This window comes from Canis lupus, chromosome 1 (assembly GCF_003254725.2).
Source record: "Canis lupus dingo isolate Sandy chromosome 1, ASM325472v2, whole genome shotgun sequence".
In the NCBI taxonomy this organism is placed as follows: Eukaryota; Metazoa; Chordata; class Mammalia; order Carnivora; family Canidae; genus Canis; species Canis lupus.
Window position 1 is genome coordinate 27,913,230 of NC_064243.1, and position 576,716 is coordinate 28,489,945.

Sequence of the window (576,716 nt, forward strand, 5' to 3'; positions counted from 1 at the left end):
TCAAGTCATTAAATACTATCACCCCTGGGGGTGAGGTTGTGTAGGCACAGAGGCCAAACCAGCTCAAGGCAGAAAATGCCAAGTTAAGGAGTTCAGATCTTATCTCCCCCACATTAGGGACCAGTTAAGGAGTTTTAACCAGATGATTAAACTGCCAAAAGGGGTTACAGTAAGTTTGTGCCAGTAAGGAGGTGATAATAGGTCGGGAGAATGAGCTCAGACGGGAGAATATCAGTGAGGGGGTGTTGTGCTAGTGTAGGCTGAATAATGGTGATCTAGAAGGAGGTGGTGACAATGGGCGCAGGAAAGAGGCCCCGAAAGTGCCAGGATCCTCGAGCAAAGGCCCTCTTCTGTCTGCAAGCCCACACCTCACACAGTGCCCAGTAAACACTCTCTGTATGTTTACCAATGAAAAGAAACTAGAAACACTGTGAAGTATGTAGAGGCAAAATGGGCAGCCGGGGTATTTTAGGGAGAAACAGAGAATTAAGGGCTGGAAGCACCTTTAAAACTCTCTACTGCAATCTCCACATTTTGAAATGTTGTAATATGAGGCTCAGAATTGTGTCCCTGCCTGCACATGACAAGAACCTGGCTTGGATACTTTGTTACTTAGTTACCCCAGTAAGCCTGGAGGTGTTACTGTTGTTGTTGTTGTTGTTAAGATCACTATTAATAAAAGCTTGCTACTTTGTGGACTGACTTTAAAATCTGCTATTTTACTTTTATAACACATGTGGAGGGAGTAGACAGAGGGAGGGGGAGTTGGCTGGAACAGTTGTGAGAAGAAATGGGAGAAAAATTACTTCTGTAAACTGGTTTTCGGACATTTCCTCAAAGCTTTGAAAAGAAAGGACTATCCCTAATTTCCTAAAGCAGAAAGAGATAAGGCCTTCTTCCTCTCAGCAGCATTTTCCAAACTATGGTTCACCACCCATAAGCAGGGCACAAAAACAAGGTAGGGTTCATGATCAAGATGTATTTAAAATAGGATGGGATGGAATGAGATGGATAAGATGGGATGGGATGGAATGGAATGGAATGGAATGGAATGGAATGGAATGGAATAGGATAGGATAGGATAGGATAGGATAGGATAGGATAGGATAGAATAGAATAGAATAGAATAGAATAGAATAGAATAGAATAGAATAGAATAGAATAGAATAGAATAGAATAGAATAAACTGCATGGTTAGTAGTAGGAGGTGCATATTGGTTTAGAAAACATTTTTTAGCTGTGTGTGTGTGTGTGTGTGTGTGTGCATGTGTGTTGAGATAGGATATAAAATGGATTTGTTATTATGAGTCACAGGCAAAGATGTTTGAAAGACACTGTCCAATAAATATTTTTCTCAAAGTAAATTAAACCTTTCAAAATCAATTGATAAAATACAGAATTCTATCAAAAGAAGAAAAGACAAAAATATTTATTTATGCATGTCTAGAAAACTTTTTTACTCTCCAACAGATCTCTTCAACTAGCCCCTACACTCATTTTCCCAAACTCATTTTTTTAACTTATTCTCCAAAGACTTTCCCTTGACCATATCACTATACAAATGCATATTAGTGAATCCTCAGTATACTGCAACTATTGCCTTCATGCAGATAGCTCTTAAATATAGTATTTCTCCAGCATTGCCCTGGTAAATGTGTAGCAACGGGTTTTCTGGGGTCTGGGGAGCCCCTATTTGTAGCATTTGCCACTTTTTGTGGTATAAGTACTACAACCATAGCCAAGCCTAGCTACCCAAATGACTTCACTGAACACCAGATTGGGAAGATATGCACATTAGCCTACATTACATAGTATTTCCATCATGCACATGTATTGGGGAAATTACCCCAAGAGTATACATACTAGTAAAATATAATAAAACAATTAGAGGATTATGAGTTTTGAATGTTTATTACCTTTTGAAATACAATATATTTAATTGTAGGTTTATAACATTTAATTTTTAATCATGTCTGTGTCTAACAACTGGCTCACAAAATTTTGCCTGACCTCTCCAGTAGGCTGGGATCCCACACTCCCCACCACCTGCTGAACAACTGTACCCAGATCCCTTCCATAAGAAACCACAAACTTAACATACTGAAATCTAAACTTACTTTCCTCTTTGAATCTCCATAGGGCACACTTCTCTTCCCCTCTTGACTTCCCTATTTCTATGAATGATGCCTCCAATAGCCATCCAATCAGTTGCTAAGTCTCGAAGGTTCGGCCTGGACAGTGTCCTGATCTACCCCCTCCTTTTCATTTCTAGTTCGGGTCACTATCCCAATCCAGACCAATAAACCGAACTCTTCCCCTTCATCTTCTTCTGACTACAGTCTTTCTGACACACTGTTAATCTTTCAAACACACAGCTCTGAAAATGTAGCTCTTTCATTTAACGCACATACACGCTAATCTTCTAATCTGGCCTTCAAAGCTCTCCTTGCCCCAGACAATCTGGACAGCTCCTTGTTTCCTATGCTCAGAATATGCCTTGTGATTCCTGATTGTGTGGTTTTGCTCAGTTTTCTCTTCCTCTGGAATGTCCTTCCCTTTTCATGGAAAAACTCATATTTTTTAATCAAGACTCAGTTCAAATGGTGATGAAAATAGGAAGGGTTTTTTTTTTGTCAGAGGAATATATAATCTGGAAGGTGGAAATGCCACATGAAATGCCAAACCCAAAAATCATTTAAAGATAAAAATGTATTTAGTCACTATCTAATATAGACACTCAATAAAACATACTGCACCAAAGTAGCACTTTTCCCATTGGTGTTACGAAAAGCTTTGCAGTGAGCTGACCTGAGGTTTATCTCAAACATATGGATTTCAATTCTATATGCTACAGCTGTCATTCATTAGCTGAAATGATCAAGAATTGTCTGTACTGTAACCATTGGTGTTTACTGTAATTATTTCCTTTTTAATAATGCTCTGAACTGAAATGTGTTGAGAAGGGGAGGAGTGGTGGGACGGAGAGACACGGAGCCCCAGAAGCCCGGTCTGTCACCACCACTGATAAACCTCATTTGTCTTTGGGACACTGACTACAGGTACTGAAGATCCACCACATGCTCTGGATTTCTGAGCAGTCAGAAGCAAAAAAGCTGACATTTGTACCCTTTACACATCTTTTTTCCTTCAGCCATTCCCTGATGTTTAGTGTAAAACAAAATGCTCGAAACATTTGCTTTCTCAAGGAGGAAAATCATAATGATGATCAGCAAGTGATGTGATTCCTTTCAAGTTCAGATCTGAGGCTGAAGTTTAGCAGCAAAGGACGAAAGAATAGGCTGCCACAGCCTTGTGGTCACTGGCACCAACTTTCTCTCATGAACTTATGTATTTTGGGTTGGAGAGACTGAATTCTAAGCACAAGAGAAATGAACTTATGTATTTTGGGTTGGAGAGACTGAATCTGAAGCAAAAGAGAATGAGGTGGGAGAAGGTGATGAGAAACAACTGGCAAAGGTAAAAGTGTAGTGAACCCTTCTGTCCTCTTCCTTATAACGAGACTGTCAATGAGTGGTCTAGAAACCACTTCTATGAAAACTACTTGTTTTCAGTGCAGATTGGGTACTTGTTTAAAATGAAGATTCCTAGGCCCTGTATCAGACCTACTGAATCACAGTCTCCAGGGACACTGCCTGGGACTGTATTTTTTCATGGGAACCCTCAGTGTTTGTGATACACAGTAAAGATTAAAGACTACTGTTTTAGTGTCGGCCAACTCTGGCCTGCAGGCTGGATATGGCCCTCAAACTAAACCTTTTACATTTTCAAAAAATATTTTAAAAAAAAGAAGAAGAGGAAAAGAAAAGAACACACAATATAGCTCACAAAGTTTAACACATTTACTATCTGGCCCTTTACAGAAAAGTTGCTGATCCCTATGTAATGCAACTCAATGCAAATAAAAGGCTGTATCTGAACTTAGTCCTATCCCAACCCAGCCACAGCTAAAATGATTGATGTGGCAGATCTTAAAAAAAAAAAAAAAAATTAAGAGTGATGAAATATATAAAGTTCTCATCAAAAAAATGCAGTTTTAGGGACGCCTGGGTGGCTCAGCAGTTGAACATCTGCCTTCTGCTCAGGGCATGATCCCGGTCCTGGGATCGAGTCCTACATCGGGCTCCCTACATGGAGCCTGCTTCTCCTTCTGCCTGTGTTTCTGCCTCTCTCTGTGTATCTCATGAATAAATAAATAAAATCTTTTTTTTAAAAATGCAGTTGTAATCATTTTAAGTACAGGGGAGAAATGCATAGTGATAGCAAACATTCTGTAATGGCTTTGAAAATTTATTTTCATCTATACAGGAATTTATGATAATTCCATTTGATTCTATCCTTCCATGTACTTATCAGGTGGCAATATATCTCAAATTAGCCTCCTAAGAATCACTGCATGTATACTCTTTTTTGGACTATGCTTGACTTACGTTACACATAGGAGGAAAAATATAAAACTATATCCCAGAATGTCTGGGGAATGAAATCATAATAAATTCTCAAAACACACAGAAAAATGATGCACAAAGTGAACAAAGGGAATAAAATTGCATTTGATATCTTTCTACTAAAAAGGAGTTTAAGAATCATAGAGCAGTTATAGGTCCTAAGAATCTTGGGAAACAGGTTATGAACTCATTTTCAGAAGGGTCTGTGCCAAAGAGGCTCAGTCTGGGAATCACAACAGTTAGATTCATAAAGTAATCCGAAAGACAGAATGTAATTCCTTTCAGAGTAATTTCTTACATGTTTGTTCTTTATAATCATTATTTATTTATGATGTGTAGAAAAAAATCTTTATTATAGAATCTAGAAATAAATACTGGCTTTAAAAATGTATTAACTTCAGGATACCTGGGTGGCTCAGTGGTTGAGCATCAGCCTTCCACTCACGTCATGGTCCTGGAGTCTTGGGATTCAGTCCTACATCCAGCTCCCTCTGGGGAGCCTGCTTCTCCCTCTGCCTGTGTCTCTGCCTCTCTCTGTGTCCCTCATGAATAAATAAAATGTTTTTTTTTTTTAAAGTATTACCTTGCAAGTGACTAGTCCTTCAGAATTGTGAACCGAAATATCTCACAATAATTTTTGTCTCAGTGTTATTTTTTTCTCACGAAGAAAGTAATGTTAAAACCTTGCTAGCAACTAACATTTTTGATAAGGCTTTAAACTATATTACAATTTTTAAGAAACAAAGTTTAAAACACCAGATAAAGCCTTGAAACCTACCATGCTTCACCATTTAATAAAATTATGACTCATTTCTGTAAGAAAATGCTTTTTTAGTAAGAAAAATGCTTTCTGAGCTAAGTTTAAACTGCCGGGGCACATGGGACACCCACAAACCCAGTCAGCAGAAGTCTCGAACTTATAAGATTAAAGGAAAAATAAATTAGTGTGTACAGAGAATGAAAAAAAAATCCCCAATGCTACAAGTCTATAAACGGAAGTAAAACTAAAACTCCCCTAAAATCCCCCAATCATCAATCCTTATAAATTCAGCACTTATCTTCTCCCTCTATTTCTTCGGGAGCCCCTAGTTAAATGAACACAAAAGTCTTCAAGATTTTTATCTCGTAAAACGAGAGTTCCCAAACTACGCTAAGGCTGGGAACCGACCTCCGTGTCACACACAGACTGCTTAACTTTTAAAACCAACGCAAGCACACGTGGGGTGTCCTGAGCTCTGCTAGGGGCGGGCTGTTCGGAGCCCCTGGATCTCGCAGGTGCGTGATCCCGGGCGCGCCGCCGTCGGAGTGGGGGCAGCGCGGGGGCAGAGGGGTGCGGTGGGCGCCGCCGGGGCCTGGCCGCGCACGGTGGGTGGGGCCGGGCGTGTGCCCGGGGGACAGTGAAGTGCTAGTGACAATACGGGGGTGGCGACGGGGCTGTGTGGGCTCCAGGATCCGGGAGAGGCGTGAAAGCTCCGCCCGGATACCCCATGCGGAGCGGTGCTAGCTCCAGCCCCCTGGTCTTTAAGTGTCCTTTGTCATTAACAAGTTAAATTAGAGATACTAGACCCAAAACCCAAACACAGCCAGACGTCCCATGAAAACACATGCTCTGGCCCCCTGCTCCCCCGCACCCCGCTCCCCCACCTGCAGGGAGCCGCCTTCACCCTCCGCCTGAACTCCAACCCCAGACGCGCCAGGTGCCCCCGGCCCCGGCCCCGGCCCCGGCCCCGGCCCGGCCGCCGCCGCCCCCGCGACAGCGCGTCGGAGCCCGGCGAGCTCGGGCGCCGGTGCCGGGGGCCGGGCGTGGGGCGCGGGTGGCGGCCGCCCGAAGGGGGGGCGGCCCCGCGGGACCTGGCGCGAGCCCGCGCGGCCGCGGCCCGAAAGCGGGGTTTGCGCCAGAAAAGGCGCCTCCGCGGCCCCCGGCCGCCCTCCCCGGCCCCGGGCTCCCCGCCCGCGCGCCGTCCGGGCCTCGCTGCGCGCCAGGCACTGCGCGGCGGCGCGAGAGCCCGAGGGGAGCGGCGGCCCGGCCGGCCCGGCAGCCCCGCGGCCCGGCGGGCGGCAGCCAAGGCGACCGCGGAGGCGGCGGGCAGGGCGCGTGCGCACTGCAGGGGCGCCAGATTTGGCGGGAGGGGGAGTGTCCAAAGCTCTTTGTTTGATGGCATCTCTGTTTACAGAGTTTACATTTTAATATCAACCTGTTTCCTCCTCCTCCTCCTTCTCCTCCTCCTCCGCGACCTCCTCCTCCTCCTTCTCCTCTTTCTCCCGAGAAACTTCGCCCGGGCGGTGCGGAACGCCGCTGCGCAGCCGGGGACGGACGCAGGCAGGCGGCGGGCAGCGGGAGGCGGCAGCCCCGTGCGGTCCCGGCGGCTCCCAGCTGAGCCCCGCGCCCGCCGCGCCATGGCCCGGAGACCCCGACACAGGTAACGGGGAGCCGGGACGGGCGGCCGCGGGCGGGGGCGCGCGGGGGCGCGCGGGGCCCCGGGCGCTCGGGGAACAGGTGGGAATGCGTCCCCGGATCTTCTGTGGGGCTGTCAGATCCCGCGAGCACCCGGAGCCTCTGCCTCGGCAACTGATGAATGGAAGCGCCCGTGCGGGAAATAGTCTCGGACGTCAGGAAGCACGCCCCGAGGCTCGTCCTGCAGGTTGCACGGGGATACATTTCGCTCTAGGGGGCAAGCAAGCCGCACGTCCCCGCCGGGGCCAGAGCGGTGCCCACCGGCCCGGGGGAGCCCACCGGGTGCCTGGCTCGATGCCGCGGGCGTCGGCGAGGGAGTCGCAGCGGGACGGCTGGACGTACTGCGATGAGCTTGGACTTGGGAGCGCGCAGCATATGGCAGATGTAGGGGAGATGCCGGATTGTTTAGTAGCTGCAGGTAGCTCCCTTAAATTTCATTCATTCTTTACGGAGGCGGAGAAGAGCGGCAGCTGACAGGCGGCTGCGAAGAAGATTTTAGGGAAGAAAAGGGTCTCTCCGCCTTTGCAAATTGTCTGAAGCCCCGGTTTTGAAGGCTCTAGCCCCAGTGCCCCGGGAGGCTTTTATTTCTTATGCAAGCACTTCACACGCCTTCGCACGCGTCCGCGCCGCACATGTCCTCGCACTTGGGGAGGCCGCGGGACGAGGGGTGAAGTCCCCGCACGTCGCGGCCGCGCGAGGGGAAGACGGAGAGGAGGAGGGAAGTGCTCGTCCCGACTGTCAGCCGCTGGCGCTCGCGCTTCCCCCGGCCTCGGGACTGCGCGGACTGGCCGCGCCCGAGCTCCCCGCGAGCCGCCGGGTGCGGGGACCCGCTCGGCGGCCGTCACCGCTGCCCCCTCAACGGAGAAGGACGGGGGCGGGGGCGAGCAGCCCCCGGGACGCGGTCCTCGAGGCCCCTCGGCGGCGCAGAGGTCCGGGCGCGGCGCGCACACGTGGACGCGGCTGAGGTTGCGGCGCCTCCCCACGCCCTGCTCCCGCCGCCTAAGGTCGCCCGGGCGGAGGACGGGGCTCGCGCGGGCCGTCGCTCGGGGGCCTTGGGATAAGCCCGCGGGGGCCAAGCAAACCCAACCTCTTTCCCTTCGGGTTGTTTGCTTTTCTTGCACGTATTTGTCTTTGAACCGGCTGTCGCCTGTCGCCGCGCAAGCGCTGGGAAGTTGCGAGGAGCGTGGGTGTGGGCCCCGCGGCGGCCCCTCGGGCCCGGGCCTGGCCAGGCGGGCAGCAGCGCCCGGGCAGGGCTGGGCCCTGGGGGAAAGGAGAAGGCGACCTGCGGGGCTCCTGGGCTCCCTACGCCACGCCCGGGCCCGGCCACGCGGGGCGGCGGTGCTGCCCCTGAAGTGGTTTCACCTTCGCCTTTGAGACTTAACAGCAGAGGCCACTTTTTTTTTTTTTTTTTTTTTTTTTGAGAGCAGAAACTGGGAGGGAGGAGGAGAAGAAGGAAGCTGGGAAGGGGTGCTGGGAGGAGGCGCGGTGGAGGGCCGGCGCCCCGCGACCTCTGCGGGCTGGGCGGGGCGGGGCCGCGCAGGTTCCCTGCAGCTCCCAGGTAGCGGAGAAGGGTGGCGGCCGGGAGGGGCGGGAGCCTCGAACCTGCCTCAGGGGGAAGAGAAACCCGGCTGCGGGTTCAAAGCCGTTTCTTGCCAGGCGAGCGTCAGTTCGGCAGGGATTATTAACCAGGTCAGCGAAATGAGTCTGAACCCCTTTTCTAGAATCACAGTAGCGGCCACAAGGCACTTCCTCCCGCTCCCCTCCCTCTTCCCAACCCCCACCGTCTCTTTTCTTTTTCGTTTCTTTGCACGGTGTGTTTCCTTGACAGAATGTAATATTCATAGTTGTACTCTTGTAACCACACCAGGTCTAGCAGGTGGGGGGGGGGGGGAGTCGAGTGCATCAAGCCTGAAATCAACCTTTGAAAGTCCTCTGACTGTTGAGTCCGAGAGCCTGTCAGAGCAGATAAAGGAAAAGTTATTTCAGGTCCTTAGTAAAAATTAGTCGCGCTTTGGCTACCGGCACGGCTTAGAGCAGGGGCATCGCATGCAAAGCTCCCAAGCTAGCCCTGGTGCCGCACCTGCTGATGGCCCCAGGAGCAGCCTGGGAGCAGCCCTGAGCTCACCCTCCTCCCCTGATGGTTTCTTCAGGACCTGCGGAAGTCCCACACCACGTTTTCCCCCAAGTCTCTGGTTCTGCACATCTCTGCTTCTGTGCTGAATTTTGAAGGAGCACAGAAGACATGAAATCATCATTTATTTGCCCTGGAAAGTACCTTACTAATAGAATCCAAGCCCTTAGGTATAGGTGAGGAACTGAGGTCCGGAGAGACGGGAAGTGATTTGTCCAATTCAAGCAGGGAACTGGAGGCAGAATTAGGACTGGCACCTTTGCCTCCAGAGCTCTAGTCCTGTTTGATGCCTGTCCTTTCTCACCTGAAGTTGGCTGCCCCCTATGGGCGGCCGGATTTGTTGCTTGTTCCTGAGAGATGAGCTGCTGTTTCCAGGAGAAAGATGCCCAGTATACTAGTTTGGAAAATATAGTTCTCACTTCTGAAAATGTGATCTCCAGACCTAACCAAACCTAAAACGTTAAAGTAAATTGAATCTGTTACTCTTTTTCCAGATTACTCTGGTTTGCTTGGTATTCCTGATATTTAATATGGGTGTCACTTCATTTGGGGGCTTTCCAAGGAGTTCCCTGTGAACCTTTTGAAATATGCTGACCATGGGGTGCCTGGGTGGCTCAGCGATTGAGCGTCTGCCTTTGGCTCAGGGCGTGATCCTGTGGTCCTGGGATGGAGTCCCACATCTGGCTCCCTCCATAGAGCCTACTTCTCCCTCTGCCTGTGTCTGTGTCTCTCATGAATAAATAAATAAAATCTAAAAAAAAAAAAAAAAGAAAGAAAGAAAGATGCTGACCTTGGGACAGCCTTGGGATTGATTATATTTTATTAAATCTCTGATGCTTGTGTTTTTTATTAAAGGGAAACTGCTGTATTTATTAATCAGAAGTTGTTTAGAGCCTCTTGTTGACATTGGGGAACAGGATTAGATTCTTGTTTAAAAGAACAGACACTAAATAAAAAATTATTATAGATTATAAATACAGCTTAGGGATCTCTTTTGTGGTGGCATTTGGAGTTTGGATCACATCGTACTTGTCACCATCCATCGTGGGCCTTCAAATTGTTGCCCAAAATAATAATTTTAAATTTTAAGAACCTCAAATTCAGTATTTTTGGAAAGCTTGCTTGACTTGTAAGGGATGAGTAATATAAGTTAGTTTGGGAAGACAAAATCTGATATAAATATAAATTTCCTTCTTAAAAATAATAATTTGCATTATAATGTTGCTTTATATCATTATTTTTATTGTTCTCAGTTTGGTAGACTTCTCAATATTACAATGAAAAATTTTAGTGAGATTTCTAAGAGGGTGTAATTTAAGGTATATTTATATTAAATTTATATCTTATGTTAAAGTATAATTTAAGACAGCATATTATGTTTTATAAGTAAAGTTATAACTAAAAGTAAATTGTAAATTTTACTAGCTGTAACATTACTGTCATCTATTTAGTATATGATTAATAAACATTAAATGTAGAGTTACTTGAAGAGTCATCAACATTCATAGCGTTGGTCTACTAGGTAAAAGAAAAAGCTCTCTTCAAAACACTAATGCATTCTTTTTAAACTCATCTGGGGGAATCCCTCAGTTTTGAATTAGGAACATTTTCAGAGATGTCAAATACCATTCAGTCATAAATAGAAAAACAAAAAACAAAAAATAAGCAAGAGTGTGGCTACCAAGTGGCCTAATTATTCACTAAGTTACTTAGGAAACTGAGTATTGTCTCCTCTGCCACAAGTTGGATCAACTGACCTGGAGTTTCGAGCTGTTGGATATTAATGTTGTGTACAAAGCAGTCTGATCACTCAGTCTTCTCCTTCCTCAGGTTTTTTAAAAATCCTTTTGTCTTACATTCTCTTAGTCTTCTAATCTTTAAGGAATGACTCTATTTGTATTGTCAGTTGTATTACTTCTTGAATTTTTTTCTTTCTCAATAAAACACCAGCCTCATTGGAGTAACATAATTGAGTTGCTTATTGTATTGGAGAAATATTATTTAAATGACATGACTTCTTCCAAAGATTTTGAGTGTGTACTTATAAAAGGACATAGGCTCTTGTTTCTTTTATTGTCCTTAACATTAAGTTTTCAACTTAAACCTTCATTGGTGGGAAGGTTGCCAAGTGTGTAACTTGTCACTGGCCTAACAATCTCAGCAGGTTTAAACATGCAGAGCAATAAGAAAGTGCCAGGTCCTTGGCGGTATCTGTGGATACCACTAACAGCAGAACCAGTTTACAATACTAGAGCAACAGAAGGCAGAAAACAATCTTGTGCAAGTATTCAAACTTTTATCTTTATGATCTTTGCAAAGATTGAGTTTTCATGTAAATTTTGTAATCTAGTAGTTTAAGTCTTCTGCTTTCAGTCCACGTCTGCCCATCTTTTATTTCTGCAGCATATACAGTAGTGACGAGGATGATGAAGACATTGAGATGTGTGATCATGACTATGATGGGCTGCTGCCTAAGTCTGGAAAGCGTCACTTGGGGAAAACTAGGTGGACCAGGGAAGAGGTAACTAATTGTGTCATCAAAACATGGAACAAACCTAGAGTGTATCAATTTATGAAAAAAATGTTTCAGCTGAACTACGGGTGCTCAAACTCATTAGCAGGCTCTTTGAAATCTTATCCTAGCCTGCTATGCAACGTGCTGACCTCTCACCACTCCCCTGAGTGTACACTATCCCATTCACTTCCAAATTCTTCCTAGTTCTTTGAATGTCCCCTTCTTCTCAATTTAGATTTCATCTGTGTTTCTCTCTGCCTATTCTGTTCTTGTCCTTCTGCTGCACTCCTTCTTACTACTTCTTCGACACCTGTGAAGGTATTGCCTCTTCTGTGAGGCTATCCCTGGTTTTCAGGCAGATTGGATGCCTCCTCCAGGCACTGGATACACATTCTTATTTATTACTGCTGTAACAGGAATGCCTCCCCCAGTAGACTGACTACAGATCTACTGGCGGCAGAGCTAACTGTTCATTTTGACGTTCCCTGAGCCCAGAATCACTTGTTACAAAGGGAGATATTAGTAAGTATTCTCTGTACTGATGAATTAATTGCTACTTCCCCAAACAAAAGTATGAAACAAAATATAGAACTCATCTTGTCATAACGTATTGATTTAACATTCGTGATATATAATATTTCACAGAGCCATATTCATGTTCTAACAGCATTCAGTGATAGAGATGTGTCTTCTTCCCACCTTTCTTTTCCTGCTAGCCTATCAAAAGCTTGATCTTTGTAGAAATGGAAAAAAAATACTTAAGGAACAAAATTATTTATTAATGCATGGAGGGAAATGCTTTTTCTTTAAAGTTTTCAAAAATTTTTGCAAATGATTTTAGAGGATTTTAGGTTAGAATAAATAGTATTGACTCTTCCTCAGTTTCATTCTATCTTACTTCACTTAAACCAGAGCCCCTATCCCCCTGTGGATAGGCAAGTGGGATTGCCAGTGAGGTCCATAAGTTGTGATCTTCGATGATCCTGAGAGATACAGAAGTTCTGTTGTTACCACTGGTTTCCTAATTTCTGTGTCTGTGTCCTACAAGGACCCACATTGTCTGTGAAAGTTACCTTTGCAAAAACATAGTGGTTCTTTTTCACTTGAAGGTACATGTTTAGAAAGACACCTGTCAACTGAAAGATTTCTGCCTGATGTTTCGTGTCTTCTGTGTTTTAATAAGTTTGGCCTCATTTAAATTGTGAATATATTGATGCAAAAATGAAATTATTTTCTTACATTATCCATGCCTTCAAATTCAATCAAAAAAGTGATCTTCCATTTTTTACATGAAAGAGGTTGAACTAACTAAATGTTAAAATAGAGGTTGAGCTGTTTCTTACTCAAGATCCTATTTATTGCCATAAATGTCTATTAACTCTAACATTGGAGTACATCATTTTTTTTCCCATCAAGCAAAACTTTTAATAGTTATTATATATTAAACATTCAGGATCCCTGGGTAGCGCAGCGGTTTAGCGCCTGCCTTTGGCCCAGGGCGCAATCCTGAGGGCTTCTCCCTCTGCCTGTGTCTCTGCCTCTCTTTCTCTCTCTCTGTGTGTGACTATCATGAATAAATAAATAAAATCTTTTTAAAAAAATAAATAAAATAAACATTCAGTAAGCCAGGGATTATGCTAAATGTTTTGCATAGCTACTTCAGGTAATCCCCAAATAACCACATTGACATCAGCAGTCCCACCACATAGATGACAACATTAAGGCCCAGAAAAGCAACATGATATACCTGAGCCTATCTAACTAGTTAATAGCTGAGTCAAGTTTCAAACTCTGGTCTGTTAGGTTCTATATAAATCTATGCTCTAAACCAGTAGATTACATTAATATCTGTTGTATTTAAATATTTTTGAGGGTTTTTTCCTGGATTGGATTATTGGATTTGTTCCCTTTTACTCTAACTTGAATAAAATTATACAGTAAATGACTGATATCCTAGGACTAACTTTAAATGTCTTAGGATGAAAAACTAAAGAAGCTGGTGGAACAGAATGGAACAGATGACTGGAAAGTTATTGCCAATTATCTTCCGGTAAGTTCATAATATTTTCTTTCTATAAAATGAAATCTCCCCAACAATTTAAGTAAGATATTCTGGGAGAGGATATTAAGACATTACACATTTTGCTCATATGTAAGAAGTAGGGGGAGAAATGCCTCATCCATAACTTCTAGTTTATATTGTAATGCATATAATTAAGGGTTCTAAACAGATTGTTAAAAGATTTTTACAACATTTAAGAATTTTTTTCCTCTTGTTTTATCTTTTTATTAGGATAGTATAAATTAGCATTTTGATGACTTGTTATATGGTAGGATGACTAAAATCATGCTATATCCAAGGTAACTTCTTTTAAATTTCCTGTTTATTAGTTCAAAGCCATACTTGTGTACCCTGGCTGAAAATTTTGGTTCGTCCTTTTTTATTTACCCCATTTCCCATACCCTACATCCAAGCAGTGACTAAGGAATCTGGAATTCCTTTGTCAGTCAGCCCCTTCTTTCCATCCTCCTTGATGTTTCACAGATTCAGCCTCCATCCTTTTTCTCTGGACTATTACAGTGGCTTCCTAACTGGCTTCCCTACTTGTAGCTTTCCACTCTTCCATCACCCCAAACATTGTTGGTACACGGAGCGTCCTAAAATGCAGCTGTACCTTAACTTTTCAAAAACAACAGCAATGACATAAGAGTCTCACAAATTAAGTGTACTGCCTTGAGCTGGCAAACAAAGGTGCTTTCACATGGCCCCAACATACAACTCCGGTTCTCTTTCCTACTTCCTCTGTCAGCACGTTTGGTTGAATTCATTTCTGCTTTCCCTCCTTTGGGCTTTTGTCTCTGGTGATGTCACCTCCTAGAATGTTCCATTCAGCCTTCCAAGGGGCTATCAAGAGCTTTTCCAGACTCCTCCTAAGGAAACATAATTTCTCCTCCTAAGGAGATGCTTCTATTCCCAGCCCAATATCGTTTTGTTTTGGTTTCTTCTTGCTTATGAATCAAATTCTGCCTTCTGTTAGTTAATTATATATTTGTCTTTTTTTTCTAGATTATACTCTTTTATAAGTTAGGGCCTATCTTTATTCATCTTTATTCTGCAATATTAATATTTGAGGCCCTAAATTGAAGTATATCTCTTGGTTTGAATGGGAAGCAAACTTCAATCATTTAGAGTAGATTTCCAGGAAACTCTGACCGTCATGTGGAATCACTAACAAGTATCAGTCTCAGTCCATAGAGATACTGCCGCATGTGGAGGATAAGGTTAAACTGATAGCCATGTGTACAATATGAAGGTCCTTCAGTTCATAAGGCAGGACTATTTCACTAAGAAGACAGAGCTTCTAATTTTAGATGCAGTTTTGATATATTCTTTGTATGTTCATTAGCTGTAAGTAATGAGTGATGGGTAGGCTCTCCAAACATGCCCTAAAATGTTCCTGAATGTGTTTATTGTGCTTATCATATCTTATCTATATGACAGTGCATATTTTATTATTTGTCTAGAATCGAACAGATGTGCAATGCCAGCACCGATGGCAGAAGGTACTAAACCCTGAACTCATCAAGGGTCCTTGGACCAAAGAAGAAGATCAGAGAGTAAGTTCTTTTCTCTTTGGTGTGTGAATCACAAATAAGAATATTTCCCCAGACATCTTTATTGAATGTTTCCCAACTTGAGGAAACAGGTAAAGTGTCAGGAAGCAGAGGACTCTATTCCCATATTTCCAGTGAATGAAAGCAGATTCTTAGACATTTTCTAAAGATCTTGTAACACTGAAGAATGATTACGCTGAGTCATTACATAACATTAAAACATAGGTTATTTTTGTGTGTTTATCTGAAGGTGATAGAACTTGTACAGAAATACGGTCCGAAACGTTGGTCTGTTATTGCCAAGCACTTAAAGGGGAGAATTGGAAAACAATGTAGGGAGAGGTGGCATAACCACTTGAATCCAGAAGTTAAGAAAACCTCCTGGACAGAAGAGGAAGACAGAATTATTTACCAGGCACACAAGAGACTGGGGAACAGATGGGCAGAAATCGCAAAGCTACTGCCTGGACGGTAATAATATGTCAAAAAATATATTGATTGGGAAGAATGAGGGAGTGGGTATTGAACATTTTGTTTTAAATGTATGGTGAGTGAGTGAATTACATTGCAGTGATCGTGTTTCATTAGATACACCAGATCCGTAGATTTTGAAACTGGAGGAGCTCTTAGTGTGTATCTGATTGAGGACTTCCAGAATCCACCCAACAGTGAGCTCTGAGCCAAGTCATTGAACCTTCCCCAGCTTCAATCACTCTGTTTAAAAAATGAGTAATAGCTTACTTCACAGAGCCAATGTTAGTATCAAATAAAATGAATGTCGAAATAGTTGGTAAACTATAAAACTCTAAACACATAGAAGGAAACTGAGGATAGACATTTTGTCTCTGGTCTGAGCTCATGCAGCTGGTTCAGTAGACCAGAAGTAGCTTAGCTATCATTTTCCTGTTACCAGCGTTCATTTCATTATACCACTTGGCTTAGTTTTTCTTCCTTTGAAGAAGTGGAGTATTTCTAGAATTATCATACTGCTTCCAGTTTTTAAATAATGTCAGTGTTATGCTTTCTTTTAATGAACAAGGCACAGAAATGGCCTCATAATGAGGGATATCTAGAAAAGCTCATTTTTGTCCCACTTACCCCACTTGAACAGTTTATAAACATGCTTTCTTTAACTTGGAAGATACTTTTCATTAAATCTTATGTAACTAATGTAAAATAGAAAATATTTAATAAGTTTTATTCTTGAGCTTTGAAATTGGAGAAAGGGTCCTTTAAAAGAAGGCCATGGCTCTGATGGGTTATGTCATGTTCTTGTGTGGTGTTCCCGAGCATTTCCTCCCTATGGATGTATCAGCCTAGAGAATCCAAGAAGTTGACAAATGGAGGCCTTTTCTCCCATTTGGCCTGAGAGGATATGCTGTTGATTCTTGTAAAAATTTAAGGGGCGATTGAACTTCCTCTTTCTTTAGCATACATTCCCCCACCCCCATCAGAATAGTCAAAGGGAGGCTTAAAACGTTTTTTTTTTTTGAATTGAGAAACTGTTTTCCTGAGAATTTAAAGACTTTAGTAAAAAATGTTTTGCAGTTTGAAAATATATCGGGACTTAGCATCTTTCCCCTCTGGATCCCATTTTCTATTCTCACCTCCAGTTCTAGAACAATTTGAGGTGAATGTCTAAAGATGGGAGTTTCTTTTTTTCTTTAATCTTTTTTTTCTTTTTTTTTACTCCAAATTTCTGGCCATTGCTATTTGAGATAAAGAGCAGACAGTGAGGCAGTGGCGACATCATTATCATTCACCAAACTTTACTGTGCGCCTGTTGTGGTGTGTAGGCCCTGCTAAGCCACACTCAAAGGAGTAATTTTCTAGAACAGCTGGATCTCTAAGTTGTATGAGAGTCTTGAACAGTCAGAATAAACATGAAAAGTGGTTGTACTGAAAATACTCTTTTATCAAGGAAACAAAGTGGTTAAGGAATTTAAAGATTTCTAAAAATCCACATATGTCCCATATGGGGTAATGAGAAAAATCTATGGATTTTCAATTAGGTAACAAGGGAAGCATGATTTTCAGAGGTTCACGACTAAAACAATGAAAACAACCACAACCACAAAAAAAAAAACAAAAAACACACAAAAGAAAGTCTCTGTTCGAAACAGTTTTCTGTCAATTAACTCTAATCTGAATTGAAAATTTTGTTTGTAAAATTCTTATGTGATATATTTCTGTGCAGAACTGATAATGCTATCAAGAACCACTGGAATTCTACAATGCGTCGAAAGGTCGAGCAGGAAGGTTATCTGCAGGAGTCTTCTAAAGCCAGCCCACCAGCAGTGGCCACAAGTTTTCAGAAGAACAGTCATTTGATGGGTTTTGCTCATGCTCCCCCTTCAGCTCATCTCCCTCCAGCTGGCCAGCCCTCAGTTAACAATGACTATTCCTATTACCACATTTCTGAAGCACAAAATGTAAGCCATTTCTGAGAATTTAGTTTACTGAGAGAGATGGTGATTTTAAGTCCAGGTAGCAATAATACATCACACGTTCATACTTTTCAGAGAACTTCCATAAATATGATCACCTTCGATCCCCACCTGCATACAGCCTTCCAGGTAGAGGGGGTATTGTTATCCATGCGTGCGTATGCAGAAGCCAGGATGTGAAGTGATCTGCCAAGAGTCGCAGAGCTCACAGTGCAGACTGGAGTCCAGGTTGTTGGATTCTAACTTCAATGCCTCAGATCAGATTAGCTTTTGAATGTCAATTTACTTAAGCTCTTGCAGAAGAAGAAAGGGGGAATGGAGATGCATTTGTGGCTGTTGTCTTCCTCTTCCAAAATGAAAAGTGAATGTAGTATTACATTTACAGAGGAGATCGTTTGACATTGAAATTCAACAGGTGTGATTCTGTAAGTTTGATTCTGGTAGTGATCTAGCAGAAATGTGTTAATTTATTCCTTCTGGGAATGTTTCCCTTCTTACTCTGAGTCAGGAGCAGGCTTGTGACACCATTTTCTGATGTCTCCTTTCATCCTGCTTTGGATCAGTGTGATTTCTTCCTAATTGCCAGATATTTCTATTCAGGGAAAGAAATTTCCATCATGGTTAGAAAAAGAAAAATAAGGAGAATAAAGACAAAATCGATAAACTTTAATCTTACCACTAACAATAACAGATGGTGAAACTTAGCCAAGAATATGGAGTTCATACACAAATTATATTCAAAATGTATTCCTAGTTTTTAGTCTTCTCTGTTCCATTCATTTGACTATAGCCTTTCCAGAAAAGTCTCAGATGAATGAAGTATCATAGGCGCTACTGTGCTCTTTACTAAAACTCTTAATTATTCCAAGAAAAATATTGCTATTATCACCAGCTAGAGCCATCCAGTTTTTCCCATTATGACTTCTTTCATACATTCACAAATATTTTTTAGGTTTATTTTTTATTGTGTTTTTCTCTAATTAAGGAATACTTCTCATCAAGATCAATGAGCACTCTCAATCTCTTTATGTTGCTTGAGCTATTTATTTTGCCATAAGGCCTAGCTAAAATTTCAAATTCAAGGGGTGTTTTGTTTTGTTTTTCCTCTGTGCATGAATTTTATCAGTAGAGTTTTGTGTTTTTTTTCCCTCAGTCAGAGCAAAACCTCAGGAAGCCACGTCCCCTAAAGCCTATGTGACCATGAATGACTCGGCCTTTGTTTGTCTGCCTTTTTTGATCTAGGTCTCCAGTCATGTCCCGTATCCTGTAGCGTTACATGTAAATATAGTCAATGTCCCTCAGCCAGCTGCTGCAGCCATTCAGGTAAGATCATTTGAAGACCATTTTGTAAAGAAATTCATTGACTGTTCAAAGCAAACTTTTTAAAGACATGCTTCATTTCTTTCATCTAAACAGTTATTTTCACTTGACCAACTGAAGTTAAAAAAAAAAAAAAAAAAAGGAATAGTGGAGGGGTGGGTGAAGTTCTAGCCAGTAAGCTACCAATCTTCACTTCTAGAGTAAACTTGCTCAGGAGTTCTCTGATTCTCTCTGATTGATAAATTGGACCAGCACATCAGTCAGCAGCCACTCGAGCCTCAGATTTCACATCACTGCCTTAGGTCTGGACTAACACTCCCAAAGAGTTGTACGGGGGCCAGATTCAGTTGGCGTTGGTTTCACACTGAGGCTTATTGGGCTGAATGGTCCCTCAGGACTACGGGCCATGGCAGCTTCCATTCAAGCCCTTGTCTTTTTTTTTCTCCCTGCATTTTTCATTTCAGAGACACTATAATGATGAAGATCCTGAGAAAGAAAAGCGAATAAAGGAATTAGAATTGCTCCTCATGTCAACTGAGAATGAGCTGAAAGGACAGCAGGCGTCACCGGTAAGAACAGACTGTGTGCTTGAATGGGGGGCCAGCAGCTTCACCCCAGGGCCCTCTGTCTATTTTACCTTCTCTTCTAACTATTACACTAATCAAGACTATAGATCCATTAACAGTGTTTGAACACAAGTTGCCTCTACTAAAATGGAGTTGGTATCACAGTGAATGCTGACCAATTGAAAGCAGCCCTTTTGTGCAGCAGCAGAAACTCAGAATCTGCTAGTGGCCACCATCAATTTTCTTGTTTTCTCGGGACTGTTATCAACTCAAAGACTAACAGATATAAATGAAGGAAAAATCAGCATTTTTGACAAAGCTCCGTATCTGTATGGTACCTATCCATTTGATGCTTCTCTTTTTCTTTTTTTTCTTAACCTAGATTTTCATACTTCATAGTTTCACGTATGATTTGATGCATGTTCAACCTACACATGTGAATAAGATATATAAAAAAGTAAATAACATGGCCGCTCTCTTTTGTTTGCATTATGAAAGTTGTGCAGACCATTACTGAATTTTGACATCTTTTTTTGGTGGTTGGGCTGCAGACAGAGAAAGTGGAGTGTACTTTGTAACCTATGGAGTTAAGCAATAAAAAGGATAAAAGAGATGTGATACCCAGTAGGGATCCTTAGGAGTGAATTTCTTTGGGGTTAAATAATAAGATGATTAGGTGCCTATGTTTGCTCGACCACTTTTTAACTTTAGTTAATGTTTTGCAATTTCTCCTGTTGCGCGGTCATGCTGAAAGGAGACTTCTGTTAATGTGCTCTTCTGCTTTCCTAACCACGTTGATTTGGCAGCCCTTCAGTGCATCAGTGCAATCTGTAACATTAAGAAGGCTTAGAAGCAACAAGAATATATGCAGATTAAGCAACTCTGACTTGAGTCCTTTGGCCTTTTCATAGATTAGAAGAACAGGGTAATTCTTAGTCTGCAGCAACCACGTATGGCCTTTTTTGTAGTTACATGAAAGCAGATCTTTTGGATGGTCCATGTGAGGCTTATACTTTGTGACCTAGTCCCTCTGTTTGCAGTTTTAGCAAAATGATGACAGCGAGGGTATTCACATAGGTGACAGACAGTACCACTCTTAAAAAGGGTCTTGCATCGATAAAAGGAAACATCTTGACAACTGTTTCATGGGTGCAAGTTTTGGATGATGCAACTGCTTTTATCTTTCCTCCAACAGCATCTGATACCTTGTGCAACTTCATTGCTAAGTTCCTTCTCCCTTTCTTCTCCCTGCTCTTTCTTTATTCCCCCTGCCCCCGCCTCAGAGCCAGAACCACACGTGCAGCTATCCCGGGTGGCACAGCACTACCATCGCTGACCACACCAGACCTCATGGGGACAGTGCACCTGTTTCCTGTTTGGAAGAACACCACTCCACTCCATCTCTGCCTGTGGATCCTGGCTCCCTACCTGAAGAAAGTGCCTCGCCAGCGAGGTGCATGATCGTCCACCAAGGCACCATTCTGGATAATGTTAAGAACCTCTTAGAATTTGCAGAAACACTTCAATTTATAGATTCTGTAAGTAGAATTGTTAAGGCAAGTTAATGTTTTTGAAGGTGAATGACAAAACCCATTTCTCAAATGATTGCCATTTTTCTATAGCAAATATCATTTTATTTGCATATATTACTATAAAAGTGTGATTTTAGCCTTTGCATATATATGTTTTGTCAAAGATCTGACTTTATAGGCTACTCAGATAAAAGATAGCCTTTCATGCATTTCCTTCAAAATGCATATTTTTTTAAAATAAAGTTAATGACCTACAAGTAGATCCTGGGTTGTGGAATGATGTTTGAGTTATTTTTTAACTTATTTTACTTTGTTACTTCTTTACATTTCTCTAGAATTGTGCTTTGCTTTTGGATAGCACATTAAGAATTGTATTTACTCATAATTTAACACAGTCTTTCAGTGTATTTGAAGCAGTCATGAGTTCATTGGTGGTACATGGCTCTTGCCAAAGAACATTGATTATGGATTGCCAGTCCCGATTGGTTCACTGAGATAAACCATCAATGAAACAAACGTTGAGTTCAGCACCTAGGACATAGATACTCAGTTCATTTCCTTTGTTGCTAAAAAGTATTTATTGTATATCCATCTAGTGGGAAGAAGCTTCCCAAAATGTGCCATCTCAAAAAGCTTTTCTTTTGGCTTTGGATTGCTTGCAAAGGAGAGAGTACCAGGATGTCCCTGTGGCACATATGTAGGGCCAATCTGGAGGCGGCATGATAGAGCTGCCAGGCAGCGTAGCAGAACAGTTGTTAATCCTGAAGCTATTTCTCAAGAGGGCCAGGTGTTTTCTCTGCCTTTCTCAGTGCTGTGTTTCAGGTGATGGCACACATCATGCACACACTGTCTCAAAGTTCTGTGCCTCCCACATTGTTTCAGGATTCTTCATCATGGTGTGATCTCAGCAGTTTTGAATTCTGTGAAGAAGCAGATTTTTCACCTAGCCAACATCACGCAGGCAAAGCCCTTCAGCTTCTGCAAAGAGAGGGCAGTGTGAATAGAGCTGCGGGAGAGCCTAGCACAAGGGTGAACAAACTCAAGTTGAGGGAGGGTTCGCTTGACCTGCTCAAGCCCTTACCTCCTTCGAGGCACAGCACATTTCCACTGGTCATCCTACGAAAAAAGCGGGGCCAGGCAAGCCCCTTGGCCACTGGAGACTCTAGCTCCTTCGTATTTGCTGACGTCAGCAGCTCAACTCCCAAGCGCTCCCCTGTCAAAAGCCTACCTTTCTCCCCTTCGCAGGTAGAGCATGATTTCTGCAGAGCTATTACTAATTTTCAACAGACACTAAAGCCTTAATAATCTAGAAACTAATCCTTTGGAACAAATGACTAATTAGTGCTGCCCTTGCTGATTTCATTCCGTCGTTGAATCGAGCTGTTGCTAAGTCATACTGCCTCCCCAAGTTTGAGCTGTCTGTAGGCTGACTGATGATTTTGTCATAATTCTCTTTTTTTCTTTTTGGTGATTTGAAATGCTGTTAGTTGCATGGGATGTGCTTTTATTTCCTCCAATGCTGGAGTTTAACATTTCTCTCCCTTCCTTTTCTCCCATTCTTTCCTGCTCCTTAAAAACTTTAGCAAACTTTTTGCCTATTTGTTCACTTATTATTTTGTGATTCACTGACCCAGGGAAGGAGGGGACCAAACTATGTTTGGAGAGCATTTGGGTTGCAACCAGAAACTTTAGAGGGTCCAATCCATCCTTAAGTGGAAAAGTTTTGGAAAAGCATAAGGAACAGATGCTTAAGAAAAACCACTTATTTTTAAATTTTAATTTCTTAACATTGGCTTTTTTGAGTTGTGCCATACTATTTTATCAACACGGTCTTTGCCATGAATATTCTCATCTCATGAATTTTTTTAAGGAATGGAAATTATAATTTTTATCAGAGATTCGTATTCCTTAATTATTAAACTAATGGAAGTTAGTAGGTAACTTGACACTTTAAAACATTTTCCAGTTATGTCTGTTGAGTTTATTTTAAGAACAGCTTTAAGTATGAACAAATGAAGCACCCACCAAAAAAAATTATCTTGTTTTTTTTATTTGTATCTTCCAAATTGTGTTCTGGAGGATATTAGGTCTACAAGACCTTGTAGATGTTCAAAAAAAATCTAAATGTATAAAAATATAAGTTTGGGAAACACTAAGTCAGAGTTAAAATTGGTTTCTTTACTGCAGGACCTCTCAGAGTTTTTAATACACTGATACACATTATGAATTTCCAGGAGGAGATTATGATATGTATGTTTCCCAAACTTATTTGACCTTGGAACTTTTTAAGGAACACCTGTTATTTCCCCAGAACAATGACATTCTGAGAAACACAGTTTATTATTCAGGAATGTTCTACATAATACAAACCTTCTATCACAATCATTCATAGATCATTAGAGAAAAAATTGCATAAAAATACAATAATTACTTTCCCAAAAATATCACTTTGATGCTTATAATCTTAATAAAGATTACATCCCGTTCTCTTTAATGGCATTTATTGAGAATATTTTTGTAAGAGTTTGTGAGTTTTTCAGCAGTGACCCTGGATTTTATTTCTTGGAAATTACACTCCAAATTGCACTCCAACCGAAATAAGTCCCATACCGAAATATGTCCAATACTATGTGCTTGTTAGCATCTTTATTATTTTACAAGAAGGGTCAGTAAAACATACTTAACTTATATGTATCATGGTGTGATTTTTAAGTTGGGCTGAATAACGAATCACTGTTTAAGTATTTTTTTTCTTTCTTCCCGTATTTAGTTCTTAAACACTTCTGGTAACCATGAAAACTTAGACTTGGAAATGGCTTCTTTGACTTCTACTCCTCTCAATGGTCACAAATTGACTGTTACAACACCATTTCATAGAGACCAGACTGTGAAAACTCAAAAGGAAAATACTATGTAAGTCCTTACTTCAAGAATAAAATTATTTATTCTTATTTACTGATATTTAATTAATGGAATATAGCCTCCAAATGTCTGACCCATTAGTATATAATCACGTATAGTCTCACATTGCCTGTACCTGTCCTGAGCATGTCACAACTACCTAGACGTGGCAAGTCAGTAGATATACTAAATAACTTTTTGTAAAATCTCCTATTTTGAAGGACTATGTAGAACTACAGGTGGAGATAGTCCTCACATAACTTTTCTATTCAGTTTTTCCATTTGCTTGATAAGGCCTTTTCCTCACTGAAGACAAGATTTTCAACCCCCTTTCCTCTCTGATAATAAAATTTAGAGTAACAATGGTATGGCTCTTTACTTAGTTCATATTTTTTTAATCTTGTTTCTTTTATGAAATTTATGTATAAATTTATGAAATTTATATATTTATGACTTATTTTAAAATCCCAAAGAATATTATAGGATCAGAAGCCAAGGAGTGATTAAGCAATGTTTATATTAAAAAAAGTCTTACCCAATTCAAAGAAATGGCAGAAAACATCAATATGAATTAGAGAAAACCTTTTAAAAATTATATCTTACTATTTCCAGTTACAATAAGTCCATTTCAAAAGGTTAACATGTGTTTTCTATTGTGGGCTTGTTTTAATGAATAGATCAAATTGATTTATAAATGACAACAAATCTTTACAGTGTTTATGATTATTATAAAGACCTACAAGTACTATATGTGTCTTCAGAATGATCAAAGAAAGATGAAAAAATATTTTAATGCTCTTAGGAGTATAATATTTTGAAGTACTTGGGAATATGAAATGTGTATATTATCTTTTTCTTAATAACACATATAGGATTAATTCACATATCAATAACAGAGCTTATTCACTAAAAAAATATTACATACTGAATATTTCAGTACTTGTTTTCTTTTTAAAGTTTTAGAACTCCAGCTATCAAAAGGTCAATCCTAGAAAGCTCTCCAAGAACTCCTACACCCTTCAAACATGCCCTGGCAGCTCAAGAAATTAAATATGGTCCTCTGAAGATGCTAGTAAGTTTGGGCTAAGTTCTTGAGGTTAGCTGGTTTATTAGCACAGAAAGAAATTGTTCTCTGATGTGAACATACCCACTCTTCCTTTCAGCCTCAGACACCATCTCATCTAGTAGAAGATCTACAGGATGTGATCAAGCAGGAATCAGATGAACCAGGAATTGTTGCTGAGTTTCAAGAAAATGGACCACCTTTACTGAAAAAGATCAAACAAGAGGTAAACACATGAGATCCTTTGGAAGGAGTAAGATGTGAATTGTGCTGCCTCTGTTCCTTGTGGGCAGCTTTATATGTCTGGCATCAGTACTATGTAACAACACCACTTTTTATACAAGATTTTCCTACAAGATGCAGCTAAGAGGTACTGCCAAACTGTATAGGAGGCATGTGACCTTACATTTGGGAAGCCAGGCCACTTCTACCTACTTCATGTTTGAACAGAAAATATATTAGAAAGGATAAAGGAAAAAGAGCATGGCTGTTTACTGTACTTTTTGTTTTTGTTTGTTTTTTTGTTTTTTTGTTTTTTTAATTTTTATTTATTTATATAGTTACACAGAGAGAGAGAGAGAGAGAGAGAGAGAGAGAGAGGCAGAGGCATAGGCAGAGGGAGAAGCAGGCTCCATGCACTGGGAGCCCGATGTGGGATTCGATCCCGGATCTCCAGGATCGCGCCCTGGGCCAAAGGCAGGCGCTAAACCGCTGCGCCACCCAGGGATCCCCTGTTTTTGTTTGTTTTTAAGTAGGCTCCACGCCCACCATGGAGTCCAATACAAGGCTTGAACTCACAACCCTGAGATCAAGACATCAGATGAGATCAAAGGACAGATGTTCAACCATTTAAGCCATGCAGGCGCCCCTTTACTGTACTTTTTTTTATCACTAATACACAAATGGATAGATTTTTAATTTTCAGATTTCATGGAGAATTAAAATTTAAATTAAAATAATAGTATCCAACTTATAAAAGAAAAAGACTGACTTGCAAGGATCAAAATTCTAGCTTGAGTGGCAAGAAGCATTTCCAAAAAGTAGATAGAGTGCCTCTGGAATTTTTTTTCATATAAGGATAAATGTTTAACAGACTGACCAGAAATTTACTCTTTTTCTCCAGCTTTATTGAGATATTATTGACAAAATTGTAAGGTATTTAAGGTGTACAGCATGATGATTTGATATACATATATATTGTGGAGGGATTCTCCCTCACTAAGTTTAATGGACGCATCCAATACTTCATATGTTGGCCTTCTTAAAATTTTTTGTGAGAACATTTAAGTTCTGCTTACCAACTATAGTTGCCATGTTATACATTAAATCCTTAGATATTACTCATAGAAATTTACTCTCGAGTGTTGGTGTTCCATGGGAAGTTCTAATTCTAGAAACAACAAAGCACTTCCTGTTTGCTTTTAGGTGGAATCTCCAACGGATAAAGCAGGAAACTTCTTCTGCTCCAACCACTGGGAAGGGGAGAGTCTGAACACTCAGCTGTTCACACAGGCATCACCTGTGGCAGATGTGCCAGTAAGTACACGCCCATGTTATGAGGTCTTAGTGCCTCACAGAATTTTCTGCATGGTATGTGAGGCTAAAGGGGTTTTAGCACTATTTAATGCATCGTATTTCTAAATATTCTCTGTTACATGACTATTTCCTTATGATTATTAATGTTGAATATAGAAATTTTATGTATTAGAAATAGATTATTTTCCATGCAGATTTTTTTTGTTATTTATTTTCTTATGATTTGAGAGTCCTTACCACTTAAAAAATCTTCTGCATGAAAATATGTACTTCCATGAGAGGAGAATGTTAATTTTACATTTTCTTCTAATTTTCTTGTCTTCCAAAAGTAGTTATTTCTTCCTTGCTATATTGTCTCCTGTTTGGTTTTATGCAGCATCTAGCATAATGCCAGTCCCTGTCTATGGTAGATGCCCTTTATCATTCCTGTTACGCATTACTTTGGTTGCCACCATTTTTTAAAATAAACCTTATTTTTTAGAGCAGTTTTGGGTTCACGGAAAAGTGAAGCAGAAGATACAGAGATTTTCCACATACTCCTGCCCCCACATATGTGTAGCCCTCCCATTGTCCACATTCCCCACTCGAGTGGGACATTTGTTAAAATGGATGAGCTAACAGTGCTGACACTTCATCACCCAAAGTCCATAGTTTATATTAGGGTATGCTGTTGAGGCTGTACATTTTATGGGCTTGGACAAATTTATGACATAAGTCCACCATTGTAGTATCACACAGAGTAGTTTCACTGTCCTAAAAATTCTCTGTGGTCCACCTTGTCATCCCTCCACCACCATCTCTACCCCTGCCAACCCCTGGCAGCCATTGATCTTTTTACTCTCTCTATAGTTTTGCTTTTTCCCAGATTTCATATAATTAAAATCATACAGTATGTAGCCTTTTCAGACTGGCTTCTTTCACTTAGTAATATGTACTTATGTTTCCGTGATGTCTTGTCATGGCTTGATAGCTCCTTTCTCTTTAGCACTTAGTGACCACCATTTTTAAAGTTTGCAATTGGTGAATGGTTGTCCTTTATGGAGAATCAGAGCTAATAACAATTGTTAATTTTTATTCAATATGTACTAAGTGGTAAGTACTATTTTAAGAGCTTTAGATGCATTACCTCATTGAATCCTCACAACAGCTGTGCAAGGTTGGTAACATTATCATTGCCATTATACCAACTGGGAAACAGGCACAGTGAGGCATACTCACTTGGTTAATATTATATACCTAATAAGTAGTGACTCTGGGTTAGAACTCAGAAAGTCTAGTTCTAAATTCCATGCTTTTAACCATTATACTATGCTGCCATGGATTTGTAGCTCTAGAATATTTTGATACCAATATACAAAATAAATAGTTCTCCAACTAGAGTTAAGTAAGTCTTTCATTTTCATTTTTTTAAAGATTTATTTATCTACTTTAGAGAGAGCATGAATGGAAAGAGGGGTAGAGGGAAAGGGAGAGAGAGAATCCCAAGCAGACTCCCCACTGAGCTTCAGAGCCCAAATCAGGGCTTGATCTCATGACCTGAGCTGAAATCAAGAGTAAGATGCTTAACTGACTGAGCCACCCAGGCACCCCAATCTCTCATTCTTAAAAGCATGGATTTATTAATCCCTTTAACAGATGTTTTTTTGAGTGCCCATATCCTACCTAGAACTGTGTCAGACCCCAAAGCTTTTTGTTTTAGTGATGTTTGCCACAATGGGACTAGGGTTGGTGCATAGGTAAGGTCTTTCATAAGCTCAGCAAGAAGAGTTTCTGGCAGATCCCTGCGTTGTTCCTAGTCATGTGTATCACTTCATAATAATCTCCTGTCTATGGTATCAAAATTGTGTCAGCTCTCATATTCTCCAGGCTCATTTAAATTTCAAATTGTTCTTACCCTTTAGAATATTCTTACAAGTTCCGTTTTAATGACGCCAGTATCAGAAGATGAAGACAATGTTCTCAAAGCATTTACGGTACCTAAAAACAGGTCCCTGGCGAGTCCCTTACAGGTAATTACTATTCCAACATTGGTGTCTTAAAAGCCATTCGCAAAACACTGTCATCTGGAGGGTTTTTTTTTTTTTTTTTTTAAGACTTGAGTTATAGAGGAGTTATAGAGGAGTTTAGCAACTCTTGATGTCTGAAAATCTGCTAACTTTCCTTATTGCTGCTCACATGAGATGCACCAGAAGTTTTCATTAGAGCAGGTTTTCAAAGCATGATGAAGTGAAACATTTCCTGCTGTGACTGGGGGCAAGATCATGGATTACACATGGCAGTATCTCCCTCTTTTGCTCTTAAATATTTTATAAAAAGTTTATTGGTATAGTTCTTTTTTTGTTTTAAAATTTTTGTTTTTTACACTTAATTAGTAAGCCATCAAAACTGAGGTGCTGTTTGGATTTTAGATGATGTTTCAAATGAGCTAGTTGGAAAATGATTGCAATATATTTAACTATCAGAATAAGAAATTCAGCTGCCAGTGTGGTGTGGCTAAGCCATAGTTGACCATCTGCTACTGGGTTTTATATCAAGAGAGATTTCCCTTATAACTCTGAGTAGGTGTATGTTGATGAAATACAACAAATTTCAGATTAATCCTGAGCCAAATGTAAATAAGAATGCAAATTTACTCCCCTAAATTATTTAAAGCAGTTCCCTATGTTAAATAGCCCAATATCCAGCCATCTGTAGAGCCCTCCCCTCCATCCCTCTGAGGCACACTGAGGGAGACTTCATAAACTCCAGGTCACATAGAGAACCTGGACTCAGAACAGCAAGTTGCTATTTGTACTGAGAGTTAAAGGCCCTGTGACAGGATGGCGTGCTTTGAGAACTTGTCTTTTTTCTTTCTCTCTCTCTTAAGGGCTTCCCCATCATTGTGGTAGGCTTTCTCCCCCCAAATTGTGAGAATCTTAAAACTTCCCTTTTTTAAGTATTTGTGATACCTAGTATTATTTTTTAGGTAATACAAATACGGCTAGAAGGGCTGTAGGCACATTTTGTTTTGTTTTGTTTTGTTTAATTTTATTTATTTATTCATGAGAGACACAGAGAGAGAGGCAGAGACACAGCCAAAGGGAGAAGCAGGCTCCATGCAGGGAGCTCGACGTGGGACTTGATCCTGGGTCTCCAGGATCACGCCCTAGGTCAAAAGCGGCGCTAAACCACTGAGCCACCCAGGCTGCCCTGTAGGCACATTTTGTTTCTTGATCCAATTCCTTTCCTGTGGCCTCTATTGGATCCAACTGCTTTGGTGTGAGATTGACTGTTGCCTGGAGTGTAGAATATGGAAGAGGAAAAAGCTAGTGTTTGGGGGCTATTTTGGAGTGTTCTTGAGTCCATCAGGCCTGGGTAGGTGGCCTGTGCATCACCAAGAATTGGGACAGGAGAATAAACTCCCATCGAGGCAGAAGGGGGACACAGGATGCAGGTTAGACAGATGTCAAGGCAAAGATCAGCCTTTTCAAAGTTTTATCTAGCTCTGATCTTGGGTCCAGAAGGGCAATGCTTTCTTTGTTTTTCTTTCCCTCTTCCTTCCTAAATACTTGGCCCCGGGTTTCTAGAGCATAGAACTTGACTATCGCTGATAGTACAGTAAACTAGAATAGACCTTACATATATTTTATAACCTAGTCTGGAATTCAACCTGTATTTACAGTAGTATAGAAAAAAGGCATTCTGAATTTCAAAGAGCAAACATATAAGTATATTTGAGGACAGTTTTCATGGTGTAAGTAGTTGTCATTACATAAGTTGAAAACCCCTGATTACTTTGCTAAAATTGAATCCTAAAAGCTTTTGGCATAACCAAATAGAGTTTGGCCAAAACCATTAGAGCTAAACATGGTACTGATATAAAATGTATGTTACATGAAATTGGCAAGTTGTCAGTGCATTTTTTAAAAAATGATGGAACTTTATTGTCAACATACTTACTTAAACATTATTTAATGGAAATATTAGTTATCTTTGAAACTCAGAATTAAGTAGTAGCCCTCTTTTATTAATCTATATTTTCTACTTTATAAAGGAGTCATATATGGCACTCTACAGATTCTAATGTCTGCCTATTGGGATTAAAGCCATAACATCATGTGGTGAAGGCAGGATTTGCAATTCCACTAAATGAAATAACTAAGATCCAAAAATTTATTTTAGAGTCAGTGTTTCTATCTGCACTAAATGGTTAACTGACTTATAGGTAACTAATTCATTTTAAGAAATACTCATTAAATTAATGAAAAGTACACACCAAGTATTTCCACTGTTTCATGTCATGGAACTCTAGCTTCTGATACAGTAGAAATATGTGATTTCTAAAATCTTTTAAACTTCTGTGGTAAATACTGGAAAATGCATCAAATGAATCTAAATATTTTTAATCTAAATATTTAAACATTCTGTTTATATTTCATATAATCCTGATTCAACAATATTTACACACGTTTTTATGCAGTTTGGTAATTTTGTTTAGAACATAATATATCATGTATTTCCACTGATAATTCAATTTCACTGACTTAGGCAGATCGTTCATGAATAGTATTACTGAATAAATGCATTTCTTACATAATCCGGCTTTTCAATTTAAGAGTATTTTATATAACCTCTAACTTTTATACTTTGTACTTATATGAAATCAAATATTGAATGGAATTTTAGCCAAACAATCTAGATATTTTTATCATAGTGCTTCTAATTAAAACAACTAAATATGGTTCCTAAAATATTTCAAACTTTTGACACTTCTAAAATATAAAATATCTCCCACTTGTATAGGGCAATTAATTGTCTATCCATCCAGGTGTCTAAATAACTTAGGTACAAGAACAGTTTATTTTTATTTTTTTAAGATTTTATTTATTCATGAGAGACACAGAGAGAGAGAGAGAGAGAGAGAGAGGCACAGACACAGGCAGAGGGAGAAAGCAGGCTCCATGCAGGGAGCGCACCATGGGACTCGATCCCGGGTCTCCAGGATCACACCCTAGGCCAAAGGCGGTGCTAAACCGCTGAGCCACCTGGGCTGCCCACAAGAACAGTTTATTGAAGACTATGGTAATTCTATGTTCTCTCATTTCAATTTTAATCAACCTGACTTAATTATGGCAATGACACTTTAGACAGAGCCCCAATTACTATTTTTGAGGACCTTTATGGTTCTAGCTTCTGATGTACATAGAAAAGCACATGCATATATGTAAATATGTGTAAATTACATTTGATATTCTAAAACTAGAAATGCAAGAAGCTATGAGTTTAAGATTTTATTATGACAAGTTTCAAACAGACATAGAAGTATAGAAAATATTCCATGATTTAGATTTAACAGTTATCAACATTTTGCCATATATACTTCATCTGTTTTTTATGAAGTGTGTTAAAATTCCAGACACAATTATATTTATTCATCTATGTACTTTCAGATGTATCTCTAAAAATAAAGGTGCTTTTATATATGACCTAATACTGTCATCACACATTGTTATTTACAATAATTCCTTAATATTCTAATTCTCAGGCTGCATTTAAGTTTCCCCATCAGTCCAAAAAAGAATCTTTTTATTTGTTTGATCAGAAATGAAACACAATACATTCTGTTGTTAAGTCTCTTAAATCTCTAATGCATGTTGCACACAATGCATTTTGTTGTTCAGTCTCTTAAATCTCTTTTAATCCTAGACCAGTGTTGTCCAATAGAACTACAGTTATGGAAAAGCGCAGTATGCTGCTGTCTAATGTGATGACCACTGGTCGTATGTGGCTAGAGCACTTGAAATGTGGCTGTGCCACTGAGGAACAAAATTTTCAAATTCATTTGAATTTGCATTGCTTTAACTTAATGTCACATTTCCCTCCTCTCGTCCTGGAATTAACCACTTCCCCAAAGATCTCTAACCCTTTCAGTGGGAAACAGTATGTAGAGACAAAAACCAGGGTGCTAGGTATGTCCATGTGTTATGTGGGGGGTCACTGAGAAGCAGTGAGTTTTAACAACTCAGAACTCTGAATTACAGTCCATAAACTATAACACTTACATAGAGGCTATATGAGCCATTATGCATAAATAATGCTCTATTTGTTTTTAAAATTATTTATGCTCAGTCTTCTTCCAAAAGGAATTTGTGACAGCTGCACAATCTTAAAATTGTTGGATTTCTTTTTTCTTTTTAAAGGTGCCTTTTTTTTTTTTAAGGTAATGAGAAGGACAGGAGTAAAGAGTCTTTTTTTTTTAATTTTTATTTATTTATGATAGTCACAGAGAGAGAGAGAGAGAGGCAGAGACACAAGCAGAGGGAGAAGCAGGCTCCATGCACCCGGAGCCCGATGTGGGATTCGATCCCGGGTCTCCAGGATCGTGCCCTGGGCCAAAGGCAGGCGCCAAACCGCTGCGCCACCCAGGGATCCCTAAAGGTGCCTTAATTATAAGTTGTAACATTAAACAGAGACTCCTATAATAAAAATGTTCTGAGACATTTTTGATATTTGTGTCTTTCATGTAGCTCAGAATATGTGATTTTCACGTTGGACAATTTTGTACCATTTTGTCCCATGTTGTGTGGGGGTAGTGGATGGAGTCTAGAAAAATATAAAATTATCAAATTTAGGGAAATAAAATTTAGCTTAGAAAGCTTGCAGTTTGGGACAGGAAAGAGATTCATGGTGGAACACTATTCAAAAATTACCCTAATAGAGGCTGAGGCAGACACACACATACCCATATAGACGCAAAGCCCCCTCCTCAGCAAGGAAGAAAGAGCTGCCTGTTTCCCTCAATGTGTATTCCACTTTGAAATAAACATATTATGCTAATACACATTTCTGGAGGTAGACATTTTCATTGGCAGATCCGAAACTGTCCATAAGCTATAAGCCTTCTGAACTTCTGTATTTTTCTCTTAAATTATAATTTCCTTTTATTCCTATTTAAAACCCAAATGTAAAAGATGTGTTCATATGCTTTTTTACTCACTCACTTTCCTCTTTTTTTTCTAACCACAGAATGACAGCCTTAAATTTTAATTTCCTGACTTGGCTTGTCATGGCCTTACTTTTTGTAAAACAGTGAATTTAATTTAAGTGAATTTCCCAGGCCCTTACTATTGAAACATATTTGCACAACATTGAAGAATCTTAAAATATTATTGCAAGCAGATGAGACTCACTCACTCTATGTGTTTTTGATTGCTTCTATCTTTCTATAAATTGTTAATGAATTTTTTTAAAAAAAATAGGATAAATGCTTTTTGTATGATCGGCATCTGAAGAGCACAATAAACCAGCATGCAGACAATAGGAACCTGGGTTCTAGTCTAGACCATTTTCTGATTGTGTGATCTCAATCCATTAACCTCTTTAGACCAAAATGCTCTCATCCATGAATTGTACAGTATGTCTTCCTCTCATCATACAGGTTTGGTAGGAAGATGAAACAGACATAATATTGCTCTCAAAATGGCAGCACAGGTGCCCATGTCCATTGGTGGTATCTAGTATGAGGCAAAGGCTGTGCATAGTCTCTGTCAGAAAGACAGGCAAGGAGGCCTCACCTACAGCCAGGGCATTTTGCCCTGTGGTGTACTATTTCCTCTAGCACGCTCTCATTCCCTGTTCCACTCTTGCAGAACTGTGTCAGTGGGTCACCCAAAGAGATAGCTGACTCAACTGATTCCTGAAATAAAGGTAGTCAGATCTACCTTTGGCGTGATGGAGATGAAACAACTGATTGACTAGCTTTCTCTATTTTTCTACTGCTTGTGTTGGCATGTCAACAGACCTGGAAAACAATCTGTCTACATGTGCCTTAGGTCTTTCGGGGCATTTCCTAATGTCATGTGCTGTTTTTGACATGCTCCCTGGGATACCTCTGTACTCATTTGCTTCTCCCTTGGGTCACTTTTTTCCACTTGCCCCAGCAAGAATTCACATGGCCGTTGGTCATATTTCAGCGACCTGCTTTTATATATATGTTCTAAATTAAGCAAGTTTTCTGTGCACAGCTTTTGGGTTGACACAGGAAAGACCAAATGGGAAGGAAGAAAGGATATCAAGCTCAAATTTAGAGGGCTCTGCCCCAGACATTACATAATGTGGATTTTTTGTTTGGTTCACCTTGACAAACACTAAGATACTGACTCTTCCTTGGGTCAGCAAAGATAGAATTGCTTGAGAGCAGTTTGGCACTTGTCTTAATCTTAATAGTCTGAAATAATACGTGACTAAGAAAAGAGCTATTCTTCCAAAAATTGTAACACCCTAGGTTACAGAATATCAACTCTTTGTAAAATCTATAAACATGTAAGGTGGAGAGTGACTTCTGGAAACATCTAGGACAAACTCCAAGCTGAGGAGAAGTCTATCCACATAATCAATAGTTAACTTAAGCTTGGGTGTGCAGTGGAGGCCCTGGTAGGTCCAGACCTATAATTCCCTAACTTTGAAGGCTCTTTCTATGAGAACTTAAAAACTCTGAAGTTGGGGTCACTTCACTGTTTTGTGCAGACAGAAAGAGACATTCATGAGTGAGAGAAGTTGGCTATTGACCTTACCTAAGTGACATTTTATCTCAGGTCTATCCCTGACTTTCAAGATTTAACAGTTTTCAAGATTTTTACCTTCTCTCTTATAAAATTGATACATATTTAAAAGAGATGGCCTTTTGGGAAGGAATTCTGACTTTTAGAATTTTAGTCCAGAGCAAGTATTTTCTTCACATGGGTTAAATAGAAAAATCATTCTTACTCATTAGGACACTATTCATTTATATTTATTATTTAAAAACAGAACAAAAGAAAAATACAGTACTATCTCATGAGCTGTTTTGGTTTTACAAAATCATTATTTTTGTGACTGATACAAATTTTTTATTAGGTCTACAACTTGGGAAGCACATACTTTGCCACGGTTTCTGACATCAGCTATTGTGTGAAGTTGCAGTATGACAATAATGATAATAGCAGTTGTTCAGTGTGATGAAAAAACAATATTCTAAACGAAAATGTGAAAATAATCTAATTCGGACAGAAAACCACCTGTGGACATGGTCTTGTCTCATTTTAGTTCTTCTGTTTTCCACAAAGGATCCAAGTATTTATTTAAAATGCCTTAGCAGGATATCCCAGTTAAAGCTTTGACAGTCTGTTTACAGTTCACTTTTGCCTGGGGGCAGTTACAGGCATATTACAGGATAAACAAGGTGACTCTCAGGCAAGAGAAGGAGGATGTGCAGTAGGATTATTAATGTTGAAATGAATTAGGGTCAAGTGACAGGTCTGCATTAGCACAAGAATTCTTGTGCAGAAATACATAATTCTTATCAGTTCTTGAGTGTAAATGAAACTAAAATTTAAGAAGGAATAAGAAGGCACAAAGATCCATATGACAGTATTAAAAAATATTTGCCTAGCACAGGGACATTTAATCCCCCTTTGTCAAAACTGTTCTGTCTGCTTGAAAAGTTGCCCAAAGGCTCCAGGGCTTCAAGGTAAAGAGAGAGAAGGAACCAGCAAAAAAGGAGGCCGCTGTCATTTCAGCTGTTGGACCTGAGCACCTCTTCTCTTATCTGAGTACTTGACTTTCTGCTCTTCCCTAACTAACCCTGTAGGTCTGGGTGTGCTCTGATCAGGTTTTTCATTTATTGTTGCAAGAAGTACTCACACCGTGCACCATTCATGCTCACCTGCTGCCCTTTCTGTTCTATACACAGTGGTTTTTACTGGCATTTGTCTGCACTTGGGGGATTCAGGTGTTCCAAATATCTTGCCCTTCCTAGGCTCTGAGCTTCGGGGCTTATAGGCCTTTGAGATGCTCTGTTTCCTAGAAAATTGAGATGCATCTGTTTCCTAGATGTTTCAATCTGTTTCCTAGAAAATTCTGTTTTGACTTAGGAAAAGCTGATTGTTTGAAGAGTTTACTAAAAATACTAATTAAAAATATATGGTACCTTTTTTATATTGATCTTGTTTTCAATATCTGCCCTGGAGAAAAAGCCAGGCATGAATCTAGTGGTGAGCCATGTGGGAGATCCAATGAGAACACAGCCAAATTTCAAATTAAGAATATGTGAAACTGGGATCCCTGGGTGGCGCAGCGGTTTGGCGCCTGCCTTTGGCCCAGGGCGCGATCCTGGAGACCCGGGATCGAATCCCACATCGGGCTCCCGGTGCATGGAGCCTGCTTCTCCCTCTGCCTGTGTCTCTGCCTCTCTCTCTCTCTGTGTGTGTGTGACTATCATAAATAGATAAAAATTAAAAAAAAAAAAAGAAAGAATATGTGAAACTGATAATACTCACTATTCTCTCCTGAACAGACTTTAAGAATCCTGAATTAACTTAAGTACTGTATGGCCAAAGGGGCAGAACTTGACATTTACCAAGAGATGTGGTAAAAGCAGGCAGGAGATTGTTTCTACATAGTATTTTAAACAATTTGCACTTTTAGAAAATTAAGTCAATATTAATTGAAGTACAGCTAAGTAGGGAAAGTCTTAACCAGAGAAGAATAGAAACATTTGTCCCTGCTTCACGCTTTTATCTCCAACCTCGCTCCCTCATTCCCCTTTCCCCTCCGTTTGTATGGATTTTCTCAAAATAGGTATCTTTGGGTTTTCTATGTATCTTTTATGTGATTTGGGATTTACCTAGAAGATATTAGTGTATGAAGGGATTTCCTTCTGCTACCTCTTTAGTCACTTGTTTTTAAGATCTGTGCACTTTGACCCACGTGCACCATGGGTTCTGAGCACTGGCACAGTACTTTGTAGGCGGGTGCGGCACAGATATCCCACAGCTGCCTCTTCACTCTCGAGTAGTTATAGGTCACACTGCTACAGTGACAGCAGGTGCCAGCTCAGTAATTGAAATGGCAACATCAACTTTTATTTTTTTAATTGGGTTTCACGCATCAATTTGGTGTTTCAGTGCTGCACTGAAAACTTCAGCAACAACATGCAAGCAACCAACTTAACTGAAATACAGAATCTGTGAGGACAGAGATACACCAGAGAAATATGCGTATTTAATCTGCTTGCTTAAACCCGGAGAAACATCGTTTATTCAGAATGATTTCCAAGAATACTGTAACTACCCTGGTGATTTTGTTTAGGAAATGATTCAGTGTGACCCGGTGGCAGAAGTCGGCCCCAAACAAGTGCCTGTCATCTTTGTGATACACGGCTCCAGGAAAATATGATGACAATCCATCCTGCTGTGTAGTATTTCGTGTCACGTGTTGAGCCTCTGAGCCTTCAGAGCAAACGTGCGCACTTGGACAGTGGCCTCTGCGTTAGCCGTGAGGCGCCCGGCGGATGGAGGCCAGGAAACCCGCTCTGTGTCCTGAGAAAGCGCCCGAGTTAGAAACACGGCCCCGTGAGCCTTCTGTCACGGAAACTTGGCCCCAGCCAGCAGGCTGGGGTACCCCATCACCATACAAACGCCACGTTCATTCAGAATGATTCCTCTCTGCTAGCAGCCTGATGACTCTGGCCTCGCCGTCTAAACGCTTCCTCCTGCAATCCAGCACCTCGGTGGGGAGCCCCAGAGCTCACTGTGAAGGACACCAAGGAAGGTAGCGTCCTGCACTCCAGGGCCTGCGCTCAGCCCGGCCTCCTCACTTCTTAGCTGGATGACCTTGAGGGTGTTGCCTAAATCCTCCGTCCGCTACCGCAGGCCAGCCTGTAAACAGGGCCACTGACGCGGCAGGTGCCTCGGGCACGCCGAGTGACAATCCCACGAGACGAGCGACGTGCAGCGCCTGAAAGCATGGCTGGCACGTGCGGACCCGCGCTGACTGTCCCACCAGCTCTTCCTGTCTCGCGGTCCCTCCCGCAAGTGGTGTACACGTCGCGGCTTGCTGGTTCTCCTGTGCTCTTTCTCCACCCCGGGTACACTCCCCCTTTCTCACCTGCCCACTTAAATCCACCTTTCCTTCCCTTTCCCTGGCAATGCCTCGGTGTGCCACCCCCCCCCACTCCACCCCCTGCACCTGGGTAGGCCCCACTAACCTCCCACACTGTCTCTTGTCACCCCACCTGCTTCATGTGTCTTCACTTCGTCCCCTACAGGACATTGGAGGCTCTGGAAAGCAGAGGCCCTTCCTGGCTTCTTTTGTCCCATGGAAAAATCTCTCTTGGGTTTACCCAACTATTACAAGGAATAGTTGTGGTTTTACTAAACCACTGGTTTGGTTTTGAGCTTACGGACCCCAAATCTTCCATCTGTTTGTGTTTCCGTGTCCCCCCTTATACCAGTTGCTAGAGAGTTCCTGGATAGGCTTGTGGCTTACACTTAGCTGGCACGCTGTACTTCGTGACAAACTTTTTACGTACAAATATCACCCCTTGAGCATGTTATTTATTTTTTCCATATTTACCCATGACCCTGACTCGTCCACTGTTTCATCCCTGTTACCTCATGTTTATTTTGTGAGCATCATAAATCCTTTGGGAATGAAGTAGAGCAAAACAGTACATATTTCCGCTGGAAGCAAGGCAGGGCCTCGGATGGTGCAGAAGACAGACGTGGGTTGAAAGCTCTCCACTCCTCACCCTCAGAGTGGCTGTGAGCAGGTTATGGCCACTCTCCAAATCTCTGTTGAAGAGAGAGGGAACCTCCCCCTCAGGGTGTGCTGTGTCAGTGAGGTGGTGACTGTGATGTGCCAAACACCGGGCCCAGACAGCAATGCCACCTGGTAGGTATTAGCTCATCCATGTCTTCCAGCATGGCGATCTCAGTCAACAGGATTTCTACATTAATCGATGCTTCATTGAGAATACAAAATATATACCGTACCATGTTTGGTAGGTGTGAGTCAATTCCAGCACCCGTGAGAGCTTCTCCCCTCAGAGGACCAAAGCGCTCACCAGTTTGCAGAGTGAATAAATGGCCTGGGACACCTTAGGTATTGGCAGGATCATGCCCATTCCTGTCTCCAATTTTGTAAGAATCACCCTAATCTACAAAAGGTACTCAAGGGTGAAGATGCAGCTGTAGCTTGTGATCTTACTTGAGGTGGGTTTTCCTCTCTCGGCAATAGATGATTTCTGGTTGTTAATATGACTTCAGAACGCTGGAGTCCGGGGTGTCAGAGAATTCAGACGTTATCTGACACAAGCTCCCTGGCGTCTACCCCCGCCATCCGAACATCAGAATTCCCTCCGCTGGCTTTGCTGGGATTGGGAATCCTTTGGGGGCTGAAGTAGGGGTCTCCTGTTCTAATCTCAGTGTTGGCCTCTTGTTCCCCATTAGCCTTGTGGGGGCGCCTGGGAAGCTGCATCCTGTGGAAAGATGGAAGATCAGATGACGGCCTCTGGTCAGGCTCGGAAATATGTGAATGCCTTCTCAACCCGGACTCTGGTCATGTGAGATGTTTCTCAACAAGCATTATGGTTTTCAGAACACTTCAGATTGACTTGGGATATATCATTCCTCTACATGAAACTTTTCATGAATGGGAGAAGAGCCTATTTTTGTTGTGGTACAACAGTTGAGAGCAGCACCAAGTGCATTTAGGTGGATGAAATCTCGGATTTCACCCAACTAAAAGGATTTTTTAAAAATTAATAAATAAAAACAGTCTTACCTAAATTATTAGGTAATGAATTGTAGTCAGTTGTTAATATCCTAATGCGGATTTTTTTAACATAAAATGAATTATCTGTATTTTAGAGGATCCAACGAACCAGTATTTTTTTCCTGTGATGAGGTTTTTGAAATTTTACACACAAAAAGGTACTCCAATATTTCACTTTTCTCAACCACTAAACACAATGCATTACTGTAAATGTTGGCTTAATACCATGGGATCATTAATCAAGATTGTAAATGCTCATTTATGGTTAATAACATTGGAGGTACATTTATTGTACTAAGCCATTTTATGAGTTTTTTTGTTAGCTTGCTTTAAAAATTATTACTGTATGAAATAGTTTTATAAAAATTATATTTTTATTCAGTAATTTAATTTTGTAAATGCCAAATGAAAAATGTGTTTTGCTGCTATGGTTTTAGCCTGTAGACATGCTGCTAGTATCAGAGGGGCAGTAGAGCTTTGGATGGAAAGAAAAGAAACTTGGTGTTAGGTAATTGACTATGCACTAGTATTTCAAACTTTTTTATTTTTTATATATATATATGTACTTTTTTTCCCCTTTTGTAATACATTGGAAAAGTTGTTTGGGAGATTTTGCATTTGTTGTTGTTACTGGTTTTTTGTTGTTGTTATTGTTGGTTTATAAGAGCATGCATTGCACTTCTTTTTTGGGAGATCTGTGTTGTTGATGTCCTGTGTTTTGTTTTGAGTTCACTCTCACTGTTCTTTAATTCAGAGGTTATGTGTTTGATCAGCGTCCCCCTGGTTTCTGGGTGTATGGTCTTAGAACTGCCATACAGCCTGTGTTTGCAGCTGGAGTCAAGAGACTAGGGTCGATAGCCAGTGGCTGCCTTACGAATATTTGGTGCAAGATGGTCGGCACTGAACTTTGATATGACAGTGTACTTACTGCCTTGTAGAGAAATAAAGCTGTGTCCTTATTTTACTTACTTTTGGCTTCTCTCTTGTGATTGTGGATGATAGTTATACTTCTAAGAAAATGGAGTGAATTCAGAACCCTTTTCTTGTGATAGTAATTTGTGCCCCACTTGAGTTTCATGTGAAGGAGCCAAGGGTCCTTACTTTAGAGAAAGAAGAACCAGCAAACCAGGTTCAATAATTTACGAGGTAACCACCAGCAGAGTGACAACTGGGAGGAATCCTGCAAACGTATTAGGGTTCCAGCAGCACTGGAACTGGGATAATGTGTACTGCTATTACAGATGTGGGGCAGAGTAGGAGGACCACAGGGCTAGTGCACACACATGGGTACAGGCCTGAGGTACATGGTCATATGGAGATGGAGAGCCGTGGGCAGGAGGGGCTTTGACCTTTGGGGTCCCCACAGGGAGACAGCCAAGGGTAATGCCTGACTTGACTTCTATCCTTCCCATCTCTGGCAAGGGTCCTCATTCGCAGAACCAACCAGAAGCGAGAGGGCAAAGGAACACCCAGATGTAAGGCCAGTCAGCCTGTGAGGGCAGAGCCAGAGGACATTTATCTGTTGAGGCAAGAGTAGGGCATCCCAGTAGAGTCACCCATGAGGTTTACCTTCCTGTTTTACAGATGGCCTCCACTGCTCTGCCATCTCTCTGCTCACCGATCTTTGCCCTGGGCTACAATCACCCTTTCACATAGATTCCTTACAATTTTCTCTAGTCACTGGGGTCCAACTCAGCCTTTGTATTGTCACGTGGATGATGCACCCAGTGGTTCTAGAGCCAAGGATTTTTTACCCCCAACACTAGGCTCTAGGACTGTCTAGGAAAAAAAGAATGAATTAAAAAACTGTTTGATATTCTTTGATTATCTTTTTGAGAGGTATTAATACATCATCCCTAAGACAGTTTTTTTTTTTAAGATTTTATTTATTTATTCATGAGAGACACACAGAGAGAGGCAGAGGGAGAAGCAGGCTCCCTGCAGGGAGCCTGTTGTGAGACTTGATCCTGGACTCCAGGATCACTCCCTGAGCCAAAGGCAGACGCTCAACCACTAAGCCATCCAGGTGACCCAAGACAGTGTTTTTGTATTCATGAACTCTCCAATGTACGTGCTATGTGCTGACCCTGCCCCTTACCAGCAGTTTGAATTCTGACAGGTCACTGACCTTTCTGAGACCTTTTTTTCATCTGTGCAATGAGTTCATTCCTATAATGAAATCTTGTGAAGTAACACACTATCCCAGTGTTTGCTATTACATATGCTTTCCATAATTAAGTAATGCATGCCATGTCGTGTGCCAGATGTTCATCTAATGATGTGCATTGCTGATTACAGAGTTAAACGTAGAGGTCAGATTATAGCTCATAAAATAAATTAATGGCAAGAGTGAATCCAGCATTATACAGAACTGAAATAAATATTTACTTCTCCAACAAGCATGCGACCTAATAACTGGAAGCTAAATGAAAAATAGTGCAGATTTAGGTTATATGTACAAATACACTCATTTGACACCCATTTCCTAAGCATCTCTAAGACATATATTTGTCCTGGTCTTTTGTTTTTAGGCATTCTCCTTTCCATAGCAGAGATTAAGCTAGTAAAATAAATGGAAAGAGCATTTCTTACTACTCAAAGGAAAGGTTGTCCTTTTGCGTTCCTCTTTGTAAGGCTTTTGTCCACATGTGCACATCTGGAGAATAGAAGAGATACCAAGATGACTCTGATTTGTCTCCCAGTTGATAATGGGATTAAAAATTCAAGAGGAGAAGGAAGTGCAGGGGGAAATTTATTTGTTTCTTTTCAAATTATAAAATATTATAACTGGAAGGGACTGCAGAGATCACAAGGGGCTTCTCCTGTTTAGTCACTCCTAGAGCCCAACCAACTGGTCTGAATTGAATTCAGACTCTGCCTTTTCCCAGCTCTATGACTTAATGTAAGTTGTACTGAATCTCTCCAAGCTTCATATTACTTATAGTATGTTTTCACTTATATTGGACATAAAGGTACATCTCAAGGTTGTAGGATATTTTGAAGATTACGTGACAGAGTAAACGCATTCTGGCATCTTTGTAAAATGTTGCAGTGCCTACTGATTAGCACTGACTTATGATCAGTCAGAGAAAAAAATCATGTCTATTACCTAGCAATGGAAATGTGAATACCACTGAGACCCATGTCCCTGGTTGTGTTAAATCTTTTCCTTGTATTCAAACTAACTTTAAATCTAAATTATATCTTCTTAAAATATTTCTAATCACTCTCAGATGTCATTATTTCATGGGTTTTCCCTTCTCATACAAATGTTTGTGGGAAATACAGGGCATATTTTCCCTCAAACTCATTAGTTTCTAATCTGAAAAATAAAAACAGTAGATAAAATATGATGTGCAGGCCTCTTATACCACACTTAAAATATTTTCAAGCTTATTACTTGTTTTTCTTCTCTAACTCCACTATTACAATTTTTCCCCCTTATTTGCTGTTTTTAGAGAGCAGAGTGGAAAGGAAGTCAGCTAAAATGCAAACCTCTTTTTAGGGGCCCCTGGCAGGCTCAGTCAGTAGAGCATGAGATTCTTTATCTTAGGGCTGAGTTCAAGCTTCATGTTGGGTATAAGGATTACTTAAAAATAAAATCTTAAAAAAAAATAAAAGATAAAATGCAAACCCCTTTTTAAAAACAAAATTGCCCTTGGGGTGCCTGGGTGGCTCAGTCGGTTAAGCATCTGCTTTCAGCTCAGGTCATGATCCTGGAGTCCCAGGATCGAGCCCTACATCAGGCTCCCTGTTCAATGGGGAGTCGGCTTCTCCCTTTCCCTCTGCCCCTCACCTTGCTTGTATTCTCTCTCTCTCTCTCTCAATAGGAAATTAAAGTTGCCTTGTATATAATTATATATAGTAACTTTGAGAACTGCAGCAAGATGAGGCTGAACTATAAATCTTAAAGAAGCTTAGTATTTTGGTAATAAATAAGCAATAATTATTTTTCATTAACATTCAATGGAAAAATTCTTGATGTAAGTGAGAAAATTGGAAAGACTGCTATCTGCCTTATGGACCATATTTATCAATTAGCACCTATTGTGTGCTAAGGGCTGTGTTTGAGGTTGGGGTTAGAGTTCTCAGAACATCAGAGCTGAAAATCCCTGCCAAATGGGAGCTTACATTCTGGAGGGAGATACAGATGAAGTCAGTGGACAATGACAGTAGAGTCAGTCATATCTGGGGTCAGAGAGACAAGAGAGCACTAGATCTAGACTTGGAGGAGCAGCGCAGCCTTCCTGCAGAATTGGCCTGTAGCAGGACTGACAAATAAAGCCAAACTAGAGCAGGGCTGGAGTTGGAGGGGCCATCGGGATGAGGGAAATATCTGAAATTTCCTGGAGAAAAATACCCAAATATAATGACTTGTCTTACTTTAAATTCATGATGACAAACTGCAAGAGGGCACTCAGGCAATTCCACTTGATGATATTCTCTAGTATATTCTTGATGTCCTGGCTTAGGACATCAGAGAGAAGATAAAAGCATCCACCTCCCCACCCCAACCCTGTTCCTAGAAAAACCCATGTGCCAAGGTCCTTGCACTCTTAATGTGGATAAGCACTCCCGGTTGCAATCAGAGACCAGCCCTTCTGTTTGGCCTCTGCAAGCTTATATCCTTGTACCCTCCAGGGCCTCATCCTGCAGATAGGATCTTTCTCCTGTATCATAATGTCTTCCTCTCTCCTGAATCATTCTTATCACATTAATATGGTCTACATCTCCCAGCAGTAATATCACCATCATACAGCCCCATTTATCTGCTCTTCTCAGCAAAACTACTTACGGGATCTTCTATGGTCTTGGCCACCACTTCCTCATGTTGCCTTCTCCAGCAGTCCACGTTGTGTGAACTTTCATTGCCCCTGCTCCACCAAGCTCACCCGTGTCAATGTCTCTGATGGCCTCCATGTTGCAAACTCTGCTCTTGCTCATAGGCCTCATTTTACTTCAGCTATTGGCAGCCATCAACAGAATTGACACTCCCACTTTCTTAAACTCCTTTCTCCTCTTAGCTCTAGGGCACCACCCTCTCAGTTTCCCTCCTTCCTTACTGGTTTCCTCTAGTTAAAGACCAAAAATTCAACTGAGCAAATTTAAAGATCTAACCGACTTTCTTCAAACAAATAGAAGGGAGCTCCAAGGAATTGTGCCAAATAGAAAACTTTTATAGGCATATATGGGCTGGGGTGGAGAGTGGGTGATGGGAGTGGTGGCAGGACAAGGAAGTTATTAGTGAAAATTGTTTCAGGCAAGGTTATCTTACCTTAGGAGGAGCTTGCAGGAGGTCTCTTCATGCAGATGATGCAGATGACCTCCCTGGTGCTAATCAAGAAATTCCAGACTGAGTGGTTTAAAATTCCACTCCTGGGAGAGGCTGAAACTGCAGTGAGGTTTACTAAGTCTTGGTGGTACTTAGCATAAGTGACTCCATGTTGGACCTGTTGTTTCTTTTTAACACAGTTTGATACTCTTCTCCTCTTGGCCTCCAAGTGGCCCTTTCTTCCTTCCTCTCCATCATTCTTCCCAAGAGACTTTATTACTGCTGTGGCTTTAATTATCATCTGTATCTTTAGCCCTGACCCCCTTCCAGAACTCCAGACTCCTGTACCCTATTCCATGTTAACATCTTCCCCACATAAACCTCTTAAATTTAATATGAATGAAATGAAGCTCATAATCACTCAAAGCTTCTATTTTTCTCATTTGTCCTCATTCTCATTTGCATCAGTTAGCCCTCATTTCTTCATTTCCCAAGCCAAAAATGGTCATCTTTGATTTTTCCCTTTACCTTGTCAGCCTTCCTTACAGCTTATTGCTCAGAGTGATCTGAGGACTCTACCTTGAGAATATACCACCTTAAACATGTCACATTTCTGCACTGTCAGTAATTAAGATTTTATTTATTTATTCATGAGAGATACACAGAGAGAGATGCAGAGACATAGGCAAAGGGAGAAGCAGGCTCCCTACAGGGAGCCCAATGCAGGACCCCAGGATCACGCCCTGGGCCAAAGGCAGATGTTCAACCACTGAGCCACCCAGGTGTCCCATTAATGATATTATTAGTAATGATACAATATGTATTAAGTGCTCATGATATGCTAGGGAAGAAGGGAGAGGAAGGGAAGGGTCCTAGCAGAGGGAAGAAGAATGGTGATGTCTGAGAGATCAGAGTGAGGGGAAAACAAAAGGGAAACCTAGGGACCCAGGAAAAATATGGGGCGAGCGAGTGAAGTCTGTAACCACCCTCAAAGAGTTTGAACTGGGGGGATCCCTGAGTGGCTCAGCGGTTTAGTGCCTGCCTTTGGCCCGGGGCATGAACCTGGAGTCCTGGGATCGAGTCCCATGTCGGGCTCCCTGCATGGAGCCTGCTTCTCCCTCTGCCTATGTCTCTGCCTCTCTCTCTCTCTCTCTCTGTGTGTGTGTGTGCCTCATGAATGAATAAATAAATAAAATCTTAAAAAAAAAAAAAGTTTGAACTGTGTCCTTACAGACATAGGAAGCCAGTGAATGTTGAATTTCTCTGCTTTAGGCAGGGAAATAAAATGATTAATTTATACCTGACTTACATAAATAATTCTGTTCAAATCCCTCTTTATAAAGATATCATAAAATGAAACCTCAGGTTAACAGAGCCAAACAATTGCAGGAACTAAATTTTATACTCAGTTCATTGGGGTTTACACAGTACATTTCCTGCTGTGTCTTAATTTCAAAGGAATGTGCTTTAATCCCAGAAAATCTTATTGAAAAATACCTTTTGCTATGAAGTTCATCAAGGCTATTTTCACATTTTATAGTATTTAAATAATTAGTATAGGAAAATTTGTTTGCATAAAAGACTTTTTGCCTTTAAGAGGGGTATATTTTCAACCAATAACCAGTAATTTATCCATAACTTTCCCTGTCATTTTCAAAAGCCAAATCTTCCACTGAATTTTTAAAATATGGTATAATTCTTGCTCATTAAGGAATCCTGACAATATTTGTTCTTGAAGGTGTCTTCAGCTTACTTTTATATTTATTTTCTTTTACTCTTTAATCTAGAACACATTAATATAGTCCAGTGATTTTCAAACATTTTTGGGCATCAGAAACATACTGGGAACTTGTTTAAAACAGAGATTCTTGACCTCACTCTCAGGGATTCTGATTCATATGTCAGGTGTTGAAGTAGGAATGTTTCACAAGCTTCAGGTGATTCTAATGCAGGTGATCTCAGGGGACCACACTAGAAACCCTGCCTTAGGAAAAACCTTTTATTCCCCCAAACCTTGTGCTTTCCTTATTAATATCCTCATAGATTTCAATTCCTGTGGAGCCCGTAATTCTTCATGAAAATGTCCACTGATCTACAGAATATTAGAAAAATATTAAGCCCATCACTATAAATAGAATTTCTTAAATCCAGAAAATCATTATATTACAGATATTGGTAATTAAAGCTAAACTTAGCCATCAGATCTTTTGTTTGATTTTTACAATATGTGGAAAGGATAATTTTACAGTATGTCGGAATCTTTTCAATAATATGGCTCTATTACACACAACCTATCAAAAGGGAATTTATAGCTAAAAAAGTTTAGCTCATAAACAAAATACAAAACACCATTTCCATCCAGAAGTCCCTTGTTCTAAACCAGTCTCTGATCAACTTGCTGAAAGCTTATTCTAGTCACTTTACACCTCTGTACTTTGGGGTTTCTATTTAAATGCAGGAAGTATTTAATCCTGTATATAGTTACAAAGCACATGGAGGTTGTCAGATCAAAGACAAATAAAATTCAAAGAAAGTTGTGAGTATCCCAAAGACACTGGAATACGAAAGATAGAATAGTGAGGTTTTCCTGCTGGAAAGCATTCTCTGAAATGAATTTGCAAGTTAACAAATTATCTTTAGCCTGTGTTTGGGGACAGATGTTAAGAAACATGTATCCTGGTTAAACGTAGTGAATGAAAGTCATAAATAAATGCCACTTCGTTGGGAAATTCCACCAAATGACAGTGAAGGGCAAAGTAAGGAGCACAAATATACAAGTCAAAGAGAATAGAAAACAAGTAAGAGATTTTTGGCCAAAAGTCTAAATTATTCATTTATTCTACAAACATTTATTGAGTACTTTCAAAGCAATGCAGAATCAAAAATTCTATAAATTTGATATAGATCAAATTTATGGAATATAAATTATATATATTATAATTAATTATAATTGATATATAATATAATATATATTATAATTAACTATTATACATATATATAATTTTCAGATTACTGACAGAGCAACACTGTCTTGGATACCCCCAAAAAGTACTAAGAAAATGGTCTGTTTCAGATTTGCTATTTTATAAGCCAAATTTTTTTAAGACTAAATGTCCTTTATCATGTTTTAGCATATCTGACATCAGGTGTGTCTTTAACATAGCCTGATTTATCTTGTTTTAAAAATTGTTATTAACTCCATAGAGTCTTTTAAGGAAAAGCTTAGAACTTACAGGCAGAAATTTCTGAAAAGACTCCCAAACTTTTTAAAAAAGATTTTATTTATTTATTTATTTAAGAGAGAGAGTAAGCAAGAGAGAAAGAATACAAGTGGAGGGAGGGGCAGAGAGTGAGTGAAGCAGATTCCCCATTGAGCAGAGAGCCAGATGCAGGGCTGAATCCTGGGACTCCAGGATCAGGACCTGAGCCTAAGTCAGATGCTTAACTGACTGAGCCACCCAGACCCCATGACTAACATTTTAGGGGTACCTGGGTGCCCCAGTCAGGGGAGCATATGAATCTGGATCTCATGGGTGGTGACTTTAAGTCCCATGTTGGGCATAGAACTTATTAAAAAAAAAAAAAAGACCCCTTTAGTTACAAATTTTTAGTAATAAAATCCACAAGTGTTCAGCCCCCACAAATTTTGTCCACTTTTCACAAGCACATCAGAGCCACATGCTTACCTGTGGCTCATGGTTGGAGCATGTCTAAACCACTCCAGGGCGGGATTCCCCTTTTATCTTTAGTGTCTAACCCAATGCCCAACACATAGAAGGTGCTTACTACATATTTGGAAAATCCATGAAAGAATGTGAGTTAGCATCCCTGCATGGTCTCATGACCTACCTATGAAAATAGTCAAATAATTCATCTTGCAGGGTCTGTGTTTGCTTAGCAATAAAATGAGTATGGATGAGTTCAGCTATAGACTCCTTCCCATTCTACCCATCTCCAAGTAGGTGAAGTTGTTAAGATGCTGCACATGAGATACTACAGTCATTGTAGAGGATTTATTGGGTGGGTGTATTGTTCATGAAAGTAATGCATTTGATAACTGCTGGCTAACCTATGCCTCCCTCTGCTTTCCTATGCTGAAGTCCTAACCTCCAGCATTTCACAATGTGACTGTATATACAATAAAGACTTTTGAATGGGGGTAATTAAGGTAAAATGAGGTCATATACTGATGTCCTTATAAGAAGAGGAGATTAGGACACAGATACACACAGAATGCCCATGTGAAGACACAGGAAGAAGATAGCCACCTACGGAACAAGGAGAGAGGTCCTAGAAGAAAACAACCCTGCCCGACACCTGGATCTCAAACTTCTAGATTCTAGAATTATGAAAAAATAAATTGCTGTTGGTTAAGACTCCACTCTATGGCACTTTGATATGATATCCTTAGCAAAATATACAAGAACATTTGCTAATCACCAATTGTATAAGAAGAGGAATGGAGTTTCTATACTTTGGGGGTCCTCCCATCTCTGTTCGCAAGCCTGGAATTGCTGCTTAAATGGGAGTCCTTTATTCCAAGGAACTCAACAATAATCTGTTGTGTCACCTAAATGCTACTGATATATGGAAGCTCTCTGTGTGTTTTATAGTTAATTTGTATAACTTTACTAGAATCAATTAACCAGCTGTTTCCATCATGCAAAAATATTAAATCTACTCTCTAGCACTTGTGTGAAAAATGCTTGTCATAGAATGGAGGCTGGCAAATTATGACCCCTGGCCAAATCTGGCCCACTGCCTGTTTTAGTAAATACAATTTCATTGGGACGCAGCCACGCCCTTTTATTAACATGTTGTTTGTGGCTGGTTTCCCACTACAGTAGCGGAGATGAGTAGTTGCGATAGAGAACACATGGCCTGCAAAGTCTAGAGTATTTATTATCAGGCCCTTTATAGGAAAAGTTTGTGACCCTAGCCCTTGAGGAAAAACAATTGAAAATCACAGTAGCAGGGCACCTGGATGGCTCAGTCAGTTAAACATCCGACTCTTGATTTCAGCTCAGGTCATGATCTCAGGGTTTGTGGTGAGATTGAGCCCTGCATCAGGCCCCATGCTCAGCTGGGAGTCCACTTGAGATTCTCCCTCTCTCCATCCCTGTCCCTCTCCCCTGACTCCATCACTACATGCACATGCTCACTCACTCGCTCTCCCTCAAATAATAAATAAATAAATCTTAAAAACAAAAGGAAAAATCACAGCAGCAGTTCTATTATTAGTGTTGGAGATAATGGATTCTGCTTCAGTTAGACTGACCTGATTTCTCCTGGGCCCTTTTGTTGGCTACGTGCCATGACTGCTTTTGTTTGGTAGTTGAGAACATCTAACAGGTTAAACCACTACCAACATTTGACAGATTTTGACTACAAATATGGCAACTTCATGTGACTCAACCTAGTACTTCAGGCTCCTTCACTTTGCTCAGTTTCAATTCCCCATTCCCTTTGTAGGCTTCCAACTATTTTAGTGATTCTCAACCTTGGCTACATATCAGAATCACCTGGAAAGCTTTTAAAACGTCAATGCCTAGGTCACACACAGAACCAGTTGAAGCAGACTCTCTAGGAGAAGAGCCCAGCATTTGGTATTTTGGATGTGCCCCAGGTGATTCTAATGAGCAGTCAGGCTTGAACACCCCTGAGCTATGAAGAGCTTTTGGCAATACCTAGTTGCTGGGTATTATGAACACCTTCTACCTAGATAGAAGAATGAGGGCAATTATAAGGAATGATGGGGATAACCACTCCTCCATATAAGTCTGCATCAATCACCTGAAGGGCTTTGTGAAATCACAGATTATGGATCCCACCCCCAATTTTTGATTCTGTAGGCCTAGGGTAGGGCTGAGGAATTTTCATTTCTAACAAGGTCCCAGGTCATGTTACCAACACTCGCTTAGGATACACACTGTGAGAACCACTGTTCGATTAGTATCTTTCCTGGGCACAGTGCCTAGCTCAGAGTAAGGTGTTCATGAATGTTTGTTGAACAGAAATTAGAGAATATTGGCTGAAGGAAAAGCTAGTGACTTCTCTATGCTAGATGCTAGGGATATGGCAGTGAACAAGACAAGCAGCCTCTGTCCTCATGGAATTTATGCTTTAGGGAAAAGCACAAAACTTCAGGGGTGACAAAAAATACAAAAATACTAATTCAAAAAGATACATGCACCCCTGTTTATTGCAGCATTATTTACAATAGCCAAATTATGGAAGCAACTCAAGTGTCCATCAACAGATGAATGGATAAAAATCTTTATCCATTCATCTGTTGATGGATATATATATAGGAATATTACTCTCCCATGAAAAGAATGAAATCTTGCCATTTGCAGCAACATCTGGAGAGTATAATACTAAGCAAAATAAGTCAGAGAAAGACAAATATCATATGATTTCACTCATGTGGAATTTAAGAAGCAAAACAAATGAACAAAAAAAAAGACAAACATAAAAGGAGGCTCTTTAAAAAAAAAAAAAGATTCATTTATTTATTTGAGAGAGAGAGACCTAGAGAGAGCACAAGTGGGAAGTGAAGAGAAGAGGGAGAAGAAAAAGACTCCCTGCTGAGCAGGGAGCCCAATGCAGGGCTTGATCCCAGGACCCTGAGATCATGACACTTAACTGACTGAGCCACCCAGGCACCCCAGGAGACTCTTAACTAGAAAATCTGATGATTTATTTAGGGGAGAGGGGAGTGAGGACATCTCTGTGAAATAGGTGAAAAAAAAAACCCTCAGAAAAAAGAGATCTTACCCAAAAAAAAAAAAAAAAAAGAGATCTTCAAGGGTGAATATAAATATCACAAAAGAAAAATGCGGAATGCTATTGCAGCACATAGAACTCCCCTGGCCTAATGGTTCCTGGCCCTCTGAGAAGCTTCTTTTAAATTCCATGTTGCTAAGGTTTATCATCACTAGGTCAACTGGAATCTAAGAACAGAACACTCATTTGGGAAAATACATGGGTGGGGGGGTGGACGGTGAGGAGGAGGGAGGGAGAGAATGGGAATGAAAGCAAGCTGGTGGATAGATTTTTAAAAAGTGCAAAACGTATGTTTGGCCAGAAGTCAGAACTGTTCCTACTTTGGTTTTATTACCACCTCTATTAGTCAGCTTGAGCTGCCATAATGAAATACCACAGACTGGGTGGCTTAACAGAAATTTGTTTTCTCACAATCTGGAGACTAGAGGTCTGAGATCAGGGTGCTACCATGGTCAGGATCTGATGAAAGTTCCCTTCCTAGCTTGTAAATGGCCACCTTCTCACTGTATCCTTACATGGCCTTTTTGTAGTGTGTGCATGTGAAGAGAGCAAGAGACTCATCTTCCCCTTCCTCTTCTCTCATAAGGCCACCAGTCCTATCAGATTGGGACCCCATCCTTATGACCTCACTTAACCTTAATTACCTTAATAAACATAGGCTTATTTCATCAAATAAATATTATATTGCCTTTAATATATCTAAGCTCCTAAAACAGTAGGAGGAAAGACATGGAGGGATGATTGAAGACGATGTAGCTCATTCCTCTGTTCCTCTCACATACATATAGCTTTTGAAATGCCAGGATGTCTTAGAATGAGAGAGGTCTCCATTTTCATTTATCTAAGCTGCTCAAGATTGCAAAGACCAAGGACACATTTAGACCCAGGCCTTATGGAGAACAAGACGTTTGTCCAGGATATCAAGGCAGCTGTGGATGGCCCAGTTGCTCCAAATGGTCTTCCACTCCCATGGCTCAGTTGCAGTTCTCTTCCAGCCACTCTGGTTCTAAAGCACTTCCCATGACATGTGCTCCCTCCAGCCCCTATCCACCTTCCTTGCAACAGTTATAGCCTTTTTTATCTCCAGAACCAGTTAGGATGACATGATGGTTTTCATCCTGGGCTTCACTTTTTAATCGTTTTCTACAGACTCTATCATCAGAGACCCTCACTTCTCAAGCCAAAATCCAGATAATCCTTTCCCTAAGGAAATCCATGAATAATTTACTACTTTGGGCCACCTGACTGGCCCAGTCGGTGGAGCATAGGACTCTTGATCCCGGGCTTGTGAGTTCGTGCCCCATGTTGGGGGTGGAGTTTCCTTAAAAAAATTATAATGTACTACACCAGTAATAGAGTTAGGTGGGGTAAAATATTTCCTTACTCTTTACTCAGCAGGGCAGTTGCCTAAATTCCTCCAAAATTCCTTCTTTCCGATCCTCTAAACACACCCCTCTGAGTGCTCTCTGGGTGGGTGGTAACAGTGTGCAAACATCTGCTAATTCCCAAACTGAGTGGTTGTGGTTTTAGCAATGAGAGGAAGAGTCACTGGGGTTTTACTTACTGGAGAAACTCCCAGCAGCCAGTCAAGCAGCCATAGAATTTCCCCCACCCAATTTACACACACACGCACAAAAACAAAAACTAGTAGCTTGCATTGGAATTTGTGGGGTACCCAATGCCATAAATTTTGAATTCATTTGTAAGACTGAAATTTTCCTTTGGTTTGACACTTGTATCAAGTGAGTGGCATGGCATGAAGTAGTATGTTCCAGGGACAGAATATCAGTTATTGGGCTATGTGGGCATTATGGTTTTAAAGCAATAGAATATTTCTGGGGCCTCTTTTCCTGGCTCCCAAAGCACATATTGACTGCTCTCCCTCCTGATATCCAGCTGTATCACTCTTCAAGAGTTGCCTTGTCTCTTCTTTCCATCACTGTACATGTTTTTTAGTGTTTTGTGCTCGTGGAGCTTTACCCTTCATCTTGGACATCTGGGCCCTTTGGCAGAGCCACAACGTGGTCTGGTCTCCTGTCCTACATTCCACAATTCCATGATTCCTTTCCATGTCTTTCATTTTTGTTTGTATCACTATTGAGAGGGTAGTCAAGAAAGAAAGAAAGAAAGAAAGAAAGAAAGAAAGAAAGAAAGAAAGAAAGAAAAAAAGAAGAAAAGAAAAGAAAGAAAGAAAAGAAAGAAAAGAAAAGAAAAGAAAAGAAAAGAAAAGAAAAGAAAAGAAAAGAAAAGAAAAGAAAAAGAAGCAAGCCCAAAATATGACTCAGAGCTGCAGTAAAGGAACATTCTCTGGGCCAGCAGGCAGAAGTTGCATTCTCGCCAACCCTTCCTATCAGCAGGCAAGCAATGCCTCCATTCAGACTATGTGAGTCATTTTGAAACTGATTGCAGTTGGCGCTTTTATTGGCATCCTTCCTTTGAAGTTGACTTTCAGATCATCAGTGGTTTGTCTGCAGACCCTGGTGCCAAGGTGAAGTGACAAACTTTGCTCACAAAGCAATGTTCTTAACAATGTTTTATTCTGGGCTACAAAACTGTTTGGTTAAAAGAGAATATAGAGGGATTGATTGATAGATAGGAATGGATAGGAATAGGTAGATGGGTATGATAGAGCAAGTGTTACAAAATATTAATTATAGAATTCAAGCAGTGAGCATATGGGTATTACTTTAAAATTCTTTCAACTTTTCTGGATGTTTAAATATTCACAAGGAAAATGAGGGAAAGAACTACAACTTCAGCAGTGAGGTTAGTAGTAGATTACGGACACTTGAAAGCTGAACATGCAACTAAGACTGTGGAGGCATTTTTTTTTAATTAAATGACTTATTGATAGTTATTATTTCCCTACTCAGTATTTTCCAAGTTAAAGACATGGATGTCATATTTAAAAAGAAGGGATTAACATTTTGAACACCTTACATGTAACATACTAGCAAATTCTGAACCACTAATTTATTAACACATGGATAAAAGCATAGCTTTTGGTGTCAGATGATAATGGTAACATACCATGCCTTCCAATAGGCCAAGTTATTTAATCGCTTGGAGCCTTAGTTTTCTCAAGTATAAAATGGGCTGGGGGGGGGTGGTGCTGGTGAGGATTCACACATCTTAAAGTTATAAGGTTCAAAGAGCATTTGCTCTTTAAAGAATTAATTAGTCTGTAGAGGATAAAGTTACGTATAAAAAGAAATCAACCATAAGAATTAAAAAGAATATGTTATTCTAATGTTTCAGACTAGCCCCTCAAAATTTGGCCAATGCTCTGTGAATAGCACCACTGCTGCATTTTGAAAGGTCGGAAGTCCAGAGGTGCATGGGTGGTTCAGTTGGTTGGCTGGTGGACTCTCGATTTCGGTTCAAGTCATGATCCTGGGTCCTAGGATTGGGCCCTGTGGTGGGCTCCGTGCTCAGCAGGGAGGTCTGCTTGAGGATTCTCTCTCTCCCTCTGAATCCTCCCCCTTCTCTTTCTTTCTCTCTCTCAAATAAAGAAAGAAATCTTAAAAAAAAAAAAAAAAAAGGTTGGAGGTTCAGGAGATTCTCAAACTCACCATTTTTCTTCTGATGCACCTGAAACCCATCATACATTTAATATTTTTTTTTCACTCTTAGAGGGAAAAAAGATGGAAATAAAATGTTGTGAACTTTAACTGTAAAAGTAAATTACACAAAATCTGTATTACCACAGAAAGATGACTTGCACATTATTGAAACTAATTAAATATGTCATGCTTGCAAAATTCCTGTGAGAAATCCTTGTCCCAGGTCACTGTTTGGTGTTGCTACTAAGGATCAGAGAGGGACTTGCCCTTCTATCCTGCCTCAGAAGAGAAGTGGAACTAAGATAGTATAGCAAAGCAACACAAAACTTAGTGCCTTAAAATAACAGCCATTAATTATTTGTGAACCTATGCTTCTGCTCTTCTCAGCTGGGTCTCCTCAAGCACCTAGAATCCAGCTCTGCTTCTGGAATTAGCCCCATGGGGTACTGGGCTTGTTCACATGGTGGTTCAGCAGAGTTCCAAAAGAGCTGGCAGGTGGGCACAGTCTCTGGGGACCCAGGCTCAGAATGGGCATGATATCACCTCTTTCGAATTCTATTGGTCAAAGCAAGTTACATGCTCAGCCTAGAGTCAAGCAGAAGGAAAAAAGACCCCATCTCTTGATGGGAAGAACTACAAAGTCACATCACAAAGGGAGCAGAATAATTATAGCCATGTTTGCAAATAGTTTATCAAAATAATCACCAACTGGATCACTTTTACCCTGGAAGATGCTACTAAAAGTGTCAGCACATCTTCCCTTTTGAGGCAGATGTGCGAATGTGGATCAAATCCTCTGTTTCTGGATTGCCCATGAAAAGATAAGAGACCAATAACAAAGATATCTTGTGAGCTGTGAAAAACAAATGCAATGATATCTGAATATTTTACAATTTTATTTTGGATGGAGAATAAAATAGCAATAGATAATCTCTTAGTCTCTGAGTCTTTTGATGTCATGACATTGATGTCTTGGTGTCATGGTTTATTTTTAAATAATCAAAATTAAATCTAGCTCAGAAAAACAGTTACTCCTACATTGGGAAAGTATCTTCTACAGTTTAGAAGCAGCACAGTAACAGGCATGTATAGAGGGCTCTCCAACAGGATCTTGATAAATGGCTTTTCTCCAGATGGAATTATGAAAGGCCTCAGATATCTGGTCTCCACAGGCTCACTTCATTAGCCATGTTCCCATCAGATCCTCTAGATTCCTTAGCTGAAAATTAGATTTCTCCCCTCTGACCTTACAGAACATTTTATTTGTATCTCCCTTTGACACCTATACATTTCTTCATGTTATTTTATATACATACATAGCTCATCTTCCTCACAAGAATTTTTGGTCCCATCTTGTTTTCGTATCCATCTTTGTATCTCCCTTAGCATGTTAAAAGTACCTCTTAGATAGTAGGGCTGCTCTTTAGTTCCACTGAACATTCATGGTTGGTATCCATCTTGATTGCTTAGTAACCAACATGTGCCATTGGTAAGCACACACACAAGAATCAGTAGACATTGAATTCATTGTTATAGAAGATTATATACTCTAAAATATCCTCCTATTATTATTTTTGAAGATTTTATTTATTTATTTATGAGAGACACAGAGAGAGAGGCAGAGACCTAGGCAGAGGGAGAAGCAGGCTCCCTGCAAGGATCCCAATGCGGGCCGCGATCCCAGGACCCCAAGGATCACAACCTGAGCCGAAGGCACTCTCAACCACTAAGCCACCCAGGCACCCCAAATATCCTCCTATTAGAACATAACTAGAGGGGGATCCCTGGGTGGCTCAGCGGTTTGGCGCCTGCCTTTGGCCCAGGGCACGATCCTGGAGTCCCGGGATCGAGTCCCATGTCAGGCTCCCGGCATGGAGCCTGCTTCTCCCTCCTCCTCTGCCTCTCTCTCTCTCTCTCTCTATGTCTATCATAAATAAATAAATAAATATTAAAAAAAAGAACATAACTAGATTTTGTATATATTTTAAGGCACATTTTTAAAAGAATGTTTTAGAATTTAACCAAAAGCTTGAGTTACCTAGGAGAAAATAATTCATATCAGCTCTGGAATGTGGAGACTGCCACATTAATCCAAGACCCTCAACTCAGTCTAAAGTGCTTCTAAGCCGGTAGTCATGGTAGGCAGAACTCTAAAGATGCTCCCACCCCCAAGATTCCTGTGCCCTAGCTATTCAATCAATTGCTAATCTAGGGCCTGCTATGAAAGAATTTTAAAGACCTAACTAAAGTCCCAAATCAGTCAGTCTTAATAAATATGTGACTGAGGGCTTGACTCAGGTAGGTAAACCCTTTATTTAAAAGTAGATGGAGGGCAGCCCAGGTGGCTCAGCAGTTTAGTGCTGCCTTCAGCCCAGGACGTGATCCTGGAGACCCAGGATCAAGTCCCACATCGGGCTCCCTGCATGGAGCCTGCTTCTCCCTCTGCCTGTGTCTCTGCTTCCCTCTCTCTCTCTCTCTCTCTCTCTCATGAATAAATAAGTAAAATCTTAAAAAAAAAAAAAAAAAAAGTAGACGGAGTGCTTGGTGGGGGGCAAGGCTCAGTCAGTTAAGCATCCAACTCTTGATCTCAGCTCAGGTCTTGATCTCAGGGTTGTGAGTTCAAGCCCCGAGTTGGGCTCCACGCTGGATGGGGAGCCTACCTAAGGTAAGCGAGTAAGTAGTAAATCAATCAATCAATCAATCAATCAGAGAAATTTCTCCAGAAAGTAGCCAAAGAGGAAGTAAGAGAGATTCCAAGCGTGAGGGGGATTCAGACCCATTGTTGGCTTTGAAGACGTAGGGGGCCTCACAGAAGAGAGAAGCCTCTAGAAGCTGAGAATTGTCCCCATCTAACAGCCAGCAAGGAAATGAGGACCTCAGTCCTAACCGATGATGAGGATCTGAATTCTGCCCATAGCCCGGGTGAGCTGGGAAGCAGGTTCTTCTCCAGACCCTCTGGATCAGAGCTCAGTCCAGCCAACACCTTGACTTGTGCCTGCCAGGCCCTCAGCAGAGAACACAGGCCCTCCTGGAGCTGCTGGCCACACAACTGTGAGTGAATAAATGGGTGTTGTTTGAAGTTGCTATGATTGTGGTAATGTGTCCTGCAGCTGCGTGAGCCTATGCAGTTGGAAGGTGTGACGTCTGAAAAAAGCAGAGGGGGATATGAGTGGCCTATTCTTGAGAACTGGCTCGAAGGAAAACTGTCATCAGGCAAAATCAGGTTTCAGTTAGGCACAGAGATGGAGGCAGCATTCAAGTTTAACGCAACTGTCAAAATGAGAAGATGATATGATTAAGAGAAAGGTGCTGACAAATACCATTATTAAATGTAGGGCTTGCTCTCTTTCTTTTCTTCTTTTCTTTCCTTCTTTCTTTCTCCCCTCTCTTTCTTTGTTTCTTCCTTCTTTCTCTTATTTCATAAAATCAAGGGATATGTAAATATGTTTACATTTTATAAGAACAGCTTTTCAGAAAGCAGAAGATAACCTGGGTAAAACTTCCCAGGCCCCCAAAAATTCCCCAAAGAGACAAAGACGACAGCTGTGGAAGCTACTGGCATCTTGGCCTGAGGATCCCGCCAGGCAGAGCCATCTCCTCTGCCTCCTCGTGGCACCCTCCCCGGCCCGGCACCGTGGAAACACTGCCTTCCTGCCTGCTTACCTGGGGCAAAGAACTGATGCAGAAGAGTCCCAGATGGGCAGCCCGATGGCTCAGCGGTTTAGCGCCACCTTCAGCCCAGCGCTGAAGATCCTGGAGACCTGGGATCAAGTCCCATGTTGGGCTCCCTGCATGGAGCCTGCTTCTCCCTCTGCCTGTGTCTTTGCCCCCCTCTCTCTTTCTGTGTCTCTCATGAGTAAATAAATAAAATCTTTAAAAAAAAAAAAAAAAAGAAGAGTCCCAGGAAGTTCTTGAGTGTTCGCTGTGAGATGAAGGGATGGGGAGGCCATGTGCCATAAGCACCTGCCAGCAGGCCCCACTTCACGCTGGCCTCGGGTCCACACACACAGCTGTACCTTGATGGCCAGAGGAACGTAGGAGAGGACTCAGAGAAAAGTGGTGCTTGTAAGCACAGGTCCAGGACTAAAACAGTAAATGTGGGTCCTGTCCATGGCGCTGCCACTATGGGCCTGGTGGCATTAGGCCCCTTCATCTTTCCTATGTACTGGTCTGTGTGTAGGGAGGGGCACAGGGCAGCAAGAAGACAGGTGCTCTCTTAGCTGTCCTGAGGGAAATGTGTTTTGTTTTGTTCTGTTTCCATCTGGACACACCGTTAGTCAGGAGAGAACTGACTAAACGTACATAAAATCAGGTCGATGAGTTGTGGAACTTAAGACAGCATTCTATTGATCTGGCAACAGTATAAACACTTTTCCCCAATCAAGGAAGTACCGCAGTCAATGTAAGATGATAGTTCAATAATACCATCTCTCCCTGTCCTGTCCACTTGATTTCATGAACTTTCTGTTCATGGGGACATTTGCACAGCTTTGAATATGTACTTGGCTTGGCACACTTTTTTTTTTTAACTTCCTTATTTATCGGCTTGATCATTTGTAATTTCTATATTGGTAACTGTTTATCTGGTGGAAAAAATCCAAGGCAAAGGTCGTAGTTACTATTTTTCTCCAAAATTACCCAGAGATTACCCAGCAAGGCAAATACTCTTGCCAGGAGGAGTAAGAGAGCGTTTAATCCTCATAAAATCAGAGGTGTGCATGTGCTGCGAGTGAACCATAGCTGAGGCTGAACCATAAAGAATCCATAAATGTGAACCCCTGAGATTATGTAACCAGGTTTGGGTAATGTGCTATTTTCCATGGAGAGGGTCTTCAGAATTTGAGAGCACTCCAATTTCAGCAATATTAGTTGGGAATTTGGGGCATGCAAAGGACAAGAACTGAACACATTTTTTCTTTCTTTCTTTCTTTCTTTCTTTCTTTCTTTCTTTCTTTCTTTCTTTCTCTTTCTTTCTTTCTTTTTTTTTTTTAAAAAGATTTTATTTATTTATTCAAGACACAGAGAGAGAGGCAGAGACACAGGCAGAAGGAGAAGTCAGCTCCCTCCGCGGAGCCCGATGTGGGACTCGATCTCGGGACCCAGGATGATGCCCTGAGACGAAGGCAGATGCTCAACAGCTGAGCCACCCAGGTGCCCCACCTTTTTTTTTAAAACCTTCCCTTTTCCAGCCACATTTCCACACACATTCTGAACTCTAGCCAGGTGTCCCTGAACACATTTTCTATCTCAGCTACACCTTGCGGGGGGCCTGAGATGCCCTCCGGATGGTTGGAGGCAGGAAGACCCACTACAGGTTGTCTCTCTGGCCTCCTGTTGGTCAGCTGCATTCTCTCCAGACCACAGCAGCTGTAGACTCTTCTTGCCAAGCTTCTAGGTCCCAGCTCCAGGTGCGAAAATCTCAGGGAGAGACGCTCACTGACCCAGTGGGAGTCCGAGCCTGAGTGGGTCAGGTTTTCTAGGAGCAGCGTCTGTGAAGAGACTGTGCTCCAGTCATTTATAACACAAGTGTTCTCGGGAGAACAGGAACAGGGGCAAGACAGAAAAGAAAAAAGAAACCAAATGGAAGTGTGATTTTAGGAGAAGTTCTAGTTTCAGCCTGATCCTGCCAGAAGCTCTGAGGTGCAAATGGTGCTCAGAGTTCGTCCAGACACAGGATAAGCTTGCGGCACTCTCAAACTCCCGCACCAGCTAGCCGCTATGTCACCCCAAGAGGCATAAATTCCAGATTCTTCTGACTCCCTGCATTTGCTTTGCAGGTGATACGTGAAAGCAAAGCATCTCACTAGCTGCAGACAGGCTCAGAAGAGAGTCACAAATGTGAGCTCTTAAATGCAAAATGCATCAAAGCCAGGGCACAGGCACACAGATAAAAGTACCTGAAGGGATTGGTACAAAGAACCAGAAGTGTCTATTACACGAGGCTTTCCCGGGAGCAAGCGCTGTTATCAGAGCCTTGAGATTCTAGGTACCTTTAGCTGGTTCAGGGACTCTCCCTCCTGACTAGTCACCATGGCCGAAATATGGGATTACACAAATGATGGCTGTTAGCATTTAGACTTCATAATTAGAATTAGGGAAAGCAGAAGCTCTCTCAAAGGAATAGGATAGATGGATAAATAGAATTGTCTTCAATAGCTACTCCCCAATATTAAACAACAGTGAAGCATTTTCAACCAGAATTCTGTAGATAACTTCCAAGCTTCAAGGAATCTTGGTACTGAGATCTAAACTGGAATATAGTATCATAAAGGATGCAACATGCTGTTCTTTATGATCTTTTTTCCTTCAATGATATTTACTCATGGAGATGCCATTTATAAAGAAGTCTCTAATAAAAAGAAAATTTCAGAAATATTTATAAATAAAATGTATTTGAACTCATAGCAATGTTTGAGTAAAGATATGTTTATGGGGAACTGATCTGGCATCTTAGTATCTGTTATCTTAACCTAAATTTCAGGAAATAGATTCTACCTAAAATTTGTTGCTGAAAGTATTTTATTTCCTGGAAAACGACGCTTATAGCTAAGAGGGTATCATAGGTCTTTCTGATTTAAAAAAAATTTTTTTAGGTGGAAGATAGTTAAAGGTAAATATTATGACTTACAGTTGATTCCAAAAGAATACACATTTCCAAAACAAAATATCACAGGATATCACAAAGTAAATGTTTCTTTAGCTTATTCAGAAATCTGTAGTGAGGTAATTGTGATGAAGGATTCCCTGATAATTTGGGTTAAGATTCCTGCAGAACACATCAAACACTATGGAAATCTGACAGATGCTTGGATTTCACTGAGACCATTTTCCCAGGATTACAAAAGTGTCTTTCTAGTTTACAAAATGCATGGCCAGATACACTGCGAACACAAAGGAAAATGCAATCCATTTGTGGAAAAATATCAAGAGGAAGAACCAAGGATTTGGTTATTCCTCACTGATCAAATAATGTCTGTTTTCTGATTTATTCTTGCTCTCCTGGGTTCTAGATTTCTTAATACCCTTTCTACCTTTTAAGACTTTCTCCCCTTGGACCTAATTCTTGACATTTTACTCAGATATAGACCTGGACTCCTTTCCTTGGCTATAATTTATGTAGGCCTCTCAGTTCATATCTGTTTCAGGCTGTTCTGAGCAATAAGTCATGGAATCCTGTTTAGCTCCAGATAAATTTTGCTAAAATATCTCAGTTATCATATGCTATCTTATCGCAAGTAATAGAAGAAATAATTTTTCAGGTTTAAAGAAACTACCATCAAATCCCAAAATGATGTTTTTAAATCTGATAATACCATTTTAAATTTTATTTCAGAGAAGAAATAGGTAAAAAAAAAAAAATCAAAGAGCCTTCTAGAAAAGAAAAAGACTAGGAAAGGGAGCCAGCAACAAAAATACATATGTAGCACTGAGTTGGGATAGCTTCATAATAATAAGAATTTAATATATCACAAAGAAGGCCTCATAAAATGACCAAGAAGGAAAGGGACAGAGGTCAGTGGTTAGTGATTGGAGCAGAAAATCCATTTATACCTGTATCACACACTAAATAATACAATTTAAAAAAACCAAATATAGAAAAAGAGTTGAATATCTAATATCTAAATTCTGGATTATTTTATTAACCTTAGAAGTAAAAGATTGGCTCACAAAACTAGAAGTCAATAGATTTAGTTAAAGAGACTTTGAAAACATTTACATCTCCAAAAATACCTTCTTTAACTAAAATAGATATACAAAGGCTGTGAAAAGACATATACAGCAAATATGATAAATACAGCAAATTCTTTTGTTTTTTAATTAGGCTCCATGCCCGGTATGGGACTTGGCTCACGACCCTGAGATCAAGAGTAGTGTGCTCTCCTGACTGAGCCAACCAGGTGCCAAATACAGCAAATTCTTTATTATTTAAAGAATTAATAAAAAAATTCAGTGGACAAATGAAAGATTTGAAAAGGAGGAAACATAGTTAACAAAAGATTTAAAATTAGTAACCTTGCTAAAAAAATACATACATAAAAATAGCATCAAGGATTTTTTTTGGCAATTCAAACATACTTCACGCTGTTAGAAAAGACCTGTGGGATTGGATATACTTGTCTTTCCTGCTAACAGTGGGAATGGCTACAAACATTTTGGAAAGCAATTTAGTACCACATATAAAGAGTAATAAAAGTCATTGTTTGCCTCGACACAGTAATCCCAGGTCTGAAAACTTGGTGTAAAAAACAGCCAAAATAGACAAGAAGCAATAGTATTTATGATAGGAACAAAGGAAGAAAGGGAAGTGGGTAGGAAGTTAAGAAGTTGGAAGGAAGAAAGAAAAGAAAAAAATAAGGCATTAATTAAATTATGGCATAATGCAGCCATTTGAACTAACATGTAGCCTACAAAATGCAAGGAAAATGCTTACCATATGACGTTCAGTAAAAGAAAGCAGGATGAAAAAAAAAAAGAAAGCAGGATGTGTCATTTTGCACATATTAAATTAACTATCAGGCAAAAATGAGCATGCATATCATTAGGATTAGAAGGGAAATTTCCAATGTGAAAATAGTTGGGATTTATTCTCCGTCTTCCACATGTTCTTCCTGTTACTTTGTATCCTTACCACCAGTAATAAAGAACAGCTAATCGTCAGGAGAAAGGTTGTCAGTCATGAACACTTCCAGGCTGGCAGGTAGCCCCATTCTTCATTGTTCACAGACGGGGAGACAGCAGCTTTGAATTGACCCTAGAAGTTTCTGGAAGAGAAATAACAAAAGAGTAGGAAAAAACTGAAAGAGACTGCTTTATTTGCTTCTTTTTTTAAGCCAGGTGATACGTAAGAGCATCCACTTTGTGTATACACACAAGAAAAGATTATTCAGGTAAATGATTGTTCATATTTTCATGCAAGCTTCAAAAAAAAGCACTGATAAAATCTTCTGAATTGGGATTGAGTATTGAGTTACTTATTGGCACTTTGTTGCATTAATCACCACCAAATAATAAACTATCTATTAGTCATTCCATTGAGCATGCTGCTATACCAGCCTTTATCTGATAGCAATGTACATCACCCTAGCCACAAAGATGCTTTTTCTAAGAAAATGGGAACATCTGGCCTTTGGACTGGTTTTCTCCCCCTTCCCAGCCCTCTCCCACTTGTCTGATTGCTTTGGTTCCTGAGTTTGGTCAGAGGATAGGGAAGCAAAGGAACGGATGCCCCTGCTGTTGGTTTGCCCTACTGGTATAAGGGCACAGCCTTTCCTTTTTTGTGATTAATAACAACATGATAGAACCTGTCTATTGTTCACTTGTCATTTCTAAGCTTTCCATGGCTGTCAGCCTGGCAGACAAAAAAACCCCTCAAACAACCCAAGAAACCACTGCTCTGGCTTGGGATCAATGGGCAGCAGTGTCTGTGAGCTGACAACATCAGGCGGAAGAGATGTCAGATTTACAGCCATACCCGCTTTGCGTCCTCAGCTGTGAAAAGCTACAAGTGCCTGTTTCCTTTCAATACTTAAGCCCCAAACTACAACATAAGAAAAAGATCTCTATTTCCTGCCTCCTACTCCTCCAGTTGCAAAACTGTCTTTTTGGCAGGTTATTAAAAATCTTTAAAGTTGAGATGCGGTGGTGTGTGTATGTGTGTGTGTGTGTGGGGGGGTGTTCTTTTTTTAAGCGCTCACATCTATGGTTTTAGAATATCTTGCAAGGTGAGGTTTGACTTAGCTTTCTGGAGACAACATTTGATGGCCATGACTGCCCAGAATGCAGTGCCACCGGCCCTGGAAAGGAGCCCTGGAGAAAGCAGTGGCTGATAGTTAGCAAAGTGTTACAACACTAAGAATCCTATATAAATAACGAGGGGCCCTAAGCATGCTGTGAGGGCCGATCTGGCTTAATCCTATGGGGTCACTGGCTATTCTGTATTGTGCAGCAGATGTGATTTGGTGCGGGGCAAAGAATGCATTCTCTTACAGAAACTGATATGAGCGATAAACTGGAACAGGGCAAGGATCCTGTCAGCTGAGTTCTGTGGCCAAGATTGTTTAAAATTCATATACATCATCCGTCGACAAGATAAAAAATTGTGTTTTAGGGATCCCTGGGTGGCGCAGCGGTTTGGCGCCTGCCTTTGGCCCGGGGCACGATCCTGGAGACCCAGGATCGAATCCCACGTCGGGCTCCCAGTGCATGGAGCCTGCTTCTCCCTCTGCCTGTGTCTCTGCCTCTCTGTCTCTCTCTGTGTGACTATCATGAATAAATAAATAAAATCTTTAAAAAAAAAAAATTGTGTTTTATATACAGAACATCGGATGGGACTCCTTGCCTGCTTCACTGAGGCAGTATTTTGTGTAATAGTAGGTTTTTTCGTTATTTTAGTTCTTTTCCTTATCCCACACGTAAACATGTCACAACATGCCAGGTACTGCTAGGAGGGAGTGCAGGATGTGCCCACGACAGAGCATCTTGGTAGCTTTTACTGGTGGCTTTTCCAGCAAGAGCTGAGAAGTCTTCATCTTCAGTTAGAATCCCAACAGTTGATATTCCGGCTTCATGGACTGTAAACCTGTGTCCGTGGAGTCACTGAGGCCAAGGTCTCCACGAGGGAGAATCAGAGAAGAGGCCATGAAAGGCAGGGGGCCCTAGGATCCGCTCCACCTTTAGACCTCATTCTGATGGATTCATTTCCTTTCTCGTTTATGTTTCTTCCTTGATCTAGCTGGGCCTCAGTTTCCTCTTCTGTAAAATGGAGATAACTCCTAGCTCATGTGATTATTTAAAGAATGAAGATGTTCAAATGAATAAAGTACTTGCCACAGCATATTGCCAGTGGAAAGGACTAAACAGATCACAGCTAAAAACAATGACGAATTCAAGCTATCATAATTTGGATGTGATTAAACATTTTAGTTAGAGAACTTAGTTTATATTTCCTACTTGTGATATAGGTATTACTTTTCGGCAAATCTTGAATATAGTTTTAATAGGTTCAAATACATGAATTTGTTCCTATTTCTTATACCTAAACCTAGGATACGTTAGGTTTCTATGGAAGATTATGCAAAACTGTTTTATGACCAGAGCCCTGATCTTTTTTCTTTTTTTTAAAAATGGAACTGGATGGCTCAGTGGTTGAGTGTCTGCCTTTGGTTCAGTGTGTGATCCCAGGGTCCTGGAATCAAGTCCTGCATCAGGCCCCCTGCATGGAGCCTGCTTCTCCTTCTGCCTGTGTCTTTGCCTCTCTTTCTGTGTCTCTCATGAATAAATAAAAAAATCTTAAACAAACAAACAAAGGAACTACAGGATACCAAAAACCTTAAAAATACACAGAACCCTATTCTCTTACCCCCACACAGCTTTCTTCTTCCCACTGCCTGCCACAGTAGTTATACAGTTTTTGTGTGACAGAAGGGACAAGCAAATGTCCTCCCTCCTAATTTCCCTCATGCCTGGTCTTGCCCTGAATTATGAGTTCTCATCCACTAAATTTGACCCCTCTCCTTCTGCTAACCCAAATTCAGTTTCATACACTTAATGACAGTTTTACATATTTTACAGAGCCTCCGGGATTTAAAATATCTCATTCTTTGAGGATCACCTTTGAGGATTTTATGGTCAAGTTAAGTTTATTTATTAAAGATTTTATTTATTTATTTGAGAGAGAGAGAGTACAACCAGGGAAAGAGGCAGAGGGAGAGAGAAAGGAAGAAGTAGGTTTCTCACTGATCAGGGAGCCTGATGTGGGGCTGGACCCCAGGACCCTGAGATCATGACCTGAGCCAAAGGCAGACACCCAACTGACTGAGCTACTCAGGTGCTCCATCAAGTTAGGTTTAAAGTAAATACATTTTGGGAGCACCTGGGTGGCTCAGTCAGTTAAGCCTCTGACTCTTGATCCCAGCTCAGTTCTTGATCTCATGGTCATAAATTCAAGCCTTGTGTTGGGCTCCACATTGGGCATGGAGCCTACTTAAAAAAAAAGTAAAGTAAATATATTTTGTAATTAGTGGATCCACATTTTAAAACTCCTTTAGATGTCCAGAAAATCATTATTTGGTTCACTGTTATTCTATTTTACTTGACATTCATTCTCTTATCAATAATTACTACTCAGCAGGGAGCACAACAAACAGAATGTTGAGAAATGAAATATTATTCATTAATATATGATAACTAAACCAACATTCTTATTTCATTGAACTAGTTCTAGAAAGTAAACAGAGGTTAGTTTCAGCTTGGTGGGATCCACTTATAGGCAGCGTTCTATTTTGGTGATGGTGGGAAATCACCAAAAAATGTGGAAAAAATGACCCCTGCACTCTGAGTGACTCATGTAAATTTAAAAAGGTGAGGACTTTCAAGAGATCTTTTTGTCCAGGTTCCCTATTTCTAGGTATGTCTACAGTTGTGTTAATAAATAAGCAATATAGCTCAGCTTTCTCTTGTCTGTGGATTGGGGAAGCTAGTGTTCTGGAGTGAATGAAGAGTAACCATATGTGTGTGTGTGTATGTGTGTGTGTGTTGTATAACACCTGACCATGTGTCCACATAACTCCCATCATCTGTAGCAAAGGACCTTATCCTACCTTATCTTACCTTTCTCACCTCTGGCATTAGAATTGCCTGTGTGGAAGGGAGAAGAAATGTGTGGGAAATATCAGAAAGGGAGACAGAACATAAAGACTCCCAACTCTGGGAAATGAACTAGGGGTGGTGGAAGGGGAGGAGGGCCGGGGGTGGGGGTGAGTGGGTGACGGGCACTGAGGGGGACACTTGACGGGATGAGCACTGGGTGTTATTCTGTATGTTGGTAAATTGAACACCAATAAAAAATTATTTTATTAAAAAAAAAAAAAGAATTGCCTGTGTGCAGACCTGCCTTACCTGCCTTGACTCGGGGGTAAACAACGCCTTGGGGAATTAAAGGTATGTTTTTCAATATTTGGCTCATGTGAAGAAATGTGTCAGTTGATGGAAAGGATCTGGTCTTCTGGTGAGCTCCTGAGTGGGCCTAGAAGGCCTATGGGGGCAGGGCCAGTGGCAGGTTCTCTCTGGCCATCAGGCCTAAAACTGTGGGGAGGATACCCAGCAAACAAGTGAGGCCTCCCATAATGAAATGTGACAGTGTTCCCACTGGTGGGAGGCCACCGGGGAGAGAGCCAAGAGAGTGCTGGTAGTTAGGGAAGGATTTGCATAATTACATTCACCTGAGGGACTCCATTTACCCAACAATGGGTCTCATTGTGGTAAAGCCAGCTGCTGGCCACACTGTTAGAACAATAAGAGCTGTGGCCTTGTTCTCCCAAAACAAATGCTTGGACTCTGAAAAATGACAATTAGCATTTTGAATGCTATATAGTTATTATGAGTACTAATGTTAGCATGATATGTAACACTCAAATAATGAGGCATGTATTTATATGTAATACACGTATTACCTTGTATGGGAGCAGAGGATTATATACTATTAAGGAAACCACGTTTATATATGCACTGCCTATGCTGTATACAGCTTCATATTATATATGAAGTGTTAAAGTGATCATGACCAGAGTGGGATGAGCCTTTACATATGAGTCGCCTGATGTTTGGAAAAGAATGATGTATTAATGGTTTTTCCCAGGTAAGGCACTTACTGTTTAAAGTTCCGGTACAGTGTCTTTTGTTCTCGAACGCCACAACCTTACAGTGGATTTGAGAGATGCTAATCAGAACATAGGGAGGAGGCACTTGGTACAAGAGGCTGCAGCACTCACATGTGGCCGTGCTCCGTGGCTGGGGGCATATTTACCTAAGACTCCAAATAGACAGACTGGAGATACCGGACAGCACAAATACTGTGTCCTGCGCATTTCCTGGTATTGCCCACATTTACATTAAAAAGGGCCATGCACGGGGTGGAGGCTGCGTGGGTCAGGAGACAATTGTATTATGCTCAGTAATTGTTACATTTTGTCCCTCAAATTAAAAGCACAAGACGCACTTCTAAGGGGAGAAAATCCCCTAAAGCAGTTTGCCTGTTCTCAGCTGTAATTAAGTACACATCTTAAATGTCATTTTGTAAGCATAGCAATATCCAATTTTTTTTTTCAGCTTTTTACTGTTAAGTAGGGAAATATTGGAGTACTTGCCTGGGGAAGAAGCCAGGCTCCTCTTTTGAAACTCAAGTTACGCCTAGCCTAGCCTAATGCAAAAAGGGGGCGTTTATTTTAGCAATTTCCTGATGTTCTGATAAGATATAAAAGGTAGAAGCTAGCAGGATTCCAAAGCTGGGACTCAGATATTAGGCCCATGTGGCCTTGGCTCTGTCCTTGTCTCCCAGAGGTGGCACGCTGATGAAAGACGAACATGCTGGGTTTTACTTTCCTTCAGCAAAAAACAGTGGGAATTATAAATGAAAGACACTTCGATGCCAAGGAGAATGCTCACTAGGAGGAAGGAAGTGGTAAGACAAAATGGCAGGACAAATGACAGGTGCCCTGAGAGTGTGCACCGCAGGAAGCCTGGGGAGGGCCCAGGGTCAGGTGGCCCGTGCGTTCTCCTGACTGAGCCTCCCACTCCAACCTCTGCCCCGTCAGCCCACCATCATCCAGCTCCAAGGTGAGCTTTCTAAGGCAAAATACGCCTCCTTGAAACTCTACTGGTCTCCAAAGCTGATGGCCATCGCCCCTGAGTCTAGTAACCCATCAGAGCCATCTGGGCATGACCCTACCACGAACCTTCGGAATCAGAATTTTTTGGAGCCAGTAGACACAGAAAGGAAATCGGTATTTATATTTCACTTTTCAAGTCCTCCAGCTTTTTGGATTCAGAGAAATAACTACAACCACAGGAAAGAACTCAAGCTTCCATGATGTATTATTTCCACAGGAATTTAATTTCCCTCCTAGATGGCTCTGAGGTATCCTGAGTTGAAGGGAAGAAGGTTTCAAGATTTTCCTTGTTTAATCTTTTTCTCATTACCCCAACTCTAGAGCAACTCTAGAGCAAGGACATTTTCCTTGATCTGTTTGGTCTCTGCCTATTCTTTCTTTGTTCCAATGGACCCTTTCCCTCCTTCCCCCAGGGCACCACCACCACCGGTTTGCACTTCATTAGGGATTAATAAACCTAAATTGGAGGAAGACTAAAGAGTGTGCAAAATAGGAAAGCAGATAATGTTCACTATCACACACTATGGCTCCTAAAATGACATGACCTTTCTCACCATTAGAGAAGTAACTGGATGCTTATCACTAGGTATGTCATATCCTTATTCCCTGACCTTATCCATGCCCTGACCTTACCCATGTCCTGCCCCAGAGGGCCTTCTTCCCATCTTCTCTCACCTTCTCTACCCCAGTTTCAAGTTCCTTCCTGCTATCAACAGGATGTTTGTGTTCCCTTCAAATGTCTATGTTGAGGCTCTAACCCCTAATGTGACAAATATATATATATGGGAGTTGGGTCTTGAGAGTTGATTTGATTTAGATGAGGTCAGGAACGTGGAGCCACATGATGGGATTAATGTCCTTCCAAGTGTCAAGTGAGAATAAGAAAGAAGGTGGCCATCTCCACACAGGAAGCAGGCCCTCACCAGAAGCAAAAGAATTGGCATCTTATTTTCAGTCTTGCTGGCCTCAAGAACTGTGAGGAATAAATGGTTGTTGTTTAAGCCACCCACTCTCTGCTAATTTGTTACAGCAGCCCAAACTGATAAGACAATTTCCCTCCTCTCCAACCCTCCAAAACATCTGTTATTGGGGGGTCTTCCTCTGGGAACAATCCAGAAGGTGCCCGAATTAGAGGCATCTTCCTCTGTAACCCCTTCATTGCAGAGTGGTTTAGCCGTTTGCATCAGTCTCCCCCTCTAACTCAGCTCCTGGGTCTTGTATTTCAAAAATTATAGTGAATGTCCTTAAAAGAAAAAAATGGTATTCTCCAAGGATAAATTCTGTGATTTTCCTTCCCTTGTCAGATTTTTTTATGTCGCAAAGATCCCCATTGTTGGGGCCCTAAAAAGCTTTATGAGTGGTTCTGATGGAGCCCATCCCCTGACTGTGTCTGGCAACCACAGGCTTCCCCTCAGTGGAAGATCCTTCAGGGAACCCTGTCCATCTTGGAGATTTCCGTTTACCCTGGGAAAGTCGCTGAAGGTTTCCATACCTCCATCCGAAGTATCTTTTATTTTTGTCACACTGCTATACTTTGTATCTATTGGCATGGAAGCATTCATCTTGTATTAATGGGATTTGGAGGTTGTCCCTTCAGATTTCCCTATTGGTTCAAGAATATCTTAAGGGCAAGTCTTGTTCTTTACAGTGTCTCTGACATCCACGTGCTTGTCATTGAGTGGAATGTTGCGTGTTTACTGAATGAAGTAAGATGTAGAATGACAAATATTGGTTAGATTAGGCAATTAAGAGGTCATTGGTGACCATGGTCACTCTGGAAGAAATATTCACTAGGGACAGGCTACCTTTGGGGCTTCTCCTATAAATGTGCAGAATGGGACTTGCACACAAATGCTTGACCAGGGGTGGCACCATGGAATCCTACTCACAGTCTATTGTCCTAGCCATGCCTTCTGGCATGTGTGCCTCAACCCACTGGAAAGATACCATCTACTTCTGATCTACCCAGAGGGTCACATTTTGCAGTTTTCCAGCTGGAGGAGGCCCTTTGTGAATTCACTCAGAGGCACTGAGTGTGGTAGTAGAGTCCCTGCTGCTGCATAGCTCCCATCTCCTGACACTGGACTCTGTGGTTGGAACCCTACTGAGTCATTTCACTCCTTTTTCTCTGTGAAGGGGGAAAACCAATCACAGAGTTAAATGAAATACTTTAGGAGGGTCATCATTGTCATGTATTTGGAAAATGTTCAAAAAGCCCAAGATGTTTTCATAGGCATCTCAAACTTAGCATGTGCAAAACTGAAGTGGTCACCTCTCCTCGGCAGATCTGCCTCCCTTGTGTTTCCTTCAAGGGGTGTCTTTGATTGCCCAAGCTAAAAGCCCTCTTGGACTGACACACCTTCAGTCTACCCACAGGTCCTACTGGCGTCACCTCAAAAAGCTAATTCCTATCCTCTGCCCTCCATTCTCTGGCCACTGCCTTGCCTCAGGCCATCACCCTCTTTTGACTAGATTATGTCAATTGCTTCTTGTCATCTACTGTTCTCTGATCTTTCCTCACAAATTCATCCGCAGGTGCTCTCCAAACATCTTTCAGAAAACAGGATCCATTCTCTTGCTTAAAACCCTTACACATCCCCCCTTTACTCCTAGCCTACTAGTTGAACCCAGATTAGCTTGATATACAAGTCCATTCACTTTGGTGCCAGCCAACCATTCTGCCCCTTTCCAGCTGCACCACACTGTGCATTAATTAGCCTGTTCCCCTGTGGGTGCCATGCTCCTTCAAGCTTCCCTGGCTTTGCACATGCTGTTCCCTAAGCCTGGGCCTTCCCCCCTTTTCTGTTGCTTTTATCTCCAGAATATTTTGAATCTCCCTCCAAGTTGTCTGTTCCATCTCTGTATGACTATACACTCCTCTATTGTAGCACTTCATGTTCACATGCAATTGTTTAATCTCCCAGATGGGAACTTGACTTTCCCATCAAAGATGATATGTTGTTCATTTTCCTCTCTCCAGCATTTATCAAAGGGTCTGGCATTTATTTTGTGCAAAGTAAATGTTTGTTGAATTGAAAGTCTATTTCCCAAGACATCAATAGTTCTACAATGGAATATCATCAATAGTTCTACAATAAGAATATCTTAGTTCTATCTAAGAAGAATGAGTTAGATCCACATGTATCAGAGTGATATGCCTCTACTTTTTGTGGAAGTTAGAAAAAACAGCTCCTTATATTTGTTTTCGTCTATCTGAATGTAGCAAACTGGATGGAGGAAATCCTAAGTTCAATCTTTAGTTAACCAAGCGAGCAGGACTGGAGGAAGGAGGGAAGAGTGATTTTCTTTATAACTCTCTTGTTGGACTTGTCAAAAAGAGCTTACAGTGCCTTTGTAAAATCAATTAAGAAAAATGAAGTAAATGGTTGGTGATTGAACAAATAGGCTTCGGGAGAGAAGTTTTCAGAGAAGAGGGAATATTATTACTGAGGTGCAAACCCTAAGAAAATCTGAACAAGAAAATCAGAATGCCCAGAACATATAATTAGGGTATTATTATTCACTCTATAAAGGAATTTATTCTCTCCTCTGAAAGAATCTTTAAAAAGGCAACTCCTTGGGATCCCTGGTTGGCTTGGTGGTTTGGCACCTGCCTTGGGCCCAGGGCATGATCCTGGAGACCTGGGATTGAGTCCCGCATCAGGCTCTCTGCACGGAGTCTGCTTCTCCTCCCTCTGCCTGTGTCTCTGCCTCTCTCTCATTGTGTCTCTCGTGAATAAATAAATAAAATATTTAAAAAATAAAATATAAATAAATAAATAGGCAACTCCGTTCAAGCTCTTACACATTTAACAGATGATTAACCATGCACTGGATGGGGGCGGGGAGGGGGGGTGGCAAGAAAAAGTTTCAGGAGTCAGTGACAGTTGAAGAGCTATCAGAAATGAAGATAAGCTCCATTGGTATTATAATGTAATTATCAGGGAAATGATTACATTGAAAAAATTCAAAGTTCACACAGTTTTTCTGGGGAAAGGGCACCCAGTATTTTAGGGGGAAGGGGAAGGTGCCTACCCTCTGGGAACAGGGAAGATGTGCAAGGCCATAGACATGAGAACAATGTACCCATCTGGCAGCTACTGCAGCCAAGTGCTAGATCTTACTGAGAAAGCAAATCCTTTTCAGGTGTCTGCAATTAGTCAGAGAGGAGGGGTGGGTGTAGTGAGCAGATAAGAAATCTTTTTTTGCTGTTGTTATTTTGTTTAAAAAAAAAAAAATAAAAGCTAGGTAAGGTAGACCTGGCAGTCACCAGGAAAATAGAAGAAACACTGAGAGGCTCACATGAGAATGATGTGGTTCTACTTGATCCTTTAGTCATTAAAGCAGAGAAGGATGAGAGCTACTAACTTATTTTTAGCATTTGATAAAAGAAAAAAAAGTCAATCGGGCTTGCAGTATTGACTTACCACCTACTTGTCACTAAGGGGACAATTTAAAAAAGAAATTTTCTACCAAAAGAAAGGAAATCAAGCCATAGGCCTCTTGGGCTCCCACCCACCATTTTTATGTGATAAAACCAAGTGAAAAACAATAACTACAGCCTTGAGACGGAGTGGGGGAAGGCACAGTGTAGCAATATTTTGGACTCCTCTGGATTATGTAAAGCAGGGTGACAGATTTTTTCTGTAAAGGGCCAGATAGCAAATATTTTACTTGGCTTTCTGGGCCAAGTGATAAAATCTAGAATGTTATGTAGGCACTCTAATAACAAAAGTGAAAGAGTATTTTTCCACTTTTTAAATTAACCAAATCCAAAACTTTAAGAACACTGAAATTTGAATTTTGTGCCATTTTCATGTGCCATGAAATATTCTTTTATAAAATTTCTCAACCATCTGAAAATATAAAAAGTATTCTCAGCTCATGGGTCATATAAAAACAAGTGGTAGATTGGATTTGGCTCATGGACTTTAGTTTGCAGACTCTAGACATGGATGGAACATCTTCAGGTCAAGACAGGGGTCCTTAATCAGTCAAGGTCCTACAAGCTCAGGTTGAGGTTAGGCAACTCTTCAAAATTCTTCTCAACACAGAAGCGCTGCAAGTGACAACCACAAGTGTCAGAGGACAGCCTGGGTGGCCAGGCATCTCTGTAGTGACTGCTCAAAGCACAGTTAACTCAGGTGACAGCTGGGTTGTCCTTGCCCTTTCAGATCTGGTGCAGTTGACCCCTCCCTCCCTCCCCAGCCTTAGGAAAGTCAACTCCCAAGCTTTGGTTACTTCCCCAGGAGCTTGCATGTTTGTGTCCAGGAGCAATTGATTCTGCTTGCATTCAGCCAGTTTATGGATTTTCCTGCCCATATTTTCATGACTGCTTCAACCAGAATGGGGAATTCAGTTGTTTTAATATTCTGGAACAAACTCACAGACTTTTAGTTGAAGATTCTGGGAGATCATGTCAATTTACATGGCAGCAATAATAACATCTGCTCAGTGTTGTTTGTCATCATCAGAACCAACATTTCCAGACAACTGGCTTGTTTTGTCAGATGGTTTTCATATATTATCTTATTTAATCCTTCAATAATCATAGGAAATAAACTTAAAAAAAAAACAATTATTACCTTCATTCTATTAAAAAGGAAAGGAAGGTAGAAGAAGTTGAGGGATTTACCAGTCACAGAGCTAGTTAGTGGTAGAGTTGAATTCTGAGTATGGTCAGAGATTCAGAGCCTGTACTCATAAATGCTACACAATCTCCATCTGTGGGGCTTTTGTTGAACACCAGACTTTTTGTTCTTGGAAGTTCTTTCTCCACCTCCCTTCCCCATTTTCACAGGGCAGACCACCTTATGGAGTGTTCTGGCTTCTAGCCATTTTCCTGGTCCTTCCTCTTCTCACCTGCGTCTCTTGCCTCTTTTCCCAGGAGGCTCCCATGAACTTCTAGCACCTTAATACAATTATCTGCAGTAATTTAGCTCTTACCAACTCATATTCCCAAACTAAGCGCTAGAGGAAGTTTTCCTTGAGAAGTAATGGCACTTTATAGGAAGAAAATGTTGATTGGCCAACTGAATGTAGAACAATAGGACCAAATCTATACAGAGAGGGGAGAAGAAATGAAGTGTTCTAGAAAATTGGAAAAATAAAGAATTTTGCTTTCTTTCTTTGGGAGATGTAGCAAATAGACAAGAAAGGATGAAATCTGGAATTGCTGAGCAGCATGGCAGAGAAGATATAGGACTTTTTAAAAAGAGTTTGCTTTGCATGTAAGTGTTCAGTAAGAACTTCTATGCATAAAAAAACTTTGTGAGAGGATACGGAATGTGCAAAATCAAGAAATGAAGAATTCAGTGGAGACTGTAGATAAGAGATGAATGTAAGCTCCTTGAGAATCTAAAGAAATTCTATAGACCTTCCATATTGGATTTTTGACACCAGACTTCCCATAAGATGTGCTGATGTTACTTAAATCTTTAGCAACAGGGTGAATCTACATGGCAAAGTGTGACCCTCAGGGAAGAGGACAATTCTGAATGGGGAGTAGAGAATGCAGAAAAAGAAATGTGTAAAGGGGGTGAGTTGAAGGTCAAATGAAAACAATATTAGAGGGGTGGGGGAGATTAAAAAGCGGATCTGAATAAGGGCAGGATAGTGGGGCTGGGAGGGATGGAATGGATCCAAGAGAGGTGATGGCATTGGTTGGGGTTCAGGCACAGGAAACAGCAGCCTTTCTAGGTGTTTCAACCAGAAAGAAACATGATGTAGGGAACTGGGTTCTTTCTAACATTTCTGGAAAGGTGGAAGAAGCAGACTCCAGGTCAACCTCTAGGAATGAATAACATTGCAAAATGGCCTGCCTGGGAATTTTATCCCCATCTCAATAAGAAAAGAGAGGAGTGAGAAGGCCACATGCAGCACTCTCAGTTTCAGCAAGAGCCAACCCTAGCTGTAATAGGAGCTGCTGTCACAAGCAGTGGTTCTAGAGCCATGCTGCATCCTCTCCATCTGCACAGCAAAACATACAGGCCTCAGCCCAGTCTCAATTGCAGCGAGTGCCTGGCTGGGTGTTGGAGCATAATTGTGCTTGCCAACAGAAACTAGCATAGCAAGATATCTTCCATGTCATTTCTGCTTTCCAGATTTCATATGAGTGCATCCTATTGGTGAAACAAATTAAGGTTAAGAAGCTTGTGACATGCCAAGCCATGTTGGAGCCAAAGGCAAAAGGAAACATAATAATATTATAATACATAATGTAATAGTGCATCACATTTTAATTTTTAGAAACATCACATTAGCATTATTTGTCTGGAATAAGTTTTTTGATGTCACCTGAAATTTTGTGAGTGAGGTGCCTTTCTTGGATCCCTCTAGTTTCAGCCCTGTTAAGAACCCTAGCTGCAAGGGAGTCTTAGAAATAGTTTTTAGCTTTTCATTCACTATAATACTGAAGGCACACTGGGGGAGATTGGTTGGAGGCACAGAGTCATCTGTGACAGTTCATTTTATGTGTCAGCTTGGCTGGGCTATGGTGCCAATGTTTGGTCAAACACATTCTAGATGTTGCTGTGGAGATATTTTTTAGACGTGATTAACATTTAAATCTTTGACTGAAACAGATTACCCTCCATCACGTGGGTGGCCTCATCCAATCAGTAGAAGGCTCTAAGAGAAAAGACTAAGGTCCCCAGTGAAGGTGGTCAAAAGATGTAAACTTCCAGATAGAAGATATATAAGTCCTGGGAATGTAATCCACAAGACAGTGATTATAGTTAACACTGTTGTATATCTTTGTACATTGCCATGAGAGTAAATCCCAAAAGTTCTCAACACAAGGAAAAAATAACTTTTCTCTTCTTCTTTTTTTTTTTTTTTGGTATCTATATAAGGTGATAGATGTTAACTAAACTTATTGTGGCCTCATTTCACAACATACATAAATCAAGAGATTATGCTCCATGCTTTAAACTTATACAGTGCTGAATGCCAATTATATGGCAATAAAACTGGGAGTGGGGTGAGTGGAGGTGACCTCTCTAGGGTTTTCAACTAGAAGGGGACATAATGTAGGGTATTGGGTTCTCTCAAAAATTTTGGGGAGGGCAAGTGAAGCAGGCTCACATATATACACATACATCCTATTGACCTTGTTAGTTCTATTTCTCTGGAGAACCCTGGCTAGTATACATGGAGGAGGTGGGGATGGAGATAGAAAGGTCATTTTCTAGGTCCTCACAACTGAGTAGAAAAAACAATACTGCTTATAGTTTCGAAGTACAGGGAAGAAAATAGAAAAGGAGGTGACAAGGCTGATTCCCAGGCTCCCGCTGCAGGTGTCCGGCTGGTGACCCTGACCTCAATAAGGAGGACAAACACAGTGCCAGACGTGCCCCTGAGGAAACTGAGCATATGTTCATCATCCTTACAAGACACAGTTAACATCTTCCAAGTGCAGCCAGGTTCTAGTGCGTTAGATCCACCCCATGCATGTCACAGATTGCCTGGAATAAGCGATATGATGGATCCCTCATTTATTCAATGATTCTTTTTTTTTTTTTTTTAAGATTTTATTTATTTGGGCAGCCCTGGTGGCTCAGCGGTTTAGCGCCACCTTCAGCCCAGGGTGTGATCCCGGGATCGAGTCCCACGTCGGGCTCCCTGCATGGAGCCTGCTTCTCCCTCTGCCTGTGTCTCTGCCTTTCTCTCTCTCTCTCTCTCTAATAAATAAATAAATAAGATTTTATTTATTCATGAGAGACACACACAGAGAGAAGTAGAGACACAGGCAAAGGCAGAAGCTGGCTCCATGCAGGGAGCCTGATGCAGGACTTGATCCTGGGACCCCAGGATCACGCCCTGGGCCGAAGGCAGACACTCAACCACTGAGCCACCCAGCATCCCTCATTCAGATTCTTATCCATTAAATAAACTGTTAAGTGCCTACCAATGTCAAGTCCTATTCTAGGCTCTGGAGGTCCAATGGTGAATGAATGATGTGTTCACTTCTTTTATGATGCTTTCATTCTAATTTAGGAAGATATAATTAGCAAACATACAAACAAAAAAAGGAAATAATTGCAGATAGTCATATAATGCAGTGAGGAGCATGAAGTAGGGCAATGTGATAGTGACAGGGAGTGGGGCTACACTGGACATGGTTATTCAATTCATATATACCTGGAACGCATGGCATTGTGGGAATGAACTGGATGGCCTTCGGGTGAGGGGCAGGGTGAGCTCCTGGGTGAACAAGCTGGGATGAAAGTAAAGAACTCTGGGCTTATGTGAATTATTAAATGGAATCCAAGCACAATATGAGTGTCTATAATGCGTTCCTTGGTTCCTCCACACTGAAGGGCAATAGATAGGAACTGAATGAGCCTCTTTGAGGTCAGGCAGATGGTGGGCTGGACAGCAAGGTCCAGGCCAGGGCTGAGTCTAAGAGTAGCATGGGGATCCCTGTGAGGCCAGAGGCTCTCTGTGGTGCAGGCAATGCCTGAGGCTGTTAAATCCCCAGACTGAAACTGTGCTTGGTCCATGGTGGGTTCTCTCTAAATGTCAGTTGACTAATTGAGAAATCCTTTGACTCGAGATGGAAGGAGTAGCTACAACAGAACCAGGGAGCCTCTGCCTTCTGTGTGATTTCTTCACACTTGGGGAAGCAAATGCTACAGCCTCCCAGGTAGGAAGGGGAAGCTGGCCAAATGGCTCCAATTTTGTCTCCTTGATTTCACCACTTGTTGTCCCCTGGGGTACTAGGATGTGCTTTTACCACTTCTGCTGTAGTATGGCTCAAATCCTTTCCTTAGGTTTGTCCCCTTAGCAGCTGAGACAGCCTAGAATTCTAGAATACTTCATTTGATGCTAAGAGAGTAGAAAAGTCTAGAACACCAAGAGAGCTCAAGAAGGATAAGCTATCGGGTTTATACTGTTTGGTTTCTTGATCTTTCTAGACCTGCTGTGCTTCTCGTACCACATACCATGTAGAGAGATGGTTCAGACCGAACCCCAAAAGATGAGTACAGTTTCACAGATGACATGAACCAGCTCTAGGCCCATCACTACAAACAGGGAACAAATGTTACTTCCTTTCTGCAAGGAAGCTGGTATTTGCCATTAAGATTGCATTGCCAGGTCTAGCAAATAAAAACACAGGAGCAAAAAACAAACAAACAAAAAATACAGGACACCCAGTTAAATTTGAATCCCAGATACATATCAAAGAATTTTTCAGTGTAGTACATCCCAAATATTGCATGTTCCAGAAGTTGCATGGATATATTTATAACTAAAAAATTGCTTATCTAACATTCAGACTTGACTGGGAAGCTCCAATTTTACCTGGCAACTGTACTTAAGACCAAAAAAGAGATTTTACTTTGTCATCTGCATCAGGCCCTTTCACCCAGTCCTCATTCTGGGTTCTAGTCTTGGGTCTCCACACCTCCCTAAGTGGTGTGGTGAAGCTTTTATAGGAGTCTAAGTTTTAAGTCATGACTTCTTCCTTTATCTGAGACCCTACCCATTTCCATTTCTATACAACAGGGGCTCTTGTCTGTTTGGGCAGAATCACAATATCCAAACATAGAGTGAGCGTGTTATCCGCACAACAGGAATTCCGCGTTCTGTCATAGTTTTATCCAGTCAGTATACAACAACCTTATTCTCGCCCTTGGGAATACTGAACTCCGTCCCCCCGGTGACCATGCTCAAAGATCCCTCGAACAGGAGAGCTTCTTGGACAGTTGGTAGATGTTCAGACTAGATCATTTCCATTTCTCTTACATATCACAGGATTAAATAGTCAGCCAACCATATGACATGCCTAGGGGCTATTTTCAGCTCTCTTTTAACCTGTTGAACTCCGGATAGCAACTTCTGTATTTTTATCTTATGTTATGCTTCCTTTGAGGCAGTAAGTATGGGCCAGTGAGGTTAAAAAGAAATAACTAACAACTTTCAAGAAAACAATCTAAAATAAGTAACTGTGTAGTGATTATAAAAATATACAGATTTCCTCTGCTTCTACTGGTAATGCTTAAGCCCACATATTTGTGATATGTCTGCACGTGATGTGTATTTGGCCACACAGTTCTTTTGCATTGAACCTTTTAGGTCAGATGTGTTAGACTTCCTCCCTCCCCCACTGCATGATCAGATCAGGACTTCTTGCTTTCTCATGTTGAAGCAGAGCGATAATACTGTTTAACTCTTAATTTAGAAATAAGGGATAGGGATCCCTGGGTGGCACAGCGGTTTGGCACCTGCCTTTGGCCCAGGGCTTGATCCTGGAGACCTGGGATCGAATCCCACGTCGGGCTCCCGGTGCATGGAGCCTGCTTCTCCCTCTGCCTGTGTCTCTGCCTCTCTCTCTCTCTTTCTCTCTGTGTGTGACTATCATAAATAAATAAAAATTAAAAAAAAAAAAAGAAATAAAGGATAATGGCCATATGTGCCATAACAAAATCCATCCAAATTCCAGCTGGAATTCTTGGTCCTGGTTCTTTTACTGACTCTGGCTGCCTAGGCAAGGTTTAAAAGTCACCTCTCTTTTTCCTTTGCTTGTATGGGCATGAGATTGTGAGTTCTTCAATAGAGTGCAAGCTCGGTGAGGGTGAGGCCCTCGTCTTGGTCACCACTGTAATGGGCGGCTCAGGTGGCCATCTTCTTCTCAGAAAGGCACCGGTCAGACTGGATGAGCATCCACCTCAATGGCCTCATTTTAACTGGCTTGCCTCCTTGAAGGCCCCATCTCCAACTGTAGTCACATTTCCATGTATTAGGGGTTAGGAATTCAATGTATGATTTTTTTAAAAGATTTTATTTATTTATTCATAAGAGACACACAGAGAGAGGCAGAGACACAGGCAGAGGGAGAAGCAGGCTCCATGCAGGGGGCCTGATGTGGGACTCGATCCCAGGACCCCAGGACCATGCCCTGAGCCGAAGGCAGATGCTCAACCACTGAGCCATCCAGGTGTCCCTCAACGTATGAATGTTGGGGAGACACGATTCAGTCCATAAGAACTTCCTCTGTACATCCAATAGCTAGTTCTTGTGCCTGGCACCTGGTCGGCAGTAAATATTGAATTAACACAGCAACTTGGACAGTGTCATCAGTGAGGTCTGCCATTCGGAGTTTCTTGTAGTAGCTAATCCAGAGTGTCTGCCTTTGAAGCTTCTTTTCTACCTACACATTTTATCGGCCACTGATCCTGTCTTGGCCAGTAACCTGACCAGATATTAGACTTGTGACACCCCACTTCCAGGAGATGAGGCCCTGTGTCTGTCAGGGCATCCCTCCTGCTCCCAGGCACAGAGCCTGTCACTTCCACGTGGTCTCCACCGGCTCCTGATGGTGGCCCCGAGGAAACGCAGTGCGAGTGATGAGGTTCCCAGCTGCCGTCGCTGGCCCTCCTTCCAGCAGATGCTTCACTCCACCCCGAGGAGGCAGACATCTCCCTGCTCCCCTTACTTCCTTCAAATTGGGGAGAAAACCTATGACTCACGAAAGAGCTCCTGCTACTTTTCTGGGGAGAATGGGCATCTGGACAACATACCCATTGTGGGCACCGAGCTTTGCTCTACTAGTCTTTCAGTGCAAGGAAGAAAAAAAGCCCCAAAACTTTGATCCCTGGGGAGGTGAAGCGGAAGTTGATCTTCACCATTAAATTTTTTTATAGACAGCAAAGTCCATGCTTCCACCTGCATCCAAGGCGCAGAGGCAGCTGGCAGAACAAAGCACCAGAGAAAAATAGCTGCCCAGAGTCTCCTCAATTGCCGTGTACAGGTGCAGCTTGTTTTTCATCTGGTGGCAGTCACCAGTGATTGACAATGTTTTACCCAGAGGAGTTAACCCCTTCGTCCCCTACATGAGCCAGAGGCTCGCTCCAAGGCTGAGAACAAGTCCCGGCCCTCTGCCCGCCCCTGGGGTGCCCCGAGGTGGACGGCGCCGCCCTCGGTGGACGGAGCGAGCGAGTCGGCCGCGCCGCCAGCTGTCCTGGGCCTGTGCCGGGTCGGCCCGAGGTCCTGCGAGGGGCGCCCCCCGCCCCCAGGGACAACTGCCCCCAGCTTTTCTCTTTCGCCACCAGACGAGCTGCTGTGGGGTGAGTGGCAGAGGGGCCGCTGACCCGCAGCCGCGTCGGCCTCCCGGGAGGAGCTGGGGCCTGCGGGCGCTCGCGGGGGCTGGCTTGAGGGAGCCCGGGGCCTGCAGGGCTCAGCGCACGCAGGAACCAACCCGGGGGGGGGCACCAGCGGCTCCCAGAACCTCCACCAGATTGGAACGTTTGGAACGAGGCCAAGGGCAAGGGAGGCTCCTAAACAGGGATGGCTGTTAGGCCACATGACAAGTTCCCCTGAGCCCCAGGGTGGACCCCTCAGCAGTCCAGAGCCAAGGGAAAGAGAATGTCAATGAAGGGATGGGTTTGTGGCTCAGATGGCTTCATGTTCTGAGAGGTATATTATAAATCACCTGTCTCAACACCAGAAACCTCACAGATGAACATTCTTAATCCTTTAAATGCCTAGAGCACACCATGATATGGGCACAAAGCATGACTTCCTTACCCCCCATGGTCATAGAGCAATGTTTGACCTCCGAGTGGAAAAAATGATGTGCAGACAACTCTGACACTTCAGGAGTCTTAGTAAATTTCCAGTCATCACACATGCCCCGGAAGCTTCCTACTCTGGGTCTTTGGCTTCAACATGGGCTTTGAAACGAAGCCATGCTAGGTTGAGGGCATCTGTCCAGATGTTCAGGTCTCCACCCTCAAACCAGTTAATCTGGAAGTAAAATAATCAAAGGAACTCTGTGGCCTAGAAGCCAGTCTCTCTCATTCACATATCAAAACTTCTCTATGAGTCTTGGTCTACTGTGTGGCCAAAAGCAATTGCATTTTAAAATTTGAATTTTCAGTAATTGTTTTGATCTTGAAGATGGACCGCAGCTGCTAGTGATCGCGTATGAAATAAAATACCAAGATTGTGCAGAAATTATAGCCTCGGCACCATGGTGATAATCTAATGAGGCAAAAGCTTGGATGTCTGTCAACTTAACAGAACAATGGGTGCTGTCAAGCAGAGATACTGTAGGAAGTAATGCCTCAGAAATCACACAGTTTGGACATTCCGGCGGCAAAACTCTTCTCCACAGGGGTTTCTAAGCAGGCATATGGAATGTGCTTTTGCTTCAGTCCAATTCATAAAATCTTCTGTGGGAGTAGCGAGAACAAATCCTAAATTTTACTTCAATATTTACTCCTTTTATTTGGACTTCCGTCACCACGACAGTGGAAGCAAAGAACACCCCAGCCCAGAGCAATCCGTGGGCAGCTGAGCGCTGGTGGTTTTCTTGTCCTTTTGGTCAATCCACAAGGAAGGTCCTCTTTTTAGTTATCATGCTCATGCTAACAGATTTTCGCACAAGGGGTTATATAGAATGCTCTAGACTTTGGGTATTCTTGGCCTTGGGGGAAAAAAAAATTTAAGTTTGTAAAGGTAATTACCATTATTTACAGTTCTGAGGGCAAAGCCCCACCCCGGGCTCAGGGCCAGGGGATCTCAGGCTGGAGTGTAGAGGGGTGAGCCAACTTCAAGACAAAAGCACAATTATGCTCACATAAAAACCAACACTGGTGGTAGTGGGATGAAGGAAACACCCACGCAAGGGGGGAGGGGTGTGTAGGGAGGGGTTTTCTTTGAAGTTTTGCATAGTCCCCTCCCCCCCATCATCCTGGGAATGAAGACTGGAGTTTTTATCCTGGGTCTCTTATTAAGCTGTGCCATAAGGAAATGGACTTCCTTCTTAATTGATTTGCCAATTTTAAAAACTGAACCTTAAAGAAAAGAATTTTAGAAGAATTAAGAAAACGGGAAGTGTTGTGTAAGGTGTTATGGAGCTTTCTTCATGTCTTGGCAGAAAGGAACTCAAGTAAAACACCAAAAGAAGACCTCTCTGTTTTAAGCCCACTTCATCTTTTAGGTAGCTCAATTAACCCTTCCTCCTCTTTGATTCACATTCATTTCCACTTAGGAAAGTTTGAAAGCAGTGGGGCTAGAGACAGTGTTGCCACAGTGTATCTGGTTCTCCCAGTCAGAAAACAATTAGCGAATACGTAACTACTTGCACACATTACCTCCTTGTTAACTATGCTATTGGGATCTTTTCTTCCTGCCAGGATGAAGCCAGGTGATTATTTGTGCTGATGTTATGAATCAGTGGCAGGAGAGCCTGTAATGGAAGTGTTGACATGCCTTGACATACGTGGGTGCTCCAGGGTAACCCTGAGCAGTGACAGGGACAGTCCGAACCCCCACCTGGCCCACAAGGACTGAGTACATTGGTTCTTAGAGGGTTGGCTCCATACATAGACTGTCCCTAGCACGGGAGTTCAGGAGAAAAACCATAGGCAACTGGATTTTCCCTGTCAGTCCAGGAGGAGAATGCTCTTTGGGAAACAGTGGTAGACACGTGAAGTCCTCTGGCTGTGACCTCAAGGGAAGCCAAGGCTGGGCACACTTTGGAAAACCAGCCCCCACTCACTGCTGCCCTCCCAATAGAACTTGAATGATCTGTTCTGCACACTGCCCCGCAGCAAAGAGGAAAGGGGAATTACAGGTGGGCTGGACTTGAAACACTGCTAAGGCCCCACCTGAATTTCAGGTGCCCCAGGGAGTCCTTTCAACCACCTGGAGTTGAGGCTGTTTCAAGGTACAGATGCAATATGTGTTTGTCTTGCTTTTGTTTGCACCTGAATACAAGTACCAGCTGGAAGCCAGAAGGTGTGGAGTATTGCAAACAATTTTGACTGTAAATAAAGAAAATGTAAGAGTTTAAAAGGCAGTGCTGAGAGCTGAGTCCTGCAGTGGGGGAAAAGGAGAGAAGAAACAAATTTACTAGAGGAAATAGAAAAATACACAGGAATTTGTGATGGTGTGATACCGCTGCGTATTTTCCATGATATGGTAACATCCCTACATACATACAATTCACCCTCAAATTATTGATGTACAGAAAATAAGCCTTTGGACCTGTGATTTGCCTACTATGTGCCATGCACTGAGGTAAGCCCTCAGAATCAATCAATCATCAACGCGACATGCAGACAGCAAATTCATGCGTACAGTGAGATGGCCCCATGGAAGAGCTGTGCCCTGGGCCATGAGGATGCAGTGGGCCAGCCCTGTCTCCCCAGGGTCGTGAAGGGAGACCAGAGAGAGGATGCACCAAGGAGGAATATCATTTGTTTCTTTCACCCTCAAAGCAACCCCAAAGGACACAATTCCCATAAGGGTGTGAAATGTATCGGGGGTGGTCTTTTATGAGTCATGCCCTTGGACTAGGATAATGTCTGTGTCGCATATGAAATTTGGAAGTACATTTTACTTAAATGCTAAAGGTTGATGTGAATATTTCCAAGGCAACACACATCGAGATTCCTTTTTGAGCAACCTATTTTATTGAAGATTGTTTTGCAAAGGGCATTAGATATTTGGAAAGTATTAAATGTTTAACTTTCTTATCTAATCCTGATACCCTAGTTTACAAGCTGTGTGATCTGAGATACAGAGCATTACCTTTTGGAGCTTTAGGGTTTTTGTTTTGTTTTAAATGGGAGTATTAATAACGATATCTACCTTTTAAGTTTATTTTGAAAATTCAAGGAGTTAATGCATTCAAGGATTGTTGTACCTTGCCTCTGAGCAGCAAATGGTATTATTGATATTAGCCTATCATCATGAATAATTATAATAAAAATACTTTTCTTTTTCCAGATAAATTATGACTGCACATAGAACAAAGTGAATGGGAGTAATGATAATTGTTTTGTGAATTTAATGGATACAGCTTACTAAAATGGTTCCAAATTTTTTGAGCGAAATAACCCAGTAGTGCTGAAGAGTAATTTATTTAATAGGATCAATGTCAAAATCACATTTTCCTGGCTGTGTAGACAGACTGTCACAGTGAGGTTACCCACAATGGCCCACATTCTCAAGAAGCTGACCAGACTCTTGTTTATACTCAGGAGTACTTACACTAATCCTAAGGAGAATGAAAAGATCAAAAGTTGAAAGCACATCAAGAGTAAAAGTTAAAGGTGTTCAGCAACATCCTGAACACCAGTCACATAGAAATCCAAGTGCACAGTGTCATGACCACAAGCAGACCTGCCTTAGCTGGACCCATGCCAAAAGATGTGCCCCCACCCCACATTCCAGGCAGCCGGGTCTGTGTGTGACTCCTGCCCCCCTGCCCTAGGTCTCCTGGCAGCTCCTGAGATTTTTTAGGTAAACATGGCTGGGCTGGGTATCAGGCTTGCTTGTCGAACAAAGCGTTGTTTGAAGCACTTAGGGTTTTTTTACATGATAAAAATATGGGTGATGAAAATGACTGGATTCACTTAGAGGCCTGAAAACAGATAACACGAAGCTGAGTACTTAAGGGAAGTTGCTCAGACTTAGCAACATTGTGTGGACTTTTATGAATTGAGGAGTCATTTCTCTCAGAAAACTACTGAAATTTTAAGAAAAGAGTGGTCGGGTTATCAGATTTACAGGCCACAAGGTTCAGATATATACAAATTTTAGGAGCTTTCCGAAGGGTTTTTACCCTCAGATGAATGGGAATGCAAAATATTATGCAAATCAGATTTAATCTTCTGGATGATTTGCCTCAATACAAAATGTTAAAGACATAAAAGGAAGGCTCTATCCACATTTTAAGATTGTGTTTTGATGTAAATAAAGTGTTGCTGGGAATGCCCCTGGGAGCTTGAGTCGAAGTCCTTGCCTGGATGGGTCCTCCATCTCGGAGTCCCTGGCTTTGGGAGCACACTTAGATAGTGATCAGTCATGGTTTTAATGTTTTTTTTTTTATTTTTTTATTTTTTTTAAAATTTTATTTATGATAGTCACACAGAGAGAGAGAGAGGCAGAGACACAGGCAGAGGGAGAAGCAGGCTCCATGCAGGGAGCCAGACGTGGGATTCGATCCCGGGTATCCAGGATCGCGCCCTGGGCCAAAGGCAGGCGCCAAACCGCTGCGCCACCCAGGGATCCCGATTTTAATGTTTAATGTTGAATTCAGTGAATGCCACTGGCTAATGTCAGGCAGGGAAGAAGACAAAAATGAGCCAGAAAAAAAGAAAAGAGGGAGTGTGAGAAAGGGAAGACAATGAAAAGAGACAAAAGATGGCTATGACCATGAAGGTGCTATAGAAAGACAAATGACATTTTCTTAGATTCCTTCAATAAATTCCCTACTCCTGCTCACTATTTAGAATTTTTAAAAAGATTATATTCCTTGGGAACATCCTGTGATATTGAGCATAAGCACAGATTTATAAGTATTATCCAGTCATGCAGAAATAGGAGATAATACATTGATCAATAGATTATATAATAGTGAATGTTAAATAACTAGTAAGATAATATAATTAAATACATTGGTCAATAGACTATCAGTTTTAATGTCAGGTGCTAAGTGTTTTGATAGACATTATTTTTAGGACACTATGAGAACACAGTGAGGTGGTCACTAACCCACCGTTAGTAATGAGAAAAGGAATCTTGGGGCATGTGACATTTGAGATGAAACCTGAACGGCAATATTTGGCAAAGGCATGGTGTAGAAGAGAGTGTTTTCAAGTCGAGAGTACAACCCAAGGGCTTGAAGTAGCAATGATGCTTGGAGGGAAGTATGCAGTCCTGCTGTAATGTGAAAAGGATCTCCACATGAATTACAAAATGGAGAAGCAGCAGAGGACAGATCATGGAAGTCTGTGCTGTGCTCAGCTGCTTGGACTTTTAGATAACCTTAGATAGCCTTTTTTTTTTTTAATGCTTATTATTAGAGAGAGAGAGAGTGCATGCACGCACAAGGGCGAGGGGCAGAGGGAGAGGGAGAGCATCTCCAGCAGACTCCCTGTCGCAGGGCTCTATCTCACAACCCTGAGATCGTGACCTGAGCTGAATGAAACCAAGGGTTGGTTGCTTAACCAACTGAGCTACCCAGTCTCCTCAACCAACTTTCTTACTTTTGCTGTCACTTCTAAGGTGACTGAATTTCATTTGAGAGTTTCCTATGATCAGAGCATGGGACTTGATTTATAGTCATTATTCTAAGCAAACAGGAAAAGTTGAATGGATTTAGTGACAGTGGATGGGGATGCCAGTGGAGTTTCTAGCAGGGCATGATATGCCAGGTTTGCATTTTACGAAATATTCTGTGTACCTCCAAGTTGCTCCGTTGATTTAATCAAGTTTTAGGTCAAATGGGGAATTACTGCCCTTTAAAGTGTAACTTATAAAAACCATAATCATTTGTCTTAAATATACAATGATTGAAATGATTTTGTTTTACTTGGTTCATGAAAAGGTTTTAGAAAAGAGACTCTGGCATTTTCTGTATATCTTCTGCCTCTTTAAGACAATTAAAATTTTTTTTTTAAGATTTTATTTATTCATGAGAGACACACAGAGAGAGGCAGGGAGAGACAGGTGGAGGGAGAAGCAGGCTCCCCACAGGGAGCCCAATGAGGGACTCGATCCCAGGACCCTGGGATCACTATTTGAGTTGAAGGCAGGTACTCAACCACTGAACTACCCAGGCGTCTCTAAAAAAATATTTTACATGTTCTTTGGGCTAACTTAATTTTTTAAGTTCTTGCATTTAAAATTTATAAATACAGGAGGCAGCAAAAACACAAACACCTGATAACTGACCACAGAAGGAGATCATCCATCGATTCCAAAAGCTACATCTAAATTAGTCTTGCTAGTTTATAGTTGCCTCTTGTATAGAATACATTTACTGACTTTTCACATAATTTATTTCCGTATTTTTCAGATGCCAGTGAGTTTTCTGGTTGGAAAGAACACAAAGCTTGGAGGAGGAGAGCTGAATCCCGATCAACAGTTGTTGGGCAAATCATTTAAACTCTTTCTGACTGGTTTGAAAAACAAAAGAATCATGCCTTTTCCATGTAAGGAAGGTACAAATTTGGTAATGTTTGTGGAGGTCCTCTGTAAACCACTGTGGGGTGACAATGGCAATAAACATGTGATATTTTCAAGGTGAGAAGAGTTGAGGCTCCTGGTTCAAATGTCCATCCAGCTCTTGTTGAGTAAGTGAAGGTGTGCATATTGTGCACACACACACACACACACTTTGAAGAAATATTAAAAGTGTTAAAATTACTGATGATCCCAAATTAAATAAAATTAGTCTCTCTCTGTATCCAATTGTGAAGAGTAAAAACACACACACACACACCCCTCTCTTCTCATGCATGCATAAAAATGTCACTTCTGACTCCCTTAACTTCTTCCCACCCTCACTCATTCAAATTCATCACTTTTAATAAACTAGTTTTAAAGGGGATTTCTCTGAATGTAGAACGTACTCTACATGGGATGTTTACTTGTGTATGAGGTTTAGAAGATTTAGGGCATTTTCAAAATTAGGATTTAGCAATACAGATTAAAAAAAATTTTTTTTAAGTAGGCTCCACAGTCCATGTGGGGCTTGAACTCATGACCCTGAAAACAAGAGTTGTGTGCTCTACTGACTGAGCCAGCCCGGCACCCTAGTGATACAACTTTTAAGTGAAGTAAGAATGTTACCAAGTAAACAGCAGTAGGACTAGGGGAGGAGATCAGCAGAAGGCACAATCCTGCCTTTGGTTTCTGTGATCCTGGACAAGTTACCTAATGGGTGTGTAAAAGAAGGATCTTTGTTTTATTTTTTGGACACATACATACTCTCCATCCCATTTCCAAAGCTTTCCATAGAAAAGCTCTGGAGGGAGCTTTTCAGGCAGTGGGGGTGGAAGGGTCCACATGCTTTCTTACATTTGCTCTTGTTCACTTTCTTTCAGGTCATTCAGTTTGGGGAATGACAGTTTGTTGTTGTTGTTTTTGAATATTTTTTAATTTATTTATTCATGAGAGACACGGAGAGGCAGAGACACAGGCAGAGGGAGAAGCAGGCTCCATGCAGGGAGCCTGACGTGGGACTCGATCCTGGGACCCCAGGATCACGCCCTGTGCGGAAGGTGGTGTTAAACCACAAAGCCACCCGGGCTGCCCCTGTTTTTTTTGTTTTGTTTTGTTTTGTTTGTTTGTTTGTTTGTTTTTAAACTTAGGCCGAAGCAACAGGTTTCTCAGGTCCTCTGAGATAGGATCCATTTTCTAAAGTAAGGACCAAGAGAACTAGTAAGGACTGGAGAAAATATAAAGAACATAAATGTTTACAGTTAGCCTTGGGTGACTGGGCTGGAACCTCTATCCTTGCCTGACTTCTTACCTGTTTCTGTTGAGCAACACTCTTACTCTCTACTACCTGGGACCTATTCCCTCTCACTGAGACTTCCAGATTCAAGGAAGACTCCCCCTTGGGTCCACTTGTTTGTGGTCTGAGAACTCTGACCTTCCAAAGGGCATGGGCAAAGCTGTGGACACTGATTGAAAGTAGATTTCATTTTTAGGGGTGGTATCTCTACTCCTCTAGCAAGGAGCCTGTTTACTAAGATCCACCCTAAGCATCAACCACGGTAACACTGTATCAGATGACACATCAAGAGGGGATCATTCTTTTACATTGATACAAACTGACAAAGAACTCATTGTTTAAGAGTTTATTATTTTTTAAAGTAAACTCTACACTCAACATGGGCCTCAAACTCACAACCCTGAAATCCAGAGTCACATGCTCTACTGACTAACCAGTCCCCAGCCAGTTACCCCAGATCTCAGTTTTAGAAGAAAATCTATTTTGGCCAAAAAAAAAAAAAAAAAAAAAAATCCACCGCATTATTACATTATTTTCTTTCTCTGGACTGGAGGGGGTTGGAGTAGGGATAAATTCTGAATTTAACTGTGCTCTAAGTTTACAAAATGGCAGCACTGGGGCTTCCAGAAGAGGAGGACACCTGGATGGAAGAGGTGGTCTTGTGAATCTTCCTTCCAGGAAGAAGATGTGTCTGAGAGACTACCAGGAGGGAAGTGACCTTCAAAAGTCCCAGGAGAGAAACCGATCAGGTCAGCAGCAGGTATGCATGGGAATGGTGGCCCCGACTGCATGTCTCCTACGCAGGGCCTTCCCTCTTCAGGAAAAGACCACAAAGTGCAGAGGACAGACTAAATACCTTATCTCAGCCCAAGATCTGTTCTATATTCTAGATGTTCTTTTTTGAAATTCAAAAGTGACAAGTCTGTCCGTGGCTACAAGGCATTCTAAATACAAGTACTATCTTCATGTTTGAAAGAAAAATCTACCTTCACTTTATGTGACTGCAGGGTCTCCAACAACTACAGTGTAACAGACTGTCGCAAGTGTATTGGGTGTTTCAGTTTGCCAGACCTGTCATGATAAATTAATTACAGGATGTTGCAGAAAGGGCAAAGCTCCAGCAGCATCTTGCATGGTTTAATATAGCCTATTTCCCCATTTCAATGTATTTGTGGTTAGATAAATCCTCAGAAATTTACAGCTGCTATGGACTAGTTTATTATGTACTCCGCCTGCACACATGATAAGTATAATAAGAATTTGATGTTCTTAAAGTACATAGATTTTACTGACATTTCTTTACCACCATGGAAATATTTAGTTGCTATAAGTGGCATCTGCGGACACTTCTGATACTAGTGCCAGTAGAGCAGTCAGGATGGTTAAAAACATTACCATGCTTAACCATCTTCCATTTACTTTAAATTTAAGAACCACAGCTCAGAAAAAATTATGTGCCACATTTATGTAAAATGGCCCTGTGAACAAATTTAATAGGAAAAAAAAATTAACTACTGATTGTCAGTTGAAAATACTGAAAAACCAAACTGAAGCTACCACACTTTTCTCCAGGGAACCTCCCTCTGGTCTTATGATCACTCTTCTCAAGCTTCAGTTAATTTTTATTCTGGCAACAGTTATTTTCCTCACCTTCTTGCTCTTTCCTTCTTCTGGACTTTTTTCCCTTATCTACATTAAGCAAATCATTTTTCATTCCAAGCCAATTTTAAATGACTGGCAATACAAGAGCTTACATGAAGGTTGTACAAACCATTCCTACATTTTCTTCTACCATATTCTTCCACAATTCTTGACAAGGATCAAGTGATGAATTAAGAAAACAATGGACCAGAATAAGTAAAATTAGATTCTTCAGGACTAGAAATGACACTGCAGTATATAGATTTTGGCCATTTTGATGTAAATGATGGAAGTGGAACGTGCACTTTGGCTAAATATGTGCTTATCACTCTTCCCTCTCCCTTTTTAGATTGAGAGTAGAAATTAAAATAGTAGATTCTTAGCAATCTTAACCTCTCTTTTTGAGATGACAAAAATAACCCATCCATAATGAGAATGAATTTGAGGTGTTAGAAGAGCAACTTTAGTAAGTAGTGTACTGAGAACATATGCTTGATGTAAATTTGAAGAGGATCATTAGAAAAAAGCATCCTTTGTATTTACAAAACAAATGTTTTTATGTTATCCAGTTCCCGCCTTAACTTAAAGTATTTCCTATTCACTTTAATAATTAGAGCAGAAGGATATGATGAATGAAGTGCCTCATTACCAAGTTTGCTTTCTGGGTCTCTACAGAGAGTAGCTGTCTGCTTCTGCCTAGTTGGTCCATTGTTAACCCTAAATGATGCTGACATCAATTCTCCTGCAGATAATTGGGTCCATCCATAGATTGGGTTTGCCAGTCAAGAGAGCCTTTTGATTGACATGACTCTTGATGTTTTTATTATCTTTTATATGACTGGAATGGCGCCTGTTTCTTGAATAATATGTTACTGTACATGTATTACTTTTCTTCTACAGATTCTATTTCTTAAGAAGATGTAAGAATTAGAGTATGGAGTAAAAGATTTACCGAAATAATTATGGGACAAACAAGTTATCAGCTTAAAATTTTTTTTTAACTCAGCTATATTTCATATTTTATTTAGGTGCCTGCTGCATTAAAGACATATTGGATCTTTCTGGTCCGAGTGTGGTGTAGGTACATCTAAACTGCTTCTTTATTCTAGCTGTGCTGGAGTCTCCAACAATGAGCATTTACTGGCTTCCTCTATATAGAACGAGATCCAGCACTTGAGACCTCCCAGTGGAGTCTGACAGCCTCCATTTACAACTAGCGCTGATGGACAAATTACCTTCAAAATCTTGGGTTTTCCCATTTGTAGGGCAGGGAAGATTCTAACTACCTCATAGGTCTGATGTGATGAGTAAATGAGATCATATACATAAAGTGAAGATTTGGGGGATATCTTCTGTTACTAAGTTCAATGAAGCAGAAATCATCAAATATATAGCTTTAAACAGTTGGACTGTTGAAAAATGGTCTCATAATTTACTTAACATATATGGCCCTCAAAGATTATTTAAATATTTATAAATAAAAGTGTAAGGTCTTGGATTTTATAGGTTCTAGAACTTTCTAACTCTCAAAAATATTTGTGAATATTTTTGCTTGTGTGCTCTCTTTCTCAAATAAATAAAATATTAAATAAATGTGAGTTAAATATACAATTAGAGTGACATGGTAAGTTATTTCCCAGATATACTCTTGCTGAACTTCCTAAGGAGAAAATGTCTTCCTTTAATAAAACTTTACTATAACTTAAAAATAAAATTAAGGTCAAGTGTTTGCTTTTCTAGACAAGGTTTAAGGGTACCAAGTGTTAGCCATTTAAAAACACGGATTTCATTTAAAATGTGCATTTTAGGGATCCCTGGGTGGCGCAGCGGTTTGGCGCCTGCCTTTGGCCCAGGGCGCGATCCTGGAGACCCGGGATCGAATCCCACATCGGGCTCCCGGTGCATGGAGCCTGCTTCTCCCTCTGCCTGTGTCTCTGTCTCTGTCTCTCTCTCTCTGTGACTATCATAAATAAATAAAAATTAAAAAAGATAAAATGTGCATTTTAAACATAAATTTGCATCACGGTGTAAAATGTTTCATATCCTAAATCTTTAAAAACTTGATGTTTTCTCTAGCTTTGCAAATCTTATTCACTGTACAGTTTTGATACTGAAGAAACTTCAATATCCAAGATAGAGTAGAACCAATTGGGAAATAAATTTCTAAGAATGGTTTAAAAATATTTAGATCTAAAAAAGATGTCAAACTCTTACTCATTTGGAGGAGACTTCATAAAATGGGATAAAATTCAATAATTTCAGAATGAAGATAAAGAAAACTAACTTGTTACTAAGAAGATGTGCAGTATCAGAATCTTCAAATAGATTCTCATGTCTGATTCCTCTACTTGACTATAATTTGGACTTCTACATGGAAGGTACTTCTATGATGTCCTCTGCCCCCATCCCATGTCTGAGAGTATGATCAAGATGTTTTATTAATCTACTCATGAACATAACTGGAGTCTTATTTGTCAACTGGACAAAAGAGGAAAGGACTGGGTCTTGAGTAACACCAACTTTTCTTGGTTTGCCTCAATTATTATTTTTGTCTTCATTAGTTATAATACAAAAAACCCCTTTATTTTTCATATGAACACTGAGATCTCAGCAAATGTTTAGCTCCTGTGACATATTTCATTTGTCTTAATTTTTTTAGAGTTATTTAATTAGTTTTGGAAAAGAGAGTGAGAGCATATAAGTGGAGGGTGGGGCAGAGAGAGGGGAAGAGAGAATCTCCAGTAGATGAGCAACTTATTGAAATCCTTTGTGATTAAAACCTAAATCAGAAAAGCAATATATATCTCAAAACTATAAGCTAAAACTGCAGAGATGCATATTTTATAATTATCAAGTACATTCACAACTCAGACAAAACAAGCTCACACAATGGTCACTCCAGCTGCCTGGGCCCAGCAGACATGCATCCAGGACAACAGGAGCTCGGTGCCACCACACAAGATTTTGGGGCTGATGGTTGAGGGCTTCTGCTGACATTGGTGCCACTCACCACCTTTAAAAATGCTCCCCCCCCCCCCCATTAAGTTCTACACAGCAGGGGCATGTTTACCAATTTTCATGCCTCTACAACATGTGCAGGGATAAGAGCCAAATATGTTTTTACTAGAAGAATTTCACATCGGGTATACATCTGGGCAAAATTTACACCTCAATGCCCAACTCTGTTTTTCTCACTTCTTATTTTAATCAATTCAATTTCTAATTTGGTAAATAAGTTTTCTGATACTATATTAGTTTTGACCTTTGTGGGGTTAAATATTTTACTGACAGACTTATAATCACATTGTTGAGAAAAGAGTCAAGAAAAAAACAAAGAAATGAACTTTTATATTATAACATAACACTTTAATAAAACAGTCATATTGTAATGACACCGTTAATTAAGGAACTCAAGGAATAAATAATGCAATGTAATAATTTAAGAACAAATGTTAAGACTAAAATAAATATTCAACAATGGAAGTCTACAAATGACTTATATGCTTAAATATGAAATGCTCTTTTTTAAAAGTAAAGATATTTGAAATACTGCTACCAATCAAGTCAAAGGGCATTTAGTTTACATGTAACAAGTTACATATATGATTCATTCAAAACAAACAAAATTTGTTCCCTTTTAATGTCTTTCTCACTGGGACCATTTAAAATATACAATATTGTGAAGCTGCTTGTCTCTTAAAGTTAAATTTCAAAAGCATACACTTTATATTCTGAACATAACATCACACAATCACGTTACAGATATAATAACATTAAACGACTGCTTAATGGACATCCCAACAGAGTAAACACTTTTCCTTCATGTTGAATAGCAATTACGTTTTTTGTTTTGTTTTTAAGCAATTATTTTTTTTTCTTTATGGGTTTTCCAACAGTGGTCATGTAATTCTGATGTAATTACTAATAAATACAAGTGCCAGTACTTTGATCAACAACAATCACAATGGTTTATAATAATGAAGGCCAAAAGGCCACATTCATTTTTCTACTCATACCTTGCTTCTGATTTTTCTAGATGCTCTCATGAGGACAAGACATAGTGGGTCCTTCCTTTCTTCCTTAGGATCTGAAAATTCTTAAGTCTGAAGAGAAACTGGTTTCATTTGCCATTTCATTTCTGTGTATTTGATTGTCTCTTCATTCTCCTTCAACTCTTTACTAGGAGAAAAGTACACAAAATGTGTTCAATGAACTCAAACAAGGTCTTTTGCCCACAACCAAATCTCTGTATGGTCCTGCAGTGGAGCAGATAATAAACATACTGTGCGACTGACACACACACACACACACACACACACACACACACACACCTAAGACCAGAGTATGAATCACCTAGCTAACTCCTAGTTTGCTTCTTTTTTTATTTTTTTATTTTTTAATTTATTTTTTATTGGTGTTCAATTTACTAACATACAGAATAACCCCCAGTGCCCGTCACCCATTCACTCCCACCCCCCCTAGTTTGCTTCTTGAACATACTGTTAACATCTCCCAGCACCATCAGCAGATGCACAAGGCTTGCTCTGGCACTGACCAGTGAAAAAGAAATATACTTCTCAAATACAGACACTAATAAGTACCTAAACCCGGGGCAACTTCCAGAAATTAAGAACAGGCAATCAAGGTTCATAAAATTCTTCACTTATTGGGGAAAAAAAGGTTAGTAAATGGAAAGAATATAGACCATCCTATTAAATAGCATTCTTTCTTTTTTTAAAAATATTTTATTTATTTATTCATGGAGACACACACACACACACACACACAGAGAAACAGGCAGAGAGAAGCAGGCTCCATGGAAGCCTGATGTGGGACTCGATCCCAGGACTCCAGGATCATGCTCTGAGCCGAAGGCAGATGCTTAACCGCTGAGCCACCCAGGCGTCCCGAAATAGCATTCTTCCATTTGATCAATGGTGGTGTCTATTTTTACAAGTTGTTTAAATATATTTTTTGGATAAATAAAAAAAAATGGTAGGTGTCATTTTTAACGAAGATAGTGATGGTTAATTACGCATCTAAATGCAGCTCTAAAATAAATAAAATAATATCATTAATAAAATTAAGATCCAATGTGCAGATGAAACAAGGAGCTTCTTAGAGATCATGTGGGAAGTACACAAAAAACTACGTAGTGGTGTTGAACCTGACACTCTTTAATGCAATTATTCACGTGCCACTGGTAAGTTACTAGACTTAAATAAAAATGTCCTTTCTCTGAAGAGAAAGGACTTAATGCTTGACTGCTCTGAAAAAACAAACGCGGGCTAAGAATCTGGTTAAGGTGGTGGTCAATTACACTGAACACTCCTGAGAAAAGTAAAGGGTAGGCTGGCCCTTTCCTCAGGTCCTTCCCTGGTAGCACAGGAGGTATAGACAACATCTGTGCTCTTCGGGGACAGGCTCCATCTTAAATAGTTACGCTATCTTTTTTTGACAAGGGGAAAAAAATCCTTGGTCAGTCCGTGTTTCCTGACTTTAACTTTGTTGAACAGAGCCAGCACAGACAAGCTGGGATTATATGCAGAAGTTCAAAAATGTTTCAAGTGAGGCTCACCAGAACTAGAGTGTAAAATGGTACAGATGTGGTGTGCCAACCTACAATTGCATGAGGAGCCGAAAAAGGGTATCCCATTCATTTCTGCCCCTGTGTGTATACATGTAGAGCATACAAACCTTGTCTCAAATTAGGGCCCAATACAAATGGGAAATAAAGAAGCAAAGGCTCAGACAGACGCTGGGCACCAGTACCTGAGAGATCCTACAAACAATGGCAAGGGGCCTCGAGGAAGGTAAATAGGATCTTAGAGGAGTAACAAGGCAAAACAGAGTGGGAGGAGGCATTCATAAAAGTGGTAACAAAAACAAAGATGAAAAACAGAAAAGGGAAGGAGAGAACAACAGCTGGAAGTGAGTGAGCTGGATCTTGCACGTGCAGAGGACAGAGGATGACATTTATCAGGTGGAGGTTGCCCTCTAAGAAGTAAACAGTGAGGCCAGAGGACCCGCAGGAGAGGGAACCCTCTAGAGAAATGTAACTAGAACATGCAGAAGAAGGCAGTGTAGATAACATCTTTAAGGGAAGTGAATCAGACTAAGAAGAGGAAGGGGCCCGTGACACAGAATGACAAAGATCACCTGGGAGAGGGAGAAAAGGGACAGAATAAAGGGAAAGGAGGACTGACAACCAGTCCACAGCTCTGAGAAGAAGGACACGGGAGTGGTGTGTGAGCACGACAGGTGCTGACAGCATGGGCTAGAGAAGCTGGGGCAGTGGATGGAGATTTGCTGAAAGGGAAGAGATGCCACCCAACCGAAAGACTCCAGAGCAAATCCAAATGAGGTCTCTCTTTGAGGTGTCTCCTCCTGATTCAGCCCCTAAGTGAATGCAGGTAGAGAAATACAAAGTGGGGGCCTTTTTTTTTTTCAAGGGAAATCATATGAAAAGAGAAAGGAAAATGTGTGTAGTGAGCTTTTAGAAAATGAGTAGGAAACCAGGTTCATGTCTGTGTATGTTATGTGTGAAAAGTAAGAGTCATAAAAATACCGGGCCCCACGGGCCCCACCCTGCAAGAAATTCAGCCCAGTAAACATTCCCTGAAGGCTTACTACTTGGCCAGACAGCAGGCTAAGCACTGGGGAGAGACAAGGAGAGCACAGTAGAGCCCCAGCCTGTAGGCACTTGCCATCTACTCACAGCTGAGTACTGTGGAACAGAAACAGCCCTGAACCTGGGGCCAGAAGATCAAGTCCTAGTTCAGGCACTTCCTACCTGTGACTCTGAAACCTTGCTTTCTTCTACTGTACCAAGAATGGGCATATTAGAAAATTACTATAATTATTATTTTTCATTAAAATTTTTTAAAAAAAGATATTATTTATTTATTTGATAGAGAGAGACCGCAAGCACAAGCAGGGGGAGAGGCAGAAGGAGAGGGAGAAGTGGGCTCCCCATCGAGCAGGGAGCCTGATGCAAGATCACAGCCTGAGCCGAAGGCAGATACTTAACTGACTGAGCCACCCAGGTGCCCGAAAATACCTTCATTTTAAAAGAAATGACCAAGTGGTGGATGTCAATATATGTTGAGTAGAAAAATTAGAAAATATACAAAGTAAAATGAAAGAAAAAAATCATCACACCACCACCACTCAGAGGGAACTATTGACAATTTTTTCAATGTATATGGTTCAATATTTTATGCATGTAGTTGACCCTTGAATAACACAGGTTTGAACTGCACAAGTCCAGTCAGACCCAGATTTTTTTTTTGATAAATATGTTTGAAAAGTTTTTGGAGATTTATGAATTTATGATAATTTGAAAAAAACTGGAAAACTGGCTTAGAAATATCAAAGAAAAAAAACTAAGAGAAAGATATGTCAGGAATACATAAAATATATGTAGATACTAGTGTCTTTTATCATTTACCACCATAAAGTATACAGCAATATATACGTGTGAGCAGTTTATCTCTCTAGTAAATTGCATACTGCAGTAAAAAGTGATCTCTCACAGTTCTCGGGTTATTTTTCTCTCTCTTCAGTGCAATACTGTAAACCTTGAATAACCCAATGGGACCCAGACAAAGTGTCACCACTGATGCTGGAAGTGCTCCCAAGAAGCAGAGGAAAGTCATGACATTATAAGAAAAACACAAATTGCTTGATACGTACCATAGATTGAGGTCTGCCGCTGTGGTTGTCTGCCATTTTTCAAAATAAATGAACGCAGCATAAGGACCATTGTAAAAAAGGAAAAGGAACTGATGAGGCTGTTACTGCAGCTACACCAAGTATGAAAATCCTGTATGTTTTGCAAAATGCCTTTTTTTTAAAAAAAATTTATTTCTCTATGAGAGACAGAGACAGAGAAAGAAAGAGAGAGAGAAGGCATGGGCAGGGGAAGGGGCAGAAGGAGAGGGAGATGCAGACTCCCCATTGAGCAGGGAGCCTTCCTGTTGGGGAGGCTTAATCCCAGGACTCTGAGATCACGACCTGAGTTAAGGCAGATGTTTAGTTGGCTGAGCCACCCAGGTGACCTTGCAAAATATCTTTTTCTCTTGTATTGAAAAATGCAGTTTTTATGTGTGTGTAGGAGAGATGCAAGAAAGATGTGCTTACAGACTCTAATATGATTCAAGAAAATTAAAGTCATTATGTGACAACTTAAAGCAAAAGGAGGTTGAAGGATCTAAAGCTGGAGAATTTAATGCCAGCAAAGGATGGTTTGATAAATTTACAAAGAGGTCTGGCTTAAAAATGACAAGAAAACAGAAGCAGTTCTGCCCACCAAGAGTCAGCTGAGGAGTTCTCAGATGCCACTAATAAAATCACTGAGGTGGAAGGATATCTGTCAAACAGATTTTTAATGCAGATGAAAATGCCTTATTTTGGAAAGAAAATGCCACAAAGGACATTTATTAGTAAGGAAGAGAAGTGAGCACCAGGATTGAAGGGGGGCAAGAAGGGGATAGGCTAATCCTACTGTTTTGTGCAAATGCAGTCGGGATTATGATTAGGATTACCCTCATCTATACAGCTGCTAACTCCAAGGTCTTGAAGGGAAAGGGTAAAGACTAACTGCCAATGTTTTACTTGTATGACAAAAAGGCCTGAACACGGAGAACCCTTTTCCTAGGTTGATTCCATTGATGCTTTGTCCCTGAAGTCAGAAAGTACCTTGCCAGTGAAGGACTGCCTTTTAAAGTTCTTTTGATATTGGACAATGCCCCTGGCCATCCAGAACCCCATGGGTTCAACACTGAAGGGACTGAAATGCTCTATCTGCCCCTAAACACAATGTCTCTAATTTAGCCTCTGGGTCAGTGGGGCCATAAGGACCCTTAAGCTCATTACACACATTACTCAAGGGAAGACTGTCAACACTATGGAAGAGAACCCCAACATGGAGAACATCATGAAAATCTGGGAGGTTACACCACTGAAGATGCCATCATTGTTAGAGAAGAAACCGTGAGGGCCGTCAAAGCCCAAATGATAGATTCCTGCTGGAGAAAACTGTATCCAGATGCTGTGCATGACTTCACAGGATTTATAGCAAAGCCAATTAAGGAAATCATGAAAGAGAGTGTAGATATGGCAAAGAAGTTAGGGGGGTGTGAAGCGGTTTCTAGATATGGATCTTGGAGCAATTCAAGAATTGATAGATACCACACCAGAGGAATGAACAGAAGACAACTTGATAGAAATGAATGCCTCTGAACCAGTGCCAGGCGATGAGGAAAGATGTAAAAACCAGTCCCAGAAGACAACTGACACTGGACAGTAGACAGTCCAGCAGAAGGATTCCAGCAGAAGTCAAGATGACTTTGACTTCTTTTACAACTGGGATTCTTCTATGATATAGGTAATGAAACTACAGCAAATGGTGGAAAAAGCATTGTATCATATAAAAACATTTTTAAAAAAGATTTATTTATTTTAGAGAGAGAGAGAGAGAGGGGAGAGGGGCAGAGAGAGACAGAATCTCAAGCAGACTCCCTGCTGAGTGCAGAACCTGCCAACCCTAATCATCTGAGCCGAAATCAAAAGCTGGCAGCTCAGGTGCCCCCTATAAAGAAACATTTTTAGAGAAATGAAAAAGCAAAAAAGTCAGAAATTACAATGTATTTCTGTAAAGTTCTACTGAGTGTGCCTGCCTCTCCTGCCTCTTCTTCTACCTATGGCACCCCTGACACAGCACCAGTTGCTCCTTCTCTACCTCCTCCAAGGTGAAGATGACAAGCACAAAGACCTTTATGATGATCCACTTCTACTTAATGAATAGTAGATAATCATGCCATACAACCAATAAACATCTAGTGTGTGTGTGTGTGTGTGTATATGTATATATATATCTGTGTGTGAAAATCTAACTGTGTCATCATCTCATCATTGCATAGTATTCACTGTGTAGAACATTACGTGTAACACTTATACGGAAGCGGACAGACTATCCTTAGGTAGGCAGTGATAGGCAATAAAATTAATAATGTGTTAGTTTTCTTCCTGTTTCATAACTTTGCTTTTGAAGAATTATAGTATAGTATGGCTCTATCTCCCCCAATCAGAGAAATTGCTTATCAGCCTTTCATCACACATAGGTTGTTTTTTAAAAAATGTAACAATGTTTCTTTCCATCAGTATCATGAAATAGTACTACAACACTGTATGCCACAACAATTCATTCATTCTTATATAGGCTAGGTGCCTGGGAAGTGATTACATTGATTACACTAGGCCACCATAAAGCAACCATATTGCTGCTTCTTTGTTATCAGTGCATGAAGAGCTATACCTGTAAATAAATATAAATTTTCACATTATTGGGACGCCTGGGTGGCTCAGTGATTGAGCGTCTGCCTTCGGCTTAGGATGTGATCCCGGGATCCAGGGTTGAGTCCCACATCGGGCTCTCTGCAAGGAGCCTGCTTCTCCCTCTGCTTGTGTCTCTGTCTCTCTCTCTCTCTGTGTCTCTCATGAATAAATAAATCTTTAAAAAAAAAATCTTCACATTATCTTTTCATTTTTGATGTCAGTATTATTAATACATCTACAGTATTCTATATGACATAGATAATGATGGAGACACAGATGATTCATCTTTTACACAAATGCTATAAACTGACAATATTGATAAATATAGTACAGTACTATAAATTTTCTCTTCTGTATGGTTTTCTTAGTAACATTTTTGTTTTTCCAGCTTACTTTATTATAAGAGAACAGTTTATAACACATATAACATACAAAACAGTTAATCAACTATTTAGAATTATCAGTAAGGCTTCCAGTCAACAGTAGGCTGTTACTATTAAGTGTTTGGGGCAGTCCAAAGTTATATGTGGATTTTCAACTGTATGGACTGGGGGTTGGCACCCCTAACCCCTGTGTTGTTCAAGAGTCAATTGTATATGTTATATACAAACTATTTTATAATTATCTTTCTTTTACTCATAAATTATCATACATATTTCCATGTCTATGAAAATACTTCTATAATGTAATGAATAATATCACATAGTATTCTCTCATATAAATGTTTCATAGCTTAATTCTATATTCATGGAAATTCAATTTTTTCCTTCCTATTTTTAAAAACATTATTTATTTAGTTTAGAGAAAGAGTGTGTGCAAGCATGAGAGGGAGAGGGGGAGGGGGGGAGGGAGAGAAAAGCAGACCCCCTGTTGAGTGCAGAGCCTGACTTGGGGCTTGATCTCATGACCTTGAGATCATGACCTGAGCTAAAGTCAAAAGGCAGACACTCACTGGCTGAGCCACCCAGGCGCACCTCTATCTTCCTATTTTTTTTTAAAGACTATTTATTCATGAGAGAGAGACAGACAGAGAGAGACAGAGACAGAGAGACTCAGAGAGAGAGAGGCAGAGACATAGCAGAGGACAAGGCAGACTCCTTGCAAAGAGCCTGATGTGGGACTCCGGGATGATGCTCTGAGCCAAAGGCAGACACTTAACTGCTGAGCCACCCAGGCATCTGGTATCTTCCTATTTTTAAAACATTGCTTGAAGGAACAGCCTTTTAACTGAGTTGGTGCATGCATACTTGACTATTTTCCTACAGATTTCTAGAGGTAAAAATGTCAGATCAAAAGAGACGAACAATTTCAAAACTTAAAAAATAGCATCACCAAGCTATCTCCCACAAAGAATGGATCAATCTTATATAATTACCAGCAGTGTAGGAGGAACTTATAAACCCCATAGGTTTTATAAGTTTGAAACTTGTTGCCATTTTGTCAAGGGGGAACATTCTTTATCATTTATTGTTTTAATTTCTATTATCTAATCACTGGAAGGTGGATCACTGGACAATGGACAATGAAATATATGTTCATTGCCATTTACATATATTTAAGAATGGCCTCTGAATGCCCTTTTCCTTCTTTTCTGATTTTTAAGTTTTTTCTTTTTTTTTTTTTAATGTGTGTTAGGGGTATTACTTCTTTATCTGACACACATTTTGTGACATTCTTCCTCATCCTGGGTTATTACTTGTTTTTAGATTTTGCTTATGGTGTGTTTTTTCTCTTTGACATTTCCCATTTCATAGTTTTTTATTATTAAAATGTTTCAAAATGTTTTCTGAATCTGTTACCAAGGATAAAAAGTCATTCCTTAACCCATGATTATATATCTATATGCTTTCAGCATAATGAGCATTTGTTTTTATAATTAAAATCTACAAATACTTAAGAAAATTCTGAATCTAGGGGGATCCCTGGGTAGCTCAGCAGTTTAGAGCCTGCCTTCAGCTCAGGGCATGATCCTGGAGACCTGGGATCGAGTCCCACGTCGGGCTCCCTGAATGGAGCCTGCTTCTCCCTCTGCCTGTGTCTCTGCCTCTCTCTCTCTCTTTCATGAATAAATAAATAAAATCTTAAAAAAAAAAAAAAAGAAAATTCTGAATCTAGTTCTCCGAAGATGACAGTTCTGTAAGAGTGGCCATGATACAGCTGGAACACTTCACTTCTAGCAAACTTCACTTGTGCCTGACAGAGAAAACAGAGGCCTTCTTATACTCCTTCTTCTACCAGAAACCATTGTCATTTAAACAGATATGCCTCACTGGCCTATCTCAGTAGAAAAGCGACCCTTCCTTGTTCCACATTCTAATGTGTGTATTTCCTCCAGTCCCCAGGGATCATTCCCCTTGTTCTGTAACTTGAGTGGCTCCTCTCACAGGGCTCTCTCCTCCTAGTTTGTACCTACTCTCATCATTACTTTCTATAAAGGTCCCTAAATCCTGTGCTCTCCACTGCTTACTGCTCAGCTTTTCCTTTCCTTTGAAGTGCAGCTTCTTGGAGAAGCCATCTATTCTGATCACATCTTTTCTTCTGCAATGGAGACAATTTGATTCATGCTTCCAGGACTCTCATCAGAACTCTCCTCTTGTAGGTCACAACGGTCTCTTGGCTGCAAATCCCAAAGGGTACTTTGCAGTCTGTACTTTACTTCTCCTTTTGGCATTTGTCACTGTTTGTTTGGTTAGACTGATTGATTGATTTATAATTGCAGTAAAATTAGTATATAATGTTATATTAATTTCAACTGTACAACACAGCGCTTCAACAGGGCTATACTTTACTCAATGATGGTAAGTGGAGTTATCACCTGTCACCAAAAATGGTGTCATAATATTACTGATTGTATCCTCTACGCCGTACTTTTCATCTCCATGACTTATTTGGGATTTGTCACGCTTGACCATGCCTTCCCTAAATCTTTCTTTCATGATGTTATGATACAACTTTCTCTTGGTTTTCCTCTTACCTCTATTAGGGTGACTTTTTGGCTGGCTTGCTCATTTTTCTTTGTGTGCTTGTCCTTGGTCCTCACGGCTCTGCTCTTTGCCCACTTTGTGTGCTTGTCCTTGGTCCTCACGGCTCTGCTCTTTGCCCACTTCAGAACTACAGGAGGGAAAGAAGAGAAACAAGAGCCCATGAGAAAGCTGCTGTAACAGCTCACATGAGGCTCTGATTTAGGATAAGGACAACAGGAATACAAGGGGAGATCGACAGGAGGGTATGAAAGAGCATTTGATGCACTATATGAGTGATTAGACTAGGGGGTGAGCGGCAGGGAGTAGCTTAAAACAATGCAGAGACATGAACCTTCAACTGGTTGGGCTCCTTCTTTACTATGATGAAAGGACAGAATAAAATAAATTTTACTTCTCTCAGAAAAGTATCAGCTGCTTGGGAAAAAACAAAGTTTTTATCAAAATAATAATAATAATTATACATAAAGAAAGTTTTATCAAAGTAGATGGAAAAATGCATGTGCATAGAAATAACAGGAGATTCCTTAGGGACAAAAAAGAAGGTAAATGAAATTTATCTATTTATATTTAAAGATTTTATTTACTTATTTATGAGACACACACACAGGGAGGCAGAAACATAGGCAGAGGGAGAAGCAGGCTCCTCGCACGGAGCCCAATGTGGGACTTGATCCCAGGACCTTGGGACCATGACCTGAACCAAAGGTAAATGTTCTACCACTGAGCCACCCAGGTACCCCAGGTGAAGGAAATTTCTACATAGAAAGCTGTGACATGATCTAGGAATTCCACTACTAGGTATTTACCCAAAGAAAATAAAAACACAAATTCAAAGAAATATATACCTCTATGTTTACTGCAGCATTATTTTTACAATAACCAAGATATGCAAGGAACCCAAGTGTCCACTGTTAGATGAATAAAGAAGATGTAGTATATATGTGTATATATATATATATACACACATGTGTATATATGTATGTATATATGTGTATATATACACACACATATATACACACATACACACACAATGAAATATTAGTCATAAAAAAGAACACGATCTTTCCATTTGTGACAACATGGATAAAGCTACAAGGTACTATGCTAAGTGAAATAAGTCAGACAGAGAAGGACAAATACCACATGATATCACTTACAGGAGGAATATAAAAAACAAATGAAAACAAAAAGGAGAATCAGACCTATAAATACAGAGAACTGATGGTTTCCAGAGCAGAGGGGAGTGGGGGGTTGAGCAAAATTGAAGAAGGAAAGTGGGAGATAGAGGCTTCCAGTTATGGAATGAATAGTCATAGGAATAAAAGGTACAGAGAGAAATAGTTACTGAGGTTGTAATAGTGTTGTATGGTGAAAGACAGTAGCTACACTAGTGGCAAGCATAGACTTATTGAATCACTATGCTGTGTACCTGAAACTAATGAGACATTGCAAGTCAATTATACTAAAAAAAAAAAAAAAAAAAAAAAAAAGCTGTGATATTCTGACCTGTGGGATATGGAATGCAGTTTTTTAAACAGTTCAACAGTAGGAGGAAAATATAAAACAAATATTTGTGAATGAGTGCAGAGTAGTGTAAATGATGTTAGGAGAAAGAAAATACAAAAATGATAAAAAAAAAAAAGGGGAAATTTAGAGTGGAATATAGTGTTTCCTTTCTAGAATATCTGGGAATGGTGGAAGAGTTTGACACAGATGCAAGAATTTCAAAATCAAGTCATATGTAGGATTGAATAGAGATTGTTATGAACTCAATTGTGTTCTCTCAAAATGCACAGGTTGAAGCCACCCTAATCCCCAAAGTGGAAGCAGGGCCTTTAAGGAGATTAATTCAAGTTAAATGAGGCCACAAGGGTGAGGTTCTAATCTCTGGAACTGGTAGTCCTTATTATACGAGGAAGAGACATCATGGAGCTCTTTCTCTCCATACATGCACTGGGGAGAGGCCATGTGAGGACACAGAAAGAAGGTGGTCATCTGCAAGCTAGTAAGAGAGGCTTCACCAACAATCAATCCTGCTGGAACCTTGATTTTGAACTTTCAGCCTCCACAACTGTGAAAAAACAAATGTCTGTTGCTTAAGCAACCCAGTCTGTGGTACTGTATGGCAGCCTGAGAAGATGATGTGGAGATATAAAAGGTAAGCAAAATGAGATCAGATGGCTAAGAAGGACAAGGTCAGAAATTAAAAGATGAAAGAATGAATGGAGTATATATTTCAAAAGGAGGCAAATGATGAGAGAAAGGAAAGGCTGAGTTCTAAAAAAGTAAGCACTGATAATTTTAATCTCACTCCAGGGAACCTGTCCTTGGCATTAAAGTACAAACTCAGGTCTCTTTGGGGGTCGGGGGAGTAACACGGCGAGTGAGAGAAGCATGTGAGGGGTAATACAGTAAACTGGCAAACCAGAGAGTGGATGACCATTGCAGGGGAGGCAATCCACTGCCTCAGCTCCATCTTGGATGCCATGGGACACTGTGAAACTGTGGTCCAAAACTTCAGATTATCTTCAAGAGAAGTTGGAAGTCCGCATTTATGTGAAATCTTTTTGTATTTGGGCGACTGAAAATTGCGCGCGCGCCCACACACACACACACACACACCCAACCAAGGATACTAGGACTGCATCTTGCTGGTGAGCCCTAGTTCTTGATCTCTGCTCCAGCCACAGAGCATGTGCCGGCCTCAGGGTACCCCAGGTACTTTCACTTTAGTTCACCTAGGCCCTTCTCTTTTTGTTCACCCTGTCTCAATATGGTCTTTAAGACTAATGCTGTCTTATATATATTTTTTTATTTAAATTTTTATGTTTTTAAGATTTTATTTATTTATTTATGAGAGACACACAGAGAGAAGAAAAGACATAGACAGAGGGAGAAGTAGGCTCTATGCAGGGAGCCCAATGCAGGACTCGATCCCAGGACCCCGGGATCACGCCCTGAGCTAAAGGCAGACGCTCAACCACTGAGCCACCCAGGCATCCCACTGTGTTATATATTTGGCTTTCACTGAGCACTGTGGGAAAATCAAACTGTGATCCTCTCCACCTTTGTGGAGATCCTCTCCACCAGTGTCCCATTCTATATAGATTAGAATCTAACAGAAAATTACCTTGAAAACATATACATCTAGACTTTTGGTTGTAGCCAAGATAGAGTAATGGAGACTAGATATACCACTTGCCTAAAACCACCACCACCAAAAGCCCCTCCCAAACAGTGAACAAAATATATGAAACAACAGTTTTCAAGCCAATGAATCACTGGCAACAAAGGACACTGATACCCAAGAGATGGAGAATAAATGAGATGAACCTGATGGTCACCCATCTTACTACCTTGAGAGTTTCCAGGCCATAGCACAGGGAGATGAAGCCTGCATGGGTCCTGGTGGAGTCCCTGACAGCTGAGGGTCTGAGGACATGAAAGTGGCTACAGTTCAGAGTGCCAGGGAGGAGAAAGCTTCACAGCGAGAGAATGTGAAGTTCTACAAAGGGTTCCCTTCAAGTATTCAGCAAGTACTGATGAACGGATGCATCTAAGGAAATTTCCTGAAGCCAGAACAGTACTTGTTCCTACCAGCCAGGCTGGAAAACCTCACAACTCAGAACACACTGCATAGAGTACCCAGAGGGATTGTGTCTGTAGTGAGGAATAATTATGGCTCTGGTCCCACCTAACAAATCTTAAAAGCAAGACCTCAAAGGATCAAACTGTTCTGAGGTAGCTTAATTACATTCTAGAATAGAGCTCAAGGATACCTATAGATATATAGAAATATCTAGCAACCCAAAGGTAAAAATTTCAATGTACAGCATCCCAATAAAAATTTACTAAGGGGGGGGGAGTGGCAAAGAAGTACAACCCACGATGAGGATAAAACAAATTGAAATGAACATAGATGTTAGAATTATTAAAACAATGTTAGAAAAAAACATTACAGTTATTAAGACTATATTCCACCTGCTCAAAAGGTTAAGTAGACACATGGAAGACATCGAGAAGGGCCACGATGAAAACTAAAATGCCCGAGGTGAGAAATATACTGGAAGGGATTAAAGTCAGAACAGACACTGCAGAAAAAAGATCAGAATCAGATAACTTGAAGACATAGCATTAGAAACTATTAATAGAAATTAAATGGAACACAGAGCAAGAGAAAAGATGCTCTGAAAAAAAGAATTAAAAAAAAAAGTATCAGTGAGCCATGGGACACCTTTATGTGGCCTAACAGATGTGTAATTGGAATCCCCAAACAGACAGATGCAGAAACAAAACAAAATAAAACAAAACAAAACTGAAGAAAAAAGGCCCAAATGTCCCATATTTGAGGAAAATATAAACCTACAGATCCAACCAGCCCCTAGCACAAGAAACATAAAGAAAATTATGATGCTATGTACAGAAGAACAAGATAAGCATAAAAACTGCAGGTGAGAAGGCAATGAAGCAACATTTTTAAAGTACCAGAAAAAAAGTGCAAATCTTTCAACACAGAATTTTATGCCAAGTGAAAATAGCTTTCAGAAACAAAAGTGATCTAGTTCTTTTCAGACATCTTTTCAGTGAAGGCATTTATATTTAGCTAGCCAAAACTACAAGAAATGTTGAAGGGAGTCTTCCAGGTGTAAGGAAAATGATAGCAGGTGAAGATATGGATTTACAGAAAGGAATTACAAAATACCAAAGATGGAAACAAAATGGGCAAATATTAATATTTTTTTATTCATTCTCTTCAAAAGATGACAGTTTAAACAAAAATAACAACATCCTGAGGTGTTTATTTTTTATTTTTATTTTTTTCTGAGGTGTTTATAACTTAAGTGAATGTATGACTATAGAAGCATGAAGGTCAGGTGGGGAGAAGTGGAAATGTACCATCTTAAAGATTCTGAAGATACACTGTGATAAAGATTCGTATTTTAAACCCTAAAAAAAAAATCCCTAAAATAGTAAAACACAGCATTACAGATACTAAGCTAACATGAAAAACAGATAAAACATAATCTAAAAGAAAGCAGAAAACAATGAAAAAAGAACTGATGAGACGACTAGAAAACAAAAAGCGGTATAATAGACTAAAACTCATCCATATTAAATAATTGTATTAAATATAGATGTTTGTCTAATTATTCTAATTAAAAGGCAGAAATGGTCATATTGGATAAAAAGAGCACAACTTAGTTATATGCTGCCTGTAAGAAACATGCTTTAATTCTCAACCTCTTTGCATCTTTATATTTAAAGTAGGAAAACACATACACCATTATAATACTATTAAAAGAAAGCTAGACTTTGTTAATATTAAATGAAGTAGATTTCAGAACAACGAATATGATCAGAAAAAGTCATTTAATAATGAGAGTGTCAATCCTTTAAGAGGACATAACAATCCTAAACATATGGACACCTAATACAGAGCTTCAAAATACATGACACAAAAACTAACAGCTACAAGAATGAAAAAAAAAAAACAAGCCCACAATATTAGCTGAAGACTTCAATATTCAACTCTCAATAATAGAACAGGTAAACAGAAAATCAGTAAGGCAGCAGAAGACATAAACAACACTATTAGCCCATGTGATCCAATTAATTTATAAAAGAACACTTCATGTAGAAAAATGCATTATACACATTCTTTTCAAGAGTACTAAATACTTTTACAAGAGAGACCATATTAAGAACCGTAAGACAATTCTCAATCAATTTAAAAAGATTTGGCTCACATAGAGTATGTTCTCTGACCACAATGGAGTGAGAAATCAGTAACAGAAAGATCTCTGGGAAACTTCCTAAATATTGGAAATGAAATAACCCACTTCTAAGTAACCCACAGGTCAGAGAAGAAATCTGAAGGAAAATTAAAAAATGTTTTGAAAGACATGAAAATGAAACCTCAACATATCAAACTTTGTGGAATGCCATTCAAGAGTGCTTAGTGGGAAATTTATGGTACTACAATGTTTATAATAGGAGAGAAGAAAGGTGTGAAATCAATGACCACAGTTTCCACCTTAAAAAACTAGGAAAAGGACAAATTAAATCCAAAATAAGCAGAAATAAAGACCAGAGTAGAAATCAATGAAACAGAATATAGATAAATAATAAACAGAAATCAGGGCACCTGAGTGGCTCAGTTGGTTAAACGTCTGCAAATAATAAACTGAAATCAGGGCACCTGAGCGGCTCAGTTGGTTAAATGTCTGCTTTTGGCTCGGGTTGTGGTCTCGTGGTTCTGGGATTGAGCCTCGCATTGGGCTCCCTGCTCAGTGGAGAGTCTGCTTCTCCCTCTCCTTCTGCCCCCTACTCCTGCTCTTTCTCAAATAAATAAAAAAAATTAAAAACAAAACCATAAACAGAAATCAATGAAACAAAAAGCTGATTCTCTGAAAAGATCAATAATATTGAAAGACCATAAGCCAGGCTGATTGGAAAAAAAGAAAGAAATTATCAACACCAGGGATTAGAGAAATGCAACACTATCACAGATTCTATTAATACTGAAAAGATAATGAGGGAATATTATGAACAACTTTATGTCAATCAATTCAACCATGAGTGAAATACATCCTTGAAAGAAACAAACTATCAAAGTCTATACTAAAAAAAGAAAAATAGATAACCTTAATAGCTCTATTTCTATTAAATAAATTGAGTTTGTCGTTAAAAATCTCCCAAAAAAGAAAATTCCAGGACCAGACAGCTTTATTGGTGAGTTTACCCAATATTCGAAGAAGAAATAAAATGTCTGTGAAAGTGGTAGAGCTAAGGACTTCTGCAGAAAACTGGCAAAAATGGTTAGAATCAATATTTTTCAGAATTCTGGAAATAACCAAAAGCTTGTGGCAACTGCAGAATGTTTATTCAAGAAAAATGGTTGAATCTTGGTAAGATCTTTCAAGCTTTGTGGCATTTTAACCAGAACGAGTCCCATCCCCCACTGTTGGCTCTGTGAGGACCTTGGAACAGAATAGCCAGCATTTACGGTGAAAGCAGGTAGCCTTGGCAGCTACTGGAAGGCACAGAACAGGGATGGAGCTCTTTCAAAGCCTCATTTTCAAAGAATTGTCTTCTTGATCTGTCTGGTGGTTCTTTGGAAGATAACACTTGTAAGGCTATCTGTATTTGACCTATCTCAGGGGTTGCCTTTTCTCTGGGAGGCACTTGTTGAAAACAATTACAGTTAACTTCAAGGCTGCCTCAGTGATGGAGAACAGTCAAACAACAGACTAAAAAGCTGAAAAGGAAAAGTTGGGGAGACGTCTATAGGGTTTTAAAAAGCTTGGATATAGTCCTGAGTCTAGAAGGTCTCACATGTGTAGTAGGGTTGTGTGCATGCACAGCAGAGGCCTAAGGATGCCTTACACCTTCATTTCTGGCTGATCTTAATGCTCTGTGCTAACAGGAAGGAAAGCTAAGACAGAGATGTCAACTGTTTGGCTAAATATGGACAGTGTGCACGACTGCTTGGCTAAATATTGAAGTTGCACACAATACCCCAAGAGAACCCCTTAGCAAGACTGGGAGACTTACCGGTTTCCAGGTGTTTGGGGAAATCTTTGTCCAATTAGCTGATCACTAATCTAACCAAGCAGAGACTTCAGTGGCCATAAGTTATAGTGTTACAGAATTTATTCAGAGAAGTTATTTAACAAACAAAAACAACTACAATAAGTAGCAGCAACAAATCCCAGGGAAGGGAAGAATTTGATTTCCAGAGTTGTCATACAGTATTTAAAATGTCCAGTTTTCAACAAAAGATTACAAGACACACAAAGAAACCAGAGGTATGGCCCATACAAAGGGGAAAAGAGTCATCAACAGAAACTGTGCCTTTAGAAATCCACACATTGGACTTTGTAGACAACGACTTGGAATCTACCATTGGAAGTATGTTCAAAGAACTAAAAAAAATCATGTCACCAAATCGAGTGTATCAGTGAAGAAATAAAAATTACAAAAGAAAAAATACCAAGGCTACACAGACTTCCAGAAAATGGAAGAGGTGGGAATTCTTCCTAACTCATTCCACGAAGGTGAATTCCTCAGATACCAAACCAGACTAAGACATTACAAGAAAACAACGGACCCTATGCCTCATGAACAAAATGCAAAAAGCTCTAAATTAAATTTTAGAAAATCAAGTTCATCAATTTATAAAAATGGTAACATACCATGATTACATAGGGTTTCTCCTAAGAATGAAAGGTTAGTTTAAATTTGAAAACCAGTGTAATTTACCATACTAACAAATTAATAAAGAAAAATCATGTGATTATCTTAATAGATACAGAAAGAGCATCTGACAAAAATCCAACATCCATTCCTGATACAAATTCTCAGCAAACTGGGAAATAAAATTAACCACCTGATAAAAGAGATTTATAAAAAACATCTATGATAATATCATACTTGATGGTGAGAGACTAAATGTTTTCCCACTCATTACCCATAAGATCATGAAGAAGGTAACACTATGTATTCTCATCATTTCTATTTGATACTGTAACACTGTACTGGAGATTTAGCCTATGCTATAAGGCAAAAATATAAGAATAAAAATAAAAATAAAAGGCATTCAATTTGGAAAGGAAGAAATTAAACCTGTTTTCTATTTGCTTGAATGTCTATGTAGAGAATCTAGTAAAATATACTAAAAAAAGCTACTAAAACTAAAAAGACATTAAGATGGCGTAATACAAGTTCAACATCCAACAGTCAATGGTATTTCTATAAATGAGCAACAAACAATTATAAACTGATACTGGAAAACAGTATCATTTACATATGAAATACTCAGGAATAAATGAGCCAAACGTGTAGAACTTATACCCTAAAAACTGAAAAAAAAAAAAAAAAGGAAAAACAAAACAAAACAAAAACAAAAACAAAAAACAAACCAGTGCTGCAAGAAATTGAAGGAGACCTCAATAAATGAAGAAATATATCACGTTAAATGAGTCAGATTACTGAACACTGTTAACATGTCAGTTCCCCCCACACTGATCTGTGGATTCAAGGCATGCCAATTGGAGCTCTAGAAGGCTGCTACGAAGCTTATTCTAAAATTCATGCAGACTTAAAAAGGACCTTGGATAGCTAAACCAACATTAAAAAATGACAACGTTGGAGGACCAATAATACCTAATTCCAAGACATACTATAAGGCTGTAGTAATCAAGATGGTGTGTTATTGATGTAAAGACAGAAAAGGAGAGCAATGGGTCAGAACAGAGTGTCTGGAAACAAATCCACACATATACTGACAACTGATTTGACAACAAAAATGCACAAGGGCCATTCATCTGAGGCAGGATTGTTTTTTCAACAAATGGTACTGGAACAACCAGATACACAAATGTAAAACAAAACAAAATAAACCCTCTGATCCAAACCTCACACCATATAAAAAAATTAACACAAAACCGATCACAGATTCAAACATAAAACCTGAAATTATAAAACTTTTACAAGAAGACATAGGAGAAAACTCCTGTGACTTTAGGCCAGGTTGCTTAGATACTATAACTAAAGCATGACTCATAAGAAAAAAAACTGGAAAGTTGGAATTCATCAAAATAAAGCTTGCTCTTTGAAAGCCACTGTTAAGAGAATGAAAAGAAAAAACAGAACAAAAGGGAAATATCTGCAAATCACGTATCTGATGAAGAACATATTTAAAATATATAAAGAACATTGTGACGTCACACACCTGACAATGGATGGGTCTGATCTCACAAAGGGGAGAAAAGAAAAAGAAAGAAGGAAAAAGGCTGAAAAATGAATAGAGTAAGAACTTAAACGAAAAATAAAGAGGTTGCAAACAACAGGGTGTTTTAGGGAGAAAAGAAACTACTTCTTTCTTATGGACAGAAAGAGAAACTGAGTGTGTCTGGAATAGAATTACTATAAAGATGGAATCAATACATAGTGGAAGACTGACAGGATACTTAGAATTAACTCTTATGGTTTCACTATATTAACAAGAGATTTAATTCATTCATTCAGTTCACATTTGAGTGTTCCTAAATAAAGGACTTTAATATGACTGACCATCTGAATTAAGTTTTCTTTGATCAAAGAAAGCTGTTAATGAAATAAAACATATTATGTTTTAAAAAAAACCTGAACAAATTCAAGTTAAAAATACATTAATGACAAAGAAATACCAATACTACTTATTAAGGACTGTAACTTATTTACAGAAATTTCATTACAAACTCTAACCTAGGCAGTAGATAATAACATCATAGGGGTATGAGGTACAAAAGGTGAAAGTTTGAGACCTTTAAGAATATGCCTTTGTTAAATTAACCTATTGGAGTTTCTTCATGATGATCTTAAAAAGGAAGTGCAATACTAAAGTGTGTAAAACTTACTTGCACAGAAGTGATTGACATTTCTAAAAAAATAAAGAATAAACAAGACAAATTCAAGTGGAAGTGGTAAGAGGTGGTCCTATATGGCTTATTTATATATTCTGGTCAACCAACTAAATAAGTAGATGTTGCAAACTGAATGGCAAGAATGCAAAGAAACAAAAAAACTGGTCTGTGTCCATTTACTTGGGTACTATGGACTCATTTGGGTAAATTAAAGAAATAAAGAAATGACTTTTTTGTACATACTGGGCTGTAATATTTCCACCTTGGACTCGCCTACAGTTTTCAGGTCATGAGAAATGTATCTTAATTCATCCTTACTTCTAAGAAATTACTACTATAGGGAAAGCCCAAAGGCTGCAGATGAACTTGAGCATTTAGACATATCTGAACTTCTCATGAAAAATTTATTTTGAGAAGCTTCGTAAGTACTCTATGCTCAAAAAGAAAAGTTGAGCTACTTTAACAGCCTTTAGAAGCTGAGATGTTTTGTGAGTTTTTTTTTTTTTAAACCTTAATAAGTAGAGTATGGTGTGGAATGATCTCTGTATCATTTGAAAATAGGTATCCAATGCAGTCAGAGTGACTACAGTCTCTCATTTTGCATTTTAGGTAAAAGCCTGAAATTTTTTTTATAAAACTAATGTTCAAAAACACCAAGAGCAGTGGTGTCATAACATATTAAAGATGGTTATTTTTTGGTTGTTGAAACAGTTTGTCCTCACTGATCCAGAGTACTATATATATATATATATATATAGTCATTAGCATAAAGTCATTGAGTATATATACTACTCCTTAGGGGCAATGACTGCATTATCAACTGTTCTAAAAAAATTCACTTTTTTAGAGAATGAACTGAGAACTCTCCTGGCAGATGTAATAAGAACAAAAACTGGAAAGACCTGGGATGTATGTTTGTATCCTATGAATGGCACAACAGGAAAGCCTGGAAAGAAAAGTAGATTAGGGAACAGAGGAACTGTGTTCTGGAACTGGGTCTGCCACTTAGTACCCACAGTGACTTGAAACAAGTCTCAGCCCTGAAGATCTTGTTTCGCCATAGGTAAGACAGGGATCAGGATACTGGTCTGCAGGGAAATGGTGGGAATCAGATGTGATAATGTGAGCATGCCCCAAAGTGATACGAGGCTATAGATAGTTACATCATCATCAATGGATTTTCTCTCAGAAAGAAAAATTTTTAAGCTTCCAACAAGATGTTATTTTAACAAGAAGCCTGACCATACTAAATATAATTTAAAAAGTAAATACCCCAGTAGTCTGGGAACCTTTGGTCTTGGTCTGTGCACTGATACAGACATGTCCTGTGAAATTTATGCAAGGCCTTTCTCCTTAGTTTTCTTGACTAGAAAACAGACGGGATATAGAATTTCTAAGGAATCTTGTTAGGTCATGATTTTGTGACTCTTTAAAAATCATTTAAAAATCATGTTTGTCTTTCATCTGTAGAATGAAACATTATCTTGTGAGATAATACATGAGTTTATTTGATAATTTCTGTAAGTTAGATTGTCAATGCATCAGAAGTTTTGAACTGATCATGATCTCAGGGTTATGAGTTGAGCCCCGAGTCAGACCTCACACTCAGCAGGCAGTCTGCTTGGGATTCTCTTCCCCTCTTCCTCTGCACCCCCACCCACCTACGTGTGCATATGCAAGAGCCCTTTCTCTCTCAAATAAATGAATAAATCAAATCTTTAAAAAAAAAAAAAAAATAGGGCAGCCTGGGTGGCTCAGTGGCTTAGCGCCACCTTCAGTCCCGGGTGTGGTCCTGGAGACCCGGATGGAGTTCCATGTCAGGCTCCCTGCATGGAATGGAGCCTGCTTCTCCTTCTGCCTGTGTCTGTGCCTCTCTCTCTCTCTCTTTCTCTCTCTCATGAATAAATAAATAAAATTTAAAAAAAAGTAAAATGTTACTCAAAAATAAAAGACAAAACAGGCCCACAAAAACAAAAATTTAGTGTGATATTTTAATTTTATTTACTATTATTTCTTGTAACTTATATATATCTTCAATATCCAACCATTAAAATATTCTCCTTAATCTAGCTTACCTCTTTCAAAATCAGGGATCTAAAATTTAACTTTTGGTTGTAATGTCTTAAAAAGAGAAATGAAGAAATAATCCTTAAAAAAAAAAAAAAAACCAAACCCAACTATTTATCACCACAAATTATTTAGGAGGAGAAGTTGCTTACTGTGTCATGGACTCTGAGCCCAGTCTGAAATCCTGGGACTTGTCCTTAATGACTGGCTGCTGTGAAAGAAGAACAACAATTGGTGAGGCAAGACTTGGAGAAGATAATGCAGGCAATAGTCACAACTTGCTGAATGAGGAGAGAACATGTCTGTCTATCAGAAACATGTATTTACTCTTATGGAAAACCAAATGGTTCTTCACATCATCTGAGCACTTATACCCAAAGTCAGTTTTCAGGTATGTGGCAAAAAAAAGTCAGGTGTGAATCAGTCTAAATTAATCTAGACATACTATGTGGGAGATCGCTTAAGTTCTAAATTTATCTTTCAACACTGCAGCTTTTCTTCCTCATTTTTTCGGTATACTTTATATTTTCACAGTGATGATATCATGCAACTGTTTATATTTTCACCTTGATGATATCATGTAAAATTTTGATCTGAAAACAGTCTTCTACAAAATTTGTTCAGGATATATTTTATTAATGGCACCTTCCTGGGGGAAAACAAATTAATAAGCACTTCCAGTGGTGCCAGATTATACTGAGCATCGTGTTAGATGGTTCATCAGGAATTCAAGCATTAACTCCAGATGAAAGTATACGGTGGGAAAATGGTGTCTGATATGAGATAGTCTTTAATAAATCAGCCCAATGTTGCTATAAAATTGACTACGAATTTTTTTTTTTTTTTTAAGATAGTTACATGTTATGGAAAGATTCCTTTAAAATTCACATAGAAGGACACCTGAGTGGCTCAGTAGTTAAGCGTCTGCCTTCGGCCCAGGGCATATCAGGCTCCCTGCATGGAGCCTGCTTCTCCCTATGCCTTTGCCTGTCTCTGCCTCTCTGTGTATCTCTCATGAATAAATAAAATCTTAAAAAAATAAATAAAATTCACATAGAAAATATACATTGTTCCTATGTTAAAGTTTTGAGTTATATACAAACGAAAGGGATATACCATATCTATTTAATTACTTAAATTAAAAAAAATCTCAAAAAAATCCAAAATGAAAGAAAAGGAGTACAACCTTTTCTTTCAGGGTTAAGTTGTCTGAGCAACTACTGCTTTCCAAGCCTTATCTTTCCCGAAGCTTATTTCGGTTTGTAGATTTCCTCCTTCACAATCAGATTTCTGCAAGATTTGCACTGAATATCTTAAAACAGGTATTACTTATCATCACAAAGATTTCAAGAGGATATTGTTTTCTGGATCATAATTATGTCATATTATTGCTATCTCTATAGCTTTAAATCAAGCATAGGATAAAAACAAGAATAAAAGAACAAGAAGACTGTGGTGAAAGGTGGATGTTGTAGCAAGTGACTCAATTTCACAAAACAACAAAAGAATAAGTAACACCTTGATTTTTCTCTACAGGTGAAGATGATCGGACTCAGTTAAAATGTGGGGAAAAAAATACAAACACACAAAAAATTCAATTTAAGGACTAATTCAGACTACAAACAGTCTATTTGCCCTCAACTTGACAGAGTAAGAAGTAAAGAAAGCCATCAAAATCTAAACTCAGCATCAATTATAACTGAATTTCTTTAGTTTTGCCCTAGACTTATGAAATAAATTCCAAACACAGCAAATTAATTTAATTAATACTAATTTTATTTTTTATATGGTCTAATAAGTATTACTTCTATCTTTTTGCCCATGGCAAGGCCAGTATCTTATCATAAATGTATGTATAATGTGTGAAACTTTGTAAAACTCTGGATTAAAAAAAAAAAACCTTCAACATAACAGCTCTAATAAAAATCGGAACCTACTCCAAAGGTTGAGGGAAAAGAAGACAGATAATAATACATCACTGTTAAGTCAATGTTACTTTTAATTATTTGTGACCCTGACAAATGAGTAACAGTGTATTGCCACATGCAGGTCTTACCAGACCTGCTTTTAATAGACTGTTCATGTAAAATGGGTGCTGTCATGCCCTCAAAAAGTGTCTTAAGTGGGTTTGACACCGTCCCTGCTCTTTCCTACTGTATACTGTGTTACAGTGACTGGCACACCCAAGTCCTTTTTCATGGCTTGTGTTCAAATCCTATGAATCCCAAGTTAACAGGGTATCCACGTTACAAAGTTTTAATACTTATTTGTTAAAGGACACTTATTTAATTCGGACCAATATTCCACTTCTAAACACCTTTACTCACTCATTCCTTGGTCTCAGCAGCAGCACGTCATATGGGTAGTTACCCATGGAGGCAGAAGGAGGGGGAAGAAGGAGGTGTCTCTGTGAGCTGTTTTGTTTCATTTTTTTCTTTTAACATAAAAGCCCCCAAGGCTAGAACACGATCAGCCCGTAAGCACCACCCCCACCATAAACAAGGCCAAGGAGCACCACTACCCTTCTTTCCCTCCTGTCCACGCACACCACTCAGTTTTTGTGACTCTGTTTCCTCTTCACGGATACCCTTGATTTGGAGAGGAGGGGATGAAGAGAGGAAGATGAGCAAATCAAAGGAGATGAATGAAAGGATCAGAATCCAGAGGCTCCTGCTTCCCAAACCCTCACAGCTTCTCCATGATGCTTTTACATTTAGATGCAGTGAGACTTAAACATGAAAGGAATGATTAATGGCATGATTTTAAGTGCCTCCACTGATTTCATGGAGATTTACAAAGAAAACAACTCATAAATAGCTCTGTAAAAGAGAAATGAGCCATGCAAACAACTCACCCAAAATTTTCTGTAAACTTGAAGAATGAATGTAAAATTAGGTAAATGTTCAAGCAATGTCTGTTGTAGCTAGCACACTAGTGAGCTTTAAATAAGGCAAATTTAAGATACAGTAGGACTCTATATTTACATGCTGTTTATAATACCTTCTGATAGTTCTCCGTTGCCCATATAATTAATATCTGTAATTTACTTATACTCACTTTAAGGAATTTAAAAAAAGAGGAAAACCACCACCCACCAGTCTTGGCTCTGTCATTAACTTTCTCTGTTAATGAGCACAGCCACTTAACTTCTCTTGGGATCTGTTTTTCACTTGAAAATGAACAAGACGGCGCTCAGAATAAAAGCATGAACTCTACGGTAGCACTGTTCTTGTATTTTACAGATGAGGAAATGGAGGCCCAGAGTCACCAAGCTTACAGAAGTAGCCTGAAGGGTACAGTTCTGTTTTCTTCAAACTGATTTAAGAACAAACTATTTTTTTTTTTTTCAGAACAGTTTTGTTTGAGAGCCTTATATATAAACACTTAAATGTAGAATTACTCTAAGTGAAGCTAGGTTTGGTGGTCTGGCAAACCCTGTCTTCCCAGCCCAACTCCCCAGAGCCCTAAAGAATAGGATTCTACAAAAAAGAGTTTATAGACAACTGGACTAGACAAGCTCGCCTAGATTTCCTCTGTTGCTAAAACTGTTTCCAGGAGCACAATTTTACAACTTTATATATTCATATGTTTGCTGTTGATTCTTTGGTTTATGATTATTTGTAATTGATTATGTAAATTATGATGCATTTCCTTAAGGACAAAATATTTCCCTACATGAAGACACAGTTTTGAAACAAAACGCGGGGTGCGTGGATGGCTCAGTGGTTGAGCGTCTGCCTTTGACTCGGATTATGATCTCGCAGTCCTGGGATTGAGTCCCACATCGGGCTCCCTGTGGGGAGCCTACTTCTCCCTCTGCCTATGTCTCTGCCTCTTTCTCTGTGTCTTTCATGAATAAATAGATGAAATCTTAAAAAAAAAAGAGGGATTGTGAGATTGGATTTAAAAAAATATTAAACAAAATGCGAAGGTCTTCACCTTGGTTCACGATTTGTAGTTTTCAGTACTAATTAAAACAACAACAACAACAACAACAACAACAACAGATATTTATGAAATGCTACGCTGTAAGTGAGGCACTGTGCTACACATCCTGGGGTATAAGCTGAGTAGACTGTAAGAGTTTATGATATAATGGGGAAAGATGTGGATACAACCAACAAAGCAGAGGGAGACAAACATTATGATAAAGGTAAAAAAGGAAATGTATGGAAATAAAGGAACAGAAGCCCTGAATTGTAACTTGAGGTTTTTGAGAAGGATTCACAGAGGAGGGCAGCCCGGGTGGCTCAGTGGTTTAGTGCCGCCTTCAGCTCAGGGCCTGATCCTGGAGATTCCGGATCAAGTCCCATATTGGGCTCCCTGCTTCTCCCTCTGCCTGTGTCTCTGCCTCTCTCTCTCTCTCTCTGTGTGTGTCTCTCATGAATAAATAAATAAAATCTTATTATTTTTTTAATAAAATCTTTAAAAAAGTATTCACAGAGGATGGAGCATTTAGCAAGATCTTAAGAGATGAATTGCAATTCTGGTAATTGGAGAGGCACAAAAAAACTCTACAGTTCAAGAAAACAGGGTGAGCAAAGGTTTGAAGAATGTCTGCAGGGTAGCCTACTCAGGAGGATGAGAAGATGAAAAGTAGGTCAGAATTCAATTCAATCTTCAAGGTGTGGGATCTAGATAAACATTTACGAGATTTGGACCTTATAGACAATGTTGAGCCAACTATGATTTCTGAGCCAGTAGGTCACATGACTTGATTTCTATTTTGGCAAAGTATCTCATCTCCAGTAGGCTGGGAACAGGTGGATCAAAGGTGGGAGAATGGAAGAGTGAAGACTGCTAAAGGCAGGGACCAGGGGGCCATTTCATGCCAATATACCTCCTGTGATCTCTCCTCTCTGTTCACTTTTTAAAAAAGCTGACATCCCTAATTACCTTCTGCCCTTTGTCCTTTCCATTCTCTATATTCCTCTGTTCCCATGTATTTAACCAGTGTGTTTAGGTTAATGACTTCCAAATCAATACCATGAAACCAGATCTCAAGTTTTCTTTAAAATTATTTGGCAATCGCCAGTTTTTAGCAAATTCTGTATACACATTTTTTTTTTTTTTTTCTGAAAACTCACTTCGTTTCATCAAAACTACCTAGGAAGTCTGAGTTTTCAGCACATCTCTCCTGAGTTCCATAGATGCTCAAAAGATATCTGCAATTGGCTGCCACAAAGACACTGTCAACTTTGTGAGTCTCCAATTGAAGTGTTGCTTATATTCTTAAGTCCCAAGATGTTCACATCAGAAACCTAGATTCTTCTTTTATTTTCACATGGATTTAGTCACCAGGTCCTAGTTTCTCATTGTGTTTGGCTTGAATTATTGCTTCTCCTGGTCTTACTTCCTTTAGTGCTGCTTTTCCCTAGTTTTTTCAGAGCTTCTGACGTCAGCTTGCTTTTGTTTTTTGCCTTTTTTTTTTTTTTTTTTTTTTTAGAGAGAGAGAGAGAGAGAACACGAGCTTGGGGGTGGGGGAGGAGAGGGAAAAAGAGAATCCTAAGTAGGTTCCACACCCAGCACAGAGCCCGATGGGCTTGGTCTCACAACTCAGATCATGACCTGAGCCAAAAGAGTTGGACGCTTATTGACTGAGCCACCCAGGCATCTCTAGAGTGAGCTTTTGAAACAATCAATTTGATCATGCTGTCTTCCACGCTTTAAATCCTCCGGTGGCTCCAGCTTCAGGATAAAATCCAGCTTCTTAACATGCCATATAGGAACCTTCTTAATCCTGTCTACTTGTTCAGGTTCAGCACTTTCTATTTTTAAACTTTGCATCTCAAGCCCAAGCCATGATGAAATACTTGTGGTGGCCCCAATACACCATGCCTTCGTATGGATCTGTTCGGTCTACCAGGAATGCCCTTCCTCCCATGAAACTCAATTTGGAAATCAATTCTTCTGAAAAGCTTTCTTGACCTCACCAAGCTTAGGTCAGGGACCATTTCTATTTGTTCTTCTTGCATTTCATGCAGAAGTCTATCATCCTCTTGTGCTGCAAAACCCCCTGATGTTTGACTATCTGCCAGCTCTTTCAAGAGAAAAATCCCTAAAGGAGGAGGCAGATGATGGGCATATCAGATCAGACATTCCAGAATGATATCTACATAAAAATTTCTAGTAGGCAATTAGAAATACACATTGGGGATTCAGGGAGCCCGAGTTATAGATATAGAATTTGATACATCTGAAATACCAAAGTATTATCTGCAACTATGGGGGTAGAAGAGATAATCTAGAAAAAATATGTTAAAGAAAAATATAAAACAACAACAAAAAAGATGCAGCAGCGTGTATGTTGGAAAAGGCTTGTATGACAGTGGCAGGCTGAGCCAGAGAAGGAGAAAGGGGCAGGAAGGGCAGTGTTACAAAAGGAAAGAGAAGCAGCTGGGAGACAGTGGTGGTAATGACCCACAACTTTGGGGGTATTTCTTTACTTGGTCTATTAACAGCTGGGTTTGGTCCTTTCCTCCACTCTGCACTTTATCCTTTGTTCCTACCCGCACTGTGACCAGAGTCGACTTTCCAATTTTTCTGGTGAGCATTTCTGGCCACTTTAGGGCTTTTGCACACGTGGTTTCTGGTGCCTCAAATGTATCCTCTTCATAAAAACTAACCATCTACCTCTCACCACATGGCCTCATACATACTCACTGTCCTTTCACTGCTCATATGCTTCCTTTCATGACTAATTACAATGACTTTCACTCACTAGACTGTAACTTCTATAAATGGAGGGGCTGTTTCTGTTTAATTTGCTCTTATACCATTCAGACAACACCCCACCAGAGTGCCTGGGAAAACAGCAGGCATTCAACACACAGGTGTGAAATGAATAATGAAGATGTCAAAGGAGTGGAGGAATAAGGATGGGGATCACTGATGGGGTGAGAGCTAGAAGAATGTGGGATGGCAAAATGACCAAAATTACAAGTAGGGGGATGCCTGGGTGGCTCAGCAGTTGGGTGTCTGCCTTTGGCTTTCGGCATGATCCTGGAGTCCCGGGGATGGAGTCCCACATTGGGCTTCCTGCATGAAGCCTGCTTTTCCTTCTGCCTATGTCTCTGCCTCTCTGTGTAACTCTCATGAATAAATAAAGCTTAAAAAAACAAAACAAAATTACAAGTGGAGGGGTCAACTATAGAAACGTGCTTCTTTCATTGAGATTTGAAAGCAGCTGGAGAAGGAAGGTGAAACTAACAGAAATACAGAGAGAGATGAGAAGTAGAGAAAATTCATGTCTAATGACTTCTCTTTCAAGAAGAGACAGTCAGGGGCAACTGGGTAGCTCAAGCAGTTGAGTGTCTGCCTCTGGCTCAGGGCGTGATCCTGGGGTCCTGGGATGGAGTCCTACATTTGGGCTCCCCATGGGGAGCCCGCTTCTCCCTCTGCCTATGTCTCTGCCTTTCTGTGTCTCTCATGGATAAATTAAAAAAAAAATATATATATATATATATTTTTTTTTTTGAAGAAGAGACAAAGTCAACTTGGGAGTAAGAAATTAGGGACTTGACAATATCTTTAAGAGGGTATGGGCACCTGAGTGGCTCAGTCAGTCAAGTGTCTGCCTTCAGCTCAGGTCATGATCCCAGGGTCCTGGATTGAGGCCCACATTGGGCTCCCTGCTCCTCTCTCTCCCTCTGCCCCTTTCTCCTCCCATTTGTGCACATGTGCGCTCTCTTTCATTCTCTCAAAATAAATAAGTAAAATCTTTAAAAAGCGTGCTTAGTCACATGCTCCAAATACTATATGTGTCCAGCATCAAACTGGTAAATAATTTCTGCTTCCATGCATTTATTTCCTGGTGGCCCAAGAGAGACCGGATTCAAGGAGAATGAAAAATGACTGCAGATAACAGGAAGGGCAGGAAGCATCAGAACACCACTTCCACTTCTCTTTCTTTAATTCCTGCAAACTACAGGATCACCTGGATCTTCCATCCCTTCTGGGACTGCACTGTTCCCTAGCGATGGGAGATTAAGGAAGGAAGCTGGAGAGACTGTCAGAGACCTAACCATTTTATGAAGGCCATTCCAGCCCCCTGTGCACTGCTGAATATCCAGTGCATGCAATGCCAGGCTGTGGGCTTTCATGGGGCTCAGGGCTGACGTGCGAGAGTCGTCGTTACCTCAGCACAGCTGCTCCTATTCGTCTACCTGCTCCTTCTGTTGCTCAATAAACATTCTTTGGCCACCTGCTTTGCACTAGATGCTGGCAATTTAATTCTGAACATGACATAGTCCCTGCCTTCAAGGAAGTTTGAGCCCTTTTATTTCCATCCAGTGAAGAAGAAAGAAATAGGAGAAAAAAGTCAGACACATGAGCTATGCTAGAAGTTGCAGGTTATATTTTTTTTCCTTTTAAACCAACTCCTTTTGCCTGAACTTTTCCTTCTTCATCTTTTTTTTTTCTTCATCTTTATTATAAAGACTTAACAGGTTTTCTGAAACAGCTATGAACTTTTAATAAAGTTTCAAAATGCAACTGATCCTCATTATTTGTGCATTGCCTGTTTGCAAATTCGCCTTCTCACACCACAGCTCTCATTTGTAATCCCAGATCGATACCTGCGGTGTTTTTTTACAGCGACTGAACACATGCACATGCGCAGAGTGCTGAAAATCTGAACTGCCTGATGCACACAATCCTAGTTGAGGTTGGAACACTAGAAACTTCTAATGCTTTGGCATGTTTCAAATGTTCTAAATAAATACTGTTGTATATAAGTATCCTTTCTGTGGCCTATTTATTGTTCTGGTTTTCACATTTTTGTGTTTTACTGGTGATTTTGTGGTTTAAAATGATCCCTAAGCAATGTGCTGAAGTATTGCCTAGTGTGACTACATGCAAGAAGGCTGATGTGCCTTAGATTAAATATATGTGTCAACTGAGCTTCGTTTAGGCACAAGTTTGAGTACTGCTGGATAGGAGTTCAATTTTAATGGATCAACAATATATATTAAATAAAGTGTCCTTATACTTTATACTAGCTGATGAAAATGTTGTGACCAGAGGCTCACAGGAACCTAATCCTGTATTTTTCCTAGGAGCACTGGTTCACTAGTCACTAATTCAATGTTCATGGTGAATTCAGAGAACATAACTACTATGAACAATGAGAATCTACTCTGTGTTTTTCAGCATGGCTTCCATGTATTCACCAAATCACTATTTTACTGTTCTTCACTGCTACCTTCTCTGTTCTTCTCAGATCCTGACAGATCTATGAAGTTTTTGGGAGTTCTCTCCCAATCAAATCACAAACATTTATTGAGAATATTCTATATGTAATGTACAAAGGTGAGGAAATTTGGAGGGAATAGAGTTACTGGGAAGTTGATTCCCATTGGTTCACATAGCTGTGCACAATGCTTTAGAAGCTGCTGTAGAGTCAGGTCAACTCAGACTTGATATCCAGCAATCAAGGGATCTAAAGTAGATATGTTATTCATCCAATGAGGCTGGAAGAGCATTCTCTAGCAAAATTCCATAACTCTCATGTCTACGTGAGAGGCTTTCAGAAAATAAAGGGCTATCTCCCAAAGATTAGTACATTTAGGGTAGGATCTGGCACCAGGATAATTCTGAGGCCTAGCAGTTTGAGAAGTATTAATCAGGCACATATCAAATTGGCAATTTATTGGGGTAGGAGAGCAAAAGACTAATTTTTGACTTGGGTGAATGAAGCTGTTTTAGTGAGTACAGCTCAGTAGCCAATAAGCATAGACTGTTGCCATCGCCTCCCTCTCTTGTCTTCTTCCCTTTTTCTGGTTTGAATCTCGAATTCTTACCAGAACTACCCATCAAGGTTTCAATTTCCCTCCTGATAAACAATACTAAACAGACACAGTGAGGCTGTATCTCATAATTTAGAGAGGGCAAATGTATGTACAAATAACTTGGCACTGAGGTAGCAGGTGCTAAGTGTAATAAGACACAAACAATATGCCATGAGATTTGGGGTGGGGGAAGACTTCTCTGACCAAGTGGAGGTTCTGGCCAGTCTGCAGTCTAAATGAATGATTCCTTATTCCTCATCATTTCAACATGTGTACATATGCATGTAAATCCATATTAGTTTAAACAAAATTGTTCAGTGAGGTTGCTTTTTAACTTCGCTCTTTACATCTTTTTAATAGGTTTACATCTACTACGTATACCTGAGCGTAAAGTAAACCACACTTACGTTCTAACATTTATAATGTAAAATTTATTAGATATAATAGACTGAATATACGTGGTATTTGTGATAATTACAAAAGTTGTAACAGAAGATGTGACCCACATTACAAGACTGTTCATATGGGAAAATTCAATTTGAAATGTAATTTAGACTTACATTTGCCAGTGAATTTAAGGATAGGGCAATATCTGGCCTCATGATCTTGGCCTGGGCATGTTTTTCTACAGCTATCTTGGGAATAATACTGCTTTCTAGTCAGTGACTCTGCAAGCTGGTATCACATGAGCAGAGAAGATTTTCTTACAAAGGAGATGTCAACCTCTGGAGGTCTATCAAGCATTCTATATTTTCTCTGTGTAAGACACAGCAGTGTATAACAGAGGCTGCTACTTCAACATATCCACAGTGATGGGGAAGCATAAATAGGAGTAAAAAGAAAGAAGAGGCTCATTAAGCCCAGAAAAGTTCTGCCTATAGAAGAGTGATAAAAGCAAATCTGTTCCAATGTGTTGTATTGTATTCAGGGTTTGTGTGGATAAAAGAGACTTTTAAATTAAAAAAAGGGGGATCCCTGGGTGACTCAGTGGTTTGGCACCTGCCTTTGGCCCAGGGCGCGATCCTGGGGTCCTGGGATCGAGTCCCGCGTCAGGCTCCCGGCACGAAGCCTGCTTCTCCCTCCTCCTGTGTCTCTGCCTCTCTATGTCTATCATGAATAAATAAATCTTTTAAAAAAATTAAAAAAAAGTTCATTCCTTTGTATGTTGACTAAAAGAAAACCGTGTTAAAATCAGAGAGCATTATGGCATTATTGAGACTCCTAAGTGATGACAAGAACATTAGCATACAGTTAATTTCTAAGGCAAAGGAAATAAATGGTACTCAAGAGCTATCTACATGTAAGTGAGAGACATTTTATATATACCCCTGCTGAGTCTCACATGGTCGGGATATATTTCATGTGAAGCTGTTGTTTTTAGGTAGGACAGTCTATAACTCCAACACCACTACTTAACTACTTCCCAGAAATGGAAAGATGAAGGCAAAATTTCAGTAACCTTAAAATAAGAACTGTAATTTGTACATAACAATATTATACATTTTTAAAGTTAAAACAGAGCAGTAGTTCTCAACTGAACAGGGGAAATTTGACAATGTCTGGAAGACATTATTGATGGTCACAACTAGAGGGGATTAGTGCTTCTGGTATCTACTGGATAGAGGCCAGGGATGCTGCCAAACATCCTACAATACACACACAACACATTCCCTCAAACAAAGAATTATCTAGCCCAAAATGCCAGTGTGCCAACGTTAAGAAAGCCTGGAGTGCTTGATGAAACAAGAGAACAGAAGCGTTAGGGTATTAGAGACCTTCAGAAAAAAAAGACATGCTGATAGTAGAGTCAGAAGACAGAGTGACTGATAATAATCAATTCTGCTGCTATCTAAAGGACAATTTACAACTAGGAATGACTGGTGGGAAGTTCTCCCAACAATATCTTACATTATTTTAGATCTGTGATAGATTATTAAAGGGATGTCGCTGATATTTAGGTTAACCTTTGAAAATATCATCATGAAGAACAAACTTATTATTGTTCTGTCATACAACTGTAAAAGTTACAGTAAGAGTAATGGGCCAAGTGGAACATAGGTTTGGCCTAGTACAGTATCACTCATTTTACACTTTTTACATACTCAGATACAGTGGAGGCTCCCAACGGATTCTTTCTAGCCCCCTTATTTTGAAACTGGCAATTTATCTAGGTCCTGGCCCAGGCTAGATAAACTGAGAAGGCAAGTTGTCAGTGTGGTCTCACTGTGCTGAGGGTTAAGAGGGTGCTGGAAACACAGAGGGGAACTGCCCTAAATTGCAAGTAACATAGCTGCTGAGGGGAAGAGACAGAGCAGGGGCTGAGGTACACATGTCAGATACACTAGGAGAAGGAGAGTAAAAGGAGAATGAGTAGTAAAACTGGTCACTGGACCTGTAAGAAGGTCAAGACTGTGTGGTTTCCTTTCAAGGTAAGAGATTCTGGAGGCTTTTAGCGTTTCTTCATGTAGAACATTTAGGAACATTACTGTTGGGAACATAGTCTGTGGGTGTGAGGTGACTCCCACTCGCTTTGCTGTCACATCATCGGGATTTACTTACTTTCTCTGCAGAATATGTTCTCTCAACTAATAGAAAAATTTTAAATGTAAATAATGATTTTTGAAATTAATATTTTTTCTCAAAATATTTGTTATTGAAACAAATTAATGAAGAAAAATACATATCAGTATCAGTCTGCATTGAGACTCTTCATGGGACAAAAATAAGAACCTTTTTAAAATTTACCTTGTAAGTTAAGATTTTGGGTTAGTTCTCTTCAGACAAAGGAAGAAAACTTTAAATATTCCTGAAATCTTTAAAAAAGATTTTATTTGTTTGGGAGAGAGAGTGAGTGAGAGAGAGAGCATGAGTGGGGAGAGGGGCAGAGGGAGAAGCAGATTCTCTGTCGAGCAGAAAGCCCCAAGTGGAGCTCCATCACAGAACCCCAGGATCATGACCTGAGCTGAAGGCTCATGCTTAACCAACTGAACCACCCAGGTGCCCCAAATATTCCCGAATTTTTAAAACAAATCCAAACGTAAGTTAATTTTTATCTGTTTCATAAAACAAATCAGAGATAAATCACAGTGTATTTTCTTTGATAAAAAGAATTACTAAAGTTAAGAAAAGACATAAATCAGTATTATTCTTTAACAATAGGAAGGAGGCAATAAAGTTATGATTGTATTTTCAATGATTTAGTGTACATTTACTAACTTTTGATATTTGGAAAATCTGTTTAAACATACCAAAAAACAAGCACTATGTATTATAAACAGGTTGTTGGATTTAACATAATAAAATTATTTCTGTGGTTAAAAATAATTCTCCATGCACTCTTGATACACTCTCCTTTTACTCTCCTTCTCCTAGTGTATCTGACATGTGTACCTCTTGATACAAGAACCAGTAAATGGAATTTTTTTTTTCTGTATGACATGATTTTTGAAAATAGTGATATACAGCACAATTAATCCAGGCTTCATTTTTAGGAAAAAAAACCCAAGCATTTTCAGAAACTTAAAAAAACTGGGCATTTTAGGAATTAAAACAAAAAGGAAATTGGGCATTTCAGTATCTTGAAACTTAAAAAAGAAATCTATTTTAAGTGTCTGCTAATATATCTAGGATATATTGGTGGAAGAAAAAAATCGGAATATTAAGTATGATCCTAGTTTCACCGAGAAAAAGAACAAACATGAATAAAGACATGTGTGCTCACATTTGCAGAAAACATTTTTAACAGGACATGGAAGAAACTTATTAGAGTGAATAGAAATATTAACCAGAAGGGCTTTATTTTTAATTTATACTATACTATATTGGTTAAATTTTTAAGCCTATGAGCATATATTACTTTTATAGTAAAAAAACCTTAAAATTATTAAAAAATTTTTTAAATAGGAGTTTTATTGGAAACTTTCCTCCCCAAATAAATGGATGACATAGGTTAATGCTTAGGCTAGCAAAAATAAAAAGATGAAGAAAAAATAAGGTCCAAAATACAACACAAATAAACCAAGGCTGTCACAGTCAGCACTATTTTTTTTTCAGAACTTTGTAGTTATTTTCCCCTCTGTGATGGAACCAATATTTTCCTTCTATTAGATGCAAACTGACAGCATATCATGCTAACAATGTTCTGGAGTGAGCCTGAGGAAAACATTCTCCTCCTGCTCCAAGGTCTAGGTAACCAGGGATATGTCTGGGGACTCCCAGATCAACTCCCCATGAGAGACCAGCTCTGTGCCTGCCTCCTGCCCTGGGAGAGCCCGATGCTATTATCACCCACTGACACTGCAGTTAACTTGAGGAAAAGCTGGGAGGTACCTGGGGGCTTGCAGCAATGGGACAGGTTGTGTTCCACTTGGACAGACTTAAAGGATTTAGCAGCTGTCAAGCTTCTAAAAGATATAATTTTACTTCTTATTCTATAGTTTGAATAGAAACTATTTGAATATTCAGTATTCAAATATATTTTAATAGAAAGAAGAAAGAAAACTACTGAGGTTTCCTTAAAAAAGTATAGAGAATATAATTCTAAAAACTTCCACATGGAGGTGGGTACCATGAAGAAGACACAAAACAGGAATATAAAAGCCAGTGTGACACAAAATGTAGCTGGCTGTGCAGGTAACAGCTGTCTGTGCTGCTGATGAGAAGTGGGGGAAAAAAGGGCACTGGCCTGAGAACATGAAGGCACCCCTCTTAATTGGGGTTGAACAACACTCTTACAACTTTTCTGGATCTTAACTTCCTTATCTGTAAAATGAAGGAATTGACTTGAATCACTGTAGATGATCTCTAAGGTTCCTTCCAAGTCACCAATTCTGTAATTCTAAGAATTTAGAACCTTCTCCTCCCCAGTTCTAGGTACTTATGAAAGACTACTTTTCATATTCTTCTTTTTAATATATATGATGATAAATATAAAACTTTACATGAAATTAAACATCTGATAGAATTTGTGGCAGGATCTTGATAAAATCAAACCATATATATTCTGATAAAGGAACTCGACTGAAGAAATAAAACTATGCCAGGTGCTAAGGAAGCCCAATGATACATTTCTCAAGGGCTGGCTATTGGCATCATGACTCAGAGTGTACCCAAGGCATTTTGATTACCTGGGACAACATTGCTGTTTCTTCTTTTTACATAAGCAGAAATCATTCTTGATATTTTCCTGCAGAGGAAAGTCAAACATTATCTAACTATACATCTGGTACAACCCTAGGAGGAAAACCAGGTAGAGGATTCTATTTTAACACATGGATTAGACCAAGCAGATCAAATCATGCTTTTCAACAAAAGAAATCTATGAATCTTAAACTCTAAAGGTCACTTGAGTTCCCTCTCAACTATGAGAACTTTACTTCTCCCTTGCCTACATGGAGTCCTAACCTCTGCAACTTCCTTGATTTACCTATTTTAAGTTTGTTTTTTTTTTACCTAATTTAAGTTTAAAAATGTTTTACATTGCATGTCTGCAAGTTCCTTGACATCTATTTAGAATCAGAGTTTGGCAGCAGCGGGATTAGCCTGAGGCAGACCTCAGGGTATTTGAAGAATTGGTCTGGTGGCATATAAATAATAAAGGTATATTTTAAGTATGGACATCAGTCTGTGAGAGGAAAAAGCAAAGCACAAAAACATTAAAAAAAAAAAAACAGCTAAGACTATGATGCAGTGAGTTCTTCTAAGTGGAGGGGGAGGGGCAGAGACAGTGAGAAGTGGGGATCTGAGAAGCAGGTGAGAGGTCTCTATCCACAGGATCACAGGCACATCAGGAAGAGGAAGGGGCAGAAAGGGCAGTACCAACTTCCCATGCAGCCAGTAAGATATTCCAATTTCCTTTATCTCCTCCAGCTGAGGCAGAACTGGTTCAAGGCCACTGAACACAGAAGTGGGAGTTGAGTAACCCCAATTTTAAAGGTCAGCATGATGTGGAGTCAGGGATACCAGTAAGTTGCTATAAGTAAAGGTTCTGTCTTTCATAGTATCTTGGGCAGTTCATGACACAGGCTATGAATGTTGGCAGCTGTTACAATGACTCTCTGGGTTAATGTTATAAATGCTTTTACTGCATTAAATGTCTTCAGGTTGTACATTTACATTAGTATCTCCCTAAATTCTAAAATCTGGTGCTCAATTCCAAACAATGGATAATGTTACACATGTAGCATTTGCCCAAATTGCATATCAATCCTTTGAAATGTATCCCCTGTTGTCTCCATACTGCCACAGGCAACCATTGCCATATGTCCTTGCTATGTTTGAAACTGGTGCTTCACCTAGAAACACTTTTTTCCCTTAGTTCTTTGTAGCACAGGCTGTTCTCATATAACCCAATCAGGAACCCCAGGAGTCTGGTAACACTGGTTCCCTCTTAGCTTTCTGTTGCTAATTTTAGGTTATTATACTTTCTTTTTTAGAAGTAATCTCTACACCCAATGTGGGACTTGAACTCACAACCCCAGAATCAAGAGTTGCATGCTCTACCAACTGAGTCAGCCAGGTGCCCCACAGGCTATTATACTTTCAAAACATACCTCCTTGGATGTCTTGACACCTGGCTAGACTATCCTCTGTTTGTCTTTGCAGCTGTTACCTTCAGATCTTGTGGTCACTAACATAATGGTTCTCAATGTTGGCTGCATTAAAATAATCTGGAAAGCTTTTGAAATCCACGCATGCTGAGCTCACATTCCAGACCAATTAAATCATTTTGTGGGTATGGGGACAGGCATCAGTATTTATTTTTTTCATTTCTTAGGTGATTTCAATGTGAAGCCAAGGGTGAGACATCTGTTTTAACACAAGAATGAAGGACTTCGGCTCTTGGTTTACCAGTGTCCCCTTCATCCCAACTCTTGCAACCATCCCAGGATTTTAATATCCAAGGGAACAACCTGTGCACCACTCTGGGTCCTAGTTCCTTGGCCAGTTTAATTCTAATGTGTCCTTCAGCTCTTATACACTCTGTGAATTTATCATAAACTCAAGTTGCCTGACATCTGAAATATTAAATAAGCAAAAGAGTCTGGGTTTAAAGGCCACAGTTCCAGCCTGTTAACTTCTTTAGTGTAGAACACTCTGGCTCCAGCTGGGTGTGTGTGGCTTACTGCAACCTTACAGAGAACCTTGCTTTCTAAGTTGGCTAGTCTTCTGATTCCATGTCCTTTCCAAGTTGGCAGATCCTTCATGGAATGTCTGTCACTCCAGTAACTCTCTTAACAACATTATCAAGTCTCTTATCCTCTTGTGCTTTATCACATTCACAAATGCTCCAAATATGTATCTAACTAAATATGCCCTCTCCACTGCTATGGCCAGGATGCTGAGTACTACTGAAGAAAAAAAATCCAACTACACAGAATTAAGCTGCCTACATTTTTATGGTATCCAAACAGCAGCTCTCAGCATTACTCAGGAACCTCTGTGTATGTTCCAAATGAGCTCCTGCTCTTACTACCTTTACAGGTACCCTAATGGCCATTATTCTTCCTGACTCCTTTAACTCTCACTTTTGAAGTGGACCTCTTTTATGCTTTGGAGAACATAATGATAGCCTTATTTTCCAGACTTCCACTCTATCAACTTATCTACTGATGTGGGGGCACTGCTCTAAATTCAACACTGTTGACATTTTTTGGCCAGATAATCCTTTGGTGGGGTGTGAGTTGCCCTGTACATTTTACATGTTTAGATATTTTACCTATGAGATGCCAGTAGCATCCCCCCACATGCATATATTTGCAAAAAAATCGTCAGACATTGCCAAATGTCTCCGGGGAGGCAAAATCACCGTAGGTTGAGAACCACTGCTCTAAGCCAAGACTAATCTATCAACCGGTCTTTCTGATAAAAACCTCTTGCTTTCTCCAAGGTCCATATGTGCTTTCTTTATCTATCTCCAATCTGAAGCTGTCCATTGGTTTTGTCTCCTTAATATATAATTTTACATGTCACTCCAGCATATAAAAAGTCATTCTTGGAAGTGTGTTACCCACTAGGCATTATCGGTCTTTTTTTTCCTCCAAGTGAAGCTCCAGGAATGATGTTCATGAGTCCACTTGCTGAGTGCTGAGTTCTACTCTTCAATCCTTGTCCTACTAGTATCAATCACTGATACTTCCACACAGGTGCCAGGGTTCTCCTGCTCACTAAATGCTTAAACAGCCTAACTGGCTATCTCTGACAATAAGGACTACACCCTCCTTGAGCCTCTCTCCTCCCCTGGTTTCTAGGGTACTTTTTTCTGGTTCTTCCTTCCACTTTGATTGATTGATTATTCTTTCTTAATCTCTCCTCTTCCTCAGATTGTTCCTGAAACACTAGTGTTTTTTTTTCTTAAGATTTTATATATTTATTCATTAGAAACAGAGAGAGAGAGAGAGAGAGAGAGAGAGGCAGAGACACAGGCAGAGGGAGAAGCAGGATCCACACAGGAAGCCTGATGTGGGACTCAATCTCGGGACTCCAGGATCACGCCCTGGGCCGAAGGCAGGTGCTAAACCGCTGAGCTACCCAGGGATCCCCAGACACTAGTGTTCATTTGGGATTCTGTCCCTGGCCTTTCTCTCAGAACTCTACAACGTTTTTTAAATTTTTATTATTATTTTTTTACATTTGTTTTTATTTAAGTTCGATTTGCCAACATATAGTATAACACCCAGTGCTCATTCTATCAAGTGCCCTCCTCAGTACCCATCACCCAGTTACTCCATCTTCCGCACACCTCCTTTTCTGCAACTCTTTGTTTCCCAGGGTACATCCCCTCCCCCCATCACCTTCTTTATAAGCTTCAACTCTTCCGCTATAATATAATGAATATACTGACTCCTCCTCATGTAATTTGAAGCCCTACCTTCTCTCAAATTCCAGTCCTGCATGTCTGACTCCCTAGGGAATATTTGTACCTGGGAGCATTATAGACACCACTAACAAATCAAGATACCTAACACTGAACTCATCACAGCCTACTCCCTACCACTACCTGTCTCTAGATCCCCAAATCTTCCTTATTCTTTTATTATTTCTGTGGGACCTCCATCCATTCAGTTGTATTGATAAGCCAGGGCTTTAGCACAATCCTAAATTCCAACTTCCCTAATCACATCTAATCAATCAGAAAATCCTGTCAGTTATACCTTATACCTTCCCTTTTATTTTTAACATGCAAATCTGTCCCTGTCACTCCCTGGACTACCTCCTCTAGTGGATGCCCTTGTCTGAAGGATTTACAACTAAGCACTTCAGCAGAGCACACCAGGCTCTCCGTGGCTTGGCTCTTGCATTTTTCCTCTCCTTCTCTCCATTAGACCCTAAACTCTCCAAACAGGACTGTACCATATCACACCTTCCTCAAGTTATTTCCTCTGTTAAAATGTTTTTTCTAAGATCATCTACCTAGCGTATACTTTTTCATCCTATAAGCCTCAGCTTAAACATGAACCTCTCTGGAAGCTCTTTCTGGACTCCTCAGGGGCACATTTATAGGGTTTTTTCCTGTGTGCTCCCAATGCATTGTGCACACATCTTCGTTAGAGTTCCTGCCACAGTCCATGGGAATTGACATAGTCTGTGGGTGTCTCACCCACCAGCCTTCAAGCTCCTGATGGGCAAGTGTTTTGCCTACTCAATCTTGTTTCAATGAGGACTAACAGAATGCCCAGGATGGAAAGAAGCACTCAATAAATACAGGCTAAATGACTGAACAACATAAGAGGTTCAACTGTCAAAAACTCTACAGGGGAGAAAAAACTGTATCATGACATGGTATTTGTACAAAAAAAAAATGTCAGTCTAAGAGGTCAAGAAGTGAAGTTATTCAATCTAAGGCAAGAGCTAATGTTAAATAAAATAAGTTTAATAAGTAATTTATATGATGGTATAGTGCTTATTAAGTTCTTCTACCAAAGTACTACTATCATCAAAAGAATACTGACCCATATCCCTGGGGGATCTGATGGCACAGGCTAAAAAACATGACATTTCTCTGGCTAATATGTCCATATTCATTTTAACTTGAAAACACTTTGAATTACTAACAAGTAAGAGGAATGCTCCAGGAAAAGAGAACATGTTTATTCTGTGGGCTCCAACGACCTTTAGTATTAATGCATGACAGTGTCAGCATCATAGTTATAGCAATAAATGTACAGTGGAAATAGCATCTCACTTAAAGTCACAAGTTCCATCACCTGGGCTGTGACTTGGGGTCTACTTTAATCTCTCTGAGCCTCCCTGGTTTCCTTATCTGGAAAATGGCTATAATAATATTTTAATAAAAATTATAAAAATAATATTTGCCTTATATATTTCATAATGTTGGTGCCAATATAAAAAGAAATAATGCAAGCAATGAAGTATATAAGCATGAAGAATGAAGTAATATTTTATCTAGAGAGAGTGAAAATTAAAGTTCATATGCAATCCATATTGAAAACACCTACCTTTTGAAGAGCTGAAGGTTTTTCCGTTTTGGTTTTTCCCTTTGGGGTTAAAGGAGGGGATCGCTCCTTTATCTCTGGAGGCAATTCTTGATATAACGCTGGAATTGAACAAGGAATTCATGTAATCAAACTGAGGAGCACTGACCCATAGGGTAAATAAATAATGATGGAGGGGGGCAGATATGAAACTAAGGATCTTGATATGCACTTCTCTGGTGTAACAATAAGCTACCTGGCACTTAGTATTTTTTTTTTTTTTTTTTTTAAAGACTGAGAAAGCTTTATAGTTCGTGGAAAGTTAGGGTTAGAAAGGATTTTACTTTATTTTTTTATTTTTTTTTTTAATTTATTTATGATAGTCACAGAGAGAGAGAGAGAGGCAGAGACATAGGCAGAGGGAGAAGCAGGCTCCATGCACCGGGAGCCTGACGTGGGATTCGATCCCAGGTCTCCAGGATCGTGCCCCGGGCCAAAGGCAGGCGCCAAACCGCTGCGCCACCCAGGGATCCCCCTGGCACTTAGTATTAAAACGATTTATAGTTACACACATTAGTTATCAAAAGAACATAATTTATGATTGGAAATTTTTCATTAGTAGGATTTCAGAATCCTGGTCAGAGACAGATATGTTCACAAGTAAGTGTAACATACATGATGGGACACCTGGGTGGCTCAGCAGTTGAGTGTTTGCCTTTGGCTCAGGCTGTGATCCCAGAGTCTGGGATCGAGTCCCACATCGGCTCCCCACAGGGAGCCTGCTTCTCCCTCTGCCTGTGTCTCTGCCTCTCCTCTGTGTCTCTCATGAATAAATAAAATCTTAAAAAAAAGTGTAACATACATGAGAATGTGACATTATTCAAAAGAGAGATAATAAGGACAGATTCTGATATAGATAGCAAATGCTCAATCCATGAAGTGGAAGGTGTGTCAGTCTCTGAAGAACAGGTAGGATTTTGCCAGGCAAAGGCGTGGTCAAAGAATAATCTGGGAAGATGGTACAAAATAAATGAGCATGGGGCTAGAGCTATACATAACCTTGAATCTGTTTACAGGGTCGAATTTGAGACTATAATTTATATAATCTCTTTACACACAATGTGGACTCTAAAATGTGGAAATCTTCAAGGACTGAAAAAGAAAATGTGTTTCTGTTTCAGTTAAATAACAACTCTGGGCAACTCTGAACTTAGAGAAATTGGTAAACTATGCCTGATTGAAATTCTACAATTGTTAGGTATATTAATTGGCTTTGTGTATGCGTTGATTATATTGCTGGGTTTATCTCTTATTGGAAAGGATGTTAGATGTCATTAAGTGAACCTGTTCATTTTTTTCTTCCTGGTGGCTTAAGATACAAAAGGAATAAATTCTTTATAATGATGGAGAACTTCTATTGTGTCATTGTTCACTTAGAGGACATGCCTTTCAACTGAATGGTTGGTAGAGATTCTGTTCCCATCTATACACTCCCTTTGAGCATTTGTTTTGCATATCTGGCTTTGGATAAAGATAAAGGACAATTTCTCCCACTATTTTTAAAGGGGAATATGCTGCTGATGGTCTTTTTTCCCCTCCTAATGTTAAAACTGAGGTGAGGTTTTGTTAAATTCAGGTTATAAAGGAGGATAAAAGGGAAAAGAAGATAACCCCTGATGAAGTGAGAATTCAATCATTATATTCTCAGGTTTTCTGAGAATTGTTTGTTCTGGCCTTTAAAAGTCTTTCTCAAGAAGCAGTGACTGATGCCAAAATAAAGTATCAATTCTTCTGAGATACAATAAGGAATTCTGGCAGTTGGAAGATGGTCACTACTTGAAACACAGAATTTCTGCATGAGGCCACCAAGTATCATTGTGATATACTTTAGATGTTGCACTTTGGTTATCATGGAACAAAAGACAAATTTAATGGATTTTTAACCCTCTGTGGATCAAATATCTATAGCCTCTTAAGGTTCATAAGCCTAAGAGGTTGTTTCTGCAAACTAACTAGATTCTAAAGTTAAAACTCTAATACCATTCTGCCTGGGAATAAATACATCATCTTTTTATACTGTCTAGTAAAAAAAAAAAAAAAAGTTTAAATGTTTCCACTTGTGTCTAGAAGAAACAATGGATTGTAACATCTAATTAAAATTACAGACATACTCCAGAGCCACCATGACTGTGCAGCCAGCTTTCTTGATTTGGAACTGGAAGCTACTCCTGCTGAACTAGACCTACAGAGGCAGTGGGAAAACCATCAATGGGAAGGGGAGGGAAGAAATTGGGATATTTGAGGCAATCTGGAAGTTACAAGTACTTAGCTTATGAAAAATGAATGGGAATTAACTTGTCCTAAAATTTCTTTCTTCTACACTGCCTTAATTTTTCTCCATTATGTATCCTCTTTTGAACATTAAAAATAGTTTGAGAGCTATCAATTATTTACTACTCAGAGATGAAGATTTATAACAGTGGCATGGAGGAAACGAAGAATTTTGTTATGAGGGAGAGAAGTGGGTAATTTTTGACACACTAAGCACTTTTGAGGGGAGGAGTTTGCCGAAAGCAGCAGATAAGCTGAGGGAAAGAGCTGTAGAGACAGAAGCCCTGGAGAGTGTGAGGCAGGGGAGGGGGCAGCACTCGGCAGATGGGGTAGAGAGTGAAGAGAGAACTCATTTCGTCTGTGCCTAGCCCAGCACCCAAGACTCATGGAAGAAATTGTTCTTCCTGTTTTCCTTCATCTTTTTTGCTCTCAAAATTCAGAACTTAGGTTAGGAATCAATAGGACTTTTGCTTAACCAGTTTGGGTTAAATGGGGCTCCACAGACAAGCCTGAAAGTCACCTGTTATTTATAATAATTTCTTCTTTGAAGAAACAAAAGACTTCACAATAATGATTCAAAATGGAGTGTCCTCAAGGCAGCCTATACTACATTTTAAACCAGAACTACACAATTTTAGTCTTTCTGGAAGGAAGCTCAGAGATGACAGAGTTCAACTTCCTCATTTTATGGGAGGAAACTGAGGCATATCAGTATTAATGGCGAATTTTCCGGATTCCTGAGCACTGGGCTTTCATACCACACTACCAGGGCAGCTGTTGATAGGAAGCATTCTTCTAAAGAGGCATTGCTATACTTGTCCCCTTTCTTGAGTCTTTTAAGTTCTTTTATCTCCAGGCTTTCCTTGCACCTCTCCAGGCCTGGTAGTAAATCTACAGCTCTCACTAACTCCTATTTAGAATTTCTTCTCCAGCTCATTCCCTAGGCCTTTCACAAACGGGGAGTTAATTTGCCTGAGAATGAAGCAATCTATTGCAGGTTTGTTTTGGCAGGTTCCAGCTGGAACTGAGGTATACAAAGTAAAAGAATGGGACTTGGGGAACTAGAGGTTCTGAGGTGCCTGTCAACTGAGGAGTCACTGTGGCAAGAGAAGAACTGACATAACTGTGTGTGAAATAGATGGTGGGCAAAAAGGGGCTGAAGAAGAATGTTGGTAGCTAGACAGGAAGGTCCCCCAGGATAAGTCTGTGAAAGCAAGTAAGTATTCCAATCTCAGAATGGAGCAGCTTTCGGTGCATCGCATCAGTGCCCCCTTTTATTTATTTATTTTTGCATCATGACAACGAAAAGCAATACCCAATAGTAAACATAAAGGAAAAGTTACAAGAGAGTAAATTAAAGGGTAGTAAATGATAAAATCTTGGACTATCAGTTATACCATATTAGTAAACCAGGAAGGGAGCATAAAACTTACTTTCACTAGCCACATGATTAGCTGGAAAATAACCTTCCTGTCCCTTTCCTATGCTGCCATACCACCAGTCTTCATTATCTTTGAAAAACACTCGGATAATGTCTCCGCGATGGATGGTTAGTTCATCTGATCGATTCGCTGTGTAGTCATAAAGAGCCACTACCTACAAGAGAGATAAGACCACCACAGCTTTATCACAACTGTACCACAGAGAAAACCCCCAACATTCACTTCCTCTTGCAGAAGAGCAGCTGAAACCAAAGCAGTACTTTGGTAAGTCTGAGGCTGTCTCAAGGTTTGCTAATGGGATCAGGGGTGGTGGGAACACAGCAGGAGAAGCAAGATAAAAGACTGTGGGATTGAGAAATGGTTAAGAGCATTCAATACACTAAGATTAGCTTCAAAATAGCAGATGTTAATTTTTTTTTTTTTTACAAGTGAATTACTTGTGAAGCAAATAAAAAAAAGGCTCACACACCATTCACTTTCTTAGAATTGTTTTATACTACCTTCAGATCCTATTCTCTACGCTAAGCAGATGTATCTGAAAAAAAAAAAAAACTTCAGAATGTCAACGATTTTATAAAAAAGAAAAGCAATGAAACAACCTGATTACATAACTTCATTGTGATCACTTGATGTCTCTTTTAAAGATCTATTTCCCCACCAACATATGCTTTTTGGTATTTTATATAAAAAATCTAAATCTTCTGACTACTTTAAAATATACTCTTATTAATAAGGGTATTTTCACTAGATACAAATTTAAGAGGAAAGGCCTTTCTACAAGAGTTTTCTTCTCTGTATTGTTTAGTAGTCATTGTTTTGATTTTTTTCTTTTTTAAAAACTAAAATCAAAATGAATGAGTGCACAGAAATTTAACAAATCCCTTATAGCAGTTACAAGGAGGAGACAGACCTTAATCCCTTTCATATGTCACGCATTAAATAACATAGGACATAATACGTACACTAAAGAATAAACTACTTCTTTCCTACTTAAATGGGATTTGAAAATTAACAGGGAGTGCCTGAGTGGCTCAATGGGTTAAGTGTCCTACTCTTGATTTTGGGTCAGGTCCTGACCTCAGGGTTTTGAGTTCAAGCACCACGCTGGGTGTAGAGCCTACTTAATTAAAAAACAAAACAAAACAAAAAAACAAACAAAAAACAGATTATACCACTATGTATATATTGGAAAATTATCATAATCCTTGGCATTTAGGTTGAGAACTGATTCATTCACTGAAGTATTTACTGAAATCCTAATGTGCTACCATTGGTACTAGGCTAAGGGCTAAATATACCACAGTAAATAGGGTCCTTTCTAGAAGGGTTCCCTCATTTAGGCTCTGCAGGAGAATAAAGGATAATCAGGAATGGCCAGGTGAAGAGATGGAAAATGTGTCTTGGGAAGGCTATACTGCATGTGTGAGAGTCCAGCAAAGAGAAACCCCAAATAGTTCAATATGGTGGGAGCCTGAATTAGAGGTAAGAGCCTCGCTAGCTGAGTGGGGTAAGGTGAGGCTGCAGGTGTCAGGAGAGGCCAGGTCATGCATGCTGTGGAAGCTCATACTCATACTATGGGCAATGGGAGGAGATAAGGGTTTTAAAAAGTAGGAGATTCTGTAACAGTTCACAAAACTCTGGATGCTGCCTCTTAGGTAATTTACAATATTTATTAACACATTAACCCAGAGATGTGAATGGATAAATCTGGAAGTACCTGCTGTCACTCTCTGGTATAAGGGCAGTAATAATAATTTAAGTCAAATGGTACAAATGCCATTCCTACTGTATTGCTTAGCACACTCTGTAATTCACAACATGTTATGCAGGCTGTTGTTTCAAGTTTACGAATCTCTTATAACTTTTAGTGTACTGATGCCAAATCACATGTAAAGGTGGAACTTTTAACTCTTCCCTTTCTTCTTTCTTTTTCCTCCGAGCTGGTACTATTACAGAAGAAAGCTAATGATAATGTTCTGAGTGTCTGCCATTTTCTAGGTACAATGCTAGTCGCTTACCTAAGTTCCTACACAAATCTGTAGGACAATCCTGTAAGGGTACAAATTCTTATTTCAATTTCATAAATGAGGAATTTTATGCACAGAGAAATTTAGTAACTTGCCTAAAGTTAACCATGAATTACACTTTTTTTTTTATAGGACATATTAGTCTAGAATCAAACATGGGGAAGCAGCAGCAGAGAGGAAGGGATGGACAGAGATCCTAATCCCTCATGAGAGATTGGACAGAGTTTTGGGTGACACTACTGCGGCTGTGCTGAGAGAACTACCAATCCTGGGCTACCTGCAGACCCGTGTGCTCCTTCCAAGACATCTGAAACCCAGTCCCAGAAAACTGTAGGGATCTCTTCCTGCTGTTCCTCATCCTGGCTCTCGTACACTAAACAGCACAACATTGACGAATCTTATGGAAGTATGAAGCCTGTGCATGCTCATTTCTCTGGAGTTAGAGGGGTGGCTGCTGAGAAGAAGAGCAGGAGAGATTTGGCTTAGGCAAGAGTATCCTTTAGGAAGTCCCACATCAAGCCTGTGTTCTTGGGTGGATTACTGATAATCTGGAATTCATCAAACTGGAGATAGAAAACCTTTCCTGAATTTTCTACCAAGGTCAGGTGATAAGAATCCCTTCAGAGGTACTGGGGTCCAAAAGACCCTATATTTCAATTTTCCTATTAAAGTATCTACAAATTATCTTCTGTATGCAATCAAATATAGCATACCAGTTTTACATGCCCTTCTAGTCCTTGTAAATATGTTCTACATCTCTGTTATGGGCTGAATTGTATGCTCCCTAAAATTCATATGTTGAAGCCCTAGCAAGGTCTGGAGACATTTGGAGACAGGGCCTTTAACATAGGTAATTAAAGTTAAATAAGGTCATATGGGTGGGGTCCTAGTCCAATAGGGCTGTTGCCCTTATAAAGAGGAGGAAAATATAGCAGGAGCACCCATGCACAGAGAATAAGGACAGAGGAGGACACAATGAGAAAGCAGCCATCTACAAATCAAAGAGAGAGATATTAGAAGAAACCGACCCAGCTGGTGACTTGATTTTGGACTTCTAGTTTCTAGAACCATAAGCAAATAAATTTTTGTTTAAGCTCTCAGTTGAGATGGTACTTTGTTACAGCAGTCCTGGCAGACTAACACAGTTCTACAACTCATAGTGTCAGATGAATGGTGGTAACTACTCACTACTGCTGGTCATGGCACGCACATGGGTAATACATTTTAGGTCCTTACCAGATTATAGTACTATGTCCAACACTATCATAATATTATCTCCTGATGTAGAAACAACGGACCTGTCACCAAAATCCGTAGGAGGGTTGTGCTTCAGGAGGCTACATCCCTCAAAGCAAAGGAACGGTTTTTGGAGAATGTCATCATCATACCATGACTGACATTTAAGTGCAAAGTTGCTACACAGTGAGGAATCAGTAGGCTTCACTTGCCAAGTCTACATTTTGGCAGTGAAACTACGACCATTCCTTCATCATACTGAAGGTACGTTACAAAAGCTACAAGGCTTATGATAATCTGTTTATATTCCACTGTGTGTTTTTAACCACTATGTCATCTTCTCATTTGAGGACCTCTTACTCTCTTCTGAACATCTTAATATACACAATAAACTTCTCTGCTTACTTTGATTTGCAGTGGATTCTGCAATAAATTGTCTTCCCCATCTCCAATTACATATTGTTATTATCTCATTGTTTTGGGGGTAAAGGAAAGCTCCATAAAAATGTTGGGAGAGTGCCTGGGTGACAGAGCTGGTTAAACGCCTGGCTCTTGGTTTTGGCTCAGGTCATGATCTCAGAGTTCTTAGATCCAGCCTCATGTCAGGCTCTAGGCTCAGTGTGGAGTCTGCTTCGCATTCTCTCTCCCTGTGCCCCTCCTGCTTATACTCTAAGATAAATAAATTAAAAAATCTTAAAAAAAATGTTGGGAAACACAATCCCATCAAGAGGTTTGTTTTAAATTGATAATGTATCTATTTTTTCTCTTTATTTTGGTAAGTCTTGTCATTTATCTTGACCATTCATTCTTTTGATGAGTATCTTTTATAATGTACCATTCCTTGCACATAGTGCTCTGGTGCTTAGGTATGTATGACAGCACATCCTTGGCAGTATCTTTGAGCTTACAGAGGAGTTATGAAATCTTTCTGCAAAAGAAGTCTAAAAACATTAATTTATGTGTCCATGCTGGTAGTGACAGATTTAGGAAATGAGTTTTTTTTTTTGTTTGTTTTTTTTTTTACAAAATCCACTTGGGTCAAATTTTGTCCACATTTCACATCCTTGAAATGGAGTTCCTTCTTCTCAAAGCTTGCCCAATTATTTGGGTGCAGTCATGTTGGAAGTGTCACTGGCAAGCTTTTATTTATTTATTTTTTCCTGACACTCATTTTTCAGTCTTTAGAGCAGTGCTTGCAAGAGACAATTTCTTGCTCTAATACAGCAGAGTCTGTCAGGATGTTACAAGACTTTTAGGTGAACTCCTCTTTATATTATTTTCCGAGAGATTTTCCATTACTATTGTTGTCTCTGAAGAATTCTCCATGGTTCTTGAAACCAGTGTACTGAAGGAACATTAACCAGTACTGTTCAGCAGCAGATGCTTCTTGCAACTTCAACTATGGTGTAAGTTAAGAATCAATATTCACAATGGTCCCAAGTCATTCAAAAGGCTAAGTTACATTGAATAAACACATAGACTTGAGTACTTTCTCCTCTAGTGCTGCTTCAGCTGGGTCTATAGTCACTGGAAAGCTTTGTGCCAGGCTGCAGCAAATGTGCATCTGGATCTCACAACCTTCCCTCCGCTTTCTTCCCTCCTTCACTTGGTTTCAGACTTCTGGCCTCTAAGAATAGTGAGAGAATGAACTTCTGTTGTTTTAAGCCACACCATGTTATAATGGCCCTAGAAAATGAATACATGTGAATTTTACTTTGGTGAATGCTGGATTTTCTTATTTTCTCTGAAAGAGTGTTGGACCTTTTTCTGACATGTAGTTACCTGGGATTAGTATGACCCTTTCCAGGATTGATTTTGAGTTTTGGTAGAGCAGATTCAAGAGGCTTTGAGTCTAGGGCTCTGTAGTCCCCACTACAGAGGGGACTGTGATCCTCCTGATAATTCTACCTGATGCCTCACATATTAGAAATTTTTTCCATTCTGGCTGTCAAGAATGTGAATTGTTCCTATTCTGCTGTGTAGCCTACTAATTTCTTATGGTTTTTTTCCTTATGGGGTTTAATCCCAAGTGCACATCAGTACTCAGCCAAAGATATATTAAGAGTACTTCTTATGGTTACCAGCAGGATTATTCCCAATTAACATATGGTGAAACAAAAAGTAACATCTCAGTAATTATTATTTTTTTTGTCAGACGCCTTGTTGCTGTTAAAAGCACATTAAAATGTGTACGGTTTTAGTGCTCATGATGAAGGCACTTTCGACCTTCTCATACATTTGGCATTCTTTATGAAAGCACATTAAGCTTTAATATAGAAATATTTGGGTTACACTTAACTTGTGCTTAAGTGATAATAAGACATTGTTTTTATTTTTTAATTTTATGTATTTTCTCCTCACGTATGGACCTCTTTTGTAGGCTTAGAGTGACCTCTGGCTATGTGGCTGGTTTTGTGATTTTGCCACTGTGGTATACTGGAACAGAGAGCACCTTACATGCAAGAACAATTAACTGGAGCAAAGGGAGAAGATACTTCTTTTCGCAGATTCCTTAAGGATTGTGTAGAAACAAGCATAGTCTAAGCCAGGCAGTTCCATTTGCAGCACTGTTTTTTATGTAGCTATAACACGATGGGACTATAGCTTTTTAAACCATGAAACACAGCCTGAGAGACTGTACCTTCCAGCTGAAACAAAGAATTTATAACAGATTGTGTTACAGATGCTTTTTTCTGCTTCTTGGACATTTAGGAAACATTCCTAGTGAATATGTAAAATTCTGAGAACCGGTTATTATTATTTTTTCCCTTCTTTTGAGCTGTAAACTTCTGCATTATTTACAAGAGGTCTGGGTATAGCTGTAGCATTTCAAATGCCTTCTGAGAGAAATGGACCATTTCCTTGGCTATTGAAGATATTTCTCACATAAACAAAAGTTTGTATATCTTGAAACCCCCTTTTTCCTAAACTCTGTGTTTTTTTGGAGTTAAAATGGCTATGACAGCCTCATCACACACTGAAGACAATCCCTTCTGGGTTAAAGCTGAACTTTTCACATGTGAGCTCCTATCTCTTTTGCTAGTTTCTGACCTTGTTCTACACATATGGGTTCTTCTTTCCTATTATTAAGTCTTACTACAGCTTTGGGGTCACTTTGAAGGTCAGTCGGTGTTCTAAGGCACATTTAGTGTGTACTCTCTAAGTTCTGGTGTCCACTCCTCCTTTACATCTTGAAATAGGGCCAGAGAGGAGCATTTAAGGAAGACCACAGTCACTGGATAAGATAAAGTCCTCAGATGATCATAGCTTTCCTGTCTGGTCATACTTTATGCTGTTGAACCTCAGGAGGTACTGCTTGCTCTCTACACTGATGCGGACTGCACTGAAGATGGGGAGGCACCAGTCCTCCAGCAAAGTGTCAGTGGCACGGCTCATGAGTAAGCAGGTCTTGTCCACCACCCTGTCGCCAACCACCATGCACCTGAGCATCAGTGCTGCACTGTAGCCAGCTAGCCTCTGGGTGGGCCTCCCTTTCCTGCCCTGGCTATGCCTGCCCTCTGCCCCAGTAATTATTTAACAGGTAAAATAAGGTTTAAGAAAGTCTCATTCCTCGATAATGTCAATTACAGAATATTTAGTCTTTGTCATTAAAATAGAAAGGAACAGATTAAAACAATGTTAGCAGAAAACCAAATTTAGCAATAAATTCTGAATTTCACAGAAGCAGATTACTGAATATCCAAAGACTACTTTACTAAGAGTGACATTGGGCCTATATTTTATTTCATGCAAGGAATAAAGAAATATACAGCCCTATTTTTAACATCATGTGGTAGGAATGTATATTTTTTTTATGATTATTTTTGTAAGTACTATGTAAGATACGCTAAAGATATTTATAAAAAAGAAACCAAGATTCTGTTATTTTAACTGATCTTATCTGTAATAATAAATTAAAAAAAGAGATAAAAAAGTAAATAACTGCACCAAGTTTATTGTCTCTGTACCAAACTATCTGTTCCTATCCTGCCACATAGTGTTAGTATATATAAACTTTATACAATTCATCAAATATTTGAAAATATTTAATTCCAACTACTTCTGGTAAAGTAACTAAGGTAATGGAAAGAATACCAAACTGGAATCAAAATGTTGAGCATTCCAGTCCTGTTTGGTCCTCCAAGGCTGAAGTATATCATAAAATACTCAGATTGGATATCTGTAAACTAAGGGGTTTGAACCAGATGCTATGTGGTATACCCTCCAGCTTTAAAATTCTATTGTACCAGGTACTCAAATAACTATTCCAAAAGAACAGCATTCATAGATTTTAAAGTAAATTTAAAATATTAATTTGATGGGTAATAGTGTAGTTGTATTATTTGTGCTCATCCATAAATTGGGAAAGCTTGTCTGACTGCTTCCAACACTACACAGGAAATCCTCCTTTTAATAAACGAAGAACAACAACAGTAAAGCATTTCTTCCGAATTACCATTTGGAAACACTACTCCTCTGACAAATATAAGTGACCTGACCTTTGGACTTTACAAATCAAGCTACTCATTTTATACGATGATTAGCATTCACTTAAAACTTTTCTTACTGGAAATTGTAATGCATACATTTTGTTACAGTGAATCATTAGTATTTCATTTAAAAAGGCTTCAAAATGTATCTTTCTAATCAAGATACGTTTTTTAAAAATCAAGAGAATAATGTAAATTTTTATAGACTATAGATTTTTTTGTTGTTAGTGAAGAAAAATGACAGTGTAGTTTTTCTTTCTTGATAGGGATAGCGAAGGGAAAATTCTGAATCACTGGTTGAGATTAGAATCTCAAATTGTGGTCTCTAGACCAGGAGCAGCAACATTACCTGGAAATTTGTTAGAAATGCAAATTCTTGGATCTCATTCCAGAGCCAACTAAAATAATATATTCTGGAGATGGGCCCAGCAATCTGTGATTCTTAAACATACCTAAAGTTTAGTTAATACTTTATTTCAATGATCTACTTTATAAAACACACCCACTTATTTTTTGCACTTATCAACTGAACGGGTAGGTAAGAAACAACATAACAACATAACAACAGCCCAATCTTATAACAAAGTGTTACTGGCAAAACTTAAAAAGTAAACCTGTTCCTACCTTCCTATTACTTATCTTGCTTAATTTTCCTCTTGTTTCACTGAAATGTAGACTGGCTCCAGATCTGAGTAACTTAACATCTGTTTTGACATTTTATCAAAAAGCACATGCTCAAAGTGCAAGTAGGAGTCAGGGCAAACATTTCTTAGGTTTTCCTCCAATCTCTTGAGGATTAATGAAATTTTTAAAATAGAAAAACAAGCAAAACTGAAAAATTAAATCTGTTCACTCAGCAATAAATATGAGGTACCTACCGTGCCTGAGCTACTCTTAAAGGTTGGGCAGATAGCAGTGAACCATATAGACAAAAATCTCTGCTCTAAGAGAGCTTCTGTTTATGGATGTTTCATTGTTTTTGGTATGGCAGCCCTTTTTAAAAAAAAGGATATTTAAAATATTTGTACAAGTTACTCTTCTGTTTATCTACTTTTAAGTTGCTAATACACAGTACCAGGATGTATGCTCATATTAAATTCTAAAATAATTTATTATGAATTACTTCTGAAAAATATGTGAATTTCTTGAAATTCTCTTAATAGGGACACCTGGATGGCTCAATGGCTAAATGTCTGCCTTCAGCTCAGGGTGTGATCTCAGTGTCCTGGGATCAAGTCCTGCATTGAGCTCCCACAGGGAGCCTGCTTCTCCCTCTGCCTATGTCTCTGTCTCTTTCTCTGTGTCTTTCATGAATATATAAATAAAATCTTTAAATAAATTTCTCTTAATAGACCATGAGCTATGAGCAAATTAAAAATTATCAGTAAGACAAATATATTGCAGACTATTTATTTATTTATTTATTTATTTATTTATTTATTTATTTATTTATTTATTATTTATGATAGATAGTCACAGAGAGAGAGAGAGACAGAGACAGAGACAGAGACACAGGCAGAGGGACAAGCAGGCTCCATGCACCGGGAGCCCGACGTGGGATTCGATCCCGGGTCTCCAGGATCGCGCCCTGAGCCAAAGGCAGGCGCCAAACCGCTGCGCCACCCAGGGATCCCTAGATAATATATTTAAACAAAGTAAATTTAAGTATTTGTAAATAACATATTATTCACAATTTATATACACAGTTTTAGTAGTTATAAATTTTGTACTCCATAGTTTAAGGCAGTGATTTATAGAGATTATATATAAAAATATATCCCTTAAGATAAATGAATGTTCTTCCTTTTACTGTACTGCATTTATTATCTGCTTTTATCTAGCTGTTGATGCTACTTTCCTGACCAGGTCTTTCCGTAAACCATAAGGGTTGTGAGAGGTAGTAAAAATTTTAAAAAATACTTAAACATGAAAATTTATAAATATTAAATGAAAAAATGTGTTAACTTGTTAATAATATAAAGACATAAGTATGTAAATGTTAAAAAACTTAAAAATAGACATAGGCAAGTTAGTTAGGAGTCTTCAAATAGACCCGTATTGCTTCAAAACTACTTTGAAAAAGCCCTCTCTAAACTTGAATAGGCACTTATACAAATCCAAAAATGTCTAAGTGAGCTGCAATTTCTTTTGTTTTCTTTTAGAGTGAAGTATGGGTGTATGTCTCTATGCTTAAACATGCATTATAACGATGAGACATATTAAAATTAACATAAGGTCTGGACACAAGTCTTTTAGAATGAAATTTAAATCTCTTTTTTAAAAGATGTTATTTATTTATTCATGAGAGAGAGAGAGAGAGAGAGAGAGAGAGGCAGAGACACAGGAAGAGGGAGAAGCAGGCTCCATGCAGGGAGCCCGATGTGGGACTCGATCCTGGGTCTCCAGGATCACGCCCTGGGCTGAAGGCGGCGCTAAACTGCTGAGCCACCCGGGCTGCCCCTTAAATCTCTTTTTGATGCTTAATGGCACCTTCAGGATTTCCTGGGCACCAACTCTATGTGCAAAGAGTTGCAGTCCTTAAAAAATATAAAGTTTTCGAGAACTACTTAAGAGCACTCCTAAAAATATTTGTTAAATTAACAGAATTCATTAAGATTATACACAATTTCTAAAAAGATGAATTAATTAATACTCATATAGTAAATATCTCCAGTGTGTGCTATATATATGGCAGTGTACACAGTATGGGAAATACAAAGAAATGCAGCCTACAGTTCTTGACCTGAAAATGCTTAGAATAAAATTAAGAAAAATATACTATTTCAAACATTATGCATTAAAAATCCCTATTTTTATAGTTTAGCAGAAATGAATACATTTAAAATAATCTGCTCTGTTTTATGAAATATTAATATTTTATATAAAAATACCTCATTTAGATGACTTCATTTTACTCAACCAAGGTTTTAAATTTATTAGTTCTAAAACAAGTATATAAACCTCAGTTTGGGTCTTTTCTCAGCATCAGTGTTCATCTATTGTTATTTAATAATCTGCTATGCTATAGGTATGTGTGTATTCATTTAATAATCTGCTATGCTATAGGTATGTGTGTATTCATCTAGATATATCTAGAAATATATGTATCTATCATTTATTTCATGCTTACTATATGCCAGGGATGTGCTAAGCGCATAGTATATATATGCATATTCTTTTTGTTTATTTGATAGAGACAGTGTGCTCATGTTCATGAGTGGGGGGAGTGGGAGAGAAAATCTCAATCAGACTCCCTGCTGAGCATGGATCACCCCCTCCCAAAGTGGGGCTTGACTCATGACCCTGAGATCATGACCTGAGTTGAAACCAAAAGTCAGACACCCACTGACTGAACCTCCCAGGTGCCCCATAAGCATATTCTACGTATATGTGTGTGTGTGTATTTGTGCACATACACACATATTCATAACTACTCTCCTATTTAGTACTTATTATGGCTTTTAATTTCTTTAATTATAAACTAAAGGAATTATTATTTGTCTAAATCACACAGCTTGGCAGATTCTAGATTGTGGGTCTGCTTTTCTCTTAAGCCTATGCTTTTAGTCTGTAAATTTACATATTTAATTTGAAGTTAGATGCCTTCAAGGAACTAAGTAAATATGAAGCTGCTTGGTTCATTGTCTGTGACTTTCCTTAAGATTACGCTGAAAGGAGGATATTAATTAAAAACTTGGTATTTCTATTAAAGAAGGCACCTGAAGATCATCAAAGCATTTTTTTTCATATTAGCTTCTTAGTCACAATTTGTTGAGGACACCAAACTGGGAAGTTATATGGGAAACTGAAATTGGGCCAAGATGACAAATTATATATGTATATTAACATGTGGGCCCATCTGATTACTGTAGTTTATATTTAAGGGTACTGAAATGACTAGAGGCAGAGGTAATGAGGAAAGACTTTACAAAAGAATCTTGAATATTAGTTTATAAATGTAAAGAGAAAAGCTTTTTAGGTTGCTGTTAGCCAGATATCAATACCTCACTGCTCATCTTAAACACTGACGCTTGTCTATTTCCAATTCTTTTTTTTTTTTTTTTAAGGATTTTATTAATTTATTCATGAAAGACAGACAGAGAGAGAGACAGATAGAGAGACAGAAATACAGACAGAGGGAGAAACAGATTCCATGCAGGAAGCACGATGCGGGACTCAATCCCGGGTCTCCAGGATCAGGCCCTGGGCTGAAGGCAGGTGCTAAACCTCTGAGCCACCCGGGCTGCCCTCTATTTCCAATTCTAATGTCAACCCAAATATTTATTTAATTGGTGACTTTCCTGAGTAATTCTATTAAGTTTGTATTTTTTGTGTTGTTTGACCACTGAAGTGTCTATTTGATTAGCTTAGTGGTCAGCCAATGGTTGAACAGAAATTTCCTTAAATGCCTGGAACCAAGTTCTTGCAGCCTTTTCTAAGGGGCTCTGTGTGTGTTGGGATTTGTTTTCACTGCTTCAATAGGCAGTTTACTAAATAAATATTAACAGTAACAATAACAAAAATGATAAGCCATGGGGAATGGGTATAGAGAATATAATTTCCAGGTGTGCCACATTATACCATTCCAAATGTCTAGTTATTAACAAAAAATTATGATACACATAAAGAAGCAATAAAGGAATCAAATGAATCAACAGAAATTGCCCCTGAGAAAGCCCAGACATTAGATTTACTATATCTATACCTATATCTGTATCTATAAAGAAGAAGTATAGGAATTATATCACAGCAAATAGAAAACTTCAATAAAAAACAGAAATTATAAATAAAACAAATTCTGGAGTTGAAAGGTACAGTAATAACTAGAGGGGCTCAAGAGACTTGAAGTAGTAGAGGAAAGAATCAGTGAACTTTTAAGATAAGTAAATTGGGATTACCTAGTCTGAGGAACAGATAGAAAAAAGAATGTCAGAGTCTCAGAAATGCATGGGATACCACCAACTGTGCTATTATGTGCATAATGAGAGTCCCAGAAGGAGAGAAAAGACAGAAAGGGGACAAAAAATATTTGAATACATAATAGCCCTAAACTCCCCAAATTTGATGAAAAATATGTACATCCAAGAAGCTAAACAAACTCCAACAAGAAAAACTCAAAAAAGATCCACATCTGGAAATATCACAAACTACTGAAAGACAAAGACCAAGAATCCTGAAAGCAAGAGAAAAATAACACATCACATAGAAAGGATTCTCAAGAAGACTAACAACAGACTTCTCATCAGAAACCCTGCAGGTCAAAAATTAGTAGGAACAGGCTTTCAACATTTTGTGCTGAAGGAAGACTCAACCTACCATTCAATATGCAACAAAACTATCCTTTAAGAAGGAAGGAGAAATTAACATATTCCCAGATAAATTATAAGAGATATCAAACTACCAGATCTTCCCTTCAAGAAAAACTAATGGGAGTCCTTCAGGTTGAAACAAAAAGGACATTTTGACAGTAACTAAAATCTACATGAAGAAATAAACAGCAGTAGGAAAGGTAACTACATAGATAAATATAAGTAGATTATATATAATATATATATATTACATTTTTTTTGTAAGTCCTCCATCTAATTTAAAAGACAATTTGCAGGGGCGCCTGGGTGGCTCAGTTGAGTGTCTGCCTTCAGTTCAGGTCATGATCCCAGGGTCCTGGGATCCAGCCCCATATCCAGTGGGGAGCCTGCTTCTCCCTCCCCTCACCCCCTGCTGTCTCTTGCTATCTCTTTCTAAAAAAAAAAAAAAAAAAAAAAACAAAAAAAAAGCCCACAAGAAATAATTATAAAAATGTGTCGATAAGCTTACAATGTACAATGATATAATCTAAACAATAATAGCACAAAGGAGACAAAAAGAAAAAGAGCTGTGTTACAGCAAAATTTTTATATACTACTGAAATTAAGGTGATATTAATCCAAACTAGATTGTTTTAAGTTAAAATGTTAATTCTCAGGATAACCACTAAGAAAACAACTCAAAGAAAGTATATAAAAAGGGAATTAAAATGGCATAGTGAAAAATATTTAACTAAAAAAAGTGAGCAATAAGAATATGGGAATCAAGAAAAAAAAGATATTTCAGATATAAACAACTCTACAAAATTGGGAGGTCTCTGGGTGGCTTAATTGATTAAGCATCTGCCTTGGGCTCAGGTTGTGATCCCAGGGTACTAGGATCAAGCCCTGCCAGGCTCCTTGCTTAGTGGGGAGTCTGCTTCTCCCTCTCCCTCTGCCCTCCACTCCCCACCCTCAACTCATGTGTGCTCTTTCTCTTAAATAAATAAAATCTTAAAAACAAAAAAGAAAACAAAACTGGGGTGCCTGGGTGGCTCATTCTATTAAGTGTCCGACTCTTAATTGTGGCTCAGGTCATGGTCTCAGGGTTGTGAGATATGTGAGATCAAGCTCTGCATTGGACTATGCTCTGGGCATGTGGAGCTGGCTTAAGATTCCCTTTTTCCCTCTCCCTCTGCTCCTCTCCTTCCTCCCATCCTCTTATCCCTCAAAAACAAATGATCAAACAGCAACAAAAAAAACAAAGAAAGCAAAACCACATTGTAGACTTTATTCTACCCCATTAGTAATTACTTTAAATATAGATAGATTAAATACTCCAAATAAAATACAGATTATCAGCATGGGAAAAAAATGATCTAACTGTATGCTGTTTATAAAAGACACATGTGGAAAGCCCAGGTGGCTCAGTGGTTTAGCACCGCCTTCAGCCCAGGGCGATCCAGGAGACCTGGGATCGAGTCCCACATCAGGCTCCCTGCATGGAGCCTGCTTCTCCCTCTGCCTGTGTCTCTGCTTCTCTCTCTCTCTCTGTCTCTCATGAATAAATAATTCTTAAAAAAAAAGGACACATTTTAATTTAAAGACAAAAAAAATTAAATAAGATGAAAAAACTATACCACACAAACAGAAATCCAAAGAGAGCTGGGGTTTCTACTCTAGTAATTCTATTCTTTTTTTTTTTTTTTTTTTTTTAGTAATTCTATTCTTAAAAATAGAATTTAAGACAAAAACTGTCAGTAGAGACAATGACAAAAAGTCAATCAGAAGACATAAGTATGTATAAACATATATGTATCTAATACAGACTTCTAAGTACATATATCTCTAAGTATATAAGGCAAAACTGGTAGAAGTAAAATGTTAAACAGACAGTTCCACAACAATGGTTGGAGACTACACTATCTCTCAACAGTGAGAAGAACTAGGCCCAACATCAATCTGGAAACAGAACACTTGATCAATACTATAAACCAACTAAATCTAACAGACATCTGTAGAACACTGCACCCAACAAAAGCAGAATACATATCCTTCCTACGTGCACACAGAGCATTCTCTAGGATAGACGTATTCTAGGCCTTAAGATAAGCCTTTAAAAATTTAAACCCCTGAAATCATAGAAAGTATGTTCTCTAACCACAATGAAATGAAAAAAGGAATCAGTTACAAGATGACCTTTGGATCAGTTACAAGATGACCACATAAATATGTGGAAATCAAACAACACACTACTAAATAACCAATGGGTCAAAAAGAAATCAATCAGGGAAATTAGGAAAAGATACACACAAAGAAATAAACATAACCTGCCAAAATGTATGAATGCAGCAAAAAGTAGTGATCTGAGGAAATTCTGCAGCTGTAAATGCTTTTATTGAGCAGAAAGATATCAAATCAATAATCCAATCTTATACTTTATTTTTTTTTATTTTTTAAAGATTTATTTATTAATTTGTGATAGACAGAGAGAGAGAGAGAGAGAGAGAGAGAGAGAGAAAGAGAGGCAGAGACACAGGAGGAGGGAGAAGCAGGCCCCATGCAGGGAGCCCGATGCGGAACTCGATCCCGGGACTCTGGGATTGTGCCCCGGGCCAAAGGCAGGCGCCAAACTCCTGAGCCACCCAGGGATCCCCAATCTTATACTTTAAAACTAAAAAATAAAACTAAATGCAGAGTGAGCAGAAGGAAGAAAATGATAAACACTAGCATGGAAGTAAATGAAATAGCAAATAGAAAAAGAATAAAGAAAATTAATAAAACTAAAAATTGGTTCTTTGAAAGATCAATAAAACTAATAAAACTACTAGACTGACTATAGGGTGGGGGGTGGGTAACATTCAAATTAATAAAATCAAGTATGAAAGAAGAGACATCAGAACTGGACTTAGAGAAATAAAAAGGATTACTAATGGAGTGCTATTATCAACTGTATCCTAAAAAATTAAGTAGCCCAGATAAAACAAATACATTGCTAGAAAGACGCAAAACTCACTGAAGAAAAAGAAAATCTGAATAAACCTGTAAGGATAGAGATTGAATTAGCAATTAAAAAACTTTCCACAAAGAAAAGCCCACATACAGTATGCATCATTGATGAACTGTACCAAATGTTTTTTATTTTTATTTTTTTTGTACCAAATGTTTAAAGATGAAATAAGATCAATCTTTCACAGTCTTCCAAAAAATAAGAGAGAAATGAACACTTTACAACTCATTCTATGGAGTCAATATTACTGACTGTGATCCCAAAACTAGAGAAGAAACTACAACTAAAATCTCTTATGAATACTGATGTAAAAACATTAATAAAATACAAGTAACCAGAATTTACAACATATAAAAAAAGATTATACATCATAACCAAGTGTCCGACGAAAGATGAATGGATAAAGAAGATGTGGTTTATGTATACAATGGAATATTACTCAGCTATTAGAAATGATAAATACCCACCATTTGCTTCAACGTGGATGGAACTGGAGGGTATTATGCTGAGTGAAGTAAGTCAGTCGGAGAAGGACAAACATTATATGTTCTCATTCATTTGGGGAATATAAATAATAGTGAAAGGGAATATAAGGGAAGGGAGAAGAAATGTGTGGGAAATATCAGAAAGGGAGACAGAACGTAAAGACTGCTAACTCTGGGAAACGAACTAGGGGTGGTAGAAGGGGAGGAGGGCGGGGGGTGGGAGTGAATGGGTGACGGCACTGGGGGTTATTCTGTATGTTAGTAAATTGAACACCAATAAAAAATAAATTAAAAAAAATCCTAGGAATGAGAGGTTGGTTTACATGAAAACCAGTCAATGTAAAATACTATATATATTTTTCTGGGGAGGGTGAGAGGGGAGAGCAGAGGGAGAGAGAGAGACTCTTAAGTAGGCTCCATGCCCAGTGAGAGGCTGATCTCACAACCTGATCATGATCTGAGCTGAAATCAAGAGTCAGACACTTAACTGACTGAGGCACCCAGGTGCCCCTAAAAGATCAGATTAATAGCATTAAGGACAAATTATCTCAAAAGATACTGCAAAAGCATCTTAACAAAGTCTAACATCCTTTCCTGATAAAATATTCAACAAAGAAAGAACACAAAGCAACTTCCTCAGCCTGAAACAAGATACGTACAGAAAATACACTAACAACATACTTAATGGTCAAAGACTGAAAGTTTTCCCCTAAAGATGAGGAACAAGACAATTTCCACTGAACTGGAGATTCTAGCTAGGATAATTAAGTTAGGAATAAAAAGGCATTCAGGTGGAAAGGAAGAAGTAAAACTATTTCTATTAGTAGATAACATGATATTGTATATAGATAATCTCAAGGAACCTACCAAAAACCCCCAAACATCTTTTAGAATAAAAAAATCAACAATGTTGCAGAATACAACATCAATATAAAAAGTCAAGTATATTGCTATACCTGATAAATGAACAATCTGAATATAAAACCAATTCATTAGCAATAGCATTGAAAAAAATTAAGTACTTCAAATAAAAGTATGAGTTATATACTGAAAATCACAAAATATCATTGAAAAAAATTAGTATCTAAATAAATTGAAAGATCCACATTACTAGATTGAAAGATTTAAATTCTTTAATTTTGATCTACAGATTCAACAAAATCCCTATCAAAAGTTTTACAGAAACTGAGAAGGTGACTGTAAAATTCATACAGAAACACAGAAACCTAGAGTTGCCAAAACAATCTAGAAGAATGAAGCTGGGGACATGCCCTGATTTTAAAACTTACTATAAAGGTAGAGTAATTGAAACAGTAGATTACTGGCATAAACACAGGTATATGTAATTATATGCAATATAATTAAGAGCCCAGATATAAAGCTTTACATTCATGGTCAACTGATATTTGACAAGGGTGCCAAGACCATTAAATGGGGGAGGAATAGTCTTTTCAATGAATGGTGCTGCTAAAACTAGATAGCCACATGCAAAAAAATAAAGTTGTATTCCTAATTCACACCATATACAAAAATTAACTCAAAATGGATTCTAGAACTAAAGGTAGAATTAAATGTATAAAACTCTCATAAGAAAACTGGAATCAATCTTTGTGACCTTGGATCAGACAATGGTTTCTTAGATATGAGATCAAAACACTGAGTGACAAAACAGTAGTAAACTGGATTTTATAAAATTAAAAAAAAAATGTTGTGCTTCAAAGGACATGATCAAGAAAGATAAAAGACAACCTACAGAATGGGAGAAATATCCGCAAATTATCTTTTTGATAAAAGACTTGTACTAAGAGTATATAAAAAATGCTTACAAGTCAACAATAGGACAAACTCAATTAGATATAAGTAATACAAATATTTTTATATATTTATATATAATTTATATAGTATGCAATTGATGTATGTATAATATTTATACATCATAAGCCTGGTGTATGGTAAGTTCTCAGTGTTAGGAATAACTAAAATTATTTAACTCCTAAAGTTCTTTGAGTTATTATAGAGGGATTTTGTAATAAAATATTTATATAGGATGTTTACAGTTATAAATGTGGTCCTATTTTCCAAATTAAATATAGATTTGCTAATGTCAATTCTATTTCTAAAAACAAGAATTCATTTCTACCTTTGGTACAATAAGCTCTCAATCCAACATGTACTTATACACATATATATATTTATACACATATATATATAACATATACTCATTTAAAATATAGATCTAATTTATAATATAGTAAAATATAATTAATATTTGCCCAATTAGGAAATGGGCAAAGGAATTGACTAGATTTCCAAAGAAGATACACAAATAGCAATTCAAAAGATACTCTATCCTTAGTCACTAAGGAAACACAAATCAAGATAGCACTTCCCTTCCATCAGGACGGCTATAATAAAAAGGACAATAACAAGTGTTAGTGAGGATATGGAGAAATTTAAACCCTCATACATGGCTGGTAGGATTGATTGTAAGATGGTTTAGCCACCTTGGAGAATATTTGGGCAGTTCCTCAAAATGTTAAACATAGAGTTACCATATGACACAGCAATTCCACCACTAAATATACGCCCGAGAACTGAAAACGTCCACACAAAGACCTATACTTGGATGTTTACATACTATTACTCATAATAGCTAAAAAACAGAAGCAACACAAATGCTCAACAACAGATTGATAGATAAAATGTGGTAAATCCATGTAACAGAGTCATTTGGCCATATAAAAGAATGAAATTCTAACGCATGCTACAACACAGAACAACTCTGAAATCATTATGCTAAGTGAAAGAAGCCAGGTACTAAAGGTAACATATGATATCACTGCATTTATATCCAATGTCAAGAACAGGCAAATCCATAGAGACAGAAAGTAGATTAGTATTTGCCAGGGGCTACCTACAGAGAGAAGGCGATGGCAGGGGTTTATTGATGAGTAAGGGATTTCTTTTTAGGGTACCAAATACATTTTAAAATCAGACAATGAATATACTCTATAGAACCTACTGAATTTTAGACTTTAACAGGGTATATTTTACAGCTATGTGAATTAAATCCAAATAAAGCTGTGACAAAAAAAAGAGCATCCCAGAAATTATGGTTATGGAAAGTAAAGTTGGTTATGATAAATAAAACAACAGATACAAGCAGAAATACAGAGGAGACCATAGTTCTCCACAACAGAGCAGACCCAGATCTTGTCTATGGAAATGGACAAGAGAGGTTCAACTGTGGAAATATACGGAAGAGAAAGAAATACATGTGGGACATGAAAGAAAGGGAGAAGCTGAATTTGTGTAACACTAAGGTTTTGCTGGTAAGGACTAAGCAGCTGGTAGCACCAGCAACAGAAAATTACAGTCGAAAGGTCTGATGAAGGTCCTGGGAAAATGGGAATTTTATTGAGCTGTACTCATTTTCAGATTCTCTGGGTGAACAATTGTTAACAGCCTAAGTACTTCCTATAAAGATTTTTCTAGTAGAATGGAGGAAGAAGGTCAACTATGAATTTGACCATAGAACAAGAGTAAGATGAGGAGTCAATCATACTTAAGTATCAGCTGAAACTTGTGTGTGTACAATGAGCTTTATAATAAGTCTCAAAGAAAAAGGGATGAAGCCCAATCACCTCATTCTTGGGTAATAGTTACAATTATCTTCTCATTCCTTCACTCCAGTTCTTCAAACAGCTGTCTGTGGCATGTGGGTTGCAGAGTTTGAAGTGCAGCAGGTGTTTGTAATTTCCTTTCTCAAGGTCACAGGTGACTCTGCCAGTGCACTTGATAAACCACAGCTTCTGGGCCCCTTTCTTTCCACCAAACCCCAAGATCCCCCTCTCACATCCAGATTACTCTCTGCTACTTATATGACTATAACTTACCCACAGCTATTAAAATTGAATTATTTCCACGAAATCGCTAAGACTCTATCCACTAACCTCAAATCATATCTGATTAAAACTTCTTGGGGGGTAGATGGATATTTTCCAAAATATTTTTTTGAAATTGGCTTTCTTTTCTTTTTTTTTTTTAATTTTATTTATTCATGAGACACACAGAGAGAGAGAGAGAGAGAGAGAGAGAGAGAGGCAGACACAGGCAGAGGGAGAAGCAGGCTCCATGCAGGGAGCCTGATGTGGCACTCGATCCCGGGACTCAAGGATCACGCCCTGGGCAGAAGGCAGGCACTAAACCGCTGAGCCACCCAAGGATCCCCTTAAATTGGCTTTCTTAGGTAACTTCCATGTTAGACTCAGAGGGAAAAGTCCTATTTGGCTATGCCCTTTCCTCAAATCCAGGCCTTCATGACCCATTTTAGCTGTTATTTTGGTCAGCCTTTCCAGTAGTGCTCAGCTGCCCTTCATGACTATCCCTGCCCAATCCTGTTACAAGTTATAGTGATGACACAAAGATCAGATAAAATAATATATAGTATATAGCAGGGCATAAACTTTTTACTGGTGTTAACATTATCTGAACTGCCTGCCCCCAATTTCCACAGAATCTGCCTTGTGCCACTGAGTGACATTAGGATGTAATGGTTTATTCATATTAATGGCCTCTACTTTGAAGGAGTTAATATTTTTGGTTCAACTACTATAATTCATTAACATATTCAATTTAAATGTTTCTAGAAAACACTTTAAGGTCTTTAGTGTCTCAGTTTCCTTACTGGAAAATGATGATATTTTTATTTTCTAGAACTGTTATGATATTCAAATAAGATAAGTAACATAAAACAATTTACACAGTGCTAGGCAAACAGTAAGTGCCCAATAAATGTTAAGCATAATTATTATCATTCAACTCCTAAAGTTCTTCATGTTATCATAGAAGAATGGTGTTATAGTAAAATATTTCTGTAGAATGCCCACAACTATGAATTTGACCATATTTTCTAAATCAAATATAGATCTACTAATTCCAACTCCATTTCCCAAAATAAAAATTTATTTCCAGGTTTGGCAAATAAGCTCTGAATCCAGAAAGTGCCCTCAGAGAAGTCTATTCTTATTGCCATTAGAGAGAATACCAGGCAGAGATATGGTGACATGAAAACTTTATGAAGTTTCATTAAAGACATAGAACAAGAAGTTTCATTTCCTCTACGGATTTATCTCACTTAATCTTTATGCATCAAGCCAATCTGTGACCCAATTATGAGGTTATACCAGGAGGTATCTGCCTTACTGAATGCTGTGCTGCTATTTCTGCCAAAGACTGATTTCTGGGGACCCTGAGATAATGGCAGGATAAAAAGCAGGATAAATTCCAGAAGAGGAATATGTATATTTTTATCAAGACAAAAAAGGATCTACGGAATGTGTGTATTTTATCAAGACAGAAGAAGGATCTATGGAACATTGTTAGTGGCAGATGGCAAATGTCCTCGTAGGCAGGGAAAACAGAGCACTAGTTTGATGACTTTTGATTAAATTTCTCCCCAAATGGAAAATAATATTGTTAGGTGATGAGTGTTAAATTGTTTCTTTTCTAAATGACTGCTTCCTTCATTTTATGGCACGATCAACTCAAATTCTGGTTTCTGCTACGGACTATATTAATGCTTTCCTTAAGAATCAAAGTTTATACTGATTGGAAGGAAAATTTCAAGTAATCACCAAATCTATTTTAAAAGACATGCAAGTAAATGCTTTGTTAAAGCATATAATGTAACATAACACTGAAATTGCTTTCAAATAATAGTATCTCCCGAACAAAATGACTTCCAAATAAAAACTTAAATTGCCCACATGCAAATAAATTGTTGCTATTTTGATTTTGTTCACTGTTCAATATTTTTCTAATGTTTTAAATAAATACAATAAGCAGCATCATAAAATCTATAAATGTTAAAGAGTTTGGGAAACAGCTATTATTAAACATGAAAAAAATTCAGAATTCAAAACAATTTTGGCAGGCTAGATAGTCAAAAATATATTGATGAAATTCAACAAGGATAAATGGACAACTCTATACTTAGGGTTAGACAATATTAAGTGAATACCTGAAAGATTACTGTGTGCTGGACACTGTACTCAGTACTTTAAACAACAGAACAACACTGAATGAGGTAGGTACTATTATTAACTCCATTCTAGGGATAAGGGTACTGAGGTACAGATCAGTAAATAATGGGAAATATGTTTTGACAAAATATCTTTAAAACTCAAGGAAGTTTTGGTAGGTCACAATTCAATATTGAACGCAATATCCATATTACAGAAACCAATAATAATCACTACATTTTTTCACTGCAATTAGAATATTAAGTCCAATTCTGGATACCACTTTTCCCAGTGTGAACAAACTGGAATGGAATCAACATAGATTAAGATAAGTAGAAGAAAATGGATATACTAAAAAAGAGAAGATCAAGAGAAATAGATGCCCTTAAGCATCTTAAGAGCTGCATTTATAGATGAGGAACCTGACGTGGTCTACTACGATGGTCTGGAAGCAGAGGAAAGATATCAGTTATTTGCAGTAAAGTACAAAACTTGAGTAATTAATGAAAAACACAATGTTTACAAGGTAGAACTAGTTTTTATTTCCCAGGAAACAATCTATCTATCTTAGAAACAGGTTAAAGAGACTTTTTCTTTATCAAGAGACTTGTTTTTCAGGAAACATGAGCCTTTTTCTGTAGTAATCGGTGGCATACCTTTCTCATATGTTGATGCTAAGTACAAATGTATAGAGATTAGAAATGTTTCAACAATTTTATCACAAAATCCCATTATTAGGAGATAATGCAAATCTTTGGAAAAGTCTTGATGTTAACTACAAAGAAAAGACTCTTGGCTCTATATTTACCTGTGTGATGCTAGGTGAGCCTCTTCACTTTTCAGGGCCTCAGTTTCATAATTTATGAAATGGAAATGATAATACCTACCTGAGCATTACGCAGATGGAAAGAAAGCAGATAGATATACAGGGAACACAGTAAGTCTTTAATAGATGTATATTATGAATGTTCACAACAAAGCATTAATAAATTAAATAATAATTTGATAAAATTCTTGGAGATTCAGGATCATTATGAGAATCAGCAATATCATAATAGCCAGTAATAATATATGCAATGCCTTGTAGAATACTCAGATTGTAGTGCTGAACAAGATCATACATAATCCCTTTTAACAAACTGGTGGTTGCCAGAGGGGTGGTGGGTAGGGAGATGAGCAAAACAGGTGAAGGGGAAGTAGGAGGTATAGGCTTCCCGTTATGAAATGAATAAATCATGGGGAAAAAAGGTACAACACAGAGAATATAGTCAATGGTATTGTAATAACGTTTATAGTAACAGATGGTAGTGGACTCTTATGAGCACAGCATACCTATGTTGAATCACAATGTTGTGTACCTGTAACTAATGCAACATTGTGTTTCATTTACATTTCAAGTAAAATTTAAAAAATGCCAAATTGGAGAGAGAGGTACTAAAACAAAAAACCAAACCAAAAGAAAAACAAAAAACAAAAAACAAAACACCAAACTCCTTCTTTTGATGGATCATTACGTATTTTACTAGAGGAGATAAACTCCTTTATTTTTTACATGCTGTTCTGCTCTAAGGCATCACATTCTGCAAAACTGTGAATTAAATGTAACAGTGTTTATGGAAAAAACCTGGTTGTTGCAGACTACTTAAAATCTTTGGAGCTTTATCATGAGGGTACTGACAGAAACATTAGGGATCCTAATCAGAGTACAGATAAGGTGTTAAATCTTTGCTGGCCTTTGTACCCAGCATTTCTGTCAACCCTGAGACTTTGCAGCCTTACACCTCTGGTTCAGTGACACTTCCTTTGAAATGCAGGCTCTTAAAAGGATTTAATTTAATAGAGACCAGTTTATCAAAATTAAAAATCCAATCCAGGTTTTTAGACTTTATCCACCAAACAAGACAAGTTTTTGAAATTTGGGTAAATGTCTTAGCAGCTTCTTCATCTGTACTAGCGGTCATGAAGCTACAAAAGCAGCCACTGAAGAAGGTACTTCAGCTTTTAAGAAATTGCTCCATTTTTTCCATTTGATTGTGAGAAATATGCTGGCCTTATTGCTGTAACACTTAAAACATGCAGAAAAAAGTTCCTCTGCTTTCATACTGACATCATTCATCTATTTATTAATGTACAGAGGCTAACTGGTATCACAGAAACACACAGACTGCACTCAAGAAAGTAAGTACTCCAAAGAAACTGGGTTACGGGGCTGAGCAAGTGTTTTGGGCAGGGCACATCACCACACCTCCTTTATGGCATTAAACAGAGCCCCTGCCTTTCTAGCGGAAGCTAGACACCCTTCCAGCACTTGCTCTTTTTGCTGCGTGCAGGGGAGAAAGGACGAAAACAATTCCTCCAGAGGAAGGTCTTACCAGAACTCTGTGTTCATACTTCTAGATATCTCATTGGCTTAACTGAGAAAGTATCGCACCTAGTGTCTACCATAAAATGATTTTAATTTCTTTGGTTTTCAAATGCTTTAGATGTACTGTTTTAACATTTTTAGGCTCTTCTGAATCGTCCTTAAGTCATGGTTTTGATTAGCCGATTCCTCAAGTTCTACTGGTCTCTATAACTGAATGGATTTTCCTGTGTTAGGAGAAATAGTGAAAGAGCTTGAAGTGGACAAAAAAGATTACAGGGTGTTCTTTCAATGGAACACTAGGCAGCCTGGTCAGTGCTTTTTCCTCACTGTACTGCACATTGCTCTCTAGCCTGCTTGTTGGCTAACTTTCACAGATAACTGAATGCCAGATTTTATTGCTTGGCATCCTTTCACGATGTGCTGGACTTGTGAAGGTGGAGAGTTTAGTCCAATAGGAAAGGGACTTAGTTTCTGATCTACTGAAGACACCAAACCTGCATCCACCACTTAAGCAATAGAAAATTTCTAACAGCAATGATGGTGATGGGCATTTGCTATGTAACTTGGTGGGCACAAATGCCACGTGTATAATATGAGGAAGTGAATTCTAACTGAATCTCAAGAAGGAGATGAATGAGAGAAATGATGAGTCAGCACTTCAGGGATGACTGTGATTTACTTAGTTTTTCTGCTTTTCGAACAGTATGGGGAGCTGACAAAGATTCATTGAACTTTAGACCCAAAAATGGACTTCTTCAACCTTCCTTGTTTTACCAGCTAGGTAAGTAAGTCCCTTGGCAAGAGGCCTTGCCACAACTGCCCTACCCTATTCCTTTGCCAAATGCTAAAATCCAGTCTGCATCTTTCTCATGCAGAGAAATTTATATTGCTGGACCTTTTCTTCTATCTGAGAAATATTTATTTTGAATGTAATACAATAGCATAAATACTCAAATTTAATTTCTCACTTTTGAAGAACATGGAAAAACATTTACTTTGTACCCTATATAGGTTCATTTTATGGCAGCCCTTTTGGCGAAATGCTACTTTCTTTTTGTGACATAAGTCAGCAACGTACACACAAGGCTGAGTTAATTTGTATTCTATTTTCCATTCTCCTCTTGTGACAGGCTTTCTGAATTCTTTTGGTTTATCATACCTCCTTGTGTGATCGTCTAGCTTCCTTTCTAGGGCTCAGTTACCATTTTCCCAAAAGTTTCTAGTTATCAATGATAGAACAAAACCCTCTTCATTTCCATACTCCCCAGGCTTCTAAGATGCTACACTATTCTTGATCTCTTATGACATTCTTTTCTCTTTATCTGTCTTCTGGGAAGGTTCTTCTTCCAATCTGTTGAATACGGATATCCCTCAGGTCCAATCTGGCTCTTTGCTCTTATTTATTCCCACAGTTTTAGCATATTTTCATTTACTCATCTAAGCAGTATATAATGACAGTCTAAAAGCAATTGTGAGGGATGCCAGGGTGGCTCAGTGGTTGAGCATCTGCCTTCGGTTCAGGGTGTGATCCTGGGATATGGGATCAAGTCCCACATCAGGCTCCCTGCATGGAGCCTGCTTCTCCCTCTGCCTATGTCTCTGCCCCCCTCTCTCTCTCTCTGTTTCTCTCATGAATAAATAAATCTTAAAAAAAAAAGTAAATAAAAGCAATTGTGAGACAGACTTTTTTCCCCCTACTTTCATGGAACTTACATCCTATTGAGGAAGACAGGTGATTAACAAGAGAACTAAATAAAAAGTTATAAATGGGGATAAATATTAAGAAGGAAAAAAGTGAGGTACAATAATAAAGATCAAGAGAGGAGGATCTACCTCAGATAGAGTGGTAAAGGAAAATCCTTGGAAAAGTTGACATTTCCTAGGATCTAAAGAAAAAGCTTGTTAGGCAAAAAGCCTGTGTATATTCCTGGCAGAGAGACCAAATGTTCAAATGCCTATGGGTGAGTGGGGAAGAGGTTGGCTGTGTTTGAGAAACTCAGAGCAAAGTATCATAAGGCGATCCTGAAGAGGTAGGCAGAGACCAGAGTAGGCAAGGCCCTACAGGCCTTGGGTTTTACTCTAAACATAGAAGTTATTGAAGAGTGTTAAGCAGGAGGATAAGCCATTATTACTTACATTCAAAAAAGATCACTCTGGCTGTTATGACTTACAGAACTAATGAATAAGGTAATCACACATTGAGGGTTGCCCAACATAGTCCCAGTTTAGGCCTGTCATCTTGGTGTAACTGGAGTTCTACATCAACTCCTTGTGAGTCACAATATGTGATAAATACATACTAAAACAAACTTTAAAATATGAACACAGAAAAACAAAGAATGTTGGTCAAAACACAGGCAGGCCATTGTGGCAACCGTCATCAGATTCCCTTGTTCCTGATGTCCCTGACCCAGCAGGGACCCTGGGGTCCTCCCCTTTGATTCGTGACTTAGTTTTACTTCTCAGACTTGGGATATGTTCTTGTCCTTTATATTTGGCCATCTCTTGTAATGAAATAATATTCAACATTCAAAAATATATTGCGTGGGGTGTACTGCATCTTTACTCATTTATTCCTTACAACAATCCTTATGGTAGGTTTTATTATCTCCACTTACAGATGAGAAAACCAAAGCACAAAGAACAAAAGAGGCTTGCCTAAAATCATGTGTAGCAAAAGTAACCGAACCAGGACATGGACCCAGGTAATGTGCTTCTGGACTCAAGTGTTCTTCATCCCCTCTTCTAATACTGTGTCACAATGTGAGAGGCCCAGATATGTTTCAGGAATAGCAAGTAGCTCAAAGTATTGAGAAAATGTTGGAAGTAAGTAAGAAAGGTAATTAAAAGACATCAAATGCCATGCTAGGTAACTTAGTTTTCAACTGGTAGGAGATGAGGTGCATTACAGGATCTTTTTTTTTTAAGATTTATTTATTTATTTTATGATAGACAGAGAGAGAGAGAGGCAGAGACACAGGAGGAGGGAGAAGCAGGCCCCATGCCGGGAGCCCGATGTGGGACTCGATCCTGGGACTCCAGGATCAGGCCCCGGGCCAAAGGCAGGCGCCAAACTGCTGAGCCACCCAGGGATCCCCACTACAGGATCTTATATGTGTGACATTTGCACTTTGGATAAGTAGCTCTGTAGAGAGTGGATTTGGGAGGTGAGTAGGAGGAGACTGGTTTCTGATTCAGCTTGTTGGATGTGCCTCCTTCCTGCATGGGGCTTCTAGATATCTTTTGTAAAGAATCTGTGTTCCCTGCCCATGATGATAAATAGGACTTCCCACAATCTATGCCTCAGCCTTCTGACTCCTGCATCTCCCTTCTAGATTTCACAGCTGTGAAGTGTGGCTCTATTGAGCACAGCAAAGTCAGATCTTCAAACTCATACTCTCTTCTGAAATCCAAGTCTATATTCTCAGTTCTCTGAACATTTCTACTTGTCCATGGCTTCTGATTACCTGAAATTTAACATGTTTAAAACTGAAAACATTGTTCTCTAAAAATCATCAAGTCTGGGGATCCCTGGGTGGCGCAGCAGTTTGGCGCCTGCCTTTGGCCCAGGGCATGATCCTGGAGACCTGGGATCGAATCCCACGTCGGGCTCCCAGTGCATGGAGCCTGCTTCTCCCTCTGCCTGTGTCTCTGCCTCTCTCTCTCACTGCGTGCCTATCATAAATAAATAATAAAAAAATTAAAAAAAAATCATCAAGTCAAAAGAGAATTAGGGGAAAAAAGTCTAAGAAACTTTTTTCTTAGTGGAGTATGTCAGTGGAGTATGCTAACAGGAAAAACCTACCTAAAGCTTCATAATTTACAGTGTTTGGAGAAACAACCAATGTGTATGTCCCGAAGAAAAAAAAAAGTTATATTATGGACAACTCACACGTGATCTGAAAGGAAAATCTATTTTGCATTTGTGTTTGAATTTCAACAGGACTGCTCTGAATTGCTACTTTATTGATAAGTAAAAACAGATTCTTTTATGACAAGTTATAAAAGCTTATACTTTATCGGTTCCCTCTCCACCCTGCAATTACCTACAGGAAGAGATTGGTCATAGGTTCTATTTTATGAGTTTTATAGGGGCACATTCACCTCAGCTTGCATAGTATGAATTCCTGGAAAATTCTACAGACTGAAAAAAATAAGGCACTTTCTTTGGATCAAACATATTTCACCTCCATAACAAAACTGCCCCAAATATTATGTTAAAATGTGAAAGATACATTTTACATAAATATATGTATAAGGCATACTAGACTAGTCTGTAGTAACAGAATATGCCCTAATGTTGCAAACTTACACAGTGGGCTGCACAGTGATATGAACCTAACAACAAAGACAACTTAAAATGTTGTAGAATAAGTATAGATTATCATATAGTCCAAAAGAGTCTTAGATTAAATTTTAATTTGAATGATTCAAATCAATATTTTTATGAACTAAGTTTAGTGTAATAGGAAAGCTACATCATGAACATCTCATATATTTTCAAAATCATAAAATATTGTAAAACATATTTAAGTTTACTACTGATAAGAGTTACATGACAAAAATTTATCAACCAGACCCTTGGAAAATCTAGGAGTGTAACTGCAGAATGAACTAATTAAAATTTTGTTGAATTCAACTTATAACAATGAAGAAAAATGAACCAATATTTAAACTCCAATCAGTCTAGGATATTTTAATTCCTGATAACTAATGAAATATTTAGATGAGTGGCAAAAGTATCCCATACCTGAGAATAATTAATCTTAATGAGGACAGGCTGGATTTTGCTTCAACCTGCTGTGACAGATGTGTAGGCTTCTGTGAAAATGCAAACTGTAATTTTATAAACTGCCAGAAAATCTATTTGTTAAAAAAAATTGTTCTCAATAATGGGGGTTGTGGGATCACTGAATAAAAGAAGAAGAAAGGAGCAATACTAGTTAGTGTTACAAGTTTGGAATGCAGGAGCTTTACAAAAATCAGCAATTGATTACAGTAGGCTGTGCTAATGTTGTTTGAATTTTAACACATCAGTTTTCACTAGAAGAGATTTGAAAACAATTCTCAAATCACTAAAAATTCTGCATATATTCGGCATGGCTTACCGTGTTTTAATTCTACCTGGAAATGTAAAAAGCTATGGGAACTACTATGCATCTAGCAGGTTATGAGCAGGTTTGTAATAACCTAAATAAGAACAAACATTTAGAGACTTCCTTATGCTAGTTGCAATTTTTCTTTGATTTGCAAATGAGTTTTTCATTTAAAGGAAATATGAGACTCAAGCCTGTGCTGACTTAACTATTAACTAACTTTTACACCTGCCTTTCAGGGTCAGACAATGACCTCTGATTAATCTGAGTCTGATATTATCCTTCACTTAACAGCAACTAGTTCTTAAAGTGGCATGATCTAATTATTTTCATATAACCTAGTATTATGATTGTCAAATGTCTTATTTATTTTTCCTATAATAGTAAACAAAGTATTTGCGTGAATACCATTCAGTACAAAAATTCAGTGTGCTAAATACCATTCAGGACAAAAAGAAAGCCACACATTTAACCACCAAATCTGAACTAGGACATCAGGTATAAAGAAAATAAAAGAAAATCTACAACACATAAGTAGGCAAAATAGGCTACCTATGCAAAAGAATGGTTAGGCTGCCAAGTCTCTCTTGAAACACTAAGTACCAAGAGGCAAAAGAGGATCAATTTCCATAATATTCTGAAGGGAAAAGTTTATATCCAAATAATCAAAAACCCTGGAAAACTGTCTTTATTAAAAGATATTTTGAAGTATGTGGACTCAGATAATACACTTCTCACTTTATACTTCTCGTAAAAATAACTTGAAAATGTACTCTTAGATATGAACAAAATTCAACTCAAAATGCTAAAAAAAAAAAAAAAAAAAAAAAAGTAGGGCTTATAGCCACTTAAGAAGGTTTGATTCTTTTTGATGGAGGAGGTCATGCCATGTGGGGATATTCTGTTTACTTCTATTGAAGGCATCTCAAAAACACATTAGGTATTATTTATATCAGAAAGAAAAAAATACCAAACAAAAAAATTAAACCTCGTATAATAAATGAAAAGGAGAAGGAAACAAGTTAGAAAGAGAGTGGGAGAGAACACAGAACAAAGACAGCGGTGGTTTTGTTCTTAGGCTAACCTGTACTTACTTAAAGAACACTGTATCACATTATAGTGTTACTGGATCTATCTACCCTCCATGACCATGTATTTACTGAAAACTTCATTCCAACTTGGAATCTCAAGAAACACAGCTTTCTTCCTGTTACAGACAGAGGCTTGAGAAAGTAATTTTCTTCCCCTGCTGAACAGCTGTACTTAGCATCTAGCATTCTCCTAGACCCAAGCCATTCGTGGCGATACTCAATAGTCAGTACTTGGAGCAAGAGGGAAGTGGGGACTGGAGACTGGTGGTTAGGAGCCAGGTTAGGAAGTCACTGAGAGACCCGGCCCCACTCCCTTCTCTTACCTCCCCTTTAGAGAAAGACATTTGAACTTATAAATATCCTACTTTGTTAAATTTTAAGAATTTTTCATTTTATTTCTAAATACTTTCTTCTCTTAACCTCTTTAAGGGAAAAAAAGGCACACACGTACAGTGGATGGAAATTAGGTAACATTATATTTCTGTGAAAAATCAGACTTTTCCTGTCCTGGGGGCCAGAAAACATTGGGTATTGAATAGGCCTGTAATTCTAATTAGAGGTCATGGAGAAAGGGCCAAGGTTAACGTCAGCAAGCTGGGGGACTATATGGGAGTGAGGGGCAGTAGAGGATCTTTAGTTTTAGTAAAGGGACAGAAGGAGCTCAGTAAAATGTGTCAAAAATGGAGGTTGGCTTAAGTGAAAACCTGGAGAACTAATAAGTGTGGTGTGCCTGTATAAACCAAGCATATCAAAACACATGGACTTTACAGATTGGAAACGTTATCACTAAATTAGGAGCTATCATTTAACAATCCAACTGGAAAAACATGAACAAAAGATCAACAATACCTAAACTCTAATGTACTAGATTTTGTTCCTGGTTCTTTGGAGGCATTCTGAGATCATGAGGGCACTACTGCAAACATTAATGCCATTATTTCTCATGACTGCAAGAGAAGTCAGTTCTATTATTTCCTTATTTAATTAACATGGAAACCTACAATCTGCCTGTGGGGTAAAACAAAAACTCTGGCGGCTCCTGGGTAGCTCAGTCAGTTAAGCCTCTGACTCTATCTCAACTCAGCTCTTGACCTCAGGATCATGAGTTCAAGCCTCACGTCGGGGCTTAAAAAAATACAACTCTGCCAGGTTGCGCTATTCTGAGTTCTAAAATGTACAAGAAACCAACAAAACCAGAAATGTAAACACAGGTGCTGTAGGAAAGTCTATAGAAATAAAACGAATCTTAAAAGTATGTAAAATAACCCAGCAAGTATCTTTTTTCAAATACACTAAGGGGTTCCAGTTCAAGAGTGAAAGAGGAAGATCCTCGACCTACCTCCCTATACAGACACATAGAGTCTGCAACTACATATGGAACAATATCCTCCTAAAAAACCTAAAAGTTGGCATGCTGAATGATGACTGCACCTCAGGCAAACAAGGAGAAAACCACATGGAAGCATGTAGGAGAGCATGAGATACAACTTTGCCATAAACCCCACTCTAACAAAGCGACCCGCAGCTGTGAGAAGTAAAACATGGAGTTTCTCCCCAAGAAGCAAAGGGTTCAAACCACACATCAGGCACCTCAACTTTCAAGACCTACACCTAAGAGAAAAGAAATTATTTTCCTTAATTGCTAGGCCTTATTTTTTTAAATATCAAAGCATACAATTTACATAATGTTATGACTACTTTTTTTAGAATACTTACTAAAGTATAACTGCAACACACACTATAGCCAAGTACTTTTTATGATTATAATGGTGTTTCATTCCTCAAACACTACTCTCTCCCAGAGCTCCACATATTAAATCATCAAACATGCTGACTCAATCATGTGAATTATTCCAAAGAGAAAATGGAGCCAATGTGCCAGTGAGGAAAATATAATCAGTAAGGTTCAAATATTGTTTAATATTTGTTTAATATTATCTTCATTTTCCTAAAAAAATATTACTAACTCTAACAAGAAATGATGAATTGTATGGAATATCTGAAAGATTTAATGTACAGAAAGGATAAGAGAAACAAGATTATGCTTGGTGAAGAGTAAGATATATGCTAGTCTATTATCTTATGAGTCTTTCAAGTGGGAATTGGAAACTGATACATATTTCATTCAAATGTAATTGTTTTCTTTCTACATTATCTTGTATAATTATTTTTAACATAGTATAAATAGGTACTATAATGGTTAAATGCCTCTTGCTATCTGGCAGTATAGAAGAGGGATAAAAAATTTCACTTCTAAAATAATAAAGAAAAAAAATAAATAATAAAGCATAGTAATCCATAAGAGAAATGAAACATAATAGCCTTCTTTCACAAAATTCACTCTAAATAAGGATGCTAGAGCACAAAATAACACTCATTTTAAAAAGTGTAAATCAACTTGCATAAAGGTTTATATTAATTTATTCAAAGTATGAAGTATTTTAAATTAAAAATCATTCTTATTTATAACATTAATATATACAAATACCTGTAAAAATGACATTATCTTTTTTTCCTATATTTTGGCAAAAATTAGTATGTTTTCCTCATTAAGTAAGAAAACATGAGGTTAATTTTCTGGAAGGGATATAACTTTTGGTAAAAGGGTGATTACAACTTTTCTACAATGGAATTCTGTGTCACTATAACCAGCATCATTTTGTAGCTTATCCGTTTTAACAATGCAGAAATAGACTGCCTTACCGTTGGTGCTGTATCTACATGATGGTTACAAGGCTTTCTTTCCATGCTGATAATCCCTATGAAAAGAAAAGATGGTGTGAATATTTGCTTATTATAGTTATCCATTTTACTTTGAAAACACTTAAGTCAGTAAGAGGTGACCCCTATAGCTTACAAGAAAAAAGCCTCACTTGAATGGCAAGATCCTTTAAAGTCTTATCATAAATTCTTTGGTCAGAAACAGTTGGAGAGTTTAGCTAACTAAGAGACCAAACTCAGAATGAACTGAGCAAATTTTCTCATTCAAGTGGTGTTTAGCAATAGTGCAAGATGCATCCATATCCTGCTCTTGGCTCAAAAATTATACCATTATCTCCACTCTGCTGTGTTTCTTCCATTAAAGTTTTATTTCTGACTTGAGGTCGTCAAATTTTCATAAAGAAATATCACAAAGGAATCACTTTCTTATTTTCTCAAAAAGAATAAATAAATCTACCTGAATTTCTCTTTGATCATTTGACTTCCTATCATGCCATATTCTATTTATTCAATCATCATGGAGCGTCTGAAAAAAAAAAAAAAAGTTCCCCCGATTCTCTCCTTTAAAATAATACTGACTGCTAAACTTCAGAAAAATCCTTTTATCATGTGTGGATTTATCTTTTTGTTCCCAATGTCCTCTAACACATTTCTTTGTAAGAAATAGCTTTTAAGAATATAACACACTGCATCTCATCTATAAGAACACTGGTTCAAAGTTTAGCTCAGGTTAAAAATGAACACAGGTGTGGATCTCATTTACTATATAATCTCTGTCCATCAGCAAACCAATATGTGAGTTAGGATATTAGAACAGTTTGTTCAAATAATGGTACAGGCCGACACATGCAGGTCTGGTTAGAAGTGAGAACTTTAATGTACCGTTAGCAATTAGCACAATTTCTAGTTGAAACAAACATTAGCTCTCTCATTTACAGGCATTTAAAACTCATTTTTCTTCAGGTATCATAAGGGATTCAGTGAGAGTATCACAAAAGAATCACTTTTTATCACTGTGCAAGAGTATATTAAAAATGAACCAAGTACCATAAAACATGATTTAAAAAAACATAGTTTGTTTCATTTAAAAAACTCTCTCAACATCTATTATCAGCAAATGAAGCATAAATACTACCTAATCAATCAAGAATATTTACTGAATGGCTATTTGGCATAAGTGATAAAAGATAAATTAGAAAGGATAAATTGTAATTTCTGACCTCAAGACTTGAGAAAAACAGAGATGTCCTTTTTTTTTAAAAAAAAAAAACTACAGGACAAATTAAAAGTCTTAAGAATAAATACAATCTTTACAGTGATTTTCATGGAAAGACACATTTTTATTCATAGATTAACACTGGCCTTGAATAAAAAAAATTTAAAAACCCCGAGGAAAACATTAAAAAATGTTGAGATAATACTGATCCTTACTGTGAGAATTTTAGTAATACTGAGGTTTATAGAACAAACGGTGAAATTCCCACTTCCCCAGCGCCCACACTCCCACAACTCTCTCTGGCTGCATCCACTGAGAATAGTCTGGCATACACTGGCTTTTAAATGAGAGTGGTCACACCATGAGGCTCAGGAATTTGCAACATTTTACATGTGTGTTTTCACTATTGTAATCCGACTGCTATAAAATTGAGATATGCTGATTCTGATTTTAAAATTCATATCCAACTAGAAAATAACTTCAACATGTTGAAAATAAAAAACTAAACCCCTCCCCTCAAGGCAATATCCTCAGCTTATATAATTACAAAGAAAAAAAACTACATAACTTATATTTCAATTTCAGGATAAGAAGGTGGTAATAACTAAAATTTTTAAAGATGGATTACCGAAAGATACAATTTTAGTTTTAAATTTAGATCGCCTATTGAGATAATATCATTTGGAAATATAATCATACATTTTTATTCAAGCTTTTGGTAAAGAATATACAGAACAGAATAAGCTTAAGAAAAAACATCCCTTAACAACATTTTAAAGTAAATTTTACCTAAAAAAAATCTCTTTGTATGTTATTTCACTTTTATTAAGGTATGATGATAAGTGAAATCTCATAGTAAATAAGGTATGATAAGTGAAATCTCATAGTAAATAAACAACTCTGCTAGTTATTTTTGTGTGTCAGCTTGGCTGGGCCACAGAACCCAGATATCTGGTCAAACATTTCAGATGTTTCTGGGAAAGTCTTTTTTGGATGAGATAAACCCTTAAATCAGTAGTCTCTGAGTAAAGTAGATTGCTCTTCATAATGTGAGAGGGTTTCATACTCGGTTGGAGGCCTTAAGAAAAAGACTGACTTCCCTGGAAAGAGAATGAATTTTGCCAGCAGACTGTTTTCGGACTTGAACTGTAACTCTTCCTGGGTCTCCAGCCTAACTTTGCAGGTTTTGTTTCAGCCAGCCTCCAGAATCATGTAAACCAATTCCTCAAATGAAATCTATATACACATCCTATTGGTTCTGTTTCTCTGGAGAATGCTAATACACTTAGCTTCTGGCAAACAGTAAATAAAATGTAAGTATTGTTTATATTTATTCTAAATTTTTGTTCACTAAATATATTAACTGTGCAGTAATAGTTAAAAGGTCCAATTTATTATGGATATTTTAAAATAATAATACTTCAGAATGAGCTTAAGAATATTACATCTGTAAGTAAATCAATCTACCAAATAAAAAATCCATCTGTCAATAAACATTTACCATTACACTGTCCAGTCTGACAGTCTCTACTTTTTAATGTTTATTTATATTTAATGTGATTACTGATATGGCTGTGTTGAAGTCTGCCATCTTGCTGTTTCATTGCATCTATTTCGGTTTCTTCCTTTTTTTCATATTTTTTTGAAATAATCAAATACTTTTACTATTCCATTTTACATACCCGATGGCTATATTTTTAGCTATATTTTATATTTTTTTATGGTTAGAGATTGTATTATACATCTCTAATTTGTACACCCTGAATTAAGGTTTTCTACTTCACCAACAATATAAGCATCTCAAAACAGTATTATTCCATTTACCCTTCTACCCTTTATGCTACTGTGGTATTTTATCTCTATGTGTTATAAATCCCACAACATAATGTCATACTTGTTTTAAACAGTTGTTTTAAGAATGAAAAAAATAGCTTTTTGTATTTATACATATATACATATTTATTTATACATATATTGATAGTGTTTTCATTCCTTCCTGCAGATCCAGGTTTTCATCTGAGATCATTTCCCTTTTGATTCATAAACCTTTTATAGACTGTGGGTGACTTTCTTTTTTAAAGTCTTCTGCAGGTATTCATATATGAAGGATATATATATTTTTTATTGGAGTTCGATTTGTCAACATATAGTATAACACCCAATGCTCATCCTGTCAAGTGCCTCCCTCTGTGCCCATCACCCAGTCACCCCATCCCCGCTCCCACCTCCCCTTCCACTACCCCTTGTTCATTTCCCAGAGTTAGGAGTCTCTCATAGTCTGTCATCCTCACTGGTATTTCCCACTCATTTTCTCTCCTTTCCCCTTTTGCTATTTTTTACATTCCCCATAGGAATGAAACCATATAATGTTAGTCATGAATCATATTTTTGCTAGGTATTGAAATCTAGGTTGATGGCCACGGTCCTTCAGTACTTCATTGATTTTATTGCATTATTTCTTATAAGGATGAAGGCATCAATTCTTACTGTTTCTCTCTGAATGTGACACATTTTTCCTCTGGCTGCTTTTATGATTTTTTCTTTAGGTTTCATTTTCTTCAGTTTAATTAAAATGCACCCAAGTGAGGTTTTATTTATATATATCCTTCTTGTGGTATGTCAAGCTTTTTATATCTCCTACATTAATGTCTTTATTATTAGAGTTGGAAAATTCTTGGCCCATTATTTCTTCACCCTATCTTCTCTATTTTCCTTCTGGAATTCCAATTACATTTTTTTTTTTAAGATTTTATTTATTCCTGAAAGACACAGAGAGAGGGGCAGAGACATAGGCAGAGGGAGAAGCAGGCTCCCCACAGGGAGCCATATGCGGACCTCGATCCCAGGACCCTAGGATCACCCCCTGAGCCAAAGGCAGACATTCAATTGCTGAGCCACCCAGGTGTCCCGCAATTACATTTGTTTAGACAATCTGATGTAGTCACAGAAGTCTGATGCTTTGTTATCTCCCATTCCTACCCTGTGCTTCAATTTGGTAAGTTTTTTGTTCTGAGTTCACTGATCCTTTCTTTTAATGGGTAATATCAGCCATTAGGCCCACTTAATGAAATTTTCATTTCATCTATTATACTCTTCAGGTATAGAATTACTATTTCTTTTTTACAGTTTCCATTTCTCTGGTGACATTCTTCATCATACTCTTCTTCATACCATTTCTTCATTATACTTCAAAAATTATTTAACATAGGTACAAAGGTTATTTTAAAGTTCTTGTCTGCAAATTCCAACATTTTGACCATCTGTAGTTTCCTTCTACTGGCTATTCTTTTTATTTTTTTAAAGATTTTATTTATATATTCATGAGAGACACAGAGAGAAAGAGAGAGGCAGAGACACAGGCAGAGGGAGAAGCAGGCTCCATGCAGGGAGCCTGATGTGGGACTTGATCCCAAGTCTCCAGGATCACACCCCAGGCTGCAGGCAGCACTAAACCACTGTGCCACCGGGGCTGCCCTGGCTATTCTTCCTCATGATTATGGGACACCTATTCCTGCTCATTCACATGCTTTATATGCTTTATATTTCTGACGGTAGGTTAGATCTGCTAGATGTATACTGGTAGAGAACGAAAGAGAAAACACAGAAAGGGCTCACTCCTTCTTCTTAAAAGCTACAGTAATGGATGGATCTTTGTGTTCAAATTTGTGTAGGCGTGGGTTGGGGCTGGGCTGTTGCTTTAATTTCAGGATATCTATCTATTAAATATCCAAAAAATAAGATCAGTTTCTCTCTCTAGAACTTCAGAATTTAAGCATCTAGAGAAGAAGGGAACTCTCTTCTCTGCCTTTCCCATTTCCTATGACACTGCTTATTGGGGAAGTGCTGGGTGGAGAGGACTGATGCATATTTGGGGTCTTTTGGATTCCAATCTATATGTCAGCTCACCTGTCTTTAGAAATTCAGCTGATTTCTGTTTTAGCAAAGTCATTCTGCCTATGAAAGGCTTGCTACTCTGCTCTCCTGTGTCTCTGTCTTAATAATATTCCCAGGTATTAAAGTGGCTGCTAGTCTCCACTTCCTCATGGAGCAGGTCCTCTTTGGAATTTAATTCACGTACATTTCTATGTGTTTACATCTCTCTGATGCCTTTTTTTTTTTTATAAGAGGTCTATTTGATGTTACACTAGGAGTGATGATCATCATTGGTTGTACATCCTAACTGAAGGCAAAACTCCATTTCTATTTAGTTATATTGTTGCTTTTAATCTTTTATTGTGTTTTTGGTCAATTTCAGCACATAACATTTTTTTTTTCTTGAATTTTTTTTTTTTTAATTTATTTGTGATAGTCACAGAGAGAGAGAGAGAATGAGGCAGAGACACAGGCAGAGGGAGAAGCAGGCTCCATGCACCGGGAGCCCGACGTGGGATTCGATCCCGGGTCTCCAGGATCGCGCCCTGGGCCAAAGGCAGGCGCCAAACCGCTGCGCCACCCAGGGATCCCTTTTCTTGAATTTCTACCACCATTTCAATGCTGCTATTGGTTACTTTCCTAATTCTGACAGTAATAAATATATTATTAATTACTATAAACAATCTAAACCTCTCTCTAACCAAGATACTATATTTACTAATACCTCCTTGCTCCACGCAAGATTAAGCTTGTAGAAGGCTTTTACTTCTCTATTTTTTACATAAATTATAGTTACATTTAAATGGATAAAAGTGCAAAGGAATCTGTAGAAGAGGTAAGTATGAATTTATAAAACAAAAAATCTGTAAGAAAAACTTAATGTCTCCTTTATACCTAAAAGAAAAATTTAACATTTTCCCCTGTATTTTGAAATTTCCATTCTAACTTAGGTGTCATTTGATTAGAGTACTCTCTAAATCCTTGTATGTTCAAATGTGCCTTCCATTGTTGGCAGATGTATGATACTTTGTCTGAATAATGGATTTTTGGATAATAAATCCCTTATCTTGGTTGTCTGGACATGTTTTTCCACTATTAACCAGCTTCCAGAGTTTTAGATGAGAAGTCCAATACTCATTCAACTCTTTCCAGGTAAAGAAACGGTTCCTCATATGTACAGACTGGTGAGATTTTCAATATATCTGGGAAATCAGGAATTTCACCAGAGTATACCTAAATGTGTCTTGGCTATAATTAATCTTTCCTGAGACTTGATAAACCCTTTAATCTACAGAGTCTTATCTGCTTGGGGAAATTTTATTCTACTGTTTCTTTAAATTTTGCGGTTCATCTTTACCATTGTAACTTTTATCTTTATGATAACCATTCCATTTAATCTTCTGGGTGAGCATTTTCTTTTCCACTTTGTCTAATGATTTTAAAATCTGAAACCAAGCAGTTTAGTTTAGTTTTTTTTCTAGAAGCCTACAAGGACTAAGGCAAGAGGAATGGCAAACCCTGGAGCATATACCAGAACACAAAATTTTTTTTTCTGGAATCTCAGTGTCAGTGTGTTAAGAATTGGAGGGGAGTGTGAGTCTCTATTCTCCTTGCTGCTGAGCAAGGACCGTACAGGGAAAGCAAGTCTCTTCTAAAGGGGTAGGCAAAAAACGGGTTTTTCAGAGTTCACTGAGGGCTCTCAGCCTGCAGAAACTATTAAGTGCTCTGGATAACTGGATTTATCTGTCATTTTACTGTCTGTAGTGTATCAAGGGCCTGGCAGAGCTTATGCACCAACAATGGACCTATAAAGGACCTACATGCAAAGGGACCTACCTAGCTAGAGGAATCTAGCCCCAGTCCCAGTCACTGGGAGATGACTGTAACTTGCAACTGATGAGATTTGAGAAGAACAACTTACCCTTGTGCCTCGGCGGGGGGGTTGCTTTTTTGCTGTATCTCAGACCTCTATCAGTATAGCTGGAACCACAAACCATGAGCATGCAAAGAAAACCAGTAACTCTCATAAGGGGTTTCAATAACCTGAATATGACCAGATAACCTTTTAGAACTGGTAGTGCCACTGATGAAAGAAGAATTAGAGCATCAACGATTAAGAGTTTTAAGAGAGTTAATTAACAAACTACAAAGATAACTCCATTTTAAGGGAAGAAAATAGTAGCGGCTTCCAGAAAGTAACTCAGATGATGGGTAACATCCCCAAATTCACACAACCAATGAGCAGCAGTACCACATCTGAAACCTATGCATGCATCTAAGTCATAAACACTCTACATCCATTTGGGTGTTTGGCTCCTGTGGTAAGGCCCAGATTTTATTCATCTTTGCACCTACAGTGCCTAATTCAAATGCCAGAAACTCACAAGGTCCTCAACTCTTGAACTAAGTAATTGAAATCTATGCCATATTCACTGAGTCCATGTGCTATAATGGACTATGTGCTATAACTTGTGTGCATTATCAGAATGTTTGAATTAATCTTCTGTTTTCAGAAATGTTAATTTACTACTTTCTCTGGTAATGTGTCTAAACTTACTGTAAAACTGAATATGTAACTTGAAAATTTTCCTAATTTTCCAGATATTACACATTCTACAGGAGATAATGGAAAAATTTTATGCTTTTTGGGAGATAGTTAAGTATTTTACTTTGTAGAAAACTAGAACACGACATTTTACCCTGTTGTACTTGACTGACCTAAACAGGAAAATTATTTATTTTTTTAGTTTCCCTCAACTCTACCAACCTTCAACTCAAGACCATGATCAAAGGAAAAAAAGAACAAAGATGATTAGACTTATTGCAAAAGCAAAAAAGGCAGGAATATATGCGAAATTCTAAAGCCAAAACATATATCCAGCAATGTTATATATCATCAAGTGTTTATGAGCTGCCCAGTAAGCACAAGGCACTGTGCTAAAGACAAGAGAACCACGATTCTCCCTTTCATGACACCTTTTTAAGAGTCATTTGCTTCAAGCTACACTATAACTATGCATCCTATTTGAGTTCTGGAGATCACCATGAATCTCTCTATGTAAAGCAGAGAGAATTATGCTTTGATAACTTTTAGCTAGGAAAAAAATGAAATTAAGATTTATTATATTCTAGTAGAATACATTTTTAGAAGGTAAGGTCCTTTCTCTCCTGCCAAATTTAATATAAAGTTGTCTGTGCTGAGCTTCCAAGCTTTCTTAGTGACTAGAAGAGAAGCAAAACTGATTTCCAGATAATATAATTTTATACCTAGAAAATCCAAAAGAATCACTGCTAAAAGTAACATATAACAGAACTAATACATCAGAAAGTTAACACAATATAAAGTTTAACATACAAACATCGATATCCTTTACATATACAAAAAACTAGAAGATTTATGAAAAATACCCCCAATAGAAAATACTTTAATACAAGAAACAATATGAATGTTAAAATACTTTTGAAAGACATAAAAGTAGTCTTGAACAAATAAAAAGACATCCCTTATTCTGCAACAAGACAATGTAATATTATATAAAGGCCCATTCCTTCCAACATAATATATGAATTTAGTGTGATTCCAATAAAAAAAGTTTTTTTCTTGGTACAAGTTAATTCTAAAATTCATGCAGAAATATATGCAAAAATATCTAGAAAAATCCTGGGGAATAAGAAGAGCAATGAGTGGAAATAAACGTTATTAATTATCAATTTATACCACAGAAAGCCTCTGCAATTAAAACAGTGTACTAATGACACATGAATAGACATGTAGTCCAATAGAATATATTAAAATGTTCAGAAAAACATCCAACTGTATATGGAAATTACATGTGAAGAGGAAGAGATAATTTTTAATACGTGATGTTGGGAAGCGATGGATGTTTTGAAAAAGAAACTGATCTTGGGGTGCTTGGATGGTTCAGTGGGTTAAGCATCTGCCTTTGGCTCAGGTCATGATCTCAGGGTCCTGCGATTGAGCCCCTCGTTGGGAATCCCTCCTCAGCGGGGAGTCTACTTCTCCCTCTGTCCTTCCCCCCTCCCCTTCCACCCCCACTCCTGTTCTCTCTCTCTCTCTCTAATAAATAAAACCTTTAAAAAACAAAAAAAAAAAAGAAAAGAAAAGGAACTGGCTCCATATATCATACCATAAACCAGGAAAATAAATTCTTAATGGGCCAGATTTAAATGCTAAACATGAAGCTATACCAATCTTAAAACAGAGGAATCTGTTTACAAACCCAGGTATGAGGAAACCTTTTCTAAAAATTTTGCACTGTCAAGTCCAAAAGCCAAATATTGAACTTGGAGAAAATATTTGCAACCTATATTACTGACAGATGACAAGTTTCCCTATTATATAAACATATAAGTATACAATAAGGGTGATTTAAAATTTAATTGGGATATCATAGTATGAATTCACTGATTTTTAAAAAACATGATTTCCTAAATATGTCCAGTTCTAAAGGTCTCAGAAGCAATGACATTCCAATAGCAATGAATGTACTTAGCCCCAAATTTTAGTTTCTAAATTCCATTTTCCACTAAATAGTACCAGGGCTTTTTGGGGAAATGACAGACCCCAGCTTTAGGGCAGGAAAGTGCACGATACACTGAGAATACTGCAAGTACGAAGTACTATCTAAACTAACTGGTTCATATCAAAGGATACAGGAATAGACACAAAAGGGCTCTCCTTTGTCAGATTGGTGGACATCTTTGGCAACACACACAAAAAAAATGATAATAAAGAAATATAATAACAAGTTGAATGAAAAAAAAACCCCACAATACTCAAAGAGACAGGCAAGAAAAAACAGAAGGGCTCTTCTTGACCAAACACCAGCCAATAAATGTAGAAGCAACGATTATGTTAGAAACCCACCATGCTGAACCCCCTAACAGTGAACAGTTAATTCAGGCCAGGATCATTCATGACTGCTGAAACCACTGAGTAAGGTTTTTGGGGTACAACAGGCTATTCACATGGTCTCAAAGTATCAACTCACAGAATATCCAGCAAACAAAGGGAAACAAGGGAAAAGTTTTATCTTTACAATAGGATCTAGTGTTCACTATGTTAATTAAGGATTAAATTTAGCAACGTAAGTAGTGGGGTAACTTGATATTATATGCCACCTGATGTGATGCAAAATAGTACGTATTGCTTACAGTGTTCTTGCCAAAAAACGTTTAATCTGAATCTAACCAGGGAAATAGATAAAAACAAAACACTGGATATTCTATAGGACAACTGGCTCAGCAGACTATAAAAAAGTCAGTGTCATGAAAAATAACAAAGAAGTCTAGCAGAGATTAAATGAGACTAAAATGACAAAGCAATCAATGTAGTACAAGTGTTAATCTGGACTGGATGCTAGACAAAATAAGCATGCAAACAAAAAACTGCTTAAGATATATTTTTTTATTATTTATTTATTTATTTATTTATTTATTTATTTATTTATTTATGAATGATAGTCACAGAGAGAGAGAGAAAGAGGCAGAGACATAGGCAGAGGGAGAAGCAGGCTCCGTGCACCGGGAGCCCGACGTGGGATTCGATCCCGAGTCTCCAGGATCGCGCCCTGGGCCAAAGGCAGGCGCTAAACCGCTGCGCCACCCAGGGATCCCTGCTTAAGATATTTTATACGCAATTAGGACAATCTGAATTTGAGTTGTTTATTAGATATTATAGAATCCTAGTTAATTTTCCTAGGTGTGATAATAGTACTATGATTATATACAGAATATCATTATTTTTAGCAGATATATGAATAAAGTTTTTGAGAGGAAGAAGCAAATGATGCACATTTAGGAGTTGTTTTTTTTCAACTTTTTTTGTGGTTTTAAAAAATCTCAAAATATATTTGGGGGACTATAGACTCTTATTAGACATTTAATGACTATATAGCAGGCAAGCAAATATTCAATGGTTTTGAATATTGCTAAATCTTCCACGTAAGCAGAGTAAATAGGGTTTAGGCTCTCAATGAAAAAATTTAGCAGTATTATTTAAAAACAGTCAATGAAAACCAAACACTTCTCCCAACTCTAGATTTATTGGGTATCTTCTTAAAAATAAGAGAAAGCCCCCAAATTAATGCACAAATGAACAGCTACTACAATATGTATTTATATTTTATATATTGAGAGTTTCACTCAATAAATCTATGCTTATTGAGAAATAATTATTTTCAGGGTAAATTCCTTTCTCAACTCAGAGGTATGAGTCACAATTTTCTATTATTAGTTTTTGTCTCTTTACAATGAAAAAAATGCATTTCAAAGCACAATTTACTAGTATATATCCTGACTCTGGAGCCACTCTGTGTATTTTGGAAGACTGGCTTTGGTAATTATTAGCTATGTGACCTTGGGCGAGTTATTTATATACTCTGTGCCTCCATTGCCTCATTCAGTAAAGGGGAAACATGTATCTCATAGGCTGATGGGAGAATTAATTAGTTAACTAATATAGGAAAAAAATACTTTAAGTCGTACCTAGCATACAATATGTTTGAGATATATATAAATACACATGTAGTATATTTGACTTTGATGTTTAAAATAGCCTATATTTGTAGATTTTTCAACAGCCTTTACATACATGTACAACTAAAGTTTTAAAGGAATAAAATACAGTAAGCATTATAATTATTTATATGACAGGTTAGATATTCTAACAATGAGCTTTGCTTTAGAGAACTTAATGGCTTACTTCATACAACTTGAGGTGATAATAATGAACTTTATCATACCTTAAAAAGATTTTTATTAAAAACTACATACACACATACATGTATGTGTGTGTTCAGGTGTATGTGTATGTGTGTGTGTGTGTGTGTGTGTGTGTATATATAAAAACATGCCCCCTCCTCTTTATCCCACTACTTAGCTCAGACCCTTTTCCCTCGTTGGGATTACTGGAATAGCTTCCTAACCAAACCCCCTGACTTGCTCCATGGGCTTTCTGATGACCTCTCACACTGTTGGTAAGGCTATTCTAAGGAAAAATTGTTATCTTGTCACTCTACAGCACAATCTTCAGGTCAAAATGCTCCTCAAGTGCTGAACTCAAACTGCTTATAAAAAAATGGCACAGAAAGCCCTTCAGGACATAGCTAGTGCTTAGCTCACTAACCATCCTCCTTTGTGGTTACTTACTCTTGCCATTCTTCCAGCTTCACATTCTTTACTCCAGTCAGAGTGCACCTAAGCCCTCTCCCTTTCTGACACCTCCTTCTAAGCTGAGTTATTTCTTAGACATCCTTTAAAGCTCAGGTCAAACATTATGTTCTCTAGGAACCAGCTTATGATATTCTCCTGTCCTGACTCTGATTCATATACCCCTCCCCATTTCTTCCCTCCCTTAGCACTCCTGTGCAATCTTTCATCACAGTATTTTCCTTACGATGTTTAATAAATCTTCAGTTGCTATGTCATACAGTTTATATTCAATAAAGGCCTGTTGAATGACTGAATACACAAATACAGAAAATAAGAGTTAAAAATATCTTAAGGCAAAACAGGCTACAGATTCTCCAGTGGTATAATCATCCCATATTCTGAATATTTCCCTAAATATTCAGCTAAAAATAAATTTTTAATAAATGTGAATCTTAAAGTAACTTATCCTCGCCTAGTCCACTAAAATGCTAGTATTTATTTTATATTGGGCTTGTTCAGGATCCTATGGGAAGCCATCTATTTACTGGGTATATATTTCAGATTGTGGAAAGAGAACATTCTTTGAACACTATGTTTCATACATTATATGAAAAAAATTCTCCCAAACTCAGAAACATCAAAGGCTGAGGGCCCTGAGTCTACAAAGTCTGGATGCCTATACAGACCACAGAGGTAAAGCACAGTGAATATACAAAACCACAAATCAGTAGGTTTTCCTGTGTTAGTTATGGAAATAGACAGTGACCCACTCATCAAGGGTATGTAAACATGAATGAGTAGAGCACTGAGGAGGGAAAGGGGTCCCTAACATTTGAGACTGGTAAATTAATGATTCTGAAGAAGTACAAATCAAGCAGGGATAAGTGAGTAGCTCTATGGTGTGGATTGTATCTGTCAGACAATAGGGCTCCTGGTTTTAGCCCTGCTAAAAAAGTGAGCATAAAGACTAAATTACGGTCTATGTGCTTCAGTTTAAGCCTCACACCTTTTTGAAAGATCTCTTCAGTCTCCAATGACCTGTGCTACTTTTTCCCAAATATTAATAAAAAATGAAATTGATTCAATGAATATATGTTAGCGTATTCTTAACTTTTAAATTGATACCAAATAATTTAATTGTGCTAACCAAATATCACTCAAAATCCTACAGAACTTATTTACTACCAAAACCCACATGTAATTTTTAGTATTTGACATATATCTCCAGTAAACTCTAACAGGAGACTGAAGTATGTCCAAATTATATCCTTTGTGACATGCTCTAGATATTCAATCTGAGAATAGTTATGTTTCTAATATAATTATGTTACATATTTGCTATATACACAAGGTCAAAATACTTTAATTCCATGTGTTTAATCCTTAAAATATAACTTAATATTTTAAGTCTTTAATGTTGATTATTTTAGCAATAATGTTATAGAATCTTGAAAAAAAGATAAAAAAAGAAGAAAAAGAGATAAAAGATATACTATCATAATTCAGGCGTTTCTTTTAAATTAAAATTTATTACTGAAGTGAATAATTAAAAAAAAAAAAAGACATATAGCACCAAAAGAAACTTCTCGTAATTGCCTGTGTCCTCAATTTTTCCTTGACCATCTTTTGGGTAGCAAGCATCCAAGCCATCAATCTCATGGTCATCCTAATGGTTCTTAGTCTCTTGGCTTCTTTTCATTTAATAGCCTCTTCCAGCTTATCTTGTTAATTCCTATGGATTCAAGGACTAGACATACACCACTGACTCCTTAATCTCTATACTCCACCCCCATATTTCAAAGTATGCAGTCTAGTTCCTAGAACGGAGCCTGACTCATAGCAGGATATTTAATAAATGAGGTCCAAATGAATCAGCAAGCTACTAGATACCTTGCTCTGGATGTCTTCCAGGCATCTTAAACTCAATATATCCAAAATATAACTCCTTATTTTTCCAGTATTTCTAGAATTTTTGTCAATGGATTTTTTTGTCAATGGATTGTCAATGGATTTTTGCCAATGGATTGCCAAAATCAGAAGCCTAAGATACCCTCAAATTCTACCTCTCTATCCTTTATCACTTGCATTTCAAATCTCTAATACTTAATAATTAAACATCTCTATTTTCTTACTTCAGTGTCATTCTCCCACCTCAATTGTTAAAATAACTTTTTAACTCACTTTCCTAGCTGGAATGCCCTAACCCCTTTTATTTATTTATTTTTAAAATATTTTATTAATTTATTTGAGAGAGAGAGTGAGAGAGAATACAAGCAGGGGAGGGGCAAGGGCAGAAGCAGACTCCTTGCTGAGCAGGGAACCAAAGTGGGGCTCAATTCCAGGACCCTGGGGATCTTGACCTGAGCAGACACTTAACTGAGCCACCCAGGCGCCCCCCTCCAACACCTTTTATGATTATTAGTCTTCGATCTGATACAGTTAAGTTTAAATAGTGCCTTCTATTAGGATTTGTCACTATACCATATGCATTCTCTAGTTCACTTTATTCATTGTTCTTTTTTTTTTTAAAGATTTTATTTACTATTTATTTATTCATATGAGAGAGAGAGAGAGAGAGAGAGAGAGAGAGAGAGAGGCAGAGACACAGGCAGAGGGAGAAGCAGGCTCCATGCAGGGAGCCCAACATGGGACTCGATCCTGGGTCTCCAGGATCACGCCCCTGGGCCGAAGGTGGCGCTAAACCACTGAGCCACCCAGTTCCCTATTCATTGTTCTTACTTAGAAAGTATCAAACTCTAAGATTCCAAACACCCTCCACTTTAGAAAAAATGTATTTTGTGAATTCTGCCCGTGCTAGAAAATGGGCATCAGTCTGCATTTTATTTAGATCGGATTCTGTGCAGTCTGACCCCCTGCTACTTCTCTGGCCTCACTGTCTCCTACTTTCCCCTCATTCCTTCTACTCTAGCCACATTGGCCTTTTTGTTCTTCAAAATGCACAGCAGGCATATTACTGACTTGAAATCTTGCTTGGGATGCTATTCTCTCAGATGATATGGCCTTTTTTCTTCTTCAAAATTTTGCTCAACTGTCAGCTTCCTTGTGACATTTTCCTTGACGACCGTATTTAAAACATCAACATAATCTCACTCCCTTGTTCACTTTATTTATCTCCCTTCCCTCCCTTGCTTGTTATTCTATACTTATTTCCTCACTGTCTGCCTCTCTCACTGGAGGTAAAGTGAACAAGGGTATGGATTTTTACCTGCTCTGTTTACTGATACATTCATATAACACCTGTAACAGTGCCCCAGACAAAGTAAGTAATCACTGGATACTTATTAAATGTATGAGTGACTCCTGCATTCCTAGTATCTGCACATACAAGAATTAAACATCCTTTAGAATTAAAAACTAAAACAAAAAAACTTAAAAGAACAAAGTTAAAATGAGAAAAGATTTAATAACAGAAAAAAATATTTTCATCTATTTTACTACTCAGAATGTAGGAAGGTGAGAGCTCATTTTCTTAGGTCTATCCATAAAGTATATAATTTAAATTCTAGGGAGAGGTAATAAATTTAGATTTTGAACATAAGCATGTTGATTTAGAAGACATCTTCCATAACTCAAAGCAAAGTCATTTTTAAAAAATATGCTTATTATGCTACAACAACCTTTTCCCTATAAAAGTTTCATGAATATTAAGATTAATTTGCCGGTTATACTGTGCATTTATAACTGCCTTTAATATTAGTTGCTAATATGTTTTACTTTCAACTCTGCTAAATCTTGAAAATCTACAGATTAAAAAGACTGAGATGACACTAAGTATCAAGCCTCATAATTTTACTATAAAAATAAAGAAGAAAAAATAGAAAAACAAGAGACCTCTATCCCTGCACCAAATAAAAACACCTCAAACTTTGTTGACTCTGAATTGGCCAAAATACACCTACTCACTACCTACTTTGCCTTGACAAAACTTAATAGCTGTGAGATGTGACTTGGTTCCTTTCAAAAGAAGTATACACAACACACACAGAGCCACACATATTAATAGGAAAGAAACTGGAGTGCTTCATAAATATTCATTCATTCCCAGAACACCCCTGGTGGGCAGATTTGAAGATATAGTAATACAGGTTATTACATGACTTGTGACATATTGGTCTTGTAAAAGATCAGCATCAAAATTCAGATTCCTAGTTCTAAACTGTCATTTGGATGACTCTTAAATAGACAACACTGTTCTATATTGAATAGGTGACATGGAATTCTAAGTAAGGCCATGAAACTAAGTGCATTTCATAAGGATGATAAATTTAAGCAGTCTGATTCCTGTCTGTGCTCCCTTATTGTTTTACCCTTATCTCCTGTTGAACTCAACTCCATTTACTGTAACTATTTCTCTGCCCTCTGAATTCTTTAACTGGACTGGGAAGATTCTGAGGGCAGTCTTTCATCTTCCATTTCTCCCAGGGTTTGGCACAGTCCCTGACACCATAAACACTGGCTCTCTATAAACACTGGTTGACCAACGGTATGAATCAGTTTTTGATAAAGCATACAAAAGTTTTTACTTTTTAAAATGAGTAACAGGTTTTGTTAGGATTCTTCTGCTAAAATACAGTATTTCTGGTTCTGCTAAAAAAGATGGACACTAGTCAAAAACCGCTGTCAGTTTTTATTCTTTATAAAATTACAGTTGAATATTTTTCAGGGGAGAAAGTTGAAAAAAAAAAAGGAAATTGCCTGAAATTAGAACAATGTTCTACTTTTTACTTATTGGACATTTACAATGTAAAAACTTCTTAAATTATTTTTAAAATATGACCAGTCACTCCATTTAGTCATTTCTTAGTTGCTATATTTGTCATCAACTTTGCTCTCAGGCTTGCAGGCAAGTTGCTGACTAAGAACAACACAGAGAGTAATTCTTCACATTTTCATTCACTTTTCATTCAAGGAAAAAGCTTCCTGAAAACACACTTTTAAAATTCTGGAAAATACAAATCAACATTATCTACACATCTCTATCATTACCAGAAGGACTGGTTCCTAAACCTAATTTCCATTGTTAGCTGACATTTTCAATAAGTGATGGATATTCATTTCCAGAAAACATTACCAGTAAATTCTATGATATCACAGACTGTTTGCTATCCAGACCAAACTGACTAAACCACAAAATGCAAAAGTATGCACTTAGCTAGTCTAAAGGAAACCTTAAGGCTATTCCGCATATGGTCTTATATAGAACAAGCTAAGAGTGAATAAGAATATAATTTGGATAGCCTTCTTCCTCCAAATTTCTAGTCTTCCTCTAAATTTCTAGGGCCTTTAGTAGACACAAACTAATATGTTTAAAAATTGAAATATGTTTTGTCATAGACTTAATTTTTTTAAAGTTATTTTGGGACACTGGAATTTACAAGGAAACGAAAATTATTATTGTTATGATATAAATGGGATTTCATTTCATCTCCCTGACCTAGGGAGTAAACATGGAGAACTGTTTCCCTGGTTCCAAGCAGTGACCACACTAAGCAAAGTTAGTAAATAAAAAAATAATTACTAGTTTTTAAAATTCATCATTTCCCCTAGCATCATAGAACATGAAGACTGAGGTGAACAGTGACGTGGAACATGTATAGGTACATCAAGGGAAGGAATGAGTAAATATGATTAATGTGGAGTCAAATTTGACCTTTTATTTTAAACACAAAAATATTTTTTTATTATCAGAGGTGTACACATTTTGATATACAGATATATTCACTATAATACTGAAAGACTCAAAGTATTATCTACATTTGAAGAAAGATGTCAAAATTATGGAGTACTTATTTCCTTCAAAGCCATCCATTAAGTTTATTGTTGGAAAAAAGTTATGAAAAAAATCTACTTTAAAAACTATATATATGGACATATACCCTACAATAAAATCATTTTGGATGTCTTACTGCCTTAAAAATGGAAAAACTGTCAATTTTGGTTTGAGATTATAAAAATAGTAAAATGCATCTTATGGTTCATATTAAATAACATTAAATGTAGTCTTATTCTCAAACTGTAGAAGAATAAAGTTATCCCTGGTCAAAAGTAATTTATCCATTTTATAACCTGCCCTTCTCCCCTTCACGGGTACAGACAAATAAAACTGTAATTCTTCCTTTAATCATCTTTGAGTGAATTGATTACTGACAGTTTCATTTTACCCTGGAGGCACAGCAGTAAATAAATCACAAACATTCACTACTTTCATCATGATGTAAATTATGTTCTGATAAAGAACCTGAAAATTTCTAATTCTCCTACTTTAGAAATATAAAATAAAAATCACTTTTGTCATGGAAACGCTTTAATCAGTATGCCTAGAAACTGTATTTTGAAAACATGTATATGTACTAGAGGAATTTGGATTTTAACAAGACATTCACTAAGTCTAATTCTAAGAACATAGTGATTTTTCTTTCTAAAATTTAGTGGGAAGTTAGGTAAATTTAAAATAAAAAGTTCAATGATTAAAATAGCTCTGAATATAGTCATAAAGATACTATCTATAACTCCTAGTGCATTTTAAGTCAAGCATAGTTGGTATTTAAAAACTTTCACTTGCAGTAAACACTTTCCCATCCCCTATTTTCAAATGACAAGTCGCTAAGATGAAATAATTTGCTCCAGGTCATAGCATAACTAACAGAATCTGGATCTAAGTTCAGTGTCACTGACTTCTCAGCTAAGTGTAAGCAGAATGTCATGTATTGATTTAAATATGAAGAATAAGAAAACTGTAGACCCCCTATTAAAATTAACATCAATATTATTTATTTTTATAAAGATTCATTTATTTATTTTAGAGAGGGTGTACAGATGGAGGGGCAGAGGGAGATGGAAAGAATCTGAAGCAGACTCCCTGCTGACAGGGGAGCCCCACACAGGGCTCAATCTCATAACCCTACAGATCATGACCTGAGCCAAAATCATGAGTTGGATGCTTAACTGATTGAGCCACTCAGGTGCCCCACACCTCAATACTGCTTATTAATAACCTTTCTACAATCATGATGATGAAATACTATGACATTTTCAACATTACAGTCAAGGAAGTTTTAATATTAAAAATATTATGTGTTTTAAATTTAAAAAAACAGTAATCTATATTTTATATTGTAACGTGATCTGTCTGGTGTTGAGAATGAAGATTTATATAGAAGTAGATTTTATAAGTTTGAACTGTCCAACATGATAGCCACTGGCCATACATGGCTATTTATATTTAAAAACTGAAATGAAATATAATTAAAACTTAGTTACCAAGTCACCCTAGCTACATTTCAAGTATCAATGGGTACATGAGGCTAGAGGCTACTATTTTAAACTCTGCAGGCCTAGAGTTGAGGAAGGATAAAACATTGGCATACAGGGTTTATTTAAAGTCAAGAGAACACCAAGGAAATGTGCATATATATAATTATATATACGGAATAAAAGAAGATCAGATTGCAGTGGAACAATCTAATAAGACATAGAAGAGGAAGAAAACAGCTAAAGAGAACGCAGAATGAGATAAAAGGAAAACGAAGAATGTGGTATCCCAGAAACCAGTGTATTAAGAAGCCATAGAATGTATCAAGTACTGTCAATAGGTCAAGTAAGATAAACACAAAGAGCTGACCATAGGAATGGGCAATGTGAAAGTCACTGGTGAGCCTGAAAAAAACAGGTTAGAGATTTCAACAAATTTGTAGAGGACGTAAAGTGATTAGAAATTAATGCCTGAAAACATTATGGTGGGCTGCAGTAGATAGATAATATATCTGGACAACAAAACTCGGGACCTGTGAACACACAAATAGTGTACTTGGTAGGGGCCAAACAAAACAAAACCCAGGAGAAAAAAATTGGAAGATTTGTATGTAAAACACTAAGGCCAAGCAGGCTGCAGAACCCATATAAAATGGATGCTGCTGAGCACTAACCATAGGAAAAAAGATTAAAATATAAAAAATAAACCAGTGGAATTGTTCCTAAAAATATTATTGAACATACCATTTGGGAAGAATGAAGTCTTCTACAGCGAATACGGTTATCCCACTTATTCTCATTCTGGCAATGAGTCTAACAGCCTCATAGGTGAATTCATTTATCTTGCTTGCTTATCCTAAATATAAGCTGCCAGTTAATATGTTTTAGCTATATATACAAAGTTCTCAAGAGGGTTTCTGCTAAAGTGAACAAAAAAGGGAGATAATAGAGCTACTTACACAACAGAAGAGGGACACCATCTTTGTACCCAGTCCTTCATTTTTAAAAAAGAGACAGATACCACGGATCGTCAGAAATAAAGGAAAAACCACTAGCATAAAAGAAAGACCTAGGATACATAAATAGATGAAAATGAGCACAGAGGGGGATCCCTGGGTGGCGCAGTGGTTTGGCGCCTGCCTTTGGCCCAGGGCGCGATCCTGGAGACCCGGGATCGAATCCCACATTAGGCTCCCGGTGCATGAAGCCTGCTTCTCCCTCTGCCTGTGTCTCTGCCTCTCTCTCTCTGTGTGACTATCATAAATAAATAAAGAAAAAAATATTAAAAAAAAAAAAAGAAAATGAGCACAGAGGAAAATACGAATTCAGAGAAAAGAACTTAGAGAGATTTAAGATGTAATGATACCCACAAAACTCTGACACTAGAAAAAAAGGAACAAACAGGACAAGAATGAGATCATAAAGATCAAAAGGACTGTTGGTGAATTAAGAAAGATTTAGAATAAAGAAATGAGAGGGCTCTGAGACTGTCTAGTTAGAGGAAAGGATGAGGAGTCAAAGATGGGTCTGCAGTTTCTACCTAAAAAATGGTAATGCTGTCATCAGAAATAAGACAGGGAGTAAAATACAGGAGCTTCTTTCAGGAAGTTAAAGCTCAAGCATGGTGATGATTGTATTTGTCACATATATAACAAAAGTGGTTAGTTTACATATTTCTTCCTATATAAGTTTGTGACTGAATGTCTTCTGAAATTAGTTTTCATATTTCAGAGCCATCTATACTATAGCAGCTGTTTAACTATCTATGCTCTCAAAAGATTTACACGTGGTCTTTTCAAAAAGGATGCTATATGCTAATATATTCTATAAACCTTCAAAATAAAAAAAAGACTAAGAAGTTGTTAATGCATCAACTGGAAAGTTTTAGAAAAGGTAAACATCAGAATAACTATAAAATGCAAATTCAGTGGTCTGGCATGTACTCTGGCAGCATTAGGATACAATTATGTATTTTTCATTTTTTAAAAATTTTTTTAAAGATTTATTTATTTATGATAGACAGAGAGAGAGAGAGAGAGGCAGAGACACAGGAGGAGGGAGAAGCAGGCTCCATGCTGGCGGCCCGATGCGGTACTCCATCCCGGGACTCCAGGATCGCACCCTGGGCCAAAGGCAGGCGCTAAACCCCTGAGCCACCCAGGGATCCCCTGTAGTTTTCATTTTTAATAAATAAATGGGATCTCATTTATATATATATATATAAATATATATATATATATTCTCTCTCTATATATATATTAAAGTTCAATTTGCCAACACATAGTATAGCACCCAGTACTCATCCCGTCAAGTGCTCCCCTAAGTGCCCATCACCCAGTCACTTCATCCTCCCGCCCACCTCCCCTCTACTACTCCTTGTTTGTTTCCCAGAGTTAGGAGTCTCTCATGGTTTGTCACCCTCTCTAATTTTTCCCACTCATTTTCTCTCCTTTCCCCTATAATCCCTTTCACTATTTTTTATATTCTCTGTATGAGTGAAACACCGTATGATTGTCCTTCTCCGATTGACTTACTTCACTCAGCATAATACCCTCCAGTTCCATCTACGTCGAAGCAAACGGTGGGTATTTGTACTTTCTGATGGCTAAGTAATATTCCATTGTATACATAGACCACATCTTCTTTATCCATTCATCTGTCAATGGACACCGAGGCTCCTTCCACAGTTTGGCTATTGTGGACATTGCTGCTATAAACATTGGGGTGCAGGTGTCCTGGCATTTCATTGCATCTGTATCTTTGGGGTAAATCCCCAGTAGTGCAATTGCTGGGTTGTAGGGTAGCTCTAGTTTTAACTCTTTGAGGAACCTCCACACAGTTTTTCAGTGGCTATACCAGTTCACATTCCCACCAACAGTGCAAGAGGGTTCCCCTTTCTTCACAACCTCTCCAACATTTGTTATTTCCTGTCTTGTTAATTTTCACTATTCTGACTGGTGTGAGGTGGTATCTCATTGTAGCTTTAATTTTTATTTCCCTGATGGCAAGTGATGCGGAGCATTGGCTAATGTGCTTGTTGGCCATGTGTAGGTCTTCTTTGGTGAAATTTTTGTTCGTGTCTTTTGCCCATTTCATGATTAGATTGTTTATTTCTTGGGTGTTGAGTTGGGATCTCATTTTTTTTTTTAAAGATTTTATTTACTTATTCATGAGAGACACAGAGAGAGAAGCAGAGACATTGGCAGAGGAGAATCAGGCTCTTCACAGGGAGCCCGATGTAGTACTCAATCCCAGAACCCTGGGATCATGCCCTGAGCCAAACACAGACACTCAACCACTGAGCCACCCAGGCATCTCCAATGGGATCTCATTTTAATTTCTTATGGTTAATGGCTTTCAGTTGCCTTCCTTTTACTTTTCAGTGAATGTTAATATAATTATTTTACTTTTAAAATTAACCTACTGGGCAAACGCTACAATTTATTTCAACTAAATTTAATAGATTCTTCAACAAAACATACACCCCCTCACACACAGAGAGATGTGACTGAAAAAAAAAAAAAGCTTAAAATTTTCTATTTTTAACAGATAAAAAAGGCTGAAAACTGTAAGGTTGAAACCTACACCATATGTATAAATATGATGTAAAATAGCTTCTTAGAAAATAATTGGCTAGGAAATAGTTATCAACAAAGAAACACTTTAATAATTCAAGTAATATTTGTTACTCAGAAAATATAGGGGCTTCTGTTACAATTAATAAAGTTTCAATCTTTAACAAATGGGTTAAGTTGGATCACTGGATACTTATTTTAGTAATATACTGATACTGGTGACTAAAATGGCACCTTGTATCTCTATTGTACCAATCAAACATCAATTTTTGAGAATCCAAATACAGGCAACAACAACAAAAAATCTAACAAATGATATCTCAGTCTTTGTGGAAGGGGAATATAAAATAGTGAAAAAAAGAAAAAAAATCCATGAAATCAAGGTCATTTGCTCAGTCTCCAGAAAAATTCAAGTATGAAAATGGTCTCATATCCCCAGGGCTTTTGTGTTGACTGGTACTTATGAGGAAAGCCAAAGGTTTTTTTTTTTTTTTTTTTTTTTTAAGATTTTATTTATTTATTCATGAGAGAGAGAGAGAGCAAGAGAGAGAGAGAGAGACAAAGACAGGCAAAGGGAGAAGCAGGCTCCATGCAGGGAGCCTGACATGGGACTCCATCTTGGGTCTCTAGGATCATGCCCTGGGCTGAAGGTGGCGCTAAATTGCTGAGCCACCGGGGCTGCCCAAAAGCCAAAGTTTCAAAAACTAAGTGGGTTCCAGTGGATTATTTAAGTTTGAGATGCTTGCTTGAAAATTTTCTTCTTAAAATTACTTCATCTTAATGTCTTTTTGGGCATGCTTCTGAAAATTCTAGATCCATTATTGCCTCTTTGACACATTCTTTTTCCTATAATATTACTTGACACATTTTATTAAATCATGTTTTGACTTCCTCTATTCCTTTGACCACAATACAAACTGCATGATTTCAAACTTCAAAAAAATATCAAAAGAATCTCCTATAAAATCTCATGTCATTTATTCTTAGAGTTTCTTATGGATTGCAAAGTTTTAAAATATTTTTTCTGATCCTCACAATTCCATGAAGTAGAAAATTCATATGAAGTAGAAAACAGAGCTAATATACCTGGAAGAGATAAAGGCAGTTATTAGCCAAGAGAACAGCTGGGAAGTGGTACAATTAGGGCTCCTGTTCTTCTGGACCCCAGGTCCAGTGCTTTTTGCAGCACCATAATGCACACGTGCTGACTTCAGAGAAGTGGTTGTTTTCTTGCTTTTAAAAACTGCATAGTAAAAACAATTTTGATTTTTAGTACCATAAAGCACATTTATGGACATCTGTCTACAGAAAATCAATTCTGCAGACATCTCTTTTTTTTTTAAGATTTTTAAAATTTATTCATTAGAGACACACACGGGGGGGGGGGGGGGAGCAGAGACACAGGCAGAGGGAGAAGCAGGCCCCACGCAGGAAGCCCGACATGGGACCCAATCCTGGGACTCTAGGATCACACCCTGGGTTGAAGGCAGGCGCCAAACCCCTGAGCCACCCAGGGATCCCCTCTGCGGACATCTTTATCTGAGACAGTGAATTGATTCCTTTCACCTGAATTGAAATCTTAGAATTCTGGAAGTTTGAAATCAGAATTCAATAAAACATCTTCCAATCAACAGTTTAAAGTTAAGTAATGCTATTAGAAAACTACTAATTCTGATAACATAAGAACGTTCTTTGAAGTTCGTTTTACCTTCCTTAAAATGGAAACCCCCCTTTGCCATCAGCTATGTTTATTCAGGGTCATTCTAACTCCCATTTTTTGCCAAACTGTTTTCTTTTCCTTATTTTGAAATACAAGAAGCATCATGTTTCCAACTTAGATGTAATGTACCTTCTACAAATGGATTATATAATGATATCACAAAACCTTGGTGAAACTATGACCCAGGATTCATTTTAGATTTCAGTGATACTATTATTAAAAGTTTTGCATTTTTCTTTTTGAAGATTTTATTTATTAGAGAGAGAGAGGGATAGAAAGAATGCACATGAGCAAGCAGATGAGCAGAGGAAGAGGAAGAGGGAGAAGCCGACTCCCTGCTCTGAATAGGGGGCTGAATGGATCCTGGAGTCCTGGGATCATGACCTGAAAGGCAGACATTAATCGAATGAGCCACGCGAGCACCCCCAAAGTTTTGTATTTTTCCATAAAAAATTAAAACCTTAAGAGATACTGAAATCTTGAAAACACTAAAAATAAATTTTAACTGGAAAGTGGCTCCTAATTTTAAGAACTGGTCAAGGGAGTAAGTGTATCCTTGTCAAAGATATGCAAAAATCAGTGAAAAAATACATTCTTCAAAAATATGTAGATGCACAAAAGTTAACTTGACATCTCTTAACCAATACTGAAGTCATCCGAATCATTTGATTATGTTTAAATCAAATACTTTGCCTATTTGGAATGAGATTAATGGTTGACTTAACCTCACTTAGGATGAGGTTAAATGGTTGGCTATAAAGTTTAGTATATGTTTATATGGGCTAATGGAAGATGCAAACAAAATATGGAGAAGACAGAAGCTATTGATTGTTTTTAAAAACCATGTCACATTCTGTTTTCCCCATCAAACTCCAAGTCCACAATTTAAAATGATATAAAAATTATATTAATAAAGACATATTAATAAAATGATTCATATTTTATATGACCCAACTGATCTACTGAATATGAAATAAATTTAATTTCAAGCCATGCTGTGAAAAGACCTGCTAAGTACAAAAAAATCAAACATGCTGTCCTTCAAATAGAAATGTGCAAAGATGATACAACTACCTCACTGCCAACAGAATAAGCACTTCCTGTTAATTTCCCCCCCACCCCATAACAGGAATTCATTCTACTTTTTGCTAAATGATCCACGTTTTAAAATTTACTTCCATAAAAACTCTTGAGATGACTCAATGGGATCTGGGATTCAGATAAATGATCACAGAACAAAATTTCTCTGATTTGAGTGGAGCCTTAAATACCACAGTCTCACTGGAACCAAATCTTTAAAAAACCTAGTAACTAGCAAATACAGAATTATATTTAAAGGTCCAATAAAAAATAGGTTGATTAATCCTTAGGAAATACTTGCTTTACACCTCAATTTTAACACCTGCATCTGTTCCACAGAGTCAGTACCAGCCGGGTTATTACTCTACAGTAGATCATAGGCCTCCAAAGCTGGTAACAAAAGACACCACCAACAGCCAGTGGGCCCATGGGGCAGACAGGGAGGTCACTGGGCCAGGAATGAAGGAGTGGCTCCAGGGACAGCCTCACGGAAGGTCCTGAGCTGGCAGCCCTTTCCACCTCTTGCATTCGTGCCCTCCACTGGGAGTAGGCAGTTTAGTTCTGTAGGATGAGAAGGACTGAGCTATGAGTGAGGAGATCATGTTTTAAGATAATTCCAGCTACATGGACTCTGACCAGCCAGCCTCTGCCTCTCACTTTCACTGTAAAGGGGCTGAGTAGCAAAAGTTTTATGGTTCTAGAAGCTCTAGAAAAATTCCACTCTGTATGATTTTAATGTTTACCCTACTTCTCAGCAAGTTTTATTGAGGATCAAATGAGAATGTATGAGAAAGTACTTTATCATTTTGTTTTTGTTTTTTTACAAACACAAGTTCCTGATATTGTTCTAGAGATCTTCTTCATTACACTAAAGAAGTATGGACACAGTTTTGAGATTTAGTAAAACATGTGCTCTACATGGTGAGGCATTATGACCTATATCCTACAGTTTAACCTAAAATGTTAAAATTACAATTTTCTTTTATTCCCCCCACATTTTTAAAGTATAACTGACAAAACTGTAAAATTTTGTTTCTCATGAAAGTTACTCAGGGAAAGATTTACAGTTTTAACTTCAATAGGATTAACAGGATTACCAGATTGATTCCTTTGTAATTAAGAACCCGTAGTAATAGCCTAATGAATAGTTCTTAAAGTATCTCATAAGAGTTGTATTGAGCTTTTTTCCACTCTAACCCATTCCCCACTCAGTTACCAGATGTGTTTTTTTAAAAAAGATTTTATCATATGTCTTTCATACTTATACCTTTGGACAGCTCATTTATCTAGAAAATAAAATATGAATTCCTCAGGAGGAATTTGACCCCAGTCTACCTTTACAGACTCAGTTCTTCCTAAACACATCCACCTCAGCATTTCTTTCAGCTAACTAAGAGTCAACTGCTCTAGTCAAGTCAACCTGCCTTCAAAGTCTATGTTCAGTTACTCTTTTTATTTTTTTACTCACTTGGCATGGACTCCTAATCGCCCTCTGCTGATAAAGTCAACAGCAAGACAGAGGCATGATCTTGGAAAGTTTTATAAGACAGGGTAAACACTCTGAAAATCATTTTAATTGTAACAGGAAGACATTTAAGAGTTTTAAGCAGGGAAGTAACATTTTTTAAAGAATCACTTCAGCTGCTATGGGGAAAATGAACTAAGAAATAAGAGCAGAAGTAGGGAAGTGGTAGGGAAATAAATGACTAAAAAATGGCTCCTAGTTTTACCTGAACAACTGGGTAAATGTGGTCAGAGTGCTGGGACTGGGAAGCTGTGGTGTGTAGCAGGGAAAGAGGAGGTGGAAGAAAGGGTTTGGGGTATGAGTTTTGTTTGGACATATAAAATCTGAGAACACTCAGGACAGGACGCCTGGGTATCTCAGTTGGTTGAGAATCCAACTCGGTTTCAGCTCAGGTCATGATGTCATGGGTTATGAAGTAGAGCCCTGTGTCAGACCCTGTACTCAGTGGGAGTGTCTGCTGGAGATTCTCTCCCTCCCCCACATGTGCATGCACATGTGCAGTCTCTCAAATAATTACACAACTCTTTTTTTAGAAAATCTGAGAAAGCCCTTGGTTGTTTTTTCCCTCTTTATACCAATGACACTTATGTTTATATTGTGATTTTATAACCTTTCACATGCTCACATAATTTGTTTCATGCTTATTATTTTCTCTGGTCAGACTAGAGGCTGCTTAAGGGTAGAGATAGTAATATTTAGTCCATATCCTTAAGAAAGGACCTTCAACAAAGCAGTCACTTAAAATTATTATAGAATGAAAAAAAGGTATTGTTCTACAAACTCTGAGGAATGCAAACCAAAGAAGAAAAAGTTACTTTTCTAGCGGTCTCCATTACCTAGAACTTACCCTGCATCAAGGTTAACAGAAGTTACTGCAGACCACAAACCTGCTTTGGAGTCTAGCCTTACAGCATAGAAACTCATATGTAACATATAGGAAAATCAAACCGTGTTCTTCAGCCTCCTACCATGGGAACTAGGGAGCCCATACAGGTTAGCTTCTGTGTTAAATAGCTTTTCCTTATACTATACAAAGCCAAACACCTACAGATAGAACTTGAATATTTATGCAGTTTTCAAGTAAGATTTTTATTTTTAAACATCCTATCTACATTAGCTTTTGTAGTCCTCTTTTTAAAGATTTTATTTATTTTAGAGAGCACATGTGTGAGCATGCACATGTATGGGGGAAGAGAGGGAGAGGGACAAGTGGGCTCTGAGTTGAACACAGAGCCCCATATGGGGCTCCATGGGGTGGGAGTGGGACTCACCTCTACAACCCTGACATCTTGACCTGACCAGAAATCAAGAGTTGATACTTAATCAACTGAGCCAACTAGGCCAGGTGCCCCAGTTTTTGTAGTCTTATATTTCAGATCCTAATGGATTTCTCATATAGTCAGGAACACTGTTTATCCCTTTATAAACCTCATTTGAATACTGAATAGAATCAGAATTTTTAAAGACAGAAACTCCCTAAATCCTGAGCCCTCATTTATCTGTAGGGATAAGAAAAACTGAGGCCTGAAAAAATGTCTCAAGATTCTACAGTCACTTAGAGATGGAGCCAGGTGTAGAAACTAGTTCACCTGTTTCCTATTGCATAACTCTTTTCCACAAAGATAAACTTCTTAATGAATAAAATTAATCCATTTTAATCATGGCCATTTTGTAATGGACTCCCTATTCTGCTTTTACAACGCTTCCATACAATGATATCTAAACAAATTTTATAGGAAGACTATGCCTTAAAAGGAGGTTAAGCATGTTAATAACTAAAACAGTCAAAGGAAGCAGCGTTACCATGTATTATATGGCCTAATGGTAATACTTCTAAGATTGTGCACACACATAGACACACATGATGTAAATGCTACACTCAAGAGCTATATGGCCATGGAAAGCTGAAGGTTAATGGACCAAAACTTACGTATAATGGTGAAATTTCTAAGATTTGCCTTTATCATATCTGGCTTTGCCTTTATTCTTTATGTGTCTCAGTGGTAATCCCTCTTCTCATTTCAAAAGGCTTCCTATCTATCCTTATTTTTCCTTTTATGGAATAGGAAAGAATTTTATATCTATTATCTTCACCTTGTTTGCTGACAAACTTAAGACACCACTTGAATGACTTTTAATCAGTATATTAACTCAACCATTTACATTCTATGCCTTTGATCCTGAAGTGTGGAATCATAGATTTGTTCCCAGAGTAATTTTAGACCTCAGCACGAAGAGGATAGGAATCAAGTGGTGGAGACTGCTTTTCTCCCTCCTACTTATTAAAATGACATGATCTAAAGCCAAACCAAGTATCTAGTTAAGGTATAGAGAATAAGAGACTAAAAGGGTGGCACACAACATGTGTGCTCTACTGTGCCTAAGAATGACCAAAGCCATTGTTCCAACTTCTAGCACACATATGAAACACTAGAAATTTAAATTTAAAATTTCTAAGGTTTGGGATACTTCATTATTATAGTGATTAGCAATTAGAATTGAGAGTATTTTCAAAGCTAGCATGCATACAGTCATCGTGTTTTTAAGTATGGTATCTTATGCTTAGAGTGTTTTCATATGTCCTATGTGACTTGAACTTCAACAATATCTAATATAAATATGTAAATATCATTTCCACTTTCAAATGAAGATTTAAAAGGCACAGCCAAGACTGAATATAACAATTCTTAAACCAAGTATGTTCTCATTAAAATGTGTAACTTATAAAGCAATATTAAAATAATATTAAATATTTAATAATATTAAAATAGCTTGCATATGTAAACTCCAAGCACTTTTAAAGTAGAAAAGTAACAGTAATATAGTCCCCAAATTTTGAAAATAAATTATCTTTTGAAACTCAAGTTTATTATAATCTTTGTCAAAGATAATTGTTTTGTTCTCTGCTGTCTCATCTTTCTAAAAGCATTCAATAGAAAAATACTGCGCATACAGTTTAATGAACAGAAATAGTCATCTTTAATTACCAAAATATACATTTCTCACCTTGATGCTTTTTCTTTGACATCCTTTGAAAATCTTATTCAAATAAATTTAAAACATTAGCCTAAAAATTTGCAACTGTACAGTTCGTTTCAACTCAGTGATTCATGTAGATTTTTGTAACTAGCTTCTTTGCATATTTTATTAATTTGCCAACTTTGAAGAAACACAGCATCACTGATAGGTTGTACCCTGTTTCTTCCCAAATGCATTTTATCTTGGCTTTCCTTGAGATGAATTATAAAATGGGATTATCCATCAACTATGGTTCCTTTATCCAAGGGAAATTAAATCAGATTTAATATTACACACATTTAAAATTCACGTTTTGCTACTTTAAAATTATTTTTGGTTCAATAAAATAGAGTTTGAGAGTATCCACCATCAAAGTTACCAAATTCAAACTTGCTTTTGAAATAACTTCAGTGATTTTAAGGAAAAAAGATGCTAGAACAACATCATTCAAATGTGAAAAATGACCATTACAAAGCTATGAGCTGTATTTCTGAAGTGAAATAAATGACATTCATTTAAAAAAAAAAAAAGCATCTACCATTTAAAAGAATACTCAAAATAAGAAAGGGGCTCACCGGTCTGAGTGAAACCAAACTGGTGTTGAATGTGATGAGCGGCAAGCATGTCTGACTGTTTTAACTTAGACTGCTGCGAGGAGGTTGACGAAGCAAACGAGAGATTTTTGTTGACCTGTAATAGGAAAGGCAAATCAGAACCAAAGTGTAATTTCCTGGGTTATTGATGCAAAAACTGGATGAGAAATATTTGCTTACAATGCAAACCAGGACACATGGTAGGTCAAAACAAATGGTAATGATTTATATGCTTAGTTTTTTTTTTTTTTATATGCTTAGTTTTTAAAGTTTAAAAACAGAATAGTTTTTTATCAAGGAAGGAGTACAGTGGTAATTAAAGCATCACTTTATGAAAGTAAATCTGCATTACCAAACTAAATTTGCTTATCATGGAATTGTCATTAATAATAACGTAAAAAAGAATGATCTTAAAAGTTATGGAAAAACATGCAAAAATTAAAAGTGACTCCACATCCGACTTTCAATTAAGAAAGTTGTAATGTCTCACAGCCACATTTCTTTAGCATTTTGTGAACTAGCAGGTCCTTCCTTTTCAGATTGTACAGAAAGCACCTATAATATTCATGTTAACATATATCATGGTGACACAGGTAATATATCTATAACCTCACTTGCCAAGCAGATAGTTCCCATTGCATCAAAACCCTTATTAGTAAGACACTGTTAAAAACAATCCTGATAATAATGATCAAGCAAAATTTCTGTAAGTACATACAATGCTCTATAACATGGTCTGAATACAATACTGTCTTCCAGAAATGAAACCTGTAGCAAGTACATTATAACTACAGCTTTTGTAGGAAAATAAAGAACAGGTCACAAAAAAAATTTTAAATGTGTATTAGTAAAGTTATCTTGTAACTTAGAATTAATTTTGGCAAAGATCTAGTCTCTTGTTTATTATTAATAAATTATTTATTATATATTTATTATTTTTGGAAGCATCATGGTCAAAAATCACGATAAAATGTGACCTAATTCTGAAAAATTTGAAAATCTGAATTTCTAATTTACTGCAAAATATAATCTGTGAATGGCCAAACTGCTAAATGATAGTTTATGGCATACAAATACTAATATATGAAAATAGCCGCCTTTTCTCTCTCTTTGTAAAAAGTAATTAAAACCACACAGAGGACTACCACTGTATTAGCATTTAAAAATTCCCTCTTGATGTCTACATGGTCATGGATTGTGGTTATTACATGTCCTTTATCTGACTCATCATTTACATGTTTGTGAATGCTTCTCTTCTTTAAAAGAGTGACAGTAAATGGTGTATCTTAGGTTAAGCTTTTCTGTTAAAGCAAAGGGTTTTTACATATTTGGTGAAAAAGTCCATTAATTAAGGCTATATGATAGTATAGTCCTAAAGACAGTAAACATTTCGTGATATCATTTTACTAAAAAAAATACCTTTCAGAGTAGTTAGATGGGGTCAAATACCACATTAGTGCTAAAAAAATTATCCATCTAAAACAATAATGAAATAAAAAAATTATCCAGCTCTAAAAATTCTATCGAGATTCATTATTTAACACAGACAAAAACTAATGGTGACTATTTATATTAATACAATACCTAAAGTAACAACGAAATCATCTAACATCTTTGAGCTTTATTTCCACTTTAAGTACAATAATAAAAGCATACATACATAAAAATAGTATGTATACTTCAATGGGAATGTGCTGGAGGAACAATAAAGGTGAACTGGTATTATAAAGTGCTATTCACATATGTGAAATAATAATGATAAATATAAGAAAAATAAAAGAAAAATGAAAAAAATACATAATAAAAATAGTGTATGCTTCAATGGGAATGTGTTGGAGGAGCAATAAAGATGAACTGGTATTACAGAGTTCCATTTGCATATACAAATTACAAAGCACTAAATAACGTATTAAATAAAAAACAGATTACACAGAATACGTTGGCAAAGGGAGGCCATATGGAACTACATAAAGTGCTACAGAAATATTAGTTATTATTAACATCACTAAAAGAGTAATTAGGAATATATAATTGAGTATGATGTTGCAGTAAATATTTCAGGGTGCTATGCTTTTAAATGGAAGTACTATATACAGTGATATATTTGTCACTTAACAATCTAATCCACTTCTCTTTTCAGAATCATTTTCAGTTTTACTTCTGTGTTCTTAAAAATTTTTATCCTACATGTCAACAATGCATTTTGAAATCTGGTGCAAAAAACAGGTGTATGCTGGGGACGGACACTCACACACACACACGGGTGTGCATGCACACACACACACACACACACACACACAAACAGCCTTTTTAGTCTTCCTCTTCAAATATTTACTTGTGCTAAAACCAAAAAGAACACCAGGAAAGCTAGAATAGTATACTCAAATGTCTCTGCTCAAACAGACTTTACAGTTTCTTCCTAAACATTTTTATAATTCTGTTCTTTCTTGACACATTTCTTGAGACTAATATCCATGAAGTGCTAAGTGGCAACATACAGCAGATTTCAAAGGTTTTGGACAGTTGTTAATTACTACAGTGACTTGAAATTAGCACTCAAAGTATTTTCAAAGCTAGCCTATATTCACTACTTTACTTAGAAAAATAATAATAACCATTAAATAGAGTGAAGCAATATCTATTTTTGAAATATATGCTGTGGAAAAGAATTGCTTAATAATTTTACAACAACAGAAAGGTTGGCTAAGAGAGTCTACCCTACACGAATCTGCCTCTTTTTACAACACACTTTTCAGCTTGCTTCATTCAAAAACCACAGTCTGCCAAAGTCAGTTTAATACGTACAAACTGGGGAAAATGAAAAGCACAAACATTTAATGAAATTCATAATAGAAAAAAAAGAAAAAGTATCACCTGAACTTCTGCTGTTATTCAAAAAAATGTTTTTGCTTACTTTCAGAGTAGAAGCAGCTTTGTGTAAAATATGCAAATACTAATTCTCTAAGAGGAGGTTAATTTTCATATTAAAAAGTCATTGCCCTGACTTAAAATTGAGTGCACTGAGCAAGCTAACATTAGTTTCTTTTTTAGTGATTAGCTAAACTATGAAACCATTGGGAGATACAGAACACTGATTTCCATATATGTGTGTGTGTGTGTGTGTATTTATTTATTTATAAGCCTAATCATTTTAACTGATTATTTTTATTTTATTTAAATATTTTTTTATTGGACAGAGAGAGAGAGCACACGTGTCTGTGAGAGCACACAGCAGGGGGAGGGGCAGAGGAAGAGGGAGAAGCAGGCTTCCTGCTGAGTAGGGAGCCTGACACTGCTGGGCTTGATCACTGGTCCCTGTGATCATGACCTGTGCAGAAGGCAGATGCTTAACCAACTGAGCCACTCAGGCACCGCAATCTTAGCTGATTTTAGATTATATGCTACATTCACCTGAGGTAAAATTGTTTTTAAAATTTCAAGCTGTGAAGATACCTCAAACAGATTTTAAATTATAACTTAAAAATGATAATACTGTCTATATACTTAAGTTTGCAAATTTGTCTCTCTCTCTCCACTCCAAAAGGCTATTTTTTCCATTAAATTCGAACAACAATGCAGATAACACTTTAATTTGAAGATGGTTCTGGCTGCAAAAATACCCTCAATACCTAGAAAATGTTCTGTTGCAAATCAAATGTCTGTTATAAAAATAAGAATCCCAGTAATTAAAGAACAGGTGAAACAGAAAACTTGAGCCACAGTGAGATTCAAGGCAACTATAGCCAGGTAGCTTAACGTTCTTGTACAATAAATTTAAAACAGCTTAAATTCTTGTGATTTCTAAATTAGCAAAACCTAGCAAATGAGTAGCTTATGGTGTCATGAAGAGAAATTCAAGCATGAGCTCTAAGTCTCTAGATATTTTCCTTATAAATTACTACAGTAACATGAAGAATTAGGAAGAAACATGGTTCCTGTTGAAGAGAAATTTCTACAGTGAGGTAAGGTGTCAGAAAATCTCCCTCTAAATCAGTTCACTGCTACATAAACTAAAATCAGAATTCCAATTTGAATCAGTTATAACAAAGTTTTATTTTACAGAACTTACTGAAGATTTTTTGAGCCTCTGATATTTATACTAAGGACTGGTAGCGCAAAGATGAGTAATAGGATTCCCCTGTGCAAAGCTTAAAATTAAGGTTTAGTGCTGGTTCAAATCACTTTTCCAACAACATGTCTTAGTCAAAGTCAGCTTACCTCAATATATTTTGGGTTTCTCCAAACCTTTGCCTCGTTTCTCATTATATTTCCTTACTTCACAGAGAAAATTTGGTCTTCAACCCTCTGAAATCTTCATTTTCAAACCTATGAAAGAATATACCTCCTGCATCCCCACCCTCACCCTCTTTTCTTCTAGTGTCCTTCTGTTCAAGATTTATCTTTCCACCTGTTTCCTTGGGGATACTTAAATTTCTTCCAAATTCTACTTTCAAATTCTCTGTTTCCCTATAGGCTATAAGCACAGATCTTTCTACTTCAGTATAAAAACAAACAGCAAACAATCAAAAATTCTCACAATGATTCCATAAGTTCCCTAAGCTTCACTGAAAGCTAAATTTCTTGAAAAACAGCACATAACCGCTATCCATATAACTCAACCATTCAATTTAAACCAAGTTACAAGCTAAGCTCTTTTCTCTACCAGAAGACTAAATCTGAAGTTAAAGTCACCACACCTATGACTTCAAATGGTCAGAGTTAGCAGATTTATTTAAGCCTTTGAGATCTCTAACACTGCCCACCACGCTCTTGTTTCTGGGAAACTATTTTCTGTTGGTTTATCCTGCCACTGCTTATCAGGGTTGTTTGCTACACCCACTGGGCCTGCTCTTCCTTCAGACCACATGGCTACCCTGGGCAGTAATATTTGTTTTCATCACTTCACCTTGCCTTCTATGCTGATGTTTCTTACATTCCAAACTCTTCCAATCACTAGGTTCAAGACTCAACTAACTTCTCCTCTACTATTTACTTCCTCAGAGAAAGCTATTGCTACCCACCTAGTTGGCCTGGCCAGAAAGGTGGGAACCCTACACTGCCATCTCAAACTCCACAGAGAATCAGTCACTAAGTTAATCAGGTGCTCTGACATCTGATCCCACTCTTTCTTCAGTCACTGCTTTGGGTCAGGACTTCCTCTTTGCTTGCAAACTACTGCAATAGTCTCCTGACTTGTTTTCCCTACCTTCTGTTTCTCTAATTCTTCTTCTACACTGCTAAGGAGATGATCTTTCTGAAATGCTAATTTTGCTGAGTAATATTTCTAGTTAAAACCCACCATCAGTTGTTCCACTAGATAGAGTCTATAGTTTTTAGTGTGGCATACAAAGCCTTCAATATACTAACAACTACCTAGCTCTCCAACCCTATCACTCCACCTTCCAGGTGGATGCCAACTCCTTTTTCAAGCTTTAGCTCAAGTGTTACATCATGTGTGAAAAGCCTTTCAGATTCTCCCAGGAGAATTTATATCTCCCTCGTCTCTCCACGGTCTTGTATCTTCTATCATCACAGCACTGATACACTTTGGTGTGCTTATTTATTTGGTTAATTACCACCCACCAGACTGTAATTTTATTGAGGGTAAAGGACCAGTTTTTGTTCATCTTTCTTTAGTAAGTAACTCATATAGCATTAATAAGAACTGCATAGATGTCAAATGAATTAATATACGTGTGAAAGGAGTGTATGTTTAAAATCTTGCCCAAAGTTAAGGTGGTATTTGTGTTAAACCAATATTCTATTCAAATCTAAACTTAATTTTTACCTCTTCATGATAAAAAATATCCAAACTTTTTTTAGGAGATTAAAAAAATTATCTTCTCAATCTTTATTTTTTTAACCTTTTTATCTTTAAACTTCCCAAATCTAACTTTTTAATGATAAAAATTACAGAATAAAGGGCTTAAAAGTAAGGAACACATTAAGTTACAAGGCTTAATACTCAAATTTAAATCTAGAAATAGTGTGAAATAATAAAAAAAAATCATATAGATTTCTGACTTCAGTTCCTGGCACAGTGCTCCTAAAAACCTGTACTTTTCCTAAGTGATAAAAGTACTAGGAGGATCTTTTGTTCTAATATTTAGTCTTTGACTCTGGGTCCAGACACTGAACTCTTATATATCTTGGAATTTCCTGGTGACAGAAATGTCTCTGTTCTAAGAAGGTGACTCTCAGGGTACTCTGGGATGCGAGCTGGTCTCCAGAAAGACCAAGCCATGATTAGAAGCTTGGAAGTTTTAGCTTATTCCTCATTTTTCAGAGAGGGGAGAGGGGCTAGAAATAGAATTATAACTGATCACGCCTACCTGAAGAAACCTCCATAAAAATCCCAATTGTATGGGGTCTAGAGGGCTTCCAGGTTGGTGCACATGTGGGAATGCTGGAGGAGTGGTGTGTCTGTGGAGGGCATGGAAACTCCAGGCCTCTTCCCATATACCTTGTCCTACACATCTCTTCCATCTGGATGTTCATCTGTATCCTTTATAATAAACTGGCAAATAGCAAGTAAATTGTTTTCCTGAATCCTTAGTGAACTGCTCCAGTGAACTGAGTCAGAGGAATTGTCACGGGACCTCCCAATTTAGAGCTGACTGGTCAGAAACAGAGGTAACAGCTTGGACCCGCAACTGGCATCGGAAATGCCAGAGGTGAGTGGGGGGGGAGGGGCAGGCATTTGAAGTCTTGTGGGACTGAGTCCTTAACCTGTGGGATCTGCCAATCTGCCACTATCCCAAGGCAGACAGTATCAATATGGAGTTAAATTGTAGGACACCCAGCTGGTATCACAGAGAACTGCCTGGTGTGCGAAAAACCACAGCACATCTGGTGCCAAAAGTTGTGAGCACTGAAAGTAGTCCAAGAGTAAAGGAGACACATGGGAGAAAAACTGGCTTTTCCTAACACAAGGCGTTTATCCTGTTTTCTAAAATTTTCGGGAATAAAGTTCCATAATTCTAGTGTCTGATTGTGGCCTACCACTCCTACAGTCAAGCTAGTCTCCCACAAATATTGGCAAAATAACAATGCTTAATTTGCTTTTATTGTTTTGGAATGACATGAAGAAATAATTATGAGCATTAAAAACAAATTATTGAAAAGAAACTCTCCAAAAACCTGTAAACCACTATTCTATTCAAATTTCAATTTAATTTTTCCCTCTTAATGATAAAAATATCCAAACTTCTCTTAGGAGATTAAAAAAATTATTTTCTCTGTATTCCCTGTTTTTTAAAACTTTTATTTTTCAGTAAATAATATGTTCTAAGATGTATCTGAATATAATTTAATTATTACTTTACCTTTACAGCATTATTCTACTAAATATAATTCAATAAACTTTAACTTGGCTGAGTTTATGTTCATCTAGGGTAGGTAATATTAATAATTTAAAAAACAAATAAATAGAGTTATGTGGCTTTAAGAAGCTGACAGAGGAGTGTGGAAAATTAAAAAATGTAAGATTAGAAGTGGAGGCAATACTACATAAAGCTGAAAAAGAAGGAAGGGATGGAGAACAAGGAGAAAGAAAGAGAGGAGAAGAGAAAGCAGAAAGAGTTGTTTCTCCCTGAGGGAATTCACAATAGAATTCTGGAAAAGATGGGCAGAATTAATTATAATTTAAGGATGAACAGGCCCAATTATATCACATGCTAGGTATGAATATAAATATGTTTGGGAACATGAGAAAAACAAATTAATTCTATTTGTGAGGAATAATGCAAAGCTTAATGGAAACAGATTCCAGGTAATACCATTTCTGACGTACTTTAATCCAACCCCAAGCAAAGGAAAGAACAAGGAAATTGGTAAATTATAAATTCATATGTATATTTTAGGGCTATAACAATTCAGAGCAAATAAATGCAAGACTTTCAATACCAATTACTATCTTGGAGCAATCAGACGGTAACTCTCTCAACTTCCCATCATCAAATCTGTATCTAAGCATCTACCCAATTTCCACCTATGTGCACATCAGAAGGGATGAAAAACCCTTTTCTTAAGGCCAATGTCTTCATCAGTATTCAGGACTACATCCTCTCTCACTTTTTCAAAGACTTGAGTCCAGCAATTGTCACCTCCATAGTACACTACCTACTTCTCATTACCACTGAATTATTCCAATTAGCAAGTAAGTATGCTTTAATACTGTCCATCTAAGATTCCTCTTTAGCTCCTGCTTCTCTACTCCCCAGTCAAAATTTATGGGCTTCCATTTTGTCCTCAACCTACTTCAATTGTGCTTTTGTCTCTACCACTGAAATAGCTTCATCAAGGTAACCAAAGGACACTGTCTAGCCAAATACAATCATAAATTTTCTATCATTTACTCATTCTCTCAGTAGCACGTGACAGTTTATCACTCCTCTTTCTTGAAATACTCTCTTCTAGGCTTCCCTGACATTCTTTTTTCTTGGACGAGTGGCTCAGGTATTTAGCTATCTCTCCCCAGGTGATCTTATCCAATCTCACACGTTAAAAACACAGAACTTGGGGTGCTTGGGTGGCTCAATGGTTGAGCATCTGCCTTTGGCTTAGGACATGATCTGGGGTCCTGGGTTTGAGTCCCACATCAGGCTCCCTGTGAGGAGCCTACTTCTCCCTCTCCCTGTGTTTCTTCCTCTCTCTGTGTCTGTCTCTCATGAATAAATAAATAAAATCTTTAAGAAAAAAAATACAGAACTTTAGCCCTGACTTCCTGTCTGCACTTAAGACTCAGAAATCCAATTGCCTACTATACAATTACATTCATATCCAAAACTCCACTCCTTAAAATTTCTTCCTCTGTTCCAGCATTCCTCATCTCATTAATACTAGCATCTATACAATTGTTGAAAGCAACAATTTCTCTTTCCTTCACTTACACCACATCCAATTCATCATCAAGCTGAATCTACTTCCAAAATATATTGCAAATCTGTCCATTGCCTATATTTTCATTATTGCCACTGTTAAATTAAACAGGAGGCCGTGAGTCTGAGGCAGTTCTAATGCCACAGTAGCTGCAATGGAAGCAAGCCCAAATCTAAGCCTGTAGATACCTCAAGGTTACAAAATCGAAACAGGATTTCTTTTTGGAGGGAATAAAAAAGTTTTAAAATCACATAGTAGTGATGCTTACACAACTTTGTTATCAGCATAAGAATCAGTAAACTGTATACACTTTAAAAGGGTAAATATTATGGTATGTGAATCATCTCTCAATAAAACTTCTAAAAAAATAAAGATATTAGTAAGGTCAATCTTTCCAAATACTTAATTTCCAAATGTGTCACCATATTTTCAAATGAGCATTTATTCTATTTTGTTAAGTACTTGGGGTACAAAGATGAATATAACAAGATCCTTCAGCTACAGAGAGATTCCAGATTAGCAGATGACAGTTTCTATAAGCCCTTGCCAAATACATGTAGAACACTTTACTATTTGGACATTCAGACAGCTTTGCAAAAGAAGTGTATTTATTTGTTAAAGAGAAATAGCTCTGAATTGCTAGTCAGAAAATTATTTTTTAGACTTAGTTGTATATACTATGTATACTTAAGAAGATTTAGTAACCTTGGAGCTACAATCATTATACTAATCACTGCTATCAGGAACAAGTTTCCTGAACATCTGTAGCCCAAGTCAGAATGTAGTTTGTTCTTCCCCCACCCCTCCATCTTCCTTCCCCTTGTCTATATTCCATATCCTGTTGACTTGTGATGATTAGGTAAAAAAGTGATGGGTCCTCACTGATACTGGACAGCTCACTGATGGGGTAAGCCCAGTGTTTTCTGACATGTTTCCTCTATAAGATGCCCCATGTGAAAAGAAACAATAGACTTCTATTTACTTCTGTATTCCAAGTGCCTGCCAGTTGGTAGTAGATGTCTACTCAGTAAAAAAATACTTTCACTGCATTGATATTACATAAAGCAGTCTTTGAACATACTAACACCATCTAATTCCCTTCTGAAGGTCTCACCCTTTTACTTTGTGACAGATATAATTACATTTGTAAATGAATGAATGTCTAATTATTCAACTGAATTTTGGAAGTGGACAGACGAAGAGGGAAGGACAAAAATGTGGTACTATTCCAACTCTTTTAAATTAAAATTTATTTTCTTGACAACTGAGTTAAATGTTGGATGTAAAATAACCTTGCTTGTAAAAGGAAGAAAACTGCTGTGTTGAAAGTATCTCGGATACAATTTCACTGAAATTGTTTAATATTCAAAAGCCTTTTTATATGCTACTATTTTTAGACTAACTTTGGGGTCTTGAGCAAATCATTTAACTTCAATAAACCTCAGCTTCCTCCTTTCTAAAATTGGAAATAACAATATCCAATCTGTGTCTCAGGATTGATACACAGTTAAATGGAAAAAGAACTGTGAGACTTTGGTATAAATGATCAAGAACATTATCAGCATAGTATATCATTGCTATTCACGTACAGCTTGCATGCAATCTCAAGACTTATACAGTTTACTCAGCATACATCCACTGGAACTGTACTGATATATCTTACCTATTAAGTATCATATAATATTTTTCTCAGAGGATCAAATGACCATGCTTACTGAAAGTATATCCTAATCACTTAATATTCTTAAATCTTCAAAAATATAAAGGTATTTGCTAAATTCTCAGATTCCTGTATATAATTCCTCGATAAATTTGAGCTCAAATAAGGAAAATACACATCTGACTAACTTCTGTAAAAAGTATGAATGGTATATTTCAATCCTTTGGTGCAGCACAGTGAAAGCTTTGGTTTTAAAGTTATCTTCTGTCTAATAAAAACTACTTACCTTTGCAGCACAAGCTCGTATCACCTCCTAAAAGAAATACAATACAGTAAGGAAATATTCATAATTTCATTTTAATAAAATTATCAACTCTTCTCAACTATTCCAATCTTAATGTTTTAATAACAAAAATCAACATTTGGGAGAACTTCTTTATCTATCACCCTGCAGCTGTCACTCTGAGCTGGAAAGAATGCTGAATTAAAGAAAGAGACCCAATCAGTTCTTGGTAAATCTAACCTGCCAAAACAAAAGGCACTGAGGATAAGACTCTGGAGGGCCCACATGTATCTGTCTCAAGAAAAACATGTAGTCTCAATAAACGTAATAAGTAACAAACTTAATAAACTGGTAAATGCAAAAATTCTCCAGAACACTAACATGACTCAAAAACACACCCAGAATTAATTGCCATATATAATTATCTCCCAAATAACAATGCTCACAAATATAACTCCCACATTAGTAATTTATTTCAGAGGAAATCTAAGAATAAACACTATTGAATGGCAAAGTATATGATCAGTATTGAAGGAGCTACAGAAAGGAAATGCCCATAATTCATGGGACAAGGCTAAGAGATGATCACTTCCGAAAAAGAAACTAGCAAAAGTCAACACATGAGTGATTTGAAAATTTGCTGCTAAGGAGACATAAAAAATACTCAAGTCCAAAAAGGTTAATTAGCATCTATCATCAGCCTACAACAGAACCAGAGAAAAACGGTAATGATGAATGTGGAGTTTAGGAAAAAAGAGAACTGAAAGAGGAACATCAATTTTTTATCCAGAAATTTCTATGGGACAGATATTGTGTCTGAAGAATATTAGTAATTCGATCACTAAAAGGAGAAAGTGAAACTGCACATGATAATCTGACTCCCTGGACCAAATTTCAGCTCTAGTGCTTGCTGCCTGTGTGACACGGGTGATACTGCGTGGGCTCTGGAAACCTCAGCTTCATCTTCTGTAAAATGGGGGTAATACTAGCACCCACACTATAGGATAGTTTTGAGGTTTAAATACAATGAACATGTAAAGACGTAAAGCATTTAGCACAGGAATTCATTATTCAGTCGTTACTCATAATTAAATAGATGTTAATCACCACCAATCACTACTAGGTGAAATCTCCTGTAGGGCAGAGAAAATTAACCTTTTTTCCAACACTGGCATAAATCCATCTAATCCCTATTCCTATGACTATGCTTAATAATGAACTCTGTAATCATTAACCTGGGTTTCAGATTAATTTTTAAAAGGGAGAGTGATCTTGAGTGTTCAGGCAGCTGGAAACATATACCTTTCACCATAATTTGTTTTTTAAGTTTATAAATCAATGTTTTGTAAGACTGATTACTCCTAGTAGGTACCTCAGATTCTGTGCAAGTCTGGATGAACAGATAAGATCAAATTCTGAAACCTTAGAATGAATGTTGTCAATGTTCTCAAGATATTGTCTACCTAAGCGATCCTTAGAATGAATTTTGTCAGTCTTCTCAAGACACTGTCTACCTAGATCCTTAGGATCTAGGCTGCTGTATGCCTCCAGGGACTGCTGTAGCAGCAATACACAGTCAAACCTGTTATGTAGGAAACAGCTTAAGGACTGCACAGTAAAGCTACGGAGAACACAGAATACTCTATTTTTGTATTCTTTACTTATTAATGAGTAAATACCTACTCAATGCCTGCTGAACTGAACTGGCTATGCAATTCTCACACACACACACACACACACACACACACACCCATACCCTAAACTTGCATTGTGTTTTATTAAAAAAATTCCAATTGTGGTTACAAAGAAAAGTATCTCCAGTAATGCAGTCTTCTATAATACAGAAGTAATCAAGTCTTCTCTAGTAATAAATGACAGGAAACAAGAAAAAGGCATCAAGACAAAAGGTAAAAATCCAGTCAATCTAAATGTTTGTAAAATATGAATAGAGCTGCCATAGGAATAAAGATGACATTTTGTTTTTATTCCCATACATACTATATACATTATGAAAAAAAAAAAACCCTGTAAATAACATTTGAAAAGAAGTTCAGTGAATTGTCTCAACATGGGAAAAACATGGTTTTTCAAAAAACACAGCGAAGAGAGCTTTTATTTCCAAAGGCGGCCTTCATCTACCTCAATCCCAATGCAAACAGATATTCTAAAAAATTTTTAAAAAGAAAGATGTGGTAAAAGCTAAATAATGATTCTAAGAGAAATAAATTTTTCTCTCATAATAAATTATCAATGTGTTTCCCCATGTCTTAGATTTCATATCTTAAAAAATATCTTTCTGATTTTTCCTTTACATTTGTTTTCTTCTGCTCTTATAGTCTTTTATTTATCTGAAGATGACAGCTATGTAAGATGACGGAAAAGATACAAGACTGAGGTGATTCCAGGATGTTAAGTTTTATAGCATGAAGATCCACAGATTGCAGGAAACTTGTTCTTTTATTTTCTGTGAGTTATTTGCTCTTAAATCTGTAAAGTCATTTTGTCATGTAAAATTTTAGACAAGGGGCAAATTTTCTTCCCACAGTGAAGAAACATTTTTCTTTTTTATTTTATTTTTTCTTTTTTCTTTAATTTTTAAAACTCAATTTATCTATTTGTACTTCCTTTTAAAATCCAGAACACCATATATTATTCAATAAAATTAGAATGCTAAAATATGCAAAATTACAACACTGAAATAAATTATAGTATATGTTCTAAAATTTATACTGAGAAAAAGCAAAATATTTCCCGTATATTCCAGCTAAACCGGCAGTCTGATATACCTGAAATTCTCATTTTCTCAAGGAAGAAAAGGAGATTCTCTCCTGGATTTTTACCTTTTGTAAGAACAGTCCTAACTAAAGTGCCTCAGTAGTGTAGTTCCTGATATGTTTGGTTTAAAACTGGTCAAGAGTGCTCGCTTCAGCAGCACATATATTAAAACTGGTCAAGATTCCTATCAAAGGAGGAGAGAGAGGAATATTTAATAAGTGCCGGGCACTGTGCCAAAAGGTGAGAACACAAGCAACAAGCCTGCACAGTCTCTGTCTTCCTGGAGCTCAAAACTAACTCTAACTAAAAGAACTATTATGGTCAAAGAGCATAAATATTTTTAAGGATATTTAAGCTTCTCAATACATTTTACTCCTTATCTTTGAGAAAGACTGCAGTAATTTATAACAGAAAGAATAGCAATATTTTTTTTAGCACAGTATTTTTAATAAGCATCCTCCTCTTCATTTTCATAATCTATTTTCTCATTTTATGGGCAATACCTGGTTTTTACAGCACTTGAGATAAAAGACCTTTTAAATATGCTTAAGGAATGTTTGTATCTACTCTCTTTGGAAGTATGTGCTTATTTCTTTTATCCATTTCTTTGTGGAAGTCTATTTTCCTTTATTGTTTAGTTTTGCATATTAAAGAGGCTGTTCCTTTAACATAATTTACATAAATACTTTCCCAGTGTTTTTGTGTTTGTGTGTTATACATATGCACAAATATACACACTTCCAATTTTAAACAGCAAAACAGGTCTTGGGCTGGTTTTTACAGAAATATCAAGTCAGGAAAGCATGAGGGTTATCCTAAATTGGTCTGCTTACTGCAGTAAGTGATGTTAGAACAGACACCACAAAGGAACTATAAAAGCATAAGAAATCCTATTTTTAAGTAACTAACTTAACTTTGTTGAATTAATATTTATTGGCACAGCAATGTAAAACAGAATCAAAATGGTTTCAAAATTTCCAACTTCTCAACTGCATAAAATCATTATACATACTGTGACAGAATCGAGTCTCTGTTTCACTTGTTGCATCTTCATTGAGGAATGTTCAGTGTGGACATAGTCATCAATCTGAAAAGAGCCTTGATGAGGCAGTTTAGGACAGGTGCATAAAGCATCTTGACTTTGGTGTATTCCAGGTAATGGAAATGTTCCATTGTAGCGTTTGAACATTTCAGCCTCTTGCTGGGCAACTGGAAAAATAAAGCCATAATTAGTTTAACTCAACACAGCAAAAAACACAATGAAATAATTAAGCCATGAAATTGTAGCATTAAACAAATGATTAGAAACTGAATAATGTACTTTAAAAACTGAGTAATCATAAGACAACATGACTGACAAAATATGGAGTCTCTAATATAAAAGCATAAAAAAGGAAAAACAACAATTTCACAGATAATTTATGTCACGCAGTATTATAATTGAGCCTTGAAGGCCATGCAATCTCTTGGTTTGGTAAACAACAAACTGGGATGGGAGCCTAACTCTAAATATGTGTATACAGAAAACAATTAATATAAAAAAGAAATCAAAGGCATAACAGAATAGAATTAAAGGAAAGGCAAGAACAATGAAAATGTTTACAAACCCATCTCCCTAAAACAACTGTTTTCATACTTCTATTTCTTTGAGTCTTTATGCATATGTACATTTTATGCAAGATACCATGTGAATAAAATGTAAAGTTTTTCAATTTAAATATTTTTCATATTTTTATTACTCTGTAATTACCATTTTAAAATCCTTTACAGGGCCGCCCCGGTGGCTCAGCGGTTTAGCACCGCCTTCAGCCCAGGGCGGGATCCTGGAGACCCCGGACCGAGTCCCACGTCAGGCTTCCTGCATGGAGTCTGCTCCTCCCTCTGTCTGTGTCTCTGCCTCTCTCTCTCTCTCTCTCTTTCTCTATGTCTCTCATGAAAAATAAATAAAATCTTTTTTAAAAAAATAATAAAATCCTTTACAACATCTCATCTAATGAAGCACTATTATTTATTTATGCATTCTCCTATTACTGAATATTTATAATGTTTTCTGTTTTTCCTCATTACAGACCATGTGTGAATGACTACTTTCACAGCTTAAATTACTTCTTAAAACAATTCTTTCTTTGGATTTAATTCCCCACGCTGGAATAGACGGCTGAAAGGGTGAATGTTTTTGATGATGATGATGATGACAACAAGGATAACAGCATATATGCTGTACTTTATAGTTTTTAGAATGATTTTACATACATTACCTTATTTGATCATTTAAAATAAAGGAATATGAAAATTTGTAAGCATCTATTTGTATATACAAAGAAGAAAAAATATACTGTGATCATTTAAGAAGTATTTCCTTAATTATATAATTTTTAATAGAATGCCTTTCTAAACATAACATGAAAAGTAACTGATATAATCAAGATTTGTAACAGGAAATCAATAGACCAGCCTTCAGGAATTCTGTGTACTACTGAAGTTACATACAGGAATACAAATGTGTATCTAAATGTTTCTGGAAATCAGATCCATAACTTTTATCAGATTATTTGTTAAAGGACTGCATGAGTCAGAAAATGTTAAGAGTCGCCGATATAAAAGACGGACAGATTTTGCTACATAAACATTTAAAGACTTTTCATTAAAAAAAACAACTCTATAATACTCAAAATTAAAAAGCAAATGACAGGTAATACTGTTCTATCTCTGGCCAAAATAAGAGTAAAAGGGACCAGAGATTTGCCCTCCTGCTTGAAACAACGAAAAATCGGATAGAATGTATAAAAGGAAGAAATAAAACTGTCTTTATAGATAGAATCATTTAGGTAGAACTAAGATGACAATGAGGCAAGTGAAGTACATAAGGAAAAGCATTTAAAGAGAGACTCTCTCACTCTCAGGTCCTGGCCCCACATCTATGTAAATAAATCCAAATGGAATCTAAACAATAAAACATTAGAACTAAAAATCAACTTCAGGTAAGGTTCCAGGATACAAGATCAGCACACAGAAATAATTGTATACCTATATTCAAGTAACAAAAAGTCAGAGATTGAAATTTTTAAGATATATACCACTTACAATGCCATAAAAAATATTTCACACTTTTGGAAATACTGATGAAAGATATGAAAGACATGCACAATGAAAACTACAAAACACGCTGAAACTGAAGAACTAAACTGAGGAGATATACTATGTGCATAGTTGAAATGATAGCTATTGTTAAAATGTCAATTCTCTCAAATGATGTGTACATTCAGGGTAATCCTACTCAAAATTCTAGCAGGTCACTTTTGGAGAAATTGTCAAATTCTAAAATCCACATGGAAATGCAAAGGACTAGAAGAGTTAAAACAACTTCGGAAAAGAACAAAGGGGACTTAAACAACTTGACTTCAAGTCTTACTCTAAAGCTACAGTAATCAAGACACTTCATATTGGCATAAAGATAAATAAACAGATCACCAGAACAGAATAGAACCTAGCATGTATGGACAAGGTGTAAAGGGAATTCCATGTAAAAAGGATAGTCTCTGCAACAAATAGTGCTAGACCAATTGGATATTCATATGTGAGCAGATGAACTTTGATATATAGTTTGCATCATGTCCAAGAAATAACTCAAAATGAATCTAAATGTAAAACCAAAAACCATAAGAGCCTTTCAGAGAACATACAGGAAGGGTATTTTTGTGAACCTGGATTAGGCAAAGACTTATAGATACAAAACCAAAAATTGATGTAAGAAAAAAATTGGTAATTTTTTACTTCATCAAAATTTCAAACATTTGTTCTTGAAGACTGTTAAGAAGGCAATTAGAAGACAAGACAAAGACTGGGGGAAATATTTGCAAATCATATATCTAATAAAGCACTACTTGTACAGAGAAAACCTAACTCTTAGAAGTCCATAGTCAGAAAGCAAACAAGCCAATTATAAACTGGGCATAAGATTTGAACAGACACTTCACGGAAGAAGAAAAATGGATGGCAAATATGTACACGAAAAAGGGGCTCAACATAATTTGTTACTAAAGATAAGCAAATTGAAATCACCATGAGATAGCACTGTACACCTATGAGAGGGGCTAAAATGAAAAAGACTGACTACTTCAAATTTAGCAAAGCTGTGGAGATACTAAAACATTTATATACTGCTGGTAGGAAGGTTAAATGGCCTAACCACTTTTAAAAACAGTTTGGCAGCTTCTTAAGAAGTTAAATGGACATCTGCAATTGGATGCAGCCCTGCTACTCTTAGAAATTTCTTCAGAAATGAAAGCACGTGTTCAAAGACTTGTAGATGCATAGTCTTAGCAGCTTATTTCTAATAGCTAAAAGCTGGGTACAACCACAACACCCATCAACAGGTGTATAGAAAAACAAACTGTAATCTATCATAAAATGAAACAATATTCAGAAATAAAAAGAATGAACTACTGATAAAATCTAAAATATAGATAAATCTCCAAGTAATGAGTGACAGAAGCCAGACCAAAAAAAGGCTCCATGGTATAAAGGTCTCACTTATATAAAATTCTAGAAAATGGAAATTAATTCATAGTGATTGCCTGGGGGAAGGAGGAGGTAGGGAGAGATTTCAAAGGAACACAAAGTAACTTACAGATGATGGATATGTTTATTATCTTCATTGAGATGATGGTCTCAGAAGTGTTTAAATATATCTACACTCATACAGTTTACTGCATGTCAATTATACCTTAAAAATGCTATTCGTACCAAAAAAAATATAAATAAAAGCAAATGACAAGCTAGTGATAAAAGGGGTTAATATATATATTTTTAAGATTTTATTTATTTGAGAGACAGAAAGCACAAGCAGGAGGGGGGGCAGAGGGAGAGGGACAAACATTCCCCACTGAGTGGGGTACCAGATGTGGGTTCCATTCCAGGACCTGGAGATTATGACCTGAGTCAAAGTCAGATGCTTTTAACCAACTGAGCCACCCAGGCACCCTGGGGGTTAATATTCTTAACATGCAAAGAATCTCCACAAAATGAATTAAAAATGACTAATCTAACAGAAAATGGACAAAGAATCACTACAGAAAATTCACAAAAGAACTATGCGGCCAATAAAAATATATTCAACATCACCAACAAGAAGAAATAAGGGGGGGAAAGCAAATTAGAAAGTGATGGTTTCTTTCTTTCTTTTTTTTTTGGCCTGTTTAACTGATCTAGTATACCTCAAGATACTTTTTCCTAAGAAATGAACTGAATAAGAGGTGTGTACCAAAGTACTGCTTAAAATACTGAAAAAAATATCTAACAGTGGAATTGTACAATAATCATTTAAATAAATTATGGTGTATACATTTAATGAAAGGGAATTCAGCCACTAAAGTTATATATAGAAGTCTAATTGCCATGATGAAATATCGCTAATGCATTATTAATCAGAGACAAAATAGTTTTTAAATACAATAAATACACAAAAGGATGATCAGTTTTTTAGTCACCAACTTTAGCTGCACCAACCATGAATGTGAGATAGCACATATAAAACACTTTCGGTCCCTGATCACCATATTCATGCCCTACTTCATTTATACACTCTAAATAATGCACAGCTCCATACTAACAGGCACTCTATTCCTGCAGACCCTGATGATGGAAGTACCGGGGAACATTTACTGAGGTCTCCTCAGACCTGCTTACCATTCACTCTTTCAGAGACAGATGCTCCTTCCTCAATACCAATTACTGTTCTCACATGGAAGTGTAGCTGCTTCTATATTTATATTTTCATAGGTCTGACTGCTATTTTTCAGTACATATTTTGGACTTTCTTTCATAGCACTCTGACAATTCACTCCCAAATATCCAAAGATTGTTTAAAGAACAAGAGAAAACTCTGAAGCTGTAAAAGAAAAGCGCTCTATGAACTGGAAATTGGAAGGCTTATGGGCCAGGGATGAATGAATCAACAGGTGAAAATCATGTTTCACAATCTTTGCCTTATTTGTTTTTCAAAACTGTCCTTTTGAACACTTCATTGTTGTTTGTTGTTATGAAGGGAAAGTAAAGCTGGATTTGAATATTTAATGGCATTTCCTGACTCCCTGTTTTTCTGTACTTGCTAGTTATCTATCAGTCAACCATGATTTCACTTTAATCTGTGAGTGGCTATGTGCAGAAGACATAAACTCGGGTATAAACAGTTATACAGGATAGCGGGATTTTGGTATTTATCTTATTCTTTTTGCAAAATTGTGTTTTCTAAGTATTACGCTATGCTAAACATGTATTATATTTTTTAACTGGTAAAAAATAACAAAAAGCACTGCCTAAATACTTGTTTATTTTTTGCAGTATTAGGATGCCTTTCAGAAAGAATTAAAATGGCCTACACAGAGGCAGATTACAAAAATAAACATCCAACAATTTATGAATACTTATTTCTGTTGTTTAAGGGGAATTTTCCATACAAAAGCCATCTACTGGATTTCAAGGAGTCACATTAACACCTAACTTTATCTTTAACACTTCTGGTGCTGTGAAGGCAGCCATAAAACACAATCTGCAGAACTATTCACAAAGACCTAGTTTCTCAGATACCAGAAACAGAAGCTACTTACAAGTTTTTGCATCCTATCCCTCCTTAATCCTCCAGAAGTATATACATCTATCTGTGTAACACTATACAGATTTCACTGTAAAATAGGTCATAATTGATGCTTTCTGAAATTCACTCAAGCTCTGTGCTTCTAACATTTCAAGCTTTCTGAAACATTTTTTTATAGGCCATGATTGGGAGTATGATGTTGTAATTAAGTAACTATTTCTTTACTTAGTCATTTTGTCTTCTTTGGCTAATTTAATTTTGTACATTTAAAACTCTAACCTAACCTGATAAAACTCAAAATTTTAACAATCTCATATCCACAACTTTTAGACAGCAGGCTCCGGGAATACAAAGACACTGGTCCCCACTTGGGTCTGAATCTTTTGAAGGTCAACAAGAAATTACTGTTATGTGCTAACTGGTGTAGCAGAGGAATCCACAAGGGGCTGAGAAACATAGACTGGGCAACTACATTTGTTTAAAGGAACATTATACCCATCAAATTACTTCCAAATCTACCTACAGCTGGCTATAGTTGGGGATTCTAAATTTTGCACAATTAAAAAAATTGTACAATGTTTTCAGAACTGATAATCAAATTTTGATTTATAATAAGTTCAGTGCTTTTGTGTATGTTCTGGCCTTAAACAATTATAAGAAATAGCGTGGTTTTCTCAGGAGATTTTTATCTTTATAGGAGGAAGAACAGAGGAAATAAGATATTTTTAATCAAGAGCCCTTTGCATTTGAAGTGAATACAAAGTTTGTTATTATTTAAACCTAAGTTTACTTATGTTACTGACTTTATAATAATAAAGTACAACGAAAACCAAAATATCTTCCTCTTATATTAAGACTGCCTTCTGGTTCAACACTTAATCCCTTTGTTCAAGACCTATTATTAAATATAGTTCTGTTACTGCATACAGTCATTTTACTGGATACCTAATTCTTTTACTTATAAATGATTCTATTTTTAATATAGTATTACTGTAAGCTGTATAGTAGGTCTACTGTGCTAGGTTCCTAGCAGTCAGCAGTTATGCAGCATCCTCTTTGCCTTCCTCTAGCATTTGCTGTGTAGGTAATTTATGTGGTCTGAGTGTTTGTGTCCCCTTGAGATTCCCATGATCTAATGCCCAAAGTGGTGGTACTTGGAGGTGGGGCCTTCAGGAGGTGATTAGGTCATGAGAGCAGAACCCTCATGAATGCGAAGGGCACTAAGTTCCCCTTTAAAAAGAGGCCTCAGAGAATTCCCTTACCCCTCTACATGTGAGGTTACAGCTAGACGGTACCATTCTATGAACCAGACAGTGAGCTCTCACTGGACACTGAATCTGCCATGCCTTGATCTCAAGGATTTCCTAGCATTCAGAACTGTGAGATAGAAATTTCTGTTGTTTACAAGCCATGAAGTTTCTGGTATTTTGTTATAGTAGCCTGAATGGACTAGGATAAGAATGTTCAAGGGTTTATAATGCTTTTTTTAAATTGTATTTTACAAGGCCTGACTTGTTTCAGCTTCAGCTAATCTGAAGAAACTATGTGGATGGACCAGAGAAGTTCTATTGACAGGAGAACTTGTGTTACTAACGAAACTGTCCAAAGTTTTCTATAAGAAAGTGTAACAGATTCATGTCTCAAAGCCAACCAAAAGCAAGAGCATCTACCAGCATCCAGTAATCTGTTAAGTGAACACCAAAATATAATAAACTATCTCCAAATTGCTGATGTACATACTATTATTCTTTTGTTGATTTCCTATTCCATTATCAATCAATTTTCATACATCATGCCATGCAACTAAACTGTGTGACGCGTATATTGCTACAGAAAACAGCTAGGATTTCTACTGCATCCTGGGTCAGGAGCTCTTAATATATCTCTGCTCCATGCTATACTTTATAGTTTCATTTTTGCCTTTGATGAAACACATAGATAAAACAGGACAGGTATTTTTATTTTACATGTTAAAAAACAGATGCAAAAATGCTAAATTACTTGACCAGGGTCAAACAGAAAGTGACTGCACTTTGTCTAGAACCCCAATGAGCTAACTCGTACTCCAGCCTTTCCCACCATCCTGCTATTTTGCACTGTACCATTCTTCCCTCTTGGTGCACTTTCAAAGCACAATATAAGCATTAAAAAAAAAAAAAAAAAAGAATGCCTGGATGACGAACTCAGGACTCTGGTTTATGCTCAAAGCCAGTTTTTCATATATCCTGAATCCTTGAATGACATAGCCTTTCAAATCAAAGTATCCATTATATGGAGAATATTAAAATAAAGACTTCAGGATATGACCAAGAAACAGGTAGTTTAAGCATGCCTTCTAATATGGCATTTCTATCTCTTAATTTTCCTAATAGGATAAGAACATATTTTAAACTATGACCTATAATCAGTTATATACGCTACTGCATAATCTTATCCAAGTATGAGAATTGTAACTGAGTTTGTTTTTGAATCATTAGTCATTAGTACTTTAAGAACACTATTACATTATACAACTATGCATATTAAATTAGTTTCAACCAGAAACACTACCTTGTTGCAAAATTATTATAAAGTTAGTTAACATTAAGACTGAATACATAATAAAGCTAATTCATATTTTGGGTTATATGGAGAATACAATCACTTAATGCCTTTTAATCATCCGCAACATTTGTAAAAGAGTGAACTATTAAGAATACTAGATAATGAAAATTCCTTTTAGTCTTAAGGGCCCCCCCTAAATATCAAAATTGAAAACAAACAATACACTGTTTTAAGAGTATGGGCTCTGGACTCGGACAGCTGGGTAAACTTTAACATTTACCAAATGTGTGACCTTATGTAAATTACTTCATTCTCCCTGTGCCTCAGTTTCATCATCTGCAAAATGAGGGTATTAATAGCATCTACCTTGTGGGGCTTTGAAAGAACTATATGGAAAAGTGTATGTAAAATGTTCATAAGAGTAGGGGACACACAGAAATGTTTGATAAATGTTAGCTAGTACTACCACTATTATTATTAGCCCCCAATTTACTCACTGATCATGACTTTCATTCTGTATTTTTATAAAATCAAAGGGAAAATGCTATCCTATAGGATTTTAAATTCTTATTTCCAACACTTCTTGCACATCAGTAATGTGCCAGGTACTACGTTAGACATAAGGAATTGCAAACACCATGGATTTTTGGTCAATGAGCAAGTTACATAACAATTTTTTTATAGGAACATAAAGATATACATTGCCTTGAACTCTGGTACAGTATGTCACACTGTGAAAAACAAAGCTATCAACAACAATGGTGTAGGCGGTTGTTAACAAATACAAATTTTAGAAATATAATAAATAGAATAAATTCCATTTAGCGTCAATGGTAGAGACTGCTGTTCAGTGTAACAAATTTTGCCACAGGTTTCATCAACCACTTGGGAAGCACAAAAGACTGGAAAAGAGCATGGTAATCTGAGTCTGACTGCTGGACTTTATAGCCCTGCTCAACTTGGCACACAATAGATGCTCAATAATTTGTCTTGTCTAAGATACTATGACTAAAGAAGTATCCAGAGTTAACACTGATTCAGAGAAGAGATTGCCACCTAGTGGAAAATTAGGCTCATCACCTGGGATTAGAAAATAATGCTGAGAACTTCCCAAATTAACTAACACTTGATCCTACTTAAAATACTACACATATATTCATTGTGTGTCATATTCATTGTGTGTCATATTCATTGTGTGTCCCGAATATACACATATATTCGGGATAGGTAAGGGTAATAAAAATATTAATAAGTCTCCATCTCTGCTGCCTACAAAGTACAGATGATACAAAGAAATCACTCCACAGAGAGGCATAAAGTAAATGGTATTGCAGAAAAAAAAAAAAAGGGTTTGCTTATCAGACAATCAAAAGCTAGTATTTCAGGAAATTTTCTAAAAAGGCAGGTTAGTGTAGCAAATAAGAGAATAGTCTCCAAGTCCAGACTGTATGGATCCAAGTCCTGGCTTATGTAAAATGAGGATAATTATAGTACCTATACTAAGATCATTGTGAAAAATGAAGTAAATATATGTAAAGTGCTTAAAACAGTACCAGGAACAAAGAAAGTGCTTCGTAAGTATTAGTTATGTTTATCATTACATGTAGAACAGGATCCTAGAGATGGAGATAGACGAATATTAATCCTAACCCTAACCCTAACTGCTGATGTCTGGCTTCATAAACTTAATGCAGAAGCCGTTTCTTCTGACTAGCATTATTATGGGAATCCTAAAAGTACATTATTTGTGGTACTCTGTGACTAAATTTTGTATTACTAGATGATTAACCCTTTCAACAACAGGCAAATAAAACTGCCTTCTGAAAGTAAAAATTGTATTTCTTACCAAAAAAAGCAAAAAGTCAGTAGAATGAAAGACCCAAAAGACCACAACTTGAACATATGCTTAACAGGGAAAGACGCTTGCTGACTCTTCACAGATTTTGCTAGAACTGAAAGACAGATGATACATTTAGCTACCACTGTGGTCTCATTAGCAGCTTATTTAACTTACCAAAAAAATGAGTCTACTCCATTTTCCTTGAAAAATACCTAAATGTATGAGCATTCAGATAAATAGTATTTAAAAATCATGTAACTGTTCAATCTTTCAAATTTTATACATTTATGTAAAGATACATGTAAACTTTATTTTCAGAAAAGAAAGTTTGGGCAGAATATTCTTGCATTAAAAATGAGTAAAATATAAGGCAAACCTGTAAAAGGCTAATAATAAATAAGTTTTAATGAAAAATCTAAATACTATTGAATTGATGATTACAGCCTGAATTTATGAGTAAAATATTTTAGAGTCTAAAACTTTTTGTTTTCTTATGAATACCAGTATTAACCATTCACAAGAATTGTGCTAAATCTTGGATTACTTGGCATTATGTAACCTCTTCCTAAGCTTCCTCATTTTAAAAATAGGCAGTAAAGAGTTAGGAAAATGTGTTGAAACATTTTGAATTTTATTTGTAAAGGTGTTAGTATACTGAAAATTGTGTTCTAAAATCATGGCACAAAATAATTTTAATTTCATGTGTATTATTTGAACATTTTAATTTCTGAAACACTTTGAATTCCTTCCTCTTCTACATAAATACAGTACACATAAAATGTCCTTAACTTCATGCACTTATTTCCTAATACAACTGACCCAGAAAGGTACACACTCTAATAAATAAAGGGCTGCCAACAGAATTAATAAAAGAGTGGGGAAAAACTTTTTCTCAATTCCCTTTCATATAGAGGTGTTTATCAGCATATTAAAACCTCAGTTCCCATAAAGTATATATGGGTTAAATGAGCATGACAACAACCCATTTTACCTTCTTCCTTGTTTCAATATAGTCCTTATTACATTTATTATATTCAATTTGCAAAGTACTTTCACAGTCCCTGCCTCACAGTATCCTCACAAATGACTCTCTTAGGTAGCAGAGGTATGGACATTAGTTGTGCCACTTACCAGATAAGGAAATGGAGCTTCAGGAAGGCAAGAGGCTTGTACACTACAGAAACAGAACTGAACCTAAGACCTCTGTTTTTGAACTCCTAAAAATGCTTTGCTTTCTGCTTACATTTCTAGAATGGACTTCTTAGTCTAAAAGCCTACTATCAAAAAACCAAATTGGCAAACCAAACTGGCTAACCTAATGATGAAAACCTCAATCAGTGACAAAAAAAATACTGGGGGGGAAAAAAAAAGATAAAGAATGGAACTTCCACTTGCATTTGTAGTGAAAACTGCAAAAGCCTATAAAGCACATTAGGAATTGAAGGGATACTGTGTAAAAGCTCTAAAGGTTCTGAGGAAACAACTGTGCCGCCTGCTTCTGTAAAATAGTCCCAGTGACGCGCTGCCTAGGTGTGACTCCCCTTCATGTGAAGAGTGAGTGCATGCACAAAGAATGGCCTGTTTGTGTTTGAACAAGTGAATGGTCTGAATATGAATGGTTTGAATATGTGTTAGAGAAATTCTGTATCTCTTCCTGGTAAAATTTTTCAAAAGAAATCTCAATTTTACAAATTTTTTTTCTAATATGATTTACCTGGATAGCATAATAAAATTCATAAAATGATCAACAATTTCAGGTTTAGAACTTAACTGTCTAATAATTTAGCACTTACTACAACCATTAACCCATAACTAATTAACTGCTAAGCAATATCTGTATTAACATAATAAATGTAACCACTCCCATTTCATTTAAATTTAAGACTTTCTGCCAAATAATTCCATGTTGATATTACCTATGTATTTGTGTATTTATGACATTGTGTGTGAATCTCCCTAGCTTAGCAAAAACAGCAAAAGATGATACTTGACATCCTAAACAAATCAGAGACTACTAAAGACCGTTTTATTTTTGAACAAGATTTAATATATAAAGAAAATGGAACTGGGTTCTGGGAGTGACAACACTATTAGTACAAATAATGCAGAACAATGAAGTCCTAACCTCAGGACAGAAATTAAAGAAATGTATAAAAAGTAACATAAATCCAAATAATTTTAAGAATGCCATATTATTCCTCAAAAATGTAGTCAGAGTCTTTGTTTCCTTATTTTTTGTTAGAATGACAGAATAGTGTAATTTTAGAGTAGAAAAAGACATTAAATTTCTAATTCCAGATCTTGTTTTCATAGACATTTGAGGTTTTGCCTTCCTTCTAGGGTAAGAGATTCTTAAGACTGTGACTTATTACAACCATGTGCTTTAGTGAAAAACAAAACCAAGGAATGAGAAACTAAATATTCAAATGAAAACATTAAAGATCCTTATTTCCTAAATGTTGTATATCTTTTAAATGTAGTTAACACATTCTCAAATAATTTTTAGGCGAATTTTATTTATTTAAATTTAAAAAGAAAGTGATGATTACCTTTCTGTGATTCCAACAAAGCACAACAATTTATGTGTACCTTTGCTGACATTTAAACTCCATAACAGTGCTTATGGAAAAATAAAATATCCTAATATAATAATAATGTAATCTATTTAATCTGTTTGTGTCTTAAAACATATTCAAGAGAGCTTCATTAAAACAAAGGTTGATAGTTGTCACAAAGCTCATGATTCTTGGTTCCATCTAAAAGTTACTTGAAATACTCTACTTATCAGCAGTGAACTTACCATAGAAATCGTAAATATACAGAAGAATTGGCTCATTCTGCCCAAATGCACAAAATGCAACCATATTTTCAAGTGGGTGATAAGAAATGTCTCGAATGGGTGATTTGAATGGCAGGTCAGAATACATTGCTACTTGTTCTCCTAAGTAAAAAAAGACATTTAATAATTTGCACTATCTCAAATTTCTCTCATTAGAAGATTATTCTGTAACTTACTAAAAATAGTTATAGTAAGTAATAACAAAGCTTGCATTATTTACATGAAAAACTCAAATACTTAAAAATAGTCATGGAACTCATATTAAACAATTATTTTTCATTGTCTTGTATCTCCCCTTTCTACTTCTCAACCCAACCTCTTCAATGAGGTTTTCAAGGCACAAAATTTTTTTAAAAAGAGCTTAGCAGGAGAGAAGTACCTGACTCTGAGAAGTGACAGCTGGGCAAATGCAAATTCATAACAAAGAACTCCAGGAGGACTGGGGCGGGGGTCGGGGGGGTGGTTAGGCTATGGATTCTAGAACTGAAGAAACTGGCTGAAGGAGTTTAGTAGGTAATTCATTTTTCTACTTTTTCCAAAAACTGAGGTACCGCCTGCTTTCAAGATACATGATTATTCATGGCTAAAAGAAGCCTGCAATGGAGGTCTAAGGAGCATATGAAAACTGGAGCTCAAAAAGCAAAAAAACCCAAGATCTATTTATTGAAGTAGAAAAGAGATTTAACGCCTCCAAACTGATACTAAAGTATCAACACTCAGTAAGAAAAAAAAAAAAAACAAACAAACCCAGGGCGAACTGATTAGTCAAAAATGCCTAAAGGAAAGATGGAGAGAATGTGCATTATAGAGGGCACTTGCTGCAATGAGCTAGGTACTGTATATTTAAGTGTTGGACCGATAAATTCTACACCTCAAAAATACTACACTGTATGTTAACTAACTGGAATTTAAATAAAAACTTGGGGAAAATATCAACAGAATAAACACAGTGAACCACAAACTATTGATTAAAGTTACTTCAAATTTTATAAAATTCAATTTATTGCTAACAAATGTTTATGTGGTTTTAGATTTTCTTTTGAAAAGCAAAGGTAAGGCACCAATGAACTTCCCAATGTAACAGCTTACTGTACTGGGAAAATATTAATTACCATAATTGAAGTAAATCCCTTTTGTTTTTTCTCTTTTAAGGATTTTTACTTTTAAGTACTCTCTACACCCATGTGGGGCTCGAACTTATAATCCCAAGGATCAAGAGTCGCATGCTCTATCAACTGAGCCAGCCAGGCATCCCAGATAAATAGCTATTAAGTTTCAGACAGCAAAACTTTGAGAGGAATTGGTTTATTTCTAATAAAAAGATATATTACAGCTGTTTAGCCGTTTGTATACCCACTTACATTCCAAGTTCAGCTTATAAGTATTTTGTATTACAATCTTGATTAAGAACTTCTCTTAATACAGCATAGGGAATATAGTCAATAATACTGAAATAACTTTGTATAGTGACACATGGTAACTACACTTATTATTGTGAGCATTTTGTAATGTATATAACTGTTGAATCTTTATGTTCCTTGTACACCTGAAACTAATATCACATGTCAACCACAATGAAAAATACTTCTCATAAGATTGATAATATCTCATTATAACACAAGGATAGAATAAGCCTTGAATTATAATGTGAAATTCTAAATCCATGAAGATATCAAAGCAATAAAGGCCAAAGTTAATATAAATTTAGGCGACAGCAGAGTCCCATTATCAGCTTTCCCATTTTGAAAAACATAACTGAGAACCTGAAATCAGAATTTCCTTCAAAATTATTTCACAAAATGGTAGTTTCCACACCTCTTCAAACAAAAGCAATCCAAAAAAAATTTTTAAGATCAATGAAATATTTACCTGTTTCTGGGTTCCAAACATATACTATACCATCCTCACTTCCAGCAAAGAGAAAAGTCCCACATGGTGTCAAAGTACTATGAATTTTTTCCCGGTAATTTGCTGCACCTACAAATTTCCTTGCTGCTAATCTACAAACAAAAAAGATTTCACAAATGTAACCTTACTCACTGAAAAGATTGATTAAAAAAAACCTTCTCTTTTAAAAACTTTTTTTTTTAAATACTTCTTTTGCATTTAACAATTTTTTGAGAATCTGTTATGTGGGAGACATTCTACAATGATGCAGAATAATGAAGAGGGAGTCCCAGAGCTCAGGGACTTTATAATTTAGCAGGAGAGAGAAAGAATGCATTAATATAAAACAGAAATTGGATGCAGAAAGTGTCACAAAAGAACAAAATGAGTACTTTGGAGATTTGGATGAAAGTGATTATTTCTAGCTGTGAAGAGGGAGCTTCCTTTATAGAAGTGGTATTTGCGTTGGTTACTTAAAAATGTACAAAACTGGGATCCCTGGGTGGCGCAGCGGTTTGGCGCCTGCCTTTGGCCCAGGGCGCGATCCTGGAGACCCGGGATCGAATCCCACATCGGGCTCCCGGTGCATGGAGCCTGCTTCTCCCTCGGCCTGTGTCTCTGCCTCTCTCTCTCTCTCTCTCTGTGACTATCATAAATAAATAAAAATTGAAAAAAATATTTAAAAAAAAAATGTACAAAACTGTTATATTCTATTTTTCCCATGTGATAAATTTTTAAAATCACACGAGTAGTTGGATTCTTACAGGAATATTACACAGAAATATTATTAAATCATCTATTAAATATGGTATATAACCTTCTACACTTTTTCATTTGTGAATAATAGCTAACATTATTTTAGTGCTCACTATGTGCCAGGTAAGCACTATTATCATCCTTGGTTTACAGAGAGGACATTACATACAGTGTCCCAACATATGCTTTTTTTTTTTAACAATAAATCATAATAATGGCCTTCTGTGTCAGGAAATACTGATTATGATTATGCTTTCGTTTAGTAGGTATATTTTATCACACTCTAAACATTCCTTAAGAAATCATCTACTATGGGACAACACTTAGGATGTCTGTAGCTTTCCCCTACCATGAACATGAGTTCCATGAACAATCTTGTGTAAATGTATTTTTTCACTGTTTTATAACTATTTTCACATAAATTCCCAGACCTCAGGTTACTGGCTCAAATATTTCTGGAGTCCTTGCTATATGGTATAATGTTTTAAGTACTTTACATGTATAAACTAATTTATTCCCCACAAAACCCTTATGAATATGGTTTATTATTTCTCCCATTTGAGTGAGGAGAAAAGAGAGGCACAGAATGGTTAATCAGTTGGTCAGGGATGAAAAAGGCAGTATTTGACTCTAAGGAGTTTGCCTCCAAAGCTCAAGCAGGATTCTAAACTGAATACTGTACACTACTTAAAAAGAGAATAACCAAATTCTTTAGGCCTACCCTTTTAAACATGGCACTAATCCATTTCTAAAAAAATTCTCTCTCAGCACTCCTTATCAAGAAATTAATGCTTCTACAGACTTACTCACCCTGCCTTGAACACAACTTCTATTATCCTACCTCGGAATTTTATTCCAGGATCTTCATATTTCCCACCCTCCTGATAACACTTCTATCTTACCTAAATTCTATCCATCCTTTCAGATTGAGCTCAAAGGCCAGCCTCTCCATAGAGCCTTTAACAGAAGACTATAGAATAGCCATCATCACCTTTACCTGTTGCCATGAGAGATATAATCCTTTTATGAAATATTTATAGTCATTAAAATAATACATATCAAGCACTTGCTATCTTCCAAGCATGACATGGGTATTATGTATAAAAGAAGAATAAACAGATTCCAGTCTTAGAAGATTTCAATATTTAGCCTAACTAAATGTCTTGTGTTATTCTGGAGGCAGTATAACTAGATTATAAACTCCTGATGAACTACTCTGAATTCTCCAATTGCACTGATGCCTGTATCCTAAACAGCTCTGCATAAACAATGAAGTCCTTACCAGTTAGCCCTACAAGTGAATTGTAGAATAAACCAGTATAGATCACATTTTCCTTTCTAAACACAATAATGAAATCTAATAAAACTAGAGTTCTCATTTGTTTCATTGGTATGCTTAACACCAAAACAAAAGCATACCAGAAGACCATGCTGTTTTTTTCAGAACTCTGCTTCTGCTTTTTATATTTAGGAAATTTCCTTTTTTAATTTAGAAATAAAACAAAATAAGGAAAACAAGGATATATTGATCAAAAACCATCTCATTCTGTTACGATATTATATCATAGTACTATGCTATACCATTATCATAGAGATAAAAGATAGTCTAAGGCAAAAGTTTCTTCTTTTTAAATTGTAACAACAGGGCAGCCTGGGTGGCTCAGCAGTTTAGCGTCTGCCTTTGGCCTGGGGCTTGATCCTAGAGTCCCAGGATCAAGTCAGGCTCCCTGCATGGAGCCTGCTTCTCCTTCTGCCTGTCTCTTTCTCTCTCTCTCTCTCTCTCTCTCTATCATGAATAAATAAAATCTTTAAAAAAAAAGATTTAAATTGTAACAACAAAAAGCAACTGACTATATTTCAGCTCCAGAACTATTCACATTTTGAGCCAGAAAATTCTTTGTGGAGGGACTGTCTTATAAACTGTAGAATACTTAGCAGTATCTCTGGTCTCTATCCACTATATACTATCTGATCTCTATTCACTAAATACTAACATTCAAAAATGCCTTTAGACATTGTTAGACGTCTTCTGAGAGGACAAACTGTCTACTTGAGAACCACAGCTTCATTTTATACATATGAATTAACTCATTTCTTATTCTATGAGTCAGTCAGTATTGACCTGTCAATACTGAAATATACTTACATTCGGAGATCCATAATTCTCAAAGTACTGTCTTTGGTATGGATTAACAATCGTTTTCCATTGGGATGAACCTCCAGATAACTTATGGGAATCCCCTTAAACTCACTCTCTTTAATTTCCTAAAATGATTTAAAAAGATTATAAAAATATTATCACTTAACAGATTGTCTAATATAAAGCCCCTTTTGGAGTACAAAACTAATTTAAGGAAGTCATTTTTTATCGTAATTTAAAGTATTTTTTTAAATTGTTAGCAAAAAGAATTCCAGTAACTTCACTTACAGGTTGAAAATACAGCTGACAGTATGTCTTTTTTGATTGTTATGTAATACCACATTTAATTAGTATTTCTGTAATGTATTCCCAAATAAGCACTTCATAAAACACAACTTCTTTGTATTTTCTTGCTTACCATCATATAAGAAAGCTGCTAATCTTTATGACTTCAAAAGTTAGTACAGAATTGACTTTTAAGTTCTATTTCAGTCTAAGATTATGTCTTCATGCATTTATCCCCGCGTTGTCCTAAAAAAGGTATGGCATCTTATTGACATCTTATTCTGAGACCATGTAATTTAGATTGTAATTTTAGGGAATTTTTTTTTTTTTTAAGCAACAAGAATCATTTCTTGCATCTGAAGTATTCTGTGATGACATCCTTGGTCTGAGACTCTTTGCCATAGTCCTTAATCACCACACAACTGCAACCAACGACTTCATGGAGTTTTCCCCCCTCTGTCAGTTTCACAGAGGTCTACCCATTCATTCCCTTAGTTTCTTCTTGTCATCAACCTTAATTAGGTTGATTTGGTGTTCAGCACAAAGAGCCTCCACCAACTTGACCTACAGAGGCTCATCAGAGTTGGATGCAAGCACACCTAAGATGGGTCTGGCACTTGTCTAAGGCTTTGACAGCTTTGCGAATCCACTGTGCGAGGCCATGGTGGACAAGGGTGGTCTTCAGCACCTCCTGTCAAGTAGCATTAATGACCACTACAGCTCCAGCAGCAATGCGTTCCTTGGCCATGGTGGAGGGTGGCCACAGGTGGAGCCGAATCTTTAGTGCACCTGAGCCTCCAGCATTTTTTTTTTTTTTGATAATTATTTAAGGCAGCTATAGAAGATGCCTGACTTAGGATGTCAAGAAAGACCTATGTACTGAAGGAAAATCTGCCTGGATGAGCCACACATAGCAAATATTACTAAAGGTCCTTTTTGTGTGGATTACTAGGAAAAAAGGAAAAAAACTCATAAATACAAAACTGTTTAGACTAAAGTCCAGAGAGTCAGAAGAAAGTCTGCTTTAACCTTCAGGCAGAATAGTGAATTCTTTTCCTTTGATGACCTGTTAGCATGCTTTGTCTCTTTCTCTGAGAGGATGTTCCTCCCCTTCAGAGGTAGTTTGCCACCAGCAGTGGTGGAGAACAAACTGCTATGATCCGAGTATCAACAGCTGAGCCCAAGCTGCAAAGCCTGCTGTTAGCTGCTTTTCTAAAGTTACAGAAAAAAAAGCACTGACAGTACACATGGGGTAACGTTATAGTGACTGAACTACAACAGTCTGGGGATGCGATGCACTGCTGGGAGTCTGAGCAACACACAAATGCAAAAGTGCAAAATCAAAACACAAAACTGTCTAAAAAGTGTTGGGCATGAAATTGACAAAAGTGCCAGCAAATTTAGCATTTGTAGTATCTGTTAGTGACTTCCCTTTACTTTTCTTTATCATATTCACACTCAAACAAAAAACAAAAAGCCTTAGTTTTGAAGTCCATGTCCTGTGTGGGCCATAGCACATGGACAGGTCATCTTAAGGGACAGGTGAGTATAATTTAGCATTTCTCACGCTGCCGGCTGAAGAGAACTAGGTAAGAAATCACAGTCTACAGTTTGTCCTAGGGCATTAGCTCCTAAAAGAGACTCCAGCTCATTTCCTAACTTTTTATTTTGGACTGTCTCAAGTAACCACCAGGCGGCAGACTTTGAAGATAAGTTTGCCTTTTAGTTACTATATTGAGGTAAGGAAACAAATTATTTTTAACACAAATAGTAGAATCTGCACTGTACACTCAAATTAGTGGAAAAGGTGCCTTTGGAGTTTTGCCAATCCCTTAGGTATATAAGTCATTAGAAAGTTCTTTTCAGGGGATCCCTGGGTGGCTCAGCGGTTTAGAGCCTGCCTTTGGCCCAGGGCGTGATCCTGGAGTCCCAGATCGAGTCCCGGATCGAGTCCCAGATCGGACTCCCCGCACTGGGCTCCCTTCTCCCTCTGTCTGTGTCTCTGCCTCTCTCTCTCTCTCTCTCATGAATAAATAAAATCTTAAAAAAAAAAAAAAGTTCTTTTCAAAATGTGTGAAACTAGGCTACAACATGAATCCTAAGCCATCAATTCTTAATCTGACAGACTAGATAAAAATGACTAAAAATAGAACAGTTTTAAAAATAGAGCTGACAGATTCAACAGATTTAACTAAAGTTTGTACAATCCTTTATCACTTACGGTGTCTTTTTCTCAAACGAGGACAATTGTTACAAGAACAAAAGTACAGCATATAAGACAGAAACTATATCAACTTACGTAAAACAAACTCAGGTTTAATAATTCACTTTGTGTTTTTAGTTAAAAAATACTGAATATGCACCAATAAAATTGCTTAATATAACAGCCTTAAAAACCCTCTACACCAAAAATGAGAGTTCGTTCATTCCTGCCTACTTAGTACAATTCAAATGTAAAGAATTATTGTGAATAAATGATAGACCGACTCATATTACATACTTTTGATTACATAAATGTGAAAGGCAGCACTGTTAACAAAACATTGAGCACACTGGTTTTAGAGTAATGTTATGGGGTAAAAAAAAAAAAAGAACATGAATAGCAGAAAATATAAGGTATTACTTACAGATGGTAATATAACATATTCCTCACTTTAGCATAATTCCAGCAATGGATCATTGAATGTCATATCACAAATTACGGTTCAAAAATAAGAAAGTTAAGTTTGGCCAAAATTAAAATTTTCTCTAAGTTGCTGTGTCATCAATTAGCTATCAGGAAGACTACATAATTAATCAATGATAATTGACTTTGCTGGGGCTGAGAAAAACTTCATTTTTTTTGAGAGGAGAGAAATAATGTCCTGATGTCTTATTTCTAAAGTCATTAGGTTCAATTTTTTCTAATTTCTTTAATTAATTCCCAAATATGAAATATGATTTTATACCTTATTTACACTCCAGTGGCGCACTGAATGTTTCACATCATTAACTTTGACATAGGTATTCCAAACAACAATCACCCCTGTGCAATCTCCTGAATACATGTGATGACCTATTTAAAAAAAAATAAAATTACTCACGAATACTACACATAGGTAGAAACAAGTAATATGAAATCGGGAAAACACATCCTAGTATAACAAAGAATCAGAGGGCTCTTAAATGATATTTTAGTGGGATCCCTGGGTGGCGCAGCGGTTTGGCGCCTGCCTTTGGCCCAGGGCGCGATCCTGGAGACCCGGGATCGAATCCCACGTCGGGCTCCCGGTGCATGGAGCCTGCTTCTCCCTCTGCCTGTGTCTCTGCCTCATTCTCTCTCTCTCTCTGTGACTATCACAAATAAATAAAAATTAAAAAAAAATAAAAAAAAATATTTTAGTAAAAAAAAAAAAAAAAGAAGAAAAGCACAAAAAATCCCAAATACAACTAGTAATCAAATTCCAATTATCTTAAATGAATTCTTCACTCTTTTGAATTAGTTTTGATGACTTATTTCCCTTTGTCACTTATGTGAATTTGAATACAAAAAGAAACGAGCATCTCACTACATTTGTAAATGGTTCAAATTCTAAAGCCAAACAAATAATTTTAATTATTCAATACATATCTGTATTGCCCACCTTTATTAACCTACATAATCTGTTTTATACTCCTGGAAAAACACCTATATTCTAATATATACTGTTAGCAAAATACCTAATACTAGTAGAAAGTTAATAAACGATCAGGGAATGAATAAAATGATAAATAGCAGATGTTCCAATTTAACATAAATTCTTAGTCAAACCATCTTATAGTTGAATGGGACCTCAGAGAGCATCAAATTCAACTTTATACCCACTCATGAATATCTTCCACACCATCTTGAACAGATGGTTGTTCAGTAACTGTGAACTTAGTATTTTACAAAGCAGCTAGTCAATTGATAAACTACCCTATATACTAGAATGTTCTAATTCTGAACAACAGATATCTGTCTTCAGTGGCTTTGGTACCATCTCTACCTACTGGAGCAACATAGACTGATTATTTTTTTGTTTCACATTTGGGTATCTTAGTCAAATATTTGAAGAAATTCATCCCTCTTTTTCAATTTGAGCTATTTTTACCAAGACAAAGTTTGCACACCTTTCTATCCTTGGTTGACTTTTCCTTTTCTGACTTCTTAACATCCTTGTAGTAAACTGAATATATTAGCAGTACTGTCATTTTTATCTGGACCCTATCCTAATTAATTATAGTTCTAGTCTACCTATCAGTGTCTGAAATAAAGTAAAGGTGACTATATTCTCATAAGGGTCTGTGGGGAATAAGTTAGTTTACACATGTACTTAAAACATCACAGCACACAGCAAGGACTCCAGAAATATGCGACTCAGCAACCTCCAGTCTGGGAACTTATGTTAAGAAAATAATCATACGGATGCTTGGGTGGCTCTATGGTTGAATGTCTGCCTTTGGCTCAGGGCGTGTGGGCTCTCTGTGGGGAGCCTGCCTCTCCCTCTGCCTATGTCTCTGGCTCTTTCTTTGTGTCTCTCATGAATAAATAAATAAATCTTAAAAAAAAAAAAGAGAATAGAATCATAAACAGTGCAACAAAGCTTTGTATATATAGAAAGCTGTACATACAGCTTTTATATATACTTTTTTGTGTATTTTATTCACAGAAATCATGTTCATGGTAGGAGAAAGCTGGAAACATCCTAAGTATTGCCAATAATAGAACATTTCTTAAGATGCAATCAGACAACTATATAACATGTACCTGTTAACTGTTACCTGAATGCAAAGGTGCCCAGCACACAGTGCCCTCAGTACATAGTATAAATACAGGTTTCCCCTGCTATCTATCTAATATTCTTTTGGCATTTCCCCCCCTTCATCATTTTAACCTTTTAACTCAAAAGCCACTTAAGAGAAACCTACTGAAAAAGAAAAGAAAAAGAAAAAGGAAAGAAAAGAAAAGAAACTTACTGAGGGGATAATCATCAGTCCAATGAAATATACTTATAAAATTTGGTATCTGGTTGTTACAGCAAAGATTAGTTGAATCTAAACGTTTAAGATTTAATGACTTTAATGATTTTTTTAAAAGATTTTATTTAATTTCTTAGAGAGAGAGCATGCACAGTGGGGAGGAGAAGGAGAGGAACAAGCAGACTCCATGCTGAGCGCAGAGTCCAATGTGGGCTCAATTTCATGACCCTAAGATCATGACCTTGAGCCGAAATCAAGATTCAGGTGCTTAACCAACTGAGCCACACAGGCACCCCAGAATTTAATGATTTTAAAATTACAAACAAAATGCCCTCACTGCTAAATCTGTGCCTGTGTTTACAATATGATCCGCAAATACACGTAAATCTAAATATGTACAATCATAACACACAAAATCCCTTCAAGCTTAGAAAAATTCTTAGTGAACAAAATATTTTTAAAAATTCTTCATTTGGAATATGTTCTGACATACCTTCAATATCAAAGCAGAGAGAGTTGATGAAACTCCTGTGTGTGTCAAACTGTCGGATCAATACAGCAGGATTCTCTCTCATATCAACCTTCCATACCCGTATCACAGAATCATAGCATCCGGTAACCACCAGTTCTTTGACCGCAGGATGGAATTTGGCAGTGTAAACAAAGAGGGATGAGGTAAAACTCTGAATGTATTGCTATTATTTATTTCATTTTTCCATATCCTAGAAAAGGATAGAAAGTTATATATTGCTTCTGAAAGGCAGAAGTTTCTAAAACTTTCTCTAAAGACCAGCACAGCCAGTGGAACTGAAGTAAGCAATGACAATAACCAATGGTAAACTAAATTTCATAATAATAAAAAATAATGTGATCAAATATTTGATGGCTGGAGTTCTGTACATCTTGACAAAGCTATTTCTTAGTTATTATCAAGTATAATGGTTAATTTGTCTACTAATTTTAATCTATACTGTAAAATGAAAAATTATATTTGGATATATATTTTTAAAAACCTATTTTTGACATTGATTAAACACACACTGAACAGTTTGGTAAAACACTGCATTTAGTACATTACATACAAAAAATAAAATATAGGAAGAACTTTATTCTCTGCTTAGGTTGTATATATTGCTTTTGCAAAATGCTCACTAGTAGAGGTTTAGAGAATAAGATAATCTATTAACTTTTTATTTGTAATTTCCAAGCTTAGATAATGATCACAATCTCAAAGTCTTAAAAGCTATACTGAAATTACTATATGATACCTGAATAAAATAAGATTGAATTAATTATAATATTTTGATAATCATATAAGATTGATTGTATTAATTATAATATTTTGATATAATTTGATAATTATATTTTGATAATTATATTTTGATAAATCTAAATATGTACAATCATAACACACAAAATCCCACCAGATAGAAAACAGACTACATTACAGACTTGCATTAAACACTCAATTTATGCTTAACAGTTTTACTATCTCTTCCTCTAAATAATGGATAATTTTTAAAAAAGTAATATTACTGTCATTGCTACAGTCCTTACAAAAGAGTAAACCCTATGAGTTAAAACTGTTATGTTACTCTGCATCTCTAGTCAGTGCATAAAAATAGGCAAAATTTAGTAACAGAAAGGTATTAAATGAGTGTGAAACACTAGATTTTAAACAGTTTGTTTAAATTATTAGAATTAGAAAATATATTAATTTTTAATAGGGGGATTTTGAGTTCATTCTTTTAATCACAACCTAAGAACTAAAGCAAATTAAGTCCTTTTCAAAATTATCGATGAAAGAAAAAAATACAGTTGCCATTTAAGAATAACATTCTATGAGTTTTCTCAGCAGCTGCTTCAAATACAGGATCTGATCTTCAATTACTAAGAATCCAAACTAATAATGAAGGAAGTGAAAGAACATGTTTTCAAGTGAAAATAAAGCACGTGTGTCACTGCATAAACACTTTTACCATAGTAATACTTTGAATGAATATATGCTACATGAAATACAGTACTTATTGAAAGAACAAAATCACTAATTTGTAATGAAGATTGTTAGAAGAGTTTTAAAAAATTAAAAATAATAAAAAGAATATAGTTTAAAAGATTGTTAAAATTTCAGTTGCTTGCTTAAAAATCTTAGTATTATTATTTGAAATAATATACAATAGGCAAGAACCAGTGGGAGTTACTCAGGAGACACTACTAATACTTAACGAGGAAGACAGAAGACCCGGCCAGAAGCCCATGCTTCTGCCACTTGGAGCATTAGCAACTCTAATTCTTTTCCTCTAATTTTAGCTTATTCAAAATCTTTACCTCTTTCAAAATCTCACTCTTTTTGGTTCTAGCCGCAATGTTTCTTCCTTCACTTAGTTAATCTTATACAAATAAATACTTTTATGATACAAAGAGCCCTCAAAGAGTATCAATCTCAAAGACACATAAAGAGGTATATTTTACTACAACATAGTATATGCTATGTGGAAAAATCCAAGAGATTTTTAAGAAATGGTTAAAACTGAGCTGGTTTTTAAATGATGACTACGAGCCCACAGAGGCTCACAAAAGGCACTTAAATGTTTGCTGAGTGACTGCGTTAAGCAGGAAGCCCAGAAAAAGGGCATTTAAGTACAGGAAGAGGAGGCATGGAGAGATACCAAAGAGGGTAAGATGCTAAGGGCATTTCAAAAAGATTGTGTGGGTGAGGCTGAGGGTATATGGCAAGTACACAGGAGACGGATGTAGGGTCAATGAGAAACATGCCTATTATGCCATGCTAAGGAACTAGAACATTTTCAAAAGGGTGATGGGAATCAAAGACTTTGAAAACCAGGGCAGTATGAAAGATGGTTGTGGAAAGCTGGAGGAACAAAAGGCTGAACAGTGGGAAAGGTCAGCACCAACAGTTTAACCAAGAGGCAGATAGCAAGTATCTGAATGAAGGTAACAGCTGTGAAGATAGAAAGTGTGACAGAATGGGGAGCCTTTTAGGAGGGCAAACTGATAGACTGTGGTATTGCTTGGATATGGGAAGTTACAGTGGAAACAAAAAAGAAATAAGTGCTACTCTGAGTTCCTGCCTCAGGAGAAAGGGTGGAGGTCATGAAAAAAAAAAAAAAAAAAAGAAAAGAAAAAGAAAAACCTACAAGAGGACTAAAAAAGGAAAGCAAAGTTTGGCGATATTAGGAAGTCTGGGTTTGGATCTGGGGTGCTACCAGCAGTCCAGAGAGAAGTGTGTAACAGTAAGTGAAACTCCGAAAAAAAGTGGGCACTAGAAGTCAGCTCATATAAGTGAGATTCAAAGCTGGGGAAGAGGAGAGAGACCAAGATGAGCACAGCAAACCAGGGAAGATGATCAAGTAGGAAGATTCTGGGAATAAACATCTATAGAGAACAGGCAGAGGAAGAGGAACAAGAGACAGAGAACAAGAACTGGCCAGGCTCATAAAAGGCAAAAAGAAGAGGCTGTTGATAAAACTATTAATTTAAAATCTTTTAAAACGGATCAACAATTAATTACTGTAGTGAAAGCAAACAGGATAAGGACCAACACTGGCCACCAGGTGTGAGAGTCAGCAAGAAACTGCTGAGCTCTTAAAGAAGGTTGCTCTAGCAAGGTAGAAGTGAAAGCCAGACTCACTGGGTTGGGCTAAAGATCATGTGTGTAGAACATTCTTGATGGTGTAGAAAGAAAAATAATATGATAGTATGAAAACCAGGAAGAACTGAGAAAAAGATTTCTTAAGGAGATTCGAGCACATTTTTAATATGAGACGACAAAATCAACAGAGAGAAAGATATAGAAGAGACGAGAGGGGTATAGGAAGCAGAATCGTAGATTGAAGGACTGAGATTAAAAGCACATGTCAAGGAGTGGCCGGAAAGGTGTCTTTACCCATACATCTTTGTTAGGAGCCACAGAGATAAAGCTGGGTACATTTATAGATACTGAGTGGGAAAGCAGAGGGAGATACAGGAAGTTCATGTCTTGTTTAATTTCACTGTAAGTTGAAGGTAGCTAGTGAAAGTGGGAATATGTAACTCCACGGAGGGAACTCCAAGTGCTGTAAGGATGTGCTACCAGAAGAATGGGAAAAGATATCTGAATAAAGATAAGGAAAAAGCTTGCTCAGCTGTGATGGGAGCTCAGGTGATTTCAAGACTTGAAAATCCACAGTCAGGCCTTGCAAGGTTATGCACTATTCTCTAGTACAACCCTGCATCAGATAGAATGGCTATGCTGAGAGGGTCCTGGAGGATGCTGTTAGGGGGACTAACAGCAGGTGCCCAGCTACAGAGGGAAGGAAATCAAGTCTCACCAGTTACTATCTTCTGCATTTAAACAGAAACAAAACAGTGATGACAACATCTTAATCCATTAGACATTTTATATTAAAAAGGAAGCTGATAAGATTGACAGAGGGGACCAAGGCACTAGAAGCGTCTGTTAAAAAGTGTGTTTAAAAAGCCAGAAGCAGAAATACAGAAAAGTGAAGTCAGAGGGTATCCAGACCTACTCTAAATGTCAGCTTCTCGGTGTACAGAGATAACAAATATTTATGTGTATCCACTCACATTTGTTGGAATCAAATTAAATTACATATATAATATAAAGCATCTTGAAAAATTACCTAATATATGCAAGGTAGAACAAGCAGCTAAAACAATATCAAGGAAATTTACAAAGTAGCTTTTAAAAATTTTATTATGATACTTAATAAAAGTTGGAAGGGATTAAATTACTTTATGACTGACATTCTGAAAAATGCAAATATTGACAATCTATAAAACTCTTAAAGCACAAGGTACATATTCACTTACACTTACAGGTATCCCCTGTTTCTCGAAAGTTTGCATTACACCACTTTGTTTTTTACCTAAGACCTACATTAGTACCTGTTTTCACTAACCAAAAAAACCTGAAGAGAATTTCTTCTTTAAAGAAAAAAAGGAGAAAGCAAAAAAAAAAAAAAAAAAAAAAAAAGGGTCCAGCAGTTGTTTTGCAGGGAGTCCTTACAAAGGCAGTGCACATCCCCAGCAGCGAGAGTGGCACTGCCATGTTCTTCCCCAGGTACTACACTCAGCACCTCAACTTCAAGTTGCCATAGCTCTAAACTGTGAGCATTTGTGCTCTATCTCAATTTATTTTGTGCATCCCTTAGCAAGATGTGTCCTACGGTATCAAAAACTCCAAAGGAGGTTATTTTTTGGGTCTGGGAACACTTAAAAAAATTTCCAAATCAATTAATAGTTAATTACTACTTCACTTTATGCCATTTCATCTTAGGAAAGGTTTCATAGGAATGCTGTACTTCTGTACAGCAGAGGAAACCTTTACTTGCCCCATACCAAGCACTGTGCATCACTGTGGCCTGGTCCTTGCACACAGCACTGAAGAGAGAATCCCTACCATTTAGAGCTTATATTCTAAGAAAAATATCAATTGTTTATCTTATGTCAAACAGTGTACAGTATTAAACAATGTACATAATGTTCATTTAAGGACATGGAGAACTAGAAGCATTCCATATTACATAAATAAAATATACTTAATAAAAACATCGTCAGGAAAAAGTTTTCTACTACTAGTAATTAGTCTGTATGACAGTTCCTTGATAAGCAAAATATTATTGAAGCATAAGAATAGTTGTATCACTTTATATTCTCTTTGTTTTCCTTGATGGCAAACAACATACAACATATACAAAAAGTACTTCTTAAGTATACTAACCTGGCAGTGCCATCAGATGATGCAGTAAGGATATAACGATCATCATTTGACCAGCAAAGATCATAAATGATATTGAGGTGGCCACACAATTCTCTCATGAAACGCCCAGAAGGAATTTCATATACTAATGAAAATATTCAAAAATTAGTGGGTTTCTAGACAGAGTCCTTAATCCAGTAACAGACAAAAACACAGCTTATAATAATTTGCATACAAAGCAAGCATTAAGAATATTATCACCAAAGATATTTTCAGCATAAAAAATGTCAAAGTCTACTTAAAAATAGTGTTTATTTTCTCAAATACAAGAATTTACACATATAAAATTTTACAATATGCTACAATTATTCACATCTCTTCAAAGCAACTTTCCTAATAATTGCCGACAATTTATTAATCAATTAATAAACCACATTAAAATTGCAATTTACTTCAAAGATTCTATAATTTGGGCTTTCATGAATAAGATTTTACTTTACCTAAAAATCAATTAAATTCCAAACAAAATTTTAATTATTTAGAGAAGAAATTTAAACTGTGCTATTGTTAGAAAAAAAATTCTTTAAAAAAAAAACAAAACAAAGATTTATTTGAGATAGCTAGAACACAAGAGTGAGCACACAATGGGGGAGGGCAGGGAGCACAGAGGCAGAGGGAGAAGCCTATTCTCTGGTGAGCAGGGAGTCCAATCATGGCTCATCCCAGGACCCTGGGATCGTGACCTGAGGCAAAGGAAGATGCTTAGCTGACTGAGCCACCCAGGCACCCCTTTTTAGAAAATTCTAATACAAAAATGATATAATTAGAGAATTAATAAGATCCAATCTGATAAACAAGGCATTCTGGTATTGCTATAAGTTAAGTTCAAAATGAAATCTTCAGATAGTGACTTAATTCAGAACAACAAAGTTTGCAAGTCTCTACTTCCACCTAGTGGTAAAACCAAATGCTCTTTAAAATACTAAGCAGTACAGAATTGCTTCCAGAATAGCAGGAGGACCCCAGAGTATCTGCTCCCTGATAAAAGCAAAGAGAACACTGTAAATATTATCCAAATTAACTTTTTCAGAGCTCTAGAAATTAAATAAAGGCCTGCAACATGAGGAGCATTTATTCAAGAAAAACAGCTTAATCTTGGTAAGAACCAGAGCTTTGTGGTGTTTTAACTTGCCATGTTCCCATTCCCTTCTCCCAAGCTCCACAGTAGCTTTAGAAACCAATAGCCTCACAACTTAAAGCCAACAGCCTAGCAGCCATGGGATGGGGCAGAAGAGGTAGGAAGCTCCCCCAAAACCCCAGCCCCAAGACTTATCACTATTAAGACAGCCTGGCACTGGGGGTTATTCTGTATGTTAGTAAATTGAACACCAATAAAAAAAAAAAAAAAAAAAAAAAAAAAGACAGCCTGGCAGGCAGTTCCCTAAACAGCTCCATTCCCAGGGCTAGGCTTTATTTCACCTGCCTCAGAGCATGCTCTGTGTGAACAGCCCTAACCCTAGGGTGCTTGCTGAAATAATCAGTGGCACAGTTAACTGAGCAGTGATACCAACTGAGGCTAAGGAGAGGCTGAGCAAAAAAATGTAAAAGGAAAAAACTTGAAATGAGATGTCCATAGGGGACTTTGACAAATTCCAACAAACTCCTGAGAACCCAGCAGGACATATGTATGTGAACCAAAGACTAGAGGCCCTCTCTCACTCTGACTGACCTGAGGAGGCTCTGTGCAAACAGGAAGTGAAGGCTAAGGCAGAGGTACAGACTGCTTGCCGCGAAGTGTTAAGAGCATATCCCAAAACACCATATCCTTGTAAAGGTTGGGAGATCTATTCACTCAAGGTATTTAGAAAATCTTCACCATAGCTGACCACCAAGTTAACTGAAAAGAGACTTCAGCAACAACAAATCCGGAGTGGGTGGGTGGAGAGGAGGCGGAAAGAGAGGAATCTGATGTCCAGACCTGCCACACATGTAATATGGACACATGAAAAAACTGAAACAGTCAAGTATGGTCATACACAGGAAACAAGGCAGTCCACAGAAACTGTCCATGAGGAAGCAAAAACATTGGTCTTTCCAGGCAAAGACTTTAAATCCACTCTTACAAATATGTTCACAGATATCAAGAAAGCCATGTTTAAAAATTAGGGTGTGAGAATAATTCTCACCAAAAAAAGTATCAATAAAGAAACAGAAATTATAAAAAGACCAATAAAAATTTTAGAATTGAAAAGTATAACAAGGGAAATAAACAATTCACCAGAGGGGCTCAATAACAGATCAGAACTGGCAGAAGAATCAACTTGAGGACAGGTCGTTTGAGATTATGTAGTCTGAGGAACAGAAAGAAAAAGAATGAAGAAAAAGAATAAAGCTTCAGAAACCTATGGGACCAAGTGTACCAACAGAGATGATGAGAGCCTCAGAAGAGAAAAAACAGAAAGGAGAACAATCTGAAGAAATAAAGACAGAAAACTCCCCAATTTTGTGAAAAACAGTAATCCACACTCCAACAAACTAAACAAATTCCAAGTAGATAAAATAAAAAAAAAAAATCAATTTCAAAAAAAAAAAAAAAAAAATTCCAAGTAGATACATCATAACCGAACAATCAGAAACCAAAGACAAATATTCTTTTTTTTTGAGAGAATATCTAAATTTATATAGCATTTTGAACAAGATTTTTTTAAGCATAAAGTAACACATATTTATCACTGAAATGCTGAAAACATAAACCAGAATGAAAATAACTTTCACTGCCCAAAAGAAATAAATTATTCTGGAGCATGTTTTCTAAGAGTCATTTTTCCTCCACGCATGTTTCAGTGAATTTTTAAAACAGCATGATCATAATCAAACTACACAAATCATTTTGTATTTTTTTAAAGCTAATATTATTTCATGAGGAGGAATATTTTTTGAATAAATGCTAATCAAGCCAATTAGGAGTCCTTGCTGAAAAGAGTAAATCATCAGAAATAAACTGTGTGAAGCTGAGGGAAGTTCAATACCATATAGCACTTAGGGCACATGCTCATGAGGAGTAGGCTACTTCCTGCTGGTTTTCATTATTATGCAAGAAACAAGGGAAAGTATTTAATGCCTCTCAGTCTAAAAGAATAGGCAGTGCTCACATAAAAAAAATCTCTTCAGCTACAGAAATTTTTCTTTTTAATATAGTTTTCCATATTTTTTAAAAGCAATCTGAAAGTGGGTTTTTGGCCTCTCTGCTGCCTTCCCTACTATAATGAGAAATCCTCTAGGTACTCCTGCACTATTACCATTCTAGTAGATACGAAATTGGAGGGCTTTCATAATTTAAATTATCACTGCTATCAACTGACCACAATGGGATAGAATTCCTCATGAAGTTTATTAATCTCTTCATGATTCAAAATGTCTGCATTTAAAATAGAAAATGCTTACAAAAATCCTCTTGCATGTTTTAAGAATAAGCTTACCATCTTATTTGATTATTCTCATCCTACTTCCGAAATATATTTTACAGAATATTGTAAAATTATTATTAAAAAACTGGGGAGGGGCAGCCCCAGTGGCTCAGTGGTTTAGCGCTGCTTTTGGCCCAGGGTGGGATCCTGGAGACCCGGGATTGAGTCCCACATCGGGCTCCCTGCATGGAGCCTGCTTCTCCATCTGCCTGTGTCTGCCTCTCTCTCTAGGTCTCTCATGAATAAATAAGTAACATTTTTAAAAACAAAAACAAAACAAAAAACTGGGGATTACTCAAATTAAGATTTCAATGAATTTTAAAAACCAAAAATTGTCCTCATAGACTTCAATTAGATTAAACAGAATTGTTACTAACAGATAATTGGATATCCGTCCCGGCTGGCACAGGCTGCTGCTAATATTCTTCCATTATGAGAGAAAGCAAGACAAAAACATCCTCGTTCTCCTGCATTTAGTGAGAAGAGGTGCTTGTTTGGAATACGGCAAGCCTAAAAAACATACATTAAAAAAATAAATTAAGAAATATTAAAATATGAAGGCTAGTTGTTAATTCAATTACTGCAGTGGGTAGAGCTTTATTTTTTTAAGTTTCTTTACTGTGATTCAGAGAAAGAGAAAATAAACAGAACGATGGAAAATTATAGTAAATTATTTTACTTCCTAAAGAGAGAATCAGTTCTCCATAAAATAAAGTCAATTTATACTCCATGTCTAGCTAGTACTTAATTTATCTAAAATATGAATAGAAAATTTCAATATCTGGTACTCTAAAGCTGACACAATTACATGCACACACTATATATAGACACACACACACACACACACACACACACACACACACGTATCACATCCTTATTCCATGTCAGCACCTAATAAGTGATTTCTGCTGAGCCATAAACTTGTTCTGAGACCATAAATGCCCTTTAGGGCCTAACTTAAGTCTGGGATGTATGAATATTCATTTCTCTTTCTTTTTAGGTCATAAAATAACTATCATTTGTGGCTGCCTTCTGAAAAGTATTTCAAAGTAATCAATCACCTCCTGTTGGTTTCTCATTCACTAATTTCATTAAAATTTCGTAATTTTTATGATTTCCTTTCCTGTTACCAGAAGAAACCCAAACTTTCCATGTATAATATCTACTGTAGAAAATACTTTTTTTGTCTTAATTCTACCTCTTCCAAATTTCAGTGAGCCTTAGTTCCTGGGTTTATTATTTCGAAAGTTCAATTAAACATATATTGGTCCTTTACTATATGCAATGAATGTGGTACTTCCTTACAAATGTCTTTCCATATATTCATCACAGCACCCTGTAAGTAACTATTATTTCTATATAAAACTAATAAGGATTATTGAGAGGGTCAAGCCCACCTTACTGGGTCTAGTCAAAGATTCTTAGTTCAAGAGTTTGCTTTCTAGACCAGGTGTTTCACAAGTAGCATTAGGATTCAGCAGCATTATTATTAGCAGGAAACATTATAAGCAGCTACTAGGAAGGTAAAACATTCAACAGACATTTATTAGGTGTCCACAAGGTAGGGGACACCATGCTACCCATCTTTTCCCTTCATTCTCCACCCAGATGATTTAGACAAAGAAGAGAGAAATAAAAAGATGAGAAAAAATTGAAGGAAAGGTTAGGTTTTATAAGCATGTGCTGCTGCTTGCTCCTAGAGCAGGAACACAGAAAACTCTGCCTCACCACCGAAGCTAAAAAATCACTGATGCCACTATCACTTTCTCTGTTTGCCCAGGATTTGACACTGTACTCAGAACAGACACTCAATGGACATTTAATATAAAGGTCCTGAACACATTGGGGACCTTCTTTCCCCTTCTTTACTATCTTGCCAGTCATTACATTGTGCTTGTTCATTCTATCTCTCTTGCATTCATCTCTTATTTTTCATTTTTACCACAATTATTCCAAGGTTAGACAGACCCTTTTCACCTCACTACTGACTATAGCTACTATCTTGACAGTTTCTCTCATTCTGATGTATCCTATTTCAAGATCTCCAAAATGCCACTGCCAACATTAACATGTTCTAAAATACGACTATTATCACACTTCTCTCCTACTCAGACTCTCCATTATTTCTCATATCTCACATGAAGTATTAGGCTACCATTAAAGATACTCCATGATGTGGACCCAATCAATCATATCACTTTACCCTCTTATACTACTGAATGTTTGGATAAAGTAAGATTTTGGATAAACTGCTCAGATGTACAATGGCTCAGATGTACAAAATGAACCACTCTAATTTTTGTGGAAATAAGTAAGAGGTTTGCAAAACTGTATCTGCAATGCTTCTCACCACTGCAAAATAAGTTAACCAGAAGGAAAACATTAGTAAAAGCTTAAACACTGCTCAACTTGTGGTAGAAATATACATATATGTATTTCCATCAAAATGTGATTCGGGAAAAAGTTGAGGACTATAAAAAAATCTCATGAATCCATTAAAAAGATCTATTTTTTTTTTTAAATTTTATTTATTTATGATAGTCACACACACACAGAGAGAGAGAGAGAGAGAGGCAGAGACACAGGCAGAGGGAGAAGCAGGCTCCATGCACCGGGAGCCCGACGTGGGATTCGATCCCGGGTCTCCAGGATCGCGCTCTGGGCCAAAGGCAGGCGCCAAACCGCTGTGCCATCTATTTTTTTAATAAAATCCATTTTACTAAGAAAACCCATCAGTGATGAGCACTAGGTGTTATGCAAAGCTGAATTATTGAAAACTACATCTGAAACTAATGATATACTATATATTGAATTTCAAGTAAAAAAAAAGAAAACCCTCTTAGGACATTTACCTCTTAAATTATCAAGAATCTGTTTTTTTTTTTTTTTTATTGCTGTTATGAATTGAACTGTGTCCCTCAAAATTCAAATGTTGAAGCCCTAACTTCAGTACTTCAGAATGCAACAATATTTGGAGATAAAAATCTTTAAAGAGCTATTTTTAGAGTAGGGTCCTAATCTAATAAGACTGCTGTCCTTGTAAGAGGAAGAGACACCGGTGATCTACATGCACAGAGAAAAGACCATAAAGAGGCAGCAAGATGGCAGCTATCTGCCAGTCAAGGACAAAGGCCTCAGAGTAAACCAACCCTGTAAACTTACCCTTGGGACTTCAACCTCCAAAACTATGAAGAAGTAAGCTTATGTTATTTAAGCCACCCAGTCTGTGGTATTCCTTTCTGACAGCTCCAGCTAACGGATAAAACTAACCCAGGTCCCCAAAGAAAGAACCCAAGATAGTGCTTTTATGCACATGATATGTATATTATTAGTTATCAAGTAAGTTAATGGAAAGACAAGATTGTGGTTAAAAACAAAGGTAATTAAAAAAAAAAAGAACCAAAACAAAGGTAATCCGAGAGTTTTAAGTAGCAAGCTAGTTATCCTCAGGACTGTTGGAGCTTTAAAAATAAATAAAGACATCTCTAAATGAATTGAGAATGATCAAGCACTTCACCTGCCCAGGTAGTCGTTTCCACTTCACCACTTCCTTGGAATCTTCTAGTCCAGGTTCGGCATCTACTGAATTGGTCTCGTGGTGTCGTTCACAATACACAGGTTTACCTTTTTCCTCTTGAACAGCAACCACAGAACGGTAAGATGGCTTTATCTAAATGTGTATAGAAGATGAGAAAATGTAAATATCAAGTTAACCCTTTTCTCTTTTCTGGCATATAGGACTTTTCAAATATTGAAACAAACAACATGGAAATGTAACCCAAGAAACATTCTACTTTTATGTACATCATGCTGAATAAGATGAAAGGTGCTTAAATTGCAGTTCTATTACCAAAAAGCCTTAAAAGTTGGATGGAAAAAAGAGAACTCCAATGGTCACATGAAATGGTTTTAATAATTCTACCCCTTTGTTTCTGCTTCTTCACCAATCAATACTTACCAGATGTTATGTCACAGCTCTGATATACTGTGATATCCCTTGCTTTAATATCACAAAACTAATATCATAAAGACCTAAAGTTTTAAAATCTTCCTTTTCTTAAAAAGAGATTTAACTCCATTCAAATTAATACAAACCAACCATCTGGTCACACTTATAATATCACTTACAGGATACTGTCCTGAAATGTCTTACTGCAAGTAACACAAAACAAAAGTTTTGCTGTAGAACCAATTCTTTGCTAAAATCATTCATAGTTTTAAATCTATGGAAAGCAGTAGTAGAAACATTATTTACTGATTATTTGAATAATATTATGAAGAGTGTGCCTGCAAATCATGGTACTGCAAATGCCTTAGTCAAATCTAGCTTGCTGTTTTTGCCAATAAAGTTTTATTGGAACACATCCACACACCTGTTTAGCATCACCTACATAAGTCTATGTAGCTATGTTCTCACTACAAAGGCAAAGCTGAGTAGTTGCAAAAACTGTATGTCCTCCAAAGCCTAAAAAATTAACTACTCTTGAGCTTTACATAAAATATTTGTGAACATCTATTTTACATCATTCTTTTACCTTTATTTTATTTAATTTTTTAAAAAGATTTTATTTTATTTATTCATGAGAGGCGCAGAGAGAGGGAGAGGAGAGAAGCAGAGACACAGGCAGAGGGAGAAGCAGGCTCCATGCAGGGAACCTGACATGGGACTTGATCCCAGGTCTCCAGGATCACAACCCAGGCTGACGGTGGCGCTAAACCGCTGGGCCACTGGGGCTGCCCTTTTACCTTTATTTTTTTTATTTTTATTTTTTCCTTTTACCTTTATTTTTAAATACCAATATTATTTTAAAAAAATTCTCCTAACATTGAAACTTATATTTAGTACTTAAACGTTCATTTAAATATCTTTTATACATCAGGTTTAATATGTAATTCTTTTTTTTTTTTTTTTTTTTTAAATTTATGATAGTTACACAGAGAGAGAGAGAGAGGCAGAGACATAGGCAGAGGGAGAAGCAGGCTCCATGCACTGGGAGCCCGACGTGGGATTCGATCCCGGGTCTCCAGGATCGCGCCCTGGTCCAAAGGCAGGCACTAAACTGCTGCGCCACCCAGGGATCCCTAATATGTAATTCTTGAAAGTACTTTTAGATTCTAGAAATCTATTAAAATAATTTTAGAGACCTTATATTTTTAGAAATGGATAATTCTATCATTTAATTTTAACAAAAGAGAGCATGTATTTCTATGTGCTATTAACTTACACATTCTGGAACTTTCAATCCTCTTACAGTTACGTACAATGTTGATGGATAACGATTTCTTGGATATTTTGACCACCATTCAAAAACTTCAACAACATTTAATTGGAATCGAGGCTTAGTAGGTGGGTAATACAGCTGCAAACGAAGTTTCGAATTGATGTTTACATTTCCATTGGCTCCAAGAAGCTTAAAATAAGAATCCCATTAAAATGTTATTTTCACTGAAAATAAATACATCCAATAAAGCAAGAGTACAAAGTCAAAAAACTCATTTTAAAAAGATAAAGATGGCATGCTGAAATTCCTTAAATATATAAAGCAAAGAACATTGACAATGTTGGTTAAACACAATTCCAGATCATTTTTGAGAAAAGGTAACACAAGTGACTTTTTAAATATTTTCCTGATAGCTGTCTGGCCTGTATAATTCAGGCTGTTGGTAAAGCATTTGTATTATGTGCCAGATGTTACTTGGCACAGAGGTAATCAAGATACCTTTGTTTGGATAACAGTGATAAAGTTAAAATGCACATTATTTGAACACAGAAGCAAATCTTCCATTTGTTTAGTATCAGTATTTTTAATGGTAACTTAAAAAAATTTTTTTGAGACTGTGCATGCATGGGGGAGGGGAGAATGGGAGCATGCACACAAGTGGGGGGCAGGAGGGCATAGGGAATATTAAGCAGGCTCCACATCTAGCACAGAGCCTGACATGGGGCTCAATCTCATGACCCTGAAATCATGACCTGAACTGAAATCAGGGTCTGATGTTTAATCGACTGAGCAACACAGGTGACCCTTTAATGGTACCATTCTAATGTTTTAATTTTTAAAAAGTCAAAATCATTTTCAAGGAGTGATTAGCATAAACTCAAAACATTAATTACATTAAAAAAATTTCAGTCTACTTTCTGAAAAAAGGTTATTCAATAAAAAGCCTATTAAAGCAAGTTATATTTAAACTAAATAAATGGACATGCTTATGAGAAAAATAACAATCTCAACTCAAAATAGGTCCTCTTTCATTAGATTATGACAGTAAGTAGAAAATGCATGTTAAGCCTTTATGTCCTCTACAAATTAGGGGACAGTTGGGTACTTTGGCAGCAGTTCAGGCAGAACACAAAGGTGACAACCTAGGAGAGCAGGGGCTGAGGGCAGGGAATATATTCAGTAGTTGTTACCGACTGATGCAACTTGGAAAGGGAAAGAAAGGAAGATTCAGGAAAGATCCTAAGGCAATGCTGTCCAAAAAACATTCTGTGATGATGAGAACGTTCTATACTCATGGTTCCCAAAACAAGATACACTAGTCACTTATGGTTACTGGGCATGTGAAGTGTGACTAGTGCAACTGTGGAACTCAGGTTTTAGTTATATCTAATTTTAATTAATTAATTTGAAATCAAATAGCCATGTATGATTTGTGGCTACTAAAATGAACAGTGCAACTCCTAAGGCTGTAAATATGGGAGACTGGGCTGATGGCAGTGCTATCAACTGAAGGAGCAGATAGAGAAGGGGTAAAGGGTTTAGGTAGGATGCTCAGAGTGGGGAAGTGTGAGATATTTATAGGTTGTCTAAGTTGAAATATCTGAAATCTAAGGTAGAGGCAAGAAAAGTGGTTTAAGAAAAGTAGAATAAAGCTGAAACCATGAGTACGATTGATATCAAAGAGGTAAGAGGAAGACCATGAAAGAAAGTGAAGGAATGGTAGAGGGAAAATCAGGAAAAGATGATGTCATGAAAATCCAGGTAACAGAGGTTCAGGAGAGTGATGTATTAAACACACACGGGTGTGGATAAAAGAAGATCTAAAAAATGTTCACTTACTAATGTGGCAAATTAAGAGTCACTGATGATTTATCTGGAGACACTTTTATAGCTGAAACAAAATCCAGATTACAGTGTGTTCAGGAATGAGGCATCAATAAACAGAGCTAGCAAAAATATAGCCCATCTCATCCCTAGTCTTCTAGGGAAGGATGTTAAGTCAAATTGGAGGTCATAAGCTGAGAGTTGATGTTATGATATACAGGGATAAAGAACAGTTTCAATAGAGTAATAGAAGCATTCAGCAACTGAATATTTAGCCCTCAAGACTTCCTTCATAAACCCTACTCGTATCTGCCCAGAGTTTATCATGAGGGAGTAATATTTTAAGGAGATATTATTCCCAACTTCTAAATCATACTTTCTACAGGTTTTCATACTCACTGGGCAATCTAGTTTACACGAGTATGATGCTTAGCATGAGTAAATGAGTAAGATCCGGCCAAGATCCTATCATTATGGTTACAATTATATAGTGTAAAAAGATTTTATTATTTTATAACTTAATAGTAATATATGTGCACTAAATGAATTAAGTGTCTCTAGCTGAGAATTATGTCTCAATTATTTGGATAAGGGTCTTTTGGGGTTTATTTGGACCACTACAGTAACTTTACAATTATCTAGGACATTCCTGGAACCAATGGTACAGGTATTAACATGCTTAAATTTTATTTTGATTCATGCTACTTTCTAAAAGATTTTATTTATTTCCTTGAGGGAGAGAAAGCAGGAGTGGAGGGGAGAGGCAGAGGGAGAAGTAGGCTCCCTGCTAAGTGCAGAGCTTGATACAGGACTCGATCCCAGGGTTCTGGGATCCTAACTTGAGGCAAAGATAGCCACTTAACCAACTGAGCCACCCAGGTGCCCTCATGCTACTTTCAAAGATGGATTTTTCCTAGTCACTGTTTCCATACATTGCTATTTCTCTCAATAGACATTCACTGGACACTTTCTGTGTGCTGCTAATATGCTGGGAGCAGGTGATAATCATGGAAGAGAGTTTCAAGAGAGTGAAGCAAAGAGATCTGGTAAAGTAAGGACTAAAATATGTTTAACAGATTTGTCAAAAAGAAGTCACCGGTGCCTTTGAAGAACTTACAACCTAATGAAGGTGGAGGAGGTACACAGAACACTTACCCTTTGGAGGGCCAGAGATGGGAGAATTCCTGACATGCCATTTCTGCCAATGGCATAAAATGGATAAATAAAAATCTATATACACTTAAAGGTAAAAATGTTGTAAGACATTGTTTCCCAAGTGTAGTTTGTAGTTATTACTGCAGTTCTGTGCAAGTCTTAGTATTTTTAAAAGGAACAAAAGTGCTTTCTAGTAAGACCACACAATGGCGTGGTTTTTTGGCTCTTGCTTTTTTTTTTTCTCTAAATCAGTATGAAGGGGATATAAAAAAATTATAACAGGTTACAAAAGGGTGATTTTGGAAGCTACATTGGATGAAGACATTTCTAAGTCCACTCTAGAACTACTTCCTTCCATAGTCACTCTGGCTTCCATTTAGCAGTCAGATTGCACTTTTTTTTTTTTTTTAAAGACTTATTTATTTTTAGAGAGAGAGCAAGAGCACATGCAAGTGAGGTAGGGGCAAAGGGCGAGGGAGAGAGAATCCCAAGCAGGTTCCATGCTCAGCGCAGAGTCTGACATGGGGTGCTGGATCTCACAACATTGAGATCATGACCTGGGCTGAAATCATGGGTCAGGCCCTTAACTGACTGAGCCATCCATATGCCTCAGACTGCATCTCTTCTAAAGTCTCTCTCTAACCTCTCAATATGGATTAAGGGCCTTACCTGGATTTTCATAGCATCTACTCTATAGCACATAATCACGTAAGTAACATGTTTATATAGACACTGAACTGGAGAATAAGAACAACATCTAATTTATCTATGAAAGCTCTGTATTTAGCAGAGTGCCTGCCATTTCCTAGACACTTAATATTATTGAATGGATGGATACACAAATGGAGAAGTTTTATAAATCATACAAAATAGATTAATTTCAAGACTTTTTTTTAATTTCAAGACATTTTAGAAATCATTTATGTCTGAAGTCAGAAATAAAAGATACCAGAAATAAAAGAATTATAAAATTAAAATTTCTCTATTTGTAAAAATCAACTTATCATGTCTTTATACCATCATTTCCTATGAAGTTTTCCACCTTAACCTTCCAGGATACATATGTATACCCTCTCTAATTTATTCTCCACCAAGCAAAGTAATCTTTCTAAAACATTAAGTCAGATTATTCTGCCCTTTTGTTTAAAATCCTATAATGGCTTCCCATTGTTCTTTAGAATTCTATAATGGCTTCAAAGATCTTGTATAATCAAGACCTTGTCCACCCAGCAATCTCTTCAGACATCATTTCCCCACTTAGTCTCTGTCCCCTATCTCAGTGGCCTTTTGGTTATCTTTTTTTTAAATTTTTTTTATTTATTTATGATAGTCACACACACACACAGAGAGAGGCAGAGACATAGGCAGAGGGAGAAGCAGGCTCCATGCACCGGGAGCCCGACGTGGGACTCGATCCCGGGTCTCCAGGATCGCGCCCTGGGCCGAAGGCAGGTGCTAAACCGCTGAGCCACCCAGGGATCCCGCCTTTTGGTTACCTAAGTGTATCTCACTCCTTCCAACATCAGGGTCTTTGAATATGTGGTACCCTCTATTTAGCCACTGCTACCATCTAGCTAATACTCAGGTTCAATGTCCCTTCCTTAGGAAATCTTTCCCTGACCTCCACAAAATATTTACAAAAATTGCAATAAATGATAAATTGTATAATAATGGTTTTATATCTGCTCTGCTTGTGAGAACATGAAGTCTACAAGGCCACGGAGTTTATTTGTTTACTGACTCGAACTACTGCTGGGACACACAAGAATTAAATAAGTATCTTTTAAGTTGAATAAATGATGGCAGGGTTGTCTTGTATCTTTTTAAATACTACACACTCAGAACCAAATAATGTATCTGGCAAACATTAGACACTCATAGAGACTTAAGAATCTGAGTATCACCTTAGCTTGAATTAACGATTATTCACAGCCACAATCTTAGATCATAACTCCTTATATGAAACCAAATCAACTTGGGAAAATGTAGCCAATCAGATTTGAAGATTTTTTTTTTAAGATTTCTCCTATTTATTCATGAGAGACAGAGAGAGAGAGAGGCAGAGACACAGGCAGAGGGAGAAGCAGGCTCCACGCAGGGAGGCCGATGTGAGACTTGGTCCCGGCACTCCAGGATCACGCCCTGAGCCAAAGGCAGACACTCAACTGCCGAGCCACCCAGGCATGCCATGAAAATTATTTTTAAAGAATCCCAAATGGGTGAAAAACGTACCTTGAGAAATGCCCAGGCAATTTTCCGAAAGCCACATTCTTGGTTTTGAATTTCAGAATTATTCCTAATTTCTTCCATGCTTAAGAAATCAAGAATCTGTAAATAAGTATAAAAAATTATTTCACAGAATACTACCTACCTAAAATTTAACATTTTCTAGTAACATATTATTGAAATTAAAAAATAATTTGTAATGTAAAATGTATTTTCTTCATAGAGTTTCTCTTTTATTAATAAATCATTTATTAAGATTTATTTCACATCCAAGACAAAGTATTAATTACCTCAAACATAGTCGAAGCACAAATACATCAGGTTTAGAATTCTTAAGCTTTAATCTTTTATTTTATGTATGAGAGCAGACTTCAAACGATTGTTTTAAAAAACACGTGATCACATCTCTGAGTCCTTCCTTGTATCACCTTCCTGAAGTTGGGGATTTTCTCTTTGGATATATGCTGTCATTAGGTTTCTCAGGAGGATTTCTTTCGTATCTCCATCCTATCTGGATGTTAAAACTCATGGATTTGGAACAAAGCTGCCACAGACACCATCTGTATTCTAGATACTTGTCAGAGACTATAACTTTGAACTAACTGGTGTTTCTCAAAAGCTCAGCTGAGGTAACAAATCTTTATAGATAGCTTTAAAAAATAATACATACTCCATTCATCCCTCTTCTTTATATACTTAAATCTGTCTTCGGACACAATAGATGCTCAGTGAAAAAATACTAACAATACAATAAAAATATGTAACAAAGTAAAAACAACTTGTAATCCAGATCCATAGATGATCAACATTAACATCTGGTTTATACCACATCTAAACCTTTTTCTGTGCTTTCCTAAATATATGTATGTTACTATAAATCCAATGCTAATTTGCAAACTATTTTCATATACTATGTAGTGAATATTTCTTCATGTCAATACACATATAAGTATTTCATCATGTTAATGTCTGCCTAGTATACTTTGGTATTATAAATATCATAAATCTAATAAAAACCACTATTTATATAACCAAACCTTTTCTGATGGAAGAGATTTGTCTCCCTAAAATTTTTCTGTTACAGTATTCAAATAAATATTCCTGCACACGTCTTTGTGTTCATGTAAATTTTCCCTTAGTAAAAATACTTAGAAGTGGAATAATGATTTTAAAGACTTCTTATAGATATCAAGTTGTCCTCAATAAATCCTTAAAAGCTGAAATCAAAAGTAGTTGTGTAGACAATAGATTATATTAAAACTTAAGAAGCAACTGCCACTCTGGAAAACAGTATTAGAAGTTCTAAAAATAGAACTATCCTATGACCCAGCAACTGCACTACTAGGTACTTATCTAAAGGCTACAAAAACAGATTCAAAGGGGCACATGCACCCCAATGTTTATAGCAGCACTATTAATAATAGCCAAATTATGGAAAGAGCCCAATGTCCACTGACTGATGAATGGATAAAGAAGATATGGTATGTGTGTATAAACACACACACACAAACAAGTACAATGGAATATTACTGAGCCATCAAAAAGAATGGAATCTTGCCATGTGCAACATGAATGAACTACAATGTATTATGCTAAGTGAAATAAGTCAGAGAAAGACAAATACCATATGATTTCAGTCACATGTGGAATTTAAGAAACAAAACAGATGAACATAGGGGAAGGGAAGAAAAGATAAAATAAAAACAGAGGGAGGCAAATCAGAAAAGACTCTTAACTACAGGAAACAAACTGTGGGTTGCTGGAGGGGAGGAGGGTGGACTAAGCAAGGCGATGGATGTTAAGCAGGGCAATTGTTGGGGGCGAGCACTGGGTATGTTATATATAAGTGATGAATCACTAAATTATATTCCTAAAAAAAAAAAAACAAAACTCCACCCCCCCCAAAAAAAAACCTTAAGAAGCAACAAAAAAATGTCATATTCCAACAATCTTTCTTAAATTTATGAATATTACTAAAATGAATGTGAACATTATAACCAAATTTCTCTGACAAAGAAAAAGTTCCTTGACAAACAAGTTACATCACTCTTTAAAAAATCACAGCTCTGTATAAATCATACAACATAATCACAGATGTAATGGTGGAATATTCGTATCACAAACATATACAGATCATCTGAAAGTTAAAAGAGCATAAAAACAAGTCATTCCACAAAATCAATCCTTGGCGTTAGTCATGCCCCTGCCTTTCCAATGCTAAAATTCCTCATCTTGCTTAAACTGAGGTTTTCTTCACTTCTCTTTGCTTAGGGAGAGATGTCACAAAGTAGAGAAATGTGTATTTTAGATTCAAACCACCTACAAATTACCTACACTTAAAATTGGAGTAACTTTGGGTAAGTAAATTTTATATTCTGAACCTTGATTTCCTTTGTCATAAAAACATTAGAATAACAACTCGGCTCAAAGGCCATCTATTTCATAAAATTTTCCCTGATTGCTCTGACCCTCCATTCACCCTCCCCTATCTAGGAAGCTCTACTTCATTTTGGTTATATATTACATTATGTTAGTCAAATGATCTGTGTATGTTTACCTTTATTTCTCTCAGTTGTATATAAACTCTAAGGGGGTCTGATACATAAATGAGTTTACATTTTGTAAAATGGGTTAAAAATGGAGGGTTGTATAGCTATAGATTAGATTCATCACTTAAGTTTACAGTCATGGCATTACTATCAGAATTAAATAATACAGAGTGAATTACACGGCTAATTACTCACAATGGTAAATACTCAGCAAATATGCTATTACCTGTATTTCTCAATTATATCTCCATAGCATATTACAAACACTAAATCCTAGAGATTAAGTCCTCACACTATTTTGTTGCATTATTAAACTACTAAAAACAATAGTTTACATTTATGCTATTAAACTATTAACCAAAATCTAGTTTTAATTGGTCTATTCTATTCATACCTCAAAAAACAAGATGACTTTAGGGCTCTCATCAAAATCTCGAAGCAAATAGGGAAAGTTTTCATTAAATATAATTTGTTCTTCCCACTCTGGAAGTCTTGATTTTAACTGTTTAAAATCATATGGCTGGGTCATAATAGGAAGAATGTAATCCACACTCTCTTTTTCATAGTAAGATGAAACAGGCCGTCCACTGTCCAAAAAAAGATACTTTCATTAACACATTTCTTTATGATAATTTTGAGATGAGAAAAAAATATAGTGTTCAAGGTGAAGAAATAATGAATAGTCATGATATATAATGAAAAATTATTTTCGTTGTCCACTGAGAAAATTACAAATTTTAAGATGTAGAAGTGGTAGCATCCTACTATCTTGTATTTATTTACTACTGATTGGTTTCACAGAATTATCTTATTATAGAAATTTAAAGTGAGAGTGCAGCATACAGAGCTAGACTCCTTCATTATCGTAAATGAGTTTGTAATAGTACAGTACACATTGAAAGAAAACGAGCATAATAGAATTGCAAACGCTTTCAACTGTGCCATATTTTTTGTATGCCCTAAGATAACTGAACAACTTAATTTTGATAATCTTCATGTTCCTCATCCCTGTAATTTTTCCAAGCAAATGACTTTTTCAGATTCTAGTATAATCATTTATTTTACTCTGCTTCCTATTTATAAGCTTCAAGCACGTATCAGCTATAGAAATAATATTAGAAAAAATTAAAGATTCACTGTCTTCATCTGAGGCCCAAATAACATTAACTTCAAAAGAAAGATATAAAGCTAGACAATTAAAGCATGTACAGTGCAAACACACAGTGATTTACACTGCAAGTTCAATGCCATAAATTAGTCATTAAGTTTGGCAGAAGCTCTCTCGAACCCCCTCTACTTCAAATGAATCACTAAATTAACAGATGTTCTCTATCTCTCCTATAAAACATACTGATCAGTATCAATGGTTGATGAATACCTATAACCAGTAAATTATTCTCTAACACAAATCCTTAGCTTTATTTCCATTGACTTTCAAGGGCAGAAAAGAGGACTTCTACTGTAGACAGTTTCAATTTCAAGGGTTGGCTGTGCAATTAAAAAAATTACCTATCATCTTTCTTGACATACTGACCAGTATTCTCATCAATCACATGAATTTTTACCATCGGGTGAGAAATCATAAAATCAGACTTAAGTCGATCAGTACGATGAATGTAAACTCCCAGGACAAGATCATCATCAAGCAAACATTTGGGATAAACTGGACTATCTCGGCTTGTTACTTCATGAACACCATCACCATCAGTGTCTTCATTATTATCAGAAACTAAGTGCATGGAAGAAAAAGAACACTGTAATTAACTGTTGCCACAACAATAAATTCAACAGTATATACTGAATTTACACACAATCTAATCTTAAAATCCATGACTATTTATCTTTAACAAAGCAACTTCAAAGGAAAAGAAAGCAAAAGCCAGACATTAGCAGACTGCACTCTAAGAATAAAATATCATTTATTAATGCACTGAAATAGGGTGACGAATCTTTTTTTTCCCTAACAAGGACCAAGAATACAAAAAAAGAAGACAATGAGAACCAAAAAACAAAAAAGTGATTTTTATCTAAGGATTTCCTGTGGAATATGCATCACTCAATTAATTTATAACTGTAATTTCTACTTCTCCGTAGGATGTAATAGCATGTGGCAGATCAATGCTTTTTGTAACAACTTGAGAAAGCCAAATGAATTACAAAAACCTATTTTTAAAGGCATCAGGCCAATACAGAGACAATGTACAGCAGACAGACTAAAATTCCCAAGAGGGAGAATCATTCAGTGGTAAGCTGATGGACTGGCAGCTGTTTTAGTCTTTGGGGGCATTTGCTGATTCAGGGTGTGGGCTGAGGATCAGGGTTTGGCCTCTACAAAGGTCACCACTGGGAGGAAGGGTACCCGCAAACTTTTAGTGGTTGATGGGGCAGCAGCAGTCAAATCGGAGATTGAGGAGCTTCAAACATGTAACTGATATTCCCCCACAAAACTGAATTCTGGGGGTTATTCTGTATGTTAGTAAATTGAACACCAATAAAAAATAAATTAAAAAAAAAAAACAAACGGAATTCTGAGGCTATGTGAGAGGCTAGGAGGTAGTGAAATCTCCCAGGCTTGTGACACTAGGAAACGATGACCCACCAGGGGGAGGGGCCTAAAACAAAACAGGCAAAATAAAGCCTCAGAGGGCATGGTCAATCTCCACCTATAGCTACTTTTATCTGGGGTCACTTACCAATTCTGGGCACCACTAGAGGTTGAGAATACAGGCATGGCCCCAGCAGAGGGCCCCTACTAGAGAACAAAGAAGTCAGCAGAGATTTTGGTGTTCACATGGAGCTGAAGTGACAACACTGGAGACCTCAGGGCCCTCAAATACATAGCCAGTCTCCCCTTCAAGATATTTGCCAAATTTGGAGGAGGGCTAAAGGACCAGGCTGAAAAAATTCAGAAGGGCAAAACTGAATCTCCCACAGTCTTTTAGGCTAAGGAGACAAAAATACTTGATAGAGTCTCAGCTCAAAACTCCTGGAAGGCCACAACCTACAAATGGGGCAAATCAAAGATAAAGTCTTCATTAAAATTATAATCCCGCCCTGACATAGCTCAATTCCTGATGGATTAAAATCAGCTTTCCATCTTATCTGCCTAAGAGAATAAAGAGGAAACCTCCTCTAGTAGAAGATAAAATCATCTGGAGCCTCTAGCACACACAATATCCAGCATATAATAAAAAGTTACTAGACATAAAAGAGGCAAGACTTACAACCAGGAGAAAAGTCAGAAAATAGAATCTGACAAATAGAAGCTGACCCCCCAGATGATTCAGACTGGAGTTAGCATACAAAGACTTTAAATAACTATGATTATTAATATGTTCAAGAAAAAAAGGAAAAGATGTATCAAAATGGAAACTCTACAGAGAAGGAATCCATTGAAACAAACAAACAAACACCCAACAGGTATTCTGGGAATGAAAAATACAGGATCTGAGAGGTGCCTAGGTGACTCAGTCAGCTGAGCATCTGATTTTTTATCTCAGCTCAGGTCTGATCTCAGGGTTGTGAGTTCAAGCCCTGTGCCTGGAGGGCTACTTAAAAAAAAAGCGCTGTGCCTGGAGCCTACTTAAAAAAAAAAATAGCATCTGAAATTAATAACTCAATATATAGAGGTGTTTAACAGCATACTGGACACAAGGACAGACATGATTAGTGAAGTAGAAAAAAGATCAGTATCAATATCCAAACTGAAGCATAATGGAAAAAAATTTAAAAAGAATATAGGGAAAAAACATAAGAAACATGCAGTCACAGGTAAAAGAACATATGTGAATTCATAATCTAGAAAAAGAGAAAGGAATAATAAAGAAGCCACAATCTAAAAAGTAATGGCCAAGAATTTTCCACAACTGATAAATGATATCAACCAGTAAACTCTAAGCAGGGTAAATTCTAACAAAGCTATATTTAAGCATAATGTGATAAAACACGGTCATCAAAAGCAAAAAGAAAATCTAAAGATAAGTCAGAGGAAAAAAAGTCACAATCCCATTAATGAAACATAACTGCTGGACACAGAAATATGATGGTAGCCAGAAGACAGCTGTATGACTTCTCCAAAGTACTAAACAAAACCAACCTGTAGCCTAAAATTCTATGCTAGCAAATAGGGTTCAAAGGTGAAAGTAAAGACATTTTAACACAGTAAAATCTGAGGGAATTAGCAGGCCCATACTAGGAGAAATACTAAACTGAACTCTTCAAACAGATATAAAAAAGAAAAATGTAAATTCATTAACAAAACAATAAATTTGGGGGTGAATATAAATTAATATCAGCTGGAGCACCTGGGTGCCTCAGTGCCTGAGCATCTGCCTTTGGCTCAGGGGGTGATTCCGGGGTCCTGGGATCAAGTCCCACATCAGGCTCCTCACAGGGAACCTGCTTCTCCCTCTGCCTCTCTTATGAATAAATAAAATCTTTAAAAATATTAATATCAGCTGTACAAAATAGTCACTATAATAGCTGTGAAGTTTAAAATACATGCAGTACTAAAATGCCTGACAAGAAACATGAGGCAGGAGAAAGATGCAGGAAATGCACCTGACAAAATACGGATGGAATTAAACTATTCTAATGTTCTGGCAGTGTTGGGAAAGTATGTTTTGCTAGGAAATTAATTTGTATTAGACCATAATAAATCAAGAATAAACTTAATGTACTTGAGGATAACAATTAAAAAACTGTAAAAGAATGTATAATTAACAAGTTAATATAAAAAGAAAAAATTTTAAATAACATGATAAAAGAAGACAAGAAGAAAAAGGAATATAAGACAGGAGAATCATACACAAAACAGTGAGATAATAAATATAAGAACACAGAAAGATTGCAAATAAGATTTGCTTTTCACATTTACTGAGGGTCTGCCCCCAAGGAGCTCACAGGCTGGGGGCTGAGATGCCCCCACCCCCGCCATGTTCTAGGGTAGGGAAAGAAAAGAGGTGAAGGCAAAAAAGGTAGGAAATGCAGAGACACTGTGTTCCAAACAAATGGGATGCAAAGTAGGCACAGGCAAGAAGGCTGGGGGGTAGGATGGGTGAGAAATGGAGTAATGGCAAGCTCTATCCAAACCTGAAGACATGAGGGCTACCCCTCCTCCACCAAGTTGGCACTAGCTGGCAATGTGTTGTGGGTAATGACAAAGAAATGAGGATAGGAAAAACTGTACTATGCAAACTCAAACTGCAAGTAGAGTTTGAGGAAAATAAATTATTAGAGATAAAAAAGAACACTGTATAATGATTGCTTTTATACACTGAATACTTGTGTCCCGTAAGATTCATATTCAAATCCTAACTTCCAGTGTTATCGATAGTACTAAGAGGTAGGGCCTTTGGGAGGTGATCAGGTCATGAGGGTAGAGCCCTCATGAATGGGATTAGTGTCTTTATAAAAGGGAGCCCAAAGAGCTACTCTGAGGTTATAATGAAAGACATCAGTCTACAACCAGGAAGTAGGTCCTCACCCGACACCAAATCTAAGCGTGCCTTGATCTTGGACTTTTCGGGGTCCAGAACTGTGCAAATAACTATTTATTGTTTAAGCCATCCAGTCTATGATATTTTGTGATAGCAGCCTAAATGATTAATAAGACAACTTGGAAGAGTCAATTTAATAGGAAGATATAACAATCCAACACATGAGTTTATTCAGTAACATAATTTCAAAATATGTATTTTAAAAAATCTAACGGAAATAAAAAGAAACAGAAAAACCCAAAATCACAGTGCAAATCTGAATACTTGTCTCAACAAATGGATAGAGTAAGTAGGCCAAAAAACTCAGGATGATGAGATGGACACAATAAACTTGATCTGATGAACACAGGACACTGCACCCAATGACATCAGAATTCACATTCTTTTCACGTGCACATGGAGTATTTATCAAATTGACCATAAACTGATCATAAAGAAAACCTCAATAAATTCAGAGATTGAAATCATGCACAGTATGTTCTCTGACAACAATAGCAGATAGAAACAAAAACAAAATGGTAACTAGAGAATGACCTCCTGGCTGAGACGAAACAATATACTTCTAAAAATGGGTGATCAAAGGACAAATTGAAACAGAAATTCGAAAATGTTTTTATTGAATGATAGGATATATTAAATGTGGGATGCAGCTAATGTACTTAGATGAGAAGTTCAAGTCTTAAATATGTATAAAGACTGAAATCTTATAAAATCTATCTTGCAAAGCTAGAAACAGCAAATTAAAGAAAACAAAATGAAGAAACCAATATAAATAAAATATTCAAATTAGTACACAAATGTACAAAAGATAAAATCAAAGCCAATGGCTGATTCTTTGGAAACTGAAAATCCTGAGACTGGTCAAGAAATTGAGAAAAAACAAATTATCAATATAAGAGACATGCTTTCAAGATACTATAGACAAACAAAATTTGAAAGTGCAGATTAAATGATCAAATTCCTCAAGAAATACAGTCTCTCAAGGCTGACAGAAGATACAGAAAATATGAAGAATGATATTTATTATAGAAACTAAATCTTATTTAAAATTCTTCCCACAAAGAAATCTTGGCCTAAAAGGTTTCATTAGTAAATTCTTTCAAACATTTATGGAAGAAATAACACCAGTTTATACAAATGTTTCCACAGAACTGAGAATGATGAAAAATTTCCCAATTGTTTTTAAGATTATCAAAAAACCTTGATATCAAAAACTCTGGGTATTTCAAGAAAGAAAAAGTACAAATCATTCTCTCTCATGACCCCAGATAAAAAATCCTAAACAAAGTATCAGCAAATCAAATCCAGTAACAGATTAAAAATATATATATATATATATATATATATATATATATATATATATTTAGAGAGAGAGAGAGAGAGAGAGAATACATCATAATCAAGCAGCTGGTCCCTCTAATCGCTGCCAGGAACACAAAGATAGCTTAATATTCAAATAGAAACATTTGAATATTAAGAACTACATTAATAGAAAAAAATGGTGAAAATTTAAATAACCAAGTTGAAAGATACAAAAAAAGCACGTAGTAAAATTCAGTATCTCTTCATGATTTTAAAAAACCATTAGCCAATTAGAATACAAAGTAACTCATAAACTGATAAAGATATTTACAGAAAAGCCCACAGCAAACATTACACTATGCAGTGAATTAATGGAAGCTTTTCCCCAAGGTATTTAACACTATAATGGAAGTACTAGCCAGTGTTTTGAGGAAAGAAAAGATATAAGGACTAAAAAAAGGCACAATGAAACAATCATTATTAACAGATGATATGACGGTGTATGTAAAAATTCAAAACAATGAGCTCTTAGAAGTAATAAATAAATTTAGCCAGAACACTGGATACAATGTTAATTTTTTAAAAATCAATTCCATTTCTCTTTGCATATATTTTTATGCATGTATGCAAACATACCTATCAGCAACAAACAAAATAAAAATTTAAAAAACAATGCCACTTATGACAGCTTTAAGAAACATCAAATACCTAGGAATAAATCTAAGGACAGATTCATCTGAAACTTGAAATATTACCAAGATAAACTGGAGATGTAAATAAATGGAGGTGCATACCAATTTCATGGATGGCAAGAATTCATACTTTGTAAAGATATCAAGTCTATCTAGATATTTGTTGAATTGTGAATCTCTTCTGATTCACCTAATCTGAATCAAAATAATTGTGGGGGTTGAGGAAGGAAGAGGGAGAAATGAGAAGCTGCTTTTAAAATTCATATGGAAATGCAGAGGGCAAAGGATAGCCCAGATAATGCTAAGAAGAAAAAACTGTTGGAGTACATACATAACTGAATAGTGAGATCTATCATAAACTATAGTAATTAAATAATAGTTGTGTTGATACGAACAGTCTAATGTAACAGAATAGAAACTGATCCATTCCCATAGTCATGTTACTTCTGATAATAGTGACACTGCCATACCGCGGAAAAATAGATGCTCTCTTGTGTAGATGGTATTAGATCAATTACACATTCACAGCAGAAAAAAAAGGGTTTTAACTACTACCTCTCTCTCATCATACACAGGGATCAACTGCAGATGAACTGCAGAGCTAATTGTGAAATGCAAAACAAAAAACTTAGAAATAATACATACAAAAACATCTTCATGACTTGGGAAAGATTTCTTACATCACAGAAAACACTTGGCATCAAAGGAAAAAATGGATAAATAGGGCTATTATCAAATTTTAGAATTCTGCTTTTCAAAAGAATTCAGTAATAGTAAAACCCAGAGTGGGAAAATGTCTGCAATATATATCTATATGTATTCGTATCTGAGAAAAGACTGATGTCAAGCTATATAAAACATTCTCATAAATTATAAAAGACAATTCTATTTCTTAAAAATACACACAGAAGACAAATTTACAAATAAATCCAAGCAGACAGTAAACATGAAGAAAATGCTCACATTGGAAGCCCTCAAACACTGCTAATAAAATTAACTGGTACACCAACTCCATAAAATGGGAAGAATTTATTAAAGTGAAAAATACTCATAATCTCTGACAGCGACTCTCTCCTAAGAAGATGCCCAACAAAATAAATATATTAGAAAGCAGTTAGGAATACTTTCAAAGTTTTGTTTTTTTTTTTTTTTTGATGCTAGATTTAAGGAATCACAGCCATGTTCCCAAGTAGCATTTTCCAAGCTGTGTCCCACCTGTTAGTAGTTCTAAAAGACACAAGAATTTCACAAAGGATTCTATGCTAAAAAAATAGATATCCAACAAAAATGTATATATATGCTCACTAAAAGACATAACTAGAATATACTAGCTTTATCTGTAATCATCTAAAACTACAAACAGCTTAAATGTCCATCAGTACAATCAGTGAATTATTGCAGTATATTCACACAATGGATACCTAATACAGTGCAAAAGCAGAACTGATAATTAGCTCAACTACATACAACACAGTATAAAAATCTCACAGAAACAATTTTGAGTGAAAGAAGCCAGGTGCAAACAGCACAGTATTTCTGCTTCTATTTACATTAAAGTAGAAAACCAGGCAAAAATAAGCTGTGTTAGACGTCGAGATAATGTTTACTCCCAAAGAGCAATGAATGTGAAGGGGATTGAAGGGGTTTTTGTTCATGATGTTGTTTCTGGATTCGGATGACAATTTCATAGGCGTGTTCAGTTTGTGAAAATCCACTAAGTGGCTTTGTGGATACCTGTAACACGTACACTTTTCTTTATGTATATCACACTTCTATAAAGGTTTTACAAACATGTAGTAATGAACCACGAAGCATCATCAATAGCATATCCAATGAATAACTACCATAAATTCTAAAATTGCCTATTTTGGTCCCAATTTTTCACCAATTAGATGGAAATTGGGAAGGAAAAGATGTAAGAAATAGGGAAAATGCAATAACAGAGAAAAATAGGAGGAAAGAAATGAGTAAAGAGGAAGATAGAAAGCAAGGATCGGGGGAAGGAAAGCAAGAAGGAAAGACAGAAGCTGAATTAGGCTAAGGATGTGGCAAGGCAATCATGTGTGACAGATTACACACCTGAAATACTTACTGGCTGTTGTTGCCCATTTATAGCTTTTAACAAATATGAGTCTTAATTATATAGGGATTCTAAACTCAATGGCATAAAAAAGAAATCTGTGCACAACAACTACAAAGTTAATGTCATTCTAGGGTTCAGTTAAATTAAGTCAAGAATTAGAGATGACTTAAGTACTATTAACTCACCACAGAGACCCACAGTTACAAATAAATGAATGATTTATTATACGTGAGTCCAGAACAAATGCCAAATATAGCTGACCTTTGAACAATTCTCGGGTTGGGGAGCCAAACCCCTGCATGTTTGCAAATCTGTATTTAACCTCTAACTCCCCCAAAACTTTACTAACAGCCTATTGGTCACCAAAAGCTTTACTGATAACCTAAACAGTCAATCAACACATATTTTGCATGTTATGTGTATTACATACCGTATCCTTACTCTATAAGCAAGTCAGAGAAAAGAAAATGTTATAAGAAAGTCCTAAAGAAAATACATTTATATAGTACTGTACTTATTTATTGAAAAAAAATCTGTTTAAGTGGTTGTGGAAAGTTCAAATCCATGCTGTTCAAGAGTCAACTGTATTCTATTCTGGATTTCTAAAATCAGTCTTTGGGACTAGATTTTTAGTTTTAAGGATTCACCTAAAATCAAGTTATTTCTACCAAGTCACACATTTTTCTCTTAATTTGGATAACAAACCTGATTTAGCCTTCTTTTTCTTTTTTTTTGATTTGCATTTTGTGTCATCTTGCATGCTGTCTTCTACATTGTCTTCCATTGAGCTTATTTTACCATCTTGATGAGAATCTGAGGTAACTGTTCTAACTGGAGATCCCTTCTTTTGTTCACCTTCAACTGTGTCATTGGAGATGTTCGATATACTGCAAATACAATCCAAGTACAAACCATTACAAATACATTCTTCTTCTTAATGATGCAGCAAAGTGAACAGTAAAGGGAGTTAAGGATAATCCTAAAATCAGTATTACTTCTTGTTAGGACACATTATTATCATTAAAATGGTGACATGTCAAATTAGGTATCAATGGGTATTATTTTATACTTGGTGATGAGTTATATACCCATGAGCCAAATTAAACTTGAGCTCTAAACTCCCAGAAAAGATGAAATTGTATTTTATGAGCAATAGACCTGTTTTTCTGTAGAACTGATCAAAACATCCTCAACTTTGCTGCTAAGCAAATGATTAATGAACAAATTTCTAAATCATTTAAAAGCAAAAAAGTATTCTAAGTTTGTTCTGCTTTCAAGAGACTTCAGATATTCAACTTTTTATTTCTAGGTAACAATTAATTGCTTGTGCTTTCCAGTGGCTGGTATGCCACTACATTTTCAGAAGGCTATTATTGAAATGAAAATCTGCATCACATGAACTAATAAATGGTATGGGATAGCAGCATAGAGTTATTATACTCAGTGGTAGAGAGAAACCAGCCTATTAAAGTTTGTAATTTGGGATCCCTGGGTGGTGCAGCGGTTTGGCGCCTGCCTTTGGCCCGGGGCACGATCCTGGAGACCCGGGATCAAATCCCATGTCGGGCTCCCTGCATGGAGCCTGCTTCTCCCTCTGCCTGTGTCTCTGCCTCTCTGTCTCTCTCTGTGTGACTATCATGAATAAATAAATTAAATCTTTAAAAATAAATAAATAAATAAAGTTTGTAATTTATCAAGTAAAAAATCTGCATCTAAATAAAAAACTCACTTCTAATATAGTCATATTTTTAAAAAGAGGTTGAGAAATAAAAATATTAAAGAGATATTTCAAAATATTTGAAAGCTAGCTATTTTATCACATCACCAAATACTATTAAAGAGAACTACCTGTCGCATGCCACAGTCATGGAACCCATGGTTTTATTTAAAATTCATGAACATTTAATAGTGAGTATGGCTTAACAGTTCGTAACAGATATGACAGCTCTAAGATTGATTTATGGTATACTGTAGCAAGTGGCCTCTAAGATGGCCTTCAATGATCCTCACCTCCTACCATTAGTATCTTTGTCTAACCCTTTCCGCCTTGATTGTGGGCTGGGTCTGGTGACCCACTTCTTATAGACAAAATATGACAAAAGTAATGGATGCCACTTCCAAGCCACGATTAGGTTCCATAAAGACTGACTTCTCTCTCTCTCTCTCAGCTCTCTGAGAAAGCAAGTGGCCATATTGTGAGTAGCCCATATGGAGAGGTTCATGTGGCAAAGAACCGATGATGTCTCTGGCCAAAAGTTAGTCAGAACCTGAGACCTGCCAAGCACCAAATGAGTGAGTTTAGAAGTGGATCTTCCAAGTGTTCCAACATCTCTGTCACTTGCAGATCCTCCTCCAGCCAAGCCTTAAGATGACTATACCCCCACTGACATCCTGAAAGTAGCTGAGTCAGTGGTACCCACTTAAGCCATGCTCAGATTCCTGATCCACAGAAACTGTGAGACAATAAATGTTCATTGTTTTGCTAAGTTCTGGAGTTTTCTTATGCAGTAACAGATGGTTAATACATATATGAACACATTCATATAGCAACTCTTTGCTCTCCTTTTTGTTACTTCTGGTAGTCTAGCTTTTAGTAAGAGGAATTATTATTGTTTGTATTTATGTATGTATGTATTTATTTATTAATGAGAGGCACAGAGAAAGAGGCAGATATAGGCAGAGGGAGAAGCAGACCCCTCGCATGGAGCTCAATGTGGGACTCGATTCCAGGACCCTGAGATCTCGCCCCAAGCCAAAGACAGACAGATGCTCAACCACTGAGCCACCCAGGTGTCCCAAGGGAAATTATTTTTAGATGAGAACATTAAAGGAAACTGTCCCCAAACACTGGGAAATAATCAAATATAGAATATTCCTACCTCAAGTTATTTACATAAATGTGGATTACAGAAAGCAAAGTTAAAGACATTTTTTATCTTGTTTTCCCCAGAGAGATATATAAATATGAATATGATCACAGAAGTGCTCACATTACATATACTAACATATATGTATAAGCATCATATACATAAAAAGACTAGAATACCAAAATGCTTATGATTACCTTTGGATGCTTAGGTTACTTTACCTTCTTCTTTGTGTCTTTGTTGTATGTTCTATAATAAGCAAATATTTGTATAATAAAGGAAAAACACTATATTCATATAACCAAATAGGCATTTATAATTCAAAAAAGAGAAATACATTGGGTTTCTATTATTTAATAACCAGATCTAAATAAGTATTTATTTATTTTTTAAAGATTTTATTTTTTTATTCATGAAAGGCAGAGAGAGAGAGAGACAGAGAGACACAAGCAGAGGGAGAAGCAGGCTCCCTGAAAGGAGTCTGATGTGGGACTTGATCCCACACCCTCGGATCACGACATGAGCCAAAGGCAGACACTCAACCACAGAGCACCCAGGCATTCCCTGAATAAGTATTTAAGGGTAGAGACCCTAGAATAAGACTGCTAAGGTTTTAGTTTTAGTTCAGCTTCTTGCTGGTTCTGTGACTTAAATCCTTCAAGTTTCCTTATCTGCAAAATAGGGTAATAGTATTCCTCACGTTGTTACAAGGAATAAATGACTTAATTCTTGTAAAGCATTTAGCACTCACTAAAGTGCAATGGAAAAGGTAACTGTTATTATTGTACTCGCAATGTATCCACAAGAAAGTCTAAAAATTTTCTTAGTGTAACTACAGACATCACTCAAAAGCTGAGAATGTGAGTGTTTTTTTTAAAGAGGACACTTCATATTTTTCAATGCAAAGTACCTTGTTTCAGCTTTAGATGAAATTGGAACTTTCTTTTTTTTCTTTATTTTTTTCTCACTGTTCAATTTGCCATCATGCAATGAAGAAGTAGTATCTAGGGGAAAGTAAGTCAACTGTTCTTTGAGTTTCTTTCTTATTTTCTTCTTAATCTCCTTTGCCATTTCTTCAGCTACTTGGAGCTGGTATACTTGCATCAGTTCTTCTTCCTCATCTACATTATTATTTTCTCTTTCTTCATCTGCCTTCTCGCTCTTCTGATGAGCAACCCCTGGCTGTGACTTGGTTCGTGCTTTCTGATGTGTGGAATCCACTTTCTTCATGGGAGTTTCCAGTTCCATTCCTTGTGCAGTCATCTGGAGTACCGTTTTAATAACTTTTTTACTTGCCTTCCATTGCCTGTCTTCCTCTACAGTAACATCATCTGGATTTTCAGGTGTTGACTGGGAATTCCTTAGTTTGCTTTTAGTGCCTGGCATGTTCTTCTCTAGGTTAGTAGTGTTTGAAGAACTGACATCATCACTTTTAGTTTCTTTACTTTTCTGAAGATTGCTTCTAACAGTATCAAGCTAGGAAAAGAAGACACAGTGACAAAGCTTCAGCCAAGCACAATTCAGTGATATAAAACACAATGATCACAGTTCAGTGTGTACTACTGGGAAAATCATTTCATTTTTTACTTGAACATACTAATACCATTCTAGACTGTCTCATTAGCACTATCCTAGTTTATTCTCTTGGCATTAGATTCGTAATTTCTGAGAGTAACTTCAGATTAAATGAGATCATTAACATGGGGAAAAATACTTAATGACTTTCTAGAAGTGAATAAATTGCCCAAATCTCAAATGTTATTTTTCTCTTTGGCAGAATGATCCATACTTTAATTATAAGATATTTGAGAAATTGCTAAAAGAGCCAGAGTTAAAGCACTTCAGGTTCCCCAAAACACACCCACGTCATTTATCTTAATTCATAATCACATTCTAAAATCAAAAGTCTGTAGTTTAGAATTATCCTACAATTAATCCAAATACATCACCGAAAATGCTGCCAAATATTATAAAATTATGTTAAATCACAGACTAAACACACCTGGATATCTTTCTCTAATCAAAATTATTTTAAATGAGATATTTTAAATAAAAATGCTAGAAATCAAAGAGGAATGTTACTAGTAATAAAATAAATATTTTGAGAAATTTCCCAAGGATAAAATATAGTCAGGATTAGATTAAGAAATTAGTAGGGATCCCTGGGTGGCGCAGCGGTTTAGCGCCTGCCTTTGGCCCAGGGCGCGATCCTGGAGACCCGGGATCGAGTCCCACGTCGGGCTCCCGGTGCATGGAGCCTGCTTCTCCCTCTGCCTGTGTGTCTGCCCCCAGCTGCCCCCCCCCCACCGTGACTATCATAAATAAATAAAAATTAAAAAGAAATTAGTAGAAAAAAACATAGTCCATAGGAAAAGACTTTTCTAGAGAAGGGTGGTTCTGAAGAATCCATAAGCCCAGAGTCAAGTAAGCCCAAAGTCAAGTATCCCAGGAGGGGATAACCTGAGGATGACCAATTGAGGAGCTGGGAGGGACAGCTCTGTCCCCTACCTCCATTTGTGTTAGATGGTGACTTTCATTCAAAGGATAAAACAGTTGAACATAGTGAGACACAGCAGCATGCTTCAGGTAGGTTCAACCCTCACCCATGACAGAAGTAGATTATGTTGTAAACAACCAATAGGCTGGAGAAGAGAGATTCTCCAATAGAAATATGACTAGATATCTAAAAGCTAATAAAAACTGAAGTTGCAAAATGAAAGGTCATAAACTCAATAAAACAGAAAAATTAATAAGGAGGGAACATGAATTAAGAGCACATACAAAAAAAAAAAAAAAAAAACAAAAAAAAAAAAAAAAAAAAAGAGCACATACAAAATCAGAACTTAAAATAAATGTAATTAATATCAAGGTAATTCAAAAGCATATCGAATAAAGAAAACCGGCAGATGTTAGAATTAAAATTTTGACTAACAGAAATAAAAGCTTAGGAGATGTGTTGAAAAACACAATGGAAAAAAAAAAAAGAAAGAAAAAGAAAAGAAAAACACAATGGGCAAACCAAAGTGCTAGAAGATGGAAGCCAGTATCAAAATGAAGAATACTCTCAGAAATAGACCAGCTTATCAATGAAGACTAAAGTTCAATTTTTAAAAAATCCTCATGTTTAAAAGTAGTTGGAAAATATCTAATACATGTGTAAGATGGAGAAATGTTGAAAAGATTAGTATCCTAATATATATCCAATATTTTACCATCTCCAAGACTCTTTTGCTTACCTAAAATAGATTTCCAAATTCTACCTATTCTTCAAAGATTAAATTATGGAGCCACACCTTTTAAAACATCTTCCCTGATCAAATCTAATAAAAATGATTTCTCTTTAAAAATAAATTTATTTTTACATGTTCTGTTTCTAGAAGCAATATGTGCTTAACTTAAACAGTTAGAAAGAAAAAATTAAAAATAAAAGAACTAGAAAATATGTAAAGAGAAAAAGACCCAAAGCTCAATTCTGCTTACTTTACACAAGGAAAATCATTGCTAATCTTTTCAGAGACTTATTTTTGTCTCCTTGCTATGAATATACTCATACCTCATAACTTTGAATTTCCATTATGTTAAAATGGAGTACATACAAATCTTTTTACTTTATCAGTGAGTACCAGAAATATAGTGGCAATATGTACAAATGGTGAGGACACTCCTGAAGGAAATAATTGGAAAAAGATAACCAAGAATTAGAAATGGAAGAATTACGGTTTAGAAGATTTAAAAAATGGAATTATGGGACAGTTTAATCAGAGGAGGCTCAGTTTTTTATTTACTCTCTTCCACTTACCTGTCAGTCAACCTTTGTACTAATATTATTTAAATTTTATACTATGACTTTACATTTGTTTTTCATGTTTTGGCTTTATTCAATTAATTTTTAAAACCACACAATAAATACAATTCGTAGGGTATTTTTTGGTAGTAAATCATACATTACACATCACTGTACTGATGTTTTTATTAGTTTTTAAATATCCAGCTTTTGGTTGTTTTCATTCCTTTCTCTTGCTAACAACTTTATGGGATGATTTATAAATTTCCAAATGGCTTTTAAATTTTCAATTTTGTTATTTCTAGTTTTGTTGTACTATAGTTAAAAAAAACTATTTTATGGACTTTAATATTTCAAGGATTAGATTATGACTGAATTTTGAAGTGCTCCAAATACATCTGTTCATGTTCTATTATCTCTTTGCTCATCCTTTTGTCTTTCTTTCTTTAAGCAGGAGGAAATCAAACAAGTTTAATAATATGCATCTTTGCTTCAGTTTGTTTTTTAAATCAGCTTTACTGAGATACAACTTACATATAAAATTCACCAATTTTAAGTACAGAATTAAATGAATTTTGGTAAATTTGGTAAATTTTGGTAAATACAACCACTACCATAATCACGATGTTAAACATTTCCATCATCCCACACATTCTTGTACAAAGTCAACCTCTAGTCTTCCATGCCCTAATCCCACTCAAGCACTCATCTGCTCTCTATCAAGGTAGTTTTGTCTTGTCTAGAATTTTTCACATACATGGAATCATACAGTATAACTGGTTTCTGTGACTGGTTTACTTGGGATATCTTTTATCCCTTATAAGATCAGAGTATCTTTCCACACTGGAAGACTGAATCAGCTACTTCTATTTTCCTATTTTTAATGTTTATTAATTTTTAAGATGTCTGAAATGTAATTTGGTATGTGCAATAAAATGAGGCTCTAACTGACCTTTTCCCGCCGAAGCAAAAGCAACTACAATTAGCCCTAAACAACATGGGTTTGAACTGTGTGGGTTCACTTACGTGTGGATTTTTTTTTATAATGCATACCATACAGTACTATAAATGTATTTTCTCTTATGATTTTCTTAACATTTTCTCTGGCTTTATTGTAAGAATACTGTATATAATACATGTAACATATAAACTATGTGTCAATGGGCTGTTTGTTATCAGTATCTAGTCAATAGGAGACTATTACCAGTTAAGTGTTGGGGAAGTCAAAAATTAGAAGAATTTCAACTGAAACCCCTGCTGTTCAAGAGTCAACTACATACCAATACTAGTTCTTGTATTATAACTTCTTGGAACATCTGGAAAAGCTACACTTCCCTCACTTTTTTCTTTCAAATTTTTTAGTTAATCTTCCTTTTTTATTCTTCTGCATAACTTTAGTCTCATTTTGTCAACTGAAAAAAGTAGTCTACTGGAGACTGCTATTGCTGGGCCAACCTTAAAAGAACCAGCATATATAAAGTTCAAGCTTTCTGAAATACCTACTAATATAGAATCTGTATTTTCAAACAATTTATTTTTAAAATCTTGCAGGACTTTTGTGGCTTCTATATATGAAATCTTTATTTTCTGTCCCGCAGTATTTTTTTCTGATTCATGGTTTCTAGGCTGTTAACAGATGATTTTTGTATACTTAACCTTGTTCACGTTCAATTGATTCACACAGGTTTTCTCAGAACATTACTATTTGGACTATCAATAATAAGCACTTACCCCCCTAGCTAAGAGTCACACATTTGTTCACGCTACCACTGGCATATCGGGGAAGCAGCACCAATCAACTGTCATGAATAAAGCTCTGGAGTTATAAGGATCTGGATTCACTATTATTAGTTATAAGATCCTTGGTAAGTTCCTTGACCTCTCTGTGCCCCAGTTCTCCAAGCTGTACTCCCCATGACAGGATTCTTACATGCAGAGCACTTGGCATAGTCCCTGGCATGCAGTAGGGACAAATATCAGGTGAAGAAAATCACTAACATTATTTACATTTCTTGTCTAATTATATTTACTAAAACTTCAAGAATATTAATTATGGGTGAAAAGAGATCTTTCCTTATGGATCCTGATTTTAAAGGAAGTACTTGTTGGTGAAGTGTCTATAGGTTCATCCAGGGACTATCCTCTCTTCTCAAAGGGGACTCTGGGAACTCCCAAAATCATCTACAATAATATCTCAGAGAGTACATAATTACCACTTATGTGAACACCAAATTATTTTTTTCAAAAATCATTAATATCCTTTTCCAAATAAAATATTATGGCTTTTCTCCTTATTTTTATACGATCATATGGTTTTTATTCAACTTATTTGTACTGATTTACTGATGTTGAATGATAGCCAATTTTTAAGATATTCTTTTTCTTTTAAAAGATTTATTTGAGAGAGTAAGAAAGAGAGAGCACAAACAGGGTGAAGGGTAGAGGGAGAAGCAGACTCCTTGCTGAGTAGGGAGCCCCATGCAGAGCTCAGAGCTCAATCCTGGGACCCCAGAATCATGACCTGAGCTGAAAGCAGACACTTAACTGACTGAGGCACTCAGGTGCCCCAAAATATTTTTTTTAATTACTTTTTTTTTTTTTTAAGAGAGAGAGAGAATGTGTGTGCGTGTGGGGGTTGGGGGGTGATGGCAGGCAGAAGGGGAGAGAGAATCTTAACCAGGCTCCATACCCAACAGAGAGCCTGACTCAGAGTTTGACCTGGGGCTCATCTCATGATCCTGAGATCATGACCTGAGCCAAAGCCAAAAGTTGGGACACTCAACTGAGTGAACCACCCAGGGAACACTAAGAGTTTATTCTTAAATTTCTTCTTTCGTTATTTTTGTTTCTTTAAAAAAAATCTGTTATTTTTTCTTGACCTCTGATGACTTTGATAATATAATATCTATTATATTATGATATCTATTATTATAATAGTATAATAACATAATAATAATATAATAATCTATTTTACATATTATTTGTTTCACTTATTTTAAACTCCAAGATGAAGTAACTTCTGACTACACTTTAGGTAAAAGTACTAGTTATAGGACTTTCTCTGCAAGCTAGGAAACCTTTGCTCAACGTTTGAGAACAATGTTTCTGTTATTTCACATTATCATATGTACATTATCTAATATAAATCTTCAGTAATTATTTTTGGCAAAAATAATAAAGAAAGTTCTATATGTTTAACTGGTCTCAAAAGACTCTGCAAATGTATTTTCAGATCATAATTTCTCTATTCTTAAATTCTTAATTTTGATTCCTCTTTCTGGAAATGATACTACATATTCAAATAATACACCTTCAATCGTATTCTTAACTCCTGTAGTAATTCTCTGTTAATTTCCATGTTCACTACTGACCTCACAAACAAATGACACTTAGGTGGCCAGATTTCTTGTGACACAATTTTTTCCCTCAATATTATGTAGATATTGCTTTATCTAGATTTAGGGTTTCCTAAGAGAAGCCAGAAATGTACCAGGTGTTTCTTTTTCTGTTGAGATACTTGCAAAATTAATTTTTCTCTTGAAATTAAAAAATTCTAAATATAGTTTTCATCTCATAAATTTTACCTAAAATGCAAGATAGACTCATCTCTTCCTACATCCTAATCATGCTCCTTCTACTGTTTCTGCTCCATTAACACCATATGGAAATGTAGGTCAAGTATTTCTTTCTATATGTCCTCATTACTTATTTCATTTTAATTTTTAGCCATTTTTTCTCATGAAGAATGCCTCAAATTTATCTTCCTTACCACTAATTAGATTTTTCCATGGAACCAATTCTACTATTTTAGGCCTAAGATATAGTTTTTAAAAAGCAACTAAAGGCAGAATATGGAGAGACTGTGGTTTTAAATCCCACTCTATTTCTGGTTATATGGCTCTGGCAAACCTACATCTTTGTTAAGTGGTTTTTCTGTTCTGATGGTTATAAAACCTCTCATGCAAAATAAGAGCCCCAAAACCTACATTTCATGATTAACATGAGAATCAGAAATAGCACTTGGGAAACTCTTATCAGAGTGCCTAACAGATTGCTGAAAAACAATAAGGTGGATCTGCCATTATTATGAGTTCTGTTATTACAGCCTTTTCCTTGCTTCCTTTTCTTATTTCAGCCTGGTTCTCTTCCAGTCTCAGCCTGTCTGTACGTGTTTTTGTTCTGAAAAGGTCCCATCTCTCCATACGTTATTCAAAGAGGTCCTACTGGGTTGTGGTTAAGAGAGTGAGTTCTGTAGTCAAACTGTTAAGAGTTTGAATTCTAGTTCTGCCACTAACTATGCAAATTTAGGCAAGTTATTCAACCTCTTTGTGATCCAGTTTCCTCAACTATAAATGGAGATAAAACCTCATCATTTTGTTGTTTGTATTAAAAATTAGTGTATATACAATGTTTAGAAATTCTTGAAAGATAGAAAGCACTGTTATCTAGTAAATAAAAACAGGTATTCCTCCTCAAATTTTTAAAGTAAATCATTTAAAAAATATTTTGTGTTTCTCCAAGTCCTCCAGGAACATTCCCTTCTTTTCAGCTGAAAAATCTCTTCCTCAATAATTTTTCCTAGGATACTTATCCCTGAATTAAAAAAAAAAAAAAAAAAGTTTGCATGGCCTGCTATGTACCTAAAAAGTCTGGGTAGATTATGTCGAGTCACCTCACACTTGTGTACTCTGAACATCTAAAATGGACAATAGGTAAATGGCTGGCTCTCCTGCCCAGTTTTTGGTTATCCATTTAATTGAGCATTCCTGGCCTAAACTCACAAAGCCCAGTGCTAACAGTAAGAGAAAATATGAGGTTCTACTTTGAGTCCATAAAAATATCCTCAACTGTTTCCAGGGTTCTTTCTGATTTTGTCTAATGTATACCACCTTACCAAAAGGGAGGGCAGAAACTAATATGCAATGTTTCATCCACCATCTGCCACCATACTCACACTGATACCACCAAAAGAAGCACATTCTATAAAAGGGCAGCATCTACTATGGGAAACCTAATCTGCCCCATTCCGTCTGTAGTTCTAAATTGGTATGCCATAGTAAACAGCTGTACTGTGACCTTCTCACGTGTGTGCAGCTGGATTCTGGCCAATGTTAGTACTTATTTTTGCCTCGCTTAGAATATGTACTATCATGTTGATGGCTGCCAGGAAGAATATTAGAAGAGGTCACATGGCAAAATTCAGAACAGTGTAAAATTTGTTACAAGTAAAATATAAGTTATAAATAAGTCATAAAACTCTTGCCAAAGAAATACCATGCACTAATTACCAGAGCATGCATGAAATTATTTGTGCCTGTTGTGTGTGTGTGTGTATAACAGATTATGGTCAAAGGAGTACAAGTTTCAAGTAATACAGTGAAACAGGTGTGAAAAGTACATTGTGGATACCATTACATACTTTCTATAATACTCTGGAATCAGGATGTAGTCAATTGCTGATTTGTTTAGTACTGCTCTGAGTTCTGCATTTTTAAATCTTCAAGTGTGCTGCCAAAAAGTCTATCATTTGAAAGTGTGTCTCAAGTATAAAAGGATAATTATTGCCTTAAGATTTCACTGATTTCTCCTGGTTCTGCTGAGTAGACTCAGATGAGTAAGTCTAAATAAAGATAAGCCACTGAATATCTTAAGATATTATTCCCTAAATTCATCACAATTCTGGGTTGAAAATCTTAATTTCTTTAAAAATGAGTAACATGTTGGCTAGTTGAGTTTGCCCATTCTCTCACCACTCTCATCAGTTTGTATATGTTATTCCTGTAGGATCACCACTGAAAACTGAACTCAGTGCCCTAAGAGTCATGTGGATTCTAACATAAGCTTTATTTTACCATGTGTTATCGACCATGAGATAGATTTATCAATTTCCAAAGTTCCTCAGAGGTTTAATATAAAAGTCATAATTTCATGCAGATATGTAAGTCATCATTATCAAATGATCAACTACTCACTGCAATTTTTTCTCCAGATTTGCCGATTTTTTTCTTCAGTTTTTTTCTTTCCTGAATGAGATCATGGTGGGTCTTAAGCAATTCCTCAAAGCGAACTCTGGTTTTTACTTTGGCTTCACTCTCCACTGCAAAGATAAAGACTTATCATTTGCTAAACAACTCTATTATAGTATATACCTGCATAATTATCATGTTAAAGAACACAGTCTTATACATACCTGCATGAGTTCTTTAGCTACCTTAGAACTGACCAATCCTTCCATCTTTTTAAATTTTTTTTTTAAAGATTTTATTTATTTATTCATGAGAGACACTGGGGGGGGGGGGGGGCGGCGGGCAAAGGGAGAAGCAGGCTCCCTGCAAGGAGCCCAGTGTGGGACTCCATCCAGGATCCCAGCCAGGATCTTGCCCTGAGCCAAAGGCAGACACTCAACCGCTGAGCCACCCAGGAATCCCCTCGGCTTTCCTTCTTAAAAAATGTTTCTTTTGGTTTTGGTGACACCACACTCACCTGTATCCCTCTTACTGGGCCATTCTCTCTAAAAGTTTCTATTACTAACTTTCTACTTGTGATGTATGGAGGCATCTACTACTGTTATGTGGCCTTACCCAATTTACTTAACTCTAAACTTCATCTTCGTTATCTGTAAAATCAGAATAATCCTATGTTAAAGATCATTTGTGTGAAGAATAGCTAACATTACCTAGTCAATAATCAGTATTTAAAAAATAAGAAAAGCTGAAAAGTTATTTTTTCTTTTAAAACTTAAGTCAGATCATGTTATTTCCTTGCTCAAGACCTTGTGAGTTTCTCATTTCACTTAGAACTAAATGAGTCCTTCATATGCCTTACAGGGTTCTCACTTCCTGGCCTGCCTACCTCCACAGCTTGAAATCAAGAGAAACAGCCCCTTAGATCCCTATATTCGGGCCATACTGCCCTTCTCACTCCTTCACCAGAATAAGCACCCTCCCATGTGAAACTGCTTCTACTTGATGCAAACTTCCTTTAAACTTCTCAGCTACCTGGTGTTAAGCTGCCTGTTCAAATATTGCCTCTAAAGTGGAACATTTCCTCACAACCTCATCTAAATCTCCCCATGCCTCAGACAGCAGTTTTTTCTTTACAGCACCTAATCCAACTTGAAACTGTAGAATTATTTGTGTATCTATACAAATATATTGTCTCTGTCTCTCCCACTGTACTAGCTATCATCCCTACTACTATCATGAGATCTAGCACAGAGTACCTACTCAATAAATGGTGAATGAATGGGTGATTGCCCCAGAGCTGGTGTTGGCAAATACGGCCTGCAGGGCAGTCACCTTCTTTTATAATGAAAGTTTACTGAAATACAGCCATATCCACCCTTAAGAATTCTTATCGATGTTTCCATGCTTCAATGGCAGAGATGAGCAGTTACGGCAGAGAATAAAACTAAAATATTTACTAGATTTCCTTTTAGGAAAGTTTGCCGATACCTGCTCTAGAGTAAAACATCCATTTTGATGATAAAGAATACAAACTAGCCATATGTTGTAATGATTATTTCCCTTATCCAGTGGAGTCCTAAACTGCTATCCATTAAATACCTACTAACCTTAATACTAATATCTAACATTTAATAGAAAATTGATAAAAAAATAAATAGAAAACTGACAATATCTGAATGTAATATTTGGTTAATATATTCATGAAGAGGTCAAAGAACTTTGAAATAATTCAAAGTTTAAAATAAATAAATAAACAAATAAAATGTATTGCATATATAAATTTCATAAAAGTCTTACCAGTGGGCATATCTCAGCTTTATGGAGAGCATTGAATTGTAATGTAAAGCACTGCCTCAATCAGGATCCTACTAATACAAAGAGAATTTATTTGTAGCATGGAATTTACAAATAAAAATTATATAACATTCTTCACACAAGATTATGTGATGATTCATCTACTACATAAGTTTATACCAATAAAGTTCTCTTAACCCAGTCTTATGCAAATGAATTAAATGTATTTGAATCAGTTTAGAACTGAAAAAAGGTAAAGAAACCTGGATCGTATTTGAATAAGATATTTACATATTTGAAACAAAAACTTTTTAAAAACCTTGAAAGGCAATAAATATGTACTTGGTATGTTAATGCCGTTTTACAAGTGTTTTAAGTAAAGATTATACATTACAATGTACTTTTAAGAAAACAAACTCCACCCCAAAATTGACTTTTCCAAGAACATATGCTATTATATTAATAAAATATGCTTGTAGGTAGCATACTCACAGATAATAAATTTAAACATTTTTGTACCTGCCATTAAAAGTTTTGCAACAACAGAAAAGGTTAAAAGTACAAGCATTTGTACCATCTTCCTCAAATAAATATCTGGGTGTGTATTATTATATACCAAACCCAGGGATAAATTCAGGATATATACTCTTTAATTTCTAATCTTACTTAGTGATGAGGGTGCGTATCCAAAACAAACATATTAACTTCCACATTAGAACACAATATTCACACATTTTTAAGAGTAAAACTGAAGATTGTAAAAAAAAAAAAATAAGAAAAACATAATTTGAGTTGGCTCAGCAATTATCAGTTAAGGCTTTGGCTCCTTGGGGATCAACATTCATCTTCCTCCAATATTATGGGTACTCTGGACAGAAAAGTCTCGAGAAGAAATGCTAAAAAGGAAAGAATAATTATACACATATACCTAATTATGTGGGTTAACTTATATAAAACAATTATTTGGTACACAGACAAAATAGATTATCACTAAATTCTCACAGTTAAGACTCCTATACTTTATGGATGGGAACCCGAATATACTCTTCCTAGTAGATATAGATATAATAAGTTTGGTCATCTACTTTCCAATCTACCCCAAATTAGCAAAGAGAGAAGATGTAAAGGCAAGCGCATCAGTAATTGAAACCTGACAGCGCATAAGTAGAGAAAAACCAAAGTAACGTCTTAATATTTATATATTTCATGGTCATTCAACTTATAGGAAAATAGCTCAACTATGGGACTATGAGTCATTAAGAAAAGGCTTACTTATACTCAACCCATTTTCCTTTAAACAAAAAAATTGATGGTATTTTAGACATTTCAGAAAGATTAAATACATACTGTGGGGCAAAACAAAGAGTCAAGGATAATTCTCATTTTCTGGAAGTAGAATAATTAGGCCAGTAATACCATTAATTGGCATACAGGACAAGTATAGTGAAGAAGTTTAAAACCCAAGTCTTAGAGTTAGTATCAAATAGTTAATTGTGTGACCTTAGGCATTTGTTTCCTCATTTGTAAAATTAGTCTACCAGTGTATATTCTAAAGGTTGTTATAAGGGTTAAATGATTTAGAATAATGCCTTTTTAAAAAAAAGCACCAGGAAACATCTATTATGATTGTACTAGATACTGCTGATGGGGATACTCAGTGAGCTTAGTGGGATATGTTGAGCTGGGGATCTGAGGGGCACTAACCCCAGCTATAAGCACTGGTTCCATTGTCAGATCCCTAGATTCAAATCCCAGTTTTACCTGACAGTAAATTAATCTCTGGACCTCAATTTCCTAATCTTTCAGAAGAGAATAACAATAGTAAATCGATCATTAAGTTTTTGTAAAGATTAAATGAGAATATGCAAATAAAACTTACAATGATTAGAACATGGCAAGCCCTTTGAAAATGACGGCTCTTATCATTGTATATATAAGTACAAGTTTCTGTGTATAATCAGGTTATGTTCAATAGGCAATAGAAAACAGTAATGCAGCAAGGAGGATGAGGCTGAAGATTTGAGATCTAGGCTTTATATTTGTATTGGTTTCAGTGGAAAAAAAAAGTGCCAAAGACAGAATTCCGGGAAACCAAAAATAAAGTAAAAAGACATCAAAGAGATATGTGAAAGATGTGACAGAGAAGTAACTGAGGAAAAAGAGTTGTGCTTTTGGGTGGTGGGGGGGGATGCAGAGGGAGAGAGACTCTGCACTGAACGTGGAGCCTCATACAGGGCTCGATCTCACCACTCTGAGATCATGACCTGAGCCGAAATCAAGACTCTTGGACCCTTAATAGACTGAGCCACCCAGGCACTCCCCAAAGGTAAAAGAGTTTTAAGAAAGAAGTTTTCTATCACTGTGTGGTACCAAGAGTGCTGCAAGTTGTGAAGAGTGTTCACTGGATCTGCTGTCTGGAAGTCACATGTTTGCAAAGCTGCTTGTGAAGGGGCAAAAATCTGGCAGCCCCAGGTGGAGGAATGAATGGAAGGTGAGACCTATAGAAGAAACATGTGGATAATTCTTTCTACAATTCTGCTTCCAACTGTCTTCCCCCACCCTCAAAGGCAATGACATGACACAGCATCTTTGAGGGATAAAAAGACTACATAAAGATTATACTTTTAAGACTGTTTCCACGCTCCCATCACCCAATTCTTTTAAAAAATAAATCATCCTCTATACTGTAATCAGAAGAAATTTCCTACAATGTAACTGTAATGGTATCATCTCTTTAAGTATCCTCACTAGATTTCAATCACCCACTGGAAAAAAAAAAAGGAAGTCCTTACCGCTGGAGTTCAAAGGCTACTTATGAAATGACTCCTTTCTTTTTTTTTTTTTTAAATAAAAAGATTTTATTTATTTATTCATGAGAGACATAGAGGCAGAGACACAGGCAGAAGGAGAAATAGGCTCCTGTGGGGAGCCCAATGAGGGTCTCGATCCCAGAACCCTGGAATCACCACCTGAGCCAAAGGCAGACACTCAACCACTGACACACCCTGGTGCTCCACCATTTTTTTTTTAAAACCTTCCCTTTTCCAGCCACATTTCCATACACACTCTGAACTTTAGCCTGTGAAACTACTTGCAGGCCTTCAATTGTGCCGAACTCCTTCTTCCCTTTGTACTATTACACACACACACACACACACGTCTCTCCTGAGAAATGCCCTTCTTCTATCTCTAAGAAACTCCTAACTATCCTTTAACGCTAAATGTAAATAGTATCTTCTCTGTGAGCACTCTATAATCTCAAGGGGTGGTTAAATACTTCTCTACATTCCCACAGTGCCTTGAGCTTCATAGCACTCTCTCTTGACCTTAGTCCTTTATTTTCACCCTAGTAAAATGTCCTATTACCCAGAATTAAAAAGGTACCTACTTTATTTATTTATTTATTGTAGGGAGAAAAGGAAATACTGAAAAGCAAAGTGATCAGCACAGTGGCTGGCACACTGTAGATGCTCAATAAAATTACTTTATGTCTATTATAATACAACAAGTAAAATACATCAAGTAAATTAAATACATTTACTATACTTAGTTCAACGCAGCTGAATAAACACTAACATTACTTAATATAGCAAATACATTACAGAAGTAATCATTTCCATTAATGTGTCCCAAGGCAAATACATTATAAAATTAATGACTAATATTTGATTTGTAACATTCCTGACAAAAATTAAGTTCAAACTTAAAATGACAACCCTGAGCCTCATATGTGCCTTTTTTTTTTTTTAAGATTTTTATTTATTTATTCATGAGAGACAGAGAGAGAGAGAGAGAGGGGGGGGGGCAGAGACACAGGCAAAGAGAGAAGCAGGCGCCACACAGGGAGGCCAAGGTGGGACTCGATCCCAGGACTCCAGATCACATCCTGGGCTGAAGGCGGCGCTAAACTGCTGAGCCACCCAGGCTGCCCTCACATAATGCCATTTTAAAGCTACTCCCTCACAAACCCTTTTATAGGAGCTGCTAAGAAATACTAGTAAGGAAAATCAACTGCACTACGTTTCATCTCATTTTTCATTTTCTCTAAACATCTGATTATCGACCAATAAATGTCTAAAGATCAAGGGGAGAAGCTATAGAGGCCTGGATAATTCACCCTTTAACCAAATGTTATAGCATAGGAAAAAAAAAAAAAGAAACTAACAAAAACCCTGTATGCATAATTCAACTAATCAAATAGTCTCCATAAGTAAACAAGATTCTAATATGGTTTTAAAAAACTGTGGGTGTTGGGATTTTTCAAATATTTCTTAGAAATCTCCCAGCGTTCTCAAAACGAGCAATCTTTTCCCAGGAAGTCCAAGCAACAGTTAATGCAACAGGTGAAAAAAATGTTAGCATCCTTTTCTCAAAAAAGTAAAAGGCATATACTCCAGTGAGTCTATGATTTCACAGTAATGCTGAAATACAGCACAACGGCTGGTAGCGGTTAAAAATTACAGGGTAATTTTTTCTATCTGTACACGACCCCGATAAATGTAGCACACTGATCACCTTTTCTCGGATGTAATTAAGAAGGCATTTCACAGATTCGAAATTCAGCACCAGGTTGACACCCTAAAAGGAAATAAACGTAGTTAGTGCGTGTCTGACTTAAACGCTTTTAAGCCAGAATCCGGAGTGGGCGGAGCAAAGCCTGCATTCCCTCCACGGCGGATCAGGACGCCGCGCTGAGCACTGAGGCGGCAGGAGCCCCGGGAAAGGCGCGGGAACGTACTCGGCGGTGCTCTTTAGACACTACACGGCAGGGCTCCGCGGCCCTCGGCGGCCCCGCCCCGCCCCCCGGCGCGCCGAGCAGCGCTCCCCCCCCCCCCCCGCCCGCGCCACCGCCCTCCAGAGGGCCGGGGCAGGCCAGGCGCCAGGCCCGGGTCCGCTACCTGCGGGCCTGCGGCGTACTCACGGACACCAGAGCCCAGAGCGGCCGACAGCCCGTCCTGCCGGAGCCAACGCTGCGACTGTGCGAAGCGGCTCCCCGCCAGGCACTCGCGCAGCCTCCCGCCCGCCAGCCACTAGGGCTTTGAGAGCCGACCTGGTGCCGCAGTGCGGGCAGCGCCCGCTGACGTCAGCACCTGCCTACGCCGCCGTCCCCGTGGCAACCGAAGCGGCCCGCCCTCCCGGCCGGCCGCGGCCCCGCCCCCGCCCCCGCCCCCGCCGCCTGCGCCGACGCCCCGAGCTGCTGCGCCCGGCGCCTGCGGAGGTGGTGCGCGCGCCCGCCCGCCCTCGGGCCTTCCGGCTGCGGCCGCGCGCCAGCCTCCTCGTGCCCGCGGTAGACAGCGCGAGGCCGTGGCCCTTCGAGGCTGGACTCTCGTCCCTGAGCGCCAAGGAGCCCTGCGAATGCGTAGGGTCCGAGTCCCCCTGGTCGTCACCTCCGAAAAAGCGTTCGGTCTCTCAGAACTGTAGCCGGCGCCGGCACGGAACGAGAGGGGCGCCCGCCCGGGCCGAGCAGCACGAACCTGGCAAAGCGGCAGACGCGTCACCGCCACCAGACGCAGCATCCCTTTAGGCGCGGAGCATAGTCTTACTACAGACAGGCCAGCCTTGCGGGGGGAAGGAAGGTCGGTAATGCGTGTGGCGCTGAGTTACCGCGCTATGTGTTTAGAGCGGAACGGAAAGAAAACGCGCATCTTTTCTACACCCAGTGCCCCCTCCCACTTTCTATTTTCTGCCACAGGCGCCATTTTTAGCTCTGAGTCACCGAGGATGGAAAAATACTAGACAGGTCCTTCCCCGGCTCTGGAGTGTCCCGCGGTTGCAGTTCTGCACAACACTATAACCTGTTGCTTAGTTTGTGAAGTGAGAGTGTTGTGCATATTTCTTTAGAGGCCAGCTTTTCTGTTTCTATTAGCATCACCGCACTACAAAACATGTTCCACTTTGTTTCTCCAAATCCTGTGAAAATTCGGTGACGAATATTACCAATCCAATGCATCTTAAACCGAACTGTTCAACTTCCCACCTAAAACCTACTGTTCTTTCTGGATGGCTGTTTCGGTTAAGCCACCACCATCCTCCCACTGTTCTGAATACCTGCAGAGCATTCTAAATGCCTCTTGCACCAAATTATATCCATTCTACTCTTTTAACACCCCCAGTATGTAGCCTAGCCATCTTGACTCCAGCTGCCTCATGCCAGCCTTCATCACTTCTATTATTGTGAGATGGCCTCTTTACCAGTCCCCTGATTCCAGTTTTGATTCCCAAATGCCATCCTCCATACTGCTACCAGAATGATCTCGCTGAAAGTGTGGATCTGATAATGCCACTGTCCTGAAAATTCTTCAAAGGATTATCTGTAAGAGAAAATGTAGTTACTTTGCCTAGGATATAAGACACTCCATCTACCTGACTAGTTTCTTCTTTCATTGCCTCCTCTCAGTGCCATTCTTCAGCAGTATTGAATTATGTGAAACATGCAAAAGAATCCATACCCTCTCATGTCCCTATTCTTGTACATATTGTTTCCTTTCTTTGAAAAAATCATTTTTTTAAAAAGATTTTGTTTGTTTATTCATGATAGAAGCAGAAACATAGGCAGAGGTAGAAGCAGGCTCCCAGCGGGGATCCCGATGCAGGACTCAATCCCAGGACCCCGGTATCAGGACCTGAGCCAAAGTCAGACACTCAACCACTGAGCCATGCAGGTGCCCCATGAAAAATCTCTTCTTGTGAACTCTTACACTTCCATATCAGACCCAAACATTGTCCATACTTGGAATCCATCTACTTTTTTCCCCCCTAGAGCCCTCTGTTAAAGAGATGTAAGGAGCAATGAGCATGTAGTTCCTAGATCTTGGTTTCTAAACACCATTCTCTACTAAAAGAAACTAGACCCTCTTGGGGATATGATTGATTCTGAAGAGGAGCAGGGGACGTACAACATGAGCCTGAAAAATCTTGTTGTACCAGAAATTAAAGAAGTTTTTACAGACTGGTGGAAGATATGAAAGGGAAAGAGAAGCCAGCTTGAAGGAGCCTCCATTGGCCCCATCTGGGTCGATTTGAACACCATTATCATAATGTTAATAGATTATGATCTGCTAAATAAAATAGGAATACTTGAGTCTATACTGAAATAAATACATGGGTATTTTTAAGTGGGTATAAACACTCACTCTTCCTTATGTTACATTGGCAACTAATAAATGTAGAAGGAATGATAGAGGTAGGAATATCACCATTTGGCAACTATTGTAGTAAAAATGGATTCAGCCAAGCATCATCAACATATGCTAAAACTAGAGGGTAAGAATCTTAAAAGGAACATTATAGTCTCAAAGTATCTCCTGGCCGTATCCTAATTACAAAGGGAAAAATAGAAACCTGATAGTGCAGAAATCTGGCACTGGTGAGAAAAGTTAGCATCCCCAGTAATAGGACAAATCAGCATTGTATGCCACCTGGTAAGAGACACTTAGAACACTCTTTTGTGATTTTCCTGCCAAAAATGCATTAAGCAATTCTTCTGAGGAAGAATCAGACAACCTCAGATTGAGGGACATTTTACAAAATCATAGATCTTTACTCTTTAAAAAGTTTGTTAAGGTCATGAAAGACAACAGAACAACAAAAGAACTTTTTCAGATTGTAGGAAACTAAAGAGACATGGCAACTAAATGGAACATATAACTGCATTGGATCCTTTTTTTTTTTTTGTAAAAGATATTACTGGGAAAACTGACAAAATTTGAATTGGGTTTGTGGACTAGATGGTATTTCAACAAAGTTAATTTCCTGACTTTGATAACTATTAGTCTGGTCATGTAGGAAATACCTTTGTTTCCAGAAAATACACACTGAAGTATTTAAAGATCATGAAACTTCACGTCTGCAACTTACTCAAATGGTTCAGGAAAAAAAAAATATATAAACATACGTAAAATATGAGTATGTATAGAGACAGTGATAAAGCAAATGTAATATGTCAACAGTTGGAGAATTTGGGCAAAGATAGAAATTCTTTGAACTATTACAATTTTTTCTGTAAGTTTGAAAGTATTTTAAAAGAATAAAAAATGTTTTAAAGGTACTGGGGTTTCTGGCTTAGGTAACTGGATGGAAAATGGCTAATTAACTGGATAGGTAGGAAGAGCAGGTATAGAGGAAAGATAGTTTCAGTAGGATATATCAAAAAGGCAATCAGATATACAGCAAACATATAAGTGATCCCCATTCAAACTGGAGAAAGCAGATATGCTGCTTTCTCTCTCACTGGTTCAGTGTACAAGAGGGAGCTCACCTTAATGATATTTAGAGATACAAGCAATTAAAAGTAGCGGTGGAAGTAATCATAAAATTGGCCAACCATTCATGAAATCAATTTAGGGTATTCACAACGTGTGATAAATTTAAAAAAAATAGTGAATTTATTGAATAAAACATAGTATGGCTGATAGACAAAATATTTATCCCCCCATACAAAATGTACATTAATCAACCAAAACAGATGTTGGCTCAATTGCTTGTATTACATTGCTCGGTCTGCCATACAAAGTACTAGAGAATGATTGGCTTAAACAACGAAAGTTTATTTTCTCACAATTCTGGAGATTAGAAGTTCAAGATCAAGATGTTGGCAAGGTTAGTTTCTTCTGAGGCCTCTCTTCTTGGCTTATAGATAGTCCTTGTGTCTTCACATAGTCTACTCTCTTTACCTGGGTCCTAATCTTCTCTTCTTAGAGAGACAACAGTTATATTGGATTAGGGCTCACCCCAACGACCTAATTTCAATGTAATTACCTCTTTAAAAATCTTTTGTCCAAATATAGTCACATTCTGAAGTTCTAGGGGTTAGGATTTAAACATGTGTTTTTAAAAAAAATTAAAAAAATAAAAATAAATAAATAAACGTGTATTTTTAGGGGGAGTGTCAAAATTTAGCCTGTAACACTGCTGATATTGTGCTAGAAGTACAGCAGAATGCAAAGATTGGAACTGTTTGGATTCTCACTTAGAACAAACTTCATAAAGACATTTCAGGCAATGAGATTTTTCAGTATGGGCTAAGTATTAGATGATATTAAAGGAATTTTTAATTTATATCTGTGTAAAGGAAATAATAGCATTGTGATTATGTAAGAATAAGCCTTTCTTAAGTCCATAGAATACCATGATATAATGTCTGAAATTTCCTTTAAAATAGTCCAGAAAATTAAAAAAAAAAAAAAAAACAGCTGGGAGAAAGATAACACAGATATAACTAAATTTTGATGGTCATTGAAGCTGGCTAATAGCTATCTGGTATTTTATTATACTTTTTCTCTGTGTGTTTGGAAATTTTTGTTTTAAGCAGGCAAAACAAAAGTAGGAAAACTCATAGATAATTTGAAAAACATAGAACCACAGGAAAAAGGGAAAAATATTCAATACTACTTCATAAAGAGAGTCTCAATTAGCTTTTTAAAGCAATTTTTGTTTTCAGTCTGTTTTCCATGCGTGTTTGGATTTTGGTCATATTGTAAATAGGATATTTATTTCTGCTTTGTTGAATTAACACTATGTTATAATTTCATTTGCCATTATATATGCCATATAAACTTCATTAAGAATGTTAAACTTGTTGGGGCACCTACGTGGCTCAGTGGGTTAAGCATCTGACTCGGTTTTAGCTCAAGTCATGATCTCATGATCTCATGGGTCATGGGATAGAGCCCTGCTCAGCGGGGAGTTGGCTTGAGAATTCTCTCCCTCTGCCCTTCCCCACACTCATATGTGCATATGCGCTCTCTCTTTCTAAATAAATAAATCTTTAAAAAAGTTAAGCTTGTTAATAATATTCATATGTGCTTATAGTAAAAATTCAATCAATCATCATTTATACTGTAGAAACTGAAACTTTGCCATATGTTAATCACTGATAATAGTGTTTTATACATTACTACAGACTTTCCTTCATATATATATATATTTAGTATATATATATGTGTGTGTCTGTATATATATATATATATATATATACTCAACTAAAAACACAATTTCATACTATAGATTTTTTGCTGTTGCCTTGTTTTGGGCTTTATCATGTATCACCATCCTAGAAGGGTTTTTATGTCAGTAATATCCTTCCATCTCATTCATTTTAGTGGCTTCATGCTTTATCATTTTTGTTCCAGTTTATCAATTTATAATAAAATTTATAATAAAAAGGACAAATACGATGTTCTTTTAATTAAGAGAGCTTTTATGTAATTCTCATATTATCACTAAGTTTATTCCTCAGTATTTTATATAATTTTGGTGTTGTTTTGAATTCATTAATTTCTCTCATTATATTTGCTAACTGGTGATTGTGTGTTTTGCTACTTTTCCTCCTTCTGGGTCTCTTTCGCTAATTTTTGTTTATCTCCCTGATCTCTTGATATTGAATATCCCAGAGCTAACCTCTTGGACCTCTTCTCTATCCATATGTACTCAGTTGGCGATGTTTTCCAGTCTCTATGGCCCCATGCATACAGACTACTCCTAGAGGTATCTCCACAGCCCATTCTTCACTTCTGAACTTCAGACTCATACATGCAATTGCATACTTAGATACCTCCACTTAGTTGTCAAATACACATCTCAGACTTACCAAACTCCTAATCCCCATTTGAAGATAACCTCTCCCTTGAAGTTTCTCCATTTTGTATAATGGCAAATCCATTTTTTTTTCCTGTTACTCAAGCCAAACATCAAACACCTTGGAGTAGTCTTTGACTTTTCTCATTTCCTTATACTTCATATACAATCTATCAGATTAATACTGATTTGAACCCAAATCTCACATAAAAGAGGCTATGTTTATAATTTGAAGGGGAAATTTTTTTTTCTACTCTACTTTTCAAACTATAGCTCACACATTCAAGACTCCTTGTCTCCCATTGCTGGTGCAATCTCTTGAGGGTCCCAGTTTTATGCAAAGAGTTTAATTTCCACACTGAACATGATCTCATATCTTATGTTTGGGAAGTCATTCCAATCTAGAACTACATTTAGGGAATCAGCAGATACCTCTAATGTAGGAACACCACTAAGTAGTCCTTGCTTACCACTCCTGTTTCAATTTTCTCTTTGGCTCCTTGGGAACTTCCTTCACTATGCAATTCAGTTCACATTTCTAGCTGATTTTCAGAATTTTTTTTCACAGCAGTGTATCTCTTTGACATATTGGGTAAAAAAGAATTCCTTCTCACTCTACTTTTAACACATATTGCATTGTATTTATGAGTTAATATTAATTGCAATAGTGACTGCCATTCAAATTTAACAGATAACTTACTGAAATAATTGATCCTTCCTTATAAACTTTCTATGAGGTAACTTGCTATGAAAACTTGATGAACCTGTAAATATGTGTTAGATCAGAATTCATGGAACTTCCCACAAAGTATAAAGCTATTTATGGATTTGTTGTTTTTTATGGATTTGTTGTTTTCTTTTTAGGAAAAGTGTTTTAATTTAGATCTCAGAAGGCCCTATGAAAAAATGGGAACTGCTTCAGAGACAAGGAAAGAAACAAAAAAATTCAGCATGCCCTCAATTTAAGTCTCTAAAGCAATGAACACTAGATGGCAGCAAATCAACATTTGTCATTACTGGGGCCTGAAAGATCCCAGTTTAAAGGTATGGCCTTATTGCATCTTATCATGCACCCATTTGTTATCCAAACCATTTAATTTAATTGTGTTTAATATATTGCTTTGAATCTATAATAGCTTGAGGTATATTTGACATAAGGTCTGAAAAATGTAGTTTCCAGATGAATAAATACAGTACAGAATGGTGCTCGTGCTACTAGGCTGTCTAGCAACACTTCCAAGAATCCACTCTCTGAAGACCACTCTCTAGGAAGCTTATCTTCCACCTAAGATGTGAGGTCCTGTGGTTGGACAAAAGCTACATATCAAACATTCATTCCCATTTCTGCGTTGTAACCCTTTTGTGCTTATTAATGCTTAAATCTTCATCTTCTCATTCAAATGATATGTTTATGAGATTAAGAACTAGCTTTATTTCTCTTACAAAGTGTGAAAATAGAGGCTTCCCAAGCCCTGCTGTGAGTCATTATCAAGCCTCCTTCTCTGAGGGACTCGGGCTAGACATCTCCACCACAAGTGAGAAGGGCTTTCCCTGTTTTCACATTTATGATCCTCTTTGTATAATTAGTATGTCAAATTACAAAATACATAATTTGTATAATTTAGCTTCATGGTCCAATTTTGTTTCTCTCCATACCTGAGATAATTTTGTATCTTTTATATCTTTTAAAATGTTTAGAATAAATTATTATTAAAGTGAGATGTTAATAAGACAGAAAGATACTTATGAGGTAAAATGAAAATCCCTGGTTCACCCCTTCCTTCCCAAAGTGCTGGTCCTAAGAGTACAGCAATTCCTTCTTCTCCCCTGTTTTGCTACTCAGGCTTTTATTTACTTGTGGGCACCCAGGGTTTGAAAGCAGATGATCCTCGTAATGACAAATCAGCAGAAGGTCAATAATAGTAGCCTAACTCTACATCACAATGCCTGTGTCATTCACCTCACATTTTCTGTGCATTTTATCATCTCAAATTATCACACATACACACACATACACACACACAAAAAGCATAGTACAATAGATATTTTGAGAGAGAGACTATATTCACATAACTTCTATTACATTATAGTTCAATGTTATTATATTATTGGTTACTGTTGTTAATCTCTTCGTGTGCCTAATTTATAATCTAAACTTTTTCACAGGTGTGCACATATAGAAAAAAAGCAGTATATATTGGTATTATCTGCAGTTTCAGGTGCAGTTTCAGGCATCCTCTAGGGGTTGTGGAACATATTCCTCATGGGTGAAGGAAGACTACTGCAAATCTCTTTAAACAGTTTCTGCTTTTGTTTCTTCTGGTGCTTACCGCTCTCTCTCTTAGAATCATTGCTTAATTCATCAGTTTTAAGAATTTCCTTTATCTATTGCTACGAATTAAGTCATTTGAATCACCTTCTACATTCCTTATCCATCTCTTCCCAATAAAGTCATGTATGGATAAGAGCACGCACTCTGAAACTCCGTTTCTGCCATTTACCAGGTGTGTGGCCTCAGGCAAGTGGCTCAGTCTCTCTGAACCCTCTTCCTCATCTATAAAATGGGGATAATAATCGTCCATTCCTCAGAGGATTATTATGAGGATAAATGGGTCAATACATTTAAAGCACTAAACAAGTGTTACAATTACTATATTTAATTTCTTTCTTGGTTATCTTTGTAAGTGTAAATAATATACTTAACTCTTTTTATTTTGTCAACTATATATCATCTCTGGTCACTCCACTTTTTAAGGTGAAAATATTGGCAACCTTACCTTTCTTTCCCTCTCTACCCTTCCCACACCTCAATCTCACCTCCAATATCTTCCATCTTTTAGCTAGTTCTATTTTCTGGGAGGTTTTCTCAATTTGGTCTTCTAAGCATCTATTGAAAATTTTACTTCAGCTATCTGAGAGTTTCACCTAATCTTTAGAGTTAATTTTTACAGGATTTTAAAGATTCAAACTCTTATTGACTATTGTGTTAGCCAGGGTCTGGTCAGGGAACAAAAATCACCACAATAATTTGTGTAGAGAAAATGATTGTGAACCAAGTACAATTGCATCAATGGAGAAAAGGAGGAAACTGAAAAAGAACAAAGCACTTTTTGGGGTCCCAGAATTGCAATTTGCAGAACACAGATTCTGGAGTAACCAGAAAAGTGTCCAGCTCATATGTGGAAACCAAGAGGTTTTTTATGAAAAGGAAGGGAGGGATAATTGCAAGATTTAGTTTAAAAAAGGAAGGAAAAAACAAAAACCCTGCTAATTTGGTGCTGACTGATTGAACCACTTTTGATTACTATCTGATTATTTTTTACGTGCTATTAAACATAACTATTCCTTGTATGTATTAGTTAACTTTTTTGCCCTTATAAAATTCATAGCAGCAATTTTACAGTTCAAATATTAGTTGTTCTGTTGGATTTTATGAGCAATTGCTTGTATAACTGCTTGTATAACAATACCGTATAGGGCTCAGTTCAAAAGTTCATTAGTTAGAAAGAAGAGTGGAATGGTGTCTCTGGTGTCCAGAAATTGTATACAATTCCACAGTTGTGAGCTAAGTGAAAGATACATTTAATAAAAGGGGTGAAAGAGAAGTCTAAGCTATATAGAGGTAGTAACTGCAGAGAACAGTGGTTACTCCCAAGGCTGAGGGAAAAGCGAATAAGGAAAGAACCAAAGTCAAGATTGTAAACTGACCACACACACCTATTTCCTCCCCTTTCCAATAATCTAGAAAATAGTTATAAAGAAAACACACACACCACACACAATCTCTGTCTTCACAGGGCTATCTTCTCTTCTATCTGTGTAATCTCCCTCTTACAAGGACCTTTGTCATTGGATTTAGGACTTACCTAGAAAATCAAGGATAGTCTCATCACAAGATCCTTAATTACATGCAAACACCCTTTTTCTAAAATAAGGTGATATTTACAGGTTCTGGGAGTTGGGACATGGACATATCTTTTGGGAGACGCCATTTAACTCACTATCTCACTCTCCTAACTGCTATTCTCTTCAAGAAATTGATGGCATTTCTTGTCTGCTGGTGGTCTACTTTCTGTCCTCTTTATTGAGTCTATGTATATACTTGTATATATTATAGGTATGTATACACACATCTATATATGTGTGTGATGTGGAGCTAAAGTCTGGGAACATACAAACCAAATAAGCCAGGTTATTAAAACAGTTCAATTAACAGTTGTTTCTCTCTCTTAATCTTTTTCAACTTCTTCCATCATGACTTCCCAAATATTCAAACACTTCATATTTCCAGTAAGTCTTCGGCAGTTTATCTAATACTTTGCATTTAAGATAGGAACCAAATAATAGAAAGGAAATTGTATTACTTGATTCAAACCTGAATATTATTATTCAAACCTGATATTTCGTTGGCTGTTATCTTTTCAAATATTTTCAGTTCCATCTCATGATTATGACTGCAATATTCTTTTTGACTAGCAATAGCAGCAAGTGGCATATATGCTGTACACTTCTCCAGTCTTGCTGTTAGCCAGGTTCACTGATGGCCATATTCTTCCTTCTCAATAAATCTGGACACAGATTCAGAATAGTTTGTAATATAGTATCCCTGTTATTACTAATTTATTGGAGCTGGCATGTAAGTTGAAAATTGCCATCTTCCTGCCTTAAAAATTTCATGACTTCAGCATATTATATCACTGTAGACTTCCCATGTTATAATTCTGGCATATTTTCTGCCCTAACCAATCAGTTAAAGGAGCATTGGTTTGAGAGCCAAAAGTCTTGAGTTCTAGTTCTATATTAATTTCTTGTGTTATATTGAATAAATATTTATCCTTCTACAATTGGACTATAATAACTTCTAAGATACTTGCCATCTCTGAAATCTTTTAATATCAAGTACCCAAGTACAGATTTCTACTGATGTGGTCTATCATTACCTGAAACTCAACATGTTAAAATTTTAAGTCAATGCCTTAAACATCTTTGCATCTTAGATTCTGTATTTCTAATAATTTACACTCTAAACTCAAAATCTTTTAGTTGACTTTTGGTTCTTCTATTCCCATTACCTTTTATATTTTGTCCATCACTAAGTCCTTAAATTCTTCCTTAGAAAAGCTTTTGCACTATCCATTACTTTGCATAATAGTTGTCACTAGTCTGCCCTAAGAATTTTTGTGCCCGATAAACTTCACCTCTTTGACCTTCAGTTCACCTTATATAACCTTATAAATTCAAAATCCTTATTTATTTTATCAAAGTGATTTCCTACTCAAAATCTTTGCTGGTTTTCCCTTGCCAGTATAATAAAATCAGAACTTCTCATCTGCATTTCAAACCCTTCCATATTCTGTCTGTGATTTAACTTTGTTAACCTGAAACAAGATCCCCTTAAATTGTCTGTTCGATGCACGATCTGTTATCATTCAGCACCAATTTTCTCAGTATTAATTTTCAACAAAGAGAATTTGATTGGTCTAGCACAGCCTCTAGGTCTGTTGTCCACCCCTTGTTTAATTCATGGTAACTGGGAACATCAAGGACTATCAGTGAAAAAATGCATCATCTTTTAAAAGAAAATAGGGTAGGAAGGTATCTCGTAATGAACCCTTAGAGTTAAAGATTATGCAACTCCCAAACCTGAAACTATAGGAAATCAAAGTTTAAAAAAATTTTTAAATCAAAAACAGATCATGTGGTCATAGAAAATCTTTTCTCCTTCCTTTCAAGCTTTTGTCACTGGGCATAGTCTGTTGGCCAGAGGACCCAGAGTCATGCTAGAAGTTATATGCTTATGCTCTAGAATTAGACAAAGAGTTTGAAATGCATTTTATATATTAGTTATCCAACCTTGATCTAAGTATATTACAGTTTACTCATCTGTAAAGTGGGATAGTTATAATTGCTAATATTTGTGAATACTTATATTTCAGGCATTGGCATTTTTCATATAGTAACTAATTAATCCTCACAGTCCTAATAAGTAGGTCCTACTTTACAGATAAGGACAGTAGGTACAGGGAAGCTGAACACTTTGCTCATGATGACTACTAGGTGGATAGAAACGTGATGTTTGGACTCCAAAGGTTGGATTCCAGAATCTGGATCCTTAGTCATTTGACAATGCCAATGACAAATAGAGCTCTATAACCATTAAATGTTATTATATTAGTTGCCTGTTTACTTTACCTACTAAATATCCATTCCATTCTTTCCACATCCACTCCCATCAGTCTTATCTGGATGATCCAGAAGCCCTTGAGAGCAGAATGTCTCATAGTTCTTCAATCCATTCTCTTCACGGTTTTACAAGGCTCTTCAGCATGTCACTTTCCTGATCAGAATTTTTCAAAGGCTTGCCTCAACTACTTGATATAGATGGCCTACAGTGAGCCTTTCAAGCCCCACCAAAGTTCTCCCATCCTCTGACCAGGAGTGCTATATGCAGTTCCTGGAAGATATCAGTTTCTCCCATGTTTAAAGGAGAAACATGCCATATCATTCATAATTTTATATATTACTTTCTCTGACTAGAATGCTATCGCCTACCTTGTCCGCCTGTCAAAGTCCTATTTCTCCTTCAAATCTCCCTGCAAATGTCACCTTTCCTTTGACATTGTCCCCAATTCCCCACTGTAAACTAGATACTTATGTGCTAGTGCCGTTGAAACATGTTGCATTTTTATATACAGTAAACACTGGTATTTACCGCCCCCCCTCCCCCACCGTAGGATAAGTACCATCGTCATCTGTTCAGTTTGCTATACAAAAATGCCAGAGACTGAGTGGTTTATAAACAACAAAGTCATTTCTCACAGTTCTGGAGGCTGGAAAATCTAAGATTAAGGAGCTGGCAGACTAGATGCCTGGTGAAAGCCTGCTTCCTGGTTGTAGACTGTCATCTTCTCTGTGTCTACACATGACAGAAGGGGCAAGAGAGCTCCCAGAGCCTCTTTTGTAAGGGCACTAACCCTGTGTACAAGGGCTCTAGTCATCTCTCATGAGCTAGTCATCTCTCCAAAGACCCACCTCCAAATACCATCACATTGGATATTAGGATTGAACACATGAATTTTGGGAAACACAGGCATTCCAGTCTATAGCAAGTACCTTGAGAACAGTGATGACAGCTGCCCATCTTTGTATTTCCAGTATTTATCACAGTGCTCTGCACACAGGAGGCACTAAGTATAACTTGCCTGAATTCCATTATCTTCATATTGCTCAGAAAATGTCAAAGCCATAAAAACTCAAAGTCCCTTCCCCATTAGTTTATTTTAACCTCTACTTCTCAGAAATTAAAGAAATTGAATTTCTTGGAAAAATTGAAAATCTCTTGAAAAAACACATCTGGGTCTATCAATAAGTACTGATCCCCAATTACTGAGCTAATCCTAACAAAAGAAAGACATGACTAAACAGACCCAAACCCACTGTGGGACTCGGTCGACAGGCAGAGAGTAACATGAGAGGACAGAAGTGGTTGGCCAGGGCCTCTGGGGGCTGACTACTGGTTAATACACCCAGGGTGGCCACATCCTGGCTTTGCTCTCTGAGTCATAGCTACTTCTTTCCTAACTCTTGGGTTTCCTGCATCTTAACCTTCCTCCCATGGGTCTTCTTCACCCTGCTTTTCCCCAGTCTCTAGTCTTTCTTATAGTGATTCCAGTCCTTTTGCAGAATTGAGGCTCTATTGTGTTCTATTTAGCCTCTTTTCTGACAAAGTAATGTAACTGTCTTAATACCAACCTTGTTGCAAAGGCTCTGCTTTTCAAGGACAGACTCTTTTGAAAAGGGACTTTAAATTTTATTGATTAATTGATAATATCTTAACACTGTGTGTGTGTGTGTGTGTGTGTGTGTGTGTGTTTCCTACCCAGCACCTCTTCCTTCTTGCTTTGGTAAAAATACTTTGATTTTCATATGGAAAATAATCCTCCTATTGCATCTGGTCTTCAAAGGGATGTCAATGAATGGGCCCTACTCTTTTAAGGCCAAGACATGGATATATGGACACTTGAACTAAGCAAGGACAATAAACTCTCTCTCTGGAAATTAAATCTTGAATGGAGTAGCCCAGGTACTGGTGATTAGTCTGATGACAACACTCCAAAGAGACTATAAATTAGTCCTGACCACTGGATTATTGGAACTGTCTTTTTTTTTTGTGCTAATTTCATAATATTTAAAATCATTATCTGTAATACCATTATGATAGTTCCATACTGTTGATTGACACACAATAAATAAAACAGATGTATCATATTTGGTCTGTAGGTAAATAATAAATGTTTTAAAATTGCTTAAATATTACTATTCTGAGCCTTTTTATTACACCAGGAAAATACAGGGTTTTTTTCCCCCTCTCTTTAAAAAAAATAGATAACAAAATAACTACATTTAAGTAAATAATGTTATGATGGTGACATTTAGAAATTCATAATAAGGCCAAAGCTTTCTTTCTATTTGCATGGCTGAGCCAGAACACCATGGGACGTTCTGGAAAGGCCAGTGGTTTTCTTCTGGGGTAGCATGGACTGAAGCCTGGGGGGGCCCCTACTGCTCATTCTATCACCTTTGTTTCCTTTCCTCTAGATTTTATTTTTTGCAGGACAGGAGTTAGCTTTAGTATTGGTTCAGTTCTGAAGGACTGAGGGGGAATTTCCTGTTACAAATCAGAAGATGGATCCTTGGCTATAGGGCACTTGCTTCCCAGACCCTCTTGTTAACAGGGAGCTTCTGTTCCACCCCAGCATGGCTCTCTGTGAGCAGAACAAACAGCAATATCATGAGATAGACAAAAGTGTTTGCACTGGAGGATGGCTAGAACCAGTGATGTGAGTAGCAAGGATGTCATGGAGAGATCTGTGACATTATAGAACATAGCTTTGGGACAAGGGTTGAAAAGTTTTTATTCTTCCTTCATATTCATTTTACTGTGAACTTATCTGTGAGAAAAGTGGTTAATATGTGACTAAAATAATGGTGATACTTTATTCTAGCTCATATCATGCCTTTCTTGAAATTATTGTCTTTTGCACTATCTCAGACTTATTGATGAATGGCATTATGTAGAAGTATCAAAAAATTAAGTTTGCAGATTCCTGAGACTGACTATAGAGAGTTGGTATTACTCATAAAAAGATTTAATATTAAAAGTCCACAACTGGAGTAAAGTTGGAAGAGAACAAAACTTACTTTTTCCCTCCCCTGTTGCCTTTACTAACTGTGATCATCTCTTCAGGATGGCATAACATGAGTAGGTAGCCTGGCCTTCCTGTTGCTTTTATATATCCCAGCTTATTCTTAGGAACTTTATTAAGATCCATAAATATCTTAGTTTGGGTTTAGCTACAGCTTCCCTCGAAGAAGAATATAGATTAGGAAAGGTACAAAATATATCTTCCTCCCCCTTGGTAATATTTAGCTAATTTGTTATTTCTTCAGAATAATTAAAATTTGGTGTCAAGGACTACTTTTTGAAGCATCAAGAAAAATCAAGAGCCGTGAAGAATATAGACACCAGAAATCTTTCTTTCTTTTACCTTTATTACTTACGTGGGTTACCATGGAACTTGAAGGAGTTAGAACAGAGAAAACCAGAGAATATATGATACTATTGGGGAATATAATGACTCTGTGAAAGTTTCACTTCCAGACATAGGATCAATTAGGACAACTAACTCACATTGTCCAGTGGACACTAAATGGCCAGTAAAATTCCTAAGATCTTTCAAAGCAAATGGTGTTTGTATCTCACCAAAAACCCCCATCAAAAATGTTACCCAAGTCTTGTTCATAGTACTTTGAAAATATCTCCACGATTTATTGATTTTTATGATTTCTCTGTTTTTGTTGCCTTTTCTCAAGCCCTTGCTATGTCTTGCCTGGATTCCTGTGATGGTCTCTTTACCTACCTCAGTTGTGCTTCTAAATCTATTTTGTGTATGACTATCAGCAACTCTGCTCATAGCCACCATATTTGAATTTTAAAATTTTCCACATCTTCCAGAATAAAGTTTAAACCCTTTAAGTTGACATATTAGGAAGAATTTTCATGATCTGATACCTATGTACCCTTATAACATCATTTCTTACCCCTTTCCTTCCTTATTCTCAATGTGTCAACTGAGTGCAACTACTCCATTTATTCATTCATCTACTTAGCAAGTATTGATTGAGGGTTCGGCATTTGTTAGGCACTGTTTCTGGGTACTGGGAATATGGTAATAATAATACTTTCAGTTTTTAGAATGATTCCTACTTGCTTTTATATGTGGGCCTATACATATGTTCCTCTTTTCCAGGGAGTTCCAGGAACTCCCTTCCTTTTTGCACGTGTACCTTCTGCTAAGTGCACTTCTGACTCACCTCTGGTAAGTCTCTCTTATTCTGTAGGCTGAATGGGGTGATAGGCCAGGTCATCTCATAATTCCCTCACCCTCATGCATTTTTCACACTACATTTTTCCACTTCTCTACTCCACTAGGGTATATCTCCTTAAGGCAATATCTCTTACTCTTTTTTATATCTCCAAGACTATTCCTTATACATTATAGGTGTTATTTATGGGAGATCCTTTGAAATATCTCCAAATAGTTCTAAAGTCCTAGGCACTGCTTAGTAATGATGTTTCTTTCTAATGGGAACAGATGAATCTATTTTGATCACTGTTTTTAAAGCAATTTATGCAAAGATGGCCATGCCTTTTTATGAAAGATACCAGCACAAAGGGAGTACTTTTTTAGACATTTATTTATTTATTTATTTTAAAAAATGTATCTATCTCCACAGCTAGATTAGGAAAAAATTTGATCTTAAATTTGAACTTCATATACCAATTCAGAAAAACAGAAGTTACAGACATTGAAATGTATTTCACCACAGACATAATTCCTGCTCTGAAGAAGATGTCAGAACATAGTCTCCACTAGTGGAGCATGCCTGAATATCCCAACTGTGGCCCAGTCCTCTCTGTGGTCTGCTCCTGAGCAGATTGGTTTTCCCACAAAATAGACTCTAAGATTTGTATATGGGGAAATGTATTTGGGAGGGTTCTTGGCATTTATGCCTGGGAGTGAGGTGGAAGGTGGTGAATGAAGAAAGTAGGTATGGGTGAAAGGAGAGATTGAACTAGAATGCTGTCATAATAAAGACCTCAACCAATGCTACAGGGAAGTGTGAAGCTGGGATGACCTTAGCACTGAGGCAAAAGGGGCTGCACCTTTTTTTTCCTAGCTGGGTCAGTATTTTATTTCCACCCCACTGCAACCTGGTGAATGGAGGGTTCTTTCTTCAGCTAAAGTCAGTTCCCAAGGAGGAATCAGATAAAAGTTGAAAATGCCAGTAGTCCCAACAGCTGGTGCAGTGATTGCTTCAATCTTGAAGGGGTGGGTGGAGACCTGAGTTATGGACTCCGTACAGCTCTTAATCACTTAGTGGGAACATCTGATTTTGAGATTCAGAACCATTAGGAAATTTCAGCTTCCCATCTACATGGAAATGGAGGGCTATCCTAGGGCAGGATACTTACAGCAGATCCTGATGTTTGCTTTCAAGTTTCTTCTCCTCTTCTTTCTTGGTGTTAAAACTTGTTCAGTTGTTCACCTGCTGTGTGTGTAGCCATTGGCTCAGAGAAAGTGATCAGATCCCTTGTCTCAAGGGGATAAACCTGACTACTGTTAAACAATCATTGTAATTTTATTCTGTACTCCAGAGACTGGATTAAGAAGCAGTGTGTGATCTCTCTGTCCAATTCTCATTTCATCTTTTGATGAAGGAAGTCTCCTGCAGTTATTTCTCAGAAAGGCTTGCTTTTAAAAAGAAACATGTTAAAAACCAGTAACATCATTCCAACTATCAGGGTGGCTGGGTGAAGAAGTGATGTCTACAGCTGCTGCAGCCACTGAGACCATGCGAGGAACCAGCGTAAGATGATAAACAGGATGTTAAGATGGCAGAGTGAGAAGGTGGCAAGAAACTGCTCCTTAATACTTCAGTGCCACTGAATTAACCAGTCTGCAACTCCATGTATTTGGGTTCTACAGAGAAACAAAATCAATAGGAAATATATGAAATTGTACAATACATACATATTCTGTATATTTTTTGTAAGGAATTGGCTTATGCTGTTATGGAAGCTGACAAAGTTCCAAAATCTGTTGTGAGTAAGCTGGAGATCTAGGACAGCTAATGGTATAGTTCCAGTTCCCAGCTTGATGGCAGTCAGGCAGGAGGAATTCCCTCTTATTTACTTGAGGGTCAGCCTTTCAGTTCTATTTATGGCTTTGATGGATTGGATGAGGCCCAGCCACATTAGAGAGGGCAATATACTTCACTCAGTCTCTGCATTTAAATGTTAAACTAACCCAAAACACCTTAATAGAGACACTCAGAATAATGTTTTACCAAATATCAGGGCACCCCATAGCTCAGACAAGTTGACAATTAAAATTAACCATCATGAGTTCACTCCTTATCAATTTGTCACCTATAGCCATCTCTTTAAACTGTACTTACTCTCCAAATGAAGACAATAACAAGTATAAATTCATTTAAGGCAATACAGCTATACTGTGTATAAGTGAAAATGCCCCCTTCTCTAGAAGAGGAGGTAAAGTCCTTGAGTGTTGTTTACTATTCTTCTTGATGCTCTGTAACTTGAATACTATGATGTAAAATGAGCACTCCTTAAGTATTATGATATAAAGTCAATACATTTTATGTTACATAATAGAATAAAAGAGGGAATAAACAAGATACACACATACACACTAATATAACTGCATACATATTCTCAACAAAATAAGAAAAAACTCATGATGATTAAAGTGCTTATTTCTGTAACTATTCAGAAATACCAACATAGTTGGTATTTATAACTACTTTCTTCTACTATTTTCTTCTACTACCTTCTTCTACTATTACTACTGTATTCCATTTGCCTTCATCAAGCACCTTAGCTCGTCATGGTTGTTTACCTGATGAGGTGACCAAAACCTTTATTCTTGAAAGGTCTGGGCTTTAGTAGTTCTGCCTGGATTGAATTTTTGTAGTTTTCTCACAAAGCATGGGATTATTAAGAGATCTTTCTATTCCAGATATACTCTTCCTACCCTCCATTGTGGAATAGCAGTCCAATATCCTAGTAGCAGTCAGAATCATTCATCCAAAACAGCACAGTAACTCTCTTCTTTGCCTGTTGATTCAGAGACACAAGGAGTCCAAAGTGGCCAGGTGACAGTCTTAATTTCTAGTTCAGTGGAATCATTGTTGTGACTCCTGGTGAAAGCATTCCTTCCTTTGAAACTAAGACGTCTAGGCCAGCAGACATAAAGTTGCAAGAAAAGGAAGCAGAAATTTTGCTAGTGAGTCATGAAGAGTAATACTGAGTGCTGCTACTCCCATTTCCATCCCTTGATTTCTGGACCCATGAATTCTGGCTAGGGGAGAAATAATATCATATATTGAACACTGATTCAGAGTATACACAATCTTCTGGAAAACCTTGTTTCAGCCCTACAAGGTATTGGCAATTAGCTGTTGCTATAACTGAGTCATCAAAAGGCCATCCTATATTGTTCTATCAAGTCGTTGCTTCAGGATGGTGGGGAACATAATAAGATAGGGAATTCTGTGAACCTGGGCCCATTGCCACACTTCATTTACTGTGAAGTGAGGTTTTTTTTGTTGTTGTTGTTTTTTTTTAATTTTTTTTTTATTTATTTATGATAGTCACACACACAGAGAGAGAGAGAGAGAGAGAGAGGCAGAGGGAGAAGCAGGCTCCATGCACCGGGAGCCTGACGTGGGATTCGATCCCAGGTCTCCAGGATCGCGCCCTGGGCCAAAGGCAGGCGCTAAACCGCTGCGCCACCAGGGATCCCCATGTTTTTTGTTTTTTAAAATCCATACAAACATTTATTCCGTCCCTGCCTCGGGTTGGGGCTTGGGGCTCAGGGCCCTAGGGGGGCTGCAGGCCTTTACTGACAGCCCCTGGGGGAGGGCGGGGCTCTGGCAGGAAGACAGGGTCCAGAGGCTGATGGGCCCTGGAGGGGTCCGGAAGGCGAGGCCCTGGAGGTGGGGGGCAGGGGGTCTGGCTTGGTTCCCATGAGGTCACGGAGTCCAGGTGGAATTGGGGAAGCCAGTTCCCACCCGTCCTGGCCAGGCTGGGCTGGACTCTCGGTCCTGGTGGCTGCCAAGGTGCCAGCTGTTGGTTCCCGGCCCCACAACTCCTCCCTCCTGCCCCGCCCCCCACAGGGAAGGCAGCACCAGGGCTTCTCCAGCTGGGGAAAGACAACTGTGAGAGTAGTCGTCAGATTTAAATTACAAATAATAAAAATAACAATACAAAATTAAAAAAAAGAAACCCCTGTCTCAAACACACCCACACCCAATGTTGTAGGAAAAAAAAAAAGAAGAAAAAGCAATGTTGTGTGGGATACCATAAGAGTGAATAGACATTCTCTAGGTCCACAGATGGTAGTTTTGGCAGAAGCACTGCATTAAAGGAAGGCAAATCAATAGCTAGAGCATCTATCCCAGTAAAAACAAAACTCTGCCTCTTCTATAGTGGAAGGGACCCTGTGCAATCAACCTGCTACCAGGATGATTACTCTAGGGTATTATGTGATATCAGAGGGAAGGGAGCCTTCTTTTATTCTGGGCCTTACACAAAACTAGCAGCTCTTCAGGTTACTTGGTAAATGGGTGGAGTAGCATGCCCAAATGAGGGATACATTGCGTCCAAACCTGAAGGGCCTCTGAAGAGGCCCTTAAAGTGTTGTGCCTCTTTTTCTTATTGTAGGGGACTAGATGCTAGATGCTGTAACTCATTCTGCATGTTGGAAGGGATTTCTTGAGATGCCCCACATCACTGGACCCCTCAATTTTTGTCAGATTTATTTCTCACTCGCCAACACACAAATGTCTTCCTAATCAGTTTAGAGTACTTCTTGCTTGCTACATCTAATCAGTCTAATATCATCAGACTGTAATACACCAGTATTATCTTGTAATATCTTGTGGAGAGAAAGGTGATCAAGATTTCTATGAACTAAATTATGACATAGGGCTGGAAAGTTGGTATACTTCTGAGGTAGAATAGGAAGGTCTTTTGCTGGCTTTGCCAGCTGAAAGCAAATTACTTCTGGTGGGCTTTAGTGACAAGGATGGAGAAAAAGGCTTTTGCCAGATCAATAACTGAATATCAGGTGCTAGAAGATGTGTTAATTTGCTAAAGCAATGAAACCACATCTGGTATAGCAGCTGCAATTGAAGTAACCACATCTTTAGACTTAACAGTAGTCCACGGTTATTCCCCAAGATCCACCCGTCTTTTTTACACATCAGATAGGCTTGTTGAAGGGGATGTGATGGGACTCATCATCTCTGCATTTTTTAAATCCTTGATGGTAGCACTGATCTCTACAACCCCTCTAGGAATGTGTTGCTGTTGGTTTACTATTTTTCTAGGTAAAGGCCATTCCAAGGGCTTCTACTTGGCCTTTTCTACCATAACAACCCAAACTCTACAAGTCAGAAAATGAATGTGGGAATTCTGCTAGCTATTAAGTATGTCTCTTCTAATTATGAGTTCCAAAGCTGGGTTATTTTGGTCTGCCCTTGGAGTTTGGTTGACCTACTGGGCGTACTGTGAGGTGGATCTGGCCCGAAACTCCATTGACCACCTGACTTTTATAAGCTTTTACTCTGGCTGGTGACCACAGTGATTTTTTTTTGTTCCCAGTGTTTGGGTTTTATTTGGAGAAGAAAGGAAAACTTTAGCACATCACTGTGGTGCTTTCCTTATCCTGGAAAAACAACACACTGTGCCGCTACCAGGGCTTCCCAAGGGGAAATTTTCAGATTTTCTAAACACCCTTTGATGTGCTCAGAGCCCTAATAATAAGGAAATAAAGTATTCTCCATAAGGTATTTCCCCTCTCTGTGCTTCTAGAGGTGCATTAGAATTCATGCTAAAGGTCTTTTGCTAGCAGCCCTCATAAGTAGTCTTTCTCTTCTAGGGATCCTTAGAACTGCTAAAAGAAAGAAGTGAAATCTGACAAGAAAAAGCTTGGAGCTAATCAGAAGGAAGGAGTCCTGACAGTCTCAGGTCTGACACCATTTGGGTCACCATTTGGGTCTCCTGGAATTAGTGTCAACTCAGAGCCAGTGTCAAGTAATCCCTGAAATACCTGATTATTTCCTTTTCCCTAGTGCACAGGTCCTCTGGTAAAGAGCCATAAATCCCTGCAGGAAAGACTGAGAAAAAGATTAACAGTATACATTTTTAACAGTGTAGTGGGGTCTATCCTCATGGAAATGTAGCCTCTCTTTCATTCAAGGAGTTTGGGTCTGTAAACTAGCTCAAGTGTGGGAAATGATTGAGAGACCACGGCTCTCTATTTTTATGATTGTACTTAGGCTTTTATTCAATTGATTTGGAACTTTTTTGCTTATACAGATCACATAAGAATTTAGTAGACTTCCTATTTATTTCATTTATAGGAACACCATAATCAGCTAGCCAGCACCATAGGTCTTTGTGAGTTGAACTATTCTGACTATTGCTTTGACTCTGCTGTCTATTATCATAACCATGCCCATATTGCCTTGATGGTTGAGTGCACTCATTTTACCCCTGCCCCTGCCACATGAGGATCCACTTTGATTTCATTTAGGTTTCCCAATTCAGTGACTGTCATCCCTACTGTAAGGTCTGGTTTTCAGAGAAAGGTGATCACATCTTCAAAGATGCTAGAGATCTTCTCACAAATTTGTTTCTCAGTCTTGATGAAAGGTACGTATTCTGGAGTGAGTGAGTGAGTAGGTCTTAAAAGACAAATCCACTAGAATATTCCCATCTTCCTAAGTCTTTGAGACCCTTCTCCTACATTAAATTAAGGCATGTCCAGCATTTCCACCTTGCTCATTGTGGGCCACCACTTGGTCCATGTTTCAGCCAACCAATCAAAGAAACAATTAGAGCCCTTCCTAACTCCCCAAGCTGTAACGTTCAATACAGAATTTCTGCTTAGTGAGCCCATAGGAATAAAATCAGCCCCTGATCTAGTTTTATGTTCCTTCCACTATTGTTCCACATCCTCAATATCTATTTCCATACATGTCCTCCAGATTTCTGATCCTATAAATTAGAATGTTTAAATATTTGGGGAGAGTGTAGCACACATATTATGGATCACACTTTGTAACCTCGATTTTGGGGACCTTTTGTGGTTTGAGTCACGTATTAGGTCTAGAAGCAAAGAGGGGTGGTAGTGGTTGGTCCTGAGGAGACTAAGCATTGTCTTGCATGGCAAGTGCTTCAGGAGAGGCTGCTATAGTTTTCTTAGGATTAATCCCCTCAGACTAGGGTGGAGAGTTCTCTTCTCTCCTCATTAAAGGCCTCATTAAATTTGGGTGGAGGGTCTGCTTCCACTGGCAAAGAAGACTCATCAGAATTTAGGGGTTCAGCGCTCCCAGCATCAACAGAGTCTTCGCACATTCCAACTTTTAGGATCCCATCCCTTCCTAGTAAATGCCCTGACTTTGGCAATAGACACTCCATAAATCTGGGAGTTCAACTTGTATTGCAATTCAGTTAGTTGCAGTTTAAAGTTCTGTGCTTGATTTTTCACGATTTCAGCACTGCTGTTACAGGAGATAAGGGTCTCTGTCAGGGCATTGAAGCTTTCAGGTCATTCATATGGCACTTAATATTCGGCTAATTTATTGTTTATCTTGACAAATAACTAGTGAATGTTAACTATGTGCCAGTTAGGCATATGGCATACTTCAGTGAACAAAGAGACAAAGATGCTTTTTGTGGAGCTGACATTCCAGTATATAAGTGAATGGTCAATTTTAATATAGGTTTGGGTTTATTTAAGTTTATTCCAAAATAAAAATCTAATACTTAAAACTGACATTTCTTGCATAGCCATGCCCAAGATAGGACTTTAACATCAACCTATAGACACAACATCATCAAATTGTTACTCAGATGAGACTCAAGCTTCACAGGTTGTCAGGAGTTTCATTCCTATCAACAAAAAGTGTCTGGAACTTATCTATTGCCCTAAGTCTGCTGCTGAGTGAGCCTGTATCAATGACTATGTGGCCAGCAACCTTAAGCTCTTTGGTCCCAATTCCAATCCTACTGTACACCTAGACTCTTGCCTCTCTTCTGTGTTTGAACTTCCTTCTCTACTGGTAATGGATTCCAGCCCCAAACCCTGGCCATATTGTCTGGGCCTGGAAAGCTGACTACTCTTGCCAGCCCCTTCTCTCTGGGGGATCTGGATCCTATCCCACCGTTCTCCTGTCTGTAGTCCACTGGCTAAGGCCCTCTTATAACCCAGACAACCACTCCCTCTCCAAACATAAAACTGTCATCTATTGAGATAATAGCATTTCCCATTTAACCAGTTTCTGGTGACATGCTCTCACCTGGCATATTTCAGATGATGACTATCAACATTAAGCTGGACTGGACTCCCTAGAAGGTGAAATTGGGAGGAATTTTAGAGTCCTATCCATTAGGCTGGCCCTATCCCCACTTGGTTTACCTCCCTCTCTCCTGCAGCTGGGGTTCTCTTCTGAATCTGTGGCTAAGGCCAACCAGATCACAACACAAAGAGTAATAAGACTTTTCAGCATTCTGTAGAATCTGCTTTTTTAAATAGTTCTTTAGACTTTAATGATTCTTAATCATAGTTATAGGTAACATTTTATCCTTTCTGTAATAGATAAACTACTTGCAAAATAATCATTTTCAAAAGCTGCCCAAGATTCACATTCTTCACCAAATGTTTATGCTTTTTGCAAGCAGTATGGTCCTTTCCAACCTATCACGCAGAGTGCAGATCAGTGTTTCTTTTAACTTCAACAGTGATAAATATTTATTAAACCTCCACTATGTTCATGGCACCATACCAGGTGCTGCTATAACTATTTTTCCTTTCCAGGAAAAATAAATTCAAATATGGAATAAAAAGCCCAAACTCATGAAACTGGACTGATTTTGTTTCTTAAAAATTCAACATGCTACGGCTGTGTGCTTAAACCTGATTTAAACAGGATGAAGAAATAAACATTATTATTGGGAATATAATACTGTCTGAATAAATAAGCCCAAGTGAAAACTGTCTCTAAAAACTATAGCATATGTCTGTGAAGATGGTAGTTAAGTTTAACATCCTTCTGCTATTCTGTGACATGGCCAATTCAGAGTGTCTTGGCATTAATCTTGAAGGCATTTTAAAGATTCTCTCTTTTCCCACTCATTTTCTTTGAAAGTATATGTGAACCTTATTTGCAATAAAAATCTCATAATATTTTACTTCTTTCTGATGTACCATTTTTGTCAAATGATGTCTGGAATAAATCAGCATTGACTTTTCAGATTACAATATTGTTCCAGAGTTCTAGCAGTTGTAACACATATTTACATATTCTAACACCCTTGCTGTGAAGGAGATAAATGCAGAGACAGAATATATGTGTGTATACATATAAATGTATAGCCAAGTGTGTCACTATCAAACTTCTTTTGGAAGACTTGTAATGTTGAATTTTAATTTCATATTTGAACAATTAGGATTTGGGTCTTTTGTTTTTCAGATACGTTATAGTGGAAAACAGATTGAAATATTTGGTGTACTAGGTAAATCTCTTTCATTATTTTATATATCTGTGTGATGTTTGAATTAGAAATACCAGCCTTTTGATTTTATACATAAAAATGTTACATCTATGAATGTAAAAACCTGTATGACTAACTGTCTAGGAGAAAATCTTGCTCAAGTACTAATAAATGATCCAAGTTTTAGATAATTCTATTTCAACATATTCTTTATAGTATTTTGCTCTGTAAGACTTAACTCAGGCATTTGTGGTTAAAGATAATATTTTACAGATCAAAGCATAGGCGCCTTGTGGAGAAAGGCATATAGTCTTGAATAGTGCCAGAAGCAAGTAAATGGGAAATAGTGTTACATAAAAGACATGTCTACAGATTAGTGAGCTAAACTCTCATTGTTAAAGATAATTTACACAGATTAGCAAAAGTTCCTAGTTTCATTAACAATTGTACATCGTTTTAAAAACCCCTGCTTCCCCGTAATTTGGATGATTAAGAAGTTGGTTGAGAAAGTTGCTCATTCCTATAGAATCTCTTTTACTTCATAATGTTAATTCATGATTAATAAATTTCTTGTTTGTTGTTGCATATACTATGAATTTCAGATGCAGGTTACTTTTTGTCCAATACAACTAATTAAATAAGAATGAGCTATAATTATCAGAGGTAATACCAGCAAATATTTTTTCAACTTTATAGCAGTTAATTAAATCACAGAATTTTTTAGTAGCAACTATAAACACTAACAATTGGCATTTAATGAGTTCTTGCTATATGTTAATATTTTGCTAAGCTTATTATATACTTTATTTCATTTAAATCTCCCAAGAGCCCTGTGAAGTGTGTGCCATTATGACTTTATTTTAACGTCACTGAAGCTGATACTGTAAGGAAAAGTTTGTACCTAAGGACAAATAGTCTCCAGGTCAGGAGTTGGGCATCCTGAGCTGAGTAATCTGACTCAACTTCCTCTGCTCCAATATTATTTTGATTTTATCTCTTACACAAGGATGTTTTAACCTTCCTTGTAAGCTCATTGAAGGGAAAGACCATCTGTTGCTATTCTTATATAAACAAAATGCTCTATAAATTCCTTGCTATAGTTTTGCTGCTGAGGAGTACAGACAATATTTATTCAAAAAATATTTCTTGAGCAGGTACCATGTGCCAAGTTCTAGTGCAGTAGCTGGAAATACAGTGGTGTACAAGGAAAACAAGGTCTTTATTCTTATGGATCTTAAATTCTAGTGTCTGGTGATGGGAGCGTGGGTGGGGGTAAAGTGGGAAACACATCAGTTAATATCAATCTGCTATAAATTACGTATATGATGTTTTTGCAATATTATCACATAGTAGGGACTGAATATGCACTACACATCTGCTTCATGCTGGTACCATTAGTCTCTCAAAGTTTTAACCTTAATGAAGAACATAAGTAAACAACAGCTCTAAGTTTACACAGAAAACCAACAGCATAAAAATGTGGTTTATATGTTCTGATTTGCAATTGAGAGATATGCCATTCTAAAGGACAATTAACTCACAAAAAGTATTTATTTATTTTACCATTAAGTCTTTGGCATTGAATTATATTAATGCTATTAGTTTTATTTTATTTTTTTAATATTTTATTTACTTATTCATGAGAGACACACAAAGAGAGAGAGAGAGAGGCAGAGACACAGGCAGAGGGAGAAGCAGGCTCCATGTAGGGACCCCAATGTGGGACTCGATTCCAGGACTGCAGGATCACATCCTGGGCCGAAAGCAGGCGCTAAACTGCTGAGCCACCCAGGGATCCCCAATGCCATTAGTTTTAAATAAGAAAACACTATATTCCTTTTTCTAATGCACATTTACTAATTAGAGTTATTTTTATATGCTGTATTAAATTTGAGTTCCTTTGTTTCATTTATTGTGAATTGCAGAATATTTGAAAATCATTTAAAGCATAAGTTGTTTGCTTTGAAAAACCATATTACAATATTCACACATTCAGAGTAAATCTTTTATATCTTTAGTTATTTTTATTTCTAAAAAATTCCTATATAAAAATTTCTTCTCTGGTTTGGTAGGTACCCTTAATATATTCATTCATTCAACAAATATATAATGAGGTCACAGCAGTGGAGAAAATGAGCAAAATTTTTGCCTTCAAGGAGCTTAGTTTTTTTGTGAGAGAGATAGAAAATAAAGTATAACATTATAAAATATGCTAAAGGATAATAAGTCCCATGGAGTAAAAGAAAACAGGAAAGGTGGCAGGGAATGCTGAGAAAAAATTACAATTTTAAATATTTGAATATTGTGTTTCTTCAACTTTTAATTAATAAAATACAGGCCTTCTACACTAGTTTTTTTCTGCCTACCATCCCAGTCCCCATGTAGATACATTCTCTGTGACCCAGGAGGCTGACCTCTATTCCATCAGGTATCTTCCCTACCCTCATACCCCTCCGTGGCTTCCAGTTGGGCTCAGCCAATTGGCCACATGGCGGGAGATGGGAAGACAGGAGGAGAGAAAAGTAGGAGTATTTATCCCACCCTTCCCAGCTTCATCATAGTTTCAGCGGTAGCTATTTTCTTCCAACACCACAGCTTACCACTGGGCAACCTGTGTCCACAGTTCCACCTCTCACCAGGTTCCCTATCTTTGCACTTCAGGTTTAATGGCTTGGTGATGGTGTCTTACTTTTGTTAGCCTCTATGTATTTAACCTACCTTGGTACATTTAATCCTTCCCACACATTGGTAAACTGTCCTTTCATTAAACTTTCTTGAGTAAAAGCCTTTGGAATCAACCATCTTCTTTTTTTTTTGCTGGGGCCCTAAGAGATCTTAAACTATTTCAAAAGAGATATAGCACAAACTATTGGTGATAATAAAGCCTTCTAAAAACTTATATATTGCAACACCACAGCATTATATTTGATAGCAAATAAATTACAAACAACTAATATAACCATAAAGCAAATGATTAATAAATGATATTACATCAACATGATAATTTATTATTCATCTCTACAGTGAGCCTTATGAAAAAAACGTGGGAATAGAAATAAAGTGTTTTAGGTGGGATGCAAAGACCCAAATCGAGGAGCTTTGTTTCTATGTTTTCTTCTAGGAGTTTCATGATTTCAGGTCTTATATTTGTATTTAATCAATTTTGAATTAATTTTTGTGATGGGTATAAGATATGGATCCAATTTAATTCTTTTACATGTGACTGTCTAATGATCTCAACAGTTGAAGAGACTGTCTTTTCTCCATCAAGCATTCTTGGCTCCCTTGTCAAATATTTGTTGACCATATATGCTTGGATTTATTTCTGTGCTCTCAGTTCTGGTCTATTGGTCTGTTTGTTTTTATGCCAGTACCATACTGTTTTGATAGCTATAGCTTTATAGTATAGCTTGAAATTAGGAAGTGTCTTACCCCTGTGTTGTTCTACTTTTTAAGGATTTCTTTGGCTATTTGGAAGTCTTTTGGGGTTCCATATAAATATTAGGAGTGTTTTTTCTACTGAAAAAATGCCAGTGGAATCTTGATAAGGATTGCACTGAATTTATAGATGGCTTTCAGTAGTATTGACATTTTAACAATATTGTTCTTCCAACCCACGGATACAAAATACCTTTCCTTTATTTGTGTCTTCTTCAATTTCTTTCACCAATGACTTTTACTTTGCAGTGTACAGATCTTCCACCTCTTTAGTTAAATTTATTCCCCCCAATTTTATTATCTTTAATGTTATTACAAATGGGATCAGTTTCTTTATTTCTATTTCAAAAAAATTTTTAGTGCATAGAAATGCTATGATTTTGTATATTAACTATGTATCCTACAACTACACTAAATTCATTGATTAGATCTAAAAGGTTTTTGGTTGAGTCTTTAGGATTTTCTCTATATAAAGAGAATCTCATATCATCTTCAAATAAAAACAATTTTACTACTTCCTATCCAGTTCTAATATCTTTTATTTCCTTTGCTTGCCTGATTGCCCAGCTAAGCCTACCAGGACTTTATTGAAAGGAGTGATAATAGTGGGCACCCTTAGCTTGCTCTTAATCTTGGAGGAAAAACTCATCCTTTTATCATTGAGTATGATGTTAGCTGTGGGCTTATCATATATGGCCTTTATTAGGTTAAGATATGTCCCTTTTATGCCTAATTTGTTAAGAGTTTTTATCATGAGTAGATGTTGAATTTAACAAATATTTTTTCTGCATTTTTTTTTGAGGTGAGCATATTCTTTTCTTTCATTTTATTAACATCATGTATTGCACTGATTTGTATATGTTGAACCATCCTTGCATCTCAGGAATAGATGCCACTTACTTGTGGTGAATGATTCTTTTAATGTGCTGCTGAATTCTGTTTGCTAGTATTTTATTGAGAATACTTTGCCTCTATATTCATCAGGAATATTGGCTTATATTTGTGAGTCATTTTTTTCTTTCTTATTAGTGTCCTTTTCTGGTTTTGGTATCAGGATAAAGTTGCCCTAAAAAAATGAATTTGGGAGTGTTCCCTAATCTTTTATTTTTGGAAGAGTTTGAGAAGGATCGGTATTAATTCTTCTTTACATGTTTGGTGAAATTCACCAGTGGAGCCATCTGGTCTTGGGCTTTTCTTAGTTGGGAGATTTTTGATTACTAATTCAATCTTCTTACTAATAGTTGGTCTATTCAGATTTTTAAATTTCTTCCTGATTCAGTTTTGGTACATTGTATGTTTCTAAGAATTTTCTATTTCTTCTCAGTTGTCCATTTTGTTGGTTTATAGCAGTCTCTTATGATCCTTTGAATTTCTGTGATATCAGTTGTTATTTTTCTTACACCTTAATTCTAAAACCTAGAAGTAAGTATTAACAGACTTGTACTTGGCAAGGTTGAAATGCAGCTTTTGTAAAACAGAAAATATGGTTTTATGTGTAGTTTCCAATGATTTTGTAATCAAGGTACATCTCCTAAACAAATGATCAGCTTTTGAAACAAGTATAATAAAGGAAATCTTGTTAATATTTGGACAGCTATGTCAGATAACCTGGTTCTTAGTTTTTCAAACGGTATTCAAAAGCCTTTATTTCGAGGGAGGAGCAAGATGGCGGAAGAGTAGGGTCCCCAAATCACCTGTCTCCACCAAACTACCTAGAAAACCTTCAAATTATCCTGAAAATCTATGAATTCGGCCTGAGATTTAAAGAGAGACCAGCTGGAATGCTACAGTGAGAAGAGTTCGCGCATCTATCAAGGTAGGAAGACGGGGAAAAAGAAATAAAGAAACAAAGGCCTCCAAGGGGGAGGGGCCCCGCGAGGAGCCGGGCTGAGGCCGGGGCGAGTGTCCCCAGGACAGGAGAGCCCCGTCCCGGAGACGCAGGAGCTGCACCGACCTTCCCGGGCGGAAAGGGGCTCCAGGGAGGTGGAGCAGGACCCAGGAGGGCGGGGATGCCCTCGGGCTCCCGGGGACAGTAACAGCAACTGCGCGCCCAGGAGAGTGCGCCGAGCTCCCTAAGGGCTGCAGCGCGCACGGCGGGACCCGGAGCAGCTGGAGGGGCTCGGGCAGAGAAAGAGGCTCCGTGCGGAGGGGGCTGCGCGGTTCCAGGAGCAGCTCGGAGGGGCTTGGGCGGCAGCTCCGCGGAAGGGGCTGCGCGGCCCGGGAGCGCGAATCCAACAGCGCAGGCTCCGGAGCACAGGGCGCCGGGACACAGCCCAGGATCCCGCCTCCCCCGGGACAGGCAGAGGCCGGGAGGGCCCAGGACAGCAAGGACGCTCCTGCCCCAGCTGAGCAGATCAGCGGCCCCGCCCCGGAGCCTCCAGGCCCTGCAGACGGAGTTCCTGCCGGAGCTGAATCCAGGTTTCCAGAGCTGCCCCGCCACTGGGGCTGTTCCTCCTGCGGCCTCACGGGGTAAACAACCCCCACTGAGCCCTGCACCAGGCAGGGGCACAGCAGCTCCCCCAACTGCGAACACCTGAGAATCAGCACAACAGGCCCCTCCCCCAGAACACCAGCTAGACGGACAACTTCCAGGAGAAGCCAAGGGACTTAACACAGAATCAGAAGATACTCCCCGGTGGTTCTTTTTTTGTTTGTTTTTTTTTGTTTTGGTTTTGTTTTGCTTTTTGATTTGTTTCCTTCCCCCACCCCCTTTTTTTCTCCTTTCTTTTTCTTTCTCTTTTTCTTTTTTTTTTTCGTTTTTTATTTCTTTTTCTTCCCTTTTTTTTTCTCTTTCTCTTTTCTTTCCTTCTTTCTCTCCTCTCTTTTTCTCTTTTTCCCAATACAACTTGCTTTTGGCCACTCTGCACTGAGCAAAATGACTAGAAGGAAAACCTCACCTCAAAAGAAAGAATCAGAAACAGTCCTCTCTCCCACAGAGTTACAAAATCTGGATTACAATTCAATGTCAGAAAGCCAATTCAGAAGCACTATTATACAGCTACTGGTGGCTCTAGAAAAAAGCAGAAAGGACTCAAGAGACTTCATGACTGCAGAATTTAGAGCTAATCAGGCAGAAATTAAAAATCAATTGAATGAGATGCAATCCAAACTAGAAGTCCTAACGACGAGGGTTAACGAGGTGGAAGAACGAGTGAGTGACCTAGAAGACAAGTTGATAGCAAAGAGGGAAACTGAGGAAAAAAGAGACAAACAATTAAAAGACCATGAAGATAGATTAAGGGAAATAAACGACAGCCTGAGGAAGAAAAACCTACGTTTAATTGGGGTTCCCGAGGGCGCCGAAAGGGACAGAGGGCCAGAATATGTATTTGAACAAATTCTAGCTGAAAACTTTCCTAATCTGGGAAGGGAAACAGGCATTCAGATCCAGGAAATAGAGAGATCCCCCCCTAAAATCAATAAAAACCGTTCAACACCTCGACATTTAATTGTGAAGCTTGCAAATTCCAAAGATAAAGAGAAGATCCTTAAAGCAGCAAGAGACAAGAAATCCCTGACTTTTATGGGGAGGAGTATTAGGGTAACAGCAGACCTCTCCACAGAGACCTGGCAGGCCAGAAAGGGCTGGCAGGATATATTCAGGGTCCTAAATGAGAAGAACATGCAACCAAGAATACTTTATCCAGCAAGGCTCTCATTCAAAATGGAAGGAGAGATAAAGAGCTTCCAAGACAGGCAGCAACTAAAAGAATATGTGACCTCCAAACCAGCTCTGCAAGAAATTTTAAGGGGGCCTCTTAAAATTCCCCTTTAAGAAGAAGTTCAGTGGAACAGTCCACAAAAACAAAGACTGAATAGATATCATGATGACACTGAACTCATATCTCTCAATAGTAACTCTGAATGTGAACGGGCTTAATGACCCCATCAAAAGGCGCAGGGTTTCAGACTGGATAAAAAAGCAGGACCCATCTATTTGCTGTCTACAAGAGACTCATTTTAGACAGAAGGACACCTACAGCCTGAAAATAAAAGGTTGGCGAACCATTTACCATTCGAATGGTCCTCAAAAGAAAGCAGGGGTAGCCATCCTTCTATCAGATAAACTAAAATTTACCCCAAAGACTGTAGTGAGAGATGAAGAGGGACACTATATCATACTTAAAGGATCTATTCAACAAGAGGACTTAACAATCCTCAATATATATGCTCCGAATGTGGGAGCTGCCAAATATATAAATCAATTATTAACCAAAGTGAAGAAATACTTAGATAATAATACACTTATACTTGGTGACTTCAATCTAGCTCTTTCTATACTCGATAGGTCTTCTAAGCAAAACATCTCCAAAGAAACGAGAGCTTTAAATGATACACTGGACCAGATGGATTTCACAGATATCTACAGAACTTTACATCCAAACTCAACTGAATACACATTCTTCTCAAGCGCACATGGAACTTTCTCCAGAATAGACCACATATTGGGTCACAAATCGGGTCTGAACCGATACCAAAAGATTGGGATTGTCCCCTGCATATTCTCGGACCATAATGCCTTGAAATTAGAACTAAATCACAACAAGAAGTTTGGAAGGACCTCAAACACATGGAGGTTAAGGACCATCCTGCTAAAAGATAAAAGGGTCAACCAGGAAATTAAGGAAGAATTAAAAAGATTTATGGAAACTAATGAGAATGAAGATACAACCGTTCAAAATCTTTGGGATGCAGCAAAAGCAGTCCTAAGGGGGAAATACATCGCAATACAAGCATCCATTCAAAAACTGGAAAGAACTCAAATATAGTGTACATATGTTTGGAGTTCAGAAATGAGAGAGAGAGAAAGAGAGAGAGAGAGACAGCAGAAGATAACATTTATGGTGACCTACAGACCAACTAATTATTGTTTTATGAAATGTTGTATGGAAGTGTTTTCTGAAATAATTGTTCTTATTGTCAGGATGAGTACACACTGTGAAAAAACAGACATATGTCAGTAGGCTTTCTAGAAGCCAACAAGCTCTTCTTGTTCTAAACATTTATAACAAATGTCAAGTCCTTAGAAAAACTGTTGGAAATGATCTTTTGTTTTCCTTAGGGTATCAAACTTGATATTTTGGTACAGCTTTCATTACTCTTATAATATTCCCAGTTTCTTTCTATAATCCATCATTTTTGTTTCATGAATCTGCTAAGAATAAGAAGTTTTGGCATGAAAATTTTTGGTTGTTTTTTTTTTTACCTCTTCTATGCTAAAAAGATTTTTTATTAAATTCATTTATGAATTTAATTTAATACGAATGAATTCATTCATTCATTACTTTAATTACTTGGGTTATGAAACGGGGAATTGAACTCACGACCTTGAGATGAAGACCTGAGCTGAGATCAAGAGTCAGATACTTAACCAACTGAGTCTATTCACTCTTAAATAACGTGTTATTTATAATCTTAGGCTTTTTTTTTTAAGTGCTTATAGCAAGAGTTCCATTATATTCCCTGTAAAGCAACAGTAAATTTCATTCTTGGTATAAATTGTACTTTGAATATGTATACTTTAATCTCTTCATAGTTGAGCAATTTATTTTTTTATAATCAAATATTTAGTTTAAAAATCTGAAAAACATCAAAGTAAAATATCCACCAGATCTAAAAGTAATTTTCATATTTGGTAAGTCTTGGTAAAACACTTAAAATAAAACTGAAGTGCTCTTGAATAAAAAAAAAAAAAAACAAAAGCCTTTATTTCTATTGACCTATCTTCTAAAATATTCACATTTCTGATTCCCACTTAATGCATTCGGAGTTATGAGACTGATACCTGACTGGATTTCAAGGAGAAAAAACTACAAAGGAGCTAAAAAGGAAAAATTAAAAAGCAACTTTATGTATATTTCAGATCTTTCAATGAAGAATTTATGGGCAAGTATGATTCTTAAGGAAACACTTTTAAGAGAGAATTCTGAAAAGTGATATCCAGAGGATATGGAGAATAGATATATTCTGATACAGTGCCAGTGATGAAAGTGATGAAAGTGGTTATGCTAAAACCATCACAACCCTAGATCTGATTGTTTGATGTTTTAATTCAATTCACTTTTAGCTGTTTTATTTCTCATTCAATAGCAAAGGACAGCATTGTATTTTGGGGGGTAATATTCTAGTATTTTTCTAAGTGTGGGATAATGGCTTTATCTCCTCCATCAGTTGTCACTTGTGAGGTAACTCGGAGTCATCCAACGCCAAATTGCCATGCCTTCAATGGAGAAGGAATGCTAGTTTATTTTAGTCAAGATTGGACTAACTGTCTAATCAGTATTATCCAACTCTAATTGCAATGAGCCATAATTGCAATGGGCCACAGAAATCTATTTCTGCTTGTTACAATGCTCTCTATGAAGCAAGTAATTTATCATATAAATGATGAAGAGTAGAAAAGGACCAAAAGGCACTAAAGGGTATGTGATGTGCATGTTTTATTTAAATAGGACAGGGAACTGTTCTTCCTATTCATTATTTTCTGATGTTTTCAGTAAGATTACTTATTCTTCTGTCCACTTTTTATGTTGGTACAAATTCTCAAACAATCAAAATGCATTTTTTTCCCTCTGAATGAATATTTCCCCTCAAACTGACTGATTTAGACACATTTCCTTTAATACAAGTCCAGTTAAATCTTTTTTCTATAAAATCATTCATTCATACCAGTAAATATATGCCAAGTATTTCTATGTATTTTTTACTAGGCACCAAATTGTAATATACAAATCTACACAAATGACACAGGGTAGAGCTATAAAATAACAATGCTTCCTTACCAACTATGTGGCCTTATGAAAGGCCTCATGATATTAATGTTAACTATTAAGTATGAAGAGGATCCTTTATTTTTTCATTAATTCATTTATTGAGCACTTCTACAATGCCTAGTAGTTTAGCTTTGATTATCCATAATCTCTTCCCAAACTCCCTCATGATCAGATCCCTTGCAGAAAGCCATCAAATGTTGAATGGGTTATTGGAGAGTTCCTTCCTATCTAATGAATAAAAGATTCTAGGGTGTCTTAATATATTTAATACTTTATTTAAATCACTCCCCCCCAAAAAAAATAAAGAAAAAAATCACTCCCTATGTGTGTTTATATATAGATAAGCTATCTTGAATATATAACCAAATACAGTTATTTGCCCTGCATTGATAACTTTTACGTATGTATAGACATTTCTAGGTTATAACAGGCTCATTGGGGGCAGCCCCGGTGGCACAGCAGTTTGGCGCCACCTGCAGCCCAGGGCGTGATCCTGGAGACCGGGGATCGAGTCCCACGTTGGGCTCCCTGCAAGGAGCCTGCTTCTTCCTCTGCCTGTGTCTCTGCCTCTCTCTCTCTCTCTGTCGCTCATGAATAAATAAATAAAATCTTAAAAAAAAAAAGATCTTTACAAAAAAAAAAATAATAACAGGCTCATTGGGTCTCAGCAGGCCTGTCAGTGTAACGAACCTACAAAGAAAACTTGTCTCAGATTCCATTCTGGGACTGCTTTATTATGAACTGCTAATAAATTACCCCACAAGAGGTCACCAAATTTCTAGTTTTTATGGAACATGACTTTATGACTTCTTGTCTTTCCAGCAAAGGAATTGAAAAAGATTTTGTTTCCTGATTTTCTGCTTACACAGTAGGCAGATCTGCCAGTCTGCTCCAGCTAGACATGAAGATAAGTAGTTAGGGCCAAAGCAGTTTATGGACTTTTGTAGCCATCTGCTGTATGAGCTAACTAACTATTTTAAGGATATCGATTGTATGAACTTCACAAAAATGGTTCTTTAATATAATTTATATGTGAAAAGAAAGGAAAAGACAATACAGGCACCTCCCAACCTCAATAACTAGGCTCCTTTATCCATAAATTAGACCCTTTTCAGGGTACAGAGGGACTTTTTAGGCCTTGCGTTGCTATTCCACATTCTCACACATACCAAGATGATAGAAGAGAAATATCAAAGACATTTGCATGCAATAAATATCTGCTTGGGGAATAATACTGAGTGAAGAAATACTAAAAGTACTCTCAGTGATGGACATTGGGGCTGGATCTAAATATTTGTTGGGAAGATTTTTAGATGTAGGCAGTCAGATTCCTATAAAGAATTTTTAAGAATAAATTCAATTTTCCTTATAGAAAATATGAATATTAAAAGAAAGAAATGTGAAATAAAGCTTAGGAAAAAAATTAGCTTAAAGTTTGGGAATATTTTTACCACTTATAAAAGCATTTTCCCCAACCCTTATAAACATACTACCTTAACATAAAAATGGTATCATTCTTTGATTTCTCCATTCCCCAGATCTTAACAGAAATTATGTTACTTTTAGAAGCCTTGAGTAGTAAGATTATTGGCTGTATATCTGCCTAGTCAGAGTCATTAGATGCATCTTTTAATGAATTCTATATTATATAGGGACAGAGAATATAGATAGAAACTTCTCTTTTCATTTTCCTTCTCAAAATGAGGAATATTTAACTTAAAATATTGTGATTTAACATATACAAAACAAAGTTTTATTGTTGTGAATCAAGTGTTGAACACTCTCATGCTTTCATATGAATAAAATGTTAAGATTATCAAGAATATTAGAATCATAAGGATGGCAAGGCCTATAAAGATCCCAACCCTATGAACATAAAGAGGTTTAAACATGATTTCTAAAGTCCTTTCAAGGGACGCCTGTGTGGCTTAATGGTTGAGCGTCTGCCTTTGGCTCAGAGCATGATCCTGGGGTCCCAGAATCATGAATAAATAAATATAACCTTTAAAAGAAAATAAATAATAAATAAAGAAAATAAAGTCCTTTCAAGTCTGAAAATGTAATGACTTTATTTAAATTCTCATGTTTTGGACTATACAATGTCCATTTCTATTCCAATGAGATTGCTTTAGGTGAAGAGCTTTTCTTATTTGAATAGCTGTCCTTTGTGTCATGGTTTTTGAAGCTAAAAAATCAGATCATAAAAATCTAATTTTACAGTTACTAAGACTTTGCATGATTTCCTCAGCAATATATTTTTTAAATATTTATTTATTTATTCAAGAGAGACAGAAAGAGAGAGGCAGAGACACAGGCAGAGGGAGAAGCAGGCTCCATGCAGAGAGCCTGATGTGGGACTCAATCCCGGGACCTGAGGATCATGCCCTGAGCCAAAGGCAGACAGTCAACCACTGAGCCACTCAGGTGCCCCAGGGACACTACGTTTCTATTTGATTTGAGCCATCACCCAGAATAAAAAGGAGAAATGAAATGCAGGCCAGCTAGGAGAGTGGGAGTGAGGGAGTAAGCCAGTCATAGTGTATGAAAACGCAAATTACAGTTACCAGAATCTCAAGAAATCACACAGTAAATAAGCCTTTTTTGTACCATTACTAACCACTCCACCATCTTGGGCTAGTGTTAGCTGACAAGCACATGGGTGTTCCCAGGTTACTCCCGGTAAGCCCTGGGTGGGCATAGCCAGAGAAGATTTCAAATATGCATGTTACAAATAAGTGGCCCAGCTAAAACGACATTGTTGGAAGAGCATTAAGGTTGCATCTGCACCACACATCCTTACCTTGACCCTGAGCTTAGGACAAAGGCTTTCCTAGTTCTTGCACTTAAGTAACAGTACATTTGAGTAAAAGAGACAAGACCATGGGCCACTACACTACTGCATCCATACTGAGGCATACATTGGTTTTCTGCAGTCGTATGTTTTTGAAATTAGGTTGCATGTTCCAATTGATGGCATCTTACAAATGCTGTTGGCAAGGTGGTAGTTATAAGTAGTCTTGGTTTGTGTGGGTACAAACTGGATCAGGGTTGTTCATACTCTCTTCTCTTCACCAATATATACATTGTTGATACTACAGTGAGTTAAGCTAGTTGCCATTTTTAATGCTTTTAAAGGTGATGCTATCATTCAGCATTAGATTGAAAAGTTACTACATTTGCAGAAAGGATAGAAACAGTGCAGTGGGTTGTCTCTTTGGTATTAGTGAAATAAAATATTTATCATTGGAGGGAAGATTCCTCTTCTTATTTTCTTGCAAATTAATAAGATGCTTGATGGATCCTAAGAAAGGAAAACACAAGGAGAATAAGTTGTATAAGGTGTTGTGACTGAGACATATGCAAAGAATTGCCTGTCATTTCGCCATACCAATTGTGGTCTCCAAGTCAAAGACCATCAGCATCACCTGAGAACTTGTGGTGAGAAATGTAGAATCTCAGTTTCCCATCCAGACTTACAGAGTCAGAATCTGAATTTTAAGAAGATTCTCAGGTAATTCATGTGCGTATTAAATTCTGAGAAATAGCAGTATTACATGCCAAGCAATTCAACTGAAGGGAGGAGAAATTGCAAATCCCTTTGAAAAGATTAAAGAAATTTCAAAATAACAAGGAGTTGATGTGACCAATCCATTCATTCATCCTGCAGAACTGTCATTCAGGTGTCAAACATGAATACCAGAAACTTTTGCTGAAAAAAAAAAAAGAAGAAAGAAAGCAACTTTTGCTGGGTTTGAACAGGAACTGCCTAACTTTCTGTGGCATAGCAACAGAGGAAAAATTGAGACTATTAGTTGGTTAAAGAAGAAATGCTAACAAGTCCCTTGGCTCTTCGATAGAACTCAAAATTACACCAAAAGAATTCTTTCAATATGTATGAAATGAAAATTCTTTTTTTTTTGAAAATTCTAAGTTCTAAGGAAGCATTGTTATAATGTTATTGACAGCTTTTTTTGTTCCTTAGTGTTCCATGAAATAATGTATCTCCTAATTGATAGTGTCTCTGACTTGATGAGAAACAGTATAACACAGTGTGCTAAGTGCTATACTAGCAAGGAGCAGAGAATGCTGTGAAGCAAACAGGAGATCATTTCCCATAAGTAGGGAAGGTTTATTGCCTTGAGCAAAAGTTAGTTGGGTGAAGAAGAGAATGGAGTGAAGTGCACTGCAGAAAGGGGAGTGTTCTAAGAAGAGGGGATTATAAGCACACCAATGACCAAGCAGCTTGTCAAGAAGCAGATAGAGAAACAGAACCAGTTTTTTTTTCGAGTAGGGAAGCATACAGGAGATGCTGGATTTGTAGCTTCACCTAGACTGCAATGTTACAGAGCAAAGGCAAAGGGAAGTACCTCTGAATCTCAAAGAGAATTTTGGTAGCTTACAACTCCCATTCCCAAAAGGGAGAACAGACCTTGCCCAGGGCCACTTCTCTGTTTAGTAGATTCAGGGACACAGGTTGTTTTATCCTTGGACTTTCCTGAATGATTTTGGCCCCAACTTAAGGAATTATTATTTTTTAAAGATTCTGTTTATTTATTCATGAGAGACACGCACAAAGAGAGGCAGAGACACAGTCAGAAGGAGAAGCAGGCTCCATGCGGGAAACCCAATGTGGGACTCAATCCCAGGACTCAGGGATCACGCCCTGAGTCAAAGGCAGATGTTCAACCACTGAGCCACCCAGGTGCCCCAAGGAATTAATTTTAATACCTTAAAGATGAGGTTCTCAACCGTGTCTGCACATTTTAATCACTCCAGTGATGCTTGACCTCACTCACAGAAATTCTGAGTCAACTGCCTGGGGAAGAGCATTGGCATTTTTTACCCTCTCCTCCCGTGATGCTATTACGTACCTTATCTTAAAAACACAGGCTTAGGGTCAGAGTGAGTTAGGGTAGTTGAGCAGCTGGTCCGTGGGAAACATGAACTTCAGAGCCCGTAAATTTGAAGAGGAAGTGAAGCATCATTCAAACCTTTGGTCTTTTGGGGAAATTGGGGCTGACTTTCTGCCATTATCTTGTGAGCCTCAGGATTCATCAAATATCTGTGACCATCTTGGAATCCTTTTACTCGAGGATAACATTTCTGGCATCATATGGGTGTTTGGGATGTAAACACAGTCTCTTTCCGGCTCTCAGATATGCACTTCTCAGGGCATCCCTGAAGGTGGCGCTGCTGAGCTGGTGGTCATATTTGACTTGGAAATACTGGTTGAGGCAGCCCGCGCTATCTCCTCCCTTCTTTCCACAAATAGTGTAGGGCTCTTTCAAGGTCAAAGAAAATAGCCTAAAGTTAATGTCTGTGTATTTGTTCAGAGTATGTAGCTCAAAGAAGTTGTATGCTTGCTGGATAAGGAAGGGGACTCCCATCTATGATGACGATATACTAGTGGCATCTCTGCTACCTCTTAACACACATACAATTCCTGATGATTAACCTTGCTCAGTCCTAACAGTGAGAAAGGCAACTTGGTGGAGAGCCTAGGTAAATGCTGATGGTAGACATTTGAACCGAAGCGTAGGATAAACATATTCTAGAATAAATGGAGTAGTGGATTTGCAGAGGCTGAGGGTTACGCAAGGCAAGAGGTCACAGATCCACTGTTTTCTCCATTCCTTGTGTGCAGTCCCAGGGGGTGTCAGCTGGGGCTCCCCTGATCATGTCTGCTCATAGAGAAGGCAGCTTGGAGGGGTGAATGTCTGAGCTAGCAGTACTAGCATTTGTTCTGCAAAGCTATGGGATGCTTTAGTTTATTTTAAGTTGCACTTGGAGGCTTGAAGACAGACTTGTAGTTGGACCAGTGGAATGTTTTCTGCTTGAGAGTGGGGGCTGAGGCACCTCAATTATTAGAGCAACCTAACTGGTCTCCTTGTCTCCTGCCTTTGCCCCTCAAAATTCTATCTTCAATACAACAGTTGAAATGGTCACTTAAGGGAGTGAGTCAAATCATGTTTCGTCTGCTCATAACCCTTGTATGTCCCCTCAGAGTAAAAATCAAAGTATCATGGCCTCCAAGGCCGTTTATGATGTGTGCTACCTTTCCTATTACTTTTCTGACTTCATCTTCTCTTATTTGCCTCCTCATTCACACGGCTCCAGCCATCCCAACCTCCTTAAACACTAATTATACTCCTGCCCCTGGACCTTTGCACTTGCTAGCTAGTCATTTGCTTAAAGTTTTCTTTCCCTGGATTTTTGGAGAGCTCACTCCCTATACTCTCTCATATCTTTGCCTGAATGTCATCTTTACAGTAGGCTTTCCTTGACTACCTATTTAAAATGTCACCCAACATCCTCTTATTCCTTTCCCTGTTTTATTTTTGTTTTCTCTATTTACCTTTAATTAGCTAGTTAATTAAGTCCAGGAAAGCAGATTCTTTTTTACCCCTCTGCTTTTTGTTTTTTCCCCAGAGCCTAGAATAATGGGTGGTGATCAATAGCTAACTCCTTTATGAATAAGTGAAAGAACATGTGAATTATCCCAAGTCATTCGATTGCTTGGTGTCAGTAACACTGGGAACTGGGTACTGACCGAGAATGTGCAGAACTATCCTGACTGGTGACTTGCTTGTTTTGTTGATGCTGCAGAAAGTGGACAGTCACATGGGTTCTGCCTCCTGGCAATTTTAGTGGGTGAAAGGGCATTAGGAGCCGGAGATGGGTCATTTGATATACTTCTAGCTTTGGGATGAGTTATCTGAGTTCAGCGGGCAATACCCCCTTAAGTCCTTCGGGATCAAAACTGTAAAGCATCATGGTACTAGGGTGAACATTTACTGTGTTTGCTGCATAGCACTCACTACCCTAATTTGCTTTGAGGGACCAGCTTCTTCCTTATTCTTGAGTCTTTTAGGTTCAAGTTTGTGGGCACCATACAGCAGAGGTTGACAAACTAGCAACTGTAGGCCAAATCCTGTATGCCACCTATTTTATTAAGTATGAGCTAACAATGGCTTTGATATGTGGAAATTATACAAAATTCCAGTTTCAGGGTCCATAAATAAAGTTTTATGGTAATACTCCATGTTCATTTCATGTATCTATGGCTGCTTTCGTGCTACAATAGCAGAGTAGCTGTGAGTAGTTGTGACAGAGATCATGTGTCAAAGTCAAAATATTTACTTTCTGACTCTTCACAGAAAAAGCCAGCTGACCCTAACCTAGAGCATCAGTGTATGGTTTTACTCCCATAATTGTAGTGTCTACTTCAGCACAAAAGCCAAGATTAAACGTTTGGGCCTTTGTGCTCTTGAGGAAGCTGATTATCCCCTCTGTTGCCTCAGGTGAGAACCTGGGGATGTCAGGAACCATCAAGGAAGCCCCTAAGGATGATGTCCTAGTCAGGTTTGTCTGAAACCTTTCTGGCTCTGGAAGCTTCAGCTATGTGATTCAATATACTTTTTTTAGTCTTAAATTAGCTAGAGTTGGGTTTTGCTGCTTGTAGCCAAAGAAACTTAACTGATAAGGTCATTTGTATTTTTTTTAAAGAATATTTTGTTATTATTTGGTGCATAAATATGCATGACTGTCAGATCTATTTTTGCATTGTTTAAAATACATGATTCATGTACAGTCTAAATAATATAGACATTGTTCTAAAGTGCCACTCTTTGCCGTATTTGATGCTTTTCGACTGGTGTTCAACATTGTCTGATACTGCTATCATGACCATGCTTTCTTTTGGTTTATATTTGCCAGATAAGTCTCTGCTGATTCTTCTGTTTTCAACTTTACTGTGTCACTTTGTTTTAAATTTTGCTTTTCAGCACACCATGTTTTATTATGTGATCTTATCTGATTCTTTTTCTTTTTCTTTTTCCTTTTATTTTTTCTAAAGGAGGTACATTCTTTGGTTTCTAGTGGGTCTTTTTATACCATAAAAATAGTATACAAAGAATATTATTTAGACTGTACATGAATCGTGTATTTTAAACAATATTTATCAGTTCATCCCCCTGGCCCTTCATGCTCTCTCACACCACCTGTCCTCCTGGATGGGTCATAGCCATTGTCCTGGTCAATGAAATCCATGGGCTCTCTTGTGACCACCATCATCAGAGTAGTTCAATCTCAGTTGTACATTCAAATGGATTCATTGCTCACTTTTACCATAGCTGCTGCTTCTTTTTATTGATTACCTAAAGATAGTTTCCTTAAGAAGTACTCATGGGACTATATTTCCTAATTTATCCATGCTGTCAATGTCTGATGTTCATCTTTTTGTGTCTGGACAGTGCTTTGACAATACAAATCTCTGGAATGCATGATCTTTTCCTTGAGGATGTAGCATTTCCCCATCATCTTTCAGCACTATAATGTGACTGTGGGAAAGTTGAAGCTTACTTAATTTATACTCCTCATAGACAACTCCTCATAGATTCTTTCCTTATTTTTGCATATTAGTATCTTTACCAGGAAAGAGACTTCACCAGTTTTATCAGTGGCATGCATTTTTACTGACATAATGTCACCTTTGAATTGGTGGATTCAGATATTTATTGAAAAAATGACTGAATTGAAAAAATTCAATTGGAAAAAATTGAAAAAAATGTTGAATTATATTTTAAATACTTTTTTTGTCTTATTGTTTTCTTTTTCAGAAGCTCCAAATAAGTGTATATTTGAATTCCTTTATCTTCTATCATTTTAGTTTTCTCTCTAGTCATTTTAAACTCATTTGTTTTGGCTCATGTTCTCATGCATGCCCTCCATGACCCAGATTTTGTTTTCTCTCTTCTCCTTTCTGTTGCTTCCAAATGTGACTTTCATTTTAGTCATGACCTTCTTTTTCCCTTCACCGCCACCACTCCAACCATATTCTAGTATTTTTAGAGACCATTGTTTCATTAAGTCCCCTGCTACCCAAGAGGACTATTTAGAGTCTTTACCAGCTTTGTGGCATTATATTTGAGGTGTGTGTTGTGGGTTTAAGTCTATTTTTTTGTCATATATCTTTCCTATATTTTTCTTAGAGTGTTATTGCTTCAACCCCATGCTTCTTCCTTTTTTAAAAGAAGGAGGAAAGTTCTTCTTAGCAATTAATTGAATTATAGAGTGGTACTACTTTTACCCCAGTCTGTCTCTGATTATATATAATGGTTTAAATGCATTCTCAGTAGGAAAATCCTTTTGTTGAATGAACTCTAAATTTGCTTTCCTCATTAAAATAAGGAGCTGGATAGAACTTAGGTTTATGTTTTTAGTTCTTTTGTTCAGAATGAAACTCTCCTGTCTTCACTGGCTATAAAATAGAACCTCTTAGGAAATAGAAAACAGCATAGGAAGCATAAAGAAGAAGGTAAGAATCACCTATAATTTTACACTTAGAGATTACCATCATCATTTTGATGTATATGTTTATAATTTTTAAAACATTTAAATTTATATAACATATATATGTTGCTATATTTAGTGTATATACATCCATACACAAAAAAATGGCATACATTTGTGTATGTATATATGTGTGTGAGGGCATAGTAAGTATATTTAGTGTATACACACACAAACACAAAGAAGGTATTTAAACTATAAATACATAATAAAGGGATCTAACTTTATTTTTCCCTAATAGTTAGCTCTGAAGTTCCCAAACTGTATACTGAAATTCTTCAGAGCACTAGAGTAAACTCACAGGGTATCACTGGAATTTTTTAAATCTTCAGGAAACTACAATAGCCAAACTGTGGAAGGAGTCTCGGTGTCCATCGAAAGATGAATGGATAAAGAAGATGTGGTATATGTATACAATGGAATATTACTCAGCCATTAGAAATGACAAATACCCACCATTTGCTTCGACGTGGATGGAACTGGAGGGTATCATGCTGAGTGAAATAAGTCAATCGGAGAAGGACAAACATTATATGGTCTTATTCGTTTGGGGAATATAAAAAATAGTGAAAAGGAATAAAGGGGAAAGGGAAAACAATAAGTGGGAAATATCAGAAAGGGAGACAGAACATGAGAGACTCCTAACTCTGGGAAAAGAACTAGGGGTGGTAGAAAGGGAGGTGGGTGGGGGGTGGGGGGTGGGGGTGACTGGGTGACAGGCGCTGAGGGGGGCACTTGATGGAATGAGCACTGGGTGTTATTCTATATGTTGGCAAATTGAACACCAATAAAAAATAAATTTATAAAAAAAAACAAAAAAATATTCAGGAAAATGCATTTATGAAAATGAATAAAGTAAAACTCATATAAAATGGAGTTGGAAGGCCAGAAAGAGGAGCTCTCACATCCTGCCACTCCCACTCAGTTGCAGACTCAAAAGAAAAAGATGTACCTTGTCTACTCGCCCAGCAACAAAGTCAGCCAATAAGAAAACACCACAACTCAGCCAATGAGAGATTGTCTGATCTCTTACTTTTCTCCAGTGGCCTTTCATTCAAAGTAACCCCTCTGAACTTCCTTCTGTTCTCTATGAAGTAACATTCTTCTCCTTTGATCTCCAGACTTGCCAATGGTTTGCCAAACTTACATGTTCCGAATTGCAATTCCTGTGCTATCCACAGTAGACCCATTTTACTGGTAAAATAACCAGCTGTTTTACTTTTAAGGTAGACCCCAGTGATAAAGATATGTCTTGGATATATTGTGAAATACTAGACTGAGGTAGTTCATAGTTTCAACTTCAGACTGAACTATATTCCTTTCATTGGTATCATCTTTGCAAAACTGGGGTGAAGAAGGTACTCTGTGAAAAACAGTGTGGGAGAGGAAACAGGGGTGACAATGTCCACTCTGATTCTAAGGTTTGAGAAGTGTACAGTGCCCAATATCAAGCACATCCCATTAATAGTAATTATGGCTGATAAAGAATGAAATAAAACTATTTGTTTCAATTTATGATTTTTTTTTCAAGCATAGAAATCCAAGCATCAATCAAATGTATGATAGAATTAAGATATTTTCAGACTTCCACAGACTCAAAATATTTACCTCAAAATATTTATACCCTTTTTCAGAAACCCAATGGAAGATGTGCTCTTTGAAAATGACAGGATAAATCAAGAAAGAGGATCCAGGAAACAGGAGTTTATCACAGAAAAGTAGCAAAGGGGGGATCCCTGGGTGGCGCAGCGGTTTGGCGCCTGCCTTTGGCTCAAGGCGTGATCCTGGAGACCCGGGATCGAATCCCACATCGGGCTCCCGGTGCATGGAGCCTGCTTCTCCCTCTGCCTGAGTCTCTGCCTCTCTCTCTCTCTCTCTCTCTCTCTGTGACTATCATAAATAAATAAAATAAAAAAAAATTAAAAAAAAAAAAAAGAAAAGTAGCAAAGGGAATTCCCAATGTAATGACAAGTTGCTAAATTAAATCTCTCCTCCTTTTTCTATTGGACTATGGTGTTTTTCAATTTGACTTAAATAACTATATTAATTAAGGAGATTAATCATTTATCATTTTGTAGATTATTTCTCTAAGTTGCTTTTGTCTGTGTTTTTTTTTTCTTTGCCACACAGATATCTAAAATTTCATGTGATCAAATTGATAATTTTTTTGTGTATGGATGTATATACACATAAATATAGCAACATATATATGTTATATAAATTTAAATGTTTTAAAAATTATAAACATATACATCAAAATGATGATGGTAATCTCTAAGTGTAAAATTATAGGTGATTCTTACCTTCTTCTTTATGCTTCCTATGCTGTTTTCTATTTCCTAAGAGGTTCTATTTTATAGCCAGTGAAGACAGGAGAGTTTCATTCTGAACAAAAGAACTAAAAACATAAACCTAAGTTCTATCCAGCTCCTTATTTTAATGAGGAAAGCAAATTTAGAGTTCATTCAACAAAAGGATTTTCCTACTGAGAATGCATTTAAACCATTATATATAATCAGAGACAGACTGGGGTAAAAGTAGTACCACTCTATAATTCAATTAATTGCTAAGAAGAACTTTCCTCCTTCTTTTAAAAAAGGAAGAAGCATGGGGTTAAGCAATAACACTGGTTTCAACCAGTCTCAGACATTGTGATTCTACTAAGAATCACTAGAAAAAAGAGACCAGTGTGGGTTAAGAATGGGATACAGGGTGGCACAGATGAAAGAATACTGGATTGCAGGCTAGAACACATGGATTACAGCTAATAGTAATGTTATAGTTACAGAATTTAAGCTAGTTGCTTGATTTCTTTAAATATCAGATTTGTTATCTACAAAATGATATCTGTTAAGCCCCTTCCAACACTGTGCAGTGATCACTTTCAATTTGATGTAATAGTAAGCTTTTGACAACAAATTTAAATTGACTCTTGGAAAAATACTCGAAACCACCACCAACAAAAATTTTAGATGAAACCATGAGACTAAGTATCATAAAATCCTAAAACATGCTGTAAAATAATTTAAATTGACTGCCGCTCAGGGGACATTGAGGAAGGAAAGGCCATGTCCTCATTTTGGCTGTGGTCTAGTTATCCAGTGATTGTGGGAATGGCAGATAGGGCATAAAGAGGCTAGGACATGTCAAACTGGATTCAACCAAGCTTTTCACTGGCAAAGAGGAAACAGACGGAAATTTGCCGAAACTCCACCATAACGTGCTTTAAACACAAACATTTTCTTCTTGTTTTTTGTTCTGAGAGTGACAACTCATTTACAAAAGATGAAGTGACAGCTTAGAAACTCACTGCCACTCTGCAAGGAACATTCCTTACTCTAGCTCAGGGAAAAGGTGGGGAATGAGTGAGCGATAAAAGGGATTTCACTACTTTTGCAAATTCTTCTCCTTTCTAAATTGCCACTTCACACAACTTTTGCTTGTTTTAAACTATGTGGTCCTATACTATACTCTGATCAGGATGCATCTTTCATTAGCATTATCTGCAAACAGAAATGAGACATTGCATGCATTTGTTCTGATATGGCACTAACTTTTTATGACCTTTAAATAAGTAAAAGTACTTCTCAGCTGATTTGCATTTTGCGCTTATTTTGCCCAGAATATAATCAGTGGGATAAAATCTCTCACCTCTGTTCTAGACTCCTTTTATTTTTCATATTTTCTACTGCTGGTTGTTCTTATTCTCACACATATGTAGTGATAAGAGTATTAGCCATATAATTTGTGAAGATTTCATTTGGTCTGGTTGAAAATTACACAGTCAAAATCATTTCATTAGTATCTGAAATAAAATAATATAAACTGCAAGTCTCAGTCAGGATATGTGGTTTGGGGGCATCTAGGTGGCTCAGTTGGTTAAGTATCTGCCTTCGACACATCATGAACCCAGGGTCCTGGGATTGAGCCCAAATCAGGGAGTCTGCTTCTCCCTCTGCTAGTACTCTCTCTTTCTCTCTCACACATGCTCTCTCTTTCTCAAATACATAAATAAAATCTTTTAAGAAAGGATATATGGTTAGGAATTGAATGAGCTTCAAAATCCGTTGCATTTGCACACATTTGAGACATCCATTTGGTTGATAGACTATAAAATCGCTGGTTTAGTAGAATAAATCGAATAAATGCATTAGGTTTTTAGATGGTTTGGAATCATCTTAGATGAATTACAAATGAAAAAATCTATATGCATTAAAAAGAAACTAAAATTACTATAGTGCTAGATAATTGTATTCATAATCATTGCAACACTGTGTTGTCTTTTTCTTTTAAAGATTTTATTTACTTATTCATAAGAGACACAGAAAGGCAGAGACATAGTGTAACTTGCTTAAACATGGTTCATTTATTGAACAGTCTTCCATTTTTCTATTAAAATATCACTACTATGAATATGTATTTATAAATGTACATATAAATAAGCACTTTTTACCCACTTTGGATTATATTATTAGGAAGTATAATTACTAAGGTAAAATGTGTGATTTTTTTATGATTCTTGACACATATAGCCAAATTGCTCTAGAAAATGATTATACACTTTCAGAGTGCAATTGGCAATGTCTGAAATTGCCAGTTTCACTGTACCACCACCAAAATAAACCAATTCAATAGATGTAATAGTACTTTTCCGTGTTTTGTTTTAAACTGATGGCGTTGGCAGAGTAAGTCTAGTACCATTGTAAAGATACAATTGTGGTTAGAGAGAATGGAGCAAGAGATTCAAGGCTTTTCTGGTGATGTTTAGCAGTAAAAGGTAAGGCGAGTGTGAGATGAAATTTTCCAGCTGGGTGTGGAGTACAGTGTGAAAGGGCTTTTAATAAAAAACAAAACAAAACAAAACAGGATTTTCCTACTTTTTAGATTTGAGTTTTAAAATTTGGCCTATTCTATGCTTTTATTATGAATTTGTTGGAAGTAAAGAAACAATCTCTACTACCTGCCACTTTAATAAGAGATTTATTACTTTTGTTTTCATAACACTGTTTTGTGTGTGGTAGTGGAAGATATGGTCTCATGTGAAGCTTAATCTGAACCTACCTGTGCTCTCTGGCAGCCACAGCTCTCCAAGCATGGGAAGTCCAGGAAATGATGCTGAGCACTGTCTGGTGAGGAAGGAACCTTTGAATTGTAAGTCTGGCTTTGGAAACTCCAGTAGATTTTTTCTGAAGCATGTTTTATAATTTTTGGTATTTGGAAGGCCTCACTTCAAACAGCCTTAGGCCATTTGGCCACTGGTCAATTAGAGCAAGTAATTCAACTGCTTCTGCATTGGCAACAGGCAGGACAGAGGGCCTGGCCAGGGACTTACTGTACTTCAGAAATGAGGGAAAGTCTGTGACACACTGCCATCTATGAAAGGTGTGTGTGTGTGTGTGTGTGTGTGTGTGTGTGTTCATGCATGCACATTGGCAAAGGAAGTAATGGGGTTTGGAATCCTATTTGTTGTCTAAGTAATATTGGGCAAACAATATAGCCCTAATTTTTTGCTTTTAATCTTTAGCTAAAGACCTTATTTTCTGTGTTGGTTGAAAATTAGGACTGTTTTCCTGGTTACTGAGTCTACTGACTAGGGCAAAGTATAAGGTGAACACACCATCCTTTGCATTAATTAGAGCAAAGGCCAAGCCTCTGTGTGTGAGTGCATGCATGTGCCTGTGTTCAGCATTTGAAATAGGTGAGGTAGACCATGAACAGGGTTGTAGGCTTGAGTGTTTTTGTTTTTAAAGATAGGAGTTTCCTTCTGGTTTTAAACAGAGTTATAGCCTATGGGAAAACAGCTAGTTGAAATAGAGAAGACAAGGGCCAGGAGAGAAAGGGAAAGGCTAATGGAACAATACTCTCGGAAGATAGCTTATTCATTCACAAAGATATGGCTCATCAGGCAATAGGAATTGGAGCAGATAGTCCAGAGCTTGATGATGAATTTGCTAACTAACAGCTAGTGAGAATAACTGAAGTCATGGGAATAATAAACTTGTCATGAGAGAGTGTGTTGAAGATGGAAAACAATTAAAACATATTGAGATTCAGAGACCTGAAAGGAAAGAGCAAGTAGAGATGAAACTCTAAAATAAATGTGAGGCATTTATTTTGCCAAACACACACACACATTCCTCTAGCTTATTAGGAGTATTACAAGAATTACAGCAATTCCAATTTTGGTTATATATCCAACAGAATTGGATTTAGGCAGACATTTGTACATTCATGTTCATAGCAGTATTATTCACAATAGCCAAAAGGTGGAAGCAACCCAAGTGTTCATCAGTGGATGAATAGATAGACAAAATGTGCTATATTCATACAATGGAATATTATACCATCTATGAAGGGAGAAATTCTGACATATGCTACAACACAAGATGAACCTTGAGGACATGATGCTGAGTGCAATAAGCCAATCACAAAAGAACAAATACTGTATTATTCCAGTTACTTAAGGTACCTAGAATGATCAAATTCATAGAGAAAGAAAGTGGAATGGTGGTTGCTGGGGGCAGGGGTGTGGGGATGGGGAGCTAATGTTTAATGGATACAGAGTTTGAGATGGGAAGATGAAGGGTTCTGGAGATGATTGGTGGTGATAGTTGCACAACAATGTGAGTGTACTTAACTGCATACTTAAAAATGGTAAATTTTATGTTATATGTATTTTACCACAATAACAAAAAGCAGAGAGCCATATATAAAAAATATATCTCATAAAATTATAGTAATCTCTTATTAACCACAGCTCTTAGAATTCTAGGGTACATTTATCGTGATTTACACTTTTATAACAAATTTTTAAAGTCTGAGATCTTTTACATATGTAAGTTTAGTTCAGTTCTTTACATGTGTTCCAAAATCTGGTTCTATCAAAATCACTTACTAAACTTCATAAATACACAAAATACAAATTTCTGGGCCCTACTCCAGATCCATTAAATCATAATATCCAGGAACAGCAGCCAAAAATTAGTATTTTAACAGGTGCTTCAGGGATCCTTATGCAGCAAAAGAATACCAAACCTTCAGATTTCTCTTTTCTCTTTCAGACCTGGGTATAGATCAATAGGGGTATCCAGAGAGAAAAGATCTTTTAAATTTTATCCTTTCAACAAATGCAGAGAAGACTAGTATGGGAAAATAATACTTCTTAATCATCTTGATAACTTATTAAAAGTCATAAGCATTTTGTGAAAGGGAATAGGTGAGCACTAATGATAAGTAATGTAGAAATTGTTGCCATCCTTGGTGAGTGGCAAGCCATAGTCAGGCATTATTAAATTCAGAAAAAGAAATAAGTTTTAAAATTTTATTTTATTTATTTATATAACAGAAAGAGAAAGCACAAGCAAGGGGAACATCAGGCAGAGGGAGAAGCAATCTTATCAAGGAGAAGGGAGCCTGATGCATCACCAGAAAAATAAATAAGTTTTATAGGTATAACACCTTTAATGTTGTGAAGATCTATCTATATGAATTTCTTCTTTGAGTTGCCTTTCATGCTTGTTTAGGGTAAGGCCTTTGGCTTTATATAGAAGAAGAAGGCAAATGTAAGACATTAATTTTCAAGCAAGTAGGTGATGGTTTTCAATCCCTTTAACTGAGTGATCAAGCTTATGAGTACATCTGCCTCAACAGATCACAAGACAGCAGCAGTGGTTGTAGAACAATTGAAAGAGGAGCTCAGGGAAGATTTTCTACCAGAACAAGTTTTAATGATAAGTATGATTTGTTTCATATATATATATATATATATATATATATACTTTTTTTTTCCCTGTCCAACCTTTTACTCTCTATGAAAAAGTATTTCCAACCAACTATTTTGTCAGCTCTGAGAGCACGGTTAGCAAAGGATTACTGTAATTATTTCAGGCATGAAAATAAGCATTTATATACTCTTCATTACCTTAAGGAAAACTGGACAAGTAACTGAAATCATTTTAATAACTGTGGTAGGACAAGGTACTAATAATTTAATGGAGCAACTCCCCCATGCCCCACCTCTTCTCTGCCCTGGTGGAGCAGACTTAATTGAAAAAAGAATGGAAAAGAAACAGAAGCTTGCTGGTCTCATGGAGGATTGTCATGAAGGCATTTGTGAAGGCAAAATCTTGGAAGTCTTTTTTTTTTTTTTTTAAGATTTATTTATTTATTCATGAGAGACACACACACAGAGAGCAAGGCAGAGACAAGAGGCAGAGGGAGAAGCAGGCTCCCTGCATCAGAGGGACTCTATCTGGATTCCAGGATTGTGCCCTGAGCTGAACACAGATGCTCAACCGCTGAGCCACCCAGGCATCCCAAAGTCTTGGAAGCCATCAGAGTTCCAGTGATTAAGGCGATGCCCACTGAGGGAGCTAGAAAGAGCTGTCTTTGTAAATCTCTAGAGGCTGCTCTGTCAGCAGGCCCAATGATGAAGGATAAATGCACCATGGCACAATGTGTGCTCAAAGAAGGAACAGTTAAGATGACAACCACAATGCAATACGAACCAGGGAACTTCACATTTCCTCTGGATCCCAGAGTCTTTGTATAACACTTTGAAGGGCATGGGAGGAAATACTAATGATGGTTGATACGATCAGCAGCTTCCCTACCTTGGTGAGTGAAGGCTCAGATCTGGGAATAATTTGATATGGAAGATAAGTTGAATAATTCCAGTGCTTCATGTTATGGGACAGTTTATGCTTGGTACATGATGATGAAGGATATTGCTTACAATTTCCATTCAAAATTAATTTTTACATGTCCTATTTTTCCTTTGGGGGGAGGGGCTTTGATTTTGCCTACTGGAAGATGAGGCTTTCCTGAATCAGGTGTGAAAGCAAGAAGGAAAGATTGTGGAAACAGCTCTTAAGCAAAAAAGTAAGTGACACTGTTGTGGAAAAGGTCAATGCAAATTTTAAGACTAGGAGGTTTTCTAGAATTATTGACTTTAGTTAAATTATGTTTTTTAAGACTGAATTAGCAGCTCTTAGAATCCATATACAATTTTTTGTTTTGCAATTTTTTATTGCTGTAATAGGCTTTGCTGTTGAAGGTATGTATGAAAATACCAGTGGGGGAACAGATTTTTTTTTTTTTTTACTGATTAAAATGTGTGGAGCTGCTGTGATGATTTCCTCTGTGTTTCCTTTGGCTACAGATAATACCACAAAGCCAACTCGGTGACGCACACAGGCAGCTGATAACAGCTGACACATGCGGATCTTAAGCCAAGTGTATATTATCAGAAAACGAGCTAAAAACCCCACAAAATTCCCCACTGACTGACTTAAAAACATTCCTTTTAAAATCTCTTAACAACACAGTAGATGGTCTTTTTAATTTTGCGTGCTAAAACACTTCTGGTGAAATATGAAGTGAGAGTAAACATATGTCCCTTTAGTGAGTATGAGTTAAGTATAAGTTCTAATGTACTTTTCAACAGTATAGTATCTGAAAATTGCATAAATAATTCATTAGAATTTACAATTAACTATGGGGTAGACTTTATTTGCCTTTTAAAATTTAATTTTAATATTTTAATCAAAGTTCAATATTGACAGAGTTTAAAAAGTCAAATAATACCAAAGGCTTAAAAAGAAAAACAGCAGTCCTATGCTAAACCTCTTTCCATCACAGATTCTGCTCCCTAGAGACACCACTTTCAATTATTTTGTTACTTCTATCATTTACTTTAAATTTTTGAATAAAATGCTTATACTCTTATTTCTTGATTCTTTATTCCTAGAAAAATTGTTCTGTGACTTCATATATGTAAAATATTAATTCTGGTCTCTTCCTCCACTCACTTCACTCATTGTTCGTATTTTTGCCTTCCTTACAATGTAGATTTGATTAAATCATTTTGGTAATTTTATTGGTTAAATTTCATGCTTGATATGATCATTCAGTATCACTCATCACCTGAACCGTAGTGAATTGTGACAGCTCTTTCTAGTACAACTTTTCATTTTCTCTACTACTTGCCTTTGTCAAATTTAGCTGTCTATGCACTCATCATTAATTTATTCCCAAAGTCCAGATCTCCTCTCATTTCTCAGTATGCAGATCTCCTCTCATCTCTCAAGCACATCAAATGCGTTGGCCATGGACCTGCACTGATCAGTTATCCTTTGAGAGAGCCAGCTAGCTCTAGGCAGCATAGGGGTCATCTCTAGTTGCTGCTCTTGTGGGAGGCTTAGACCACACTTCCCCTGGTTTGCTCTTAGCCATTGACTGAGCATGGCAGAGGTTTTAGGGCTCATTCCTGCCCTAGTCCAAATGAGCAGGCTTTGCTTAGGAATGCCCATCCCTGTTGGCCTGGTCAAAACTTTCTCACAACTGAGCTGTGGTCTGGGGATTTCTTATCTAGTCCTTCCTTCCCTCTCTTCTTTCATAGATGTCAGATTGGCATCCCAATCTGAATGCTCTCCCTGCTTATTCCTGCTCCATCTTCCTTTATCCCCTGCAGACATTAACCCCAATTTATACCTTCATGTCTGAACTCATCTTGGCACCTGCTTCTTGGAGGACATAAATTGGCACAGGGAGTCTGGGAGGGGTCTGAGAAAACAGAAACTAAGATAGGATTTGGGGTTTGGCTTGTTCTTTGCTCAGATGGTGAGGAGAACCTTATCCTGAAAAGAATGTGGGTCCTGGTGCAATTGGAGGCCCAGTTATTCAAGGTTTCACTTATGATTTGGGGAACCAGACAGCCAGAGGGCTGATTATTGCTAAGTTCTATTGATGTTCTACAAGAGATAATGAGAAACTAAGGTATGGTTAACAAATAGTTAAGTTAACTGTAAGCACCACAGGGAATTTCTGGCAGCTTACAAACAGCCCCATATCTTCTACAGTGGAAGACCATACCCAGCCAAGGAGCAGACACAGGATTTTGTAGTTAAAGTCACAGAGCTGCAGAGACGTTTAAATGCTCAGCCAATGTAGGTCCGGGGACCTCAGTACATGGATTAGAAGACATCTAGGAGAATGTCTCTGGGGATTTTTGGCTTCACAGTTCCCCAAACCCTCAGAATTTATAGATGTTGTCCCCTTCTTCTTAGCAAGGACTATTTATTTTTCTTGTTGGAAGATGTTCCAGAAGCCTCTACCCTACAAGACAACAAGTGTTCCTTTCAGGAATTCCCCACCCTCTCTCCTAGTTATGAAGCTGGTAATCTAAATCCCAAACCCAACCCCACTGGGGTTATGCTGAGCCTGATAAGAGAGGAAAGAAATAACACACCGAAGGAGTGTCGAGAATTATTTAACATGTACTGGCAGGAGCCAGAGGAGTATGTTTGTGATTGGATTTTGATGAGACTCAATCAGGGGTCCCCAGAAGTAAGACTGTATAAAAAAACCTTTTTGACCTGGGGTTGCTTCCATGTGATGTAGGATTTAACACTCTAGCAAGGACCCCTGGCAGTGGAACAAACTTACTGTTCTGTTGGATCTTAGAAACCAGATGAAACAATCACCTGAGTGAAGTGGAAATGGCAGACACTAGAGGAAGGAATACAAAGGCTAAGGGAAGTGGTCCCTCACAAGGCGTGAAGATTTTTCCCAGATCCTAATGCCTAATAGAAAATACACCATGGAAGTGGCACTAAATAACCAAACAGACAAAATGACTTGGCCATTTGGCATGATCATATCCAGTCCCTATGATCAGTCACTCTGGAACTGATGGGGTATAGATACGAACACTCTGGAATGTGAACAGAGTGGCCATGATGCTAGAGATGGGGGTATACCTGGATCCAATAGAAAGCTCTCCCATGTACCAAGGCCTATGTATTTACTGCTGCCTCTGAATGTCCAACTTGTCAGTAACCAAGACCAATGCTGAACTCCTGATAGAGCATTATTATTTTAGGAGACCAAATAGACGGTTGGTGGCAAGTCAACCATATGGGGGCCTCTTACCTCCTGTTTAATGGCCTCTATTTTCTATTTAAAGTTGGAAGCAAGTCTGTCTGCTTACAGGGGGGGATTTGGTAAAAAGAGTGGTGACAAAAGAAAGCAGTTAACTATGGGATTTAGTAGGTGCTAGTTATTTATGCCCCAATAAGTGGGTTTTTAGAAACTATATTTGAGTACTAACAGTGTTGGGCATTTGTATTGAACTCTCTTCAAGCATTATTTATGATTTATCATATATCATTCGGAGAATTACTTAATATTATCTCTATTTTATAGGAAAGGGATAGTATGTTAATTCCCCAGAACATTTCTTTCCTAATTTTATGTATATTTAGTGAGCTCTAATACCAAGCATCATTCTCAGCATAGTAAGTAAATGTATCATCAATAAAGCAAACCAAGGACTGTATGATTTCAGAATCCAGTTTCTTTTTTTTTTTTTTAAGATTTATTTATTTATTCATGAGGGACACAGAGAGAGAGGGAGGCAGAGACATAGGCAGACGGAAAAACAGGCTCCTCACAGGGAGCCCCATGCAGGACTCGATTCTGGATTCCAGGATCACGATCAGGATCTGAGCGGAACACAGGCACCCAACTGCTGAGCCACCCAGGCACCCCATCAGAATCCATTCTTTACAGTGGGTCAATAAAAATGGCCCAATAACGTAAATATGTTTGCATGTGAACCTTCTTTTGGGTTTACCATTGTGATGAGATAGGGAGCTACTGCTTCATACAACATGGGCAAATAAATTGTTTCATAACTATTTAAATTATTTCAAGTACATTTAAATTATCAAAGGTAAGTCTGGAAGTTGAACTCCAATATAATTTCTCTATTGTAATTAGAAAGATGGATTAATAACTTGTCTTTTTAATGTAATTTCCTTCTTGTATATTCAAAATGCAACATCTTCAAGCATTTTCAAACTGTTGTAGTAAGATTATTGCTAATTCATAACTTAGGATATTTCACTTTGGTGAAGTTTACAATGTCACTTACTTTGAAGAAATAATGTGGTAATCAGTGATAGTTTACATAAAATTACAGGAAAGCTTGTGAATTTGAAGAGTGATGGAGGTTGTATTTAACTCATTTTTTAAAACAAGCTATTTTATTGATGGCTGATTTCTTTGTTAGTGACTTCTGCATTTATTGAGACACACTCAAATGCTATTTACTTGTACAATATTATTAGAGTTATAATACTCAACTTTTTTTAAAAAATTATGATTTAAGATTTCTATGCTTCTGGGTTTCCTTTTTTTTTTTCCTTTTTTGTAACACATGCAATTTTTCTATTTATATGTTCACATCTAGTTTTTATTTTTGAGAGGCAAGATTTCGTTTGTGTTTTTCTATTGATTGCAGTTGGAGAGAAACAAACAGCATTAGCCACCTTGTGCATGTGGGACTTTTGTGAGAAAAATGAAATACTGTCGCACATTTAAAACCATTCTAAAAAACAACAATACAGCCATGAGAGTAAGTGCCATCTCACAGTGGTTACTGCTATAGCCGCAGTTGTGGCACAATTTTGGCAAACAAGACTAACAGGGCTAAACACCTTTCAAAGCAATTTTTATCTTGGAACAACTATAGAGATGAATTACTCAGCAAGGGCTTGGCAAGAAAGATGGGTTACTATGAGCGAATGCTGGTGAATTTAATGACTCTTTGGGAACATGTAGTCACTCACAAGTCTCTGGGGGTCTAAATTTGGGTAATTCACAAGGGTAAAATTGCCCAGTCTAATTGAAAGAGGCAGACTTATACATTGTTTTTAGACAGCAATTTTGACATGAGAGGAACACAGGAAGCTAGACAGGACATAGTAATATTATGTTAATGACTTTCATTTTGTCATGGTGCAACAGTTAATTGATTCCATGAGGAAGATGGAACAAAAGTGAATTCCTAGAAATGTCTTTCTCCTTCTAGGAGGAGAACAATTAATTAGGCAGGATATCTAATTTTAAATCTCTTTGATTCAAAAGAAATTTTTCTAATAAGTAGGGATTCAGAGTGTGGGGAAATGTCATTTGACTAAAGGGAAAAAAATACTTTGAAATATCCACATTCCCTTAAACAACTAAATTAGATTAAACACACCCTGTTTGGTTTTGCTAGACACTGGGCTGTTTGAAGGGATGATTTACCAAGTATAACATATTCTCTTGTTTCTCAATATATTTCTCTTCCCAGGCCTTCAAAATACTGGGCCTGTTATCTATTCCTGCATTTCACCACTGAAATAAAATTAATAGAAATATATGTTTTTGAACACAGTTAAAGCTTTTCATGTGTTTCTTCTACTTCCATCCAAGATGGAGTAATAAAGACTTGTCATTTGAAGGAAATAGAAAACCTGGCAATATATTTATAAAACAATGGTTTTTAGACATTGGACAAAAGATAACACAAGACTGTGATATCCTATAGAAAAGAGACAAAGTAAGGTCTACAACTATATTAGTTTACTGCTTAGCTTATGGAAGGTGCAGTCAGAGATCAGAGAGCTTGCTAAAATGAGGAGAAAGAGAATTGAACCCACAAAAGCCAAATTAGCTAGAATTTGCAGGACAATGTACCAGGAGGAGGAAGCAGCACAGAGATAGAGCTCTAGTGACATGCAGAGACCTCCCACAAGTGTTTGGTTGAATACTCATCTCCATAATGCATGAGAGGAAACTGTCTGAAATCAGAGTGGGGAACATATCACAAAGAGACTAGGACGAAAAATTCTTAGAGCTCAGACTGGCTGCTAATAGTCTATGTTTCCACCATCCAAGTGGAAATAATTTGTCATACAAAAGGCATTGGATAGGATGCTTAGAAGAGTTTCAGCTTAGTTGTGGTCATAAATTGGCTCTATGCTAAAGGCTGCTTTTGACATATCTCTATAAAACTTGAAACCTTTAAGCTTCAAAATGATTTACCCCGTTCCGAGTAACTTAACTGCATGCCAGAACAAAATCCTATGTTGTTTAAAGGAATACAGCAAAACCCAGCAAAGAACAACATAAAATTCACAATGAATGGCATCAACTACAAAACTAACCAGCCATGCAAAGAAGCAGAAAATGTGATCATTATTTTTTTTTAAGATTTTATTTATTTGAAGGAGAGAGCACAGATGGAGAGTGAGAGGGAGAAGCAGATTCCCTGCTGAGTGGAGAGCCCGACAACACGCTTGATCCCAGGACCCTGAGATCATGACCTGAGCTGAAGGCAGATCCTTAACTGACGGAGCCACCCTGGTACCCCCAGAACATGTGATTATAATTACATGAAAATAGAAATGAATCTAGAAAATATCCCTGGAAATTAAAAAGATTATGAAACTAGCAAATGAGGATGTTAAAACAATAATTATATATGTGCTCGATATATTCAAAAAGGGTACATGATGAAAAGAGAAAAATAGCCCAAATGGAACTTCTAGAGCTGAAAAGTACAATATGCAAAAAGGATAATACAGTTGATTAGGGTCAACAGCTCATTAGACAGCACAGAAAACAGCAAGCTCTCAGCCATAGAGACTATCCAAAAGGAAAAGCACAGTGAGGAAGAAAAGACGGAGACAAATGAGCAGAGCATCAGGGACCTGTGGGATAATGTTAAGCTGTCTAATATACATGTAATTGGAGTCATATGTGAAGGTGGGTGGGAAACAGAAAAATATTCAGCAAAAAGGGACCAGATATACTTCCAATTTTGAATATAAAAGGAAACCAGAGGAAAAAAGACTCATCATGTACAGGGACAAAGAGAAGAATTATCACAGATTTCTTGTCAAAAACCATGCAAACTAAAAGATAGCTTTACTTTTGTTTTTTTAAAAGTAACTTTAATGTTCTGGAAGGAAAAAACTTTGAATTTTATAATACAATTTGTTTCAAAATGAAGGCAAATGAAGTGTTCTCTCTCTCTTTCTCTCCCTCTCTCTCTCTCTCTCTCTCTCTCTCTCATACATACACACATAGCTGAGAAAATTTGTTGCTGGTAGACCTATACAAGAAATGTTAAAGAAAATTTTTCAGTCAGAAGGTTCATAAACTATATTTTTCTTGATTAAACCTACTTATAAATATTGATATTCTTCTTTTAATCTGGTGTATTTTACCATAAAATTTATATTACCTGAAATCAATATTGCATTTTTACTTATTTTTGTCAAAACTAGCTGCCCTCATCTTTTCATTTGTAATATTTCTTTTTTATTTTTAATTATTTATTTATGATAGGCACACAGTGAGAGAGAGAGGCAGAGACACAAGCAGAGGGAGAAGCAGGCTCCATGCACCGGGAGCCTGATGTGGGATTCGATCCCGGGTCTCCAGGATCGCACCCTGGGCCAAAGGCAGGCGCCAAACCGCTGCGCCACCCAGGGATCCCTGTAATATTTCTAATATATTTATTTAGGTAAATCTTTTCCACGGATGATACTTTTTTTTTTTTTTTTCAAGGATGATACTTTGAAAGCTGTTCTATAGATGACTCTGGAGTGTTTCTGAGGCTTTATTTTTTATGTAAGTACGTTTATATTCTAAATTTTAGGAAATATTGGTTTATGTGCATGCATATAAATGGCCCACATTTTCTTTGCTTTTATATTTTATTTTTTAGGAGGCTACTAAACTGTTGGCCAAAGTGGTTGTCATTTTACAGTTCGACCATAAGTTAAAAAAAAAAAACATTTACTTGCTTTGCCAGTTTAAAAAAATTATCCATTTTAGAAGTTTTTTTTTAAAAAAACTGAGATAAAAAATAAATAAACTGAGATAAAATTAGTATATTACATAACTTTTAGGTGTACAACATTATAATTCAACATCCATTTGTGTTACAAAGTGATCATCACCAAAGCCTATTTACTGTCACCATATATAATTGACCTCCTTTATCTATATTGCTCACCCTCCAATTCTCTTCCCCTCTGATAATCTTCTATTTGTTCTCTATGTTTATTAGATTTTGTATTGTTTCGTCTATTTGTTTCGTTTATTTAGATTCCACATATGAAAGAAATCATATGGTATTTGTCTTTCTGTGACTTAATTCATGTAACTTAATACCTTCAAGGTCCAGCCATGTTGTCACAAATGCCAAGATTTCATTCTTCTTTATGGTGAGTAGTATTTTTTTAATGTCAATATATAGAAGTTACCAAAAGAATTAGTTTTTCACTAAGTGAATCAATTAGTTCCTGGGGCATTGGCCATTTATTACATTGATAATATCAGTCGATAGGACAAGAAAATTTGCTTGTATGATAGGTGCCTTAGTATACATGTACTTCTTTTCTTCTTCTTCTTCTTCTTCTTCTTCTTCTTCTTCTTCTTCTTCTTCTTCTTTTTCTTCTCTTCTTCTTCTAAAAACACAGGGGTCTGACACTTCAGCGAATTTTTTGGAATCCAAGAATCTTGGGCATGAAAAGAGATAGCTTCACAAACAATGAATTGCTGAACTCTTCAACATTTAGTAGGCTTGCTTAAATTTTGGCAGCAATTTATTCCACTTATTGGAGTACTGCCCATTTTATTAACTGGGTAACCTAAAAATGTGCCAGCATTGAGTAAGGCTTGAGCAAGAGAAGAACTCTATTTGGCCCAGGCCAACTTCTTGATTTCTTGTGTCCAATGGAATTCCACATTGCTTAAAGCACCTATGGAAGATCAGAATGCTATGGCAGGCACTGATAAGAGAATTGGAGAGGAGACTCATACCTTTGATTTGAGAGATAGCGGGGATTGTGGTGATGGCATTGTCTCCCCCATCACCAAAAAAGGTGGCAGGAACTTGCTTGGTCTGAGTCCATGCACAACTTCTGCCTCTCTCCTTCAAATGGACAAGTCTATGATATATTCTGTAAATTCATCAAGAGGTACCAGCAGAAAAGAATGTCTCAATACCCTACAACCAAAGACCAGCAAGAATACATCTGCTGTTGAACAAATTTGGTCTAATGTTTGTTACAGAGAAAGTACCGCATAGGGAACTGTGGGACATCTATGTAAGAAACTGTTAAAAATGATTTACACATTTTAAACTGTGTTAGATATTCTGGAGGAGAGTTCAAGATAACTGTTCTTTGTTCAGGATTGAATGTGGTCAGGAAGCAAGGTTGATTCTATGATTGGGTATCTTAAATCTTACCTATAAGATGGGAGGAATAAAGTGAGGTTATATCTGTAACTGGTAAAGAAGTAGCAGGCACTCATATGAACATGGTTAGGAAGATACTTGGTTGTTTTTAATGGCTTGGGCAATGTTCATGTTTTTATCTGTTTTAAGATATAATTATAATATGATTTTTTTTTGTCCTAATCATTACAATCAGAGTGCCCTTCTCTGATGCTGAAGGTCTGTGAAATTACTCTTGCCTAACAGAACACCGAGACCTAGCTGTGAGTGTCAGGCCAGTTCTTAGCAAAACCAAAGTCTAGCTGATAGTTCCAGGCCAGTCCTGTCTGTTGGGGGCTGTTTTTCTCTCTGAAGAGCCACCGTTCACAGCATTAATCTCAATAACACCTATTTATCTTGAACTTTTATCCTTCCTTGTCTCATTCTTCCTGGTTTTTCACTAGTACTCTTTGGAATGGAATCTGGCTCAGACCACTTTATTCTGGTTTGCACCTTCATTCTTTTCCAGACATGATAACTCAAACTAAGACATTCTTTTTGGGAAACAAAAATATTCTAAGTATTCTTCTTTTGAATGGGGGCAGCTCAGGATTGGCTCCTGGCAGCAGCCTTCTATGGTGGCCATGTGGAAAGCATGCAGCATCTATCAGATTTGTCCTGGAACAATGTGCCTGAGGAGCAGACAACTGCCACATCCCACATCCTTCCAGATATCTTGCTCTTACATAAACCTCTAAGTGCAACTATAATCCTGAAAAAGAAAAAAAGAAGATAGGCAGTAAAATTCTAATGTTATGAAGGAAAAAAATTAGAATGAACTAAGAATATCATCTATTGGTTAATATTATGTTTCTACTACCAAAAAGGCTTAAAACAGTGATCAAGAAAATAAAGAGGCGGATCCTGCGCCGGAGGAGAGCGGATCCTATGCCGGAGGAGACGCAGGCAGCTAACCTGGTCTCCTTCGTGTGACCCTTACAGCCGCTGGTCTCAGGGCACAATGGCAACTCTTAAGGAAAAACTGATTGCACCAGTTGCAGAAGAAGAGGCCACGATCCCAAACAATAAGATCACTGTAGTGGGTGTTGGACAAGTTGGTATGGCATGTGCCATCAGCATTGTGGGAAAGTCTCTGGCTGATGAACTTGCCCTTGTGGATGTTTTAGAAGATAAAATCAAAGGAGAAATGATGGATCTACAGCATGGGAGCTTATTTCTACAGACACCTAAAATTGTGGCAGATAAAGATTACTCTGTGACTGCCAATTCTAAGATTGTGGTGGTGACTGCAGGAGTCCGTCAGCAGGAGGGAGAGAGCCGCCTCAATCTGGTGCAAAGGAATGTTAATCCTCAGATAGTCAAGTACAGTCCTGATTGTATCATAATTGTGGTTTCCAACCCAGTGGATATTCTTACATATGTTACCTGGAAACTAAGTGGACTACCCAAGCACCGTGTGATTGGAAGTGGGTGTAATCTGGATTCTGCTAGATTTCACTATTTTATGGCTGAAAAACTTGGCATTCATCCCAGCAGCTGCCATGGATGGATTTTGGAAGAACATGGCGACTCAAGTGTGGCTCTGTGGAGTGGAGTGAATGTGGCAGGTGTTTCTCTTCAGGAACTGAATCCAGAAATGGGAACAGACAACAACAGTGAAAATTGGAAGGAAGTGCATAAGATGGTGGTTGAAAGTGCCTATGAAGTCATCAAGCTAAAAGGATATACCAGCTGGGCTATTGGATTAAGTGTGGCTGATCTCATTGAATCCATGTTGAAAAATCTCTCCAGGATTCATCCAGTGTCAACAATGGTAAAGGGCATGTATGGTATTGAGAACGAAGTCTTCCTGAGTCTTCCGTGTATCCTGGACGCTCGGGGCTTAACCAGTGTGATCAATCAGAAGCTGAAGGATGATAAGTTTGCCCAGCTCAAGAAAAGTGCGGATACCTTGTGGGACATCCAGAAAGCCCTAAAAGATCTGTGATGTGACTTCTGGCTTCTAGGCTATAGAAATTTAAAACCATGATGTGATTAACTGTGAGCCTTTAGTTTTTCATCCATATACATGGATCACAGTTTGCTTTTATCTTCCTAAATATGTGAATCTGGGCTCACAGAATCAAAGCCCATGCTTGGTTTAATGCTTGCAATATGAGCCTTGAACAAATAAAATTAACTATTGTAGTGTGAAAAAAAAAAAAAAGAAAAGAAAATCCCAAATTTGTGGCTTGACAATTCAGACTTATAATTAGAAGGATTGACAGTGGCCAACTGTGGGCATGGTCTAAGAGAGGGGAAAAGGAAAGCCAGGTATTTAAATTTTCTTATATGTAATACTTTGTATATGTAAAAATTTTCTACAACAAGTATGTATTACTTTTGTACCCATGCCTGGTATTAACTTACACTATAAAGTTATTATTATTACATCTATCTGAATAGAAATTATAACTGATCTTGTTTGTATTGTTTATATTTTTTCACTAAAAATACCAACTCATACTTATGAAACTGAAAATTCTTGGTCTTTCTAAAAACTCCTGAAAATAAGAAGCAAAATTCCCACCTCTTGGTCATGTATATAGGTCATTGGTGGTTATAGAAGCTACTAATGAGCCCATGCTTATTTGTAGTCAAATCCATGATGAGTGAGATCACAGGACATTAAGCAAGTAGCAGACCAACAGCAACATCCTAAGTTGCTGTGGGCAGATAGATAGATACTTAAATGGGTCATACAGGAAATGTTACGACATTCACTTTTGTGGGAGTGGGGGCAGGTAGAGACTGTTTTCAGCTCTAGCTTCAGCCAGGAAATGTCTCTTTCTACTGAAAGAAGTGTCATTCTACCAATCCCCCTTTCCATTTCCACACTCTTGTAAAAAGTCAGGTTCAGTCAGTGGCTAAAGCACATGGGCCTGTCCATTATGAGAAGACAGATTGTTCATGGGAAGAGACTGAGTGAGACTATTGGGTACAGAGCGTATCAGCAGGACCCAGAACCTTCCATGGTAATTGGTTGATGCAGACTCACCACCTAATGATGGTGAGCGATCAAAGAGTAAAATGGAGAGAAAGAGCACAAAGATCTTGAGACAGTGCAGTAGAGTGGGACAAGAGTAAACAAGGGATACGATGCACAGAAAGGACCCAAATGATGTTAGGACTAAGCCCTCCACTGGTACTCATAGTTATCTGGACATCATTATGATTGAGAAATTAGGAAGTATAGGTACACATCTGAAGGTACAAATTGAAAATCTCAGTATATTACCAAAGTAATCAATATGATTAAAAAGATAAACTCCAAATTTGAAAAATATTGGCCACAAAGCAGTTATCATTTCTTTCTTTCTCAGTATGTGCCTGATATTGTGCTGAGGAGTTTATGTGCCTTGGTATGTGTGATTCTCATAATACTTTGAGGTTGGCACTGTTATTTCCTTCATTTGGAAACTTGATGTTCAGAAGCACCAAATAACTTCCTTAATCCTGTGGCAAACTGCTGGCAGGGCTTGATTCAGACCCAGATGACTGATTCCAGACTCTGCATTCTTAATCACTGTGTAGACAGACTGTCTTTTCAAACTCACCAAAGGTCATTATCAAATATTTTGTGAAGAGCATTGGAAACCCATCATTATCTATAGCATATTCCTCAGAGTTTTGGGAGTATGACTGGGTAGAGAACATTTTGGAGTGCAGATTTAGCATCTTGCAACAGATTTTGTTATTATTTGCAAATTAGCAAGGTATGGAATATTTTCAGTTACTGATATTTGTGGATAATTGGGTCATGTGGACTGCACCAAGTATTAAATGACAAGTTGTGGTGCCTCAACTGAGCAGGAAAGGTAATTAAATTCTGTCTTAGTAAGGTTCATTTCTCTCTGGGGAAGCTACTTTTCACACTTCTGCAGTGTGAAATGCTACCACAGAGGTTCTTAACAGTTGACAAATGTTGATCTAGATTGAAAGGTTGTGTAGTGAATAAATTTGTTTTGGAATCAAATAAATATCACTTAAATTTGGAAATAGATACATTTATAGAGGGTTATAAACTTATAAGGTAATAAAAGTAAGCACCCAAAATATGAGAACATTTTTAAAAATTTCATATGAAAATCTGTTTGGAAACCAGTGAATATTTTGCAAAAATAGGAACATCTCTTACATTTTTTGTTTCTATGGGTTCAATTTTTTAGATCCACGTATAAGTGCAATCATATAGTATTTGTCTTTCTCTGTGCGATTTATTTTAATTAGCATAATGACCACAAATTTCATCCATGTTGTTGCAACTGGCAAGATTTCTTCTTGCCTCTTCCTGAATTATATATAAATATATATGGCATATAATATATATTTATATGGCATTTTCTTTCTTCTTCCATACATTGACAGACTCTTAGGTTGTTTCTGTGTCTTGACTATTGTGACTAAGGCATCAATAAACATGCAAGTGCAAATATCTCCTTGAGATAGTGATTTCATTTACTTTGGTACAGAAAAGTGGGATAGCTGGATCATACGGTAGTTCTGTTTTTAATTTTTTGAGGAACCTCCAGACAGTTTTTCCTTTTTTTTTTTTCTCAGACAGTTTTTCCATAGTGGCCATGGCAATTTACATTCCCACCAACAGTACATAAGAATTCCCTTTCCTTCACGTTCTTGCCAACACTAATCTCTTGCCTTTTTCATAATAGCCATCCTTACAGGTGTGAGATGATATCTCATTTGATTTGCATTACCCTGATTATTAGTAATGTTAAGCACCTTTTCATGTACCTGTTGGTTGTCTGTATATCTTCTTTGGAAAAATATCTATTCATAACTAACATCATATTCAATGGTGAAAAACAGCTTTTCCTCTAAGGTCAGGAAAAGACAAAGATATCTATTCTTACCTCTTTTATTCAATGCGGTAGTAGAAGTCTGCCACAGCAAGCAGACAAGAAAAAGAAATAAGAGGCATCCATATTGGTAAAAAAGAAGTTAAACTGTCACTTTTTGCACATTACATGATACTATACTAAACAAACAAATAAACAAACTAACTAAAGATTCCACAAAAAAACCTGTTAGAAGTAATAAATGAGTTCAGTAAAATTGCAGGATGCAAAATTAATATCTAGAAAATCAGTAGCCTTACTATACACTAATGAAGTAGCAGAAAGACAAATTAAGAAAACACTTCCATTTACAATTGCACCAAAAAGAATAAAATATCTAGGAATAAACTTACCCAAAGAAGTGAAAGGCTGAAATTATATAAAACACTGATGAAAGAAATTGAAGGTGACACAAAGAAATGGAAATACAGTCCATGCTCATAGATTACAAGAATTGATATTGTTAAAATGTCAATACTACTCGAAGTGACCTATAGGTAGAAAGCAATCCTTATCAAAACATCAATAACATTTTTCACCAAACTAGAACAAACAATACTAAAATTTGTATGGAACCACAAAAAAACCTGAATAGCTAATGAAATCTTGAGAAAGAATAAAACTCGAACTATCTCAATTCCATATTTCAAGATATCCTGCAAAGCTGTAGTCCCCAAAACAGTATAAACACATAGATCAATGGAGCAGAATGGAGTCCAGGAATAAACCTACATTTACATGGTCAATTATTCTGTGACAAAGGAGACGAGAATAAACAATGAGGAAAAGACAAACTTTTTGATAAATAGTGCTGGAAAACTGGACAGTTAAATGCAAAAGAATGAAACTGAGCCACTTTCTTATTAAACCATACACAAAAATAAACTCAAAAGAGATCAAAGACTTAAATGTGAGGCCTGAAGCCATAACGCTCCTAGGAGAGAACATAGGCAGTAACTTCCTTTGACATTGACTGTAGAAGCTTTTTTCTAGGTAGGTCTCCTCAAGCAAGGGAAGAGAAGCAAAAATAAACTATTGTGATTGCATCAAAATAAAAAGAGTTTTCACAGCAAAGGAAACCATCAACAAAATATCTCCTGTTTTTTTTTTAATTTTTATTTATTTTTATGATAGTCACAGAGAGAGAGAGAGAGGCAGAGACACAGGCAGAGGGAGAAGCAGGCTCCATGCACCGGGAGCCCGACGTGGGACTCAATCCCAGGTCTCCAGGATCGTGCCCTGGGCCAAAGGCAGGCACTAAACCGCTGCACCACCCAGGGATCCCCTATCTCCTGCATTTTTAATTGATATATTTCTCCCTGGATTAGCCTGAGGCATAAGAACCACAGAGTCAAGTTTTTAATAGTTGGATCTGAAGCATTTCTTTCTTTCCATGAGGAATAAGTAGATCTAGCCTGGTAGATTTTATAAATGCCCAGGTTTTTATTTGAATACATTATTTTATCTGACTGCCACTTTCTCATTGTAGATTAATATTAATATCTGACATACAGATTATTAGATATTCCTAAGAGTGATTTTTCTGGCTTTCAAGGCTCATTCTTTTATTCAATGAATATTCACTGAAGGCCTTTGAAGGGGTCAAGCTCTCTTATGGTTCTGAGAACCATATACTTGGTCACAAGACAGACGATGTCCCTGCCCTTTTGGAGCAAGCCCTCTCATCGGGAAAGCTAGACAGTATTTAAAATTTAAAACTATATGTATCAGATGGTGATGAGTGCTCTGATGAAAATAAAGCAAAGTTCTTTAATAGGGAGGAACCTGGAGCTCCTTTTGAGTAGGCAGTTAGGGAAGACCCAGATGGCCAGCAGGAAGCACTTGTGCAAAATCAGTGAAAGCGCATCCCAGGCAGGGGAACTGATAGAGCACCCAGCCAAGAACCAAGAAGCAATCTGATCAAGAACAGGATTATACAAATAACAGACTGCTTTATCTAGACAAAATAACCAGAGGATTACCTAGCATACTCTCTGTTGGTTAGGCCCCAATTCTATCCTTTCAAGTATCAACTGCCCAGTTTGATAACACTGTTTTCTCTCTTTTTTATTTAAATTCAATTTGCCAATGTATAATACATCATTAATTTCAAATATAGTTTTCAATAATTTATCAGTTGAGTATAACACCAAGTGCTCATCATATCACATACCCTCCTTAATGCCCATCACCCAATTACCCCATCCCTCTGCTCATCTCCCCTTCAGCAACCCTTAGTTTGTTTCCCAGAGTTGAGTCTTTCATGGTTTGTCTCCTTCTCTGATTTTTTTCCCATTCAGTTTCCCCTCCTTCCCTTGTAGTCCTCTGCATTATTTCTTATATTCTGCATATGAGTGAAACCATATAATGGTCTGATTGACTTATTTTACTCAGCATAGTACCCCCCAGTTCCATTCATGTTGATGTAAATAAATGGTATTTATCTTTTCCGATGGCTGAGTAATATTCCATTGTATATGTAGGTATATATATATATATATATATATATATATATATATATATATCTCCATTGTGTGTGTGTGTATATATATATATATATATTATATATATCTTCTTTATCCATTCATCTGTCGAAGGAACACTGGTTTTATTCACAAAGATGGCAGAAACAACAAAATTGACATTCTTGCATAGTGAAGAAAAGACTTATCTGTGGATGACCTGGAGAAGCTGAGTAATACAGCTAAGACCAGTTTAATTGTTAATATATTAAGCATCAGTTAAAGAGTTCATAGTTAATTTTCTATTAAAACTCTGAAGGAGGAAGACTATAATAAATATGACACAGAACCCAGCTTTATGTTAGAGCATGTTACTGAGAAAATATGCTACAAGTTAAATGTTGTTCATAGGGCTTTATTGGGAGGACCACGCTTCTGGATGTTTTTTATCACAATGCATCCCAGCAGCACCGGCCCAAGCCTGTTATTTCCACCCTGTAGCTCACGTGGATTTACTGTGGTGCTGATGTGCGTAAATGTGGTTGTTTCTGCGGTTTTCATACAGGTTCTGGAGAGTTACAGATTGTACAAAAGGTCGTAGGTCAGTTCACCTTTCCAGATACAGAACAAAGCAAAATTCTAAAATGCTGGTGCTTAGCAAAGTAATCTTTTAAGTTTAGTTTGGCTTCCCATGATTAAAAACAAAGAACAAATTAAAAAACTTAAAAAATAATTAAATATCATTAGCACAGAGTAATACCCTTGAGCCTATGGAGAAAACAAACAATAAATACACACACAGTCTCTCAATTATGACTGCTGCTCTTATCTCTCTTTTCATTGTGTCTTAGCTGTGCTTTTCTCGTAAAGCTTGAGAACATTTTGTGGTATTTTTGATGGGAGAAAGGGTAATACAAAACATTAAGGGTCTTTAACTCATAGGAACTTGTGGAAAAAGGGAAAGATAATGGAGTCATTACAACTAAGCAAGCTAAGTGATCCAGGTTGTAAATATATTGGTAATTCAAGGATATTTAGAAATTTCTACTGATAAAGTTAATTAAGGGAGTATCCTAGTTGGATACTCCAACCTTAAAAATTTATTTCTGATATTTTAATATTTATTTAAGATTTTAGTGAGAGATGTTCTCTTTTTTGGGTCTTCCTTTTCCTCCTTTTGTCTCTTTATGGTAAGTTCAATCTTAGGGAGCAAAATGAATCTTTTTAAAGAAACAATAATTTCTGTTACTAAATTGCAGAATGGGAAGATGTGTTCTTAATTGTAGTTATCCTTAACCCTGACTACGCATTGGAATCGCCTAGACTCCTGCTTCTCAAACCTTACGTGCATGTGAATCATCTGGGGGATTTTATTTTATTTTATTTTATTTTATTTTATTTTATTTTATTTATTTTATTTTATTTTATTATTTTATTTTATTTTTTATTTATTTATGATAGTCACAGAGAGAGAGAGAGAGAGAGAGAGAGAGAGGCAGAGACATAGGCAGAGGGAAAAGCAGGCTCCATGCATCGGGAGCCTGACGTGGGATTCGATCCCGGGTCTCCAGGATCACGCCCTGGGCCAAAGGCAGGTGCTAAAGCGCTGCGCCACCCAGGGTTCCCCGGGGGGGATTTTATTAAAACAGATTTTTGAATCAGAAGTTCTGAGGTGAGGCCTGAGATTTTGCTTTTACAACCAGCTCGGTTATGTTGATGCTACTAGCCTGTGGATGAAATTTGAATAGCAAGGAGAGAGAGCTTATAAAAATGACCAAGCCCAGAACAGATTCAGATTCATTGTATATGATGTGGAATACAGGAATATGCATATTACAGAAACAATGTGATTTTATTTTATTTAATGTTTTATTTATTTTTTTGAGAGAGAGGGAACACAAGCATGGAGAGCTATAGGCAGAGGGAGGGGAAGAAGCAGGCTCCTTGCTGAGCAGGGATCCCGATGTGGGGCTCAGTCCCAGGACTTGACCTGAGCTGAAGGCAGATGCTTAACTGACTGAGCCACCCAGGTGCTCCAACAATATGATTTTAATGCAGATAATCCAGATTAAAGTTTGGTCTAGCTAGAAGGCAATGTCAGTTCTGATTGTGTATTAGAATCCCCTGCAAATCATTAATGGTGTGATTTCTGCACCTCAATAGTCTTAAAATGCTTATAAGCCAATGGTGAAGTAAAGAACCATTATTCTAGGAGTTGAGAAAGGAGTTCTGTCATTGTATTAAATTAATGAAATTTTGTGAGATTTTGGGTCAGTGGACAATGTTAAGGGAAATAGTTCCTAATTATCAGTTAATTTTTTAAAGAGCTGATAACTCTGAAAACATCCATTGACTTAAGAAAGTCTAAATTAGAGATAGATTATTTTTTTTAATAAAATGTCACATAATAACATAAACTCCTGAGCTCCTCTATTATCTTTAAATGTAATCTCACTCACTTATTTTTCAGTGTAATGTTACTACTATGGACAATATATAGTTAAAGTGAAAACAGTTTTAATTCTGTACATTACAAAAAATGATAGAAATCAGCCTTCTCCATTCTGTTCTATTTAATTATTTAAATTTAGTTTAATAAAGGTTTAAAGTTTAATTTTTATAAACAGAACTTCTTAACATGTTATTAAATAATAAAATTTGGGGGTGCCTGGATGGCTCAGTGGTTGAGCATCTGCCTTAGGATTGGGTTGTGATCCTGGGGACCTGGGATCGAGTCCCACATCAGGCTCCCCAAAATACTACTTGGAAGATATTTTATACATTTACTTACATTCTTCCTGCAATCTGGATCCTGCTCTCTTTTTAATATTAGGGATAACAGTTGAGTGGATCTGAATTTTTAAAGTTGTCTACTGGCACCTAGAGGGAGGATTTTACTGGAATATAGATGAGAAGCTCTTGACTGAGAGGATGATATTAGTAAAGCTTCAAGATCAAGAGATTTTCAGTATTTGCCAGCAGGATTTATTATCTAAAATAGAATTATAAAGATTTGCAAAATTCTTCACCAAAAGCTTCAACTATTTTGTAAGGAGAAGATCCTGTCAATTTGAATAAAAAATCATGAAGAATATTTTCAAGATTTATAACTAAGAAAATACTGAAAATCTTTGAATTAACCTCTGCTTTTGATTTCCAAAAATAGTTATGTGGAATATGTAGTGTGAAAAAAGTATTTCATATTTTAAAACAAAAATACATCCTTTCTATTTATAATATTATTTTAGAGGAGTGCCTCAAGATTATATAGTTGTCTCCTCAAGAGAATCAATTGAAAATTTGTTGAAAAACGGTTTAGTAAAATGGCTGGCTATGGAATCAGTATCTTCTTTATACAAGCAATAACTATCCATATTTTAATGAAAAAGAATCACTTAAGAAAAAATGTAAGTAGAGGGGCAGCCCAGGTGGCTCTGCGGTTTGGCGCTGCCTTCAGCCCAGATTGTGATCCTGGAGATGCGGGATCGAGTCCCATATCGGGCTCCCTGCGTAGAGCCTGCTTCTCCCCCTGCCTCTCTCTTGCTCTGTGCCTCTCACAAATAAATAAATAAAATCTTAAAAAAAAAGAGAAAAGAAAAAATGTAAGTAGAGATACCAAAGACCCAGATGATGAAAAGCTCCAAAATGTTGATACAGATTTAATGATATTTAAATAATTTGCCATATTTCTAAATGAGAAGACTAAAATAGACATTTTTTTCTAAATTAATTAGATTAATTAATTATATCTAAATGAAACCTAAGGGGTGCCTGGGTGGCTCAGCGGTTGAGCATCTGCCTTTGGCTCAGGTCATGATCCCAGTGTCCTGGGATCGAGTCCCGCATCAGGCTTCCCTGCAGGGAGCCTGCCTCTCCCTCTGCATATGTCTCTCCCTCTCTCTCTCTGCATCTCTCATGGATATATAAATAAAATTTAAAAAAAAAAAGGAAAGAGAAGTCCTACAAATACTTCTAAAATTAACTGGGAAGAATACATTTCTAAAATGGTCTTTATAATTTTTTCTGTGTAGTAAAAGGAGTAATAGATGTACACTTCCTCATCAAGATTTAAAATTGTATAAACTGATAATATATAAATCACTGGGGCACTTGAATAGAAATGTATAATAAATCAATGAAATAGAACAACTAGGAACAAACCCAAGCATTTTGGGAATATTTCGTACATGATGGATATGTTATTTCAAATTGATGGAATAAAGATAAATTATTCAGCAAATGATATTGGAACAACTATCTGTTAAAAAAATTAATGTTAGATTCCCTATCTCATAACTTTTTACCACAACATATTCCAGCTATAATAAATATTTAACTATAAAAGCAGAAGCAATATAAGTATTAAAGGAGAATGTAGGTAAATATTTTTTAAGTCTTGATGTAGGAGGAAGATCTCTCCGAGTAGGTCACCAAGGGTAAAATAATAAAGGAAAATATAGATAGACTTAAGTACATGCATTTTTAATCTTTGTATGCTAAAATCAGCATATAAATAATAAGCTAAGAAAATATTACAGCATATATAATAGATGAGATATACCATTAATACATAAGGAGCTATATTACAAATCAATAATAAAAAAAGTAACTACCCTAAACCAAAAGAATGGGTGGCATGAGCAGAGAAACCATAAAGGAAGAAATGTAAAGGAACAACAAACAAAAAAAATTAACCAAATAAATTGAAATTAAAGGAGATATTGTATCAGTTAACCATTTTTGTATAACATTCTCAAATCCAGCGACTAAAAAAAAACATTGTTTTTTTTTTTTTTTTTTTTTTTTTTTTTTTTTTTGGTTGACTGGGAGTTGCCTGCTTTGGGATGGTCTTTGCTAGTCTTGCTTTTGTTTCTATGTAGTTGGTGCCTGTATCTAGTTGAGGCTTGCCTGGGATTATTTAGCTAGGGCAGTCCTGCTCCCTATGTCTTTCATACTCCACTAGAGTTCCATGTATTTCTCATTCTTTTTTTGAGAGGGATCAGTGGGCCAGCTCATGTACTTGTCTTATGGCAATGGTAAAAGTATTAAGAGTGCAAGCCCAGGTGGACAAGTCATTGTGTATCAAGCCTCTGCTTGGGTCATACCTGCCAACATATCATTGAGAAAAGCAAAGACATGACCAAACTCAGAATCAAAAGGCAAGAAATTTATCTTTTAATGGGAGGGATTGCAAAGTCACATGGTAGAGGACATGGTTAAGCAGCAACAAAGACTTGAGATCATCATAATCTATTATATATCATCTTTTACACATCGGTTAGTATTCTTTACAGAGCTTATATAATAAATATTCAGTGTTGTTGAGTGTTAGAAAATTGGTACTCCTATTTCCTATTGCTGGTGGGAGTGTAAATGAATAATAAGCTCTTTGGAAAGATATTTTAGGAATGTGCTTCAAAATTCTTTTTAATAAAATGTGTATTTCTGACCCAACAGTTCCATTTTTAAGAATTTATTGCAGGAAAATAATAACTAAAACGTGGGAAATTGCATAAGTTTAATCCAGGCTAATGTAGACGCAGTTGCACACGTAAGACTATCTTATCTGTATGTGTATATATATATATATATATATATATATACATATATATATATATTTCATAGTTGACATCATTTTTGATTGATTGATGCTTGAACCTATTTTTTTTTAAGATTTATTTATTTATGATAGTCACACAGAGAGAGAGAGAGAGAGGCAGAGACATAGGCGGAGGGAGAAGCAGGCTCCATGCACCGGGAGCCCGACGTGGGACTCGATCCCGGGACTCCAGGATCATTTCCTGGGCCAAAGGCAGGCGCTAAACTGCTGAGCCACCCAGGGATCCCTGATGCTTGGACCTATCATATATTTTGAATATCATCTCTGAGTGCAAGGATATTAATCACTAAATTGTTTATAATAGTAAATACTTGGAAATGTTCTTTGAGGATTTCATTATAATTAGCTTGGGGAAAATACATGGGTAACAATAATGTGTAATGTGAAGTCAAAACATTCCATGGCAAATTGCTGCAGTTCTAAAAGGAAAGATTTATCCAGTCACACCACAAATAATAGTCTTTTCCCTTTTGAGCAAAGGGACATGACTTAATAAAATTAGTAAGAGAAATTCAAATGTATAGAAAGTAGAGTATTAGTAAGGCAGGTATGGACACTTTTACACTGTTTTATACACACATATATATATATATATATATATATACCCAGCCATGGTTTCTATAAAAATTGTGCTTGCTTGGTTTTCTCAAAGGAGGAAATATTTCAGGGTTTATGGTAAAGTCATTTTGGAGTTAGAGAAGCCTAGTTTGGAAAGGATTCCACATTTTTCATGCTTTTTTCATTCTTAATAAAAAAAGTAAGTCTGATTTGATGAATGGAACATTGTTAGAAGTCAGAAAATATTTGTTTCTCATTACACTTTTCATTTGTCACATGACTTTGATGACTGACCCTCCTTCTAGCATGAGAGTCATTAATCAACCAAAGGTATGTAGAGCATTTGCTATTTTAATGCAGATATTTGTAAACTCATGAATAATAGCTAAATATAAAACTCTCTAAGAATCATTTTATTTTACTATTATTTTTTTAAAGAATTTTTATTTATTTATAGAGACACAGAGAGAGAAAGAGAGAGAGAGGCAGAGGGAGAAACAGGGCTCCATGCAGGGAGCCTGACGTGGGACTTGATCCTGGGTCTCCAGGATCACACCCCAGGCTGCAGGCGGCACTAAACCGCTGTGCCACGGGGGCTGCCCAGAATCATTTTATTATACACTTTGAAGATCCCCTAAATATTTTCTGCTTTTGAGTACAAAGTAAGAAAATTAATTTAAAACTTAACTAGCCATATTATCTTTTAAAAAGCAAAAGAGCAGCAGGTACTTTTATTTTATTATTTCAAGCAATGAGAGACTATGGGGAAGGAAACAGGCATGCAGGAGATGAAGAATTCTTTGATTTTTATTGAAAAATCCAAATTTAAATGACAGACTTTGCAGATTTGAGACCATTGTTCCATAGGTTCTGTATTTCAAAGTTCTGTATGAGATTTGACTTAAAAAGTGAGTTCTGTTGCAAAAATAATTTTTGAAATTAATTTGTTCCATCTCCACGGTGTATCAATGAAGAAACTGAAATTCAGAGTAGGCTTCTGCTCTAGCTCGGTGGTTAATAAAACCTGATAGGTGTAGTTGAACAAAATGCTTTCATAATATTGTCACGTTTGGTCAGCACTGCTATCACGTCACCTAGGTTGAATGGGTATCAGTAACCACCATTTGCCAGATGAAGAAATGGACACTCAAAGGCTTTTTAACAACTTACCCAAGAGATGGAATGCCCATCTCAACTCCTAGTCCATCTTCTCAGCCCTCATTCCTTCTCTAAAGCACTTTCTATCTGACCAGGCTGCCTTCTCTCCATCATGGTTCTTTATGGTACATGCTCCAAACCAGGGAAGTTGTAGCATTCAATTCATAGTATTTAAAAAAGACTTCCTCCATTGAAACTGCTATTATTAAAATGATTAATGTCAAAACAACAGTCCTGTGTATAAATATGTCCAATAATGACAAACACTAACCAGTAAGTACTCAGAACAGTATGAAAGTTTTACTTAGTAATTTTACAAGATTAGCGTGGGGATGTGTGTGTGCAAATTACTTTGTGTTTTTCTTTTGTAGCAGATTTTAATAAATGGTATATTTGTAACTTTAAAAGTTATATTAAAAACCTGTAATTTGAACACTGAACTACTGTAGGCATAAAAGTTCTTTATTTTCACAAGTATTAGTGATATAATTGATTTTAAATTGGTTTTTATGTGGTGTATTGTATTCCTTTCAAGTGAACTAAATTTCTATAGATTCTGTATGTTCATTAAAAACATTTGCTTAATTTAATTAGAACTCTTAGGAGTGGAGATGATGGGTGGGGAAATGTGTTCCTGAGGCTTTGCTATTGTGTATGTCTTTCCTGTAAGTTGAGATATGCCTAAAAATCTGCATTGGTCTCTCAAGGATCTATTTGCTGAGGGACTAGGGAGTCCATGAAAAAGCACACATTTTAAGAATCCTGGTTCAATGAAATATGTTTTGTGAAGCTCTTATCTGTCCTCAGACATAAAAAATAAAATAAATGATAATGGCCACATTATATTTCATTATATAGATCTGCTAGATTTTAACCATTCCACTTGTTAAACATGTAAAATACTTAAAGTGTTTCTGAATGTTTGCTGTTATTTAAAATAAAACTGAAATGACCATCTTAGTGCATGTAGCATTGCATGTATCTCTAATAATTTTTATTTATTTATTTTTAAAGATTTCTTTATTTCAGACAGAAAGGGAGAGAGAGAGAGAGAGAGAGAGACAGACAGACAGCAGGAGGGGGAGGGGCAGAGGAAGAGAGAATCTCAAGAAGACTCTGCCCTCAGAGTGAAGCCTTGATGGCAGCTGAGATCTGAACTGAAACAGGAGTCTGAGGCTTAACTGACTGTGCCACACAGGTGCCCCTTTAGTAATTTTTATAAGAGGAACTCCTATAAATGCCATTATTGTACTAATTTATACTTCCACCAATTTAAAATAATCTTTCTACTGCAAAATTTCACTTATCTTGAATTATATGTCATTTTACTAACATTCCTAATGAAAAATGATTGCTCAGTATATTAGTGTACTTCCTGTTTTATATCAGAGTGAACTTTTTTTGGATTAGTTATTTATTTGAGAGAGTGAGAGTGAGAGAGAGCGAGCACGAGCACAAGCATCAGCACGAGCAGTAGGGAGGATCAGAGGGAGGAGGGAGAAACAGGCTGCCCACTGAGCAGGGAGCCTAACTCAGGGCTCCATCCCAGGACCCTGGAATCATGACCTGAGCCAAACGCAGCCACTTAAGTGACTGAGCCACCTAGACACCCCTCAGAATGAATCTTTAAAAATATATTTACCGGGATCCCTGGGTGGCGCAGCGGTTTGGCGCCTGCCTTTGGCCCAGGGCGCGATCCTGGAGACCCAGGATCGAATCCCACGTCAGGCTCCCGGTGCATGGAGCCTGCTTCTCCCTCTGCCTGTGTCTCTGCCTCTCTCTCTCTCTCTTTCTGTGTGACTATCATAAATAAATAAAAAAATTAAAAATATATATATATATTTACCAGTATGTTTTTGTCATCTGTAAGTGACATGTATCTTTCTACGTCTGTGATTTATGTAAAACAATATATGGAATCAGAGAATCTGTGATTCTCTCTAGGGTTATTGCTGGGTTGAAGGATGGTGGCATTTGTTTTCCTTAAACTTTTCATAAGTTTCTGACCATATAATATTTTATATATAACAAAGCAATACAAAATGATTAATGTCTCTTTCTTTGCAAGGAAAAGACATAAAATAAGACAAGATTCATATGTATTATCTAACATGTATGAAATTTAATTGGATGTTTTAATAAGACTTATTTAACATATGAAGGTGTCATTCCATAGACAAAGTACCCATTTGCCTCAAAGGAGCTGTTTTTCATCTCTATAGCAGTGTGAATGGGGTAGGACTATAAAAGTATTCACTGGGGATACAGCAAAACTGATGTCTTGAAGATATCTTCAGGATTTGTGAGATGCCAGGTAATAACATATGGAAGAGGCAATATAGTGAGGTAGTTGAGTACACAGCCCCAGAACCAAATTACTCGAATATTACTCCAAATATTACACTTACTACTTGTATGACCTTAAGCAAGATAAATTTATTTGGGTGCCTCAGCTTCCTCATCCGTGAAACAGGATATAAGTAGAACCTACATTTTAAGGATATTATAAAAATGAAATGAGAAACTGCACAGAAAGGACCTAGAAATGGCACTTAATAAATTCTTTAAAAAATACTGACTACTGTAATCAGGGACTTATTATATATGTTTACCAAATTTCAGTTTCCTGTAGACAAACACAATTACCATATAGTTAAATGGGGATGAGGATTGTTATAATTTCATTTGCTTTTTCTGAAAGTCTCTGTGACACCAAGGCACTGGAATGACATTAACAAAAGCAGAACCATGGAAAAGCAAAAATTATGTTCATGGAATAGTAAAAAACCTACGTAGTCCACAGCATAATATTATTCTAATATGCTATTATTAATTAATATTAATGAATTAAATATCTCATATTTTGCCTTAACATAAAGATGAAATTTTTTTTAAAGATTTTATTTATTCATTCATGAGAGACACAGAGAGAGACAGAGACACAGGCAGAGGGAGAAGCAGGCTCCATGCAGGGAGCCCAATTTGGGACTCGATCCTGGGTCTCCAGGATCATGCCCAGGGCCAAAGGTGGCGCTAAACCACTGAGCCACTCAGGCTACCCATAAAGATGAAACATATTGGAAGACTTGGCTTAATCTTTTATACAATAGTTATATAATATTATACAATATTTACAAAATGAATAGCTATATACCATGGCAATGCGTTTCATGTTTTCATTTTAATCCACTACTAGGTAACAAAGTTTCAGCTATTTTATTTTATTTTATTTTATTTTATTTTATTTTATTTTATTTATTTTATTTTATTTTATTTTTTTACCTTGGAGGAGGACAGCCGATGGGGCTAAGGCATTGTCCAGAATAATTTTTCTCTAGTAGGAAGACCCGAAAGGACAAGAAGGAGGACAAATAAATGCAAAAGCTGGAGGCATCACACTTCCTGATTTCAAACTCTATTCCAAAGCTATATTAATCAAAATCATATGGTATCAGCATAAAAACAGGCATACAAACTAGTTGAACAGAACTGAGAGTCCAGAAATAAATCCACACATATATGGTGGATTATCCTTCATAAGGATACCAAGAATGTACAATGGGAAAAGGGAAATGTTGTGAAAACTTGTTATTCACATGCAAAAGAATGAATTTGGACTTTTATACCATATACAAAAATTAACTCAAAATTTATTAAAGACTTAAATGTAAGACCTGAGACCATAAAGCTAGAAGAAAACAGCAAGTAGTCTCCTTGAATCAATCTTGGCAATGATTTTTCCACTATTTCACCAAAAGTACAGCAACAAAAGCAAGAATAAACAAATGGAACTATATCAAACTAAAAATCTTCTGTACAGAAAAAGAAATAATCAAGAAAATGAAAAGGCAACCTACAGAATGGGAGAAAATATTTGCAAACCATATATCTGAAAAGAGGGTAATATAAAAACTATATAAGGAACTTATGCAACTTAACAGCCAAAAAAAAAAAAAAAAAAACCCACAAGTAACTTGATTAAAAAATGGGCAAAGGACCTATAGACATTTTTTCAAAAAAGACGCACAAATAGCAGCAGGTATATGAAAGAGTGTTCAACATTGTTAATCATCATCAAAACCACAATGAGATATCACCTCACTATTAGAGATTTGTCATTAAGATGGGATAACAAGTGTTGGTGAGGATGAGGAACAAAGGGAAAACTTGTGCACTGTTGATGGGAACCATAAATTGGTCCACCCCTATGGAAAACACCATGGAGTTGCCTCAAAAAATTAAAAACAGAACTACAAAAAAATAGAACTACCATATGACCCAGCTATCTGATTTCTGGATATATCAATCCAAAGGAAATGAAATCAGCACCTCAAAGAGCTCTTTGCATTCCCATATTCATTGCAGCATTGTTCACAATATCCAAGACATGGAAGCAACTTACAAGTCAGTTGATAAATGAATGGATAAAGAAAATGTAATACCTATACACAATGAAGTATTATTTAGTGATAATAAAGAAGGAAATTTTGCCATTTGCAAAAACATGGATGAACCCAGAAGACAGTATGCTAAGTGAAGTAAGCCAGACACAGAAAGTGAAATACTATATAATCTCACTTATATTTGGAATCTAAAAAAGTCTAAGTTATAGAGCCTGAGAGTAGACTGGTGGTTGTCAGGGGTTGGGGGTGGGATAGAGGAAATAGGGGAGAATGTTAATCAAAGAATATAAATTTTCAAGTATAAGATGAAAAAGTACTTGGGATGTAATGTACAGCATCATGATTATAGTTAATAATACTGTACTGTATATTTGAAATCTGCTAAGAGAGTAGTGTTCTTAAGTGTTCTTACCACAATCACATACAAAAGGTAACTATATGAGTTAAAATATATGTTAATTAACTTGGTTATGTAATCATTTCACATTGTGTATCAAATCGTCATGCTGTACAACTTAAAAAAATCACATTGTACAACCTACATACGTACAATTGTTACCTCATACCTCAATAAAACTAGAAAAAATCACTTTTAATTTTTACTTATGGACTAAAAGTCTCAACTAAATTTTACTGAAGCTCTTCATGGCGTTCTCTCCCAGAACTTCGAAATTATTTGTTTTGAAAAATTCCCTTAAAATGCTCTCTAGGCTGAAAGAGTTTCACAAACATTTTCATGTTTATACTTACCTTGTAAATCTAGAACCCCAGACAGCTGTTGGGCTGGTTACCAGTGAATTATTCTGGTCAGCTGCTTTAGGCTGCTATTTTAAGGTCACTATGCAGTGTATACTTTTAAGAGAATCTCCCTAGTGTGATGTCATAGAAAATTGATTATGCTTCCATGTAAAGAAGGGCTTGATGAGCCTCTGATCCTTAAATTATCCCTTTGACCATACTTTATTTCATTGTAAATGGAGATTACCATGCAGAGGAATACCTACTTTTTTCTGGTTAATTCCTTTATACTAAAGAATCATGTCATTCACATGTCAGAATATGTTCTCAGCTCTTAGAATTTCCATGACTTCAGACTCATTGAGAATTTTTTTTTTAAAGTAGGCTCCACGCCCATCACAGAGCCCAACATGGGGCTTGAACTCACAACCATGAGATCATGAACCTGAGCCAAGATCAAGAGATAGATGCTGAACCAACAGAGCCACTATTTTTTAGAAATTATTTTTGAAATATTTCTTTTGCTAATTTTTAATGAGTAGAAAATGTGACACAAAACACAGTGAAAATGAAGTAGCTTTTTATGCGGCCTTCACTAGGATAGGTCTCTCATAAAGGCTCTATTCAGTAGAACCTTATATTTACTGCATTCTAGGATTCTAGAGCAAATTCTGGAGCTGAGGCTTAGGTTTACTTATGTAAAACCTTCCCGTCTCCCAGTTTAAAAGTCAATCTCACTGACATTCTGTTTCTTTTTCACATTTATTTTTTTTTCTTTCTTGGTTTGGTGGATATTCCAAACATTTGTAATCATTAGGGAAAAAAAGGAAAAACACCTTAAAGGAGGCAAACCAAGAGATCTGATAGATTGGAAGTCACTACCAACATGGAAATAGCCACACACTTGTTAGCACACTTTTAGTAATGAAGAGCAATTTTTATCATAAACTTGGATTCACTAACTTCTTAAAATGATTATGGATGTAAAAGTGGCTCCAATCCACTGATGCTGTATGGTACTCTACAAAATTGTTTTTAGATAAAACAGGATAAGACATAATCCATTTCCTAACTTAAATATTATTTTTCAGCCATGAGCCAAAGTTTTCTAGCTAAGTGAATTAAGAAATACAAATCCATTGCCACTAAGATACAGCAAAATCACATTTTCTATTATTGTCTCATTGTTTCCTTCATCACTGCTGTACCATCATTAGTCTGTTTTTCTGAATCACTCCTCTGTGTGACCCACAGCTAATTCCATGAGAATTTTATCCTGCTTCTTCTATTAAAGAGAATGATCTTGACGTCTCACGTCAGTTAGGGCAGTGTAAATAGAAGTAGTGATGTTGCATATTAGCTGCTTTACAGCTTCCGTGGGTCTCAATGAAATTAAGACCTTTCCTTTCTTTCAATGAATGTATCCTGTACTTTCCTGAATTTGGCTATATGCTGCCACTCACATTTCTTCCCTGCTATCTCTTTTTCTCCATTTTGATGTGGCAATTCATTGCCACAAGTAAAACAAGAAAAAACAGTTGTATATGAGGATATGTGATATGCTTAAAATTCATTTTAAAAAATTCATTTCTTGGGCAACCCCGGTGGCGTGGCAGTTTAGCGTGCCTGCAGCCCAGGGTGTGATCCTGGAGACCCTGGATCGAGTCCCACGTTGGGCTCTCTGCATGGAGCCTGCTTCTCCCTCAACCTGTGTCTCTGCCTCTCATTCTCTCTGTGTCTCTATGAATAAATAAATAAAATATTTGAAAAAAAAAATCCCTTCCTTCCTTCCTCTTTCTTTCTTTCTTTCTTTCTTTCTTTCTTTCTTTCTTTCTTTCTTTTTTTCTTTCTTTCTTCCTTTCTTCCTTTCTCTCTTTTTCTTTCTTTCTTTCTTCTTTTCTTTCTTTCTTTCTTCCTTCCTTCCTTCCTTCCTTCCTTCCTTCCTTCCTTCCTTTCTTTCTTTCTTTCTTTCTTTCTTTCTTTCTTTCTTTCTTTCTTTCTTTCTTTCTTTCTTTCTTTCTTTCTTTCTTTTTCTTTCTTTCTCCATTTATTCACTCATGAGAGACACAGGCAGAGGGAGAAGCAGGCTCCCCATAGGGAGCCTTGATGTGGGACTCCATCCCAGGACCCTGGAATCACAAGCTGAGCTGAAGGCAGATGCTCAATCATTGAAACACCCAGGTGGGATCCCTGGGTGACGCAGCGGTTTGGCGCCTGCCTTTGGCCCAGGGCGCGATCCTGGAGACCCGGGATCGAATCCCACGTCGGGCTCCCGGTGCATGGAGCCTGCTTCTCCCTCTGCCTGTGTCTCTGCCTCTCTCTCTCTCTCTCTCTCTGTGAGACTATCATAATAAATAAAAATTAAAAAAAAAAAAAAGAAACACCCAGGTGCCCCCACTTTTGTTGGTCTTTTAACCTTTTACTAAGCTTCAAGCAAAACTGACTTTCATTGTGCCAAAGAATATCCTTATTATATATATATATATATACACACACACACACACACATATATATAATTTGTGTGTATATATATATACACACATATATGCTTATATATACACATATATGTTTATATATGTATATGTATATATGCACACACACTATAAACATTTAAAACATTATATATATAAACACACACACTATAAACACATATATGTGTGTGTGTGTGTATATAAGCCTTGTAATTTCAAATGTATTAAGTAATGGTCATCATCATAAATTTTATATAATATTTGCTTTTCATTATTTAATATATTTTGTCTTTGTTATTATGTACCCAGTTCAAAGAACACAGGTCCATTTTTGCACCTTTCTTATTTATTGATACTTTATATGCACAAATGTGTACAATTCCTAAATGTATATTTATTTATATATTCTTATTCAATCATATAAAAGATTATCTCATAAGGAATTTGTCCCTGTCTTTTTATATTCCTAATACAATTTTGTCGTTACTTGGAGTGCTTATTCTTCTGTATTTTATTTTAATTAATTTATTTTTTTAAAGATTTTATTTATTTATTCATGAGAGACACAGAGAGACAGAGAGACAGAGACATAGGCAGAGGGAGAAGCAGGCTCCATGCAGGGAGCCTGACATGGACTTGATCCCAGATCTCCAGGATCAGGCCCTGGACTGAAGGCAGCACTAAACCGCTGAGCCTCCTGGGCTGTCCTATATTTTAAAACCATGAGTGTCAGACTGCTCTAGCCACCAAAGAAATTCTTGTGAACTCAAAAATATTTGTATTTTTTGAAAATTCAGTTTCAAAATAGAGCTAGCTTCCCCTGAGCCCCATAAACCAAGAAATCTTCTCTTAATTTGTATCTATGAATTCCAATCATTGAAATATTCTATAAGTTCATTGGGCAGCCCTGGTGGCGCAGCGGTTTAGCGCCGCCTGCAGCCCAGGGCGTGATCTTGGAGACCCTGGATCGAGTCCCACATCAGGCTCTCTGCATGGAGCCTGCTTTTCCCTCTGCCTGTGTCTCTGCCTCTCTCTCTCTCTCTCTCTCTCTCTGTGTGTGTGTGTGTGTGTGTGTGTCTCTATGAATAAATAAATAAAATCTTTAAAAAAAAAAGAAAAAAGAAATATTCTATAAGTTCATCAAAAAAGTATGATGAACATTTAAGAGGCATATTTTTATGTTTCATTATAATTGTTAAGAAATTTTCTGTAGATATGTATCTGTTGAAACAAGTTTTTTATAAAATGATTTTTCTGGTTATAACAAGTTTCGTTGTAAAAATTCATAAAATCAGAATATAAAAATTATTCATATTCTCATCAGACAGCAATCATCATTACCTTAAAAATGGATATCTATAAATAAGCATTTTTAGTGTAATTGAGAACTTTTATGTTAATTTTTTTCTCTTAACAGTATGTAACGTGATCTTTGATGGAACAGCCATCGTATGATATTTCCATAATTTATTTAATAAATACCCCATTCTTAGACATTTAGATTGTTTTCATGTCTTTCACAATGATGCAACAAACATCCTTGAAACTGAATGTTGGTGTCGTTTTCTGGTAACTGTTTTAGATACATCATCTTGAGTTAAATTACTGAGTCAAAGATTTGCATTTCCACCTACACTCTGCCTCTTAGTGATTTAGTACTTTGGGTTGCCCTAATTTCCTTCTATAAAGCCAAAAGTGATGTGAAAAACTTATTCACAAAAGGATATTGTTAGCTTATATGAGTTTTTCCTTCCCTCTTGCTCAATTGTCTTAGACCAATTCTGTGGAACAGACAATATAGGCAGATTTTTTTGCAAGAGGATTAATGGGGAACACTCTCAGCAGCAACACTAGAAGCGAGTTTGAGCAGAACAAGAACTGCAATGCATTAACAGTCTTCAGTCATCCCAAAGACAGCACAGGAGCTCAGGTGGCACTACAGAATTTTCTTGAATTGATGTGGGTCTCCTACCCCCTTTTGCCTCTGCCCTGCATCCATTGACCGTTGGCTCATAGATCAAGGTGGGCTGTCCCACATGGGTCAAGCCTTGGGCAAGACAGTGGATGTTCTCAGCAGCCTCATCCCAAAGTGGGGGTCTGGGCGGTGAACTACTGGATATTCAACAACTTGGCTCCATGGATTTTGGGTTATCAACAAAGCAGTGAGATGTAAGTCAAAAGAAATGACTCTGCATTTGGAAAAGTTTAATCTTGCCACCTAATTTGGAGATGTATTGGAGCAGGTTCTTTCTCAAATTTTTTCCACCTCTTCCTCAGAATCTTGCTCTAGAATTAAAAATGGCATTTACTTGGGAACCCTGGGTGGCGCAGCGGTTTAGCGCCTGCCTTTGGCCCAGGGTGTGATCCTGGAGACCCGGGATCGAATCCCATGTCGGGCTCCCAGTGCATGGAGCCTGCTTCTCCCTCTGCCTATGCCTCTGCCTCTCTCTCTCTCTCTCTCTCTCTCTCTCTCTGTGTGACTATCATAAATAAATAAAAATTAAAAAATTTTTTAAAAACAAAAAAAATGGTATTTACTTGTGATGTGAAAAGGAGGCATCTTGAGGCATTTATTGACAAAGTAGTGGCATTAAACACTACATATTTTTTATATCAGTGCCACCAGACTGAGTTTACTGCATGACCAAGTCACACTATGAAAATAATTATTACTGATTAGAAACAAAATGACTTACTATATTTTAACCAGTAAGCCAAATTTTGACAATTAAAAAAAATTATGTGAACTCCCAATGAACCTCCCCTCCCACAATAGTCTACTTGTAATTTTTTATTAAATATTTGTTGGCTAGAGGGTTTTGTTTGGGTACAGTTTAATTGCTGTTGTACATGGTTGTACTTGGTGAATATTCAGATTGTTTCTATTCCCTAAGATGAAAATTTAGCATCATTTAGCAGCATTAAAATACTTAGTAGAAGTATAGCTCTTTGTTGCCATGTTTTTGTAAGTGCAGAGATGAGGATAAATATGGAGAGAGTCATTTAGAGTACATTTTACTCTGTATTTCTCACTGAATGTACATGTAAATCCTGGGCAGAATGCATAGAACAAATATTTGAGGACTCTAAAAAATAAGCAGATATGGTAGGGAAGAAGATGAGATCCCAAATGGTAATTTCACCATTTTTTCCCCTTAAGTTCTCTGGCTTAGATTCAAGGCAGCCAAAAACTGTAAGGAGTATCAGCTAGAGCTCCAGAATTTTCCTGGTTTAGACTCTAGGTGAAAGAAAGTGGTCTTCTGCAAATGCTAAGGCTGACAGTGAAGGGTTCAGAGATGCCTCAAAGGGGCACTTTTCTCTTTGCTTGGAGGATGTATGGTCCCAAGAAAGTAGGACAAACTCTTACTGCTATTTTTTTCTCTGTATCCTCTCCCCACTTGGTCCAGCTGTGGATGTGGTCACAGGGAATGAGTGGCAGGGTGGGGTAAACAAAATGCCAGATTTTTAGTTGGAGAACTGGAGGGGAGAGCTTTAGGGACAGAAAGTGGGCAGGGTGGGGTGGGCATGGGGGATAGTATAGGGGGAGAGATTTGGGAAGAGGACTTCATAGATTGTTTATGAATTTCTGAGCTTACTCCAAGAAACTGCCAAATTGATACCCAAAATGATAGTATCATTTGCTCTGTCAACCAAAATATATGGGAGTTCCAGTTGTTTTACATCCTCACCGACACTTGGTATTGTCAGTCTTTTTAATCTTAGTCATCCCAGTGTGTACCTATATCATTGAATTTTAAATTACATTTCCCTAATGACTAATGATGTTGAACACATTTGATTTGCTTTCAGGCTATTCATATGTCTTCTTTTTTAAAAAAAATCTAAATTCATGTTAGTTAACATTCAGTGTAATATTGGTTTCAGGAATAGAATTTAGTGATTCATCACTTACAGGTAACACCCAGTGTTTATCCCAATAAGTGCCCTTCTTAGTGCCCATCATCCATTTAAGACCATCCCTCACCCACCTCCTCTCAAGCAACCTTCAACTTTTTCTCCCTCTATAAGAGTCTCTTATGGGTTGCCTCCCTCTCTGTTTTTATCTTGTTTTATTTTTCCTTCCCTTCCCCTATGTTCATCTGTTTTGTTTCTTAAATTCCACATATGAGTGAAATCATATATGGTATTTGTCTTTCTCTAACTGACTTATTTCACTTAGCATAAGACATTTTATCTCCATCTACATTATTGCAAATGGCAAGATTTCATTCCTTTTGATTGCTGAGTAATGTTCCATTGTGTGTATGTATATACATATATATCCATTCTTTATCCATTCATAAGTTGATGACATTTGGGCTCTTTTTATAATTTGGCTGGTGTTGATAATACTACTATAAAACATCGGGTGCATGTGCCCTTTCAAATCAGCATTTTTGTATCCTTTTGATAAATACCTAGTAGTGCAATTGCTGGGTAATAGGGTAGTTCTATTTTTAACTTTTTGAGTAACCTCCATGCTGTTTTCCAGAGTGGCTGCACTTGCATTCTTACCAACAATGCAAAAGCATTCCCTTCTCTCAACATCCTTACCAATATTTGTTGTTTCTTGAGTTGCTAATTTTAGTCATGCCGACAGGTATGGGGTGGTATCTCATCATACTTTTGATTTGTATTTTCCTGATGATGGGTTATGTTGAGCATCTTTTCATGTGTCTGTTAGCCATCTGAATGTCTTCTTTGGAAAAGTGTCTATTGATGTCTTCTGCCCATTTCTTAACTGGATTATTTGTTTTGGGGGGTGTTGGGTTTATTAATTTCTTTATAGATTTCGTATACTAACCCTTTATGTGATATGTCATTTGCAAATATCTTCTCCCATTCTGGTTGACTGTTAGTTTTGTTGATTGCTTCTTTTGTTGTGCAGAAGCTTTCTATCTTGATGAGATCCCAATAGTTCATTTTTGCTTTTGTTTCCCTTGCCTCTGGAGACATGTCTACTAAGAAGTTGCTACAGCCAATGTCAAAGAGGTTGCTGCCTGTGTTCTCCTGTAGAATTTTGATGGTTTCCTGTTTCATGTTTCTGTCTTTCACCCATTTAAAATTTATTTTTCTGTGTGGTGTAAGAAAGTGGTCCAGTTTTATTCTTCTGCATGTTGCTGTCTTGTTTTCCTAACATCATTTGTTGAAGAGACTTTTTTTTTCCATTGGATATTCTTTCTTGCTTTGTTGAAGATTAGTTTGTCATACAGTTATGGGTCCATTTTTGGATTTTCTATTCTGTTCCATTAATCTATGTGTCTGTTTCTGTGCCACTACCATATTGTCTTGATGATTACAGCTTTGTTAGCTTGAAATCCAGAATTGTGATGCCTCCTTCTTTGCTTTTCTTTTTTAATATTACTTTGGCTATTTGGGGTCTTTTCTGGTTCCATACAAATTTTAGAATTGTTTGTTCTAGCTCTGTGAAAGATGCTGGTGTTATTTTGATAAGGATTTCATTGAATATGTTGATTGCTTTGGGTTGTATGGACATTTTAATAATATTTGTTCTTCCAATCCAAGAGTGTGGAATGTTTTTCCACTTCTTTATGTCTTCTTAAATTTCTTTCATAAATGTTCTATAGTTTTCAACATATAGATCTTTTGCCTTTTTGGTTAGGTTTATTCCTAGGTATCTTTTGATTTTGCAGCTGTAAGTGGAATTGACTCCTTGATTTCTCTTTCTGCTGCTTCATTATTGGTATATAGAAATGCAACAGATTTCTGTTTATTGATTTTATATCCTGTGACTGCTGAATTCATGTATCAGTTCAATCAATTTTTTGGTGGAGTCTTTTTGGGTTTTCTACATAGAGCATCATGTTGTCTGCAAAGAGTGAAAGTTTGACTTCTTTCTGGCCTATTTGGATGCATTTTATTTCTTTTTGTTGTCAGATTGCTGAGGCTAGGACTTCTAGTACTATGGTGAACAACAGTGGTGAAAGTGGACATCCCTGTGGTGTTCCTGACCTTAGGGGAAAAGCACTCAGTTTTTCCCTATTGAGGATGATATTAGCTGTGAGTCTTTCACATATAATCTTTATGATGTTGAGGTATGTTCCTTCTATTTCTACTTTCTTGAGGGTTTTTATCAAGAAAGGATGTTGTATTTTGTCAAATGCTTTCTCCGCATCTATTATGAGGATCGTATGGTTCTTATAATTTCTTTTATTAATGTGGTGTATCATGTTGCTTGATTTGAGGATATTGAACCACCCTTGCAGCAGAGCAATAAATCCTGCTGTATCATAGTGAATAATCCTTTTAGTGTACTGTTGGACTCAATTAGCTAGTTATCTTGTTGGGATTTTTGCATCCATGTTCCTCAGGGATATTGGTTTGTAATTCTTTTTACTGGAGTCTGTCTGGTTATGGAATCAAGGTAATTGTGGCCTCATAGAATCAGTTTGAAAGTTTTCCTTCCATTTCTACTTTTTGGAACAGCTTCACAAGAATAAGTGTAATTCTACTTTAAATGTTTGGTAGAATTCTCCTGGAAAGCCATCCAGTCCTGGACTCTTGTTTGTTGGGAGATTTTTGATTACTGATACAATTTCTTGAATAATGGTTATGGATCTATTCAAATTTTCTATTTCTTCCTGTTTCAGTTTTGGTAGTTTATATGTTTTTAGGAATCCATTTCTTCCAGATTGCCCAATTTGTTGGCATATCTAGTTCATAATATTCTCTTATAATTGTTTGTATTCTATAGTGTTGGTTGTGACCTCTTCTCTTTCATTCATGATTTTATTTATTTGGGTCCTTTCTATTTTTTATTTGATATGCCTGGCTAGAGGTTTATCAATTTTGTTAATTCTTTCAGAGAACCAAATCCTAGTTTTGTTCATCCATTCTACTGGTTTTTTTTTTTTAATTCCTGTATCATTTATTTCTTCTCTAATCTTAATTATTTCCCTTCTTCTGCTGGTTTTAGGCTTTGTTTACTTTTTCCAGCTTCTTTAGGTGTAAGGTTAGGTTGTGTATTTCAGATTTTTCTTGCTTCTTAAGAAAGGCATGTATTGCTATGTAATTCCCTCTTATGACCACCTTTGCTGCATTCCAAAGGTTTTGAACTGTCATGTTTTCATTTTCATTTGCTTCCATGTATTTTTTATTTCTTCTTTAATTTCCTGGTTAACTCATTCATTCTTTAGTAAGATGTTCTTTAACTTCCATGTATTTGTGGTCTTTCCAAATTTTTTCTTGTGATTGACTTCAAGTTTCATAGTGCTGTGGTCTGAAAATATGCATGATATGATCCCAGTATTTTTGTATTGGTTGAGGACTCATTTGTGACCCAGTATGTGATCTGTTCTAGAGCATGCTCCACGTATACTTGCAAAGAATGTATATTCTGCTGCTTTAGGATGAAATGCTCTGAATATGTCTGTTAAGTCCATCTGGTTCAGGGTATCATTCAAAGCCATTGTTTCCTTATTGATCTTCTGCTTAATTTTCTGTCCATTGCTGTGACTGGGTGTTAAAGTCCCCTACTATTATTGTATTATTATCAATGAGTTTCTTTAAGTTTGTTATTAATTGATTTATATATATGGCTGCTCCCAGGTCGGGGGCAAAAATATTTACAATTGTTAGATCTTCTTGGGTTGGACAGACCCCTTTATTATGATGTAGTTCCCTTCTTCATCTCTTTTACAGTCTTTGGTTTAAAATCTAGTTTGTCTGATATAAGTATGGCTGCTCCAGTTTTCTTTTGATGTCCATTACCATGATTGATGGTTCTCCACCACCTCACTTTCAATCTGAGGGGTCTTTGGGTCTAAAATGAGTCTCTTGTAGAAAGCATATCAGTGGGTCTTTTTTTTTTAATCCATTCTGATACCTTGTGTCTTTTGATTGGAGCATTGAGTCCATTTACAATCAGAATAATTACTAGTAGATATGAACTTAGTGTCATTGTATTACCTGTAAATTCTCTGTTCCTGTAGATTGTCTCTCTTTCTTTCTAATCTTTGTTGCTTTTGATCCCTTTAGTATTCTTGTGGAACTGGTCTACTGTTCAGGAACTCCTTTAGTTTTTACTTATCTTGGAAATTCTTTATCTCTTCTTTTCTGGATGATAGTCTTGCTGGATAAAGTATTCTTGGCTGCGTATCTTGCCCTTTTGGCATGCTGAATATATCATGCCACTCTTTTCTGGCCTGCTAAGTTTCTGTGGACAGATCTGCTGCTAATATTACATCTCTACCTTTGTAGGTTAAGGATATTTTGTCTCTAGCTACTTTCAGAATTCTCTTTTTTATCTTTGTATTTTGCAAGTTTCACTAGATATGTCTTGGTGTTGATCTGTTTTTGTTGATTTTGAGGAGAGTTCTCTGTGCCTCTTGGACTTTAATGCCTGTTTCCTTCTCCAGATTAGGGAAGTTCTCAGCTATAATTTCTTCAAATAAACTTTCTGCTCCTTTTCCCCATTCTTCTTCTCCTGGGACTCTTATGATATGGATATTATTGTGCTTTGTGGAATTGTTGAGTTCTCTAAGTCTGTATTCATAATATAATAATTATCTTTCCCTCTTCAGTTTCATTATTTTCCATAATTTTATCTTTTGTATCACCTATTTGATCCTCTGACTCTCCCATATTTGTTGTGATTACATCCAGTTGGTTTTGCATCTAAATTATAGCATTTTTTATTTCATCCTGACTAGTTTTTAAGTTTTTTTTTACCTCTGCAGCTAGGGTTTCTCTGGTGTCTTCTATGCTTCTTTCAAGCCCAGCTAGCATTCTTATGACTGTTGTTCTAAATTCTTGTTCAGGTATATTGCTTATATATGTTTTTAGCAAATCCCTGGCTGTGATTTCTTCTTGATGTTTCCTTTGGGGAGAATTCCTCCTTCTTGTTATTATGTCTAGGTTTCTGCCTTTTGCATATTATGAAACCTTGTATGTTTTCTGCTCTTGAGAGTAATACTATATTAAGAAGAGGTCATACACTGCCTAGGGCCTGATGCTTCAGCAAGTGTTTCTGGTATATGCTGTGTGCACTCTGCTGTTGTGTTTTAGCTGCTCTTTCTCACATGTCAGTCCTCTACAGAGGACAAAAGTAATTCTTATATATTAACTTTACATTTTTCTGCCTTAATAAATTCACTTATTAATTCTACTTGGTTTTTATAGATTCCTTAGGATCTTCTGTGTTCATGATCATGTCATCTGTGAACAAAATCATTTTAATTTTACTTCTCTTTTTACAATATGAAAGTCTTTTATTTCTTTTTCTTTTGTTATTGATCTAGTTCTCCAGTACAACATTGAATAGGAGTGGTGAAAACAGGCATCATTTCCTGTTCTCAGTTATGTGCTGGGGTGGGGGGAGAATTTAATATTTTGACATTAGGTGGGATCCCTGGGTGGCGCAGCAGTTTAGCATCTGCCTTTGGCCCAGGGCGTGATCCTGGAGACCCGGGATCGAATCCCACGTTGGGCTCCCGGTGCATGGAGCCTGCTTCTCCCTCTGCCTGTCTCTCTCTCTCTCTCTGTGACTATCATAAATAAATTTAAAAAAAATTAAAAAAAATATTTTGACATTAGGTATAATGTTAGCTATAAGAGTTTATAAATACCCTTTATCAGGTTGAGGAACCTAGTTCCCTAGGTTCAACCTGGTTTCAACCCTTAGTTTGCTGAGAGTTTTTATCATGAAGGAGTGTTGGCTTTGTACCAATTGAGATGATCATATGATTTTTCTCTTTTGTTATGTTTATGTGTTAAATTACACTTACTGATTTTTAAATGTTATTCAACCTTGAAATCCTGCAATAAACTGTTTAGTCATGGCAAATTATCTTTTTACATAATGCTGCATTCAATTTGCTAATATTCTGTTATGAATATTTGCAACTACATTCATGAAGATGTTGGTCTGTAGTTTTTCTTCCTTTAAAAATTTTTAAAGAGATGTGCACACACACATACATACACATGCATATGTTGTTATTCTGAATCATTCCAGGAAGAACCTGAGATGGTTTGAACGTATATAGGGTGTAGCACAAATGATTACTGGCTCAGTAATCTCTTGTCCACTTGTGAGTAGTCCAGGATCATGTGTACTACTAAAACTTCAGCTCCTGAAAAATATGGGTTATTTCTGAATTCATACAGGAGTAACTCTGTTTTTACTACATGCATCTAAAATACAATGTGTACTCTTATTTTTTAGACTAAACTCTTTCTTTGTTACATCAGGAAATATTTTCCCTATTATTTCTTGGAATATTGATTCTTGTCTTGCTCTTGTTCTGGAATTCTTTTATATGTATATATATTACCCTATGGTATGGATTCTAGAAGAATTACACTACCTTACAATAACATGATAAGGTAGGTACCATTATTCTCATTTTACAGAGAATATAACTAAAGTACCATTTTATTAACTTATTCTCTTTATTCGTATTATTGAAAAAGACTTGAGTACCGGTTTTAAATTAATTGTAAAGTTAGTTAATACTGGGGAATTCTTTAGGATTGCTCTAGCTAAAATGAGTTTTGCTATAAGCTATATTTCTTTCCTTTCTCTATGTAACATAGACCAACCTCCCTCATAGGCTTGAGGCTAAGAACCCAGAATCTAATAAGAAATTGAGTGCTGAAGTTGCATGAAGTTTTTCACATTTTACTAAACTTCTTACATTGCTTTAGTTCAGGTCCTAAGCTTCTCTAGCTTAAATTATTACAATTGACTGACCTCTAGGCTTCAAGATTTTCTTCATTTTTTGATCCTCTCACCTGTGGCTGCAATTGTTTTTATCAAGAATTGTTACTTCCTTGATTAAAAAAATTATTGTCTGCTCAATAACAATAGGTTTTATTTTCTGTACCTAAAAACTGAATCCTGGCCTTGCTTACCTTTCTACGTCTGTCTCTACTAATTGAAAGCAACTAATTCAAGGTCTTTATCCACTCATACAACTATACTCATCATTCATGCCTTTGCTGCCACTCTTGAGTATGTGCAACCAAAAAGGCTCTATTTTATATTTGGGGGGAAATCAGTTGCAGTAGTAATCAATACATTTATTACATTGTCCCAGGGTATGTTCTCACTTCTTCAAACGCCTTTACATGCATCTGTTTTATAGATAAAAGAGCTGAGGTTTAGAGAAATGGCTCCCCATTCAGTAAGTTGAGCTGCTGAAATTTGAACTTAAGAGCATTCTAACTGTAAGCTCGAGTTCTTAGCCAGGACTTTTCCCGCTTTCTGCCTTTTCCCTTCACTGAAGAGCAAGAGGGATTGAACTGGCACAGCAAACATGATGTATGCATCCTGTTTCCAAGAAGTAATGAGATAATTAGATCTGGGAAGCTCTAGTCAGGAGGAATTTGAAGTTGTTACTGTCCCTTAGTTGCAAGTGCTTGTAAAGTTTCTTGAGTCTAGAGCTTTGCAGTATGTATGCCAGTATTGATAAGGGAAATATAGAGTATTGTCCCTTCTCCTTTGGTTAAAGATCAATTCACTTCTTTCATGTTTTCTTTTTATTTGCTGACAAAGAAGAATAAGATGATAACTAGATGTAATCTTTTAACCATGTTTCTAATATTATGGATTGACATAAAAACATGGTTTGCTTTATCTGGACAGATGTGGTTTTTATAAAATAATCATGAACGGTCTTTTTGTTTGACTTTCAGAATAATTATGCACATAACAAGCATATTTTCTGGGAAGGTCATCTTGACTTCCAGTGGATTTGTTTGGGCATTCATGATTGTCACTTCCTGATCAATGTAGCACAAGTTGAAATACATTTAACTGTGTTTTACTTTAAATGAGAATGTTTAATGGAATAAAGTATTTGTTAGAAATTAGAGTTGTGGTTGCTTGCAATAATCCACTCTTAGTTCCTGTGAATGTTATTTTTAAATCAGTAGCCCATTCTTTCTTTCTTATTTTTTTCAGATATTAAGAAATAGGAATATCTAATGCACTGAGCTTATGTCCAATAGCGGGTGAAGGAATTAATTTATTTAGCATGTCCATGATGACACTAAATAATTCTGGGTAGTTAAAAACTCAGCAGTTGTTGAATTAATCTGAGGAAGAGTTTCAATCTAGTGAATTGTTTGGCATGGTTGGTCCATCATTAAATAGTAATTAATCCCTGAAGGCTTGAAAAGGCCTATAATAAGCAATGAAAAGTTTGTGTGTTAGAATGATAATATAAAATACTTGAACTAACATGCACTTTATATTTTATACAGTAATTATGTGTCAATAAATAGTAAAATACATTTTAATATGTATGGACTCATTATCTACATTTTATATTTGTATTTTTATACAATGGTTCTGTAGTATCTGCCTACTGTGTGATGATAAACAGCAGAACACTTTGTATTATTTTAAGTCATTATCCAAGAAAATAACATGAAGTTGGTTCATTTTCTTTTAATTTTTTATACAGAATGAACTTCTAATATGGAGTTTGTTTCTGTAATGCATATTTGAAATAGTCACTTCTTAAGTCATAGAAGTATTGAAAGTATTTGAGATTTTTGTACCCAAATAAAGGATTTGTTTTAATAAGTTTGTTATTAATCATCTGAAGTCATAATACAATCCTTCAACTACATGACATGGATAAGCATGATGCATGAAAGGAGTAGTAATATTTCAAATTGTATGCAAAACTGTCAAGCCTTTTACCTTTGGTTTGTGGCAGATGGGGAGGAGTGGAAAATTAGTCTTATTGGGGTACATCGTGGGATATGGGTCAACCATTGCAAGTTATAGGGAAAGTACCATAGCATTTGGGATTGATCCATATGTAACCCGTAAATCTCAGCTCAGACCAGGAATAACTCAAGAATTAAGATAACTAACATTTATCACTGGCTAATTATATACCAGACACCATCCTAAGTGTTTAAAGTATATTAAATAAGTCATCGTAAAAACTTTTTGAAATAGGTACTGGTGTTAATTAGATACCAGTAGGCACAAGTATCTTACAAATACAGAAAACTGAGGCATGCAGTAGTTATAAGTAACTTGTTACATAACTGGAAAGTGGTGGAGCTGAGATTGAACCCTGTAAGTTTCGCTACCCAGTCAACACTCTTAACTACTTTATTAAATAAATGTCTCCCTTACGACTTAGATTTAAGTCATTGAAATAGTCTGTTTTCTTGATTTTTTTTTTCTTGGTTAAGATGGGAACTTCCTGCCAATAAAAGTCTAATTTATCTGGAATTTATATTATGGATTTCTAAGCCCTAGAGTTCGTTTCATTATCCCAGTGGTCAGTTTAATGTCAAGCTTAAGTCATTTCTGCATGTAGCCCTTTGCTTTTATGAAGATACCGAGAATGTTCTATGAGTTTCTTATGGTTTGTTCCTGAGTCCTCTGAGCTAGTTCTCCTACCTTTTTCCTCTTTCCATGTTCATAGGCATCAGTCTAGTTTAGGGTCTCATTAATGTCTTCAAAGATAGTCCGGCCTCTAGTTTCCTTACAATCTATTTTCTGGGCTTAACTTTAACAATGTTCTGATCTCAAAACCTATGAGTGTCTCTCTATTTTTCAGTATACACAACACAAATCCTTTTCATCTGATAGGGTCTAGGAGGTCTGTTATAACTACCTTTCTAGTCTTGCCAAAAAATTCATAATAATCCAGAAACTAACATTTATTGAGTATTCTGTTTCAAGAATAGTGCCTGTTTCTGGTCATATAAAGATAAATATAACATGCATTCTGCCTTTGTGAGCATCGCATGGATTATCTCACTTAATTTTTGCAGATATCAAGTGACATAGGTATTATTATTGGCTCCAATTGATTGAAGAAAGAAAACAGGCTTGAAGATTATATAACTTATCCAGTGTCACAAAACTCCTCAGCATTAGAGCTGGGATCACATCCTCACCTTCAAGTCTGATACTATACTCCTTGTCATCATTTTTTTACCTTAACTTATCTTTAAATACAGTGGGTCACTTACTGCTCTCTTTCTTCCCCTCTGCCCTTATGGAGATCTAATTGACACATAACGTTGTATAACTCACTGATCTGTTTATGCACTTTTTTCTTTATTTTTTTACTTCGTGGTCATATTATCTGTCATTCCACCTTCCTTGAAAGTTCTTTCCAATTCTCTTCCATTTCTCTATCTTTTGTATATGAATTGCCTTCCAGGGCTGAGGATATAATTGACCTCTCCCACCACAGAACCAAAGTCTATTTTTTGGTTAACTCACATAGTGCTAGATCCTTGTATTCTGGTTATACAAATGATAGCTCTCTACTTTATCTTAAGGACATCTTGAATTTTGAGTTTTATCTAGCTATTCCTCAAAGTGCCTAGCAAAAATTGGTGGTCAATCAATAGTTTTCCATAAATTCATGTTTTTAAATGATTACTATCCCTTCTTATCAGAAAGAAACAAGAATAGTTTCAAATTTATTATTCTATTGACAGTTTCAGGATTTAAATAATTGTTACTAGTTTTTGTATACCATACTAATGATTTATTTGGATCTTTAGGTATCAAGCTGAGCTTTATTGAGTGTGGTGTTGCTGTTTGTTTGTTTGTTTAGTAATAGATGTTTCTGATTATGTAACATAATAATAAAATCTCAGAGAAGCTAAAACAGGCTCTCCAGCAAAGGGTTGTGTGGAGTATAAAAGACATAGCATCTACCACATTTTAACACAACTTTCATCATTCTTTTGTGGTTTGACTTTTCTGATGATGTCTAAACTTAAACAGAAAAGGAAACCCCACCTTATATGGATGACTTGGAATGGAAAAGAAGCTCCAGGGCTTTCCTGTTTGGCAATGGCTTTGACCTTTGCCACACATGCATTTGCTTTGAACTCCTCCTAACTTAGGTGTCCTGTAAATATGAATTATGATTAACATGCTTTCTTTTGGTTCTTTGAACAGAACACTCTCTCTCATGACATGCTGTGCATAATTACTTTGAATGTAAATTTTTTAATTTTTGACTTAGAAAGCAGGTAACATGACTGAAATTCATGTCTTTTTTTTTGTACCTATAATCTAAGGATGCAGGATTAGGCCAAATGTGAAGGGAATAAAATATGGGAGAACCTTCCTACTTATCCATGAAATAATTAATGATATGAAGTTGAGCTTCTAGGCTCTAATTGAATGGGTTATTTTTCGTTTAAATGAAAATTGGCCTGTGGTGTTACTCTGCAGCTGCTTACCAGCTGTTTCCTTTCTATTGTGGTTCTTGTGAGCTCCCTGCTTTAAATATATGTATTGCTTGGGAACCTGAAGGATGGAATAATACTTGTAGGTTCAAGGTAGTAAATACTTTATGACACTGATAATGTTTTATTTGCATTTACCAAGGTCCCTGAAATACTATAAGTATTCAGTTAATAATTAGTTGATAAATAATTATAAAAATATATAATTATAAAAACTATAATAATTTTAATTTTAATTAAAAATTTTGTTTGTTTTTTGATTTTTAGTTTAGTCCAACATGTTTAAAATGTTTCCTCTTAGTTGCTATTCTAAGTATGTTTGTTTAAGCTTTTCCAGAATGGCCTCCTTGCTCTGGAATTAATAAACTAATTAAAATCATAATCTCACCTCTCTCATCTGCCCTTCACTATTCTGCCAAGCTTGTATGATTGCCTCAGTTTCCCACTCAGCACTGAACTTAGAAACTTGAACCCTGAAAGGAAAGACATTTATATGCCTACAAGCTTACGAATTATAATAAACATTATGTTCATGGAATAGCAGCTTCAGACATTTTGTGCCTCACTGGCCTGATGACAGTTTCATTAACAGGAGAAAATCCTTTGGTTTGTCATATTGAGTAGGATCTGGGCACAGATAGGTCAAGGAATTGTAACCAAAGATAGACGGTATCTCAGTATCACTGTTCAGGATTCACAAACTGTGGAGTTTAAACAGAATGGAGTATGTCTATGTTATCATTTTTATCATTAGAAAATTGAGGTTAAGTTATAAAGATAACTAACATAGCATTTTTCATGTACTATTTAAGTTTTCTATATATGTTCACTTATTAATCCCCTTGATAGGTAGGTATTGTTACCATCCTTATTTTATAGACAGAGATACTGAGACAGAGAAGTGTTAAAAAAAGTTGTACATGATTATGCAACATGTAAGTGGCAGAGCCAGGATTTGAATGCAGGTAGCCTGACTCTTTGCCCTATACAAAACTATCTTGAGTTGTTGCAAAGAGTGAATAACCACATATATTCATGATTTCAGAATTAGTTTAGTGTCAAATGCTTTGTAATTACTGTGTTTGATATGTTTGACTTCCTCCAGACCAGTTAAACACTTCAGGTGATTCCTTGGGCGCACTGACGGGCAGTGACAAAGCTTCCATCTAGAGGATAAGTTAAGTCAAGATGAATAGTCACACTAAGCATATCAAGGCATATCAGAGTACACCAGGCAATGTCAGCCAAGTGTGGGCTGTGTTGATCTGGGATTCTTACATGTAATCAGGTACCAGTAATTAAAAGTTTTCATATGAACCCCCCTTTTCTGAAACTAAGTAAAAACTCTCATGCATTCTTATGTGATTTATGCTAAATTTCAGAGCATTCAAAGGTTCCATCACCCTAATATTTCCTTAAATTAACTAGATCAAACTGCTGAGCCCATCATAGAGGCTTCTGAAATATTTTTGCTTGTTTGCTTTTTAAAAATATTTTATTTATTTATTCATAAGAGACACAGAGAGGCAGAGACATAGGTAGAGGGAGAAGCAGGCTCCCTGTGGGGAGCCTGATGTGGGACTCAATCCCAAGACCCTGGGATCATGTCCTGAGCCAAAGGCAGATACTCAACCATGAGCAACCCAGATGCCCCCCCCCCCCCTTTTAAAGGCTTGTTTGCTTTTGGATGGGTAGATGGATGAGTGGATAAGTGAAAGAAGAGAGCTGAAGTACACAGGACTTGTGATATTCATTGTGGCTACCAGGAAGTAATGACAATCTTTAAATGATTTGCTCTTCTTTCAAAGCTTTGTCCCCTCCAATCCTTAACAGACAGACAGGGAAGAGGAATTGGAGCAAGAGGGGTCCTATCTAGATAGTTTTCTTTTTCCTTCTTAACCACAGTTATCATAAAATGTGGAATAATTTAATCTCCATATTATTTTCAGTGGAGGACTAAGAATATAAAGAGGAACAGAAACTACAACAACCAGCAACAACAATCATACTGAAAGTAAAATTAAATTATTGAGTTAGTAAGTGAGACCTATGTAATGATGGCTTAATATATAAGCTCTGTAAGCCATGTTATTATAGGGTGGTTCTGATCAGTATCTTAGAGCAAGGAGCTATAATAAGAGTACTATTAAATACTTTGCAAATCAGTACTTGCAATTAGATGCAAAAGATCTATATACACTTAAGATGTATACATTCTATACTTATCTTCAGAACATTGGTTTTCTTTGATTTAATGTATACTTGCATATTAATTGGGAGAAATTGGCAGGCTTTAACAATAGGTTTAAATAGTCAAAACAAAGTACTGAATGAATAACGTGACAGCTGACATGTGCTTCACATATAGTAGACATGGTACAAACAATTAAGAAAATGTAGATAGGCATGAATAGGTAGACATAAACAGATGAAATGATGGTGCCAACCTCTGAGCTCCACTTGGAGGTGTTGAAGTTCAGCCCTCTGGGAAGGTAGAATGAACAAGTAAAAAGGCATAGCCAGTCATTACTAGGAGAGGCAGTCAGAATATAGGCTGAGATCTCAACTATATGGATAATACTTAAGGATTCAAGGTTAGCAGAAGCAATCCTTTCAAAAGTGACACACACATATTCAATAAGGAAAGGATGATTGGTGTTTAAGAAGTGGGTGAGAAGGGATCCCTGGGTGGCGCAGCGGTTTGGTGCCTGCCTTTGGCCCAGGGCGCGATCCTGGAGACCTGGGATCGAATCCCACATCGGGCTCCCGGTGCATGGAGCCTGCTTCTCCCTCTGCCTGTGCCTCTGCCTCTCTCTCTCTCTCTCACTGTGTGCCTATCATAAGTAAATAAAAATTAAAAAAAAAAAAAAGAAGTGGGTGAGAAGTGTTATCAAGTAAACCCAGGTGTTTTACTATAAGATTAAGAAATGGTCAAGGCAAAAGAACTGGCCCAGGCAAATCAGCTGGCATAGAAAGACTAGAGAGCTGAATGGGTCAGAAAACCATTTTAATACAATGATTCAGGGCTTTCCACTGCATCACTCTTCAATTTTCTTCATCTTAAAAAGGGTCCAATGTGGAGATTTCCACAAAGCCATAAATATCACATGCAAAAGGATAAATATACAAATTTGCATTTAGCTTAAGAGATTAATTACTTAAGTGGACAATGAGGAGAGAGGACAAGATCAATAGCACTTTGCATGAGAATAAAATAAAAATAAATAAAATGAAGTGTTGCATTAGGACTTAAAAAATTTAAGCTTGATTCTGTCACAAGTTAAACTGTGTGACTTGGCACAAAATCTTTTAGATTCTTAATTTCCTTGTATGACAAAGAGGATATTGGAATAAGATTATCTCTGAGGTTCTATCTGGACTTAATTTTATAGTTCTGTAGTTTAGAGATTTTCACTAAGTACAAATTCAACATGAAGCAGTGCTGTGACATGAGATGCCCCAAATCTAATTTATTAAGAGAGATACAGAGAGTTAATCATCCCACAGTCTTCAGCATTAGTCACTTCATTTGACTGGACAATCAAGTTCTGATGCCATATATTTGGAAGTATATTGAAAAATTAATAGCACATCTGGAGGAGGGTGACTAAAGTGTTTATGATTCTGGGAACAATATTCTAGAAGAAATGCTAAGATGAGCTAAGATTCATTATCCCAGGCCATAGAAGATGGAGTTTCCTGCAACTTTACTATTATGTAATCTCTACTTGAAGTTCTAGGGGAAGGTTATAGGAAGATATTCCTAAAGGCTATGTAAAAATTAATAAAAAGAGGAACTTTCTAATGATTAAAGTTCACCACTAATAAACTGGATTGCCTTGTAGTAAAGCTATGTCCCTGAGAAAGATAATGTTCAGGGAAGAGTTGAACACCCATCTCTGGCTAGAAAGCTGGATCTGATGACCTGGAGGATCTGGACACTCAAAGTTACTTTCATTCTAAGATTATCTGAGTGCTAATGTTAGTTTTGAAATTACTCTAAAAATAAATTCTTTTATTAGTATCAGATATGACTAATTTTTATGATAAACTGGCTAGCTATTTTTTGATTAATCTGAAATAAAAGAAGGTTATCAGAAATGAAACAAAATGTTTTTAAAACTCAGAGGATTCCATTCAGTTCCAAATAAGAAAAGTAGGAACTGCAATATAGTCTAGAGGTTCATCCTCACTCTCTCCTCTGCCCCTAATCGTTCACATGGTTTTCCCTCAGCAGACCTCTTTCCCATCTAATCCTGCCTTGGCATCTGCTTCCTGAAGGGTCTGAACGACACAATAATAAAAGTGAATAAATATTAGCTATTTTATTTAAATGTTAGCTATTTTACTCTTTCCTCCATGTCTCCTACTTATTTTATTTTATTTTTTTTTGTGAATGGTTTCTTTCTGTTGGTGGATATAGAATTAAAGTGAGTTGGAATTTTTTTGTGTTCTTTTCTAATGGGAAAATAGAAATGATCTTCCTGTTATAAAATAACTCATTATTTTAGCAGGATTGTCATGATTTAAAATTGAAGAATTCTAAGAAGTGAATATTGTAAGTGGAAGTATTTTAACATCATTTAATATTAAAATTCACCTCTAAATGGATTTATAAAATTCATATTCATGTGTGCAAGGTCACTATTAATTTGTAGACATGACTTCTAGGAGAAACAGCAGGCAGAAGTAGAGAAAGTCAGACACCTGGCCAGGCCAAAGTCCCTCCACTGTCCAGATTTGGTGTCAGCTCCTTTTCTGTCTCTTGTGCTGGCATTTCTAGCCAGTGCATCCCGGATGACCCAAAACCAGGCATTTCCTGCAAGGTAGCAGAAGGAACAGGAAACACCATGTGCTTCCTGGTTTTGGAGGTGGCACAAGGCTGTGAGGCAGCCAGTAAAAGCAAACATCCAAAGCAGGAAAGAATTTAGTGACCCTGTCAACAGAATTTTGCTTTTCAGCAAAATGATACAATCACTTCTCAAATTTCAGTCTGGACTCAATAACTATGGAGAACACACTTACTACAGAACCTTTACTTTCAGGGGGTCCAATTTAATAAGGTAGAGAAGACAAATGCCGACTCATTCAGGGGAGAGTAATAGAGATGGACTCTGCCTTAGTAGTCTCAGAGCTTGGTAGTGCCCTCAGTAGTGACAAGAGTTGAGGAAAGGCCATTTAGGAATCACTACACTGAGAAGGACAGTCTTGAGAAGAAATGAAGAGAAAAGACATAGAATTGTCTTTGATGGAAGGGTACAGTCATTCTAGTTGAAGAGAACTGCAGTGGGACACAGAACTGAGGCACAGAGAAGGATTTGTGAAAGGGGCCCAGGAAATTAGGTAAACCTTTGAGGTTCTTACACATGGTAAAAGCCCCCATATTTCAAGAAGTAGAGTGAGCCTATAGGGAAAAATATATTTTTACATTATTTAAGCATGTCTCTTTTAGGGGAAGGGAAGAGGAGCATGATTTGTGTGGCTTCCCTGAGATGGCCTGCCACCTCTCCTGGTGTTGGTGGCATCCGGTGAGGTTAGAACAACATCAAGTTTTTGAAAAAGGAATGAGCTTTTATCCCCAAGAAGAAATATAATATAAAGATCAAAGGCAAGGATGGGATCAGCGTTGATATGAATTATAGTTACTGAGGAGTTCCTGAGGCCTCTCAACACAGTCTTGCTTGCAAAAATGGACACACATGACTTTTTATTTTTTTATTTTTTATTTTTTGACTTTTTAACAATCTTTGTTAAAAGTTAGTAATTCATGATGGCTTTATAAAAATATAAGGCTGGGCAGCCCGGGTGCTCAGCGGTTTAGCGCTACGTTCAGCCCAGCGCCTGATCCTGGAGACCCGGGATCCAATCCAACATCGGGCTCCCTGCATGGAGCCTGCTTCTCCCTCTGCCTTTGTCTCTGCCTCTCTCTCGGTGTGTCTCTCATGAAAAAATAAATTAAAAAAAAATAAAATAAGACTTATATAATCAAGTTTTATCACATATGAAGTTTACATTTGCAATGTGAGATCAAAAGAACAAAAATTTTCTGCATCCTGAATTAGAGCTATCACTAAACAAGTTCTATGATTTAGAAACAGATAATTAAGTATTTTTACAAGATGCAGGTTCAATGAATATTTTTAAAATGATAAATCCACCCATTTATTCAACAAACATTTATTTAAATAGTGATACATACTATAAAAAATAGAGTGATGTGATAGTGACTGGGCTGTGGCTGTGTAGGAGGGTGGTGCTCTCCAATGTAGACTGGGAGCTAGTCCTGAAGCCTAAATTTGAAAACTGATTTCTATAAAGTATGTCTAACTTCAGAATTGCCAGAAGGTGTACAATAACATTCCAATTTAAATTCAACATTTCCCTGTGGAAAGTTAAATTTTGTTTATTTTAGGGTTCTTGGACTTTTTCCGGTGTTTTATTTTCATTCTGTTTGAAAATGAAATTGAGGGGAAAAAAAATTATTTTCAGTAATTGAAGGTAAATCCTTAAGCAGGGATTTCTCTCTGTTTGGCTAATGTTTCATTGACCTTTACAACTCTGGCATTTCTAGAATGCCAACCAAGTGATTATTAGGGACTCTCCCCAGTTAAGTTTCACTGACACTTTCAGAAACTGTCAACAACTCTTTCAATAATTATAATTTTTTATGTTTGTATAGTAATTAATTTGCAATCATACATTGTTTTGTTGAATATTTGAAGTTGACTTTATGAAAGACATTCTTTTCGATAATGCATTTCCCAGGTAAAGTAGAAACATGCTTGACTTCTCAGGCTCATACATTAAGAAGAATTTATCAAGTGCCTATTATGTGCCAAGTACTTCTAACATTAGGTTGAAGCCTATGAAACTATTAATAGTCCAGTCTTTTTAGCTTGAAAAATTAAAAAAAAAATTATATGGCTCAACTTATTTAGAAACAGTCTCCTTTAAAGAGCTTTCAATTGCATATAAAGTTTTAGATGTATAAACAAAATGAATGCATTTTCAATTTGTATTTATTTGTAATTAGAAAATTTGTGGCCTTGGAAATTTAAAATTCTATGGGTCAGGAATACTTCTGTATAATGAAACTGTAAGCACTGATACAGACTATTTGGAGGAAAAGTTTTTGTTATTAAGTATCCCAGAGTAACAAATGAATTCTTAAGCCCTGTGCTGTAACAAGGAATTACTTATTTGTCCACTTTGTTGTGATTTGAAATGACAATTTAGAATCAAAAGTAAAGTGAGGATTGAATAGTAGCCTGGGTTTTGTTCCTGCTTGGAAGAAGTAATTAATCTTTAACTTCCTATATCCCTACCTATGTTCTTTCAAAAGCACAAATAATCTCTTTTATCAGAAACCTCCTAAATTCTAAAGCAATCACAATATATACTCATATGGAACAGGAAATTAGAATGATGCTAGAATAGGGAGAGACATGTATATTCTTGAATTCAGAGCTTTTTTCCCCCTCTCGTTTGATTTAATGCCTGATAAGAGCAGTGGCATATGGATTCTGTTTTTATTCAAAGCCTGATTTGTGGTTATGATTCCTGGCAGATATGTTCACCACTACAAAAGTCAACAAAGGGCTTGAATTGTTGATCCTATTTAACAACCCTAAAAGAGTTCATTGTTCTTGGTCCCTTGGGGACAAGGGGAGGCATCGTAGGGGAGTGGGAGAGAGAAGGCAAGGAGAGGGATATGAATATTGTAAAATGCTGTTATTTTAAACCTGAAAATTTTGTTTTAATTTACATTTAGGCATAATGAAGAGAACACAGAATTAGAAGCTAAAAAGATGTGGTTCCAGTAGACTAAATCCACCCCTCCTTCCTCATTAGAAGCTTACCTACCTCTGTATCCATTGTTTCCTCGTGGTCCCACTGCAGGAGAGGGGATGACCCTTCTTACCAAAGGGTCAATTCTCCTCCCAGCAAGCTCAGAATCCCATCGCCTTCTTGTTCTCTTTTTATTAGCCTTCTGCTCTTCTGCATCTTCATCTTCTCTCTAATGTATCCTTCCTATCAGCATTTAAACATACACAGTCTTTTCATTTAAAAAAAAGTTATTACCTCCAGTTACCATGTTAACTCTCCCTTTCTTTACCTGCACACAGAAAATAGCATAGAAAGGAAACAGTTGTCGTTACTCAATGGCTCCATTTCCTTAGCTCACATTTATTAATCAGCCTTCCTCTGGAAGGGTAAACTAAGATCACCAGTCATTTCTCTGATTGATGATAATTCCAGCACACATTACTGAAATTTCATATCACTTGACCTCATATCAAAGAATAATACAGATGATTATTCCATCCTAGTGGGAAACTTTGCTAGCTTGGTTTCCATGATACTAGATCCTCTCATATGTTTGGTTAATTCTCTAATTTCTCCTTCTCATTCTCTCTTCCCAGAAAATCCTTATCCACCTAACTATAAACACTGAACTCCTTCAAGCTTCAATCCTATGCTTCTTCTCCTTTCCCAAGATCAAACTTATTTAATAGTTTCCTGGTCTCAGGGAATCCCTAAGTAAAAAGTATTATATCTAAAGCTTCTGATATGTTAGCATGACCAGTAAGTTGTAGATATAGTAAACCAATAATAATGTTAATGCTCCTTTGAAGAAAGAATGATAGTTTTCTTTTTTTTAATAATAAATTTATTTTTTATTGGTGTTCAATTTGCCAACATACAGAACAACACACAGTGCTCATCCCATCAAGTGCCCCCCTCAGTGCCCATCACCCACTCACCCCCACCCCCACCTCGGCCCTCCTCCCCTTCCACCACCCCTAGTTCGTTTCCCAGAGTTAGGAGTCTTTATGTTCTGTCTCCCTTTCTGACATTTCCCACCCATTTCCTCTCCCTTCCCTTCTATTCCCTTTCACTATTATTTATATTCCCCAAATGAATGAGAATATATAATGTTTGTCCTTCTCCGATTGACTTACTTCACTCAGCATAATACCCTCCAGTTCCATCCACGTTGAAGCAAATGGTGGGTATTTGTCATTTCTAATGGCTGAGAAATATTCCATTGTATACATAAACCACATCTTCTTTATCCATTCATCTTTCGATGGACACCGAGGCTCCTTCCACAGTTTGGCTATTGTGGACATTGCTGCTATAAACATCGGGGTGCAGGTGTCCCGGCGTTTCATTGCATCTGTATCTTTGGGGTAAATCCCCAGCAGTGCAATTGGTGGGTCATAGGGCAGGTCTATTTTTAACTCTTTGAGGAACCTCCACACAGTTTTCCAGAGTGGCTGCACCAGTTCACATTCCCACCAACAGTGCAAGAGGGTTCCCTTTTCTCCGCATCCTCTCCAACATTTGTGGTTTCCTGCCTTGTTAATTTTCCCCATTCTCACTGGTGTGAGGTGGTATCTCATTGTGGTTTTGATTTGTCTTTCCCTGATGGCAAGTGATGCAGAGCATTTTCTCATGTGCATGTTGGCCATGTCTATGTCTTCCTCTGTGAGATTTCTCTTCATGTCTTTTGCCCATTTCATGATTGGATTGTTTGTTTCTTTGGTGTTGAGTTTAATAAGTTCTTTATAGATCTTGGAAACTAGCCCTTTATCTGACACGTCATTTGCAAATATCTTCCCCCATTCTGTAGGTTGTCTTTTAGTTTTGTTGACTGTATCCTTTGCTGTGCAAAAGCTTCTTATCTTGATGAAGTCCCAATAATTCATTTTTGCTTTTGTTTCTTTTGCCTTCGTGGATGTATCTTGCAAGAAGTTACTGTGGCTGAGTTCAAAAAGGGCATTGCCTGTGTTCTCCTCTAGGATTTTGATGGAATCTTGTCTCACATTTAGATCTTTCATCCATTTTGAGTTTATCTTTGTGTATGGTGAAAGAGAGTGGTCTAGTTTCATTCTTCTGCATGTGGATGTCCAATTTTCCCAGAACCATTTATTGAAGAGACTGTCTTTCTTCCAGTAGATAGACTTTCCTCCTTTATCAAATATTAGTTGACCATAAAGTTGAGGGTCCACTTCTGGATTCTCTATTCTGTTCCATTGATCTATGTGTCTGTTTTTGTGCCAGTACCACACTGTCTTGATGACCACAGCTTTGTAGTACAACCTGAAATCTGGCATTGTGATGCCCCCAGCTATGGTTTTCTTTTTTAAAATTCCCCTGGCTATTCGGGGTCTTTTCTGATTCCACACAAATCTTAAAATAATTTGTTCTAACTCTCTGAAGAAAGTCCATGGTATTTTGATAGGGATTGCATTAAACATGTAAATTGCCCTGGGTAACTTTGACATTTTCACAATATTAATTCTGCCAATCCATGAGCATGGAATATTTTTCCATCTCTTTGTGTCTTCCTCAATTTCTTTCAGAAGTGTTCTATAGTTTTTAGGGTATAGATTCTTTACCTCTTTGGTTAGGTTTATTCCTAGGTATCTTATGCTTTTGGGTGCAATTGTAAATGGGATTGACTCCTTAATTTCTCTTTCTTCAGTCTCATTGTTAGTGTATAGAAATGCCACTGACTTCTGGGCATTGATTTTGTATCCTGCTACACTGCCAAATTGCTGTATGAGTTCTAGTAATCTTGGGGTGGAGGCTTTTGGGCTTTCTATGTAGAGTATCATGTCATCAGCGAAGAGGGAGAGTTTGACTTCTTTGCCAATTCAAATGACTTTAATGTCTTTTTGTTGTCTGATTGCTGAGGCTAGGACTTCCAGTACTATGTTGAATAGCAGTGGTGAGAGTGGACATCCCTGTCTTGTTCCTGATCTTAGGGGAAAGGCTCCCAGTGCTTCCCCATTGAGAATGATATTTGCTGTGGGCTTTTTGTAGTTGGCGTTTAAGATGTTGAGGAATGTTCCCTCTATCCCTACACTCTGAAGAGTTTTGATCAGGAATGGATGTTGTATTTTGTCAAATGCTTTCTCTGCATCTAAGGAGAGGATCATATGGTTCTTGGTTTTTCTCTTGCTGATATGATGAATCACATTGATTGTTTTACGAGTGTTGAACCAGCCTTGTGTCCCGGGAATAAATCCTACTTGGTCATGGTGAATGATTTTTTTAATGTACTGTTGGATCCTATTGGCTAGTATCTTGTTGAGAATTTTTGCATCCATGTTCATCAGGGATATTGGTCTGTAATTCTCCTTTTTGGTGGGGTCTTTGTCTGGTTTTGGAATTAAGGTGATGCTGGCCTCATAGAACGAATTTGGAAGTACTCCATCTCTTTCTATCTTTCCAAACAGCTTTAGTAGAATAGGTATGGTTTCTTCTTTAAACATTTAATAGAATTCCCCTGGGAAGCCATCTGGCCCTGGACTTTTGTGTCTTGGGAGGTTTTTGATGACTGCTTCAATTTCCTCCCTGGTTATTGGCCTGTTCAGGTTTTCTATTTCTTCCTGTTTCAGTTTTGGTAGTTTGTGGCTTTCTAGAAATGCGTCCATTTAGTCCAGATTGCCTAATTTGTTGGCGTATAGCTGTTCATAATATGTTTTTAAAATCGTTTGTATTTTCTTGGTGTTCGCAGTGATCTCTCCTTTCTCATTCATGATTTTATTAATTTGAGTCTCTCTCTCCCTTCTTTTTAATAAGGCTGGTTAATGGTTTATCTATCTTATTATTTCTTTCAAAGAACCAACTCCTGGTTTTGTTGATCTGTTCCACAGTTCTTCTGGTCTTGATTTCATTGAGTTCTGCTCGAATCTTTATTAACTCTCTTCTTCTGCTGGGTGTACGATCTTTTTGCTGTTTTTTCTCTAGCTCCTTTAGATGTAAGGTTAGCTTTTGTATTTGAGTTCTGCCAGTTTTTGAATGGATGCTTGTATTGCGATGTATTTCCCCCTCAGGACTGCTTTTGCTGCATCCCAAAGATTTTGAACGGTTGTATCTTCATTCTCATTAGTTTCCATGAGTATTTTAAATTCTTCCTTAATTTCCTGGTTGACCCTTTCGTCTTTTAGCAGGATGGTCCTTAACCTCCACGTGTTTGAGGTCCTTCCAAACTTCTTGTTGTGATTTAGTTCTAATTTCAAGGCATTATGGTCTGATAATATGCAGGGGATGATCCCAATCTTTTGGTATTGGTTCAGACCCGATTTGTGACCCAGTATGTGGTCTATCTATTCTGGAGAAAGTTCCATGTGCACTTGAGAAGAATGTGTATTCAGTTGAGTTTGGATGTAAAGTTCTGTAGATATCTGTGAAATCCATCTGGTCCAGTGTATCATTTAAAGCTCTCGTTTCTTTGGAGATGTTGTGTTTAGAAGACCTATCGAGTGTAGAAAGCGCTAGATTGAAGTCACAAAGTATAGGTGTATTATTATCTAAGTATGTCTTAAATTTGGTTATTAATTGATTTATATATTTGGCAGCTCCCACATTCAGGGCATATATATTGAGGATTGTTAAGTCCTCTTGTTGGATAGATGCTTTAAGTATGAGATAGTGTCCCTCTTCATCTCTCACTACAGTCTTCGGGGTATATTTTAGTTTATCTGATATAAGGATCGCTACCCCTGCTTTCTTTTGAGGACCATTTGAATGGTAAATGGTTCGCCAACCTTTTATTTTCAGGCTGTAGGTGTCCTTCTGTCTAAATGAGTCTTTTGTAGACAGCAAATAGATGGGTCCTGCTGTTTTATTCAGTCTGACACCCTGTGCCTTTTGATGGGGTCATTAAGCCCGTTCACATTCAGAGTTACTATTGACAGATATGAGTTTAGTGTCCTCATGATATCTATTCAGTCCTTGTTTTTGTGGATTGTTCCACTGGACTTCTTCTTAAAGGGGAATTTTAAGAGTCCCCCTTAAAATTTCTTGCAGAGCTGGTTTGGAGGTCACATATTCTTTCAGTTCCTGCCTGTCTTGGAAGCTCTTTAACTCTCCTTCCATTCTGAATGAGAGCCTTGCTGGATAAAGTATTTCTTGGTTGCATGTTTTTCTCATTTAGGACCCTGAATATATCCTGCCAGCCCTTTCTGGCCTGCCAGGTCTCTGTGGAGAGGTCTGCTGTTACCCTAATACTCCTCCCCATAAAAGTCAGGGATTTCTTGTCTCTTGCTGCTTTAAGGATATTCTCTTTATCTTTGGAATTTGCAAGCTTCACTATTAAATGTCGAGGTGTTGAACGGTTTTTATTGATTTTAGGGGGGATCTCTCTATTTCCTGGATCTGAATGCCTGTTTCCCTTCCCAGATTAGGAAAGTTTTCAGCTAGGATTTGTTCAAATACATATTCTGGCACTCTGTCCCTTTCGGCGCCCTCAGGAACCCCAATTAAACGTAGGTTTTTCTTACTCAGGCTGTCGTTTATTTCCCTTAATCTATCTTCATGGTCTTTTAATTGTTTGTCTCTTTTTTCCTCAGTTTCCCTCTTTGCCATCAACTTGTCTTCTATGTCACTCACTCGTTCTTCCACCTCGTTAACCCTCGTCGTTAGGACTTCTAGTTTGGATTGCATCTCATTCAATTGATTTTTAATTTCTGCCTGATTAGATCTAAATTCTGCAGTCGTGAAGTCTCTTGAGTCCTTTATGCTTTTTTCTAGAGCTACCAGTAGCTTTATAATAGTGTTTCTGAATTGGCTTTCTGACATTGAATTGTAATCCAAATTTTGTAACTCTGTGGGAGAGAGGACTGTTTCTGATTCTTTCTTTTGAGGTGAGGTTTTCCTTCTAGTCATTTTGCTTAGTGCAGAGTGGCCAAAAACAAGTTGTATTGAGAAAAGGAGAAAAAGAGAGGAGAGAAAGAAGGAAAGAAAAAAGAAAAAAAGGAAGAAATAAAGAAAAAAGAGAGAAGAAAAAGAGAAAGAAAAAGAAAGAAAGGAAAAAATAAAGGGTGGGGGAAGCAAACAGAAATCAAAAAGCAAAAAACACCAAAAAAACAAAAAACAAAAACAAAAAAACAAAAAATAAAAACAACACGGGGGAGTATCTTCTGATTCTGTATACTTTAAGTCCCTTGACTTCCCCTGGAGCTTGTCCGTCTAGCTGGTCTTCTGGGGGAGGGGCCTGTTGTGCTGATTTTCAGGTGTTAGCACTTGGGGGAACTGCTCTCCCCCTTGCCTGGTGCAGGGCTCAGTGAGTAATGTGTATCCTGTTTATCCGGTGAGGCCACTGTGAGGTACAGTGAGGGTTGTTTACCCCGTGAGGCCCCAAGAACAGCCCCAGTGGCGGGGCCAGCTCTGGAGCCCTGGAGTTAGCCCCCGCAGTAACTCCGGAGCTCTCTCTCGGTCTGCAGGGCCTGGAGGCTCCGGGGCGGGGCGGCTGATCTGCTCAGCTCGGGGCAGGAACGTCCTCGCTGTCCTGGGCCCTCCCGGCCTCTGCCTGTCCCGGGGGGAGGCCGGATCCTGGGCTGTGTCCCGGCGCCCTGTGCTCCCGGTCTGCGCTGTTGGATTCAGTCTCCGGCCCCGCAGCCCCCTCCGCAGCCCCCTCCGCGGAGCCGCCGCCCGAGCCCCTCCGAGCTGCTCCCGGGCCGCGCAGCCCCCTCTGCACGGAGCCTCTTCCTCTGCCCGAGCCCCTCTGAGCTGCTCTGGATCCCGCCGTGCCCGCTGCAGCCCTTAGGGAGCTCGGCGCACTCTCCCGGGGCGCAGGTGTCTGTTACTGTCCCGGGGAGCCCGAGGGCATCCCCGCCCTCCTGGGTCCTGCTCCAACTCCCTGCGAGCCCCTTTCCGCCCGGGAAGGTCGGTGCAGCTCCTGCTCCTCCGGGACGGGGCTCTCCTGTCCTGGGGACACTCGCCCCAGCCTCAGCCCAGCTCCTCGCGGGGCCCTACCCCTTGGAGGCCTTTGTTTCTTTATTTCTTTTCCCCGTCTTCCTACCTTGATAGAAGCACGAACTCTTCTCACTGTAGCGTTTCAGCTGTTTTCTCTTTAAATCTCAGGCCGAATTCGTAGATTTTCAGGGTGATTTGAAGGTTATCTAGGTAATTTGGTGGGGACAGGTGACTTGGGGACCCTACTCTTCCGCCACCTTGCCCCTCCTCAGAACGATAGTTTTCTATGGATATGTTTATTTTGGCCAACTTATCAGCCTTCTCATTTTGTGTGATTCCCCTTCTCACCAAAAATATCAACTTGGAATAAAAACTTTAATTTTTTCCCTTTTTAAAAAATTTTTCTGCTTGATTTTTTCAAATCTCATCCTAGAAGACCTGAAAGACATCACAAATTACTACTTAAAGAGATGCTAATAAGATGTGATATATTGGGATCCCTGGGTGGCGCAGCGGTTTGGCGCCTGCCTTTGGCCCAGGGCGCGATCCTGGAGACCTGGGATCGAATCCCACATCGGGCTCCCGGTGCATGGAGCCTGCTTCTCCCTCTGCCTATGTCTCTGCCTCTCTTTCTCTCTCTGTGACTATCATAAATAAATAAAATTAAAAAAAAAAAGATGTGATATATGATGTGTAGTATATGGCAAGAGTTTCTTCCCCTGTTGTGACTATAAATGACCTTTTAGTTTTCTTTTATTAAAAAGAAAAAGGATAAATAACTTTGACTTACCTTTAAAAAATCTACTTATTTTCATAAAATTTTAAAACTCATAAGGCAAAAAATAAATTCTATGAAATAACTGGTCTCAGACAAAATGAAGTTTACTTTTTAAAAAATTAATTAATGAGTTAATTTTTAAAAGTAGACTTGATCAATTTAATTTAAGTTTGTTTCAAGGTTTTATTTAAATTCTAGCTAGTTAACATATACTGTAATGTTGGTTTCGAGAGTAGAATTTAGTGATTCATCACTTACATACAACACCCAGTACTCATCACAGCAAGTGCTCTTCCTAATACCCAACACCCATTTAACCCATCCCCCACCCATCTCCCTCCAATCCTGTTTGTTCTCTATCTTTAAGAGTAACTTGATTTTAGTTGTTAATTACAACACAAAGATTTATTGTCAATGCTGACCTCCCAAAATCATAAGCCAAAGCATTGTAAATAAAAATATAGCTTAGGATATATAAAAGCCAAACTTTTTTACATAAGACTTTGACAAAATAGTTTCTTACAGAATGAGATGATTAGGCTTAAATATAGGTTTAGCAGTTGCAATATTATTATGCGTATGTGTCGGTTCCTCCATCTCTTTCATAGGCCTATATCTAGATAAAAAATTGTTTGAACAAAAAAGAATGAAATATACATGTGTAATATGAAACTGCTTGTTTTTTTGCTGCAAAAATATATAATTCTGAGTCAAATATATGAGATAAGCATACATGTATTTAATTTTCCACTGTAAGCAGAAAACTACTGTCCTTGTTTTTGATGCTGGTTGAAGTCAGAAACACTCATAAGTGAAAGAAGTTAAAACCACAGCAAAATATTCACTATTTCCCTATAAGGGGCAGGATTCTCTATTTATACAGAAATCCAGAACTTATTTAAGGCAGAGCACTAGCTGACATCTTGCGTGATTAAGCAAACTTCAACTCAAAGTTATTCATCCTCTCTCAAAGTCAAGTTCTCATTCTGAAAGGAAATAGTGAGAAAGGATCTCTCACACAGTCATACACTTGGATTGAAAGGGAGAATACTTTCAGTGTTACTCTGAAGTTCTCTGGATGTTTTTCAATATGGCTTGAGACTTGTCCTATGCCCTTCCCTCTCAAACCCAAGTAGCAATTAAAATATTTCAAAATTTCCTGTTGCAGTATGTTTTTTCTAAAGATATGATTTCTTTAAATTCAAGAATCTTGTTATTTGAAGTGAAGACATGTTCCTGGATCTTATAAAGACTTGTTCAACTGGATAATATGATAAATGTTTGCTAGGTAGGCTAATTTCTATAGCCATTCTTCATCTTCAAAGCATCCAGCAAAATCTGGCCTAATAATATCTGGAAAATGCTCCTATAATTTCCTTTCAGCTCAAACACTGTTGAAAACGACCCCTCTGTTAAGTCACTGGATTTCTGTATATAGAGGCATAGGTACCCTTTCCAGATTTTTACACTATCTTAAATCTATCTTTAGTGAATTGGTCTTTTTTTTTTGTTTTTTTTGGTGTTGTTATTTTTTAAAAGATTTTATTTATTTATCTGAGAGAGAATATAAGCTGGCAGAGGGGCAGAGGGAGAAGGAGGAATATACTCCCCTCCGAGCAGGGAGCCCAACAAGGGGCTCAATCCCAGGATCCCAAAATCATGAGTCTAAGGCAGGCTTGCTTAAGCAACTGAGCCACCCAAGTGCCCCCCTGGTCTTTGTTTATTAATAATTTTTATAATATCATCCATATATGTTTTCATTTCATATTCAAGCATTTTTGACACCAGTAGTTCTCTGAAAAGAAATCAGTATATTTTGATGTCAGTGTGAATATAGACTTTGGGTTGGCATCGTCAACACAGTTACTGAAGCAGTGCTTACAAAATAGAACTTCTGTTTTCAGATATGCACATAAACATCAAATGTATCTTGTATTTTACTTGTTTTGAGCAACATTTTGCAGTAGAAAAAATTTTTTAATTTCACTGTCATGTAGAAATCTTACAAATTCTACAGTGTGACATTTATTTGTAAAATTTGTTTATCAAACTAGAGAGAAGCTGTTTATTTCCAGTTTATTATACAAAATCTCTTTAGCCTTGTGTGACTTATCATCAATATGTCAATATATCATACTGGTTGAGAATGGAACTTTTTCAGTTTTTGTGCAGAATCTCACCTTCACATTTTACTAATCATAATTTTGCCTGCTACCCTTAAGTTCTCATCAACCATGCAATTTTTTTCTAGGTTATAAATTATGCTTTTAATAATGCCTAAGTAGAGCAGCCCAGGTGGTTTAGCGCTGCCTTCAGCCCAGGGCCTGATCCTGGAGACCCGGGATCAAGTCCCATGTCAGGCTACTTGCATGGGGCCTGCTTCTTCCTCTGCCTGTGTCTCTACCTCTTTCTCTCTCTCCTCTCTGTGTCTCTCAATAATAAATAAATAAAATCTTTAAAAAAATAATGCCTAAGTAACTTGCTTTCTGAGCCATTTCATTGAATGTTTTCAACTAAATCTTTTTTTCAACTAAAATCTTTATTCTGTTTGAGATTCAAATTGCTTTTTAAAATAATCAACATCTTTTTTGTCAGATGGCTGTGATTTTTAGGTGTCTTTCCAATTTTGCTAGAGTTATTGCTGCTTTTTTAGTTGTTTACCACAGAATGCTCCATACATAAGACAGATTGGATGTCAAACTCATTAAGTAGTTTTTGTCGTAAAGATGAACTTCCTTTGGGTCCCTTGCTGCATTGGTGCAGTGAATTGACTCAGAAGATTGTAATTTCTCATCATTAACCTTATCAAAACTGTCCATAGGCCTAAGTCTAGAACCTTCATTTCCACCTTGTTTGCATCTTTGCATCATCTTCAGACATCACCAGACTTGTCCATCAGACATATTTTTGAAACACTAATGCAAATAAAGTATAAAACAGAAAGGCACAGTAACAAAGTGAGAAAATCCTGAGAAATACTAAAACCTCAAATACAATTTACTTTTACTCTATGTAATCCACATTTTGCAGCATTTAATATAAGAGCAGGTGGCAGGGGGCAGTTTATTGTTGGTGTGTATAATTGTCTTTAGAATGAAAACTTCCCTTTGATTTTCTATTACACCAATAAAGCTCATTTGCTTCCAGTCAGTTGGTTGAGCATAAAGGGAGGTGGGAAGGCAATTTGAGAGGAAGAGGTTGATGTCATTCATCCACCTAACTTTACTTTGTGCAACAATAGCAGTCATCAGACATCAAAAGCCTTCCCTACCTGACATCAAAATGTGAGAATGGACTCATCCTAATGAACACTCTCCCCCTACCCACTTCTGGGAAGGGCTGAAAATTCTGTAACAAAATTGCTAATAAGAATTTTCAGTCATAGCCCATTACATCATGCAGCATATGAAGCTCAAAAACTGATGTTTAATATTTTTTCAATAATTCTTTCACATAGGAGCCCTGGTGATATTTCACAGACCCTAGGATTCTGCAGAATTTTAATGGAGAAAGCCTGTTGAGATAGTCTCACCTACTGTCATGGTTTCACTTATCTTCCTTCAAATATATGCCTCCTCTTAGTTCTGGGCATATAAGTTGCTTACTCACTGTTTCCACTTGAACATTTTATAAGCATATCAAACTCAATATGCTGAAACCCAGATTCATGATGTGTCCCTTCTTCCCTCACCACTCATTTCAAAAAAGAAGATTGTGAGCCACTTCCAGTGTTGCCTGCTTCAACAAATTGACCAATATCCATTAATTGCACACATCAGCAACCTGGATGTCATTCTTTACTCAATCTCTTTAACCCCCATGTTTAATCGGTCTCCAATTCATGTTGATTCTCCTTCCTAAATATCATTAAATTGGTCGTTGCTTTTATTCTCCTATAGTCCAACTATTCTCCTTATCTGGGCTGAATTTTCAGAAGAGACCTTAAGTGATCTCCCTTATCTACTATTAACCAGTCCAATATATTCTTCAATATGTTGCCAATTGGGTGATTTTTAAAATACAAAATCTAATCATTCCTCTTTCTGCTTGAGATTCATTAATAACTATAAGTGCAATGCTCTTAAAATAAAGACCAGAATCCCTAATGAGGCATACAGTGATGTGTGTGATCTGGCCCCTGCTAACCTCACAAGCCTCACCTCTGACATCTCCCTTTTCCTCACTGCATTCCATTCATGCAGACCCTTGAATCTCCTAATCGGAATCTCCTAATCTTTGCACTTGAGGCTCATGCCAGCTTGCCTTTGCCCATGTACCTCTTACTACTACTTCATCTCACTTCTACCCATTCTTAGATCTGAGTTAAAACATTGTTTCCCAGAGAAGCTGGAAGTTTCTCAGTACTGTGTACTTCTGCCTAATTTCACTTACCACAATTATTCTTTTAAAGATTTATTTATTTATTTATTTATTTATTTATTTATTTATTTGAGAGAGAGACACCGAGCAGAGTAAGGAGGGGCAGAGGGAGAGGGAGAGAGAGAATCTCGAGCAGACTCCCTCCTGAGCCTCCAACTGGAGGTTTGATCTCATGCCCTGAGATCATGAAATCAAGTCAGACACTTAACCAACTGAGTGCACCCCCACTTACCACAATTCTAATTTCATAATTAATCGCACACTTTGTTGGTTATTATCTATCCCCAGTGTGACTTCAAGTTCTCCTAGAAGGCAGAGGATATATTTATTGTTTACTCCCTTATCTCCAGCATTAATACATGTAAAAACAATTGGCGGGATAAATAAGTTAAATGAATGAATGAATGCTTAAATTCACTACTTTGCTTCTTTCATACTATTGCTCTCAACTTCAAGAATAGGATGACTATAAGCATTACATAAAGGAAACCTAATTTTCTATTTTAGTCTTTTAAAAATTAGACTTTTTACAGTAAACAAATTTGTTTTTAACATTTGAAATTTTACCCCACCATCTCTTGTGTGTTGTAAGCTTTATGTGATAAAATACAGCTTCAATACACAGCAAAGTAACAAACAACATGAAATTTTAAGTTATAAAAATATCCGTGGCTTGAATTTATTAGCATGAAAAATCATCCCATTTATTTGTAAGAGCAAATATAAATATTGATTTGAGATTAGCTTTGCAGCTGTTGAGTATTTTGGTGCCCATTAATTATTGTAAGACAGTTTTAAAACGTACAAGAAAAATACGAAGATCATTTTATAGTTTTATTTCTCTTACTATTATTTAGGAGATGGCATTTTGAAATCACTGTTTCCTATGAAGAAAAATGCCTAAATATATAGTTTTAATGCATTTGTATGCCAAAATTAATATTTATTCTCTTTTCAGTTTGGATACAAATCAGCATGGACATGAACTTAGCTCTTTTCTCCTGGGATACAAGAACACACTATTTAGATTCAATCAGAACATCCAGATGTAAATGAACTGTTCATCCAGAGTTCACAGGATGTTCACTTTGGCTTCAGTCCTTTCAGACTGGATCTATGTCAAGACTTTAAAAAAAATTAATTAGTAGTTCTGGCAAAATTAAAGAATATTGTTATTCCAGCTTGAAATACTTTAGATTGACTAGTAATTTCAAAAGAAAGGTTGTCGAGATGTGATCAATAATTATTTAAAGTATGAAGCTTAAAAATTAACCTCCTGATGTGGACTATAAGGTTTTATTCCCCCACTATATTATCGAAAAGCAGGGTAGGTATTTATCAGGGAGGAATCCAAAATCAAAGGTAGAAAGGAACATGCCTTTTAAGGTCTTTTCTATCCCTCCTTCATCTCCTCTTCCTTTCAATATACTACAGTTCCAAGCTGAGACACTACTATGGCTGTTCATGGCTAGCTCCCTGCTGGTTGCCTGGACATGACTACACCAGTTGTTGGGGTATTTTGACTAGAACAACCTACTATGCTCATGGGAAGTGTAATGCTTTTTTCTCACTAGTTCCAAGGGCTGAACTAGTGACAATCAAAACAAAGAGAATCCCCCAAAGAATGTCAGATATGCAAATTATTTATTTAAATTACCTGTCTGACTTCACATTCTTCTGGTGGTAATTTAAGATCAACACATTTTTAAAGTTTAGTCTCATCTTTTCCAAATGGCAACTTGTTTTCCAGAAGTTACTAGCCACTATGATTTGAGGTAGTGATAGCCTGGGATTTTCACAGACCTATTGAGCCAAACAGGAGTTTTTTACCCTCTAGTAAAATAAACCTGGATTTGTAAGGCCTAGACCAGAAATTCTTCTACCTTCTATTTAATATGTTTGGATTTGTGCAACACATTCCCTAGAAGCATTCTACCAACTACCCAATACAATCCTAAGCAGGACAAACATAAAAGAACGTCATACATTTCTAGGTACATTGTATTTATACAGAAGAAAATAAAAATTAAAAACAAATTTAAAAAATGACTAGAGGAAAAAAACACATTACAAAGGAGAACAATGAGAGATGGCCAAAAATCTAGGCCAGAAAATCTTGAAATAATATCTTTAAAGTCAGTCAATGTAGAAAAAAAAAATCAATCTAGAATTCAATGTCCGACAGAAATATCCCAGTAGTTGAAGGCAAAAAACAAAACAAAAAGCCAGAAACATTTTCCAGTTGACAAAAGCTGAAAGTATTAGTTTTCAGTAAATCTATACTACCCAAAATGCTGAGAGATTTTCAAGCTGAAGAAAAGTGATACCAGATAGAACCTTAAATTTGCAGAATTCAATGAAGAGAATAAAAAATGATAAATATTTGACTAAATATTAGAGAACATTTTAATATTTTTACTTTTAATACATACATATTTTCATTTCTTTAAGAATGAATTTATTATATAAAGTACTCATTTTAATACATATAAATTTTATCAAGAGTATATTGCTAGGTGAATAATTTAAGATACATTCTTAAAATACATATTCCTAAGTATTGTGATTAAGCAAGTAGTCAGTAGATTTCCACAAACCTGATTCAAATCTTTATGTGAACTCCAATCAGCAGTGTAGACTCACACAAGCTATTTAATCTCTCTATACCTAAGCCTCTCATTCACAAAATTGGGATTTAAAATTAATCTATCTCCTGCTGCTGTTGTGAGAATTGGGATAATATGAAAACATGTTTAGTAAAATAGCAGGTAATAGTAATACTTGTTTTTCTTGTTATTACTATTGTCATTAATTACTGTAGTTTGGAGTCAGGCACGAGCCTGACTTGTTCATCATTTACCAATTGTGTGATTTTAGATAAAGCAGCTAAGATTTCTGAGTCTCCGTTTATTTATATGTACAATGATAAAACCTTCCAGACAGCTGCTGTATTGTGCTTTCACTAGAATAATGCAAGTGTTTGTATATAGTAAATGCTTAAAAGATGGAGATTTTTGTTATCTTGATGTCTTCAGTATCTATTGATTTCTCTAGGATGGAGAAAGGAGGGTGTTGGCAATGCAACACCAAGTTGGGTAAGGGTGTGAAAGGGGAAAGGTGTAACTTTCATCATGAAAATAGTTTGTATTTGTCCAGATATATCAGGACAAATGCATCAAAAGCTATAAGAATATTTTCAAGTTCCCGAAAGCTTCCAAGCGAGCTATAAAGAAGCAAATTACCCAGTAATACTAAATTTTAACAAAAGCAAATGACTTCAAAGACAATCTTAGGATTTTTAAAAAATTGTAAATAGGCTTCTAATTATTTTGTAATCATTAATTTATTTACACAATAGGTAAGTTTATTCAGTTTTAGTGATGAGCAATATGCTTTATCAACCTATCTTCATTCATTCATTCACATACTCAGAGTAACACAGCTGTAAAACTCTCTTGTTATACAAAATAAGTTTAATATTGACTTTAGCTTAGAAATAAGCTAAAGTTATATGAAATTGTATGATTCATTAGATGTTGACTAATAGGAATAAACCTTCTTGCGTTTAGAATTTTGTATTTTAATGGTAAAGTTGTAACCTTTTGACCCTGAGAATTAAATAATTTAATGTGTATAAAAATGACTAGACATATCTAGAAAAGGTATCTCTTCTAAAAACTGGAGATATTGCGCACCCTGGATGGCTCAGTGGTTTAGTGCCACTTTCAGCCCAGGGTGTGATCCTGGAGACCCGGATCGAGTCCCATGTCGGGCTCCCTGCATGGAGCCAGCTTCTCCCTCTGCCTGTGTCTCTGCCTTTCTTTCTCTGTATCCCTCATCAATAAATAAATAAAATCTTATATAAAAAAAAAACCTGGAGATATTTTATTTTATGAATAAGGTTCAATAGATTCCATTCAACTAAATACAAAGAAATTTACACTGGCTTTGTTCTCTTAATGAACATACATATAAAATATGTCATCTGAACTGTAAAATCTACTGGCCTAAAGTTAGCTAGCTGTCTGTCTGATTTTAACCCAGGTAAGAAATGTAAAAAATGTGTTGGCTACTTGTCGGTGTGTATTGTTTCATAATGAATGAGTGATCTCTGTTGTTTTAGAGAATATATTGGCCAAAGTCCATGCAGCTATTATCAATTAGAGCATAAGGCATTCAGTCTACATTTCTTGTTTCCTAAGACTTAATCATCATAATTTGGTAAATACATGGTGACCATAGGACTTTCTGTGAGGACTAAAAGAAGTAAAAAAAGAACCTCCTCCCACATAAGAAATGATCTAGTGGTGGACTCAAGAGAAAGAGTGAAAATACATATGAAAGAATGCAGAATGCACACTGAGGTCAACCAAGGACAATGGTCAGACTATTAAATGTGGTCTGTTCTGTTCAGACCTGGAATGTAGTGACCCTGCTTATAAAGGTGGACCAGATGCTAAGTACCAAATGATTCTAGGGCTGGTGAAATAAAGAGAGGCATTACCCAAAGAAGTTCATGAGTTCATTGGAAAAATGAGGAAGTAAAACTATTATCGTGAGTGGCCGGGGTCATAGCCAGAACAGATAGAATGTGCTCCAAGACTAAGGATAAAAACATAATTGTGATGGGTTGGGAGAGAAGCCAGGCCTGAAGCCAAGGGATGAAAAAAATAAATGAGGGGAAAGGTAATAAAAAAGTTCGGTGATTGAGGAAGCCAGGTCTGTGAACAAAGCATGTGTACCAAGTCCTTTCCTTCATGCAGTGCCCAGGGAAAGCTCTCTAGGGCTCGAGTGGCCTCTAAGGGCACCACTCTGCCAAGCTACACTGAGCTAAATGTAATTGTGCTGCTTTTTCCTTTGAGTGGGTGCCTTTGTGTACTGTTCATAATTCTCAACAGCTCAATCTTCTTGGTTCCATTCTTGAAATTTCAGTATTCTTATCAACAGGAACATGCCCTTTCCCTCCCTAGCCTCTTAGAATGGTGTCCCAACATTTCTTGCTGATTTTTTTTTTTCTTGCTGATTTTTAATACTTGATTTACAAACAAAATATCCATCCCAAGCTCCTCCTTCACTACCCACCAAATCAAAAAGCCAAAAATGCAGTATTTCTGAGTCCAAGGAATGTCACAGTCGTCACCCAAAAATGAGGACAATAAGCATACAAATTACAACTCTTTATTTAGAACACAAGTCTGATATTCTTGAACGCATTCAACAAATATTTATCAAGTATCCTCAGATGGTTTCTGTTTTGGGTACATGCCTTGTATAATACCTGTAAGCCTTCTGGGATGTGTGTCCCTCTTCTGTGGCCTTTGGTTGGGAGAGAACACCAAGCTTTTGATTATCCACTTCATGCCAGCTCCCCAAAGGATGTGCTGCAGGCATAGGGTGTGACTTTACTGATTACTTGCTACTTGTGATCCTGCCATTTTTCATTAATGGGTGTATTTCCATAAAAAGTTAGCATTCTTGAAATGATATTTTGTAGCTCTACTATGTAGTCTTTTTTCTAATCCCTGATATCAGAAGTTTTTATAACTGACTTTTGAGCTATCCTGCATTCCTTTTTGTTTCCTGGAAATGAATGTGGATTCATTAGTAGATGTTAGGCAAGGGTTACCTCGTAAGTCATTTCTGGACTTTCAATGTGAAATAATACTCCTTTAACAGTCTTAGGAAGAAAGAATATTCTTCTCTTCTTTCTTATTCAAAGAGACTCACACTATATTTCATTATTGGTAGAGATTATTTAGTACAGCTGTACTGACCTTCCAATGCACCAAGAATATATGTTCATGGATATTGGCTCTAGAGCAGCGCCTCTCAGACTTGAACGTGCATATAAATTGCCTGGGGATCTTGTGAACACATAAATTCTTCTATTCAGTAGGTCATTGGATTTTATTGAATTTGTGCAGCTCAAGAAGTCCTTTCCTGAATCCTGAACCCATGGATTATCGGTGTTACCAGGAATTTGTTAGAAATGCTGACTTTTAGGTACCACACAGATTTACTTCATCAGAATCTGCATTTAAACAAGTTCTCAAATAATTTGTACATTAAAGTCTGAGAAACACCCTGAAAATCACACAGAATTAGCTATGTAGTGGCAAAAGCAAAAGTACACTGTATCCTCTCTGATTATATCTTTACTGTGACCTTCTCAGATTAATCTCTAAGGATGTATCGGAATATGATATCATTCATATCAAGAGAAGCATCCTGTCCATTCCTTTGTGTAAGAAATTTTGAAACATTAATGTCATGTCTACTACATATAAATCTATATACCAATGGTTGCAAATTGGTGTGTAAGGGCTAGAATGAAGATATGTTTTGTTGGTCATTTTGTTTGTCCTGCACATGATTTAAAGGCAGTGTTACTGGGCAGATTAATACCTATATTCTTACATAGAACTCACATCTTACATAGGTAGCACACAATTGTACCCCAGGCATTTGAGTTTGGGATCCTTTAGAGCAATAATTCTCAGTATAAATTGCATAGAACAGTAGTTTGAGAACAATAAGCAAGTATTATTTGAAAAAAAAATGTCTCTGTGATCCATTAGGGTTTGATAAACAGAGTGAAACAAATTTTTTTTTGAAAGGCATTGTGGAGGCTTTAAGTTATCATGTATAATTTTAATCTTTGCTGCAACATTTCTCAAACTTATATAGTCATGGAACACTTTGTCACAGAGGATCTCAAAGGAGTAAAATTCTGTAGAATGTACTTTAGGCCAGGGGTTTGCCATCTATACCCCACAGACCAAATTCATGCCATCACCCATTTTTGTACTGCCTATGAGCTACTTAAGCAGTTAAAAACCAAAGAAAAGGGGCGCCTGAGTGGCTCAGTTGGTTGTGTCCAACTCTTGATTTCAGCTCAGCTCATGATCTCAGGGTTGTGAGATCGAGCCCCATGTTAGACTCTGAGCTTAGCATGGCATTTGCTGAAGATTCTCTCACTCCCCCTCTTTGCCCCTCTGTGCCTCCCTCTCTGGAAAAACCAAAACCAAAACCAAACCCAAAGAAGAATAATATTTCCCGACAAGTGAACATTATGTGAAATTCAGATTTCAGTTTTCATAACTAAAGTTTTTCTGGGAAAACCACATTCATTTACATATTGCCTATGGCTGTTTTAATGCTACAGTAGCAGAACTGAGCAGTTGAGACAGAAACCACATGTTCTGCAATGATGAAAATGTTTGCAACCTGGCCTTTTTTGCAAAAAATTTGCCAACACCTGTTTTAGATGCTGCTGCTAAAAAGACCTAACCTCTTCATCTATAACAGTACTATATTTTGTTGATGAGTACAGTTGTGCTAAAGATAACATTCCATGGCAAGTCAGTATTTTCTCACAGACTTTAAAATCAATGTAGACATGTTAAATACCCATTTTATTTAATTAATTTTTATTTTTAAAAGAATTTATTTATTTATTTATTTATTTATTTATTTATTATTTATAGAGTGCAACTGACTGAAAAACTCAGGTTTTAAGAATATTAAGAATTTTAATAAATTAATATTTTTTCCCTTGAGATGCCTGGGTGGCTCTGTCAGTGAAGTGTCTGATTTTTGAGTACAGCTCAGGTCATGATCTCAGGACTGTGAGATCTGGCCCCTCATCAGGTTGGGCTCTGCACTGGGTGTGGAGCCTGCTTAGGATTCTTTCTCCCTCTCCCTGTGCCACTCCACCCTGCTCACATGCTTTCTCTCCCTCCCTCTCTCTAAAAATATAAAATGAGATAAAATAAAATATTTTTCCTGAGGATTGCCACGAATAACTTTCATTTTAAAATATATGTAGAGTTTAGATTTGAGAGAAAATGTGCAATATCCAGTTATTACAAACTTTACTGAGTATATTTTCAACTTATTTCTCTATTATAGCAGTTGTCAAGTTTTTTGATCTGAGGTACCCTTTACACTCTTAAAAGTAACTGAGGATATCAAAGTTCTTTTATGATCGTGGTTCACATTCATCAATAATTATCAGCTTAAATAAATGAAAACTGAGAAATTTAAAAATATTCATTTATTACTCATTTAAGAGTCAATATAAATAGCGTATGCTTAATGGAAAATAAAAGTTATTTCCAAAGAGTGCCATTGTTTGATATAATTTTGTAAATGTCTGTTTTAATAGGAAACAACTAGATTATTTTCTATTTCTCCATTCCTCTGTTGTGATAGCATAAGCCATTAAGTCTCTGGAAAACTTCACTGTATACATGTAAAAAAAATGAGAGTTAAAAAGGTAAATAATGTCTTGGAATTATTATGAAAGTACATTTGACATCAAGGACTCTCTGAAGAGGTCACAGGGGCATCTAGGGTTCTCTGTGCCACACTTTAAAAGCTGTTACTCTTTTGTAACTGAGAATGAACAATTAGTCATCAGGCACACACATGACACACATTTAATAAAGAGGTAGCACCTATGGCTTCAAATGGTTCCTCTATTGTAGCAGTGATCAACCTTTTTGATCTGAGGAACCCATTATACTTTAAAAGTTATTGAGAATCTCAATACCCTGCACACAGGTTTACAGTGGTATAAATTATTGATGATCTCCAATTGTAGTATGTTTCAAAGTTTGTATATGAGCAATCTGATTACTTGTTGAACTCAGTTGACTTGCACTAATAGTATTTCAGAATCAGTCTATTTGGAGTGTTAATGATTGTGTATGAAAATGTATCCAGAGTCCAAACCTGGATGACAGGAAATGACTTTTCTTGCTGACTAGCAATACTGTTGTAACTTCTGTCCCTGCATTACTCCTCACCAGCCCGGGAAATTTAGAATTTCTTCAGCTCTGACCAACTACTGGGGCTCCCCTGGCCTGGGGCCAGAAGCAGGAACATGATGAAAATAAGGACTTGGGGTAGGTGATCAGAAAAATGATTTTTCTTCTAAGAAATGCAGGAATTTCTTAAGCATTTTTTATCCTATTGCTTTTGGGTTTTTTTTTTTTTTCTTTTGGGTTTTAGATCAAACCTTGTCTTCTTGTTTTCTACAAAGCAGAACTCAATCTTACTGCTGTTTTCTCCATATCCTCCTGTATTTCTTAAGCCTCTCACAACTCAAATTAGCTTAAAGAAAAGATAATTTATTGGTTCACATAACTTAAAAGGTATGAAAGGTAGAGCTGACTTCAGACATATTTAGATGTCATCAGAATTTCTTTTCTCTTTATCTCTCAACTCTACTTTCTCTGTGTTGGCATCATTCCTACTTAAACTGGTCCTTTCCGTGCATTGAAAAAGTACTGCCACTAGCATGCATAGTCTTTCTAGAAGGAAAGAGAAGGAGAGAGACTTACTTTGTTGCCAATGCTAACATCAGTCCCAGATTAAAGGCTGCTAATGGGCCAGCCCAGTTCACATGCCCATCCCTTAGTGGAAAAGTGGAGTCAGATTCAAAGTTCCCCTCAAACCTCATGCAGTGGGATGGAGGAAGTGCTAAAGGGATTCAGGGGACATAGAAGGGATAAAGTGTGCCCTGCACTTCTTGCTGTTAGATGAAAGCAAGGATATTTTGAAGTTTTCTGAGTATCTTTGCAGTTTTTCTTTAGGATCTTTATTTATTGGAAAGAGAGAGAGAGAGAGAGCGTGAGCACATGGGCGGCAAGAGGAGCAGGAGAGGGAGAATCTCAAGGAGGCTCCAGGCTCAGCATGGAGGACCTAGGGCTCATTCTATGACCCTGAGATCATGACATGAGCAGAAATCAGGAGTTGGCTGCTTAACCAATTGAGCCACCCAGGTACCCCTCTTTGCAGTTTTTAAATTGTAATTATTAAATTAAGTTTATTTGCTATCATAATTAATTGCTTTGAAGAAAACTGAGAAATAAGACGCCAAATGATAGGTAAGATATAGATTTTGAAATATCTCTCTCTATTCCTAATCCAGTATTCCTCACCCTGGGCTAGGCATGGCTTCATACTCTGGAAAACATGTCCATTCTGTCTTGATCCTTCCTGAGACTGCTGCTCCCCTGTGTTCTCTCAATGCAGAAACCATTATACCTTTTTTATTGAGGGGAAAACTGAGACGCAGTAAGGCTAAATAATTTGTCCAAGGTCCTGTAAATGGTAGAACTGAATCCTTCTCATCCCAAGCTAGCTATCTTTCCACCATTGGTGTTACCTCTTTACTAAACATCTTGCTACCCAAACAGTACTAAATGTATTTATTCCTTCACCAGATATTTATTGGTAGACACTGTTCTGGATGCTGAGGATATACAGTGAGCAAAATAGACAAGTCTTTGCTCTCAAGGACTTAATATCCCAGGAGGTAGACAGAAAATAAATGAAGTATCTATGATGTCACATGGCAACAAATACTGGAGAGAAAGTGATGGGAAAAGTGTACTTTTTAATTAGTGTGATTAGGAGCAACATCTCTGAGGTTACACTTGAGCAGGGACCTGAATGAAGCCAGGAAGCATGCCAGAGGGATACTGGAAGGAGGGGCGTCCCAGACAAGAGAACAGGAAGAACAAAGGTTTTTGAGTGTCAGTGTTCTTGGCATGTTTGTAGGGAACAGCAAAGAGGCTAGGGGCCTGGAACTAATTTTGGGTAGGGTGGGTGCAGTAGGGAATTAGGTCAGAGAGGTAGCCAAAGGACACTTTATCCAGAAAGATCAGAGAGATGGAAATTGTTCAACTATAAATTATCATTTTCTGGAAGAAAAACATTTATCATATTAAGGTGTTTACCTTGAGAAGATGAAAGAAGAGAATTCTTCATCATTTCTGCCACCAATAAGCAAGTATTCAAGTTTGTATGTTACATCTTTTTACTCTTTTATTCTTTCAGTCAACATTTATTGCTCACTCACTACATTCTAGATTCTTTTGTTTAAAAGATTTTATTTATTTATTCATGAGAGACACAGACAGAGACAGAGAGAGGCAGAGACACAGGTAGAGGGAGAAGCAGGCTCCCCCACTCCCACCCCAGGGAGCCTGATGCGGGACTCCATCCCAGGGCCCTGGGATCACGCCCTCAACTGAAGGCAGATGTTCAACCGCTAAGCCACCCAGGCATTCCTACATTCTAGATTCTGAGCCATATGTTGAAGTTGTGGAAAAGGAAAAAGGTAGTTTTCAGTTCTCCAGGACCTATTGTATGCCATACACAACAAGAAAATGATCAGGCTAACAAGAGCATCTTGCATTGCTGTCCACACATTTTTTTTTTTTTCTCTCCTGAAAGTGGTTTCCACAAGAACTAACTGGAAGCCTGCCATTTACTGACATGTTGCTACAAACTTTTAAATTAAATGCTCTACTAGCAATGGTACCAGCATGGTAATGGATCCAGCTTACTACTGTTTTAGAAAGGTTTAAAAGCATTTAATTTCCATGTCACATTCATTAAAAATGCATGATGTCATGCACTCTGGGGAGCAATCTGTTTCATAATGTGAAGTAGGACCAACAAAACATGACTCAAAAAGGAAACGAAGGTGACAAGGTACAGAATAACATTAAGTAGTATACATACACCTATCATGAACTTTCCTGGGATTAAGTGACCTGATAGAGAACAGAGAGCTTAATGGAAACAAACCAGAGAAACAAACTACATTCCATTTTCTCCAGGGGGGAGAGAGAGAGAGAGAGAGAGAGAGAGAGAGAGAGAGAGAGACAGCAGGGTAAATTAGAATTAAATAAAAATAATGTTATATGCAGAAAACATTTTTAGCATTGGTTTCCTCTGTTCTGAAATGAGGAAAACAGCATAAGGAAGGCCAAGTGAGGGGACTGCATAATGAGCCGTGGGATTAGAGAGGATGCAGGTCTGTGGAGTGGCCTCTGCCTCTGCAGTCAGAAGTGCTGCTAGCCAGCTGGCACCCACCCTGCCCAAGGCTCTTTCATGTGCCTAGATTTCAGAACGAGAGAGGAGGGTTGTGGATATGCTCTCTCCCCAATATCCACTCCTCTTCCCTTCCATCTCCTTCCAACTCGTTTACATTTGTACTCACATATTTCATGTGGGTCATGAAAGACGGTTATATACTATGGCTGCAGAGTACTATATTACATTTTTAAGGGCAGAAAAGGGCTATATGTTAAGCTGCCAAGTCAGATCCTTGCCAAAGTGGTCCAAGCTAATGAGAAGGTTTGTAAATTACAGCTAAATGGATGAACTATAGAAAATCAGGAATACCATGGAGAGCTAGCTGATGGGGGTCACTGGCTCTTTCACTGACATTTCTTCAGCATGATCTTAGATTAATTATTTGAGAATTTAAGCCTTTATGTATTAATGTCTTAAGAATGCCTTTAACTTTCAAGCTGGAACTAGGTCAGCTGTTCTTTAAGCTAAAGGACCCATCACAATGTTTTGTGTAATACAATTGGTCAATAAACGACAAAATAAATAGGTAGGCAAATGGCAAATTGTAGAAGTAAGAAATCAGGGCAATTTTATCATTTGGGTCTGGGTTCCTGCCCTGCCTCATCCCCACAGTGAGGAGATTTTGTTAAATTTACAATTTTCCACACATCATGGTATGATTTAATTTTAGCTGGTGCTAACATTGTGTCAGCTGATTCACTGACCAGTTAATAGAAATCAACTAGTTTTTTAAAATTGTTTTTTCCTTCTTTCTGAAGTTTTTCAAAGTTTTGCTTGCTATGTATTTGCATTGGAGTCAAACAACATAAAAAAATCAAAATCATAGCTCTTTGAGTCTTTGGACTATTTTCAAGCCATAAAACCTTTCATTTCAAAGACTTTTCCATTTTTGCAACTGAAAGCAAGTGACTTTAAGGATCCCTTGCAAAGAAATCCTTAGGAGTGCCTGGTCAGAAAATTAAAGCGGAAAAAGAATTAATTTCTTGGTTATAGTCCTTATAATTGGTTGATCAGAATAAGGCAAAAAACCAATTTCTTCTAATTGGCCCAAGACATATTTTTACACATATTCATTAAAAAGCACAAAACATTTTTGTGATGGAATGAGTTTGATGAAATGAATGTACTTTTTAAACTAAGTTATTTCTTTAATAAAGGTAATTAGAATGGACAGGAGAATAAAAAACATTTTAGTCTTAATTTAAAATTAATTTTAAATGTAGGTTATGGTAACTGCTTGGGATTTACCTGCACATCAGCAGCAAAATTAGACATAAAGTTAATTCCTCTTTCCTCTTGTCTTCTTCTGCTATTTAGTTATGCTCATTCTTAAAAAGAAATGAACTAAATATCTGTTAAATATCTAATGTATATGGAGTTATGCTGTGGTAGCTACATTCCTTATTTTCAACAAGTCGAGTTGAAAAGAAAGAAAAACAACCTGTTAGGTTACTTGGTAAAATGCAGTTAGTAAAAGCTTTAGTATTGATTTTGTGTTATATTTATTTATTTTTTTATTGGTTGTTTTTGTGGCACTCATTATAAGGAATTTGTGTGACTGGGAATTAGTGGTAAGAATGGAATAGACCAAAAGACAAGGGAATAGGGAATAAAAGGAAAAAGAAAGGAAAAAAGGACTATGTTTCTGCATGATATGTGGTGGAGCTCAGTACAAAATGCTGTGGGGTTCCCTCTAAGGTAGGGTTGCCTTCACCTGTTGGAGTCAGGAATGGCATCCACAAAGAAAATGCACCCAAAAATGAGTCCTGAGTAAGGGATAAGAGGTCACTAGGAAGACCATGGTGGGGGTGGGGAGAATGTTACATGCAGGCAGCAGTACCTTCAAGGCCCAGAAGTGAGTGAACAACTCACTGGAGGATGTGCAGGTAGCGTACTCAGCAAACGTGTTGAGGGTTATTGGCAGATATTGGCTATAAGGAAAGCTGTGCCAGATGAGCCCCTCATAGATCATGCCAGAGACTCTGGAATATAACTAGGTGGTATTAGAAGCCACGGAAGAGTTTTGTGTAGGATGTGGGAGTGAGTATTTGTGGCATAATCTATTTCCCTTAGAGAGATCCCTTCTGAGGTTTTGTAGAAGATTGAAGCAGGGCCATCCTGAAGATGAAGAAACCAATCTGTAAGTGTTAGTCAGCATAAGTTAGGTTATAATGTGGTAGCAAACAATGTCAGTTGTTTAGTGCATTTAAAGGGTAATTTCCACTCTTTCTATAGGCCCTACACAAATCAGTGGGGGCTTTGTTCTACAATGTCATTCAGCCACTCCGGCTCCACCATGTGTCAGTTGCATCATCTGAGACACATGGCTTTTTTTGTTACCAAAACAGGGAAAAAGACAACTGCATGGTTGTGCAATGGCTTTTTTATGTTTGGGGATGAAAATGACACATGTCATTTCTTCCTGCAGTCATAACTAGTTACATGGTTCAGCTTAAGCATGGGAGGTTGGGAAAATGGGGGAAAGCAGATGGAATGCTTGCTGAGCACCATGGTCTCTGCCACAGTAAGTTCAGGTAAGTAGATAAAAGCTGCTGTGGGCTGAAGAAGAGGCAGGCAGCTGTGAGAGGTCTTAGGGTGTTAGAAACAACAAATGAGGTAATGTGGTGGGGAGTGAGAGAGACTGGCACAAATGACTATTGGGTAAATACTAGGTGGTGCCAATATACACAGTTTAGTGAGTAAAACGGGCAGAGGAGTAGGTGTAGGGTAGAGAGTGATAAGAGAGTTCCTTTTGGCCAGTACTGGTGTCTAGAGAGCCTAGTAAAAAATGTCTAATAGTAACTGCAGGTCTGGAGCTCAAAACAGAGCCAGGTCTAACTATTGATATTTATATGCAATCAGACAAGTACAGCAAGAGATTGAAAATATGCAGATGGATGATTTTTGTAGAGAGAACATAGAATGAGAAGAGGTGAGATCGAAAAATGTTGAATTGTTTATGCAATCTGGAACCACAGTCATCATCCCCAAAATGATTCAGGAAATAGAGGGTCAGAATGTCTGCTTACACAAGACTATAATTAACTGGGTTTTGATGTATGGTTGCAGAGGCTAGAAACACACTGAGAGATTTATTGAGTGAAATATTTATTTGACACCTAAGGAAATAAAGCAAGTGTTCTTCTGAACTCCTGCAGAGATTTACCTTAGATAGTAAAGAGCAACTTGACATAGATTATTAGACACTGGAGGAGTTTATCAAATGAAACAGGTGGAAACACTGATTTTACCTCTTAAATCTCTTTCTCTGGTGCACTGGCTTTCAAACTCTTTCTCAGAGGGGCTTCAGGTGCAAGTGGAAGGGCTGCAGGATGCGAGGCAGGAGCACAGAGGGCCTGTGCTCAACCAGCTCACCCAGCTCTGCCATTATTTGTTTCATATCATAAGACTTCACTTGCGAATCAAAACTTCGCACTACAACAAACGGAAACAAAAACATTTGTCTCCTCATCTACAATATTAAGAAGCCTTAGTCCTAAGAGGCTTTTATCATTTCTTGGTTGGATTATTTTATTGTTCCTCCCATCGATTCCCCCTGTCTCATCCTCCCTTTATAACCCACCCCCTACACTGCTCCCAAAGTGACCATTCTCAGGCATAAATCCAATCCTGGCGTTTGCTTCAACAGGCATTTATTGACTTCCTATCCCCTTTAGTGTAATGTTAAACTTCATAGAATGGCACTTAGAAAGCCTTCATGATTGGCTCGTTCTTGCCTTTCCCCAGCTCTTTTGGCAGGATGTGTCCGTCTGTTTCATGCGCGTCAGCCATAACAAACGATTTGTACTTGCAGTGTCCTGGAGGTCGAGAATGCCTTCTGCTTAGCTAACTCAACTTTTTAGTTGCAACTTCAGCACAACTTCCCTTTAGAAGTCTCCCTGACACCTGCTAGTCTGGGAGGAGTCTTCCTTTGACACCCTGCAGCAAAATACTTCTCTGATAGTGCCTACCCCACATTATAGTATTAATGGATGTGTTGGTTGTCTCCTCACAAGCACCTTGGGGAAAGGGACTGGCTCATCAATTCAGTTCCCTCAGACCTTGGCCCTATACTTGGTTCTTGGCTTTATTATTAACAAGTTCATGAATACCCCTTTGTGGAGATTGTGAAAAGCAGTAGACTTCTATTTATTTGATTCATTTGAAAATACTTGGTCAATGAATCCAGACCAGAGGACATCTTAAGGTTTCATTTGTATTTTTTAAAATTCTTTTTTCTTGTTGTTTTTTTATATCTTTAGAATTTAATAGTTCTTGTAAATATAAATTTTAAAATAACATTTTAAAATGTTCGGGAAGACTTTTTAGCTCTTTATATATGATAAAATAGATCATAAAAATGTTATAAAACAAAAATTTGGATAGAAAGCTCTTCTTTAATGGAAAATATCACTGCAGTCTTCCTGTTTCAAATACCTTAAAGCATAGCTTTAGCAGCCCAGCCACACATGTAATAGCACCCATTTTCTGCAAGACGAAGTTGAAACTCCTTAGTCTGATACCCAGATCTTTAGTAGTCTGACACTAAATGACTTTTTCAACCACATTTCTCACTAATCCTTGACACAATTCTTTTTGGCCTCACTTAGATCTTTTTCCCCTTATATTTCTATTTATTCTACTTGATTCTTGTTGGATATTTTCAATCTGAAACGTTATATCTTCTTATTTCTGGAATATTCTCCATTTTTACATCTTAGAATGTTGTCTGTCTCACTCTTGGCTCACATCTTTGGACTTTCTGTGAGGCAGATATTAGAGTTTCTGTAATTCCTAACTTCTTTTTTATATTCTCCATTGCTTTGTCTTTCTCCACCATGCTACAGATATATTCTGTTCTATCTTTGAATTTAAGTATGACTTGTTTTCTGTATAATCTGCTGAAATAAAAAAAAATAATGACTATAATTTTATTTGTCTTTTTAGAACTTGTTCTGTAACTTCCTGTTTTTATTTTACAGGTGCAAATTATTCCTTTGTATTTTAAACATCCTTTATTATAAACTCCCTTTCATATTGTTCTATTATTGCTAGTTCCTCATGTCCTGTGAATGTCTTTTTCATGTTGAGTGTTCTATTTTAGGATTTTTGTTTGTGAATTTTTTTCAGAGAAAATTATTTTTTCTAGAGACCCAGATAACCACTCCGGGGAGATTTCCTCTGGTGTGTCTATCAGTACCTTCAAGAAATACTCATTTTGAATTATTTTTTGTGTTTGTTTTTTAGCCTGGTATTTTCAGAGTGCATTGGTAATGAGAAGTCAGTTCCTATTCCCGTGGACAGCTTAGTCTTATGGTTCTAATATTACTGGAAGACTTTTTTACTCACGGGGTGGGGATCTTGGCTCATTTCCAGTGGCTACCTTGGATACACAGGCAGAGATGTTCTGAATCCTTTGTGGTTTGTGCAGTGGGGAGTTTCTGCTGATTTTGTACAGAGAACCTAGTTCTGATTCCTGCTGTGTACACAGAGACCCACACATGTTGCCCTCCTATCCTAGGTCCCAGCTTTGAATGGCCATGAGACAACAGGCTTTGAGACTGTAATCTCTCCTGCATTCTCTCTATATTTCTAGCATGTGGGGATTTCCTTCTTTTGCTTTTGAGTTCCACTATATCTTAAAATTTGAAAACACATGTTGTCTTTATTTCTATATGTTTGGAAATGTTGTGTTTAATTGACTGGAAAACTATCTACTACTTTTTAGTATCCAAATATTTACTCTTTGGTTTCTATTGTTCTCTCCACTTTGAACAATCTCTCCAGTTATCTCTGCCTGTTGCAAATTTCTTCTAACCTTCCAGGATTTGAGGGCTTGCTAGAGGTAAGCTCTTCCATGTTTTTTGCTCTCCAAGGACCAAATTAACCCCAAATTAGTTCCTTATTGGAACTCCTTTGGCATCCATTTGATACTTAATCATATTCAGTTAAAATTGTTTTCAGGCTATTATTTGTATTCTAGTGAGATTATAAAATTTTTGAGATTTAGGGCCTTTTCTTAAGCTTCTTGGATTTCTCCATAGTGATGTATACATATCTGGACATCCAAATAAATACTTCCTAGTGGAAGAATGATTGAAAGAAAACATATGCTAGAATTAATAATAATTTTACAGTATTTTATATTAAAATGTGTAATTTAGATTAAAATAAAAAAGGATCCAAGCCAGTCAGGAAAACAAACAAGATTTTTTTGAATTTCATTTTCTGTTTTCTGCTTACTCATTTTATTCTTGACTCATGAATTTATAAGGCTAGAGAAATTTCATATAAGGTCCTAGGTTACTGAAGGGGAACAGAAAATTTTATTTCAAGCAGTATAAAATTAATATGATAGATAAAATCTGAAAGGAATGTGTTTGTGCCAACAAAAGAAGCTTCCTTAAACCAGTGGGGGGAAATTGGCAACTTTTGTGGATATCTGTTTAGAATTTGGTCCTGAGTAAATGAACTAACAAGCAGTTGATTCTGAGTTACTTTCACAGGGAAATGTTTCTGAGTTCCAGTTCATAGGAGCTCAGGAAGGTATGGGATGCAAATTACATTCCAACGGGAAGCAGCCAATCAAGCCTTGAACACTTTTGAGGTCTTTGGCTTTGCCTGTGAACATGGGAACACCCAAGGGCACCTTCAAATTAGAAATAACACACTGTTCTAAAGAGTCCTGGATGTGTAATTTGGTAGAAATTTAAGGGATATCTTTTTATAGTAACAGAGTCTATAAAGAAAATAAAATTCAGGTAAGGTTAAGTCCTTTCCAGTCATAAGTGTATGTAAATGAACTTCACCTCTAAATTCAAATACTTTGGGCATTTCCCAACTCCCCCTCCCTCATACTTTGTTGGTAAAATACATGGTACAATATTTTAATTCCAGCCTGATCTTTATAACCTATTGGATGATATCACATCAATAAAAATAATAGCTAACATTTATTGTATAATTGCCTTATGTCATACTATATTCTTATACTTCACAAATATCTCATTTAGTAGCTAAATAACTCTATGATGTGGCTATAATTATTATCTTCCACTTGCAGGTGGGAAAACTGAGATACAGAAGGATTCATTAACTTACCCATGTCACAAAGTAGGTAGTCTTCAACTACTTTGGAATTCTTACTGGTCTCCTATCCATGTCACTACTGTAGACAACATATTCAATTAGGATTCTCTTGGAGAATTTATACTTTATTGTAATTAGAGGGAAAAACTGCAGTGTTGGTTAACTCATTACCACTTATTGCCATCTAAACTCAGCCCCTTCCTTTTGTGTCATTGTTTGATTATAAATTTCCTTCTAAGACTCTCTGGAAACTTCATTATCACCATGAATCTTGGTTTTAAAAGGATGGGTGCCAGCTACCATCTGAAAGTGGACCTATCTAACTTGGATTAAATGTGAATTAAAACCTAATGACTTCAAAATACATCATTATCTGGCCCATCATACCTGTGTACTTCATGCTTTCTTCACCCCACACTCTAATCCAACTTGTCTTCTTGAAAGCCCTGATAGAACCTCTTGTTGGCTCTCTGGGGGCAGGTTACAATTATGCTGTGTGCCACCTGGAGTCCATGTTTGCAATTTTTTTCCTTAGAGAGTTGTATGCTTTAACATTGGCAAAGAAATGAACTTTGGAAACTATGACTTCTGAAATGTTTGTATTTTAATATTTAGAGCAGATTTGTTTAAGGGAAGGATATGGTCAATGCTCTCTTTCCCTGTTTTCAATAAAGGCCTAGATATTGGATTTTATGTTTGTTTAAAGCAATATTTTAAACTCAGAGAATTTTGGATACAAAAAAAAAGAAATGAGGTTAACATAAGTAAACTGTTTTAAATTAAATTATCTTAGCTACAGAATATATTACTGGAAAAGATTTTGAAAACTTCTCTAAAGTTCCTTAAATTTTTTTCACCTGTACTCCTTAAGATGGGATGGTGGAAGTGAGATGAACTCTGCTATTTTAAGCTTCCTTTTAGCTTTCTGTTGCTGTTATTTATAATTCTACTCCAAATGGAAAATATAGGCCTTTCTAACATTGTATTAAGGGAAGAAGTAACTTTCTGATCTCTATAAATCCAAATATGTGACTATAATGGAAAAATTAAGGATGTTGGTGCCACCAATGCTCTATTCAAACTCTTAGATAAAAGAAGCAGGATACTGCATTTTATTAAAATTTCTCAACTTTTGATAAATTAGACTTACCTTAAAGAGCTTATAAAAGTACAGATTTCTGGGTTTTCACTTTCTACCCTCCCTTTCTGCCCTGAGATTCTAGGTTTAATTGCTTTCGATGAGCCTGATACATTACATTTTATTGAATATATGTTTACCACACAGCCACTTTGGAAGACAGTGTGGCAGTTTCTTACAAAACTAAACATACCCCTACCATAAGTTTCAACAATCACCCTCCTTGGTGTTTACCCAAAGGAGTTGACAGCTTACATCAAAGACAAAACCTGCAGACAGATGTGTATAGCAGCTTTCTTCATAATTGACAAAACTTGGAAGCAATCACAATGGCCTTTCAGAAGGTTAATGGGTAAATGAACTGGTATATTCAGGCAATGAAATATTACTCTACTAAAAAGAAATGAACTATCAAGCCATGACAAGGCATGGTGTAAACCTAAATGCCTATGACTAAGTGAAAAAGCAGCCAAGCTGGAAAGGTTACATTCTATATGGTTTGCCTCTGGAATAGGCAAAACTGTGGCGACAGTAAAAAGATCAGTAGCTGCCAGGAGTGAGGATGGGTGTGGGTAGGGATGAATACGCAGAGCACAGAAAATTTTTAGGGTAGTGAAAAATACTGTATACTGTATGATACCATAAAATAGGGACATATCATTATACCGTTGTCCAAACCAATAGAATGTACAATACTAAGAGTGAACCCTAATCTAAACTATGATCTTTGGGTAATAAGAAGGTGTCAATATAGATTTATCAACTGTAACAAATGTATCACCCTGGGTGGGTGATGGTGATAATGGGGAGCAGCTACAGGAGCAGGAGGCATATGGGAAATCTCTGTACCTTCATCTTAGCTTTACTGTGAACCTAAAACTGCTCTGAAAAATAGTCTTAAAAAGTCTTGGGCAGTTTGGTTGTGTCCAGTTTCTCCATTATTACTAAAATAGCAGAGAATATCCCAGGGCTTATTTGATTTCTGCCCTAAGCCACTTTCCTAAGTTGGGTCTCTAGAGGAAGGTGTCACATTCAAGGCACCCTATACATACAGTCCTGACTCTCACCTGGTAACCGTTTCATCTGCTTCAGCCTGAGCTTCAGCTCATTCTTCAGCTCCGCTGGCTTCTAGGTCTGGTGCACATAGAACAGCTACATCCTTACCTCCTTCCTCTTGGTGTCATTCACAGCCTATGGAGAGAAGGAGCAGAGAAAGTGCTTGGTAACCAGCCAGGATGTGACTCTGACTTTAGCCCCATCCTCCAGTCCCATCTTCTGGGCCTAGAAAAAGCCACCTGCAAACCAGGGCAGTCTTATTAGCTGAGAATAATTTATACCAGAATAAAGGGCATTTTAAATGAACTTAATTTTTAAAAACATGGGACGAAATTTCATAGTAAACTGTAGATTAAAAAATGTGTTTGATTGCAGCTATACTTTAAAAAATAAAATTGAGGGGCACCTGGGTGGCTCAGTTGGTTAAGTGGCTGACTCTTGATTTTGGCTCAGGTCATGATCTCAAGGTTGTGAGATCAAGCCCTGCCTTAGGCTCTGTGCTGAGCGTGGAGCCTGCTTCGGATTCTCTCTCTCCTTCTTCCGCTTCATGTCCCAAGCATACATGTGCACATGCGTGTGCTCTTTCAAAAAATATACACATATGAAATGAAATTTAAATTTGCAAAGTTTCTTATATTTAAAATATGGGTTCTAACTGCAGCTACACACTAATAATTTGAACAAAGTAGTAAGCATAATTCTTTTAAAATAGTATGACAGCATAATCAACATCCTTCACTTCATGTTGGATTTCACAGCACAAAGAATCCTCTTTGTGCTATGAGGACCTTAATTCATTTTTAAGAAGGATTTTTATCTTAAAATCTTGTCTTCCTGATTTTTTTCTACAATTAACTGACCTAAGCCCGCCAGATCCTAAGTTGTCAGTGGCATTCAGTACATAAAATCCTGCATCTTCTGCAAGTCATGCAACTTTTCTCTGTAATCCATTTATACTGGACTAAATTTACATGGACTTGCCTGCAAAAATCAGCAAAAACAGACCTTCTCTATGTACTGACTGACTCATAGTTAGGATTAGATTTTGATGTTAATGAGAAATGTTTGAAAGGAAACTGATCTTTTTAAGTAGTCAGTTCATAGTAAATATTCCATGACCAATGATCTTAATGGGTGGCAATCTTGGAAAGAGCTCTGTGGTGGGAGCCCACACATGACATTATTATTCAGCTTTGCAACTAGCTCTGTGATCTTGGACCACTTACTTGTTCCACAAATATGTATCTGGTACCTACCGATAGGTATAATAGTAGAGATATAAGATGTATACCCTTAGTTCTATATACAAAAATCTGCCCTAATGATGGAGAGAGAGAGAGAGAGAGAGAGAGAGAGAGAGAGAGAGAGAGAAGGGATCCCACATCAGTACCATGGCAAAATAGGAAGCAGTGTCTCCCTGGAGGAGGAAAAGAATAAGCTGAGAGACCCAAAGAATAGGCACTAAATAGACTAAAGCCATTATGGTAGTCACTAGCTATATGAAACTACTGAACCCTAGAAAAAGGCTAGTTTTGGGGTGCCTAGGTGGCTTAGTCGGTTAAGCATCCAACTCTTGATTTTGAGTCAGATCATGATCTCAGGGTCCTGAGACCCACATTGGGTTCCGTGCTCGGCAGGGAGTCTGCTTAAAGATTCTCTGTCCTCTCCCTCTGCCTCTCCCTCCACTCTCTGTCTCTTTTTCTCTCTCTCCGAAATAAAGAAATAGGGGGGCACCTGGGTCAGTTGAGCATGGGACTCTTGATTTTGGCTCAGGTCATTGGGTTCCATGCTGGCTGTAGAAGCTGCTTGAAATTTTCTCTCTCTCTCTCTGCCTCTGCCCCACCCCTTACTTGCACATGCACTCTCTCTCAAATAAATAAATAAATTTTTAAAAATCTTAAAATAAATAAATAATTCTTTAAAAAAAAAGAAAAATGGGTAAGCTGAATTGATATGTGCTACATTTCAAAGAATCAGTACCAAAAAAGGAATGTAAAATATCTCAATTTTTATATTGAATGTGATTAAAATGATAATACTTTATGTATCTTAAGTTGAATAAAATATGTTATAAACATTTAAAAACTATATTTTTATGAGATATGAGATATAATGGGATATAATATAGTAAATATAATATATCTAAAATCTATCACTTTATTTATTTGCAGTTGAAGATCAATGCTCACAAAGGTCATTTATTTAGTTGTTTTGTAATGTCAGACAAATTCATGAGAAAGTAATGATGGGATATGAAGGATGAAAAATGAGAACTGCTCATTCTCTTCAAAATTTCCATCTTTATATGTATTTTCACAAAAATTATAAATAACTAAAGGTAATCATTTTGCCTAAAATTCCCAATCAAGTTTAAGAAACTTTTTGTCTGAATTTCCTAATTCTTAATGGGAGGTTGAATATTCAAATGGACAATGGGCAGACCATTATGAAAATGGAACTTTGATCCCAGTACTCTGGGATCACAACCTGAGCAGAAGGCAGATGCTTAACCAACTGAGCCACCCAGGCAGCCTTAGAGGTCTATATTTCTGATACTTTCTGAGAGTTTAATCAATAACATTGAAGTAGAGCAGAGGAAATGCTCTTCTGTGTAGACCATATGAAGCACTCTAAAACTGAATTCCAAATGCTCATTCTTGACATTACTCAAATAATGTGCACATTTAACATTCATAATGTACTCAAGGAGCAAAACCCAAGTCATAACAATGATAGATCTGCTTTGTTGGTATTGCTTTAGTCTTAGAAGAAAAGGTTTTGAGGCAATTTCATTCTAAAAGCATTACTGAGTACCTATTATTTTCAATTCATTGCACTTAGCAATGAACATAACAGAGATGCAGAAGCTCTCTTCTTTCTACCAATTCTTCAAAGAAAAGAGCATTTTCATTTTAATCAGGTGACATGATGCATTGCTAATTGTTCATGCCAATTCTCTGATCATTTGTAGTTGCAATATGGAGTCATAAAAGGAATCACAAAACCTTGTGACTTCACTTTTTCTCTAGTTTTATAAGATACCTGCTATAAATGCAAATTAACTTCAAGTAACTCCTGTCTTTTAAAAATCAGATGCGAACTAATACTTCCCACAACTCTGATAATTGGAATTCTTCCATATGGATTATATAACTTCAGTAATTAAGCACATTCTCAGGATACCTGGGTGGCTCAGCGGTTGAACATTTGCCTTCAGCTCAGGGCGTGATCCTGGTCCTGGGATCGAGTCCCACATCAGGCTCCCTGCATGGAGCCTGCTTCTCCCTCTGCTTGTGTCTCTGCCTTTCTCCGTGTGTCTCTCATGAATAAATAAATAAAATAAAATCTTTAAAAAAATTACATTCTCATCTAGAATCTGTATAAAAAAAGAAACTTGTAGATATTTGGGTGGGGGTGGATTAGTGCATATTAGCGCATTTCCTATGTCAATTAACTACTTTTAATGTAAATTTAAAAGTTATCAGATAAACAGAAGCATTGAAAAGAGTAAATTGAGAGCATTGTGGGAAGAAGAATAATCTAGTTGATAATTCAAATTAGGATGCCCTTTGGAATCATTTGGAAAGTTTTAAAAATGTACTGATGCCTGGGTCTAACCCCCAGTGATTCTGACTTAGTTGGTCTGTAGTATGGCACAAGCCAGGTGATGCTAATATGCAGCAAAATTTAAGAACCATTGGTCTAGAATCTAGAATCAATTTTATTACTACTTCGGAGTCATGCCCCTCCTCCAGGCTTTTGGACCCTTTTCTGATTTCATAGGCTTATTAAACAGTTTTGTGATGTTAGCTTCATTTCCCAAGTAGGTATTCCTTCTAGGAAGAGATAGTATTGAGGTGGGAGAGCTTGGCTCTTATCTCATGGAGTAGAAGAATGAATCTCATAAAGGAGAGTGAGTAAAGCAATAGAAGTTTTATTAAGTGAGGATACAGAGAAAGCTCTTAGGTGAGAGGGGTCCGGACAGGGTTGCTAGTGTGGGCCCCACTGACAGTCTTTTATTTAAAACTGACCACGGAGCCTGTGGTCTTATCATTTTTGTGATGTCCTGGTTTGAGTAAGGACTGGTGATACCATCTTTAACGGCTTCCTCTTGGATCTGGTTAGTCTTTGTCGGTCACAGGTGGCTGTCATTAAAAAAAATCTTCCCGGGATCCCTGGGTGGCGCAGCGGTTTAGCACCTGCCTTTGGCCCAGGGCGCGATCCTGGAGACCCGGGATCGAATCCCACATCGGGCTCCCGGTGCATGGAGCCTGCTTCTCCCTCTGCCTATGTCTCTGCCTCTCTCTCTCTCTCTCTCTGTGTGTGACTATCATAAATAATAAATAAAAAATTAAAAAAAAAAATCTTCCCTACTCATACCTAGGGCAGGGTGGTCTGGTTTGTTCCCTTATCTCTGGTTTCCTTACATCTCAGCATTTTTGGGATTTTGTTTTGTGCGTCTGATTTCATGGCTCCCTACCTATCTCTCCCTACTATTATAAATGATTAATTGATTTTAAAGTCAAATCAGGGACACCTGGGTGGTTTAGTGGTTGAGCATCTGCCTTCAGCTTAGGGCTTAACCCCAGGTCCCGGGATGGAGTCCCACATCACACTCCCCGTAGGGAGCCTGCTTCTCCCTCTGTCTATGTCTCTGCCTCTCTCTCTCTCTCTGTCTCTCATGAATAAATAAATAAAATCTTTAAAAAGAAAGAAAGAAAGAAAGAAAGAAAGAAAGAAAGAAAGAAAGAAAGAAAAAGAAAGAAAGAAAGAAAGAAAGAAAGAAAGAAAGAAAGAAAGAAAGAAAGAAAGAAAGAAAGAAAGAAAGTCAAATCAGTCTTTGGTGAATCCAAGCTGTGTAAAGTAGTGACCTCCTCTCCTACATCCCCACACCCAAGCTGATTGGCTTTGAATATACCTATGATCATCAAGATTCCAGACCTCCTGAGCTAGCAGGCCAACCCTAGTAACAGAAAAGATAACTGCCACACAAAGTCCATTCCATTTTGTCAATCTGCTCCCCCCAAAGTACTACATGCTTATTTCTTATATCTGCTTGATCATGCCCATAGTTCTCAATCCTGGTTGTATATTAGAATCACCTGGGAGAAGGATGCCTTGGTGGCTCAGTCTGTTAAGCAACGGACTCTTTATTTCAGCTCAGGTCATGATCTCAGGGTCCTGATATTAATCGAGCCCCTGGATTCCATGCTAAGCCTGGAGTCTGCTTAAGAGTCTCTCTTTCCTTCCCCCCCCCCCCACTTAAAAAAAAGACATTAACAGGAAAAGCCAACATGTATAGTTTCTCAATATAAGGGAGATACCCAGGAAAACTGAATAACTTTCTGAAACATCTCTAGCTAAAGAGAGAAACAAGATGTTGGGGGTTTGGGGTAGGAGGAAAGAACGACAATTATGAAAGTTTGAGGAAATGGGTGGCAAGAAGCAAGGGTAATATTGTTATGCAGATTTATGTTGTTGCTTTCTGCACTGATAAATTCTAGAGATTTAGAGTCATCCTTTTGGTACTGAGAGGGAGACACCCTTATAAATGTAAATGTTTCTTATAAAAGGGTAACTTTTATTATTTTCAGAGCTTCTACAATGTCTGCTGTTTCTTGAAAATAATCAGCTTAAAACAATCCTTATACCAAGAAACATATTTTGGAATGGCAAACATTGAGAACCAGTGTCTTAAGGTGTAATAGTCTCATATATTTACCTAAAACATTTATAAATTTGTGGGGTTTTGTTTGTTTTAGCTGATATTCTGAAGCTGCAGAAATGTGGATATGTATATCTTTTTAAACTTTAAGCCAAGTTGGTTTGTTTGATGACAGATATTATTAAAATTCTAAAAATATATATATTAAATAAAACTGCCTGGTAATATACTTACATAGCCCTTACTTTGGCCAGGAGCTCTTCCAACCATTGTCAATATAAATTGACTTATTTACTCTTTCCCCATTTTAGAGATGAGGGAACTTACCCAAGAGCACACACTTAGGGTTAAAGCCAAGATTCAAATGAGCCACTCTGGCTCCAGAGTCAGTAAGCTTAACCACGGTGACCAATGGGTGGGGTTGTTACAACTGCCGGATGCAATGAGGTAGGTAATGTTCTTACACTTCTGTTTTATAGGTAAGGAACTGAGGTACAGAGAAACTTTCCCAGGGCCCCACACCTCATAAGTGGCAGAGTTGGAATTTAAATCCAGCAGCTTGACCTTAAAGTTCATGCTTTGTCAATAATCTAGACTTCTTTCACAAATATTCAACTGATACAGCTTTTCAGAAACTTATGTTACTATATATTAGAATTTGATATTTCAAGTTTCGTATGTGCTTCTGGGTTTATTCCTAATATTTTACCCAGGATTTTTACTCTCCTACTACTGCACTAGAGAAGCCAGTTATAAAGCATGATACAGCTGCTTTATCAATTTTAGCTCATGGTCTCAAAATTTCCTTGATTCATGCATATATTTGGCACCATAAGTTCATCAAAGCTTCATGTAAAAAGAAAAAAAGATTCTCCATGCCCCTTCCTAAATCTTTGCCTGTTTGCATATCCAAAAATCCTTTAATTTCTTTTATTAGTTTGGTATGTCCTTAATTTAGTATTAAAAATCCAGATATCTCCCAGCTATTGGACATTTTCCATTTCAAACTTTTAGAAACTAATTATTCAGAATTTTACAGCAATAACTATGTAAATAGGACAAATACATCTCAGCCCTTGGCAAATGGCAAGTGGCCTTGAGAATTGAAACAGTTTCACACTGTGGATTTCCATCAATGTTGTAAATTTATTGAGCCTAGTCTGTAAAATGAACCAATTCTAGATTTTAAGAGATGAATTTAGAAGTTCCCTATTTCACATTTTAATGTGCAAACAGATCACCAAAGACTCGCTCTTGTTAAAAAAAAATGCAAAAATCTGATTTGGGAGGCAAGGGATGGAGATGCTGGGTTCCATATTTCTAGCAAGCTCCCAAGTGATGTCGATGCTGCTGGTCTGTGAACCACATTTTGAATATCAAGGACGCTGTGCTAGTAAAGTGGCTTTCTAAAGGAGGAAAACACAGCTTTGATCTGTTGCTAATTTCCATGATATAAATATTCCCACAATGGCCAAGTTCCATATCATTGAAAACTAAGTTGGGAAGAGACATGCAGCATAATATATACAACAGGCTCTTGAGAGCAGGCATAAGGTCGCTTTAGCACTCCACTGGGTGTATGTGACTTTAAGCATACTCTATATCAAGATTTAAAATAGTAAGGATGCTGTTCTATTCTGCAAAGGTTAGGGAAACAAAGAATGTTGTAGGGAAAATGACTAGAGATTAGTTAAAAAGTGTTAAGAATAGGTACAAAGTAATCTAGTTCCAAGGCTTTGGAGCATGTTTAAAGAGTTAAAATCCATATGGGGCCAATACTGGAGACCTTGACAAAGATTTGATGGTTATAATTTCACATGCATGGATCAGGAGAACATTCATAGAAAATGAAGTAGGGTAAGAACTGGCAAAATGTCTGATGCAAGGAAGGTGAGGGAAACTTTGGCATTCCTGAAGAGTTGGGAATAGGATCATTGGCTGAAACAAAGGCCTCTTGCTTTCACAAATGTTTTATTTTCTGACATGTTTGGAGAATAAAAGATTCAGATTAATCAAACATTCAAGTTAACAGAGAGTTGACATAGGTAGCATAAAGAGATACCAATGCTTAAAGAACAGAATTACAACAAGTATACAGAACCTAATTTATTTGTTATATGATGGAGAAAGGACTTCTAGAACTGTCGTTTCATAGAGCTATCACTATGAGCACTTTTGGTCTCTAATCTGGTAGAGCTGGAGATGAAGCATGGGAAGTTCCATTCCCCGTGTGCTCTAACAAGATCATGTTCTCATCCCCTTTCCCAAGGCTGCAGTGTAAAGCATCCTAGGAAAACTTATTCCATAGACAGAACTTCTAATTGGGAGAAAGGCTGTCCTTTGCAATACATTGAGTCTTTAGGAGTCCAGGTTCAGCTTCTGCAAAATGAAGATAATAATAACTACCTCAGTGATGCCTGGGTGGCTTAGCGGTTGAACGTCTGTCTTTGGCTCAGGGCCTGATCCCAGGTTCCAGGATCGAGTCCCGCCAAGGGGCTCCCTGTGAGGAGCCCTCTGCCTGTGTGTCTGCCTCTCTCTCTCTCATGAATAAATAAATAAAATCTTTAAAAAAATAATAACTACCTCATATGGGTTTTGTGAGGATTAAATAAAATATGGTCAAGACACGCTGGTGCTCAATAAATATAAATTTCTACATTCCAAATAAGTGTGAGCTGTTTGAATGTCTACGAACTTCCTTGCTTCCCCAGCAGAGGGCTTTCCCCAGACCCTCTGACCCTGCTTTAGTCAGCCAACCAAATATAAGAGTGACTTCTTACATTTCTTTTTTTTTTTTTTTTTTTTTTTTTTACTTCTTACATTTCTGAGAGTTGAATATGGATTTATTTTGAAAAAAAAAAATCTTTTCTTTCCTGTGCCTTGGAATAAATGTGCTATTTCATTTTCTTAATTTGTACTCTGTTAAGAACCAGAAGAGGGAACTTAAGGTCAGTCAGTCTCTCAGGTTGAGAAACTCTTAAGCTATAAGCCCCAGAATCTTGTCTTTGTCTCTGATTTCAAATGGGCTTGTGGGGAAAAGTGATATAACCATGAGATCACTGTGTTCTTTTAGATGATTTCCTGTTTCCTGTGTATTTAAATACACAGGGAATAATCCCGCTATTAAAATGAGACCCTGTATGTGTGTATGGGCAGAAGTTCAATGAAAAAGGAAGAAAAATATGCTTGCCGAATACCAGATGTAGAATGCATAAATCCTGTCAGAACAAGTGGGGAATAGCTTTATGGCTGATTTGCAAGAAACCTAAGGGAACTGGGAAGTCAGATAGGCATGTGTCAAACAGACTTATTTAAATCATCCACTTCCTCAGCAAAATAAAAGTTTGAGAGGGTTCTGTTTTCTTTTGTGGTTTGAAATTACAGCTGTAGCCTCAGAGGTCCTGCTTGATTGAGGGCTTCTGAGCAAAGAAGTTACACTACCAAGTTCAGCCTCCCAGCAACAGTGGGATCGCCCAGTGCCTCTAACTGAGGTCTCCAACCTTACCCTGTTTGTACTTTCTGTTCCTTGTCATCTTAGAAACAAATTGCAGTGCAGCTGACCACTGTTTCATGGCCCTCCAGCTTGTTATAGCTAAAAGCTTTTGCCCCTGGAAGAGAATGGTGCCCACTGGTTTACTTCTCAGACAGACCTCAGGTGACATCCTGTAGATCCAGAGCACAGTCCTTAGGCCTGCAGCCTTGGAAACTAGGCAACTCTTTCTTTCCCCAGCCTCATCCTGCTCTTAGTTCTTATATTGTCGATGACCCTATATGCTACCAGTTTGTGTTGAGACAAACAAACCTGATTTAAAAACTAGTAACTTGTGTGTGCTCGGCTATAAGATATATACTAATTTGTAGTAAGAGATAAAACTAGACACCAGTCACTTTCCAGGTATGATTTCCTGATGGGTAAGTTTTTAGGAGGCCACCTAATAGTTTGGTAGGGTTTTGGTGTGAACAGATGCAAAAGCAAAGGTGTTTAAGTATTAACCATCTTCTTTGAGATAGGGTAGCTCCCTAAATTGTTTTTCTTGGGACATTTCTATTTTAAGATATCCTGGTGAATACATTATTCTGCCATGACTATAGTCAGTAGAATAAAAAAAATATGGTGCTGTGAAAAGGCCATGGGCTTTGTAGTCAAGCAGACTACAGGACTACAGTAAACAGGACCCAGGTCCAAATTATTCCAACTCTACTACTTATGAATGTGTCAACTTGAACATGTGACTATACCTTTCTTGAGCCTCAGTTTCTAAATCTTCCTGTGGAGCATACATATTTAAAAGGCATTTATATAGAACCTAACACAGTTTCTGCTACTTTGGGAAACCCTAGAAAACTCCTAATGCTCATCATTTATCCATCCATTCATCCATGCATTATTTCACTAAATGCCATTTGAACACTTTTTTGTGCCAGCCACTGTTTCTCTTGGTAGAGCTACAAATAAGAGTAAAGTGTGAGCTTTGACCTTAGGAGATAGTCTCACTGATTAAAATGGAGGCATGTATGTATTTAAAGGCATGCATCAGGCACAAAGATGATACGAGGGAAAGTTCAGTTCTCTCTGGTTAGAGTGTGAAGTGTCCGGAAAGCATTAGATGAGGACATGATTCATAAGCTGAGCCTTGAAGACTGAGTGAATTTCCCAGCTAAATGAGGTGGGGTTGGGAAGGATGGCAATGATGGCAAGGTTGAGCATTTCAGAAAGTACAGAGTATGCAAAAGCCAAGAGACAGAGAAGAGTATGGTACCTTTTGAGAATTACAAATCATTCTGTGTTTAAAAGCATAGGTCCTGGTGGGTATGGGAGGGTACGAATGGCAAGAAAGATGAGTCAGAACCTATCAGAGGCCTAAGGAGGCATGAAGAGGCATAATCTTTTTGTGCTGTGAACAGTTGTAAGCTATGGAAACTTTGTGAGCAGATGCGTGCAGGTCACTCTCCTGCTGATAAAACATTACTACAATAGAAATGTTTATTAATTAGATATGTATAATTATTTTTTATCCCTTTTGATGATATTTGGAAACATGCCTCATGTGAGAAACAATAAAATAATCAAGTAACATGAAGACACGCTTTGGCTTTCAAAGTTTTTTTCCAGGGAGGTGGTGGTGGCAGTGGAGGGCTTACATTGTTCTGTGCTCTTGGTTCACTAATGCAACAATCTTGTTAAAAGAGAATGTGCACTGCTTATATTTACTTCTATCTTCTTTACCTTCCTCTTTATTTCAAAAATCCCTTTCTTTAGCAAAACATCAAAAGGACAATAGGGAAAATGACTAAATTTTTGTGCCCAGTCTCTATGTGGAAGGATCACAAGAGGCAGTTTGGGTTTGGGTAAATATTGAGGTAATGGGAATTATGTTGGGTACAAAGCATGCTGGCAACTCAATCACAGAACTTTGTGATGGGTGGGGAGAAACCCAGATTTGGGGAGATTCAAGAGCTAGGATCCCTGGATTGCCTCAGAGACTGGGCCTCTACTATGTTGCATCTGAAAGCAGGATGTCAAGAGCATAAGCATAAGCATTAGAACCAGCCTGATAGGAGGGCAAAATGTCCGGGAGAAGAATACCAGTTATGCAGCAGTAGGCATAATCCTCCTGGTTTATAGAATCAGTTTCTAATCATTCAGGTAAGAGTTCAAAGCAAGATTGGTGGTCTTGCTAGCAAAATAGTATCTTAGACACAGAAACTAGGTGAGAGCCCCAAAAGCATGGTGGATGGAAGGGAGTAGCAGTTTGGTGGCTACATGAGTGCAGCCTCATCTCTGGCACTCTGAATAAGGGCTCTATTGGCTTAGGTATGATTTCAAATCATAATGGCAAGAACAAGGTTGCTAGCTTCCTTCTTCTGTCAGGTGAAACAGCAGCTGAACCAAAAGCAAATTATGATGTGTGGGTCTCAGCAGAAATTACACCTGGGGAGCATTGTTTTCTAGTAGTAAAAAAACTGGAAAAAAAAAGTCACAGGGAATGATTCTAAAGTTCCATGCTTTCCTGTATGTTTCAGAATGGCCCTTAGCAGTATGAAATACATTTCTGTCAGTTTTGGACTTTGGAAAAACTTCTATAATTTTTTAAAAGTGCAGTTCCATTGAGGGACAAAGAATTTTTCAGAGTTAATACTACCAAATCACAAGATGGGGCTGGAGATGGGGGTGGTAAGTGGGCTGTGTGTGTGTGTGTGTTGAGGGGGAGAGAGAGCCAGAGATAAAGAGAGACAGAGAGAGACAGAGAAAGAAAGGGAGAGGGAGAGAGAGAACATGAAGGCTTTATAAGGTAAAGTGTTGAATGCTACATATCCTGTTGGCTGTGGACCCCAGAATATGTATGGTGAAATTTATTGGAACAAAATTTACATATTTATGAAAAGGATGCAGTTTAGAAAAAAATAGCTAGTTATGCTAGCATCCTTTTTCTTTGTTGATGTTGCAATGTTATATAAACCCTGAATCTCCCACATTTCCAGCTCTTATCTAAAAGTATGTACCACCTGTGTTGGGAGGAAGAAGATGAATGAAACTGAGGAAGTAAATGGTAGGAAGTATCCTGAAAGAAACCAACTAGATATGTTCAAGTCAGCAGGTTCCAAGAAAAGTTAATGTAGCAATTTGAGAATTGTGTAAGGAAAGTTCTGACATATTTTTTCTCGCATGTTTTTCCCTCTTCCACCAGAACCTATAGTGATTACATCACTTCTCTTGACCTCTTCCTCTTCTCCAACTTGTTGCTTTAGAGGCTATGTGAGTTCATTGTCCCTACAGGTGGAGCCAACAGAAAAGCAAGCAGTGATTTTGTGGTGAGCTTAGAGATATATCTATACTCTGGGAAGTTGTGGGGTGGAGGGTGGGGAGGGGCAAAGGATATATGTATTAGCTATCCATTGCTTCATTATAAATATACCAAGGGCAGACTGGGTGGTCAGTGGTTTAGCACCTGCCTTTGGCCTGGGGCGTGATCCTGGAATCCCGGGATCAAGTCCCACATCAGGCTCCCTGCGTGGAGCCTGCTCCTCCCTCTGCCTGTGTCTCTGCCTCTCTCTGTCTCTCAAGAATAAATAAATAAAATCTAAAATAAATAAATAAATAAATCCAAATTTAGCAGCTTAAAACAAACATTTAAAATCTCACACAATCTGATAGTCAGGAATGCAAGAACAGTTTAGATTGATTATCAAAGGATTAGAAGATAAAGCTAATTAATTTTATATGCCATTTTTACAACTTATTAATTACTGCTGCTAGTTATTTAATTTCTGCCTTCTTCTTTTCATTTGTAAAATGGAGTAATTATTGTGTCTGTCTTACAGGATTGTAGTGATGACTACATTATTTAATAATTTGAAAGACTTAGAACAGTGCTTGGTACAGAGTGTTAGATATTATTTTTTTTCTTTGCAGTTTTATACCTTTATTTGACAATCAGTGGCTAGTTCTTATCCACATTAATTGTAGATTTTTGAAAGTTGTGACAAATACATAGGTTAAAATATATGGAGCTCATTTGGTGAATCTTCATCCAATGTCTTTTGGACAACCACACACAGATATGGTATGGAACATTCCTTATTCCTTTGGGCCAATCACCAAGCACTCTTGTGCTGTTAACACACATGATTTTACTGCATCTTTACAATATCACTGGAGGATAAGTATTATTACTATTTTCATGCAGCAGATGAAGTTTGGTAAGAGGTCATATTTACATAGCTAATAAGATTAAGAGTCAAGATTTTTTTAAAATTTTTTAAAAATTTTTTAAATTTATTTATGATAGTCACAGAGAGAGAGAGAGAGAGAGAGAGAGAGAGAGAGAAGCAGAGACATAGGCAGAGGGAGAAGCAGGCTCCATACACTGGGAGCCCGACGTGGGATTCGATCCCAGGTCTCCAGGATCGTGCCCTGGGCCAAAGGCAGGTGCTAAACCGCTGTGCCACCCAGGGTTCCCAAGAGTCAAGATTTAAACCCAGGTCTGTGTAATTCTGGAATAGAGATTGGCAAATTAAGAATGTTTTTACACTTTTAGCTGTTAAAGAAAATGGGATAGGGACGCCTGGGTGGCTCAGTGGTTGAGCATCTGCCTTTGGCTCAGGGCATGATCCCGGAGTCTCAGGATCGAGTGCCGCATGAGGTTTCCCTCGAGGATCCTGATTCTCCCTCTGTCTATGTCTCTGTCTCTCTTTCTGTGTCTCACATGAATAAATAAATAAAATATTTTTAAAAATAAAAAATAAATAAAATGGGATAGGGACTGTATGTGACTTTCAAAGTTCTAATATTTACATCTCGACCTTTACACATGTTTGCTGACTGATACTTTAGAGCCACTTTTCCTTCTATATTCTCAAACCAGCTTGCCTCCTGGAAATTGGATGCCTATTTTAACTGATAGAATAATTCACTTTTTCATTTACTCAACAGATATTTATTGACAATTGGATATGTGTGAGGCTCGGTCAGAAAAATAAATGAGATAAGGATATTGTATTAAGAAACTTATAGTAACATAGTGAATTCAGAGAGAACATTGATAATTGTGGGACATTATAACAGATATTCTAGTCCAATATCACAGGGTTTTGTGAAAGCATGTAGAAAGGACCATGAATATAGTATTCAGGGCTCAGATATGCCTCCTAGAAGAACTAATAGTTAAGATAAGTTCTGACATGTTAGTTTAAAAGTGTGTGTATTGGGTTGCCTGGGTTTCCCAATGGTTAGCATCTACCTTCTGCTCAGGGCGTGATCCCAGGGTCCTGGGATCGAGTTCCACATCAGGTTCCCTGCAGGGAGCCTGCTTTTCCCTCTGTCTATGTTTCTGCTTCTCTGTGCCTCTCATGAATAAGTAAATAATTTTTTAAATGGGTATATTGTATTCTAGATAAATGGAGCGGCAAAAGGTATAAAGGCCCAAAGACAAAAAAGAAAAGAAAAGAAAAGAAAAAGAAAGAAAAAGAAAGGTAAGAATTTGAGAAGCTACAGCTATGGTTGAAGTTTACTGTATGAGGGGAGAAGATAGAGGGGGTGCATGGCTGGAGATAAGACTAGACAGGAAGGCAGGGTTTGAAGCACAAATATCTTCCATATTATACTAAAGTTTTTGGCACTTATCTGGGATTATGAACATGGTCAGGCTATGGGATTGTTGGAAACTTTAAGCAAGAAAGGTATATTTAAATTTGCATTTTGGAATGATCCTTCTAAAAGCAGTATGGAAAATTTAGTTGAGGGAGTCAAGAGTGAAGGCAGGGCTTATAACCAGGAGTAAAAGAGACTCAATTTACCCTCCTACCTTAATCAGCTGTAAAACTGAACAAAACATATAAAAGTAATTCTTTTCAGACATTGTATAATAGTCAGCAAAAGACTGTGAATCCTGAAGGAAGGGAAATAAGGTGAGTCCTACAATTGCATAGGATTCCTTCCTGGAGGCACATTCCACACTACAAAGAAGAGAGGGAGATTCCAAGAAGGGAACAGTTATTACATAATTGAAGAGATAGAGCTTGATGTATAGGAAATTTGAAATGTCTTTAAATGGTGATTCAAACATCTTCAGAGTAAGGAAATACATAGAAAAAGAGTGCCAGAAATATACAAAGTCCCAGAAGTCTTTGAAAATATTAAGACATGCATAAATAAGGTGAAACTTTATAAGGTTGAGCAAAGAACAACTAGGAGATTGTGAGTGGAACAGGCTTCCATAAGTCACACAAGCCTGGGAATCATTTGCATTATCACCAAATAAAATGGAGAGCTCTTATTGATCACTTGGGGTATGTTGTAAAGACTCCAGAAACTGCTGTACTTTACTACTAGTTTGCATTATTCCTGAAGTAAATTTTCCTCTAGACTTCCCCAAACAAAACTTTTTTTTTTCCCCAAACAAAACTTAAAACAAGCCTCAAAAATATCTAAATATATATATATTAGGAATGAAAAAAATATCAGTGATAAATTGTCTAAGTTTATTAGAGTCTTCACTATAAGAAGCTAGAAAAAGAAGAGAAATTAAGGACAGGAAAATAATAAAAAAGGTAAGAGAAGAAATTAAAAAATACAAAACAAGCAATAAGAAAATTCATGAAGTTCTAAGCTGGGTCTTTGACAACATCAATAAAATTGATAAATATCTAGCTAAGTTGATGAAGGAAAAAAAGGGAAGACACAAATTACCAATGTCAGGAATTAAAGAGTAGACATCACTACAGATCCTATAGACTTTAACTGAATGATAAGGGAACATTATTTTAAAAATTTATGATAGCAAAAATATATTGTTGTGGTAAGTATCCAGTAGCCATTTGACAAAAGCCAGTATAACAACAACACAAACAAATCATTTATTAAGGAATTTCATGTGTCAGGTCCTGGTTTGGCAAGATAGAAATAAATGGAGACCAACCAAATGAGAAAAACAGACTATTTACTCAGAGCTAGCTATACCAAGGGAGTCAGCCACTGTCAATTGCATTTTTTTAGGGGGCAGAGGGGCAGATGGAGAGGGAGAGAGAATCTTAAGTAGGCTCCATCCCAGCACAGAGCCCAACATGGGGTTTGATCACAACCCTGAGGTCATGACCTAAATTGAAATCAAGAGTCAGATGCTTAATGTCTAAGCCATCTGGGTGCCCCACTGTCAATGGTTTTGGCAGATACTCAGTTACAGGCAGAGGAGTGGGAAATCATTATGGATGAACTATTGGGACTTCATCAAGACAAGAAGCTTTTGCACAGCAAAGGATACAGTCAACAAAACTAAAACACAACCTACAGAATGGGAGAAGATATTTGCAAATGACGTGTCAGATAAAGGGCTAGTATCCAAGATCTATAAAGAACTTCTTAAACTCAACAGCAAAGAAACAAACAATCCAATCATGAAATGGGCAAAAGACATGAAGAGAAATCTCACAAAGGAAGACATAGACATGGCCAACACGCACATGAGAAAATCCTCTGCATCACTTGCCATCAGGGAAATACAAATCAAAACCACAATGAGATACCACCACACACCAGTGAGAATGGGGAAAATTAACAAGGCAGGAAACCACAAATGTTGGAGAGGGTGAGGAGAAAAGGGAACCCTCTTACACTGTTGGTGGGAATGTGAAATGGTGCAGCCACTCTGGAAAACTGTGTGTAGGTTCCTCAAAGAGTTAAAAATAGATCTGCCCTACGACCCAGCAATTGCACTGTTGGGGATTTACCCCAAAGATACAGATGCAACGAAATGCTGGGACACCTGCACCCCGATGTTTCTAGCAGCAATGTCCACAATAGCCAAACAGTGGAAGGAGCCTCGGTGTCCATCGAAAGATGAATGGATAAAGAAGATGTGGTTTATGTATACAATGGAATATTACTCAGCCATTAGAAATGACAAATACCCACCATTTGCTTCAACGTGGATGGAACTGGAGGGTATTATGCTGAGTGAAATGAGTCAATCAAACATTATATGGTCTCATTCATTTGGGGAATATAAATAATAGTGAAAGGGAATAGAAGGGAAGGGAGAAGGACTGTGTGGGAAATATCAGAAAGGGAGACAGAACATAAAGACTCCTAACTCTGGGAAATGAACTAGGGGTGGTGGAAGGGGAGGAGGGCGGGGGGTGGGGGTAAATGGGTGACGGGCACTGAGGGGGGCATTTGACGGGATGAGCACTGGGTGTTATTCTGTGTGTTGGCAAATTGAACTCCAATAAAAAATAAATTTATTATTAAAAAAAAAGGAAAAAAGATTTTGCTTCATGTCCATCCTAATTGGAAGCAGTAGCCCGGCTACCTAGAAGCAGAGCATCTATGTGATTGGTTAGGAGTGCAAGTTTGGCTTTCTCTGGTTGGTCCTAAGTTAGAAGTAGTGACAAAAATAAAGGAAACGGTCAGTTATTGATCAAGTCCTGTACATTTGGGGCTGGTTGTGAAGTAATTGTTTAACTTCCTGGGATTATTACTAAAAACTTCCTACAAGTCTGAATTATAGCAGGCTCACTTCCTGGACTATTTATTATAGATAAGGGGGTTGGTTTTATAGTCAGGTTGTGGGTCAAAGTTCTGTTTTTATATATGATCTGGCCATCATCTATATATTCAGTCTCTCAGTAATAAATAATATAGAGACACACCCTTCAATCTGATAGTATAATGAAAACAGTGATTAATCATAACTGGGAGTATCTGAAGAGGCTTTATAGTGATGGCAATATTTGAGATTAATCTTGAAGCCTAAGTAAAAGGAATATGAAAAGAAATTGCTACCTGAGATTACAACATTTTCAAAGAAACAAGCAGATAGGGTATGATGAGTTCAGGAAGCAGTGACCTTTTAAAGAAGCTTGAGCATAAGAGGGTGGGGGCAGAAGATGAGCTAGGAAAGAACTGTTGGAACCAAAGTGTAATGGACTTTGAATGCTGTCCTAAACGTAATCTTGTGGACTCCAGGGGAGAGAGGAATGCTTTCAAGCCATAGTTATAAAATTAGATTTTAGTTTAAGTAATTTATGTATATTTCTGTTTTAGTAATTTATGTATATTTTCTGAAATATATAGGGGGTATGTCAGGAAATATACATGGGGTATGTGTATTATATATATATGGGGTATGTATATATACATGGGGTATGTATATATACATGTACAGAAAATATACATGGGGTATGTCAGGAAACTGGAAGTTTGTACACAAGCTAGGATGATATTTTATAAATTGGAAGAAATGGCCGTGAAGACCTTCAGCTGGGTGGGGGCAGGCGATGTGTAGAGCAGAGGGCATATAGAGATGATCAGGGCAGCATCTTGGACACAGAATGAGTGCTCCATAATTGCATATGTTTTTGAGTGAATAAATGGAATATCTAGGAAGTGGAATGGATTGGAGATTTGGTGAATGTTTGGATGTTAAAACCTAAGGATAGAAAAGACTCAAGAACTATTAAAGTTTTTAGCTTCAATGCTGATTATGCATCAATGCCATGGGCCAAAGTATAAAAAATAGGGAGCATGACACTTTATGGGTGAAGATGCCAAGTTCAACTTTAGACACGCCTTTATAAACTTGGATAGTTATTGGCAATGTGGTGTGGAGGCAGGGGTGGGGGGTGGGGTCACTGGTAGCACATTAAGGAGTAGTTGCAATCATATGAAGAGGTATAATTGGTCAGAAAGACCTTTGAAAGCTAGAGAAGGAGATCTAATTCTTGAATAAATACACTGATTTTCAAGCAGTAGATAGAAGAGGAGGTATTAGTATTTGTCAACTATAAACTGTCCTTGTGCTCCTTCTTTGGTATTTTCCCTTTCAATTGCTTTATGCCGTTTATCTTTTTGGAGGTAGGATGATGAACAGAGCACTTTTAAGAAAAACTGCAGAAATCAGTTTATGTGGAGTGTACAGAATTCTGAGGATCTAACTCTGAAGCATGGACCTCATGTGGGCAAATGGTCTGTGGCATGAAGGGACCTAAGTTGGAACCCAAGCTCTCTTAATTTATGTGCCCTTGACTGTATTACTTCTTTGAGCCACATATTAAAGTTAATTACTGCCACCTTAAGGAGTTTTATGGTTAAATGAGATAATTCTGTATAATAAATGTAAGGTGCCTACTGATACCTAGCACATAGTTTGAGCTCAATAAATAAAAGGTGCTATGACTATAAAAAGGGCTAGAAGAGTAACACTAGAGAAAAGTTGTAAGTATAATTTGTATTTTGTATACCAAATTGTTTATATCGTAGAGATAATTATGGGAAATTAATTTTTTTTTCTCTTAGCTCTTCACACTTAAGGAAGAAGTATTTTGCGAGGCGAGGCACCTGAGTGGCTCAGCTGTTAAGCATCCAACTTGATTTCTGCTCAGGTCATGATCTCAAGGTCATGACTCCACATTCAGTGCAGAGTCTGCTTGAGATTCTCTCTCTCCCTCTCCTCTACACCTTCCCCTGCTCTCTCTCCCTTTCCAAGTAAATAAATAAACTTTTTTTCTTTTAAAGAAAGAAGTATTTTGCTTCAATAAAATCAATTTTGCTCTTTCCAAAGAAGGATGGAAAAAAAAACCTTCCAAAATAATATTTTATTATTTCTTTGGTTCAATATATATACTTATCTTCACTCAAAATTACTCTTAGGATTATCTCTTAATACGGCACTTCTAGGTAACAAGAATTTATTGGATGTCCATCATGTGCCAGGTACTGTGCTGGGCATCAGAATACAAAGATGAATAAGGCTGCTTCTCTTGAGAAATTCATTCATTCAATAAAATATTTATTTACCACCTGCTAATGGGCATGTGCTTATTTGATGGTGGAAATGCAGCAGAGAATAAAAACACACAGAGACTCCGAGCTTTGGCAGGCTACATTTAAGTGAAGGGAGAGGCAAGAAAACAATAAGCAGGTAAAGAAAGAAGATAAATGTCCATGGCACTTAATAAAGAAAAGAATAAAGAATAATAGGTACAGAGTGACTGGAAGAGGTATGTATGGCCCAATGGTCTCTTTGGGGCTAGGGTAGGGTGAAGTGGAGGAACATGACAGCAATAATAAAAAAAATCTGGATTATGAATTATTGAATTATGAAAGCAACTATTACAGTAGTTGGGGACAGGGGAAATATAGACATAACAACAACAACAACAACAAAAAACAGTCCAGAGTGAGGGGGAAGCTATAAATGCTTTAGAAATAAATTACTTTGGAATAAAATTTTAGTCATTTTAGGGGCTTTTATATGTTCATGTCTCTCACTTTACCCTCATTCTTCAACTGGGGTTAAAACTTAAGAGAGGAAAAAAATCAGCTTTCTTAGATTCTCCCAAATATTCACTTTCAGTAAGCATCTTTTTAAAAATTTCTTAATTTAATTAAGGGGAGGGGGCTTGAACTCTTGACCCTGAGATCAAAGCCTGAGATTGAGTCAAATGCTCAACCAACCAGCTACCCAGGCACCCCCACTTTGGGTAAACATCTTGATTGCAAATTAAACTCAGGGATATTGGATATAATTTTTGTTATAAGTAATATTTTTATATCAGTGAATCTCCAATCAAAGCGGTTTTCATATGTCTTTAAAGTCAAAGCTGAAGATCTTTAAGTTTCTTCATTATCTAAATAGCATGTAGAATCAAAGGCAGTACTTAAAGTCATAGGGCTTTGGAATTAGAAAGGACCATTTTGTCTAAGTCACTCTTATTTTGCAGAAGGTGGGCTGGAAAGAAGGAAATGAATGCAAAATAAAAGAAATGAAAAATGAAAAAAAGGGTAATTGGCAGAACAAGAACAGAAACCATGGTTTCTGGATCACTGGATCACCAAATCCAGTGACTATATTTCCAATTTTCTTATCCATCTAATAACCAAGTGCTTCCAATGTGCCAGGCACTATATTAGGCTCTGGGTACCTAGATAAGTAACAAGCTCATTGCAGGAAATTATTCTCTCATTCCCTAAGACTTTGTAGATTGCCAAAAGTTGTCTCAAGTAAGCAAATTATAAGTTATAACCTCTCAAAATAGGCACTATACAGAAAATGCCAAATTGATACATGAAAACAAGTCCTTGAACATGCTTATTCTTTATCCATCTGCATTAAGATTTTTTAAACTGTATTTTAATAGAGAAGGCTTTTGTATTGAGTTTAAATCTAGACTCAGAAACTTATAGTTTCTGACCTAGGAAAAGTTGCTGAGCTTTAGTTTCTAGTGGCAAATCATGACAAAAGTTGCCAGCTCAATGCTAGGAACATATATTAGAGACTCCATGAACATTTACCTTTTATTTTGCTTTGTAATTTTATAATTTCTCACAAGAGGAAAATATGCATATAGAAAAGTATTTTCAAGATAGAACTGTAGGATCTGATTTATTAATTCATGCAGTGACCTTTACTGAATATGACTTAATCTGACATTTAATTTTTTGCAAATATTATTACTCAGTTATTTGGGTTAATATGGTGATAAATAACTTTCTGTTATTGGAAACTGATTGTATTTGATTGATTTATCTGAAATCCTAAACTTCTTTTAACTTTACCAAACATGGACTAATATTATTTGTATTTCATCACTATTATGACTGTAAAGGCCAAGTAACAGCAGAACAAAAATTACATTCTTCATGTATTTCTTTTCTCTTTTACACTTTCTTTTCTGGCCACAGAATATACTAAAAATAAGAACATTGATTTAATTATCTATGAAGCATTAGGTAACCATTTGCAATAGAAAATCTATTTTTAGGGGCATCTGGGTGGCTCAGTTCATGATCTCAAGGCTGTGAGACTGAGCCCTGCATAGGGCTCCATGCTCTTGGGGCATCTGTTTGGGATTCTCTCCCTCTCCCTTTGCCCCTCCTCTGTTGGCTGGCTTGCCCTCTCTCTTGCTCTCTCTCTCAAATAAATAAATAAAATCTCTTAAAAAAAGAAAGGAAAGAAAATCTGGCTTTTGATCTTAGTTCTTAGACTTATTAAATATGCTATTTTATACAAATGACTATATTGTTAGGCTTCAGTAGTCTCCTCTATAACATGTGGATATTAACACCTACCGTAGGATTGATAGAGAATTAAATGAATAATATCTCTAAAGCATAGTAACTGGCATGTAGAAAGTATTTAATAACTGTTTTCTATTTTTTTACATCTCATTAGGTATTTGCTTCCTAAACAACTTTGTTTGATCTCCAAGAGTTAATTGCTACCTTCTGTTGATGTAGTTAAACTTTGATGAACATTTGAGATCCTATCTATCATTTATCACCTGGACAATGAGTATAGAGGAAGATTCAAATATTGTCAAGATTCTACATTTTATTTTATTTATTTCTTAAAAGATTTTATTTATGTATTTGAGAGAGAGTGTGTGAGTGCATGCATACAAGTTAGGGCGAGGGACAGCAGGAGAAGCAGACTCCCCAAGGAACAGGGAGCCCAATATGGGGCTCAATCCTGGGACCCTGAGGTCATGACCCAAGCCGGAGGCAGCTGCTTAACTGACGGAGCCACCCAGATTCTATATTTTAGAGGCTGTCAATTAAGAATCCCCTTATCTGCCACAGATTTAATACTTTTAAATGCCACATACCTTATGAGTGTTTGGTTTCTCTAAGGAACAATAAATTAATGAAGTATAAACCTTGATCTCAAAAGGAACAAAAACCACAATAATTAGAACACATATGGAAAGAATGATGCATATACCTCTTTTTCTTTCCCTATTTATCCTCCCATTCCCACTCCTGAAATTCTTCCACTCTGCCCTCTGAAGTTCACAGTCACTCATAAAAAAGTATTTTCTATATTCTCAATCTTTCTCTAATGGAAGCTTAGCTCTCATCTGACATGGCTTCCTCCACAGGCTTCTCAAGAACAAACTCTTTTCTCTCTATATCCCTGGCCCATTGATCTTAATGCTAAGGAAGATATCCATTTTGCTTCTCATTGCCACACTGTCCAATATGTCAGCCACTAGTCACAAGTGGCTATTTAAATTTAAATTCATTAAAATTAAATAATATTAAAAATTCAGTTCCTCAGTTCTACTAGCCACATTTTTTTAAAGATTTATTTATTTTTGTTTTAGAGAGAGGGAGAGGAAGGGCAGAGGGAGAGGGAAAGAATCCTCAAGTAGATTTCCCACTGAATGTGGAAGCTGACATGGGGCTTAATCCCAGAATCCTGAGATTATGACCTGAGTCGAAATCAAGAGTCTGATGTTTAACCAACTGAGCCACCCAGGCACCCCAACTAGTCACATTTCAAGTGCTCAATAGCCACTTGTGGCTAGTGGTTACTATATTGGACAGAACAGATATAGGACATTTTCATCAATGCACAAAGTTGTATGGAAGCACTATTCTAGATTCTTTTAGCTTCCTTTCCCAAATCCCTAGCTTTTAATTTTATCAGCCTGTTCCATGCACTGCTCTAACCTTGTGACAGTCATCTACATGTTATTCATTCTTTTTTTAGGAGGCAGCCCTAGACACTTTCAGACTCTACCTAAATGATCCTCCCCATGTGGTGGCATCTCAATTTCTTGATCTCTTCTCCCCCAAATATTTTACTCTTTTTTTCTAATTTAGTGACACTATTCCCATGGTCACACCCTAGAATTTATGATTACCTGTGATCTTCCACCCATAATATCAGCTTTCAACATCTCATTCTCTAATATTGCAACTCATTCTCCTTATTTCCCCCTCTTTAAACAGCTTAGATTTCATGGCTCACCATTCCTTGTACATACTGTCAAGTTTCTTGCCCTGCTTTCACATTATATTATTCACCTGGTAAAACCCTACCCTGGAAAAATTCAATTCTGCCTCTTCTGAACCTATATTCTCCAAGATGAATACAGCTGAGGAATAACTACAATCCTGTTGACCAGTCTCACTTTAAATTTATTCACTATTCTTGGTCAATATTCCTTATCCTTTTACTAAACTCCTTCCCCATTCTCATCCTCAGCTGGTGGCCTTCCGTCCGTCTCTTACCATTGTGAAATCAATCAGAAGAGAACTTTCATATTCATCCAGTTAAGAAAGAAATCCCTCCCCTGATCTCATTTCTCCTCTTCAACTATCTGCTCATTCTCTTAACAGATAAACATTATAAAACTCTGTATTCTTTCTTCCTTTTAGCCATTCCACTTCTCCCTTTCTCTCTAGAACCATCTCCAAACAGGTTTTTGTCTCTATCTTCTTACTAAAATGTCTTTTATCACTGTCACCATGAATACCATATTGCTAAATCTAATGGTAGAGTCCCAGTTCTCATCTGACTTATCAGTAACATTTGCAAAGCTCATTACTTCCTGCTTTTAAAAATACTTTCTTTTACTTAGTTTCTCAGAAACCACTTTCTTTGGTGTTTCTCCTACATCACTGGCTACTTCTACTCTGTCTCCTGTGCTTGTTCCTTCTCATCTGTCTAACTTCTGAATGCTCTAACATCCTTTAGTTAGCTGTTAGTCTGTATAGGGCTTCCTTTTTAAATTTACATTACCCTTGGTAATTTCTTCCAGCCTCCTGGTTTTACATGCTATCTATACTCTCTCTCATCTTCAGAACCAAACCTTCTCTCAGGCCCCCAACTTTTCTAATCACTTACTTAATATCCTCACTTGGCATTTTAAAATTAATGCATTGCAAACTGACTTTCAGATTTCCTTCACCAGATGTCAACCTGTTACCATCTCTCTACCTTACTAAATGCTGACTCCATTTTTTCAGGCACTTGGGTAAAAACTTTTATCCTTGATCTATTTCTTATACCTGACATTTAATCTATAAGCAAATCTTTTTTCCATTTTCAAAATATATTGGAATCTTTTTTTTTTCACCACCTTCACTGCTTCCAGGTAGTTTAGCATCATCTCTCGCTTAGATGGAATAATAGGCACATAATCAGTCTCCTACTTCTATACTTACCATTGTACTGTCTATTCTCAAAAGAGCAGTCAGAGTGATGGTAGTAAAACATAAGTCAAATCATATGTATTTTCTCTGCCCCCAAATTCTCATCTGGTTTCCCATCGTTCTCAGAGTAAAAGTCAAAGTCTTTATCGTGGTGTAAAATGTTCCCTAGAGTCTGTCCACTTAAACTCTTTGGTTTTACCTCCTGTTATTCTGTAACTCATACTGGCCACTTGCCATTTCTCTCACACACCAGGCAAGCTCCTTTCTGAGGGCCTTTGCACTTGCTGCTTCTTCTGCCTAAAATTGTTTTCTGTCACATGGATGCCAAGCTTACTCCTTCACCATTTTCATTGAAGGTTTCCTGACCACTTTATGTGAAATCGCAAAGTTCTCTCCAACCCCCAGCATCTTCCAATTTCCTTCTTTTTTTCTACATATTTTTCCTATATCTATCTATCTATCTATCTATCTATCTATCTATCTATCTATCGACCTATCATCTATCATCTATATTTTCCCACTGAAAGAAAATGGAGTTTTTTCCTTTGCTTTACTAAGTGCCTGAAACATAGAATATATATATATATACTATATATATATATGTATTTCATAGTATATATATTTCATTTCATATATATTGATGGAGTGAATGAGAAGTGTTTTCTATAGCACTTGTACAATATATTTTTCTTTTAAAAAATTGAGATGTTTTGTTTCTAAGTCTTTTTCTTTTCTCCTATTTTTTAGTTTCATTTTTAAGTTTGTATTTAAATTCTAGTTAGTTAATATATAGTGTAATATAAGTTTCAAGAGTACAATTTAGCATTTACTGTGCCTATTTCTTTTTAAACTCATTTTAATCATTTAGATAATAATAATAGAGTTATAAAGGTCAAAACTGGAGTGGGAAGATATATTTAAAACCACCTGTTACACCCCAAAAGCAAACAAACAAAAAGCATACAGAATTATTTTTACAAATGTCAAAAACAAACTATTCTGCTAAGAAAAAAAGAGGAAAATCACCTGAGGCTAGAGAAGAAAAAGTACATTAGAGTGGGAGCTAAAGCTATGTGCCTAATGAATGGCAAGCCAGCACCAAATTAGGCAATAAGGTCTGGGGTTTCAGGGTCTGCTCAGGAGGAGGAGCTGAATGTATGCTGGAGGAAGTAAAGGGCCACAGGGGAACCACCAGGGTAAAGCTGGGGGTAGAGTGTTATAAGGAGGGGATTGCTGAATTAGATCCACTCAATGAAGAGGAAGAATCACCATGGACTGAAGCCTGGCCCACATCGCTTATATGGAGTTCAAAATTGCACAATTTGTGTCGAGCAGAATCCCCAAGGCTCTAATTTAAGCCCAAGTTTGGAGCCATGAAACCCAGAGGGCCAGACTGTGGCCCATCAAAATCATGGTAGTGGTTGGGAGAGGGAGGTGGGAGGGTTGTGGTCGAAAAGAACTTCAACTGTATCTGTAGTATTTGTTGGAGGGGAGAAAAGCAAATATGAGAAAATGTTACCAATTTGCAGTTGCTGTTGAAAACATGGGTGATTTTCTCTTATTCTATATATATTTTAGTCATTATTTTAATATATATTTTTAATGATTTTATTTATGTGTTTCAGAGAGAGAAAGCAGGAACAGGGGGAGGACAGAAGAAGAGGGAGAGCAGGCTCCCCGCTGAGCAGGGAGGTTGCTATAGGGTTTGTCCCAGGACCCCAAGATCCTGACCTGAGCTGAAGACAGCCACCTAACTGACTGAGCCACACAGGTGCCCCAATATAATGTTTTTAATATAATTAGTTTTAAAAGGAAAAAGTTTTAAAAGAAGTTGAGTAGCTTCTCTAGCCTTTTTATGATGATTCTAGTGGCTTAGCTCTGTTTCTTATACATTTCATTTGGTAGCATCAGAAGTGATTAAAGGAAAGAGTAAATTCCAACTTACATAAATATATACACATATTTTTCTGTTTCTTGTAGGTTATAAAAGTACTATTATTAAAAAAGTTATTAAAAGTATTAAAAAGTACTCTTAGGATAAAAGTAAAAAAAAAAGTATAAAATCTAATTGTTTCTTTTGGTTCCCTTGATCAATTGTGATAGCACCAACTTGGAAGGAACTCAAACCCACAGGACTTCCCATGCAATTCACATCATATGGCATTTATAGTGAATGAGAATTGAAGCCAAAAGAAACACTTAAATAGCCCTGGATGTTTACCTATGATTGTCAAGTAGACTTTATGTTGGATGTGTGGTTGTGTGTGTGTGTGTATATGTGTTGCTTTAAGTTAAAAATTTTGAACACTTAGTTCAAGAAGTAATCCAAAATTTGTTCTTACTTAATGAAAGTTGCTCAAGTGCAAATCTAGAACATTTATTTGCTCTAAATCTTCCTGAAAATTTTGATTAGATATAATAATCTGTGTTGTTAATCCATATTAATATTCTGTACAAAAGGCAAGATGTTTCTGATAGCAAATGGCCTCTCTGCTAACACTTCTGCATGAAAAGAGTCTTACACTTTTTTGAATGCTAACTTGGAATAAGAGCAGCTTTATTATTCTGCCTCATATATTCAGCCTCTGTGTACTTTCAGATGGGACTCCTTAAATCTCACCTTAAAAGAAAAGTCTCTGGTCTTCAGAAGAAAAGAGTATTTCCTTTGAGAAATAATTCTACACTCAAAGTGTCATTTTAAAAAATATGATTTGAATCATCCTGTTGCATCCCTGTTCATTTTTTGTTTTGGCTCATGGTATATTTGAAAGCTGCTAAATAGATCTTACTCAAATTTTCCAAAAACAATTCTTTATTGGAAAAAGACCAAGAATCTGAAACATAAATAGTTGGACTCAAAAACGTTCTTTAACATTTTAAGAATTTGATGAAACTAGATGTTTAAAATAAATTTTTTCTTTTATGGATTGAACTAACTTTCCATTATAATTACTTGACATATAATACGTGTTTTAAAATGTTTAATTTTTATAAATATGACCTGCTTGGATCTTACATCCAATCTTGGAACCTGTAACCTGGGATGACAGTATGACAATACTCCTATTACTCTATCACTTACTACATTAAAATTATGTAAACGTTAATGCCTGCAGAGCACTTTGAGATATTCAGAATAAAAGAAGTTCATTAATTCCAGATTTGTGATCAAAGATGGGAATCTTTTAGAAGGGAATGACAATCAGGAAAGCCAGGAGATAGAATTAGAAGAAGCATTTTAACCAAGTGGTGATGAAGGAAGTTATGAAAGTAGAAACATAGAGAAAAAAATATAAACAAAGATCTGAATCCAACATGATCCCTAGCATAGTATATCCAGGAGTGGTAATAACAGCTGATAACATTTTAAAATTCATATTCTTACCTGTCATAATTATGCTTGAAAATCATGCAAGGTACTAATAATACAGTACCAGTGACAGGCTTGAGGTATATGCCATTCTTCTAGAAATTTCAAAGGAAGAGTGTACAGCTTTCATGAGCGGAGGATGAGGCATGTATGCTAGTTTTTAGGCTGCCACGATTAAGCAAGATGATTATATTAATGAAAAAAGGACTCAATTAGAAATGAGCCCTTTGAGAGGAATTAAATCACCTTAATGAATATAATTAACTTTTGCACTGAATTAATCAAGGTTGAACTCTAACCTATAACCCCAGATGACTTGCTTGAATTCTGTCTTTGTCTGAAAACCAAATTTTGGAGCTTAGTTTTCGCATGGATCCATTATCCTGGTGTTCCAAAACTTATCTAGTCAGCAGGAATGACTAGCTTAACGAAAAGATACAGCTTCATGGCCTCTACCCCAGACCATGAACTCACAATCTCTAAAGTGGACTTTGGGAATCTGGCTTGCTTTTGTACTCTCCAAGTGTTCAAGAACCCTTATATGATGGAGATATGCCTCAAATATAAAAAAAAATTTCAGAACTTTACATAATTTATTAACAGTTGATATCTGAAATAGCAATAAAATCTATCAATTATTTTGTATGTGCAGTGTGCCAGATACTGACGTGAATTTTTTTTTCCATATGCATATTAACATTTCTAGGGGTCATTATCCCCATTTTACAAACTAGAAGTTAAATAGCAGAGCAGGTCTGTTGCTTGCCCAAGGTCTTAGAGGAAGTAAGACGCAGAGCTGTGATTCTAACTCCAGAACTTGTGAGCCTTTTAAAACAGCATGATGTAATTTCTGATTCTCCATACATTGTCCTGACCTTGTGTATTAGATTTGGTTCTAGCATATTTAGTTAAGAAGAGTTTCATATTTATTTACAAAAAGTTCCAAAAATGTTTGAGAAGAAACATGGTATGTTTTTAGCAAGCTGATATTAAAGAAAATGTCCCAGTGGTAGATTTCTCTCTCTTTGCCTGCTTTCTACTCTTGTTTGCATACCGGCTAGATTTTGGTCCATACCCAACAGGGCAGATGGCTGTAGGAGGTATATCCTGACTATGGGAGAGCAAGTTCACTATAGATAATAACCACTTGGCCTTTTCCACATCTAGAGCTCTGAAAATTGGGAGGTTTGAGACCTTCCTAGTTTCTGGCCCATACCTTTAGGTTTCCAGCAGCTCATTCCATGTTTGTGGCCCATGAGCCATTCTTATGTAAAGTACCTGCAAATTTGATGTAATCTTTGTTGTATTGCAACGAACCACAAACCAAGAATTTCCTACTGTGGGTCTCTTATACAAAGGCAATGCTATGATTAAAAATCCTATAGGGGAGATCCCTGGGTGGCTCAGAGGTTTGGCACCTGCCTTCAGCCCAGGGCGTGATCCTGGAGTCCCGGAATTGAGCCCTACATAGGGCTCCCTGCATGGAGCCTGCTTCTCCCACCGCCTGTGTCTCTGCCTCTCTCTCTCTCTCTCTCATGAATAAATAAAATCTTAAAAATAAATAAATAAATAAATAAATAAATAAATAAATAAATAATAAAAATCCTATAGGAAATAAATCAGGCTGCATAGAAGCAAAAAAATATACTCATCTTTTAAATATAAATGTGTTAAAATATTAAAGCAGAAAGGGAAATAAAAAAAAATTCAGGGAGCACCTGGGTGGCTTAGTTAATTAAACATCTGCCTTCAGCTCTGGCTGTGATCCCAGGGTCCTGGGATCGAGCCAGGCATCGGATTCCTTGCTCACAGGAGAGACTGCTTCTTCCTCTCTCTCTGCCTACCACTTCCCCTGCTTGTTCTCTCTCTCTCTCTTTCTGTCAAATAAATAAGATATTTAAAAAGAAAAAAAGGAAAAATTCAGGAACATTGAAATGAATGAATGATGTTTGCTCACAAAGGAAAGGCATTGGGATCCCTGGGTGGTGCAGCGGTATAGTGCCTGCCTTTGGCCCAGGGCACGATCCTGGAGACCCAGGATCGAATCCCACGTCGGGCTCCCGGTGCATGGAGCCTGCTTCTCCCTCTGCCTATGTCTCTGTCTCTGTCTCTCTCTCTCTCTCTGTGTGACTATCATAAATAAATAAAAATTTTTTAAAAAAGAATCTATTAAAAAATAAAAAGGAAAGGCATTGTTCTGTTTGCATCAGGCTTTTGGTTCCTAGGATCATCCTGCATATATGTTGAACTTCATTCTTTCTATTTTTATCTTTCTGTTGCATGCTGTGCACCCAGTAGAGATGGACAATTATGTGCATTAGTTTGGAGAATGAAGATGCTTTTCTGGCAACCTGGCCGAGTGCTGGGAGAGCATCTTTCAGATTCACTTGTGCCACTCTTGAAGTAGTCAAACAAACTGCATACAAGCTGGGTGTTTACAGTTTGAGGCCACAGACAAGGGAAAATATTTTGACTAATGTGTGCTGACGTCAATGGCTTAAGTCCCAGTCAGTTGAAGTACTCTTGTTGCTTAACAAACGCCTGCCCACTTTGTAGTTCAGCTTAGGAAATGCTGACAGTTGTCTTATAGGTTGTATTGGAAAGCAAGACTCTATCATAGAAGCAAAAAGTCCTTCTGAGAATAAGCACATTGTGTGTGGTTAATTTACATATGTCTTTCATGCAAATGTGTGTATGTATTTAAATACTTATGGAATATTGATATCACAAATATCTATGTGAGAGAGGAACAAAAGTAGCATTTAGATTGTAGCCTGGCTGTGGGGCATATATAAAATAGAGATTCACTTGACCTGCCTTCAAGCTATCAGTGCAAAGTTTGTTTTTCTTAGTCAAATTTTTGTATCAAATAAAAGTTCAGTATTTGGAAAGAATAAAGAACTCTCCTTTCTCTGGCCTTCTTCCACATCCTGAACTAGTCTTTGGTAATATTTCTTCTCTAGGGATCTGTACTCTGGCATCATTTGAATTGTAGAGCAGAACAATTCTGCTTAAAATGCCCAAGAATAGAATGATAAAGTTGAAAATGTCAACATTTCAGAAATAGATGCAAACATTCACTTCTCCACACTCATAGTTAAAATTAGCAAAATAAATGAAAACCATTGGTTTTCATTTTGTTTCTTTTCAAGAAACTTAACCACTGCATAGGGATGCAAAGATGTTTAGAGATACATTTATAGTACAAGTCAAATATGATAAAAATATAAAAATATTTAAGAATATATAATAGGGATTACAGAAGATTAATACCTTATCTTAGGAAGGCTCCATTTCCATACATAGGGTGGATGAGATATTCTAGAAACTTTCCAACAATATACTGGAAAGCTGGATAGAATATGACAAATTTCTTCTTAAATGCACAGTTGGTCATGCAAGAAAGTAAGGTAACTTTCCACAGAGCAAAAAATTAAAGAGGAAGTTTGAAATTAGAACGATAAACTGACACTCAACATACTTTCCTATGCTGGGAAAATAAACCAGTCTCAGTAACCCTAAAGTCTTGGATTTTAATGGATGCATATATGTAAGCAGTCAAGACTTTAGGACTGTGCAAGGCAAAAGGTATCCCTGCAGAAAGCCAAAATCCTCCAAAATCTATGTATTGAGTCGGCAAAATGGTGGATTGCCAAAACAAAAACATTTGGACTATTAATAAAGGCAAAAGAGAAAGAAACTTGTTTGTCTTCACATGGAGTATGCATGGGTGAAAATCCCCTTCTAAAATTTGGTAACAGCAGGCTTGTTCTTGTCAAGCAATTTGGAAACCCCAAATGGAGGCATTTATTTAGGCAGTACTTAGCCGGTAGTGTCCCAAAGTTTCTGATAGAAAAACAAAATCTAACCAGTTCTTGAAGAAATACACCTACAATTTAGGCCTCCCAGGATTCATTCATATAGATAAAAGCCCATAAAAACGTGACTTAGCAATACAAAGGCAAGCTTACCCAGAGAAACAACCAACCTTGAGCTTGTTTAGCAAAATTTGACTCCAAAGACTTTAGATATTGTATTTACTATATCTAAAATATAAATGTGTTAAAATACTTTAGTAAAAGATATAGGGATTTAATAACATTAGAAAGGAAAATGGTATGATAAAAAAGACTGACATATGTAAGAACCAAATAGAACTTCTAGAAATTAAAAAAAATAATTATTATTGAAATTAATTCTCTACTGAGTAGGTTAAATAGATAAGATCTAGTTGAAGAGAGAATTAATGAAACGTAAGATCAATTTAAATAGTTTTTCCAGCATGCACCAGAAAGAAATGGAGACATAGAAACCTTGGAAGAGAGATTAAGGGACACACACACAAAAAAATAATTTGGTGCAATAAACACCTCAGTATTTCAGAAAGTGGGAATTTAGGACAGGCAATGAGAGACTTTAATCCTCAATTTAGGAAGCAGAACAAATTCCAAAGAGGACAAGCTAAAAGAAGTGCATATATCTAAAAGTCATATCCTACTGAATTATTATGATAAATTATGCAGAATATCAGAAACAAAAATGAAATCTTAGGCAGTCGGAAAGATAAGATAGATTGGGGCACCTGGGTGGCTCGGTCAGTTAAGTACCTGACTCGTGGATGTGGCTCAGGTCCTGATCTCAGATTCCTGTTCTCAAGGTCGTGAGATTGAGCCCCATGTCGGACACTGTGCTCAGTATAGAGTCTGCTTACGACATTCTCTCCCTCTGCCCCTCCCCTGCAAGCTCTTTCTTTAAAATTAATAAATAAATCTTCAAAAAAAATGAAAGACAAGAGATTATTTATAAAAGATTGACAATTAGACCAAGGCCTGACTTCTCAATAGCAATAATGGAAGCCAGAAAATTGTGTAAAAATATCTTTCAACTTTTGAAAAGAAAAAGCTATCACCTTATATTAGTATGTTCAAAAAACTAACTTTCAGAATTGAAGGGCTGTCTATGACGTTTTCAGATAAACTCAAACTGAAAGTTTATTACTAACAACTTCTTATAATTAACGTTTCTCTGAAAGAGGAAAAATAATTCCAGAGGAAAAGTCTAAGATGCAAGAAGAGGAAACAAAGAAATCTTCTAAACTTGTGGCAAGGCTAAATAAACGTATTCTAAAATATATAATTTTGGAAGGTAAGAAAAAGACAAGATAACTATGGTAGGCAGAACCCTTGAAAATGCCCATGTCCTAATGTTTGGAAATGTTACATTATATGGCAAAGGGAGATTTAGGTTGCAGAAAGGATTAAGGTTTCTGATCAGCTGACTTTAAAAGAGATTATCCTGGATTACCTCTGTGGCCTAATGTAATCAGAAAAGTTTTTAAAGGTGAAAGAGAAAAAAAAAAGAAAAAAAATAAAGGTGAAAGAGAAGAGAGTCCGTTTTGAGATGTAACTGTAGATAAAGAGTGAGAGTAATGTAGGAGTTGGCCAGCCATTTCTAGCTTTGAACACAGGAAAGAGCCATGCACCAAGGAATAAAGAAAGGGTGGCCTCTAGAAGCTGAAAAAAGCAAAGAAAGGAAAGCCATTCATAGCCTATAGAGGGGGATACATGTCTGCTGAAATCTTGATTTTAGTCTGGTGGGATCTGTGTCAGACTTATGCTCTATAGAATTTAAATGATATGATTTTGAGTAGGCTGCTAAGCTTGGGATAATTTGTTACAACAGCAATAGAAAACTAATACAGATACCAATATGTAAAGGAAGGGAGTAAGGCATTTGAAGCTAAACTATTTTAAAATGTCCTTTTTTGGGAGGAAAGTAGAAATACTGATTAATTTACTTAATGAACTGTGCATATTACACTTTTGTGAACACCACTGAATGAATAGATAGGATATATAACTTTCTAACCACAGAAGGAAAAATGTAATAAAAAATTCTACAAATTCTAAGAGATTATTGATAGAGAAAACAAAAACAGAAAAAAAGATGAAATGGAAATTACAAAATAAGGTGGTAGAAATAATTTCAAGTGCATCAGTAGTGATAATAAGAATATAAATAGATCAAACCTCAACAGCTAAAAATGATTGCCAAATTGAATGAAAATGTAGAGTCTAGCTATAGCTATTTACAAGTGATGTATCTAAAGCATAAACAAAAAGATTGAGAATAGGACTCCTGGGTGGCTCAGCAGTTGAGCATCTGCCTTCGGCTCAGGGTGTGGCTCAGGGCGTGATCCTGGGGTCCTGGGATCGAGTCCTGCATTGGGCTCCCCACAGGGAGTCTGCTTCTCTCTCTGCCTGTGTCTCATGAATAAATAAATAAAATCTTTAAAAAAATTAAGAATAAAATTAAAGAAAAAAGCATACTTCGAAAATACTAATAAAAGCATGTTGTTGGTTAGCTATATTAAAATCAGATCAAGCAACTGAAGGTAAAAAATTATTAGGTTCAAAGAGAATCACCACATAATGATTAAAAATATAATCTAAATAAATACATGATTATTTCAAGCTTTTACATACCTAACAACAAACCCTTGGAACTTCCAAAGCAAGCCTTGGCAAATTTCAAAGAAAAATGAACAACTTCATCATCATCCTAGGAAGTTTTAACAGATTTGTTAAAGATTGATAATTCAAACAGTAAAATTAAGTAACTTGAACGACATAGTTAATAAGCTTGATTTCTAGAAAAGCCAATAGTCCCCAATAAGGCAATACATATTATTCTCAATCACATCTTAGATATTTATAAGATGTTATCATTTACTTTCATTAATAAATCATAATAAATATAAAAAATTATATTACAGAGACTTGATTACCTAATCAATCAAATTGATAATAAATAATGGAGACAAATAAACCTATTCATTTGGAAACAAACATTTAAGAATTTGTAATTAATTTGTGAGTTAAAAAACATCATAATGGAATTTAAGAAACATTTAGAACTGTACATTGTTATACCGCTAAATTATAAAAATTTTGAGAGCTAGAGATTGCATTGGAAAAGAAGAAAGGCTGAATATTAATGAGATAAACATTTAAATTAAGAAATTTTATGGCAGCCGGGTGGCTCAGCGGTTTAGCGCCGTCTTTAGCCCAGGGCCCGATCCTGGAGAACCGGGATGGAATCCCACGCCTGCTCCCTGCATGGAGCCTGCTTCTCCCTCCGCCTGTGTCTCTGTGTCCCTCTTTCTCTCTTTAGTATTTTTCATGAATAAATTAAAAAATAAAAAACCTTAAAAAAAAAAGAAATTTTAAAAAGACCAATGGAAATTACCAGGAGAAGTTGAATTAATAAAGGTAAGAACAGAAACCAATTCAGTATGTGACAAAGAATTGGAAAACAACACCAAAGCTCTTTTTGTAAAAAAGACTGATAAACAAAACTGCAATAAATTTGAGCAAAGGAAAAAAGAAATAGAAGGCACAAATAAACAATATTAAAAATAAAAAGTGCAACATAACTACAGAAATAGCAAAGATTTACCCTCTCATAATATGATACAACCTTATGTCAATGTTTAAGATTTAGAAAAAAATCCCTAGAAAGATAAAATTACAAAATCGACACAAGTATAAATGAAAGACCTAAATGGAATTAAAATTAATATAGAAACTGAAATCGCTCATGCAACAGAGATTCACTGAATACTCACTAGGCTGTTTTCTTTCCCTAGAAATACACCTGCCTTCCAGTTAGGTTGAAGCCACAAGTCTGGTGTTAAGCAGTGGAATAAGGACAAGAATGAGTATAATCACAAGACTGTCCTTCAAAATCTTTTTTTAAGGTTCTCTTGGCTTGCTTTCACTTGCAGCTGAAGGTAAAGAAATTTTAGATGGTGTGCCATGCAATCGAAAAAAATGGAAGAAAGCTATCCAGGATAGGTGCTAGACCAACCTCCAACTGCTTACACTAATGCTGAATAGAAGAAAACTATGAGGGAAACATTAGAAATTTAGAGAATATTTTGAATAGTTGTTGTTATAATCCCCTCCATTGCAAAACACACATCCCAGATAATTACACAGGCAACTTCTACCAAATGTCAAGGGACACCTAATTCCAATCTTACATAAGTTATTCTAGAGAATAGAAAGAGGAAAAAAGGCTAAAATAACCTTAATACCAACACTTGATGAAAACAGTATGAGAAAGGAATAAGATTTATGAAACAGAGAAATGCTACATGAAATATTTGCAAATTGAATTCAACAAAAATAGATTTGTATTATATACATATGCAAAAAAATCATTCATCATTTAGCAAATATTTTTGAGCTAATATGTAACAAGCAGCAGCATAACAATTTTAGATACATCCGAGAATAGACAAAGATTTCTACACTTACAAGCTTACATTCTAACAGAAGAAAATAAATGAGAATCTGTAAAAAATAGAGTCCCTAGTATCATCCTTGAATGAGACAGCGTTTGTCTTAATGCTGCCCAAGATTGCCTTAGTTTTGTAAAACTACATCTTACTGACTCATAATCATTAAAGGGAGTTCCCCACCTTTGTTTGTTTTGAATGAACTGTTATCACACCTCTTTACAATTAACTTATTATGACATATGTTGGATATATAAAGCATCAAAGAAGAATAAAATAGTGAATACCCAGATATCCACCCTCAGCTTAAAAAAATAGAGCTGTACATTCAGTTGGACCACTTGTGTACTCTTCTCTCTCCGATTGTTTCCTTCCCTGCACAGAGAGTTACACTAACCTAAGTTTGTTTCCATTTTTGCTATGTTTATATGTATTTTTAAGCATTAGAAAGTATTGTTTTATAGCCTATATAAATGTTTGTGGGATGTAACAAATATTTATCTAAAGGGTTTAGCATTAGATGGTAGATAAATCTGGAAAAGTGATTCACAAATTTGGCAAAACCAAAAAACAAAGGAATAGCAACTCTTTACTGCTTACAAAAAAACACACCAAAAACAAGAGGACTTTATATATTTAATTGAAATCACAACCATCATAATATAATAAACATAATAGCAATTACCTGCAGAGTGCCCACTCAGGTCAGCATCTTCTCTAAACCCTTTGTGTGGATTCTTTTATTTAATCTTCACAATGACATTTGTCTTCTTAATGACTTGCAAAAGAGGTTTTTTGTTTTTTGTTTTTGGTTTTTGTTTTGTTTTGTTTTGTTTTTTGGGGGGGTTTTTTTTGCAAATTAGTGAATTCTAAATTGTAAAGATCATGTAAAGATTTGTAGGTTCCTAAGTATTTTATAATTCATTAGGATAAATGACATTATTGTCTTTAACATTTCATTTTCTGTTGTTGTTGCTGATTTTTATTGATGTAATGGATTTCTCAACTGATTTATACCTCCATTTATTGAACTCTCTAACCAATTGTATTAATTCTGGTAATTCTTTGATAATTCTTGGGTTTTCTAAGAATATAAGTATATTTTCTGTAAAACTGGAAGTTATGGTTCTTTATAATCTGTACATTTTTCTTCTTTATTCTTACTGGGATGACTAGTACCTCTAGTTAAACATTTTTTTTAAGATGTATTTATTTATTATTTGAGAGACAGAGAGTATGATGGGGAGGGGCAGAAGGAGTGGGAAAGAGAATCTCAAGCAGACTCTCTGCTGAATGCAGAGCCAGTTTCCAGGCTCCATATCACGACTCTGAGCTCATAACCTCAATGAAATCAAGAGGTTGGATGCTTAACTGACTGAGCCACCCAGACACCTCCCCAGTTAAACTTTTGGTAGAAACAATGATAAAGGGTATATTAGTTTGCTGGGGCTGCCGTAACAAAGTACCACAAACAGAGTGGCTTAAAGAACAGAAATTTATTATCTTACATTTCTGAATGTCAGAAGTCTGATCAAGGCATTGACAAGGTTGGTTGTAAACCAAGATTCTAGTCTTCTCCCTCGTTTACATGTCTGTCTCCAAATTTCCCCTTTTGATAAGCATATCAGTCATATTGGATTAGGATCTACCCCAATGGGCTCATTTTATTTATTTATTTATTTATTATTTATTTATTTATTTATTTATTTATTTTAAGTAGAACCATGCCCAGAGTGAAGCCCAGTGTGGGGCTTGAACTCACAACCCTGAGATCAAGACCTGAGCTGAGATCACAAGTCAGACGCTTAAGCAGCTGAGCCACCCAGAGGGCCCCCTTGTGGACTCATTTTAACTTCCTTCTGTAGGGACCCTATCTCTATATAAGGTCACATTCTGAAGTGCTGTAGGTTAGAAGTTCAATATATGAACTTTGGAGGAAAGAAGGAAACAATTCAGTTCTTAATAGACAGTAGCCTTGTCTTATTCCTGATTTTAAAAGGAATATCAGTAACATTCAATTTTTTTTTAAAGATTTTTATTTATTCATTAGAGACACACAGAGAGAGAGAGAGAGAGAGAGAGAGAGAGAGAAGACTCAGGCAGAGGGAGAAGCAGGCTCCATGCAGGGAGCCCGATGTGGGACTCGATCCAGGGTCTCCAGGATCACGCCCTGGGCTGAAGGCGACACTAAACTGCTGAGCCACCGCGACTGCTCAGTAACATTCAATTTTAAGTACATTTTAAAAATAAATGTTATCAGGTTAAGGAAGTTCCCTTTATTCTTATATTTATTAAGGCTTTTCCCCCATACACATTCTTTTACTTCTACCTCAGAGCCAGAATGTAAAAGTGGGTCACGGGACTCTAGCACTCTTGAGATGACCACTATCCTAGGCTGGATCTCTATGTTAAACCCCTAGTTGACTAAAAATTAAGGTTCAAGAGATATTTACCTGGGAAATACCAATAAGAAGCAGTGGTAGTGTTTTGAATTTTAGACAAAACAATCGGAGAAGGACAAAAATTATAGTCTCATTCATTTGGGGAATATAAAAAATAGAGAAATGGAATAAAGGGGAAAGGAGAAAAAATAAGTGGGAAATATCAGAAAGGGAGACAGAACATGAAAGACTCCTAACTCTGGGAAAAGAACTAGGGGTGGTGGAAGGGGTGGGGGTGGGGGTGACTGGGTGGCGGGCACTGAGGTGGGCACTTGACGGGATGAGCACTGGGTGTTATTCAATTTGTTGACAAATTGAACACCAATGAATTTTAGACAAAATAAAATGAAAGTAAACAGCACTAAAATGAGATAGAGAGTAATTTTATCATATCAAGTTATGACTCAGAATGATATAAATTATGAACTGTAATTTAGCATCAGACTATTAAACAAGTAGAAATTGAGAGAAACAAAATTGTTCAGCAGATTCTAATATACCTGTCTCAGCTTTTGGAAGATTCAATAGAATAAAGAATAACAGGGCATTTGAATAATTAATAAGTTTATATGATATATTGTTTCTGCAAGGCATATAGAAGATTAGAACCATTAACATCACAAACAAGGGCAATTTTGTTTCTCAGTAGCATACTTCTTTGATTACTACAAATTTGTAATATATCTTGAAATGTACTGACTATATAAAGGCCACATCATTACCAATGAGAAGAGATAAGATTATTTTATAAATGATTCTGGGAAATTGCCTTTTAGAAAAAAATCAAATTGGACTCTCAACTTATATTACAAAACAAAATTAATTCCAGAATTGTTTAAAGACTTAAATGCAACAAACAAACAAACAAAATACAAAAGGCAACAAATATGAGTGGCAAATGGTTAAACATGATATGGCAACAGTTTTACAAATTGATAAAAAGCAAATATCCCACTAAAAACATAGATAATTCAAATAAGAAACACAAAATCCATTAAATAGAAAGGATCTAAGCTCACTAGTAAGAAAAATATGCATACAAAGTTCTATTTTTTTCCTCTGTCAGTATAAGAAATATGAGTAATACTTTTAATTCAGACAAGATTATAGTAATGTGACTATTTCTCACGTTGCTGCCAGAAGTAGAAATTGTGCATCATTTCTAGAAAGCAAGCTTTAAAAAAGTCATACTTTTGACTCACTGTGAATCCAGCCCAAAGAAACAATTAAAAAACTATATCAAGAATTATCCATAAGACCTTTTAAAATTTTTATTTATAAATGAAAACTAGGAATAAACCTCTATTTGCAATAATAGAACAGCTGATAAGTACATTATAAAATCACACAATGGAACTTTTAGACTACTATTTAGTAACACAGAAAAATGTTTACAAAATAGCGTTTAGGGGATCCCTGGGTGGCTCAGTGGTTTAGCGCCTGCCTCTGGCCCAGGGTGTGATCCCTGAGTCCAGGGACCGAGTCCCACATAGGGCTCCCTGTGTGGAGCCTGCTTCTCCCTCTGCCTGTGTCTCTGTGTCTCTGTCTCTCTCTGTGTCTCTCATGAATAAATAAATAAAATCTTTAAAAAAAATAGCATTTAGTGGAAGAAAAGCAGGATACACCTGCTTTCTATGGTATATACAGTAGAACCTTGGCATTTAAAAATGGAGCATTTGATTATTTAACATTTGCCTATTTGTGATGGATTTCTATAGTCTGTGACGAGTATTATATTTTCACCTGGAGAAACTGCATATGAGAGATTGCAAATTCTTTTCTAGTCAATGTTTGTTTATATGTCTCTATATCCATCAATTCACTTTTTTTATAGGACTCTAGAAAGACAGTCCTAAATTCTTTGATATCAGCATACTCGACATATGTGACTATTTAACAGATTTTGTTTTTCCTCAGGTCATTATCACCCATACCCACCATCCTTTTTCCCTATCCTTTTACCCAACTATTTATTGGATCCTACAGGATAGAGGTACATGTGCTGAGTTGGATACAGAGCACTAGATTGACAGAACTTGTTATGAATGTAAGAGGCCTCTGATGGCATTGTGCCCCAGCACCAGGTCAGTAAGGATGTGGCTGGTTGGGCTATAGGCAGGCAGCTGTCCTTGTAGAGTACACTATTTTAAAGCACAGCAACAAGAGGAATAAAAGAACACTCCAAAGCTAAGACTTCTTTGACTCATTATTCCAAATTCATTGTGGTTAATAAATCTCAGACTTGTATCAGAAAAACTTGTATCCATTATTTATAAATAATTGATTTGGATGAAATTAAGGTCAGAAACACTTTGAATGCTGCATGAGTACACAATCCCTACCAGCTAGCTAGCCTCCCTAACCCCCTCCTCATCTTTCAGGCCTCAGTGGAATGCCATTTCCTCTGAAGAGCTTCCCTAGACACCCAAGAAAAGTTATTTTCCCTTCTCACTCTCTCTCACAGCACCCTATTCTTTATCACAACACTGATTTGGAGATCGAACAACTTGCATTCAAACCCTGTCCCATGGTGTGACTCCGGGCAAAATATTTGACTCTGTAAGCTTCAGCTTTCTGGCCTATAATACCTATCCCAGAGAGAAATTGGTAAGAATACATGAGATCATTTATTTAAAGTACTTGATATGGTTCGTGGTGCCTGGTAAGCATTTAAGCAATGTAATCCATTCCTATAATAAGAATTTATAAATATGGGTTTACATGCACACTTATTTGCTTAAAATATTATCTCCATAAAGGCTGGGGTAATGTCAACTTTATTTTCTATTTTATACTCTCTGCACCTAGCATACTACTTAGCACCCCAGATGATACAAAATAAATGAGAGAATGAATGAGCCATATTGGAATGAAACTGCTTTAAATCCTAGGACAAGCCATTTGTGTAAGTTGAAATCTTTCTTGTTTTTGTTCATGAGTTTTCAGGTTCATCTCTTACATCTCTTATGTCTTCATTCAGATGCAAAATGTGCATAAAATGAAGAAAGGGCCAGACATATTGTGATTACTTTTAGTGGTTCCTGGCTTCTGCCATGGTGTCTTGGACAGACCTATTCTGGGAATTTGAAGCTGGGATAGATATTTGGTCTTATGAATTCTGTCCATTTATAAGAATGTAAAACATGAGTTTTCTGAAAAATGACCCTAGGAGACATTAGGACTGAATGACTAGGAGGCATTAAAACCAAAAGAGCAACTGAACATAAGATTAACATTGTTAAAGTAGGGTCATAGAATGCACTTAAATATTTCATTTGTATTTTTTCTCATGATCAACTTAATATAAACTCATTTAGAAAATATAGGAAGAATACACATGTAAAGAGAAAGAAAATATCACAGATACCCCCCTACCCAGAACCAACTAGTGTTCATCTTTTGGCATATTAATTTGCTTTATGTCTAGAAAAAAAGATGTTTAGCACTGAGAAAGCCCTTAAGATTCACCTAAGGCTCACTCTAAGTCAGGTTTCCTGTCTCCCTGCCTGTCAACATTTATTTCTCAGCATCATAGGAAGTTGAATTTGTAAAGAGTTTGAACCCCCCCCCTCAATTAGAACCTACTAGTAGTTGGTTACATAATTCAAAATCCTAACCATTTATAGCAAACCAAAGCAAACCAACCAAACATCCTGCTCATCCTGCCATGCACTTTATGCATCAAAGTGATCCGTGAGAATTGCTGTCCAATTTATATTATGCCTAAAATAGTAAATCTTTAGGTTAAAGCACTGCAGACAAATTTAGCTATATTCCTTCCTACAATTACATGATATTTCATGAATAAGTAACAAATACTTTGATCAAAACCCAGTGTTTAATAGGTTGGCAATTGGGGCAAGATGATTTTATAAGATGTAAGATAAAGTGATTGTGGTAAATAAGCATGAGTAATACAGGAAATTATCCCCTCCCCCCTAAAGAAATTATTCTCATACCAGTAGTGATTACAGGAGTAAAAAATTAAAAATGATATTTTAAGAAATAAATAATTAATGTTTTATAATAAAAATTGGTTAAATAAATAATTGCATTTTGATAAAATGCAATGATGTTAATGAATATTTGATAGCATGGAGATATAATCATATTTAAATCAAAAAGCTATAATAAAATATGTGCAGTATAATTCTATCTGTGGAAAAATATATTTTTACTCATAAAAGAGACTGGAAGGGTATACAAATGTTAAGCAGGTTTATCTGTGGGTGATGGGATCATGGTGATTTTACCATTCACGTGGATTCACATGGGATTATTTGTGCTTTTTAATATATTTTCTAAATTTTCAACAATGAATATATATTTCAGTAGATTATCCTATCTAGATAACCTGATTTTTTAAAAAAGACTTTATTTATTTATTCATGAGAGACACAGAGAGAGAGAGGCAGAGATGTAGGCAGAGATGTAGGCAGAGGGAGAAGCAGGCTCCTTGTGAGGAGCCTGATGTGGGACTCAGTCCCAGGACCTCAGGATAATGACCTGAGCCAAAGGCAGACATTCAACCACTTAGCCACCTAAGTGCCCAGATAATCTGATATTTTGAACTCAGATAAACCATCAGACATTCTTAACCTGGAGTACTTGGGCTCCATGGGTAGGTGTCAAAGCATTTGTTAACCCCTTGAAACATTCTGTACAATGTTACATATTACATGTGTGTTTGCATATGTATTGTTCTTAGAAGAGGATTCATATCTTTCACCAAATTCTCACACTGTTATGTGGCTCCCAAGGCCTAAAGAAAACTACTTTCCAGTAACCTGTTTTGTTTTTTTTTAAATATATTTTATTTATTTATTCATGAGAGACACAGAGAGAGGCAGAGACATAGACAGATGGAGAAGCAGGCTCCATGCAGGAAGCCTGATGTGGGACTTGATCCCGGGACTCCAGGATCACGCCCTGAGCCAAAGGCAGACGCTCAACCACTGAGCCACCCAGGCGTCCCTCAGTAAGTAACCTGTTCTAAATTCTGTTCAAAGTAGATGTCTCCAAAATTCTCATTTCAGAGATGCTGAATTTATATCAATTCTTTGCATTAGCAGGCCTTTTACATTAAATTTTAGTTTTCTATGTACATTTGGAACACAACAGAATATTCATGGGAGTAAATAAAATTAGCATCTGCTCAAAACTAAAGCAGAAAAGCTAAGTTATTTACTGTATGATAAGACCTGTATCATACTATCAAAATTCTCTAATATAGTATACCCTGACCCCTTTAAATATAAGAATAGAAATTTCATATTATAGGTAAATGGTGTAATTACTTGTTCATTTATAAGTCCTTTTCATTAAATGCATTTTGAAGTACTACCTATTAAGGAAGAATTGAACTGTGCTGTTTCTTGATCCTTATTTAAATAATTACATGACATAGATTTTTTACTCTGTAAGTCTTCAAATGGTCTTTAGCCAAAAGCAATAAAATCCTAAACTGATCTTGAGAAATGTATTTATATTTTCCTCTTGTGAATGGAGATAGGGAGGTACTCATAACTGCTTGTGCTTTTTGCTCATGGAAACTAATATATTATAGGGCAATGCCAACATGACCAGCATACTTGAAATGCTAAAGAATGTTAGCTTGGTTTTTATTCAAAAATTAAGTTTCTTGAAATATTTTTTCTCTTTGTTCCTACTCTTTCATTTTGGATAACTGTATACACAGACTCACATTTCTTTCATTCATTAACTGAAGAATTACACTCTGGCTACAAAAACTACGTCAAAAATACTAAGTTATAAGGAGAAAGAAGTGGATTCATTTTTAATTTATTACTCAATAAAATTATTATTTCTCATTTGGAACAGATAGAGAATTTGTGGCTCTTTTGAAATACCAGCCTGCAGCCTCACTTCTGTCCAGAGAACAGTACAGGCTTTTTGAGTTTGGTCCTATAAAGTGTTTTGTTTATTTGCTTTTTAATTCCAGGGTTGATTTTGCAGTCTTTATATATACTGTTTGATGGTGAGCATTGAAAATTTGGCTCCATAGTCTTTGGGGAAGAAAACTTTTGGTGGTTCTCCTTTTTAAAATGTTCTTTACAATCCACAGCAGCCAGTTTGCATTTTGAAGACTTTTGCCTGAAACTGTGACATTTTGTGGATTTTTGAACATTGCAATGTCCATGTTACTAACCCCCTGATAGAGGATGGTGCTGCCATGCTGTAGCACACTTATTTCTTGCTTCTTTTTGGTGATTGACCCAGACCTATCACATACACTACTGGAGTTTTTCTTATAAATCTTTAACAATTAAAGATTAAGAATTCAGTTATAAATGATGTCTTTCTAAGAAGTAGTCCCTCAGGTCTAAAATAAGGATTATCATTAGAGTATTCTAATTGGGCCACTTATATAGGAATAGTAAGGCACAAACCAAGGATCTGATAACATATATCAGAACAAGATACCTCTGGAAATTTTTGGTGTTTGAAGGAATAATATTTAAGAGTAGAAATAGTTCAATTTTCCAACTTTTTTATTTTTAACTTTTCCCTAAACTTTAAACTATTGAAAATCTGAAACACAGGGAATGAGAATCAATGGATGGGAGAAGGCATCTATTTGGTTAACATGTCCCATTATACATTAACTATAGTTTTCAACTATTGATGTTCAGTAGATACAAAATTATTATTATGCTTACAATAAAATGGAATCAATATCATGTTATAATCATAACAAGTATCAATAATCAGTATCTTAATATTAATAAAATTGTTATAATGTTCAATATCATGCGATATTATAAAAATCTTCAAATAGAAACCTCTTGTCTCTTTTTTATAGACTCATGAACCATGGAAATGAGGTTCTTATGATCTTCATGAATACTTTGTCCCTCCACATCCTGAATATCCCAGACTTTTCTAAGTGAATTCCATCTAACATGAGAATATTTTTCCTTGATTTTCACAATCAGTTGATTTCCCAGGAACCACCATTTCTCCATAGTTTCAATACAGAGCACATGCCCAATCTTCATTCATTTTGTTAACACAATGACTTCAATACTAGTCTTGGTTTTTCTTCCAACTCTCTAGTCTTACCTCTATGATCTTTATAAAAGCCAAGTTCCATTTCCATTCACTTTAGCTATTCTATTTATAATCATAACTTAAATCTCATCATTTAAAACTACTTTGCTGCTAATATCTCAAACTCTAACATTTCCCTTTTTTCCTACAAATTTTATTTTCCTGCTCCATCTATTTCCTCACTTCTACTAATCAATCAGTATCTCTCTTTCCTACTTCAGGTTCCCAATGATCCTCCCATCTTCTAGCTTAGTGCCTCTCAAACTTTAAAATATATCAGAATCACTTGTTGAAAAGGGCTGTGGACCTCCTCCTGGAGTTTCTGATTCCATTGGTCTGAGACAGGGCCTGAGAATTTGGATTTCTAACAAGTTCCTGATGATGCTGATGCTGTCAGTCTGGGAACTCATTGAACCACTGTTCCTGTTCAGTAACAAAACTCTTTTTCTATTAGAGAAATAAGTGGCTAAGAATCAGAATACCAATACAGCATTTTTCACAGAGCTAGAACAAACACTCCTAAAACTTTTATGGAACCATAAAAGGCTCTGAATAGCTAAAGTAACCTTGAAAAAGCAAAGCAAAGCTGGATGCATCACAATTCTGGGCTTTAAGTTATATTTCAAAGCTGTAGTGATCAAGAGTATGCTAATAATGGCATGAAAATAGACACATAGATCAAGAGAACAGAATAGAAAACCCAGAAGTGAACCAACAACTATATATGGCCAATTAATCTTCAGCAAATCAGGAAAGAACATCCGACGGGAAAAAAGACAGTCTTCAAACAAGTGGCATTGGAAAATTGGACAGCAACATGCAAAAGAGTGAAATTAAACCACTTTCTTATACCAAACACAAAAATAAATTCAAAATGGATTAAAGACCTAAATGTGAGACCTGAAACCATAAAAATCCTAGAGAAGAACACAGGCAGTAACCTTTTTGACATTGGCTCTAGCAACTTCTTTCCAGATATGTCTCCTGAGGCAAGGTAAATAAAAACTATTGAGACTTCATCAAACCAAAAAGCTTTTGCATAGTGAAGGAAACAATCAACAATAGTAAAAGTCAACTGACAGAATGGGAGAAGATACTTGCAAATAACATATCTGATAAAGGGTTAGTATCCAAAATATAAAAGAACTTATAAAACTCAACACCCAAAAAACAAATAATTCAATTAAACATGAGCAGAAAACATGAATAAACATTTTTCCAAAGAAGACATACATTTTTCGAAAGAGGCCAATAGATACGTGAAAATATGCTCAAATCACTTATTATAAGGGAAATACAAATCAAAACTACAATGAGATATCACCTCACACCCGTCAGAATGGCTAAAATCAGCAACACAAGAAACATCATGTGTTGGCAAGGATGCAGAGAAAGGGGAACCCTCTTGCGCTGTTGGTAGGAATGCAAACTGATGCAACCACTTTGGAAAAAAGTATGGAGGTTCCTTAAAAAGTTAAAAATAGAACTACCTGGGTGGCTCAGTCAGTTAAGTGTCTGACTCTTTATTTTAGCTCAGGTCATAATCTCACAGTTGTGAGATCAAACCCCAAGATGGGCTCCACACTGGGCATTGAACCTGCTTAAGATTCTTTCTCTCTCTCCCTCTCCCTCTGTCCCTCACTCACCTCCTTGTCTCTAAAAAACAAACAAACAAATGAGAAACCAAAAACTGCCCTATGATTCAGCCATAAAAAAGAATGAAATCTTGCCATTTGGAATGATGTGCTTGGAGCTAGAGAGTATTATGCTAAGTGAAATAAGTCAGTCAGAAAAAGACAAATATCATATGATTTCACTCAATTGTGGAATTTAAGAAACAAAACAAATGAGCAAATGAGGGAAAAAAGAGAGAGAGGCAAACCAAGAAATAGTTATGTTAACTACAGAGAGTTGATGGTTACCAGAGGGGAGATGGGTGGGGGAATGAGTTAAATAGGTGATGGGGATTAAGGAGTGTACTTGTTAACTCGACTTACCTTTTTTGTGTTATATTATGGTCTCATTCTACTTTGGCTCATTTCTTGCTTACATTCTAATCAAACCAGGATAATCACTATTTCTGAATGTTGTCTTTATTCCTGATGTTTTCTCTATCTGGGATTCCTTCCATTTTTATTCATTGAAATCCTATGATTTACAGCCCATATCATCTGTCTTTTTTTCTTGGAAGTCTTTTCTCATTCGCTCTGATTTGTCGTAATCTCTTCCACTTTTAAATCTCCATAGATACTGTTTGACTTCTGCTACTCTCATTGCATTTGTATGTATCAATGATAAAATTTTATTTTTAAAACTAGAACAGAGAAGAAGAATGACAATTCCTAATGTTGGCAAGGGTGAGGGAAGGGAAAGTCTCAAACACTGTTGGTAGGAATTTTCAGAGTATAATTTGGCAACATGTATCAAAACCTTAAAAAAACCTTAAAAAGTCTTTGCATAACAATTTCCATTTCTATTATATTTTTTCCCTAAGGAAACAGCCAGAAATATATATATATATATTACATAATTATAATTATATATATTATATATATAATATCACATATTACAGCATTTTTTACAAAACAAAAACACATTATAAAAACCTAAGTGTCTAGCAATATAGTTTTAGTTCAGCAAAATTTGGAATATCATAACAGAAGAGAATAAAGCCAAAAGAATCTCTTAAAAGAATATTTATGTAAGAAAATATTCTCAGTATGAAAAAAAGACACAAAACAATTTTTCCAGTATAATGCCATTATTTCAGAGAGTAAATATTCTAGAAAACACATATGTTTAAAAAACATCACAAAGTTGTGGACCAAAATGTTAATGGTATTGTGGGATTGTGACTGATATAAATTTTTTAAATGTTGTGCATCCTATATTTTCCAAATTTTATATTTTTTTAGTGTAAGGAAAATTGATGCTAACATTTAAAATAGACTGTGTGGTATGCCACCCAGATTCTTCTTCCTCTCCCAGTGGTCTCATCTATTAGGACCTAAGCTGTCATATCCCTGCTACTCAAGGAGCTCTAGGCTGTTTGCTCCCAGCTGAAAGCTTCCACTCCAGCAATTGCCCTTCACTGAAAAAAAAAGCTGCCACTGAAGAGAGTTGCCTTTACCAAGGTCACACTCCCTTGGGAAAGTATGCTTGCAATGACTGTAGATGTAGGACTCCATGGCCTTCCTCCCTTGTCCCAGCCTGAGAGAATGCTACAGGATGATCCAGCACCAGAGCTCCCTGTGTACTTAGCCAAGGCCTTTGTTGAAACTGTTCTGTAGCCCACCTTTTCCCTCTGCCCATTCCTGCTTCCTTTGCTCCCTCCACAGCTGTCAATTCTGAGAGCACACCATAATTAACTTTCTAGTTGGAAATTTTCATTTCAGGGTCTTCTTTCTAGGGAAACCAACCTAGAACATCTACTACTGTTCAATGGGTGCTTTACACCTATTACTCCCTGAAAGTCTTGCAATAAGAATTTTTGGATAATTAATAGCAATATTTTTCAAAAAGAAAATTATGTTCAAAATATTTATGTAATTTGTGCAAAGGCACACTGTCACTAAATGTCATGGCCAAATTGAAAGCAGGTATGTTTGGGTATATGGGGCACCTGGGTGGCTCAATCGATTAAGCCACAGACTTTTGGTTTCTACTCAGGTCATGATCTCAGGGTTGAGAGATGTGGGTCTGGCCTCTAGCTCCATGCTCAGAGTGGAGTCGTCCTAAGATGCCTTTCTCTGCCTCTCTGGCTGGTGCCCTCTCTCTCAAATAAATAAATCGAAAGAAAGAAAAAGAAGAAAGAAAGAAAGAAAGAAGGAAGGAAAGAAAGAAAGAAAGAAAGAAAGAAAGAAAGAAAGAAAGAAAGAAGAAAGAAAGAAAAAGAAAGAAAGAGAGAAAGAAAGAAAGAAAGAAAGAAAGAAAGAAAGAAAGAAAGAAGAAAGAGAAAGAAAGAAAAAAGAAAGAAAGAAAAAAGAAAGAAAGAAAGAAAAGAAAAAGAAAAGAAAAGGAAAGAAAAGAAGAGAAGAAAAGAAAAGAAAAGAAAAGAAAAGAAAAGAAAAGAAAAGAAAAGAAAAGAAAAGAAAAGAAAAGTTTGGGTGTAAAGACCATGCTTTTTGCAGTAAGCCAAATAGCTCTTTCTAGTCAGCCCTATGTTTCCTTATTTTTGTGCTTTTCTTGTTCTCTCTGGTAGATGGTAAATTCTTTAGCTGCAGGGATTTTGTCTTATCTTTGAATCCCCTGTAGGGTATTTCATGGTACCTTGCACATAATAAGTGCTCCATGTTTGTGAAATTGACTTGAGCTAGTCAAAGTTTAAAATGTCATTTTACTATTGTGCCCTAAAAAAATGGATTCCCTTGAAGGAAAAGAAAATGGTAAGATATAATTGTAATTCAATTTGTTTCATGAAATAATTTCCCATAAAAAAGTGATACCAATTTTTTTCTCCTCCTTCCTCAGTATTAGATAACAAAATTCTATTTTCCAGAACTTTGCTTTTAATTACCAAAGTAAGGAAATCAGTGACGTGTAATATACTTACGTTGAACTTTGCTGGCAAATATCAGTTTTTACCTTATGTCTCTGATTCAGACTTCTCTAAAATCTAAGTTCTTTGGGAATAGAATCTACTAAAAGTAGAGAAATGTAACAAGAAAATTAGCTTGTTTTTAACACAAAACTTGAAAGTGTATTAACAGAATTGAAATTTGGGTAGCCGCAGACAGAAATGTTTAGATGAGGTTTCTGTCCGGCATCTATTAGAATTTGCAATTGCAAGTTAAATGTTTCTTAAAAAGAAAATCTGCCAGATTTCTTATTTTTAAAATACAAATGAAGTGAATGTATCAATGATAGATTAAGTTTTTAAGAATAAATAGTATTAGATCCAGGTTTTGGTTTGGAAAAATAAATTGCAAAAGCACAGTAGAGAAAGTTTTCCTATTAAATAAAAATTCTTGTTCTTATATTACTAGAGAATCCATGTGACAGGGTATTTCTAACACAAAATAAAAGTCAATTAAGTTAAACATCATTAATGCTGTAGGGCTTGGCAAAAATCATAATGAATCTATAGAGTGCATTATTGGTGACTGATGCAAAATATTTTATAAAAGTGACCAATACAGCAGCCTGGATACTCTACTAGTAGATTAAATACACAGCTACATAGGTGGGATGATTTCAGGTGCCATCACAACCATAAGAGGTTCAAACACTGTGAGCCCTAAATACTACAATTGAGAATTTGTCATTTTGATTGACTACTCATTTTCTATTAAGATACATATATCCCTAAGAGGATAATACTTAGCCATTCTTTAGTATTTTAATTTAGATTTACTCTAGATGTTCTCTAAAAGTTTCCCAATAAAATATAAGCAACCATCTCTAAGCCTAGAAAATCACTATATTGATTGTATTTTCCCCTGGACTCCAATTCTACCTTTAGAATAGAAATATTTTGGTCTTTGAAAAAACCTCCATACCCTTTCCCCCCATTATAAAGTGCCAATAGGGGCCAAAAGGGGCCTTCTGAATACATAAGTATTTATGTTGAAATGATTTATGAGCTATTATTTACTAACAAACTCCAAATGTTTTCAAAGAACCATAATTTGATTGCCCCCATTCTGTTCCCAGCCACACCCTGATAGCAACTTTCTTTCTAGCTCTAAAATGAGATTGATGTCTTCTTGAAAAAGCTTATAAATTTTGAAATATCCATTTTATTACATCAGTGGAAACATCATAAATTAGTGGACCATTTAGACTAATAAATGTGTTCTTGTAAGATTGCAAATATCATCAGTCAAGAATAATTTTATAAATCACTTTACCATAGGCATAAATTATTTTCAGCAATTGGTTTATCTGAATTCCTACCTGAGATAATCCACTGAAAAAATGAGGTTCTAAATTTGAGAGAAAGAGACCACAGAGGATCGGAAGGCACAAAGATGTGGGAAATTCTTAGGGTAGCATGAAAACTGGGACTGGAGTTGAGAAAAAAACACAAAGTGGCGGCACATCAGCCTCTTGTTTCAAAATTTTGTCTAAGATGGGTTTTAATTAAGGTGAGAGAAATTCCAACATTTATCTCTTCTTGCTCTTTGCTCTCTACTTTTTTCTGCCCCTTCCTATTCTTACCCAGGACAAGTGTGCTTCTACCATTAGGAGACTTGAACTAAGCCTACTTTTACTAGAAATAAATCTAAATTACATTACCGGTTCACTGATTTTTGCAACCTGGATCACAGTTATGGTACCCACTTTTGAGAAGAGATATCTTCACAAATCTGAACAACAAACACCTAGGAAATATTTTCAACAAATTGATTTCTAAGTTAGACTCATAGTTACAGACACCATTTTAACTGGAGAAAGTACCTACTAAAGTCAGCTGCCCATCAGATGATTTAAATAATTGTCTCTACTGAGCAAGTAGAAAAGAATGGTGAGCTCATCCATTTTATAGGCAGAGCATCCCCATGGGGCAGGGTGGGCCAAGTAAAGAGGAAAATGTGAGCTGTAAATATTTAGTAATTATTTAGTGTATAAAAACTTTAACCATGGGGATATTTTCTCAATTTAAAATTGTGTCTTTTATTGGAGTTTCAATGATGGGTATGCATTTGGGGATAAAAGGCACAAAATGTACAGACAGAAAATGAAATGAAACAAGGAAAACATGGCTCAACACACTCAGAAAAGCTACTTGGCAGCATTCTGTGAACTTTAAAAAGTATGTTTTGTTCATTGGCCTTGGTGGCTCTTTCACCTTGTTGCCTTGTCAATATTACCCGCCCCCCCCCTCAAAAAAAAGCCTCCTTTTATTTTTCTTAGAAGACTATTTTTCCTAAGAGAATTCTATACTTTATTTCCTCATTCCAGCATCTTTCTAGGGAGGATAGAGCATAAGAATGGTGAGTTTTTTTTATATACAAGTCATTAACAATATTAGAACGACAGCAGATAAAGTCAGTGGGAGTCTTCCTTTATGATATGAACTCTGTCAAGGTCATGATTTCAGGCAAAGTCTATGGTTAGTGCAGAGAGGTTCAGAAACTTAACCATGACACTATGGAGCATATGGAAACTGAAACTTCCGAAGGAAACTTTCCACTTCAATATTTGGCAAAGGAAATGAGACTGAGACAAGAACAAGAATTAGATCATGACACATGTTACTTGGCAAAAGAGGAAGTCAAAGAAAATACAATAAAGAAAAGCCTAAGAGACAAAATGTTGGCGTCACTTTTGTACCTAGGACTCCCCTTCTTTTAACTGGCTTCCAAGCTAGTTTTTTTTATTATTCTTACATTCTTACTGTCTTTATGTTCTTCTATACTTCATAGTTAATGAAACTTGTGTTGAAAGCCAGTTAGTTATCTGTTTTTCTAGGGAGTTCTTTCCCCAATTGTAGAGCTCTGTCTGATATTCTTGTTACTTTTCATATTCTTATTTAGTGTTTTTTGATTTAAGAAATTGACTAGTTTCCTAAGGCAATCTATTGTCTTATTCCCAGTTTTCAACTGTGCTCAATTTTTGGATTATTCAAAAGAAGGAATATTTTGTTTCCTTGTTGGTGCTTTTCAAAGTATATATAACAAATATCTAAAAACACCAAAAACTAATGTAACATGTAACATATTAGCTTGGTAAATCTGTAAGTAAGAAACTGGAATGCAAAGTCACACTGCTGTTAAGGAGCAGGACTGAGTTTTGAACCCAGGTGGTCTTATTTCCCTCATGTTCATCTTGGAAAACATTTACTGAGAATATGATAGGTACAAAATACTGTAGCATGTACACTAATAGCTGTAACAGCCAACAAAGTATTTGAAGTGAAGCTAGTATGCCCTTTAATTTTTTTTTTTTTTCAGTTAAAAATGTTTGGGGGAATGCTTGTGTCGCTCAGTCAGTTAAGTGTCTGACTCTTGATTTGGCTCAGGTCATGATCTCAAGGTTGTGAAATTGGACCCTAGGTTGGGCTCCATACTGAGCATGGAGTATGCTTAAGATTCTCTCTCCGTCTCCCTCTCCTTCTGCCCCTCCCCCATGCTCATGCACACTCTTTCTCTCTCTCAAATAAATAAATAACATCTTAAAAAATTTAAAAAAAAATTTTTTTTTCATTATATTTAGTGGGGAAAGAAGAATTCTGATATAAATCTCGGAAACCCATTTGAGGGAGAGAAGTTTTGAATTGCTCTTTGCAGTCTGAAAAGGACAGTGACAAGCAGAGACTGGGGAAGGACATTCAGATGGGATAGCATAAGTAGAGGTCTGGAGGCTGAGACTGTGGGTGGAATAGGGCTAAAAGGTGAGATTTCCCACATAATTAAGAATGAGGATGTAGGAAGAAGGCAGGATTTAGAAAGAGATACATGCAGAAACATAACCTGTAGCCAGATGGTGGAGAGCCTTGAATGCTAAACCAAAGAGACTTGGATTAATTCCATATGCAGCCTGGACCTAGTAAAGATTATTAGATATATGTTATGTATCGGATGAATTATAGAATGAGATCTCTTGCAGCAAATTGTAGGATTACCTGGAGAGGAGGAAAAACCTTGGGGGAAAGCAAACCAGTTAGGAAACAAGTGGGAGTCTTCTACCAAAGAGAAAATATCTCCAAAATAGGGTCAACAAGCTTTGGCCAGTGATTTATTAAGGCAACAAATGGGAAGGAGAAATAAGAGATAAGCTCACATTTTGTAGTCTGAATAGTGGAGAAGGTGCCTTTCTTATTGAGAGGGGACACAGGAGAAAAGGTTTGAAAAGAAAGATGTGTTAAGATCAGGAGTTTTTGTGAAAACGTGGAGCCTATAATAAATTTCCTACTTTTCAATTGTAATAATCAGCTCCACACAGTTTGGGTCTCTTTATTATATATATATGAAATATATAATATTTTTATTTATTTTTTAATTTCACCATAATTAATGCACAGTATTAATTCCGGGTCTAAGGGAACCCTGGGTGGCACAGCGGTTTAGCACCTGCCTTTGGCCCAGGGTGTGATCCTGGAGGGCCGGGATCGAATCCCACGTCAGGCTCCCGGTGTATGGAGCCTGCTTCTCCCTCTGCCTGTGTCTCTGCCTCTCTCTTTCTCTCTGTGTGACTATCATAAATAAATTTAAAAAATTAAAAAAAAAATTCCAGGTCTAAGATACAGTGATTCAACAATTCTGTACATTACTCAGTATTCATCATGATAAGTGTACTCTTACTCCCCTTCACCCATTTTTTCCATCCACCCACTCACCACCCCTTGGGCAACCACTGGTTTGTTCTCTATATTTAAGAGTCTGTTTTTTTTTTTTCTTTTTTTCCCTTGTTTGTTTTGTTTCTTAGATTCCACATATGAATGGAATCATATAGTATTTGTGTTTCTCTGATTGACTTATTTCATTTAGCCTTATACCCTCTAGATCCATCCATTTATTGCAAATAGTAAGATTTCATTCTTTTTTATGGTTAATATTCCATATATATTTATATATAATCTTTTCTGAGATATATAATATTATATATTGTATTATTATTATTATAGCCCATATTATATAAGCCTTCATAATGTTTGTGTGAACTGGAGCTTTGGCTACCTGCTTAGCATGTAAATTTGCTCATTATATCAGAAATCTCTATGATAATCCAGATCATCTTTTGCTGTTTTCATTGATCATTCTATCATTTCTAAAATACAAGCAATATTTCTGTCAGGTATTGACATAAATTTGAAATTATTAATAAGTAGGATCAAGAGTTGGATGATTTTGAAATGTAATAACATTCTAGTATAAAGAAGATATTTTTAGATATGAAAGTTATATTTTACTTTCACATTAATCTTATGGAAGATCTAGTAACAGTTGTCTATGCATCATATATTACATCAAAAACTTGCAGTTCTAGATTTAATGCTTTCTAACAAATAGATCTTTTGATTATGCTAGCAATATTCTATTCAAATGCTTCAGGGGATTTTATTTTACATGTATGTCTGTATATTTTTGTACTTTTAATCATTTTTAAACTGTTGTTAATCTTGGAACTTCCTAAGATCTGGTCCATATTTTTGACATCTTTAAAGGACATGGCACACCATTTACAGAGTACATTTTTTCTTTAAAAATTTGTGATACAAGTTTTATAGATGTATTGAGTTTATTTCTTCCTATCTTGGTTTAAAATTATCCTGTAATTTAAAGCGTATTTAGAGTCACACATCCCCTCCTTACCTAAGCTCAGTGGATGCCTGCCGTGTTGCTTCTCACCACAGCAGAAGTCTAGGGTTTTAGTCTCTGGAGAGACTGAACTCCAGGATGCCATGCACATACACTGGCCTTAACTCTAACCCTAAATCTGATCCTAACTCTACCCCTAACCACCAACCTCTAACTCTAACCATTACCATAGCCCTATCCCTAAACCTAACGACGTGGAGAGATCTCTGACACAAGGCACATACTCTTACCCTAACTCTAACTCCAACTCTAACCCTAGATGTGAGAAAGAGAGTTCCTGAACACTCAATCAGAAAAGCTGAGAAACAGCCTAATTATCCTGGAGAAGATTCAATAAAATAAAATAAAATTTTCCTGTATTTATGTTTATATATATTTAGCTTATGATAATTATGACGCATTTATAATGTGTGTCATAGATCTTTTTTGCCAATTAGTCTTCAATAAGTTATTCTGTAAAAGGAACTTAATTTTTATGTCCTTTAAGATGCTATCTATCTTTATGTGTCTAACCGATCAAAAAACTGAATCCAAGACAAAGGAACATTCTCCAGGAAATTAGTCAGATAATCCTGGCAATTATTTTATAGATTGTATTATTGTGGAAATAATGTGCCGCTTTTTCCTACCGGGTCTTTAACCTGGCTCTTCTCTAAGCCCCAAAATTATGCATCCTGCCCCATTGACTTCAGGTTTGGCAATATACTTTGAGTCACTGAAATATATGTAGAAGTAATATGATACATTTCCAAGCAGAATCCTAGGAGTAATTCCCTGGTTATACCATCATTTTTGTCCTCTCCTCTTCTAGAATAGCATATTATAGAGGGGCTACCTTCTGCCTTGACCTCAAAATAAAGTACTCTTAGAGCAAAAGTGAATGAAATATAAACCTGTATTTTGGGGAGCAACTGAGATTTGCGGGTTATTTGTTAACTACCATATACACCTTAAACTGACTAATCCAAATAACTTTCTACATTCCTGATTCTTATTATCTATTCTTCATTTTGGTGCTGTTGTTTCCTTCTACATGTTTCCTATGTAAATATTAGTATGTTTTTATTAAAAGGTATAATACTGGGATCCCTGGGTGGCGCAGCGGTTTGGCGCCTGCCTTTGGCCCAGGGCGCGATCCTGGAGACCGGGGATCGAGTCCCACGTCGGGCTCCCGGTGCATGGAGCCTGCTTCTCCCTCTGCCTGTGTCTCTGCCTCTTTCTCTTTCTCTCTCTGTGACTATCATAAATAAATAAAAATTAAAAAAAAAATCTTTAAAAAAAAAAATAAAATAAAAGGTATAATACTATGAAATAATTATAAATGTCAAAAAATCCTTATTTTGTTTCACAGTGTATTGTGAACATTAAGCCAGATTGCTAAATATATATTTGTGTCTTTACTGATTAAATATTGTCCTCTTGATAGAAGGTAGTATAGAGTAGTGGTTAAGGATATGATACGTTCTACAGGACAAAATTTTCTGGGTTCAGGTCACTAGCTGTGTGACTGACTATAAGTAAGATATTTAATTTATTTGTGATCTAACATAACAGACTTATTTGCCTCATGATACAGTAAACCAATCTCTTACAATTGAATAATTTTTTCAGTGTTTTTCTAAGAACATGTTGAATAGCATCACTGGCACCATCTTTTCCCTCATCCTCACTTCTGTCTTACCCCAATTTCTCACAAACCAGATTATTTTAGTTTTGAAATATCTCTTTTATTTTTCCTTATATCTAGTATTACTGATACCAAATTATATGATCATTTAAATGTATGTAAAAGAGCATGAAGCATTTTATAAGATAACAACTACTCTTGACTTAATAAAAACTCAGGAAATGAGTGAAAAGGGAAGCATTACTAACCTCAAGAAGACTCTGGCAACATATCTCCTACTTGTGAAACATTAATGATATTTTCATTAAAGTAAATGATGGATCAAAGGTGCCATCTGTTATGCCAGTACTACATCTAAGAAGCACCTCTTTTGGAAAATAGGTAAATTCAATGGTCTGAAATACCCTGAGCTGTGAATAAAATGGTCTTCAGAGGGTTCTCAGAACTCCCTCCTGATATACTCCATTTTGCCCTTTATACTATCAGTTAACCACTATAATACCTTTTTGATTATATGATAATACTAGTTAAGTGATCCATTTACATTTAATGCCCCAAATCTGACTAGCCATTAAGGATTTTCTATACATCAATAAGCATGTGTTGGTTTGGTTTCCCTACCCCAGATGAGGAGGCTGGATTAAGTGAGCCATGCAACAAGGTTCCCTTGGCCCTAGAACAAAAGCAGAATTGCCTCTTGCCTACAGCTATGGATGTGTGGATTGAGGGGAGAGGAGAGGCAGTATCGAACTGAATCCCAGAGATGGGTCCAATGGTGGAAGCCAGGGAACCATGCTTGGATGTTCTTTACCTCTGCAAAGGCCCAGAGTTGCTGCATCAGTTGAGAGGAACACCAGGTAAAGAATGAAGGAGAGAAGGAGGGTTGCTAGAGTTTGCTACTTGGCCGAGGGGAGTCCAATCCAAGGCCAGTTCTTTTACAGGGCAATTTCAAATTCACTCAGTAGCTTTTCTGTGATTTCAAATGTACATGCATCTCCGATATACTCAGTCTTTTTGATTCATTGCTTTCCCATATTAAAATATTATAGGGAATATGAGTGAACACCAGAAAAGGTAATTAAAGAAGTACTTTAGCTACTCTGATAGATATTTTGAAAGCAGGAAGATAAACATGCATTACTAATCAACATTTTCAGAAGTGTTGCCAGTGGAAAGATATGAAATTCAAAACAAAAATGGGATACTATTTGATGAGTCAAAGTAGAAATATTTTCTTAAATGTTACTTTGTGTAAGCAGAGAAATGTTAAGCCTGGTACTGTCATACAAATAACTTTGGCCTCGAAAAGCCAGACAGGCTTTGAAGATTTGAAGATATGTTGACTAGTGCTACAGATCCCATCATCACCTACATGCAGATCTTAGCGCCGAATCTCAAGGCGGGATGCCCAGTAGAGAATTTCTGGAACATGTGTCCATTGGTGCTGCAGCGATATTTTGTTATGTAACTCAGCTGGCATGATCAAGCACAGAGCATGGAGGTTTGCAGAGCAACAGTTCTATGCTTCTATGCTATGAACACTCCACGTCATTCAACCAATCAATCTACAGATAGATACGGAGCATCTGACATATGGATGAGGACTGAACTCATGCAGGTTTGCCTAATATAATGTTTTAAAGAAAAACAAAAATATAGCTTTAGGTTTTGAGATTGGACTGCAGATGGTAGGAAAAAAAGAAAATTGTTGGGAAGACACAGAGTTACAAATAGGAATAATTAACTCAACTTCTAACTAAATTATAATCTTTATATGCAAGTAATGTAGGAAGTACTTCAGATTCAATATGTAGGAAGTATTTGAGATTCAATATTGTAGATAGAGATCATATAAGTTCAAATAAAAAGAGCAATGGTTTAATTCCTTTTATTATACAATCAAGGGTCATTCTACATTTGCAAGATACAAAGCAATTTTATACTTTACATGAATCTTTTTAAAGACAGAATTTGGCTTGACTCTGTGTGTAATGTGATATTTTACAGCTCTGTCTTTGAACAGAACTAAATTTCTTAGGTGGCATGTTTGACTTAACTATGAGTACATTTGTTATAACTCTAGGGATCTTTTCCAAATCATTTTTCTTTAGTTCTTGTATTGAAGGTTCCTGTAGACTCAAAGGCCTAAACTCAGTTTAACTCAGTTCATCAGAGCCAAGGGAAATCTGCCACTAATAACACAGTAAACACAGGGCACCAGAAGGGATTCTGGCTGAGAATATTCCTCCCATGGGGGAGGACAGAGTCTATATCAATTATGATGGCAACTGTTTGTGAAAAAGCAACACTTTTATAACGTTACCATTTAAAAAAATCAAATTTCATAGCTGTCTACACATTCTGGATTATTTATAGGACAGAGAAGATTTAGCAAACAGCCATCTAATCCCAAATCATAAACATGTATCAAATAATTCTACAAATTTCTTACCTGCCTTCTACAAGTTTTTCTGATTTATCTTTGAATTTGTTGGAAACTCAATATTGGAAAGAAACAATGTCAGACATCTCTTTATTTTTACTGTCCTAGAATTGCAAAACTTAGCAAACAAAAGGTATGTTCCTATTGCCTCAACACATCATACTAAAAAAATCCACTGAGAAACTGCCTATCACTAAGGAAAATCTTCTGTTTTCTTTTGCTTTACTTAAGGTTTTAAAATGTACCCAGGATTTTGGGGACGTCTAGATGGCTCAATCAGTTAATTGTCTGTTTTTGGCTTGTGTCATGATTTCTCAGGATCCTGGGATTGAGCCAGGTGTCATGCTCTGCTCATCAGGGAGTCTGCTTCTTCCTCTCCCTCTCCCTCTGTTCTCTCTCTCAAATAAATAAATAAATAAAAATAAAATATACCCAGGATTTTAATTTTTTTCAGGTATGCTGAGGCCAACAGATCAGTGCATGATTGTCATTGAAAAGATAGTTTGAAATGCACAGTTCCAGGAAGGTTCTGTGGGCACACCACTCCAAATACCAAGGGAAGAACCAAGTCAGGAGGCAGAAGTGAGGGGAAAGAAAGTATGAATGAGAGACTTTGCTGTGGTTTTTGCAAGAAGGAATGGAAGAAGCAGAGTAAAGCAAGCTGAGCAAGTTTAGAATTGGGTAGTTTGAATAATTTTAGCTAAACCTGAGCTACCGGGGTGGTTCCTGATTGTCTAGTACTTTCAACCTGGAGATGATTTACAGCAAGAGGCACCGTGCCCCAAACCCCAGGATTCTAACACAAGGAAGCAGGTGGGGGTATAAACTTGGGATTGGTTGGTTTGTATATCAAAGATATGCTCAAGTGTGTTATCTCTAAGAATTAGCTAGTCCTGGGAGGGGTAGTCTTTCCCCAGTCAGCAAGGCCCCAATTCCAGAGAATCAAGGATACATAACATAAGAAAACATAATCTACCTCATTATCAGAGCAATGAGTAACTATTAGGAACTTCATCCCTTGAAAAATCCATTGATTAATATAAATAGAAAGTAGGTGCTAAATTCATTAATATAGTGGGATTTTTTATATATTTAATTTTCTACTCATTGTGGTTGGTATGTTTAAAAAATAGAAATTCAATCCAGACAAGCCTTACCTGTTCAACACATATTCTCCTTATGTCACCACATCTCTGTGTCTTTCCTATAATTAGAGTTCCTCTCAAAACCATCTTTCTGATGACATTTAGTCAGTTATGGGCTAGACAGGTATATTTAAGATTGTACTTCATCTCTTGATACATAATACAAGAGGAAACCAGAAAAGTTTTGAGAAAATAAAAAGTAGTCATAGAACAACTTTAGGTAGCAAAAGTTTATAATACAGTTGAGAATCTCTCTTAGCCATCTCTAGGATTTTAATCTTATAATTTCACTGGTCCCCTTATGGGTACAGTAAATTTAGTGAAAGTATGCGTATGACCAAAAAGAAGCAATTCATTCCCTCAAAGCCAATTTTTTACTTATGCCCAATTACTTTTTTATTTTTTATTTTATTTTTTATTTTCATTTTAATATTAAAAATTTCTCCAGAATCTTATTGTTCTGTTTCTGCTATACAAATCTGTCTTTCATTGCTAGTTGCCTTAAATTATTATTATTATTATCAATGTATTTATTTTTTAGTGAGAGAGAGTCATGCAAGTAGAGGGGTGGAGAGGGGCAGAGGGAGAGAGATAATCTCAAGCAGGCTTCATGCCCAGCATGAAGCCCCTGGGAGGTAGAACTAGATCCCTTTTTTTGCACTATAGAGTTTGAGAAAATGTTAAGTCTCAGAGTAACTTTGAACATTTTAGTCTGTTGATCTTACCAAAAGCCATAAATTAATATTTTTTATTTATTAAAATATTAAAAGTATTCATTCTTAATTTTTAGACTTAAAATTTTAGAACAAAATCAAACTAATTTGGGGGCAATTGGAATGCAAAATATTAAGAATGTTTACTAAATAGATGGTTATACAATTTCCATTAAATTTATATGTGAGTTACTCTCTCATGCAAGTCAGCTTTTTAAAAATGCTGCTTAAAGCAAAATAAATAAATACAACTCTGTAATTCTTTTCCTATAAAGGAAAGAGTAAACGTAAATGAAGTGATGCTTTGTGCATGTGTTTGTCCTAGCAATTTTAAAATGTCATTGTATTTTGTTCATGAATGCCTATTGAAGCTGTAAATGTAAATCCCATTTTTCTGGGGAGGAGCCGTTGTCCAGGAAGCACCATGTTATTTTTTCACATGTTCTGACATAAAACTCATCACTTTTTCTCCATAACACAGGTCATAAAAATATTCTATGATTTTATGCAGCCTACTAGTGAAATTATTTTTCTTAAACTTATATTTGCTAAAGGTGAGCCTTTGTCTTGGGCAAGTTCTGTTAGGAATGTGCAAACACAAAGTGCAACCATTTAAAATGTCTAAGATGATAACTATGCTTGTAAAATTTTCTTGTCCTAAAAAAGAACAGTTACCATTTAAAGTATGTATCTTGAGCATTCTCTCTTTAAAGACTATCATTAGACATTTTATCTTAGGTGCCAGGAGATTAGAGCTTTTAATGATCTTTTTGCCAAATCCTCATGTGTCAAAATCTGAATTTAGGCATATATTGGGGACATAAATTGGTATTTTTAGACAAAGCTATAACTGATCCCTCTAATACTAACAATCTAGATATTTTGCTGTGCAGTTTGGGTCTTACATTTATGCTGTAGTTGCTAAACACCTACCTGAAATTCAGCCAGGAGTATGTAAACAATTGAGAATATTATTAATATGAATGATAACAACAGTTCCTTCCATAAGAATTCAATATCCACATTTTTCAAAGAGTTGTTGCCTAATATGGGCTAGAATCTCCTTATAGAGTGCTTTTAGCACAAACAAAACCAGCAGCTCTCAAGGATTTCACAGTCTAGTGAGAGAAAACTTTCCCCATTAAAATAGCATACTTTTTGAGTACCTACTATATGCCAGTTATTATCATGAGTACCTCTAAATTTGCTCACCTGATCCTCACAATAACTTGACTTTGACTAGGGTTTTCCATTCCCTCAAACGTGCTTGCTCCTTTGGTCCTTGGAAACTCCCATTTATCCTTCAGAATCTTGCTGAGATGGTTCCTCTTGCATCTCTACATGTTTATCTATTACATAAATCATGTTGAACTAGAATTTCATGTTAATCTCTCTCTAGTGCAATGGTAAGATGCTTTGAGGAATAGGATTTCTCCTGTTTTGTTCAAGTAATACCCCACATTAGTGCACTGGATGAACCACTCAAATCTTCAAAGTTTAGCCAGCTGATATATTTCATATCTGTTTTCATCCTTACTGGCAGCACCTGAGTTCAACATCTAAACACACATTTCCTTCTAGGAAGCTTCTCTGATGTCCCAGGCTGATAAAGATTTGCCTTTGTCTGTATCTTTCTTAATGTTTATTGCAATCTTCTGAAATCACTCTTTCTGCTCTCTGCCTCCTCTACCAGACAGTAGGTTAACAGTAGGTTAAGAGCTAAATCTCATTCGACTGTCTCTAACTGGATACTAACCAAAACCTGTGGGCACTCTATGAGAGCTTATCAACCGAAATCTTTCTTCTTACTCTACTCTACTTTAAAAAAAAAAAAAAAAAGATTTTATTTATTTATTCATGACAGACACAGAATGAGAGAGAGGGGCAGAGACACAGGCTGAGAAGAAGCAGGCTCCATGAAGGGAGGCCTATATGGGACTTGATTCCGGGTCTCCAGGATCACGCCCTGGGCTGAAGGTGGCGCTAAACCGCTGAGTCACCAGGGCTCCCATACTCTACTTTTAAAAAATAATGTTATTGAGGTATAATTTATATACAATAAAATTCATACATTTTATATGAAAAGATACTTACTTTCGACAAGTATATACCTCTGTGCACCCATCACCCAAATCAAGATATAGACTATTTCCACATACCCAGAAAGTTTCTTCGTGCCTTTTTATAGTGTATCCACTACCTTTTGCTCCAAAACCAAAGATTTCCTTACTATAGAATAGTTTTACCTATTCTAGGCGTTCACATAAGTGAAATCATACAATATATACTCTTTTGTGCCTGGCTTCTTTTTAATTTTTTTTAAAGATTTTATTTATTCATTCATGAGAGACACAGAGAAAGAGGCAGAGGGAGAAGCAGGCTCCATGCAGGGAGCCCGATGCAGGACTTGATCCCAGGACCCAGGATCACGCCCTGAGCTGAAGGCAGTGCTAAACCGCTGATCCCCCCAGGCACTCCTGCCTGGCTTCTTTCACTCATTTTAATACCTATGAGATTCATCTATGTTTTCATATGTGGAAGTAGGACTTTGTATTGCTGGGTAGTATTTCATTGTGTGAATATACCATAGTTTCTTTAATCACTCACCTACTGAGGATGTTTGTGTTTTATCATTGTGTATTTTGTCTTAAAGTCTACTTTGTCTGATACTAATATAGCCACATTTTAACTACTTTGTGAAAAGAAAGCCAACCTCATCTTTAATGTTTATGCAGTTATTTATCCTTTTTGGGATGCTGCATTCTCTCTTTTAGATCCAAGTTTTATTGGGATATATTTTCTTTTTCTTTTTTTTTTTTAATTTTTTTATTTATTTATGATAGTTACAGAGAGAGAGAGAGGCAGAGACACAGGGAGAAGCAGGCTCCATGCACCGGGAGCCCGATGTGGGATTCGATCCCGGGTCTCCAGGATCGCGCCCTGGGCCGAAGGCAGGCGCCAAACCGCTGCGCCACCCAGGGATCCCGGGATATATTTTCTTTTGGCCTTATAATCATCCTTCAGAATTTCTGGCTATGCAGTTGGCTGGTGGAAAATTTGCTCAGCTTTCATTTATCTGAAAACATCTTTATTTCATCCTGTTTTTTCTTTTTTTTTTAAGATTTTATTTATTTATTTATGAGAGACAGAGACATAGGCAGAGGAAGAAGCAGGCTCCTCATAGGAAGCCGGATGAGGGGCTCTCTCAAAACTCCGGGATCATGCCCCCACATCGAAGACAAGCCTCAACCACTGAGTCACCCAGGCGTCCCTATTTCATCCTGTTTTGAAGAAAAGTTTCCCAGATGTTGAATTCTCTATTGGCAGTTTTTTTCTTTTGGAACTTTGAAGATGTAATTTCATTGTTTTATGGGCTCCATTTTTTCCTAATGAAAATATGCAATAAACCTATTTCTTTCCCTTACATGTAATGTGTCCTTTTTCCTCTGGCAGCTTTATTGGATAGTAAGCCAATTATTATTAATTATTTACCATATTTTCCTTTAATTTTTGAACATATTTGTAAAAGCAGCTTTAACTTTTTTATCAAGTTCATTATCTTGTTAGTCTTGGGTTAATTTCTGTCGTCTGTTTTTTTTTTCCCCCTTGATTATGGGTCACTATTTCTTTGTATACCTTAGGAATTGTTTATTGAACACTGGACATTAGAAAGAAGTAATACACCTTAGATATTCTAGATTCTGTTCTTTTTTTTATGAAGAATGTTCATTGTTATATTAAACAGGAATTCACTCATTTTGAACTCACATAGGGTTTGGTTTAATTCTAAGCCTGTTGTGATACAGCCCAGACCTCCTTCAGGAACCTGCAGAGGACCTCCACATAGAATTCTAAGATATTTCTTTCTTTTCCAATGTCAAACTTCATAGATTCCACCGCTTACGCTGTTTCATTTTCTTAATTTGACTTCCTTGATTCCTGATGGGTTATGCTAGGACCCGGTGTAACAATTAAGAAATTATCCCTTAAGCAGAGATCCAGGGAAATAATGGGGCTGAGCCACCCAGGTGCCCCGATAACTTTTCTTTTAAAAGGGAAAATAATGAAGGGTGGGAACAAGAAGGTTAACAAAATCTACATAACTTGACAAAAAAGAAGTATTTTGGGAGAGGAAGAATTAATATTTTCAACCTATGGAGCAAGTCGGAATCAGGTAAATTTATTAAATAAGAGATCCTTGTAGGAATTATGTGCTCCAGGACTGGTAAAAGTGATTTGTAATTAACAAATAAATTATGTGTAAGTAAATTTATATTTTTAAATTTTTTAAAAGTACATAAATTGGTTTGTTTCAAATAATTTGAAGATCTATTTAAACATTTAAGATATTCTTTCAAATATCATTTTGTGTATGCCCTGTGTGTGTCTGTGTGTGTGTGTAAAGACCTTATTCCACAAAGAATGAAAAGGTACTGTGTAAGCAAGCAAGTTGTGTTGGGATTTTTCTCTTATCTAAGAATAATGGACCAAATGTTAAAAATGTAAAAATCATCAATATCACCCTATTCCTAGACTGTAGACTCTCACTATTCTATAATACTGAAATAGAATATAGAATCTCTTCTCATTGAAGAAATATGTGTTCAAAACTCTTTTGAAGTGGCAAGAAATCTTCCTCTTACAGCATCCCCCAAGAAAAGTTTGGTATTCTTTGGACATAAGGAGAATTATTTAAAATTTTCAAGACACGTGAAAACTCATGATAGGAACATACAGATTTAGAGTGTGCCAATGGAAGTAATTTTATATTTGGAAATATTATTTAGTCCCTTTCATATTATTTAGTTTTTTCCCTGGCAATACATGAAAGCTAATATTAATATTCAGGCAATTCCTTAGTGGTTGGATAGCTAGCAATCACACTCGGTATGTTCTAAGTAGAAAAAAGTTCTATAGAAAGTTATTCATTGTAAATATTTTATTAGGAAGTTTTATTGGAAAATGAATAGCCAATACTTGTTTCGTTTTTGCACAAAATATTTTCACACACACTATTGCAATGAATCAGCATGCCAGGATGAGATTTTGTGGACTCATTTTGCATACTAAAACTTAAGTTAAATTGTCCATGATCAAATAAATAGTAAGAGTCTGAGCCAGAAACCACAGGCAGGTTTTCTGACTCCAATAGATAGGAATTCCAATTGGCAAAACAAACATATAAATAAAAACATAATGCTAACTATTAGCATATTCTTTAAGATTCTTCTTTCAAGCAGTGGACATTTTGGCCAAGTGGGAAAAAATAGGGAGAAATTTTATTTGGCTATGAAAGAAATGAAACATATTTATAAAAATAATTATATAGAATTTCTATAATTAAAACTAGCTGAAATGAAAAATACTCTGGATGGGCTATATACAAGGCACATTTCATCAGTTTTCAAAAACCAGTAATGTAGAGACTATCTTAAACAGAAAGAGAAAAAAGATATATTACATATAGGGGAACAAAAACAAGAGTAATCATGGAATAGAATATAAACCAGAAAGCTGCAGAGTAATATCTTTAATGTAATGAAAGGAAAAAGAAAATTGTCAGCCTAGAATTCTACATCTAGTTAAAATGCCCTTATTAGGCAACATAAAAGCATTTTAACACAAACAAAAGCTGAGAGAATGTGACACTCTTCTTCAGGTTAAGTGATACCAGATGGAAACTTGGATCTATAGAAAGGAATGAACCTCAGAAATATAAATATGTAAATAAATAATACCTTCTTCCCTTTTCTTGCCTCCTTAAAATGCAATGGACTGTTTACATTAAAAATAATAAATCTGTATTAGAGGTTAAGGTATATGAAAATAATACTACAAAGGACAAGAGGATAGAAACAGAAATATATCTCACATGGAGGGGTATAATATTTGATAGTAGATCATGAAAATCAAAGGTTGAATATTGTAATCTCTTGAATAACCACCTAAAAAATAAAACAGTGAAGTAGAGCTAATAATCTAATACAGGATAAAATGAAATACTGAAAATATTCAATTAATTGAAAATAGAAGGAACAAAGAAAAATGGGACCTTTGGCTAATAACCACACTAAAAGATGGTTTTAATTCTTAGTCATGAGGAGAATGTAAATTTTTTAAAAGACTTTTTATTTATTTATTCAAGAGAGATGCAGAGAGAGAAGCAGAGACATAGGCAGAGAGAGAAGCAGGCTCCTCACAGGAAGCCCGATGTAGGACTTGATCCCCAGAGCCTGAGATCATGCCCTGAACTGAAGGTAGATGCTCAACCACTGAGCCACCCACGTGTCCCAGGAGAATGTAAATTAATATCACAATGACATACCACCACACATCCCCTGGGATGGCTAAAACTTAGGGGAAAAAAATATCAACACAGATGTTTAAGAGATATGGCACAATCAGAACTCTCATTCATTACTGGTCTAAGTGTAAATTTTTACAACCACCTTGGAGAACTCTCTGGTAGTCTGTTATAAAGCTAAATAAAACCTGCTATATGACCACGTCAAAGTATTTACCCAAAACTTCAGTCTACTAAATGACTTATTTGAGAATATTCATAGCACTTTATTTACAATAGCCAAACTGGAAACAACTCAAATGTCTATCATTAGGGAAATGGATAAAGATTTTCTGGTATATTCATATAATGAAATAATTGCAATAAAAGCAGCCAACTTTGATACATGCAATAACGTGGATGAATCTTGAAGTCATTACAGTGAACCAAAGAGCCCAGATTCAAGAGTCTGTCTTCTGTGATTCCACTTAAATATAATTCTACCACAAGCAAAACTAGAGTGATAGGAAGCCTACCAGTTTTATCCTGGGGCTGAGAAAAGGGAGGTATGGAATTGAGTGCAAAATAGCAGGAGGGAACCTGGTGGTGTGATGGACATGTTCCATAATTTGGTTTGAGTAGTGTTACATGAATGCTACATTTGTCAAATTCATCAAGTGACACATAAATGAGCACATTTTATTGATATAAAAATTATACTTCAATAAAGTTGATTTAAAAAAATCATAATACAATAGAATGTTTCATAATAAAAATGTATATAAATTAATATTCTGTATTAGCTAATATTGCCATTTATTATTGGACTCTCAAACTGCCTATCTGGAAGAAATCTACATTTATCTGAGGCAGTTAGTATCTTTAACTTTCTCTTTCCCTAGCAGTCCCTCACCAAAATACTAATGAATAAATATCTTTCAAAGTTTCATGTTAGTTACAAATAAAGTCACCACTTTCCCCAAGGGTCTTAGATAGTGACAGTTACATGTTGTTGTGCCCAAGATTACGTATCCAAGAAACCACCAAGGAGCCAACACCGATGCAAGTACACGAGGGTTTCTTTTTTTTTTTTTTTTAATTTATTTTTTATTGGTGTTCAATTTACTAACATACAGAATAACACCCAGTGCCCGTCACCCATTCACTCCCACCCCCCGCCCTCCTCCCCTTCTACCACCCCTAGTTCGTTTCCCAGAGTTAGCAGTCTTTACGTTCTGTCTCCCTTTCAAACAGTTAAAAATATACCTGCCCTACGACCCAGCAATTGCACTGTTGGGGATTTACCCCAAAGATACAAATGCAATGAAACGCCGGGACACCTGCACACGAGGGTTTCTTAACAAGCTGGAGCTTGGGTCCAAGTATGCCCGACACAGCGGAGCAGGGACTTGGACCCGGAGGCTAAGAAGCATAGCAGTTTTATAGGGGTCAGTGGCACACACAGAAAGTTGCACAGTCATATCGGTCCACACGCAGGTGGCCAATTGAATTACAATTTACCCTATAGTGACCCTTTGAACTAGCCTATCACTCTGGTTAGAATTGGCGTGCAGGTTTGGTAAGCAAAAGGCAGGGTTTACATTCTTATGAGCCGGTTTCCGGTAAGGGTGTGCTCAGCGGCTTGACTAGGGTGGGGAGTGCCTTAAGCAATAACCAGGTCATGTAGGGGTCATATAGGAGATGGCGGGTGTAGCACAAAATGGAGTTAGTCCTGCTCTGCTTGTCCAGGGATAGGGGATTTTTGTTAAATTCCTTGGGTCCCACAATGTGTGGCATGAAGTAATTGTACTTAAAATTGTCAATTTGCAGCTTTTCAGACTATTTACAATGCATGGAGAGATGGCAATGAAATTTGCTGGAATTTGCCTTCTTGAGATAAGTCAGATCAGCTTCATGGTATATAGTAAGTATCATAATTGTTTGGCAACTGAGTTTGAAATAGGACAGATGTAATGAATCAGTGAGGTATCAACAAGGCACCTTGGTGGCTCAGTGGTTGAGTATCTGCCTTCAGCTAGGTCGTGATCCCAGGGTCCTGGGATTGAGTCCCATCATCAGGCTCCCCTTTTAGGGAGCCTGCTTCTTCCTCTGCTTGTGTCTCTGTCTCTCTCTATGTCTCTCATGAATAAATAAATAAAATCTTTAAAAAAAATCAGTCAGGTATAAAGAGGTTGCCCACATTTAATTTGAAAGTAAATTTTAAAAAAATCGAACAGATCATTTTGTTTGCATGTGACTCTAGAAGTAAACATAGTTTGTTGTTGTAGACAACAGAGAAATACTAAAGGACCTGTTTGTCTGTAAGTATTTCTTATTTCTGCCCTCTGGTTTTGATTACTAATTAAGGGCCACTGAGTCTCATTATTTTGCTTCATTCCTCTCATCTGTATCAACAGGAAGCATGGAAAGTAGTGACTGAATTCATGTTTGAGAACAATAAAAATGTTTAATTCATACTTGACAACAGTAAAGGAGTTTAATTGAAACTTTTCTCATTGGCACCAAACAAACAAGCTATTAGACTTGTGATCAAAGAGTGAAATTTAATCATCAGAAATTTATTTTGTTCCCTTTCACAGGCACTAAGTAAGAGGTACCAAAGAACCAGAGGTCAGTTCATCTGTATTTTCCTTTCTCTACTAACTATTCAACTCTCTGACCCCTAAAATAGGTAGTTGATTTTATTCTCGAAGGACTTTCACTTTTATAATTCTTTGACTACATGAAATTGTTATGTAGAGTAGAAGAAAAGTAATACCAAAAGTATTACCACTTATTGAGCATCCAAAAGTATTTTTCACCCAGCAATTGCACTGCTGGGGATTTACCCCAAAGATGCAGATGCAATGAAACGCCGGGACACCTGCACCCCGATGTTTCTAGCAGCAATGTCCACAATAGCCAAACTGTGGAAGGAGCCTCGGTGTCCATCGAAAGATGAATGGATAAAGAAGATGTGGTTTATGTATACAATGGAATATTCCTCAGCCATTAGAAACGACCAATACCCACCATTTGCTTCAACGTGGATGGAACTGGAGGGTATTATGCTGAGTGAAGTAAGTCAATCGGAGAAGGACAAACATTATATGGTCTCATTCATTTGGGGAATATAAATAATAGTGAAAGGGAATAGAAGGGAAGGGAGAAGAAATGGGTAGGAAATATCAGAAAGGGAGACAGAACATGAAGACTCCTAACTGTGGGAAACGAACTAGGGGTGGTGGAAGGGGAGGAGGGCGGAGGGTGGGGGTGAATGGGTGAAGGGCACTGAAGGGGGCACTTGACGGGATGAGCACTGGGTGTTATTCTGTATGTTGGCAAATTGAACACCAATAAAAAATAAATTTATTATTAAAAAAAACAAGTATTTTCCAATATGCACATTTGATGCAAATTTACTTAGAGAGTTTATTACATTATCTAAACAAATTTTATTCAGACATTTTAAAATATAGGTAGATAGTTAATTTGAATATCTAAAATGTGATCCATGACATTGGAATCATTTAAAACTAAGTTGATACTGATTACATTTTAGGGAAAAGCTAGCATATAGTTACAATAATTTCCATTAATACCATTGAATTATATAAGAGTATGAAAAACATAGGCATGTTACTTTTGTTTTTATTTCAGAGCATACTTCTATACCATTGAGTAAATAATAATCTTATGTTTCTTTGTGGTAATCAGAAAAAAATGCAGACTACTCCTATTTATGCTGATTTAATTGCCATATTTACATATTTCCTTTTGATTGGCTCATACATCTGTTCTTAATGTTTCTATGAAAATTATATTAAAACCACAAAGTCAAGGTTTTGATGAGTAGCTCAGAAGCAACCCAAATACAATATAAACATTAGAACATAATGCTTCTCATGGCTAGTGATGGGCAGGGCCATTTTTCTTGGGGGCTGCAAAGCCAAAGAAGCCAAAAATTAGAAATATGTCAGCCTCCAGGGTTAAGATTTTTTTAAAAAGCTAAATGCTTCCAAATGTGCAAGTTTACCCAAAGTTACTTTGATTTTATTCTGTTCCTATACTAGGAGTAAAAGCTTCCAAAGATGGATTAACACTTTCTTGTGAAAATTCTAAATCATCTTAGGAAATACCAGATCAAAAATCCTGTTTAAAAATATGGAGTGGTAATGATAATCTTGCGTGTGAGGAATGCAAAAATACAAAGACATCTAGTGAGCTATTCAATGAACACATAACAAACAACATGTTAGAAATCACAAATATATATTTCACCATATTTTGAATCTAGACTCATTTGAGTGGAATGTATAAATTTAAGAACCATTGAACAAAGGAAAGGTATAAATCAGAAATTATAGATAGCACTGATTGTTTAATCAGGAATATAAATTTGGCATTTGTCTTTTTTTTGCAGTGGCTCAAGTACTTGTCCCATGTGGACATGAAAATGTTGTCCGTTAGCTTCTTTGGCCTTTGTCTTCACATCACTAATATGTAACAACTCATATCACTAATATGTAGCAACTCAACTAGTCAGGCACAACGGACTCAAATACCATTATTCTATTATCCTGAGATATGTAATCTAAATAAGAAAAATGAACCAGATGACATCTCAATGTCACTTTCAATGATAAGATTCTTGATCGTTATTGTTTGATTTTGTTTTGTTTCAATATTGAGACCAAATCATTAGGAATGTAAGCACCAAATAGACAGAAAATTTAATATTCAATAGGAAGGCATTACTCCCTAGTCATCTTTCTTCCATTCCTCTCCTTCAATAAGTTAAATCAAGTAAGAAAAGATAAAAGGGAAATAAAAGTCTTTCTTTTTCAGTTCTAACTGCCTCTCTTTTCCTATTTAACATGAGCAGTATTAGATAACTGAAATTTTTCAAAAATTCATAAAGAAAGATGTAGTTGTATAAAATGTCTCCACCACTTTGGAGAACACTTTGGCTTAATAGCAAATATCTCCAAAACATTACATTGAGGGGGAGAAAAAAGTGGTAGGGAGATGCACTTGGTATGATATCATTTTTATGGTTGAAAAACATTTGAAGTTACATCATTTTTTACTGGATACATACAGATATAAGAATAAAAATATGCATGTAACAATAAACATGAAATCAGAAGTGTTTATATTAGGGGAAGGAGGAAAGAGAATAATATCCAGAGACAGATGGACACAAAAATATTTGATTATATTGGTAACATTAATTTATTTTTTTACTAATTGTAGGTTTGGGGATGTGTATTACAGTACCCTTTGCCCTTTGGCATTTCTGAAATATTCCACAATAAAGTTTAAAGAAAACAAGATTACTCAGCTTGACACTAAAAAAGTGATTTGTTTTTTTATGTGGAGCATGAGAACCAGCTATTTTCTGCTTCTATAAACAGAATTGGAAATTTAGGTTAAATATAAGGCTAACTTTCTCAGGTTAATGAATTCTTAAATATTACCATAGATTGCAAAGAAAGGTTTATGTGGCTCCTTTTGATCTTCTTAATAGACTGGGCTTTTATCTCTCTCCAGGAGCTTGGGTGGCCCTGGCATAAAGTGGACTCGTCACTTACTTCCATCTGACTTTTCACTTCTTACTATAAGATGGTAATAGTTTAAGATGAAGAAGGAGAGAAGGGAGGAAGGAACATTTATGAGCATACATATCAGAGATTAGAGCCCCCAAAGTAGGCCAAATAATAAACATCATAGAGAAATAGTCTCTCCTTTCATTTTTGTCCTTTGTGATTAGAAACAATTTCTAAGCAAATCAGACATATCTTCATTATCTTTTCATTCAATGTTTTAAAATAATTTTTTATTTGTATAGGGAGTCTCCTGGGAAAGGACCTTTAAAATATCTCCAAATATTTAGCCCAATGATGGAGTCAGTTGGGAAGGTCTTGATCTGGTCTTTCATTTCATTTATTTTCTTTTTTCTTTTTCTTTGGGTGGGGCATGTAAAAGGTGGTTTTATTAAAGCATAGGGACAGGACCCATGGGCAGAAAGAGTTGCTGCCCCGAGATTGTTAGGGAGTTGGGGTAAGTAAGGAAAAGGGAAGTTTCAAAAGGATTTTCATAAGTTAAAGTAGACTCACAGGATACTGGAGGCTTTGCTATTGTCAAGTTAAGGTCTTTTTAACTTCTTGCAAAGCATTAACATGAAGATAGTTGGGATCTTCCTGGAGGAACATTACACTCTGTCCACTTCAACTATCTGTCACTGGGCAGCAGGTTAATAAGGACACTTAATAAAAAAAAAAAAAAGAAAAAAAAAATAAGGACACTTAATTGTATCTACATTTCCTTCTGGAAGCTAGGTTGTTGATAAAAATGCTTTGTTCTTGTAAATAACTAAGATGTTTGTAAACTGAGGGAGACTCATGTCTCCCATTTCTATGTCCAACTAAAATTGTTGCAGACCGTGCGTGATCATTACTTCCTTTATTGAGATGAAATTTAACATGATCCTACATCTGGAAATGGGACATAGATTGGACTTTTTACGTTATGGTGTTTCTGGATGAGGGATGATATTCACAGACTCCATTTTCTAACTGTAGAAAGAATGAAGTTTTCTTCAATACCATTTATTAGTTGTTAGTGTTTAAATTTATGCCTTGCTGCGACATTCCTGAAACACTGCCACTTCTGCTCCATGTGCAGAAATCAATCTGCATGTTTACATAAATGGAGTGAAATTTTGTTTATTTCTTTCCTCCTGAATATTCCTTTCCTAGGGCTGCTAGGGAACCAGTTAGAAAAAATAGGAATCATGAGTCTAAAGCTTTTTACATTGATCCCTTACATAGACACACTTCCCAGAAAATCACCTTTGTCAACTTTGATCAAGAAACAATGCAAAGTCCATGACTACCAGGATTTTTGTCTGTTTTGTTCACTACTATATACCTGGTGCCTAGAATACTACCTGGTACAGAGGTGGCATTCAAAACATATTTGTTGACTGAGTGAATGGATTATGATCATGTTTTCATGCATGAATTCTTTCTACAGATTCCGGGAGATTTCCTTATTTCTATAAGTGTAAGGAGTTTAATAGATCTTTTTATTCTCACTAAATACAGCAAAAGTAGTTTTGGCCTCTCAGTAATAAATGTTGGTAGAATAAGTGTTTAACCTAAATGTTTTGTGGTGAATATTTTTTTAATGCTGGTGGAATTTGGAGAATCCAGGATTGCTTGTCATATAATTCCAGTTATTTCTACGGTAGTATGAATTGCCATTTACATATGTATTACACACACACACACACACACACACACACACACACACACATCTGCTAGGGAGGAAAATAACATATACCTCCAGAATGGTGTACTCATCTATAAAACCTAGCTAACAATATCCATCCTGGCTCACTCCAAAGGCTGTGGTAAAAATCAAGTGGAATTATAAATTCTAAAATATGTAATTTTCTTTTGAAAATTGTAAAATATCAAGTGCTAGTCACTGTAACATACATTTTTATGTAATTTCATTGGGAAAGAGTTGTAAATAATGAGTTCACAAACTTTATTTAAAAAAATTAAGCAAATAAATTTAATCATAATTTTTGTTTGCCTTTTTTATCATCATATGTTTTTAAAAATGACCCATTTCAATTATAATTAAAGAGATAACAAGCTTAATTTTTTACACCCAATTTGAATTTAGTAAAAGGCAGAGCTTATTCATACTATTAAACCTATTCCACAGGTTGAAATAATGATCTTCACAAATTAGTTAAAATGTTCAGAAAAAGTCTATATGTTCCAAAGCCTGTGTATTCAAGGATTGTCTACTTTACTAACAAATACATATTTCCCAACAATGCATTGTCATCACAGATAAATTAAATTTATGGTTGACATATTTCTAAACTATAAACATTTTGCCTGACTCATTAGGACACAATATACGTCTCTATTTCTGACTAGAAAATATGGGCATAATAATTCTGTTCAGTAAGGCTGGAATTTAATTTAACCAATGCTAATTGTTCTCAACACACACATAAATTTGTATTTGCAGGAGAGTTATGTTATATATATGTATATTTATATATTATATAATATATATGTATATATATAGATTTGCATCAAAATATTAGGTTTTTAGCTATTTATTTTGTCAAAATACCATTTTTTAAAATTGTATTTATTTATTTATTCATGAGAGACACACACACACACGAGGGGGGGCGGGGGGGAGCAGAAACATAGGCAGAGGGAGAAGCAGACTTCTCGCAGGGAACCCAATGTGGGACTCGATCCCTGACCCCAGGATCATGCTCTGAGCCCAAGGCAGATACTCAACTGCTGAGCTGCCCAGACGTCCCAAAATAACATGTTTTGAAGAGTACCTATCACTCTGCTAACTAATGCTTAATTATTCATTAGTGGAAAATCCTGTAGAGCCTGTGTTTTTGTATTTGCATTTTAAAGCAATAATATTTGGTTGCAAAATAACTCAAACTATGAAACTCCACTAAGTATTCTCATTAATACATCCTCGGAGGAGGGGCAAATGGCGGAAGAGTAGGGTCCCCAAGTCACCTGTCCCCACCAAATTACCTAGATAACCTTCAAATCATCCTGAAAATCTATGAATTCGGCCTGAGATTTAAAGAGAGAACAGCTGGAATGTTACAGTGAGAAGAGTTTGCGCTTCTATCAGGTAGGAAGACGGGGAAAAAGAAAGAAAGAAACAAAAGGCCTCCGAGGGGGAGGGGCCCGCGAGGAGCCGGGCTGAGGCCGGGGCGAGTGTCCCCAGGACAGGAGAGCCCCGTCCCGGAGACGCAGGAGCTGCACCGACCTTCCCGGGCGGAAAGGGGCTCGCAGGGAGTTGGAGCAGGACCCAGGAGGGCGGGGATGCCCTCGGGCTCCCCGGGACTAACAGACACCTACGCCCCGGGAGAGTGCGCCGAGCTCCCTAAGGGCTGCAGCGCGCACCGGGGGACCCGGAGCAGCTCAGAGGGGCTCGGGCGGCGGCTCCGCGGAGGGGGCTGCGGGGTGGGAGCAGCTCGGGGGGGCTCGGGCAGAGGAAGAGGCTCCGTGCGGAGGGGGCTGCGCATCTCCACGGAGGGGGCTGCGGGGCAGGAGCACGAATCCAACAGCGCAGGCCCCGGAGCACAGGGCACCGGGACACAGCCCAGGATCCGGCCTCCCCCCGGGACAGGCAGAGGCCGGGAGGGCCCAGGACAGCAAGGACGCTCCTGCCCCGAGCTGAGCAAATCAGCGGCCCCGCCCCGGAGCCTCCAGGCCCTGCAGACCGAGAGCTCCGGAGTTACTGCGGGGGCTGACTCCAGGGCTCCAGAGCTGGCCCCGCCACTGGGGTTGTTCCTCCTGGGGCCTCACAGGGTAAACAACCCCCACTGAGCCCTGCACCAGGCAGGGGCAGAGCAGCTCCCCCAAGTGCTAACACCTGAAAATCAGCACAACAGGCCCCTGCCCCAGAAGACCAACTAAAGGGACAAGTTCCAGGGGAAGTCAAGGGACTTAAAGTATACAGAATCAGAAGATACTCCCCCGTGGTTTTGTTGTTGTTCTTGTTGTCATTGTTGTTGTTGTTGTTTTGTTTTGTTTCGTTTTGTTTTGCTTTTTGATGTGTTTCCTTCCCCCACCCTTTTTTTTCCTTTTTTTCTTTTTCTTTCTCGTTTTCTTCTTTTTTTTTCCTTCCTTTTTTCTTTTTTCTCTTTCTCTTTTCTTTCCTTCTTTCTCTCCTCTCTTTTGCTCCTTTTCCCAATACAACTCGCTTTTGGCCACTCTGCACTGAGCAGAATGACTAGAAGGAAAACCTCACCTCAATAGAAAGAATCAGAAACAGTCCTCTCTCACACAGAGTTACAAAATCTGGATTACAATTCAATGTCAGAAAGCCAATTCAGAAGCACTATTATACAGCTACTGGTGGCTCTAGAAAAAAGCAGAAAGGACTCAAGAGACTTCATGACTGCAGAATTTAGAGCTAATCAGGCAGAAATTAAAAATCAATTGAATGAGATGCAATCCAAACTAGAAGTCCTAACGACGAGGGTTAACTAGGTGGAACAACGAGTGAGTGACATAGAAGACAAGTTGATGGCAAAGAGGGAAACTGAGGAAAAAAGAGACAAACAACTAAAAGACCATGAAGATAGATTAAGGGAAATAAACGACAGCCTGAGGAAGAAAAACCTACGTTTAATTGGGGTTCCCGAGGGCGCCAAAAGGGCCAGAGGGCCAGAATATGTATTTGAACAAATTCTACCTGAAAACTTTCCTAATCTGGGAAGGGAAACAGGCATTCAGATCCAGGAAATAGAGAGATCCCCCCCCCCCAAAATCAATAAAAACCGTTCAAGGGATCCCTGGGTGGCGCAGCGGTTTGGCGCCTGCCTTTGGCCCAGGGCGCGATCCTGAGACTCAGGATCGAATCCCACGTCGGGCTCCCTGCATGGAGCCTGCTTCTCTCTCAGCCTGTGTCTCTGCCTCTCTCTCTTTCTCTTTCTGTGTGACTATCATAAATAAATAAAAATTAAAAAAAAAACATTCAACACCTCGACATTTAATAGTTAAGCTTGCAAATTCCAAAGATAAAGAGAAGATCCTTAAAGCAGCAAGAGACAAGAAATCCCTGACTTTTATGGGGAAGAGTATTAGGGTAACAGCAGACCTCTCCACAGAGACCTGGCAGGCCAGAAAGGGCTGGCAGGATATATTCAGGGTCCTAAATGAGAAGAACATGCAACCAAGAATACTTTATCCAGCAAGGCTCTCATTCAAAATGGAAGGAGAGATAAAGAGCTTCCAAGACAGGCAGGAGCTGAAAGAATATGTGACCTCCAAACCAGCTCTGCAAGAAATTTTAAGGGGGACTCTTAAAATTCCCCTTTAAGAAGAAGTTCAGTGGAACAATCCACAAAAACAAGGACTGAATAGATATCATGATGACACTAAACTCATATCTGTCAATAGTAACTCTGAACGTGAACGGGCTTAATGACCCCATCAAAAGGCGCAGGGTTTCAGACTGGATAAAAAACCAGGACCCATCTATTTGCTGTCTACAAGAGACTCATTTTAGACAGAAGGACACCTACAGCCTGAAAATAAAAGGTTGGAGAACCATTTACAATTCGAATGGTCCTCAAAAGAAAGCAGGGGTAGCCATCCTTATATCAGATAAACTAAAATTTACCTCGAAGACTGTAGTGAGAGATGAAGAGGGACACTATCTCATACTTAAAAGAATATCCAACAAGAGGACTTAACAATCCTCAATATATATGCCCCGAATGTGGGAGCTGCCAATATATAAATCAATTATTAACCAAAGTGAAGAAATACTTAGATAATAACACTTATACTTGGTGACTTCAATCTAGCTCTTTCTACCCTCGATAGGTCTTCTAAACACAACATCTCCAAAGAAACGAGAGCTTTAAATGATACACTGGACCAGATGGATTTCACAGATATCTACAGAACTTTATATCCAAACTCAACTGAATACACATTCTTCTCAAGTACACATGGAACTTTCTCCAGAATAGACCACATACTGGGTCACAAATCGGGTCTGAACCGATACCAAAAGATTGGGATCATCCCCTGCATATTCTCAGACCATAATGCCTTGAAATTAGAACTAAATCACAACAAGAAGTTTGGAAGGACCTCAAACATGTGGAGGTTAAGGACCATCCTGCTAAAAGATGAAAGGGTTTACCAGGAAATTAAGGAAGAATTAAAGAGATTCATGGAAACTAATGAGAATGAAGATACAACCGTTCAAAATCTTTGGGATGCAGCAAAAGCAGCCCTAAGGGGGAAATACATCGCAATACAAGCATCCATTCAAAAACTGGAAAGAACTCAAATACAAAAGCTAACCTTACACATAAAGGAGCTAAAAAAAGAAACAGCAGATGGACCCTACACCCAGCAGAAGAAGAGAGTTAATTAAAATTCAAGCAGAACTCAACGAAATCGAGACCAGAAGAACTGTGGAACAGATCAACAGAACCAGGAGTTGGTTCTTTGAAAGAATTAATAAGATAGATAAACCATTAACCAGCCTTATTAAAAAGAAGAGAGAGAAGACTCAAATTAATAAAATCATGAATGAGAAAGGAGAGATCACTTCCAACACCAAGGAAATACAAACGATTTTAAAAACATATTATGAACAGCTATACGCCAATAAATTAGGCAATCTAGAAGAAATGGATGCATTCCTGGAAAGCCACAAACTACCAAAACTGGAACAGGAAGAAATCGAAACCTGAACAGGCCAATAACCAGGGAGGAAATTCAAGCAGTCATCAAAAACCTCCCAAGACACAAGAGTTCAGGGCCAGTCGGCTTCCCAGGGGAATTCTATTAAATGTTTAAAGAAGAAACCATACCTATTCTACTAAAGCTGTTTGGAAAGATAGAAAGAGATGGAGTACTTCCAAATTCGTTCTATGAGGCCAGCATCACCTTAATTCCAAAACCAGACAAAGACCCCACCAAAAAGGAGAATTACAGACCAATATCCCTGATGAACATGGATGCAAAAATTCTCAACAAGATACTAGCCAATAGGATCCAACAGCACATTAAGAGAATTATTCACCATGACCAAGTAGGATTTATCCCCGGGACACAAGGCTGGTTCAACACTTGTAAAACAATCAATGTGATTCATCATATCAGCAAGAGAAAAAACAAGAACCATATGATCCTCTCATTCGATGCAGAAAAAGCATTTGACAAAATACAGCATCCATTCCTGATCAAAACTCTTCAGAGTGTAGGTATAGAGGGAACACTCCTCAACATCTTAAAAGCCATCTATGAAAAGCCCACAGCAAATATCATTCTCAATGGGGAAGCACTGGGAGCCTTTCCCCTAAGATCAGGAACAAGACAGGGATGTCCACTCTCACCACTGCTATTCAACATAGTACTGGAAGTCCTAGCCTCAGCAATCAGACAACAAAAAGACATTAAAGGCATTCAAATTGGCAAAGAAGAAGTCAAACTCTCCCTCTTCGCCGATGACATGATACTCTACATAGAAAACCCCAAAGCCTCCACCGCAAGATTGCTAGAACTCATACAGCAATTTGGTAGCGTGGCAGGATACAAAATCAATGCCCTGAAATCAATGGCATTTCTATACACTACAATGAGACTGAAGAAAGAGAAATTAAGGAGTCAATCCCATTTACAATTGCACCCAAAAGCCTAAGATACCTAGGAATAAACCTAACCAAAGAGGTAAAGGATCTATACCCAGAAGTGGACTCTGAACTTTATGGTCAACTAATATTCAATAAAGGAGGAAAGATTATCCATTGGAAGAAAGACAGTCTCTTCAATAAATGGTGCTGGGAAAATTGGACATCCACATGCAGAAGAATGAAACTAGACCACTCTCTTGCACCATACACAAAGATAAACTCAAAATGGATGAAAGATCTAAATGTGAGACAAGATTCCATCAAAATCCTAGAGGAGAACACAGGCAACACCCTTTTTGAACTCGGCCACAGTAACTTCTTGCAAGATACATCCACGAAGGCAAAAGAAACAAAAGCAAAAATGAACTACTGGGACTTCATCAAGATAAGAAGCTTTTGCACAGCAAAGGATACAGTCAACAAAACTAAAAGACAACCTACAGAATGGGAGAAGATATTTGCAAATGACGTGTCAGATAAAGGGCTAGTTTCCAAGATCTATAAAGAACTTATTAAACTCAACAGCACAAACAATCCAATCATGAAATGGGCAAAAGACATGAAGAGAAATCTCACAGAGGAAGACATAGACATGGCCAACATGCACATGAGAAAATGCTCTGCATCACTTGCCATCAGGGAAATACAAAACAAAACCACAATGAGATACCACCTCAGACCAGTGAGAATGGGGAAAATTAACAAGGCAGGAAACCACAAATGTTGGAGAGGATGCGGAGAAAAGGGAACCCTCTTACACTGTTGGTGGGAATGTGAACTGGTGCAGCCACTCTGGAAAACTGTGTGGAGGTTCCTCAAAGAGTTAAAAATAGACCTGCCCTACAACCCAGCAATTGCACTGTTGGGGATTTACCCCAAAGATACAGATGCAATGAAACGCCGGGACACCTGCACCCCGATGTTTCTAGCAGCAATGTCCACAATAGCCAAACTGTGGAAGGAGCCTCGGTGTCCATCGAAAGATGAATGGATAAAGAAGATGTGGTTTATGTATACAATGGAATATTCCTCAGCCATTAGAAACGACAAATACCCACCATTTGCTTCAACGTGAATGGAAGTGGAGGGTGTGATGCTGAGTGAAGTAAGTCAATCAGAGAAGAACAAACATTATATGGTCTCATTCATTTGGGGAATATAAATAATAGTGAAAGGGAATATAAGGGAAGGGAGAAGAAATGTGTGGGAAATATCAGAAAGGGAGACAGAACATAAAGACTCCTAACTCTGGGAAACGAACTAGCGGTGGTGGAAGGGGAGGAGGGCGGGGGGTGGGGGTGAGTGGGTCACGGGCACTGAGGGGGACACTTGATGGGATGAGCACTGGGTGTTATTCCGTATGTTGGTAAATTGAACACCAATAAAAAATTAATTTATTAAAAAAATACATCCTCATATTTTGGACATAATAAATATAGTTAATTCTAAAATCATCCCAGTGCTGTTAACATTTGTTGAGCATACAGAACTAGGATTGGGAATTACTGACTTCTGCAAGCACAAGATGAGAAATTTGCTTTAGAAAATCTGTCTTCTATTTCTTTACTCAACCTGAATCAAAAGTATGGTAGCAAGACAAAGATTTTTTTTCCCCCTGTGGTGATTTCATTGCAATTTTAATGTTTTAAAACTGTCTGAAACAATTTCCCTTGAAATTAATATAAATTGGCAAATGTGTAAAAATCTCTACATGTTTTGTTTTTTCTCCTTCAGAGCACAGTATTTCACAGCAGTTGAGTTCTTGGAATTGTAAAAAGTATATAATTCTTTTCAAAACAGTAAAAACAGAAGATTGTGTATACAGAAATGGTTCTACTAAACCCATTAAGAAACAGCGTTACCTTTTTCTCAGAACTAATAAACAAACTAGCTGTGATTACAATTACTGGATGTAATCTTGGCCGATTTGAAGACAAATATTTTCCCAAAAGCATAGAAATAAGCATACCCAAATGTTTTCTTTCTAGCAGGAAAGAATGAAAAAAAGCTACATTCTGTAAACTTAAGTATACAGTGTTCAACTAGATTAATGTGTATTTCAGAAAATAAGCTTGAAGTAATTTTTTTATTATTTAAAATAATTCACTTCCATAAGTTGAATTTATTTATATCTTTTTATTTGTTTATTAAACATTAAAAGACTTCACATTAACATTACCACAAATATTTAGCCAAGAATGCCAGATGCTGATTATAGGCCTATGACAGAAAATGTGGCATATTTCCAATCAGATGCCTCTACTGTATCCAAAACAGAGCATTTAAAAATATAGTGCTTCTCTGCTAAAGGATGGTTAAATCCCTAAATGAGCATATTTGAGAGAATGCAATCTACACATTGTCTCATTGTAACTAAAGCACTAGACCAGGATATTAACATAAAATGGAAAAGCAAGGATGTCTCTGGATGATGTGGCATTATTGAAGACAAGAGAGCCTGTAGTCATACATATACAAACTCAAATACAACTCACATGCAGTATAACAATAGCTAACAGTTTTGAGTACTTACTCTGTCTAGGCTAAGTGATTTACATAGACTAGCACATTTAATCCTCACAATCCTATAAACCAGGAACTATTCTTATCACCATGTTAGAGATAAAAGGAAAAAACTGTGGCACACGAGGTAGCCCCATTATATGTCCAAAGTCTTAAAAGCATTTTGAGTTCTGAGCCCGTGATTTTACATCCCCATGTTATGCAATGCTATCTCACATACATACATATTCTGATACAGAGACTAAAGATTCCAGCCAGACAATCCTAACATCAGATTAGGCATATATTACTCAGGAAGCAGCACATCAAATGTGATATCACAAAGTTGATTGAGTGGCCTTTGTCATAACCCCCTTTTTGTCTTTTGCTTAATCATTACTGTGCCTAGAGCTGGCATTTATCACGTATTTACTTTTACCTTCGACAGATAAAACCCCATGACTTCAGAGTCAGTTCCACCAAGAGAGTATCTAAGCAGGAATAGAAAGGAGGAGGAAGTTGGAGGAGAGAGGAGTATCTCAGGTAGACCATAGACACAAAGGATCTTAGAGAGAGAACCTGACTTTTTTTTTTTTAAACATTTTCAATTGTTTACTCATGTTACCAAAAGAACTGCAGTCTGATTTAAAAATGGGCAGAGGATCCAAATAGACATTTTTCCAAAGAAGACACACAAATGGCCAAGAGACACATGAGAAGATGTTCAAGGTCACTAAACACCAGGGAAATGCAAGTCAAAACCACAGTGAGGTAGTACCTTATACCAGTTAGAATGGCTAAAATTAAAATGACAAGAGATAACAAGTGTTGGTGAGAATGTGGAGTAAACAAAACTCTTGTGCACTGTTGGTGGGAGTGTAAATTGGTGCAGTCCTTGTGGAAAACAGTGTATGGAGGTTCCTCAAAAAATTAAAAATAGAAGTACAATATAATCCAATTTTCACTACTGGGTATTTACCCAAACAAACAATACAAAAACATGAATTCAAAAAGATAATGCATCCCTATGTTTATAGTAGCATTATTTACAATAGCCAAGATATGGAAACAACCTGAGTCCATCAATAGATGAATAGATAAGGAAAATCATATAATATATGATTTTAATATATATATATATAAGTATTATACAGCTATAAAAGGGGTGAGATCATATTATTTGAAACAATGTGGATGTACCTAGAAGGTACATTTAACTAAGTCATATAACTCAGACTGAGTTATAACTTATAAAGACAAATACCATATGATTTCACACATAAGTGAAATCTAAAAAAGAAAAAAAAGAAGAAGAATAAATAAACAGCAGAATTAGACCTATAAATACAGAGAACAAACTGATGGTTGTCAGAGGGAAAGAAGGATGGGGATTGGGCAAAATGATTGAAGGGGAGAGGGAGATAGAGACTTTTAGTTATGGAATGAATTAGTCACGGGAATAAAAGGCAGAGCATAAGGAATGCAGTCAATGACACTGTAAGAGCAATGTAACAGGACAGATGGTAGCTACACTTGTGGTGAATATAGCATGATGTGTGAACTTGTCAGATCACTAAGTCATACGCCTAAAATTAATATATCATTGTAAGTCAACTATATTAAAAAAAAAATCAACTCTTCTTGCAAAACAAAAGCAAAAAAAATGTACCAGACACACATATCAACACTTTTCTTCTATGACTTCAGCCTACTTCCACTCCACCAAAGGAGAAAAAAACCAGTCTATCTGACTGGATTCACAGAAAATGACATCATAACATACTATAAGACAGAAGGAGGTATCATCTTCTCTGTGCCCAAATATTTCTTCTCTATTTCTTGTATGAGACAAGCAACCATCATTGAACATGCCATGAACCAAATCAAAATATATGTCAGCTTTCACTAGAAATGGCAAATATAGTAAAACTTGGATTTTTCCAGCAATATTTTTCTTTAAGTAATGGATATGTCCATTGGATCACATAATGAGAGAAGTAGTTTAGTGAGCAAAATCTAACAGGTAAGCAGAGGCCAGATCATGTAGGACCATGGAAATCATGATAAGGATAGATCTTTTTTAAAAATCAGCAAAAAAATCACCATTTCACAACCTCTTAACATAATGCACCAAGGTCACTTTTGTGCTATTTCTGCCAAAAATGTATAACCTGAGTTTATGAGGAAACATCAGACAATGCCAAAGTGGGAGACATCCTGCAAAGTAAATGACCTATACTCTTCAGAAGTAGCAAGATCACCAGAGCCATAAAAGACTAAGAAACTGTATGAGATTAAAGGCACAAACAACTAAATGTAAATTGTGGTTCTGGATTGGATCCTGGATCCATACCTATGGTGGTTGTATAAAAGAATGTGCTCGTTTTTAAGAAACAGAATGAAGTATTTAGGAGCAAAGTGTCATTATTTCTGTAAGTTATTCTCAAATCAGAAAAATTACGCACACATACACGCACATACATGATAAAGTTCTGGAATATAGGTGAGGTCTGGAGCTGACAACCAAGAAAGAATTCTTGAGACGCCTTTGGTGCAAAATGGTGGTTTTATTAAAGCACGAGAACAGGACTCGTGGGCAGGAGTTGCTGCTGCCCCAGGCCTGTGAGGGGTGGCTGATTATATACTTGGGAGGTGGGAGGGGTTTGAAGATAGAGCACTCTGTAAGGAATTTTGGAAGCAAGGTTTCCAGGACCTTGAGGGGGCTGGTTATTGTTGGGAAAAGGTCACTTATTACCATCTAATAAAACCTGAGTCATGAGACCCTTCAGATGTATATCGGTGGGCCATGTGTTTGGATGATTATTGCCAACATATATCTCAGGGGTTTAGAGATAAATGGAAATTTCTAAAGGAATTTTTATACATTAAAGTAGACTTACAGGGATCCCTGGGTGGCGCAGTGGTTTGGCGCCTGCCTTTGGCCCAGGGCGCGATCCTGGAGACCCGGGATCGAATCCCACGTCGGGCTCCTGGTGCATGGAGCCTGCTTCTCCCTCTGCCTGTGTCTCTGCCTCTCTCTCTCTCTGTGACTATCATAAATAAATAAAAATTAAAAAAAAAAAAAAAGTAGACTTACAGGCTCCCAGAGATCAGGCTAAGGTTGCCTTTTGCCCTTAGCAAAGTATGAACACCAAGGCCATTGAGTCTGTAGAGGAAGGTCCCTCTGCCTGTTTCAAGGACTTGTCAGTGTGCTGCCCCAAGCTCATGCCTTGTCCTCAGCTAGCCATGTTCCCCCATCATAGAGAGAAAGCAATATGATAAAATATTAATTTGGGGAATCTGAGTGAAAGTGTAAGAGAATTCTTTGTTTTACTTTTGTGATTTTTCTTAAGATTCATGCTATTTATGTCAAACTAAATTGAGACCATCTTTAACACTACTTGAGTGGAGTGTGTGTGTGTGTGTGTGTGTTATTTTATTTATATATATTAATTTTTGAAATCAAAATTGAAAGAAAAGTTAAAACACAGATTAAATTTTCTTTTCCATCCTAGTGTCTCAGTTTTAGTTTTCTCTTTGGATTTTTTTCCCCCTCTAGGTTCTCTGTTATACAACATGACTTCACTCCATATCCTTTCCACAGAACTGAGTTGCCCTTGAAAATTCTCACAAAATAAACAAATCCAAATGCAATCAAATAACCCTAATATCCATGAAAGACATACAATAGATCCACATTTTACATTGAGGCTAAAATTGAACTTGAATACATTATAGTCAAAACTATCCTAGAACAACCTTTAAATATCCTATTAAGTAGGGGCTCATTGATTCATATAGTCATTCTTATGCACGGTAAATTTTGACAACCACTGAGCTGAACAAAAGGAACAAAATAAAAATTTACATATAAATGAGCATTCAGATAACTCTGCCCTTGATTATCAAATCGTGAGCAGCCTTCGGGTGGGGAAGGGGGTGAAAGAACGATTTTAAGTGGTTCTGCTTGCTGTGGAGTTGATTCCATTTGGTTTCATGTTAAGCCTCTAAAAACATAATATATGCAAGTAGATTTGTTTGTTGTCAGGATTAAACAGGAGTAGAACAAATAAATTGTACTTCCAACTATGATGAAGGAGCTGGTATCAGTAGGCCTTTCACCATTAGCAATTAGAAAATGAGAAAATAAATATGAAATCACTGCTTTTAGACATTGAAAAGAAAAGCAGTGCAAAACTGCAATCCCTGAGGAAGGGGAATAAATGAGCTGTGCAATTATACCAGCTTCCTGCCTGGTGTCACGCTCTAGACTGCGGCTCAGGGACAGGGAGCCTAGACAGAGCACACTAGTCTCCCTGAGCCAAGGAAACACAGGTGAGAATGGAGAGCCAGTGAGGTAGTTGGGATTTGTAGGGCAAATTGCTGGAGAGACATGAGCTGTGCCGAGAAGGAATTCCAGAAATCTGAATAGGAATCCCTTTGAATCTTTGGCTGAATAGCAAGCAGTGTAGATGCAGGTTGAAATTCTGAAGGGAGACAAAGCATAGTACTAGGAAAGAACACATCCTAAAGAGTTGAGGACTGAACTCCTACAGCTAGAGGAGCAGGAAGACCTTTGTGTTCTGACCTGCCACATGAAAGCAATGCAGATTCAATAGAGAAGGGCTATGCCTTAGGAGTAGGGTACATCCAGTTCTAAAGAAAAGGTGACCTTTGACCTACCCAAGCAACAGGGCTGGAAAGAAACTCTACCACAAGTAATTTGACTGTCTATGGGAACAAACCCCAGCATTCTAGTAAGAAAGTCAGTAATATCCAGATAGTCAACAAGAAGCATCTATAATGTCCAGTGTATAATAAAAAAATTACCAAGTATAGGGAAATGTGGCCCATAACCAAAATAAAAATTATTCAATAAAAATAGATGCAGAAATAACATGGATGACAAAATTAGTAGACTGTGTCTTTATGAAAGCTATTATAAAAATACTCAAAGATTTAAAGGGGGGAAAAGAAGATAAAAGAAAATGATAAATCTCAATAGGGAAATGAAAGCTCAATAAAAAAAGAATATATTACAGATTAAAAAAATTGCAATATCAAAAATTAAAACTCATAGAGTGCCTGGGTGACTCAGTTGGTTAAGCATCTGCCTTTGGCTCAGGTCTTGATCCTGGGGTCCCTGGATTGAGCCCCTGATCGGGCTCAGTGGGGAGTCTGCTTCTCCCTCTGCCTCTCCCACCACTTGTGTTCTCTCTCTCCCTGCTCACTCTCTCTCAAATAAATAAATAAATAAATAAATAAATAAAATCTTTTTAAGAATACAAAATAAATAAATAAAACATGTAAACCCTTCTACAAGTCAATGATAATAAGATGAACAACCCAATAAAAATAAATTACTTGAATTGGTACTTCATAGAGAAAGATACATGCATGTAAAATTAATTTTTAAAAATATTTTATTTATTTATTCATGAGAGACACAGAGAGAGAGAGGCAGAGACACAGGCAGAGGGAGGAGCAGACTCCATGCTGGAAGCCCGATATGGGACTTGATTCTGGGACTCCAGGATCACGCCCTGGGCTGAAGGCAGGCGCTCAACCGCTGAGCTACCCAGGCATCCTGCATGTAAAATTATAAGTACATGAAAAAGTCCTCAGTTTCACTAATTTTCAGTGCAGTAAATTAAAACCACAGTAAGAAACAGGAGAGCTAGGTTTTGTTCTCACAGAGTCGAGGCATGAATCTCACAAAGGAGAGCGAGTAAAGTTTGTTAAGCAAGGATACAGAAAAAGCTCTAGGGAATGAGAGGGGTCCCAACAGGGTTGCCATTGGGGACTTACAGAGTTGGTCTTTTTTTGAAAGCTAACCAGGGAACCTAAGTCCTCTTAACATCTCTATTGATACCACCATTGAGTAAGGACTCAGAGGACTGCTTTGAGTAAGGAGTCATTAAAGTGATAACACTTTCAATTGCTTATTTCCTTTTTGGTGTCCTGGTAATCTTTGTTGGTCACAAGTAGCTATTATAACAAGACCCCACCTCTGACATCTAGGGTGGTCTAGTTTGTTTATCTTTGGTTTTCTTTCCATCTCCACATTTTTGAGATTTTTGTGAACCTGATTCTCTGGCCCCTTACCTATCTCTCCCTACCCTGTCTCTTACTCAGTAAGACACCACAATGAACCCACTGAAATGGTTAAAATTAAAAAGATGGATAATACCAAATGTTGGAGGAGGTGTGGAGTAACTGAAATTTTTGTACATGCTGGTAGGGCTGTAAAATGGCATATAACCAGTTTGGAAATGAATCTAGCAGTTTCTCATAAATTTAGTCATATATCTGCCCTATGACCCAGCAATCATACATTTGGACACTTGCCCAAGATACATGTTTTCTTGCGTGTATACAAAAAGATGTACAAAAATGTTCCAGGCAGATTAATTCATAAATAACTAAAAACTAGAAATAATCCAAATACCCACATAAGGATAAAGGAACTGGAGTATATTTATACAACATATTGATAGAAGCTCACCAATAAAAAGACCTAACTACTCATATATGCAACAATATGAATAAACTTCAAAAAATTATGCTGAACGAAAGAAGCCAGACATGAATACATACTGTATGATTCCGGTAGTCAATGACTGAGGGTATCAGAATAGTAGTACCTCTGGGTGAAATCACTGGGCTCTTGTGATTGACTATGTACTCAAGGGTTAAAGTTACTAAAATCAGAAAACTCAAAACGATCCATAGGATATTATGCATAACTATTACTCAAGTTCACCTGCATGTCAAGTTAAACTGTCTCCTACCAGGCTGAATTCCTAATATATCAAAAAAATTTTCATCACTTGCAAAAAGCTAAGCAAATCCGGGGGAGTTATCTAGCATGAATTCTCATTTGTTGGGCAGCTTTATGTATAGTAAGATTCCTCTTGTGGTGGTTGTATATTTGTCACTGAGAATTGGATTCAGAGCCTATCTTCATGTTCTGCTTCCCTGGGCTACAATGTCCACCTGGTCTGTGAGGGGCTGATAGTGCTGTCAAACCTCGCAATCACTCATACTGCCTACAGGTGTCTGTAATGTCTGTTGAATTCATTATGAATGAATGACTTTACCATACATTCATTAATCAATGAATGAAATCGACTCCTAGGACAATAAACAAAAATTGCAGTGCCCCAATTAATTATAGCGAGAGAAAGAAAACAAAACAAAAAACCTACAATTTTTAAAAGAACAAAAACAAACACAAAAAAAGGCAAAAAGAGAAAAAAAGAAAAAGCAAATAAAAAACCAGAAAGAGAAACAAGATAATGAGAAGGAAAATGCACAACCACAGGCATGCTTTATGAAGCATATAATATCCCCTCGATCTCTATTATTACAAGATGCCTTTGAACACAAGTTGCACTGAATTTTTTTAAAACCGGTAACTCTGTTATTCATATTAAGAAACAATTTAAGCCTTTGGAACACACTGCTTTCATTCAGAAAATTCTCTCAACGGCACAGGAAAATTCTCTCAATAGCATAGATCTTCCTGCAAAAAATCAAGTTAATTAATAATCTAGTGAGTTAAAAATATATTTAAATCATAGCTTTATGTCCTCTTTTAAGCTGTCTAGAAAGCCATGTTTTTTGGAGGTGGCTACAGCTGTGAATTTTTTTAAATTCTTGATTCAAACATTTAAATTGTTTGTAATATTTGTATATCCTGTAGCCACTCCACACAGTAACATGGAGAATATTCTTACAGAATGCCTTCTGACCAAACTTGTTATGAACTGGGTATTTGCTATTTTATTATCTTTTTTAAAAAAATTTTAAAGACTTATTTTTTTAGTATATGTGCTGCCGAAGCGAGCACAAAGATTTATTTTTAAAGATTTTATTTCTTTATTCATGAGAGACAGAGAGAGAGGCAGAGACACAGGCAGAGGGAGAAGCAGGCTCCCTGTGCAGAGCCTGGTGTAGGACTCCATCCCAGGACCCCGGGATTACCCATTTAGCCAAAGGCAGCCACTCAACCACTGAGGCACCCAGGTGTCCCTATTTATTTTAGAGAGGGGGGAGAGAGAGAGAGAGATCAGAGGGGCAGAGAGAATCTTTAAGCTGACTCCCCACTAAGCAAGGAGGCTGTCTGGAGGCTCTGTACTGTGACCCTGAGATCACCACCTGTGCCAAAACGAAGCGTCCAACACTCAACCAGCTGAACCACCCAGGAGCTCCGGGTATTTCCTATGACAAAAAAAAAAAAAAGAAATAGACTGAATTTACTAAGTGGGATATTTCCTTTAGGAAAAAGGATAAATCACTTTCTGAAGGTCCTTGGTCCTTGTTGGTTGTTGTTTTGTTTTGTTTTTTCACTTTCCAACATCCCAATGACCCTGAAGTGTGGTCTTCTTTCTGTTTTGTTCTGTCTGTTACATTTACAACTTACATTCATTTATAGATCCACTTAGCTATCGATGCTCATACCTTCTCCCTTCCATTTGTTCATGAATCTGTCAAATAGTTACTGAGTGTTTACTGTTGTAAATACTGGTGACACAGCTGTGAACAAGACAGATGTAGTCCCACTCCGATGGAGCGTAGAGCATCTTGTCACACAAACAATTATACAAATGATGACTTAATTACAAAGAGGACCAATGTCATGAAGAAAAACCTGGTCGCATATGGAAATGTCATTAATCAAGTTCTCATCTAACGCCAGGAATTAGTTTAAATTTTACAGGTATGCTATTTTCAGGTCTAGTTACTTTGTGACAGCAGTGTCATTTTTTTAGTCCCAGGCCATCTGCTGGTGTTGAACAGTACTATAATGATTTGATACTTTTGCCCAAAGTAGAAATGGTTTGTATTGTTTGGATTACAAATATTACAATTTGATTTAAAATTTCATCTATCATTTTTTAGGTTGTTTTTCCAATAATTAAGTACAAAGTTAATTCTTATTTTCTTTTTTTTAATTCTTATTTTCTGAATCAAAAAAAGTCCACAGATAAAATACATCGTTATTAAATGCTAATGACATCTTGAAAGATAAGAAGTTTTGACCTTCTGAAAATTGTGTTTATTCATTCTTTAGGAGAAACAATGAAAAAACTTAGTGTTTTATTGTGCAAGATGCTAGGGATTGATATCATTCTGCATTCTATAACAATTAAATAATCTAAATGTTTCCTTATCAAACAAAATATTATTCTTCCAAGTTTTGTCTGATTCTTTTAGCTACAATCTTACTGGCAGTGCAATTGTTACTTAATTTGCTTGACATTATTGACTTAGTCATATAACTATATTGCTAACCTATAATGCTATATAGCTGATACTCCTTAATTCAAAATAATTTAATAAATAAATATCAGAAAACAAGATTTTATTTAAAAAACTGTCTCAAACACATGAATATTTTTCCTTACTTTCAATATCTTAGCAATTTCTACAGATCTATATATGACAATGAACTGTCTTGCTACACCTTATCTGAACATTCAAAACTGACAAATCTTGAATGTCATTGCTGAGCTATGCCTATATTAGTTGTTTTAAGTTGGATTTAATAGATTTCAACAGTCATGTTCATTATATAGTGATATTTTAGAGAAAGACCTAAAACCAAAAGTAATCCCAATTTTGAAGTACCCCAATATAGAAATTTATTTTGGAAAACTTAATAATGGCATTATCTTTATGTTGTACATTTCCTAATTGAAGAAAAACTAGCTAAGCTTTTTCAAGAAAATAAGTTAGTCATTGTATTAGTCTAGTTGGACCACTATAACAAAATATCATAGACTGGGTGACTTAAACAACAAAAATTTATTCGTTCATAGTCCTAGAGAACAGAAATCTAAGCTCAAGGTGCCGGTTAGTGTTGGTGTCTGGTGAAGACTCCCCCCTTGACTTGCAGACAGCCACTTTCTTGCTAGGTGCTGTTCTTTGGCATGTGTAGATGGAGAGAGAGTGAGCTCTTTGATGGCTCTTCTTTTAAGTACACTAATCCTATTGGATCAGGGTCCCACTCCTATGACCTTGTATACTGTTAATCACTTCCTTAAAGGTTCCATCTCCAAATATAGCCACACTGGGAGTTAGGGCTCCCATATGTAAATTTGGGTGGATGGCAAACATTTTAGCTCATAGTAGTCATGAAAATGTCAGTTTCAATTAACTCCAAAATCAGTAATGCATTGCTTTACTTAACAAGAATGAAGCAACTTTTGATTCTCAAAGCTGGGGTTCTCATCAGCAACCCAGATTTGGATCAAACAAATAATTTCATGTTCAAGATGTTATCTAAAAATGATAGAAACCGTATATCAGAATAATATATCAGCAGAAGCTTATCTTGTTAGCAATATTTATAAAAAGATATTTTAGTACCTTTCAGTGCAATACCCAATATATTAGGGATTGTTATTAGAGGAGGTATAACGATGTGATAGCAATAAACCATATTGTAATAGATATACTTCACTCACTGCTCTGCAGGAAAAGCAAAAATAAAAAATTAGCACTGCATAAAAAATTAGCATTTCTGGGACACTTGGGTGGTTCAGTGGCTGAGCATCTGCCTTCGGCTCAGTCATGATCCCAGGATCTGGTGATCAAGTCCCACGTCGGGCTCCCCAAGGATCCTGCTTCTCCTTCTGTCTATGTCTCTGCCTCTTTCTTTGTATCCCTCATGGATGAATAAATAAAAATTTTTAAAAATAATAAAAAATTAGCACTTCCAAAATGAAGGAGTGATTTGAAGCAATGTTAGAGATATAGCAAAATAAAACTTGTTAAACTAGGAAACACAGGATTTGGCATGAATAGGTTTAGGTTCCTAATCATTTCCACTTTCACTTTAGCTACAGAGCTCTGGCATATCTGCCATGGGATACATCGCTGAGGATGCAGAGCCTCAAAAAGTGATGTCTAAACATGGACACCTCAGATGTCCAAACATGGAAGACATAAACAAGCCTGAAAAATACTGTCCTCAAAGAAATTAGAACTACAAAGAGATGCTTTCCAAAGTTGAAATTTCTATGGTGGAATAAGCACCTCATTCATGGAAATGGTAACTTCTTAGAATGGATACAAAAAAAAAAAAAAAGAGCAACTGTGTACATCTGGATGGCTGCTTGGTTTTCAGTGCAAAAGTTCTGATGTTTTTTTTTTTTAACCAAGATCAGAAAGACCCTTTCAGTTCTGATGGAGCACTCACCTGTTTGTGTGTGTGCACATTCTATGTGTAGCTCGGTTCTATAACCTGACACAGAGTCATAGAGCTCTCTTGGGAAGGCAGGAGGACAAGAAAAGATAAAAAGAGGAGCCAAGGAGAATGCCTCCTGACAAGTAGAACATCAGTCAAAGTGCCATTCAGTGGGATTTTACAGGGCATGTTGGCACAGGGCCAAATTAGGTGGATAATTTAGGCATCAAAGGGACAAAAACCACATGGATAAAGTAGTTAAAGTTGACTTTAAAGAATGAGACAAGATGCTTGCTGATGAAATATTTTCTGATAGGTAAAACATATTAAGAATTGGGGCTTTAGGGTTTTGTTTGTTTATTGATACCCATTGTGAGGTGATTTAGATCACTAATCTGATAAAATGTTAGTGACAGAGATAGTGTTTGGCTTTTTTTGGTTTGTTTTTTATTTTTATTTATTTTTTCAAGATTTTATTTATTTATTCATGAGAGATAGAGAGAGAGAGAGGCAGAGATATAGGCAGAGGGAGAAGCAGGCACCCTGTGGGGAACCCGATGTGGGACTCAATCCTAGAACCCTGGGATCACGACCTGAGCCGAAGGCAGACGCTCAACCACTGAGCCACCCAGGTGCCCCCTGGTTTGTTTTTTCAGTGAGGTAGATCTGGAAAAATGAGAGCTGCAGCAAAGCCATTAGCAATTTAGCACCCAAATATCATTTTTTGAGTAAAAGAAATAAAGTTCTAAACTTTATTTAATTATTTAATTATTAACCAAATTGTAAGTTATAAGAATTTTATTATACATGAAAAAGTGTCTCATTTTTCCTGACCAGAAAGTCATAAAAGTGAATAAATCCAAAGGAATCTTACAAAACTACTCACTCATACTGCTTGCATGTCATTTAACATAATTTATTTAAAATTTTAGAATAGTTAACCTGATTATGGAATGTTGCAAAGTTTATAAGAAACTCAGTAGGAAAGATGAAACTCATAAAACAAGGCAGATGTAAAGCAGCCACCTACACCATGCTTGTCACATAATAGTTTCCCTCTAAAGATTTGTTGACACATTGAATACCTGGCTTGAAGGCCATAAAATAGCACAGCATAAATTTTTTATGAGGGTGCTTTGTAAATATCTTGCATTTATCTTCAAAATGTAGCTTTTGCTATATTCTGTGACTGACTATTTTGTTATAGCTAACAGTTATGACCTTGAGTTATTAACTTTGCTTTGCTTTGCTTTCTATATTTTGTGTTAAATCTTTATAAGGAATAACATGAAAATATAATGTTTACATTTAGCATCCTCTAATTCCATCCTACATTCAGAGAGTGGAGAAAGAGCAACAGAAAATTTCATGTAGTATGTCTCAGCTCAAAGCCAGAACCTGACTGAGTTCAGAACTATGGTGGGGGTTGGGGGAGACCTGGATGGCTCAGTGGTTGAATGTCTGTCTTTGGCTCAGGTTGCAACCCCAAGGTCCTGGGATTGAGTCCCATATCGGGGTACCCACAGGGAGTCTGCTTCTCCCTCTGCCTGTGTCTCTGCCTCTCTCTGTGTGTCTCATGAATAAATAAATAAATAAATAAAATCTTTTTTTAAAAAAAAGAACTATGCTGGGGATGACAGAAAGGTCAAAGCTAGGTGGGAGGACAAATGAGAAAGAAAGGTAATAGATTTGTAGATCTCCGTGAAGAAACCTATAAGACCTCAGGCTTTAGGTCATGACTCTACCACTCTACCTAAATGAGCCTCAGTTTCTTCATTTATAAAGTGGGGTTGATAATTTGAAGATTAGAAGCAATGTGATTAAGTTCTAAAATACAGTAGGGGCTCAAAAAAGGTTACCATTATTCCAAAAACTTTTAGCTACATAAAAATATAATAAATGTCATTCAGGAATCTTAGAAGATTCTAGGTAGATTATAGTCTAAACACTACACCCAAAAACTTTTAGCTACATAAAAATATAATAAATGTCATTCAGGAATCTTAGAAGATTCTAGGTAGATTATAGTCTAAACACTACACTCAAGGCCTATCCATGAGGAAATGCAATGGGGCCAAGGAACGTTGGGAACTGTTGAGGTCTTTAGCATTAAGGGAACAGTGAGGAATGTTCTCCCACAGGATTTGAGGAGCTTGAGAGAAAACTCTTGCCCCCAGTGCTGAGACTCAGATCCAAACAGATGGTTCCCTAGACCTGTGATATCAGCACCCACTCAACTGATTCTCACCTCAGTTTAGCAAGTCACTGCAACCTTCAGGCAGCCTAGTCCAGACCCCGCCTATGTTTTGCACTTTGGGGGCACGCCTTTCCACTGGGAAAGTGTGGGGCTAGGAAGAGTAGAGTACAGAATGTAGAGGCAGGTTCTCAGCCCTCTAGCATGCTTATTCTCTCAGTCCCACCATACCTGGCTTTCCCCATCCCCAAACTCCTCCTCCATGGACTGCAGAGCTCCTGAGTTTGTTGAAAAGACTCAATAAAGATTCTCATTATTGGTGCCCTAAATCCCTCTTTGGCTGCCAGCCATCCTCTAACTCTGTAGAGTTGGAACATTTGCAGTCTCCATCTAGATGATTAGTATAAACATGGAAATTTGGTTAGGTGCCCACTCCACAGATTTAGGCAGGACCCTTACCAATGGGTCAAGCCCACATTTCCACCTCCAGTGGATACGTGTAATGCTTGCTCCCTAATTTAGAAAACCTGAACTTTTAGTTTAAGTGGTTTGGTGGTAGGGCTGGAGCTGACTCATGGGCAGCCTGCTCTGGAGACCACATTCCTATTTGGCCAGACCACTTCCCCTGGGTTGGGGGGGGAGGGGAAATAGGGGGGATGGGGCTAGAATGGTAGGTTAGAGTTGGATAGTATCAAGTCTTAAAGCTAAACTAGGGAATCTTACCATGTAGGAAGTGGAAAATCAGAGAGCTGAAACAAAGAAGTTTTTGAGGAAAATTAATCTGTAGACAAAATGCAAGACTGACTAGAAGGAAGAGATTGAAAGACAGAGGGAATGCCTAGGAGAATATTACCTTAATCCAGGTGTAGCAGTGTGGGGACTCAGCCTGGGACATAATATCGGGAATGAAAAAAAAAGTGTTAGATGTCAGTCAGGAAACATTGACACAACCTGGTGACAGATTGAAAGGAAAAGCAAGGATTCTGGTTTTGAGATTACATAATAAGAAGAATTAGTGAAAACAAATACACAAACAACAACAAAACCCCCAAAGATAACTAAGAAGTCATAGTTAATAAACCATTTGGTCAGAACCAAAATTTTATATTCCTCAACTTAAATGTCCTCTTTGCTTGTTGTCTTCAATTTAAACATTGCTGTTTACACTTTATACTAAATGATCCTGATATGATTGTTTCTCTCATTTTACCATTTCTCAAATATATATTTACATATAGGCTTATTAATGGGCAGAATTGGTGTGCTTGCACTGTCCGCCATCTCTCTGTAAGTAAAAGCACAAAAAGGGATTCTGGAGATTAAAATTAAGAACAAGAATTCTCCTTTATGAACTCTTATTATGTATCCACCTCTGTGCCAAGTTTCTTATATGTTTTATCTATTAAATACCCATAACAACTCTATGAGATAGGTTTCTTTATTATTCCATTCTACAGGGAAGAAGGCAGAGATTTGGAAGGGCATAGGAACTTACTCAAGGTCGTAGAGCCCAAAGTGGTAAGGCCAACATTGTATCTTTTGACTGTCTCCTCCAGAGCCCACACTCTTAGCCACTATTGATCATGGTGTTTAATAACTGATTCTAAATTCATTTGAAAAAATATTCTAACTGGGAGGAGAAATGAGGAAAATTCTGACATTCTTTTTCACACACTGGCTTATTTATGCTATAATTTACCTGTCAAATAGGAATGTTTCCATGGTTTTCTTTAAGACTTATATGTGATCTGAAGACCATTACCACAATTTAATGCACTAGAACATGGCTACAACATATTTCCAAGAAAGAGAATTTGGTATGATTGAGAAAGTATTGAACTCCATCCAATGATTCATTATTTTTAATCCAGGTAAACACAAAGTAATTTCAAGGTGTAAACTCATGAACAGAAAGAATGTCAGTGTATTACAGTATACCTCATAAAGAGGTCTGACTGTATAAACAGTAAACAACTATTTTATGCCAAATTAATGAGAGAAGAGGTTAAAAAATGGGCACATAAATCAGAAATTGAAGTGTCTAGTGGTCAGTAATTTTAGTATGTTCATATTTTATTTGTCAGTACTCTCTCATAAGTGATTTTCAAATAAACAAACACACATTAAAGGAGAAGCTCATTTGATTCATTTGCGAGGCAGAGTCAGTGAATTTCCTTATGCTGGTCCTTTTTGCACTTTCAGTGGAACAAACAGTGCAATTTTATCCCTTCTGTTTTTAGAGCAGCAGCTGTAAAAGTAATTAATGGCTAAAGAAACTCCAGCACGTCCTGCAGAAGGCCATTCTGCATTCAGCACAAGCTGTGGACCCAAAGTGGCCACCTCTTGGGCTGCTGGACCCCGAGGAAGTATCCTGGTACATGCTGGAAGACTCCTGCCTCAATCTGAGAGTCTTCTCTGCACCCCCATTAATTTTGGCCGTTGACACCTGTAAGAAAAACTTGTGTCAATAGATGTTTTCATACTACTTCAAATGATGACTTTGGTAGGTAGTCAAAATTCTTTTAACCTCCTCAAGTTGACAATGATGACCACAGACTTCCTATATGTAATGAGTGAAGAAATGAGAGCAGTCATACATTTTACATAAGTGCATTTCCCCCTGATATTTTTTCTCTTCCTTTTTCATCTTTACTTTTTTCATTTTGTTTCTCCACCTTTCTTCCAAATACATTTGTGCAAAAAACATGCCTGTGGTTAGGTGATGTCAGGTATAATGAGGAAGCCTGCCATGTGTTCCATCTGCATAGTCAGTGGACGCTATGTGGGATTGAAACCAGATGAGCTGGCTTCCAGGTCTTGGCAAGGCTCTTGCTACCTGTGATCTCAAGTAAATTGCTTGACCCTCTGGATTCTCAGTTTTCTGATCTAAGAAATAAGGATAACAATACTTGCCTGGTTTACTTCACAGTGTCCTTGAGAGGTAATCAGTGTGAAAGCGCTTTTAAAGTACGATGGTTCCATACAAACATAAGAAATGATGGTGTTGATTTTGACAGACAAGGCTTTCCATAACAGTGGTGAGACTGAAGAGTTAGCCTGGGATTCCTTTGTTCCATCTCATTGAGTCACCTAAAAACACTGAGGCAAGGACTTCAGACTGTATTGTCCCTGGTGGGCTGGGAGAACACGGGTTTTTCCCTCCTGTTTCTGCCCTAGAGCTGAGCCATTCTGTATATCCAGAGGATGTTATTGATCTTAAGAATGGTCAGGAGGCTCCCTTCATTCTGCCCAGCTTTGCTGCTGCTCCTCTGAAATGCTCTGCAAAGTGATGTTAAATTGTTATGGCTGTTGCCCCACCCTTGGGAGAATGCCCAGGGGATGTGGACCGCCCCCAGGCAGCCCACAGGAAGCTGGACCAGAAAGTGCAGAGTCACCGTGCACCCAAGCACCAGCGCGCAGATCTTTTCTCCACTACGTGCATTTTCAGTGCACCCTCTTGCAAATGCCCGATATTGGACATTTCAAGAAGTTGGGAAAATGTCCTGTTAAGTCTTTTACTCACCATTAAGAAGGTAAGATAACATGTATCCACCTGGAACTGGATAAAACTGGTAGAAATTATGACTGGACTGTAGACCTGGGACCTAAGGTTATTCTGACCATGGCCAAGTAAAAACATTAAAAATTGAAAATGGCATTTAAGATATTTGTGAAGATTCATTTTAGGTTTATTTTTCCCCCTCTCTTACCCAGACTTGAGTATAAGAAGAATTAAAGAATTTTATAAAAACAATAAAAATACATCTGCTAACTGATAAATGTGCTCATTTCACAAAAATGTCTTAATTTTTATGTTGAACCTAAAACAACAGTTCTCAAACTTCTTGGTCTCAGGACCTTTTTAAATTCATAAATTATTTAGGACACCAAAGGGCTTTTGTTTACAGGGATTATATCAATAAACTATTTACTGTATTAAAAGAAGTTTTTAAAATATTTATTAATTCAAAATTAATAGAAACAGGTTCATTACTTGTTAATATCAAAGCAATGGTGTCATATGTCATATAGTTACTAAAGACCTATATTGTTAATTCATGAGCTTTTTGATAACCACTTGGAGAACTTACTCTCCAATATTTTGATCTCCAAAAAAAGTGTAAGGATCTACAGTATGTTATTTGAAATTTTTATTTTTTTAATTTTTATTTATTTATGATAGTCACACAGAGAGAGAGAGAGAGGCAGAGACATAGGCAGAGGGAGAAGCAGGCTCCATGCACCGGGAGCCTGACGTGGGATTCGATCCCGGGACTCCAGGATCGCGCCCTGGGCCAAAGGCAGGCGCCAAACCGCTGCGCCACCCAGGGATCCCTGTTATTTGAAATTTTTAAAAGTTAGTTTCACCAATCTGAAAAAAATACATTTGTATTGTTAAAATTGTGGGCAATGAGTTTGAATCCTCATCCTGCCACTTACTGCTTGAATGACATTAGACAAGATATTTAAGCTTTCCATACTCAGGGACCTCATCTGTAAAATAAAGATGGTAAAAATATACCTAGTTGTGATGAACAAATGACCTTATACATGTGTCACAATTTCCCGGAGAAACAGAACCAATAGGATGTATATGTATATATGTGTGTATAAGTCTATAGGTGTGTATATATACATACATATTATTATATCTTATAATATGATAAATTATATTTAATTAAAAACATGTTATATAATAGATAATAGATAAATATTTTATATTATATTATAAAAATATATTTTATATCAGGGGAGAGAGGGAGGGAAAGAAAGAGGGAGAGAAACTTATTTTAAGGAATTGGCTCATGTGATTATGGAGGCTAGAGAATCCAAAATTTGCAGGGTGTACCAATAAGCTAGAGAGTGAGGGAAGAACCACTGATGAAGTTCAAGTTTGAAGGCCATCTGCATTGAGGTGGTCAGACTTTTGTTCTACTCAGTCCTTCAGCTGATGGGATGAAACCCACTCATGTTATAAAGGATGCTATGTTATTCAAAGTCCACCCACTTAAGTGTTGATTTTTAAAAAAATGAATTCAAAAAACTCTCCAGGGATATCCAGAATAGTGTTTGCTCATATATTTAGCTAAGTACCATAGCCAGCCTAGCTGATGCATAAAATTAACCATTACAGTATATTAAGCACTTTGTTTTCTTTTCCTTTGTTTTGTTCCTTAAATTCTACAAAAGAGTGAAATCGTATGGTATTTGTCTTTCTCTAACTTATTTCACTTAGCATAATACCCTCCAGGTCCATCCATATTGTTAAAAATGGCAAGATCTCATTCTTTTATATGGCTGAGTAAAATTCCATTGTGTGTGTGTGTGTGTGTGTGTGTGTGTGTGTGTGTGTGTATGCTGCTGCTTCTTTATCCATTAATCTGTGGATGGACACTTTGATTGCTTCCATATCTTGACTGTTGTAAATAATGCTGCAATAAACATAGAGAGGCATATGACTTTTCAAATTAATGTTTTTGTTTTCTCTTGGTAAATACCCAGTAGTAGAATTATTGAAGCATATGGCATTTCTATTTTTAATTTTTTGAGGAATCTCCATACTGCTTTCTACAGCGGCTGCCCCAATTTGCATTCCCACCAAGAGTGCACAAAAGTTCCTTTTTCTCTACATCTCCTCCAACACTTGTTATTTCTTGACTTTTTTTATTTTAGCTATTCTGACAGGTGTAAGAATGTGATTTTGATTTGCATTTTCCTGATGATTAGTAATGTTGAACATCTTTTCATGTGCATGTTGGCCATTTGTATATCTTCCTTGGGAAAATGTCTATTCAGGTCCTCTGCCTATTTTTTAATTGGACTATTTGGAATTTTTTTTATTTGACTTGTGTAAGTTCTTTATCTATTTTGGACATTAACCCCTTATTGGGTATAGCATTTGCAAATATCTTCTCCACTCAGTACATTGCCATTATTTTGTTGTAGTCATAATAGCTTACTCATGCTTTTGTTTCCCTTGCCCATGGATACATACCTAGAAAAATGTTTCTATGGCCAAAATCAAAGAAATTACTGCCCGTGTTCTCTTCTAGGAGTTTTATGGTTTTTGGTCTCACATTTGGGTGTTTAATCCATTTTGAGTTTATTTATGTGTATGGTGTTAGAAAGTAGTCCAGTTTTATTCTTTTATATGTTGCTGTCCAGTTTTCCCAGCACCATTTGTTGAAGAGACCGTCTTATTCCCACTATATATCCTTGCCTCCTTTGCCATAGATCAACTGCCCATATAAACTTGGATATATTTCTGGGCTCTCTATTCTATTGATCTTTGTGTCTATTTTTGGGTCAGTACTATACTGTTTTGATTATTACAACTTTGTAGTATATCTTGAAATCTGGGATTGTGATACCTCCAGCTCTCTTCCTCTGTACTGTATGTTGTACTTTGAAAAGTGCCTGACATAAACAAACTCTCAACAAATGTTAGCTACTATATATTGTTAATATTGTGTTGAATATATTGTTTGATTTTAGATATTGTAGCATGAAAAATAAAGTAATGCATTACAAAATTTTGTAAAGAGATGAAAAACCAAAACTCATATGAGAATATATTTTTATATCAGTGTACCAGAGGATTCAGAAAAATTAAGGATATAAATATATGTAGCCCAGAAATAGCACTTAATATACATAGTGATATATGATAAAAGTTGACATCATAAATCATTGTGGAAGTTGACTCAATTATTCAGTAAGTAGTGTTTAAAAGTTATTTAATTATTTGTTTAAAAATCACTTTGTATCATCACTTTATTCCAAATGCAACACAAATTTCAGGATTGGTTCCTAGGATTTAGAAATGAGATGCTGAAAACACACACACACACACAAATTCAAGAAATAATACAGATTCATCTATAGATAAATATTTAGCTTATTCCTCAGTAGGAAGGACTTCCTTAGCTTAGAAATCATTAAAGAAATTACAAAACATCAATATCGATTACATTTAAATTCCCAGTGTTAAAGATAACTGAGAAATATAATATACTATTATATAATACATAATAGTATATGTCAAATATGATGAGCTTGTACAAATTAAGAGCAGTCTAAGACTCCAGGAGAAAAAAATAGCAAAGGGATCATATAATACTCTTAGCTTCTTTGGAGTCAGATGGATGAAAGAAGTACAAGTTACTTATTATACTGGAAAGATATGTAGGATATGTGGGAATGTGAAGTTAAAGGAAAAAAATACAGTCCATTTGGATCTCACAATCCAAAATAGATTGAACTGAATTGAAATAGAGGCTTGGCTCCAAAACCAATGATAACAATTGTTCAGTTGGTGAAGGAAACCTCTTTGTTTACCTTGCCTTTGTACTTCATAAAAACCAAACCTGATTAGATGTTTTGGTAACACTACATGGCTTAAAGAAGTTGATTTATGGGAACACATTTTGGAGAAGATTTATAACACCAATAAATAAAAAGTGGATTTGTTCTAGACTTTCTATTGTGTTAACTCCTATGCAGTGACTTATTTAAAAAGTTTCTTTTTTTAATAATAATAAATTTATTTTTTATTGGTGTTCAATTTGCCAACATACAGAATAACACCCAGTGCTCATCCCGTCAAGTGTTTCAACCCTAATTCTCCCTTCCCCTGCTTTGGGTGAGATTTTATGGTCTCTCAACTATGGTCCTTTTCAGGACCATGATCCCATGACTGATGAAGACTCACCTACAATGCCATGCTTCTCAAAAGTGCACCACACACCCCTATGTCTCAACAACCACATAGAAGAGCAATTGCCTTGTAGGATTAATTGGTACTTTTTAAAAAGTGTTTGAAGATGGAGCCAAATTCCTGTTTCCAGAAGATGACTTGAACAGGTTGACTCTTATCTCTGGTTGCTCCAGACCAGTATAAAAAACTCTGGCTTGATTCATGGAGATTGGCTTAGGCTGCTGGGCAAAAGAGCCAAGTCCTGATCCTGATCATTGCATAAGAGCCTGTGTGTGGTCTCATAGAGAGAACACTTGGCCAGGAGTCAGGAAATCGGAGATCTGCTCCTGGTCCAGTTTTGAGGACAAGTGGCAGGGCCAGCTTTGTTGGACTCTACTGGGGCTTGCATGCCTCTAGCCTTCAAATTTCAGTACTCCTTAAAAAAGCAAGACCTTTGAATTCACACATCTTTTGGGTTGAATTTCCAATCAACTATTAGATTTACCTCTCTGGATCTCAATTTTCTTATTGATAAAATGGAGAAACAACTTATACCATGCCACCTAAATGCTGACTGAAAGAAATAATGTACATAGCATTGTACCATATAGATATGGCACTGTGCTTTCCTTATAATAATCATTCTCAGATTATTCTCTCTCCTTCCTCTTAGAGATTATTTTACCACCTTGTTTCCTAACAAGCCCACTTTTAATTAATTTTCAGAAAAGATCATGTAAATCCAACTTGTGTATTATTGGCTAATAAGACATAATAAGTGCTCCTCCCCAAGTATACTGGCATTTTGGAAAGGAAAAGTGAGAAATTATAGCTGTAATAATCCTATCAAGGCAGCAAGGGGAGACCAATAGGGAAAGTGTCCGGAGATTCAAAGAAACTATCCAGGAAATCTTAACATAAAACATTTTGACTCAATCTTTTGTTTTAAACCTTCTAAAATTTAAATTGCCAGTATTTTGAAATAGGTAGCATATAAAGATCATTATCATATCAGCTTTTCAGATCCCTTTTCAGAAGGGAAAACTTTAATCTGCCTGTGTTAGGGGGAGTAGGATGCAGGTCATATAACCTGGATATTTAAGGAATTAAGAAAGAAAAGATAAAGGAGAGAAAACCTTCACATAATTCATACTTGTACCCAGAATTGTAAGAGATTACTGGTATAAATAAGTACTTTTGCATAAAGTGGTTAAAAATGTTAATGTATGGTATTTTTATTTACTATTCTTTATTTTGAAATTTTCCATTCAAAGGTACATTTCAAATAATGGTCTTTATCATCATTATGGTCTCCCAGTAATTGTAAATACCCAGAGAAAGTCACATGTTTCCTTCCTGTTGAACTGTTACTCTACAAATCATAGTATTTTCCTAGGATTTTTACTGTGTAAAATTTCATTGCAGTATTTGTGGTAAACTCTATTGTGTATGATATTACATGATAACAGCAATGCCTAGTGCCTAAAAGTTATAATGACCAGCTATTCTGTGGTCAGTAGGAGGAAATTATATAACATTAGTTGCCAATATGCTGTTAAGGGAAAAGTCTTCACATTGCTCCAGCCCACCTCCTGCCCCTGTCATTTACCACTAATAGTAGGTTTTGCAAATAGGTTGAGGGTAAGTGGCCCCTGGAGTACTATTCTCTGTACCCCCAAACCATGCCCAACCCTTCTGCTTGGTTATTTCCACTTGGTTTTAAATCAGTGGTGGGCAAGTTTTCGTGTTTTTAATTCCCACGCATTTACTCTGTTCTATCACAATCTAGGTGTGTCTAGTACTCTCAATCTAGGCACTTTCATTATTTCTTTATTTATATAAAGCATTTTTTAAAAGAATAATTTGACCTAAGATACAGGTCATCTTGGACTTTCTTATCGTGTTTGTTTTGTTAGTGGTGTTTTTGTTATTTTCCTTTTTCAAGTATTTGCTATCTAAATTAAAAGGGACAGCAGCAATGGTCACTACTTTTCCATGTCTCCTTGAGCTTTACCTTTCACATTCACTTCCCTTTCACAAGTAATTGGCTTTCAAATAAGGTCTCTACTAATCTTCAGTGTAGGAGGCAGCCACTCATCCAGGGAGACCAGGCCCAGTCCCTCCATCAGCCTCTGCTGGCCACGTGCTTGCCCTGACCCTGTGTCTGGCTTGGGTTGCCCATGATTATGGCTCTTGCTGGCAGCTCAGTGGCCCATGGGTCAGAAAGCAGAAAAGGAATTTAGAATTACAGGGGGAAATGATGCTTAAAAAGGCAACAGTTTACTGATGTCTATTTTTTTTCCACTCTAAGATATTTTCATACAGTTTGTCCTCTATTTCCATCAAGTATGGTTGGTTGCACTTCTTAAGGAACTTTATTTCATTATGTAGTGAGTCTTGGGGAAATAATCCAAGAAGACTCTAAGAGAAAATATATCCGTAGCTTTCTTCACTAAACATGGGACAGAACAGACACTGAGATGTGAATTTTGAAAAAATTTTTTGAAAAATGTGAATTTTGAAAAAATTTTTTAAATATAAGGAATAATATATTTTGCTTAGTTAATATGTTATTAAGCACATTATATTATTCCTTTAGTTCATATTAATCAGTCATTTATATTCATTTTGTGTGTTCCTCTGAGTAGCGAATTTCTTCATGTTCAATGCTTGAAAGGCTACAAAATGAACAGCGACAAAATAATTATGCCCATTGTTTTTATCACTACTTGATTTTTTCAAAACAGCCAATAATTTATCTAGTTTATAGAGTACCACATGTAATTATTGGATCTAATATTTCCAATAATGAAAACTTTAAAACAGAAATTCCGTCCTTTACACTCTTCAAAGTGAATTCTTCATTACCTTCCCTTTCCTCAAATATCAAGTTTTATCAGTAGTGATGCATTTTCTTGTGTGTTTCTTACCCTACCAGGCTTGATCCAGTCAGATTCACACACCTGAGATGAACCCCAGGCCCCCGGCAGCTATGAAATCATTCAGGAATGTAGACTTATAAGTAAGCAATTAAAGCAGGCTCTGGAGTCCTCTAAGGCATGTGGCAGTCATACTGGGCAACAGGTGATATATTTTCCATCATTCCTTCCCCTTGTCCTAGATACCTTCTCTTAAAATAGATAACATGTTTTATTCTACCAAGTGTGTGTGTGTGTGTGTGTGTGTGTGTGTATATACATATATATATATAACCTCTTCTTTCCTAGTGCTTTAATAGACATAGGCAGGGGATAAACAATAACTAAATAAGAAATTTTAACTACTCATTATAATACACCACTGATTATATAATTTTGTAATATAATTCCTATTTAGGCTCCTGTGGACTTTGGATCCCCTATTTCTCCAGCCCTTCTTCCTTCACGCTTTATGATGACTATTTACTCTATTATCTTTTTTTTCCTTCAGGCTTTCAAAGTATTTCTGTGTGGTCATTATCAAAACTCTGCATCAGAGCCACTTGTGTACTTGTTCAAAATGTTCCTGATCCTCATTCTCTACTCACTGCCAACTGAATTGGATTCTCTGAAAGAGGGACCTAGAAATACACCTTTTGAACAAGTACCTCTCTTCTCCCCAGGTGGTTCTAATGCATGTGAAAGTTAGAAAACAGGTCTTCTAGCATCACCTGCAACACAGTTATCTTTCAGTTATGACTCTTTTTTTTTTTTTTTGGTATTTTCTTCTTTTTTTAGTGTCAATTCCTCCATTTTCTTTTTTTCCCCCTATTTATTGACTTATTTTTTTATTTAGGTATTGCATATTTTCTCCTCCAAATTTTTATTTAGATTCTCATTAGTTAACATATAGTGTAATATTAGTTTCAGGTGTAGAATTTAGTGATTCATCACTTGTATACAATACTCAATGCTCATCACAAGTGCCCTCCCTAATACCCATCACCTACTTAAACCATCCCACCACCCACCTCCCTTCCAGAAACCCTCAGTTCTCTATAGTTAAGAGTCTGTTTTATGGTTTGTCTTTCTTTTTTTCACTCCATGTTCATCTGTTTTGTTTCTTAAATGTCACGTATGAGTGAAATCATGTGGTATTTGTCCTTCTCTGACTGGCTTATTTTGCTTAGCACAAGACTCTTTAGCTCTACCCACATCATTGCAAATAGTAAGATTTCATTCTTTTTTATGAAAGGATGCTCAACACCATTCACCATCAAGGAAATACAAATCAAAACTACAATGAGATACCATCTCACACTAGTCAGAATGAACAACACAAGAAACAACAGGTGTTGGTGAGGATGTGGAAAAAGGGGAAATCTCTCACACTATTGGTGGAAATGCAAACTGGTGCACCCACTCTGGAAAACAGTATTGAGGTTCCTTATAAAGTTAAAAATAGAGCTACCCTACAATCCAGCAATTGCTCTACTAGGTATTTACCCAAAGGATATAAAAGTACTGATTTGAAGGGATACATGAACCCTGATGTTTATAGCAACATTATCAACAATAGCCAAATTATAGAAAGAGGCCAAGTGTCCATTGACTGATAAATGGATAAAGAAGATGTGTACATATATTCTATGGAATATTACTCAGCCAATTCCTCCATTTTCAAGAGGATTTGTGAGCCAGTATGAAGCAGTATTGCTTCATTCTGCCCACCAAATCTATATCTAGCCCTAGACTTTATCAATATCAACTTTCTGATTCAACAGAAAAATCCAGATCTGTCCATCACTTAATACCATTTTATCTTATTTTTTTAAAAAATATTTTCTTTATTCATGGGAGACACACAGAGAGAGGCAGAGACATAGGCAGAGGGAGAAGCAGACTCTCTGCAGGGAGCCTGATGTGGGACTCAATCCAGAGACTCTGGGATCACACCCTGAGCTGAAGGCAGACTCAACCGCTGAGCCACCCAGGTGTCCCATTTAATACCATTTTAAAGAAGGTCTCCAGTATTCCATGGCTAGTATCACACCATTGGGTAGATCATTCTTTAGCATCATGAAGGTCTAAGTCATGTTGTGACATTAAGTTGGACATAACTGAAACAACAAAAACAACAAAAACCCAATTCATACTTGCCAAGTTTCTCCTTTTCATGTCCATTTCTAAATTCTCCGGGCCATACAAGAGCTCTACATTCTGTCCTATGTCCCTTTCTCACTCTGACTTTCTGACACTCTCTTCATTCTTGTATTATTCATACATAGGAAACAGAATAGTGTCACACACGTGATCTGTATTCTATAAATTTAGTTATTAACATTATTAATACACTTTAAAACTACATGCAAGTAATATCTTGGGTAATAGAGCATATTAGAGATGAAATGTGAAAGCCCAAAACCTATTTAATTGATTTATTGACATGCTTGTCCTATCCTCTGGAGCTCTCTGGGGACCCTGGCTTAGGCTTAACACCCTAGGTATACTTAGTTCTCACAGCTTAAGGAGGATTTCCCTGACCTTTTTCCAGTGTTTTAACCCAAACCCTGAGGGCTTCTTAAAAGAGAGGACCAAACATTGTATGTCCTTGTGAGTGTTTTCAGTCTAGTATGGCTAACCTCCTTGAGATCATGAAAACATTTTTTTTCTTTGATTCATTTTATCTAAATGTCTTGGACAGTTCCATAAATGGGTTTGTTGATAATAACTGTGAATGTGTTTTCTTTTAAACTATCTCTGATTAGTGTCTGGTGGCTTTAGAAATAGAAGTTTTTGCATATTAGTATGGGGTGTTAAAACCTGAAGGTTAAATGGATGAGTCTGACTTTGAATGACCTTACTGTAGTAATGTGTGTGAAAAGTCTTATGTTCAACAAAAGTTTTATATTTGATAGGTTCACAAAAAGACTTTTACCACCCAGGGCAAGCTTTTGGAAGGACACAGGCTTATATTTCCATAGTATCAATACCAAGTCCATAAAGTTTCCAGATTTTCCAAAAGGATAGATCTATATTTTAGAGGTGTTGGGTAGGTGTAGCAGAAGGGTCATGGTTTATCATATGACAGGGCAAGACTCTTTGGTATCTGGCCTGACCAAAAGTAATTTTTAAAAATATTTTATTTATTTATTCTTGAGAGACACACAGAGAGAGGCAGAGACAGGCAGAGGGAGAAGCAGGCTCCCTGCAGGGAACCCGATGTGGGACTCAGTCCCTGGACTCAGGATCATGCCCTGAGCTGAAGGCAGATGCTCAACCACTGAGCCACCAAGGCATCCCCAAAAAATAATTTTTGAAGGGAACCTCTCTTTGCCATGTCACTTTTCAGTTTTTTCTCAAAACTATCTTTAAAGATTGCACTTTGTAGGCAACAAAGTGGGCTGCCAGTGAGGAGACCCCAGACCCTGAGCTGACTCCTGGCAGAAGAATTCAGAAAAGGAACACAATGACCCCTTGATCTGACAGAGTTGGTAGAAGAATTTAGAGAGTGACAAGAACTACTTTTACCTAGGACAATCATCTGAGAACAATGATTAAGCCCCTGTGGACCTCACACAGTGAAGTGTACTTAATATTTACTCAATATGGTTTTCAAAAATAAATCAGCGACTAAATGAGCAATTTTGTTTATGTTAAATATCTGACCAGGACATAGGGCTCTATTCCTGAGCCAGACCAGGAGAGGAGGTCCTCAATCTGAGTTAGCAGCCTCACAATATTCGGGGTCTTTAAATACCATCTTGACTTTGACCAACAATTCCAGGAAGTAACTAGTAAACATTTCCCTGCCCCAACCAGCACATTAACCATGCCAAGGACAGTTTTGTGAAGCAGTGTTGACTACAACCCCCAACTTCAGGCAGTCAGTGGAGAAGCCTGCAGCTGAAGCCCCAGATACATCTGAATATGAGCTAAGATACTAGCCAGGGCCTTGTCTGTCTTGCCCTTGAAAACATACCCAAGAAACAACTTGGTTAGGAATGCTGCCACTTGGAGGTGGGAGTGGGCTTGGTCCCAGGCTGAATTGAAGCTTTTCCTTAATGAGATGAAGGGCCCACATCTTGAGGATGGGAGTCTTCTCTTCAGGTTGACATAACAGCATTCTCAGTGCACTGTCCTTACTGTCCTTACAGAATTGCCTTAGGCTGTTTGTGCTTGTGAAGAAAGACGAGTCTTAGCAGTGGTTGAGAAAAGAGGCCTTATACCATCTCAAAGTTTCTATAAGACCATTTTCCTGAGGACAAGACGAGAGAAATTGGAGAGCTAGACCTATGGTCCTTGACTCCACTCTTAGAAGTGGAATCCATTCTATAATTGATGACTATAAAACATCAATGTTATATATTCCAGTGGCAAAAAGTCACCTTTCTGAGGAGTTTGGGGCATTCGGGATACTTCTGCCATGTGTTAACATTCCTCCCCTTCTAGTCTATTATTTCCAGGCTTACATATCAATGAATGAATTTATTATTTAAGGTTCCAGTTGAAGTGGGAAGGCAGGAATGTAAATGGATAAGGGAGGTGAAGAACAATCAACAGCTATATGATCCTTTGGGAATTGGTAGGAGCTGGACCACAGAATGGAATGGGAAGTATTGAATGAAGCTCGATCTTGTGTACATCAGTTACTGTGAGAGGAAGCCAGGAAGTAGACAGCTAGCATGTAGGCTATCAGAGAAACCAGGTCTGCTGAGAAGACATGTCTAAGAGAAAACTATTGCTTTACCAGAAGCTTTGACCAGAAATGGATGCTGAGGTGTCAATGTAAAACATACATGGAATCATTGGAGAATCTGTGGAAAGATCCGAATGAAAGAGGAGATATTGGGAAGCTCCTTTGAGAGCTGGGAGTGGGAAACAGTTGATTGGTATAGAGATTTTTAAAAACAGCTATTACCCCTTTCAAGAATTACTAATAACTGGGGCTCCTGGGTGGCTCAGTGATTGAGCATCTGCCTTTGGCTCAGGTTGTGATCCCAGGGTCCTGGGATCGAGTCCTGCATCGGGGTGCCCACAGGGAGCCTGTTTTTCCCTCTGCCTATGTTCCCTCTCTCTGCCTCTCTTTCCGTATTTCTCATGAATAAATTTTTTTAAAAAGAATGACTAATAACTATTATATGAGGCAATGCTTGTGAACCATGCCATAACAAGAGTTGAAGAAACTGCCTGCTCAAAAGTCAAATGTCTAAAGTAAATATAATTTTGGAAAGAAAATGTTTTTGGGATGTCTGGGTTGCCCAGTGGTTGAGCGTCTGCCTTTGGCCAGGGTGGTGATCCCTGGGTGCTGGGATTGAGTCTCACATCAGGCTTCCTGTGGGGAGCCTGCTTCTCCCTTTGCCTATGTCTCTGCCTCTCTCTGTGTGTCTCTCATGAACAAATAAATAAATAAAATCTTAAAAAAAAGAAAGAAAATGTATTTTATGAAGAAAATACAAAGAAGTATGTGTGTGTGTTTTTTAAAACATTTATGAAATTAGCACTCATAGACCTTTTTTCCTCACACTGACTTATCATACTTAACTATTTAAAATTCAAAAAGAAATAGGTGTATTTTTGTGTGTACAACTACCTAGAGTTGCATCTCTAAGTACTCTCCCCAATCCCTAACACACAAACACATGACTAATAGCAGAGTTATTGTTTTGTAAAAGTTTGATGGTTTTCACTTCTTGGAAATTGGGTGTTACCAGTTTGTTCATTGCCTTTCTGGGAAATGAGGTCCACCTTCTATAGATGGAAATACTGTCAAAGTATCTTTTACATCGCTAAAAGGCTCAAGGGAGAAAATATATTTTATAACTGACAAAAGGTTAGAATCAGTCCTTAGTGCTTGCTTGGTAGTTTAAATTAAAACTTAAAACAGGGACACCTGGTGGCTCGGTGGTTGAGCAACTGCCTTCAGCTCAGGGCATGATCCCAGAATCCTGGGATCGAGTAGCACACAGGAAGCTTGCTTCTCCCTCTGCCTGTGTCTCTGCCTCTCTCTCTGTATTTTTCATGAATAAATAAATAAAATCTTAAAAAAAGAAACTTTAAAACTTAAAAAAAATCTTAAAACATATCTAGTGACCATGTTGTTCTAATTAAAATACATTAACACTAATTCTAATTTCCACTGTGAATAGCCATACAAATGTAGCTCATCAAAAGAAAGAGTATACGGATTCCACATAAATGTTGTCACTATCACCGTTTTTATATTAAGTGGAAGATGCAGGATATAAGTGCAAATAAGATGCTATTTCTACTTTCAGCATCAATCCTTCTCAACATCGATATTTTTTCTAGAAACCCTTGAAGGACTCCTGTGTTTCTCCATCACTCTCCACACCATTCCTAATTAGCTCCTCTGAAAGTTGACCATTCATTTCTCCCCAGCCACATTGTGGTAACTGCAGAGGCTACCAGATTAAAGGATCCTGTCTCTTCTTTGGCCCCTAGGGCAACCTAGACTCTCCTTTGGTGTGTTGAGCTTGAATCCAAATAGAGTACAAGAAAAATCCTCTCATGGCAGAAGCTGTGGAATGTAATTTTGGAAGGTATAGGCAGCCATATTGTCTGCCATACATGGAAAACTCCTCGACAATGTAAAAGATTAAGATTGGCATCCAAAGAAGAGCAAGGACAAGACATGGAGGAATAGTCCTATCAATATACAAGCTCCTGGCTCCACTTCTTTCTCTGGATCACTGCCTTTCCTGAGATTTGGTTACTTCAACTTTCTTGAGTTACCTAAAACAATAAATGCCCACTTGTCCTACATGAGTATTGCTTGGGTTATTAGTCATTTAAATAAGGAGTCCTATTCAGATAATTTGGCCAACTCCTTGGTGTGAATATGGAAACAAGTCTTGGGACAGATTAACTGAAGGAACAGTAATTAGAAACACCAATCCATAGCCACATGTATCCATGGCATGATGGATAAATGGGTTATCCCCTTGGCCACAACCCTCAAATAGGGACTTTAAAATATGTTGCAAATTCTTTGACATTAAACCCTTCTTTCATAAGATGGGATACAATTTACTCTCCATTTGAATATAGACCCTACACAGTGACTTGTTTCTAACAAGTAAAATATGGCAGAAATGATGTTACATGACTTCTGAGATTAGGTCTTAAAATGAATAGTTTCCACCTCACTTTCTCTTTTGTGGATCACTTCCTCTGGGAGAATGTAGACTCCATATAATGTATACAATCAGCCAGTGCTGAAAGAGGCCCACATGGAGAGGGACTGCTGCCCACACCTGGTACCAACCTGCCAGACACATAAACAAACCATCTTCAAAATGGATCCCTCAGTGCCAGTTAAACCCTCAGATAACTACAGCTCTGATCAATGTCTTGACTGCAACCCTCATGGGAGACCTTGTACCAGAGCCACCCAGAGGAGCCATTTCTGAATTCTTGACCCACAAAGATAATAAAATGTTAAAAAAAGATAATAAAATGTTTATTGTTGTTTTAAGTCATTACAGATATGGAAAATTTGTTACACAGCAATGGATAACTAATACTATGTCTAAGATTGAAGAGAATTCTTCTGTAGGGGTGAGTAAATCAGCTTCAATAGTAAGTGATGACAGAAGATCCCAAAATAGGTAACCCAGTCATAGAAATAAGCGGAGGTCATAATTTAGAAGTTGGGTCTCCTTAAATTAGGGTTCCTGGTAGAAAAATACAAAAATAGATCACTTACTATAAAAAAAATAAAGATAAAAAATTTTTTTAAATGGTAGTTCAAATGCGTAGTTTTAAGGTCAAATATATTTAGATCCAAATCTTGGCTTCATTAGTTTCTGTTTGAAGCTATTATTTGTCCATATTTTTTAGGGTAGTTTCAGGTTTACAAAAATGTTACAAAAATTATCAAGACTTTCAGTGGAGGGATCCCTGGGTGGCGCAGCGGTTTAGCGCCTGCCTTTGGCCCAGGGCGCGATCCTGGAGACCCGGGATCGAATCCCACATCGGGCTCCCGGTGCATGGAGCCTGCTTCTCTCTCTGCCTCTCTCTCTCTCTCTGACTATCATAAATTAAAAAAAAAAAAAAAAAAAAAAAGACTTTCAGTGGATCCTTAAGCTAGCTTCCCCAAATGTTAACCTTTTAGTATTAAAAAACTAGCATAAGAACATAGCATAGTAAAAATAGAGCAGAACAAATTAGAAAAAAAACTGTCCTAATATCAAATCTATCAATAATTTTTCTCATGACTGGCTGGAATCTCAATTTAAATTCATAGAATGTATTGTATATTGTGCCAACTTGTTCTGCTCCTTCTTCTTTTCCTTGGTTCCTTGGTTCTACTTTTCCAGGACATCTTTTTCTTCCTGCTGTGTCAAATTATTCTTTCCCAATGCAAATTAATGTATCCAAGCTTATTTCTCTCTTCAAAAGATGCAAGCATGAGCAAAGAAATCAGGGTGAAATTTCTCAATCTTAGTTTCTCAATATTTTAGCAAACAAATTTCCAAAATGAATGATTCTTGTCCACCACACCCACACCAAGAAAATTTGAGAAATTGATCGTGAATTTCTCAGAAAAATAATCACTTAAGAAAAGTGCAAGATATCACAAGTTATCAATATATGTATCTTTTCAAGAAAATATTCCGTTTCATCTTATGACACAAAGGAATCTGTTTTTCAGAACTTGAACTTAACTAATTAGAGCAGAAAACTGAATCAATTAAGCTAAATCCAGCCATATTTGTATGTTGGGTTGTGCAGCTATCTTTTCCATCCTGAATGTCAGCTGCATGAAGACCGGAGCTATGTATAACTCCATTCTGGGTCCTCTGTATCTCACATAGTGCCTGGCATAGGAACTTTAATATGATAGAGAAGTTTCCTCTAAGTTTTACATTTTTCAGCAATTGATTCAAAAGTTGAATACACATTCTCTAAGACATCTATCTCAGAAAGGAAAAAAATTATTTATAAAGAGTCACTGAATATTCATAAGTAAAGCTCAGCTGTCAGGTACATGAGCAGACTTTTCTACCAATATGACAATGGGACCCCTTGGTGGCCCAGGCCATCCCCAGAAGCTCTTACCCTTCCATATTACCTGAAGGCCCTGCGATGCAGCTTATCCCTGAGTAGCTGGTCTTCACAGCTGACTGCAGATTAGAACCTAGGCCACATCCCTGGAATTGCTGCACCAAAGGGGAGTTAATGGCTCTCTCTCTACTTAAAACAGAAATTCATGCTAATTATTGAGGAGAAATAAAAAGCAAACAACAGACCTAGTGACATGACAGTCATGGTCCAAATTCAATTTCCCGAATTTGTGACTGAGAGAGAGCTTCCCGCACCTCCCAGCCTCTGTTCCTGCTTGCACTGTGCTCTGCTTGGTGGGTTCCTACCTAGGTTTGCAAGGTATGGAAGTGCATTCCTGCTTAGCGAGCATAGCACAAGGCAGCATCCACAAGGAATAACGGTTTCATAAATAGTTGTTGAAATAGTAAATGAATGAACCATTTGGCTACTTTTTTTACCCGTCTGGCTGGGGGTGGTTGCCATAAAAACACAATTAGAGTAAAGGAGTGAAGTGGGGGGTAGGGTGCTAGGGAATAAATGTAGTTGGGAGGGAGCAGAGGAGGAGACACAAGGCCAATCACTGACACTGTAAATGCAAAAGCTTCTCAGTGGGAGTCTGACTTTCCCACATAGTAATTATGTGCCATATTGTGTACATCCTCCATAGCTTATTTCTCAAAACATATTTGTGGCTACATTTTTGCCTATGCTATTTTCATAAGATGTGTTCTACATAAATGGCCAAGAGCAGCCAAAAGAAAACTCACCAATTCCTGTTTTGTTTGTTTTTCTCTTTGCTAATAAAGACAAGACTTAAGATAACTAAACTACCTTTCCTATGTAGAAGAGAATGATTTTATAAATTCTTCAGCTAGCCTCCAAGTAATTTGCTTTGACTTCAGTAGAGTTAAAAGCCCGAAGAACGGTTCTATTTTGTATGTGTGTGGTTACTGCTTTCTTGGCACTCATGGAGGATATTTTTGACTCTCTCTTTGCTGACATGAGCTATAGAGTGCAGTTAAGAAAACCTTCTGAGTGAAAACAAACAAAAACTCACCAGAACAAATTAGGGACAGGGGAACTTGGAAGGAGCGCAAGAGTTGTGAAACCATCAGAACATCAGGATTTAGGATGCTCCTTTAAAGTTTCTAGAATTTCTGAGAACACTCTTCGGGAAGTGTTTTGTTTTCACAGCAAAGTTGCTCCATGCCTGACAGATCAGAGAAGGCCGTTGCGTGAAGACTGGAGACTGTGAAAACATTTTCAGCAAACGCCAATCTGGTAGCAAAAGTCTAAAAATTGTACTTTCACAGTGAGTGCTGTCAGAATATGCAAAACTTTCTTGTCCTTATCTATCATATGAAATTAGAAATTATTTAAGGCAATTGACGCTTCTATTTCCTCCCCCCCCAAAAAAAAATCCATTTTGCAGAGTTCTGGTGTATCAGTGCATGATTGTTTCAGATTATCGTTTCAGCTGCAATATGCTGTCATATCAAAGCTTGCCTGATTTTTGTTCATTCATTAGGTAAGTCTTTACTGAACTCTTATCAAAGAAGATAGCCATGGCCAACTTAATTAAGAGGCAGATTTTTTTTTTTTAATTGAGACATAATTGACATGTATAACATTGTATTAGTTTTAGGTATACAACATAATGCCTTGATAATTGTTTATATTTCAAAATGACTACCACAGTAAGTTTAGTTAACATCCATCACCACACACAGAAACAATGTTTTTGCATGTTGAGAACTTTTAAGGTCTACTCTCTTATCAACTTTCAAACATATAATAGAGTTTTGTTAACTATAGTCACCATGCTGGACATTACACTCCCAGATTTAAATTTTTATCCAGTAACCATAGTGTAGAAACTTAATGAAGCCTATGCAACTCTAATTCCACCATTAATTTTTATCTGAAAGAACAAGCGGGATATTTTAGTGTATCAGATAACCTGAGTATTAGCCATTTAGAATATGAAATAGGACTTACAGAAGTTGCAAAGATTTCGAAGTCACAGAGGGACACAATCAGATGCGTGAAAGCATATCTCGTATTTCTGGATTAGCTGCATTTTCATGCATGTCAGGTGAAATTTCAGAGGAAAAGGGAAAGAATTTCAGCCATCAGTTTACATGAATAGCAGGGTTCAACCAATCTAAGTAGTCCCTGTCAGGCTAGGCCAGAATGTCCTTAGATAATCAAGTGTGGCTTTTTGGTACAGAATTATTATCCCAAAGGGGACCTGTTGAAACAAGCCCATTTGTGCTGTTGCACAGCACAACCTTTGGTGCTTTAACTTTCCCTTTCTTCCCTTAGAAGGCAGATCTGTGGCATACTGGAAAGGGCACATGCTTTGTGGCCAGCCATGTCTGGATTTGAGTCCTGTTCTGATGCATACCAGCCAGTGTGTGATTTGTGTGTGTTTCATAGCTTCTGAGCCTCTGATTTCTACTGCATAAATGAGCCTGGTGATGCTCATTTCATGGAGTGAAAGGAGCTTAGATAACACACTAGCCGCAGAGCCAGGGTTTAATTCCTACTGGCTAATATTTTTGCAGAGACATCAAGGCCATTTCTTGTTAACCAAATGAACCAATTGGCGTCATGAGCCAGAGATCCCTCAGCAACTGGTTAGCACTAATTATAAACTCTTTTAAAATTAGTACTATCAGCATATAGTTAGGCAGTTACTAGCCACTAATTCTTTCCCACTTTCACATTTCATAACGGTGGTCTGTTTAGAGCAGTGATTGAAAAACAAAAAGAACTTCAGAATTTGTAAAGAAGCTTTATGTTGCTTTATTGGTTTCAGAAAAGGACAGTGAGTACTGTTCTAAGAAAAAAACACAGACACTTTTGAAAGTACTAGAAGTGCATTGAATAGGGAAAGGGTAGAAGCACAGGAAAAAGTACATTATTTTAAAATACTTTTAAATCATATTAAAAGCCACATGCTAAGCTTTGTGGTTGGTTGGCTTTTTTGTTTTGTTTTGTTTTGTTTTGTTTTGTGTGTGTGGGTTTTTTTTTTTCTTTTCTTTTTTTTTTTTTTTTTTTTTGGTCACTGTTTGCCACTGAGTGACTGCCAGGGTTTGTCTTTTCATTTGGTCCATGGAGACCCAGCTCCTGCCATTTTGGGAGTGAGGTGCATTGAGCTCCCATCTGTTGGATTCATTCTACCTCTTAAACTTATGTAGATAACAGATTAAATATTTTGTAATCTAAAGTAACTCAGTGGAAATTCTGGGTAAGCATGACACTTGAAGCCCCCATTATCTCTAACTGCTTCCCTCAGGCCATAAACATGCTAAATTCATCATCTAAGGTAACTTGATGATGACTTGGCATCCCCACTAAGTTGCTGCTGCTGCAGCCAAGAGCATGTAATCCTCTCTGACTGTACCCATTTTCTCCATTCCTATTCATATTCAACCTTCTGAACTTCCTGCCACTCTCTTGAAATTGTCCCTATCCAGCTAGAGGAAGGAGCTGCTTGCTTGGGGCTCATCATAGACTTAAGAGAGGGGACCACCCCAGAGCCCCCCACAGGGGTCTACCTTCTTCGAAGCTGATATTAAAGGAACAGCCCTCTGCAAGCCCCACCAGTGGTCCCGCCATTACCAACCTTTTCCGGTGGAGTTAGGAAGCAGCAGGAGTTGAAGTGAGTTAGGGGATGGGAGCAGGAGTCATCCAAAGGACAAATGACCCATACCTGGAAGTCACTAGTTACCATGATCAAAAACAAACAAACAAACAAACAAAAAAAAAAAACAAAAAACAAAACCTCTGGCCATTTGTCATCAAAGTCTGTATTTCTTCTCTGGAAATTCATTTGTATTTTAAATGCTCTATTTAAAATACAGATTTCTCTGGGGCACCTGGGTGGCTCAGTAGTTGAGTATCTGCTTTAGGCTCAGGTCATGATCCTGGGATCAAGTCGCACATGAGGCTCCCTATGGGGAGCCTGCTTCTCCCTCTGCTTATGTCTCTGCCTCTCTCTGTATCTTTCATGAATAAATAAATAAAATCTTAAAAGAAAATAAAAATAAATGCTCTAAATCTCAAATTACCTGAGTTCCTTAAAGGTACAATGATCATATTCTCTTAGTTTCAATGAACAGATAAATTTGTTTGCTTTATGATGGCACTTGGGTTTTCGTTTGAAAAATTCAGAGGAAGAGCCCCTCTGACTTTCGTTCACTTCCTAATTACACTAATTTTATTTGATTGATAGATTAGGCTCTGGGGGAAAGAGAAAGCAGGGGCAGAGAGGCCACAATGCAATCCCTTATTCTCAGCTCCAGACAGCACAGGAAATCCTCAATTAAATTGTACCACTTCCCTCAGCACTCAATAAAACACATGCATTATATTTAGTATCTTTCAACTCATTTATAATAATGATTTTATGTGAAATGGTGCAACAAACTCATTCCTTCTAGACCTTCTTTTTATTATTATTGCAAAATAATGCGTGCTTCTTGCAAAAAAATCAAAAGCAGAGGGGAATAAATCATTAAAATTTAAAGTTTCCTTCTGTCTCCCTAAGGTTTTCATTAGAAAGCTTCCTGAAACAGTTGCTTTCAGTTTCAGGAGGTAGATAAGAGAACATCTCCTTACTCACAGCAAGGAAACTATGCATTTCATATTGTGCTGGGGCTTCTTCTTGACACTACGAGAAAGGAAATAAGATTCCTCTGGCCCACGTAGGACGCAGATGCAGCAGCATAGCATCTCAGAGAGGGAGGAAATCTGGCTGTGGATATGCTATAGAATTTTTTCTTCTGATGCAAGGTCTGACTGAGAACAATGTCTGCCTTGTACATACCCTCTCAGGAAGGGTTGACTGGATCCTGACAATTAGTAGCTTGGCACATAGCATTCTGAATCGGTGGCCCAATAAGGATCTGGAATGGGTTTTCCTTCTACCTCCATGCCCTGGCCTGGGCTGCCATAACGTTACAAGAGGAAGAACCCTTTGCTCTGGAAGGAGCTATCCATGGCCAAGCGGCACACCACCTAGAGGCCTGGTTGGAGCACAGTCATAGGGACTTGATTCTGTGGTGAGCATCTGAAAAGAACCATCTCCACCTCCAGGACCTGCTCAGCCTACTGTGAAGGGACAGACCAGTCCCATCTAGTTCCAGTGTTCTCTACCCTGACCTGGATCTAGGTGTATGATTCTTCTAGGACTGTGGGTGTCCCTGACACTCTGTCACAGGCAAAGATAGCAAGGCCTCCGGTTCTGTCATCAGCTAGCCCTGGTTTGCAGGCTTAGCTGCCATCATTAAGTCTGTTCCCGTCCAGGTAGAGAAAGAGAACTTTCAGAGAGACTTAGGACAAAAAAGAAAAAAAAAGGCAGAGATTCAGGGTAAAACTCTCTTCAGAGGTGCTATTTAATTTAGATGAATATTTTCTCCCTCAAAATGACAGATTGAGTTTTGGAAGGGTAGGATCCCTGACAAATACACCCCCTTCATACATTGTCAAAACAGTCTTAGAGATTGTGTTCTAAGAAAACATCATAATTCTGTTATTTTCCATATTTCCTTGGTTATGCTTTATGATGAAACTGGAAGAAAATGGTTGATAGGACACTATTTCTCAAAATTCTGTAATCCTGATGGTTTCTAGTTGGATTTCAAGTAAGTAAGAAGAAACCAATAAACATCAGCATCCAGGTATTCTAATGATTGAATAAAACTTTTAGATGTCTGGTAAACTTTTTTATAAATTTTCTGGAAAAAAAAAAGCTTTTTAATTTTAATGGCAGTTTTCGTGTCAGAAGGCTATTTGGCTACAAAATTTGCTCAGCAATTATTGTTGCACTTATAAAGATAATATGTTAGAACTAAATATAATTTATACTAATGAGAGAAAATTTCCACTAATTTTAGGATATATTATATCTGCCTGATGACTTTTTAAGATATTTGAAATACCTTAATCGTCTTTATGGTTTCTTATACACCGAGAATATTTTATCTATCATCCTGATCATTGATATCAGGCCTAAGCTGCCCATAGTAAAAGGCAGGAGAAATTTATCTTCTTGAACCCCTTTTATTTCAAATGTACCTGTACAAAGTGAGTGCTCAATAAGTAGTTGATAAATTGGAAGGGACCACTTAAAGTGCCAAGAGTTTAAATAGTTTTACAATCTGACTTGTTAGGGACTTAATCTTTATACTTTGCTTATGCATTTAGAGAGGAAATAGAAAAAAAGATATGCTATTTGGGGAAAGTAACATTTGAGTCTAAATCCTAGCTCCTAGCCATGTGAATTTGGACAGGTTCATGTTCTCTCTGGGGCTCTATGTGCTTATCCGTTAAAGGCAGATAATGATACTTTCTCAGAGTCAGAGGGATTGGTTAAGATTCCATATGAGAGCACCAGCACAGGTTCTAAGTGTGTAGCAAATGCCATTCCCTTCCTTTTACCTTTATGTGATCCAATCGACCTGTCCTCTACAGGTGTTAACAAAAGAATTATAACAAATATTGAAGCAGTATGTTCTTTCTCTTAAGTTACAATAGGAGGGTAACATAGATAGATTTATTCACTCATACATTCTCCAGCTCATCCATTCAGCCTTTTAACAAACACTGAGTACCTAAATCTGCCAATCACGGTGCAAAGCAATGAGGTTTACAAAGAAATAAGACATGAATGACCCCTCCTTCCAAGAGCTTTTCAGTTGCCCCCACTGCAGTTCATCTGCTTTCCAACTGTGGAGAGAAAGGAGAAATCGATCAAAGAGTTGGGGGAAAATAAAAAGGTAAAAACAAAGAGAAAAATTCATTCTTTTTACATTCTTAAAAACTGGTGTAAAGGGACATCTGGGTTGCTCAGCGGTTGGGTGCCTGCCTTCAGCTCAGGTCATGATCCCAGGGTCCAGGATCAAGTCCTTGCATCCTTGCTCCCTGTGGGGAGGCTGCTTCTCCTTCTGCCTGTCTCTCTGTCTCTCTCTGCATGTCTCTCATGAATAAATAAATAAATCTTTAAAAAAGCTGATGTAAAAATGAAGAATTTATAAATAACAATTATCATTATTATTGTAGAACAAATTATGCTGTGTAGAGTGTAGAGAAAATTGTGCCATTATCTTCTGTTTGTAAGAGTCAAACTGAAATTAAGTTAACCTTTGGTGTATGGAATGTACTCTGAAGTTTTCATTGAAGTGAATAATATTTTGCTGTTTGTCTCATCCTATTTTTCCGAACGTTTCTTTGACTTGTTCTTTTCTGAGTTGACATATAATTTACAGGCTATAATTTGTTGATATCATCTGATTCATAAACTCTCCCTTTTCAAAAAATGTTCCCATCATTGAGGTGAGTAGCATTATGTTCCTTTACACTTACTTGGTGTGCTACTTTTGAAGCCAGGATATGCCCAGAGTGATGGCTTCTGTAGTTCCCTTTACACATTTTTACTATCTTTTGAGAATATCTCTTTCCCCAGCTTTAAATTTCAGATCAGAAACAAAGCCTGTGTCTTTTTTCGAGCATAACTGGTACTGATGTACTACTGAACAAGAAATATTTGTTTTCACCTGATGTGGAAGGAAGGGGGAAGAGGTACTCATTAGAGTTGTTTCACAGTGTTGAGGAAGATAGGGTAAGCAAGACGGCTTCCCAGGACTCCTTTCTGTTCTTTCTACCACCCCTACAATGCAGGAAGGAGCTTGATTCTCACAGCTATCTGCAGGGAGGAATCTTTAGGCATTCTCACCTATAGTTATCTGTCACTATAGGTAACATGATTTTTTAACATGGAAATAGGTGTTTTTTTAATGGAAAAAAACCTTTTTATCTCAAACTTAAGTACATGATTTAGTGAGAGAAAAGTAGAAAGTCTGATAAGGTCCAATAATTAATATTGTTGGTGCTGGATTCTATTCTTGACTCTAGTACAATCTAAGCTCATTTCTAAAGAACATTCTGTACCCAGCAGGTTACTCTTCTTTCCTGGAAAGCCATTAGAGTCCTGCCAGGCAGTCCCAACTGGCCACACTCAGAGCATGGGAGCTGAGAAATAGCCTTGGCACCATGCTCAAGGTCACAACCGCCAGCAGCTCCGACAGCCTCTGTAGAGCACTCATCTCTTTGCCATCTTCAGCTTTAGTCTCTTGGGTACCCATGCTCCAGCACCTCAGTGTCCTGCCATGGGGTCTTTGAACAAGGGCAGTCATATCTGGCTCCTCACCCAAGGGTATGAGATCTACTATCTCTTCTTAAGTTCAGAACAAGCAAATAGCTAAGATGAAAATATGTCAGAAATTAGCTTTAGTGTATCTGCTGCTCTTAAGCAAGTTTAGGCATTAAAAGAGAACATACAAACCAACAAACAAGCAAAACATTAGGTAGAACAGTTTTCTCAATCATTTTTTTAGAATCAGGATCTTTTCCTTTTCGTTCATGGATACTGCAATGTTGCAAGATTTCATCTGCAAAGAAGACTGCATGCTACATTAATTAAGTTTGACTTCCTACTCAGGCTTCTCTTCATATCACATAAATATGTCCCCTTTTACTATAGTAATAAACATGTTTTCTGTTTTTATTATTTAAGGACGCAAGTAATAATCCACCAGAGCTTTAAGCAATACAAGGTGGTAAACGGATTTGCTAAGTTCTTGATGTTCCAACCAAAAATGAAGAGTTTTGACAATGTTGTTGGACTGTGAGGGCTTATCATTTTAATTTAGCTTTTTAAAGATGTAAAAAGAAAATTGCTCCAGGATTCTCACCCCTCTGCAATTACTGTTCTTACTGAACCCCAGTTTTCTGAACTTCTCAAGCTGGGTATCCCTGGTTAGAGTTTGTCAAAAATAGACTTAGGCTTTGACCTCTCCATTTCCTGTGGGTAGCTTCAGTTTCTGTGGGTTGATGTTCATGGAGCAGTCAAAATGATACAAACATGATGTTCTGTCCTACTAAAAGAAGAGTTTTCTATTGCATGAGGTGTGCTAGGATTCTTACCGTACATAACGTCGGATGGAAAATGTAGGAGAAATAAGGACCAGGAAGATAAGGACCTGAGTTGAAAGAACGAGCAAAATTCAGTTCTCCTTATAGATTTTTTCACTCTAAGTGCCATTCATAGAGATTTGGTATCCATGGAGACAAGTGCAGGGCATGCTAAGGTTACATATTCTCTGCAGATACAGAAAGCTAGCTCTCCAATCTGATGCTACGTTTAGGAGTAGCAGAGGGAAAGCATTTGGGAAAAGTGTTGAATAATTAATTGAGCACCTATCATGTGCAGGGAACATGATTTGCAAAATGAAGATACAAAATACAAAATGAATGATGATAAATATGGAATCAATTATTTCCATGTAGGAGTCTCGGCAATCTTTAGCATTCTGGCTTTTCTTAAATTCATCATATTACCTATAAAAATATGAGAAAATGGTCCTGCCATAAATTTACATTTCACCTGCTGCTTTGGGAGAAAATAAAATATTATCGAATATAAGCAGAAATTTCCCTGAAAGTTATTTTATAATTGAATGATAAACAAGGAAGCAAGGATTCCCAGAAACTGAAGAAGATCGTAACAGCCTTGTGTTGCAGGATAGTGACCAGAAATGAGGCAAAGCTGGGGAGAAGGGAAAATAATTGAGAGAAGCCAGTGTTCAACAGAATGACAATTTAATCAGAGGCGAAAGAGCTGTCACCACAGAGTGCGTTTGGAGGAAGAGAGAGTGAGGAACAGTCTGGAAAGAAGGACCCATTCAAGGAAGTTGATATAGGTTATGACCAGGAATAGGAAGTTCATGGAGCTTGCTGTGAAAGTCAGAGAGGAAGCACCCCTTGGGATGATAGGAATTCACTGGGCTACAACTCTGCCTGACCTCAAGAATAAATCATAGAGAAGCCAGCTAGAAAGAACTCTGCTTTCTTAACTATCAGTGGAATTGGGCAAGAGCGTTCTGGCATAGCCTTGGAGAATAAGCCTGGGTGTCTAGAGAATGAGGAAAATGAATTAAAAGCTTAACATTGTTCAAATTGCACTTAGGGAATGATATATACGGATCAATTTTATAACCTTTTAAGAAACTAGAAAGTTTCTGGCTCCTGGTGCTTATTTATTGGTCAGTCCATGTGTGAGATACGGGTGTTTCTTTAATCTCTAGCAAACATGGAGAAAGTGGTAAAGTCAGTATTGATTTGAAATCATGCAGCACAGAAAATGTGGAGTTGCTTGTGCCATGGCAACAAGCAGACATGGGAGATAATAGGGAGAAAAAAATTGACCACTCTAGAGAAAAATGTATCCATATTTTCAGTCTCTTGCTGAAATATGTCCCTAGCCATTTTTTTAAACCTAAGAACGAAGAATATTTTCCTGTTGCCAAATATCTACCTCAATAAATAAAACTGCCCTACAAGGCATTTAAGATGCACATGTCTGCATGTTCACATACTAAACATTTGAAATAAATTTCATGTTACAAAAATAATTTTACATGTGACTTATTTAACACTATTTGACTTAAACATTTTTTCCCTAAATTCTACTTAACACATCAGTTAAAACCAACATAGCAGATTCATACTGTGCCAGGCATCTGCACTTACTCCTCTCTTGAGATAAATGTCCAAAGTTGTGATTGTGATGGTATTTCTGAAGAGGAAAGTCATTACATAGCTCTGGGGTCTTTTATACAGGGATTCTGTAGTATATGTGGTAAATGCTTAGCCATATCTACATTGATGCAATAATTATAAAAGTTGGCTATTGCCCCAACCGGGAAGCTGCCAGATACATACACTTGTTCTATTTCTTGTTTCTTAAGATTGGTTAAAGTCATTTAATGACATTGGGATAAGAGACCTGAGGTGAATTAAATCAGCCCCTCTTTAATATAAGGATCTGTTTCTCAGGGAATATCTGACTTGCCATCATTAAGAGGCATCTCCTTCTCATTTCACTGTTTATATCCATACTGTATATACCAGTTCTGCATGTATCTTTGTTGTTCTCCTATGGTTCCCCAAATAAATGTAAAGGTGAGGTTTCCTGCTGTTTGCAACCCTTCCTGAGACATAATTTCGTATAGCTCTTCTTTAATGCTAGGTGAAATATCTGCTCTACTGCCCTGACCACTAAAATCTTTGTCCTCCTGCAAAATAAGAACCTCATGCCTTGATCACTCAATAAAATATCCAACTTCTTTCCCTTGGGTTCACATAATCCAGATTCCCAATACAGTTTAAATGCTTTTGGCTTCCAGCATAGTTGTGTTGTTGTAAGGACGTCCTTACAGTCGTTTTGAATTACATCCTTTGACTCACATAATACTTCTCCAGCCACTCCCATTTGCTTATCAATTTAGTCATTAATGGCTACAAACTGATGACTTACTGAATGTCGGGCACTGTGCTAAGTGCTGAGAACACATTACACAGCTAATTAGATCCAGTCTGCTTACTACCTACTGGTGGTATATCACTGACTTAAGAAAGGCATGTGTGTGCTTCCCTAAAACACAAGTAAAATATTTTCCTACTCCCTAGTAGGTTCCTCTAAGATAACATGTGAGTTGAGCCCTTGTTAATTGGAATTCAAGTTTTAAATGCCCTCATGCATGTAAATCTTATAAAGTTTATTAAGGAATACTGTAAAGATAATAATCAAACTTTAATTTTTATTATGAATTTTAACTTTTGCAATGATAATTTTCTTAACATTGATCAATTTTACAATAACTCAAAAATTAAAGCATTTAAAAAGGCAAAAAACTAATCTTTGCAAATGGAATCTATTTTAAATGCACTAAGGGTCATTGTTATTTAAAAGAATCTTGATAGAACATTGCAAAGGAAGTAGTTAGCTATAAACTTATTTGTAATAAATTAAGATTTTTAAATCATAGTTTCTATATTGCAGAAAGCAAAACCTTTAGCAATGTAAAAAAATTAATCGACAAAAAACCAGAACATAAATTAGAGGCACAAATATACATTGATATTATGAAAGAAACACAGATGCAATCCAACACACAAAACCCTTTACCTCTTATGTTCTAAAGAAGCAACTTTCCCCAGAGTCTTTGCCTTAGGATCTAAGTTCTAGTGTGTATTGGTCTGCTCTGGCTGCTGTAACAAAATGCCACAGATGGGGTGGCTTAAACAACAGAAATGAATTTCCTCTTAGTTCTGAAGGTTGGAAGCCCAAGATCGAGATGTCATAGGGTTGATTTTATTCTATGTCCTCTCTCCTCAGCTTGTAGATGAATGTTTTCTCCTTTTGTCTTCAGATGGTCTTCCCTCTGTACCCATCTGTGTCCTATTTCTTCTTATAAGGACACAGGTTAAAAAAAAAAAAAAAGGACACGAGTTACATTGTATTAGTGCCCATGCTGCTGACCTCCCTTTAACTTAATCACCTCTTTAAAGGCCATTTCTCCAAATAAGGTCAGATTCCAAGGTACTGGGAGGTTAGGACTTCAACATATGATTTTGGGGACACACAATTCAGCCTATAACATGGCATGTCTCTAGATGAGAAAACTCCAGTGTGAAAGTAAATAGCCATTGGAGTCATGACGCAACCTTTTTTTTTTTCCTTCTATAAAAAACTTTCATGTGGCTTAGGTTATCAGATAACTGACATGTTCAGAATAGGCACTTACTAAAGATTTGTTATTGACATAATAACAGCTCCACCTTAGACAATAGAGAATAGAGGAATGGAAAATGGATCCACAAAATGGGTGGAAAATGAGTGAAGAATGAGGCTAGATAATGCTGCTAAGGAGCTGCCTTCTAGAAGCTATGCGCACAGGGAGCTAGATGAAGACGAAGAAGGTGGTAGCTGCAGAGAAAAGGTTCCTGGTGCCAGTGGGCTGATGGAGAGTCCAGTCACACATAAGAAAGGGAATTATCAGGGCACCTGGGTGACACAGTTGGTTAAGCACTTGACTCTTGATTTTTGGCTCAGGTCATGATCTCAGAGTTGTGAGATTGATTTCTGCATCGGGTTTTGTGATGATATGGAACCTGTTTAAGATTCTCTTTCCTTCTCCCTTTGTCCCCACTCTCTCCCTCTCAAATAAAATAAAATAAATTTTAAAAAGGAGGTAACCAAAGCTAAATTGTGATTCACAAATTTGCTCTGATGGATAATGGTTGATGATAAGCATTAAATGATAGAGTTTAGAGGGTTTTTTGCTTCTTGCCTCCAATTGTGCTTTCTATTTGATATTTTTGCTGTAATTCTAAGCTAAATTAGCACTTTGGAAACATGGTCTCCAAAGATAGTCTGTTGATTTGGGAAACAGTTTTGGTGAAAGAACATTAGTGGTAGAAGCAAAAGAGAAAATAATTTGAAATGGGAACTTTTAAATTCAAAGAAAGAAAATCCAATAGTAGGGCAAATATTTCTCTCTTGTCAAGATTTAAGTAATTCATTTGTAATGAACTGTGCTGATGATGATACAAGCTTCCAGCTCATAATAGGCACTCAATAAGTATCTGTAAATATCATTTACTTTATGCTTGACAAAAACTTTCCTGAAGAAGTAAAAATTCCATTTTTAAAGGCATTAGGATGTGCTCTTCCTGCATTGTTATTCTATCACCAACAGGAAGGAGGACTCAAATTGGCAGATGAGGTTATGGTGAAACAGAAAGGAGAAGGTGGTATGATGAAATTTACATCAATTGACAGAAATGTGGAGATGATAGATGAGAAAGGGTAGTGCACCAGAGGGTCAGTGCAGGACTCTGGTGAGGAGAACACTAAGCTTGAGGGCTCTATACCAGCTGAGAAGGGCTGAGAGAGAGGGTAATAGCCTGCCCCAGACTCCATGGAGGTTGTTAGAGATTATATCCATCTTAACCTTCAAAAGAAAATTTCTAAATTTTAAAACTCTGCTTACTTTTCTTGAAAGAAAATTTTCCTTGAATTCTACACTCTTTGTCTTTTTTTTTTTTTTTTTTTTTAAGAGAGATGGGGCAGGGGAGGAGAGGAACAATGGGAGATGGAGAGAGAAAATCCCAAGCAGTCTCCCCACTCAGTGAAGGGCTCCACACAAGGCTCCTTCTCACGACCCTGAGATCATGACCTGGGTAAGCAAGAGTTACTTGCTTAACCAACTTACCCACGCAGGTACCCCTCTTTGTCCATATTTTTAAAGGCTTCTCTTCATTTGCCTAGCCCCTTCAACATTGGTGTTCCTTTTGGCTTTTTTTCCCCGGCCTTCTCTGTTTTATAAATCTGATGGAGATTTATTTACTAATGTGTAGTAATGTATATGTGTTTATATAGGTTGAAATACCTTTATTTATAAGGTATTTGATCATACAGCAGACTCTAACTTTGGCATAAGATGTTCTATCAATGTTCTTTGTTGTGGCTTTGGCTTTTTAAAGGTCTTTTCTACTTTGAGGTCATTATATATCCAGTCATATGTTTTCTGGCCACTTTATAGTTTTGGCTTTTCATGTTCAAGTGTTTATATTTGTAATTGGATTTTGGAATGAATCTAAGTTTAACTTACTTGGATCAGACAAGGGAGGGAGGGCAACATTGTCCATGACCATCTTCCTACTCCCAGGGTGTCAGATGAATCAGAAGTGAAGAACATGTGAGAATTTAGGAAATTTTGTGTGCTGACATGTTTATCAAGAAGGACACTCCAGAATTATGAGGCAATTGAGGAGACTAATGAAAATATTTACACAATCTCACAATTATAAAGTTTCCTTTCCCTCTCCATCTTGGGGAGCAATGATACTACTGTAAATGTATGTGTGTTTTTTGCAGTAGGGTATTAATATGTTGGAGTACTATGTAAATTTAAAGAAGTCATAAAAACATTTATTATGTTGGTATATAAAAAAATGGCTAGCCTTGTCCCCACATAGTTTCTGAAGTAGTCCATTCCTTCTTCACTCACTCAAAACACCACCTTTATCATATGTTAAACTTGGTATACATGTTGATTCACTTTTAGGCTTTGTCTGTTATATTGATTTATTTTTCTATTTATTTATACCTACATCAATAACCTGATGTTTTAATTTTATAGCAGTTTAGCAGCTATAAAAGATTTTGTTTTGTTTTCCTATCAGCAGATATAGCATTATTAGCTATATTTTACATCTTGAAACACAATTTTCCTTAGATTCTATGGATACCACATCCTCCTTTTTTTATGTTGCCACGTTTTGTCCATATTTTTATAGGTTTCTCTTCCTTTGTCTAGCTCTTAAATATTGTGCTCCTTTTGGTTTCTTTTCAGATCCTTTTCTATTCTCATGCTAGGCACACTTTCTGAGTGATTCCATCAGTACATATGGCTTATTTCAACAGTATAATGGTACTCAAAACTGTTCTCCTAACCTACGTTTTTCTGCTGAGTTTTATAACAACATATCCATCTTCACTTTGTTATTGAGTTCCAAACTGAACCTATCATGTTCCCTGCCAAACCTAATTCAGTAAATGGCACCCATTTTCCATGGCTGAAACTTGAGTCTTGTCCTTGATTGTCTTGTTCCTTATTCTCATCCCATAGTAAGCCTTTCAGGTTTCACCTTCAAGCCATCACCAAATCCAAACAACATTAAATCTTCTCATATCTCTCCATCCATATTACCATCACCCTCATCCAAGCTACTATACTTCCCTCCTGGACCTCCTGTCTCCAGACTTCCCTCACCTAATCTCTACATAATTGCCAAAGTCCTGTTTCAAAATATGAATTTCATCATGTCCTTTATTGTTTGAAAGTTTTCAATATATCCCCATTTCTTTTAGAACACAGACCCAATTTCTTACATGACTAAAAAACCCCATACTGTCTTCACTTCTTTTTTTTTTTAATTTTTATTTATTTATTTGAGAGAAACAGAGAGTGTGCCTGCATACACGAGAGTGGGGAAAGGGCCAGAGGGAAAGAATCTCAAGCAGACTCCCCACTGAGTGCAGAGCTTGTCATGGGGCTGGATCTCAGGACCCTGAGATCATGACCCGAGCCAAAGTCAGATTGAGCCACCCAGGTGCCCCCTGTCTTTACTCCTTATCACTCCAGCCAAACTGAACTTGCTCGGGTCTCAGCAATGCTCATTTTCACCTGTCCATGTTTGTGTCATTTCATCACGCAATACTTTTGTCCCCTCCCTTTTTATTGGAGCAGCCTCTATTCATTTCAGGTATCCCTCCCTTTTACCAAAGTACCTTTTACTTATCCTTTAGAATTCATCTCAGATGTCATTATTTTCAGTAAGAAGCCTTTATTGAGTTAAAAATCTGGTGTTGATTTTTCTCCCATATACTCCCAAATCACCCTGAACTTCCCCTATCACATTACTCACTCCATTGTATTGTAATCACATGTTTGTCTGTACTCAGCACTAGACCATTCAGCTCATAGGAATACACTACTGCTCATTTTAATTCCCTACTTGCAAACCTTTGATAATTCCCCATTCCCTAATGAGTAAAATTCAAATTTTAGATTGCACTTTCTATAATTTTTCACTACCATGTTGGTAGATCACTACCTACCATATGTTGAGTTCACAATATGTCATTCCCTTCCCATATTCTATACTCCCATATCCTTAAACTTAACCTACAGGTCAGTCTCTCAACATAACATGTCTTCCTGGTTCGGGACAAATGGAATCTCAGACATTATGCAAAGTCTTCCCCTTGTGAGAAATAATCTCCCCTTTCTTTGAATTTCCATTATGTCTTTTCCATCTTTAAAGCCATTATTTCATCTTTCCTCTTATTATAAAAACATGTATATTACCCTTAAAGCCAAGTATATGACTTTTAAAGGTAGAGATCACATCTGTTGATCCCTGTCAACCCCAGTAGTATGTTGAACATATACCACTGGGTTCTGCCAATAATTTATACTCAGTACTCTTTGAACAAATTTAATATCTGTAAGATCACTGTGAAATTTATCTTTCTTGAGATGCAGCAGAAGAAGAATCATATTGTCTATTCCATTAATGGAGAAAATAGAGAGTTAAATTAAAAAGGAAAGAAAATGACTAAGAGTGGTCATTTTTATGAGTCATGAGCTATTTAAAAAGGGAATTTGGGAAGAAAATGAAGATGCTGAAGTAAGGTGGCTTACTGGATTATTTTTATAACTAATAAATTGCAGAAAATGTGGTCACTTCAAATGTTATGCTTCAAAGAACACTCCAAAATATATGTTAAACAATGGTGCCTCAGAAAACCAGTTAGTATTTTAAACACAGTAGTCTTAGATAAATATTACTGTGTTTGGTGGAGATGATCAGATAGATATAGACACAGACATAGATATATACTTAAAGGTTTTCAAGCTGCAAGTGGTGAAATATTTATATGAGGGAGAGGAGAGTTGACAGTCACCTCTAGGAAACATTGACATTGTATATTGAATTTGTTAGAACTCGTCCTGTTATAAGGAACAGAAAGCTAACTGAAATGATTGCAAGCAGAAAACGAGAATTCATGACTCAGATAGCCGTATTAGTCCATTCAGTTGCATAACAAAGTATCATGTCTGGGTACCTAAACAATAGAAATTTATTTTCTCACAGTTCAGGAGATTGGAAGACCAAGATCAAAGTGCTAGCAGAGTTAGTTTTTGGTGAGAGCTCTCTTTCTGGCTTGCAGAAGCTGTCCTTTGGCTCTGTTCTCTCATGCTGGAGACAGAGCTCTGCTATCTCTTCCTCTCTAAGGGCATCCACCTTTATGACCTCATTTAACCTTAAGTACCTCCCTATAGGCCCTATCTCCAATTACAGCCATTTTGTGGATTAGGGCTTTAACATATGAACTGCTGTGTGTGCTGGGGGTAGGGTAGGAACAATTCAGTCCACACCACTGAGTGTTGAAACTTGATTTCTGAGAGGCCACTATCTTGGCGGTGTGTGTATCTCCATGGCCTCTCCTTTCTGGTCTCCTTTGCTAGATCATCCTCAATTTCCCAATACCTAAATATTGGAAGATCCCAGAGTCTAGAATTTGAGTCTATTCTCATTCACCAAATGATTTCATACCCTCCCATAGCTTTCAATAGCATTTGATTTGCCATTAGCTCCCCAGAATTATATCCAAACTGCCCATATAACATTTCTCTTTGGATGTCTCATGGATATTGTAAAGGTAACATGCTTTCTGGTATCACTTTAATTCATAACAACTAAACTCAAATAAGCCCCTAGTGCTCCAGGCCATCATATTATACTTTTGTGATGACCTGTGCTTTTATTCTTTTGGATGACTGTTTCACATCGTCTCTCCTCAAACCTTCACCACTCTTTCCATCCTTTTTCTTAGCCAATAGTCCTAATTCCTATTTTACTGAGAAATCAGAAATCACAGAGAACTTTCACAATCTTGCACTTCCACCAATGGTGAGCAATACCTCTACTGTTTACTCTGCCTTCTCTTCTGTGGATGACTCTGTGGATCCAGAGTTCTGGATGACTCATCCATGCTGCTTTCTAAAGCCAATCACTGTATACTGGTGTTCCATCATTGCTGTAACAGACTAACACAAACTCTATTAGTTCATAGACCTGTAGGTGGCTTGGGTAGGCACTCTGTTTATTCTGAAAAGGCTGAAAAGAAGGTGTCATCAGGGCTGTGTTTCTTTCTTGAGGTTCTAGGGAAGAATTCATTTCAAGTTGTTCTTTCAGGTTGTTGACAGAATCCCAATTCCTCCCAACTGTGGAACTAATGATTGTTCCTTGCTGCTGCCAGCAGGGGACAGCCCTTAGCTCTCTCTCTCTGGTCCTTGCACAGGGTCCTACACCTGAGAACCAGTCACAGTGTGTGGAATACTTCTGATACTTGGAACTTCTCTAACTTCTTCTGCTACTTCTCTCTTCTGCTTCCAGCCAGAGAAAGTTCTCTGCTTTTAAGGGCTTGTGTGATTAGATTTAGTGCACCAGATATTTTAAGACAACCTCCTTCTTTTAAGATCCATCACCTCCATTATATCTGCAAAATTCCCTTTTGTCATGTAATATAGCATACACACAGATTCCAGGGATTGGGCATCTTTGGAGAGCAATTCTGCCTATGACACACACTTCATGTGTTCCAACCATTTTCCCTCTCTCTTCTGCATCTTTCTTACTACCACATACAAAATGCTGACTTTTCTCCCATGTTAAAATACCTTCTTGAATCCACTCTCCCTTCCAATTAGTGCCCCATTTCTCTGCTCTCTGTGGGGAAAAACACCTTGAAAGAATTGGCTATACTACCTGTCCACACTTTTTCTCTTTACATTCTCTCTTGACCTTTCACCCTTTCTAGTACTGAACCGTATCTTGTCAAGTGCACAAATGATTACACATTCTAAATTCAAGGGTCAATTTTCAGTCTTCAACTAACTTTCATTTTACAAAACTGGCATTGAAAATTTCATTTGTCTTCCAAGATATCACTCTTGTGGGGTTTTTTCTCACCTCTTAGAGGTTGCTTCCCAGTCTCCTCCACTGGTTCTTTCTCATATTCCTGACTACTTAATCTGGACTGCCTGGGGCTTTTCCATCTGTACTCATTCCCTTGGTAATTTCATCCAGTCTCATGGCTTTAAATACCTTGAATATACATTGACTTCAAAATTCATATCTATAGCCCTGAACTGAACTCCAGGCTTATATATTTAAGAATCCCCTACTTCATATATCCTATTCAATCTTTTACTTTATTGTTATGATCCGACTCCTTTCAGAAAAATCTAAGTTTCACGAGGGCAACGGCCTTTGTGTTTGTTTGTTTGTTTTCTCTACTTCATTTCCAGAACCTAAAATAGTACCTACATAAAGTGCATGATCAATAAATATTTGCTGCTGTTGAATGAAGGCCCAGAACCACTTTTTTATTTCAGCTCAAAACCAGGTCTTCTTCCAGTTACCCTCATATCAGTAAGTGCCAACTCTATTCTGGCTTGCTCAAGAGAGTATCCTGGGAGTTATTCTTTTTTTTTTTTTTTTTTTATTTATTTATTTATAAGAGACACACACACACAGAGAGAGAGAGAGAGAGAGAGAGGCAGAGACACAGGCAGAGGGAGAAGCAGGCTCCTTGCAGGGAGCCCGATGTGGGACTCTTGGGACTCGATCCTGGATCTCCAGGATCACGCCCTGGGCCGAAGGTGGCACTAAACTGCTATGCCACCCAGGCTCCCCCCCTGGGAGTCATTCTTGATTCCTTTCTTGCTCTTACATCCCACATCTTGAAATTCTGCTAATTCTATACACATACACATACACAAACACGTACACACCCTTCCAGACTCTGGCCCCCTCACCTTCCCCACCTTCACCCAACATCAAGCTATTATTGCAATGGCCTAATTATTGGTCTCTCTACTTCTACCCTTACTCTTCTAGAGTCTATCTTCCACATAGAAGAAAGAGGAAATTCCTTTAGAATTTATGTTGATTATAGGCACACCTTAGTTCAAAACAGTCTAATAGGTTTTCCATATTAGAATAAAGTCTAAATACTTTAAGTGGACTGTAAGATACTTCCTGATCCTGCCCCAGACATATCTAAACCCATTTCTTCCTTTTGCTCACTCTCTTCCAGCCACTCTATTTCGCTTGTTCTTTGAATATGCCAAGCATTCACCTGTCTTGGGACTCTACACAGCTTCCTTTGCCTGGAATGCACAGATGATCTGCTTCTTCATTTCATTCTGGTCTCTGCTCCAAGTTGCCTTATCATAGTGCTTCTGTGATCATTATACCTAAAACAGCAAATACACACATACACACACACTACTTTTTGCCCTTTCCTTTATTTCAAAGCCCTATTACCAACGGATATTATATATTTACCTATTTTTATTGCCTATCTTCGTCCTTCTCCCAAATGTAAACTACATGAAGGCAGATACTATCTGTTTTGTTCATTCCTGCATCTTTGACATCAAAAATGAACCCTAACAATTACAGGCTTATTTAACCCAACCACATAGGCTCTTAGAGAGATATAAATACTTCCTTTCTCAAAGAATCAGTATTAATATTTGAAAAAAGACTCTGGCCTTTCTTGAGTGATGTGCCTACCCCTAAAACATTTTTTGTGTCTAGTGCAATGGCAAAACCTAATTGATCAGTCTGGATCGTGTGCCCCTTATAGGT

At 37.2% G+C, this 576,716-nt stretch overlaps 3 protein-coding genes, 3 long non-coding RNA genes and 2 pseudogenes across 34 annotated transcripts; 3 read left to right on the forward strand and 5 right to left on the reverse strand.

Annotated features, from left to right (window-relative positions):
- Positions 1-6,611: 6,611 nt before the first annotated feature.
- On the forward strand, positions 6,612-94,917 carry MYB (MYB proto-oncogene, transcription factor). Of its 6 annotated transcripts, XR_003126185.3 has the most exons (17): positions 6,614-6,886; positions 11,456-11,573; positions 13,546-13,617; positions 15,093-15,185; positions 15,433-15,653; positions 17,380-17,614; positions 18,872-18,952; positions 19,414-19,518; positions 20,799-21,053; positions 21,930-22,292; positions 23,818-23,960; positions 24,906-25,020; positions 25,112-25,237; positions 26,437-26,547; positions 28,449-28,556; positions 37,654-38,115; positions 39,795-41,087. XR_003126185.3 is itself a non-coding variant. In XM_025422356.3 (16 exons), exons 1-16 carry the CDS (start codon positions 6,864-6,866, stop codon positions 90,451-90,453), a joined length of 2,400 nt encoding a protein of 799 aa, XP_025278141.1. In that variant the 5' UTR covers positions 6,612-6,863; the 3' UTR covers positions 90,454-94,917. The 6 variants fall into 6 exon arrangements, 5 of the variants coding, with proteins under 5 accessions (XP_025278141.1, XP_025278145.1, XP_025278146.1 ...); XM_025422356.3 differs by lacking the exons at positions 37,654-38,115; positions 39,795-41,087 and adding an exon at positions 90,223-94,917 and having other exon boundaries at positions 6,612-6,886; XM_025422360.3 differs by lacking the exons at positions 37,654-38,115; positions 39,795-41,087 and adding an exon at positions 37,470-37,646.
- Positions 23,803-27,903, reverse strand: LOC112644165 (uncharacterized). The gene is made up of 3 exons (XR_003126190.3): positions 27,674-27,903; positions 25,096-25,216; positions 23,803-23,941 (listed from the first exon to the last, which is right to left on the reverse strand). It is a non-coding gene; the product is annotated as an uncharacterized LOC112644165 (long non-coding RNA).
- Positions 94,918-96,650: 1,733 nt separating the features above from the next.
- AHI1 (Abelson helper integration site 1) lies at positions 96,651-296,667 on the reverse strand. The gene is given in 28 exon segments (XM_025422343.3): positions 96,651-97,485; positions 106,619-106,755; positions 119,254-119,312; positions 139,347-139,444; positions 143,087-143,249; positions 176,907-176,962; positions 207,952-208,066; positions 218,796-218,822; positions 222,580-222,776; positions 235,347-235,487; positions 237,255-237,385; positions 240,175-240,293; positions 243,402-243,508; positions 245,927-246,100; positions 246,103-246,155; positions 251,177-251,300; positions 255,000-255,132; positions 258,140-258,292; positions 259,848-260,033; positions 265,056-265,151; positions 267,993-268,185; positions 269,108-269,327; positions 277,879-278,060; positions 280,951-281,516; positions 289,797-289,921; positions 291,588-291,655; positions 296,100-296,162; positions 296,483-296,667. Coding segments are annotated over 25 exon segments (3,534 nt in total). The 5' UTR covers positions 291,598-291,655; positions 296,100-296,162; positions 296,483-296,667; the 3' UTR covers positions 96,651-97,485; positions 106,619-106,649.
- On the reverse strand, positions 149,144-166,383 carry LOC112645435 (rho-related GTP-binding protein RhoQ-like; annotated as a pseudogene).
- LOC118353421 (uncharacterized) lies at positions 220,300-223,556 on the forward strand. The gene is made up of 3 exons (XR_007412213.1): positions 220,300-220,699; positions 221,129-221,258; positions 223,338-223,556. It is a non-coding gene; the product is annotated as an uncharacterized LOC118353421 (long non-coding RNA).
- On the reverse strand, positions 240,608-241,214 carry LOC118353420 (40S ribosomal protein S12-like; annotated as a pseudogene).
- A 139-nt stretch (positions 296,668-296,806) lies between the features above and the next one.
- On the forward strand, positions 296,807-468,007 carry LOC112644163 (L-lactate dehydrogenase B chain-like). Of its 24 annotated transcripts, none has more exons than XR_007412196.1 (12): positions 296,807-297,160; positions 303,024-303,203; positions 321,786-321,828; positions 346,447-346,520; positions 349,020-349,103; positions 350,156-350,249; positions 357,771-357,833; positions 358,314-358,432; positions 450,363-450,486; positions 452,568-452,646; positions 464,737-464,882; positions 465,215-468,007. XR_007412196.1 is itself a non-coding variant. In XM_035710565.2 (10 exons), the coding sequence occupies exon 10, from the start codon at positions 360,449-360,451 to the stop codon at positions 361,433-361,435; it is 987 nt and encodes a 328-aa protein (XP_035566458.1). In that variant the 5' UTR covers positions 296,830-297,160; positions 303,024-303,203; positions 318,188-318,276; positions 321,786-321,828; positions 346,447-346,520; positions 349,020-349,103; positions 350,156-350,249; positions 357,771-357,833; positions 358,387-358,432; positions 360,033-360,448; the 3' UTR covers positions 361,436-363,922. The 24 variants fall into 24 exon arrangements, 9 of the variants coding, with proteins under 9 accessions (XP_035566458.1, XP_035566447.1, XP_035566452.1 ...); XR_007412191.1 differs by having other exon boundaries at positions 358,387-358,432; XR_007412195.1 differs by lacking the exons at positions 464,737-464,882; positions 465,215-468,007 and adding an exon at positions 457,466-457,649 and having other exon boundaries at positions 358,387-358,432.
- LOC112644164 (uncharacterized) lies at positions 334,290-379,436 on the reverse strand. The gene is made up of 3 exons (XR_003126189.3): positions 379,295-379,436; positions 336,890-337,299; positions 334,290-335,319 (listed from the first exon to the last, which is right to left on the reverse strand). It is a non-coding gene; the product is annotated as an uncharacterized LOC112644164 (long non-coding RNA).
- Positions 468,008-576,716: the final 108,709 nt, after the last annotated feature.

What these genes read in the sequence shown, in the direction of transcription:
- MYB (XM_025422356.3), top strand. Translation starts at nt 6,864, where the DNA reads ATGGCCCGGAGACCCCGACACAG. An exon ending in CCAAAGAAGAAGATCAGAGA is followed by an intron (nt 15,186 to 15,432) that starts GTAAGTTCTTTT and finishes GTTTATCTGAAG; the next exon opens with GTGATAGAACTTGTACAGAA. An exon ending in CACTTCAATTTATAGATTCT is followed by an intron (nt 21,054 to 21,929) that starts GTAAGTAGAATT and finishes ACATTGTTTCAG; the next exon opens with GATTCTTCATCATGGTGTGA.
- LOC112644163 (XM_035710565.2), top strand. Translation starts at nt 360,449, where the DNA reads ATGGCAACTCTTAAGGAAAAACTGATTGCACCAGTTGCAGAAGAAGAG.